General features: G+C 38.6%; 1 protein-coding gene, 3 long non-coding RNA genes, 1 other non-coding gene and 1 pseudogene across 14 annotated transcripts; 1 reads left to right on the top strand and 5 right to left on the bottom strand.

The window, feature by feature from the left end:
- Positions 1 to 12,268: 12,268 nt before the first annotated feature.
- Positions 12,269 to 19,327, bottom strand: LOC143666052 (uncharacterized). Of its 3 annotated transcripts, none has more exons than XR_013167335.1 (4): positions 19,218 to 19,327; positions 18,252 to 18,632; positions 17,714 to 17,876; positions 12,269 to 12,617 (listed from the first exon to the last, which is right to left on the bottom strand). It is a non-coding gene; the product is annotated as an uncharacterized LOC143666052 (long non-coding RNA). The 3 variants fall into 3 exon arrangements; XR_013167336.1 differs by lacking the exon at positions 19,218 to 19,327 and adding an exon at positions 18,756 to 18,873; XR_013167334.1 differs by lacking the exon at positions 19,218 to 19,327 and having other exon boundaries at positions 18,252 to 18,873.
- Positions 19,328 to 145,306: 125,979 nt separating this feature from the next.
- Positions 145,307 to 145,439, bottom strand: LOC143666436 (U11 spliceosomal RNA). Its single transcript, XR_013167634.1, has one exon. It is a non-coding gene; the product is annotated as a U11 spliceosomal RNA (small nuclear RNA).
- Positions 145,440 to 182,603: 37,164 nt separating this feature from the next.
- On the bottom strand, positions 182,604 to 217,270 carry LOC143666051 (uncharacterized). The gene is made up of 3 exons (XR_013167333.1): positions 217,162 to 217,270; positions 183,847 to 184,038; positions 182,604 to 183,011 (listed from the first exon to the last, which is right to left on the bottom strand). It is a non-coding gene; the product is annotated as an uncharacterized LOC143666051 (long non-coding RNA).
- Positions 217,271 to 279,668: 62,398 nt separating this feature from the next.
- LOC143666050 (uncharacterized) lies at positions 279,669 to 286,529 on the bottom strand. Of its 2 annotated transcripts, none has more exons than XR_013167332.1 (3): positions 286,483 to 286,529; positions 281,611 to 281,683; positions 279,669 to 279,784 (listed from the first exon to the last, which is right to left on the bottom strand). It is a non-coding gene; the product is annotated as an uncharacterized LOC143666050 (long non-coding RNA). The 2 variants fall into 2 exon arrangements; XR_013167331.1 differs by lacking the exon at positions 279,669 to 279,784 and adding an exon at positions 280,446 to 280,784.
- A 52,503-nt stretch (positions 286,530 to 339,032) lies between these two features.
- On the bottom strand, positions 339,033 to 573,698 carry FBXW7 (F-box and WD repeat domain containing 7). Of its 7 annotated transcripts, XM_077139781.1 has the most exons (14): positions 572,496 to 573,698; positions 474,434 to 474,554; positions 444,118 to 444,167; positions 442,939 to 443,514; positions 368,229 to 368,311; positions 365,117 to 365,258; positions 355,658 to 355,792; positions 350,480 to 350,603; positions 348,369 to 348,505; positions 347,047 to 347,160; positions 345,692 to 345,873; positions 343,399 to 343,624; positions 341,935 to 342,145; positions 339,033 to 340,937 (listed from the first exon to the last, which is right to left on the bottom strand). In XM_077139781.1, the coding sequence occupies exons 4-14, from the start codon at positions 443,443 to 443,445 to the stop codon at positions 340,669 to 340,671; spliced, it is 2,130 nt and encodes a 709-aa protein (XP_076995896.1). In that variant the 5' UTR covers positions 443,446 to 443,514; positions 444,118 to 444,167; positions 474,434 to 474,554; positions 572,496 to 573,698; the 3' UTR covers positions 339,033 to 340,668. The 7 variants fall into 7 exon arrangements, with proteins under 7 accessions (XP_076995896.1, XP_076995894.1, XP_076995895.1 ...); XM_077139779.1 differs by lacking the exon at positions 474,434 to 474,554; XM_077139780.1 differs by lacking the exon at positions 572,496 to 573,698 and having other exon boundaries at positions 474,434 to 474,991.
- Positions 437,978 to 438,480, top strand: LOC143666233 (S-phase kinase-associated protein 1 pseudogene; annotated as a pseudogene).
- Positions 573,699 to 576,716: the final 3,018 nt, after the last annotated feature.

Below are 576,716 nucleotides of genomic sequence, written 5' to 3'. Positions count from 1 at the left end.
GGACCAGCCTCAGGCTGGGGTCTCCATGTGCCTAAACCCTGAATTAGAGGCTGTCTTCTCTCCAATTATGGACTTCTTGGGAAATACTGGCCCTTGTACTTCAGTTGTTTTTCAGAGAACCATCTTCAGTGTTTCTCATCAAGGAGATCCGTTATGACAAGCCAAATATACACAGCATACTCATTTGAGATGTTTTCTCTTTTCCTGACATGGTAGGCTCCTTGTATTGGAGATACCTTCAGATGATCACTTGGAAACAATTACCAATGATCATGAGAGTGGCTTCTTGAAAAACAGAGGTTCTGGAGCTTCATCACTGTCCCACTGAATCATACCTGGTTTGGGGTGAGTTGGGAAAGAGACAGAGAAACCTGGGGATAACGATGTTGTTTGGATGTCCCTGCAATGATTCTGATGTTCAGTCTGGTGGTAACCACCCTTTTGGATTAGCTTCTATTTATAACAACTATAACTCAGACAAGAGCTTCCCAAAATGTGGTTCCTCAGCCACCTGCCTGAAAATCACCTGGGCAGGACTTAATATTACTAAAATGACAATACCTCCTGCATAGTCTACAGATTCAACACAGTCCCTATCAATAAATCCCAATTGGTCTTAATCTTTTCTTCTTTCTTTTTTTTTTTTGGTATGTGTGTGTGTATGCAGAAATTGACAACCTAGCCCTAAAATTCATACAGATATTCACGGGACCCAGACTTGCCAAAATAGTCTTGAAAAAGAATAACAAAGGTGAAGGATGCACACTTCTCAATTTCAAAACTTTCAACAAATTGTGCTGAGGCAACTGGATAGCTACATGTAAAAGAATGAGGTTGGACTCCTACCTCACACCACATAGAAAAATCAACTCAAAATGGATCTAAGACGGAAATATGAGAGTTAAAACTATAAAACTCTTGGAAGAAAACATTGACCTAAATCATAGTGGCCTTGCATTCTTAGATATGATTTTGTTTCTAATATATGACACCAAAAGCAGAAGCAACAATTTTACTTAATTTTTTTTAAATTGTGCTTTAAATGATAATATCAAGAAATTGAAAAGACAATCCACAGAATGAGAGGAAATATTTTCAAATTATAAAATACAAAATATATAAAATCTAAAATATAATTTGAAAATTATAAGGCCAGTATCCAGAATTTGTGAAAAATTCTTAGAATTCAACAATTAAAAGACAAATAACCTGATTAAAAAAATGGACAAAGAATTTGAATAGACATTTCTCCAAAGAAGATACACAAATGGCTAATAAGTACATGAAAAGATGCTCAGTATCGTTAGTCATTAGGGAAGTCCAAACCAAAATCACCACCACTTCACATCCGCTAGGGTGGCTACAATGAAAAAAAATGAACAATAACAAGTGTTGGTGAGGATGTAGAGAGATTAGAACATACACATACTAATGGTGGGAATATAAAATGGGGGATCCACTTTGGAAAATGGTTTGTCAGTTCCTCAATACGTTAAACATAGAGTTACCACATGACCCAGCAATTTCAATCCTAAGAATGCATTCAACAGAAGTGGAAACATACATCCACAAAAAAACTTGTACAAAAAATGTTCATAGCAGTATTATTCCTAAGAGCCCCAAAGTGGAAACACCCTAAATGTCCATCAACTGATGAATGGATGGATAAAATGTGGTCTATTCATACAATGGAATATTATTCAGCCATAGAAAATAATGAAGTACAGATACCTGCTACAGCATAGCTGAACCTTGAAAATGTGCTGAGTGAAAAGAAGCCAGACACAGAAGTCCAGATATTGTATGATTCCATTGATATGAAACAAGCATATAGGCCTTGGGATTGACTGAATTCATTGTAGAAATACATGTTTAGCAGTATCCTTGGCTTCTACCCACTAGGATGCTAGTTGCACCTCCCCCTAATTGAGACAACCAAAAATGTCTTCAGAAATGCCAAAATCCTCTGGGGAGGAGGGGGGAATCGGCCCGGAAGGGAACCACTGTCAAGGATGACCACATCCTGCTGTTGGGATATTGTCACATCTTCCTCAAGGTGAATCTTTCTTGGAAGGTACTTCTGGATATCTAAGAAGATAGGGAGCAGGGTCTCCAGTGGGATTACAGATCTGGTCATGGTGCATGCTTGTTTGCTGATAAATATCTGTATATGAGGTAGAATCTGATCTGAGACTTGCTCTGGTTGTGACGTTGTGGGGGAGGAGAGCTATAACCCTCATCTTTCTGAAACAACTTGGAGAAAGTATTTGCTACCAGCTAGATCATTGTGAACAACCAGTGTGACTTAGGTCAGTTGGCATCAAAGTCATCAAAGCTGATCGGTCCTATTTCCTGGTTGGGCCAGCGAAGTGGGTGAGTGCTGCCATTCCCTGAAATAGTGGGTTCTCTACGAGAGTGCTCCTGTTCAAGGTAAGAGGGAAGAAGAATGCTAAGGAGCCACCTCTGAGACCAGGAAACTCTACAATGCACAGAATGGATTTCTTCTGCATTTCTCAAGTGACCCATTTACAAGAATTCTCACCCTAAGCTCATGGGTAGTTCATTTCTGGGGTGTAGGTGCCATATCCTCATGGAGGTCATATGGTATGTGGTGGTCACGGGAGGACCAAATATAGTTCTGCCCAGCTCTGAGGCCACACAGGCCTCCTCAACAGAGAGCTCCCTCATGCAGCCGAGGTAGCAGTCATGGAATGTCTGAGTGGAAAAGGACTTTATGAGATCTCACCTGTCATCATCCACAACAAGTCAGTGCCCAAGGAGATTCTGCATGTTGGATGGTGAATAGAACATAGGGAAATAAGAAAGAGCATCAGTTAGGTGCTGTTGCAACATTCCAGGTGGGTATCATGTTGGCTCAGACCAAGGTGGTTGTAGTGATGGCAGAGAGGAGTGGATACACTCCCTTCAGTGGCTTCCCATTGCACTTGGAATGATTCAGCAGTCCTAATTGGTTTTACAAAGCCCTGCAAGGTATGGTCCCTAGCGATCCATCCAATCTCATCCAACCCTTGCTTCTCAATCAAACCCTGGCCACACTGGCCCCTTTTTTGTCTCTAGAATGTGTTTAGCTCTTTCCCACCCAAGGAGCTTGGACTTTGGTGGCCCCATTTCCAGGCAGGTCTTTCCATGACTGGCTCTTTCCATCCACCAGCCTCAGCTCACCTTTCAGAGAGGCTGCACCTGTCTTCCTGTTTGTGGGAACTCCCGGGGTCCCTACCCTTCCTCTCACATCACCTTCTTATTCTGTTCTAACCACTATGGGAAATTTATCCCCCTTATCTGCTTCCTCCCACTAGGTTGCAGGCTTCTTCACGGCAAGAGATTGCCCAGGTCTTTGGTTCGTATTTATCTCTGTGCCTAGCACAGGCCTGGTATGTTCCAGGTGCTCAACAGATGTTTGGTGAAAAGGTGAATGAACTCTTTTTGGGGTTTGTGCTGCATAAAGCCTGTCGACTTGTTACGTGTACAATGGGGCCAAGACAAGGCATTTCTGAATCCTTGTCTTCCCCATAAATTAAGCATTTTGTCATTCCTAACAAAGACCAACTTTTAGGCCTCCAGTTTTGGGATCCCTCTGGCAAAACAGAGGAGATGTCCTTATTTAAAATCGCTGCTTCTGTTATTCCCCTCTTGCCTTTTTCTCTCCTCCCTGCCTCCTGCTTTCCTTCTGTCCCTTTTCCACACATAACATGATTTACAGACTAGACTTGTTCCTGAAAGTTAGCTGTTAATTGAGTAGCTTAACAGTGGATCCTTCTTCCTGTTAACTTGTGGAGTAGCTTCAGAAGCCTTGAAATTCTGTTCTAGAGGCCCGGATTGGCTGCACTTTAGTTTTTGGCCTCTTTGTGAAATGATTAATGATCTGTAAACAAACTACTTACATAGAATAGTTAAAGTGCCTGCTATTTAGAAGTCCCTTGTGGTGAATCCTTTTTGTAAATGGAAAAACTGTCCTGTTTATCTCTCTGAAAATATAGATTTTCCTATTTTGGAAGCTGTGATGACTATACCTGCCCATTTATATGGATCCAGAATGTGCTGCTACCACCTCTCTCTCCTTTGAAATGATTATTCCATTCAGCCAGTTGACACACCTCTATTGAGTACCTACTATGTGCCACAGAGATGAACAACACAGTGCTGTCCTCAATGACATGCCCTCTGGCAGGGGAAATGGACAAAAGGCTGATCACAGTGCAACTAAGCCCCAGAAATCAGGGAGGACTTTCCATGGGGAAGAGATCAGGCCAAGGGCCAGGCTTCTAGCATTTGGGTTATTATTGGGAATTTTGTGTATCCTCTTCCTAGAATCCTGGAGAAAGCAGAGTTTAGGGGCAGAGGTAGGAAAGGAGGAAGAGATAAATTATTCATTCATTCATCAATTATTTATTGAGACTCTACTCTGTCTCAAGTGCTGTTCTAGATTCTTGGGAGTCAGCTAAATAAGCTTATATTCTAGTCAGAGTGAACAGACAATGAACACATTCATGAAGATGAATCACTGCTTTGAAGAAAAATAAAGCAGGGTAAGGGGAGAGGAGGGAGTGTATTAAGCGTGCTATTTTAGATAGGCTTATCAGAGAAGTTTCTGCAGCAGCTAATACTGCAGCAGAACCTGAGTGAAGTGATGGAGCTTTGTGGCTCTCTGGGGCAACAGCATTTCAGGCAGAGGAAATAACCAAGACAAAGACCTTGTGATAGCAGCTGCCATGGCTTGTGGGAGGGACATCAAGGCAGTCAGCTTGGCTTGATCAGATTAAGCCATGAGGAAGAGCCTAGAAGACGAGTTGGAAGAGAAGCTAGAAGCTAGATGATTTATGCCCAGGGCCTTGAGGATCATAGTAATAATTACAGATTTTTTTCCTAAGTGTAATGGGAAACCATTGGAGAGCTCTCATTAGGGAGAAAGATCCAACTTCCCTCTGGGAGATGTTGAGTTTGAAAGGTGTCTGAGACATCTAGGTAGAGGGGCGCAGCAGACATTGGATATAAACCCCAACAAGACCTGAAGACTTAGGAAAAGTGAGAATCAACATCATGCAGGTAGTAGTAGAAATCATGGGTGTGGACGGGTGCACCCTGGAATGTTGTAGAGTGTGATGAGAAGAGTGTCAATGGAGGAACCTAAGGACACCAGCAATTAGAGGATAAAAAGAAATCTTCTCACGAAAAAGTCTGAAAAGGAGGGGCCAGAGGAGAAATAAGAAAGAGGGAGTCATCAAAGCAATGAGGAAGAGATTTTGAAGGTCAGTACTCTGAGACATTGCAGAGAGACTAAAATAAGGACCAAAGAGTGATCTCCAAATTTCACAGTCTACAAAATAGTGCAGAGGTTTTGGAAGTAGGTGGTTTACACTGGGCTAAGGAATAAATGAACAGTGATGAGTAGGTGTAGACAGCATCCCCAATTGATAGATCTGCCCCAGAGTCTTTAATGTCTACACTTTTTGGGCCATGTCTATTGGAATGATGGTCAAGGGGCAGACTCAGCTATCAGGAGACAGACCCACAATACTTCATGCCAAGTGGCAGACCTGGGGATAGCTCAGGAAGTTGTGGTCATAAGGTCTGTATAGATTAGGGCAGAAGCAATGCCAGGAAGATTTTGATAAAAATGGGAGACAATGGATGAGTAGGGGTGTGAAGTTCCTGCTAAGTTGGAAGGGTAGGCAAAGTGTGTCTAAGAGGATGGAGGAGCTGGAAGAATAGGAGGCTGATGTCTGCATGAAGTGTTGGAGTTATGGATTTCAAAAATGAAGTAGAGAAAAAAACAGGATATGGTTTCAGGAGAATATAGGCAAAATCGAGCATAAGTGAACTTCATAGGGGTCTCAAGGAGCAGAAAAATAATTTGGTTAATGTAGGTTAGCAACTGAAGAGGCATGTAGATCACAACTATGAAAACCAGTTAAAGGAGGTTTGCCTAAACAACTTAGTGGCTCCCAAGCAGCATTCTCCTATTCCCCCTTAGATTGTGTGCTTGTTTGAAAGGATTATGTGCCCTAGAAAAAGCCATGTTTTAATCCTAATCCAATCTTGTGGGAGCAACTTTTCTTTTAATTCCTATTCAATAAGGTAGGTCGGGAACTTGATTAGGTTATCTCCACAGAGATGTGACTCACCCAATTGTGGGTATTAACCTTGGATTAGAGGGAGATGTGACTCCACCCATTCCAGGTGTGTCTTCATTAGTTTACTGGAATCCTTTAAAAGAGGAAGCATTTTGGAGAAAGCTTCAGAATGATGAGAGAGCCATGACAGCCATGACAGAGCATTAGAACCACGAGAGCCCATGCAACCAGAGACCTTTGGAAGAAGGAAAACGCCCCCAGGGGAGCTTCATGAAACAAGAAGCCAGGAGAGAAAGCTAGCACACATTGCCATGTGCCTTACCAGCTGAGAAACCCTGAATGTCATTCGCCTTCTTGAACCAAGGCATCTTTGCCTGGATGCCTTAGATTGAACATTTCCATATCCTCGCTTTAATTTGGACATTTTCACAGCTTTAGAACCGTAAACCAGCAACTTATTAAATTCCCCCTTTTAAAAGCCATTCCATTTCTGGTATATTGCATTCTGGCAGCTAGCAAACTAGAACAGATTGTAATAGAATAAAATAGTGACTACTAGTATGTATCACACTGAATTTTAAAAACTTTGTTTCAAGAAACTTTTGCTTCAATTTTATATACATGTGTATTTCATTGAAACTTTTGGTTCAGTTTTATATGCATATAAAAGAAATGCTTGTGTGTGTGTTTGTATACTGTGTCAAAGGTAGCATGTAGTTTTTACTGCATCAAGATTTTAAAAAGTATCAAAAGCCTGGACGCCATGAGCCTCAAAAGAGGGTTTTTTTTTTTCAGGAAGATGAAAAGGTGTGGAAAGTGGGACAGGAAGCTACGGGAATGCCAGCCCCTCTGCTGGCCAGAGCCATGTGGAACCTAGACGAAGGGACAGAGTTGCGGTCGTGAACCAAACAAGAGCAGTGAGTGCTTGGTTTAGACATGCTGATGAAGGAAGCAGTGCCTCTGAGGGCTTGATGCTCTGAGAATTGAGCCTTCCTACAGCAGGATATTACCATTAGTAATGATATTATTTTGGGATATAGGCCCAACCCACAATACCCAGAACTCCTAACATCAAAACAATCAATCAAACCCCCTTGTTTTTTGAAAGAAGTAAGGTCTGGCTTAAATTTAGCTCTGGCAAATCATGGCAAAATTTGCCAGTGCAGCTCTGGGGATGCTACCTTGATTTTCTTTGCCTTTTTTTTTTTTCTTAACACAATTTTCCCTATTATTAGCATTTTACATTAGTGGGCCACATTTGCTACAATTGATGAATCAATATTATTAGAATTATGTTATTAACTAAGCTTTGATTTCTTATACAGAGGCTTTACCTTCAGAGTCTTGTTAAGCAGATAGGGTGAATATCTATTTTTTCCTCGTTGTATTAATCTTATTTGACTTTTCCCTTTTGGAGTCCTTACTGTTTTTTTTTCCCTGTGTTTTTTATTCTCCCCATTTCATTACCTTTCTGTATGAAATTTGTCTGTAGTGCCATGAACCTGGGGACTAAATTCTTGGGTTTAGTTGCAAGAATAAATACAGGGGAAACAAGGCCTGAGGTTTACCAAACACGGCAGGGACTTTCCCTGGAGTTTACAGACACCTTGTGTGGGGGAGACCGATTGCTGTTCACAAAATCCCATTTCCATTTCTTCGTGACCGAACCGAGAGACTGTTTCCCAGCCTCCTTTGTAGCTGTCTGGGACCATGTGACTAAATTTTAGCCAAGGGATTGTGGGGGCAAAAATGATATGTGTTTATACAGACTGTTTAAATGATATGGGAAGGTAGGGAAGCATCTTCAGGAATTGTCTCAGGTATTGGTTTCTTGGACTTTACATCCAAATCACAAGTAACAAACGAAAACATGGATAAATGTCACCTCATCAAAATTAAAAACTTTTGCACCTGAAAGGACTTTATCATGAAAGTAAATTGAACCTGCACAATGGGAGAAAATATTTGGAGACCACATAACCAATAAAAGGTTAGTGAATATATAATGAAATCCTTCAGCTTAACAACATAAAAACAAACAACTCTGTTTAAAAAATGGGCAAAGGACCTGAACAGATCTCTCTCCAGAGAAGAAATACAACTGGACAGAAAGCACATGAAAAGATGCTCAACATCATTAGTCGTTAGGAAATGCAAATCAAAACTCCAATTAGATACCATTTCACACCCATTAGAATGGCTCCTATTTAAAAAACTGAAAATAACAAATTTTGGAGAGGATGCGGAAATGGAAACATTTGTACAAAAAAAAAAGATATGTGTTTGGTCCAGCCCTAACCCATGGAAACTTAGCACAATCAATCCTCTCTCTTCCCTCATCTGTAGGATGAATTACCATGCCAGGGCAACTTTGGAAGCCATGTGTTGAAGATGGCAGAGATGATGAGGTCAGCCTGGCTCCTGAACGACTGACTTTATGGACCAGAGAACCCTTCCTCATTCCCACACTCTGCTGGTTGGCCTTTATGGGAATGAGAGAGAAGCATCTATTACGTTAAGCCTCTGGGGCTTATTTATTACAGCAGCTTGCATTTCCTTCACCAGTACACTTCGCTCTGGTGCACACTGAGGTGATCTACCCTGGGTGACAACTGCATATCTATGTTTGTTTATACTTTGCCTTGGAGTGGAAAAAAATTGGTGACTTCATTTCCTCTCTGCACAAAGACCTAGCTTAGTGTCTTGAAAATGTTTTCTTAGTTCTCTTTTCATTGTCATGTGTGTTTTTATTTTCTTACCATTGTTGAAAAAGCAAGCAGCATAGTGATCTCTGCTTCACTCCCCTTCCCACTGAAGTCCAGAGCAGTGACATCTACCCAGCTCCTCCACTTAATGTACAACGGAGTCATGCTAGGTCTTAATGGAGATCTTCCACTAAAGTAATAATAGTAGTTACCATGCATTCGATGGCACCAGATGCCAGGCGCTGTAGATATATACATATTTTTTGCATGGGCAGGCACAGAGAATTGAACCCGGGTCTCTGGCATGGCAGGTGAGAACTCTGCCCCTGAGCCACTGTGGCCCACCCCCTGTGCTAGATATTTTGAATACATGATCCCTAATCTGATAACTCTGCAAGGTAGAAGTTATGTCCTTTCAGTAATTTTGAAACTGGACATGAGAATAAAGACAGGACTTACCGAAGACATGCAGCCAGTAATTGTTGGAACCAAGATGCCGACCCAGATGCCATTGGTGCCAAAGCCTCTTCTTGACCCATTTGTTTCCCAAATGTGTGCTTTTCAGTTGTAAAGGCAGGCCTTATGTCTGCTTAGTCCTTTCCTCTCATATTCATTTTCCTGGCTCTGCTAATTGACTGGTTAACATAGTGTCCCCAGAATTCAGCCAGGGGCACTTCATTTTACTGGGGAAAGGAAACAACTTAGACCATTCAGTGTAGAGAGCTTCTGGCCTGCCTTGATAGGTATTAGGGTATACAAATATTTGCTTAACTCTTCTGGCAAACACATGAGTATGCAATGTTCACTGTTAGAGAGCAATAGTACAAATAAGTCACCGGAAAGCTCTTTGAATGCATCTGGTTCAAAGCAGAAGATTGCTAGTAGACTTTAATGTTCTTGAGATCGTATGCTATATTGGAAAAGATCTTTGCACTCCCACCCCCACGTCCTGCCTTGTATAGACCTGAAGCTTGATTCATCTTTGTTGAAAGAATGCTGAATGAGTTGTCAAATTTATATTTACATACAGTTTCTATTAAAAATGAGTTCCCAGCAAATCCTAAGGTAAACCACATCCTATAGTTAATAGAACCATAATAATGAAAGTCTTTCATCTGCTGTAACAAAGGAACCAGACACACACACACACACACACACACACACACACACACACACACACATACACAATGGGCGCCCACACTAAGTAAATAAGGGTAGGTGACTAGGAAGCCGATATAGCTTGTTTTCCACCTAGACAAGTTTGGGTGCAGAGAAAAGGGGAAGAAGGACCAATTGGGAGCTCTTATGCTGCAAAACTATGGACACTGGGCACTCAGTCTATCTCTCCTTACCTCAGGCAACTTTCTAAAGTCCCTGGGAATAAAATCCTGGCCGAAGGCACAGGTTGGCCCAGTGAGTCCCTTTCAACTCTAAGGAGCAGTGGCTATTGGTCTGACAGTCCAGTTTAGAAGCCTAGCCCAGCCACTAGCTAGCTATGCAACATGGCGAAGTGGCTCAGCCTTCTTCCGTCTCATTTCCTCAGCATAAAAATCAAGCTGATAATACTACTATTATATTATTTTCTGGGCAAAAGAAGCCCTGTAAAGCATTTAGCTCAGTGCTTGGCAGGCAGAAAGCATTTGGCAATTGTAAGCTAGTGCTATGGTCTGTTGTTATGGAACTGGGCTTTTTATCTGTCACCCCACAAAGGTGTAACCGCATCTCATAAAGGAAGGATTCTGCACGAGGTGCTGGGACTGGCACAAGAAAAGAAAGGGTCTTACCCTTAAAGAGCATGGAGTTTATATTCAGAAGTCAAATACTAAGAATCCCGAGATCTTGGGTGGGTAAGTGTCTTCCCTTTTCTCCCCCAATCTGCGCCACCATTTCCATGTCCGTCCAAAGAGGCTCACACCCACCAGAATGGCCATTATCAACAAAACAGAAAATGACAAGTGCTGGAGAGGATGCGGAGAAAGAGGCACACTTATCCACTGTTGGTGGGAATGTCAAATGGTGCAACCACTGTGGAAGGCAGTTTGGCGGTTCCTCAAAAAGCTGAATATAGAATTGCCATATGACCATTGCTGGGTATCTACTCAAAGGACTTAAGGGCAAAGACACAAACGGACATTTGCACACCAATGTTTATAGCAGCGTTATTTACAATTGCAAAGAGATGGAAACAGCCAAAATGTCCATCAACAGAAGAATGGCTAAACAAACTGTGGTATGTACATACGATGGAATATTATGCATCTTTAAGACAGGATAAACTTATGAAGCATGTAATAACATGGATGGACCTAGAGAACATTATGCTGAGTGAGTCCAGCCAAAAACTAAAGGACAAATACTGTATGGTTCCACTGATGTGAACGGACATTCGAGAATAAACTTGGAATATGTAATTGGTAACAGAGTCCAGCAGGAGTTAGAAACAGGGTAAGATAATGGGTAATTGGAGCTGAAAGGATACAGACTGTGCAACAGGACTAGATACAAAAACTCAAAAATGGACAGCACAATAATACCTAACTGTAAAGTAATCATGTTAAAACACTGAATGAAACTGCATCTGAGCTATAGGTTTTTTTTTGTTTGTTTGTTTGTTTTTTACTATTATTATTACTTTTATTTCTTTTCTCTATATTAACATTCTATATCTTTTTCTGTTGTGTTGCTAGTTCTTCTAAACCGATGCAAATGTACTAAGAAACGATGATCATGCATCTATGTGATGATGTTAAGAATTACTGATTGCATATGTAGAATGGCATGATTTCTAAATGTTGTGTTAATTTCTTTTTTTCCGTTAATTAATAAAAAAAAAAAAAGAAAGGCTCTGAGAAAATAAAATAAAAAAAAAAAAAAAAAAAGAGGCTAGAAATTTAAGGGACCTTCCAAGCCTACATGCCCATGATTCTCAATGTTGGCTTGAAGTCAGTTGCAGAAGGAAAGAATAATTAGGCACTACCCCGGGAAACATAGGAAGGTTTGTATTAACAGATTTGGTGTAAAAATAGCGCCACTTCAAAATTTTAAGTTCTTCGAATTGTAGTTTTCATCACATCTGATGAAATGTGAAAAGAGAGTTGTGTTATGTATAGACTTTGTATAATGGCCTTCTATCTTAAGCAGCAAATCAATTACTTCTTAGCTTTTATTGCCAAGGAGAGGAAAATATATTATTATTCATTTTAGCCTTTCCCTTATCGATTTTAGGAGTATAGTGATAGTTCTTCAAGGAAAAACTGATTATTTTCAATCTTTCATTACAAAAGACCCATACCACATTACAGAAGATTAAAATGAGGGGAAAAACCAGGGGATAAATAAGCCTACCATACTTCTCTGCCACTCTTTGTGGTTGAGTGTTCTACATCCATTTTTCTTATGCATATTTTCACAGCGAATACTGCATTTTCCACTAAATATAAAATTAGCATTTATAGTGTTACTACACAGAGTTCATAATGATTTTTAATTGTAAAATGATATCCCATAAGACATATCCTGGTTTATATTACCATTTCCCAACTCTTGTCAAGAGGCAGTGAAGCACACTGAACATGGGATTTAGGTCGAGAGGCCCCACCATTTGCTAGCAAGGTGGCCTCAGGCAAGTCTCAATGTCCTCATCTATGAAATTATGGGCTGTTTGAGTACCTATCTCATCAGGTCTTTGGGACAATTAAATGAGATCATTTATGTAGGAGCCTCAGCCAGTGTGTGAAACACAGTAGGGCACAGACATTAGCATTTTCCAATCCGGTGACCAATTTCCAATCTGATGGCTGATCTGACTTTCATAAGCATCCTGCAAGAAAATACACGTAAAATATCAGTTCAGGTCATTTCATTCGCTTCCTCATTTACAGAGTGAGGTGGTCTGACTATAAAGTATGAACTCGAAGGCCCCTTCTACCTCTAACGCTCCAGGATGCTTGGTTTTTACTAAAAGTAGCTATAACCACTGCACGGAACTGACCTAGGAAACCTTCGGCCTTCCTCACAATGAAAGGGCCTGAGGGCTTGTGCACATTGCTTTCTCTTTTTGTTCAGAAAAACATTTGACATTTGTTCCATTGCTTTCTTTCCAAAGGCCCCTTGTGCTTTGGTGTGTTTGCTTCTCAGATCTCCATCTTACAAATGGGTTCAGCAGCCAGTGAGCTCACCGAGCTGTTACTTGTCCATTTTCGCATTTCTAATGCTGCATCGCTGCTCTGATCATCTTCCTATGTGGTCATTTAAGAAAGATAAAGGCCACTGCAAATCTCAGTAGAACAGGCATTGCCCTTAGTTTCCAAGAGACAAAGAAGATCTCTCCAATCCCTCTTGCTCTTAACACCACCTGTTTTAATCTCCCTCTAGCCTCCCAAGAGGAGTTTTAAGTTTTTAAAAAACATCCATGGTTACCAGAATGGCTGGATGGGTGCCCTCCCCAATACATACTGTTACCATTGGCATTCAGACTTCTCAGAGCCCAAAACAGGTGCCAAAAGGAGCTGAACTGACCTCATGTTAGACTCAGGGCTTACAGCAAGGAAATAATGTTGTCATTAGCCTATAAGTGACACTCACAAGAGCCTCCACCTGCCCCCTCGGGCATCTTGTTCCCAGGAAATTTCTGTGGAATCAGCCTTTCCATCCACTCACCCACAATACCTCCCCTGCACCCACATTATTACATTAGAAAGAGAACATGGGATGGAGGTGACGCCTGGCACAGGTGAGCGCCCACGGGGAGGCGGAGGTGAGGCTAAGTCTGCAGGCTTTGGTTCAGAATCCCTGGGTGTGAATCCTTGCACTGTCCTTACTGTGTGATGTTCAATAAGCTGCTTAACCTCTCTGTGCCTCAATTTCCAAAATGGGAATAATAGCAAAGCTTCTCTTATAAGAGAGAATTAAATGAGTCCATGCATGTAAAATACAGAACAGAACTGGCACCTAAAAAAAGGTTCAATAAGTAGCAGCTCCCGCCATGTATGACCAATGATTATTTGTTAAATGAATGATTCTGATCGTCACTTCAAAGGAGAGCTGGTGATAGGGCAAAAAGCTTGGGTTCCAGACACAGATCTGAGTTGGAATCCCACTTCCCATTTGTGTCCTCATCTGTTAGGCAGGAATAATTTATCTACTTCAGAAGTTTACTACGAGGACTAAATGGGAGGACATATGTTAAGAACTTAATACGAGCCTGGCATAGCATAGGCTTCCAATGATGTGAGCTCCTGACTGGGCCCAGCCTTTGGGAGCCAGACTCTCCCATAGGTTTTTAGAGCACATTTCATTTGCTCCTGAGCTTGCTTTGCTGCTGCCAACCTGGTCTTAGCAGTTCCTGGGACTTGGGTCATCCAGGCCACTGTAACAATCTCTATTTTCCACTAGCATCACCCTCCAGGTAGAGTTATGCCTGCCACCTGCCACCTGCCACCTGCCACCTGCCACCAGCCACCTGCAGTCTGCATATTTTGGGTTGCCACTGCAGGTTCCTAGGGCCTTGGCTGCTTTGCTCTTTTACAAACCAACCACCGAGAATCCTTCTGGCTGCCTTCCCCTTCCTCCCTCTCAGAGGCAGTCTGGCTTCCCTCTACCACTGAGAGACAAAACCTGTTCTCTCAAAGCCAAAGGGGTTCTCCTCTCTGTCCTCTTTCTGTGCGCTTCTGGGGAGGTTTGGTGCTCTGGAACAATCTTTCCTTCCTGGGGCTGTTTCTTCCAGTGTCTTCTCCTCCAACCTCTACTTTGTTGCCTTTTCCCGGAAAGGTCATCTCCCCCACCTCAAAAATGCTTTCCCCATACTCCACCCCCTTCCTACCTCCCCAGGCCAGCCTTCAGGGTGCAGTTTATGTCCCATCATTCTCACAAAGACTCCCAGGTCTCTCCAGGCTCTAGAGAGCTCTCTCCTCGGAATTTCCAGAAGAATTTCTCTCCATATGGCTCATTAGATCCTCAGAGAGATGGCTGCAGTGTAAGTTTTTCTGTGTGAGGGCTTCTCTGTTCCTCAAGTTTGCTAGTTCCTTGAGGGCAAATGCAGAACTTTCTCTATAAGAGGGGCTCTGGAATATTTACCTTTAAACAGATATATTATGGATGCTTTCATCTGTTGAGTGATGCCAGGCCATCTATTTCAAGCCATCTATCTCTAGCTATCCATCATCTATCTATCACTTTCCATTTATATTTGAGCAAAATGAGACTCAAGGAGAAAAGGGAACTTGACCAAACCTAAGCAACTAGAAAGAAAGAGGGCCTGGGATTGCAACTCAAACATATTCCCCAGGCCTATGTATAAACAAGTAGTTTCTAGATTTTGTTTGGTGTAACCCTACCAGGAAATATGTGTATCTTTATTAGTTTGTCTCAGTTACATTTATTTATCACAGTATTAATATATTATGTACATTATAACACATACACTACTAAAATAGAAAGTAAAGGGTAATATAACCCTAAGTCCAGAGTATGGTCTCTAAATACCTTTTCCCACACAAAGGAACTGGGGCTTCTAAGCTAAGTGACTGATTCTCAGTCTGGGGGACGGAAAAATCTAAGATCTAAGATATACATATATCTTAAATATAAGATACAAAATATAAGGTAAGCCTGGAACATCTTGTCATACAGAAAGCAAGGAAGCTATCAGTTATTACTGGAGTTATAGCCAAAGGACTTAGGAACCAATTGCATAAGTTTTCATTGGCCAAAAATGGGACATTTCTGAGTATTAAGATATCAACTGCAATGTGTTAAACCACAGAATATATATTGAAATTCATATATCATAATAATACTGTTAAAATATCTTGGCAATCACTTTTGGACAATACTAGCTGACCAAGTCATGACTGATAAAGAAAAAGAAGCATTTATTCTGTCTGCCCTTAAGAATTGTGCTTCAGGGTTAACAAATAGTTCATGAGAAGATTGGTTTTATGGAAGCCTTCCCGCTAAAAGTGAAAAGGGAAATAATTAGAATATCACACTTTGTAACTACTAGCAAATTAAAGAATTTGGCAATGATCATTCAAGATGACTGCTATCACAAGAAGACATTATATACTCCCAACAGATGTCCATGACACAATCAAGGAAGTGTTCTTGCCAAAGATATTTAACTGGAACCCAAGTGAGCCTTTTGATTTTCCATTAATAGGAAATACGGCGGATGGAGGCACATGACAAATGATACTATGGGAACATCATCACTAAAGTCCAGCCTGAAGGGCAGGCAATGATGGCTCAGTGGCAGAATTCTTGCCTGCCATACTGGAGACCCAGGTTCGATTCCCCATGCCTGCTTATGCAAAAAAAAAAAAAAAAAACAAAAAAAACCCGGTCTGAAGAAAATTAAGCTGGTAAAATAATCCACTTCTTCAACATCAACAGCAACCACAATATACAGATAATTGCAAGAAAAGGGAGGTAAGAGAGAGAAATGGAGAGGGGGACCAAAAGCCATGAGAGAAATATTTATCCATTGCAATGAATGGACTTCCTTTGGGCCCAAATTCAAACGGTAAAAAAAAAAATTATATATATATATTTTTATTTATAGGACAATTGGGGACTTGTGAACACTCATTGGATAGTTATATTGAAGTTATATGCTGATCTTTCTAAGGCATAATGATAGCATTGCAGTTATGTTTTTTAAAAAGGAAGGGCTTATTTCCTAGATTCATATGTTGAAATGTTTATAGAAGTAATGATATAGAATCCAAGATTGGCTTAAAATAATGTGGGAGGTGGAGTGGGGCACTGTGCAGGTAAATAGAGGAAACAAATATGGCCATGGATTGATCACCTAAATATTTGAAGTTAGATGATGGGTACATGGGAGATTCATTATATTATACTCTCTCTCCCTTATATAAATTTTCTATAATAAAATTTTTTTTAATGAGGACATAAAAATAAATGTAGGAGGGTGCATGGGTGGTTCAGTGGTAGAATGCTCTCTTTTCATGCAGGAGACCCGGGTTCGATTCCCGGACCATGCACCACCACCCCCCAAAAACACAAAACTATAGAAAAATAAATGTAAACGTTTTATTTTTTCTCCACTTCCGATAGATTGTTTGGGATGTGGATGTGATAACTGCTTTGGAGACCAAGGCTCCAGGCCACTGTGCAGAGCTGCCTCTCAATGCTGGGCCACCGGGGGACTGTCAGATGTGACAGGAACCAAGGTCTGCACCACATCTGAAGGCTTGAGAGAAAGCAATGTGCCAGACCACTTTGCCAAATCAGCAGTGCTTGAAGCCTCGCCATCGAGAATTCCTTACGCTACCCACTCTCTTTTTATGAAATTTTTTTTTTTGGGGGGTGCATGGTCTGGGAATCGAACCCGAGTCTCCCACATGAAAGGTGAGCATTTCACCACTGAACCATCTGAGCATCCAACCCACTTCCTTTTCATAACAACGCAAGGAATCTGTTTCTCAAGATTGTTTCAGAAGGAAAGATGCACATGGTTTAAAGAAGAAAACAAATCAGGTGTCTAAGAAAAAGGAAAAAGACAGAGCCCTCCATCAAGAAATAACAACTCTGCCAGCTTCCTTGGGCTGTGAAATAATGCCGTTGGCAAGGAGATAAGGGTGTTCTATCACAGTCTCAGTAAACTTTCTCTCCCCTGGGCAGTATTTTATAGTTACTGCTTCTACGCCCCACTGGCACAGGCATAATTTATTGTTTGTTTACATGTCTCACTTACTCTGCTAGGTGGACGCCCAGTGATGCATTATTACTGAGAGTATCGGAGTGTGTGTGTGTGTGTGTGTGCGCGTGTGTATGAAAGACTCAAGGAGATCTGACCTTCAACTTTTCATAGCACAAACTGGCCCCTTCATTATAGGAGTCTCCTGTGTTCTTGGCATAGATCCAGTGTGTCCTGTGTCCCCACTGACTCACCTCTTTCTCTGAGCAGGAGTAGGACAGTCCCACGGAGGTTTGGGCTTCTCCACCTGCTCAAGTTCAACTTCCATATTCCCTCTTTTGAAGGTGATTCTCATATAAAGATGAAATCTCCCCACCCCCATTTCTGTGCAGAATGTCATGATTTACACAGCACTTCCTAGAGACAATCATTTGAAGGAATTAGAGCTGATATTATGGTTAACTGCCCTTTATCTCTATATGAGACTCAGAGAGGCTAGATGTGTGCAAGAGAGGAGTCAAGTTAGGATGCGCCCGGAGGTAATGAGAGGGACATGGCCAGACCTTGGACAAATCACTAAATGCTCAGGTTCTCCACCCACTCAAAGATGGAAGGGATTGAACTTCCTGCACAGGGTTGTCAACGAAATAAGATTATTTTAAATGCTCAGCAGAATGACTGGCATACATGTGCAATAAATGTCACCAACACTGGTGCTCTTTTCAAAGCATTGTGTCTAGAAAGGCTTTGGGGCTTTGTAATATTAATAATAATCATGATGCTGTAACTTACCGTGTTCCAGACAATGTTTGAAATCCTTTATGTGTATTAACATATTTATTCCTCACCACACACCTATGTGGTCAATATATACTACAGCTCCTATTTTACGCATGAAGACACAGAGGTTATTAGGTTTATGTCATCTGACACCTTCCGTGCCTTTTTTAACGTATCAATGCAAAGCTGAGGTATTTCCTCACTCTGGCATCTTTTCTGCGGTCTTTCAGGCAACATGAAACTGTGACCACTGGGTCATGTTCTCCAAAGTCCCCCATCAGCACTTGCTGAGAGCTCCCTGCCTCCTAGCGATCCTGACTTCAACACCAGGTGCTCTTTTGGGATGAAACCAGGTCCTGGGGGATTAAGTCTTGCCCAAATCCACACTGTGAGCTGGAATTAAAAACCAGGCCAAAAGTCAAGGTTGCGCCCTCACTCCCTCCCCTCCCTGTCCCTGAGCTGCCTGGTCCAGGGGGCTTCGGCAGGTCTAGACTATCGCACTGAGCTGCCACGCACCTCGGGACCAGAGGGACAGAAACACTCCATAGGAGGCACGTGAAAGCCCAGAGGGTGACTGAGCCAGGGAGAAAGCTCCTGGCTTCCCTCCCGGGGAGCTCAACCCACAGGGAAGGGCCTAGAATTTAATCCTCAGCGTTCCAGCCAGGGTTCCTGTGACATAATAAAGCCCAACGAGGCATCTCGAGTGACTTGGTCAGCAGAACCCCTTGAGGGATTTTCTATAGATAGCCAGGGTGTGTCTCAGGTTCTGTCCTCTCTGCAGGAGGAAAGTTCTTTTATGCCTGGGCTGGGCAATGCCGCGTGCAGCAGGTGGGTGGCGTGGGGTGGGTCAGGCGCTAAGCCCAGAGCCCTTTGAAAGGGGAGGGGGCTGCAGGGGAGCTCAGGCTGGGAGAGGGAATTCCAACTATGGAGATTCAGAGAAAACTATTTGGTTACTTGCTCTCGCTGACCCCACCCCACCTTGGGACGCGGCTGCAGGGAGATGTCCCAAATACTGAGCTCGCCGCAGCCTTTGATGCTGGCTTTGAAAAGATTCCACGGCATGAGCCAGGCTTTCTTTTGGGGAGAGAGACGTGTTTGGAATGTTCGTGTGCCCGGCCTGTGATTGGAGGTTTGGGGTTTCAGAGTTCCTTAATTTGCATGACCACACAGCATGCTTATTACTTTCCACAATAGAGGGTTGGAATTTGAAACTCTGTCTGTTTACCTTCCAGATTCCAAACAAGCAACATTCCTTTCAATGTCACATAAATACTGACATGGTAGCATAGAATCCCTATCATTAGTAATATTTTTTTCATCCTGTCTGCTGGCGAATAGGGGTTCTCAGAAACCATGCATATATTTTACATAAGATAATAGCTAAGCTGCCAAGGGCTTTAACAATATAATTTCATCATGGGATTCTGGGACCTTTGGTTTATGCTGCCATCAGAACCCCAAGACAGAATTAATTCATGTAACTGGGACAAACCCAACCGCTGTTTTTTTTCACTTCCCTTTTAAGTGAACTCAACTATTTTAATCACCCAAACATTTGGTGGGTAGGGTATGAGGTGGAGAAAAGCTTGTCTGATATATTCATTAGCTTAGAATAAACTCATTAGAGGAAGCATACTGTCATTATAAAACACAATATTTGGGTCAAACAGCATGGATTAGAGTCATGACTCGGCCTTGGAAGCTGTCAAAACTTCGGGCAACTTATTTTTGTTCTTTGAGCATCCATTTACTGATCTGTAATACATGCCTGCTAATACTTACCTCTCAGGTTTGATGGGAGGATTAAATACTACCAGAACTAATTGAATGGATGAATATAATATCTGTAATAAAAGTACTTAGTACAGTGCCTGGAGCATAGTAATGTCAATAAGTCGCTGCTCTATAATTAGCTCAATAGCAAAAGCAAAACATCCCTGGAACTGTTTCCTGACACCATGAAGATCCAGGAATCTTGGCCACTTCCAGCCAGGAGCTTCTCTTTTTAGCCCATAAATTCCCCAGATGCTCCACATTTGTGAATTTTATTATTCCCAGCCAGAGAGAGAGAGAGAGAGCGCAGGGTGGCAGCCCCCACCCTGTCTGGAATCCCAGAAGCACCTCTGAGATTCTGACCTAGCACAGCTGCTTGTTGTGAACAATTTAGGTAACATGAAACAGAACATATTGCAGTTTCACAGGAAGGGTTGAAGAGTGAACTTCAAGTGTCTATCATGAATCTGCTTTCGCCTGCTGGGTTCTGCCTCCCAGAGCACTGCTCCCCCTGCCCCCCACCCCAAGTCAAGAAGCAGGAGAGATCCTCAAGAGGCAAAAGACAGAGTCCACGACAGTCCCATTTCTTCCTCCCTCCCCAACTCTGTTTCATGCTTCATTATCCATGGTGCATAGAAAGGAGTCTCAGTGGAGGTAAACATACTTCTTGACTGTAAGTAGACCTTAGCTTTGGAATAAAGCTATTGTTTCAAGCCCTGCCCTGATCAAGATGACAGAGTGAATGAGACACTTTCATTCTCCCACAGAAGCTTTGAGCAAGTAGCAAGGACTGGCAGAAACATTTTTCTCAAAGCTCCAGAAAACAAGGAAAGACTACAATAACAGTGCAAAGGAGTAGGATCTCAACACTCTGGTTGGCCCTTCCCTCATCGCCTCCCAGCTTGGTGCAGAGCCCTCACGTACTCCCACTGCTGATCACTGGTCCCAGTTCTAGAGGGAGCAAAGTAAACCTCATATGCACACTCAGAGCATGTTTGACTGGCCCATTCTGTCTGGCAGTGGCCTGAGGGACCGGCTGTCCCAGAGCTTGCCCTGTGCGTAGAAGTTAACTCACAGAACACTCCTACAGAGTACTGTGGGGGAGCAGTCAAGTCTGCTGCCTGGGGCAAAGGATTTGGGGCTACAGGGCATCCAGTACAATGCCCATGAATCGGTTTCTAGGGATGCAGGTACATTCAGAACCTTGTAAATGGGAAAATTTTTTAGGGTCACAAGCACATGTCCAAGACAAGATGCCTGTGCAGAAATGATCAGGGCAGTGCCTGTGCTTGGACTTGGAGCTGTTCTCTAAGCTCAGTGTGTGGGTAAGCCCTGAAGGAGAGTACTCACAGAGGTCAGTCTGGGGCACCTGGGAAAGGTGGTTTCTTTTTTTTCCTTCTTTTTTGGTTAGCTCCTGGCACTCAAGGGAAGCTCTGTGGTAATAATAGTTGGATGCAAGCTTAAGGAACAGATGTCTCAAGGTCTAAATCCCAGAGATACATTAAAATATCACAATGTCCATCTTTCATCAAAAGGTTATAAAGAAACAGGAAGCAATGGTCCAGGCTAGGAGAAGGTGAGGGGGACCAGACTTGGGACTTACCAGACAAAGACTTTTTAAAAATGGTCCTAATTATGCTCAAAGAGCTAAAAGAAAACATGGACGAGGAATTAAAGGGCATCAGGCAGACAAAAAGAAGATAAACACAAAGAAAATATCATTAAAGACATGGAAATTATGAAAAAGAACCAAACAGAGTTAACTACCAGTAACAGAAATTAGAAGTTACCTAGATAGGTTCAATGACAAATTGGAGTTGGCAGAGGAATCACAGAATTTGAAGATAATCAGAATCATCCTGTCTGAGGACCAGAAGGAAGAAAGAATGCAGAAAAGTGAAGAGAACTTTACCAGTCGAGTGTACCAGTGTATGCACTGTGGGGGTCCCAGAAGGAGACACAGGAGGGAAAGGAGCAAAGAGAATATCCAAAGAAATAACGACGGTAAAATTCCCAAGGATAATGATAGACAGGGTTTTCACATCCAAGACACTCACAAAACTCCAAACAGGATAAACCCAAATAGACCCTTGTCACAGCATCAAGTCAAACTGTCCAATGCCAAAGAATAAAGAGAGAATCCTGAAAGCCATAGGAAAGAAACAATGCATCACGTACAAGGGAGCCTCAATAAGACTAAGTTCCAACGTCTCATCAGAAACCATAGAGGCAAGCAGTGAGATGACATATTGAAAGTGCTGAAAGCAAAAAATTGCCAACCAAGAATTCCATATCTGGCAAAACCGTCTTTCAAAAAGGAGGAAGGTTTACGACATTCCCAGATAAGCAAAGGCTGAAGGAGTTTGTCAGCACTAGACCAGTCCTACAAGAGATGCTAAAGAGAGTTCTGTAGGTTGAAAGGAAAAGACAATAGGCAATAAATCAAAGCCATGTGAAGAATGAAGACCTCTGGTGAATGTAACGACACGGTAAATACAAATGCCAGACTGTTATTATTTTGGTTTGTAACTTTTTTTTTTTTTACTTCTTATGCATCTAAAAGGCAAATGTATAAACAGTAGAGATAAATCAGTGATTTTAGACTCACTGTGTATAAACATATAATATGTGATAAGAACTACATAAAGGTGGGGGATGGAAGAGTACAGGAACATGGTTTGTGTATACAATCAAAGTTATTGAAGTTACATTGGTATTAAAGCATAGGAGATTATTATAGATTTAGGATGCTAAATTTAAACCCCTTGGTAACTACAAAGAAAATGCTGATGAATGTGCAAGCTCATAGAGATAGAAATTAGAATACAGGTTGCCAGGCATGGGCTGGGGGTGGCAGTGGGGATGTGACGCTAATGCATAAGGGGTGTAGGGTTTCTCTTTGAGGAGATGGGGAATGCTTTAGTAATGGCAGGTGGTGAGGATACTGCAATACTGTGAATGTTCTTAATTTCATTCAGTGGTATGTTTGGGAGTGGTTGAGATGGGGAAGTTCATGTTGATATCTTTTCCTCCAATTTTTTTTTCTTTTTTTGGCATGGGCAGGCACTGGGAATCAAACCCAGGTCTTCGGCATGCCAGGTGAGAACTCTGCCTGCTGAGCCACCATGGCCCGCCCTGTTCCTCCAATTTAAAAATAAAAGAAAGTAACTAAAGAGACAATGAGAATTTGATGTAACACATTAACCTGGATTGGATCTAGCAAGGGAGGAGGAAAGGCTCAAAGAAACATTCATTATTGGGACATGTAAAAAAATTGGAATATGAAATATAAGCTTTATGTCAATGTTACATTTTTTGAACTTGATAACTGCACTTACGGTGATTTCATAAGTGAATATCCTGGTACTTAGGAAATATATATGAAAGTATTAAGTGTTCAAGGGGCATGCTACATGCAAACTACACTTCAAGGAATGGATGATAGATTAGAGAGATATAGATAGATAGAGATAGATAGATGGATAGGTAGGTAGGTAGGTGATGGGTAGATAGAATGAAAGGGCAAATGTGGCAAAATGTAAAGTGGCTCTGGATATTGGAAGAGAGGTAGGGGTATGTTGGGGGTCTCTGTATGGGGTTTATATTATTTTTGTTCTTGTCCTATAAGTTTAAAAATAGTTCAAAATGAAAAGTTAAAAAAAAAAAGTATGGTTTTAAATCTTGGCTCCACCATGTATTTGCTGTTTATTCATGTGCAAAATGAAGAGAATGGTAAGCCTTTCATGGGCGTTGGGGGGATTAAATGAGATAGAGTACATAAAATGCCTAGCATGTCTTTGGGCATATGGCAGATCTTCTGTGAATCACGTTTTCCTTCTTAATAGCCCAGAAAACCAAAACAGAGAGACAACTCCCACTTGAAACCCTCCTATCCTGTTTCAAAAGAAAAGAAAAAGACCGTAGAGCTGAGGGAGGTAGGTCCGACCCCAGTTTCAGAGACAAATGAGTGATGGCGCCACCTGCCGGCCAGGGCCCTCAGAGAGTCCAGAGGTGGGGGGTTGCTGTAGTGTTGGTTTGAGGTCCAAGCAAGTTGCATGACCCTTATCCTCTCAAGCAGCCCACTCATTAACACCACTCCATTTCCTGGGGTCTTCTCTGAGTACACTAACCCAAATAACCTGAGAAAAGGTCTCTTCCCAATAGCCAAGAACTTGTGTTGGATTTATGCAACTTGAAGCTTCTTTTACTTATTTTGTGCAACTATTTCTTATGTAACTCTGCTCACTGTGAAAATATTTTCTTCTCACCTATGTGAGTACACTGGTCAGTCATTTTTAGGAACTGTGAATGTTGCTGAATTTATTTGCCAGTCAACTCTACTGCTGCCAAATGCCAGCATAGATCTTTGGAGAGAAGGAACTCTAGTTATAAAGGAAAACAAATGTAGATTTGCTTTTCTACAACTCTAGTGCAGACATCGTGCCCGTTAGGTCCTGTGTATTTCCCCACTGCAATCCATGAAAGGTAAAGTCTAATTTCAGGTTTAGAAAGAGACTCCGAGGCATATAGAGTGGGGCTGCAGAAAATTGATTTCCTCCTTTCAGTAACCCTTTGTTTGTGATTGACACTATTATATACCCTGGAGGGCTAAGTATATAGTTAAGCATGGAGCTTGGTAAATTATCTGGAGAAAATGTCAATAAAAAGATGCTATGTAAAATAGCCATACCTTGTTCTTTTAGTTCATAATCTCCAGAGAAGTTAAGAATTTGCTTGGTCTGCTTTGTACTTTACCTGAACCATGCTACATATATGCACAGGCTCAAAAATAAATACTATAGATAAGGATGCTGGAAAGATCTTTTGGATGGATGTTGGAAGCACTGGGGTTGTCTCCATATTTATAGTGAACCATCTTGTCTCTGTTAGTCTTTCGGCTCCTCTGGATCTCAGTTTTGTATTTTTAAAATGGCCAGATCAGTGTTCCCCAAACTTTTTAACCATGAAAATATTCTTGGGCTAACCTCTCCCCACCACTGCCACCTCACTCATTTGCTTAACATATTTACTGAGTACTTACTGAGCCCAGGCACCCTGGTAGGAGTTGGGGACACAGTTTGTGAGAAAAACAGCAGATGCAGTCCTCGTAGTTTAGTGAGAGAGATATAATACAAATGGTCATACAAATAAAAATACAATCACAAACTCTGTTAAGTGCTCTCAAGGAAAATACAGGGATCTATTGGTGAGCGTGGTGGTTTGAAGCTATATATATACCCCAGAAAAGCACGCTGTTAAATTTAATCTGGTCCTGTGGTGTGGATCCAGTGTAAGTAGGATCTTTTGATGAGGCTATTTCAGTTAAGGTGTGAGCCATCTCAGTCAGGATGGGTCTTAAACCTCTTACTGGAGTCCTTCATGGGAGAATGAATTTCAGACAGAGGGAGAAAGCCATGGAAACAAAAAGTTGAAAACAACAGAACCCAGAAGAAAAGGGGAAACAAGCAGATCCTGCTGTGTGCCTCGCCATGTGGCAGAGGGCCAAGCGTCACTGGCAGCCAGTCTTCAGGAAGAAAGATTGCCTTGATGATGCCTTGGTTTGGACATTTTCTCACGCTTAAACTGTAAGCTAATAAGTTCCCATCATTGAAGCCACCCCTTTTCTGGTATCTGCTTTGAGCAGCCCAGCAAACTAAAACAATGGGCATAACATGGAGACCTAATTATGGGATGGGGGAGTTCAGAGAAGGCCTGTGGTGTGCTTTAATGTCCTTTGAGAAATTACGAAGTGATAAAAAGTTACTGTGAAGTGAATAATGCTTTTAAATTATTTGTATTTTATTAGTCATTGCAGCATCTATCAGGGACATGTAGAAAATGGCCCATTGCATATGTGTGAGACATCTTGGTGATTCGGTCTATAGCCCATGGACTCTTCATATGTGAAGGTATGTAAGGGGCACTTGGCACCTTACAAATGCCACACCCTCCCAGGAGACTGAGGATCACTTAACAGAGTATCTCCCCTTTCCTGTTATATCAGTGTCAACCTGCTGGGCTCTTCAGTGAGAGCTTAAAGAAAAACAGTTGGTTGTCATGATTCACACCAACTCTGAGTGAAAGCAGGACCTATTCACTCCTCCGTGGAAGCCACCAAGCCTATCAGCCGGTGACCTCTGGTGGGTCTCTTGTTCAGAAGTGCAGGCCATCTCCACTCAACCCAGCAAAGATTCCTGCCTCTGAACTGGTCAGATCTAAGTCAAACCCAGCACTCAAAAACAACACCAAGCTCTTCCAACATTTGGAAAAGAGTAAGTAGTGAAGGATTCTTCAGCTCCATTCCCCTTATTCCCGAATCCAACCACTATCAGTCTATATTTTGTTTCTAGGTGCTCACCTAAGTGATTGCATGTTATATCACAGAAAAAAACATATTCCTTCCATAATGGACTTTCAGCTAAATAACTGGCTATAAGTATTTGATTTGATTTTCCGTATTATAGTCTTTAAGGCTTTCTGTCAAGCTCCCCATTGGGAGGAGAAGTTTTCCATCTTCAATTCTTCCTGCTTAACCAAGGGAAGGTGAATTAAGTTAAGAAGCTGAATCCAGTATGGGAATGATCCCCTTCGGTAGTCAAAGTCACCAAAGGGTGGATTGGATGAGGAATTCAAATTCTGTTTGTGACTAGGTAGAGGAAGAGAGGAGGTCGGGTCAGTGGCAAGCCGAGGAGGTTGAGGCAGTTCAGTCCCTTATCTGGAGGACAAATGTATAGAAATAAGGGTCCTTGCAGAGTGGGTAATTCTTCAGTTAGACCTTAAATCTTTGGAGGGCAAAGATGGTGTCTTTGTCATCTTTTCCCAGTGGTGGCTGCTAGCCTAGGAGGCATACGATTACTTTTTTTTTTTTAAAGAATGAATGGCTTTGGAAAGGTGTCAGGGTGAAGTCACTAAGCCAGGCAAGTGGGCCGAAATTAGCCTCAAGAAAACTTCCAGAGAAGCCAAAGCAGGACACAGGAGGGAGGCCTTGGAGACTGCTGGCAGCATCTGCTCCATTAACTAGCCCATGGCAGGATGAACAAGATGCACTCTCAGAAAGCACAGTGCAAGGTCATCTAGATAAACTAAAGCTGAGTACTCATAATGCAAAAGCGCTATTCATGCTGCAAAAAGTTTGCACCATTCCTTTAGATAGGCAGTGTCTCACATTGGCTTGAAATACGACTGCATTTACAATTTAATTTTTAGAGACCACTCCTCAGGACATTCCAAATATGTTAAGTGCACTTTTATCTGTTGGAAGGGCTATTGATTTTTGTTTATTTACATTCTGTCAAAGTCTAAAAAAAGGATTTGAAGTGACTAAGTATTAATAGATAATTGGTGAATATAAACAAATAGAATTACTGAAATAGTGCTTTGTATTTGCACTGTGCTCCACAACTTACAAAGTACTTTCACACTCATATCCATCTGATCCTCGCCAAAACTCTGTGAGTTAGGTACTGCCCTTGGTGTTGGAAAATCTGGTGCCAAATCCCAGCTTATCAGTCTTGTATCACTGTGAGTTGGGCAACTCATCCAACCTCTCTGAAATTCTGCTTTCTTTCTCTTTACTATGAGAGTTTCATTTATTTTGTAGTCAACTTTGGTATTTTTATGACGTGGCAATGAAGCAGCTTTCCAGAATTTAAATTCCAATTTTTTCAGGGTGATTCACGCACGTGGTTAAAAAACCAAAAATTTAAAATCAAATAAGGGGGCGGGCCACGGTGGCTCAGCAGGTAAGAATGCTTGCCTGCCAAGCCCGAGGACCCCGGTGCCTGCCCATGTTAATAAAAAAAAAATCAAATAAAGGGGTGTAAGGGTAGTTCTCACCCGTCATACAGGAGCCCCGGGTTTGAGTCCCAGCCCGTGCGTTCCCTACTCCACCAAAAAAAGTCAACAAATAATGCTGCAATAATGGAATAGTCACATGGAAAAAGAATGAAATGTGACCCCCACCATACACGCATACAAAAAAACCCCAAATAGACCAAAAGGTTTTGAAATAGAAACAGTTCCCTGATCAAGCCTCCCGGCACTCATCCTGCCTCCTGAGACAACTGCCTTTAACATGCTTCTGATTTTAGTTCTTCTCGTGGTTTCTTCTCTATCTCCAAATAGTATGTTTACACTTGCATTTCTTGATTTAGCAACCTTAGTAGACATTATCTATCCACTTTCTTCTGGGGTAAACTTTGGATTCATGTCCGCTGTACCCTCCCAATTTCTGAAAGTTTGAGCTATTTTGGGATCTCTGTTGGGGTTGTAACTACAGACAAACCTCTAATTCCTGTTTCATCAACAGTCAATGTTACCCCTTGGCCCCCTCATTCTTTAAGAAATAGAAGCAAACGTCTCTCTCTCCACCTCTCTATTGCCTCCTACCTCCCCAAATCTATCTGTTCTACAACCACAATTAAGTTATCCCCTACCTTGTTTATAGGTTGATTCTAAAAATTGAAAACGAGAAAATGGTGCTTACATTATGACTGTGTAAATATTGTTTATTACAGAGCCAAGATTACATTTCTTCTCTGTGGTTCCAGGGACATGAAACGAAAATGCTTCTATCATCAAGAACAAAGAGAGGCTACTTTCTCACGCATCCAATTGCTCAAAATAATGCCACATTTAAGTTTGTTTCCTAATTGGACTCTGATTTTTTTGTGCATTCCCCCTCTGTGGTTTCTGATTGTCTTTTTTTTTTTTTTTCTTATTGGTAGAAGACACATGTCTTCTTTATCGGAGTCAGCTTTTACTCATTCCTTTTATTGCTTGGAGTCCATTCTATTCTTTAAAAAAAATTGTTTTTCTTAAAGCCCACTGACACTCCGTTCTAATTTAAACTAACTGTTGGTTAGTTAAGTGGACAACTAGACAACTAGAATTCCTGGGTGAATTCTATTAATTCTTATATTCCAAATCCTCCTTTTCTTGGGTTTTTGTCTTAGTTTTGCTAGAGTTGACATACTCAAGTGGCTTCCTCAGGAAGGATTTATAAGAACAAACTTCCTTCATTCCTGAGTATCTGAAACTGACTTTATTATGCTCTCATATTTAAACGCCAGTATGGTTTGATATGAAGTTCTAATTTCAAAATAATTTGTTCTTAGAACTTTTAAAGACTTTGTCCTACTGCCTTTTTGGCATCCATAGTTGCAGATTCAAAATCTGCTGCCTAAATCTCTCTTCTTTGCAGGCAACTTATTTTTTCTCTTTGGAAACTCTTAGAATCTTCTTAGCCCTATGTTCTGAAATTTCACAGTGAATGAGTCTAAGCAGGAGAATTTCTTTTTCCTTGTTGTGCATTTGATGGCCCTTTTGTTTTGAATGTTCTGAGACTTTTCTGCTATTATTTCCTTGATTATTTTCCCTTTGCATTTTCATTTTTCTGTTTTTAAATTTCTAAAAGTTAGATGTCTGCCCTCCAGTTTGATGTTTTATACTGCTTTTTTAATACTTTCCATCTTCTTCTTTTTTTTCCCTATATATTCTAGAAGAGTTTCTCAACTTTATATTCCATCATTTCTATTAAAATCATAATTTTGCAATCATTATTTTTTCAATCTCAAGAGAAGGCTGGATGTTAAACTATATGGTCAGTTTACTTTAAAGAGATTGTTTAGAGTTCTTTTATTGTTTTATTTTTAAGTTCTCTTTTCTTCTTGAATAATTTCTGTTTCTTCAGAGTGACATTTTCAGTTTTGGGTTTTGTTTGCCTTGATTATTCATTGATATTTATGAATAAGAAATTAGGAACTGGGAGCCCTGGATACATGGACAGAGTTTGTTGAAAAGTGGACTTTAGCTAGTGTGATTGGTTAGGGAACGGACTCTTTCTGGAGATGTCTGAAAGAAAAAATAAGGACTGTATTTTATGGTAGCAATTGACATACCAGCTGACCCAGCTCTTTTCAGATCATTTGTTTAATTTCTTTAGACATACATAACTGTTCTTTTTCTTTTCTGTCATGATAGTTTACTGGTGATCATGCATTCTATGTATGTGCGTGGGATGAGGGAGAGCAACTATATTTCTAGTAGTCCTTATGGTGCATTGAATTACGTACCTCAATTTAAGTATGCTCTTAATTCACACCTGTGGTGTGAACCTATTGTAATTGGGACCTTTTAACGATGTTAATTTTACTTAATGTGTGGCCCAGCTGCCTGAGGGTAGATGTTATTCTTAATTACTGTAGTCTTTTATAAGCAGAAGAAATTAAGATATAGTAAGAGAAAGCCACAGGAGGACTTGGAACTTGGAGGTCAGTGGAACCCACAAGAGAAAGGAGAAGACATTGTCATGTGACACAGGATAGAAAAGCAAGCCAAAGAGCTCAGGAATTGCCAACAAGCCAGCATCAGCATGTTACAGGAGAAAACATTGACTGCAGATGCTTTCATTCTAAACTTCTTCTAATCTCAAAATTGTGAGCCAATAAATCCCCATTGTTTAAGCCAACCCATTATGTGGTATTTGCCACAACAGCTAGGAAACTAAGACAGTCCTCTTCTCTGTCTTACCCGCTGTTCCAGGCAAGAATCTCTCTCAGGTTCTGCTAGAGATTGACTCCATCCTCTACCACAACCCCCTGTTAAGCTTTCTCCCATTCACTTTTGGGCTATCAGAAATGTGTTAAAACTTGCTCATTCACTGATAATGCTCCCTCTTCCCTGGTATGGGTTTATGCTTTTTGCCTTCTATGCTATTTTTTGGGTGAGGTTTTAGGAGGAATCAGATCTTTTCAATCCACCATCTTGAGATGGGAAATGGCTCTTCCTTTTTTTCCTTTATCATGAGGAAAATGACATCTTTCCAATTTTATTTTCTGGCAGACTTCTGGATGAATCTCAATGTTCATTCTCCTTCATTCATAGTGGAGCCCCCCCCCCCCCATTTTAGCTGGGCAAATTGCAACATGGAATAATTCTGGCCTCCTTTTCAACTAGAGATGGTCATATAAAACTAGATTCTGGCTAATGGAATATAAATGAAATGTGTCTTGGAGTTGCTCCCTGTAACTGTCCTTAAGAAATAGTTAGTACATGCCTTTGAATCTTATTCTTCACCATTCCTCCAACCTGATGACTGGGTCATAGATGGCACCATCTTGACCATGGCTGCGCACCATGGAGTCCAATACTAGCCCCGGACTCATCTCCAGGAGGCAGAGAAATTTATGTTGCTTAAGGCACTGTTATTTTTAGTTTTCCTTCACTTATGGCCAAACCAAACCCTAACTAATTCAAACTTTAAATTTTTTTGTGTGGTACCAGAAAAGACAATAATGTGAAATTGAATTGTAAACTGTTGAAGGCTAGTCTAATCTCAGATAGTATTATTCTATCTTACATCAGACAAGCCCTTGAGCGCCTCCATTGGACTGTTTATTTTTTGAGGGAAGCCACCTTATCTTATTCACTTTTGTCATCAACAGCAAGCATAGAGTAAATTAAGTAAGTTTATTTATTGGACAAATGACTTCAATCACTACTAATTTCCAAAATAATGTCAACACAACAAAAAGACAGTAAAAACAGTGCTAAAATATTTTCAGTTCTTTATCTCTCAACAATGAGCTTCTAAAAATAGAGAAAGACAGACCAAAAACTTAATAGAAAAAAATAAGCTAACGATATGACACTGAAAATGAAATGCAAATGATCTTAAGGTGCTCAGTCTCACCCACAACATGATAAATGCTAACTAAAAGCCATATTAAAATACAACTTGTCAACTATCAGATTACCAAGAATCCAAAAACCCAAATTTGACACCATCCTCTCTGTTGGAGAGTCTGAGGGAAAGCAGGCATTCTCACACATCATTGGTGAGAATGCAAAATGATATAATTCTATTATGGAGAACCTGGCATTATCTACTAAAATTATAGAGGTTTTTTTTATCCATTCACCCATCATTCCTACTTCTGGGTATCTATTCTGTATACCTAGCATATGCACAAGGTCATTTATTACAGCACTGTAGTAACAGAAGATTGGAAATGACCCAAATATTCACAGATAGTGGGCTATTTTATATACGTATTGGTATATTATACAACAGAATACAATGCAGCAGTTAAAAAAATGAAGATCTTTGTTTGTCAATACGGGAAGATTCCTAGGATGTATTCTACAATGAGAAAAGCAAGCAAATAATAGTGTATACATATATATATATATATATATATATATATATATATATATTCATGCATACATATAACTTTTGCAAAAGAAAAGAAGGAAACTAAAAATATTTATGGGTCTTGACATGAAGATAAATTGTAAGGATGAATACAACACTAATGAAATAGTTACCCAAGGATAGAAGAAGGAATAAGCAGAGGTAGGAGTAGTCGGACTTCTTAGTTTTATTTTTGAATCATGTAGCTAAATTGTACATAAAAAGTAAAATGTAATTAAAAAATAAATATGTATGAAGGTTAAAAAAATCATTATAATGTCCTATAACAGTGCCTAAAGGACTTCAGGCCCAATTAGAATTCCCAGATATACTCAAAAACACATTAATTGTGCTAGCTTTATGATGGTCATATTTCAGACTTATAGAATCAAGTGCTGCTAAAATTGGTAGGATTCTAGAGGTTCACTTGTTCTGACTCCCTTATTTTGCAGATGTTAAACTGAGGCCCAGGGAGATTTAGTGACTTGCCCAAGGTCAAACAGTCACTAGTAACAGAGTCATATTTTACCCCAGTCGGTTGACCCTAGCCAGGTATTTCCTCTGCTTTGTGCTGCCTGGAAGAGAATAAGTGATGAATTAAGTGACATAAATTCATACCAAATTGCTTAAGCCAGACCCAATGCAATTAATCAATTTATTCACCAAAGACTTATTGGGTCTGTCTTATATGTTAGATCTTATGTTAAGGACTGGAGCTACCACAAAGACAAGGAGGGCCTGCCTTCTTTATTATCTGCACTGTATCTCTCATAGAACCTTGACTCAAAATGAAACCAGTTAGTTATGATGCATTATTGACTGGTCTCCTTCTCCTACCTCTTAAGAGATGTCTGGCAAAAGCCTGACACTTGCAGGTCTCTCAGCTTTTAGCCTTGCCACGGTCAACAAGCCAGGAGGCAGATATTGGATGTTATGCTTTGGGGGTGCTGCGATCAGCCAGACTAATAAACCTAAATGTGGTTGCTAATCTAAGCCTTGGCTGAAGAAGGCATTTAGTGCAGATACAAAGGGAGAGACAATTAAGGAAACAGGTAAAGCAAGATAGAGGAAAACTGAATGGGCTACAAGGGTTTTGTAGCTATTGTGGAGAAAGAGAGTTGTACGCATCACGGTGGTTGTGATAACAACTCATCACTCAAATGTAAGTTACTTATTACAGGACCCCATGGGAGTACATGGGGGTGGAGAAATGTGGTTTGCTTATAGAATAGTTTGTGAGAAATGCCATTTGCCCCAGGACTTACCCCTGTGTGATGTTTTATATTGTTCCTACTGTTGATGAATTAGAATATTAAAGAGTGCAACAATGGAATTAAAATGGAGCTGAAAGTGGTCCCTCCTTTCTTTTCTAGGTGTTCTCTCGCATTACCTGTATAACATTCATGTTTTAAACTTGGCTTCCTTTTTATTTATTGCTGGGCCAGGCCATATTTAGATTCTTTTAAAATAAGCAAAGAGGTAGAAAATTCAGGACACTGAGCGATTTGGATCAATGAAGAGCCTTCTACTGCCATTTTGGTTTCCAGCTCCAAACAGTATTAAGTACTGTTCAGTGTTACCTTCATGGCATGGGGCCTCTATGGGTGGGATTTATTCCTCCCTTAAAAAATCTTTTTTTAATTTTCAGAAGTCTGAGTAGTTTTGTATCCTCTCCTTTTTGAGGGAGACAGAGATGGAGGGTTTTGCCCACAGTAAGGAAGATGTACAGACCACTTTTATTATACTTCTCTGGAGCAGGGACCTGGTAGGACTGGGTTAAATGATGGGCTGTGGGGAAAAACCAATTCCTTATTCTTTACCAGCAACATTAAATGACTACTTTTAGTGACTACTTAATTAAGTGACTACTTAACGTGATTTTGGACATAACACATCTCATCTCCCAAAATGCATTGTGGGTCCCCCAAAGCGAGAAAATGCCATCAATTATCGTATCACCAGTAGTTATGCTTTATAAAGTCCCTGTGGACACTAATCTGTGCTTTGGGGGACACCCAGGGTCAGAGCCCTGCAAGCCTCTGGTCACAATTTCATCAGCCTGTCAACACATAACTTTGTTTTGTGGGTGTTTCATGACACCTTCTTTAATATATGTGGCTGACTCTTTAACATCACAGGCACAGCCGACAGATCTGGAACTCAGGCCTAAGCAGAGCTGACCCACACCCATTTTCTCATAGCGCACATTACAGCCTTCTACTCAGGAACAGTAGGCAGAGCTTCGACGCCATGTTGGGGCTCGTTTTAAACAGCAAAATCACTGACAAAGTGATAAAAATGTGAAAAACCTGGCACTCAATCTCCTGTGAAAGGGCCACTTGTTTACAGAGTGAGAGCTAAAACAAGAAGGCAGGGAGTCGCCTCATTCAACCTCAGCTGGAAACGTGAGCGTCGGCCACTCACATTTTTTGCTGCTCTGTGCATGTCCTCAGATGACCACAGAAGTCTGAGTATTGATTTGGGAGTTATAAATAAATTCTAGTAAGCAGGCAAATTCCAAAATACAGAATCCACAAATAGTGAAGATTGACAGTGTGTGTGTGTGTATATATATATATATAATATATATACATACACATATATAAAATATATTTGCTATATATATCATATAGGTTTATCCCTCATGGTGCCTCAAGGCCCACGGTAGGGACTCACTCAGCAAGTGTCCATGAATGAAGAGCTCCCAGGCCCCCCGGTTCAGGATGCATTTTGCAGCTCTGTGGGGGCTGGAGAAAGGTTTCCATAGCCCAGCTGCCATTAGTCTCCAGGCCTCTTCTGATTGCTCTCCGTCCCAAGGCCTGGGTGGGCAGGCTGGGTCCCTAAATTTGTTTTACCCATCTAGATCCCTACCATCCTGTGTGGTTTTTCCAGGTTGCTCCTGCTAGTTGAACCCATCTCTCTTCCAAATTGCTACTGTGTCCATTTGACAATCAGTCTTGAGTGGCCTCATGACATCTCTCTCATTATTGTATTGATCTGTTACCCTTATGAGTGTTTGTTATAGCTCATTTATCCAAAAATCTGTAGCATTTCTATACACTAGTAATGAACAAGCTGAGGGGGAAATCAAGAAACGAATCCCATTTACAATTGCAACTAAAAGAATGAAATACCTAGGAATAAATTTAACTAAAGAGACAAAAAACCTATATAAAGAAAATTACAAAAAACTGTTAAAAGAAATCACAGAAGACCTAAATAGATAGAAGGGCATACCGTGTTCATGGATTGGAAGACTAAATATAGTTAAGATGTCAATCCTACCTAAATTGATTTACAGATTCAATGCAATACCAATCAAAATCCCAACAACTTATTTTTTAGAAATAGAAAAACCAATAAGCAAATTTATCTGGAAAGGCAGGGTGCCCTGAACTGCTAAAAACATCTTGAGGAAAAAAAACGAAGCTGGAGGTCTCGCGCTGCCTGACTTTAAGGCATATTATGAAGCCACAGTGGTCAAAACAGCATGGTATTGGCATAAAGATAGATATATTGACCAATGGAATCGAATAGAGTGCTCAGATATAGACCCTCTCATCTATGGACATTTGATCTTTGATAAGGCAGTCAAGCCAACTCACCTGGGACAGAACAGTCTCTTCAATAAATGGTGCCTAGAGAACTGGATATCCATATGCAAAAGAATGAAAGAAGACCCATATCTCACACCCTATACAAAAGTTAACTCAAAATGGATCAAAGATCTAAACATTAGGTCTAAGACCATAAAACAGTTAGAGGAAAATGTAGGGAGATATCTTATGAATCTTACAATTGGAGGCGGTTTTACGGACCTTAAACCTCTAACTCATTTATCCAAATACTTGTCATAAGGATGAGATCTTCTCATTTTTTTCAATGTATGCAATTAGTGTTTCAATATGCACGTATACAGGATCAACAGTATATGCCAGGCACGAATCTAAGCATTCCACAAATATTACCCACCTTAATTTTCATAACTGCCATCTGAAATAGCATTATTGTTACTGCTGAAACACAGAGATGTTAAATAATCTGCCTAAAGTCACACAGCTAATGAGTGGCAGAGCTGAGATCTGAACCAAGGCAGTAGCTCTCTAGTCCCTAGTAAAATGCCTGGTGCAAAATATTTTGATAAGTGATTGCAGATTTTTGCGATTCTTTTACTTGGAAGCCTCTAATCAGCTAGTGACTTCAATCATTAGGCTGAACTACTGTCCCAAACAGAAGTTCAGGGAAACCAAAAAGAGATGGAGGCAGCTGAACTCCAACTGCTCCTTGTTTATGAGTTTAATCAGAAGTGAACTCCTTGCAAAATGTGAGCTGAGCAAATTGCCATATGCTAGTCCTCATGCCTGGGTTACAGTTCACAACCAGTGTGGTTTCTTGGTGTCTTCCCAATCCTTATCTCCCCTGCCCCCAGCCTTATAATTTTTTCATCCGGCAGGTGGCTCAACGGAGTGACGTGACAGGAGCTCTTGCTGGAATGCGGTGGTTCTCGGTGGGATTGGTACAGCCCCAGGGAAATGTGTGGAAATCCCTGAGAGCAGTTGTCTTGGTGACTGTTGACAGTGATTGGGTGATTCTACTGGATTCTAGTGGGCCACTACCCAGGACAGTCCCCATAGTGAAAAATGACCAACATCCCATACAACTTTGTCCCCAAGTGAAAAAAAATGTGTTTTTAATCATCTGAGCTTAGAGTCTAACACAAAGTTTTGTGGGTTTTTTTTTTAATTTTGTTTTGTTTTGTTTTACAGTTTAATGTGCACTTAATTTCCAAAAAATGCAACCACTGAGTAAATCAAGGGAAGACTGTTCTTTATTTTGTTCAGAGCTTTATCAAAGGACTGTTGGACATTTTGGTAAACACAACACAGAGATGCCACTCATAGTGTTTGAGTCACCGATATGACCTACTTCCATCAGTATACATTTGTAGCTGTTGCATTCATGGGGAGTTCACATGGGTACAAACATCTAACTGGTTCCTTTAGTCTAGCAGGGTAGTCATTTGCATGCTGAGATACACATTGTTTTATTGCAAATTTCTTTCCTTATATTTCTCCTAAATGTTATAGTTGAACAATATATTGATTTAATTAAAATTACAAATGCATATAGATCATCCGTGAATTTCACTTCAGGACTTAAGATAAAGGGACATATAAAGCAATTGCTTTAAAAAAGAGGCACTGGCAGGGATGGTGTGATGGTTGCTCAGTGTTTCAGTAGCAGGGTTCTCACCTGCCATCCCAGAGGACCCGGGTTCGATTCCCAGTGAGGTAGTGGCGGGATGAGCCCGGACTTGGCATCATGGGATTGAAGAGAGAAATGAGACAAAGTAAAAGTGTTAGTGGTTGAGAGATTTCAAACAGAGCTGAGAGATTATCCTGGAGGTTATTCTTATGCAGTATATAGATATCCCTTCTTAGTTTATGGTGTATTGGAGTGGCTGGAGGGAAGTACCTGAAACTGCTGAACTATGTCCCAGTAGCCTTGATTTTTTTTTTTATTGTAAAAGCTTAACACAAAAACATACAAACATTCTTGACATACAAGCATTCTGTACATGCTGTACAATCAATGGCTCACAATATCATCACATAGTTGTTATTCGTCACCATGGTCATTTTTTTTTTTTTAACATTTGAATCACTCCAGCAAATGAAATATAAAAGTAAAAAGAAAAAACTCAAACATACCATACACCTTACCCCTCCCTCTCATTGACCACTAGTATTTCAATCCATTCAATTTATTTTAACCTTTGTTCTCCCCTATTATTTGTTTCCTTTTTAGTCATATTTTTTGCTCATCTGTCCATATCCTAGATTAAAGGAGCATCAGACACAAGGTTTTCACAATCACAGAGTCACATTGTGAAAGCTCTGTCATTATACATGCATTTTCAAGAAACATGGCTACTGGAACACCGCTCTACAGTTTCAGGTACTTTCCTCCAGCCATTCCAATATACCATAAACTCTAAAGGGGATATCTGTATAATGTGTTAGAATAACCTCTAGGATAACCTCTTGACTCTATTTGAAATCTCTCAGCCACTGACCCCTTAGTTTGTCTCATTTCTCTCTTTCCCCTTTTGGTCGAGAAGGTTTTCTCAATCCCTTCATGCTGGGTCCTTGCTCATCCCAAGATTTCTGTCCCATGTTGCCAGGGAGATTTACACCCCTGGGAGTCATGTCCCATGTAGAGGGGAAGGGCAGTGAGTTCATGTGCCATGTCAGCTTAGAGAGAGAGGCCACATCTGAACAACAAAAGATGTTCTCTGGGGGTGACTCTTAGGCCTAATTTTAAGTAGGCTTAGTCTATCTTTTGCAGGGTTAAGTTTCATAGGGATGAACCCCAAGATTGAGCCAGTAGCTTTGATTCTTGTAGATGATTGTATAACTGTATAACTTTTACAAATGTGACCATGTTTGATTGTGAAAACCTTGTGTCTGATGCTCCTTTTATCCAGGGTATGGACAGATGAGTAAGAAATTAAGGATAAAAATTTAATAAATAATAGAGGGGATTAAAAAAATAATGGGGGGATAAAGGGTAAAAAATTGGGTAGATTGAATTACTAGTCGTGAATGAGAGGGAAGGGTAAGGGATACGGGATATATGAAATTTTTTTCTTTTTTCATTTCCTTTTTTCTGGAATAATGCAAATGTTCTAAAACTGATCCTGGTGATGAATACACAACTCTGTGATGATACTGTGAGCCAGTGATTGTGTACTATGGATGAACTGTATGCATGTGAAGATTTCTCAATAAAAATATTTTTTTAAAAAAGGGGGCACTGGGTCTGAGAGGTTAGAGAACCGCTTCTCTAACACATGCACAGAAGTCCATACACAGGACAGTAGTGAATAAGCAAAACAGACAGGGACAAAAGCCTTTCCCAGTCATAGCCCAGCTTAATTGCCGTGTTGCAGATAATGATCAGGTTGCTGTCAGACCCTGTGAGCAGCTGCAGGAATCCAATCTGGCTGAGGGGACGTTTTACTCTGAGTTGCTGGAGTCAACTTTGGCTTTGATTTATAAGAGCTGGCAATTGCACTAAGTATATGACAGATCAACAGAAGTCTTTCCATTTGCAAAACACCTGGGAAAACCTCCTAATAGGCCTATGACACTATGGCACTTAATGAATATGTAACAGAAGTACAATTTGATAGAAAAGGAGACCTACTTTTCCTGGGTTTTAGAGGAAGGCTGATGACATTCTACACCTCAGCGTGGTTTCCAACTGTAGAGTGTTCCTGATCAAACACATCATCATCACCATCATCATCATCACTATCAAATAATTTTGCCGAATATCTAATCACTATTCATAGCAACGATGTGTGACACTATCAGTTTGATAGCATGATCACTACAATTTTATTATCCACTCACTTATTCAACATTGAACAAACATCTATTGAGAACCTACTCTGCGCCAGAGATTGTGCTAGGGACAAACAAGAGAGATACGATTACTACCCTAGTGGAATTCATAGATTCAAGGGAGAAATAGATACTAAATAATTATGCAATTGCAGGTTCATATTTGTAGTTGATTTAATTATGAAAATGGAGAAAAATTACTTGGATACCCCATAGGCTCCTGAACTCACCGTACCTCCAAACTTGCTTCTATCCAAGAATTCCGATCTTGATTATCTACATTTCTGTCCAACCAAGTCAGAAGACTAAAACATCTTAGCAATTACTTCTTTCTCCCTTTCCACCCCTGACACCAAATTAATCACAAAATACAGCTAATTTTATCTCCCAAATGTTTTACTGATATATCCCTCCTTTTCAATCCCCACAACCCTCATTATCATTCATCTGGAAACTGTGACAGCTTTATTATAGATTTCTCTGCCTTTAGTGTTGCATCCTATATTGGTCAAGATTCAGTTGCAGAGAACAGAATCCACTCTGTCCCATTTATGAAGAAGGTGATTTGTGTTGTAGGGTACTAAATGGCTTACAGAATTGTTGGAAAAGCTGAAGAAGCAGGTTGAGATTTGGAGAGTGGCCTTGGGAGCCACATGGCAGAACCTGCATACCAAGGGAACTACTGCCTCTTGTATAATCAGGAAGCTGCTAGCCAAACAGGAGAGTGTATGCCTCAGCTGCCAGCTGAGAATCATGCTGCCACTGCCATAATCAGGAAGCCAGGATAATTAGGAAACAGCTACAATTAGGAAGCAACCATGATATCCAGACCATTGCAGAGAAACCCATCACCTCTACGAGTGAGCTGGCCAGCAGAGCCGGCCGAAGGACAGCCCCTGCCTCATTTCCACCTTCCAAATCTGAGGCAAACACCTCTTTTTTAAAAATATCTTTATTGAGACTTCTTCATGCACATACAGTCCAGGTACAGTATACAAACAATTGCTCACAATATCATCACATAGTTGTGTATTCATCACTGTGTCATTTTTAGAACATTTGCATCACTCCAGAAAAAGAAAGAAAAAGAAAAAAGGAAAACCTCATACATCCATATACCTTTCCCCTCCCTCTCATTGACCACTAGCATTTCAATATACCCCTTTTCTTTTTATAGCCCTTATCCCTGCTATCATTTATTATTTTTTTTTCTTTTTTTTTTTTTTTTGGCTCATCTGACCATACCCTGGATAAAAGGAGCATCAGACACAGGTTTTCACAATCACACAGCCACATTGTAAAAGCTATATAGTTATACAACCAACTTTAAAAATCAAGGCTACTGGAACATAGTTCAGCAGTTTCAGGTACTTCCCTCTAGCCACTCCAATTCACCATAAACTAAAAAAGGAATATCTGTTTAATGCATAAGAATAACCTCCAGGATAGCCTGTCGACTCTGTTTGAACTCTCTCAGCCACTGAAACTTTCTTTTGTCTCATTTCTCTCTTCCCCCTTTTGATCATGAAGTCTTTCTCAATCCCATGATGCTGGGTGCTGGCTAATCCTGGAACTCCTGCCCTACATTGCCAGGGAGATTTACACCCCTGGAAGTCATGTCCTGCATAAGGGGAAGGGCAGTGAGTTTACCTGCCAAGTTGGCTTAGAAAGAAAGGTGGGGCAAATACTTCTGACTGATAGAACCAAAATCACCCAATCCCCTAGGGGCAATGGAATCTTAGAAGTGTCATTTTTAGCTTTCTAGCCACTATAGCACTACAGTATAGGAAGGCACCCCAAGGGATAGTTCAAATAGACATTAAATGCAAACCCAGCATAACCGTCTTTAAAGCTTCTAGAGTGATGTGTCTGAAACATAAATCTGGCCATGTCACTCCTTTGCCAAAACCTTTTAACTGGTTTTCCATTTTCTATAAGATAAAGTTCAAGCTCCTTGGCCTGACAGCTCTTTTCCCATCATATTGTTGCAGTGATCTGTATGCTCCAGCAGAGGCTGTGCTCTTTGGCTCTTCTAGTACCTTGTGCCTTTGTTCATGCTGAGACCTCTGCCTGGATGCACTTTCTACCCCACCTGGCTAATTTTTAATTTAATCATCCTTTAAGACTCAGTTGAGGAGCATCCCATCTGGAAAGATCTTTTTGAACTTCAGAGCCTATATGATGCCATTGCAGGTCCCTGGGCATGACTGGATCTTGAAATCATCCTCTCAGATTTCTGCTTATGCCATTGGATAGGCTTCCTCTGGGAGCAGCCACTGAGTCTTTTTTATCTTTGTGCTTTTAGTGCCCAGCACAGTGTCTGGACCCAAATATATGCTAAATAAAAGTATTCAACTGAAATTGATTTTACTACACTAAGCCTGTCCTCAGTTGGGTTGTCCGGGTCTCAGAATTTGAGATGGGGGTTGCATGCTGGAAGTTTATTGGAAATGCCCTGGGGATCAATAGGTTGGGTGGAGTAGGAATAAAGGAAACAAGATTGGGCAGGAGAGAAGTTGGATTGCAATGCAGTCATAATAAGACCTTGGCCAACCTGGTAGTGAGTTCAAGAGTAGGAAAGCCCCTGTAGGGGAGAAAGACTCACAGGAGGCAAGACACTAGTCATTGCAGATGAGGAGGGGATATTACTTGGGCTCCATTGCGGTTGATTCCTGTAAGAAAACTGAGTCAATCAGAATTAGACCAAAGAAGTAGAAGTACTGAGGTGGATGGGTGGATGGATGGATGGATGGATATAAATAATTTATTTATTATAGGGATTTGACCTTATACAATTGTGGGAGCTGATTATACAGTTTATGTGAGGCTGTTGTATCTGTGTGGATGTCTGGGGCTGAGCTAGAAGTTCTTAGGACAGGCAGTTGGGAAGGGAAGATGGAAGTGAAATGGGGCAAACAAGACAAACTGGAACATGTTAGGCTGAGCTGGAACCAAAGAGGATAGACTGGAACCCATGTCAGGTTTCTCTTTGCCTCCCAGCCACCATCTTAGATAATCCACGTATGCTGCAGGCAAAGCAGGCACCCTGCTTCATGGAGCTGAACATGCTCATGCTCTGGAATTCAGAGACCCTGAAGTAGGATATTGAGCAAGAATTGGAGGAGCTGCAGACGAGTCTGCTGTGCCTCCCTAAACTGTTGAGCCAGCAGGTAAGTAATGGTGTGCATGAGCGCCTTATCCCTGCGTCAGCCTTCAGAGAGCAAAACAATAGAAGATGACTGTTGCTTCACTTCTGCCTTCGAAACCTCATGCAAAATATCCCTGTTGTCTGTGTTAACCATAACTCTGCATAGTCAATACAAATAAAATGATAAAATCAAAACTAAGCTGGTTAACAATTAACTTACATATGTGTTGGGGACTATGAAATTTGAGATTGGAGGAAAGAAAATAAGGAACATCCAAGGGCTATGGGGGATTTTCAAGGGGGTCTCCAGATGGAAGGTGATGGTGAGAGGCAGACCATCGCTGGTGGTGAAAAGGACAAGGAAACAAATGTTAAAGTCGTATGAGACGTTATTGTTTTCATGGCTAATATGGGGAGTAGCCTTGGAGATGAAAGTCTGGGAAACACTAATTTAAAAACAGCAAATTCTGCTAGCTAGTTATGCATGTCTAAGTGAACTCCTAGGAATCAATGTGTTCCTCTCTTTTTTCATCCCCGTTCCTACTTAATTGTCATCGACTTAGTCCAGAGATGGCAGGTGCTGCTCCTTCTCACTCCTTACCCAGGGCATACATCACCAATCAATCTGGGCATTTTTTCCCAATGTGCCCAAATACTATTTCAGAATCTACCTTAGCATGGTAATCCAGGGAGCTGCCGCCAATTGGTTGGATGGAACTTAATTGACATTCCTGCCCACAATCCATTCCACTCATTTTTAATCATCATTTCCCCTAAAAATGCATGTTTCTTGCATCATTCTTCACCTGTTAGAACTAAAAACCCATATCTGAGAATACAGGTTCTCGCCTCTGCTCACATCCCTGGACTTAATATTAGGAGACAAGGTGAAGGAGGTGAAGGCTTTGAAGGCTCTCTCTGTTTCTCCGGCAACTTCACCATAGCACCCCTGCTTCTCTGGTGTGTGGAATTAGCCACCAGCATCAGAACGAGTGAGAACAAAGGCAGGTGCTGGGGAATAAACGCACCTGCCATCTTCTGAACAGAAATTATTCTTGAGAAGCAGGCATTGGAAGAAAATCGGGACAAAAGAAAAATAAAACAACTGCAATATGTGCAGAAAATAACAGGGAAACTTCTGTTTTCTTTAGTAACAATTATGAAGAAGATGTATTTAGAGTTGTACCTTGCTTTCAGCAATGAACTGATATGAATTAAAATTTTTAAATCAGTCTACTGACTTACATGATCATTTCAGAGACGTTGATATCTGATTTATTATCCTAGTATTTTAACAGTGCGTTAATCGTGAATTTGTCTGGCCTTTTGCCCCAATTAATTTTCTGCAGGCAAACATTGAAATGAATTATAAGAGCAGGCGATGTTAGAGAATCTCTTTGTAAACCAAATGATTCTTTTGTAATGTAAATAACCCCCTCAGTTTATCTAATATTAATATTACCTGCTGCTATTATAGTTTATATTTTTCAAAGCACGACCACATCAAATGACTCTGTAGGCTAAGTGTGGGGCTGCTGATCCTTCTACTGTCTGAAGAGGAAACAGGATAATGGTGAAGTATTTTGCTTAAGTTCATGCGGCTATTAAGACCTGGTGCCATGTCATCTGACTTGTGGCCAAAACTGAAAGGGAGTGTCCTATGTCAAGTGACATGTCTGCTTGTTTATTTTTTAAGGTGGTGTCAGCTATATCAAGTTCTCTGAATTCAAGCATATTCCAAAATGATCTTCCTGCTGAGGAACTGAACTAATGGTCTTATTCGATGGTTCTCAATCTTTGGTGTTCATCAGACTTATCTGAAATGTTTCTTAAAAGCATTTGACAGGCCACCTCAGACCAGCTGAAACTGTGTCTCTGGGGTAGGGGGTAGAAAACATTCTAAAACACACCACTGTTTGAGAACCACTGGTTTAACTTATCTACATGTCTTCAGATGAGCATGAAGAAACATCATATGCTTAGATAGCTCAATAGCCGACTCAGAAAGTTGACATAGAGGCATCAAGTACAGATTACTGAAATATGCCTTTAAATTTGAATATTCAAATTGATCTTCACTGGGTCCATAGGAGTTTAGTGATTGGAACAATCAAAAGTATGTCTTTACAGCACTGTTTCCTACCATAAAACCATGTAATGGCTTCTCTTTCTACCCAAGTGGAAAGATTTGATTCCCTCAGGGACTTTCTTGAAACCTTCAGGTAATATATTCTAGTAGCATTTGAGGAACCTCTTAGGGATCAACCTTTGGGTAACCCAGATGTTTAGTGTGGCTGGAAAAATGGCATGGGTTCACCAGATCCATTTCTCCTCTTCATGGAGGCATCACAAGGCTGACCACCAGCATCCTTGCATGTAGATGGGGCCATGTGACTAGTTCCCACATATAGAAGATGAGAGGCATTAGGTGTATTATGTAGGTGCTGAGAGTAGAACATTGTCTTCATGTTCTCTCTCTTCCCTCATCTGCCAGGCTGCAGAAGATCTGGTGGAGAATTCCCAGCCTTGAGGAATATGCCATTTACAAGGTGGAAGGTACCTAAGCCTCTAAGTAGGTGGAACAGAGCCAACCACCTTCCCCTCAATCTCTAATTTGCTATGTCCTGTGGTGTCAGTGAAGTTAGAGAAAATGAACTTTTTTGGGTTAAGCCAGCGCTGAGCTTTGGGGTTGTTTGTCACAGCAGATAGGTTTGTCACACCTTTAAGAGATGCACTCAGGTTCCATCCTACATTCTCTTCCCAGAGCTCCAAGTGGCTCTACAGAGAAATCTCATGATCAGAAGGATCTATTTTCCTATGTTGTGCCCATTCAATTGCCCAACCCTTTTTGACACTTACTAATTGAGTCTTTCCTCTTCCTATTCCCCGGAACCTATACTCGTTTTCTAGCCTGCAATTGAATTTTGCTTGACATATGTTGACCGCAATTAAGCACAAATGCAAGCCCTATTTGTTTTCCACTCTGCCAACATTTAAGTTGAGTATATGATCAAAAGGGAGGAAAGGGGGAATGAAACCCTCCAATATGAGTTTCCAAGATCTGGTTCCCTAAGGTGCCTGAGATAGAAGCAAGATAAAAGTCTGCCAGATGAAGCTGTCCCATTTTGTTGGATAACATTCTTCTCAGGGTTGCTCTGTTATTCTCAGAACTCATCTTCAGCTCTCCCAGCTGATGTTCAAAGAAGCCGACAGAGGCCAAATATCAACCATCAACTGGGGGCTGAAATAGGATTTGGAAGGTTGTTTTTGTGGTAACCACAAACTTAGTCTTCTCTGCAACTTTTGGATGTGCTGTGGCATCAGACATAAAGGTAGAAAGGAATGTGTTTGGTGGGCAGAGAGGGCAGGGAGAAATGCCATGGGGTCCAGTGCTTATGGCCTTGAGTGAGCTAATTAACTTTTCTGAGCCTCAGTTGAGTTGCTTGGTCTATAAAGTAGGAATGGTGACAGTATCTCTCTCATAGGTTTGTGGTGAGGATTAAATGAAATAATACCTGTAAAGTGCTGAATATCTGGGCTGTTGTGGTGGTAATTGTGCTTATGGCTGTTGTTACATCAGCTGGGCTTCTTCAGGCCATAAGTTATAGCAAACTGTCAGCTCTCTAAGGAAAATCCTGCCCCCAAAAACCCTGAACCATAGCTTTCTAGATTGTTAGAGCTAGAAAGGATGCTTGCAAAACTCTTCCTTATAAAGATGAAGAACCCATGGTCCATAAAGTGAAGGCATGTGTCTAAGGTCTAACAGTGATTTGGTGACAGTCGGAACCAGAAACGAGGCTTCTTCTCCAATATCCGTCTCATCCTTCCTTAGGGCTTTTCCTACCATTCATAGGCTCTGAAGCTGGGTTTCCTGAGTTCTAATCCTGGCTTTTCCAATTACTAGCCATGTGGCGAGAGGGAAGATCCTTTACCTCACCACGCCCCAATGTGTCTTCATTTGCAAGAGGGGAAGAATTTTTTCATGCCTCATATGGCTATCGAGAAGACTGAATGAAATACTGCCTGGTTCATAGGAAGCTCTCAGGAAATGGAAACTGGTTAGCAATCCAAGCCCACGAGACAATATCCCCTCCGGGACTTAAGAACTTCAGGATGCCCCAGACCACAGCTCTGCTGAAATGTTATGCTCCATGGGCCTTTCCCTAGCAGTTGTGCTGGGTGGTACGGCCTCATCCTCCTTGCCAGCTTTACAAAATCAGCCTAAAATGACTGCATGAGGGTAACTGTCCAGGATGAGCCGGCATTTCTGATGGGTGAGTAAATGGAGACCCAGAGAACTCCATGTCTTCTGGTGTGTTCTGAGTCAGTGACAAAACCAGAGCCAGGGCTTGGCCCTCTGAGGCTCCCCTGGGGAGCCCTGGGGCTCTTCCTATGAACCTCCCTCCCCAACCCAGCCGTCTGCTCTCACCCTTCCAACCCTGGACACCCCTGATGTGCTCAGACCTAGAATTCCAAGCTGAATCCCCAGGACCTCAAACTTGCTTTGTCTTGTCACAGATGAAATGTCAAAAACCTGTGATGGAGGTACACAGACCTTCCCGTCAGCAGAAAATCTACCCTCCATGCACAGAACAAGGTGAAAGTAAAGTAGGTGGAAGGGAGAATGGGGGAAACATCCTCCCACAAATACTGTTAAACTCTATTTGATAAGGAGAAGAGAAAAAACACTAGCATGAGACACATGAGAAGGATGCACCCCTTTTCCCTGGTAACCCCTGGGCCCTGAATCTGTGTCTTGGGAAAGGGAGACTGGGTGGTCTTAGCCTACTTGTCCACATCATTAAAAGCAACCAAAGCCAGCCACTGAGATGGATTTTTTTTCCAAAGGGGAAGCCATAAATGTCTTTTCTCATTGCTTTTGCCTTGGCCCCATGGCCCAGGCTCCTTCACTTCCAGCAGTTGGCTACTCCTCAAGTTTCAACTCTAGTAACTTGTGTGAGTCCCTCCAGAGAAGGCTGGCTCGCAGGGCCCAGCTAGAAAGGCAGACTCTGAAGCAGTTTTGCTGCCCAAGACTTCCCTCTCCCTCTCTCTCAGTTTTAACTTTTTCAGTGGGTAAGTGAAAAAAAAAAGCCCTCACCTGCACCCAACTCCGACCTCCCCTGACCCCTACCCTCCCATCCGTCGCTGAGAACCAAGCTGAGGAAACCAGACTTAGCGTGCAGCATGTCCTGCTTGCAGCGTCTCCACAGAGTGATTTGTGGCCTCTGTGGCTAGAGCAGAACCAGCCAGCACGTCGAAGAGAACAGCCCGCCGACACATTGCAGGGCCTCTGGGCGCTGAGACCAGGCTGTTGGGCTGAATGAATGAGACACAAATCTTGCAGTTTTCAACCTCACACTGGTTTTCCTTTCTCCTATGAAATTTCAGTCTTATGAAACAGCCCCAAACATTCCACCGAAATTGCTGCCTCCTGCTCTCCTCTCCTCTGAAAGTGATGCTATTTCAAGGCTGAGATGATGAGCAGCATGTGGTGGTTTGAAGGTGTATCTACCCCCGAAAGCCATGTTCTTAAATTTAATCCATTCCTGGGGGTGTGAACCCACTGTAAGGAGAACCTTTTGATGAGGTTACTTGAGGTAAGGTGTGACCCATCTCATTTCAGGCTGGTTCTTAATCCTCTTATCCTTTATAAATGGGATGAGAGAGAGAGAGAACCACAAGAGCTGGAAGCTGAAGTCAACAGAACCCAGAAGAGAAGGGAGAAACCAGCAGGTGCCACCCTGTGCCTTGTCATGTGGCAGAGGAGCCCAGGAACGCAGACAACCCGTCTTCAGGAAGAAAGTGTCGCCTTGATGATGCCTAGATTTGGATATTCTCATAGCCTCAAACTGTAAGCTGATAAATTCCCATTGACTAAAGCCAACACAGTTCATGGTATCTGCTTTAAGCAGTCTAGGAAGCAAAAACACAGCATTCTAGGAGTTCAAGTGTGGCCCTTCATGTCTACGTGATTTAAAGGACCTGGCCCTGGTGACTCCCCCATCTCCCCCTCCCCCACATCCCCCTTTTTAATTATTTGAGACAGGATTGTGTTTCCAGTTAGAAATGATATTAAAGCCACATGGTGAGACTAACAGGCATCGCTTGCAAATAAAAAGCAACCTCCAGCAGGCCATGGAGTTCTCACCTGCCATGCAGCAGACCCCAGTTCGATTCCTGGTGCCTGCCCATGTGGAAAAAAAAATAAGCAATCTCCCAGGAGGCTTTGCAACCACGAGTCTCAGGATACCTCTGTCTGGGCATCTCCCAATGGCACCTATTGTGGGTGATTTGCAAAACAGGAGGGGGAGTTCCATGACAACCCCAGTATCGTCTCAGTTTTTGTTAGCAAAGACGAGATAAGCACAGCAATCTCTCTATAAAATTCAATTAATTTTTTTTTCCCTTGCTAATTCGCTTAGCCTTGTTCATCACGGAGGCTGAGACGTCAGGTCTCGGCGGGCGGCGTTTCCCCCCATCGCGATGCTGTTGCACAAAGAGAAAACAAGCCTTTGTGACCAAGGTCACCCGTCAGTCACGCGGCACCCAGAGGCTCAGCTCCGGAGGGAGGGCTGGTGTGAGTCATTCCTCCTTTCCCTGGCTGTCTGGCCACCGTGGCAGCCTGCTTCCCCTGAGCAGGACCTGGCTCTGTGCTCTCTGATACCCATCTTTCTTCCCTGCCTCACTGCATATGAGAATATCCCCCCCACACACCTGCTCCCCCATCACCACCCTCAGCCTCCCCACCCCCACTCTTAAATAAAGCAGTTTTACAATTGAAAAGCCAGATTCTCTGTCTGTAGAATCTTCTGAGATACTGTAGTATAGAACTTTTGCCCAAGGCAGCCATAATGTTAAAGACATTGGTTAATTAAGTCTCTGAACACTCACAGCACTATTTCCTCTTCAGGGCCAAGAGACTAAAGAATGAGCTGCCAAGGCCAAAGGGAAAGACACTGGGGAACTAAACCCTCCAATCACAGTATTCAGCTGTGAAAGTCTTCTCAGAAAAGACTGGGTTCCAGGTTTAGGTACCTGAAATTAGGGCTGCCTTATGGGGATCACTTGGACTATATCTTCAATTCAGAAGCTCAATTCAGAAGACCAGAAAATAAGGCTGAAGATAAGATTCTGTCTCTTTCTGGCTGTGTGACCTTGAACAAGTGTCCCAACTTCTCTGAGCCTCACTTTCTGCATCTGAAGAATGGGACTCCTAGTACCTATTGCATAGGGTTGCTGAAAGAATCACCTAGAAGAATACGCATGAGAGTGCTATAGAAACATTTACCCAGAAAGGACCTCAAAGGGGCAGGTGACTTCCTGAGGGCTGTCTCTGCACTCTCTGGGGACAGCTAAGAAGTGGCAACAGAAGTCAACTGAGAACTCCAGAGCCATCTAGAGCCAAAGGTATCAGCCTATGGAAGGGGATGCAGCAAATTTTCAGTGTCTTCCTTTAGGAAATGACAAAAGTTCTTTTCATGCATCTTAAAAATTAATAATGTTTTAAGATAGATTTGGGTAAGTTTCTAAATTTGTTCTTCAAATTTAGGTTTTAAAGAGCCTAATTTCTAAAGCTGATTTCTCTCCCTGAAATAAAAGTGAACATGCACAATTATCTCCTTTTCACTGCTGTGCTGTGTTCCATGGACTGCTTGATGACACCCAAGCACGGCTCACTCAAGCGCTGCCCTGAGATTCCAGGCAGGCGACAGCACAGGCTTTCAAGGTGCCCTAAATGAGAAATGGGCAATTTAGGCAACGCATTCACCTGTTTGAATGAAGGAACGAAACCGTTGAAGCTGCCACTGTTGACGAAAAAATGATGTTCTGTTGCTATTTACCTGGCAGCGATGAGTTTTCTAAGGTCAGCTTCACCGAAAGGGGTGGAGGATCAGGTGGTCAAAGGAGGAAGCTGAACCCCCCTGAGACAAGTTTCTCCCTTTGTTGGTTTCATCCCCCTGGCAAATCCCTTTTGGTAGTTTGCTTCATGGGTGTTTGCTGGTCACACTTAGTAAATCTAGTCCAACCTCCACAGCGGGAGAATAAAGCAGCAGAAGCAGTAACAAAGGGGGGCAAGGGACACACAACAGAAACACCTATCTCTTGCTGAGATTGGAGAATAGCACTGAACTTCCCTTGAGCACAAGTGTTTAAGTGTGGACAGGTAACCTGTGACTGCCGGCCATGGAGACACCACTGATGGTATTGGCGTACTTGTCCCGGTATGAGTTGGCAGAGAAGGAAGTGGAGCCGCTGGCTAGAGGAAGCCCCTGGGGACAGCACAGCAGTTTCCTGCTTCTCAGGCTCCTGTCCTGGGACGGGTCGAGGGCCCGGCCACCCAGACAGGCTGCACAGCAGTTTCCTGCTTTGGAGACTGATGGGCCGAGAACAGTGCATTTCGGAGAAGGCAGGGCTGTAGGGCTCCTGGTTGAGACCCCTTCATCCCTGTTCAGAGAAGCAATGAAGCAGATGTGCTTTGCTGTGATTACCAAGCTTACTAGGCCATAACTACCCCCCCAAACCACCCTCTGTCGGTTTCAACAGCAAAGTAATTTTCAGCCACTGGTGCTGGCCTCACGTTTTCACGGGACTCTAGCTCCTTTTGCGCTGTTCTTTTGAGGATGACCATTTTTACATCTGCCTTTCCTACACCAGAAATAAGCACCCTGGCACGAGCAGGCTTGTCGGAGGTGGGGGGTGGGGGTGGGAAATGGCTCCAATAAATCTCTTGTTATCATTAAGTCATCACAAGAGGCATGTGTGCTCATTCTCAGTAGCTGTCAGCTTTTTGTGTGATGGTGGCAGGTGGTGGTGGAGAGGGGAGGGCAGAGGGACAGGGGTGTTCACAAACCCATTTGGGAATTGGATGAAAACTGCACACACCACCTGCAGAAAAATACACCTATGAACACACACACTAAAATGTGGATGTGGTTTCAAAGAATCCACAGAATCCTTGGTCTAATTAAGAACTCCTTCTCTTGCTGTTTCCAGATCTAGGAAGCACCTAGATCTCTGCCACCCATCCTTGGGATAGGGTGCATTTGCACGGTATTTTGGAATGGGCACTGAGTAGCCACACACACACACCTCTTCTTTTTCTTCACTTGGTCAGAGTGAATGACCTCTGTGATACTTGTCTCTTTGCTGCATAGGGAAATAGTGCTTTTACCCAGAAATGGGTGAGTCATCAATAAATGAATGGATCCAGATCATGGTGTGTGTCTGTGTGTGTGTGTGTGTGTGTGTGTGTGTAGGGAGGGAGGGAGGGAGGCAAAAAGACAAAAAAAAATCACTCCTGTCACCCATCAGATGATAAACTCTGATGGAGATTAGTTATTTTTTATTTATGGATTTAAAAGAAAAAATGTAAACAATATTTTCACAGGCTACATCTTATAAGTTTTCCAACTATCTTTTATGCCACTATTAACCTCATCCACAACTACATATACTATCAAATATCTAACATATGGTAATGCCTTTTTCTTGAAGGCTAGTTCCCAAGTGAGCTGTAGAAAAACACTCAGGAGATACCTAAAGAAATTGAGATTTCTGGTTTAGAGAGAAGGCTGCCTAGTGATTTCTCACCTGCCCTGGCACCACTTCTTAGAGGAATAGGGGCTCAGCAACAGCATTCAGTTGGTTATAGATTCCGTACTCATAAAGGTCAGGAGACTTCAGGGCTGATGGAGATTTTCTAGGGCAGCTATTTTGAGCTGGTGCACAGAGAAATAGAGAAGGCTGAGGAAGAATGAACTGACCTGCAGAAAGAAGCAGAGGCAAAGTCCCAGGTGCCCAGAAAGGAAGCGTGGCCTCAGTTTCTGCAGCAGACTGAGAAGATTAGCTGCAAAAATGGTTGCCAATAATCCCTTCCCTGCTGGTAGGGCCTGCTGCTTCCCCATGAGGAGAGGGAGTCTGTTTCCTCTCCCCTTGAATGGGGCTGGTCTGATGACTTGCTTTGACCAATTGAATGTGGTGAAAGTGATGCTCTGTGATCTCCAGGGCCAGGCGTTAAGAGGCTTTGCTGTTTCTCTTTTAACCCTCTTGGAAGCCAGTCGCCATACGGAGGTGCTTGGGCTAGGTTACTGGATAATAAAAGACCATGGGGCGGGAGTGAGAGTACATGGGGGAGAGCTGAAGAGCCTTGTCCTACAACCTCCATGCCTCAGACATGTGAGTGCGGCTGTCGTACACTCTCCAGGTACAGTCCCGCCACCCGAGCCGACACCCAAAGAAAGCAGAAGCTCAAGCTGCACCAGCCCTGTTGTTTGAATCATTCCAGTGGAAGCTCCAGTGTTTGTGGAACAGAGACAAACCATCTGCCCTAGTTCTTTTTTTTTTTTTTATTAATTAAAAAAAGAATTAACAAAACAATTAGAAATCATTCCAATCTACATGTACAATCAGTAATTCTTAATAACATCACATAGTTGCATATTCATCATTTCTTAGTACATTTGCATCGATTTAGAAAAAGAAATAAAAAGACAACAGAATAAGAATTAAAACAATAATAGAAAGAAAAAAAAAACAAAAACAAAAACAAAAAAACCTATACCTCACATGCAGCTTCATTCAGTGTTTTAACATAATTGCATTACAATTGGGTAGTATTGTGCTGTCCATTTCTGAGTTTTTATATACAGTCCCGTTGTACAGTCTGTATCCCTTCAGCTCCAATTATCCCTTCTCTTTTTTTTTTTTTTAATTAACGGAAAAAAAGAAATTAACCCAACATTTAGAGATCATACCATTCTACATATGCAATCATTAATTCTTAACATCATCACATAGATGCATGATCATCATTTCTTAGTACATATGCATTGGTTTAGAAGAACTAGCAACATAACCGAAAAAGATATAGAATGTTAATATAGAGACAAAAATAAAAGTAATAATAGTAAAATCAAAACAAAACAAAACAAAAACCTATAGCTCAGATGCAGCTTCATTCAGTGTTTTAACATGATTACTTTACAATTAGGTATTATTGTGCTGTCCGTTTTTGAGTTTTTGTATCTAGTCCTGTTACACCGTCTGTATCCCTTCAACTCCAATTGGCCATTATCTTACCCTGTTTCTAACTCCTGCTGGACTCTGTTATCAAGGACATATTCCAAATTTATTCTCGAATGTCTGTTCACATCAGTGGGACCATACAGTATTTGTCCTTTAGTTTTTGGCTAGACTCACTCAGCATAATGTTCTCTAGGTCCATCCATGTTATTACATGCTTCATAAGTTTATCCTGTCTTAAAGCTGCATAGTATTCCATCGTATGTATATACCACAGTTTGTTTAGCCACTCTTCTGTTGATGGAGATTTCGGCTGTTTCCATCTCTTTGCAATTGTAAATAACGCTGCTATAAACATTGGTGTGCAAATGTCTGTTTGTGTCTTTGCCCTTAAGTCCTTTGAGTATATTCCCAGCAATGGTATTGCTGGGTCGTATGGCAATTTCTATATTCAGCTTTTTGAGGAACCGCCAAACTGCCTTCCACAGTGGTTGCACCATTCCCACCAACAGTGGATAAGTGTGCCTCTTTCTCCGCATCCTCGCCAGCACTTGTCATTTTCTGTTTTGTTGATAATGGCCATTCTGGTGGGTGTGAGATGATATCTCATTGTGGTTTTGATTTGCATTTCTCTAATGGCCAGGGACATTGAGCATCTCTTCATGTGCCTTTTGGCCATTTGTATTTCCTCTTCTGATAGGTGTCTGTTCAAGTCTTTTTCCCATTTTGTAATTGGGTTGGCTGTCTTTTTGTTGTTGAGATGAACAATCTCTTTATAAATTCTGGATACTAGACCTTTATCTGATATATCATTTCCAAATATTGTCTCCCATTGTGAAGGCTGTCTTTCTACTTTCTTGATGAAGTTCTTTGATGCACAAAAGTGTTTAATTTTGAGGAGTTCCCATTTATTTATTTCCTTCTTCAGTGCTCTTGCTTTAGGTTTAAGGTCCATAAAACCGCCTCCAGTTGTAAGATCCATAAGATATCTCCCAACATTTTCCTCTAACTGTTTTATGGTCTTAGACCTAATGTTTAGATCTTTGATCCATTTTGAGTTAACTTTTGTATAGGGTGTGAGAGATGGGTCTTCTTTCATTCTTTTGCATATGGATATCCAGTTCTCTAGGCACCATTTATTGAAGAGACTGCTCTGTCCCAGGTGAGTTGGCTTGACTGCCTTATCAAAGATCAAATGTCCATAGATGAGAGGGTCTATATCTGAGCACTCTATTCGATTCCATTGGTCGATATATCTATCTTTATGCCAATACCATGCTGTTTTGACCACTGTGGCTTCATAATATGCCTTAAAGTCAGGCAGCGCGAGACCTCCAGCTTTGTTTTTTTTCCTCAAGATGTTTTTAGCAATTCGGGGCACCCTGCCCTTCCAGATAAATTTGCTTATTGGTTTTTCTATTTCTGAAAATAAGTTTTTGGGATTTTGATTGGTATTGCATTGAATCTGTAAATCAATTTAGGTAGGATTGACATCTTAACTATATTTAGTCTTCCAATCCATGAACACGGTATGCCCTTCCATCTATTTAGGTCTTCTGTGATTTCTTTTAGCAGTTTTTTATAGTTTTCTTTATATAGGTTTTTTGTCTCTTTAGTTAAATTTATTCCTAGGTATTTTATTCTTTTAGTTGCAATTGTAAATGGGATTCGTTTCTTGATTTCCCCCTCAGCTTGTTCATTACTAGTGTATAGAAATGCTACAGATTTTTGAATGTTGATCTTGTAACCTGCTACTTTGCTGTACTCATTTATTAGCTGTAGTAGTTTTGTTGTGGATTTTTCCGGGTTTTCGACGTATAGTATCATATCGTCTACAAACAGTGATAGTTTTACTTCTTCCTTTCCAATTTTGATGCCTTGTATTTCTTTTTCTTGTCTAATTGCTCTGGCTAGAACCTCCAACACAATGTTGAATAATAGTGGTGATAGTGGACATCCTTGTCTTGTTCCTGATCTTAGGGGGAAAGTTTTCAATTTTTCCCCATTGAGGATGATATTAGCTGTGGGTTTTTCATATATTCCCTCTATCATTTTAAGGAAGTTCCCTTGTATTCCTATCTTTTGAAGTGTTTTCAACAGGAAAGGATGTTGAATCTTGTCAAATGCCTTCTCTGCATCAATTGAGATGATCATGTGATTTTTCTGCTTTGATTTGTTGATATGGTGTATTACATTAATTGATTTTCTTATGTTGAACCATCCTTGCATACCTGGGATGAATCCTACTTGGTCATGATGTATAATTCTTTTAATGTGTTGTTGGATACGATTTGCTAGAATTTTATTGAGGATTTTTGCATCTGTATTCATTAGAGAGATTGGTCTGTAGTTTTCTTTTTTTGTAATATCTTTGCCTGGTTTTGGTATGAGGGTGATGTTGGCTTCATAGAATGAATTAGGCAGTTTTCCCTCCACTTCGATTTTTTTGAAGAGTTTGAGGAGAATTGGTACTAATTCTTTCTGGAACGTTTGGTAGAATTCACATGTGAAGCCATCTGGTCCTGGACTTTTCTTTTTAGGAAGCTTTTGAATGACTAATTCAATTTTTTTAGTTGAGATTGGTTTGTTGAGGTCATCTATGTCTTCTTGAGTCAAAGTTGGTTGTTCATGTCTTTCCAGGAACCTGTCCATTTCATCTAAATTGTTGTATTTATTAGTGTAAAGTTGTTCATAGTATCCTGTTATTACCTCCTTTATTTCTGTGAGGTCAGTAGTTATGTCTCCTCTTCCATTTCTGATCTTATTTATTTGCATCCTCTCTCTTCTTCTTTTTGTCAATCTTGATAGGGGCCCATCAATCTTATTGATTTTCTCATAGAACCAACTTCTGGTCTTATTGATTTTCTCTACTGTTTTCATATTTTCAATTTCATTTATTTCTGCTCTGATCTTTGTTATTTCTTTCCTTTTGCTTGCTTTGGGATTAGTTTGCTGTTCTTTCTCCAGTTCTTCCAATTGAACAGTTAATTCCTGCATTTTTGCCTTTTCTTCTTTTCTGATATAGACATTTAGGGCAATAAATTTCCCTCTTAGCACTGCCTTTGCTGCATCCCATAAGTTTTGATATGTTGTGTTTTCATTTTCATTTGCCTCGAGGTATTTACTAATTTCTCTTGCAATTTCTTCTTTGACCCACTCGTTGTTTAAGAGTGTGTTGTTGAGCCTCCAGGTATTTGTGAATTTTCTGGCATTCTGCCTATTATTGATTTCCAACTTCATTCCTTTATGATCCGAGAAAGTGTTGTGTATGATTTCAATCTTTTTAAATTTGTTAAGACTTGCTTTGTGACCCAGCATATGGTCTATCTTTGAGAATGATCCATGAGCACTTGAGAAAAAGGTGTATCCTGCTGTTGTGGGATGTAATGTCCTATAAATGTCTGTTAAGTCTAGCTCCTTTATAGTAATATTCAGATTCTCTATTTCTTTATTGATCCTCTGTCTAGATGTTCTGTCCATTGATGAGAGTGGGGAATTGAAGTCTCCAACTATTATGGTATTTGTGTCTATTTCCCTTTTCAGTGTTTGCAGTGCATTCCTCACGTATTTTGGGGCATTCTGGTTTGGTGCGTAAATATTTATGATTGTTATGTCTTCTTGTTTAATTGTTCCTTTTATTAGTATATAGTGTCCTTCTTTGTCTCTTTTAACTGTTTTACATTTGAAGTCTAACTTGTTGGATATTAGTATAGCCACTCCTGCTCTTTTCTGGTTGTTATTTGCATGAAATATCTTTTCCCAACCTTTCACTTTCAACCTATGTTTATCTTTGGGTCTAAGATGTGTTTCCTGTAGACAGCATATAGAAGGATCCTGTTTTTTAATCCATTCTGCCAATCTATGTCTTTTGATTGGGGAATTCAGTCCATTAACATTTAGTGTTATTCCTGTTTGGATAATATTTTCCTCTGCCATTTTGCCTTTTGTATTATATATATCATATCTGACTTTCCTTCTTTCTACACTCTTCTCCATACCTCTTTCTTCTGTCTTTTCGGTTCTGACTCTAGTGCTCCCTTTAGTATTTCTTGCAGAGCTGGTCTCTTGGTCACAAATTCTCTCAGTGACTTTTTGTCTGAGAATGTTTTAATTTCTCCCTCATTTTTGAAGGACAATTTTGCTGGATATAGGAGTCTTGGTTGGCAGTTTTTCTCTTTTAGTAATTTAAATATATCATCCCACTGTCTTCTAGCCTCCATGATTTCTGCTGAGAAATCTACACATAGTCTTATTGGGTTTCCCTTGTATGTGATGGATTGTTTTTCTCTTGCTGCTTTCAAGATCCTCTCTTTCTCTTTGACCTCTGACATTCTAACTAGTAAGTGTCTTGGAGAACGCCTATTTGGGTCTAATCTCTTTGGGGTATGCTGCACTTCTTGGATCTGTAATTTTAGGTCTTTCATAAGAGTTGGGAAATTTTCAGTGAAAATTTCTTCCATTAGTTTTTCTCCTCCTTTTCCCTTCTCTTCTCCTTCTGGGACACCCACAACACGTATATTTGTGTGGTTCATATTGTCCTTGAGTTCCCTGATACCCTGTTCCAATTTTTCCATTCTTTTCCCGATAGTTTCTGTTTGTTTTTGGAATTCAGATGTTCCATCCTCCAAATCACTAATTCTATCTTCTGTCTCTTTGAATCTATCATTGTAGGAATCCATTGTTTTTTCTATCTTTTCTACTTTGTCCTTCACTTCCATAAGTTCTGTGATTTGTTTTTTCAGTTTTTCTATTTCTTCTTTATGTTTAGCCCATGTCTTCTTCATGTCCTCCCTCAATTTATCGATTTCGTTTTTGAAGAGGTTTTCCATTTCTGTTCGTATATTTAGCATTAGTTGTCTCAGCTCCTGTATCTCATTTGAACTATTGGTTTGTTCCTTTGACTGGGCCATATTTTCAATTATTTGAGCGTGATCCGTTATCTTCTGTTGGCGTCTGCGCATTTAGACAGATTTCCCTGGGTATTGGATCCAAAAGTTTGGAAGATTTTCCTGTGAAATCTCTGGGTTCTGTTTTTCTTATCCTGCCCAGTAGGTGGCGCTCGTGGCACACGTTTGTCTGCGGGTCCCACCAGTAAAAGGTGCTGTGGGACCTTAAACTTTGGAAAACTCTCGCCGTCCAGGGGGTTCGCTAGCCGAAGTGGCTTGAGCTGGCCCGGGGTCCGAATGCAGGGAGGGTTGCTGGTCGCCGCAGCCCGGGAAAGAGCCCGTCCGAATTTCCTAGTCGCCCAGGCGACAAGCGTGGCAGGAGGGCGCCAGCGGCAGCAGCTCGCCCGGGAGAGTGCACGTTCCCCGGGAGTCACGGGTTTGGAAGGGGCCTCCCCCACCCGTCACTGTTCTCCACGGCCTGGGGATTTCCGATCCAATTCTCTCAGTTGGTCCGGGGGGCTGCGCGTGGTGTGGGCGCCAGCCACCTTTGTTTCAGGGGACTGCCTCTCCAATTCTCCCAGCCGGCCTGGGAAGGGGGAAGGGAGTAACTCCGGCCGCTTGCCACCCCGCCCGGTGAGGCCCGCGCGCCTCAGCGATCTCACCCGAGCTGCTTCTCTCAGCCAGCCAGCCGTTCCAGGATGGGGTACGCTGTCTTTTTTATCTCTGTTGTGGCTTTGGGTGCTTTCTGCATCGTTTCTACTCCCCTAGTAGCTGTCCTGGAGAGGAAACTAAGATCCGCGCGTCTTACTAAGCCGCCATCTTCTAGGAAGTCCGAGTTCTGATTCTGCCCTAGTTCTTTAAGCCACAAAAATCCATGAGAAAATAAGATGGTTGTTGTTTCAAGCTGCTGTGCTTTGGGGGAGTTTGTTATGTAGCAATAGATAATGAAACACAAGCCAACTTCTACTTCTTAATCCAATATCTCTTCGTCTTTCTTCTTAACAAGCAAAATCATACTGTACTCCAGGAAGCAATACATCTACCTTAAAAAAAATAGCTTTCCCATCTTTCTTTCAGGTCTGGGTGATCACGAAGCTAAAGTCTCACCAGTGAGAAGTCATTGAGTGGTGGTTATGGTAGAGCTTTTCAAAGGGACAGGTGTGTCTGCCATTCCTTTCTACTCTAAACTATTTCCTCTTTTGCCCTTCCTTCTTCTTGCAGAGTGGGACACGTGTGCCATGCTTGAATGGGCTGCATCCATTGTTAAGACCGTGAGGACAAAAGTCCCACCCTGGATTCCTAATCACAGGGATAACTGCCTATTTTTGGAATTATTTCATAATAAAAAATAAGCCTCTTTGTTTAAATTAATGTTATTAGTTGGATTTTGTTGTCGCTGTTCTGCTGGGTCTTTTTTGTTATTGTCATTGGTTGTCGGGCTGGTTATTCCCAACAAATACGTTTCTAACTTACATGTTAGAAATCCCAGGCCCTTGTAAAACCCAGTTACATTTCTGCGGTTGGATTCTAAGGGATAGTCCTTGGATTCTGAGATACTGCTTTATCCTATAATTTCACTTCATTTTCCTTTAGCTAGCTTGAGTGGGTTTCTGTTGCTTTCAATTAAGTAACCCCTTATCAAGACAAGGATGCTTAAGTTAAGGGTCCAAAGGGAAATTTGGGCAAGGGTGGTACTCTCTTCTACTGAAGACAAGGCCAGAGCTAACCATTTTTCAGTGGGGTCACACCATCTAAGCTTATGAGCCACTGGGAAGATTGCTCTGAACTCTGGAACAATCTCCTTTCCTGGAAATCATCTGAGCAGACCAGGCAGCTGTTTTGGGAACCCAGGTCAGTTAAGCATGGTCCTGTCTACAGGCGTCAAGAAGCTAACCTTGGGTATGTGAGAGGTGGGACCTCCGTGTGGTCAAGCACAGAATGAAAGGCACACCCTGGTCCCCAGTCTGCTCTCTTGGTGAGGCTTTGAAGGAGAAATCACCACCCTAAAGGGAGTATGGGGCACGGTCCTTTCATTGGCATTCTGTGTCCACCGGCTTCAGTGTTGTGCTTAACGGCATAGAATGGAATTGGCCCATTGACTTTCATTAGTTCTCGTTTCTTTGAAACATCATCTCCATAAAGTCCCCTTACTTCAGGTTTCTTCTTTCTGAGTGCATCGGAGCAGTGGCAGAGGATTTTCAGAGCTGACTGCTCTTCTCACTGGCTGGGGGAGGGTGACCCTGGCAAGGCTAGGTCAACCCCACTGCAGAACATGCAGAGGCCCTCTGAGGCCCTGTGTCTCTTTTTTTTTTAAGTGGTTTGGGGGTAGCAGCATCTCATCCCTCCTGGTGTGGTGAGGTGCGGCCTTTCGAAAATCCAGGACCAGCCCCGGTCCCCAGAGAGTCTTAAGTTGCTGCTGCTTTCCTGGAGGTGAGAATACAGTTTTCTACTTTCCTCTGTGTAAGATCTTTGCAATTTCAAAACAGCCTCCAGGAGAAACAAATGTTCGTTTCCTTCATAGAAAAGTTGAAAGTCTGTCTTTTTTTTTATATGCAACCACAACCTTCTTTCCAATAGAACTATTGATATTTGAATGTACTCTCAATAGTTAAGTGAAATTTTTAATTGAGTTTTTTGGAAGGAGGGGAGAGACGGGAAAGTGGAAAATTTGGTAGCTCTTTTAAAACTGCCTTATGTAAAAGCGTTTTCTGGAGGATGTTCACTTGTCACCATCCAGCATTTGACCCCAAAGAGAAAATTGCATTCTGATGGAAATCTAAAAATTCATTTCTAGCCACTAAATTGTAGTCATTTACCTGGAAAAAGTTGCTCAGAATGTATTTTTAAGTGAAATGTGCATTATAAAACTTTGCTAGCATGATCTTAATTTTGCCTAAATAGAAAAAGAAGAAAGAAAGAAATGAGGAAAAGATAAGAGAAAGGAAGGGAGGAGCAATCATTTTAAATATATGTTTTTGGGGTGCACGGTGGTTCAGTGGTAGAATGCTTGCCTTCCCTGCAGGAGACCCGGGTTCGATTCCCAGACCATGCACCTAAAAGCAAGCAAACAAAAATAAATAAATATACGTTTATGTATTTTTTAAAAAGACTAGAAATTTTAAATTTTAGAGATTATTATACTTTTTATGTGGGGTGGGGCTATTTGTGATTTTCTAACTTTTCAAATTTACTTTTCCCTACTTTTCAGATTTACTATAATGAAAGTATATTACTTTGACATTATTAAAAATGTTGTTTCAACTGACACTAACTAATTGCTTATACCATTTTTTAAAACCTTACATTATTAGTTCCTTAGATTATCAACATATACACGTCCTGGTGGTTTATTTTGCAACTACTGCTATCTTTTGCTTTTGCTAATGAATGGGACAAAGAAGGAACAGATAAACTAAAATACATCAAGAATTCAAAAACATTGCCTTGGAATCTTCTTTTCTCTCCCCCAAGATCACATGTACTCTTCCGGTTGACATCAGCACGATTCTATGACCAGTCATGGACCTTCATTCATTTCAACAAATATTTTTTGAGCATCTACGCTGCTTGGTGTGCTAGAAATTAACTGTGACTGGGAGTGCCATAGTGGACTGGGCGTCACTCAGGGTGGCTAATTGGATTCTATCCTGAAAACCAGCTTCCGTGGACAGTCAGTGGTCGCTGGAGCAGATGGAGAAGGGCTCTGAGACCACATCTGGGCTCAGGGAAAAAGTGCCATCATCTCCTAGCAGGGCGTGCCGTAGTCTGGCCGTACAGAGGACAAGATGGGGCACGTGTGCTGGAGACTGGCCATCCTGGTAGATGTTTATGATCAGGGAAACAGAGAAGAGCAGGATAGAATCTGATGACCCTATGTAAGAAATAATCAGCCTTTGCCTAAGAGCAAGGTAGCCTCTGTCCCGTTTCCACTGCCACACCGATGCCACTGGTTTTCTAGTGTGCTTTTCTGATATACTGAATTTCTTCACAGGAAGCTGGGAGCCAGTCCTGGCTAAAACATTTGTCTCTCCTTCCTTTTTACTTCTCCTACACCCATCCAAAAGGAGTGGTCTTCAAAAGCAACTATCTTACTAGAAACTGGATCCACGAAATTCCTTCTAGCATCCTATCTGCCCATAGGATAAGAGCGTGGAAGCTTTCTGGAATCTTGTTCTTTTCCATTCAGGAAAAACATTTCATTCTGATAAAAATAAATAAATCTGAAAACGGTAGGGATATGTGGTTTGCTGATTCCAACTTCTATAGCCACAGCCATTTGCAAATCTTTCTAATGTTTTGTCAGATTCTCGATCCAGTGCTTCGCAGTTATGCGGAGATGCCCATAATGGTTATTTATGTTCTCGGTAAGTTTATTTCCTCCATTCTGCTGAGATCATTTATTTCCGTGGGAGGTGATACGTACTGTGTTGGTTTCCAGGAGACGCTGCACTGACATTTTTGTACCGCAGGTGCAATGGGAGCTCAGGTAGACAAACCAAGTTCAAGGGCACCCAGCCTAGGGATGGCTCAGAGCTGAGGAGCCTAAACTTTTCTTCTCGTTTCTTCATCCATGCCCTCTTCTTAAGAAGATGTGCTTTTTCTTTTAAATTCTACACATTGATTTTTTTAAAATCATCTTTCTTTTTTTCCTGGAGCGGGGTCGCAGGAGTGCCTGATTTAGGTGTGAGCTCTGTGCTTGGCTCATCTCAACCCTCAAACGACTTGAGAACAAAGCAAGAAAAAATTGGAATCATAGCAGCAAAGGACGCCCATGAGTGGATTAACTCAGTGACCCAAAGGATTCCTTGGGAAAAGTGCCAAACCCGTGGAGCTCACAAGAATCCAGAACAAGTATCCCTCCAGTCTGGACCACATCAACTATGATTTTACCCCATTCAGTCATCTTCTTTCAAGTTGGGATGCCTAAGGAAAAGGGAGATTTTTTTTTTTTTTCTTCACGGAGTAAATAAATAGTATAGGTGACTATCTGATGGGTTGTGTGAAATCCCCGAAGTCTCGGGGCATTTAACAGCACAGTAGATTAAATGACACCAATTACCATTATATTACCATGAGAGAATGATTAAAGTGTAAACCATCACAACAGATTTGAATGATCTATATGACTCAATCAGCTAAGCAACCACACCATGAGAAGCTTTGGAGGCTAATGGGGAAGAGCCCTGGAATGCCAAAGACCGAAATATCGAAGTTACAATTCAACCGGCTAGGGGAGCTCAGGTACTTTTAAGCCACTCGACATAAGTATGTATCAATTCCTAGAAAGGAACGCTGCAGTGTCCTAATAACTTACACTAGAATAGCTCTTTGCAAACACTCAATATTGTAGTTTTCATTAAAACATTGACACATTATTGCAGAGCAGTTCCCTCCAATGATAATTCATTGTAAGGATACAACCTCACAACAGAGAAACGTTGCCGTTATTAATAAACATTTATTACAACCCCACAGCATGCTGCTTGCTGAAGAGGATGTGGCCATAGAAAGGGACTCTGTGCCAACAAAATTAAAATCTAAATAAAGGAATGTTCACGAAAATTCTCTTTGAGGCTCGTTGTATGGGTTCATGGCATAAGGGCTTGCTGTGAATGTCAGGTCCGGGGGTCTTTTCAGCCGATGAAGGGAGAAGGAGCCTGAGCGTGCACTTTCAGCTGAGAAGCGTGGCAACTGAGAGGACATACCCTCCTAGCTTATTTTCTTCCCATCCCAGTCTTAAAGGAACAGAATTAGGAATGCGACTGTATATAGAATTTTTTCCATGTAGGCAGTTACTTCTAAGATGGTTTCTGCCAGCCAGCCAGCCCGTCCCAGTGATATTTCATATGCAAACTGTGCATGCCTCTGCCTCACTTACAGTCCCCAGATTACCCCGGTGAGCAGAGACACTAGGCCTTCCTTATGCTCTTTCCACCTTACTTTAATTTCCTCAGTCAAACACGACTCCTAATAAAGAACCACGTATCACCCTGCACAATTCCTCTGACCTACTTTGGCTGAATGAAATAGCATTCATATGCGAAGGGTTCCCCCACCCCCACCCCAGCTGACCAGGCAGATTCTCTTCAGAGGAGATGCTGGTCCAGGGTACAGTATTTGCATGTTTTTCACACTGTCATGTATGGCCAGTCTTACAAGTGAAAGCATGATTTAGCTTAGGTGGAGGTAACCTCGGGGGCGTTTTTCCCATCCTGCCTGAATCTCAGGGGAGGAAATTTCCTTTGCTCTGTCCAGTGCTCCTTTTCAGCTGTTTTAGATAGTTTCTCACAGTTTCAAAGTGGTTTGGTGCAGAAACACGGATTCTAAAAGCCAGTTGCCTTAGAGTATGTCAAGCTCGGCTACTTCCCAGCTGTGTGGCTTTGGGCACATTACTTTACCTCTCTGAAGTCGAATAGGAATAATTTCACCCTCAAAAGACTACTGATAAGAGAATTAACGTGAGATAATATATGTCAAGTTTTGGACATGAAATTGATAATCAATGTCAGTCGCCATTGTCCCTCTTCTGTGGCTTCCCTGCAGCCAAGACCTGGTGGCCTCATGCCTCCTCGGCTTGGTCAAGAGCACTTACTGAAATTTCTGTGCGTTTTTGTTTTGTTTTTGTCTCCAAATTAAGAATGCAGCAGTTTAAGGGGGATAAAAGATAAATGCACAAGATGTGGACATGTCACTTTATTATTATTTTTTATTTCAAAATGAATATACTTTGCTTAAACATATATTAGAAAAGGTGAGTTCTGAAACTGGCTGAGAATTTAGTGACTACATTTATTTTTTTAACGGAAAATAACCTGGATACTGAGATGAGGCTAAAAGCAGTGGTACTGCAAAGAATATTTCCGATGCTGTAGACATGACTGAATGGGGAAGTTAGAACGATTTAGAAAGCACTTGTCAAATTTCAGAGTACACGGGAATCCCGTGGATACTCCCAATTGGTGCTAAGCAGCAACCTGCATTTTTTTATAAACCCACCTTATGATTCTCACGTGGGAGACCACACTTTGATATGTACTAACTTAGAAGCCCATGATTAGAAAAAAAAGATGAGCAACATAACGCAGGTGTCATACATACTTGTCTGTTTCTTCTCCTCCTCCTCCTCCTCCTCCTTCTTCCTCCTTATTTTCCTCACCTTTCTGTTCTCTCCCTCTGGAAATGCAATTGTTTCCCTCATGTAAACAGTCAAGGTGTGAGGAGAAAGTTAGGAAGGAAGAATATTGAGTAACACTTACTGAGTGCAAAAGTCTGTGGCAATCAAAATAGTCCTTTCCTGGAAAAAGTTAAAATCTGTAGCAGCAGAAAAGCCATACAAAGCTAACTGTCTGGCAAAGTTCCTGAAATTCCTCAAGTCCCAGTCAAGGGCTGGGGGTAAGAATCTAAGAGGAAGAGAAGTTAAATTAATCCTGGTCCAAGCTAAGGCCACAGAAAGTGGGAGTGGATTAAGCCTGGTTTAAGAAGACTTAAAAATTAATGATTAACACATTTACGAAAGTGTTTAGATGTCTCTAAGATGGTGGTTTTGACACCTTTTAAAAGCTGTATGCATCAGTCAGGATGGGTTGAACTTTGCTGCAGTGACAAATCAACCCCCAAATCTCAGTGGCTTAAAGCAACAAAAGAGTTTCCCAGATCATTCTGATTATCTTTCTAGAGTTGGCTGAATGACTGCCCTATGTCATCCTTCTCATCCTCACCCTAGGACCCAGGCTGACAGAGTAGCCATTGCCAGAAATGTTGCCGGTGACCACTGCAAAGGGAAAAGACGGTGGGGACTGGAGCTCTGGAAGACTGGCAATTTAATGTTCCAGAAAAGAATGACACACTCATGGGCCAGCATTAGTCACATGACTCCACCCCAACTATTAAAAAGTCAGGAAGGACAGCCCTACCACAGTCCTGGAAGGAATGAAAGCTGGGGAAGGGGCGAGGTTGTAGGAGCTCTACTTTCTCAGTCCCCTCCTTGTGGTCCCTGATGCACGTCTGGGGTTCCAAGCATTCCTGGGGCAGTTTGACAACCGCTGCTCTGAAACATGCACTGCACTGCGCATTTTATCTAAATACTATTCTCTATTTATTGATGATTAATTGTTTTAATCAATGATTCCATTGCGATGGAAAAGTTATAATTAAATAGAAAAGTACTGCTCTGTGGTAAGCCTCACTGTTTGAACATGGTGGTTATAAACAAAGATTTATTTTTAAAATATCATAAATGCAGGAATGTGGATGGAATACTTAAGAAAAAAGAGGCACATCTAAAAATAGCCTCTGGACTTTACACCTGGCCCAATCAAATTAAACATACACAAAGGTCAGTTTTTAAAAGTGTTCCAAATACATTCTTGGGGGAAAAAAAGTTTATTTTGCCTTATAGTGATTCACTAACCAATAAATAAAACTTCTTTCTTTCTCACTTATTTTTCTAAATCAAAATTAAATTAAAACATAATCTCCTAACCACAACATGAAGAAATCTGCCTCAAGTCCAGCTTTTATTTGCTGGATCTTCACCCTCCATTTTAAGTCAAAAGTTTTAACACGTTACCCTTTATCAGCCTACCCAAGAATGCAAAGGCTCCCACCCAAGGAACTTGTGCTTTTTGGGATTTTTCTGCCCCAGATGGGAAGGAGATGCTACCATTTTTAGAAGTTCTGCCTGTCAATAGCCTGGCATGTTAGGAATTTGCTGGACTTGCTTTGGTGGCAGCTGACACACTCTGGAGGTCCTCTGGCTGGAGCTGCCAGCCGGCTGGGCTGTGCAGGTGCAGTGTGGGGTTTGGGTGTGGTGGCCCATGCAGACATTCCCGAGGGAACCAAGCAGAATGTCAGTGTGGCCGTGGGAACATAAATCATGGTGAAGCCATGAGCCTTGGGGTCGGAGGGTCAGCTGTGCAACCCCAGGCAGGTTGCTTAAACTGAAGCTTCGGATTCTCCACCTATAAAACAGGAATTAACTCCAATTTAAAGAGACAGGAGAATTCATTCACTTATTCAAAAACATATTTATTGAATATTTGTGCCAAGCCCTGTACTAGGTGCTGTGACTATACGGGCAACCAAAACAGACAAAAATACCTATTTTCAAGGAGGTTATATTCTAGTTAGGGTTCATCTTTTTACTTATAAACAAATAAATAAGTGAAGTATATGACATGTTAATGGTGATAGGTGCTATGGAGATAAAGAATGTGTCTGTACCTGCATGCGCAATCTCAGTAAAGAAAGGCTGGAAGGATATGAGGGACCAAGCCATGTGGATATCTGGCAGAGAGAGAATAGCAAGTGCAAAGGTCCTGAGGCACCGCCAAGAGGCCAGTGTGTCTGGAGCAGAGCAAGTAAGGGAGAGAGGAGGGTCCCGGCCGCAAAGGGTCAGCAGGGCACAGAGGTAGGTGGTGTAGGGCATATTCTAGGCCACTGAAGAGACATTGACTTTTACCCTGAGTCAGAAGAGAAAACTCTGGGTGGGGAAAGGGAGAGACACACAACCTGACTCATGTTCTTTTCTGGCTGCTTGCTATGTTGAGACTAGAAGGGGACAAGGACAGAGGAAAGGAGACCTGTGAGGGAGTTTTGCAACAGCTCGGGTAAGAGACAGTGATGAGTGGCAGCAGGGTGGCATCTGGGGAGGAGGTGAGATGGACTTCAGACAGCCCCTGTAAGGCACTCACCATTGTTTCTGGCACATGGCAATAGTTCAGTGGGTGGTAAGCATGATTATTATTATTAACAAACTTTGCAGGGGAAAACATGGAGTTAAGGACAAAAGAAAAACCCAATGTTGCGGTGTGCCAGATATTATCTGGAAAAGGGAAAGGCAAAGCCAGAAACCTGGGATAATGACAGCCAGAGCAGCAGGGGGTAATCACAAAGGCACTATTTTGGGACCAGGAAAAAAGATTTTTTGAAGCTTCAAAGGCACTGTGTGGGTGCCACAGTGAGGAATCTGTTCCCATGCCAAAGCTTCCAGAGAAGCAGAGAACTAAGAAAAGTCAAGGTCAGCTAGGAGACTCTCTGGATTCAGGGATGCAGGAGTGAGAACAGTGAGTGCATTTAGTTTGTATATTTTTATGTACCAGGATATATAAAGTATAAACCTCCCAGAGCAGTTAGAAACCACGTAGGCACCTAATACCACATATTTGGATGCTAAAATCTCTCTAAATAATATACAAAGAGGCACACGTAAAGCAAGGTTGGCCTTTCAGAACGATCTCTTACTCTTTTTATTTTGGGGTGGATACTGGGATTTCTCGCCTGAGACTATTCTAGAAGGGGTACTCAGTTTGAGGAAGTAAAATGCGTTCAGGAAAACGTTTCCTTGAGTTATTTAAAATTGTTCCTCAGTGACCGAGTCAAACCCCTAAGCGCCCAGTCACATTTGGAGTAAGTGACAGTTGCCAACTGCACCCAGCGCTCATTGCTGCCTGTGTAACAAGCTGCCTGTATTTAGAAGAGGCTCTGAGTGCAAAACGTGCAAACACAAGACGGATCCAGATGGGTCGCAGCCAGGAGCCTCTAAAGCAAAGCCCTTCTCCTGAAAGAACACCTGTTTTACAGTTGCAAGAAATGGCTGGTGTGCAACAATGCCTCTGTTTTGCTTCAGTCCCCATCTAAAGTAGAAAGCGGCTCTTGGCCAGGATTGCATCCATCTTTCAGCATTGACGGAAAAGTCTATCAGCCGAGAGGTCCCACGCGGCAGCCGCGCGCCACACTTGCTGATCGAACCTTTGAAATGTGGCTAGTGCAACCGAAGGGCTGAACTTGTTATTTCATTTCATTTTCATCAATGACCATACCGAACAGCACAGTGCTAGGAAGTTTACTCACGACTCCCCTCTCTGAACTCTAAGGAATGTGTCTCTGGGTTCAGAATCTTGGTTTTATAGCTTAGGAAGCATGGGGCTAGGGTGGCAAGGTCCAAAGAGGGCTGAAAATCCCCCTGGGGAACTGCCGTAACTGGGGAAATGCAGAAACTGCAGCTCTAAGACTTGGGACTTGACCAGATGTTCTCTCCTAGCCTTTTTCTTCACTGCCTTCCTAGCCGGGAAGTTGTGAGAAATCACGCTTCTCCAAAAATTTAAGTTTTTTTTTCCAAACAGGATTGCATCATTACTTTAACATTTTCTACGGGCTCCAGGCTTCTAAAAAAAATGGGGAGCCGTTGTAAAGACATGTCGAATGTTTTTTATTCTTCATTGGTTTCTAAATTCATCTCTCCAAAGGCAAGAAGGAACACAAGCAGCCTTTTCGAATCCCATTCCCTATATTTACAATGTAAAACCTCTAGGCCAACTATAAGCCTAAGTGGCAGATGCACAAACACCACCAAACGCTGAAAATAGCAGCCCCAACAGCAAATCAAAGGGCCGCGGTCACATTTCCACCCAGTAGGGCACTGTGTGGTTGTTTACCCAACTTATTCTTTTTTCGAAAAAATATTTTTATTGAGAAATCTTCACACACATACAGTCCATCTAAAGTATACGATCAGTGGCTCACAATATCATCACACTGTTGTATATGCATCACCATGATCATTTTGAGAACATTTGCATCATTCCAGAAAAAGAAATAAAAAGAAAAAAACTCATACATCCCATACCCCTGACCCCTGCCTCTCATTAACCACTAGTATTTCAATATACTCAATGTTTTTTGCCCCTTATTCGTGCCCCCCCCCGTCTTATTTATTTATTTTCTATCCTTATTTTTTTGCTCATCTGTCCATGCCCTGGATAACAGGAGCATCAGACCCAATGTTTTCACAATCACACAGTCCCACTGTGAAAGCTATATAGTTATACAACCACCTTCAAGAATCAAGGCTACTGGAACACAGTTCAACAGTGTCAGGTACTTTCATCTAGCTACTCTAATGCGCCATAAACTAAAAAGGGATACCTATACAATACATAAGAATAACCTCCAGGAAAACCTCTCAACTCTATTTGAAATCTCTCAGCCACTAAAACTATATTTTGTTTCATTTTATCTTTTCCCCTTTTGGTCAGGAAGGCTTTCTCAGTCTCATGATGCTGGGTCCCAATTCATCCCTTGGAGTCCTGTCCCATGTTGCCGGGGAGATTTACCCCTCTGGGAGTCATGTCCCATGTAGGGGGGAGGGCAGTGAGTTTACCTGCTGAGTTGGCTTAGAGAGAGAGACCACATCTGAGCAGCAAAAGAGATTCTCTGCGGTTGACTCTTAGGCCTAATTATCAGTAGGCTTAGCCTCTCCGTTGCAAAAAAAGCTTCATGGGGCAAGCCCCAAGGTAGAGAGCTTGACCTACTGAATTTGTTGTCCCCAATGCTTGCGAGAATATCAAGAATTCCCCAGATGGGGAAGTTGAATATTTCCTCCTTTTCGCCTAGTTCCCCAAGGTGACTTTGCAAATACTTTTTATTCTCTGTCCAGTTTACTCTGGGATATATTGGGACATCACACTAACCTGTACAAACCAACATACATAGCTTATTCTTGCAATTCAAATCATAAGAACAGAAAGTGATCATTTCATATTAGTTATCTTTTTTATTTTTTTCATACTAGTTATCTCTAAATGGAAGGTAAACAATAGATACTCAGATTATATATTAAAGTTAAACCTTATTAACATTACTCAAAAGAGGTCAGTGCAATTATTAGCCAGAGTAAGTACAAAACCATGGACTTCATAAACTGGACTGAGAATTGCAACAGGAAATATATGTTTTAAGCTCCTGTTATACAGACATGGAAAGATGCTTTATTTGATGCATCATTTCTTATTTAATCCTTTCAACAACCTTATGAGGTGGTTAGTATTATTCTAAGAGACGGTAAGTAACATGCCCAAGCTTATACAGATGATAAATGATAGAGCCAGATTTCCAGCCCTGGCTGCCTCCACCCTGGAGCCTAAGCTCTCACGCTCAGCCACAGAGGATGGTTTGGAATACCATTAAGATATTTTTATTTTTTTGAGTTAAGAATTGTACCATACCTATTTCCAAGAGACTTGAGGCAGTTTAAAGATTATAACAGTACAAGAGAAGGCATCTAAGGATAAAACTCTTGCAGAAGAAAGCAAAAGAAATAGATGGCTTCATACACCTGATCGGAGCAGATTATAACACTTGGGCATTTGATGTGGTTCTAATTTTCTGACAGTGAAGCCAAAAAAGTGAAGCAATTTGGGTTGCATAGAATTTTGTTTTCTGACTATATAAAGCATATATATTCATCTATGGAGATGAAATGTCATCGTACCTAAAGTTAGGTAAGAAATCATCATGCATGTCCTTGGATGAAGGACAGTGAGTGACACACAGCATCTTAGTTTTCTCATTTGTAAAATGAGTGAGCTGCATTAAGATTGCTTTCCAGTTTAGTGAGTATATGCAATATTGCTAACTAAAGTTCTGCAAGACAGTCAGAAGCACTGTTGAACAGAGCTCTACTTTTATCGACTCTCTGCAAAGACAGAAGGCATAATAAGCTAAAGCATAGCTTAGTGAAGGAATTTCTACAGAGAGCTGAGAGAATATGAGCTGGGACTTTGCTTTATGGGGTCCAGCAATGCAGAGAGACTCGGAGAATACCAATGAATGATGCATGCCGCAGAGGCCATCAGCCTGCACAGATATTATGAAAGGACACAGGTATCGTGGAAAAGGGATCACTCTTGGAACAGGTTTGAAACATAATATGTGAACATGTATTGAATATTTATAATCTCTCATTAAAAATAGTTTAACATGATTATATACAAAGTTATGTATTTTAGGAAGTAAAAAGGAAACACAGTTTCTGCCCTTAAGAAGCATATACTCTAATACAGGGTTTCTCAACTTCAGCAGTACTGACAATTTGGGCCCAGACAGTTCTTTGCTGTTGGGCTACCCAGTGCATTGTAGGAAGCTTAGCAGCATCCTAAACTTTACCCCCACGATGCCAGCATTCTTGGGATAACCTAGAAAGTCTCTAGACACAGCCGAACATGTCCTGGAGGGCAAAATTGTTACAAACAGTTCCCCACACTCCCATCCCACAATCTCCCTTCCCAGCTAAGAACCACTGATCCAGTATATAAGAGAAAAGAAAATAACCCTAAAGGAAGCAGAAAATTCTCATGGGTCTAATGCAATAAGAATGAATTATTAAAATTATTCAAAGGCAGGAAAGATCAGTGCCAGAGACGGGATGGGGAAAGGCAGAGATTGAAAGAAACTGAGGAGGCATTTTAGCTGAATATTGATGGATTCAGTTAGATTCTTTTTTTAAAAACATTTTTTATCGTGAAATATAACATATATACAAAAAGCAATACATTTCAAAGTATACTTTAACAAGTAGTTTTAGAAGAAGTTACAAAGTATGGTATGAATTACAGTTGCCTAATTTCAGCTGTTTCCTTTTAGCTGCTCTAAGACACCAGAGACTAAAAAGAAATATTAATATAATGACTCAGTAGTCATGCTCATTTGTTAAATCCTATCTTCTTTGATACAACTCCTCCTCTTTTGATTCTTCTCCCACTCTTCAGGGATATTTGGACAATGGCTATTCTAAGTTCTTCATGCTGCGAAGGGGTGTCGACATTATGGGGCAGGGGGATGCAAGTGGTTGGTGCCCTTGGAGAGACTGGTAACTCTGAATTTCAGGGCTTATCTGACCTAGGAACCATCTGGAGGCTACATATTTCTGAAAAAAAAAAAAAAGTAGTGAGTGAAGTTTTTATAGAGTCTCAGACAGAGCCCTGGGTATTCCTTAGGGTTTACAGAAATACTGTTGTTTGGGGGTTGACGTAACATAGCAACTAGCAATATCTAGCAAAAGCTTGCACAGAAGTAACCTCCAGAATAGCCTCTCAACTCTATTTGAACTCTCTCAGCCACTGATACCTTATTTTGCTATATTTCATTTCCCCCTTTTGGTCAGAATGGCATTGTTGATCCCATGGTGCCAGGGGCAGGCTCATTCCTGAGAATCATGTCCCACATTGCCAGGGAGACTTACACCCCTAGACATCATGTCCCACATGGTGGGGAGGGTAATAAAATCTCACTTGCAGAGCTGGGCTGAGAGAGAGAGAGAGAGAGAGAGAGAGAGAGAGAGAGAGAGAGAGAGAGAGAGAGAAAGGCTACATCTGAGCAACAAAAGAGGTTCTCTGGTAGTAATTCTTAGTCATTACTACAGGTAGGCTTAGCTTCTCCATCACACACGTAAGTTTCCTAAGAGCAAGCTTCAAGATCAAGGGCTTGGCCTATAAACTTGGGAGTCCCTGGTGTTTGAGAGAGTATCTGGGGTTTCCCAGGTAGGAAAGCTTAATAGTTCCATATTTTTTCTCCAGTCCTTCAAGGGTCTTTGCCAATACTTTTAAATTGTCTGCCCAAGATACTCTGAATATATCCCAGTATTACCTTAAGTTATACAGAATTGCAAGACTTCATTCCTAATTCTAGGCTCCATGTGTTTAGGTTTTTAAATGAAATGACAGGACAGATCAAGTTAGATTGTGTACTACAGAAAATTTAGGTTTTGGACAAAATAAAGCTCTCTTCTTTTGGTCTCGTACTGTAGGTAAAATTCTAAAATGCAGACAATGCCATCCTTTGTCCTGTATTCTGATGTACCTTGGTCCCAACCAGATCAGCTCCTTTCTTATCTCTGATTGAAGCCTGATCCCTTTTTTGGTGTCTTTAACAGTCGCTGTATGTAGAAATGCTGACTTTCATTGGTTAGAGTCTTGAAAGAGGTAAAAAGAAATAGCATCCCTGGAAGAAATGGCATGAAGAAGAGGGATCAGGGAGCAGACTTGGAGAAGCAGAGCATCTCAGGTTAGCACACAGTGTACATGTAAGACAGAGATAAAGAAAGGCTGAAACTTGAAGGCAGAGAGGAGAAGACTTTACCTATCAGGTAACAGATTTGGGGCCTGAATCAGCAACCCAAGGAGAGCTTTGAAGGTTTTGAGTGGGGAAAAGAATGGTCCAGCCTGACCAATGGAAATAACTGATAGCTGTGTGAAGGCTGGATAGGAGGGGAATAAAAGAGAAATGGGGAGACAGTGGAGGAGGCAACAGCCTAGATGAGAGATCATATAAATGACAAAATCAACAGAATGCAGGCAATGATTACATGACAGGGAAAAGTAAGGATTTCTGTGGATTTGTGCCTTCACTCACACATAGAGTGCAAAAGGACTTTATAAAAACCCTAAAATTGCTGCTCTTAAAAGCATGGCCTTGGGCGGGCCATGGTGACTCAGCAGACAGAGTTCTCGCCTGCCATGCTGGAGAGCCAGGTTCAATTCCCAGTGCCTGCCCATGCAAAAAAAAAAAAAAAAAAAAAAAAGCATGGGCTTTCCCATGAGACCCTCTAAGTGATGAGAATCCTATTTCCTTCCTTGTACAGTTTTAAAGGGTGTTTTTTGTTTTTTGCATTTGAGATATCCTGCCCAAGAGCAGCCGTTAGAGCTGCATTAAGAGCTTGGCTATTTCCTGTCCAAAGCCCTAGCTTCCTCTCCTCATTTACCAGACTGCCCCAGTCCCGCTACTTCCAAAGGGCTCCAAGGCTTTCTCTCTGCTGTGCCGAGGACTGTTTGACAGTGAGAGCACGGAGAAGCCCCTTTCCTCCAGCACGATTTCAGGCTTCAGTACAGAAGACATTTTATAGTCTCTCTGTTCCTTCCAGCCCACTGCTCTGTTGGGGCTGAATAAATATTGACTGGGCTATAAAACATAAGGCCCTTTATTTATATGCCCTCCTGCTCTGAGCACCTTGCTGGAGCCCAGCCTCAGACAACACACTGTGTTTGTGGAGTGTGGGGGAGCACCCATAGCAGGGTACAGCATGGCCACAGCTGTGAGGATGGGGAACTGCCTTTCCCGGGGTCCAGCTTCCAGAGGCAGGTGTGAGGGCAGGCTTCATGGTGACTGTGGCAGTGCATCAGTTAAGAATTCTTATTTTGAATCAGATAGGAATGTTTTTGATTGCAAACAGCAGAAAAATGTTTTTCACTGGCTGCCAGTGGCTTAAGCAATAAAAATGCTTAATTATTCCCATAGAAGAAGCATGGAGACAGGCAGTCCCTGACTGTGAGCATTGGGAAGAATCCTGGCTCTTGCTAATTTTTTGCTTTGGTGTCCTTAGCCATTGGCTTTTCATCCTTGACATGGTTGTCTCATGGTCCCAACATGGCTGCTGGAGCTCCAACCTAGGAGGAAGGAATAGAGTGAATGGCTTTCTCCTTGCAGAAGGGAAGCCCCAGTAGATTTCTCTTTCTGCCTCATTGCCTATCGCTGAGTCATATGCCAACCCCTTGCCTCATCATTGGCAAAAAGGAGCAAGATTAGTACGGCTGGGGAAAGGATCTACTTTGCCCAAGAGTAAGAGACCTGTGCTTGATCCAAATCTCAGGTCCCATCTGCAGGTAAGAAGTGGCTATGGCTGTTGAGTGGGCACTGAATAGTGCCTGCCACCAATGGCCCTTGGAAGGGTTGTGAGCAGGAAAAAGTTCTGTTGCAGGCTCACAAAAATTTTTCAACAACAAGTATCCCCCTCCCCGGAGAGTGATCACCTCAGCACCATCTTCCTTCCCTCCCATGAAGGAGGGAGGGATGGGTCTTCTTAGGGTTACCTTACTGAAAGGTAGCACTAACCTGCAGCCAGCTAAACATTATGAGGGGGGCGACAAAGTTAAAGCACAGGCTTTGGAGTCAGCTGGGCAGGTTTTGAGTCCCGTTCTGCCCCTTTCCCAGCTGCGTGAGCACAGGTGCCTAGGACAGGGTCCAGCAGATAGAAACCACACCAGTTATTTTAACAGAGTTTTTTTAATATATAAAGACAAGTTACCCAGGTATAAAAAAAAAAAATTGTTAACTGAGTGATTGAAAAAGAAAAAAAAAAAGAACGCTAAGATATCTCAAAGGTAGCAACTATTGGAAGCAGCTGCTACCCTAAGCCTAGGAGACCAAAGAGAAGACGTTGGAATTATCAAGACCCTGGAGACCAGACCAGAGCTATGGAAAGCACACAGGAGGAAACAGGGCCTTTCTCCTCTTCTCCAGCCTCCCAGGTACCCTCCAGTGCCCCCTATCGGCAGAATTTAGCAGGGAGCGGTCAACAAAAGAAAAAAGTGATCTGCAGAGTTCCCGCCCCAGCATCACAAAGCAGAATACAAAAGGGTGGGTTTGGAGTAAAAGCGGCAATGACTTACTCAGAGACACATCGTGGACAAGCATTTTGCATGCCATAATTTAAATTCACTGTATCTTAATTGTCGCAGCTGTAAAATGGGGATATTACCCTAAAAATGACTAGCTATAAACACTGTAAAGGGTGAGTATCTTGTTTCCTATTTACCACCAATTTTTCTAGTTCCTAGAACATAGCCTGACACATAACAGGCATTCAAGAAAAATGATAGTAATGAGTTATGATTAGATTGTCATTAACAAATGGAGATTCCAAAGCCTAGGACTTTTTTTTTTTTTTTTTTTTTAACTTTTGAACAAGGAGGGACAGACTGGCCCAAGACGATGCAGCCAAAGAGCTAAGTAAGCACCATGTCCGAGAAAAGAGGACTCTGGCCTCTCCTGCACCCCATGAGAACATTATGTCCTAGTAATGGTTTCATTCTTTAGAAGAGTGGGGCGAATGTTATAAAAACAATTTAGCCATGCCAGAGATGAGGCATGATCTGCTTTGCTATGAAGATGTTTGCTCGTCAGTTGCGATTACTGGTGTTCCAGCACCTCTGATACTTAGGCCAATGGTGTGTGTCCTCCAAGGTCCTCAGAGGCATTCACCCCAAGGCCGTTTGCGTGGCTTCCCTGTGCTGGACAGGGTCTTCTCTTCCGGCGGGGTGTGGATGCACTCCGTTCCTTCAGCCCCTCTTGGCTCTAGGGCCTTCCTTATCCTCCCTGTCACTGCAAAGCCACCTGCCTATAGGGAAGCGACATCAGTCTCCTTGGACAGAGAGCGATAAGCCGTCTGAAGGACTGCCAGGCCGACATGCACCACCTCAAAGGTTATCGGGCTTTCATTGGGTTGACTTTGGGTAACCTCCCCTTAGCGCTTTTGAAAAATGTCTGGGTAGTCCTGGAACCACTTCCTGGGGACTGAGCGGGGACTCTGTTCCAACCATCTTTTGGAAGAAGTGAAATCCCAGCTGCAGCTACGCTAAGGCTTGTTCTGGCTCAGGCCACCCCCGGGAGTGAAGGGTCTAAAGGCACTGCATCTTCTCCTGGGGCAGATGAGAGCAGCTCAGCTCATCCTCTCTGTGAGGCCTGCAGCTGGCATGAGGCTGCCAGCACTCCCCGGTTCATGGGGAAACTTTCCCGGAATTATCTCAACTCTAATGCAGCATGTTTCTGTCCAGGTGTGAAGTTGGGAGATCTAAAGCTCACAGATAGCCTTGTTCTCTATTTCTGTCAAAATTGCATATTAAAGCAGAGAAAATCAGTCAGATGTGGAAGCAATTGGGGGAGAGTTTAAGGGAGAGCAAATAAGTAATGAAGATGTACATTAAACCATCTCTGTCACCTTCTTTCACCCAGAAATATTCTTAAGTCCTTATGATGATGGCACATCGAACATAGGGAATTCCAGTATTGAAGTAGAAAAGACTTACTGTAAAAGTTTAGAAGGAAATGAGTTACCACCAGGGCGTATGGCTTCCTGACTTGCGCATTCTACTAGGTCAAAACTTGGCTCCCTAACGGACAGCAGTTTCCTTCCAGCACTGTAGCAAAAGGGGACTACCCCTGTGCCTCTCTGAAGCCATTATGTACCCCAGAAAACCCATGTCTTTTTTATTGTTTCCATGGAAATGTGACCCAATTATGGGTGGTTGCCCCTGATTCGATGATTTCCATGGAGATGAGTCTCTACCAATTCAAGGTGGTGTTGCTTATTGGGGTCCTTTAAGAGGGAAGCACTTTGGAAAAAGTTTTAGAGCCACCAGAACCCACACAGCTGGAGACCATTGGAGATGAGGAAAGAAAACACCCCAAGGGAAGCCATTGAAGAAGCTAGGAAAGAAAGCTAGCAGATGTCACCATGTGTCTTTCCAGCTGAGAGGGAAATCCCGAATGTCATTGGCCTTCTTGAACCAGGGTATCTTTCCCTGGATGCCTTAATTTGGACATATTTGTAGCCTTGCCTTAATTTGGATATTTTCACAGCCTTAGAGCTATAAACTTGCAACTTAAAAATTCCCCTATTTAAAAGCCATTCTGTTTCTGTTATAGTACATTCCAGCAGCTTATACAAACTAAGGCAAAACCTAAATTGGGATTCCCAGAATTTCAGGAGGGAATCCCAAATCTGGAGTGTGCACTGGAAGTACCTGATCCCCTAGAGTCTTCTCCAGATCTCTAGGATTTATCGCTTATCAATTTTATTCTTCCTCATTCCCCTAGCTTCTTTTCCCATAGTAGAGTATGGGGTGCATTGTCCCAGTTGAATGGGCCTAGAGCTTGCAAGGCCAAGTCTTGACTTGAGGAAGTGATGGAGCCTGACTATGGAGCTAGTACACCTGATTCTAAAATTGGCTCTCTTTAAGATACAGCAGAGGTGCCTCCAGTAATTTCCAACTGTGGCAGAAGCAGCGGAGAGAGGAAGTCTTCCTTCCTCCCACTAACTCAATTTCAAGAAGGCAGTTCCACTTTTATCTACTATGCATGCTGGGTTATATTCATTCATTCATGCTTTCAGTAAAAATTGACCCCTTCTGCATGTCAGGTACTATGCTAGGCCTCTGGGGTAGGATACAGAGTGGAATAAGACAGACAATATCATCTATGCCCACATGGAACGTATGTTTAATTGGAGAAAACAGGAAATAAACAAGTAAATAAACATAATTTTAGGTAGTGGCCCATAGATCAGGCTACATATGAAGGAGACTCTGAGACAGAGATTTGCAGGAGATTTGGGGGGAGTGTGCTCAGAAATAACACATAAGAGGAGAGAGGGATGCAGGATGGGCAGAGAGAGGTTGAAGTGGGTGGAGCTGCCACAAACTGAAGCCTCAGCCAATCCTATCCGGGAACTCTAGAGCTGGGATGATTCTTCATTTGTCCCTGTTAAGAGGGGGGTTGGGCAATTGTGCTCCATATGACCAGCCACTGGGTGCAGGCATAAATCTACATGAGGTAGCCTCCTTTGGCAAAGGTCAATGTTTGGAGAATGTCTTAGGCGTGAGCTGTCAGTAGCCAGCACTCCCAGTAGCTGAGACAATGAGTGCCTCTCAGTCCTGAAGAGGGAGCTGGGGATACCCTATAGCATCTACTACAAAACTACAAAAATTTAACCGAGGAGTGAGGCAGATGGTTTTAAAAAGGTGGTTAGGGAAGACCTCTCTGAGGTGTCATTTGAGCAAAGACTCGATTGCAGTGAGGAAGTGAGACATGCAAAGTCAAGGGCACCAGTGTTCGAAGCACAGAACAGCATCCAAAGCTGAGAATAAGCGTGGCACCAACAATTAAGTCCGGTATGTCTGGAGCCAAGAGGGTAAGTGGGAGAGCAGCTAGTGATTCAGCCAATGTGGTAATAGAAAACTAGATGGAAGGTGGCATGGTAGACGACGGGGACAAGTTTGCATTTTACTCTATGTGTGATGGGAAACATCAGAACAGGGTAGAACCACATCCTGGTCCACATTTTAAACACTTCACTATGTGGAGAATAAATATATAGGGGCGGGAGCAGAAGCAGAAGACCTGTACAAGGCTATTGCAGTAATCCAGGTAAGAGGTGATGGTGGCCAGGAAGAAGTTTTAGGTCTGGAGGCCCTAGTTTTGAAATGATGGGATTCTAAGCATATTTTGCATTGGGAATAGGATTTGATGATAGGGAGTTTGAGGAGTAGAGGAACTGAGGATGATTTCAGGTTTTGTTTTTATTTATTTATTTATTTATTTATTAAAAAAATAAAGAAACAAAATAAAACAACATACATAATCAGTAATTCACAATATCATCACTTAGTTGCATATTCATCATTTCTTAGAACATTTGCATCGATTTAGAAAGAGAAATAAAAAGATAACAGAATAAGAAATAAAATGATAACAGAGAAAAAAAAGTTATACCTACCATACCCCTTACCCCTTGCTGTCATTGATCACTAGCATTTAAACTAAATTTATGTTAGCATTTGTTCCCCCTATTATTTATATTTATTCCCTATGTTCTACTCCTTTGTTGACAAGGTAGATAAAAGGAGCATCAGACACGAGGTTTTCACAATCACACAGTCACATTGTGACAGCTGTATCATTATTCAGTCATCCACAAGAAACATGGCTACTGGAACACACCTCTACATTTTCAGGCAGTTCCCTCCAGCCTCTCCATTACATCTTCAATAACAGGATGATATCTATTTGATGCATAAGAATAACCTCCAGGATAACCTCTCTACTCTGTTTGGAATCTCTCAGCCATTGACACTTTGTCTCATTTCCCTCTTCCCCCGTTTGGTCAAGAAGGTTTTCTCAATCCCTTGATGCTAAGTCTCAGCTCATTCTAGGGTTTTTCTCAATCCCTTGATACTGAGTCTCTGTTCGTTCCAAGATCTCTGTCCCACGTTGCCAGGAAGGTCCACACCCCTGGGAGTCATGTCCCACGCAGAGAGGGGGAGGGTGGTGAGACTGCTCGTCGTGTTGGCTGGAGAGAGGGGCCACATCTGAGCAATAAAAGAGGCTCTCTTGGGGGTGACTCTTAGGCCTAAATTTTAAGTAGACTTGACCTGCCCTTTGCAGGGTTAAGTTTCATATGAACAAACCCCAAGACTGGGGGCTCAGCCTATAGTTTTGGTTGTCCACCCTGTTTGTGAGAATATCAAGAATTCAACTTGGGGAAGTTGAATTTTTCCCCATTCTCACCACTCCCCAAAGGGGGCTTTGCAAATACTTTTCCATTCACTGATCAAATCACTCTGGGATTCATTGGGGCATCACTCTGGACAAACCAGCAAAATCTCATGTCCTACCTGAGATTCCAAGTACTTATGGTGTTCAATCAAACTATCTACATAAGTTATATTAGGAAATGCACTAGTCAAAATATAAATTTTGTAACAAATAAACATTTTTTGCTTTAGTCTCACACAGAAGGTGACATTTTAAAATATTAATTACCATCTATTTTCAGTACTCTGCAATAATGACATTCCTTTGTCCTTCCTCATGCAAAAACATTTTTAAAATTGTACCTAGTACATTTCACTATTATTATACACTCTAGGCATTCCTAGATTATACCATCTCAATCTTTAACATCTATCTTTCTTTCTGATTTCATCTATGTCCCCAGCCCTCCTTCCTCTATCATTCTCACATGCAGCTTCATTCAGTGTTTTAACGTAATTGTATTACAGTTAGGTAGTATTGTGCTGACCATTTCTGAGTTTTTGTATCCAGTCCTGTTGCAAAGTCTGTATCCCTTCAGCTCCAATTACCCAATATCTTACCCTATTTCTATCTCCTGGTGGTCTCTGTAATGAACAAAATATTCCAAGTTTATTCATTAATGTCAGTTCATATCAATGAGACCATACAGTATTTGTCCTTTAGTTTTTGGCTAGTCTCACTCAGCATAATGTTCTCAAGGTCCATCCATGTTGTTACATACTTCATAAATTTATTCTGTCTTAAAGCGGCAAAATATTCCATCGTATGTATATACCACAGTTTGTTTAGTCAACTGTCTGTTGATGAACATTTTGGCTGTTTCCATCTCTTGGTAATTGTTAATAATGCTGCTATAAACATTGGTGTGGAAATGTCCATTTGTGTCCTTGGCCTCGTGTCCTTTGAGTAGAGACAGCATATAGATGGGTCCTGTTTTTTAATCCATTCTGCCAGTCTATGTCTTTTGATTGGAGAGTTTAATCCATTAACATTCAGTGTTATTACTGCATGGGTAGTACTTTCTTCCACTATTTTGCCTTCTGGATTTTATATGTCATATCTAATTTTCCTTCTTTTTGCCTTTACTCATAGTCTTCCTTTCTACACTCTTCTCCACACCTCTCTCTTCTGTCTTCGTATCTGTCTCTAGTGTTCCCTTTAGTATATCTTGCAGAGCTGGTCTCTTGGTCACAAATTCTCTCAGTGATTTTTTGTCTGAAAATGTTTTAATTTCTCCCTCATTTTTGAAGGACAATTTTGCTGGATATAGTATTCTTGATTGGCAGTTTTTCTCTTTTAATAATTTAAATATATTATCCCACTGTCTTCTCCCATCCATGGTTTCTGCTGAGAGATCTGCGCATAGTCTTATTGGGCTTCCCTTGTATGTGATGGATTGCTTTTCTCTTGCTGCTTTCAAGATTCTCTCTTTCTCTTTGACCTCTGACATTCTGATTATTAAATGTCTTGGAATGTGTCTATTTGGATCTATTTTCTTTGGGGTATGCTGCACTTCTTGGATCTGTAATTTTAAGTCTTCATAAGAGTTGGGAAATTTTCAGTGATAATTTCCTCCATTAGTTTTTCTCCTCCTTTTCCCTTCTCTTCTCCTTCTGGGACACCCACAACACGTATATTTGTGCGCTTCATATTGTCTTTCAATTCCCTGAGTCCCTGCTCATATTTTTCCATTTTTTTCCTATAGTTTCTGTTTCTTGTCGGATTTCAGATGTTCCATCCTCCAGTTTTCAAATCTTATGTTCTGTCTCTCGAAATCTACCATTGTAGGTTTCCGTTGTTTTTTTCATCTCTTCTACTCTGTCTTTCATTCCCATAAGTTCTGTGATTTGTTTTTTCAGACTTTCAGTTTCTTCTTTTTGTTCTTTCCTTGCCTTCTTTATATTCTCCCTCAATTCATTGATTTGGTTTTTGATGAGGTTTTCCATGTCTGTTCGTACATTCTGAATTAATTGTTTCAGCTCCTGTATGTCACTTGAATTGTTGGTTTGTTCCTTTGACTGGGCCATATCTTTAATTTTCCTAGTGTGATTTGTTATTTTTTGCTGGCGTCTAGGCATTTAATTACCTTAATTAGTTATTCTGGAGATTGCTTTCACTTCTTTTATCTAGGGTTTTCTTGCTGGATGAATTTGTTGTCTATCTGTTCTTTGACATTCCATTCAGCTTTATCTGGACCTTTAGCTTAAGTTTTGTTTAACAGAGGATAATTTTTCACTTCTTGTTTTCTTGTTTCTTGCCCTGCTTGTGTGGTGCCTCCCCCCCACACACACACTTAGAGGGTCCACTTAGATATTATATACACCAGCCAGATTTTCCCAGACCAAACTGGCCTCCTATCAGGAGGAAAGAGTCACCTGCGTCGGTTTTCCCTGAGGGTGAGACCCAGCAGGTTGAAAGACTTTCCTGTGAAGCCTCTGGACTCTGTTTTTCTTATTCTGCCCAGTATGTGGTGCTTGTCTGCCTGCAGGTCCCACCAGCATAAGATGATGTGGTACCTTTAACTTTGGCAGACTCTCCCTGCTGGGGGCATGGTGGAGACAGAGGAGAGGTTGTAGGCTGGTTTTAATGGCTTCAAATTACCAAGCCCTGGTGTCTGAATTCCTTGATGGAGGGATTCCACCTGGGTTGGGCTTCACCCCTCCCCTGGGGAAGGCACAGGCTCCAGACAAGCCCCCAAAAGAGCTTACCTCTGCCTATGCCTAGGGCAGTTGCAGCCTGAAAACTCCTGCCGCTGTATCAAGAGGCAGTTAAGCCTTTGTAGATACACAGCCACAAAAACCTCTGTTTCCTTCTTCTTTTTTTCCCCCTTTTTCTGTCAGTCCTGCCCCCTTGGCGCCAGGGCAAAAATGAGCAACCTCCACTTTGACCAGGTTCACCTGAGCTGGGGGCCTATTTTGTGGAATTTGTTAATTAGTTCCACAATTGGCGTTTGATTGTGCCCAGTCCCTGCTGCTGGTAAAGTCATTTCCTTTCCCCTCTGGGAAGTGGCCTGTGGGGGAGGGGTGCTGGCCACCGCAGCTTTGGGAACTCACGGTTCGGGGGGGTGCTCGCAGCCTGTCCAGCTGGTCCAGACTCGGGTATGCTGTGTGTCCGGTCACTGATGTGGCCCCAGGAGCTGTTCTATACTGTTTCTGGTTATTTAGTAGTTGTTCTGGAGGATGAACTAAAATGCACACGTTGTTAAGCCACCATCTTGACCTGGAAGTCTTGTCTGATTTCGGGTTTTTGGCCTGAGATGAGGGAACGCCAAGGAAGGAGAAGATGTAGGAGGGAGCAGGGAATCAAGAATTCTACTTGGATACCAAATGTTTGAGATGTCTATTGACAGCCAAGTAGTGATGACTGTCATATGGATATGCAGATCTGGAGTTGGGGGTCCTTCATAAGATTTTGCTTGAAATAAAGAGTCATGCTTCTAAAATGAAACAAGCACACACACACAAAATGAAAACCACTGCACCATGCTGAGCTGTCTATAGTGGAATTTCCACATGCATGTGGAAATTCAGCCTGAGCGCCTGTGGAAAAATACCATTAGACTATTGACTCTAAGTTTGAAAGGAGATGCTGGCTAGCTGCTTGCAAGAAATATTTCCACAAGTCTGGTCTATTTTTTTCCCCTTGGAACTTAGGCAGTTCACTTTGTTAGCAAGCCAAGAGTAGATCTCTGTCATTGGGCAGATTCGCTTTGATCAATGTGATCATCACACATGCAACCAATAAAATCAAGTCTGATTATTAACCTTAGAAATACCGTCATCTTACGACCGTGTGAGCTGACTATATCCATTCTTTCCCTGTGGGGAGAGCCATATGGGAAATTACATTTGAATCAAGGGGTTGCTTTGTGAACTGCAATCACAGGGATGGGAACAAACTGAATGACTCAAATATATAAGTTGTTAAAATGTCAAAATACTTCTGAGCTAATTGGTAAATGGCTTCTGCCTTGAGCCCACTATGTGCTTCTTCTCCCTGATGATCCCACAGACCTCTCAGCCACCAGAGGGTACATGTCAGGTATGGTAGGGGACCCCAGGCCCCCAGTCTAGCTGTGGCTGAAGACTTTCCTGTTTGGTTGGTGCCCACGCTATGCAGTTTGTCCAATGTGTTGACTCTCATTCCTGCCTAGGGGCATCCAGCCATCATAGACTCTCCATCTCCATAAGAAAGCAACAGCCAAGAGAAGACCCAGAGCCTCGTCATGTGTGGCACCTCCACCCATGCCCCAGCCTTATCTTGACCAGAACTTGACTAGATCCTGATGTGTCCACCTCCTTAGCCTCCATTTTCTACATGCCTGTGGTATTCAATTCCATTCTGACCAGCCAGTCTGTTTGTGCTGTCAATCCAGACTGATCTGGAAACCATCCTGTTCACTGAAGGAGACTTTGAATATTACTTCTTTGATCAAGTGCCAGCTGGTTTTATAATTTTTCTCTCAGAAGGAAATTATATTTCCAATTTCCAAGTTCTTGGGGGAATTTCTCACAGTCCACCCCATAGACTGCCTATTCCAGAGGAGTTTAATTTTCATGGAATCCAAAAGAGTTAGAACTGAAAGATACCTTAATAATTTAATTCAACCCTCTTGTTTTATAGACATGGCAACTGAGGACCAGAGAAAGAGTGACAGGTTGAATTATCGTTTAAAATGAATAATAATATATACAACCAGTGCATATCACAAAGACGACATTAGTTAACTGATGTATACCAGAAAGCCATTCATTATGATTTTTTTTTATAGCAGTATAAGACTGGTGACCTTCTTGAACAAACAGGCCCTCAACTAAGGGAAATAACTGAGAACAATCAAAAGCAAAGGGAGGAACCACAGGCAATAAAAAAATAATTCATGAGTGAAAATCTCAACACCCACTTGAAAAAGAAAGGGGAAGAACTCAAGAAAGAAGTGTGGAGTGCTTTAGTAAATGTTTAATAAAAGCAGAGCACAGAAGTCGTCTGCTCCAACCCCTTCTTTTCCAAGCAAGGAAATGTAACTGTGATAGTTATTTCACTCTTAAATTTTTTTTTTCGGGGGGAGGCACTCCCAACATTCATTCCCTCTTTCTGACAGCTGCAGATTTTCTCCTGAGGACTCACTACCCCCACCCAACCCCACCCTGGCTCTGAGTGGTCTTGGAAGGCTGTGAATCCTTGTTCCTGACCCTCACCTCTGAGGCCAAGGGGCTGGTTCCCTCCTCCTCCTCCCCCAGCACAGCTGTGAAACCAGCAGGGAAGCTGTCCTTTGGAACTCCTGAGTTGGCTCATCTTGGCCGTCCTGTCCTGAATGGAGTATTTCCATCACAGGCTGGTTCCTGCAACTCCTTCCTGCCCCCAGGAAGCCAGGTCACTGCTTGGTTCTCCACCTTCCCATCAGATCGGTAATCAATATCATCCCATTCAATCCCACAGTTGCTCAAGTAAGCCTGGATTGTTTCCCATCACTGCCAACCAACCAAACCTTCCTAATACACTTGCCTGAGGTCACTCACCTAGGGAGTGAAGTCCATCCTGAGACCCAAGTCTTTGTTGGATCCCATATAGGGTGTTCTAGTTTGCTAGCTGCCAGAATGCAACACACCAGAGATGGATTGGCTTTCAATAAAAGGGGATTTATTTCATTAGTTCTTCAAAGGAAAGGCAGCTAACTTTCAAATGAGGTTCTTTCTTACGTGGGAAGGCACAGGACAATCTCTGCTGACCTTCTCTCCTAGGCCTCTGGGTTCCAACAACTTTCCCCGGGGTGATTTCTTTCTGCATCACCAAAGGCCTGGGCTGAGCTGCAAGTGCTGAGATGAGGTATGCTGCGCTTCTTTGGCTGGGCTACATTGAACTCTCTCATTTAAGCACCAGCCAATTAAATCAAACGTCATTCATTACAGCAGGCATGCCTCTTTGCTGACTGCAGATGTAATGAGCAACAGATGAGATTCACATATCATTGGCTCATGTCCACAGCAACAGAACTATGTACCTTCACCTGGCCAAGTTGACAACTGAATCTAACTACCATGCAGGGGCACGTCTGACTGTCATGGTGCCCCTCATTTTTAGCTTCATTGCACTAGTAGGCTCTGAAGAAACTTAAATCAGCTAGCTGTTCTTAAAACCCACATTTCCTGGGTGGGCTCCAGAAAACATTCTTTCTGACAATATGGCCGTTGAAAGGCACCAAAAACAAAACCAACCAACTAACCAAACAAACAAAACACCATGGCTGAAACGTGCACTTTTCCCTCCCTTCATTTCCTTAGTAATGGATAATGTCTAGGCAAACAGAATGGAGGGCTCCTTAGGAAGAAACGGAATCATTTCTTAATAAATAAATGAGAAGCTAGGGCCAGAGCTGACGAGGAATTTTATCTTATTCTCCCAGCAATTACGTGGAGGAGGGGAACTAGGCAGAGGTGAAAGACGGTTACCTTTCTTCTCTTTGTCTTAATATTGGGTTGGAAGGGGGAGAGGGGAGACCTGCCAAGGAAAGCCCACTTTCCACCTCCCGCCCTCCTCTCCTTGCACACACTCTAAGCAGAGCATCACTCGTTCCCCCTACTGCAGGCAAGTAATTGCAGCAGTCTCTTGGGGAAAATAGTCCTGATATTACCTCTTGGAGGGTCAGGAGGAAGTGCTGAGGTCTGAGGGAATGGGAGAGGGTGGAGGCCATAGGGCTGAATACTAATGGAAGCTATTGTCACCAGCTCTTAACATAATGGAAAAGCCCTTTGCAGGGCACTGCTGGGGCCAGGTTCACACAGAAATGCAATCTCCCGGAACACAGAATGGGCAGTGACAAGCAGTTTATCTTCCATTACTCCAAGGCCTTAAATCATTATCAACCCAAAGCCAGCAAAGGAAACCAAACAACTGACAGAGTCTACATCAGCACTCTTAGGATGTTTCCTTATCCTCCCAGCAAATGCAAATAGGTGCAACACCGGGAAGAGGGAAAACCCTAGTCTCCTGAGGGAAGAAAAAGCAGATTCGTTTCATCATAATATAATCCATTTTTCTGAGGCCACAGGAATGGGTGGAGAAGAGAGAGTGTGAACCATTCTTTCTGTCATTGATTTGCCTGAACAACAATCGCTCAACCAAATGGATGTCCCAAGTAGAAGTCATTATTCAAAGGAATGTCTCCTCTTTTTGAACGTGCCCACCCCAGCCCCAGCTCCAACCAGCAGTCCATCACGCCAGCGGCAGCAGATTTTTTGGTCGTGGCCGGAAGTAAGGAGGGTTCTTGTGATGTGGCCTACCAGGTAGGGTTGCCAGATTTACCAAATAAAAATACAAGATGCCCAGTTAAATTTGAATTTCAGATAAATATTGGATAGTTTTTGTTTTGTTTTGTTTTGTTTCGCATGGGCAGGCTCAGGGGAATCGAATCCAGGTCTCCTGGCATGGCAGGTGAGAACTCTGCCACTGAGCCACCACTGCACCACCCAATAGTCTTTAGTATAAGTATGTCCCAAATACTGCAGGTGATAAAACACTCTCATATTTTGTCTGGCAGTCCTACCCTGGTCTCCCTCCTTCATTCTCAATATCTTTGGTACTTCAATGTATCAAGGTTATGCCTTGTGAAGTGAAATACCAGCAAGAGGCAAGTTGGTTTGTCTTTTGATGCTTTCCTCTGGAGACGTAGAGAGGCTTCAGCCTCTCAGTGCAGAGAATTTTAAGGCTCTACTCCTGGGAAGATCTACTGCAGAATCTGGGGAGAGCAGCTTCTATGGATTTGCAGATGGGGCTCCTGCCTCGAGGGGTGAGCAGAGGCCCAGAAACGGAAGAAAGGTACAGGGCCAGAGGGAAAGGGGGCTCCTGGGCACCTGTCCAAGGCTGGCTCTTGGCACTACAACATCATCACCATAAGAGAAATTTTATTGCCCTGGACTCAATGCTGTGTCTTTATGTATTCTTATGTTCCTGAACTTTCGGGCAAAGAACGGCATGTGCACATTGTATACCACATACAGGCCTAAATTTGCCTGGACTTTATTCCCTTTTATGCATGAAGCTGAAGCCACTTGCCAATAGAATCTGCAGCCCACAGACTACCGGGCACACACATGTCAGTGTTCAATGAACATTTGCTAAGCAATGAAAGAATGAATGGTCCCTGCAAATGAGAGTCCAGTTTCTCCCCACCTTGGATGCAAAAAGCCAGAAGGTCAGACCTGAGGGTTTCTCTTATCCCAGGTCCGCTGGAATTTGCCAGTATGCTGAGTGCCAAGACTCTGGCATAGAGAAGGTGAGGAAATCTGTCCTATTAGGGACATGGATGTGTGCAAGGCTCAGAGGAGGCCCATTGAGAAGCCAGCCCTGTGTGTGGCTAAATAGGGTCTGCGTATTGGTACATATTGGTACTAACGTAGTTGGAGCAGAGCCTGATTTGTGTCCCCAGTTGTCCAAGACGTTCTCATAGGCCAGGGAGAGGCAATTCGTGGCCCTCCCACAGAAAATGGCTACAGGGCCAGCCAAGGCCCAGGAAGTTTGAAATCCAAACAAACTGCCTGGGTGATGATTTTCCTCCGACTTTTAAAAAAATTGAACTGGGAGCAATCGATCTGGTGCCTCTGCTTCACAACAGAGAACATCACCCTGCTGCAGACAGAGGCCCCATGTAGAGGGAAGGAAGGGAGAAAGGGAGGGAAGAAGGGAAAAGGGAGGAAAGGGGGAAGGGAGGGAGGGGGAGGGGCAGAAGGAGGAAAGAAAAAGAAAGAGAATTCAAGTAGAACATTTAATCTGGCCAATTTCCAAATCTGATTCCTTCCTCTCAGCATGAGGTGCCCTGATTGGATAAGAAACTCACTGCAAGCCCTTTCAAACCGGCTAGTTTCATTTTTCGAGAACAAGGCTGCATGTGATTACTTGTCCATTAACTCATAGGAGAAGGGCTGGGGTGGGTAAGGGAATAGAACAGTCAGAGGCTGGTGAAGGGAAAAGAGGTTTCCTTCTGAGGTTCCCATCACTACTGAGCTCGTTGTTGTCCTGTTAACAAAACCCTATGCAATAAAAACTGTTTTAATTACTGAAATCCACATTGACTGATGGGTGGATTTGACATTTACAGAGTGCCCATTACGTGCGAACAGGCCCCGTGCAAGGCCCTGGGGACCCAAAGGCAAGTGCTGCAGAGACCCAAAGCCCTCCCAGCCCAGAAGGGCACGTTGGCAAATTGTGATAAGAGGAGACATTCCCCTGTGCACATGGTCAACTCAATGGGAGCACGTGAAGGGGCGCCTGATGCAGCCTGGGGACCCGTGGGGAGCTGTGACAGCAGCCAAAGACTTTTAGATATCCACAAATTTCACCCACCTTCACCTCTCTAGGGGCTTATGGAATATATGTCAGCACCACAGGCGGAATTCTGCCTTTTTCCAGCTAAAGCCTGTCCATTGTCTTTCTAGCCTAGTTATCCCAGGGGTAATGGGTCAATAGGGAAAAATAAATGAGTATGAGGTTTTTCTTCACGGGGTATGTGGGTATTCACGTATATATTGTGTACACCACGAATTCCCTGTGTACTGCTTATACTTCAGTGTGTTCAAATTCAAAAGATAAAGTTCCTGATGCCTCCTGGCAATCTACTTCCTTGTGCCCAGGCGTGATGAATGAAGCAGATTGTTTCTTCTCTTTGTCTCATGAAATTCCACTTGTTCATTCAATAAATACTCACCCGGTGCATCCATGTTCCACTGTTTTGGTGCTGGAGATACAGCGATGGGGAAGGCAGATACGGCCTCCTTCCCGTAGTATGTCATGGCTCTCAAACCGTGCTGTGCATCCCAATTTCCTAGGGAATTTGTTTAAAAATGCAGATGCCCTGGCCTTGTCTAAAGAAAACTTTGATGCATATGCTTCAGACAGATGAATAAAGCGGCACAAACTGTGGGGCTACCGAATGAGACGCCCCTGCCATCTGACAAGGGTTACGCCATGTGACGATCCCATGGTTGGTTCCAGGGAGCCCAGGTCTTCAGGAGCGTGCAGAGGGCGAGAGAGGCCATCGGAGTCAGCCTTCCAGGGGCTTCTTCCCAGCAGAGAGATGAAGAAACAGGAGGGAGGGTAAGAAAGGACTGCCCCCCAGGCGAAAACTCCTTCCTACTTTGGACTGATTATTATTCCATTTGATCTAATTGCGTTTTAAAATGCTCAGTGGGGAAGAAAATGCCAAGTCTTTTAATAAATTAAAAGCAGGTCTGCTTTTTAACCTGCAGCAGGTTTTAAAAAGTCCTGCTGAGGGCACGCTGCTCAGAGACCCGGGCCTTAGCCGATGTGGGTGAATTAGTGAATGCCTTCACCTGAGTTGGGAGGGCGGGTGGAGGGAGTTGGGTTGCTAGAGTAACCCTCCCCCTCCTTGATACGGGAGATTTTGCAAAGGATACCTCGAGATTCCTACACTCTCTTCTCTTCCGGTGAGTCGGGAGGGACTGGAAGCCCGCGGACAGCAGAATGCAGCTTTTCTTGGCTCTGGGACTGAGAGACCGTGTTTGATGCCTCCTCTCTCCAGGCCATGATCTGAGACCCTTGGATGCCTAGCTGAGTTGGATTTAGGGGCAGAAAAGCTGAACAGCTGTCCCAGTTACCCATTTATGAAGGGAGCTAGAAGACAACCGGGAGAAGTCAGAAATACAGCACCAGTTAACTGAGGTTTCCACACATGACTCCTAATTGGCGAAATACAAACTCTGGCAAAGTACATCCTTGAGGGAAAACGTAAAATCCTCTCTTGGTGGGTACAGGATGGTTTGGTGGTCGTGGAGCCCCTACTTACTGGATGTATGACCGTTAGCAAGTTATTTCAGCTTTCTAGGTCCCTCATTTTATAGATGAGGATTCTAATAGTGCCAGTTTTGCGCATCAAATGGCTCCACTTAGAACCCTGCCTGACATGTCGCAGTTACTATATAAAGGATAGCTATTGCTACCATTTTTGTGATGAGCGCAAACATTCAGCTGGCTGAATATTTCCTGAAAGTGCAGACACCGTGAGCTGAAACTCTGAAAGTAAATCCTGCAGAGTGAGAGTTTATTACATACAAATAATTAATTTTACTATTTACACTTTAACCCCCTTAGTATATCTCTAAAAGAAACCTTCTGATTTATACAATCCAAAAGAAATCTGAACAGAATCAAGCATTTCAGAAAGCTGTTGCCCACGTGAAAGTCAAAAAGGAAAATTCAGCAACAAATCAGTTGCACAAATTGTTGAGAAGACTTTGGAGCCATCCCTAAAAGTGCACTGCTTCTATCCTACGTCGGTAGCTAACTCTGCAATTACGAGTGCTGGAAGCATCCTGAAAGAAAGACCATTTCAAATAAGTCAAAATGTTATGTGGTGTTTGGTGTTTGTAATAAATCCCTTGCTTTGAATACACAGGCATATGATATTTACTAATAGAAAAATCACATTTTCCCTATCCCCACTAAATGAATGTGGAGCAATACTTAAGGATACACTTGGGAGGGTACCCAAGTATTGGCTTGCCAAGACGTCATCTGCCAGCTCTGATTCTCGGCTCCCTCCCATCCCATCCCACCACATCACATCCTAAGCACAACTGGAGACAGTGCCAAAGCCAGGGCAGGACAAGTGCAGCTTGTTTAAGATTCCAGCTCCAGCAAGAAATTTCATTAGGCATTGTAACCGAGAAGTTAAGACTTAAGAAATGATTATGATTCCTGACTCATTATACAGATATTCCTTTTTACTTTTTGGTATATTAAATAGAAGGAAATTTCTGAAATCTCTCACCTGTAACCCAACTGCCTTGATCTCTGATAATGATTGTCTATCCATATAGCCTTTATCTTGTGACTGTAAAACCTTGCAACTGACCCTCACTTGTACCCCCTTACCCTGTTGTTCAACTTTAGAGTCTTATGATCACTAGAGACAGCCTCTAATGTTTATTAATGAAAGGCTTCAGTCAGCCCAGAACTAACCCCAATTCCAAAGCTACCTTGCTAAACGGAACTAGATCTAACCAAAATTGATCTGCCTGACATGTACAGTAGTTTAAACTGTAAGTGACTTAGACCTCATTATAATATTAAAAATCACACCCTTCATCATATTTAGGTCACCATTTTCTTACATACATTCTGTGACCAAGTATGTAATCAATCTATATATCTGGAGCCATTAGGCTCATTATCCTAAAACCTGCCCATCTTTTGATACTATAAAACCATCAGAGTTACTGCAATTTGGGAGAGACAGGTTTTTAGGCCAACAGGCCATCTGATCTCCTGCTTTGTGTTTAGCAATAAGTTCTTTCTCTTTCTGAAACCCCAGTGTCTCAGGAATTGGTCATTTGAGAACATCGAGCAGAGAACCCACGACTTTTGATCAGTGTCAGCACCACGGAGGCTTACGAAGCTATCTCAGCATTGGATATGATATGATTAAAAACAGTCAAGGCCTATTTGCAACTCATCCGAAGGTGTTTATATTTCTTTTCAAATTACATTATTACATTCTTACTTAAAATCCACTATTTGAGGTATTACTTATGGGTGATAGATATGCCATGATGCCATTTAAATGTAGATTCGTTTTTTTAACATTTTTTTCACTTTAAAATGATACACCACTGGGCAGGCCAAGATGGCTCAGTGGCAGAGTTCTCCCCCGCCATGCCAGAGACCCGGGTTTTATTCCTGGTGCCTGCTCAAGCAAAAAAAAAAAAGATATACCACTATTTTCAAACAGGTGAAAAATACAGAATTGTAGAAAGAAGACAATAAAAAATCACCTCCACTCTCAAAACGCAGAGGAAGCAACAGTACATTTCCTTCCAGTTGTTTTTGCTGCTGTTTCTTTATATGTAGCTATGTTTCCTTTACTAAATATATCTATTTATGTGTGGAGAGCCGCCTCCCGGGTCTGGCCTAGTGGACACGCTGCGGCCTGCTCTAGAGTTCCCCCCGCCCATCGAGTGAGTCAAGATGGCGCCCGCATCCTGTTTCCGCGTATGACGTACGCGCCCACCAACCCTATCTTCCAATCACCTCTGTATACGTGGCACTAACCTATTGGGTTTGAGCACAGTATATAAGAGGTTACCCGGACAAGTGGTGGCCCGTACGGGGACTCCTCCTCTCTCGACACCTCTTCTGCAAGGAGAGCCGTACTGTCTCTTCTTGAACTGAGAAGGACGTGCATCCTGAGCTCGCAGCGGACTTCCCGCGCCTGATCACCGCGAGAAGGAGCCAGGACGTCAACCAGTGTGGGTTCCGGAAAGACTGGTGAGAACCGTGACATCGCCCGAGGAGGCCAAGGAGCTGTTGCCCAAAAAACCAACAAGCCTTCAACCTGAACCATCAGATCAGGCCTCCAACTCTGCTGATGACGGCGGCGACTGACGAGATGGCAACGAAAACGCCGGTCACCCTTCGATTGTTTAGAAGGGGGACCAGTTTTAATACCCCCCGCTCTCCCAACAGGTGGAATCAGACCTTAAAGTGCTTGGGAAGATCAAGTTAACCCCCGTTGCCTTCGACCTTTCCAAACTGGGCGAGACTGTACCGAGACTGTACAAAGTCTGTGGAACCGAGTCACCTCTTGGTTCTCTTGGCCCAATTTGACTACTTGGATTCTCGTAGCGGTGGGACTATTAGTGGGATTAGTCACTGTTAAATGTTTGTTAGAACGCTTGTTCCAGACACAGCAGCAATTGCGTGTTACTACCATGTTGGCTATGTCACTCGCCCCTGGTGCTCCTGACAACGACCGCCCTGCTGCCCAGTCCCCCATTTCACCGTATGTACCATCCCGGCCACTCAGGGCGGGACGCTCGAAAGCAAGACCCGCTGCAAGGCCCATGGCTGTGTCCCGGGTATAAAAGGCGGCGCCAGGAGTCATAATTTTAGTCTCAGGATAATCTCTACGGCGGAGTAACGGTCCTGGCCAGACTAGGCTCCAGCCATTGCACAGAGATGCCTAGTGACACTTTCGACCCTGGTTGCCGCTCTCCTGCCCCCCTCCTAACCCAGTTGCGAGGCGAAGCACTGCAGGGAGAGTCACGTGGTTTCCAGCTCACGGGCTCTCCGGTCTCTATATGAGGTGGCATTCTGGTTGGTGCCTAGCAAGCCTAGTCCAGACTCCCCAAAGCACCAAAACAAGTAGTGGGCCGCTCAGGTCCACGGGAGCACACTCATCAATGGAGACACTGGGTCAAAATAAATAAAAACAGGGGAGATGTGGAGAGCCGCCTCCCGGGTCTGGCCTAGTGGACACGCTGCGGCCTGCTCTAGAGTTCCCCCCGCCCATCGAGTGAGTCAAGATGGCGCCCGCATCCTGTTTCCGCGTATGACGTACGCGCCCACCAACCCTATCTTCCAATCACCTCTGTATACGTGGCACTAACCTATTGGGTTTGGGCACAGTATATAAGAGGTTACCCGGACATTTATGCACACGGTTGGGATTGCATTGTTTGCTAGCCTGCTTTTCTCACTTGCCTTTGTAAGTTTTTCTTTTTCTTTTTTTTTGCATCTTAGGGTCCCTGCAGGAAGAAAAGATCTCTTTACCGTGTGGTCAGCTTAAGGGTCCCAACAAGGGTGCTGGGTACCCATGGACCAACCAGTCTGAAGGGTCAAGGGAAGTGAGCATTTACTGGAACACAGAATAGGGTGGCCGGGGTGGTGGGGTGGTGATGGTAAGGGGAGGGGGGCAGAAGCTACGGCCTTAAGGAAAGAAGCATCCAGGGAATAAAATCCTGCCTTCTTGTTCCTCTCGTTATGCCTCCCACTGGAGAAACCCAAAGAGAGGTCACAGGTCAGGGAGACTGGATGATGCACAGAGTGGACTGGGGAGAAGTAGGGACAGAAGGAGAACATCCATCATGCATACCATCAAATATTCTTTGAGCACATGAGTTTAAAAAAAATGACTGCCTAGCATTGCTCTGTGGGAGAGTCCCATACATTATTTAACCAAGTCCCTGGAGATTGTTTCTGACGTTTGTCTGTTTACTCTATCATTATTATTAAAACTGTGATAAACATTCTTATTCATACGTTTTTGGCTGCACCTCTGATTATTTTCTCAGGATAAATTCCCAGGGGTAGAATTATCAGGTCAGGGGCATCTATATTTTTAAGGCTTTTGAAATGCATTGCCAAATGGGCCTCCAAAAGGCTATTAAAACTATTCAAATACCTGCCAGTGGTGCAATCTGGAGAGACCACCTGCTGGTTCATCCATGAGGTCTGTAACTAAAAGCACGGCCCCTACCTGGGGGCCCGCTGACACCTGCACTACGGAAAGAACCTGGAAGCAAGAAACAGCCTGGCCAGGTCGCCCTGGAGCCCTGGTCGCATGTGAAAGGTCACACCTCCCAAGCCATGAAAACTGACCTACTTTCAAAACAGAAGAAAGCTTTGGAGTCAGTTCAGTTGAGGGTCAACAGGAACATCTGACCAAGGGAAGCGAGGTTATGGCCTCTAGGTTGAGGTCTGGTTTCATTTGACCTCATTTACCTAAAGCAGAATGCAGAGTAAACAAGAGTGATGGTTACACAGGATTCTCCATGGGCTTATTTCTTGGGAGAGAAGTTACACCCAGCCCAGAGAGGGTCAGGACAGGACTGGGGTGCATAGGAGAAGGTAGGACCCGTTAGGGCATCAGGGTGGGAGAAGACAGAGAGAGAGGAAGAGGAAGAAGGAAAGAGCAGAAAGGATGCAGTAAGGCTGAGGCTGGGGGCCAGTGAAGCTGCTCTCCCATGTTTACAGCCCCCGTCTGAATCCCTAACTGTCCCTAATGGACAGGGGCAGGGAGCAAAGACAGTGGGGAAGGAGAGCAGGACTCCACGCTGAGGAAGTTCTATTGTGCGTCCGATTTTCTCAAGTGCCCAGGGGGTCAGAGACCACTTTCTCCTGGATCTGTGTATCAAGGAAAAGGCTTTGAGGCTCTAATCCTACCAGATAAACTAAAGGATAACAGCACTGTGACTGAGGCTGCCCCATATTCATTCCTGGGCAGATAAATAGCATCAATAGTTGATCGATGCTTTATAAATGCAGTACAAAGATCTATAAGCCAGGTCCAAGTGGGCATAGATATATAGATTATTGTTGATTGGCAAGAGTAGTTAGCATTATAATAGCCAACTCCCTCATACTCTGTGCCCTTGGCACTAAGAACTTTGTAGACATTAAATAGTTCAGTCCTGACATTGCATAAACATCATGCTGGGTATGTGGAGAAGACCAAGGCAACCCGCTCTGTCCCACTCAGGCCACATGTTCTAAAGCTGCTGCTGACTAGTTCCCACCAATCCTACCAACCCTTAGAGAGGCAAAGAGGGAAGGACTACAAATGACATTGTGAATAATGGTGCCCTGCTGGCCAGGCCGAAGTTCTTTCATTCTTTCATTCACGCAACAAGTATTCACGTGTCAGAGGCTGTTTTAGGCAGGGTGGATACAGCAGTGAACAGAAGAGGCAGAGTTCCTGCTCTCGGGAAGCTTATCCCAGTGGGAGAGAGTGAAGTGACACTCTTGCTTCAGGGTCTTTGCACGTGGATGTCCCCTTGCCTGGAAGGTTTTGCACCCAGGTATCTGGCGTGGCTGGTTCCCCAACTCCAATCCTGCCCCTGATCACTGCTGCCTCCTGCGGGCTGCCTCTCCCACTAGAAGAGTGACATTCTGGGTTCCTTGCAGGAGGATGACGTTTATACAACACTTGCCTCTCAGGACCAGTTGAGCCCATTTCTAATGTCCTGATGGTATACCCCTTAGATGTTCTACATTGTGTCAACTTTCTTGGTTGCAAGCTACAGAAACTCAGTCTGACTAGTTCCACTAGGGTGGAAGGGGAATTCACTGGGAGACAGAAAGTCTGGAGGGTCAAGCCAGCTCGAGAGACGTGCAACAAATGAGAGAAGCTGGGGAGCTGGGACATGAGCCAAGGTCACCACGGGAAGAAACTGATTAGGACACTGTAGTAAGATGTCACTGTGGCTGGACACTGTCTGGAGCCTCTGGTGTTTCAATAACTGCTAGTGGTTTATAAATCACGCTTGCTTCTATCTGCCTCTCTTGCAAGATTCAGAGCTCCATGCTCTTGGCTGAGCCTGGACACAGGCCCACCCCTAGAGTCCTCCACCCCACCTTTGGATTCCATGGTGGGAGATGGCACATTGAGCCCTTTCAAGATTATATCCATTGAAGAATCCCTCTCAACTGAAAGAAGGATTAGACGCCAAAAGGAAAAATGTACAATAAATGGCTATAACCTCTATCAGTGGAAAGGTGACTCATTCATTCCCAGAATAGCATTGGAGACTCAGTAATCTCCATTGCCAACAGGAGACTTATCCACATGCCCCAAAACTAGACTCTGGAACTTTCTCCTTCTTCAAAGTTGGGGAAGTATGTCTTTAAACCATACACAGGCAGGACAGCCAGAATTTTGAAGATTCTGTCATCATAGGTGATTGAGGAGAACAGTGCTGGATTGTGGGTCTGAGCCAGTCAGGCTCACCTGTGAGAAGCCAGGAGAGGCAGTCTATGGAGGCGGTCAAACCCACATGCTCCTTATACTGGCACGGTCGGCTGCCTCCCCAGGACACGGTCACGTCACCAATGTGATTTTGTTTTTCTCCTTGGCACCCTCTCCTGAGAAAAGAGCAATTAACCTCAAGTCTGACTTCAAAAGGATAGAATCTTTTTTCTTCTGTGGAGCAGAGAAAAAGACTGTGGAGTGACACACCCCTTTGTTTATTCCTCATGCACTTTTATCTAGGGTCCTGTAAAAGCAATGCTTCCTTTGCGGTCACCCCGTAAAGGTCACCCAAACCAGACTGAGAACATTCTAGAAGCCACCAGGTCAGTGCTCAGCTCTTTGGGTCAACCTGTCTTGGGCCTTGTTGAGGAGGCGACTGACATTAACAAGTACCTCCTCCCACGCAAATACAGCCACAGACACCAAGGTTCTGTCCTGGGGGCAACTCTCCACCTGTTATAAGAAGAAAACATACCTGGATTTGAATGGAAATATGCAAACACCCACAAGAAATCCCACTCTTGGCTTCTCTTAGCCTCTCCAGGATGCCAGACCAGAGGCCCTGAACCCATCTCCGAATGAGGCACCTCTATACTATTTTTAAAAGTGCTCCAGGAAATGCACTTGCTGCCTACACTTCCTCACCACCCACTGGCTCTTTGCAGACTTCTGATCTGGCTTCCGTCCCACCTCTCTCCTGACAAAGCTCAGGAAGGTCCCCGGGGACCTCCTCCTCAGCCACAAATCCAGCCGTCTTGTCCCAGCCCTTCTCCTTTGCCGTCACCAGTTCAACATTTGACAGGAAATCTCTCCTCTCTTGGTTTCTGTGACAGGAAATGCTTCTTGTTTTCTGTCTTCTTAATGTGCACATCTCCCCAAGGATCTGAGTTCAGCTCCCCACCCTGCCCCTTCTCTGTGCCGTCTCAGTTACCATCCCCCCTGCCCCATGGCCTCACCTGGCAACCCCACGCACACAATCCACACAACCAGTCTTTCCTGTCAACACCAGCTCTGAGCTCCAGCCCCCTGTGGGGCGTCTCCTCAGGAGTGCCTCTTCTGCACCTCTAAATATCTCCAAATTAATTCATTTCCTGCTTCAAATCCTTTTCTCCCTTTGATCCCCATCTCTTCATGGCACCACCACCCTCCAGGAGCTGATCTCACGATCTTAGCATCATCTCCACCTTAGCCTTGGCATCACTTCCCAAATCCCACCGGTTGCCGAATTCTCTCTGTGCAATGTCTCTCCCACACACCCGTCTTTCTATTTCCATTGAGTCATTGTTTTCTACCTTTTCTAGATGATTGCAAAAACCTTCTAATGGATCCATCTATCCTCTCTACCCTCTCCCCCTCCCATACCTCTCTTCCCACAATCTATATTCTGTGTTTCTCCAAAGATACGCTTCTTGAAGTTCCATCAATGTCTCCCATTGCTGATAGTATAAATTCTAAGCTCCTAAGTCTACCATTAAGCTCCGCACAATTCAATGCTCTCCAGACTTGCTTCCCATCACTTCCTCTTTATACACAGCTCGGTCAGGGTGGTCCCCATTACTTGACAATGAACAAATACCATTACTAAACTTGCTCAACTCAATATGCCCACTGATGTATTTCCCTTTAGAATTTTTCTTTTCTCTAGTGATCAATAATTATTTAAAATCTCTGCAATTTTAACTCAAATTCCCACATGTCCCTGAATAATCTGCACCTTCCATCTCCAGGCATTTGCTCAAGCTGGACCTTTCTTGTCTAATTTGCCATTTGTTTTTATCTGCATCCATCAACATCCTACCTTTCCTTCAAGGCTCAAATGCCACTTCTTCCCTGAAGCCTTCCTAGATATCCCCAGTCCAAAGGGTTTTGTTCTCCCTCTGCTTCCTGATTTCACTGTGTTCCTTTCACTGTGCTCATAGATGGCTTCATTTCACAGCATTTTGCATCTGTTTCATTGCCCTTACCAGGCTCCGCTGGGCAGGAATTTTACCTTACTATTTTGCTCACAGTTGATATTTGTGGAATGAAGCCATCAGGCTAGACAACCATACACTTGTTAACGTCTCACTTTTTGAAAATACATGTTCAAAGAAGATAATCACAAGGCCTGCCTCAAAGTAAGGAACAGAGAAATGTGGTCCGTTCACATCTATGAGTGCAAATCGAAAAGCAGGTGAAAACCCAGTTCTTAAGTGACTTGGACCACGGCTAGATAGATTTTAATTAATCTTATGGAAAATATTCGAGGGACTTAATGAGACTTGGAAAAGCAGGAGGGGGCAACCGAGAGGGAGCCAGAGCGGCTACCGTGAAGAAATACTTTCTTCCTGTAACCTTATCCCCCGGGGACCCAGCCAGTACCTTTGCTTAATCGCTCTCTCTGCGGTCACTCAGGATGTGATTACTGGCATCAGATGCAAGCACATGTTTCTGTTCCATTAATCTGAGAGAGGCTGAGAAACTGAAAAGGGAGCCACAAGGGTATTGCTGCGTTGGTCTAGTTACCACCTCAAAGAGGAGTGGTATGGTGGGGGGAGGTGGGGGGCGAGGTGGGGGAGGGGTGGGGGAGGGGGCAGGAGGGAGGCCTTAGGGAGTCGAGGGAGACAGACGAACAGACCACACTGCGAGCAAGTTCCTGGAGCGAGGAGGCCAATTCCCGGAGGCCGCATGCGTATACGCGCGTGCACACACGCACACACGCGTGCACACACACTCAGAGGCCCCCCATGAAGCTGCGGACACAGCGTCCGGGCCGCGCGCTTCGCGCAGTGAGCCCGCCCACCCCTGGGGGACCTGCGGGTTCAGGGCGCCCGGGAAGCCGCGCCGCAGAAGCCGCGTGACGCGCGGTGGGCGGCCGGAGCGGGGACCCGCGGTGCGGCGGGAAAGACGCGTCCCACGCCGGTGCTGACGCCTGGAAGCCACAGTGTGCGGCTCAGCATGTTTGTATGTTTGTTTTGTCCGAGGTACCAGGGTCTTTACAAATGCCCACCTGCTCGCGGCTCTCCCGGGCGGAGCTTTGCCTCCGGGCCGGGTTCTGCTACAGAAAGTGGGAACATTGGCCTCCCTGACACCCCAGGGGGTAGAAATGAAGGAACTGGGTCGAACGCACACTTTCTTCCGTGGGCCTTTCAAATGGACCCATTTTCCCTCCGTCCACTCAGCAGTTTCTCGGGCCTAATATCTTGAACGGAGCTTGGAAGGGCCAAAAAAAATTGTAGCCAAATCTGGGCTCGTTGGGGAGAGGAAGGGGTGGTGGTTGGGGGCTGGAAAGGGGAAGATTGCGTGTTAGGGATCACAGAAACCCTTAAACCTCAGCTGTGGCTCTCCCCTCTTTGAATCTGTGACTGCTCCATCTCCTTTCTCTTCTCCGCCTTCTCTCTTCCTCCTCCTCCTCACTGTTCCCTTCCCAGAACCTCAGCAAGGCAGACAAGCAATTTCTTAAAGTATAGGCCTTCAAATTAAAGGTTACATTTTCAGTTCTAGCTAGTTACCTGGCATTTAAATCGAATCAACGCATGAGTCAAGGTCTATAAACTCAATGCAGAGAGAGGCTCCGTGAAGGAAGCAGGGCTGTGCTTAACTCCGAAGAAGCTAGGAAATTCCGCGTTCTGGGGACAGTGCCCTTTTCCACTGCCCTGATCCTCCCTGCTGGGCCTCTGCTCATAGACATCTGCTGACCTGCTGCTGAGAACTGCCTTCCTGCCAGGCCCCATGGAGTGGGCAGAGAGGATAAAGTGACTGTTAACAAGGGAAGTCTTAACTCCTGGCCTGTGGCCCTGAAAGCACAGGCTGCAGGGGTGTTTAAGCTGCCACCTGAACACACACACACACACACACACACAGGCAGCATGGGACCCTCTCACTTGTACAGAGGCTTTGCCTCAAGGAACCGTGAGGAGTCAACTTGAGCCTGTCTGAGGTTTGGAAACCTGTAGGGAGTCTGCCCGCCCTGCTTGCCCCTCACTTGTGCATTAGAAGGCGACCCTGAATCCCCCTTTACAGAGTCTCAGCCAGGGATGCATCTGGGAGTGGGAGTCGGGGGAGCTCCGTTCCCCCTGGGCATTGGTCCGAAGACAACGGGTAGGCATTAGTGCGGGGAGCAGAGCCGGATGCAGGAAGCTGCCCCAGTTCCTCTAACGCCTGTCTGCTGCCTGTTTTGCAGAGAAGTTGTCTGACCCTGAGCTCATTGGATCCCAAACATTTTCTCACCCTGAAAACAGCAAACGCTCTTCATAACCTGCAGGCATCAGATTGATTGGGGAGCTGGGAGACTAGTTTAGTTTTTCACTTTTTGTTACAAATACTTTAGATTTTTCCAGATTTACATTTTATGCCAATAATTCGTGACTGTATAGATCCCAATATATGTAGTGAAATTCATTTTGTTTAGTTTACAGTTCTATCAGCTTTGACAAATGCATACACCCATGTAACTAACATCACAATCGAGATAGAAAACATTGCCGTCACCCCCAACAGTTGCCTCATGCCCCTTTGGAGTCAATCCTGACCCCACCCCCCACCCCCGTCTTAGCTCCTGGCAACTACCGATCTGTTTTCTGTTCCTATAGTTTTGCCTTTTCTAGAATATCGCTTAAATGAATAATACCGAATATCACCTGTTGAATCTGGTTCCTTTCACTTTGCATAATGAATTTGAGATATATCTTTATCATTGCAGGTGTCCATAGCTTGTTCCTTTTAACTGTTAGAAAAGTATTCCAATGTATAGATGTGCCATAGTTTATCCATTAACAGTTGCAGGACATTTGGATTCTTTCCATTTTTTTTTTGTTATTATTAATAAAGTTGCTATAAACATTCAAGTATAGATTTTTGCGTGACCATAAGTTTTCATTTCTCTCTGGTAAATACCTAAGAATGAGATGTGGAGTTGTAAGCTTATATTTAACTTTATAAGAAACTACTAACCTCTTTTCCGACGGGGCTGTGCCGTTTTCCTTCCCACCAGAAGTGAATAAGAGATTCAGTTTTTCCACATCCAGAATTTCGTATTGTCAGGTTTTCTTTTATTTGATTTAACCATTCTAATAGATGTGTAGTTATATCGCACTGTGGATTTAATTCACATTTCCCTGATGTCTAATGATATTGAGTCTTTTTTCAAATGCTTATCTGCCACCTATATATATCTTCTTTGGGGGCACGGTTGTTATTTTTGTTTGTTTGTTTTCTCATTATTGAGTTGTGAGGCTATAATCAGGGTAGATGTCGTTTATCACATACGTGCTTTACCAGTATTTTCCCCCAGTGAATGGTTCATCTGTTTCCTCATCACTGTCTCTCAAAGAGCAAAAATTTTCAATGTTGATGAAGTCCTAGGTATCAATTGAATAATGCTTTTTGGTTTTGTGTCTAAGAACTCATCGCTTCATGAAAGGTCACAAAGATTTTCTCCTATGTTGTCTTCTAGAAGTTTTATAGAAGTATGGATCAGTGTTCTTTTTTAATGCAGTTTTATTGAGATATAGTGTTATACTACCTAATCATCTAAAATATACAATCAGTAGTTTGCGGTATCTTCACATTCATTATAACACTCGATTTTTGAAGATTTTCATTACTCCAAAAAACAAAGAATAAAAATGAAAGTAGAAGAAAACACTCAAAACATCCCATACCCCTGTCCCTCCCCCCATTATTTATTTGTCTTAATTTTCTTACTCATCTGTCCCTACGGTGGATAGAGGGAGTGACAGTTACAAGGTTTTCACAATCACATGTCACAACTTAAAAGCTTATATAGTTATACAATCCTTTTCAAAAATCAGGACTATTGGATTACAGCTCAACAGTATCTCCAATACAATGAAAACTGAAAAGGAAAATCTATATACTGCATAAGGATAACCTTCAAAATGACCTCTCAGTTCTATCTGTAATCTCTCAGGCACTGAAACCTTATTTTGTTTCATTTCTCTTCCCCCTTTTGGTCAAGAAATCTTTCTAAATCCTATGATGCCAAGGTGAGACTCATCCCTGGGAGTCATGTCCCATGGAGGGGAAGGGCAATGAGTTCCCCTATGGAGTTGGCTTAGAGAGAGAGGCCACATCTGAGCAACAAAAGAGGCTCTCTGGGAGTGACGCTTAGGCATAATCCTAAATTGACTTAGGTTCTCTTTTGCAGGAATAAGTTTCTAAAGGCAAGCCCTAAGATCGAGGACCTGGCCTATCAACTTGGCAGTCCCCAATGCTTGTGAGAATATCAGGTCTTCCTAATACATAAAGTTTAATTGGATCAATGTTCTTTTGTTGGTGGTGGTGGTATATTGGTGTCCAGCTCTTCCAGTGTCATTCATTGAGAGACAGTTCTTTCTCCACTGAATTGCCTTTGACCTTTGTCAAACATCAAATGACCATATATATGGAGGACTAAGTTTGAACTCTCTATTCTGTTCAGTTGATCCATATGTATATATACAGATCCATATATTTATCCTTTCAGCAATAGCAGAGTGTCTTGATTATTGTTGCTTTATAGTAAACCTTGATAAAGTTACCATGGATCATCATACTTTTCCTTTTCAACATTTTTTAGGCTATCCTAGTTCCTTTGCATTTCATATATACTTTAGAATAAACTTCTTGATTTCTACAAAATTCCTGCTGGAATTTCACTCGAGATTGCATTGAATCTGTAGATCAATTTGGGGAGAAATGGCATCTAGCACTCTTGAGACTTCCAACCCATAAGTACAATATATCTTTCCAGGCTGTTAGATCTTCTTTGATTTTGTTCATTAATGTTTTATAGCTTTTGGAATACTGCCCTTGCACATATTTTATTAGGTTTTATACTAAGTTTTTATGTTTTTAGATGCTATTGTAAATGGCAATTTATTGTAAATGGTACTTATTTAATTTCAATATACAACTGTTCATGGCTAGTGTATAGAAACACGATTGCTTTTCATATATTCATCTTGTGTCCTACAACTTTGCTAATGCCACTTAGCTTTTTTTAATAGACTGTTTAGGCTTTTCTGTATTGAATAACATGATATCTGCAATGGAGACAATTTTATTTCTTCCTCTTTCTCACCTTATTACACTGTCTAGAAATTCTAGGACAATTTTGAACAGTTTTGGTCAAAATGGACTTCCATACCTTGTTTCCAATTTTAGTAGGAAATTATTCAGTCATTCACCATTACATATGATGCTAGGTATAGATTCTTTTGTAGATACCCTTTATCAGATTGATAAAAGTTCCTTCTCTTCCTAGTTTGCTGAGAATTTCTATCATGATTAAACTTTAAATTTTATTAAATGCCTTTTCTTCTGCTATTGAGATTATCATACTATTTTTTCTGCCTTAGTCTGTTTATATGGCAAATTACATTAATTGATTTTTTTAATTTATTTTATTTTTTTTAAATACCAAAAAACACCAAACGCAGACATTCTTAACTTTTGATCATTCCATTCTACATATATAAACATCGACTGATTTTTAAAGCTGAGCTAATCTTGCTTTCCTGGGTTAGACCCCACTTGGTCATGATATATTATCTTTTTATATATTGTTGTATTGTATTTAATCTAATAATATTGTAAGGCTTCATGTTAGCATAAGGACCTTACGACAATGAACTTCCAATTCCTCCCTCCCATCTTTTCTTCCATTATTGTCATACATTTTACTTTTACATATGTAATAAACCCACAATCCATTCCTACTATTTTTGCTTTAGACAAAATTAGTCAATTAACCTTTAGAGTGATTAAAAATAAGAAAAGTTTTTTTTTTTCTTTCATCTTGACCATTTCCAGAGCTCTTTATATTTTTGTGTAGATCTATGTGTGCTGCTTTAAAATTATGTGCCCCAGATAAGCCATGTCTTCTTTCCTAATTCAATCTTGTGGGGCACACCTGTTGTTTAAGGTACAAACTTTGACTGGATCGCTTCCATGGAGATGCGGCACACGCAATTGTGGGTGTGGCCTTTTGTTAGATGGTGGGTCTTGATTAGTTTACTGGAGTCCTTTAAAAGAAGAAATATTTTGGAGGAAGCTCAGACTTTGGAGAACAGTTGGTTCAAAGCTGACAGCGATGCAGACATTTAGAGATGCTTAGAGTGTCGACAGAGAGAGCAGACACCTAGACATGGACGTTTGGAGATGCAGAGGCCAGCAGATGTCACCATGTGCCTCCCCATGAGATGGTAAGCAAGCTAGAACCCAGAGTTGTGTCCCAGAGGAGCTAAGTGAAGGCCCACAGTTGCTTAGAGAGGAAACCACTGGCATCAGAAGCTGGAAACAATGGTACCAGGAACAAATCAAAACACTAGGTTTCTATTGAGTATCTTATTCCTTCTGCCTGAAGAGCTTCCTTTAACATTTCTTGAAGTACACATCGACTGGTAATGAATTCTCTCAGTTTTCCTTTATCTTAATAAGTCTTTATTTCAGCTTTATTTCTGAAAGATGGTCTCTTGAGTATTGAATTCTGGTTTACAGTTTTTTTTCTTTCAGTACTTTAATGTTTTCATTCTATTGTCTACTGTCTTGTGCGTTTTGTGAGTAGAAAATGGTTGTGAATCTTCTCTTTGTTTTTGTGTCCTTTTTCTCTGGCCACCTTAAAGATCTTCTCTTCATATTTGGTTTTCAGAAGTCTGCATATTTTAAGCAGGTGTATTGCTTCTTCTTCCTCTTTCTCCTCCTCCTCCTCTTTCTTCTTTTTATTTCTTCTGCTTAGGATACTCTGAGCTTCTTGGATCTATGGATGGATGTTTTACCTATTTTTTAAAAATATCCTAGGCCATTATCTCTTCAGATATTTATTCTGTCATGTTCTTTTTCTTATCCTTCAGGATTTCAGTTACATGTACATAACTGCATCTGATATTCCCTACTAGTTCTGTTCTGTTTTTCTCTCTTATTTTTTCCTTTTGGTGCTTCAGTTTGGGTAATTTTTATAGACATGTTTTCAAATTCATTGATCCTCAGCTGTGTCAATTCTGCTTGCAAGCCTTTCAAAGGCATCCTTCTTCTGTGTTACCTTTTCTTTAAAAACTAACATTTCCATTTGACTCTACAGTTTCTATCTCTGCTCAAGCACCTCAACTGTTCATGCATGTTGTCCTTTATCTCACTACAACTTTTAAATTTTAATCATAGTTATTTCCTGTCTGATGTTTCCAACATCCAGGTCATCTCTGAGTCTGGGCTCTATTAATAACTTTCTTTCATAGCAATGAGTTGATTTTTTTTTTCTTTTTGCTTTTTTGTCTGTCTCATGATTTTTTATTGAAGGCCAGACATCATGTATAGAATAATAGAAATTGAGGTAAATAAACATTATTTATGCTTGGAAATGAGCATGGCTCTTCTACTAGGATGTTAGCATGTCAGATGTTGAGCTAGATTGGAGTTTTCTTATCTTTATAACTACCTTCAGTGTACTACCAGCTTCAAGTTCCTCAATCACATCATTTTTCAATCAGGGATGATTTTGACCCATGGGACATTTGTCAATGTCTAGAGATATTTTTGATGGCCACAGCTGGGGGAAGGGTTGATTCTGGCATCTAGAGGGTAGAGGCCAGGGATGCTGCTGAGCATCCTACAATTTATAGCACAGTCCCTCTTGGCAGATAATTATCTGTTCCAAAATGTCAATAGTGCTGAGGTTGAGAAACCCTAGTTTAGCATTGCCTTATGGTGATGTGTAGGGTGTTAAAGGTTTTTTGCTCAGTGATACAATTGCCCCCTCAGTTTTCAGCCTTCCCTGTGTGTCCATGTCTCAGAGAGGAAACCTTTCAGTGCCCTTGCCCAGCATCCTGCAATGCACGCCTGTTGGCTGTTACTTGGCATTTGCTCACCTGGTGATAAGAGGGGTGGTATGTGTCTCTGTTGTCCCAGCTCACCCTCAGCCTTAGGCAACTCTTATATCCTTGCAACTCAAACTTGGAACTGCTTTGATGATCCTGCTCCTCAACCTTAAGGCAGCCAAACTCTGCCTGCTTTCCGTGGGTCTTGTGTGGGAGAGAGGTTCCTGCTTACTCCCTAGCAGTAGTAGTAGCTTTCTCACAGTCCTGGTGGGCTCAGGACTGTCTCCTGAGGTCCAAGTGATTATGCCCAGAGATAGAGGAGTTTTCCTTTACCCTTCCCTCAGCCATATTGGGCCTCTCTTCTGCCCACCCTCAAAAAGCTCAAAGTCTTTGCTCTGTGGGAGAGGAGACTTTACATCTTACCCACAAAGGCAGCTGCTCCCTCCTTCAGGTCCTCTCTCTGAGGTCTTCCACCCTATCCCAAACTTTCTCGTGACCATTCAGAGGAAGTTCATGAAGAAAAGCCGTGAATGGATGCAGCTCCCCTAGTGACCCTGGGCTCTGTATTCTCCCACTAGCCTGATTCATTTTGTAGCAATTCATTGATAATTTTAGCTGAACTTTTTTTATCCATGGTATGGCCCATGGCTTCTCCCTCTCTTGCTCTGCCACAAGTTATCTCTTCTGGGAAGAGCCTGTCTTTCCTTGGATATTAGGCTGCTTGGTTGTTCTGCAACCTCAACTTTCCATGGTTCAAGAAAAGTTTTAATTTTGTAGCTTATCCAAATTTTTCATCTTGGTGCTCCTTCCAGCTTTCTACCTTCTAGGTCCCAGATTTACCCTGCCTAGAATTTTTAATACATTCTCTTCTGTGGCCAAGCATCTTTCTTTAGCACAAATTAGCTCACAAGTGACCAGCAAGTAGGCGAATGAGGTCAGCATAAAGAGGAAGTCATGTTGGTTCATATGCAATTTTCCCCACTGTGTTAGTACTTGGAAGCAATCTGAGGCAAGCTTTCTCCAAATTGAAATGAAAGCCTTAACAATGAACACCAAACTCAAGGAAAAGAACTGAAAATCTCCAGTGTTGCCTTCTTTTAGTGCAGTAGGATCTGGTTTAATGGCTACCAGTACCTCTACATTTCCCCTATCTTAAGCTGGCTGCACAAACCGAGAGTGCAGATGAAGCTGCAAAGATTATTATGCCCTGTGTTAAAACAATGAATCAATGAAGAAGGCTAAACCTTAGATCTAAATTTTAATATTAATGAAAATGTTCTCTCTTAGAAGTGAATGCCCTCCAAGACATATTTCAAAAGAGAAAATGTGAGCCTTAGGGTCCATATGCCAGTATCATTCTATTGATGTGTATTAATATTCTGGTTTTTAAATTCTATAGGTTTGATTGATATGTCTCAATCCTATTTTTCCCATATGCTTTTTTATTTTGAGTGCATGATTTTACAGAATGGGAGTTTTTAAGAATGCAAGAATGATAATACAGCAAAAGAATGACTACAACGTGTATTTTTTTTTCTGATCATAAAAGCAATGCATGCTCACTATTGGAAACTTGGAAACTACAGAAAATTACAAGGAAAGGGTTTAAATAACCAATAACTCCCCACCTGAAAATAATTTTTAGACCTTCCTAGCATTTTTCAATTCAAAGATACTTTAAAAAACATAATTGATATCTTTTTATTGTATTTTTAAAAACTGAAGAATACAAGCCATTTTTAAAAATAATTTCTTCATTAATTATTATTATTATTATTAATTAGGAAGGGAATACACTCAGGGAAATTTCACACACACACACACACACACACACACACACACACACACACACCAAAATCAGCTCTTCCAATACAAGAAAACAGCTTTTTATGGCAAAGAATAGACACTCATTCTTTAATCCAATTGAAAGGAAAACAGATGAAACCTAGTTCATGATGATTTTTAAGCATTCTTGAGTTCTCCAAATCTGAGGACCTTGAAATTTTGGACCTTCCAATTTTAAGTGGCATTTTTCTGAATCAAGGGCATAAAATTTATGATTTGCGCAGAATCGATTAAAACTTTTTTTGGCATGTACATTCTGGAAAGCAATCCATACTCCATTCTTACAGGGGAGCTCCAACACTGATTGTGTAATTGTGTGTTAACAGTGACCATTTTGCTGCATCAGCTGGAGGAATGATCTTCGACAATGCTTTCTACTCTCCCATCTTATACGCAGGAATTTGTGAGCGACCAGGAAAAAATGAAATGGGCAGAACACCTGGAGTAACTCAACAGAAGCATGGTGTGTGCATTTTGTGGACATGATGGCACTCTTGACCCACTGCAAACAGGCCTTTGAAAAAAATTTCTTTTTTGCACTTAGGACAAGATTTCCCTTATCCCCAATTAAAGAGAGAAGTCTCACAAAACAGAAGCACATGTTCTGAAATTCTCTGACCTCCAGACAAAGGCTGATGATAGTTTCATTTCTTGATAAGGAGTTAACCTTCGGTGAGTTTGCTTATATGGATGGACACACACAGGCAGGCACATATGCTCACATATGAGTTATTACTGGGGAAAAGCTGTCACTGAGCTTAAACCAAACAAAGAAACCACTAGCCCACGAGTCTAGGCAAACACTGTGGTAGATAAGTGCATATTACCACTAGTCTCAGAGAGTATTTGTTATGGCCTTTCTAATTTACTTTGATTTACTAGAACTAAATTGCTACCGTGACTGACAGTAGGTCCCTGCAAAGGGTGCTTCTAAATTTAAAATTCAATTTTAATTCATTTCAACAAATACTTATTGAGCCCTTTCTAAGTGCCAGGCATTCTGAGGGCCTAGGAATAGAGATATGAACCAGAAATGGGGGGGGGGGGGGGGTGTCTCTGCCACAGTCTAGCAAAATGTCAAAATTAAGATTATCCACTAATTTCCTTTCTAACACATCTACTCTAAAACGCTTTCTGGTATTCCAGCCCATGCCCTCCACTCAGCCATTCAGTAGGGGCTGCCTCCCAGGTCCAAGGCCATGAGGTACTTCCTAGGTAGTTGCAGGGATTGCTAAGAGATGGGGTTCCTGGGCCAGCAGTGCTGAAACTAGGGGTATGAGTGGGCCCCAGCAACAAAGGCTGAGCACAGCATCTGTGCCCTGAATTTGGCTATTGTCCAAATGTCCAGGCTCTGTAGACCCTCACGGCTCTGCGAGCCAAACATGATCCCTTTAAAACATCCCTTTTCTGCTTACATCATCCAGAATCAGTTTCGGAATCGGTTTCTGTTGCTTGCAACTCAGCGTCCTGACTGCTAAACGTAGATTACCTGCCTGCTAATAGAATTCTGTTGCCTTTCAAATCATGCATAGAAAAATTTTTGGAGAAAAGTCAAATTAGGTACTATGTGGCAATGTCATATTTTATCAAAATAAGAAAGTCCTTTAAACGAGTGCTTCTCAGCTGCAATCTGGGTTCATATGGACATATTGTCAACTGTAGGTGGTGCCTTTATAAATTCGTTACAAAAAAAGAAACTGAAGTTTCGAGATTTTATTTTTTTCTTATCAAATTAGAACTGCCTTAATATCACTGCTGTCACTCATTTGCATTCGTATAGGTTTTCTTGAGCAGGAGAGAGAGAGGTGGAAGCAGGGTGCTGAAAATGTTTCATGAACTAGAGTTTATTTTATCTGTGCTGCAGCGTGAGAAGTGTCCTGGGGTGGTTGATGTCCACATTACGCACATAGAGTCTTTCCCCTGTGTGGGTGAGAGCCCACACGCCGAGCAAACCCAGCCCCATGAAGAGAGGCCGCTCTGGGGAGACCCATGTTTGCAGAGCTCCATCCACCCAGGAAGCACGTGTTCCTTGCAGGTGCCCACCGCCGGCTTTGCAGGCCACTGCCTGGGTCCATCCATCAGCAGCCTTTCATATCAAGTTGCAGAACACATATCACGGGGGCCTCATTTAACTCAAGGACAAGGAAATGTTTTAAATTCTAGAGCTGCTCCGAGCCATATGAGACCAGTCACATTGTGCAACCTTTTTTTACTATTTCTATGGTTTGTTCTATGCACAGCTGCTGCAAGGTTCAATATATACTTTATCCAGACTCAGGCACCTGTTGTAGCCTATTTGAAATAAAAACAAGTTGGTAGAGAACATGATAAGATATCTGAGAGCATATTTCATTTACTCGAAACACCCCCACAGGGTGTTCTATTGCAGCAAACGCCAGGACCGTTCTTCTTTGTCATTATTTGCCAACAGAGGGGAAAGAAATAAATAAACAAATCTGCATTCTGCTGGTGCCAACACAGACCTCTCGGGCTTACTCTCCCCCAGCCCTTTCTCCCCTCTCTGGTTGCTGCCCCCATTTCCTCCACCCTTTCAATTTGTCACAGTCACCTTTCCCCAAGGAGCTTTCAATTTCTCTTGCTTCACTGTTCTGCGCTCCCTTCCCCCTTGCTTTTTATGAGATGATATTGAGGTCCCAGCAGACCCAAGAAGGAAAACAAATTAATGCCACAGGCCCTCGGGAGATGGACATGTCAGGAAAGGAGAGACCTGGCATCAGTGTCACCTTGGGGACCTTTGATGTGTCTTGCTCTGAAGCTTACCCCCTGCCCCTCTGACCTCAATGCTGCCTCCTTGGCCAGGTGATTGCTGAGGATTGCTTTAAAGAAAGAGCTTGGAGGCCAGAGTTCTCTCCCAGGGACAGGGAGATATGGAAAGAGTGAGCAACTCCAACCATGCTCTGCATTATTGACCTCATCAGTCTCCGGAGTCATTTCTTGACTCCCAGACTGCCTTTTGGTGTTTTAGTTTCTGCTCTGAACACAGGAGTCCTATACCTAAAGTCTTTATTGGCTAACATGGCTTTTTGACAATGCGTTATGAGGCTGAGGGATGTGGGGGCTTGGCCTGGAGCATGAGCGGAGAACCGTGAGTCAGGCGGACCGTAGCTAACAACACGGTCCAGGAATGGGTGGGTGGCCTCGTATGGAAGAGAGAGAACTGGGTTTAGAGCCAGACATACCTGGCTTCTAATCCCAGCACCTCTGATTGCTAATTAAACAGCCTTGGGGGAAGTCACTCCATTTTTATGAGCTTCAGTTTTGTCAGCTGTAGGATGTGAATCACAGTAACTTTGGGGTTATTGTATAAGATTCAAATAATAAATAGGAGGTAATGTATGTAAAATGCCTAGTACAGTGTCTAACTATTAATAACCACCTAATAAAGTATAGCAAACATTATCAATACTTACAATACTGTTAGAGTCTTAGTCAATAGGAGGAGTAATTCCTGCTGTCAGTTTCAGTTTCCTTGAAGCACAAATGTCCACCTACTGTTAAAGTACCAACTGATAAACCTTTTTTGGCCTAGCCCCATGCTTAAAGCTTGTCCATTCTGGGGTTGGCATTGAGCAGGATTTTTCCGGGAGATCTGTGCATAATTGCCACAAATGCCGCAGCAGCATCTTTTAATGGAAAATGCAAAGAGGCAAAGAAGCAAAGGAGGAAAGATCTTTTCCGGCAAACCGTCCACATCAGGGAATGCCAACAGGCACTAAGAGCCCCTTTTCTCTGCAGGCTGCCCTTGGGGAACATTCCCTCCCGGCTCAGGTTTCTGCTGTTTTGGTCCCCGGCATTTGCATCTCTGCATGCCGCATTCTCCCCAGGGGAGACTTTCTCCCCACCGCCTGAACTCTGGCTCTTTTCTTCTACATGCACAGCTGCCACTCACTCAGATGCAGCTTCAAGCTCAGGAGTGGAGGCAAAGGGCAGCTACGGAGGGGAATAGCATCAGCAGAGAGGCTCCCTCTCTCAAATGCTGGCTCACAAGTTCCCTTGAAATCCTTGAAACAGCCAGGAGCCGTGACAGAGCAAAACAGAAAAGATGAATTTTACATCTTTGTCAGGCTATGCCTCTGAAAGCTTCATTATGACCAAATGTCTGGTAAATAAAAAGGACCTACTGACAAAATTTGCAGAGTTAATGTGCAAGCGTAAACCTGCAAAGATAGCTGAACTGTTATTAGAAATACTTGTTCTGGAGAAAGTTGATTAGTATATTCCTATGTTGGAAATTTTCAGTTGAGAAGTTTCAATCGCTCTCCCTCTCTCATTTTCTATTTCTTTTTAAACATTGTTCATGCCTAACTTTCAGTGACTCAAGTGGTTGGGCTTTCAATCATGAGATTACTTTTTTACATTGTGAGAGTATTCCTCTTAATGTGGTGTGTTTAGTGACAAAGAGGAGGGTCTCTGTGTTCATCCAAGACTTGTCAGCAACTCAATGTTTTAGTTAGCAGTGCCACAGGTCAGGTTTCCAGAGAGCAGAGAGATGAGTGTGAGAACATGTGGGAATCTCAGTACGTCAGGAGGAAGGGAGCATGGGTCTTCAGAGATGTTGGAGAGCATGGAAGTGGTCAGATGGAGACTAATAAAATGTTTACTGAAAGAAAAAAAAGGTACATTTGTCAGAGCTTTTCATGGGTGTTTTTGCTCAATTTTTTTTTAAACTTCTAGTATACATGAAATTCAAGGATTTTCATTTTACTCTCCTAGTGTTCATTCATAGCTTGCATTAGTATTTCAGCAACACATTAGAATTCATTTTACTTAGAATACAATGAAGTAGGATGAATACAAGTAGGCAGGAATATAATTCAAAAATTCAAATATCTTCTGGTCTCATCTAAGCTCCTCACTCTATGCTTTCACCATTTGCCATAGTTAAATCAAAATCAGTCCCACACTGTCTCTCTCTTCTTTTGGGGTTTTATATGAACATTTCTTCCCCAGCTTTCACGAACTTCATTCATTCCCTTTTTCTACAGATAAAAACTACCACCTATAGGTGTGTTGAGTTGAAGCTGTGAATACCCCCAAAAAACTTGTTCTTAATCCATTCCCATGGGTGTGAACCCACTGTAAGTAGAATCTTTGGATGAGCATACTTCAAAGATAGTAAATTGGGTATGAGTTAAGGTGTGGCCCAACCCAATGAGGATGGGACTTAATGCTTTTCCTGGAATCTTTTATAAGCAGAATGAAATTCAGGCAGATAGAGAGAAAGCCCCCGGAAGCAAGAGCTGAAGATCATTGGAGCCCTCAAGGGAAGGGAGAAGGGAAGGAAAACTGTCATGTGCCTTGCCATGTGACAAAGGAGCCAAGGACCAAGGATCACTGGCATCCAGCCCCAGAATGCCAGCCTTTGGGAGATTCACCTTGATGACACCTTGATTTGAGCTTTTTCCTAGCTTCAAAACTGTGAACTAATAAATTCCCTTTGTTTAAGCCAACCCATGGCATGGCATTTGCTTGAACAGCCAAGAGACTAAAATAAAGGTTCAAAAGAAGCCTGGATGTTTGTAACTGCTTGTGCTGGTTTGAAAGGATGCATGCCCCCTAGAAAACCCATGTTTTAATCAAAATCCCATTTCGTAAAGGCAGAATAATCCCTATTCAATACTGTATGCTTGAAACTGTAATTAGATCATCTCTCCAGGGATGTGATTTAATCAAGAGTGGTTGTTAAGCTGGATTAGGTGATGACATGTCTTCATCCATTTGGGTGGGTTTTTGTTAGTTTCTGAAGTCCTATAAAAGAGGAAACATTTTGGAGAATGAGCGATTCAGAGAGAGCAGAGAAGAACCACATAGCCATGAGAAGCAGAGAGTCCACCAGCCAGCGACCTTTGGAGATGAAGAAGGAAAATGCCTCCTGGGGAGCTTCATGAAACAGGAAACCAGGAGAAGAAGGTAGCAGATGAGGCCATGTTCACCATGTGCCATTCCAGATGAGAGAGAAACTGTGACTGTGTTCGTCATGTGCCTTTTCACTTGAGAGAGAAACCCTGAACTTCATCGGCCTTCTTGAACAAAGGTATCTTTCCCTGGATGCTTTTGATTGGACATTTCTATAGACTTGTTTTAATTGGGACATTTTCTTGGCCTTAGAACTGTAAACTAGTGACTTATTAAATTCCTCTTTTTAAAAGCCGCTCTGTTTCTGGTATACTGCATTCCAGCAGCTAGCAAACTAGAACACTGTTATTTTGTGATGAAAAGTGAAGGGTCAGGTTGAGTTGTGTGAGAAAAGATAAAGAAACCAGAAGAGCATTCAATGTTGGGAAGTTCAGGTTTGGGAGGGAGGAACAAGTGGAGAGTGAAAGAATAGAGAAGTTAAAAAAAGACTGAGATAAAGTATTTAAGGGTTTCTCAGTGTAGAGAGTTGCCTTCCTCAGCCAAAAAAACTAAGGACAGAGAAAAGCTACCTGTTGAGAGAGAAAATCGCCCAATTTAGCTATGTGGGGGCTATTGGGAATCTTCCTTTCTCTCAGTTTAGTTAGAGATCAAGTCTCATTGATTGTGTCATTAACCCTTTTCACTCTTCTATCCCCACTGCATTGAGTTAATAACCATCTCCTCCCAAACACGCCCCACCTGGGGGCTTTTGCAAAGCTGTTCATCTGATCATGTCTTACAAAGCAAAGTCCAAATCCTAAACTCTGCCCTTCCTCACATCTACAGCCTCATCTCAAGCTGCACCAACTCTCCAGCCAAGTGAAACAAGCAGAAACACCTGGAGAACTTTTTGAAAAGATTAATTCCCAGAGCCACGGTTTCAAATCGAGAGTTAGGGATGTAAATTGATGTCTTATCAGTCTGAGCACCATCTTATTTTAGCATTTTTGTTTTGATTGTATAAGTCAGGAAAGTCTGATCCCCACAGATGAGTAGCTGCAAATGGTAACAGTTTGTTTTATCCCAGGAGCTTCAGATTCAGTGGTTCCAAGGTGAGACTTAAGAGTCTCTTGTATCAAAATACTCCCCAGGTGATTCAGATGCTCAATTAGGTTTTGGAGCACCTAGACTATATCATAGTTTGAGGATTAAATTGATTAAGGTATGTAAATGAACTTTGCAAGCTGTCAAGCTCCATGCAGATGTAAGCCAGTGTTAAGGAGGAGAGACACTACCCTCCAGAGCAGGCCTGAGGTTCTGAGGCCAGTGCACAGATAGCAACTCTCACTTCCCACCCATTCTGGGGGCTCAGATCAGCAAAGCTCACAGGCATCAAATGCAGCCTAAGCCCCAGAAAAAGTTCATAATATTCCCAGAAGTTGTTCCAAACAATCTTTGTAGTAGAAATTTGTTTCATCCAATGATTCACATAAGGTACCCAAATGCTAGTGGATATTGTTTGTTGGTAGGGTGCCAACAGCCTTTCTCCCCAGCCTTCATGCTGGCTAAACCCAAATTTTGTTCCAGCACCTACATTTCCCACATATGACATGGAAAAGTCCAATTATAGGGTTTCCTTTCCATGATTGGTTTAGAGAGTCAGGGGATCCAATTCTGGGCAATGAAATACCAGAGGAGGCCTGCTTAGGGGCTCCTGGGAAAAACATTTACTTTGTTCCTAAGAAGAGATACTTTGCCTTTTTCTCCCACTAGATATTTCTGTCTGCATGGGATGCTTAGGACTATGGCAACCATCTAGCCATCTTGAGGGGAATTAAACCAGTGACAACACTGAGGAAGGAAGAACAGACCCTAGGAGAAACCTGGGTTCTAGATCATATTGCTGAGCCAACAATTTAACCAGACCTGGAAAATTTTTGATGCTAGACCATAAATCGTACTGTTTAAGCCATTTGGAGTTGGGTTTTCTGTAGTTTGCAGCAGCAAGCATTCTAACTGGTATACCAATATACAAAACTGATTAAAATTGGCAAATTATTATTAGACATTATTCTATAGGCTTTAATTTATGACTTTTACTCACTTGAAGTCAATCAATTAGAACAGTAGGGAATCTTTGAGACACACCTTAAAATGAGGAGTTAGGGATATCAAGTAAAGCCATATCAATTTAAGCATCCAGTTCATTTTAGCATATTTGTTTTGACTGTCTAATGGTGAGAAAAGTCTGATATCCCACAGGTGAGTAGCTGTAAATGGTAACAACTTTTAAAAAAACACTTGCTTTACAAACTCCACATGCTTCAGTTAATGGTGATTGCAAGAAGAGCTTTATTCCAAGATCTAGATTCACACAGGTTAATGTACTGATTGTTGAATGTTGCTATATAATATGCTTGTTCATAATTAAAAATATACAGTATTTAAAAATTTTGAATCAAACATTTGCAAAATTCCCAAAAAATCTCCAAAAAAAAGTAGGTTCTTCAGAATATAGTTTGAAAATTTCTTATTCTAAGTATAATTAACCTGTTATAATTATGCGTAATTCACTTCAAATCCAAGTTTCAAAGATGGTAGACAAGATCCTGGTATGACTCCAATTTCCAAGGGCTCAGAGCCAGGTCTTTAATAATGTCAATGAAGTCTGGCAACAAGACAAACATTGCTTTATATAATAGGAGATAACACTTGCAGGAGATTAAGATTCACAGCAGGAAAGGGCTGATTATGGGACCAGATGACAGAGGACCTTCCCCCCTGTCCTCCCCTCCAAAGCACCCCCACCCCCACGACCACCTCCATCTGCAGAATTACACTGAGCAGAGACCAACAGTCCCTGCTGAGGCCAGGCACAAGAGAAAGGAGGGACTGAACATGGAACTGGGGATTCCGTGGCAAAGGAGACAAGGACCAGTAGGAAAGAGAAAGGAGGAGGAAGTGAGGGGACTGGCCCAGGGGACACTGTCTTTGCCAGCTGTGCATCCCTGGAATCCAGGACCAAGAACTTTCTCTTGGAAAAAGATAGATAAATGAGAGAAGGCACCAATCTCTGATACTATTGCAGTGATTTTAAAATAAGTCCACAATTTTTTTGATATCCCTCTCGTAAAAGGTGGAAACTAATGCCTCTCTCCTTAATCATGGGTTTTACTTAATAACTCACTTTTTTTTACAGTTAATTTATAATTTTATTTGCTAATCAGCTGTTTGTTTTCATCCACATTGACTGGCTGAGGTTTTTTTAAATGTATTTTTTTTCTTAGAGAAGTGGTAGGTTAATAGAAATAACACGTAAAAAATACAACATTCCTATATATTCCCTACTGACACTTTGCATTAGTGTGGTACCTTTGTTGCAATTGATGAAAGAATATTAAAATTTTACTATTAACTATCGACCATAATTTACATTAGGGTATATATTTTTCTCCACATACCACCCTATAGTAACAACTTGTATATTTGTTATAATTCATGAAAGAACATTTTTATAATTGTACAATTAACTGTAGTCATTGTTTACATTAAGAGTTTTATCATTGATTTTCGTTCTAGGAACATACATACAACCTAAAATTTCCCCCTTTAACCACAGACACATATATAATTCAATGCTATTAATTATGCTCATAATATTGTGCAACCATCACCACTATCCATTTCCAAAACTATACAATCAATCTAAACAGAAATTCTGCACAAATTAAGCAGTGGCTTCTTATTCCCTAACCCCCAACCCATCTCCTGGTAAACTATATTCTAAATTCTAATGCTGTGGGTTTGCTTATTCTAATTAGTTCCTGTCAGTGAGATCATGCAATATTTGTCCTTTTGTGTCTGGCTTATTTCACTCAGCCTAATGTCTTCAAGGTTCATCCATGTTGTCGTATGAATCAAAACTTCATTCCTTTTTAATGCTGAATAATATCCTGTAGTATGTATATACCACATTTTGTTTATCCATTCAGCAGTTGATGGACATTTGGGTTTCTTTGGCAATTGTGAATAATCTGCATGAACATATATGTTCAAGTATCTGTTCAAATCTCTGCTTTCAATTCTTTGAGGGTATATATCTGGTACAGGGATTGCCAGGTCATAGGGAATTTGTATACCTAACTTTCTAAGGAATTGCTAAATAATATTCCACAGTGGCTGCACCATTTTACATTCCCAGCAGCAATAGGTGAAATAGGTTCCTATTTCTCCACATCCTCTTTGACACTTGTAATTTTCTGTTTTAATAGTAGCCATTCTAGTGGGTGTGCAATGGTATCTTATTGTGATTTTGATTTGATTACTCTAAGAGTTAATGATACTAAACAGCTATTTGTACATTCTCTTTGAAGAAATGTCTATTCAAGCCTTTTGTCCATTTTTTAATTGGGTTGTTTTTCTTTTTCTTGTTGAGTTGTATGATTTTTTTTATAGATTCTGGACATTGAACCCTTATTGAATATGTGGTTTCCCAATATTTCCCCCACTGAGTAGGTTGTCTCTTCACTTTTGTGATAAAGTTCTTTGATGCACAAAAGTTTTACATTTCCATGAGGTCTCATTTATCTATTTTTTCTTTTGTTGCTTGTGCTTTGGATGTAAAATCTAGGAAACCGTTGCCTAACACAAGATCCTGTAGATGCTACCTTACATTTTCTTCTAAGAGTTTAATAATCTTTGTTCATATATTTAGGTCTTTGATCCATTTGGAGTTAAGTTTTGCATATGGTGTGAAATAGGGGGCCTCCTTCCTTCTTTTTAATATGGATATCCAGTTTTCCAAACACCGTTTGTTGAAGAGGTTATTCCTTCCCAGTTGAGTGGTCTTGGCAAATGTCAAAAATCAGTTGGCCATAGATGTGAGGGTCTATTTCTGAATTCTCAGTTTGACTCCATTGTTCTATATATTTCTCTTTGTGCCAGTGCCATGATGCTTTGACTGATGTAAGATTTTATTTGGGGAGTAATAAGTTTCAAAGTCAGGAAGTGTATATCCTCCAATTTTTGTTCTTCTTTTCCAGAAAGTTTTTAGCTATTTAAGGCCCCTTACCCTTTGAAATAAATTTAAAATTGGCTTTTCCATTAATGCAGAGTAGGCTGTTAGAATTTTGACTGGGATTGTATCGAATCTGCAAAACACTTTGGGTAGAATTGACATCCTAACAATATTTAATCTTCCAATCTATGATCATAGAATGGGCTTGCATTTATTTAGATCTTCTTTGATGTCTTTGAGAAAAGCTTTGAAGTTTTACATGTACAAGTCCTTTATATCCTTCACTAAATTTATTCCTAGACATTTGATTCTTATAGTTGCTATTGTAAATGGAATTTTTTCTTGAGTTCCTCCTCAGATTTCTCTTTACCAATGTATAGAAACACCACTGATTTTTGCATGTTGATCTTGTATCCTGCCATTATGCTGAATATGTTTATTAGCTTTAGTAGCTTTGTTGTAGTTTTTCAGAATTTTCAATATATAGGATCATGTCATCTGCAAATAGTGAAAGTTTTACTTCTTCCTTTCCAATTTGGACCTGCTCTGGCTAGAATTTCCAGTAAATGTTGAATAAAAGTGGTGACCATGGGCATCTTTGTCTTGTTCCAAATTTTGGAGAGAAACTTTCAATCTTTCACCTTTGAGTATGACGTTGTGTGTGGGTTTTTCATATATGTCCTTTATCACATTGAGCAAGTTTCCTACTATTCCTAGAGTTCTAAGTGTTTTTATCAAAGAAGGATGCTGGATTTTGTCAAATGCCCTTTCTGCATCCATTGAGATGATCATGAGGGTTTTTCCCCTTCATTTTGTTAATGTGGTGTATTACATTAATTAATTTCCTTGTGTTGAAGCACCCTTGTGCACCTGGGATAAAACCTACTTGATCATGACATATAATTCTTTTAATGGGCTGTTGAATTTAGCCTGCAAGTATTTTTGTTGAGGATTTTTGCATGTATATTCATAAGAGAAATTGGTCTGTAATTTTCTTTTCTTATAATTCTTATCTGGCTTTAGTATTAAGGTGGTGTTGGCCTCTGTGCTGGTTTGAATCTGTTGTGTACCCCAGAAAAGCTATGTTCTTTAATTCTCATTCAATATTGCTGGGTGGGATCTCTTTGATTGTTTTCATGGAGATGTGACCCACCCAATTGTGAGTGGTAACTTTTGATTAGGTGGTTTCCATGGAGATTAGTCTCCACCCATTCAAGGTGGTGTTGCTTACTGGAGCCCTTTAAGAAGGAATCATTTTGGAAAAAAAAAGCCTTAGAGTCAACAAAGCCAGCAGAGTCCACATAGCCAGAGACCTTTGGAGACGAAGAAAGAAAATGCCCCTGGGGAAGATGTTTGAGTCAAGAAGCTAGAGACCCAGCAGATGCCAGCCACATGTCTTCCCAGCTGACAAAGGTTTGCTGACCCATCCGCCTTTCTTGAACCACAGTATCTTTCTCTGGATGCCTTAGTTTGGACATTTTTATAGGCTTAGAATGGTAAACTTGCAATTTAATAAATGCCTTTATTAAAAGTAGTTCCATTTCTGGTATATTGCATTCTAGCACTCAAACTAGAACAGGCTCATAGAATGAATTAGAGAGTGTGGCTTCCTCGTCAATTTTTTGGAAGAGTTTGAGCAGGGTTGATATTGATTCTTCTTGAAATATTTGATAGATTTCACCTGTGAAGCCATCTGGTCCTGGGCTTTTCTTTGTGAGAGGTTTTTGATGATTAGCTCAACTTCTTTACTTGTGATTGCTCTGTTATCATTCTCTATTTTTTTTCTAGAGTCATTGTAAGCTGTTCATGTGTTTCTAGGAATTTGTTCCTTTCATCTAGCTTTTCTAATTTTTTGGAATACATTTGTTTGTAGTATCCTCTTATGATTATTTTTATTTCTTTGTGGTCAGTAGTAATGTCCTATTCTCATCTCTGTTCTTATTTACTTGCATCCTCTATCTTTTGTTCTTTGTCAGTCTAGCACTGGATCAGTCATCTCACTGATCCATCCATTTTCTCCTATACATTCCTGCTTCTCATTCTACAATAATCAGTTATTTTACATTAGGGGAAAAAGTTCTCTCTTTTTCCTTAATAAAAACACTTCCTGCATATTCTACATATTTAAATTACCCAAAGAAGAAATCTATCTTCAAGCCAACATCCTACAAAGCACTATTCTTCCCTTTTGTTTGTTTGTTTTTTTTCTTTTTTGTGAAAAATAACATACACACAAAGAAGCAATAAATTTCAAAGCACATCACAGCAATTAGTTGTAGAATAGATTTCAGAGTTTGGTATCAGTTACAATTTTACAATTTTAAGTTTTTACTTCTAGCTGCTCTAAGATACTGGAGACTAGAGAAATATTAATTTAATGATTCCACATTCATACTCATGTGTTAAACCTTTCTTTGTCTGTATAACTCCACGATCGCCTTTGATTTTTCTCCCACTCTTTAGGGATATTTGGGCTATGCTCATTCTAACTTTTTCATGATGGAAGGGGCTGTTGATAATATGGAATGGGGGATGGAACTAGTCGATGTTCTGGAGAGGCTGGCCCCTCTGCATTTCAGGACTTGTCTTTCCAGGGACCCATCTACACACACTTTCAACCTATTTTTGTCCTTGGGTCTAAAGTGAGTCTTTTGTAGATAGTGTACAGATGGCCCTACTTTTCTTTTTTAACCCAGACTGCCAATCTATGTCTTTATTTGGGGAATTTAATTCATTAATATTCAATGTTATTGCTGTAAAGGCAGTACTATCATCAAATATTTTGTCCTTTTGATTTTATACATCATATCTTTTTTTCCTCCCTTTTTACCCTCCTAGCTACCCTAACTAATAATCTTCATTTCTACACTCTCCTCAAAACCTCTCTCTTCTGTCTTTTCCTATTGGCTTGTAGCACTCCCTTTAATATTTCTTGTAGAGCAAGTCTCTTGTTCAGGAGTTCTCTCAGTATCTGTATGTCTGTAAATATTTTAAACTCTCCCTCGTTTTTGAAGGACAGTTTTGTTGGATATAGGGTCTTGGCTGGCAGTTTTTCTCAGTATATTAAATATATCATACCATTGCCTTCTCTTTTCCATGGATTCTGTAGAAAAATCCATACTTAGTCTTATTGCATTTTCCTTGAATGTGATGGATTGCTTTTCTCTTGCTGCTTTCAGAACTCTTTCTTTGTCTTAGGTATTTGAAAATCTATTTAGTAAGTGTCTTGGAGTAGGTTTATTTGGATCTATTTTGTTTGGGGTACGTTGCCCCTCTTGGACCTGTAATTTGATATCTTTCTTAAGAGGAAGAGTTGGGACATTTTCAGGAAATTATTTCCTCAATTAATCTTTCTGACCCTTTTCCCTTCTTGTCTCCTTCTGGGACACCTATAACACATCTATTTGTGTGCTTCATCTTGTCATTCAATTATCTGAGACCCTGCTCATATTTTCCATTCTTTTCCCTATCTGTTCTTTTGTATGTAAGATTTCAGATGGTCTGTCCTCTACTGCACTAATCCTTTCTTCTGCCTCTACAAATCTGCTGCTATATGTCTCCATTGTGTTTTTCATCTCTTCTATTGTGCCTTTCATTCCCATAGGTTCTATTGTAATTTTTTTGCAAGTTTTCAAATTCTTTATGGTAACCTGGTATCTTCTTTATATCCTTCATCTCTTTCACACATTTTCCTTCAACTCACTGAATTGATTTAGAAGATTTGTTTGAATATCTTTAAATAGTTGTTTCAACTCTTGTATCTCATCTGAAGTTTTAGTTTGTTCCTTTGACTGGGTCATATTTTCATGCTTCCTAGCATTACTTACAATTTTATCTAGTGTCTACGTATCAGATTTTCTTGATTAATTTTTTTCTGGAGGTCATTTTCTCTCTTTTGCCTAGGGTTTTCTTGTTGATTTGCTCTATGCTCCAACTGTTCTTTGACATTTGGATAAACTCATTCTAAACCTCTAGCATAGCTTCTGTTGAACTGGTCAAAATTTTTTCAGCTCTTATTTTTCTGATTCGTGTCCTCCTTATATGGAATGTTTTTGAAGATTACCCTTTTTTGTGCAGCTGTTTTGCCCCAGGAAAAAGCTTTCACTTCCCTCCTTCTCCTCAGGGAATGTTGATCTGCTCTATTTGTTTCTTATTTGTCTCTATATGTTTTTGTTTTTCGGTTTTTTTTTTTTAACATGAGTAGGCACTGGGAAATGAACCCCGTCTTTCTTGTGAAGCCTCCTGATACTGTGCTTTTCCTGTCCTACCCACTAGGTGATGCCTGTCAGCCCCCTGCTCCCTGCAGGCCTAGTGTGTACTGTGACTTTAATTCTCAGCTGACCCCATCCCTGCCAGGGGTGTAGTTGAGACAGAGGCTGAGGGGAAGAAAGGCTTAAACTGTTTCTGTTTTCCTAGCTTCTGAGGTCTGAATTCTCTAAATAACATTCATTACCTGTGCTGGGCCTCCCTCCCCACCCACCCCCCACCCCGCTCCCACCTTTTCTTGGGGAGGAGCCTTTTTTTATCCCCCTGTTCCCTGTAGGCCGGAAAAGTTACAGAACTCTCCGGCAGTCCCACTGAGACAGGCTGTATTCTGCTTTATGTGGGTTGAAACTGCTGCTGATATTCCAGACACTCAGGTCTAAATTATGTAAATGAGAGCTACCACTTATGCTGGGCCCTATCCCCCTCTTTTTCTTGGGGAAGAAATGCCCTTTTGAGAACCATATCCTCCTCCTAATTAGTTACTTTGTTTTTCAGTCAATTCTACTTCTACGCCTGTCTGGGACAGGATTGAAAATGGAGAATGCTGGCTGCTTTTTTTTAATGGGAGCTATGATTTATCAGTCTCATATTTGACTCATTCCTTCCTAGTGTATAGTATGCCTCTGGTCTCCAAGTCCCACAAACAGTTGTTTTATTTAGGTCTGCCCTGGCTATTTATTAGCTGCTTTAGAGAATGGACTAAATCCTACACCTCCCTATGCTGTCATATTCTCTCCCTATTTCTCCTTCATTTTTGAAGGACAGCTTTGCCAGATAAAGACTTCTTGGATGGCACTTTTTCTCTTTCAGCACCTTAAATATATCATACCATGGCCTTCTTGCCTCCACAGTTTCTCATGAGAAATTGGCACTTAGTCTTATTGAGTATCCCTTGTGACAAATTGCCTTTCTCTCATTGTTTTCAGAATTCTCTCCTTATCTTTGGTATTTGACATTCTGATGGGTATGAGTCTCCAAGTAGGCCTATTGGATTTGTTCTGTTTGGAGTAGGTTGTGCTTCTTGGTTATGTGTGTATATATATAATGTCTTTCATAATAGTTGGGAGATATTTGACCATTATTTCCTCGTTCTTTCTGTCCCCCTCTCCTTCTCCTTTCTTTCTGGGATACCCATGATGCATATGTTTGTGTGTTTCATGCTGTCATGAAAATCCCTGAGGACTTATTCAATTTTATCTATTATTTTATCCATTTGTTCTTCTGATCATATGATTTTAATTGTCCTGTGTTCTAGTTCACTGATTCTTTCTTCTGATTGTTCAAATATGCTGTTGTTCCCTTTAGTGTATTTCAATTTCCATTATTGTGGCTTTCACCCCCATAATTTCTGTTATGTTTCTTTTTAAACTTTCAAATTCTTCTTTATGCGCATACTTTGTCTTCTTAATATCCTTTAGCTCTACTTCATATTTTCCTTCATCTTCTTGAATTGATTTAGGAAATCTGATTAATTTCTTTGATTAATTTTTCCAAATTCTGTGTCTACTCTGAAGTTTTGATTTGCTCCCTTGACCAAACCATATTGTCCTGTTTCTTAGTATGGCTTGAAATTTTTTGTTGATATATGGACATATGATTATTTTATGTCAGTTTCTCTGTCTTGTCTAGGATTTTACAGTTGATTGGCTTTGTGTTAAGTCCTTTCTTGGATGCTTGGTACAACTTATCATGGACCTTTAGAGTAGTCTGTGTTTAACTGTCCAAATTTTCTCAGCTCTTCTTTAAATAATTCTTGCCCCAGATATGCAGTATAATTTTTAAGATTTCACCTTTTGTGCAATTGTTTCAACTCTAGGAGAAAGAGTCCTTTCCTCTGTTCCTTCTCCAGGAATTCTTGATCTTTTCTGTCTGGTTTTGTTCAGAATTTTTTCCCCAGCTCCTATAATTTGTTTAAATTATTTTCTTTACTCAGTGCCCCTTTTTCCTTGGTTGTTTAAGTTCTGGGAACTGATCCGTTTTACAGCAGTTCAGTACCCCTCACCCCACATTTGTTTTCCTGTGAGGTTTTTCCAGTTTTTTTCCCCAATCCCATCCTGGGGACCCAGACATAGTCAATCCAGAAAGGTGGGTCAATACAGAAAGGTTTGTTTCATGTTTAGGTGATCCAGTGAACAGAGAATGAATTGAGTGTGCATATCTCTTGCTAACAATTCTGCCACCATCTTTCTTTTGTAGTTTTACCCCTTTTGTGTGCAGCATCCTTCAGTGGCTTGTGTTCCACCCCGAGTCTGTGTGGACATTGGTTCCTATGCCTGGATATGTGTGGGGTTCTAACTCGCTTTTGTAAGTGGCTCTGTAATTTGCATCTGTGGCAAGAGGGTCCAGACCACGCTGCCTCTGTGCAACTCCCAAGCTGCATGGTAGCAAGGGGTTGGGGAGAGAGAGTTCAGAGTGGCAGGTTTAGGAATAATATCAGCTACCTGATATTAGAGATTACTTTTCTTTTTCTTTGATTCAGCATTTGTAGAGTCCTTCTCCAGCCTCCAGAGTTCCATGCAAGTGGAATTTGTCCTTTCATTAATTGTTTCTAAAGGGGTGACTTCTCCAGAGTATGTCTTAAATCACCATGTTGATGATGTCACTCTGCCTGTAGGTTTTTGAAAGTGGTGACAGGTACATAAGTAGCCAATGTATAGGGATTGTTTGGTAAATCTTCATTCACATTGTTTTTCTAAACAGCCATATGCAGATATGATATGGAACATACCTTATTTCTTTGGCCCTACCAGCTTTCTTGAGTCTGGTATCTATGTGTTCACATATCCTTCATGAAAAATTTCTGGATCTCTTTTAATGCCTAGGGGAGATCTTCTCAAAACCCATGGATATCCTTGTGAATATTGACAGTGTAATCCCTGGCTACCATCTCACTAATGGCAGAGCAGCTGTTCTTGTCACCATTCTGTGGGAATCAGGTTAGTAAAGAAGAATAAAAAGGATTGTCTACTGACTCACTTTTTTTTTCCCCTGGCATGGGCAGGCACCAGGAATCGAACCCAGGTCTCTGACATGGCAGGCGAGAACTCTGCCTGCTGAGCCACCATGGCCCGCCCTTTATTGACTCACTTTTAACCAATAGAATGTGGTGGAAGTGAGGTGAATGGCATTTGAGATTAGGACGAAAATGTATTGTGACTTCCTTTTTGCCCTCTTTCTTGGACTGCACACTCAAGGGAAGCCAGCTTTGTCATCCCTCAAGGGCACTCAGCCCCATGAAAGTCTACATGGCAAGAAACAAAGAACTTCTGCCAACAGCTATGTGAGTGACTCATCTTAGAAGTGGGTCCTCCAGCCCCAATCAAACCTTCTGATATTGGCAGCCCTGGTGGACATCTTGACTGCAACCTCAGGAAAGACTCAATCAGAATCTCCCAGCCAGGCCTCTCCTGGATTGCTGAACATAGAATCTGTGAGATAATAAATATTTGTCTATTAAGTCACTAAGTGCAGGGTAATTTTTAATACAGCCATAGATAACTAATATACCATATCTCATATCATATCCTACTGGAACCTGAAGTAAAACACTCAAGAAACTTTCTCTGGGAGCTCATGTATGAGGGCTGGGAAGACATTTTTTTATACCGGCCCATTTGTCAATTCCATCATAAGTGTAGGGTGGTGTTTACATAAGTCTTTTGTGCAAGAAATCTGTTGTGCCATCAGAAGGCTAAAATGGAACCACAAGAGGATCTTTAGATTATATACTATCTGTGTCCCTCTCCTAGAGGGATTCTGCTTTGAGTGCAGTGGTCTGGGCATTGGGAGGCTTTAAATCTCCCCATGTGTGCACTGTGCTGCCAGGATTAAGACTTTCAAGTATGGCTTGAATGGTTAGGACAAAGCTCCATGACTGGGTTCAAACCTCCTCATTTAAGTTCAGGTGTCTCACCAGATGACAGAGCTTGGACAAAGTTTGGTGAGTTCTTCTTTGAAAGGTGCCCAGGAAATCAAAAGAACTAAGCATTAATATTATTTTTTCAAGGCAGTATTTTTTTCTTCAATAAAATAAGAGCAGAAGGCAATAAAGAAAACAGGGAAGGAGGGAACAGATTGGAAGAACCATCATTTCTTTGAGTGCTGGGCATTTTTCAAATTGTCAGACAAATCAATAATTAGCAGATGCTCAGTATGCAAAAAGAGAAGCCCCTGGGTGACAGACTCCAGGGCTCAGAGACAGGGAGGGGAGGAAGCGTGCTTCTTAGTAACAGATGCTCAACTCCTGCTAAGCGGCTTGTCCAATCATTTTCCCACCACCAGCACCACCACCAAACAGATGTTAACTATGTAACTCCACCTTCCTTCCTCCTCAATAAGCAACAATGCAGGTGCCCATATCAGGAGACTGGCCAGGAGACCCAGGGAGCCAGACTGAGGACTCGCTGCTCTCAGCTATTCCTAATCAAACCCTTAAATTGACTGTAGCCAATCAGGTGTAATTGGAAATGGTGAAGCAGCCAAGAACTGTGAATAAGGGCTCAGGCACAGGAGTCTGATTCCTTGGGTTCAAATCCTGGTTCTATCTCTTAGGACCTGTGTAAAATGGGGATAATCATGGTGTTTACCTGTTCTAATTTGCTAGCTGCCAGAATGCAATATACCAGAAACAGAATGGCTTTTTAAAAAGGAGAATTTAATAAATTGCTAGTTTACAGTTCTAAGGCCGAGAAAATGTCCCAATTAAAGCAAGTCTATAGAAATGTCCCATCAAAGGCATCCAGGGAAAGATACCTTGGTTTGCTTCAAGAAGGCTGATGAAGTACAAGGTCTCTCTCTAGGGAGAGGCATATGGTGAACACGGTCAGAGTTCCTCTCTCATCTGGAAGGGCACAGGGCGAGCATGGCATCATCTGGTAGCTTCTTCTCCTGGCTTCCTGTTTCATGAAGCTCCCTGGGAGGCATTTTCCTTCTTTATCTCCAAAGGCCGCTGGCTGGTGGACTCTGCTTCTCGTGGCTATGTCATTCTGCTCTGCTCTCTCTGAATCTCCCATTCTCCAAAATGTTTCCTCTTTTATGGGACTCCAGTAAACCAATCAAGGCCCACCTAAATGGGTGGAGACATGCCGTCACCTAATCCAGTTTGACAACCACTCTTAACTAAATCACATCATCCAGGGAGATGGTCTGATTACAGTTTCAAACATACAGTATTGAATAGGGATTATTCTACCTTTATGAAAAGTGTGATTAAAACATGGATTTTCTAGGGGGCATACATCCTTTCAAATCAGCACACTACCCCACAAGGTGGTCATTTTTCCCACTGATAACGTCTGAGGGCAACGTAAGGTGCACACCTGGCTATGTCCTTATTAGAGAACTACCACCTAACGCTTATAAAAAAGAACCAGCAGATAAACTTCTCACACTGGCTTAATTTTCTAGTCATTGTAAGTCTGCATACCCTTAATGAATCTGGTTAGAATTTTATTTGTATCATGTAATTAAGGAAAGAAAGCACTCCCAGAAACATCTGGGGCTCATGGTTTCCTACCCAACCCCACTGTTGGGGTCCTGTCTTGTCAGTGATCCTACTCTCACCAATTCTTGCTATTATAAATGCACTCAGGCCTCACCCTCTGTTCTGATTATTTCAGGACACTTCCTTTGTCACTGATTCTACATGGTGAGATCATCTTTTCAACCTACCTCCAGGAGACCCCATTGTTCAGGTGGGAAAGTTCTGGCTATGGGCAGAGCCACCAAGAATTCAGTTCCCAAGGAAGAAAACCCATCTCCCTTTGAAGTCTTCTCCTCCTTCACTGTCCAAGGGTCCCTTGATGTGAACAAAGCAGTTATACTTCAAGGGCTTTGGAATCCCACAGCAGACCAGCAGGTGTTACTTCTGCAAGTGCCACACAGAAAGACCCAGGGCTGGAGTGGGGTGGCAGCACCTATTGATCCCCTTCTCCAAAATATGGACCTTTTCTATGATCTTCCTTAAAGTTGGGTAAAAGTCTTAAGACCAAGGATAGGCCATTGTGAAGAACGGCATAAACCAAGCTTACAGGAGGTATGTGGATTACATTGATGATTATGTTCGTGCCCAGACCACTAACGGGAATGGGGAAAGGTCTTCAAAGAGTAGAGCCATTTTTCTGCATTAACTTCTTTGCCAGCCCCTGGCACAGACTCTAACCTCTCAGCCCCATCACCCCCACCCTCAGCCTCCCTTTTTGGGTTAAACCTGGCTGTCCTCTGGTTCCCCTTGTTTACTGATTTTTTGTTTATTTTCTGTCCAGGCATAGCTAACCGGTACAGTACTGTAGCAGTTTTTCTGTGTCCTTAACCTATTCTCTTAGAAACTTTTTCCGTCCAACCCCCACTCCCTTCTCTGTGTCCACCAACACCATGATAGCCCACTCTCTAGGCTCTTGAAATGAGCACAATAGGAAAGAATCTGGTCTCAGCATTATTCTTTAACTAAAATCCACTAAAGTACTCATACATATTTGTGTATTTAAGGAATAAAAGAGTAAGGGAAACTAAGACACTACTTAGCAGATGGGGAGATTTGGGGGAAAGCAGGAAAATCATCTGGTCCTGGAAAGCATATTGTACTTAAGAACTTAGATCACTTTACAGCCCTAGGACTAGGTTGAAGGGAACAGATAGGATCCTGAGTGGACTTTTCCAAGTCCAAATTTCCCTTCTTTCTGCCTAGATGACAGCATACCGATGTGCAGTGCACAGACTAACAAATGGATGGGGCAGCCTCGTCAGACCCTTTCCAGTGTGCCTTCTCTTTCTCATGCTCAAAACCATCTTTCTCGCTCATCAAATCCTTCTTAAATGTCTATTCTGTTCCAGGCAATGTGCTTAGCATAGGAGAAATCAAGATAAATAAAATTCATTCTCCAGAATATTTAATCTAATGGAAAAGATTGACACCTGTAAATAAATATCCAGTGCTAATGAAGTTATACGCAAAATACTATACAGGCAGAGGAAGAAATTTAATGTTCCCAAAAAGGATCAGAAAACTTCAAAGAGGAGGTGAAATTTGGGGCAGAATCTAGAAGAAAGAAGTGTAGGAGTTCCCTAGCCAGGTGAGAACATTCTAGGCATATGGTACTGGCTGGACCAAGATATGAAGATATGAAGCAGGATGACTTTTGCATAGAATTACCAGTAATTTGGCTTGACTACTACCCTAAATCTCCCCACCACACCTGTAGTCCTTTTAGTTCCTTTTCCCTTACAACTTCTTAGGCAAGTCTGCCTCCCAGGCTTCCATTGGTCTTAGCTCTTTTTTCTCCAGTTCTGAAAGTCAAGAAAGAGATTCCTCAAGGGTATGGGGAAACATGGGGTCCCAGAAGAGGAAGAATGTTTGCTTGCCTAAGCATATCCAATGGTGAATGGGAGAGGTCAGCCCTTATCTTCCATAATAGACTCCCTCTAACTACGTGCTATTCCCATTCACTCATGTAATAAACAAACATTTTATGTCCCAGGTGCTGTGCCAGTAGATAGATGAACAAACCAGCCAAAGTGTAGTCTGCGGGCATGAAGCTTTTTGGCATGTTCCATGGTGTATTTCTCCAGGGGTTCGTTTTCCTTGAACCAGAACAGTGACTGGCTCTGCTGACTCTAAAACATGGAAAAACCCTTCCTTTACAGCCTCAGGCAAACTCTACCTTCTTCACCAGCTTTAAAACTTCAAGACCCTATCCCCAAACTTCTGAATGTGGTTCAGATATCCCTATGTGTTTGGGAGAGTCCAGGTGGGTCCCTAGAGACAAAAGAGGAAAGGAGAGACGGGAGAAGAAAGGAAGAATAATTACTAACTTATGTTACTTTTCCCAGTACCTGTTGAGAAAATGAAAAATAGCTGTATTTGTAGCCAGAAGCCTCTGACTTCAACCACATATTGGCATTGACTTTCCTTTTTGTCTATTTCTTTTTTTTTTTTTTTCTTGTTCCATCTTCCTTTGACTTTAAAATAATTTCTTTTCAGGAGAAAAAAGTATGTTTTTTTTTTATTTAATTCTTGAAAATCATGTTTAAAATGTAGTTATCTGAAGTTTTAATTTTTTTTCAAACAAGAAATACCAATAATTTCTAGGTCAAAGAAATAAGAAGATGTGATTTATTAAAATGAAATGCTCTGCGAGTTTGCAATGATGTTCCCTAGAAGACAACATGGGCAGGATCCCATAGGCCTATGGCAATTTAATTCAGTGTTCAAGCTAATCCCAAATGAGTCAGTATTTAAAAGTCTTCTTTGTTAGCTTAGGAAGCAGAAGCTGAAGAAGATGATGATGATGAAGCAGCAGCAGTAATTGCCAAAAGACAATTGTTCAATCCAATAAAGTAATGGTCTGTGTGAACTTTAATTATTGTATTTGCAAAACAATATGTGTATAATTTGAGTGCACTTCTCTCTTTCTAACACAATAAAAGATTCATTGCATGAAAACTGTGTTTTCTTTTAAACATTTGGACAAAAACAATGCATCTTTAACTCTGAAAACAGAATAATGGATCCTTGAAAGATTTATCTGAAATCAAATGCAATTGTCATTCTATATTGATAATCTTTGCAGTTCATTATCATATTCAGCCCGTCATTTATATGCAGATGACACTATCATTTATGGTAGTAGATTATGCTGGGAGAAAGTTTAATATTATCTTCAAGCTGATTTAAATGAGCTTTAACATCATCTGGCACAATCTAAATTATCCTTAACTATTAATGAAGCAAAGATTGTGTTATTTGGCTCAAAACAAAAAGTTGGGGAAACTGAAAAACTGGCAAGCCACATGACCTCGGGAATAGTAGACAAATGTCAAATATCGGAGATTTGGATATATATTATTTCTTCACTTGTGACTAATAATATAACTGATCAACATGGAAAGATAGAAAAATCCATCTCCCTGTTGAAGTACATTAGTTTTTTTGTTTGTTTGTTTGTTTGTTTCAAGGAAAGATCATTTCCTTTCTCTCCAAGGTTGCAATTATGTGCCTTGGATTTTGTTGGTTTTATTTATCTGAATGCAGTTCAACATTTGTTAGCCAAGTTAAAGATGCTTTATCCTCCCTATCTGGACAGATTTGCCTTGAATTATACATCTCATAAACATTACCGTCTGTCATCTTTTAAACAATTGGCTAAAAATTAGAAGGCACTCAACATTTGTTGTCATAAAAGCTTCCCTCACTCTATACCCCAATATCAGATCACTTAACTCTTTTTTCTCAGTCATCCACATTTTCTGAACAAAATTTAGTGATTAGGGAGAAAGAATGATAGCTGAAAAGAAGGAATCCTTTGGCAGCCCATGGTAGTCAAACTCTGAGAGTGTGTGTGTGCACGCATGCAGGCATATGCACGTACTTAGTGAGGAAATGTCTTAAATTATGCACATGACCTTTCTGGACCCCTTTTCTCCTCAAATTGTTGACTAAATGGATGGAAAAATCCCTCAGCTGCCAGCCAGGGGTATGTTGGGGCTTGGGGGAGGATGTCACAGCTGAGGCAATAAAATGGTCATCTCCCTGAATGACTTCTTGGAAAGGATGTGGATGCTTATAGAGCTGAGCCTCTTCTTCCCAGGAGGCTGGTCAGCAGAGACAGCTCAGCACTGGCAGTGATGGAACAGCCATCTTCAAGGCATCTAGGGGTGCTCAGGAAGAAGATGAGAAAGGCATTCTCAGGGAAGATAACCATCACTGTTTTTGTTATTGTTTTGTTAATAGTTTTCCTATACTACAACCTGCCTTATCCTTGAAAGGTTCATCCACTCATCAGTTTACTTGAGACATCTCTGTGGTTCAATCATACCCAATAGCAGCAAGTACTGCCTTTTGGGTTGCAGAGATTTCACTTACCAGGGAACTCCTAAAGGCATTGTCTCTTGGGTAGTGCATATACACGTGTCTCACATTTCATGCTTATTCTGTTTACTGCCTCGCACTCGTAGATTTTCCTCTATCTGCCATTCTAAGAGAAGGGAATTGTAGAGAAGTGTTGTGGCTGTCGGTAAATGGATGAATTGATGGATAGAGTGTAGCTATAAAGAGCAAGAAATTAAGAATGTTTTTGTTGCTGTCTCAATAGATCTCCTCTTCATGCCTTTAAAATTAAATTTGAGTGTGAGGAGAGGAAGAATAGCTTGGAAGAACCATGGAGATGAAACAGTCATCTCTCTAAACACACTGCATCCAACAGAACCTCTCACTCACCTACTGGCAAAGCTTAGCTATATGTGTGTGACAAGTTAATCCTATTCTTCAAAGTTCAATTCAAAAATTATCATTTTTGTGACACATTCTCTAACTTCCTTCTTGGGATATTTTATCATTCCCTACCACATCCACCTATAGTACTTTATTCCTACCTCATTTAGAGTCTTTAATGTTTTACATTAGAATTGAACACATCTGAACCTTCAGTGGGCCATTTTTGGCAATTGTCTGACCAGCAACCATTCTAGCCCAATTCTTCCTTGGTCGCACAGCCCAACGTGGTTCAGGATCAGCAGACGTGTGTCAAAGAGGCTGGGCCCTTCCCAGTCCCAGAGGGTAAACCTCCATTCCTCCCTCCAGTCATGGCATCCAGTTCAGAACAGGCATGTGATGAAAGATGTGTCAATGAGATAGACGAGAGGTTTGCTGGATGGGGGAGAGGGGACTACTCAGAAATGTTGACTCACTCTCCTAAGAATGGAAGAACATTCTCAAACAGATGTGACTATGTGAGAATAATAACAGGCATAGATACTACAACCATCTTGTGAAATGAGGACAAAGTTGAGGACAAAAGGCAATTCACTGAGAAAGGTAGAACCAAAGGATGGAAAGAGACTTAATCCTCAATGATGCCATGGAACCAACCCAAGTACTGCCTCATCTTTGGATTTCTTGTCCATTTTGACTTGTGTCTTCTCTGACTTGCAGCCAGAAGCATCCTGATTAATATAACCTCTAAATCTGTAATGTCCAATAGACAGCCATGCACATATGGCTGCTTGAATTTTAATGTTTTAGTTTTAATGTGCTACCATATTGGATAGTGCAAAATTATGGGACATTTCCAACACTTCAGAAAGTTGTATTGAACAGTGCTAAGCTAAATAGCAAACTCCTTGAAGGCAGAAACCAGACTGTATTCATCTCTAGCAGATCATCATGGAAAATAAAACATATTGCTGAATAAAATATGAATGGTCTACATATAATCTATTCTGAAGAAATCGGTCCCACGGGGTTCTTTTACTTTTTACTTTAAACTTTTTATTTTTAAATTCCTTCAAACCCACAGTACACATACAAAAAAAATAAACACCCTATACAGAAAATGCCAACACACAGATCCATCAGCCCCATTATGCCATGTTTGTTGCATCACTCCATACACGCATCCACCAGTCCATGCATCTATCCATCCATCTGTCTATCTGTCTGTCTGTCTCCCCATCTATCAATCCATCCTCTGAAAATCCAAGTATAAGCAGCAAGCATCACACTCCTAATACCAACACTGCTTTGCACATTTCCGAAGAACAAGGACACTTGCCTGTGCCCCTACCCTAAGTGCAGCCATCAAGCTAAAAAAATTCAACACTGACACAAAGCCAATTTTTTCATTGTGTCTCAATATTAACATTTAAAAAAACATTCTACTTTGAAATGCTTTCAAACCCAGAGGACAGTCACAAAAATGATACAAACCCATGTAAAGAATTCTAACACTATCACCCCATTCCAGATACCCAGGATCCACCAATCTCAACATCCTGCCACACTTACTATATCCTATCTATATCTATCTATTTATCTATCTATCTGTCTGTCTATCTATCTACCTACCTATCTATCTATCTATCTATCTATCATCTCTCTCTCTCTATCAATCCACTTCTGCATACATGATATATACTCAAGTATATATCTTTTCCCCAACACTTAATACTGCCCTGTTCATTTACTACGAATAAGGATATTTACTTATGTAACCATCTTAAGTTACCAAGTTCAAGAAATTTAACATTGAAATAATCTGTATTTAAATCTCTTCACATGGCCAAACAATATCCACGTGAGCCTTCTCTCCTCCATTGCCAGTCCCACCAGGATCATGCACTACATTTCATTGTCATTTTCTCTCCAGTTACTCTTTCATCTTCTTTTTTTTCTTTCAGTCATGGAACATATATGCAACATAAACTTTCCCATCTCAACCACACCTAAGCACACCATTCAATGGGATTAATCATATTTACAACATTGCGGTACCCTCGTCACCTTCCAGTACCAAAACTTCCCCATCTCCCCAAACAGAAACCCTATACCTACCATACCTCCCACACTCTCTGCCCCTCACCCACAATTTCTGTCCCATGAGCTTGCATATTCTCCAATATTTTCTTTGTGGTTACTACGGGACTTAAATTTAACATCCTAAATGTATAACAAGCTCCTTTGCTTTGATACCAACTTAATTTCTATACTATATGAAAACTATGTTCTTTTCCTCTCTATACCCTACTTTTATGTAGTTCTTATCACAAATTATATGTTTATGCATTATGAATCCCAAACTACTGATTTATCATTAGTTCTTATGCATTTGCCTTTTAGATGCTATAGGAAGTAAAAAGTGGAGTTACAAGCTAAAAGTACAATAGTACTGACATTTGTATTTACCCATGTCCTTATCCTTACATGAGATGTTTATTTCTTCATGTGGCTTTGATTTATTGCCTATTGTCATTTTCTTTCAACTTGTAGAACTTTCTTCAGCATCTCTTATAGGGTTGGTCTAGTGGTGATGAACTTCCTCAATCTTTTTTTTTTTTAATCTGGAGTATCCTATTCTCTCCCTCATTTTTGAAAAACATTTTGGATATAGAATTCTGGATATAGAATTCTTAATTGGCTATTTTTTTTGCTTTTAGCACTTTAAATATGTCATTCCACTACCTTCTTGCCTCCATGGCTGCCAATGAGTAACTGGCACTTAATCTTATTAAGGTTCCCTTGTACATGATATATTGCTTCCTTCTGGTGGTTTTCAAAATTCTCTCTTTATCTATGGCATTTGAAAGTTTGATTATAATATGCCACAGCATTAGTGTATTTGGGTTTATCCCATTTGGAGTTCATTGAGCAATATTGGATGTGTATATCCATGCCTTTCATAAAGTTGGGAAAGTTTCTAACCTTTATGTCTTTGAATGTTCTCTTTGCACCTTTCTTTCTCTCTTCTCCTTCCAGGACTCCCACAGTGTGAATATTGGTACACTTGGTGGTTTTTCAGTCTCTGTTCACCTTTCTACATTCTTTCTTCCTTCTGTTCCTCATACTAGATTATTTCCATTGCCTTATCTTCAAGTTCTTTTATTCTCTCTTCAGCCAACTCCAATCTGCTTTGAACCCTCTAGAGAATTTTTAGTTTCTGTTGTGGTCCTCAGCTGTGTTTCATTCTTTTTTTAAATTTCCATCTCATCATTAAATATTCTCTGTGTTCATTTATCATTTTCATGGTTTCCTTTAGTACTTTGTTTACGTTTTCTTTTAGCTCTTTGAGCATATGTAGGACTTCTACTTTTTAAGTTTTGTTTGTCTTAGGTCTGGTCCTCCTTATTTATGTTTTTTGATTCTTCAATCTTCTCCTTTGCCTGGATGATCACTTCCTGTTTCTTTGTATGTTTTGTAATATTTTGGTGAAACCTGGACTTTTGATATTTTAATGATTGTAGTCTTACTGGAACTTAAACTCTGAGGCTTCTATTCCTTAAGCTTGTATCCAGCTTGTGTTAAAACAGAGCTTTCCTTGATTGCCAGGGATGAACCAAGAAATAAAAGAAAACTCCTTTCCTAGTCTTTGCAGATTGATCTGTCAAGTGCTTTCCTTTAGGGCTCATTCTGATAATGAATTTAGAGAATAGCTCATAGGGCCCTCCCTGATCCTTTCTGCATATGCATCTTGCCTTGGCATGTTGTTGCAGTCCTATGAACTCCCCCATTTACATGATTCCAAATGTCCTGTCTTCCCTAGGAAGCATTTTTCTATGATCCCAGGCACTGTACTATATTTCCTCCAGCCAGAAGTTCCTTGCCCCAGGCAGCACGACTTGCCTGCACTCCCACAGTGTTCTGTAGGAGAGCTCAGTGAACTGTCTTTTACAGCCAGAACAAGTTTGGGATAACAAATCCCTCAGGCCACCACCAGAAAGATCGGACCAGACATATGCACTCTAGTATGTGCATTGTTCCCTCTGGAATGGTTACCAAGGACCCACACTGGAAGCAAGGGCCAGCTCCACACTGAACTCATGATGGGGCAGAGGAGGGACCAGCCAGAGTCCGTGAGATCCTACCACTTTTAAGAAGCATTTTTTATTGATTCAATGGCTTGCCTTGTTACTGCAGTTTAACTGTTCTATAGAGCTTTGAGAAAGATGTTTCTTCGACTGTTACTGGCTGTTTACAGCTTCTGCCAGGGGACAGAACATCGGAATATTTCACTCAGCCATTTCAATCCGGGCAGGGTTTCCTGCTAGGTTCTTGCTAATTCCTGAGTTCATCCAGGTGGCAATGAATTGAACTGTGGTTGCAGTCACCAAATAGCTCACTGTCTCTGCTCCCACAATCTCTGTCTCAAAGCAGCCCCTCCCTCCAAGTTGCTCTCTTTGCTGTCTTTTAGTTATCTCCAAGGGTCTGACATTTTCCAGCCTCACTTAAAACCTTTTTTAAAGAGCTCTCAGAACATTCTTGCCTCCGAAAGACACAAATGCAAATAAAAGTCTCTTTGTCCCATGTTTGCTCCATTATTCAGAGCAGTGTGGACATAAGAATTGTATCTGTGCAGACAGAAACTGCCCACATACTAGCCAGACATGACAACATTCCAGCTTGGCCCATTGAAAGCCAGAGGGCCCAGGAGGGCAGTAGTCCTCAACACCAACCTGGTATTTGTCCTGCTGCCAGGCATGTTTCATCGCCGAAGCCCAGAGCATTATCCTGGCTCTCTGCGTAAGAGAGCACACTTGGAATTAAGCCCTGGGTGAAAGCAAGGTCACAGGTTGCATGGAAACTTTTGCAGAAGCACCTTGCTACTGTTTTAGAGCTCAAAAACAGGACTTATTGCAGGGTCCTGGGTGAGGGATTGCCCTGAGAATGCCAGGTGTAAGCCCTCCCTCAGCCTCATGTACCTGGAGGGAGTCTATCTGGGAAACAGTCCTGCAAAATATGGCATGATACATTAAGGTTTTTCCTGGTCTCTTCCCACTCACACAATCTCCCACCCCCAAGGATGTGCATAAGCACTTTAGATAGTAACTGAGTTTTAGAGTTTTTGTCGTCATCAAAGCATAAAAGTCTCGGGTCATCGGTCAGACCACCAGAGGAGGCTGAAAAAGTTTGTCCTTCACATTTGTCCCAGTTTTTTGAAGACAGCCCGTTCCCCAACAAAACTGCTGTTTCTTTATTCTCCCTTTTCCCATACATCTACCCCTGCCCCCAACCTCCACACCTGCAGACATACGCACATGGTTTTATATGGATCCAGCATTGCTGAGCAGACTGTGCTCTAGATTCTAACCAGCTTTGACCACTTGGATATGGATGTTGAGTTGCTGTTTTGGATCTGAGGGGTGCCTGGAGATGTGTGGTCCTGTTGTTCCTTCTGGGGTGCACAAGAGGCTTCCAGTGAGACCACCTGAGACATGACCTCATGCTGTTCAGACAGGGGAGTGACCTCTATTGACCACTAGGAGTAAAGAGGCATTTTATTAAGTAATGTTCACAAACTTGGCTTTAATTAGTGCCCTCACAGTGCATTGATTTTAAGGGTTTGCGCTATCTATGGGTATTAACTTTGAACCTCAGTATGTCACATGTGAAGGAGAAAGACTTATAGCTAGTCAAGCCAAGGGTGAAATGTTTAAGTTGTGAAGAGAGCTGAAAGAGAACCAAGGTTGGGGCCCATTTCAGTTCAGGCCTTGTGTGTTAGTTAGATTCAGTTGTCAACTTGGCCAGGTGAGCATACCTAGTCTTGTTGCTGAGGACATAAGCCAATGGTGCGTGAACCTCATCTGTTGCCAATTACATCTGCAGTCAGCTAGGAGGCGTGTCTGCTGCAATGATGTCTGACTTAATTGGCTGGTGCTTAAATGGGAGATTGCAACGTAGCACTGCTAGCAGCTTGGCATTCCTCATCTCAGCGTTTGCAGCTCAGCCCGGGCCCTTGGAGATGGAGAAAGAAATTACCCGAGGGAAAGTTGTTGGAACCCAGGGGCCTGGAGAGAAGACCAGCAGAGACCATCCTGTGCCTTCCATGTAAGAAAGAACCTCAGTGAAAGTTAGCTGCCTTTCCTCTGAAGAACCAACAAAATAAATCCCCATTTATTAAAAGCCAATCCGTCTCTGGTGTGTTGCATTCCGGCAGCTAGCAAACTAGAACACCTTGTGATATCTGGAAATTGACTTCCTAAGTAGCTGGGCAAGCAAACGCTTTGTGGGTTTGACTAGAAGCGGGTCTATCTACAGTTCACCCTTAGGTACAAGTCAGTGGCTACAAGCTCTAACTTTGGTGTCAGCAAGGCTGGGGCTCAATACTAGCCCTCTCAACTTATTAGATGCCTTAGGCCATGTTTTGTGGTGTCTCTGCACCTCAGTTTACCTACATCTTAAAATGTATATTATAATAATGGAATCCTTCTGAAAAAGCTGCTATGAAGATTCAGAGAGAGTTTATGCATTCTAGTTAGCATGATTCCTGGTACCATTGTAAGTGCTTGATAAATCAAAGGTGCAGATTTTTCAAAATACAATTCAGAAATTGTCACTCCTCTGATTCAAACCATGTATTAGCTTCCCATCTCACTCCAAGTAAAAGCCAAAGTTCTTACAATGTCTATGGCACCCTGCATGATCTGAGGTCTCCACTTCTACTCCTCTGATGACTCTCACCTCACACTGCTCTGCCAGTCATCCTGGCTTCCTTGCTGTTTCTTGAATACCTCAGGGCCTTTGCACTAGCTGCTCTGCATGATTAGAACACTCTGTCTGGGTTTTCTGCATGGATCATAACAGTTTAAGCTGTTATGTACCCCAGAAAAGGCCATGTTCTTTTAAGCCATTCCTGTGGGTGGGACGTTTTGATTGGGTCATTTCAATTGATGTGTGACCCACCCCTTTCAGGCTGGGCTTGATCCTCTTGCTGGAGTCCTTTATAAGAGGATAAAACACACACAGAAGTAGAGAGATGATATTAAGAGAAACTCATTGAGAAAAGACCCAGAGAAGCTAAGAGAGGATCCACAGAAGCTCAGAGAGGAAAGTTACTGAAGCCAGAATTTGAAAACAATGAAACCAGGGAGAGAAGGACCAGGAGACACCAGCTATGTGTCTTCCCATGTGACAGAGGTGTCCCAGATGCCAGCAGCCTGTCTACAGTGTCTAGGTATCATCCTGTTGATGCCTCGAGATGGATGTAAGAACTTTATATTGTAAGTTAATATTTCCCCATTGTAAAAAGCAAACCTATTTTTGGTATATTGCATTTCAGCAGTTTTAGCAAACCAAAACAATCACTCCCTCACTTCCTTTAAGTCTTTGCTGAAATATCACTGAGCTCCTGATTAAGGATTTCAGGTTGCCCTTCTCCACTGGCACTCTATCTCTCTTACCTGTCTTTTTGATTCTCATTAATACTCACCACCTTCCAACATATTCATTAATTTACTTGTGTATTATGTTATTATCTCCCATTCTCATTACAATATAAGCTCCATGAGGACAGAGTATTTACAATTCTGTCCCCAATACCTGCAACTTACAGTGCCTTACAAATTGTTTACGTGTGAAGGGAAGAAATGCAATTTTTGATAGTTTTCATAGGGTTACATAGCCTCAACAACAGCATTGTTATTTTATTTTTGCATAGGTTCTTTGTTCCGCACCTTTACCTTTTTTGACATACTTTTAACTATTTTTACTGGAAAGATGGTGTTTACTAGTAGAAGGGCTTAGCAAGTTGCTCCTTATAACACTTTCTGTATCATTTCCTTGCCAGAAAATCAGGAGATCAGGGGTCCATTCAGCAATGTCCCCAGAGCCTGGATTGGAGCTTGGGGGTGATTTTTTATGGCAGCACCCTCTCGGCTGCCAGGGTCACAGGCCAGAGGTGGACAAACAAGAGCTAGGTTGCAATGTCCAATTGAACAAGCAGAGAAGTCTTATGAAGAAGCAAAGCTGAGAAAGTCAGGGGCCTGGGCGCTGGTGGACTGGGAGGAGCAGCTGGAGGGAAAGGTTTCCTGGAAGGATCCATGTCAACAGCTGCCAGGATTTAATAGGGTTCTGTGGGAGGGCTCACCGCCTAAGAGCTAAGGTTGCATCCTAGGTGGGAACAGTTTCATTCCAAAGAAATATTTCATTGTAACATTGGTTTGCCTTGGACCTTATCCAAAGAGGGAGAAGTTACTGCCAAATGGACCCCATAATGAGGCTTTGGATTTTTTTTTTTTTTTAATCAATAATGTAGTGGGATTAGAGGAGGTGGGCTGGAGCACAAATCACTTGTGGAAAGGGAGGTTTCACTGTCACCTAGACACAGCTCATCTTGCCTAGACTAAAAGGATCAGATTAGCCACTGCCAGGGCTGATGCAGTTCAGAGCTTTGAAGTCAATTGTTCTTCAGTTTTCTCTTTTTTTCCCCCTCGGTTTCATTTTTCGGTTTTTGTTCATGTCTGCATGTGTGTTGTTTTTAATTCTTGGTGCATTTTCCTATTGATTTCTCTTTATTTTGAAGACAGTTTCCCTTTGAAAGTTCCTGTTTGTCTCAATTGCGTGAAGGGAACCAGGGAAAGGGGTTTTGGCTTTGTTGGTGTTGGGATCCAAGAAAAGAGAGTTCTTTGGGGCTGGGAGTGGTGAGAACAGGGGACCCCTTCAGGGAGTTAATCTCCCAAAATGGGCAACCTCAGGCTCTGCTCAAACAACTTCTCTCTACCACGGGGACAGCCTTCTTCAGGGGCTGCCTCTGCCCAGCCTTAGAGGGTTCCTGTGTCCTTCTAGAAATGCAGACAGGTCCCCAACAGTGAGCAAGGTGCCTAGGACCGAGTGTATGGAAGTTCTGTTGGATGGAGGGAGCAGAGCCACTGGCCCAGGCGTGAGAAGCCACAGGCAGGCAATGAACTTTTTACCCTTTCTCCTGAGCAATGAGGCAGCTGTAGGGAATCCTCACAAAGACCCTGCATCACTTATAGTCTACCATTCTTTGGTTGTTGTTGTCAGAGAAGTGGTAGGTTTATAGAAAAATCATGCATGAAATACAGAAATACAGAGTTTCCATATACCACCCTATTATTGACATCTTGCATTAGTGTAGTACATTTGTTACAATTCATGAAAAAACTTTTTTTTTCCCCCGCAGGGACCAACGATCACCAGCTGCCCTGGCAACAAAAATTATGCTTCCGAAATCTCTTGATGTCGATTCCGCATGAAGAGCAACCGAGGCGCCCTACGTGTGCCACTCACGACAGAAGCCCTTTTTTTCATGAAAAAACATTTTTGTAATTTACTATTAACTATGGTCCATCACTTACAATAGTGTTCACTATTCCTGTTGTGTAGGCCTAAGTTGATTTTTTGTGTTCTGTTTTGAACTTTTAGTTACATATATACAACCTAAAATTTCCTCCTTTTAACTACATTCAAATATATAATTTAGTACCATTAATTATGTGCACAATGTCTTGTTACTCTCACCAACTTCCATTACCAAAATTTTGCAGTCAACCCAAATAGAAACTCTGTAAAATTTAAGCATTAATTTATTTCACATTCTGTACCCCAATCATTCCCTGGTAACCTATATTCTAGATTCTGAGCCCATGAAGTTGCTCATTCGAATTATTTCATACCAGTGAGATCATACAATACTTGCCTTTTTGTGTCTGGCTTATTTCACACAACGTAATGTTTCCAAGGTTCATCTATGTTGTCACATGTTTCAAAGCTTCTTTTCTTTTCAGTGATGAATAATATTCCATTGCATGTATGGGCCATATTTATACGTATGCGTTTGTATGTATATACCACATTTGGGTTATGCTTTTAAATTTATTCTTCTAATTTTTGTCTTTTTACTGGGGGTTTAATCCACTTACACTTAAGGTAACTCCTGACAATGCAAGGCTTTCTTCTGCCGTTTTGTTATTTTGCATTTGTAAATCTTACACTTTTTTTGTTCCCTAATTCTTTCATTAATACCCACTTCCATATTTATTTGGCTTTTTGTACTGTACCATTTTGAGACACTTCTCATTGCTTTCTGAATATGTTTCTCATCTAATTTTCTTTGTGGTTACAATGGGGTTAAGATTTGACATCCTAAATACATGAAAATCATGCTTGATTTGATACCAATTTATTTTCAATAATAAACACAAATATTGTCCATACCCCTCTGTCCCCCCAACTTTTTCTTGTACTTGTTACAAATTATATCTTTGTACATTATATGTGCAAAACTACCAATTTATTATTTTTTGTGCGTTTGCATTTTTGCACTTGTATGAAGCAAGAAGTGGAGTTACATAACAAACATTAACAACAGCATTAGTATTTATAATTATCCATATGGTTACCCTTACCAGTGTTCTTTATTTCTTTATGCTACTTTGATCCACTATCCAGAGTCCTTTCCTTTCAGTCTGAAGTATGGCATTGCTCTTAGGGCAGGGCTAGTGAACAGTTTCCTTCATCTTTTATTTATGTGGGAATGCCTTAATTGTCCCCTCATTTTTTAAAGAAAGTCTTGCTGGGTATAAAAGTCTTGGCTGACAATTGTTTTCTTTCTGTACATTAATTATTTCATGCCACTCTCTTCTTGCCCCACTGGTTTCTGATGAGAAATTAGCACTTAATCTTATTGGGATTCCCTTGTACATAACTTGCTGTTTTTCTCTTCCAGCTTTCGGAACTCTCTCCTTGTCCTAAGCATTGGATAATTGGATTACTATGTGAATGTGCATAGTTCTCTTTGAATTTATCCCGTTTGGAGCTTGTTGGTCTACTTGAATGTACATAGTCCTGTCTTTCATTAAATTTGGGAATTTTTTTGCCATTATTTCTATGAATATTCCTTCTGCCCCCTTTCTCTCTTTCTTCTTCTGGAACTCCCATAATGCATATATTGGTGTGCTTGATGATGTCCCATGGGTCTCTTAGGCTCTGTTCATTCTTTTTTAATTCTTTTTCCTTCCTGTTCCTCAGGCTGAATTATTTCAGTTATATTGTCTTCAAGTTTATTGATTCTTACTTCTGCCACCTCCAGTCTGCTGTTGAAACTGTCTAGAAAATTTTTCATTTCAGTTGTGTTCTTCAACTCCAGCATTTCTTTGGAGAGATTCCCACATTGTTCATTTATTGTTTCCTCATATTCTTTAGTTCCTGCTCCGTATTTTCCTTTATTTCCTTGAGCATAATGAGGGTCATTATTTTAAAATCTCTGTCTGGTAAGTCCAAAGTCCAGTCCTCTTTGATGATGTTTTCTGGATTTTTATCTTGTTCCTTTGGATGGGTTGTTTCTTTGGTTGTCTTGCAATCTGTCATTATGTACTGTGCATTTTAATATTTAGAGTTTAACTCTGGGATTCAGTCCTTGGGCTGTCCCTTAAGTTTGTATCCAGCTAGTGACAGAGATTTTCTTGAATGCCAGAGATAAGCACAACAAACAAACCAAGGCAGAAAGCATCTTTCACTCTCTTTGCCAATCAGCTCTGCTTTGGCTGATGGTCTTCTCCAGAAGCTCTCTCCAGAGCTCAGCCCACTTATCAAGAAAATTAGCCAAAAGCAAATGGGAAGTGCAGGATCCTCTCTGTCTTACCTGAGCCTGGGTGGAGCCAGAGCCAGAGATCCTGTCCTTCTCTTGGGCCTATGCTCACTAAAATTCCCATTTACTGTTCATAGGAGCTTGTTCCACTCCCTTTGGAACAGAGCTCCTCGCCCTCCTGGGTGCTCTTTCAAGTGACCTAATGCAGGCAATCTTTTGCCCAAAGTTATTTCAACTTAATCGTTTCTCACACTGTCCCAGTGGTCTGCAAGTGGCTTCTCTGCCCTCAGGACAAACTCTGGAAGGGTGGGCCGGAGACAAATTGCCTGGCTCAGTCTCTCAGGCTTCTACCTGATAGATGGGTGCTGACATCCACACATCCCAGTGTGCACACAGGGACCCCTCAGCTCCCTCTGGAACAGGGCCAGCAACCCACAATGGGTGTGCAACACCCTGTGACATGGGGGCTGGAGGGTAGTAAGGATGCCAGGAGCTTCCTCTATGGCCTTTCAAACTGTTTTAATTCAGCACTTGCCCAGTTAACGTAGTACGTTAACTGAATCCCATCATTTTAAGGAAGGTTACTGGCTTTAAAATTCCTCGGCTGCCTTTGCCCCCAGGGGGTTGGAACAACGGCCGACCTCAGAGCAGGCCCCCGGTGATCTGAAGTAGCAGTCTTAATCACAATAGCAGTCTTTATCGCAATTTTCCTGCCCCTCTTCCCACTGCTCCCAGGGTACAGCACAGTATTCCCCTAGACTCTGGAATTTCAAAGTAGCTGATTCAGATAGTCCCTGCCACTTCCACAGTTGTTTTGTGGAAGAAACTGATTCCTGGAACTTTCTACTCCACCATCTTCCCACCAGCAATGTAGTCTATCACTCTTAATCGAAACCAAACAAATGACCATCCAAACTATTCTGAGGAGGAATGCGACACGGTAAGGAAACGCAAGTGGAAAGCCAGAAGGAGCCCATCCTTGTGTCCGACTGGAGAGACTGGAGGAGTCAACAAAAAATGGGCAGAAGAGTTAAAATTTAGATAATTGAGAAACAAAGTAAGGAATAAAGTAGGTTGGTGAGGCAAGGTATTTTAGGAACCACATTTCCCATATCAATCCCCGCCGGTCCACCTCTTTTACACACCTACCAGGTCAAGTCTGGGAAGATAGTTAGCTTAGAAAGGAAGATGGGAAAGGAACAGATTGTTGTGGGGTTTTTTTGCAAAAGAAGAAATATTTGTGTTTGAAAACTCAGTGGACTAATTCTCACTAAAGTGATAGTAACTGCATGTGCACTTCCTTACAAAAGTTATTGTTATTTAGAAAGAAGACACCAAGAAAGAGAGTCAGAAATCATAAGGAAAGGAAAATATGTAGTTTAAAAGTAATATTTTCCTGTACCATGCATTACTCAAAAAATAAATCGATGGTTATATAATCTTGGAAAACCACACATAGTCTCTTTCCTGGAGGTTCACCAATTAACATCACCACTGTAACAGCTCAGAGAAAACTTGCAGCTAGAGAACCTGTTTAACCTTGTTTAATCTAGTATTTACCAAATGAATGTCATCACAAACCCTTTCTCCTACCCAAATGATAACTATTAATATCCCAATCTCTACACCTTGGACTAAAGAAATGGATCTTAATTGCTGAGATTCTGGGTACCTTTAAGAAAACTGGGACAAGCATCTCCATCTGGGCACCTTTTTCCCACTTCCCCACATAAATTGACCCAGGCAGGCAGAGCTGCTGGATAGATTCGGAGTCCAGGAGAGGTCCAGATCAGGGATAATAGAATCAAATCTGTTGCCAGGCAATATGCCATTTCAGGGAGATGCCAACTTTTCAGGCTGAAGCTAAAACCTAAACTCTGAGGACAGCAGCTGGGTGTGGGGGACAGGATCAGGGCATAGGACCAAGAATGGAAGATAAGTTTTGACAATTTGCTCAAAGCCTGAAGCAGATTTTATTGTGTCAGTCCCATGGGCAGCACCTGTAGACCTAGGAGGCCTTACAAACACCACGTGGTCTTGGAGTCCGGTGCCTCCCAACTTGAAAAGTAATGTGATTCCTATAAATAATCGCATCTTTAGTTAAATGCTCACGGCCATCAAGAATAGGAATAAGGGACTGAACGCTGCCAGCTCCAACACCACCATTCACAAATATAAGGGGTTATTGTGCTAATTCCAAGGATACAGAAAATTGACTGCCCAGATAACACGGTTGCTGACTTGGACACAGGGGCCAGAGCCCTACTATGTAACCAGACTAAAAGAAGAGACAGTCCCCCTGCATGAATCAGCCCTGCGTGGACCCATTCTCCCTACCAGATTTGCAGGGGGAGATGAATGATCTAACAAGGCAGTAAAGATCAAGTTAAAGCAGATGCAGAATTTAGGTAGTATCGACCTATCAGGGTTAGTGCATCGTCGTGTGCACGTATAGAAATTACCATCACTGTGGAAGTGGATGAACGGGTTTTCACAAATTTTCCTATAATTATTGCACTCTCACTCTGTGACAGACTCTGGGCTAAGCACTTCACCTGGATTATCTCATTTCATCCTCACTGTAGCTCCACAAAGCTCAGGAAGGGCTTTGCCCAGCTCGGTGCAGCATAAGGGGTGGAGCTGGCAGCCAGCCTCCAAGGTCCACGTTTAACCACTGGTCTGTGCCCCCCTCAGACCCACTGGCATTCTGCCACGTCCCCCGTGACTTCACTTCCTCTTCCATGTAATATCCCCTCCCCACAACACCATCCCATCTCTTCACGCTGACATTTACGCCCCTAAACCAGAACTTCCCAATAGGTCTGCCCCTAAATGGGTTATGATTAGGCTGAGATTCGGTCCCCCATCCCAGGGGATGGTCAGGTAGGGCCGGGGTTGACCAGATACCCTGAGAGGCAGTTAGAGTCGATTCTTATCATTAGCAGTATTATATTCTGCGAAGTCACTATGAACACTGAATTAGTGAGTATTGAACTCTTTCTTCTATGGGAAATACAGGGTTGGGTGCCTGTGAGCCTCTGGTCACAACATTTTCGTCAACTAATCAATGCATAACCTTGTTGTATATGTGTTTCTGTTTTAAAGAGACCTTATGTAATATATATTGATTTATTAATGTCAAACTCAGAGACAGCACAATAACTAACGCCTGAATGAAGCTCAACTAACACACGTATTTTCTCCACAAGGCACGCTCATGCCTTCTTGTGTTTAGGAATGCTGGATAGTTAAGAGTACTGTGCTTGGAGGCCATTTTAAACAGCAGAATCACCAACAAAAAAGCACAAAAATGCAAACAACGTGACCTTAAATGCACCATGAAAAGGACATGTTTACAATATGAGAGTCGAAACAGGAAGGCAGTGTGTCACTTTGTTCGACCTCTGCCGGGAACGTGTGCATTGGGTACTCAAATTTTTTGCCTCTCTGTGCATGCCCACAAATGACCTCAAAAGCCCTGTGGGTATTGATTTTGGGCTTACAAATAAATTTTGGCAAGTAAGAGAATTTCCGAATAAGGGCTCTGTGAATAATGAGGATCCACTGTATTCAGCTATTCCCTCATGGCTCCAAACTTACCCCCTAAGCTCAGTTCATTGAGACTGGGGCTGGGGCACTGCAAATAACATTTCTCCTTTTCCTGATGACTCCTTGAAAGAGTCCAACAATGAGGAGTGGGAGCCTAGTGGCAAAAGAGGGAGTGAGGAATTGCTCCTTTCTGTTTGCTAGCTGTTCCTGTCCATCCACCTAGCCTTGGCCTGCAGCTACAGTGGGCTCCAGCTTTATTCCACCTTCCCAGAACCAGCCCCAGCATGCCTCTCTGAGGGACCAGCCGCAGCCAGGCAGCACTGCCTCCCCAGAGTAGAGTCCCAGCTCCATGGACCCTTCCTCCAAGCTCCTGAGGAACCCAGGAGCCTCTGATCAGCATCCCCTTCCCAGGGTCTCATCCCAGCTCTGCAGGACCCGACTCCAGTCTTCCAGGTCTGATCATTCCAACGTCTCCCATCTTTTCTGCAGCCTGGAGGGGGCAGTTGCAATTCTTCCATCTGGGTTACCTCCGCGTTCTCTACCTTTTCTGTTCTTGCGCCTATTTAACCAATTCCCTGTATTCAACTCTACCTTTTACAGTAACTAGAGCGGTTTCTGCCTTCTTGCCGTGAACCCTGATTGATGCACCATGTCACCCCAGTGTCGCACAAGCATAATTGTCTATGTGTGTCATGACAGTGAAAAGGTTTCAGATGTACCACCCCCCCCACATGGGCCCAGGAACAGACAATACAGTCCAAGTTCGTTCACCCAAACAGACACCCAAGAAACTAATGCCAAACTTAAGAGTTGAAAGGGGAGTTGGAGGGCCGTTCAGCATTCTAGGCAAATGCCCGAGTCCTCCTCGCACTCATCACTCCAGCAGCAATGATTTTCGCTAGCTCTGAATCCACAAAGCATTTTTAAATGACAAGAGGCATCTTCGCTTTCCTGCCCCAAAGTTAGGTTACTGTGACAAAGAAGGTTTAAGTTGTGACTCCTTCAAATATTAAAAGTAAAAAGTGTGGAATTGCAGTCCTCTATTCAGCTTACCTTTTTCTATTAATCAATCACCCACTATTTTTTGAGCACCAGTCCAGGCCAGAAAGATATGCACTTACAAATAAGGACAGAAGGTAATCCTTAGATATGCATTCCTTTCTCTTTATAGCCCTACTGGGCTTTCAGTGACTGTTCAATAGGCACTTTTCATAATTTCCTATTGTTGTTGGGCTATTTTTATTATTCCCGTAGGAATCAAAATGTGACGTCCAAGCCCACCGTTAAAATCTTTATTCCAGCAAAACCGTTATTGTTTCTTTATTTGATTTCTTCCCCCGAAATTTATGGCGTTATTTCCCCACCCTGAAATGAAAGTTAAAATTAAATGATCTCATCCTAAATACCTTATGCTGAATGCACAGAAGTAAATGACATCAGTGCAAGGAGAAATTACAAAACCAGCAACTTGGAAAGCCAGGTCAGCCACACTTACTCTGATCTGGAATCTCTTAGAAGGAAAGATGCGGAGGTGCTAAGACCAGGCTTTGGCCAGAATTGGCCAATTCTGAAACCTGGAGACCATTATTCCAGATGGCCAGATTCAAAATTAATCATTTGTTCCAACATATGTCTTGAATAGTGTCAGCCTAATAATAATAATACTTTGTAATTCTTTAGTATGGTTCAAATTTCTCTGCTTATATTAACCCATGAATTTTCAAAAGATTCCTTAACATGAAGGAGGGCTTACTCGGTTTCAGTTCTTCTCTGTACTTTTTATGCAGGCAAAAATAGGTCAGGAAAAGACTGCTTGAGTGTTCCAGGTCTCTCAATTTACCCTGCATGCATGGACTTCAGCCCAGCCCTCTCTCTTGTCTCCTGGCCACCCTCTGTTCTCCAGTCCGAGTGATAGGGTAGAAAAACCAGTATTAAGCAAATGGTTTCAAAGAACAATCAATTCTTGGTTGTCCATTATTAATGGGAAACAGAGTTTACACAGAAAATTAAAATTCACGTATATCCCAAAACCCAATATTAGCCATTAGTGTCAATCTGTTCAAACATATCAGATTTAATCAAGCCTCTGCTGTTTTCCTTTGAGGAAAATCCTTGCAGTGTTAAGAATTCATCTATTATCTTTAACTATTCATAAAATACCTTGGGGTTGGGAAAGCCCTAACTTCTCTTTGATAGAAACATTTTTAAGCTTCTACATGCTCTTATAGAGAAATGGAATTTCCATATCCTTGATTTATTTTTAAACTGCAAATGTTAAATTGACATTTTTGTAAGATGGATCTGATGTGCAAAATGTTTGGTATAGTCTTTCATAATCCTCTGCCTCAAAAAAGAGGATGATGTATTTTCTTAGGAGTAAACCAACTGGAACCCACTGAAAAATTATTTTAAAATCATAGAGCTAGAAGTAACTAGCTTAACTGATTTTTCCCTTTCCTTTCCTTTCTCTCTCTCTCTCTCTCTCTTTCTTTCTTCCTTCATTCCTTCCTTTCTTCCTTAAACAATAGACCTCTCTTTTCAAAAACATATTTTTTTGTGGAATTTGATGTGTAAAACTGATAAGAGTGGAGCATCTCTGGTTGACATGAGGGTGGCAGATCTGGAATCCTGCCCACTTGGTCTCCCTCTTACCCTTTGCGTTTCCTAGGACCGTAGGGTTCCAAGGCAAACAATATGAAAACCATAGACCTTTCATTTTATAGGACTAAAAACTAAGGCCCAGATGGGAAACATTTTCATGACCAAGTGTGAGCATTTGAAAATGACATAGTCAGGCCTGGAACCCTTGTCTCCTGATTCCTGGTCCATGAACTTTGCCTGCATCACATTGTGTTGCTCATGCTGACTTAGCTTTTCCTGTTTGACAAGTTGGGTTCCAGGACAGCTTCAATTCTCCAAACAGTTCTGAAGATTCCCCTGCCAAGAACAGGCCTGTCTGGCCAGACACACATGTCAGCATCAAATACATTAAGCAATCTCTCAACTGCCCAGAATTCCTGGGCAGATTTCCAGACATCAGGTCAGAGACCCTTGAGTTAAGGTTATTTGTCCTGATTAAATATACCTATACTATAATCCAGTGGGTCTCCAACATTAGTGTGCCTTTAGAATTATCTTCGGGTTTATTTAAAATACCTTTGCCAGAAATTCGGATTCAGTAGGTCAATAGGTCAAGGGTATCACCCAGGAATCTGCATTTTTTAGTGGGATTCAATATAATAATACCTTTTTCAGAATTGTTTTTAAATAGAGAAGCTGTGGGTTTAGAGAAAATAATGCATAAAATACATACCTTGCATTAGTGTGATACATTTGTTGCAATTCATGAAAGAAAATTGTATATTTGTACGAATGACTTATAGTGCATCACATACAGTAGGGTTCACTGTGTTGTACAGTCTTTTCAAAAGATATTTATTCTAGTAACTTACATGCAACCTGAAATGTCTTCCTTTGAACCACATTCACATATATAATTCAGTGCTACTAATTGTGTTCACCATGCTGTGTTCCCATCACCCACCATTCATTATGAAAATTTTGCAATCAACCCAAGTAGAAACTCCCAATCTGTATTTTTAACAATGATCCCAGGTGACTCTGCTGCAGGTGGTCTCCAGACCACACTTAGAGATGCATGGCCTTAATTGTTCTTGGTATAGTTCTTGGTCTTTCTGGACAAACTAAAGTTGGTTCAAACTTCTGGAACCACAAGCATTTAAACATGCTTCCAACCTGATAGGCACATCATTCCCCACCCCCACCCCAGATTCAGAGCATTGCATCCCAGAATGCCTCTTGCTCTCACTGTGGTATCCTGGTAAATTCCACAGTAACTGGTATCATCTCAGGGGGTCCCACTGGGAGAAGCAACAGGAACAGATGCAAAGAACAAAACTCTGTTTTCATGCAAATGACTGCCACAGAAAATTAAACAAGCAATAAAGACATACTAAAAGGTATTGTGTGTAACAACAGAAAAAGATCTCTTGAGGGAGAGCTCATCTAAATTTGAAAGTAATACTATCTTTCACAGATTATTTGCACAAATAGTATGGAGGTCAGCATAAGGAGTGGGAGGCCAGGCAAGGTTCATAGAACAGGGTAAAGACAAAATCTGGCACTGAGAAATCCCTGGGTTGAGCTGAGCCAAAACAGATTTTTTTTTAAGTGGCAATTTTATTAGGGTAACTCATTGAACTGAATAAAATAGAGCATGATTGTTTACTGCTGCTTGTTTCCCCAGACATGCAGAAAAATGAGAAGAAAAATCTCAGAGGTTTTACTCTTGGCTAAATGGAATAATTTTCTCAATTAACTACGAATAAACATAGCAACAAAATAATTTGCCTTTACACTATACAATAGTTGTAAATAGACTTATACCTCCTTGCATGGAAGTCAAGGTGGGGACAGGCTGCCAAGAAATTGAAAACATCTTGAGTTTGGTTTCCATCTGAAAAGACACAGCCCTTAGAAACCCGCTCACGTTGTCAGCTGTGGCAGGAGACTTCCAGATGCTATTCTTGGTTTCTCTCCTCCATACTGAACCCTTTCCAAGGCCAAGACATTGTGGGTTGAATTGCAGTAAGATGAAAGATGTTTCTGCGAGCTTAGAGGAAAAGCTTACAAGGACACGGGGGAACAGAGTGCATATCTGAGAAGTTGATAGAGCAGCTGGGTTTTAGGTGAATCCTTAGTATAAACTAAGAATTGCTGATGGTCAATGGATACTCTCATGATCACTGCAATGCAGAGCATATCCTCAGTAAGGGAGCTTTGGGAGTGTCACTGTGGCAGACTGAGGGAGCCCAGGAGCAGCATGCTGGGGTAGGGGTGCGGGGAAGAGGACGTGAATGATGCCTCCAAGTGCATTCAGAAAAGGAAAAACTATTTGCAACTGTCAAATGTACGTGAAATCGGCCAAACATAAGTTACATCTCTGTTTCATAACAGGATGGAATCTGCTTTTTTTCCCCTTAAAGCTGATTTTAAATAGGGAAATTATGGGCACTTTTGTCCAAATACAATATTTTTTATCATAATAAATAAAATATGTTTTTTCTCCCAGGGGCTATAGTTCTTAGACACCCTCTCGCATTCTCTCCTACTGCCTCTTCCTTTACCTCACTCAGAATTTCTTGAAAAGGCAGCAGATACTAGCGAACCCAGGTGCCAGACGTGACCGAGTGTCAACATGCAAAATGCGGTAACATGCGATGATGGGCAGGTTCAGGACCAAGGACAGTGGTGCATGAACTAACATTGCCTCACTCCTCTCCCTCTTCTCTGCCCCTCCCCAGACGTTTAGTCGCATTACCCCTGTGACTAGAAGGGCGTAGTCCATATGGTTCAGATTCAGAACCGAAGTGGGATTGAATTACAACATAAGAAAAGGTGTTTTGTCCACAGTCAACAGACATCCAAGTTTAGGGTGAGCTCTGTAAGATTCAAAGCATTCATTCACTGTTTCTCTTGGTAAATTTCTCTCGCTAACTTGGTTATGAAGACAGAAATTGCAGATTTGAGGGGTGGAGTGGTGGAGCACCTTTGTCAGAGCCACACAGCTAAGCTCCCCCCTTGGCTTTCACCCCCGAAAGGGCTGGCTCTGCCCCAGCTTAGTGGGCCTCCAAGGCCATCAGGAGCTCCTAGAGAAGATCGCTGTGAGTCATGGGGCCCTCAAGCTACCCCACAGCCTGGATTTGGTCCCACCAGTGACTTGGAGTTAGAGATTCAACTCTCAAGAAGCTTTAAGAGGTAGGAAGCTTGTTTCTTTTTGTACCTTCTAGAGTAAGGTCAGAGCACATGCATCTCCTGGAATAATGTGGTTTTGCAAGATAGAACAGAAGGTACAGAGGATATAAATACCCTACAACTCTGTTAAATGCCTTTATTTATAGAAATGAAAGTTAAGAACCAGGATTAATTGCTGCAATATGAATAAAGTAGAAGCTAATTAAAAATGAAAATTTTAGTATGTTTTCAAAGGGCTGGGGCTCCCTTTGAAGGTGCCTTTCACAAACAGAAAGTGGTTACAGCATGGATTATTCTTCTCTGCTTTAGTCACAGTTTCTCTCTTTCTCTCCACAAACATTGCTGCTTACTTCGAATACTAAGGTCAGAGAAGAAAGCTAAAAAGGTGGAAGATGCTTGCTAACCCCGGTTACAATGTCTTGATTCCTCCATTTTAAAGGAAGAAATGAAAGAGTCGTAGGTTATATGAATCTAGAACCTATATCAAACCTACAAGAGATCCGAGTGCCAGAGGTCAGGTTCCAAGTCTTGCCAGAGTCAGACAAAGCCAAATAGCAAATGGTCATCGCCCAGGAGAATGTGGGGAGAGCTGCCCATTTGGAGACATGGGAAAGGCAGCCCAGTGACCTGACAGGTGAATTATGCCAGCTGGCTGGGTACAACCTTCCACCTGGATCATTTTAAAATTACTTTTGCTCAATGGACAGGCTCATCTTAAAGAATCCTGTAATCCTTTCATGGTGTTCTTTCAGCCAACATTTACAGAGCACTTACACATGGGGCTGCAGGCATGGTCCTTGGCACTGAAGTTATGGCAATAAATAAGAATGGAGAGAAATAGGAAAAGAACCAGACAGAGTAAGCTATGTGTCATGATCTTTTTCTTACTATTTTAATGAAGAAAGCATTCATTTGAATAGCAAACTAAAAAACAGTTTTACAACAACAACAGTAATATAGCTATTTTAATCATTGAAAATAAAAATCGACCCATTGCTTTTTCTGCCACCGCGAAATTGTCTGTGACACCTAACTGCTTACCAAGCTTACTTGTATGTATGCTCAGGCAACTTTATCCAATGGTCTCTTGGGTCTGCTCTATTGTATAAAATTGTTCTGTCTCTCCGGTTGAGAAACTTTCACTTTCATTATCCTCCCAAACAGAAAACATTTCTCACATTTTTCTTATTCCCTGCCCCTAAATCTTTCACAAATCCCAAACCTTTCTCTCCCATCTCAATTCTCCTCCTTGAGAAGATTACCTTCCAGCTAAATAAAACACTGCACAGTCCGCTTGGGGGAAGTTGCCAATTCTTTGCTTTTTCCAAGACCTGTTCACTGGGCAGGACCTTAGGAAAAGGGAGAAGGGAGTGGAGGACTGGAATTAATATGCTCTGAGCTGTCGTGGGTCTAGAATGAGAACTTGGTGCTTGGTTTGTTTCAAGCCCAGCTATTTCAACCCTCAGATGGCAGTCTACTCTGGCCAATTCAACCATTCTAAGCAGAGTTGGATTTTTAGCACCACAACACTGGCGTCTGTGATGTCTTTTTTGCACCATAAGCAACCTTGCTATCAATTCCCACAGGCACCTGGTGCATAACGTTAGCTGGATTTCAATATTGTCAAGAAAAGCTTTGGTCCTATGGACATGCTTATGTAGGTATCCCTGCCCAATGGATCTCAGTGACCCCGAGGAGGCGATAGATTTCTACCACTCCCCACCTCACCCTTCCAGGATTTGCTTTGAGTAAATCCCCTCAAGCTATTTCCTTAAGAACCTGTCTCCTAGGGTTGGAGTGAATCTAAGCCCAGTCATACTTAATACTTTTCCCTTCTACAGAAAGATTTCCCTCTTGGGTCACTTGCATGTTTATTTTACAAAGGGAAGACTCAGTTCCAGATGGTCAGTTGCTTTCTCTCAGAGATGCAAAACTAAACCCAGCTACAAAAAAAAGTGTTATAAATGAGGAGTCCTTTAAGAGGGGAGGGGGGGTCTAACACCTCTTAATGTTCTCCTGGTAGTGCTGAGAACCGAATCTCAGAGGGGCAAAAGCTATCTTCCCCTCAGACAAAACCCCATTTCCTTAAAGTCCCGCAATCCCCAAATGTGCCTTCTTCACCTTTGCTCTCTGCCCTTTGAGGTCACCCCTGCATGCAGCACCTCCATTCACAGCCTGATCCATTGGAGACCATGAGAGAAATCTCTGTTTGGGGGGAGCTGATTGGCAGCTATGCCAGCTAAGCCCCACTAAAGTCCCTCGATTGGGTGGAATCTCCTTCTGATCCCAAAGGGAATTAAATAAGGACCTGTGGAAAAAATGAAGTCCTGTTTGGCAGCTCTGGGCGGGGGGCGGGGGGGGGGGGGGGCGTGAAATGAACCAGCCTATTACCCAGCACTTTTCTGACAGTGAGGGTTAATTTATCACACAGAATCCAATCACTTCATATAAAACCAGCACAGGTTTCATTTAGTTTGATGAGGTATATTGCAAGATTTCAGAAAAATCAATTTTACTGAGAGCCGTATTAAGCCCCAGGGAATATAACACTATATGTACCTCACATAAGTTTTTGTTATTACTCAGAGAATCGCTGGGGAAATTATATACTTAGCACAAGAAAGGGTAATGGCTACGTTCATTGTTTTGGGCAACTCCCATCCTGCTTATCATTGTGAACTAGCAAACAAAAATGGCAGGGCTCCAAACTAATACTTACCTGAGCTTTGCAGGGCCTGAGGTGTAAGAAAAGGGTGCAAGAGTGACTTTGTTTTCCCAAGATGCTAACCACTTACAGTAAAGGATATTACTGGCCCATGCTAAAAAAACCAACAGTAATTATGGATACTGACTATTTTGACCAAGCCCTCTAATTTGATTTCCAGAGTTGTATTTGCAAAGGAAGCCACAATGAGCTCAAAATTGCTTTCAACTGATCTGCCAGGTTAATATTTCTGGAGAGGTATATTTCTTAGTGAGAACCTTTTCCACTATCGCCAAGGAACATTCCTACATCTGCTCATCTGTTCTCTTGGAGACTTTTGTATGCAAAACAATAAACTAAGCTAGTTTTTCATGGAGTCCCAATTTGAAGCTAGCCTCAGGGAATGAATATCCAAGCCAATTTTTGCAATAGCTTCTTTTTCCAAAGGCCGGTTCCAATTGATAGCAGAGCATGGGAATGGGGTGGGGCGAGAGGGCTGGTGTGGTGCTCCACTCCACCTGGATCCCACACATACCAGAACTACTCTTATTTATCCTCGGTCTAGCACTACACTATCCAATATGGCAACCATTATCCATGTGCAGCTGTTTGAATTTAGATTAATTAAAACTAAGTAAAATCAAAAATGCAGATCTTTAGTTATACTAGCCACATTCCAAGTGCCCAAAGCCACATGTGACTAATGTCTACTGTATTGGACAGCAGATACTCAGAACATTCTGCAGAAAGTTCTGTTGCACATTGCTGGGCAGCCATTCACTTCTAGGAACTTAGCAGCAATGACAAGAGCCTGAGAATTTAGTTGAGTCTGAAATAATTTTCCATCAACCCCAAGGATCCTCATTCTCCAGAGACAACATGAATTGGGGCCAGCGATGACCTCGTTATGGTCTTTAGGTCAGAGAAACTCTCTTCCATCAGCCCAAAATCAGCCCCAAGGCAAAACTCCCAGGACCGGTTCTGAAATTAAGAAATGAGGATGGAAAATATAAGTTGTAGGACATAGCTGTTATTTGGCAATCTGAGGGGAAGAAAAGGCTTTCATCAGCTGAATGGATTCCTCATCCCAAGGACAAATTCCCCCACGGTGGAGATTCTTCACCAAGCAAACTAGAGGCCTGTGCAATACGGACTGTCAAGTTTTCTTCAGATCAAGCTGGAGACTTTCTGAGGATACATTGCCCATCATCATGATTTTTTACCTCAAGCATAACAAAGCAGCTGTTCGCACAGAGGATTATCGTTCGGCGCCTTTGCCTGCAGGGAAAATTCAGGCTTTGATGCCACTCACAGAACTAGCAGGGCAACTGTAACATCAGGAAGTGACAGACAAATTACCCATGAGAAAGGGCAGAACATTTCAAAAGAGTGTTTAAAAATCATTTTGCCTCTACTGATATTATGCTGTGACATCCATTACCAATTTTTGTATGTCAGTTCTAAATTAGATCTGTTTGTTTGTTTAACATGTTGGTTAGAGTTATACACATACACGAGGTATAGATTTGGCAGCTGTTCATGTAGATGTTCCTTTTCAAGGTATTTAACAAAAATTAATTAATGCTGCATGCAACCTGCCATATGTTCGTTGTAACATGCAACATCCCACAGAGAGTGAGAGGCAAACTTTAAAACAAAGTGAAGTTCTAATGCTAATACTTTATCTCTGATAAGATTCCTGGAGGATTTGCTCTGCATCAAATACCTAATGGAAATTTAAGCACCTAGTTAAGAGATGGGCTTCATATTATGCAATTAATTATCCATATATCACAGCTTTTATCTGTAATACAAATTTTAACCTTAATCTCTTTTCCTATTATTTTTTTTCTGATAGCATGTGAAATCTTGTAGTTTTAGAAATTTTCTGTCATATTGAGAAAAAGCAACCTCATTAAAGTAACAGTTTGGAAAAAAATTTTTGTTGTTTTTAGAGCCAAATTTTCATTTGATGCTCACCACACTTTTCAAGATAGGATAATTACTGTCATTTTACAGATGGGGAAACTTTAGATCAGAAAGGTTAAATGACCTACCAAAACTCTCACAGCTAGACAATAGGATGCCAACTCAAAATTTAAACATGGGACTTCAACCGGTCTCTCCCGATGTCTCCAAATGCCCTTTCCATCTCAACATGACACTCATCACAAACTGTACCTAACCCATCACAGAAAAAGGATAAAACTGCTTTGTCTGGGAAGCAGCCTTTCTGTCCTTCATTAGTGCTTTGACAGGGGTCTTCTGCTTGAGAAGATGGCTGCAGAGACATATGGAATCTCAGTGGGGCAAACAGGGTGAGACACAGTTGCAGAGTTCAGAGCCAGCCATCATGGATTCTGCTGTCTCATCTGCAGACTTTCTTCTTATGCATGAGGTGGGGGTAGGAATGAAGGACCTAGAGTGGGAGCAGACTGCTGGAATCCATAGGTAGGAACAAAGAGAGCAAAGGTGAGAAGCCAGGGTTAATTTTCTCCCCTGCCTCACTGCAGTCTTTTCTACCTGTCTAGTCCATCCTAAGTTAGCAATCATGTGGCTTTCCCAATGCTCCCCTAACTTATACCCAGAAAAATCACAGAAGTATTGGAAAGCAGCATCTATGCCCTCAGTCCTTTACTGAGGAACCCCAAGTTGCCCTTTCTAAAGCACAACATTGCAGCATTTCTAGCTCTCCCTTTTATCTCGTGGTCCAACCGTGCCACCTGGGCCATAACTGATTACACCCAAGATTAGTGTCTCCATTGATAGAAGATGGTCATAAGGTTGACCAATCATCTTTGCAGTGGCTTGGCATGAATCCAGCCTCGTAGGAGTGTTCCATGATGGTGGTGGCAGACTGACCCAATCAGATGTCTCTCCTACACATTTGAATGCACTGGGTGTGGGCTCAAGCTGTATCCCAAATGACCCAGGAGGTCTGGGCGAATCTCTCCTCAGCAATGTTAAATAACCCACCTGTCACTCAGAGATAAGTCCCAGGCGTCCAGATAGAAATGTGAAGCATACAAAAACACCATCACCAGCTCACAAATGAAACACAAACCTAAGAAACCAATTGTTAAGCTATTCTTTCCCACTTTTTATTTTCTGCTTCCTGCATCATTGGGTTAAGAAATAAAAGGCACTGAATATTCTCCCCAAAATATTTCCATAGAAAGTAGTCATAAACTGTCTGATAAAACAGAGATTATTGCTTTCTTTAGGGTCTGTTGCCTGATTTCCCTTGGGACCCCTGCTGTGGACAGTGGGGATCTGCCCATAAGCCAGGAGTGTGTTAATCTGCATGATTGTGTTAACTAACCATCAGCCGCTCCAACCAATTCCAGTATAATCTAAATTAATTCAACAGGAGCAGGTGGTTTAATTTGTACATTATTCACATTTGCTAATAAACAAGCAATTGGGGTTTTAGGAAGCTTTTCCTCTTGGGGATAGAGTTAAGGATTTGCTTAGGATTCGGCCTGGGGAAATTCACACTGTGTGCTCCCCTTGTTCCAAAAACCAATGGCAACAACTTGAGTCATTTTTTTTTTAATTTTCCAACTTTCTTGTTTGCTTTCTTCCTCTCTTTTTCTTTTTTCCGGTTTTTTTTTTTTTTTAAATTCCAAGCAGAACAATTCCTTCTTCCTATCATTAATATGATATTGTCTCCAAGATTATTATTTATTTTAGATAAATGACGCTTAGACTGTGTCTTCATGATACGTTTGGGGAGGCCCTCTAAGTTTATCTGCAATGCACTTCAAGTCACCTCTCCAGCAGATGGCTGATCTCATGCATGGATTGCTAGGTCTGTGGGGCTTCAATTTCAGATGGTGACGTTTCCTGATCCTGTCCCCTCTCCACCCTCTTTGGATCCTAATATTGAAATGCTGGATAGTTTAGCAAATGAGAGATTGACGCGAAAGAAAACAATGAATGGAGAAATTCTGGTCTCATTGAGGTAGGCCAATCTCAATTTCTCTCATTTCTGTTTGGACAGAGTCTCTCCTGGGTCAGGATTGGGCCTTGTTACTGACAAGTCCTGCAAAGCTAGAGCTGTAGGGGCCGTTTTCCACCTTGGCAGAGAGGAGAGAATGAAACAGACATGCAGAGATGATGAAACAACAAACCCTGCACATTCCAAACATATGGCCAGCTCCACTGGGGAAGGCACATGGACAGCCCTGAGTGAGGAAACAAGAGGGTAACTTCTTTTGGCGGCATTTTTGTTCTTGTTTTAGGATCTTGTGAGGCTTAACTGTGCTACCTGCTCTTGAAAACTATGACATTCCCTCTTGCTCTCCATTAAATACCCCTCATTTCTACAGCCAGTTTTGGTGGATTTCTTTTCCCTGAGCCAAAGGGCCTTTACCGGGACACCTTGGAAGCGCTCTATGCCTCCCTGTCAGTAGATTAGAAAGATATCAGATTGACATTAAATAAGCATAAGATACAGGTCAGGTGATTTACAAGAAGGTAAAGTAGTCTGAGGACCAGGCAGGAATTGGGAGCCAGCAAGAACAGATCTGAGGTGAGGTACTCATGGGAGGAGACCAGGTGAGGTTCAGAAGCCTTATGTAATTCACAGCACCCCTGAATACTAGCCAGGTCTATAGGAAATGACCATCTTGAGGGGAACTGAAAGCACTGACTATTTTAGCTGGAAATATGGGCAATTCCAGAAAAGGTGGGTGTTTTGGAGCCTGAATTTTCTATACTGATCCTCAGCTGATGGATTTTCTAGACTGACCTTCAGTGCTTAGTTCACCACTTCCCGGGGCCTGTGTGGACTCCGTGATTTTGCCACTCCCGTGTCGAATGCTAGCCAGAGTGATTGCTTTTTCTCTCCAGTCATCCTTTCCTGTAAATGCCTGTCTATTCTCTGAAAGTCTAAGTGTGTTAAAGGAGTTTGGCCCCACCATAGCACGAAGAAAAATTCAATATTTGTTCTTCTCAGATCTTAATGCCTGCTCATGGTGATTTTAATACTGCTCTTTAAAACTGCTATGGTACTTTAATAATGCCACACTCTTTATGGTATTGTTGAAACAGTACATTATTCAATGAATCCAGTTGTAATACATTTTTCTCTGCCCTTGTGGGGCATTATTACTGTATACTCTTTACAGAAGTATAATTTGGGGAGCAATTTTCTAGCAAACCATTGAAGGTGTTGCATTACAAATGTAAGGTGATGTGCCACTCTGCTCATGTAACCACATTACGAGGCCGGCAGCATTTTTTTCAGGGTAAACACTGCTTTAGCACAGTGATGCTAGCGGGAGCCAGGTCTCCCTGTCACCCCCACTCTACTTCAGGTGTGTGGCTTGCAGATTCAGTTTCTGGTGCCCAAGAGGCACTGCACTAGACAGAGCCTTGATGGACTTCTCATGATTGTCACATTCTTTCTGGACCAACTGTGTGTTTAGAGTTGAATTTCTTCCTGGCTATGGCAAGTATAATACTTACTTCAGCTGCATTTGGCTTTCTCTAGTGAGTAACACACTGGAGGTCAACAGATCACCTCTGACCCACAACAGTAGGCTATCCAGATTCAAAACTCATGGGTTCTTACATGAAAATAAGAGTTTATAGATTGTTTTGGCAACTTTGAAGCACTGGCCATGCTGTGGTACTAAGCTGAGGTGGTCCTCCTTAAAGAAATCATGCTATCACCAATTCACCTTAGACCGTGCCATTCCTCATTGGCATGGACACTAGGAGTGTCACTGGCCTATAAAGAATGGCTGTCTCGTAGACATTTGAAACTGTAGCCCTTGCTTTCATAGCTGTGGTGGGACAGATTTTAAGATGACCCTCTACCCCCCAATTTCCACCACCTGGCATACACAGCATGTATAATACCCTTCCCTCAAGTGTGATTATACACTGTGGATATGATGGGATATTGTTCTGATGACTTCAGAGATTCTGAAGATGCAATTAAGACCCCTAATGGAAAATATTAAACTTCCCCATTAAGGCAATTCCTGCTACTCTAGCAAGCAGTGGGGACAAACAAATCAATAGGCTAAGCCCTCAGTGTTGGGGCTTGCCCTTTTGAAGCTTATTCCTGCAAATGAAAGGCTAAGCCTATGGATAATTATGCTAAGAGTCACCCCTGGAGAACCTCTTTTGTTGCTCAGACATGGCCTCTCTCTCTCTCTCTCTCTAAATCAACTGGGCATGTGAACTCACTGCTCTCCCCACTACGTGGAACATGAATTCCAGGGTGTAAATCTCCCTGGTAACATGGTATCTGACTCCTGGGAATGAGCTGGGACCCAGAATTATAGGAATGAGAAAGCCTTCTTGTCCAAAAGGGGGAAGAGAGAAATGAGATAAAATAAAGTCTCAGTGGCTGAGAGATTTCAGAGTTGAGAAGTTACCCTGGAGGTTATTCTTATGCATTATGTAGATATCCCTTTTTAGTTTATGGTATAGTAGAGTAGCTAGAGGGAAGTACCTGAAACTTTTGAACTGTATTCCAGTAGCCTTGATTCTTGAAGAAGACTATATAACTGTACAATTTTTACAATGTGACTGCGTGGCTGTGAAAACCTTGTGTCTGCTGCCCCTTTTATCCAGGGTATGGACAGATGAGAAAAAAAAAGATCAAAAAAATTACAATAACACACTAAAGCATAAAATACTTAAGGATAAATTTATAAGAGATGTGCAGGTCCTCCGCACAGAAATCTATAGACCTTCTCTAAAGAGATTACAGAAGACCTAAATAAGTGGAGCGATAGCTCACATGAGGAACTGCAGGGTTGGCATTGCTAAGATGGCAATTCTCCCCAAATTGACCTCTATATTCAATGTAATCCTAGTAAAATCCAGCGGGATTTTTTCCTAAGCTTTGACAAGCTGATTCTAAATTGTACTTAGAAAGGGAAAGGACCCAGGATATTCAAAACAATACTGAAAAATAAGAACAAAGTTTGTAACTTACTATATCTGACTTCAAGACTAACATAAAGCTACAGATTTTGAGAAAATATTGGCAAAAGATAGACAAATTGCTCAATGGAACCAGAGAGAGATTCTAGAAATAGACCAGACATTTGACAAATTCAACAGGGAAAGAAAAAGCTCACTGTGGCTCTGCAGCAGCAGAATATCTATATGGGAAAAAAGAGCCTTATCCCTACCTCACACCACACACAGATCTAAATTTGAGATAGGTCAGAGTCCTAGATGCTACAATAAATACTGAACAACTTCAAGAAAACACACAAGAGAATCTCTTAATCTTCCTGGGATAGGCAAAGCTTTCTCAGAGGGGCTGCAGAAAGCACTAACTACAAAGGAAAACAATGACAAAACAGACACCATCATATTAAGAACTTCTGTTCATCAAAAGACACAGCTAAGAAAATTAATAGGCAAGATACAGCAGAAGAAAATATTTGCTACACAAATATCTAATAAGGAACTTGTAAGACAGATTACACAAAGAAGTTCCACATCTCAATAATAAAAGGATACACAACCCAATAAAAATATAAATCAAGATTTGACTAGACACTTCCCCCAAAGAGATATGAATAGCCAATAAATACATGGAAAAGTGGTCAACATATTTTGCATTGGAGAAATGCAAGTTGAAACTACCTTGAGAGAACAAATAAATAGATATATATATAAATAAATGATAGGGAATGATACAGGGTAAAAATTGGGTAGATTGAAATATTGTGGGTCAGTGAAAGGGAGGGGTAAGGGGTATGGGATGCGTGAGTATTTTTTTTTTTCTTTTTATGTCTGTGTAGTTAGATTCAGTTGTCAACTTGGCCAGGTGAAGGCACCTAGTTCTGTTGCTGTGGACATGAGCCAATGGTACATGAACCTCATCTGTTACTGATTACATCTGCAGTCAGCTGGGAGGTGCGTCTGCTGCAATGAATGACGTTTGATTTAATTGGCTGGTGCTTAAATGAGAGAGCACAACGTAGCACAGCCCAAGCAGTTCAGCATACCTCATCTCAGCACTCGCAGCTCAGCCCAGGCCTTTGGAGATGCAGAAAGGAATCACCCTGGGGAAAGTTGTTGGAACCCAGAGGCCTGGAGAGAAGGCCAGCAGAGATTACCCTGAGCCTTCCCACGTAAGAAAGAACATCGGATGAAATTTAGCTGCCTTTCCTCTGAAGAACTAACAAAATAAATCCTTTTTTATTGAAAGCCAATCCGTTTCTGGTGTGTTGAATTCTGGCTGCTAGCAAACTAGAACAATGTCTTTTTCTGGAGTGATGCAAATCTTCTAGAAAAGATCATTGTGAAGAATACACAACTATGTGATGATATTGTGAGCCACTGAGTGTACAATATGGTTGAACTGTACATGTATGGATAGTTTTCAATTAAAATATTATTTATTAATGGGGAGATTAATCTGGGTGGGCCTGACCTAATCAGGCGAGCCCTTGAAAGAGACGATGTGAAGCAGAAGATGCTCTACTTCAGCCCTTGAAGAAGTAAGCTGCTGTGTTGTGAAAGGGCCACATGACTAACACGCGAGGGCAGCCTTTAGGAATTGAGAGTGCCAACAGCCAACAAGAAAACAGGGACCCAGTACTACAACTATCAGGGAGAAATTCTGGCAACAACATGAATTTATTTAGAAAAGAACCCTGAACCTCACAGGGACCACAGTCCCAGCTGACACCTTGACTTCTGCCTGGTGAGACCTGAACAGAGGACTTTGCTAACCTCTCCAGACTGCTGAATCACAAAAACTATGAGGTAACATATTTGTGTTGTTGTAAGCCACTAAGTTTGTGATAATCTGTTATGCAGCAATAGAAACTAACATATAGCTCACCTGTTTGATCATTGCTTTCATATCTGTATTCATATCCTAACGAAATCCAAATCATGGGAGCCTCTTTCATCTAAGACCAGGAAACACCTTATAGAGAATGCTCTATTAACTCCAAAGGAAAGTGGAGGACATGGGACAAACTCAGGTCTCAAAAGATATTTGGACAATCATTTTCTTGCCCTAAGAGATCTAAGAAAATTTTAGAACACCAAGGCTATAAACTCAGATATCATCTAGTCCAGCCCCACTTCCATTTTCAAATGAAGAAACTAAGGACTAGAAAAGTCAAAAGACCTATCCAAGATTCCACACCTTGATGATTCATATTCATGTTTTTTTTTCTGTAGCTGACGTAAACGTCATGAATCCTTGATTTATAGAAAAGGCTCCTGTCTCTGGTGGTAGGTAAATATGAGGAGGTTGGTTAAAAGGGGTCACCCTTTCCTTGAAGAATCAATATGAAACCCTTGACACTGCTTTAAGTCCACATGGTTATTAATTTAACAAATATCTATTTCTCAAGCATTCTCAGGAGCAGCCGAGAAAGCCGAAAAGTGTGAGTGGCCATTGCCTTTAGGAGTTTCTAATCTTCTTAATGAAAAAGCTCATTGCTCTTGACTTAAGCAACACAAAGGCTGAACAACGATGCAAGACAAGCAACACAAATTTGACGCAAGTTGTCAAACGTTTCCCTCTGACCACTTTGCTATGGACTGGGGCTCCGACACATCCCCAAGCTCTCTCAACGCCCCTTCAGCACCCAAGTGTCAAACATCTGTTCCTGCTCTGTCCTGCCTAGAACAATGTTTTAACACATGGGATACAATGCTGTAATGGTCAGGAAAGTGGGTTATGACCAGGAGTTTGAGAAGTATGGATCAAGAAAAGGAAAAGATGTGGGTCATGCTAGAGAGAAGGGTACAGTAAGCCTACAGCGAGCATTCCATAGGTGACAGTGGCCAGTACAGAGAACTGAGATGTGGAAAATTTGTCTGGAAGATTCGTGGTGGGAGAGCATACAGCTGTGGTCCCTCAGCCAGCAGCGCCTGCCTTGTCCCACCTTGGAAATGTCCAACTTTCTGTTTAAGAAAAACCAATTTCATTTAGCTCCTTGGTTCCAGGCAGAGCCACACCCTAAACAACAGTGACAGCTGCCTCCTCTATTATTAAACATCTCTAAGGATAGAGACGTTAAACTATCCTTGGCCGGATCTCTTCTCTCTGCCCCACCCCAGCAAACCAGCTGTCCCTCCTGCTTTCCCCGTTTCAGTCATAGCTCCACCATTTCCTGACCCACCGTGCAACAACCTTGCAAATGCTTTTCCTCTGTCCCTAGATCTAAATGGTAGCACAGGCATGTCAGTTCTGTCCCTGAATGGCTCTGGGGGTCTGCCCTTCCTATTCCATGGCAGTCATAGATGGGTTGCCACGGTCACCTCGTTCCCAGCCTTTACCCTCCCGTTATTCCTTTCCATAATAGACCCTCAGCCTCTGGAGTTTGGGCTGGTCACATGGCTTCTCACATAGAATTATATACTTCTCAACCTTCTGTGCAGCTTTGTGACCCAGTCTGGGCCTGTGGGATATTAAGGGACGTGACGTGTCAAATTCCAAGTTACCTTCAACCTAAAGACAAGTCGCTTGCCTGAATTTCCTCTTCCCACTTCCCTTTTATTAGGTGGCAGAGAGGGAGTCACTGGTAGGGATGGCAGAACAGGCTGGTCTTGAGTCAGATTGCTACCCACCCACCCATGCCCAGTGTGTCTAAGGGGGGTTCTTTAGTTTGCTAAAGCTGCCAGAATGCAACATACTGAAAATGGGCTGGTTTTTACAATGAAATTTATTAGCTTAAAAATTTACACTCCTAAGGTCGTGAAAATGCACAAATTCAGGTATCAACAAGACAATATCTTCTCTGAAGAAAGACTGCTGGCATCTGGGACACCTCTGTCACCTGGGAAGGGACATGGCCAGGGTCTGCTGGGCCTTTTCTCCCCGGTTTCACTGCTTTCAGCTTCTGGCTTCAGCGGTTTTGTCTCTCAGCTTCTGTGGTGTGTCCTCATCTCTCAGCTTCCTTGGGGCTTCTCTTAAATTCTCTGGACTTTTTCTGTCTTTCAGCCTCTCATAAAGGATTAAGACCCACCTTGAATGGAGTGGGCCACATATCAATTAAAATAATCTCATTGAAAGATCCTACCTACAACACATTTACAACCAAGGGAATGTTTAAAAGGACATGGCTTTGCCATATTTTCCCGCCACATTTTCCATTGCTAGATGTATACTTGGAGGAACTGCGTGTGGGGATGCAAATAGGTATTTGCACATTGGCGTTCATGGTGGCAGTGTTCACGATTTGCAATGGATGGAGGTGGCTTAAAGGTACAAGGACTGAGGAACAGAAGCAGGATTTGTGGTATATACATAGAGCAGACTGCTGAGTGGCTGCAAAAAGGAGTGAAGTTATAAGGCATGCAACTAGATGAATGAAATTTGAAGACAGTACATTGAATGAAATGTCAGAAACAAAAAGACAAACATTATCACGCCTTACTCATATGGACTAAATGTAATATGCAAACTTGGAAAATTGAAGTTGAGAGCATGGGTTATCAGGTTGGGGCCTATTGTAAATGTTCCTAGAATGGAAGCTCTTACAGCAATCACCTCTATTCCAGAGTTGTAACTGTTATTTCCAAGTTCTGAGATGCTAAGCTATTTGTATATAACCTGGCTGTTCCCTGAAACTTCAGATACTGTGTGATATCTGAGACTCAGAGTCAGAACTCTGAAGCTATGAAAGTCAGCATTATCCTGTAAAGCAACTGTTTAAAAAATTAAAATAGAGATCAGACGTTGACTAGAGATATGAATGAAGCTGATCTGGATAGGACTAAGGTAAATCAGAATTCAGGGTAAAGGATGATACGATCTATATTTTAGAACTTCAGCTCCTGTGTGAGACCAAAAGGAGAGAAGTTTATTTGGTGCAAAATGTATATTTTGGGCAGTGCATTATCTAATGTAATTAATTGTGTGGTCAGTTTATTTGAACACCAAAATTACACGGAATCTTGAATAGGATGTGTGATCTTGTTGGTTTGTATAAGTTAGTGTAACGCCCTGATACATCCCAGAATAATGGGCGGAAAATAAAAAACTATTTGTAAAGTCTCTTTGTGGGACTGGGGAGAAAGGAGGAAATAGTAAACTTCCTTATCTGGGGAATTCCTGATATTCTCGCAAGCAGTGGGGACAACCAATTTAATAGGCTGAGCCTTTGATCCTGGGATGCGACCCTATGAAACTTATTCTTGCAAAAGATAGGCTAAGCCTACTCATAATTATGCCTAAGAGGCACCACAGAACACCTCTTTTGTTGCTCAGATGTGGCCTCTCTCTGTAAGCCAATGTGGCAGGTGAATTTACCGCCCTCTCCTATACATGGGACATGACTCCGAGGGATGTAAATCTCCCTGGCAATGTGGGACAGGACTCCTGGGATGAGCTGAGAAAGCCTTCTTTACCAAAAGGGGAATGAGAGAAATGAACCAGAATAAATGTTCAGTGGCTGAGAGATTTCAGGGTCTGGAGGTTATTATGGAGGTTAATCTTATACATTATAGATATGTATCTTTTAGTTTATGGTGTATTGGAGTGGCTGGAGGGAAATACCTGAAACTGTTGGACTATACCTGAAACTGTTGAACTGTATTGCTTTGAATCTTAAAGACGACTGAATAATTATATAGCCTTTACAATGTGAATGTGTGATTATGAAAACCTAGTGGCTGACACTCCCTGTAATCAGGGTATCAACAGATGAGTAAGAAAATAAGGACAAAGAAAAAAAAAAGAACACGGCCTTTTCCAACAGTTCAAACCACCACAGATGTGTGTGTGTGTATTTAAATTAAGGTTTAATTAACACACATAAAAAAATGCACAGAACTTAGGTATTCCCTTCATGGGTTTGCACAGTTTTATGTCCCTGTGTGACCACCACAGCAAACAAGGTTTAGAACACTGTGTCCACGTTATGTCATCCTTTGTCTTTTATGTTCTCTTTGTTACAACAGCGTAGCCTGTAACCTCACTAATATACCTTCTACATAGTCTCTCCACCTCCAGCCCTCCAGTATTTCTTCAAATAGATCTTCCCTAATGGCCACGTTAGAGATTTTGTATTACTGCTTGGACACTTCCAAGGCTCCCTCATTGTTCCTCTCATTAAAATTGGCCCACCTGCTCTTTACTCTGACTGCCCCTTTCTTCTCTTAGCTGGGAACTGCCCTTTCTTATGCTGGATACGATGGTCTCTAACTTGATGCCATCCCCATCAGATGTGGCCAAAGCTCCAGAAGGCCTTTGGTCAGATTATCCTTTATGGTCTGGAAGCTCCCTCAATCCCGCATGCTTTAACTCTCTCGAGAAAAGATGAAAGGTGACGGAAATAGCCAATTCAAACTTCTAAATATTGCTCCGAAATCACACCAAACTGTGTATGCATCTATTTGTGAAGACTAAATCTCATTTAATTGCAATAAATAATATATACAGTGCCTACAAAGTTGATATGAGATATCGCAGTTTGAAAATTGCTTGCTGTTTAATGTTACAGAAGGATAGAATGGGACCTGGCCAGCAAGCCCTTAATTAAAGTGATGGGATTTTGATTGGATGCCACGCCTGCCAATTAGTTCTTTCCTGAAGGTGATAAGAGGTCACATGCCTTAAAGTCGATGACCGCTTGTGATCAAAATTCATGGGTTTACCTCTCAAAAAGGAAGGGAGACCCCTTAAAATTCACCAAGATTTATGAGAAACAGTTTAACTCCTAAGCAGAAGGTTGAAACCAATTAGGTAATACCAAAATGATCACATCATTTTGTTTGCTTAGAAAATAAAGGAGCGGAAGGGCTGATCTATAGCAGCCTCCTCAAGCCCTGAAATTTTCTAATTATGGCTTATGACAAGAAGAATGAAATATTAGGCCTAACTCAGAGGAGGGAGTCACCCCCAGTTTTAGCAAGTGCATGATCCGGTAGGGCTGCAGAGAACCGAGGCAACTGTACTCCATATCTCTGCTCCTACTGATGCGTGGCTTGGGGCTTTAGCCCACACCTGTCTCTGCTTTCCTTAAGGTAAAACCCCATGACTCTATGTGGCCACAGTTGATAACAGCCACTTTGTCCCCAGGCTCCCTGCAAGAGGAGACTGAGCACTTATCCCAGCCTGGCTCCGCTGGTGTCCAGCCCCCTGCTTGTGGGTGGGAAGCCTGCCCTGGCCTGGGAGGAGAGAGCGATCTCATTGTACTGTGTGCACTGCTGTCACCAGGGAATGAGCCCACATCTGCTCTGTGCTACTCCACAGGCCAGAATTACGGCACGTTATGTTCCCAGGAAGCACATTTCAGCTTAATACGTCTCTTAGTTTCCCAGAGCTGCAGAAACAGAGTACCACAAATCAGGTGGCTTGAAACAACAGAAATTTATTGGCTCAAAGCTCTGGAGGCTGAAAGTCCAAAATCAAGATGTGGCCAGAGCCATGTTCCCTCTGAAACCTGCAGGGGAGAACCCTTCCTTGCCTCTTCTAGCTTCTGGTGTTTGCTGGCAATCCTTGGTGCTCATTGGCATGTAAATACATCACTCCAATCTCAGCCATTTCCATTTTCACGTGGCCTTTTCCCTGCTGTCCATCTGTCCCTGTGTCTAAATTTGCCTCTTCTTACAAGGACACCAGTCATGCAAGATTAGGGTCCACTCTAATCCTGTTTGGCCTCATCTTAGTCACATCTTCCAAAACCCTATCTACAAATAAGTTCACATTCTCAGGACCAGAGGTTAAGACTTGAACATGTGTTTTGGGGGGACACAATTCAACCCACAACAATAAGGAAGAATTTCTTATCATTCTGAGAGCCATATGATGAATGAGTGAATGAGCCCCTTCACCAGACATGTCCGAGTAGAGGATGCATGATCTCTGCCAGGAGATCTATAGAAAGGCACTTACATTGGGTTGGGAAATAGATTATACTTTCTAAAACATCTCTTGCCAAGACCTGTCCACCTCTCTGTTCGGAAAGCTTCCTTTCCTCAATCCTGTAATCGCTTGATTCTCACACTAGCTCCTACTCCAGGTTCAATCCCTGCCCAGGAGCCAGGGAAAATTGTGACCTTGACCAAGTGGGCTTTGGGGAGCTTAAGCACAGCCTCCAGAACTTGAAGCCAAGCATGTGGTTTCCAGGCCAGACTCGACTTTACAGCCCAGCCCTGACGCCTGGAACGGATGCTCTTTTGTTTCTGAAATCAAGCCGCCATCATGAACCCTGGTTCTGGGCAGGAAACTCGGGTCTCATTTCTATTCAGTTTATGCTTGTGCAGAGAGAGGAGAGAGCAGGGCACCTCCAGGCCACTCTTAGGCCAGGGATAACCAAGAAATAAAACTGAGTCCACATGTGCACTTGCACACATGGAAACATGCACACACACACACACAAAGTCCACCTGCCACCTTGTTCAGTGGAGGCTCTGGGTCACCGAAATGTAGTGGAGGGCCCCCCAACCTGTCAAAGCCACACTCTTTCTGAGTTCAAAAGTTAACCAGTTTAGCCCAGAGGCCAGAAGGCCAAAGTCAAGAGAGGCAGCCAAAGCCTGCTGAGCCAAACAGACTGCAGCTGTGGGGCTGTAGCCGGGGGCTGCCTGCAGATAGTTCTGAGCTGACAGTGGCTTATAGTCAGCGCCCACAGAGTCCCAGCTGGGAGGTACATGCCCCCAACAACTAAGGGCACAGCAGGAGTGGACAGTTCCTTTTCCCCTGCGCATCTCCCATCCCTGCCGAGATAACTGATCTTGAATCCCAGCATCCAGAGCAAAGAAACTAAATACAGAACCATCACTTGGACCAAGCTCTCCTTGACAATGGAGGGAGAAAGACAAAAAAAATTTATATTTAGTGATGTACATGTGCACAGGCCAAAAAAACAAAACAAAACAAAACAAAAAAACTAGAAGCATAACTACATCATTGTGGTTATTTTTGATGATGGGGTTATGGTGATTTTTATTTATTTTTTTTGTCTGCTTTTCTGCATATTTCAAATTTTCTTCAATGAATATGTATTGCTGTTAAAATCTAGAAAAGGTTACTTTTTAAATTCATATGTAATTAGTTTTATGGCAGTCATTTGCAATCAAATCTATTTTGCTTACGTGTAGAGTTCCTGTTTTTACAGTTCCTCCTTTATAGTTTTCCCAAGTCTCTATTTTTACTGCCTCCCTCTTAATGCTGTAATAACCCAGCCATCCCCCCGGGTGGGTACATAGGTAACCCTGTACCACACATATAAGCTTCACATGATACTGAGCATAGAAAATCCAAACAGCACAGAGATGTGCATGGAGAGAAGCAGGTGCTTGTTTCTTGACCCGTGGGCCCTGAGCTCCTGGCTGTTCCCTCAGGCGGGACCAACTTCTCCACTTCCCAGGTCTCCAAGTCCTTCTGGTGTTCCTGTGAGACACCTTACGCAACTCAGTTCATTCATTCACAAAATGATTATTATGCTTATCCACACAACAGGCGCTATGCTCAGTGCTGGATACACCAACGGGACCCAGTGCCAGCCACCCCTTCCCCCGTTTAGTTTAGGGTCTCCCGACCAGCAAGCTTGGAAGGGTTACAAGCGAGCCTAGATATTGATCACTTAGCCCTCTGGATGGGCTGCTGCAGCTTGCTTGGTTTACCTCCAGTGGGTCATAAAATCTTATCTTAATCTATGAATGTCCTGACTTAAGAAAGGTTGTAGAGCAGATGTTCACAGCTCTGAGGGGAATTCCGGCCAGTAATTATGACAGTAACAGCTAACTTTGTTAGCTCTGGGTATGGACCCATTTGTAAATAGGGAATTTGAAGATGTTATTAGCGAAGGCATGCCCAGCTGAATGAGGGTGGGTCTTAATCCGTTCCTGCTGAAGTCATTATGTGCAAAGGAAATTGGACACAGAACAAAATGGCACTGGGAGAAGCCATAACCATCATCATCCTCATTTTACAGATGAGAAAGCTGTGGCACCGAAGGTAAATAATTTACCTTGAAGTAACAAAACTAGTAAATGGCTAGTCTTGGTTTCAAACCCAGGAAGTCTGAGTTCAGAGCTACACTAATCGTGTTGATTCCCAACTTTGACATTTAGAGTGCTCCCTAGTAAGCATAGGCTAGCAAAAGTTCTGGGTGCAATGGGGACACATGGGTCATATCACCCCAGTCTCAGGAAATAACAGAAGGATTTTCTAAGAGGGACAAAGTCTAGGCTGAAACTGAATAAATGGAGATAAGCAGGGCGAGGCGGTGAGGACACTTCAGGTGGGAAGTTAGCTCAGCTGTTCAGGCAAGATAAGCAAGTTCTGCCTGGGTGGGGAATGGGGAGAGACTTTGTACATCCAGTTAAAGGGTTCAGACTTTGTCTTGGGGCTCTTTGGGAAGCCATCAAATGATTTGAGGAAGAGACACATTCAGTCAGATTTGCATTTAGAGGGATTGTTACTGTTTCAATAAGGAGGGTGGATTAGAAGAGGCAAGGCTGCAGACAAGGAGGCCAATTACCCCGTCACAGTGATCCAAGGGCGACAGGAGTGGGACAGCAGACAGGGACAAGGAGGGTGGGGACGGGGAACATCTCATCTTCCCCTACCTGCATTTCCCCTGCATCTCAGTCTGAGGGCTCTGCCGCACTAGCTTGCACTTGCCTTAGAGCTGGTTGTCCTCTAGTTGTTTCTGCTTCTATGTTTTGTCTGAATTAGATTGTAAGCTCCCCCTGGGATGGGAACCACTTTTGAGAAATATACACCTCAATGCTCAGCAGGGCTCTGGACACAGAGGAGATATTGCTACGCTTTGAATAAATGAACTATCTTGTTACATCATCAGCCTTCACAGTCCAGGAGTTTTATCATCTAAATGCATCTTATTGAAATTGAAGACCAGTTCTCTAGCTCTTTCCTTTGGGCTGATATGCAATCCCATGCAGAATAAAGCTAGGTAACTAATGTGCTCGAACTGCACCAGTAAAGCAGAGCTGGGGATCAGGAGGTTTATTCTCTGCAGATGTGTGTGTGTGTGTGTGTGTGTGTGTGTGCGCATCACCATGTGTTTTTGTGTAGTGAGTGTACAGGACACTATAGGATATGTTCACCTTGTTTGTATCAAAGTTGGATTTAGTTTCTTGAAGTCCATTTTTCTTTTCTTTAGACCTTCTGAAGGCTTCATGCACCAAATAACTAAATTATGTCTTGGTAGCTAAACAAATTATGCAGAATTATACACCATGAATATTTTATAATTCTAAACCCTGAAGCTAGACTCCAGACAGTTCTATGTCTGCAGCAACCCGTACCATACCCAAACGAATCCAGCTAAAGACAAACGACTGCTTTTTAAAACTTAACTTTTTTTTTTCATTTTGCATTTCATATTGTATAAAGGACATCTCAAAGGTTTCATGGTGCGTAGGTGACAATATAAATGCACTGCATCTTCCTCTTAGCTGGCTAAAGTGAGCATCACTCTGTAAATAGGCACAAAATCACTTAAAGTAAGCAGAGGCTCAACTCTGGCAGGCTGTAAACAGATAAAATATGAATAAACAGCTCTACAAGTGTCCATGGTTCAACTGGTTTTACACACTTCCTTTTGTCTTAGAGGTTGAAATTGCCTACAAAAAGAAAACTGCGTTTTTCTAAATAATGAGATTTTAGTCACCCAGGAATAAAAGAGACCGAGTTGCAGCTATGCGCAATCTCAGTAGTAAGGGAAATCAGAACTGCTTATATGGGTTGCGGTTGGTTTCTTTCTCCTTCTTTCGCAATCACCTTTGTTCTGATTTTCCCCTTCTAAGTACAAAGGAGCCATCCTAGGAAGGTTCACAGCTGTGTTCTCAAAGACACCAGCTTGAGTAAATTACGCAGGCTTTGCTGGACCTTCTCCTCGGTGCCTGGATGCAAGAGTCTTCTGGGTTAATGTCTCAAATTGAGCAACTTCAAAATGGCCATGAATCAGAGAAGGGCAGAGAAAAAGCTGTGTCTCTCTACGCTTCCTTGTACTGCTTTTCAGACTTAGAGAGGAACCGAACAGAACTGGGAAAACTGCATATGCCTCCAGCTAGGGGCAGACAAGGAATGCCAACAAATGGGAAAAGTGGATTTTAATGGAGTGGGAGAATTCTGGAAGACTGTTTGCATTTTTTTTTTTAGTTCAAGTTAGTCTTACAATTTCATTTGTGGGATAAACAAAATTTCTTTCTTAACATATTGCTGACTCATGGTAATACAATAGAAGTCACAAGCATATGTGCTGTTTAATCAGCAGGCTGAGTGTCCTAAGATAGGATTCCCATCCTCTTTCCCAGAAAAGGGCAGAGGTGGGGGGAAGAGGCAACGAAAAAGACTTGTAACTCAGAAGCCACTGGGCAAATCCCTGACTGCCTTCAGAGAGGGTCTGATTCCAGGCATGAGCCCCAGACTGTATCCAGCCAGGAAAAGGCTACACTGGAGGCTGGAAACCATCCACACAGAAGAATCTTCTCTCATCTCCTTTGTTAAGACAGCTCAAAGCAGAAAGTAAGGAGAAAAAACAGTAGCAAGGGTGGGGTGAGCTGACCACCAGAGCCAGATGTGGGGTTCGAATCCTGTTGCTGTCATTTACTAACTACCTGGCCTTAAGCAAGTTACTTAAGTCTCTTGAGCCTTAATGTTTCCATCTTTAAAATGGCTATAATTATAGTTATATCCAGGGTTGTTATAAACTTGGAATGAAATCACTGGTTGAAAGCACAGTATGTGTTCCATAGCTGGTGGAACTTTCAGACCATCTGAACCAATTCTGTCCCATTTAGGGCCCCATCATCCCCTCCCTGTGAAATACTCACCGATTGCCCACATATTCTCTCTCCCTCCTCGCCCTCCCTTTCTCGTTCCGAAATCGCTTCAGGAATGGATTTCATTAAAGCATTCATATTCAAGAACGAATGTCTAAGTAAGAAAATGACTTCTTACTTCTCTAGGAGTATTTGCATTTTAATTAGGGATTAAAATAAAATTATTCACTTCTGGTAGTGCAATTTTAGGTATCAGCAAGCTGTAGAGGACCATGGGTAGCTTTTGTGGCCTGTTTTGTCTGCTTGTATGTTTGCAGGATGGGGTAATAAGGAATCCTTTTGTGAGTCCTTAAAATCATGTGAATAAGTGTCTCCTAAATTGGCTGGCTGAGCCTCTGTATTTAACTACACTTTACAGAAAACATGGACAGAGGGACACGATGAATAACACTAAGAGAATGTAACCAGCAAAACCAGACTGGGAGAACTTCGATGGGACAAATAATATTTTTAACGATTATTTGCAAGGAAAGAGAGAGAGAGAGAGACATTGAGGGAACCTATAGATTAAAACTTGTAAAGACAGTCACGAGGTATGGGCCTTAGTTGGGGCCTCACTAAAACTAGCAAATTGCAAAAATGAAAGCAATTACATTTATGAAACAATGGGAAAGTTAAGCATTTGTTTACCTGGATACCTGATGACATTAAGGATAATTGTTAAATTCACTAAGTGTGTTTTTTATAAGGATCCTTCTCTTTTAGCTATATATACTGAGGTTGGTGGAAAGTGGATTGGCAGTTAAATGGGGCAAGATCAGCCAGAGTTAATGTTTTTTGGAGCCAGCCAATGCGTACAGGACAGTTCAGTACACTGTTCTCCTTAGATTTCTTCCTTTTTCGCTCTCTCTTGTTTTTTCACATTTTAGAAATAGGGGTAATAGCATCTAATTTTATATATGTTCACAATTCTCCATAGTAAAAGCTAAAAAATAAAGTACAACAACAGCTCTCAATCCAAGTAATCGTTCCTCAGGGCCACTTGCAAGCTCCAAGGGTTATGGAAGCCGAGCTGCAACCCAGCTGTGCCCAGGATGTATAAGCTCCCCCACCCCACTGCTCCATGCCCACACACAGCCCTTGAGCAGGCAGTGGAGCCTGGCCAGACTTTCCCCATCATGATGGGGCTGCCAACACAAGGCTGCCCATGCCCCATCAAGGCCAACTCCCAGGGCCTCCAGGGGCAACTTTCAGAATCAAAGGCAGCTAGACCTGGTGAAACCAGGGAGGCCTCTCTTCACAGAGTCCCAAGAAAGGGAAAGGCTCACTGCGGTGGTCTCAGCTCTGAAGGGAGACAAGAACTGGCTCTAGAATCTTGTTCTCTGTGCTCTGTCCAGTGTTGTCCCAAAGACATTCTTGATTCCCTGAAAGTGTCACTTGATCCCTCTTCAGAGAAGAGAGGAGCCATGGCTTCCTATAGTAGTTAGGTTCAGTTGTTAACTTGGGCAGATAGAGGGGCTGCTGTGGACTTAAATCATCAGCATCTGAAATTCATCTATGGCTGATTCCATCTGTGGTCATCTAAGAGGACTGCATTCTGCAATGAGTGATATTTTAATTTGATCAGCTGGAGGCTTAAAAGGAAGAGTCAGAAGAGAGAAAAGGAGCGCAGACCCAGATGTTTGGAGATGCAGAAGGGAAATGCCCTGGGGAAAACCATTTGAATCCAGAAGCCAGGAGAGAAGGCCAGTGGACATTGCCTTTGCCTCCCCTTGTGACCGAGGAACCCAGATGAAAGCCAGCTGCCTTTGCTCTGTGGAACTGCAAATCTGTAACTAAATAAATCCCCTCTATAAAAGCCAGTCCATCCCTGGTGTATTGCAGTGTGGCAGCTTTAGCGAACTAAAATACCCCCATCCCTCCTGAGACTTTTCCCACCTCCCTGATGCCATCCCCCACAAACCATAGGCCTGGCACCCTAGCAACATTTCATTTTTTAGTGAACATTTTCAGGCATACTAGTTAATATTAACTAGTTAATAATATCGTGGATCACTCCACAGGAATTTACCACCCAACTTTAAAAAATTAAATATTGCTGACAGCTGAAGATTTTCACCCCTCACCAGATCCATTCTAGACCCTCTCCCAAGGGTAACTGCTCTCCTGAAGGTAGTACGTGGAATTAGCATACATTTTACTTTCTTTCCTTAAAAAAGTAAAGTTGATTTGTTTTTATAAACTACCCTTGATTTAAAAATGCCTATGCTACAAATTTGCTATCCATAAACAATATACCGTATAGTAGCACTCATTTAAAATTTTTACAAACATTTTCATATTATATATATATCGGTGTGCAACTTGCTTTTATGCTAAACAATATTTCTGAAATTTACCCACTTTGATATGTGTAACTCTACATCATTCATTTTCACACTGCTGAATTGGATTCTGTTGTAGGAATGCACCACAATTTATTCACCCGTTTTTCCTGTGACAGACAGTTGGGTTATTTTCAGTTTTTCTCTTTTGCAGACAATGTGGCATGAACATTCTTGAAGTTTCCTTGGGTACATTCGAGAGTGTTTCTCTATGCATCTCTTTCCTCCATCACTTCCCTTCCACCCACCAGGCTCACAGCTTCTAGGATAAGGGCCCTTCTACAGGTTAAATATTCGCTCTCTGCCTGCCTGGGCAAAGTGACAAAAAAAGCTGAGCTATTATCTAATGAATTCTATAAGTATCACTCCACAACTGAAGTTTCCCTCACAAGGTCTCCCTTTAAGAATAAGATTTGGTGTTAAAATAAATTTAGTAGAGTGAAATGCTAGTGATCAATGAAAGGGAGGGGTAAAGGGTATGGTATGTATAAATTTTTTCTGTTTTCTTTTTATTTCTTTTCCTGAATTGATACAAATGTTCTAAGAAATGATCATGATGATGAATATACAACTACGTGATGATTTTGTGAATAACCGATTATATATGTAGAATGGAATGATCATATGGTAAGAATGTTTGTGTTTGTTTGCTGTTATGTTCAAAAAAATTTTTTTAATTAATAGAATAAAAAAAAGAAGAAGAAGATTTGGGGAACTTAATTTTCTGCATAATTGCCCCGTCTAGACCTAATTGCCACTTCCCTGAGGTTTTTGGCAGCATCCAAAGGGGTCAGTGGTAACAGAGCACAGTTAAATATAGACATCTAGGAAGAAAGGGCCTAATTAAGAACCAGGAAGTTGCTCTTGGGAAATTAAAAAAGTTTGCCAAGGCAGCCTTGGCTGTGCCAAAGCCTAATTTGGCAGAGAAATGCTGATGAGAGCCCCAAATTGAGTTTAAAGAAAACACACACAGACACACACACAGATTTATCCCCAAATCACTAGGGCTTGCTGGCTGGCTGCTTCTTGGGGCTCCCCCCCAGGTCACGTGTTCCAGGACAGGGAGGAAGGAAACTTCCACAAGGCAATTGGATTAGATCTCCTCCCACGTCGGAGATGCTCTCTCTTGGAGGATCTCTCTGAACTGCTAACTTTCCAGAATGAAGTCTTTTGGATCTTGAAAGAAAAAAAAGCAAAAGGAAAGAAAAGACACTGAAAAATCTTATTAATTCAAAACGCATTTGTGATCCTTCAGACTCGGTTAGTTTCTGCCAGCTATGGTGGAAAATAAAAGCATTTTCCAAATTTACAAAGCAATAGAACACAATGGAAAGGCTTCTTTAACCCTGATATGAGAGAACAGAATGAAAACCAGTCTTCTAGCACGTCCACCTCTAATGAACTCTTGCTAAGTCTTATTAATGACATTTGACAAATTCTATATCCCAATCTGGGCATGTGGTCACATTTCTTGCAGATTCCTGGGGGGTTAAAATGAACCTTGAGTTAGGAGTGCTTATCCTTCCTACAAATATAAATTTGATGCTGCAAACTCCATAATACACCCTTGATGCAAAATATGAAGTTGTCCTTCCAGCAGGTCGGCGGCGGCGGTTCCGAGAAGCAACCGGCCTGGTTCTGAGCTCGGCCAGAGCGCCTTCCGACCTCACCTGTGAAATGGGGTTCTCTGGCTCCTCGGCTTCCTGCGTGGATCAATGTGGATAGTGTACTGGAAAGCACTTTGAAAAGTACAAAGTGCAATTCAAATGGATTATTGACAGCCCTTTGCTAAGTGTTCGTTTGATTGCCAAATGTCCTTGAAAGCAATGAAGCATCATTTCTCATAACCCGTTTTATAACTCAGACCTTTTCACTAATTTTGAATGACCTTCCTTCCAACCGGCTCAGCTCCTGTGGCTTTTACTCTAAAGCCCAGGAAGTGGTGGGTGGAATCTTAGAGTGAGGGAAGGACTTCAGAGGTCATCTCGCATCCCGCTGCCCAGCCACCTACCTGGAATTCCCTCCACTTCTTGCTTGGAAATCTCGGGTGAGAGCAGATCCCCGGGGTGCTGAGCGGCCACCCCTGCTGATGGGAATTTCTAGCTGATGTGAGCTTCTCTGAAGTCAAAAGCCTCTTCCACCCCCTGTAGCTGACATCGCTGGACTTGGTCCATGGACTGAATTCAATTGTACAGTCTGTGGGCTAAGAATGGTTTGAACATTGTTAAATAGTTGAGAATTTTTAAAAAATTTCTCATGATGTGAAAATTACATGAAATTCAAATTGTGGTGTCTGTAAATAAAATTTTATTGAAACACAGCAACACCCATTCATTACTTTTATCAATGGCTGCTTTCGTATGACAATGGCAGTGTTGGTTAGTGGTGACAGGGACCATATGGCCCCCAAACCTAAAATATTTACTGTCTGGCCCATTACAAAATAATGCTTGCCAACCCCTGGTCTAGAGTTTCATAGGCAATCCTAACCCCTCCTTAAATGTGTAAACAATATTATCCAGTCACTGACCCATCCAATCAACCCTTTTAAGGGACAATTATGATCCGGGCACTGCTGAGCACTGAATGTAAAAGACACACACACACACACAACCACAGATATAAGTAATACTATAGAATCCCTAACTTCAAGAATCTACTAACCAGTAGTAAACAGAATGTTTACTGGACACTGGAGCCAGATTGCCAGGGCTGGAATCCCAGCCCTGCCCTTACAGTGCCATGATCTAGGTAAGTTACCTGATCTGCTTATGCCTCAGTTTCCTTTATCTGTAAAGTGGGAAAAATAATAGCATTGACCTTAAAGGCAGTTGTGAGGATTACACAAGGTGATACATGTAAAGGACTCAGAACAGCATCACCTGGCTCAGAGTAAGTGGTCTCTAAGCATTAATTGCTATTATTGTAAGCAATCAAATAAAAATAAAGTGTCATTGAGGCAGTGACGGAAGTTGGTAAGGGGAGAGGAGGGACCCAAAGTAAGGAGTGGTTGCTTCTATCTGGCAAGGAGGGGGTTAAAGAAATGCTTCTGAGTGTTGGAGTATTAGAGGACAAACAGGTGTTTTCTCAGCAGACAAGTTGAGACAGTGGTATTTTGGGAAGAAGCTGCATGAGCAGAGATGTCCCAAATTGACCTCATCTCCCCACCCCACCGCTCCTTCTCCTCTGTCCCTCATCTTCATAAATGAGATGACCCTTTCCCCACCTCACACCCCCCCACCAGCTGCTCAAGACAAGAAATGCAGGGGTCATCCTTGTCTCCTCCCTTCCGCCAAGCCATGCTGATTCTACCTCTATGCATCTCTCATAGCCATCTCTGTAACCCTACTCAATCTCTGTGTCCTTCTGCATCTCTCCATCTTTATGTCTACATCCCTCTACTAGCTTCTCCTTGTGTCTAGGATCAATCCCACTACCTGACCCTGAGAGGTCAGTTCCTTCCCTGCCCCTCTGCATCTTGGCCAGCCTGACTTCCTTTCACATCCTCAGATGTTTGCTGTCACTCTCCCCAAAGTGCTGTGTCCTGCTCACCTCTCTCAGTCTCCCTGCAATGAGCAATACTAGCCTTTCAGATGACTGTATTAATGCGACTTCCACAGGGGCGCTTCCCTGAGTCTTACACTAGTTCTTTCCCTATCCTAAGTTCTCTGGGAACTCTGCACTTACTGTAGTCAGCATCAGTAACCATTTGTGTGCTTGTTGTTTATAATCTGTAAATTCCATGAGGACAGGAATTTTTTTGTGTGTCTTGTGCAATGATGCAATGATAATATCCAACATCTAAAACAGTGACAGATGAACAGTCAAGCATTCAAAAAATATGCATTGAATTATTATCTTTTCTTCACTAGATAATAAGCTCCGTGAGACAAGGGCTGTGTCGATCTTAGAAACTCAAAGCTGAGTCCAGTGCTTGGTTTGTGCTAGATGCGCCATAAATAATTATTGAATGAGTGAATGAATGGCTTCAAACATATCTCCTAATAGCTCTGATCATCTGAGCTGTAGTCTGAGAAGCAGGAAGCAATGCCACCCTCCCCTCCCCAGAGATACACACTGTCCTTCTATTAGTGTAGCCTACAATGACAGGAGAGGTTTAGTATCCAGTCCCCCTATCTGATATGTGAATCCTTTCTGCACCACTCTTATTGTGCCTTCATTTAGCCCAAGCTCGCATACTGCAAGAAGCAATAACTCACAGCTTCCTGAGGAAACCAATCCCATTTTTTGTCACTTCAGTCTGTTAGACATTCTTTGTGATCCTGAAGCAATAGCTAGCACCACATAGATCCATATGTGGAGTCCCTAGGGCAGGATTTTTAAGTCATGAGCTGCAACCCATTAATAAGCCAGAAAAGCAACTTAATGGGCTGTGACATTTTTTTAATGAAAAAGATTAAGATAGGATAGGATGGGTTGGGATGGAATAAGAATAGAATAGAAAAAAGAGAATAATAGAACAGAATATCTCAAAGCAAACTGAACATAGAAAGGGTAAAATAATGTCTTTTTGGAATGTCAGTTTCAGTCATGTAAGTGTTTATGTGTATTCTGGGCTGAGATATAAAATGTAATTCTTCTGGTAACAGTCAAGCAAGTTTGAAAGCCACTATCCTAAAGGATTAGTGAACTTGCCTTTGGACGTGATGACCCTCTCAATGTGTGAGGACTAGTCACACTCGCCTTGAAGGTCTTTTGCTCCCCAACTGAACATCCCAGCTCGTCCCTTGTTCCCCATATGATGTGGTTTAGTTGCCTTCTCATCGAACTTTGTCTATATCACCATTAAATTGTGATTCTGAGAAAAAAAAACAGTTAGCAACATGTTCTGATATCACCTTTCTCTCTCACCAGTGGATGGTCTATGTTTTGTAGTCCTATTGTTTTCTCTGAAAGTGAAGACAGACAAAAACTAAGGGTAGGAAATTCTGCCTTCTCTCTTTAGTCCATTAACATTACATTCATGACTTTAAACAGCAGACATATAGCCCTTCTTTGGTTTTCTTATTCCAAATCCATTTTAGTTATTTTAGACTCACAAGATAAACCAATTTCTAATTTGTTTTATTTTTTTCCAGCTGCCATGTCACACTATCATCTTGGATTGAGCTTCTTGTCAAGTAAGTCTTGTTCACCCAAACTCCTCCTAAGCCATTTCTAGTCCATTCTTACACAGTTTCGTCTTTGTTTATTTTGTCTTTGGACCAAATCCTAGGACCTTAAATTTACCCAGTTAAATTACTTCTTGTTGGATTCAGTTCATGCCCCGATGGTATTATTTTGAATCTTGATGACTATATCTCATATATTCATCAGCCCTCCCACTTCAACTTTGGAGCCAGTTGGTATACCTGATAAAGCAATGGCTTTGAAATAAGATAAGTGTGATCCAATCCTAGTCCCCGGCTTACTCTTAGTGAGACATTGGGTAAGTTATTTAACCTTTCTGTAAAATAATGTCTAGGCCATATGTCAGATCTCAGAAGAACTTTACATATAAAAGAGACTTTTAGACTCAGGGGCCCCTCAGCTCTTTTTGCAGAACCAGATATAGGAGCAAGATCCCCAGGCGTGCTGGCGCTTCACCCACCTGAAGTTGCCACACCCATCAGAAGAAACAGACATGCAGTTAAGGACTCTTCCTGCCTGATGACCCTCACCACCGGACACATTTTTCCTTTAAAAGCCCGGCTCTCAGAAAGAGAGGTGGAGCCATTTTCTTTCCTTTTGCTGGCAGGCTTTGAAGGCTCCCACCTGCTTTTTCCCTGCTTTCTCCTCTCAATAAATCTGTTTAACTTTGACTCGCTGCCCTGCGTAGATTCCTTAACAATTCAGACTTAACATCATAGAGTTATGTAAAAATTAAATGATGCAATCAATCTACATAAAATATCTGACACATAGTAGGAATGTAAGAAAGGTTGATAAACTAATTATTATTCATATCATTGTTCTAGTCATTCACACACAAAAATAACTGAACAGAATAAGGGAGAAATAGGTTTGTCCTTTGCCACTAGAAATTCCCTTCTGGGCTGAGAGTTCCCATTATCCCTACCCTTTAAATGCCATCAATCACATTGTTCCAAAGTTTCTTAATTATTTGTGAGTCCAGCCCCTGTTTTTCTTTTTCATACCTTCAACAACAGCATAAAAGATTTTTCAAATGCTTTGTAGAAATCCAAAAACAAAATTCAGTTGACTTCCCAGGACTTTTGGTCCAAGAATGCCAAATGAAGGCAAAAGAAGGAATAGGAGAAGATTAGCTTGAGATGACCTGTTCTTAGTAAACCAGTAAGGTGGTCACCTCTCTAAGGTGCTTACAAATTAACCCTTCTGTAACCAAGGCTTGCCAGAGATGGACAACATGCTTACATGTCTGTAATCTGTAAAATCAGCTTCCTTTCCATTTCTAAAAGTAAACGAATGTGCCCACCAACATTTATTCCAACATGCTTTCATTTCTCTAAGATTTTTCAAATTTCAACCAATAATGACCACAGACTCTTATTTGCAAGCTGCCTCAGTACCTTGCAACATAATTTATTACAGAGACCTGAACTCAGAACAACTATATGTTTATGATCTCTAGGACTTCCATTGTCATTCACCAGTGCTCATTCTTTCTACATATTTGTTATTCTCCTTGTCAGAGAAAACAAATAGAGGTATCACCAAGTTCAGCCTTCTCCAGGCCATCTAGCAATAGTTTCATCATTAATTCCAACCTCTGTCAATGAGGGTCTGTGTGTGCATTCCCTGATCTTCTTGCCTGGAACAACAGCAAATCCTACCCCCACTTTTTTTTTTTTTTTTTTTTTGTCCTTGGGAGTTTTTTGCAGGCCTCAGCTCCTTTTATATTTTAACTTTCCTGACATACCTCTTGTAATCATTCTTGGTTATATGCCTTTCCCTCAAAAATCTTTAAAACCTGAACTCATTAAATCCATCACTGTTATCATGAGCTTCTTGAAATATTTCCCCATTTCCTTCCTCGTTGGAACCAGTTGTGCCTGCAAAGCCCTGTGCACATTTGGAAATGTCAATGAGTGGTTCTCCTTCGTCAGGTCACAAATGACGGAAGCACAGAAGTGTTCTTGTTTTCCTTCTGGTCTTCTTGACATTGTCTTGGTAATGGTTTGAGAAAATGTCCAACTATATCCAGATTTTCTCTTCCTGCCTTTCAAGAACTCTAGGATGACACAGCCACTTTCTTCTTTTGGACAGAACATCAAGTCCAAAGCAGCAATTTGCCTTGTTGCTTCCTATTCCTTTGGGAAACCAGTATACAAACCAATGAGCTTATCAGAGAACTGCTGACTGCAGCTGAGCAAGCTGAAAATTTCTTTTTGCTGTTCTAAAAGAACGCTTTGTGGGTAATAATAATGGTTGTTAACTCTTATGGAGTGCTGGGGTGTTTTTGCCGAGTACCTTCCTAAGCTCTCAAAATGTATTATCTCATTTAATCCTCCTAACAGCCCTTTCAGTCAGGTCCTATTAATGCTTCCATGTTGCAGATGGAGGAGACTGAAGCAACCACCAAGAGGTGAAGACATTTTTCCATGATCATAGTAGAAGTAAATGGCAGAGTCAATGATTAGAACCCAGGCCTGCCCAGCTCTTTGTCCCGTGCCCTGGTCGACCATGTCACACTGACAGACAGTCTTGATCTTGTGATTACTCCATTGATCCTTTTAAACCCATGCTGGACCATATTTTTGTCCCTATTAAACATTATCCCTGCTAGCTTCACATGGCACTTTGGGCCTATAAATGTCTTCTTGGCATTTTGATTGACTATAAATTTCATTAAACACTTCCACTTTTATGCCGAAAGTTTCTACTTTGTATATCTACATCTGTTATGCTTTTTATTACTTAGCTGCCATGCAATAACTTGTTTACAGGTCTGTAAGCTCCCAGATAGAAAGAGCTGTTGCTTATTCATGTTTGTGTTCTTTGAATGAATGAACGAATGAACAGATTCTACATATGCATTCACACTATCAACTTAAAAAATGTTGGCTAGGCTGATTTTTAGGAGAAAGAATAGCATTTTTATTGCTTCAAGAATGATGCTATCCTGTCCAGAAACCTTCAAGTAGGTTTCCTGGTGGAGCTCAGTGAAACGCCCTTTCTCCACGTGCTAACTATTCCACATGCCTAAAATGCCATAGTTAAAAGCAGATTCCTTTAATGTATGTCTTCCCAGTTATTTGCATCTTAGTCTCCCATCATCCAAAGAAAAGGTTTTCACAGGGCCTAGAAAAGCACGGAGGCCATGGAAACTGAGCAGGAGAACAAGAGAACCCTCCAGAAGGGGACAAAGCCAGCCCAATATACTGATGGTGAGTATTTCTGTGAACTGAAGCAATTGAGTAATAAAAGGCCCCAGAAGGGTCCTTTTAGTTGACTCTCAACACACTTTTCTGTAAGTTGTACACTCCTCATTTTAAAGTGGAGAAGAAACTTAAATCATCAGCTAATTTAAAAATGAAATCTTTATCGAAGCACTTCTTTACAAAAATAGCCTCAAAGACCCTGGTAAAAACCTAAGGAATTACACTAAATGAGGTCAGTTTGAATATGTGTTGTGTGTGTCTATAAAGATGTGAACCAAATTGAATTGGACTTATCAGCAAAGTACTGAGTCGGCAGAAGAGCCAGCTGCACCCCAAAGTGGTCACTTCTGAGAGCCTATGGCTTTATCTTGGCTCAGTGCCCATCCCTCTTCTCAGCACATTTCTCTCTTCCCAGCTATCCACACTTGGTGCCAGATCAGAAATAAAAGGTTGCTGTTATCTAAAGTAATGATTTAGCTCTTATTTAGGCATTGAAAAAAAGAAAACTTCTCCCATCAACTTGCTGGGTAGCAGCATTTCATCCTCCGGTCTTCCTTTGGCTCTTCACTCTCTTGGCTCAGAAACCCCAGCTCCCTCTGCCTCAGTTTCTGCATCCAGGCTCAGGGATGGGGACTAGAGGGGAGAAAGTCATGCCACATTAGCAAAGTGCTTTATGCCATTTATACTCCATTAGCATGTTCCGTCCTCACTGGGATATTTTGCAAACTAATGAGATAATGGTCTGCAAGTGGCTGGAAGCCTCTCTGAGGGAGTTAGATAGTACCCAGGGCACTCAGTCTCACTTCCTCCTCAAGTAATTCTGGTTATCAACAACGCTCACACATTTAGATCCAAGGATGACTCTCACTCAGCAGCACTGCAGCTAAGAGCCTCATACATTATCTTAAAGACCTTGATCACAAGAAACAGCTACATTTATCTGCCAGTTCCATTCTAATTTTCAATGCAGATGGGTAAGTACACGTGATTCTACATAAGCCCAAGAATCACATATTTTTAAATGACAAAGAAAAAATAAATAAGCAATGGAAAACTACTCTATTTTGACCTGGAAGCAAGAGTTTGCAAATATAGTCCCAGTAAATAAGTTTTTTTTTTTTTAAATTCAAACTCACATTGAAAAAGATCTATTTGCATGCAGGTTATTAGTAAAGAATGCTTGTCTTTCTGCAATGCATGCCTCTGAAAAGGGCATCGCAGTAAAGGGAGTTTACTTAAAACTATAAAACATCATGGGAGAAAAGACCCCGTTCTTTAACAGTCTCAAAGAGACCAACTTAAAGAACTGATCAGTTTGAGTGGGGTCAGGTTAGAAAATCCATTCGAGTATCTCTTTGATGTTGTTGCAAATGGGCAGAAAGAAAGGAGAGGAGGAAGAGGAGGGAGGGAAGGCAGGAGGAAGGGGGGTGGGGAGGAGGAGAGAGGAAAATCTCCAGCCACAAGCAAGCAGTTTCTCCCAGGCCTCTGGTTGGTAGATTTTGAGGACAGCCTCCTCTCCAGTTTCAGAGCTTTGAAAAATTTAACTGTTTCTCTCTGTTCTGCTGAAATACTTCACTTCAGAATCCAGCAAAATGTTTTTGTCTTCTGTTCGTTTGTATTAGGAACTTAGAGGCTGACATCTGAACAGTGCAGGCTGTGGGAATTAGGGAAATGATGTTAGAGCTATTTAGATTTCTGCTTCTCGTCTACAAATATAAGGAGGAAACTTGAAATATTCGATGGAGGAAATAAAATATGGATAAAGAGGCACGGCTTTCAGGCTGGGTCTTTATGGAATAATAATTGCAAACCTTTTCCAGGTCTTTTTCCTAATTGTGTCCCGAATATTGAGGCTGCCTCTTGTTGCTTTTTGTGGGTTCCTTCACCTCTGTAGGGATACAGTAGACAACGTATTATGAACACAAACAGCTTCCACTAAAGCTTTCGGCCCTGGGCTCCTGACAGCTGGGAATTGTGTCACCGGTAATCTATTACAACTAATGAAGAGTTGAAGTTTATCAATGATTTATTATACAGCTCATAAACAGGAAAAATTTGGAAGTTATCACCGTAAGGATACCTCTTCACTCCCTCTAATTCCAATTTGACTTGACTTCCTTTTCTTCTTCCCTTCTAGACTATTGATCTACAGAGTCAAATGAATTCGCTTCTTCAGTTTGTGGTCCACTCACCGGCCCATGAAATAATTTTATTTTATTTCTGTTTTCCCTCCTACTTCCTGATCCCCACTCCCCCAGAACCACCCCCCCTCCAATCTTCATTTAGGTACATGAATACCCTTGAATAATATATAATATCACTTTGGGTATGCATGTCTAATTTGTAAAAGGAAATGTGCTATAAATCATATCCCCCTACTTACTTTTTTCATCCTACTCTGGGTTTTTCAAGCTCTCTCCCTGCTTTTATATTTAAATCGAATGCTTCTCGCTCTCTGCCTGCACCACCGTTTCCTTGTCCGCTGTCCTCCATGTACCCCGTAGGTTGACTGTAGTTCCCCACTATGACGAAGGGTGCTGAAAGACCCACGCACAGCTATGTCCCCTCACAGATATGGGCAAGCCTGTCTCTGGGGGTCTACAGTGGAAGTGGGATGGTGGGAACATATGCTATAGGGGTACTTCATGTTAATGAATACTTGAAGATTTCTCTCCAAAATGCTTGTTCCAGTTTATACTGCCACCAGGAGCACTTGATATCAAGATTTCTAATTATTGATATTCTGATGATTTTAAAGTGGATTTCATTGTCATTTAAATTCGCATTGCTCCGATTACTGCGAAGCAATTTGGATTTCCCCTTCTATGAACTGCTGCCAGGCTTTGCCCATATTTTTTCTGTGTTTCCTATCTTTTTCTTGCTTATCTGCAGGAGTTCCTTGGAGCATGAATCCCTTATTGATTTTAGACGCTACAAAGCATCTTTTCCCAATACTATCTGTCAGGTAGGTTAACTGCTCTGAACTGAAATCTTTAACTTTGATGTAGTGATACCCATCAATTTTCCCTTTATGGTTTTTGTTGTTTTGGGTCTTGGTTAAGAAATTCACTCCAAACTCTAGGACCACAAAGATATTCTCCCACATATCTGCCGTGGTGTCTGTGTCTTTTCCTTTTATACTTAGGTCTTTCATCCATGTGAACTTATCTTGCAGTGAGGTAGGAATTCATTTTCATTTTTTCCACAGTGAGTCAGTTTGCCCAACATCAACCACAAAAGGATCTGGTCTCTACTCACTGATTCGGGAAGAAATTCTATTATATACTAGTTTTTCCATGGGCATGTGATTCCAGTGTCTGGGCTTTTCTGTTCCTATACCACTATTCCATAGTTTTATTAAGGTAATTTTAAAATATGTTTTAGCCAATACATTTTCTTAATGGGAGAGAAGGGATGAGGTTACAATTCTAGCCTAGGAATTGTGCATAACCCCACAGTCTCTTTTCTTCATGCTAGCCAATAATTCCTACATGGGATCACCCATGGGAAAGCACCCGACACATAAATGTCATCCTAATATTCCCACAAATTGGGGAAAAAAGGCAAAGATACCTAAGGGATCGTAAGTTTTCCCCACACAATTCCCTGGAATTAAAATTTCATGTCTTGCAAAAATAAAGAAGAGAGTCAAGGATTTTTGCTCATACTTGACAGTTAATACCTTAAGAACCTGTAAGATGAGACACGCAACTAGATGAACGAAGCTTCAGGACTAGATGTTGAATGAAATGTCAGAAACCAAAAGACAAATATTTTTTTTTATTATCATGCGTCCACTCATTTGAACTAACTATAATATAATAACTCAGTGAATTGAAGTTGAAGGCATGGATTATCAGGTTGGAGCCTACCATAAAGGGTCCTAGATTGTAAGCTCTTACAGCAATCACATATATTCAGGAGCTGTAACTGTTATTTCTAAATTCTGAGATACTGAGCTGTTTGTACTTACCCTGGCCATTCCCAGAAATTTCAGGTATTTATGTGGCAACAGAGACTCAGCATTAGAGCTCTGCAGCTATGAAAGTCAGCACTACCCCATACAGGAACTGTTTAAAAGGTTGAAACATAGATTGGAGTTTGACTAGAGATATGAATGAAGCTGATGTGCATAGGACCAAGGTAGATCAGATACAAGGTAAAGGATGATATCATCCATATTTTAAAACGTCAACTTCTGTGTGAGACCAAAGGGAGAGATGTTTATTTGGTGCAAAATTTATATTTTGGGTAGTGCATTATCTTATTTAATTTGTATGGTTAATTTAGTTGAACACCATAATTATATGGAATCTTGAATAGGGCATGAGATCTTATTGGTTTGTCCAAGTTAGTGTAATGCCCTGATAAATCCCAGAGTAATCTGGGCAGAGAATTAAAAAGTATTTGCAAAGTCCCCTTGGGGGAATGGGAGAAAGGAGGAAATACTCAATTTCCACATTTGGATAATTCCTAATATTCTCACAAGCAGTGGGGACAACCAATTCAATAGGCTGAGCCCTCAATCTTGTGGTTAACCCCTATGAAACTTATTCCTACAAAGGATAGGCTAAGCCTACTTATAATTATGCCTGAGAGTCACCCCCAGAGAGCCTCTTTTGTTGCTCAGACATGGCCTCTCTCTGTAAGCCATCTCGACGGATGAACTCACTACCCTCCCCACTATATGGGATATGATTCCCAGGGCTGTAAACCTCCCTGACAACATGGGACTTGACTCCGAGGATGAGCTGAGACCCACCATCATGGTAATGAGAAAGCCTTCTTGACCAAAAAGGGGAAGAAAAAAATGAGACAAAATAAAGTTTCAGGGCTGAGAGATTTCAAACAAAGTCAGAAGATTATCCTGGAGGTTATTCTTATGCATTATATAGATATCCCTTTTAAGTTTATGGCATATTGAAGCAACTGGAGGGAAGTACCTAAAACTGTTGAGCTGTTTTCCAGTAGCCTTGATTCTTGAAGACAATTGATTAATGGTATAGCTTTTGCAATGTGACTATGTGATTGTGAAAACCTTGTGTCTGATGCTCCTTTTATCCAGGGTATGGACAGATGAGTGAAAAGAAAATGGATAAAAAGTAAATAAATAATAGGGGGGGATAAGAGATAAAATAAATTGTGTAGATGGAAATATTAGTGGTCAATGAGAGGGTGGGGTAAAAGGTATGGGATGCATGAGTTTTTTCTTTTTTCTTTCTATTTCTTTTTCTGGAGGGATGCAAATGTTCTAAAAATGATCATGGTGATAAATACACAACTATGTGATGATATTGTGAGCCACTGAGTATACCATGTATGGACTGTATATGTATAAAGATTTGTCAATAAAAATATTTTTTAAAAAAGAAGACCCTATAAGACAATTTTTATGGAAATTAAAGAGCTTCAGGAATGATTTCATTACACCTCTTACAGATACTAAAATTATTACATATCTGCACATATAGGAAGAAATGAAGTGCAAAGTTGTTAGAATTTGGCTCTACCCCTTCCAAGAGCTCATCTGTAGTAGAAATAAAACTGGAACCCAGATCTCCTCAGACTTCTTGCCTTGCAAATAGGTAACAAATACTCTTCTGTGTTAATCATGGTTACATGGAGTAGAAAAATGAATTAAGAAACATGATTTGTGCCCACATATTACCCAAACAGTGACTTGCCTGGAATTTGGGGTTGTACCTATGCTCGTGGAAGAATAGACCTGTTACAAAGTTGGACAGTTATTTAGTTCGTCCTATTAGCCAGAGGTCAATTCAAATACATTTTACACAGACAAGCCGACAATCAGCTAGGAATTCTAAATAGATCCTGCCATGGTCGATGTACTGGCCAAATATAGACCTAGCCTAATAACTCAGATGAGACAAAATGGCATGCCAAAAATGTCCTCCCAGAACAAGAATTAGATTGAAGCTTCATTGAAGTTTCTGGATACTCAACAGTTGAAGAATTTCCAGCTGAGGGGAAGGGTAGAATATTCAAGCTCAGTTTAACAACAACAAAAAAAGATGCTCACTTGGGATTATCTAGAGGAAAAGGCACTATATGATAAGGTGAGACATCCAAAAAGGAATCTTCTCCTTTTATCCTCTCTAACTTCACCAAAATCCCATTTTGAGCCTGAATTACTTGTAAATAAATACCAGGACTTAAAAGCAAAGTAAGGTGTGGTTGACACACAGAAAGCATTCAATAATTATCTGCATTTTTTAAAGTAGACGCTTATCTATTGGAAATAATTAATATAATCAAGGAGTATATCAAGCTGGTATTTGCAAGCATGAAATGAAGTGAGCATTGTTCACATTGTTCTTTCGTGTGTTTTTTTTTCTTTCCCTAAAGTTTTATTTCTGAGGTAATTATCTCATTTAAAAATAATCCATATCAGGCGGTGCGATGGCGGCTCAGTGACAGAATTCTCGCCGGCCATGCTGGAGACCTGGTTCGATTCCCAGAGCCTGCCCATGCAAAAAAGAAAAAATAACAATCCATGTGTTCATCAAAGTGTTGGTTATCATAGCACACAGTACAGAAAAGTAAAAATGGACAAAAGAAAACAATCCTAATGCTTAGGTTAAGAAAATTTCAGGATATTAATATTTTGGAATTCTATGTAGTCTTCAGGATTGTTCAAAACCATGTTGCGGATTAATAGTATAATGGAAAGATATTCAGGGTTTACTAAACTTAAAAAGCAAGTTAGATAGCAGTATAATGTGTTAGTTAAGAGGTTAAAGCCCAGAACCAGACTGTTTGGGTTTAAATCTCACTTCTTAGATGTAATAGCTATAGGCTTTGGGCAACGTTTTTAGCCTCTTAGTGCTTCAGTTTGCCCATCTTCAAATGGTGATAGCACTTAAATCTACACCTTATAGGGTTTTTGCGAAGATCCAATTAATTAATACATGGAAAAACAATCTGAAGACTGCCTGTTACACAGAAAGAACTCAATAAATGTTAGTGTTATTAGCATTATTATTATAATAGTATCATCTCATATCTTTCTATCTATCTATATAAAAGAAATCAGTAAAGATAGGCCATAAAGAACGGACATTCGAGAATAAACTTGGAATATGTCATTGGTAACAGAGTCCAGCAGGAGTTAGAAACAGGGTAAGATAATGGGTAATTGGAGCTGAAGGGATACAGACTGTGCAACAGGACTAGATACAAAAACTCAAAAATGGACAGCACAATAATACCTAATTGTAAAGTAATCATGTTAAAACACTGAATGAAGCTGCATCTGAGCTATAGGTTTTTTGTTTGTTTGTTTGTTTTTTACTATTATTACTTTTATTTCTTTTCTCTGTATTAACATTCTATATCTTTTTCTGTTGTGTTGCTAGTTCTTCTAAACCGATGAAATGTACTAAGAAACGATGATCATGCATCTATGTGATGATGTTGAGAATTGCTGACTGCATGTGTAGAGTGGTATGATTTCTAAATGTTGGGTTAATTTCTTTTTTTCTGTTAATTAATAATAATAAAAAAAGATAGGCCATAAAATGTAATAGTGTTTATCTCTGGAAGGTGGGATTATAGATTTTCTTCTTCTGTTGGCTTATCTACATTTTTCTAATTTTTCCAACCATGAAACCATATTGATTTTCCAATAAGGAGTAACAAGTTATTTTTAATTTTTGAAAACAGATCCATAAGGTAGCTAGGGATGGGGGAAAATGGTACATCCATAGAATCAAGAGATCCCTGCAAGTCAACAGTCTAGCAAATCAACAAAGTCATGAGTTATAGCCCTAAAAAAACGGGGGGATGAAAGGGGTGCATTGTTGAGGGGTGTAAAGGAAAGCGGGGGAGATTAACATTCTCCCTCAAATTTTTCATTTTGTGCTCAAGGTTCAATGCAGCAGCAAAATGAACAAAGAAATGAAGTGCTGTGAGAGGTCACGGGACAAACATCGACTGGCTCTGATGTTTTGAAAGGCATTGGGTAATTTCATGACCATTAATAACATCTGCAGTCCTGCAGGGCAGGCTAATGGCAGGAGTAATTAGAGTCTGAGCTGCAAGACAGATGACTGCTTGTCAGAGCAGGCAGGAGAGCACCCACCCCAGGGGATGACTGCCCATGGGGAGCTGGAGCCAGGAGAAGGCAGAGTCTGGCCAGGAGAGACCCTACCTGAACTCAGGGAAGGGGTGATCTGCAGACAGCTCCTTAGCTCACAAAGGAAATGGTGGTATAGACGCAGCTCAGGGCTTGTCTCTGGATAGAAAACTGGTCCATGTTAATATTCTGCTGTGAAATTTTTCCACATTTCACATTTCCAGGATTTCAGATTACAAAGAGATATTAAGTTCAAAGATGTTGCACCAACCAATAAGTTGTACCATTGACTAGTATTACCTATAATAATTATCCACTGGTAGAGGGATTTTCCAGTCACTCAAATTAAGAAGTGGCCATTTCAAGGCATAGTCTTTCTTCATGGACAAGGAAACCCATGGACATGGGTTTATCATGAACATTTTAGTCTTTCCTTGTCTCTAAACCAGTTGAAGTTCTTCTGTTCTTCCATCAAGATGACTAGTGTACTCTTTCTAGAAGATTTTTTTTTGAGGAAATGCAAATATGTATTTTCAAAGTGAAGGTTTCCATCTAGATAAGTCTCAGAATGAACCCTTTTGAGCACAGCATGGTTTATTATAGGTGAAGGTAGGATATCAAAGGAGAACACTTACAAATGCCACTTAGGAATTTGTTCCAATTATTTCACCTAGGCAAAAACAATATCAAATGATTCTTTTGGTAGACTTCTGTATGAGTTTCTGTAGTAATTATGGACCGGTGTCAACCTGGCCAGATGATGATGCCCAGTTTTTCTGTTGCTGTGGACTTAAATCATCAGCACATGAAATGCATTTAAGGCTGATTACACTTGTGGTCACCTAAGGAGAGTGCCTTCCTCAATGAGTGATGTTTTAATTTGATCAGCTAGATGCTTAAATAGAGGGTCAGAAGAGAGCTCAGCAAGGCTCAGAAGCCCAGTACGAATCAACTCAAAGCTCAGAGCCAACACATAACTAGATGTTTGGAGATGCAAAAGAAAAATGCCCCAGGGAAAGCAGGAGAGAAGGCCAGCAGACATCGCCATGAGTCTTCCCATGTGACAAAGAAACACAGATGAAAGCTAGCTGCCTTTCCTCCAAGGGACTGTAAATTTGTACTAAATACATCCCCTTTATAAAAGCCAGTCCATTTCTGGTGTATTGCTGTCCAGCAGCTTTAGCAAATTAAAACAGTTTCCTTTCCTGGATATATTCCACTTCCTAATGCAAGTTAGAAAATTCTTAAAGAAAACCTGATTAACTTCTATTCAAACATTTCAAATTGAAGTAAAATATTTATCCCAAATTTCTCCCACCCCACTAAAATGACAGAAAGGGAATTGGAAATGTTTAGAATCACAAAAACATAAGAAAAGGAAAGGGGATGGCAGCAGACAAGTGATGTCAGTGAAACTTTACAAGAAGGAAAGCAAATAGATTGGGCTTCCTTTTACAGCATTATGACAGACTGGATTTTCTGAAAAATTCTATTGCCAAAGTATACTGAGATTCTAGTTAAATTACATGCAACAACATAGACAAGGAGATGGGAAATTTGAGGGAGAGGTTAAGAAACCTGGAATGCAAAGTGGGAAGGCATGATAGAGTCTTACGAAGAGAGATGAGAGAGAAGAGAGAATATGCAAATATTATAGAACTAATGAAAATTGTGACTCTCTTGATCCAGGAGACAGTCCACCCTAGAAGCTATTTGCTGGTATTAGTAATATCATATTTTTTTCAGTTGGGTGGTATATTCATGAATGTTCATTTTGTTATTATGCTTTTAACAAATACATCTTGGGTATATTCTTTTATATATATATATATATATATATATATATATATATATATATATATATATATATATATATATATGTATGTATGTATGCTCTATGCCCAGGGCCACATTTCATTCTTTTTCCATGTGAGTACCTGTTATTGCAGGACCATTTGTTGAATTTTTATTTGTTTATTCTTTCTTTCTTTGCTTGTTTGCGTTTGGGAAGTGCATGGGCCAGGAATCAAACCCAGGTCTCCTGTATGGCAAGAGAAAATTCTACCACTGAACTACCCTTGCACTCCTTCAATATATTTTAAAATTACATAATTTAATAAATTAAAATATCATGAACCAACTTAGGCTTCAGCTTCTGAACTTTGCCAATTTTCTATTAGAGAGTAGATAAGGGTTGACAAGCAAAAAAAAAAAACCAAGTCTATCAAAGGCAGGACCCTGGAAAGTCTTGTTCAGATCCATAACTCTCACTTCCAGAATTATTACCACTCTTACTTAACTCTCAGACAAGAGGTTAGAGAATGGGTTTCTGGAGAAACTGACTGATGCAAAAGGAAAACACAAATAGACCTTCATTTTGGGAATTCCACAGTGAAACCAACAGAACCTCATCTGCTCATCCCATTGTAAAGGAAGTCCACTTGTCCACCTCACCCAGAGCTTCCAATTACCTCATTTAGGTCTCAGCTTTATATGGAAGCAAATGACTATGTTGTCAAAATATATTTGAAAAAGTCCCCAATATAAAAAACAAACCCCCAAACAAGCAAACAGTTAAAAAAAAAAAAAAAAAAAGAAGTGGAGTAGAAGGAAATAGGAACAAAGGAGAAGCAGAGGGCAGAGGAAAACTATAAAAACAAACTACAATTAAAACTGAAAGACAAGAGATAATATTGCATTTAAGAACAGAATGTTACAAAAAAAGAACATCCAGGGAACAATAAATAGCACTTTAAAATAAAAAAATAATATAGTAGATGTTTAAAAATTCAATGGGAGGACTTCCAGGGAGATGGCCAAATAGAGTAGCTCAAGATAAGCCCTGCTCCATGGAAAAGTTAGAGAAGGGACAGGAGGGTGGTGATTCAGGAGTGCAACTGACCTGAGAGAGTCTTCTGCACCACATGGGGCAGTCCTGGTTGCAGAGGCCGAGGAACTGAGAAGCAGAAAGCTGGAGACTGCTGCAGAGGCATGGAGCCCCAGAGCCTGCAGGAGTACACGGACAGGAGCCCAGGACTAGGAAGTAAGCCAGGCCACATTCCTGGGTGTGCTACCCTCACCAGCACAGCCATGACCAGTGACTCATCCCACACCCCACACACCCAAACCCCATCACCCTCTCCCATTCCTTGTGCTCCAGGCATCCCCCACCCCACCAGCCTCCAGTGCACATAGCTCCCCCCACCCCACCCCAAGTGCAGCCCAACCCCCCTCTCCTGCACCCCTCCTGAGCACTACCTCCCCCTCCTTGTTCCCTCTAGGCTGTTGCCAGTGCATAAAGGCTGTGGGCACTAACCTCCATACCTACACTACCCTTGCTCCTTGCCCATAGTGTTGCACAGCCTCACTCTACCACCCCACCCCTAGCTCTACAGATCCAATTATGGCACTCCCAGGCCCATGCATGCACACATGCCCCCAATCACATCATTCAGTTCTGGGAACCGCACATTACAGCAATCTTAGAACCGTGCATGTGCACAGCCCTCAGCCTCACTTCCCAGCTCTGATAAAGTGCCAACCTGCACAGCCAGGTCACATCTGTCCCCAGTCCACAATGGCATAATGTCAACCTGCTGCCACAGCTCTATGCATGTGCACAAAGGGCCCCATGCCTTAGACCAGTGCACACCAGGGTTACGCCCCCCATCCCAGTGCACCCACACAGCTACATCCTCCCTGGCTGCTGGGTGCCCACATTCACAAGAATAAGCATAACATCCCCAACCTACACCTATACCTGTCATGAAACAAATCACCACACTGAGTGCCTCACCACATGCCCTATTCCCTGCTGTACAACCATCCCACAAACACAAGGCCTTAGACTACTGAAAGAAATCAACTACCAAAGTAAATCAATCAGGATATTTACATGCAATGAAGACAGCAGAAGATCACTAAACATATCACAATGCAGACAGATATAGCCCTGCCCAATGACAAATTAAAACACCAGAGGAGACACAGATGTTGGAAAACCTAATCAAAGATGTTCATACAACTCTACTTAATAAAATAAGTGGGATAGCAAATGACATAAAGGAGATAAAAAAAAACAGTAGAAGAGCATAAAGAGAAACTTGAAAGAATAAGCAGAAAAATAGCAGATATCACAGAGATTAAAGACTCTGTTGATCAAATAAAATACATACTAGAGGCACACAACACCAGATTTAAAGAGACTGAAGAAAGAATGAGTGATACAGAGGACAGGATAATTGACTTCAAAGTCTCAAAACAACAAATGGCAAAAAGATTAATTGGAACTCAGGGAAAAGATAGACAAAACAAAGCACACAAATATAAGAATAACTGGTGTCCCAGAGGAAGAGAGGAGTAAAGGGCTAGGAGTAAAGGACTAGTTGAGGATATAATCGGGGAAAACTTCCCAACCCTCATAAAGGACATAAATATACAAGTCAAGGAAGCCCAACAAACTCCAAACAGAGTAAATCCAAATAGGCCTTCCCCAAGGCACATACTAATCAGTGTGTCATATCTTGAAGAGAAGCAGAAAATCCTGAAAGTGACAAGAGAAAAAAAAAATCTTCTACATATAAGGGAAAACAGATAAGCCTGAGTTCAGACTATTCAACTAGCACCCTGGAGGCGAGAAGGCAGTGGTATGATATACTCAAGATCCTGAAAGAAAAAAGACTTCCAGCCAAGAATTCTGTACCAAGGCAAATTGTCCTTCAAAATTGAGGGAGAGATTAAAGTTTTCACAGACAAAGAAGTCCTGAAAGAATTTTCCAATAAGAGACTGGCCCTACAAGAAATACTAAAAGGAGTTCTGCTAGCTGAAAAACAAGACAGGAGAGGGAGGTCTGGAGGAGGGCACAAAATTGAAGAGTACCACTAAGGGTAATTTAAAGAATATGAGGAATAAGAAGGAAAAGAATATATAGATCTGACAAATAAAATAAGACAGATAAGATGGTGGATTTAAGAAACCCCTTTTCAGTAATAACTTTGAATGGTAACAGACTAAACTTACCAATCAAACATACAGATTGGCAGAATGGATTAAGAAACACAATCCAGCTAAATGCTGCTTACAAGAGACTCATCTTAGACATGAGGATACAAATTGATTGAAAATGAAAGGATGGAAAAAGATTTTCCACATAACTTGTAAACAAAAGAAAGGAGGAGTAGCTATACTAATATCAGACAAAATAGACTTCAAATGTAAAGACATCAGAAGAAACAAAGAAAGACACTATATACTAATTAAAGGGTCAATTCACCAAGAAGATATAACAATCATAAATGTTTATGCTCCCCATCAAGGAGCTTCAAAATACATGAAACAGATATTGGCAAAACTGAAGGGAATGACAACAATAACAGTAGGAGGCTTCAATACTCTCCTTATAGATATAACAACCAGACAGAAGATCAACAAAGAAATAGAGAAGTTAAACAACTTGATAAATGAATTAGACATAACAGACATATATAGGCCATTACACCTCAAAACACCAGGGTATACATTCTTCTCTAGTGTTCATGGAACCTTCTCCAGGATAGATCTTATGCTGGGGCACAAAATAATTTCAATGTTTTAAATTTAAAAACACTGAAATTATTTAAAGCACTTTCTCTGATCACAATGGAATGAAGCTGGATAGCAATAACCACCAAAGAATGAGAACATTCACAAATACATGAAGATTAAATAGTCCACTCTTGAAAAACCAATAAGCAAATTTATCTGGAAGGGCAGGGTGCCCCGAATTGCTAAAAACATCTTGAGGAAAAAAAACGAAGCTGGAGGTCTCGCGCTGCCTGACTTTAAGGCATATTATGAAGCCACAGTGGTCAAAACAGCATGGTATTGGCATAAAGATAGATATATCGACCAATGGAATCGAATAGAGTGCTCAGATATAGACCCTCTCATCTATGGACATTTGATCTTTGATAAGGCAGTCAAGCCAACTCACCTGGGACAGAGCAGTCTCTTCAATAAATGGTGCCTAGAGAACTGGATATCCATATGCAAAAGAATGAAAGAAGACCCATCTCTCACACCCTATACAAAAGTTAACTCAAAATGGATCAAAGATCTAAACATTAGGTCTAAGACCATAAAACAGTTAGAGGAAAATGTTGGGAGATATCTTATGGATCTTACAACTGGAGGCGGTTTTATGGACCTTAAACCTAAAGCAAGAGCACTGAAGAAGGAAATAAATAAATGGGAACTCCTCAAAATTAAACACTTTTGTGCATCAAAGAACTTCATCAAGAAAGTAGAAAGACAGCCTTCACAATGGGAGACAATATTTGGAAATGATATATCAGATAAAGGTCTAGTATCCAGAATTTATAAAGAGATTGTTCATCTCAACAACAAAAAGACAGCCAACCCAATTACAAAATGGGAAAAAGACTTGAACAGACACCTCTCAGAAGAGGAAATACGGATGGCCAAGAGGCACATGAAGAGATGCTCAATGTCCCTGGCCATTAGAGAAATGCAAATCAAAACCACAATGAGATATCATCTCACACCCACCAGAATGGCCATTATCAACAAAACAGAAAATGACAAGTGCTGGAGAGGATGCGGAGAAAGAGGCACACTTATCCACTGTTGGTGGGAATGTCAAAGGGTGCAACCACTGTGGAAGGCAGTTTGGCGGTTCCTCAAAAAGCTGAATATAGAACTGCCATACGACCCAGCAATACCATTGCTAGGTATCTACTCAAAGGACTTAAGGGCAAAGACACAAACGGACATTTGCACACCAATGTTTATAGCAGCATTATTTACAATTGCAAAGAGATGGAAACAGCCAAAATCTCCATCAACAGAAGAGTGGCTAAACAAACTGTGGTATATACATACGATGGAATATTATGCAGCTTTAAGACAAGATAAACTTATGAACCATGTAATAACATGGATGGACCTAGAGAATATTATGCTGAGTGAATCCAGCCAAAAACTAAAGGACAAATACTGTATGGTCCCACTGATGTGAACGGACATTCGAGAATAAACTTGAAATATGTCATTGGTAACAGAGTTCAGCAGGAGTTAGAAACAGGGTAAGACAATGGGTAATTGAAGCTGAAGGGATACAGACTGTGCAACAGGACTAGATACAAAAACTCAAAAATGGACAGCACAATAATACCTAATTGTAAAGTAATCATGTTAAAACACTGAATGAAGCTGCATCTGAGCTATAGGTTTTTGTTTTGTTTTGTGTTGTTTTGTTTTGATTTTACTATTATTACTTTTATTTTTTTCTCTATATTAACATTCTATATCTTTTTCGGTTATGTTGCTAGTTCTTCTAAACCAATGCAAATGTACTAAGAAATGATGATCATGCATCTATGTGATGATGTTAAGAATTAATGATTGCATGTGTAGAATGGTATGATCTCTAAATGTTGGGTTAATTTCTTTTTTTCCGTTAATTAAAAAAAAAAAAAAAAAGAGAAGGGATAATTGGAGATGAAGGGATACAGACTGTACAACGGGACTGGATGTAAAGTCTCGGAAATGGACAGCACAATACTACCCAATTGTAATGCAATTATGTTAAAACACTGAATGAAGCTGCATGTGAGGTATAGGTTTTTTGTTTTTGTTTTTTTTTCTTTCTATTATTGTTTTAATTCTTATTCTGTTGTCTTTTTATTTCTTTTTCTAAATCGATGCAAATGTACTAAGAAATGATGAATATGCAACTATGTGATGTTATTAAGAATTACTGATTGTACATGTAGATTGGAATGATTTCTAATTGTTTTGTTAATTCTTTTTTTAATTAATAAAAAAAAATTATTGATCATAAAAAAAAAAAAGTTGGTTCTTTGAGAAAATCAATAAAATTGATGGGCCACTAGCAAGACTGACAAAGAGGAAAAGAGAGAGAATACAAACAAACAAAATCAGAAATGAGAAGGGGTGCATTACCACAAACCCTGAAGAAATAAAAGAAATCATAAGAGGATACTATGAACAACTATATGCCAACAAACTAGACAACTTAGATGAAATGGATGAGTTTCTGGAGACACACAAACAAGCTACACTGACTCAGGAAGAAATATAAGATCTCAACAAACTGATCACAAGTAAAGAGATTTAATCAGTCATCCAAAATCTTCCTACAAAGAAAAGCCCAGGGCCAGACGGCTTCACAGGGGAATTTTATCAAACATTCCATAAAGAATTAACACCAAACCTGCTCAAACTTTTCTAAAAAAACTGAGGAAAAAGGAACTCTACCTAACTCATTTTATGAAGTTAATATCATGTTAATACCAAAACCGGGTAAAGATGCTATAAGAAAGGAAAACTACAGGTCAATCTCCCTAATGAACATAGATGCAAAAATTCTCAATAAAATATTAGCAAATCAAATCCAACAGCACACTACAAGAATTATACACCATGATGAAGCGGGGTATGTACCAGGAATGCAAGGACAGTTCAACACAAGAAAATCAATTAATGTGATACAACACATTTACAAATCAAAAGGGGAAAACCACATGGTCATCTTCAACTGATACTGAAAAGCATTTAACAAAATTCACCATCTTTTCCTGATAAAAACACTTCAAAAGATAGGAATCAAAGGTAACTACCTCAATATGATAAAGGGAATATATGAAAAAACGATAGCCAGCATTGTACTCAATGGACAGAGACCAAAAGCCTTCCTCTTTAGATCAGGTACAAGACAAGGATGCCCACTGTCATTCAACATTGTGCTAGAAGTTCTAGCTAGAGCAAACAGGCAGGACAAAGAAATAAAAGGAATCCAAATTGGAAAGGAAGAAGTAAAACTCGTTATTTGCAGATGATATGATACTATACTTGGAAGATCCTGAGAAATCTACAGCAAAGTTACTTGAGCTAATAAAGAAATTCAGCAAGGTGGTGGGATATAAAATTAATGTGCAAAGATCAGTAACATTTCTATACACAAGCAATGACATAGCTGAGAAGTCAGTTAAGGAAAAAATTCCATTCAAAATAGCAACTAAAAGAATCAAGCACTTAGGAATGAACTTAACTAGGGACATAAAGGACTTGTATATGGAAAACTACATAATATTGCTAAAAGAAATCAAAGTAGATCGAAATGGGTAGAAAGACATTCCCTGCTCATGGATAGGAAGGCTAAATATAGTTAAGATGTCAACTCTCCCCAAACTGATCTATAGATTCAACACAGTACCAATCAAAATTCCAACAACATACTTTGAAGATTTGGAAAACCTAATTGCCAAATGCATCTGGAAGGGAAACAGTCCCCAAACTGTTATCAGCATCCTAAAAAAGAAGAACCAAGTGGGAGGATTAACACTCCCTGACTTTAAAACTTATCATAAAGCCACAGTGGTCAAAACAGTATGGTATAGAACCATTGACCAATGGAATTGAATCAAGAGTGCAGAAATAGACCACCAAACCTATGGTCAACTGATTTTGGAAAAGGCCCCCAAATCCTCTGAACTGAGACAAAATAGTCTTTTCAGTAATTGGGCATAGAAGAACTGAATATGAATAGCCAAAAGAATGAAAGAGGACCCCTATCATACACCCTACACAAAAATTAACTCAAAGTGGATCAAACACCTAAATATAAAAACTAGCACCATAAAGTTTCTGGAAGAAAATGTAGGGAAATATCTTCAAGACCTAGTAATAGGAGTTAGTTTCCTAAACTTTACACCCCAAGCACAAGCAACAAAAGAAAAAATAGATAAATGGGAACTCCTCAAAATCAAATGCTTCTGCACCTCAAAATACTTTGTCAAAAAGGTGAAGAGGCAGCCAATTTAATGGGAGAAAATATTTGGAAATCACATATAGGAAAAAGGTTTGATTTCCTGTATATTCAAAGAATCATACAACTCAACAACAAAAGAACAAACAACCCAATTATAGAATGGGTTAAAGATATGAATAGGCATTTTTCTGAAGGACAAATACAGATGGCTCAAAAGCACATGAAGGGATGTTCATTTTCATTGGCTATGAGGGAAATGCAGATCAAGACTACAATGAGAGATACCACCTCACACCTATAAGAATGGCTGCTATTAAACAAACAGGAAACTGTAAATTTTGGAGAGGATATGTAGAAAGTGGGACAGTGATGCACTGCTGGTGAGAATGTATAATGGTGCAGCCACTATGGAAGACTGTCTGGCATTTCCTTAGGAAACTAAGTATCGAGTTGCCCTCTGACCCAGCAATAGCACTACTTGGTATATACCTAGAAAAGCTGAAAACAATGACACAAGCAGATATTTGCATACCCATGTTCATAGAAGCATTATCCACAATTGCCAAAAGATCGAAACAAACCAAATGCCCATAAACAGACGAGTGGCTCAACAAAATGTGGTGCATACATACGCTGGAATATTATGCAGCAGTAAGACAAAATGATGTCCTGAAGCACATGACAAGATGGATAAGCCTTGAGGACATAATGCTGTGTGAAGTTAGCCAGACATGAAAGGATAGATATTGTATGATTCCACTTTTATGACCAGCATAAAGGTATAATCAGAAGTTTATAATACAGAATATAAGGGACTTAGAGATACATAGAACCTAGAGATGGGTGAACTGTTAGCTAATGAGGTTCAACTCCAATATAAGGGAATAGATAAGAGTGAAGGTGATTCTCTAGTGGGTCTATAGGTAATATTACCATACTGAAGATGAACAAGATTGAAAGGGGTTGTGTAGACCTATGTGTCCCATTGATTAACACTAGAAATATAAATTAGTTCCTGTAAGAATTACTTCAAAAATACGGTTCTTCTATAAAGAGTGTTTAAGTTCAGGGTATGGGGGGAAAACTGCTATTGCATCCTATGAGCTATGTTCAAAAGGAAACCATCAGCACTACCACAGCAACAGCAGAGGTAAATAATGGGGGGAGGAACAAGAGTTAAGAGAAGGTTTAGATTTCCTATTTGGCGAGAGTGCGTTTATTGTTTTCTTCCTCTTGGGAATAATGAAATTATCTAAAATTGAGAACGTTGATGGACTGTGGACTTTGGGCCCTCTGCATGATGCCCAAAGAATGCAGGTGGCTGAAGGATGTACTGACAGATAAGTAGATTGGCGAATAACAGTGTATACTTATGAACGAAGGTTGTGCTGCTACAAAAAGGAACAATGTTGTGAGGCATGGAAAGATGTTAATGAACATGTGGGACATTTGGTGAGACAAAACAAGCCAGAAACAAAAAAAACAGCAATGGTATGGTCACCTTTAGAAAATGCTTATAAGAAAACAGAGGCTTAAATTGTAAGCTTTTAGAGCAGACACATTAAGTCTGGAGTGGTGATTATTATTTCTGGATTTTGAGAGGTTGTTTTATATATATAACCAGATATTTGGAGATAAGAATGAAACCAAACAGATTAGAGTTACAGTAATTCAGAACATGGGGGTAAGGAAGACAGTGTCTATATTTCAGAACCACACATACTCTTTGAGACCAATGGAAGAAAGTTTTATTTGGTATGGACTGAAATTTTCTATAGCACATAATCTAACTCAACCTATCTGTATAGCTCATTTGAACAACTGAAACTCAGGGAGCATAGAATAAGAAAGAGGTCCTTAATCCTTATAGATTATTGTAATGCCTGGTACATCCTAGAGTATATTAAGCAGATAATCAAAAAATATGGGCAAAGTACCTTGAGAGATGGGAGAAAGAATATGGAACTATTAAACCTTATCATCAGGGAATCCCTGATACTGTGTCAAACTTTAGGGACACACAAATTAATAGGCCATGCCCTTGATTATGAGGCTTACTCTTGTGAAGCTTATGTAGGTAACAGGGAAGTTTAGACTACCTATATGCAAGCTTAAGAATTACTTGTAGAAGACCTCTTTTGTTGCTCAGATGTGGCCTCAGTTTCTCTAAACCCAACTCTGCAAATGAAATCAATGCCCTCTCCCCTACAAGGGACATGACATCCAGGGGTGAAAATATCCCTGGCGACATGGGAGATGACTCCCAGGGGTGAATCCAGACCTGGTACTGTGGGATCAACAATTCCTTCCTGACCAAAAGGGGGAAAAGAAGTGTAATTAATAAAATACCAGTGGCAGAGAGAGTTCAAATAGCTACTCTGGAGGCTGCTCTTACACAAACTTCAGTTATACCTTACTACCTATCATAACCTGCCAACCCCCAACCAGGACCATTCCAGCCAATCCTAAAAAAGACACCTAGGGCAATATATAAGATTCCACAAGGCTTCCATGCACTACAGAAACTTTCCAGAAACCTACAACCTCCAGATGGGTCCTTGGTCCAGATAAGTCCTGAAACCTAACCCAGCCTCTCTGGAACTCAGATACTTCCATCTCCCTACCCCATATTAGTGATAGACCCTTCCAATATGAATAATTTAGAATCACCATAGCCCTAACACCCCTAAAGAGAGGCATGGAAAGATCAAAGGTGATGGTGGAGTTATACAGAGAAGATAGGACTTAAATGAATATGAATGCTAAATCATTAAATTGATATCTCTTTTAGTCTTCAGTATTTTAGAACAGCTAAAAGTGAAAACCTAAAACTGTGAAACTGTAACAATGTCGAACTCTGAAATGTGTTCTATAACTAATTGTGGTGCTGTGCGCTGAAATTTACAGCTTTTTTGTACATATGTTATTTTTTACAAAGAAAGAAGGGAAAAAAGTCGATTGTGATGATAAAAAAATATTTAAGCTCTCTAACCTCCTATATTCTGGAGCAGTTAGAAGGAAAAATCTAAGAGGATTGTATGGTAGCCCATGACAGACTCTGAGATCTGTCCTGTAACCACTTGTTGAAGAGTGCTTTGAAAACTATTGCTTTTTTATTTCTTTGCTTTGTGTATATGTTATACTATACAATAAAAAAAGTTTAAAAAATTCAATGGGAGGGATTGGATGATAAAGTGAGTATCCACTTTATCATTCCAAAGTAGAGTAATAAAGATGGAAAATTGCAGAGAAAGATATAAAAAAGGTGAACACTGCTCAGGAGGTCTAATATACAAATAATAGCTCTAAAAGGCAAGGGGAAAAAAACATGGAGGGAGGCAGTTACTAGAGAAATAACACAAAATTTTCCCAAAATTGAAGCACATAAGTTTCCATCTTGAAAGAGCTAATTGTAAACCTGGCGAAATGAACAATGAAGGAGTCCACAACAAGTCACATTTAGTAAACTTGAACATAACAGGGTTAAAGAGAAAATCCAAAAACCTTTGGTTCAGGGAGTCCTGGTAAGAAGTCACATATAAATAAGGAATTAGAACATTATCAAACTTTTCAACAGCCACAATGAAATCTGGTAAACAGTGGAGCAATGCTTTAAAAAACTGAAGAAAAATTACTTTTATCTAGAGTTTTATACACAGTCAAGTTATCAGTCATCTGTGGGCACAGAACAGAGGCTTACCCAGACATGCAAATTTATTTTGTATGCACTTCATCTCAGAAGCTATAGGAGGTTGTGCTCCAGTAAAACAAGAACGTAAACAAATAAAGTAAACCAATCTGGAAGCTAAGAAAGGTGGAATCTAACATGAAAAGAAAGCAAAGGAAATTCCCAGAATGCCGGAAAAATCAAGCAACATAAATTTGTGGAGCATGTTATTTAGAAGTTTGGAGATGAATACCAAACAAACAGCCTACAGACTTGAAATGGAACCTGGAGTGGGGTAGGGGTACGGGTAGCTCTTTTTCAACATGTCGTAGTATTCTTTGATTTTTTTTAAATCTATAAGCATATATTACTTCAAAAGTTAAACATTTTTAAGTTAAAAAAATGTATCTGTTAAAAGACCCATCTGAAAACCTTGGAGCTTAGTTCTTTTTATCTTTTAAAGAATCAGCCATAGTTTATTTTTATACACTCAGTTTCTTAATTAAAGCAATGAAGCACATTAGACAAAGATTGAAAAGAAGAAGAGGAAGCCATAGTATCCATAATCCTACAACTCTATACAACCCTTCTAATAATTTCCCTTCAAGTTTTTCATATGTAAATTTTATAGTTGTAGTCATGGCTTCCAGGCAACTATGTCCTGCTTTTTCCCCACCAAGACATTGCACCATGATCAATTTTCAACTTGCTAAACGGCATTTTTTTTTGAATGCCTTGACAAGACTTTTTGATCTGACTGTCACACTCCAATAAATAAACAGCTCAACCCCTTCTCACTCCGTTCCTCACACTGCTTTTTTTTTTTTTATTGTCTCCAGACACACCCAGATCTTTTTCCTCTAAGAGATGCCTTTAGTCCCTGGAATGCTCTTTCTCAAGGTGGCTGCCTCCCCGGTGCCATGTAAGAATCAGCTTAAAGGCCATCTCATCTCAACAAGACCTTCCTTGACCCTCAAGCTAAAGTAAGTCCCTATCTTCACATAGCAAGCACCCATTTTCATCATGGTAGTTTTTACTCCCCAAGACCTTCTTTTATATGTCTTAGTTCATTTCTTTATCTGTGACTTGTCTCCCTCACTAGATTGCAAGCTCCATGAAAGCAAGGCTCATATCTGTCATGTTTCCCACTCTACCTCCAACACCAATAACAGAGCATGGCACAGAGAGGGCATTCAGTAAATATTCTGGAAGGGACAGAATGAATTCATAAAAGAATGAATGATAAATGCATGAAATGTTAACTGCTTCAGGTCGCAAACAGAAGCCTGGTGCTAAACAGAAATAATAGAGGATTTATTAAACAGCAGGTCAGGTATACTGCTATACCTGGCTCTGCCACTACCCAGGTGTGTGACTTGGCATAAGACACAATTAACCTCTCAGTACCTAGTTTTCTCACCTGTGAAATGGAAAGGTTGGAGTACGTGGCCTATATCATCTGTTTCAGCAGAAGTACTGAGGCCTGCAGCTTTGCAAATTCTCATGCTGCAAAGGATTTCTGTTGTGAATTTTGGATGATAGCTTTTTGGTTCAGCTTTTAGGACAATAGATAAGAGGAAGTTTCAGTCAAAAAATTCTTTTTTTTTTTTCCTGCACAACAACAAGAGATAAGTTTTCATATTTTTTTGTCTCTGTCTTGCCTCTTGTGAGAGAGGGGTCCAGTAAACTGATCAATGATCAGGTCAATGAAGAGATCTAAAATTGGAGCATGCCTTGATGTACAGATGGGCAAAGATCCTTTAGGGAAATAATATTGAATGGTGATTGCGAGCACACAGCCTCATTTCAGACAGATCTGGTTCCAAGAACTATGCATGCACAGAAGAGTGGCCTGGTGGTGCTAAATGCTTGAACTAGGGGTTTGAGTCCCAGCTCATCACTTACTAGCTATGAAACTTCTCATATCTTCATTTCCCATAATAAACTCGCTACTTTATTGGGTTGTTGGGAGAATCAAACAAGTCCAAATACGTAAAGCACTTTGGACAGTGTCATGGTCAGGTTCATGTGTCAACTTGGCCAAGTGGTGGTTGGGCAGGTGCTGGCTTGTCTGTGGCAATGAGGATATTTCATAGAATTAAATCATGATCATGTCAGCTGCATCCACAGCTGATTCCATTTGTAATCAGCCAAAGGGGCGTGTCTTCTGCAATGAGTGATGCTTAATCTAATCACTGAAAGCCTTATAAGGAGGATTCAGAAGAGACAGGCTCTTCTTGTTTCAGCTGGTGAGCCTCTCCTGTGGAGTTCATCCAGACCCTCCATCAGAATCGTTGGCTTCACAGCCTACTCTGTGGATTTTGGACTCTGCATTCCCACAGTCGTGTGAGACACTTTTATAAATTTTATATTTGTGAGTGTTCCCTGTTGATTCTATTTCTCTGGAGAACCCTACCTAATACAGACAGAAAGCACTTGGAACTCACATCATCACCACTATTTGAGTTTGCTGTTGTTGTTGTGTTGCTTAATTTCTCCACGTCTGTTTCTTCATTCATTCGTTCAATGAATATTTACCAAGTGCCTTTGAAGAATCAGCATATCGCTTCATTAAGTTGAGATTTCTGAGACTCCGTTATAATGCTTTGGCCTATGAAACTGGAATTTCACTAGGTGTACTAATCTCTCTTGCAGTAGCTGTCAAACATACCCCTCTGGCAATAAATTTGGGAGAGAATTGCCTCTTGAATGTGCCAGCCATCAATGGGCACTTAGCCCCCCACCGGTATGCAGTGTTCCTCTCTCCACCACAGCCCTATCAGAGGTTGGAGCACACTGTACTCAGTCAACTCTCCTAGCAACTCCTCTGGGCCACAACAAGTAGAGCAGGTAAATGATAGAGAGAAGGGGATGAGCAACTCGAAGATGGGAAATGCAGACATTCAGAGAACGAAAAAGATGGGTTAGAAAGGACTGGAAGTTGTCTCATCCTTATATAAAAGGAAATAGGCAGTGGGTGCAAGGGTGACCTTGTGATAGAATTCTCACCTGCCATGCGGGAGACCTACGCCTAAAACAAACAAGAAGAACAAACAAACAAAAATTCAACAAACCGTGCTTCGATAACAGAATGCTCACATGGAAAAAGAATGAAATATGACTCCGCCACATGACATACAAAAAAAAAAAAAGAGAGAAATAGGCAAAGAGGAAATTTGGATCCAGTCTTCGTTTCCATCCTCAATTTCTCTGACATTTTCTTCATTCTCATTTTTAGTCATGTAGGACTACTTTTGGTTAGAAATTTAGATCAGCGATAATGTAAGAAATAAAAATATTTAGAAGTACATTTTGGCAACTTTAAGAAATGTACTATAAAAATTGCTAGGAATATATTTATATACTTGCACACAGAAGAATTAAAATTTTAAGTTCATAAGAAATGAAAGTAGATCTTGAGGTTATAGGTATTGAATAATCCTTGGAGTATTTATATTTCTCCTATTCCATATTCAGAATTCACCTCAATCAATGATCATGTTCTGTCCAACTGCCTTAATAGGATTTCAAACTTCAAGCAGAACTCACAACACTTCCTGCAAGGCTGATCTCCTTCTTTGTTTTCTACTTCCATCTATATATGCCACAAAATCTAGGAATTAATCTACTCCTACTATTTCATCATCCATATCCAAAACATAACAAATCTGATCTATCTTAGCACATAAATATCTCTCAAATCAGTCCATTTCTCTTTGCCTTGGCCATTCTAGTTTAGGATGTTCAAAGACATAAAAATAAGATCTATAAAAATGAATATGAAATTTGTAAACAAAAGGCAGACAACACTGTAACAAGAATAGGTGAATCTGAAAATGAGCCAATTAGAAACACTGGAAATTAAAAAATGGTCATTACAATATTAAAAACCAATAGATGCAATAAACTTTAGATTGGATGACATCACAAAGATAAATAGTAAATTGAAAGACAATACTAAAGATGTTACCCAGAAAACACAGAGAGACAAATACTCCATATGAGAGAGGAGTTAAGAGATGTGGTGTCTGAAGATGGTCACATCAGTTCCTTCCCTCCTTGTACCCAGATGCCAGCCCTCTACAAAGAGATGGTGTCCATCCCCCTGCCCTTGAATTTGGGCTGACCTTAGTAATTTGTTTGACCAATAGAATGTTGCAAGAGTATATCTGGACTTGCCTAGCTAGGTTCTAAAAATGCCTTAAAAACAAACAAAGAAGCAGTGACTACTCCTTCTCACAAGCAGTCACCATATTATCAGAAGGCCAAACAGCATGCTGAGTGACAGGTAGGGGTGCCAACTGACAGTCTCTGCTGAGCCCCCAGCCAACGGTCAGCACTAACCCTCAGACACATGAATGAGTCCTCTTGGATATCCAGCCCCACCATGTCTTCAGATGGCGGCAGCCCCAGCTGGCACCTGACTTCACCTGCATGAGAGATGCCACAGAGGCATAGCCCAGCTGAATCCAATCAATGCACAGAACCATGAAAGAGAATAATACATTATTGTTTTAAATCACTACATTTTGGTGTGGCTTGTAATACAGCACAGATAATCAGAACCAAGAAGTTCTGATTTACCTCTAATCGCTATCCCACCTCTCTCACAAATTTACCTAGAACTGGAAGAGAGATTCAAAGGTATATAAATATGTCTGGTGAACTGAAGCTCCCAAATGATGTCCAATGGCATAGGGGAAATTTACTTATGGAAGGAAAATGTCTATACCAGTGACCCATGCTTACAAGTGGAAGTGTTGTGCTGGCTCAAGGCAGGAAAGCGCACATGCAGGGTAAGCTGGTGGCAGGAAAAGCACGGGGCGAAGAGGATGTGGGTGTGGATATAGCTGTGAATCTGGGCCCACCAGGATTCTTTTGCAGAGCATTTGGAGCCCAGAGCTGGCCGCCTGGAAGGCCAGGGTGAGGGCCAGCAGAGTGGACTCCAGCTTCCAGAGACCCATACCAGTTCTGTCTCTTGGTGGGCAGGCAAGGAGGGACCGATCAACAATTAAGTCTGATTCATCCTGGTGAGTGTCAGAATACTTGGGGAGGAAAACCCAAGAAAGCCCTGAAGTTCCTGCTGATTTGGCAGATGGAACCTGGGCCTTCATGATTTGGGTATTTGGGAGGAATCAGGGTCTTGTTATAAAGATATAAATTGATGAAGGTGGGGCATTTGGGTTACTGACTTTATCTCCATCATCGATCATCCATGCACTTAAGAAAGGGATGAAAAAAGTAGAAGCATTTCAAAACAGTAGCTGATCCCTAAGCTGTAGGATGGTCAGTAAGACCATCCTGACCCCACCAGAGGAATTTAATAAGATACCCCTCCAGTTCTCTGGATCCCCCCCTCCTTGCTTTTTTTTTTCCTTAATGGAAATATCACTCTATTGCTTTTTATTACCTCATATTTTTTGTTTCTCCCACTAGCAGGTAAACTTCATGAAGTTCAGAGCTTTGCATCTGCTTGTTTTTAATCTTCTGAGCAGTGCCTGACATGTAACAGGAACTCAATAAACATTTGATGGCTGTATAGTCAGGCATATCACACGTGCCCCAGATATATACTCTTCCTCCCTGTGGCTCAGGCTCTTGGAAAAGAGGAACATCTGATCAGAGACCACAGAAATTTGCTGACCCTGCCCTAAGGGTCAGAAATGAGTCAGAGCTGAAGTGATCATGAGTAGATCTCTTCTGTGGGAACCCTGGGATTACACTGATTCCAGGAGCCCCCAGTGACACCAAATGGACCCGGAAGAGAAGTGACCAGAAAGGGACAACACCCAACTTTCCACTCCAGCTCTGATGCCTCTGCGAGAGTGATCTTACCTCCTGCCCAAACCCCAAGCTTCCAGAAGCTTCTCCAGCTCCATTCACTAGGCCACGGGGAGAAAAAGGAGTTGGTGTGGAAGGGATTTCCTGGAGGATGCAAGGAAAGGGAAAGGTCAGGGGCAGGAAGGGCCAGGCTGAGCCAGTGAGCACCTTGCTTGGACAGCCCTGGAGTGGTGCGGGGAGGGGGACTGGTGCTGGAGGACAGAGTGCTGGTGGAGGTGGGCCCTTAGCTAGAGTTTTGTTGCAAGGGAGAGAAAGCAAAGTCCCTTTTCTGGGATGGGGACTGGGAAGGAGAGATTGACAAAACAACGCACATTGTGGAATTCCAGCAGCCCAGCGAAGGTTCCAGCTTCTGAAAGGGTTTTGAGTTCTAAGGGCAGCAACAGCTTGGCCAGCTTTGGCAGTGTTCCACTGGCCGCCTTATGTGATTGATTGACCTTCAGGATGCCAGACAGGGTGAGTTGTTCACCTTATCTTGCCCTGCTTTACAGGACAAGTTATCAGGAGGAGGATCTGCAGGGCAGTTTTTCCCCCCTCCCTTTTGGTATTTCCTACAGTACATGCTGCCAGAGGCAATTACAATGGTGCAAAACAAATAAACTGTATGTATGAGCTTTTCTTTCTGGTACAACAAATATAGGATATGAGTTTTGCTCCCTATTTTAATCCTTGCTTAAAGTCTGTTCTCTCTCCCTCGCCTATGGAATTCAGCACTTGCCTCACTAAACGCCTTCTGCCTTTTGTTCATGCTTAAGGCACGAACCTCAAACACAGCGCTCCTTATTTAGAGCATTCTCTCTCCTTCTCCTTCTGTTTCTTTTTCATTTGCCTCTCCCTCCCCTTCCCTTCTCTCCACCTTGCCCCCCTTCAAAACCCATTTTGTTTGTTCGAAATTACCAATACAATATCTCCCGCACTTGCAGCAGCAACCTGAGTTATAGATTCCAAGTTTCCAGTCCACTGCCCAAATGACTCACATTATTTATTTTATGTACCTCTTCCAGACAGGACAGGTAGTAAGAGAGCCTAAGAAAAATGTAAGTTTATAATTCTAGTTACTTCTGAATAGACTAGCTGGACATATATAATTAAGGGTTTGTAGTTATTCCTTAATTGGGCTGTTGGCCTTTGGTTTGGGGTGGGGTGGGGACCAGGCTGGCAGGCAGTACAGATGGGAAGTGGAGTTGCCAGGCACCTCCACAACCCTCTTATTGGCCTCCCTCTCTTTCTTGAGATCTTTGCTATCTCCCTCCCAGGCTTCATTACCTGGGCCAACTGGTGCCCTAGCGTCTCGTGTCCCTGGGGGGAAGGAGGCAGGAAGCAGAAATGGCCCTAGCAACCTGCCTCATACTACATCTCTGGAAGAAAAGGACCTCAGTTTCAAACTCACAAACAAAACAAAACCTCCCGTACCTAAGCAGCACCTTTCAATTACTGGTAAATTATCTCCCTTTCCCTTTCTGTTTGCAAACATATATCCAGCTTTAATTCAGACGGTCTTTTGATTTAAGAAGTAAGAACCTGAAGTGGAACCTTTAGATGTAGATTCCAATTATTCTGCCACAGATTGCTGTGGGATGGTCGCTGACATTCAAGATGACAAATTCCTCCATTTTAGACTGAAATCACCAGAGAATTATGTAAGTAAATATAATATTTGCCACCCACAGCTTAGATCATTTCTGTACCATTTTTTCCTGTAGTTGCGTCATCTCTGGGTCCTGGCTAAGAGGGAGCTAGGCTGACCCCAAGTAGGGCTCCCTCGGTGGTCTCAGGAAGGACACTTCCCCTCAGCTCTAAATTAAGAGTTGAACTAGATTATTTCTAAAGTCTCTTCCCAATTTAAAATTCTGTGACTCCTTATGTACCCCCTAGAAAGGCCACATTTTAATCCTGATCCAATCTTGTGGGGCCAGACCTTTGTTTAGGGTGGGAAACTTGGATAAAATTGTTCCCACATTGATGTGACACACCCAATTACGGGGTGGCCTTTTGATTAGATGGAGATGTGACTCCATCCATTCATTGTGGGTCACGATTAGTTTCGTAAAGTCCTTTAAAAGGGAGACATTTTGGAGAAACCTCAGATGCAGATGCTTACAGAATAGTTGCTTCAGAGCTGACAGAGACACGGATGTTTGGGAATGCTAGACATGGGCCGAATCCAATAGACATCACCATGTGCCTTCCTAGGAGATGCTAAGCAGGCCAGAACCCAGAGTTGTGTCCTGGAGGAGCTAGGTGAAGGGCCACAGACGCTTGCAGCATCAGAAGCTGGAAGCAATGGAACCAGGAACAAGGACCAGCAGACACCAGCCACATGCCTTCCCATGTGACAGACATTGGCCTGTCTTGAGTTTATGTATCTTTTCCTGGATGCCTTAGTTTGGATAGTTTTCTGGCCTCAGGACTGTAAACTTGCAACGTAATAAATTTCTCTTTTAAAAACCAAAAAATAAAAATAGAAAAATATGTGAATCCTAAATTCTCAATTCAATTAATCTGAAATTCTATTTTACTCTCAATATGAATCCAAGTCCATTCATGATAATTAACCCCTAGACATCCCCACAAGAATCTGAGACATTGGTGACTTCAAGTAGTTTTGTTTAAAAAAAAAACTGAAAAGTTTTTATTGAAATATAATGCACATGCAGAGAAGTATATATAAGGTGCAGCTTGATGAATTTCCATTCTGTATATGCCCACATAACCACACCCTGATGGAGAAAAAGAACACTTCAAGAAGCCACAGAAACCTGTCTTTTTCCCAATCTTGGGTGGCTCCTTAACACTTCACAAGTAAAACGTTTTAACTCTAGAAGTAATCTGCCTCCAATTCTGTCACGTAGGCAAATTCATATATCATTCACACTTGCCTTGTAAAGACAGCTGGAACAAAATAAGTGATTTCAGGAACTGCAAGTGGTCATTTATTAGCCAGAGAGAAAGGTTATCTAATACAGAAGAGACACAAGAGTATGCATAAAAGCATAACAATTGTGGCAGTGGTCAATGGTATCGATTCATTGAGTGTTCCTGCCTGGATGTGGAAATCAGTCCATTACTGAAAGGAAAATAGCAATCAGACACATTTCTACCACACGCGCACACACACACACACACACACACATATGCAAAGGCATAGTCCATTTAGGTCTCCTTCCATTAGAGAAAAACAAACGTTCAGGGTTTCACACAAACAGCATTATAAACACTGTATAACTTCTACAAAGATTTAAAAAAAAAAAAAAAACCCATATCAGCTTGTTCAGGAGCATTACTTTCACCGACCATGAAATCAACTTGTGGAGCTTGATTTATACTCTGTGATGGCTCAGGGTGGGGAGGGGAGAGTAGATGGATGTTCTTTCCAAGGGTTGGAGGAAGGGTGGGGATTTTAGATCTGGAAGGGACTTTAGAGAACAACCTGTCCAAAGCCTCCTTTTTGTAGATGAGAAAATAAGGCCCAGAAAGGGGAACTGAGCTGACCACATTCACACAGCTGGAGGTGGCAGAGCCAGACCAGCAGAAGCTACTCCAGTTCTCTCTCCATCACACCACCTTGCCACACCTCATTCTGTGTCCTGCTGTGGTAATTCCTGGATGTGGACTCAAGGAGGCGCTGGTCCCAAGGTCACAGCAACATCCCCTCTGGCCCAGCCCTGGGCAAGGGAGGAGCTAGACTAAGGTCATCTTTTGCCCTTTTTCCTTTTTGGACCTAGATATAGGGAGTTGAGATAACCAAAACCCCAGTCCAAAACACACATCATCATGACTGTGCAAGTTCCCTTTCTTGTTTGGCGGAGGTATCTGTTGTTCTTTCCCTTCATCCCAGACACCATTTGCTTCCCCTTTCCTCCTGTAGGTGCCCATTTTAATAGATGTGGCACATGCATGTCCTTGTAAAATGTATGGTTTGCAAGTTGTCTTAGTTTGTAACAGCTGCTATAACAAAGTACCCCAGACTAGCCGGCTTAAATAACAGGAATTTATTGTCTCATAATTTTGGAAGTTGGAAGTTCAAAATCAGGATGTTTCACAGGATCATGATTCTCTGAAGTCTGTAGAGTTCTGGTGGTGACTTGTTGGCCATCCATCTCCATCCCTGCCTCTGTCACACAGCTGTCTTTCTTGTCCCATCTGTCTCCTTCCTCTGCCTGGGTCCAAATTTCCTGTGTTTATAAGGACACCAAGCATATCGGATTAAGACCCATATTACAGATGAGTTCACATCCACAGGGCTTACGACTTCAGCATGTCTTTGTGGAGGACACCATTCAATCCATAACACGAATATACCTGTTTATAAATTACATCATTGTCATTATGCCATAGATTTCTTTCTGCTTCTTCCCTCTTTTGATCACTTCTGTGATTTTGAGGCCTATGCATGTAGCTATATGTACATTCATTGAATGGCTGCATGGACCACATTTTCCTTATAAACTCTCCTAACAATTTGTCTTTGGCAGCCCCCAGTTCCTCTACTGAAGACCCCATCAGCTGGCCTCCTCTTACTCCATGGTTGCCCAGAGATCCTGGCCCTGTCCTTTCCTGCTCCTATTCAAGTTTTTGGCTTTTCCTCACCTTCTCTATCCATCCAAGGCCACTGTCAAGTGTTCTGTTCCTTCGGGGCCTGTGAGGTGAGATGGGTCTGATTAACAAGTCATCGGTATTTCTACTCACACACTCCTACTGCCACCACCTTAAGCTGGGCCTCCATCCTCTTACCCTTGGTATTAACTTAGCTCTCTCCTTCCATTCTTTCCTCAGCAAAGATTTTTTCAATATGCCACCACAAAGCTAATGTTTCCATATTTCTGCTTTCCACATGTTCTTCCTCTAGTAAGAAACCCCAGGGACTTCCTGTTGACCATAAGAAAGAGCAGCGCTCTCAACTGCACTCTGTCTGCGTAGTTGTTAAGAGAAGGGCCGAACCATATTCTCTGCATTCAAATCTTGGCTCTGCCATTTACTGACTGTGTGACCTTCCAGAAAATTAGTTAACCTCCCCATGCTTCAGTGAGAATTAAAATGAGTTAAAGCTTGTTAACTCATTTAGATAAATGTCTGCACATAGCAAATACTCAGTAAATGCTAGCTATTTTTATCAATACCAGTCAACCTACTCCGTTTGCTGGGCATTGAATCAAGTCCCCCACAAAAGATGTGATCAAGTCCTCACCCCCGTTCCTGTGAGTGTGAACACATTTATAAATAGAATCTTTGGAGATGCTATTGTTAGTTAAGGTGAGGCCAAGTGCGCCCTGGTCCATTATGGCTGAAATGCTTATAAGCAAAGGAAACTAGACATAGAATAGAGGCCAGAGGAGGGGAAGTCAGAAGGAGAGATCACCATGTGATAAAAGATTGCGATTACCAGAATACTGTAGACTTTGGAGAAGGCATGGACTTGTCTACACCTTGATTTTGGACTTCCAGTCTCCAAACCTGCAAGCCAGTGAATTCCTGCTGCTCAAGCCAACCTATGGTCTGGATGCTGTCATAGTAGCCCTAGTAAACTAAGGCTCCATCCCAATACAATCTCCTGCCCATCCCCATTGTCTCTGTACTGTATTCTATGTATTATTTCCAGCTTTTTATTTGGTTGGTGTTTTATATTTCCCTTCCATCAGGTTACGCACCCAAATCTTGTGCATTCCTCAGTATAAAATTCCACCTCTTCTGCCAGGGTTTTCCCACTTTCAGCATCACTCAGCTTCAAAATAACTAGGGCACATCTTGTCCATAGCACTCTTTTTTTGTTCTTGATTATATCTTGCTTCCACTTGTTATATAACCTGAATAAATCCCAGTTTCACATGGTCCACTCTCAGCATAATGTCATGTTCCAAAAAAAAGAAAGAAAAAAAAAAACAGAATCCAGTAATTTAAAAAAAAAAGTAATACCTCAATTCTTTACTCCATCACTCCAGCAGATGTTAAAGAAAAGAGTGTATTATCAATGTATGACAAGCATCATTAAGGGCATAGCAAAATGAGTTTTTTCTTTTAATTTCTTTTTCTGAATTGATGCAAATGTTCTAAGAAATGATCATGGTAATGAATATACAACCATGTGATGATATTATGAGTTATTGATTATATATCAAGAATGGAATAATCATGGTAAGAATGTTTTTAAAACATTTATTTAAAAAAGTAAAAAAATTGAAAAAATAAATAATAGGGGGAGCAAATGTTAAAATAAATTTAGTAGCTTGAAATGCTGGTGTTTAATGAAAGGGAGTGGTAAGGAGTATAGAAGAAAAATAGGGGAAACAAAGGCTAAAATATATTGGGTAGATGGAAATACTAGTAGTCAATGAGAGGGAGGGGTAAAGGGTATGGTATGTGTTCTAGTTTTCTAGTGGCCGGAATGCAACACACCAGAGACGGATTGGCTTTTAATAAAAGGGGATTTATTTTGTTAGTTCTTCAGAGGAAAGGCAGCTAACTTTCCACTGAGGTTCTTTCTTACATGGGAAGGCACAGAATGGTCTCTGCTTGTCTTCTCTCCAGGTCCCTGGGTTCCAACAACTTTCCCTGGGGTGACTTCTTTCTGCATCTCCAAAGGTCTGGGCTGAGCTGCAAGTGCTGAGATGAGGAATGCCGTGCTGCTTAGCTGTGCTACATGGTGCTCTCTCATTTAAGCACCAGCCAATTAAGTCAAACATCATTCATTGCAGCAGGCACACCTCCTAACCAACTGCAGATGTAATTAGCAACAGATGAGGTTCACGTACCATTGGCTCATGTCCACAGCAAAAAAACCAGGTACGTTCACCTGGCCAAGTTGACAACTGAATCTAACGGTAACAGTATGTATGAGTCTTTTTCTTTTTTCTTTTTATTTCTTTTTCTGAATTGATGCAAATGTTTTAAGAAATCATCACGGTGATAAATATGCAACTATGTGATAATACTGTGAGTTATTGATTATATACCAAGAATGGAATGATCATATGGTAAGAAGGTTTGTGTTTGTATGTTGCTACATTTTAAAAAAATTTAAAAATTTGAAACAGAAAAAAAGAGTATAGCAAAGTCTCTCAGAATCTTCTGGGTCAAAGGCAAAGGTTCTCCACTTGGCTTTTTCACCACCATTCTCACTTTTGTCTTTCCCAGAAACAGCCACAGACATTTTCCTTCTACTCAACTGCCAAGCTGGGTCACATCAGGATCAATGGACAATGGGGCAGCTTCATGTCTCCAAATCCTATCAATCCGTGAATGGAAAAGCACAGAGACCCCAGGAAGTCTAATTTGCTCACATATTTTTCTGTGGAAATCTGACAAATGTAATTCTCATCATAGTTATTTAACTTTACAGCAGTCTTGTTGGTTGGGTAAGATTAACCACAATATAGCCCCTCGGGTGGGCCTTAATTGGTGAAACCACTCAGTATAACTCATCCTCTTTGTCATGGTCAAAGGATAGGTCTTTCCTGTCCATAGTAATTGGCTAGTCCATTCACAATGAAGTGCAGGGCTTAGGTTCACGGTGGAGAAGAAAGAAGTTCTTTCTTGCCCTGAATTGTATCTTATGCAGATATGAGACCTGGGGCTGTGGTAGCCATTTTGCCACCATGAGGGAAGCCTCATGGAAGAAAGCAGTATCTAGAAAATCACAGAGACTCAAAGTCAGAGCCTTGATAAAACTGACCTTGAAAGCTGCTGAAAATAAATTCCTTTTGTCATTTATAATAGTTGAGATAGGGCATCTGCCCCCAGCCTATGAAGGCACAACACCAACCTGTTGCCCCAGCTCTGTACATGTGCACAAAGGGCCCCGCACCCTATACCAGCACACACCAGGGCACTGCCCTCTAGACCCATGCACCCACACAGTCACATCCTCCCCTGCTGCTGGGCACCCACATTCACAGACACCAGCATAAGCTCCCCAGCCTGCACCTATATTACAAAACCAAACTGTTGTGCCCTGCCCCACATCCTGCATCCTGCTCCACATCTATCCCGTAAACACAAGGCTTTAGACTACTGAAAAAAACCAACTTCCAAAGTATATCAATCAAGATATTTACATGCCATGAAAACAGCAGATCACTAAACATATCATGATGCAGACAGATATAGTCCAGCCTAATGACCAAATTAAAACACCAGAGGAGACACAGACAATGGAACAACTAATCAAAGATGTTCATGTAACTTACTAAATAAAATCAATGGGGTGACTAATGACATAAAAGGAGATCAAGAAGACACTAGAAGAGCACAAAGAGGAATTTGAAAGAATACATAAAAATATAGCAGATATAGCAGAGATTAAAGATGCTATAGACCAAATAAAAAATATACTCAAGACACACAACAGCAGATTTGAAGATGCACAAGAAAGAATAAGTGAACTAGAGGACAGGACAACTGATTTTGAACACTCAAAACAAAAATGGCAAAAAAAGATAGAAAATTTTGAATTGGATCTCAGGGAAATGATGGGAAAAAACAAAGCACACAAATATAAGAATCATTGGTGTCCCTGAAGGAGAAGAGTAAAGGGCTAGAAAGATTAGTTGAGGTTATAATGGGGGAAAACTTTCCAACACTTATAAAGGACATAAATATACAAGTCAAAGAAGGTCAATGAACTCCAAACAGAATAAAACCAATAGGCCTTCCCTCAGACACATCTTAATCAGTTTGTAAAACGTTAAAGAGAAGCAGAAAATCCTGAAAGCAGCAAGAGAAAAACAATCTATTACATACAAAGGAAACCACATAAGACTGAATTCAGACTACTCAACTTCACTGTGGAGGTGAGAAGGCAGGGGTATGATATATTTAAGATCCTGAAAGAGAAAGACTTCCAGCCAAGAATTCTGTTCCCAGCCAAATTGTCCTTCAAAACTCAGGGAGAGATTAAAATTCTCAGACAAACAATCCTGAAAGAATATGTCAACAAGAGATCAGCTCTACAAGAAATACTAAAGGAGGGAGTTCTGCTGGCTGAAAAAAAAAAAAGAAGGAGAGGGAGGTCTGGAGGAGGGCATAGAATTGAAGAGTACCAGTAAAGATAAATTAAAAGATAAAAAGAGAAATAAGGAAAAGAATATGTAGCTCTGAAAAATAAAATCGAAAAGATACGATGGGGGGATTCAAGAAATGCCTTTTCAGAAATAACTTTGAATGTTAATGGACTAAACTTACCAATTAAAAGATACAGGTTGGCAGAGTGGATTAAGAAATATATCTAGATATATGCTGCTTATAAGAGACTCATCTTAGACACAGGATACAAATAGATTGAAAGTGAAAGGATGGAAAAAGATGTTCCATACAAGTTATAACCAAAAGAAAGCAGGAGTAGCTATACTAATTTTGGACAAAATAGACTTTCAATGTAAAGACATCAGAAGAGACAAAGAAAGACACTATATAACAATAAAAGGGAAAATTCACCAAGAAGAAATAATGATCATAAATGTTTATGCTCCCAATCAAAGAACTCCAAAGTACATGAGACAGACATTGGCAAAACTGAAGGGCATGATAGATGTTTCAACAATAGTAGTAGGAAACTTCAACACACCACTCACCTCTATAGCTAGAACAACCAGACAGAAAATCAACAAGGAAATAGAGAAGTTAAACAACTTGATAAATGAATTAGACATAACAGACATATATAGGTCATTATACCTCAAAATACCAGGATATATATTCTTCTCTAGTGTTCATGGAACCTTCTCCAGGATAGATTTAATGCTGGGGCACAAAACAGGTCTTTATAAATTTAAAAACATTGAAATTATTTGAAGCACTGTCTTTGATCACAATGGGATGAAGCTGGATATCAATAACCACCAAAGAATGAGAACATTCACAAATACATGAAGATTAAATAGCCCACTCTTAAACAACCAGTGGATCAAAGAAGAAATTGCTAGAGAAATCAGTAGCCATCTAGAGATGAATGAAAATGAGAATACAATCTGTCAGAACTTATGGGATGCAGCAGAGGCTGTGCTAAGAGGGAAATTTATTGCCCTAAATGCCTCTATTTAAAAACAAGAAAGAGCAAAAATCAAGGACTTAATAGCACACCTGGAGGAACTTGAGAAAGAATGGCAAACTAACCCCAAAGCAAAAAGAAGAGAAATAACCAAGAATAAAGCAAAGATAAATGAGTGGGAGAACAAAAGAATAATAGAAAGTATCAATAAAATCAAAAGTTGGTTCTTTGAGAAAATCAATAAAATTGATGGGTCACTAGCAAGACTGACAAAGAAAAAAAGAGAGAAAATGCAAATAAGCAAAATCAGAAATGAGAAGGGGTGCATTACCATAAACCCTGAAAAAATAAAAGAAGTCATAAGAGGATACTATGAACAACTATATGCCAACAAACTAGACAATTTAGATGAAATAGACAAATTCCTGGAAATACGCAAACAAGCTACACTGACTCCAGAAGAAATAGAAGAACTCAGCAAACCAATCACAAGTAAAGATATTCAATAAGTCATCAAAACTCTTCCCACAAAGAAAAGCCCAGGGTCAGATGGCTTCATAGGGGAATTTTATCAAACACTCCAAAAAGAACTAACACCAATCCTGCTCAAACTTTTTCAAAAAAATAAAAAATGAGGAAGAAGGAACACTCCTTAACTCATTTTATGAAGCTAATATCATTTTAATACCATAACTGGGTAAAGACGCCACAAGAAAGGAGAACTACAGGCCAATCTCCCTGTACATAGAGGCAAAAATTCTCAACAAAATACTAGCTAATTGAATCCAACAACACATTAAAAGAATTATACACTGTGACAAGTAGGGTTTATACCAGGAATGCAAGGATGGTTCAACACAAGAAAATCAATTAACGTAATACAGCACATTAACAAATCAAAGGGGAAAAATTACATGATCATCTCAATTGATGCTGAAAAAGCATTTGACAAAATTCAACATCCTTTTCTGATAAAAACACTTCAAAAGATAGGAATCAACAGTAACTTCCTCAATATGATAAAGGGAATATATGAAAAGCTGATAGCCAGCATTTTATTCAATGGAGAAAGACTGAAAGCTTTCCCCCTAAAATTAGGAATGAGACAAGGATGCCCTCTGTCACCACTATTATTCAACATTGTACTAAAAGTTCTAGCAAGAGCAATCAGGCGGGGCAAAGAAATAAAAGCACCCAAATTGGATAGAAAGAAGTAAAACTTTCATTATTTGCAGATGACATGTACTATACTTGGAAAATCCTCAGAAATCTAAAACAGAGTTACCTAAGCTAATAAACAAATTCAGCAAGGTGGCAGAATATACAATTAATGTGCAAAAATCAGTAATGTTTCTATACACAAGCAATATAACATAACTATATAACATTGTTAAAAGAAATCAAAGATGATCTAAATAGGTGGAAAGACATTCCCTGCTCATGGATAGGAAGATTACATATAGTCAAAATGTTAATTCTATCCAAATTGATCTACAGATTCAGTGCAGTACTGATCAAAATTCCAACAGTCTACTTTGAAGACTTGGAAAAGCTAGTTACCAAATTCATCTGGAAGAGAAAGAGACCCTGAATAGCTAAAATCATCCTAAGAAATGAAGAATGAAGTGGGAGGATTAACACTTCCTGACTTTAAAACTTATTATAAAGCCACAGTGGTCAAAACAGCATGGTACTCAGGACCATTCCAGCCAATCCTAAAGACCACCTAAGGCAATTTATAAGATTCCACAAGTTCTAGGCACTAGAGTAACTTGCCAAAAACCTACAACCTCCTGATGGGTCCCTGGTCCAGATAAGTGCTGAAACTTAGCCCAGCCTCTATAGAACATCAGATAGTTCCATCTCCCTACCCTATATTAGTGACAGACCCTTCCAATATAAAAAATTTATAATTGCCACAGCCCAAACAACCCCAATGAGAGGTATAGTAATATAAAAGGTGATGGTGGAATTATACATAGAAGATAGGACTTAGCAAATGAATATGAATGCTGAATCATTAAATTGGTATCTCTTTTAGTCTCCAGTATTTTACAGCAGCTAGAAGTGAAAGCCTAAAATTGGGAAATTGTAACCCATGTCAAAGTCTGAAATATATTCTACAACTAATTGTGGTGCCGTGCTTGGAAATTTATAGCTTTTTTGTATATATATTATTGTTCACAAAAAAGAAGGGGAAAAAAGTCAATTGTGGTGATAAAAAAGTATTTAAGCTCTCTAGCCTCCTATATTCAATAGCAGCTAGAAGGAAAAATCTGAGAGAATGGTGTGATAGCCCATGACAAATTCTGGGATCTATCCTGTAACCACTTTTTGAAGAGTGCTTTGAAAACTATCGCTTTTTTATTTCTTTGTTTGTGTATATGTTATAATATGCTTTAAAAAAAGAAAAAACTTTCCTGGGCAGGCCACGGTGGCTCAGTAGGCAAGAATGTTCGCCTGCCATGCCAGAGGACCCAGGTTCAATTCCCGGTGCCTGCCCATGTAAAATAAATAAATAAATAATAAAAGTCATGGACAGACACTTAAAAAAAAAAACTTTCCTTTAATTACAAAAAAAAAACAAAAACAAAACACAGCATAGTATTGGCGCAAAGATAGAAGTATTGACCGATGGAATCAAATTGAGAGCACAAAAATAGACCACAGAATCTATGGTCAACTGATTTTTGACAAGGCTCTCAAATCCACAGAACTGTGTCAAAATAGTCTTTTAAAAAATTGGGCATGGAAGAACTGGATATCAATAGTCAAAAGAATGAAAGAGGACCCTTACCTTACACCCTATACAAAAATTAACTCAAAGTGGATCACACCCCTGAATACAAGAACTAGCACCATAAAGCTTCTAGAGGAAAACGTATGGAAACATGTTCAAGACCTAGTAATAGGAGGTAGTTTCCTAAACTTTATACCCAAAGCACAAGCAACAAAAGAAAAAATAGATAAATGGGAACTCCTCAAAATCAAAGGAATCTGCACCTCAAAAGACTTTGTCAAAAAGAGGTAACTGATTCAATAGGAGAAAATATTTGGAAATCACACATCAGACAAAGGTTTGATATCCTATATACATAAAGAAATCCTACAACTCAACAGCAAAAGAACAAACAACCCAATTATAGAATGGGCTAAAGATATGAATAGGCATTCTTCTGAAGAACAAATACAGATGGCTCAAAAGCACATGAAGAGATGCTTATTTTCATTAGCTATAAGGGAAATGCAGATCAAGACTACAATAAGATACCACCTCACACCTATAAGAATGGCTGCTATTAAACAAACAGGAAATTATAAATGTTGGAGAGGATATTGAGAAATTGGGACACTTATGCAATGCTGGTGAGAATGTATAATGGTACAGCTGTTATGGAAGACTGTTTGGTGGTTCCTTAGGAAACTAAATATCGAGTTGCCCTATGACCCAGCAATAGCACCACTTGGTATACACCCAGAAAAGCTAAAAGTAGTTACACAAACAGACATTTGCATACAGATGCTCATAGCAGCATTATTCACGGTCGCCAAAAGATGGAAACAATCCAAATGCCCATCAACAGATGAGTGGATCAACAAAATGTGGTATATACATATGATGGAATATTATGCAGCAGTAAGATTTGAAATAACATCCTGAAGCACATGACAAGATGGATGAGCCTTGAGGACATAATGCTGAGTGAAATAAGCCAGACACAACAGGATAGATACAGTATGATTCCACTTTTATGACCATAGTAAAGGTCAACTCAGAGGCTTATAATAAAGAATATGGGGGACTTAGAGATATGTAAAAGCTAGAGATGGGTGAATGGTTAACTAATGATGCTGAGCTCTAATGTAAGGAAACAGATAAAAATGAACACAGTTCTCTAGGGGGTCTATAAGGATTATTACCATATTGAAGCTGAACAAGATTGAAAGGGGTTGTATAGACCTATGTGTCACACTGATTAACGATAGAAATATAAACGGGTTCTTGCAGGAACTGCTTCAAGGGTGTGATTCATGTATAGGGGGTGTTTGGGTCTGGGCTGCAGGGGCAGCAACAGCAGGGGTGAAAAATCAGGGGAACGACAAGAGTTAAGGGGAGGTTTGGATTTCCTGTTTGGTGAGGGTGTGTTTATTGGTTATCATTCTCTTGGGAAAAGCGAAATTATCTAAAATTGAGATTGCTGATGGACTGTGGACTTTGGGCATTATAAATGATGCCTAATGAATGCAGGGTGCTGAAGGATGCACTGACTGAGAAGTAGATTGGCAAACATTTGTGTATACATATAATCGAATATTGTGCTGCTACAAAAAGGAACGAAGTCGTGAGGCATGCTGCGATGTGAATGAACCTATGGGACATTTGGTGAGGCAAAATAAGACAGATATGAACAATTATTGTATGGCTTCCTTTAGAAAATATTTATAAGAAAGCGGGGACCTAGATTGTAACCTCTTATAGCCACACATTTAGTCCAGAGTGGTAATTATTATTTATGGATTTTGAAAGGATGTTTTATATATTGATAAGCTGGTATTTAGAGATAAGAATGAAGCTGATCAGATCAGGGTTAAGGTAATTCAGAACACAGGGGTAAGGAAGACATTGTCTATATTTTAGAGCCACATCTGCTCTTTGAGACCAAAGGAAGAAAGGTTTATTTTGTCCAGAACCTAAATTTTCTGTAGCACATAATCTAACTAAACCTGTTTGTATAACTCATTTGAACAACTGAAACAGGGAGCCCAGAATAAGAATGAGGGTCTTTAATCCTGTATAACTTAATGTAATGCCTGGATATATCATAGAATATATTAAGCAGATAAACAGTATCAGCAGAGTCCCTTAAGGAATGGGAGAAAAAATATGGAACTATTAAACTCTACCATCAGGGAATCCCCTGTTACTGTGTCAAACATTAGGGACAAGCCCTTAATCTTGAGGTTTACTCTTGTAAAGTTTATGTAAGTAGCTAAGAAGTTTTAAGTACATATAGGCATGCCTAAGAGTTACTTCTGGATGACCTCTTTTGTTGCTCAGATGTGGCCTCAGTCTCTCTAAGCCCAACTCTGTACATGAAATCATTGCCCTCCCCCCTACGTGGGACATGACATCCAGAGGTGAAAGTCTCCCTGGTGGCATGGGAGATGACTCCCAGGGATGAGTCCAGCCCTGGCACTGTGGGATCAGCAATGCCATCCTGACAAAAAGGAGAAAATGAAGTGTAACTAATTAACTAATCAGTTGCTGAGAGAGTTCAAAAAGAGGTGAGAGACTACTTCGGAGGTCTCTCTTTTGGAAGCTCCAGTTAGACCTTGTTGCCTATCATAACTTGCCAAACCCCAACCAAAACCATTCCAACCAATACTAAAGAACACCTAGGGCAATATATAAGTTTGTACAAAGGTTCCATGCACTAGTGTAACTTTCCAGAAACCTACAACCTCCAGATGGGTCCTGGTCCAGATAAGTCCTGAAACCAGCCTCTCCAGAACATCAGATAGTTCCATCTCCCTACCCATAGTATTGACAGCCCCTTCCAACATGAAAAAGTTAGAATGGCCATAGCCCAAATACCCTTAAAGAGTGGGATAGCAAGATCAAAGGTGATGGTGGAGTTATACAGAGAAGGTAGGGTTTAATGGACCAATATGATTGCTGTCTCATTGGATTGGTATCTCTTTTAGTCTCCAGTATCTTGGAGCAGCTGGAAGTAAAAACCTAAAATGATGGAATTGTAACCCATGCCAAACTCTGAAACCTGTTCTACAACTAATTGTTGTGCTGTGCTTTGAAATGCATTGCTCTTTTGTACATATGTTACTATTCACCAAAAAAGAAGAAAAAAATGATTAAAAAATAATAAAAGAAAATAGTTGAGCTGGGTTTGCTCTTAATTTGCAACCAATAGTATTCTAAGCTAAGTAGAACAGCAAGTTATTCAGTCTCTAACCTTGGCTCCCTCTTTTGCAAAATGGGATTTTAAAAATCACCTACAACTCACAGGATTATCATGAGAATTAAACGACATAGCATATTAAAGTGCCTAGCTCCATGTCAAATATTTAATAAATAAATAAGCACTTAGTAAATGTTTTTTTTTTCTCTTCCCTCTTCTTGCTGAACAGACTGGCAATTAGTAGGGAGATAAAAGAGATGTAGATGCACCCAAATACCAAGAGAAGAAAAAGAAAAGGGAAAATAAAAAGTGTTGTTCTAAGGCAAATGAATACCCCCAATGGCAGAGTTTGGTCTCTAGGTCAGGCAAATGAAGAACGAGATCCATCCGGGGCTTTTTGGGACTCCTCAAGTCCCATCACAAGGACCTCACTCTCTTTACCTCCATCTGCAGCAAACCCTGGCTCCTGTCCATTCGCGGAACTCCCCTGCCCACCTCTGCTCCTGGCTGAGTGGACTGTCATATCAGAGAGCAATTGTCCCCAGTTAGCATTTGTGTCTATGCAGAAAACAAGGAACAAAAAACAAACAAGAGCCACAGCTACTGCCCGTAATTGGCTGATTCAGGATGGGACACACCCTCACAAAGAGAATAAGATGCTTTCATATTCATTCTTCTACTCTGGGAAATAGGTAGAAGGTTCTTAAATAAAGAGCATAAGATACGCCTTTTTTTTTTTTTTTTGAAGAAAAGCTTCTGGCTTATGGAAAATTTCAAACATCTACAAAAGTACAGACTAGTATAATGAATTTCCATGTAGACATTACTAACATCTGGCCGGTCTTGTTTCATCCATATCCTTACATGCGTACCCATGTTCTCCTCTATTCTTGAAGCAACTCCAAGACATCATATCATTTTATCAGTAAACATTTCAATATCAATCACGAAAAGACGGGGATTCTTTTCAAGTATCACTATGCAACCATTATCATATCTAAAAATTAACAGTAATCCCTTAAAATCATCAAATTTTATGAACAAATTTTCTATGCTTCAGTAATTATTATTGTTTCCAGAGCCGGTCATTCCATCCCATCAAAATGCTTTATGGTCACCTAAGAAGTAGATAATAAATAACAAACTGAGAAAGAATTTCATTAGATGATGATAAAGCGGTCATCAATTTAAAAATATTATTTTAGTGAATTTAGAGTATAAGCTTTTTTAAAAATCTCACTACCAGATTTTAAAACCTGAAATGCCATGTGTTAAAATTTAATCTGATTTAGGGCAGTGCGACAGTGGCTCAGTGGCAGAATTCTCGCCTGCCATGCCAGAGACCCGGGTTCACTTCCTGGCGCCTGCCCATGCAAAAAAAAATTTAATCTGATTTAGTAGTAATCATAGCTGTTTGATAAATTGGCAGTTAAAGAAAACAGTTCTCTCCAAACAACATATTAAAATTTTCCCCTAAGTCATCTTATTCAAACCCCATAATTACATGAAATTTTGAATAGGAGTGAGATCTTATTGTTTCGTACAGGTTAGTGTGATGCCCTGATACATCCCAGAGTAATCTGGGCAAAAGATAAAAAAGTATTTGCAAAGCCCACTTGAGGGACTGGGGGTGGGGGGGGGTAATGTATAAATATTAAACTTCCCCACCTGGGGAAGACCTGATATTTTCCAAGCGTTGGAGACTACCAGTTTAATAGGCCAAACCCTAGATCTTGGGGCTTGCCCTTGTGAAACTTACTTCTGCAAAGCAGCTAAGACTACTTATAATTATGCCTGAGTCATCCCTAGAAAACTCCCTTTTTTGCTCTGATGTGAGCTTTCTCTCTAAGCCAACTGTGCAGGTGAACGCACTGCCCTCCCCTTTATATGGGACACGATTCCCCAGGATATAACTGTCCCTGGAAATGTTGCTCCTGTTTCTGGGGATGTGCCTGGCCCTGGTATCATGGGATTAAGAAACACTTCCTGACCAAAGGGGGAAAAGAAATGAAACAAAACAAAATTTCAGTGGTTGAGAGATTTCAAATAGAGTCAAGAGGTCTTTCTGGAAGTTATTCTTATGCAGTAAATAGATATCCCTTTTCAGCTTTTGGTGTATTGGAGTAGCTAAAGGGAAATGCCTGAAACCATTGAACTGTAATCCAGTAGCTTTGGTTCTTGAAGATGATTGCATAACCTTATCTTTCACAGAGTGACCATGTGATTGTAAAAACCTTGTGATCAATACTCCCTTTAGGCAGGGTACGGTCAGATGAGTAAGAAAATAAGGACAAAAAAATAAATAAATAATAGGGGGAGGATAGGGGACCTGAGAAGTTAGGGGAGTTCTTTTATACTTTTATTTTTATTCTTATTTTATTGTTTTTGGAGTAACGAAAATGTTCAAAAATCTCCTGTGATGGTGAATGTACAACTATATGATGATACTGTGAACCACTGCTCGTATATTTTGGATGATTATATGGTATGTGAATAGATCCCAATAAAACTGAATTAAAGAAAAAAAATTTTCCCTTTAAGATATCCCACTAATATTTTATTTTCAAGAATTTCAAAACAAGTGAAGACAGGTACAGATACATTATCACTCACTTTCCCTTCTGCCTCCTTGTCCAACACCCCCAGAAACCCCCTGCCACTGTGGATGTCTCTGTATTGTCTAGTTCAGGTGATTGAAATGTGGTTGGGCAAGCAATACATATTCCTGATATTTCTCCCCACCCTGGGCATCTGTGTTTAAAGAAACCCTCATAACGTAGTTGTATTATTATTCTCCCAGATGGGTACTTATTTTAGGGACAGGGGAAATCTTTGCTTATACCTTTTGAAAATGTGAAGCATTTCCGATTCCCAGGACACCTGCTTTATAAGCTTGGGGGGGGGGGGGGTTGTGTTCTTTTCTATTAAAAAGGGTATCATTTTGCCTTAAAATAATTTTCTGAAAAATCATTTGAGATTTTTCTACAGCTCTGATGTACTTCTCATTTCTTAATTTCCTTCTCCAACATCTACCTGTTTTGATCTTTGATTTCTTTTAAACTTACAGTGAGGCAAATGTATTCTTTAACCACCACCTTTGATGCATTCCAAATTATACCCCCTGGAATTGCTTCAGTATTATTCATTTCAAAATGGTTTCTCAATATCTCTTGAATTTCATTTATACAGGTAAAGTCTTTAAGCAAAAGGTTATTTTGGGGCCAGCGCTCACAGAATCCCGAGCTTATTCAGCCTCTTGAGATGATTTCCTTTGGAACCAGCCCAGGAAAGAATTCAGGTTGAGAGCTACCAAGCACAGCAAAATGGGCAGAGAAATAAATATATATATGAATGCATTTGCACTTAATAAAAACTGCAATGGAATACCTGATTTTTTCCAAAGAACTATTAGACTGATACATTTATTTATTTCGTAATTTAATCTTTCAATTGCAGATTTAATATCCAATTAAATCCTCTTTTTAAAACAACACTCTCTTCAGAGAATAATTAACATGTTAAGAAAAAAAGGCTTGCTCATTATTTGGGGTCTGTATTGAGCTCGAGCAATTGCAGTCAACTTCACTAAAAACATGATTTCCAGTAGCCAAGTAAATGATTGGTGAAGTAATTATGTTATTTAAGGCCCTTTTCCAGAACCGAAAGATGAGTCACATTTGCATAGGTGAAAACAAAGCCTCAAATGGGAGAAAATAAACCGAAGTTGTTTTGCAGAAACAAAGAAAAATAATGCTTCAGTGGCTTCTCTTTTGGCAACACGCTCCTGTTGTTGCGAACCTCTGCGGGCTGAAAACCAAATGCCTCAGTGGGGCAATCAATGTGACTCTGGGCGAGCCCGGAGGCTGCGGTTCCCACAGAAAAGCTGCAGCATCAGGGCAATCCTATGCAAAGGTTCAGCCAGTGATACAGGAGGTCACATTTAAAAAGACAGTACAAACGATAGGAGGGGATAAAGGTAGCTGGGTAGTAGAATTCTCACCTGCTATGCGAAACTCCCCGCCCATGCACCTCCCCCAAAAAACAAATAAGCAAAACAAAGAAAGAAAGAAAAATTCAACAAATGGTGCTGCAAACAATGGGGATATTCACATGGAAAAAATAATGACATGTGACCCCGCCATACAGTATACAAAAAAAAGGTAGGATTTAATCACACAGTCATCCCCTCGAAGTGCCGCAACACATCTACAGGGATTCCCCAAATATCTATACTCCCCACCCATTTCCTCTCCAGCTGTGGTGTTGGGAGAAGTTCCCACCATCACAAGCATTACTTGAGATTAGGGCTGGATTCACCAGCGGGTGCAGGCAGTGCCATGGCACAGTTCACAAAGACACCCCCCACCCCCCCCACCCCCGCTTGGGGGTTGACTCTGTGGTTGCTATCTTGAAATTCTTAATAATGTCTTTGGATTTGTGGCACCATGGAGCATGCAAAAAGGACTTGGAGCCTGGCTCACGCTCCTCCAGGCTCGTGTTGCCTCCTCACCTCCCTGGCACAGCTCTCAGCTTACAGGCCTTGTCTCTTTCCAGCCTGCTGCCGCCCTGCCCCCGAGGGCTGGTGGCTGTACACTCCATTAAGTGGATAACTCCACATTCCTGTCACCTGCTCTGGATCCACACACTTAGTTATCCCAGTTCAGGGGTTACAATACCCTTGGGGAGCTCTGTCCCTTGTGGGTCAGAGTAGTGGACCCATACAGAAGGACACATGCCGGGCTGGACTTCCTGCCCTTAGCCTGGAAATGGCACATCGGTCTAAGGGCTGTAGGGAGCAGGAACTGGGCAGCCACCAAGCCTGGGTGCATGTGCACTGAAGTGTGGGGAAGGAACCAGGGCCCCCATGAGAGTGTCTACTTGCTCCTTCAATGTGCTTGTACTGAAGGGAGCAGGGCTGTTCCCTGCCTGGGGTGGGGGCAGGGGTGGGGGCTTCTCTTTCTCCTCTTACCAATCTCTAATCCTAGCACCCTCTAGGGATAAGTTACCAAATGCAAATTGTGTAATTTCAGTGATTCTGCATATAAATTAAAAGTATTTAAAACTGATAGTGTACAATATAAAGATGGAAGTAAATTCATGCTAATAATATTTTTTATTGTGAAATATAACATATATACAAAAAAGCAAAAAATTTCCAAGTACATTTTAACAAGTAGTTATAGAACAGATTTTAAAGTTTGGTAAGGGTTACAATTCTAAGATTTTTCGTTTTTTCTTCTAGCTGCTCCAAGACGCTGGCAACCAACAGAAATATCAATATGATTCAGCAGTCATACTCATTTGTTAAATCCTATCTTCTCTGTTATACTCCTTCTCTTTAAATAACATATATGCATAAAAGTAATAAATTTCAAAGTACATCGCAACAATTAGTTGTAGAACAGATTTCAGAGTTTGGTATAGGTTACAATTCCACAAGTTTAGGTTTTTATTTCTAGCTGCTCTAAGGTACTGGAGGTTAAAAGAAATACCACCATAATGATTCAGCAATCATACTCATTTGTCAAACCCAACCTTCTCTGTATAACTCCACCATCACCTTTGATCTTTCTCCCACTCTTTAGGGGTGTGTGGGCCATGCCCATCCAACTTATTCATGTTGGAAGAGGCGTCAATAATATGGGATAATATGGAATTAGTTGATCTTCTGGAATGGGTGGACCCTCTGCATTTCAGGACTTATCTGGTTCAAGGACCCATCTGGAGGTTGTAAGTTTCTGAAAAGTTACCCTAGTTGTGCATGGAACCTTTGCAGGATTTTATATGATGTCCTAGGTGCTCTTTAGTATCATCGGGAATGGTTTTGGTTGGAGTTAGGCAAGCTATGATAGTTAGCAATGTCTAACTGAAGCTTGCGTAAGAGTGGCCTCCAGCGTAGACCCTCGACTCTATTTGAACTCTCTCAGCCACTGATACCTTATGTGGTACACTTCTTTTCCCCCTTTTGGTCAGCATGGCATTGTTGATCCCATTGTGCCAGGGCCAAGTTCATTCCTGGGGGGGTCATCTCCCATGCTGCCAGGGAGACGTTCATCCCTGGATGTCATGTCCCACGTAGTAGGGAGGGCAATGGTTTCACTTGCAGAGTTGGGCTTAGAGAGAAGATCCACATTTGAGCAACAAAAGAGGTCCACTGGAGGTGACTCTTTGCCATACCTATAATTAGGCTAAGCTTCTCTCCTACATACGCATGCTTCACAAGAGTAAGCCTCAAGATCAAGGGCTTAGCCTATTGATTTTGGTGTCCCTAATGTTTGGCATAGTGTCTGGGGTTTCCCCAGTGGTAAAGTTTAATAGTTCCATTATTTTTCTCCCATCCCTCAAGGGACTTTGCCAATACTTTTTGATTATCTGCTTAATATACTCTGGGATGTATCCAGGCATTACATTAAGTTATACAGGATTAAAGGCTTTCATTCTTATTCTGGCTCCCTGTTATATTTTAGTACCTTTAATGCCACTATTTTCCTTTTATTTAATTGAACAAAGGGTCCTACATTTTCATTTTGGGCTGGACCCCATAAATTATGTAGTCGGTTCTATTTGGGGTTTGGCATTATCTCTAGAAGACCTATTAAGAAGCTAATGTGTTATCTTAGGGCAAGGGGTGACAAACTTTTCCATAAAGGGTCAGACAGTATTGTAATATTTGAGGCCTTGTGGAACCTACTTCAACTTTCCCATTGCAGCTCAAAGACAGCCATAGACAATACATAGACATTCACGTATATACCAGTCATGTTTTATTTACAAGTAAACATGGTCCTAGTTTGATGACTCCAGTTCTAAGGGGAAGAAAGGCCCATTCATGCCTTCCAAATTCCATTTACTAAATCGGTGAGGTCCATCTTAGAAAGCAGGCCTGGGACCTTGATGAGAGGAAATAAAAATAGGTCCTCACCCAAAAGTTTTGTTTTAGCAGGATAGCCTAGAAAATCCTAAAAAGCAAGTGCATATTTTAAAGCTTCTATAATTAAAACAGTATGGTATCAGCACACAAGTAGACAGAAAGATCAATGGTATAGAAACAGGCCCAATCATATGTGGGAATTTAATATATGATGGGGGGCATCTTATACAAAGAGGGAAAAGATGAACTTTTAAAAAAGTGATGTTGAGTTAACTGAAAAGTCATACAGAAAAAGATAAAATAGAATCTTTTCTTCACCCAGACCCATGATGAATTTCAAATGGATCAGAAATTTAAATATAAATAAAAATGAATCTGTCTATGGATTTTCCAAAAAAGAAACAAAGCAAAACAAACAAACAAATAAAAATTCAACAAATGATGCTGCAATACTCACATGGAAAAATAATGAAATGTGACACCACCATACAGCGCACACACACACACACACAAAATTCTATACAAGTACTAGAATAAATTATAGATGGATTCTTCTAAAACATGGAAGTGGGGAAAATTTTCCTAATCACAACTCAAAATTCAGGTACAATGAAGGAAAAGACTGATACACTTGGCTACTTAAAATTTAATAAAACATTTTGAAAGACAAAAAATACCAAAAGCAAAAAAAAAGAAAGAAAAGAAAAAAGGGTGGTGCAATGGTGGCTCAGCAGGAAGAATTCTTGCCTGCCATGCCAGAGACCTGGGTTCAATTCTCAGAGCCTACCCATGCAAAAAAAAAAAAAAAAAAAAGAAGTACCATAAGCAAAATTTTAAAACACATGAAGAAAGGGGATAAATGACAAACAGTAAAAAAAAATTTGCAATTAATTCACAGATTAAAATTAAGGTCAATGATAGTAGTTAGATTCAGTTGTCAACTTGGCCAGGTGAAGGCACCTAGTTTTGTTGCTGTGGACATGAACCAATGGTACGTGAAACTCATCTATTGCTGATTACATCTGCAGTCGGCTGGGAGGTGTGTCTGCTGCAATAAATGACATTTGATTTAATTGGCTGGTGCTTAAATGAGAGAACACAATGTAGCACAGCCCAAGCAGTTCAGCATACCTCATCTCAGCACTCGCAGCTCAGCCCAGGCCTTTGGAGATGCAGAAAGGAATCACCCTGGGGAAAGTTGTTGGAACCCAGGGGCCTGGAGAGAAGGCCAGCAGAGATTACCCTGAGCCTTCCCACGTAAGAAAGAACCTCAGATGAAAGTTAGCTGCCTTTCCTCTGAAGAACTAACAAAATAAATCCCCTTTTATTAAAAGCCAATCCGTCTGGTGTGTTGCATTCCGGCAGCTAGGAAACTAGAACATCAATTAAGAAAAAATGATGTAGTCCTGAATTTTAATTGGATGTATCAGTAAGAATTCAAGATACCTTTCATCTTGAAAACATACACATTTACACTGACAAGGCCCAGAAACCAAACCAACCTTGTACAAGTGACTACCCCAGTGCCCAGACTGTAGTCTTTAAATGCCACTTCCACTAAAAGAAGCCAGGTCTCCTGGAGAAAAAGATGATTCCAGGTCTAAGGCAGAATATGTACAAGATATGCCAGGAGCACCTTATTACATAACACAGCAAGAAGGACATCAAAGACGAGTGAAGCGATATCAAAAGAACTCAAAGGAACCAACTTGAAGAGGCACCCAGTAGCCAAAGGTGGAATAATACGACCATCAAAAAGAATAATAACTGCAATGAGTTGAAAGACATCAAATATGTTTAATTCCATGAATTCAGAAATAATACTTGAAAAGAAAGTCATTGGTCACATTGAATGGATGCCAAGCAACAAACTCACAATTCTGAATCAAGCATTTACCTTGCCTTTCCTATCTGAACCGTACTTCAGGGTAACTGAATAACTGACAAGAAGTTCAAAGTAGACTGCTAATAAACAAAGGAGGAATGATAGATGTAGGACATCGTCATTTTGCAACCCCCAATGAAATAATGGATTTAGACAGTGATCCTCAATGACTGCAGACATCACCAAAAGAGACAAAAAGACATTATGTGCCTCTTGATGGAGGTACACAATATCGCCTTTAAAGCGTCACCAAAAGTTGAACCTGAAATTGATGGAGGCTGTAGCTCTCAAAATCAATTTAAAGGAAATACAGTGGATAAAGGAACATTTTAAATAGCAGTATAGGGATGTGGTCAGCAAAATTCATCCTGTGGAAAAGTACAGGGCAATGACCCTCTTTATTCAACAAATAAATTGCAAGGAGAGAGGGAGAGAATGAAAGAAGGTAAGGAGGAGGAGAGAGAAGAGGAGACATTGTTATAAATTAAAAGATTCTTAATAGAGACATATCAACCATCACAAAGTGCTGAGCTTATTTGATAGGATTCAAACCAAGACACTGTAAAAAGACACTGATAAAACAATTAGGGATTTTGAACTATATATTTGATGCAATTAAGGAAGTAAGTATTAGCTTCTTTTAGGTATGATGGTGGTATTTTAGTTGTTGAAAATTTTTAGCAATATACACAACAACATCTAAGACTGAAATAATATTATCTTGGATTTGCTCCCAAATCTAGCTTGAGAGAAGGGGAGATAGGAGAAATATATGAATATAGAGAGGAAACAAGATTGTTTCTGAGTTGACCGTTGTTGAATCTCTGTGATGGATATATGAGAGTTCATCGTATTATTCTCTCTACATTTGTATATGTTTGAAATTTGATTAAAAAATGTTTTTTCCCTTGTTTGAGGAAAGGGCTTTGGGGAGTTCTTGTTAGATCACATACAGCAGGTGGTCCAAGAGCACTTAATGAGCACCTACTACATACATGGCTTTGCGAGACAACCTAGGAGGACACTGCAAGATTTCAGGTGAAAGATTACGTAGAATTGTTGTGGTGGAAGTGGGAATATGGAAAAGAGAAGACTGAAAGTTATTTCTTTATGAGGAAAAATGTTACCCACTATGAAATTCCCATAAAGGAAGCTTTAAATGTGCTTTATTTATTTTTCCTTGGAAGAACCAATGAGTAACTCAGTTATCTAAAAAGACGAGGTTTCTCTATTTGAATGAGAATTCAAGTTCTTTCAATCCCATTAGAATCAAATACCTTGAGAACTTACATCTTCCTGTTTATTTATGTTCAGAAACCAATAGACATTCCAAAACAATTTACAAGGTCTGCACTGTTATTTATAAAAGCAATTGATAGGAATAATCAATGTGTTCCATATTTTTGCTGCCACTCATCAGTCCTGACCCTTATCTCACCCATTTATTCTAACCCCTACTCTCTTACAGTAGCCCACTCTGGGCTTGAGGTGGTCTCTTATGAGTTCATATAAAGAGACTGCCCTACAGTTCTCTCAAGAAATAGAGGATAAAGGATCTGTTGAAATGATATATAAAGACCAGATTTGGGACTGGAAAACCATCTGGAACCAGTCCAGCCCCCAGGATTAACCAATTCCTCTATCTCCCTCTCTCATGCTGATCCTGCTTTCTCTATGGAGTTGCTTGTGTTCACCACTGCCTACAACTTCTCTTTTTGTTTAGTTTCTGTCCAGTCTTAACTCCAGCTTACACAAGGTCCATCAGGGCTTCTTCTGGTCCAGCACTACGTCATGTGTGTTTGCAGTTTCAATGACTGAGAAGCTATGCATGATTGGCCCAGCCACACTTTCCCTGGCCATTGAGCAGTCTATGGGGTCAGAGGACTCTGTTTCTCCAATCAGCCATGGCTTAGGTAAGTGGTAGGCCGAGTCACATAGCACAAAACATGGCGGCCTGTAATTGCCCCTGGAGCATGGCCTACAGATGAGACAGGGTTTCTTATAAGTAGCCATGGGAAGGCTAGTGCAGATTTCTCTCTCTTTTTCTTTCTTTTTTATATCTGTATCGAGATATCTTCACACACATACAGTCTATCCAAAGTATACAATCAATGGTTCAAAATATCATCATATATAGTTGTGTATTCATCACCATGATCATTTTTAGAACATTTGCATCACTTTTAAAAGACAGAAGAAAAAAACTCATATATCCCTTACTCCTCCCTCTCATTGACTACTAGTATTTCAATCTACCAAATTTTTTTACCCCTTCTTCCTTCTCCCCCATTATTTATATATTTTTATCTTTTATTTTTTTTTACTCATCTGTCTACTCCCTGGATAAAAGGTAAGCACAGATTTCTAATTCTTTCTGTTAGTCTGGGGTCTACTGCTGTTAATTTTGATACAAGTTTCAACACCTCTTTGGGACTCCATTTACCACTCCAAATTCTCACACATTTCAAGCAAAAGAAGAGTCATTGCGGGTTTGATAACCTACTCAAAGTAGCCCATCCAGAGATGACTATGGATTCAAGAGCAAAACTATTTCAACCCCCGCCACCCACTCAGCCTCACAGAAGACGTACATGGAACAATTTACCATCTTGGACACTAAACGAAATGTTTGGGAGACTGCTGGGAGTGGGGCTTTTGCTTCTGCAGACATTTATCAATTTTTACAGCTCATGAAAATTATGTGATCAGCCGCAGTTTGTTGAAAATTCATCCTGTGCCAGGCAGCATGGCCAGACTTTTCATGTCTAATCCTCCCAAGAATTGCAGAAACCACCTCTCCTTTATAGAGAGTAAACTGGGGCTTAGAGAGGTTGAGTAGTTTGTCTAAGGTCACACCGCTACTAGGCGGGAATCCAGAATTTGGATCCAGAATTGATCTTTTAATCAACATATCAGGTAGTTGTTGATCCTGGACTCTGTCACCCCTGCCCTATGGCCACTGGTCATGCCCCTTTGCTCCACTAGGGCTACATTATTTCTTCAATGAGGAGGAACCATATTTAGATCATTGAACATTTTTTTCCCAATTTGTTCATCTGAACATTGCTAGGTGCATAAGCAGCATCTCAGAAAGTGGTCTAGTTCATTCCAGGTACAAATGTCACTGACTTAGCAAAGTCATTCAATGACTATAACATTTTTTTGATAAGGGGGGCCTTGGCCTTGCATAGCATGCAAATGCCTCTCAGAATGAACTCATTTATGACCACATTAAGAAAAACTTCAACATAATGAGTTTCTGTGGCCTTGTTTAGGAAAAGGGAACTTTCATACTCTGCAATTACCCAAAGGCAGTAAAGCAGCAAAGAAAGCCAGTATGGTAAATAATAATTGCAAATGTTATATAAATGAGAGTGGTTTGATTGAATTTATTAGACATGTGTTGGCTGGCATTTTAAGATATAAAGCATTTATCACAAAATGATGATTTCTTCACTTAAGCTCATTAGGAAATCACACATCAATTCACGCATAATTGCAGAGGAATTTCTGCTGTTCTCCACAAATCATTACCATGTTAGCTAAAGTTGAATTGGTTTTTTTCATGATATGGAAATTTGGGTTCTCCATAGGAAATTCTGGAGAGAGGAGCCACGCTTCACTGGGGGACCCATCTTCTCAAATCAGAGAAAAGTATGACCTTAGGACCCTGGGATAAGGAGACCAGGAAGCAGGACTGGAGGCTTTCCCTTCTCCCGTCATAGTCTCACCATATGGACCATCCTGCTGCCAGGTACTTAATGAAAGAGTTAAGAGTCTGGAGATAATTGCTCGCACCAGACAGATCAGTGCTTCAGAGTAAAACGGAAAGAGTGAATTACAAGGAAATTTGTAAAAACTAAGGGGTTATAAATACGTCTAAGAAGTTTGTTGAATTTGGACATTAATTCATAGTTACTGAGCAAGATAAAAGGCTACTGAGTGTTCATCATCAACAGAGAGGAAAAATTGTCTTTAATATTGATATAGATGCAAGGTAAAAGGTATTTACTTCCTTGCATTAGATCTCATCCTGATTTCCTTTCCATATAAATAAGATGAAGTAAACTACTCGAGGAAATAATAGAAGGAGATGGTAGGAGAGAAAATGAGTAGGTAATATATAAAAGCAACAACTAAGTGTTATGGGCAAAAAATATGTATGTGGGGCTTTAGAGAGTATGAATCATTGGCCCACTTTCTCATTATATTAAGAGCTCTTATGAATCAATAAGAAAAAGACCAACAACCCAATGGAAAAATGGGCAAAGATCATGCAGAGGTGGCCCATGAAGAAAGAAATGCAAACATTTTCCAACACAGGGAAGATGTTCAACTTCTTTTATAATTAAATACATGTACATCAAAGCAATAATAATTGCAAATTTTAACTTATCAAAAATAAAAAAGCATGGTAATATACTGTGTCAGTAGGATACTGAGAAACAAACATTCTCATATATTGGTGACATTTAATGTTAAAATGTACTTACCCTTTGACCTAGCAATTGTACATGTTTATTCTAGAAATAAATAAATTCTAGAAATTCATTCCATTATTGTACTTATATGTGTTGACAGTGATAGTTATAGAGGGATATTCATTGTAGTATTATAATAGCAAAAGACTGGGACAGCCTAAATTGTCCAACAGTTAGGAACTAGTTGAAGAATATCATGTAATAGTTAAAAAGAATAATGAGATAGGTTTATTTACATGTATTGGGAAATAACAATCTCTAAGAAACGCCATAAAGTTTTAAAAAGGGAAGCAAAGTGCATAATATGCTAGCATTTGTATAAAAATGAATGGATGTATGTATAGTGCACTGGTGGCTCAGTGGCAGAATTCTCACCTGCTATGCTGGAGACCCGGGTTCGATTCCCGGAGCCTGCCCATGCCAAGATAAAAAGAATGGATATACAAACATGTAGACAATATACAAAACTAGAAATAATACCCCTTTGCCTAATGAGAATGGATAATAGAGTTTATGTTATCATTGCCCATGTCAAACCAGCATTAAATATTTTAAAATTTATTCAACATAATTCTGCAAGCTTTTCCTTTTTCTCTGCTGGAAAGACAAGCTTTGAAGTTTAAACCATGTGTGTGTATGTATATGCATATATACACACATGTATATACATACACACATATATACACTTGTAAATAGAATATCTCTGTAGGGATGCTAAAGAAATTGTGGTAGCTTCTGGAAAAAGGCAGTTCTGGGGGCCCAGGAGTGAGTATTTTTTAAAGTAGATTTGTTCATGGTATTCACCTTTTTTAAAAATTTTTTTAACCAAGCTCCTATATTACATTTTAAATTTAAAAACAAACTTATGGGGAGTTCCTTGTGATGTAATAAAAATGGAGTCTGTACTTAAAGGAAGGAAAATCACAATTTAGGTTCTTGGGAGCAGAGGGTCCTCATGTTGAGGAGACAGACAAGGTCAAATGGAGGAGGCAACTCACAGCTGGACACTGAGGGTCACTGTTGCATAAATCTGAGTCTCAATTTCTCTGCTTCTCAAACAGGGAAAGCAGTGGAGAAGCAATTTCCCCTTCGGCCCCTCCCCACCTCTCAGGAGGTGTTCTAAGGGGGAATGAACTATTATATGAAGTGCTTTCTAATGGCTTTTGTACAGCACGTCTCCTTAGAAAAGAAATGGGCGATAAATGACAGGCAACAGTATTCAAATTCCCCTTCAGAAAGCAAACCACCCTTTGGAGGGAAAATGCCTTGGAAAGTGAGTGAACTTCTTCAGGGAATCAAAAAATTTTTCAAAAAATTGCTTAATTGAAACCTCAAGACTTTTTCTGATGGGTAGTTCCAGGAGCTGGAATTTCTCTTCAACTTGTCTGGGCCTTGTTAGGCATTTGAGGTCCTTAAGTTCAAATTTCCACTAGCAGAGTAGAAGCAGTGGGTTAGAGAGCACATCAGTTTGTCCTTGGTCCCACAGATAAAATATTCTGGTGTTTCAAATCCTTCAATGCCCCACGAGTATGCTTTCCCTTCCTGGACCTTTACTGATTCCTGGATATCAGAATTTGAGTCTCTCTCAGCGTCCCTGGAAGTACTCAAGGATTTGAATGAGTTTTACCCCAGCTTCAATGGGGACAGACAGTCACTAGAGCATCCCATTTCAGAACTGCAGGGGGTCAATTAAGAAAACAGAACCAGAGCTTGAAAAAAAAATTCTCTCTGTGCTAAGACTGGGGCTTGTTCAAGGCATTTTCTCCCATCAGTGAGCTCTGTTATAATGAGCTCCCAGCATGCTAATAACCTAGGATTTGAGCTGCTCAAATCCAAAAATTTGCTAGCCTAATCCAAATAGAGAGCGAGAGACAGAGAGTGAACCCAAAGTCTTCTCCAAAGATTAGCTGAAGAATTATACTATACTTTTTTTAATGCTCAAATTGCCAGACAAGTGTGAGTAGAAAAGAGATTCTCTTGTTAGAAATGAAAAGGAGAAAAAAAAAACTAACCTCTCTTTTCAGGTGTTGAAGGAGAAAAGCAATGAATAGAAAAGTGAAATGGCTTTTCTCCTTTTTGGGAAAGAATAGTTTTAACCTTCAACAACTGCAGAGGTTGCCAGAGCTTATACAAGGAAACTCTTCAGAAAGACAGGGACATGAATCGTGGGTCGTTTTATCTTCACTTTAAAGCACTTGAACATTCAAATTCCCCAAAGAAAAGAGAGCTGGTGGTGCAAATGACCCAATCTAATGGATTTATTAATATTCCAAGCACCAGCACAGGAGTTTCCTTCATTTCTGTTGGTGACACCAGCAGCGTCTTTTCCTGAGACTGAGTCACATTTTCCTGGCCCTGGGGTTGAGGTCAACCAGAGGGAAAGTCTGAGCCGGTCTGGGTGTGCTTTTTATTTTTAATGTGCTAGTGAGCAGTCGGAGGGAGCCAGTTACTGGAAGTCACGTGCTGGCGCAGAGCTGCCTGATGCCCGAGAGCTTGATGGATGTCTAAAGAATGTTCTGTTAACTATATGAGGGTTCAAGATGGCAAACTGGGAAGGAGCAATCCAACTAAGTGCCTTTAAAAAGGCGGTGTGCAGGTGGCCCAGTGTGGTACCGGGCCTCTCAGGTCAGCCAAGAAAATACGAATGGATGGGAAGTCGCTGGCTTGCCTTCCCCAGCGACAGATGAAGGATTACAGGGCAGAAGTCTTATGATAGGAATTTCTTTTCTCGGAGAGAAAGGGCTGATGCATTTCCTTTTCCGGCAACATACATCAGGGCCTGACATTTATTTGACATTCTCTCATCAGATATTCATGAGCGCCTTGGACTCGGGATACGGCAGAGACCAGGCTGGCTGCGCCCTTCCCCGAGGACAGCGTGTAGGTCCTCGCGCGGTACCCACGGGAGAGTGCACGGCCAGGACCACCCGGGGCGCGGGGTGGGGGGGGGAGCCCCGTGCCCGTGGCGCATGGAGGAGGGCATCCGGGGCTCAGAAAACGGTGCCTCGGAAGAAGAGGCAGTCGCGGTGGGTTCCAGCACAACAAAGAGGGAAGCGGCCCAGGTGGACGAAGCAGATGTGCAAGGGGTGGTAGCAAGAGAGAGACAGAGGCCTCTTCATTTCCGTGCTTCATCATTATCTTCCATCCCGCTCTTGCTCGCACTAAAGAAACACTCCGGTCCCATCCACCTCTGACCAGACCTGGCTGTCTCGAGCGCCTAAGTCTCCTGGTCCAGCAGTTTAGGTGCAGGTGGCCTCGGAGCCCACTTAATAACCCCTACCCCAGATTGGATGGCAGCCCCGGCCTCAGTCCGGGTTCCAGAGCTGGCATTCTCATCTCTAGCTGCAGCTACTACTCAAATCTCTCCCTCTCTCCTCTTCCCTCTCCCTCTCAATGGAAAAAGATGTTGAAAAAGGATGTGAGCAAGAAGAAAGTAGAAAGAGAGTAGGTGGAATAGAATCCACCAATGGTTTATACTAGGCTCAAAAACCATAACACACACACACACACACACAAACCCTTAAGTCAAAATGATTTCCTTGCAGAGAAACTGGAACATAATTTCACCTTACTTCACTCCACCTCAAACCCTGGTGGGTTAGACCAAGCAGCCAACAGAAAAGAAGAAAGTTCAATCTGATAACTACTTTTTCTGCATATTGTCAAATGTCCCTTTTTTTTTTTAATGACTTTTCATTAAATTGTCCAAATATTTTAGTTCTCCATTATGGCTCCTTGGACACAGGATATTGTCAATGGAACCCCAATGGACTTTAAGAATGGTTTTTTTATCTTTGTATCTTTTTATTCCTATGGTACTTGGCCCATTCAAAAAATTAAGTTTGAATGAATGAAGTTTTCCTAGGGCTAAGTTTGAACTTGCTGAAAGGCAAAACCCAAGAAAGAAAACCTCTCTTGTCCAGGCAAGTTTGATTTAGTTGCTAGAGTCACAAATGGTTCTCATTTCTCGGGCAATACAAGAAGGCTGAGATTCAACTTTTCTAACTCCAGACTAATCACCTCAGTATACAGCTGCTTATATATGAACAGAAAGCTACAAATAATAGCGAAATCAAAACTCCAAGGTCTTGTTTATATGTCAGAAACAGAACTATGAGAGAAGGAGAGAGAAGTACTTTCTGGAGTAAATGTCAGAGCTAATAGTATAGGATCACTCAGTGTTCTCTCTGGCCTCCTAATGGACAGGCCCCATCACTTTGCACAGTGATTTGTAAATCAATCCATGAGATCTTCCCTTTAATGCAATTTGGTAAAATATATATTTATTAATTTGGATCTGGGACCACAGCTGAAATCATTACCAAAAAAAAGAAAAGAGCAATCCCATTAGGACATTCATGGCCCAACCCAGGAGAGGTGCCCAGACACTTCCATTGTTTTAATGCTTGAGATTTCAGGTCCTTTGTTTGGGTTGGGTGTGGAGGGAAATGCTTCTTCTGTTGTGTTTTACCTTTCCATACTGTCTGCAGAAGCTGGGTGATAATACGGTGAACTTTTATGTTATAAGACTTTCAGGAATCCCCATATTCATAATCTTCCCTCAGAAACCCAGTGTTAAGTGAACAATAGCAGAGCAGACGTCAGGGGGAGACGCTAGGTGGCTGGGGAGGCTCACTCACCAGCTAAAATTCTCATTCATCCAATCAGCACCTCCGTGACACTGCAACTCAGCAAAATGACAAATTTTACATGTAATGGACTCTGGGTTGGGGGGAAAAATCTGCTGAAAGTGAGGATGTTAAATCTTTGGATAACCAGGAGTCTGTCATAAAATCATCTCATATATTTGGGAGCTTCACAATTTAAAGCAACCTCACATCATATTCCCTAATGATAATGGGATGGGCATGGAGAAAAACATCCTGACAAGTTTGAAAGGAGAAAAGATCTTTCACTGCATGAGCAGAGACAGGAAAACAAGAAACCATCAAGGAGAGACATACAAGGCACATTCCTCTATTCCGCTATAAATTATTTCAGAAAGATAGTGTTCTAGTGTTCTAGGAAGGGAAAATGAAAGACACCTGGAGAAGGGTGAGGCACACAGTAGAAGTGGTACCTGCAGGAAGAGGCTCTCGCTCTTGCTGGAAGCAGAGCCAGGGTATGTGCTGTCTCACCCCAACAGGCCCTGGGACTGGGAGAAGGTCTTCTGCTGAGCAGGTAACAGCTGCTTCCTGGCCTGATATGACAGCTGGGTACAGATGTGAAGAGAGCAGCATTTGCCCTCACATTTTCCTTTTTTCCCAGAATGCTCACCGGTGACGATGCCAAACATCGTCTGAACCTGTAAATCAGAGGAGAGCGAGGGAGTACAGAAGGAAGGAAGAAATATGACTCCTTTTGAGCTTCTCAGATATGTTCTGAACACACCTGTTCACAGAGAAGCTTGTTTTCTCCTGAGTCTGATCCACTCCCACTTTGCCAGTTTAGTGTCTCCCCAAACACCCAGTCATCCTCCAAGGGGCCTCTGCATCCCACACTGGGTGGAGCTTGGGTGCACAGCGTGTGCCTCCATGGGCCTGCACAGGTCAAGGATTCCGGAGCAGATAGACCAAGGTCAAGGGCAGGGGACCCTGGCCCCCTTCCTCAGAACACCAGAGCTGTAGCTGGGCAGCCACAAGTGCCCTCTTTAAGGCTTGCTCCTTCACTTATCCAGAGCCTTTTTTCAAATATAACCTTCAGCAAAGGTCAATACACAAAAACATGCCATTCATCTGCCTGTTTGGACCCAGTGACCTTGGGACACAGCCAGTAAGTTTGTCAGTAAAAATTACTCAGCCTGACAGCATCTCTCCTTGCCACTCCATGCCTGTAGCCAGTGTCTCTCTGAAAAGGCAGCAAATGCTCCCCCTGGCACTGCAGATGACTGTGGTCTAGAATCCAGCTCCCTCAGCAAAGAGAGAAGAGCCCATGCTGCTGCCTGACCCCCAGCTCCCATCCCAGGTTCCCTGAGACAGCTTCTTCCTTTCTTTCTGCATTAGGAAAAGCAGTCTAATGAGCTCATGTTACATGTTTCCACTGACCAGATCGAAGTGGGGTTCCCATAGGCTCTTGCATATCATGCAAATATGCATGATAGCAAGGTCTATGCGTGATAGCACGCATCCCCCTTTGCATGCGTCCAGGCTGCTGCAGAGAGCTGGGCATGCTGATGTGCCAAAGGGTGTTCCCAAGAGCTGTTCTGCAAGAGGGTTCTCTTCTCACCATCCTTTACAAGTACCTGGGCGCTTGCTGAGCTCAGCACTCATCGCAGATAGCTGTGATCTAGCATACAGACCAGTGCATTCAGGGAACGACAATAAATAAACAGGGGCACAGAGAAAATCTAAATATTGAACCACATATAAATGTGTATATATATATATATGTATGTATGTATATATTTACATATACAAGTAAATGGGCTAATATATGTAAAGGCCAAAAGGCAAGTGGTCTACTGACAGCTTCATCTGTTTATCCAGCACATCTTTATTATGGCTTTTTGGGGGCCGGACCATGTTCTGATAACTTTCCCCAGTCCAAAGGATTTCAGATTCAAGGAGGCTGGGTGCTGTGGCCTCATCATCATGGGCACCTCTGGGATACTCTTGTGACCGAGGCTCCCATAGCAACCCACCTTCCTCCATCCCAGTACCTTCAGAAGAGCCCATCCAGCTGGAATCCCCATGCAGAACCTCGGTGTCCTCTACTGACTCCAGACCCTAACCCTTAGCTACAGAGACCTTAGCTACACAGACCTCAGAGGATCTCCGTAAAGGTGAATGTAGGTCAAGGAAATAGGGAGTGATGATGGTGGTGGTGGTTGAGGTGGTGAGAATGGTGATGGCAGTGATGGAGGTTGAGATGGCTTTAGTGGTGTGGTGATGGTGGTGATGATGGTGGTGGTGGTGGTGATGGTGGTGGTGATGGTGGTGATGGTGGTGGTGGTGGTGATGGTGGTGGTGATGGTGGTGGTGGTGATGGTGGTGATGGTGGTGGTGGTGGTGGTGGTGGTGGTGATGATGGTGGTGGTGGTGGTGGTGGTGGTCGTGATGGTGGTGGTGGTGGTGATGGTGGTGATGGTGGTGGTGATGGTGGTGGTGGTGGTGGTGGTGGTGATGGTGGTGATGGTGGTGGTGATGGTGATGGTGGTGATGGTGGTGATGGTGGTGATGGTGGTGGTGGTGGTGATGGTGGTGATGGTGGTGGTGGTGGTGGTGGTGGTGATGGTGGTGATGGTGGTGGTGGTGGTGGTGGTGGTGATGGTGGTGGTGATGGTGGTGGTGGTGGTGGTGGTGGTGATGGTGGTGATGGTGGTGGTGATGGTGATGGTGGTGGTGGTGGTGATGGTGGTGGTGGTGGTGGTGGTGGTGATGGTGGTGGTGGTGGTGATGGTGGTGGTGGTGGTGATGGTGGTGGTGGTGGTGATGGTGATGGTGGTGATGGTGGTGGTGATGGTGATGGTGGTGATGGTGGTGATGGTGGTGATGGTGGTGGTGGTGGTGATGGTGGTGGTGGTGGTGGTGGTGATGGTGGTGATGGTGGTGGTGATGGTGATGGTGGTGGTGGTGGTGATGGTGGTGATGGTGGTGGTGGTGGTGATGGTGGTGATGGTGGTGGTGATGGTGGTGATGGTGGTGGTGATGGTGGTGATGGTGGTGGTGGTGGTGATGGTGGTGGTGGTGGTGATGGTGGTGATGGTGGTGGTGGTGATGGTGGTGGTGATGGTGGTGATGGTGGTGGTGATGGTGGCAGTAATGGATGTGCTGATGGTATAATGGAGGTATGGAAATACATAACGTAAATCAGTTACAACAATTGGAGATCTTATTAACTTTTAAATGATATCTTATAGTTTTAAGCACTCACTAAAAGATTAAATTCTACTAGCTGGCTTCAGTTGTTCCAAGTTTTACTCTCTGTTGGACCTAGAGGATAACCATTCTCTCCAAGGTCAAATCATAAAGGTAAATTATTTTCTATTTCCAGGTACCATGGTTATTTCAGGATTTAAACTAAGTTTCCCTCTGCTCTGGGAGAGGAGACAGGGCCATCCTTCTTTGAGGCATTGCTCAGGGAAGGAACTTCTCACATGTATGAGCCTACTATATACTCTCCAAAGGGCCTCGACATTTCTCCCCTTTCTTCAAGACTCCAGGATACTAAGTCACCGAGATCTCAAACAAACCAACTCAATGCAAAAGGGAAAAGGGGTGAACAAGGCTAGAAGTATTTACAAACTCTGCCATTGTGGCTTTGGTCCTTTAATAGAGAACTTCCACAGCATTTATTCATTCATTCCTTACTTATTCATTCAAAACATATTAACTACTAGCACCCTGGGTTAGGTAGGCTCTGGGGATAAATGGGATAAACAAAGATTCTCATCCTTCCTTCAGGAATCTTAGACTCTAGAAAATACAGTACGGAGAATGTTCCATTCTGGAAAAGCATCCAGGGCAGGAAGCAGTCAACACACCCAACAAATATGGGAAGGGAAAAAATGAGGCAGTTTTTAAACTAAAACTTTTGGAATGCCAAGTGGGAGTCATTTTAATGTCTCCCTGTAAAGACTACAGGATTCCGTAACATCTAAGCAGCTAGCAGGGTGATTCTCAAAGTGGGGTGCATGGACAATGGTGTTTAATCACCAAGCACCTGCTAAAAAGGTGGATTCTGGAGTCCCACTGGGGACCTGCTGAATCAGAATTTCTGGGGAGTGGGGAGAGGGAGCCTGTTTTATTCACGTGCCCCCCTGGTGATTCTGATGCACACAGAATCACTAAACAGTATATAAGGAAAAAGAGAGAAAAAACTGAGACTGGGACTGGCAATTTATGACTAAGATATGAAAATGGAGGTTGCTTTTGAACAGCAGAACTGGGAGCCAAGAGATGTGGTTTCAGTGTTGAATAGCTAAGTAGTCTTATCTAGTTAACTTAACCCTTTCTCAGACTCAGATCCTTCATCTGTAAACTGAGGAGGATGGTCTAGAGCTGTGCTGTCCAGTACAATAGCCACCAGCCACGTGTGCCCTTGAGCACTTGAGGTGTGACTCTTCTGCATTGATTTGTGTGCTGCAATGTGAAATACACACTGGATTTGAAAGACTTGAAACCTCCCAGTAAATGTTTATCTTGACTATATGTTGAAGTGATAATATTGGAAATACAGGGTTAAATAAAATAGGGTTAGATTAAAATTAATTTCACCTGTTTCTTCTACTCTGGTAAATGGGGCTCCTTGAAGTTTTAAATTACACATGCAGCTCACATTTGTGGTTTATGATACTGTTGGGCATGATAGTTGATGTGATTTGTCTTGGACGGTGCTGGTATAGATGACCTCTAAATTCCCTTCCAGCATGGATATTCTGCTCGAGATTATTTATAGAGATGAATAGAAGTGACAGGAAGTGCCTCTCAGATGGGTCCTGGGTCAAGGCTTGTTGGTCTCCGGCCAGGCCAGCCACCTTCTAGCAAGAGGTCCCACTCACTCAGGATGGGAGGCAGCTGCAGGGAGAAGAGGTAGGCTCTAAAGAGTGAGGCCAAAGCACAGCCTCAAACACTTTCTACACTAAATTTGGACGGTGTTGAGACAGTTTTTAAATCTTCTCCAAGGTTGTCATTTACCATTCTGGGGCTTTTGTCAGATCTCCTCTGGCCCCCTTCTATACACTGATGTTTTTCTGGGTGATTTGACATCCCTGGAGTGATACTTTTGAAGTGAGCTTTCTTTTTTGCTGTGCAGAGCTGATTGTGAAGGCCATATTTGAGTAAAGAGACTCAATTTCTTTTGACTTTTCAATATTGAAACTAAATTTTATTGTCCTCTCCTCCAGAGAAGGGAAAATGATATTTTTATAAACATTTCAGATATCTCTTTGCTAATTGCCTAAAACAAATAGATCAGCTTCCTAGAAAGTTGTCATCAATTTCTAAGTCACCGTGATTTTGCCTTTTATTTACAATACTGATACTTGTCAGAGCCCCTCATTCATCCTGGCATTTCTTCTTTTCCTTCTGGCCCCTGGTTATTATCTCTCTCAGTTCTGCTGTGACTTACTGGCTGTTCCTTCTTTGACTTCTTTGTCCCTTCCTTCCCATTTCTCCAAGGTCCTGCTCTTGGAGTGCCTCAGGGCGCAGGACTTGGCCTCTTGTTTTCTGTGTAGACATCAGCTCCCAAGATGAGCTCGTGCAATCTCAAGCCTTCTCATTAGGCCTGTATGCAAATGACCTCTCCCCCCAACTCTGTACCTGTATCTCCACCTGCCTCCTGACATCACCGCTCACTTGCCTAATGAGCATCTTAAATTGAACAGGCCAAACTGAGTTTCTGGTCTTCCCTACTGAGTTGCTTCTTCTTCTCAGTAAACGATAACTCCATCCTTCCCATCGTTTAGGCCTAGATCTGTGCAGTCATTTTTTGACTCCTTCCTGTTGCACACCTACGTTCTATCCCTCAGCAAAGCCCATTGGCCGTCTCCACCCACGAAATATATCAGGAATCTCACCTTTCTTCACTACCTCCATTACCTGGTGCAAAATGTCATCATCTCTCACCTGGATGCTTTGCCTCCTGACTGGTCTCCTGCTTCCATCCTTGCCCATTACAAGCTGTGCTCCACACAGCAGCCAGATTGAGCCTTTCAAAATGTAGATGAGATCAGGTATTCCTCTGCTTACTCAGAGTAAAGCCGGAGCTCCTTACAGTGACCTAAAATGTCCTATATGACCCACCCTCCAGTCTTGCTGCTCTTTCTACTGTAAAACGTATATCAAAATTTGACATGCTAAATTTTTCCATTATTGTCTCTTTTCCACTAGAATATAAGGTTTTCAAAGGCAGGGACTTTGTTTGTTTATCTTAGGCTGAATTCTCAGCACCAAGGATGGCACAGGTGGTTTTGAAGAAATGAATGAATATTAGATACTCAATGAACTGAGTCAGAAAATGAGTGAACAATGAAATCAACTAATGCAAGTGGGCCTGGAATTTTATTTACAAACTTGGAGACCCAGAACTTAAGCTCTATAGTTGGGTCAATGTTTTCTGTAGAGGGAAAAGGGATGTTTATCTTGAAGTATAGTGTGATCATTAACTCCCTCGCCTTTGGCTTATCTCTGCACGTATATATTTAACTGGTACTTACTGACATGAGCTTACACTGTGCTATATTTAGGACACATTCACTGTCTTCCATGAGCCACTGTCCACCTTTAAGATCCACAAACACCTTAGAAATGTGGCAGGTCCCACTGTGGAGGTATTTCTGAGAATTGGTGAAGGCCACGTGGGGAAACCAAGGGGAAGCCAGGAACAGCTTCTGGCAATTGGCCCGATTCTTGGACAATGAGGAGGAAGTCTTCACGTGGACAAGGATAAAAGAGACTTCCCAGAAACAGCAGTCCTGGAAGCGGGAACAACACAGATGGGAGACAGCTGAGCATATCTGAGGCGTGGCAAGTTGTTGGGTGTGCCCCAAATCCAGACCAAACATCAGAGAGTTATGAGATATAAAGTGAGAGAGGTGTGTATGTCATGAAAGAGTGTTCTCCATGCTAATACACTGGGACTTCTTTCTCTGGACAGTGTGATGGATTGCTAAGCAGCGGCTCAGCACAGTGAGGCAAGGAAACAGTTATGGGACATGCGGATGTGATGGACACACAGAGGGAGGGGGCAGTGCTGAGGGCAACTGGAGGGTTGAGGCAGGAAGGAAGAAGCAGCCGGCAAAGCATCCCACTAAGAGTTGATACCAAGACAGGTCTTAAAGAATAAGGAGGAGTAAGCCAGGAAGGCAGGAAGGATGAGGGCTTTCCTGGGAGAGGAACAGGAGATTTCAAAGCCAGAGTGTGAAAAAGCATGGGGCATGGCTGAACATCTGCCAACTCCATTCCCTCACCACCCACAGTAACACCCTCTCCTGCTACAACCTCAAAGGGTTGCCTCAATCCTTTTATCGTCCACCTGGCACATAATTCTTCTTTTCTTTGATCTTCATCATGGAGTCAAAGAACTGTACTACTAAAGGGCTGGAAGGTATTTTAGAGCAAATCTAATCAAGTGCTTCTCAGCCTTCTCTACTCAACTGCCCTGAATAGCAGGGGGAAATCATGAATCCTTTTTTTTTTTAAAGGTATAAATTTGGTATTCTGAACCAAAATGCCAATATTTATTTGACTATAAAAATAATGTTTTCCCCTTAAAATTTTCTAGGAAGGTTGATCCTCCACTTGTAATTGCACCACATTTATCCACAGCTATACCACCCCACCCCACCCCCACCCCATCCAATGCCCCCCACGTGTGTGAGCATCCTAGGGAAATCCCTCATTTAAGCTGAGGACAAGGAGGCCAGCTGAGTGGTTAGGCCTTCTGCCCAAGGCCACACTGGGTGGTTGGGTGCAGAGTGAAGAGTCACAGACTCTTCATTTGATACAGCTAACCTCCTCTTCCTTCCCTCCTCTCTCCCTCCTTGTTCCTCTATTTTACCTACTGCTCTTCCTTGGCCCCATGCTCGACTCCCCTCCCATTGGAGCTCTAGGACCAAGTGGAGAGAAAAGGTCACAGAAAACAGTGCCACTGAGCAGCCCTGCTCTAATCCTCTGCTGCTGCAACTTCTTCCCGCCTGTGAGAGCAAGGCTGGGCCACCACCAGGATCAAAAGGTTTATAAGGGCCTTTTTTTGGGTCATTAATTAATTATACCTTTGCTTCCTGCAGGCGCTTAGAACATATTTCTGGGCATTTGGCTTAGATCACGGAGAAGGGAACAGCAATCAATCTCAGTGCCTGAACCAGAGAGCCTCCTACCATCCATTTTCACTGTTGTTGAAAGTTTTACGAGCACCTCCAGCAGGCCTCTGGAGTGGACAGTGCCCGGATTTCCCTGCCATAAAGGCGAGGGTTGCTGTTTGGGAAAAAACAGAGCCACTCTGCAGTCCCCTGTGTCAGCTGAGTGGGGGAAGAAAAGCTAAGCTTGCATGGTTGATTTCCAAACACAACTCTGATCTGGCCACTTCCTCTCCCTAAAACCTAAAACCTAAAACAGTAGGCAGCCACACCTACTGTTCCCAGGATAAAGAAACCTCCCTGCCGTGACAACCAGTGGCTGGGTCTGGCCCTTCCCCATGGTTCCAGGCTCTGCCTTCATCCCTCTCTCTTCTCTCTGCTCTACCCATGCTGACTATCCTTTGCCTCCCTCTACCCTTGCCCCTGCCTCAGGGCCTTTGTACCTGTCATTTCCTCAGCTTGAAATTCACTTCCACCGATTCTTTGCCTAGTTTACTCCTCCTCATCTTTCAGCTCTTGACTCAAACTTTCCTTCCTCTGAGAAGCCTATTCTGACCTCACTGACACGGTCAAACCACCCATTAGGTTCCAAGAGCATGAGATGCCTGTCTTCACAGCATTTATCACGCCCATAAATTTACATTTACTTGTGTGATTTATCACTTGATTGTCTCTCCCATGAGACTGGTATGCTTCAAGGGTAGCGTCCATGTAAGAATTCACTCATTTTCATATTCTCATCATTTAGCAGTATGCCAGGCACACAATAAGAGCTTAAAAATGTTTAAATAGCTAATTAAATAGTAACAAATAAATGAATAATGGATTTAGTAAGTATAAATAATATCAGTGAATGAATGAACACCTAGAATTTTTTATAGAGGTGTTGGAAACCCAGGATTTGATCCTTGGGTGTATATATATATATTGGGGAGCATTTATTGTAGAGGAACAGTAGTTCAGCCCCACCCTTCATTTCCTCCCATTGCTTCATCCATAAGTGTCTGTCATATGCCTGTTATGGGTACATACTCTGCTAGAAACTAGGGATTTCTCTCCTGACTCCGCTCCTCTCTATTTCAGTCCATCAGCAAATCCTGCCAACTCTACTCCAAGATAAAGCCAATTCCATCAGCCAAATAAAAGCTGAGAATGTTTATCATCAATAAACCATCACAAAAGGAATTTAAAAGTATATACTTCTATAAGAAACAAAGCCATCCCAGAGGGAAGACCTAAAAAGCAAGAATGAATATAAACCCAGAATAAGCAAACATGCAAATAAGTTTAAATGAATACTTATTGTATAGAGATACAGTAACAATGTATAACTTAAGGATTTAAAAAAAAGCAGTCAATAATAATGCATAAGATGGTAGGGGTGGTCAGATTTAAATGTGCTAAATGTTTAGGGAAAGAGTAGAAATATGAATTAACTTAAGGTTTTGTTTAGGTACAGTTAAATTGTTAAAGATAATACTTAAAAATGAAAATAGAATTTATAATTTTCAAAGGGTAATGGGGAAAATGTTTTATAACAAAATCCTCAATCAGTCTAAAAGAAGTCACAAAATAAGTAAACAAGCATTCCAAACAGTTGAATAAACAGTACATGATAGTAAAAATAAATTCAAATATATTGACAACCACAATTAATATAAATGGGCTAAGATTGTCATGTAACTGGATAGTAAAAGATATAAGGGCATCTTATTTTGTAAATAGATAAGATTTATATGTACAGATAAAATGCCTAAAATATAAGGAGTGGAAAATTGAAAGTAAACCTATTAAAAAGGCATAAAAAAGGATTTAAAAGTTTTGCAAATGTTAACCATAAGAAAGCACATACATCTATATTAATTCAAATAAAACAATGTTGAGTCTTTTAAATATTAGAGGACCACTACATAATTCAAACTGTTAAATTCATCAGGAAGAAAATAGAAATTTGAATCTTGTTTGACCTAACAGCATCAAATATACAAAGCAAATTTGATAGCATTACAATAAGAAATGGAAAAACCACAAATATAGTGGGAAATTTTAACATATCTCTCTCTCAAAATGATATATCAGTACATAAAAAATTAATAAAGATATAGAAATTTTGACAACACAATTAACAGCTTATATAGAGCCCAGGAGTTAAGAATCAGAAATATATGTATGAAATTTGTTTTAGAACATATGCGGAATGTATAAAAATTGACCTCAAAGTAGAGTAAAAACCAAGTCTCTCCAGGAGTAAAAGCCTCCCTGGCAGCGTGGGAGATGACTCCCAGGGATTAGCCTGGCCCTGGCACCATGGGATCAACAATGCCATCCTGACCAAAAGGGGGAAAAGAAGTGTAACTAATAAAGTATCAGTGGCTGAGAGAGTTCAAATAGAGTCAAGATGCTACTCTGGTGGTCACTCTTACTCAAGCTTCAGTTAGACCTTGCTCCTATCATAACCTGCCAACCCCCAACCAAAACCATTACAGCCAATCCTAAAGAACACCTAGGGCATTATATAAGATTCTACAAAGTTTCCATGTACTAGGGTAACTTTCCAGAAAACTACAGTCTCCAGATGGGCCCCTGGACCAGATAAGTCCTGAAACCTATAGGGCCCAGCCTCTCCAGAACATCAGATAGTTACATCTGCCTACCCCATATTAGTGACAGCCCCATCCAACATGAGAAATTTAGAACAGGCATAGCCCAAACACGCCTAAAGAGAGGGCAAGAAAGATCAAAGGTGATAGTGGAGTTACACAGAGAAGATAGGATTTAACAAATGAATATGATTGCTGAATGATTAAATTGATATCTCTTTTAACATCCAGTATATTAGAGCAGCTAGAAGTAAAAACCTAAAATTATGGAATTATAACCCATACCAAACTCTGAAATTTGTTCTACAACTCATTGTTGTACTGTGCTTTGAAATTTATTGCTGTATTGTATGTATGTTATTTTTCACAAAAAAAAGAAAAAAGTCATTGTGATAAAAAAAATATTTATTCCTTCTAGCCTCTTATATTCTGAAGCAGCTAGAAGGAAAAACCTGAGATGATGGTATGGTAACCGATGACAGACTCTGGGATCTGTCCTGTAACTACTTGTTGAATAGTGCTTTGAAAACTACTGCTTTTTTCTTTCTTTGCTTTGTATATATGTTATATTATACAATTAAAAAGTTTTAAAAAAAAGTCTCAACATATTTTAAAGAATGGTTACATTTACACTTCATATCCTATAACTAAAATGCAATTAACTTTAAAATAAATTTTGAAAAGCTTTTTAAAAGATTCACTTTAAAATTAAAGGCATACTCCTAAATTATGTGTGTATTCAAGATGAAATAATTGTGAAACTATTATGAGCTATAATAAAAATGCTGCATGTCACATTTAGAGGATGCGAACAGTGGTACTTAAAAAGAATTTTGTAGCCTCAGGTTTCATTGAGTCTTTTCTTCATTTCTTCAGTTATGTAGTTTATTGATTTATATATTCATTCAACAAATGCTGAATATGGCATAGTGGAAACTGTACAGCCCTTTGCTTTTTATTCTTTTCAAAGTAGACATTATTTTTTATTGTCAGCATTTGAGATTTTTAAAAAGTCAGTGTAATTATAGATGGCATTCAAACCCTTGGCTTTTATGAGCAGCTCTAGCCATTAATAGCTCCAAAATGGAAATTCTGAGCTAGCCTGGTACATTCTCCAATTGCTGATCTGCAAGAGCTTCCTGGCACTTAGAGTCCCTTGGGATCAAGACAACACAGTTATAAATTTTCCATTACTATTAGCCAGAGGTATTGGTGATACTCTTGTGCTCAGAGGGGTGAAAGATACAGGAATATTCTAACCAAAATGTGGTACAGACCATCGCTGCATATTTTATTCTGTCTCGTTTACTTTCTACCTCAAATGCTGTATCTCTCATTCTCTCCTTTGATGGGAAAGTTTTCCAACATATTCTCTCCACTCTAAGGTGAAAAGCCTCTTGGGACTAAAATGATACATTTTCATCTTGTCTAAGAGCTATTTCGAAGACTACGCAGGAGACACAGGAGGAAATCAAACACGTCTCCGGGTTTCCCAGAAGCAAATTTCAAGCTCGAGACAATGGCCACCAAAATTTCCTCCAATTTACACTGTGTAAAACGCTATATAATTGGCAATGCTTCTAAAGAACTAAGCAGAGTATCCATCATGGTAAATTTCAATATATGTCTATTTTGTTGTTGATGTAACATAATTTTTTTAAACCATTATCAGTCTCCACGATAGAAACAGGATAGGCTCAATCTTTTATCTTCCCAAATTGTCCCATGTTACCAGTTTCTTGCAAAGTCAATTGTGTCCTGTATTTCTCACCATCAGTTGTCTAAGTCCCATGTCAGAAAGGTCCCCCATAATCTTGTTTTCTCTGATATCAATGGAAGTTACTGACTTCTCAAGTGCTGGGACAAATTTTCAGGATAGAGGTTATTCCTTCTAGCCTCCTATATTCTGAAGCAGCTAGAAGGAAAAACCTGAGATGATGGTATGGTAACCCATGACAGACTCTGGGAACTGTCCTGTAACTACTTGTTGAAGAGTGCTTTGAAAACTACTGCTTTTTTATAACTGGATTTAAAGCAACTTAAATTCTACCATGTATTTGCTCTGAAACATAATATTTGCTGCACTTTATTTGTTAGATTTCCTCATTATGTAGGGTATTTTAATTATGGTGCTATCATAGATTATATTAGATATGGCTCCTCTTCCTATGGTTAAAAATAGTGTGCATGAAGCATCTGACTAGAAATGCTGTATCTGGACGGACAACAGTGAATGTGTCACTGCAGCCAACAAGGAGAGATAAATACTGCTGATCATCATTGGAGCCTGCTGTGCAGCTATTATAGTTTGACTGTTCAAGCTAAAACAGTAGTTATGAGTCAGGCTTTAGAAAACTCACATACACATCTCTGATGGGTTTCTATGGACGTGTGCATGGTCAGGCTGTTCCTAGTGCCTCCCCTGGAACTAAGGAGGGTTTGATTTCCTATATCCAGTCCCAAGAAAGGTCATTGGAAAACAGGAGGATAGAAGCTAAAGCAGAGTCCTCAAGTTCTATTTCTTGAAAACCTTCTTTCCCAAAAGCTCTTCTGCTGCTTAATTAAGGCTGAGATTTCACAGGTTTGCGTTCATCCCTGTGCAAACATGACTTGATAGATGACCCTCTCCAAACAACCTACGATTTATGGGTATAGGAATCGCATACTGTGTCCACACCTGCTGGTTCTTTATAGACATGCTTTAGGGGAAGTGCGAGGTGCTTGGATAATGCACAAACCAGTGCTAATATATTAGCCAGAGGTATTGGTGATACTCCTATGCTCAGAGGGGTGACAGATACAGGAATATTCTAACCAAAATGTGGTACAGACCATCACTGCATATTTTATTCTGTCTTGTTTACTTTCTACCTCAAATGCTGTATCTCTCATTCTCTCCTTTGATGGGAAAGTTTTCCAACATATTCTCTCCAATATAATATAAGACACCACCTATGTCTTCCTGTTGAGAATAAATATGAAGCCATCTTTTAATGCCTACTTTAAAGATCATCAGTGAGTACTTGATATTTTCCCTTTGGTTGTCCCTAGTAGAAGATGCCCTATGCTAAAACTTCAGATACAGAGCTTCAACCCTGGAAGAAACAAAGGGAGTATTCTTCAAAACAGCATTATAGACCTCAAGTGACCTGATCAGGATGACAGAGTGAGATGTTTCAGGGGTCTGCCTTTAACAGGAGCTTGGAACAATCAGGAAGAAGTGGCAGAAACATCTTTTTCAGAACTTAAAAAAATAGTTAAGTACCATAGGTTCATGGAAACTTGAATAGGGCATGGGATTTTGTAGGTTTGTCCAGATGAGCGTGATGCCCCAATAAATACCAGAGCGATTTGAACAGTGAATAAAGAAGTATTTGCAAAGTCCCCTTGGGGGAATGGGGAGAAAAGAGGAAATTTCAACTTCCCCATTTGGAGAATTCCTGATATTCTCGCAAACAGTGGGGACCACCAAAGCAATAGGCCTAGCCCTCGTTCTTGGGGTTGGTTCTTATGAAACTTATCCCTACAAAAAATAGGCTAAGCCTACTTCAAATTAGGCATGAGTCACCCCCAGAGAACCTCTTTTGTTGTTCAGATGTGGCCTCTCTCTCTCTCTCTCTCTCTGTCAGCCAACATGGCAAGTGAACTCACTGTCCTCCCCCTCTCTACATAGGACATGAGTCGCAGGGGTATAAACATCCCTGGTAATATGGGACAGAAATCCTAGAATGAGCTGGGACTCCATATCAATGGATTGAGGAAACCTTCTCAACCAAAAGGTGAAAGAGAGAAATGAGACAAAAAAAGGGTCGATGGCTGAGAGATTTCAAATAGAGTCGAGCGGTTATCCTGGAGGTTATTCTTATGCATTTTATAGATATCCCTTTTCAGTTTATGGTGTATTTGAGTGGTTAAAGGGAAGCACCTGAAACTGTAGAGCTGTTCTCTAGTAGCCTTGTTTCTTGAAGATGATTGTATAAAGATATAATGTTTACAATGTAACTGTATGATTGTGAAAACCTTGTGTCTCATGTAGCCTTTTTCTAGAGTATGGACAGATGAGTAAAAAAATATGAATTAAAAAATATATAATAGGGGGAACAAAGGTTAAAATATATTGGGTAAATGGAAATTCTAGTGGTCAGTGAGAGGGAGGGGTAAGGGGTATGGTATGTATGAGTTTTTTTCTTTTTTCTTTTTATTTCTTTTTCTGAAGGGATGCAAATGTTCTAAAAAATAATCATGGTGATGAATAAACTACTATGTGATGATATTGTGAGCCATTGATTTTATACCATGTATGGAATGTTTGTATCTGAAGAATATTTGTGTTTGTATGTTGTTCTGTCAATAAAAAATATTTTTAAAAAACAGTTAAGGGACTGAAGTAACAGAATGAATGCTGAATCAAGAAAAAGGCTACTTAAAAGCAGGAGGATCTCATGAAGCCCTGGCTGGCCCCTTGCTCATCCCTCACCAGCTCTGTGGGGATCTGGCCTGCACTTCCAGAGTGAATCGCTGGTCCTGGTTCTAGAAGGAGCAGAGTAACCATTGTGCACATGCTAGGATCACGAATGTCTGGCCCAACTTGTATCGTAGTGGCCTAAAGGAATTGCTGACCAAGAGCTTGCCCTGCATGAGGAAGGCAGTTCACAGAACTCTCCTACAGAGCACAGTGGGAGAGCAATCAAGTCACACTGCCTGGGACAAGGGATTGCTGGCTGCAGGATATACGGTGCAATTCCCGGAACCATGAGGAACCATTTCATAGGGAGGAGGGGACATTCAGAACTGTGTAAATGGGGGAATTCTTAGGACCACACACACATACCCAAGACAAGGCACATGTGCAGAAAGGATCCTGGTGGCCCCAAGGTTTTGGCTTAGAGCTGTTCTGTAAACTCATTGTGTGGTTTAGGCCTTAAGGAAAGCACTTGCACAGGTCAATCTGTGATGACAGGGACAGATGTTTCCTTTTTTTTTTTTTTTTTTCCTTTTTCTTCTTCTTCTACTTATTTTTGTTGTTGCTAGCTCCTGGCATTCAAGGAAAGTTCTATTATAACATTAGATGGAAGCAAGTTTAAAGAACAGATGCCTCAAACTCTAAATTCTAGTGATAGCACATTAAAATATCAAAATGCCTAGGTTTCAACAAAAGGTTGCAAAACATTCAAAGAAACAGGAGGTCATTGCCCAAGCAAAAGAGAACATTAAAACACTAGAAACCATTAATGAAGAGGACCAGACCTGAGACATAGCAGACAAAGAATGTTTTTAAATGGTGCTAAAACATGCTCAAACAGCTAAAGGAAAGCATGAACAAAGAATTAAAGAAGGTCAGGAAAATGATGAGATAAACACAAAAACACTATCAATAGAGAAATGGAAACTATGAAAAAAAATCAAATGGAGCAGAAGACCGTAGTAACAGAGATTTAAAATTCCCCAGGTGGGTTCAATGGTAGGCTGGAGCTGGCAGAAGAATCAGAGAATTTGAAGATCAGACAGTCAAAATCAGTCTTAGAAGAAGAAAGAATGAAGAAAAGTGAACAAAGCCTGAAAAAATTTGTGGGATACCATCATCCATTGTGCAACTCCCAGAACGAGAAAAAAGAGGAAAGGTGCAGAGAGAATATTCAAAGAAACAAACTTGAGACTTCCCAAGTTTAATAAAAACCATGAATGTACACATCCAAGACACTCAACAAACTCAAAATAGGATAAACCCAAACAGAGCTATGCCGTGGCATATTATAATCAAACTGTCAAATGCCAAAGATAAAGAGAGAATTCTGAAAGCCTCAAGAGAGAAGCAACATGTCACAACAAAGAAATCCCAGTAAGATTAAGTGCCAATATCTCATGAGAAACCATAGAGGCAAGGTATCAGTTGGATGACATATTGCTAAGAATTCTATATCCAGCAAAACTGTCTTTCAAAAATGAGGAAAGGATTAAGACATTTCCAGATAATAAAATTGGGAGTTGGTTACCAATAAATGGACCCTACAATAGATACTAAGAGAGTTCTGAAGGTTGAAAGGATAATAGATAATAGTTTGAAGCCACTTGTAAAAATAAAGATCTCCAGTGAGAAGGATGACATGGATTAATATAAATGCCAGTTCTATTGCATTTTTGGTTTGTAACCCCACTTTTTACTTTCCATAGGCTCTAAAATGTAAGTAAATAAAATGTAATGATAAATAAACAGTTTTGTACTTAAAATGTATAAACATGTATTTTGTCACTTTGTTTATTAGAGAAGTTATAGGTTTACAGAAAAATCATGCATAAAATACAAAATTCCCATATGCTAACCTATTTATTAACACCTTTCATTAGTGTGGTCCATTTTTACAATTTATGAAAGGACATTTTTATAATTGTACTACTAACTATAGACCATCATTTACAATAGGATTCACTGTATTGTACAGTCCCATGTGTTCTTTTTTAAATTTTCATTCTAGTAACATTTATACTGCTAAAATTTCCCCCTTTTAACTACCTTCACATATATAATTTAGTTCTGTTAATTACTTTCACAATATTGTGCTACCATTTACAATCAACCTAAATATAGAGTCTGTAAAATTTAAACATTAACTCTCCATTGTCTACCCTCAGTTTAGCCCCTGGTAATTGCTACTCTAGATTCTGACTCTATAAATTTGCTTATTCTAGTTGTTTTATATCAGTCAGATCGTACAATATTTGCCTTTTTGTGTCTAGCTTATTTCACTCAACATGATGTCTTTAAGAGTCATCCATGTGGCTGCATGTATCAGAACTTCATTCCTTTTCACTGCTGAATAATATTCCATTGTGTGTGTGTGTGTGTGTGTGTGTGTGTGTGTGTGTGTGTGTGTGTGTGTGTGTATATACTCATTTTGATAAACATGTAATTTATAATTTTGTGACAAGGACTACATAAAGGTGAGAGATGATAGGGTATAAGAACAGTTTGAAAATATACTATTGAAGTTAAGTTAATATCAAAGCAAATGAACTTGATATGGATTTAGGATGCTACATTTAAGCTCCATGGTAACTACTAAAAAATATCAGAGAATATGTTAGATTACAGAGATATAAATTAGAGTACAGTTTGCCAGGGCAGGGTGCAGGAGGAATGGGGAATTAATGAATACTGGGTATAAGATTTGGGGAGATGGGAAAGTTTTAGTAATGGTAGGTGGTAAGGGTACCACAATTATGTGAATTGGATTAATCCCATAAAGGGTATGCTTGGGAGCAGTTAAAATAGGAATGTCTGTATTGTGTATGTGTTCCCACAATTAAAAAAGAGAGAGGGAGCAATGACAATGACAATTAAATGTAATACATGATCTTGGTTGGAACATAGCAAGGGGGGAGAAAAGCCTCAAAGGGACATTTTGGGACATGTGAAAAAATGAAATACAGCCTTTTAACTTTTTATCAATATTAAACTTCTTGAACTTATTCACTGCACTAAGGTAGTTACACTAGTGAATATTCCTGTTCATAGGAAATGTACGTGAACTAAATGTTCAAGAGTGTACACAACCTACTCTCCAGTATTCAAGAAATGAATAAGGAATAGAGAGTAAAAGAGATAGCAAATGATATGGCGAATGTGCCAAAGTATTAAAATTGGCGGATCTAGGTACCTGGGGAGGTAGGGAGACATTGAAGATCTCTGTATAGAGTTTGTATTATTTTTCTAATGGTCTTGTTTGGCAGATAATTCAAAATAAAAGGTAAAAAAAAAAAAAAAAATACATGGTACCTGTTTCCCAATTGTTCCAGAAATAGTCTGGAGACCAGGAATCTTCATGGCTCTAATAGGATTATGTGATCATCCTAAACCCATCACTGTAATCCTAACTGACCAGGCCTGGTCATATATTGACCTTCTGCTTTGAGGTACCTTAATCATATTCATTTGGATCATATGGACTGAGGCGAAAGGTCTTCCAGAGGAAAATTGGGGAACTGCCACCAAAAGAAAAGGGAAGTAGGCTAGAGAAGGTAAAACCAACAAATATCCCTTATGATCATGGTGGGGAAAGCACCCACTAGTATGGGGACACCTAATCCATCCTGGAGGGCAGGAAAGGTGAGGGAGGAGAAAAATTGCCAGGCATGGAGAAGAGCATGTGCAAGATCCAGTGATAAAGAGAAGGCAGCACGCATGGCAAACTGCATGGAGATGGTGAATGGATTGGAAGGGACTATACTGAGATGGCAAAACCCGTTAGAAAGCCAAGTGGTGAGAAATTGGGATGGCCTGAAGTAGCGTTGATGGTAAATTGTTGGCAAAAATGACTGCAATTATTTCTCTCCCTGTATCCGTGCTCCTTCACAAAGTGAAGACTATTTTTCTACTCCTTGAGTATAGGCTGGACTTGTGACTTACTTTGGTCAATTCCAAGCCTAGACCTCAAGTGACCTTGCAGACTTTCCCTTTCCCTCCTGGACTTCATCCCAGCCCCTGTGTGAACAAACCCAAGCCATTCTGCCAGAGAATGAGAGTCATGCTGCACAGAACCAAGCCATCCCAACCAAGGGTGAGAGAGCCCAGCCAGGACAGGCGAAGCTGCACCTGGTCTGCAGGTGAGTGCAGATGTAGGAGGTAGCCCAGCTGAAACCAAAAGAACCACCCAGCTGAGCTCACTTCAGAATCTTGAGCTAAACAAATAATTTAAAATAATAATAAATTAAATTATGGCATAATTTTCTAGATTACAAAAGTAATGCTTTGTCATTGTAGAAATATTGTTGAAAACAGAAAGCAGGAAGGGAAAGTAAAAGTCCTCACATTGAGAAATTACACTGTATTTTTTTCAGTCTTTTTTCTAGGTGTACATATTTTTAAAAGATTAAATCATACATATGGGTGAGTATATGTATAATTTGCAATTTTTCACTTATATTATTTCTCATTTTATTAAATATTATCCTGAAATGCACTTCCTAATACCTAAATAGCATTAAATCATATGAATGTACCATAATTTCCCAGACAACCCTTTATTGTTGAAGATACAGATTATTTTTAATTATTCATTATAGTAAATCATAAAATAGTGAACATGCTTGTACATAAGAACCATCTTTGCATTCTTGGCTATGTGTATTAATTATTTCAAATATTATTGAATTAAACTTGCCAACATTGTATTTTCTTTACGGACTATTTCAAAACCTGTGATAAATGCATGGGAACAAAATGAACATGTCCCACCTTTCACAGAGATTTGCCTTGGAGAAAAGGGTCAAAACTGGTGGCAGCTGATGCTCTAGGGCGCATTCTTGGTTCCACAGCAAACACAATGTCTGCTACAGGTCCTCTGAAGAGTGCGAAGCCAAAGTCATTCAATTGGCATTGGAATTAGAGCAACTGTTCTATTATTGTGTGCAAACGCCAGCTATAAATAACCTAACGGTATCCATCTGCATGGAATGTGAAGAAAAACAAGAAACATGCAAAGTGAAGACCAAAATAGACCTGGGGTCCATCTGGTACACCCTCTCCAGGGGCCCCCAAACAGATGGCGCAAATTCCCAAGATATACCTGCCTAATGGTGGTGTCCTATCCCCGGAGTGGGAGGGGATTCCTTCCAGCAAATGGCCCAGCCAAAAAGGAAAGGGAAAGGAGCCACTCACTGAGATTCATTCTTTTATTTAACAAATAATTCTCTGAGCACTTGACATATTTCAGGCACTGTTCTAGACTCTAGAAATTCAGCCATGAACCGAAAGACAAGGTCCCTACACTTGTGTTTTAGTAATGGTTACCATTTTCTGATCCCCATTCTGCCAACTTTTCCTTCTCCCTCCCTGCTGACCTTATTCTGCTCTGTATTATTTAGGTTAAATGTCCTGCCCTCCACTGGCTTCTTTTCCTAGGCCAGAATACAGCAGCTGGTCAAGGTTCAGTAATTCACCACATCTTCAGTTTCCTTCCTAGTCCACTAAACTCATTGTTCAGTCCTGTAAGTCACCTTTTCATCTTTGAACACTTGGTGCCTGGCACTGTGCCTGGCACCCAGAAAGTGGTCAATAAATAATAAACTAAAATAGATTCTAGCCTTTCAGAAGAAGAGACCCACCATCTCTGAAGAAGCGCTCCAGAAACTGGCATTGTCTACTCTGCCTGACCTCTTCACGAAAGACTAGAGAATCTAATAAGCCTCTCTTTAGGAGGTCTAGTGGGGGGTATAATATGTGTCATTCCAGCCATATACAGAAGTATATTTACTGTGCATTAAACTCAGAAGGGCTCTTTCTAGCATTTGTCAACTCTGAGCATGAAGACAGAGATATATATAGAGACAGACAGGTAGATATATATAGATAGGTCAGTAGATAGAGAGAGATGGATGGCAGAGGAAGTGGGAACTGGCAGGGAACACCATGTGTCACTGGCAGGGAAGGGATAAAAGATGAAAAGGAAAACTGATTATAGCCCAAAGCACTAAAGTTCCAAGTGATCCACAAAGAGGTGAGAATCATTGGGAGACTCAGGAATTAGCACTTTCCTATAGACAGTGGCAGGACTTGAAAGGTTTTTAAAAAGCAAGGACTCCTCATTTTACTGCTTGCAGCTAGAGAGAGGGAAAAAAAGAAATGAGGAAGGTCTGTGAATGCTTTCAGCTGAGGGAAATAAAGACAGGCACCATATGCACAGGGCTTTGAGTTGTCTCACTAAAAAGCAACAGGATGGTTTTAGGTCATCAATTTCAGACCAAGTCCAAGCCCTGGATATGTCTCAAGATAAAATCCTTACAGAAACTTTGCCTCTATTCCTACTAGAGAAAGAGAGCAGACCTGAGATTGTACTAGAGGCTGTGTCCTAAGTTTCTTCAAGGAAGGTTTGGAGAATGGTGGATTTGAGGACAGGGTTCTCTGCCGTTATGAGACCCTGCAGGATGTTTTTACCTAAGGGGCTTGCAGGGCGACATACTATGTGCAGAGGTGAAGCTACTGCATGGTTCTCCAAAAGTATAAAGATGATGGGAAAATGAGGGCAGGCCCAAGCATGCATATGCTTGGTCCAGCCTCTCTGAGCTTTCTGGAAAACCATGACTCATGAGAAAACAAGCCACGTAATTGATAATGAACTCAAATCTGAGCATGGTCCTCAATCTAATCTAAACATCCATGCCAAGAGGGAGAAAATCAAGTAGGTGGAAAGAAAAAAAAAGAAAGCCATTGCAAGAAATGTTCAGCTAAAGACTTACCCTCTTGTAGAAAATGCTTGATGTGGGAGCTCCATGAGGCTACTTCTGTTCTTCCCTCCTCCCTTTACAAGACCCACCTGCAAATAAATATTCTGTGCTGCACATGTCAGGATTAAGAGACGGTAATAGAAGAGAATGCTTTCCAAACACCTGCCCAGTAATTTTTATTCCTAGGAAACTTTCTAAGTAACCACTGGACCCACAGAAAGCTCAAACCAAGGCCTCTTTCTCCATGAAATTAGTAAGAGCTGTGTCCTCATATCAAGAGAAGAAAAAGCCACTAAATGAGCTCAAAGAGACAGGCACGAAATGGTTATTAAATGTGACCCATCGTCACCACATACAGAAGACATCAGAAGCCATTTCCACTTACCTTCTCACTAGCACCATTTCCATGGCTTTATTGTGGGGAATCACCACAAGTGTCAATCCTGCTATTGTGCCTCCAAAATTAACATGGCATTCTGGAGGCTGCCTCCCCTCACCTGTCAAAGTCATAACTGCTGAGAGTGAAGCCCAAAGGAGCTGCACAGGAGGAGCCCTTCTCGGGTGGGAGGGCCGTGATGCCAGACCCAGGCCCCTTCAGCTCAGCAAATACTAGGATTTGCTGTCAGTTCTAAATATATCCTTTTAAGAAAATAGCTTAGTCCTTTCCTTGGCAATAGATATTGCCCTATATTTTTAATCCTGTGGGATGTGTATAGATCATATTTATGTAGGCATTTTTCTCACTCAAGGATGAATCTGCTGGCAGTGTGACTCTGTGCACAAGTGTGAATGCACAGTCTGATATGTGTCCCTTGTTCCACATGGGCATTTGAGCAAACTCTCACAATAGGCATTCCTTGCTGGGTCCTCATGGAGCAGGTGGCCCCAAACTAGGCACTTTGAGATTGACTATGAGTTTCAATCAAATCCTGCCTGTGTGTAGTTCATTTACTCCTAGGAATGAGGTAGAGAGTATACTGTCACTCCCCACAGGGTTAAACTAAGATGACTTTCTTGGAGGGAATGATAAATTGTACTCTCTCCTGCAGCATTTGTGAGTGTGATTGAAGATTTATGGATTGAGTGCTAGGCGTATGCATGACAGTGTTTCATTTCTTCCTCACGTAGTGTAGATAGAAGACCTCAAGTTCAGAGAGGCTAATCCTTGGTTCAGAGTCTCCCAGAGAGGAGATGGCAGAGTTGGAGTAGATAGTAGGTTCCAAGTCCTTTTCTAACCACCGTTGGTCATGGACATAAGGAACACAGCCCAAGCCACCCAGCATTCCAAGCTGCTGAAAAGGAAACAAGCTGAGATCAAGTATGGGGCTAATCTGGGACAATGGCTAGAGGAAATCAACAGCTGGAGAAAACTTTTTCCTCAGGAAGGGACCAGCAGTCCCCTACACTGAGTACAATTCAGGTCCTCACAGAGAATCCAGTTAGAGGACTTCTGGACAGTGGTGGTTCTCCACGAAGGATGGGGTCCTTGGTTGTGTGCAAGGGTGTTTATTCAACCTATTCACAAAGGATACCAAGTCAGGGCAATTGCTAGGGAAAGGAGAGTGCAAGAGCAAGGTGGAAGAATGGGCTTCTCAGTCCACTGGCTGGGGTCACACTTTCTCAGCTCCATGGAATTAAGCCCCCAGGTCTTGTTTACTCCTTCCCAGGTCCACGCAAACACACCTGTGACTGGCACTCAACATAGCGGTGGTTAACAGTTCCATCAACAAGAAACCACTCTGAATGCTCCCCAGGAACATCTTACCCATTGCACCTGAGTTTTCCTCCTGAATTCTAGATTTACTACTTCAGTAGAGCCTTGGGCCCTTTTGCCTTAGAACCCATTGGACTCCCCTCTTTCACTTCCCAGGCTTTAGCTCCCCACCCCCCCCCACCCCCGCCCCAATTCTTGATCTCTGCAACTCTTAATCTTAGTCTCCTGTTGTCATCAACCCTTTTGAGCTGGAGTCATTTAGAAGCCAAAATAGGAAAGTGAGAAATGATTATTCTGACCTTGTCCAAAATATCACTAAAATTGCAGCTAGTGGAAATATCTGTGGTTTTTGTGTCCAGTGGGAAATTCTTTGGGATTTTCTGATGGGACTTTATAGTAATTATGGGAGTTCTTCCAATTGGTTTAAGTGTTTGTAAGGATGGAGTTAAATATTATAATCTATGTCCCAACTTCAGGGACAAAGTAAAATGACAGGGTGGGTAGATTTATGGGTAGATATTTATAAGGAGTTAAATAGAATATGATTTAATGAAGTTTTAAGTGAGGGTGTACAGTGTTAAATATGACTTGATTATTTGGTTCAAGAATGAGATGTTTAAATGCTCAATTGCCTGATGCTTTAGATGGTTTTGTTCTTTTCACTCAGTGTATTAAGAACTACAGCTTAGTCAAGGGAAGCAGATGCATCAAAGGAAGATGGGGGCATTCCCAGCCAGAGCACTTGCAGATGCTCCTGGACAAGCCTAGTAGAGTTGCAGAAGTCAGAAAGACCCTCCTAAAGAGGGCCCCGTGAAACAAAGAACAGATTCACCCCTTCCCAAGAGATACTTCTCTAGGGTGGTCCTTCTGTAATAAGGCAATGGTTAGAGAAACCATAAACAGAGGAAGACACTGAGGTTGGAGTCCCCTTCAGAGGAGGGACCTGGGAAAGGATATAATTGCTTGCACAGAAACTTATAAGCTCCAGGTGCATCCTGTCCAAGTCCCAGATTGCAAATGTCTCATAAAAGCCACCGTGTGAGCACAAAACTCTGAAAGAATATTCCTGAACCTACATGATCCCAGTCTACACTGAGCTCTCACTGCTTCCTGAGTTTTCTGCCAGCCCTCTGAAAGAACCCAACAGGGAAGGGAGGAGGTGTTCCTCACAGGTCTGGGGGGGTGCGGTGGGGGTAGGGGAGACCACTTAGAGATAAAGGGAGAAAATGCAGGCTCTCCCCATGGAAGCTCATAATCTAGTTTTCCAGAATTTTCCTTTGTGGTCCTTTATTCAGCATCATTTCCTAATATGTTCCCCAATAATTCTGCGAGGACTTTAATTGACATTACATCTATACATTATTCTGGTCTGAATGGACAACTGAACAATACTTGGTTGCCTCATCCAAGAGCAAGGTGCCTGGCTGCTCAAGTATTCTTTTATCCTTTCTGAGACTTGTAATTTTTCTTCATCTAGGGCACCCATGTTTCTCTAAAGAGATGTTACTCTAAGTAATGTTTTATTTTGTTTATTCTTTAATTCGTTCAACAATATTGTTCAAGGCAGTGGGGATTTAACAGTGAGTGTGAGACCCTCTATCCGAACCTTCAGGGAGTTTACAGTCTAGTAGGGAAAATAGAAATTTAACTCGCCATCAATAATTCTAATGAACAGGATAAGCACGGGGTGCCCTGAAAACACCCAAAAACACCCAATAGAGGATACCTAACAGTCTAAGGGGCCGGCAGCCCTTTCCGAGGGCATAAGGTCTGCAATTATAGCTGATTAATCGGTAAGATGGGATCTGACAAATTCCCAAGGTTAAGGAAGGCACTTTCAGGCCAAATGCGTTTTTGTGGTTGTTTGTCCCTTATGTTTTTTCTGACTGAGCATTTAAAATATACAAGGATATTATTTGTTTCTGTATACTTTTATTTCGGGTGGTGGCGTATGGTCCAGGAATCAGGTCTCTTGCATGGAAGGCAAACATTCTACCTCTGAATCACTGGTGCACCCTTATTTCTGTAAACTTTTGACCTGGCCTTCAAACTAAAATTTTTCTGTTAATTCTAATAGCTTTTAAGTTTATTCCTTTTGGGTTTTTCCTGGTAGATAATCGTACTATATGTACATCTAGGCTTTTTTTTTTTTTTTAAGGCTATTTATACCTTTATTTATTTTTTTCACCTCTTGGGCAGGGAAGAGGTTTAAAAAGTTCATTTTCTGCTAGGTAATGTGATATTTCCTTCTATTTGTCCTAAATGTACCTCAGTCAAACCTCAAATATTGCCCATCAGTTCTGGTAATTCACCTGTGATGAACAGGTCTGTGTTTACTGTACATTTACCTTTCATGAAAGAAATAATTCATTCACAGACTGAAAGCAAAAAAATATACAAGGTGAAATAAACTGGAAGCCTCCCCTGTGCCCTTCTCTTTCATCAGGGGAATCCAATAGACTATAATCCAAGGGGTGTCTTCTCTCCTGGGCACCACAGGGAGAGCCATTTTATTGTTAATGTGGCCTCTTGTAATGTAACATAATAGCAGATTCAAGAAAAAGCCAAACCCTCCGCACAATAATGGCCTAAAGTTATGGAAAGGGTAAGAACAAAGCTTCCCTAATAGGAGCAATGCATTTTCTTTATACAAGTTCAATCTGTGCACTCTCCAAGAAAAATTAAACCTTGCCTGGAGGAGGTATGCTTATCTCTTAAGTGAACTAATGAGGAAATAGGCATTGGAGACTGAATTGGCATCAGCACCCCCTCCATCACTCTCATTTGTCCTACTGGAATCTATTCTCTTTCCTTCTAGAATCAGCAAGACACATTAAGGGATGAGAGTGGAACCTCTTGCTCCTATGAGGAGGCATGGGGTTTCCCAGAGAAGAGGGTGAGGGTGGAGAGACTAAGGATTTGAAAAAGGAGCTTTCATAGGTATGGAGGGATCAAAGAGAAAGAGATTGCATGGGAAGGAACAGCCATGGTAGACACCATCCGTGGTGGACACCAGCATAAGGGAAGAGCATTCCTTTATGCTGGGCCTGGATTGACCAGGTTAATGGCGATTCCAACTTTTGGTTCCCCCACACTGTATACTATTTTGAGAGCTTCTTGACACTTCAGTAAAGAACTTCCTGTTCATCCCAGGTGCTTGTCTGGTCTGATGCCATGATAAGGCAGGGTGGTCTCCAAGATGCCATGGGCTTGACCTGTGCTACTCTTCCTATGGATTATAAAGCAACTCAACCCTGGTATCAGGGATGAACCCAGATTGTGCGTTTCATTAGGTGGAGACAGTTCTAAAAATAGAAAATAAGGAGACTTACCATACTCCAGTTATATAAGTGATGGCCATGTTAGAGAAAGCTGAAGGCAGACCAAAAGAGAAAAGCCCACAGGCCACCTGGAAAATGGCCAAGGCCACGCATGGAAACCCTGACTGCCCTATGGCCATATCCCTGGTGGGACCTTCCAGCGCAGAGCTCCATGGGGCTGGCTCTGACTCCCCAGAAGTAGGGTTCTCTCCGGACTGAACAGGAATCATACCCATGCTGACCAATCAGCCTCTTCTGGAAGTGTTGGCCAAAGCCAAGTCAGCACTTCTGTCCTGCAAACACTCTATGACTCAGGGGTTTCGAACTAACATATATTATTCATCTCTTCACATCCTCACAAAAGGATTAATAAGGTAGGTATTTATGATCCCAGTTTTACAGATGAAGAGACTGAGGCCCCAAAGATTGTAGCAGATACTATCAGTTGCCCACCCAGCTACCATTCACCTCTCTTCCTCCTTTCTAACAGAATCCTGATTTTACTTAGGCATCCAAATTTTCTGTATGGCCATGTACTTCAAGGGTCCCATCACCAGCCCAGGAGGGAAGAGGAGGAAATCATTATTTCCCTAAGCCAATCATGATCCCATTCCCTTTGTGAGTGACAGCCTTAGAGGTGGGCACATGGCACACTTTTGGCCAATGGGAGGTGATGCTACATCTTCTAGTGAGCTTCCAGGAAACACTTACTACTGATGAAAGAGACAGCCCTCTTCTGCTGCTGAAAGTTGTTGGATTTGCATAAGCTTTCTGGAACTGAGACTGCCCTCCTGCAATCCTCAGGGCCCACTAAGCTAGGAACCCAGCTCAGGACTACCGAGAATGGCACACAAAGATATTGGAAAGAATCTGTCCTCTTCATTACATCGATGAGATGTTGTAGTCAACATTCTTAGAGTTACTTTAAATCAGAACTTATTGTAGGATATACATTTTTTTCTTTAATTATTGGGTTACTCTGGATACGCACTTCTTCTATATGCAGCCAAAAGCATCCTGACAGATACAGAAGTGAAGTGATGTGTCTGAGGTCCCACAGATAGTAAGTTTAGATTACATTCAAGGTTTCTGGGATTACAAATACCATACGTACACCCTCCGGGGTGTACGACAAAATGGAAGAATAATTTCACAAGATTCACTAGAATCCTTCCCCACAGAAGGCCCTCTCTGTTAGTCAGGCATCTCTGTCAAATATCTAGTACTAAAAAAAGACTCAGTGAAAGTGTTGTTTTGTTTTTTTTAATGCAAAACAAATCTTCTCTCTCCTCACAGTGTTTTTCCTCTCTGAAGCATTGCAACTGCTTCTTATTCTTCCCATAGCATCAAGATAACAGGATTTAATTACCAAATTTATACACCACCAGCATGGCATAAATGCATTGGCCTGAAATAAAATGAGTGCAATTATTAAAAAAAAAAAGAAAAGAAATGCCGCATCAATACAATGTCAGCAAACCCAGAGACGACAGTTTTATTTACTTTATCTCCTGGCAGGAAGCAGTTAAGCCATTTCAAAGAGATTACTGGGTTTTAATGATCCAGGATATCAAACAATATTTCTCCCAGCCACATTGACACAGTGCATCTCCAATGAAGGAGGTGATAAATTCAAGAAATCCTGACGTGCTTGGGGCAACTCCTGCCCACTCACTCTCAAGGTGGACCCTGTCAGGGCCATTCTCCAGCTAGTGAGGTCAGTGGGGGTGTCATTGAATGCTCTCCAGAGACTGGAGAGAACTTTCTAGCTTAGGTCTCGGCAGCTTTCATACTACACAAGGACAACTTCCACTAGAGGCGAGCCCTGTTCCGAGGTGCCAGAGGTTCTGAGAAGGAAAAAGAGAATAAGAAAGTGAGAGAAAGGATGAGAAGATAACCTGGGAAGAGACCACCAAGTGTGACACCCCAAATTCTACCAACAGCACATCTGCTGCCCGCCTCTCTGGGGCCACAGGCTGCACCCAAGTTCCCAGAACCGAGCTTGGGTTCCCCTCAGCTGACAGGGATCTAGAGATCAGGTAAGGAATGGTTCCCAAACTTACCCATCAGACTTTCTAAAGTTCCCAAAGAACCATCTTCCGAGGACACATTGTCTCAGCCAAAGAGGCTTCCCTTTTTATCTGCTTTATTATGGGCTTTCCGATAGATTTCTTTTAAAGGGAGGCATGCACAATTTTTAAAGTATGGAAACCGATGACATAGGCCAAACCTCTTTATTTTGCAGAACAGAGTTCCAGAGAAGGAAAGCTAAGGTCTTGGAGCAGTGAAAGTGGATAAGAAGATGCTAGAACGAAATCTCTACCATCCTCAACCGTTGCTCCTTCTGCTGCCTCTGCATTGTCCTGATGAAATGGATAGCTCCTGAGAGGTGATTTTGAACTTCTAACCTGAAAAAGCAACCACCCTAGCCAGTAGCTATGCCTTGTTTGGGTAAACAAGAAAATGAATAATTAACATCCTTTTCCTCAGTGCTTTCTCTTGGATTCCCAAAGTAAAAGATCCAGTCATTCATTTGGTATTCCCAAACCAGTCAGAATTGACTGTGCCTCCTGACATCCCACAGGCTCCTGGAGTACAGAAACCCTGCTCTAGACCTGTTTCTTTGGGGAGTGAAGAAAATGACAATTTGTTGCCCGTTTTCCTAATGCTATTCCTCCTCCCTAAGCATATTGGTCCACGGCTGAGTTTTGCAGAAGGATTTCAGACTTTTCTGCTGAGCTTAACGAGAATACAATATTGGGATGCAGTTTCAATAGAGCCGTGGCCATGGGGTGGGGGTGGGGCTGGCAACTTGACCAGTTTAAGTGGGGCCTTGGCTCTTTGTCTGGGATGGGGAAGGGGGGACCTCATGGACCGCCTGTCCCAGGGAGCTGTCAGGAAATTGCATTTGGGGGGAGGTCAGGACCTAGCAGCTGGGCTGCTGAAAGTACTCAGCCCAAGGCCAGCCTGAGGCCGAGCAGGTGTGAGCAAGTGAGAGTCGGGTTGATGATAATAATGTGGAGAGAAGAGAGGAAATCTGGGTTGGAGCTTGTGAGTGGGAAGAAATAAATGCTTCTCTCACGGAAGCAGCAAACTCCTGGGGAGGAGTGAACCTCTGCAGAAATAAGGCATCCCTCTACCGGAGAGAACTGCTGGGCAAACTCAAGGCCTTGTGTCACTAGGGAAACAAAGAAATAAACAACCATTACTTGCTATGTTAGTAAGCGCACATACCTAAATGGTGCTTATAGTGCAGATATGGAGACAGGAGATTCTAGAAGGATTCGTGTGTCTGCCCACTAACCTCCTACGGAAGAAAAAAAAGAAGGAAACCCACCTGTGAGGAAAGTACCTTTAGAAAGGTGATGAAGAAAGCAGTAAGGGGCCAGTGGCTGGAGCCAGCCTGCCTGGGTCACATTCTGGCTTACTAGCGCGAAAGCTGAGCAAGTTGGGGCAAATTCATTAGCCTCTCTAAGCCTCAGTTGCTAGAGCTGTGAAATGGGGATAATAGAGTACTTACCCCCCAGAGTTGGCCTGAGCATGTATGTAATGAAAGTCTTTCGCATGGGCCTGGCACACTCACCGGGTCACAGTGATTGTCAGTGGTGGCCTGCTCTCATACCTCCCGGGAGGACTGTGCTGGCATGAGAAAACCCTGAAAGGAAGTCTCCCCACCTCGCCATTGGCGCGGCTGTGGACCGGGAGTCTGGCCTCAGAGGCTTGGGAAGAGGAGACCCAGGGAGGGTCTGCCCTGAACTCTTTGAAGGACTCTCAGAGGGAAAAAGGAATTCACTGCCCGCGCTACCCCAGCCCAGGCCTGACCCATTTGCAGGGGTCTTCCAGGGAGGCAGATTTCAACCCAGCCCAAGAAAGCCCTTCTTCCTAGGAAGAGCCACTCTGCCCGGAAAAGTTCTGAGCTCCCTTTTCAAAGGTCCTTTAATGTGGTGGTAATGTGTGCATCATCAACAAAGCAATACTCAGAACAGAGCCAGAGAGCCTTTGCCTTGGGAAATGTTCCAGCCAAAGCCGGATGATCAAAGGCTGCCAGCGGGTGCCCTGCCCTTCGCAAGGGCTGGGACCAGGCAACCACACACCTGGGGTGTCAACACCTACAGCTCAATCGCGCTGAGCACACAGTCTGGGGGTCAGACGGGCCCTGGGCTAAGTGCTTTCCACACGTTAACCGCAACGCCAGCGCAGGGCAGGCGCTATCAGTAACTCACTTTTACAGAACAAGAAACTGAGGCACACAGATGGTGAGTCACTGGCCCGAAGTTGCACACTTAGTAAAAGAGCCATGATCCAAAGGCAGTCTGCTTCGGGAGCCGTGAGCTAGCCACCGCCCTGCCGTGCCTTCCTGCTGCTCGCAAATCAGAACCCAGGGACCTGGGCGGAAGGTGGGGGGGAGGGGGGGGCAAGTGGGGAGTTGATGGTGGGTGCTTCCAGCTGGGGTGGGGCCCAGGGACCACCTGAGAAGCCCAATCCCGAGCCGGGAGGGTTTGGGAAGTTTCTCCAGCAGCACTGGCTGTCTTGATACTTTACATGCCTAATGCTGTTTGTATGCAGTAGGTGTCTGATCTCCCCCAAACCTGCCAAGTCCTGGCTAAATCCTGGCTTTCCTGCACATCCAGCCCCCACATCCGTCGTCCCACCCCCACCCCCACCCCACCTGGCATTAGTGTGGCCAGCCCAGAGTTTCCGTGCTTCAGCCCACCCTTCCCCGGGCCTGCCCTGGCGTCTCCCGCCCCCTCCCCTGCCATATAGAGAGCTGAGTCATTGACAGCTAGTGGGTGAGAAGGAACAGAGAAAGCAGAAGCAAGAAATAAAAACCCTAAGGGCAGCAACAATTAATATTTAACTTGAAAATTGCCTGGGAACAGAAAGTGCAGGCTATTCATGTGTAAATCATATGCAAATCGCAAGCAAACGCTCTCCACACCGGCCCAAGTCAGATTCTCTAAACCTGCCAGGCCGGTGCCGAAGCCCCCCAGGATGCACCCCCTCCCGCCAGGGCTGAGGGAGGAAAGAGCTGGGAAGCCGGCGTGCTGGCTGCCTGATGGCATCAGGCAGGTGACCCCAAAGCCCCTTCTGATTCTTGGGCTCTGGTTCCCCACACTAGGGAGATTCCCTGACCCTGTGTGCTGGTTTGAAGCTGTTATGTACCCCAGAAAAGCCTTGTTCTTTAACCCTAATCCAATCTTGTGGGGGGCAGAGCTAATGTAGGGTGGGAACTTTTGTTTCCGTGGAGATGTGACCCACCCTTTTCAAGGTAGGTCTTAATCCTTTCCCGGAGCTCTTTATGAGTGAGATTGCAGACAGAGAAAGGAAACGTCCCAGGAGAAGCTAAGAGAGAAGAAATTCCTAGAGACATTTTGGAGCCAGCCATAGAAACCAGAATCAGGAGAGAAGGGTTGTCACTATGTGCCCTCCCATGTGACACAGGAACCCCGGCTGCCATCGGCCCCTCTTCAGAATCAAGGTATCTTTCTCTGGATGGCTTAATTTGGACAATTTCATAGCATTAGAACTATAAATTTGCAGCCTAATAAATCTGCTTTGTAAAAAACAATCCATTTTTGTTATATTGCATTCCAGCAGCTTTATCAAACCAAAACACTGTACATCCTAGCCCCCCCACTCCACTCCCCAGAAGGGGCTTCCTGAAGGTCGCTCATGGCTTCCGCATGCCCAAATCCTGCTGCCTCTGTTCCTTCCTCCACTTCCAGGCCAGACCTGATGCTGCTGGTCCCTGAAGCAGGCTCCTCTGACACTGCCCATTCCTGGTCCCCCTCTTTCCTTTCTGACCACCCCTTCTCTGGCCCTCTTGGCCAGATCTGAGCTGGGCATGGCAATGATGGTGATCCTGGTGCCCAAAGACGACATAACTCTAAGATCAGGAAGAGCTTGAGTGGTCTTCCTTATCTCTGATATGAGCTGGACAGGATGACCGATTGCTTCTGAGGATGTAGGGCAATTCCAACCCCCAGGCCAAACTGTGCTAGCCTCAAGCCCTGGGGGTAAAGGGAATCTAGAGTTTACCCCTAGGAGTTGCAGACCTGAAACCACAGGCTGCAGACAGAGTTGGGGTGAAGTCTCATTTGCCCTACAGTTGACTAGGGAGCTCCCAAAGGAGGGTCAGCCCCTCAGGCCTGCACTCCCCACTGCATGGGAGGTTGGAATGGGCATCTCCTTAAACTGCATCCAAAATGGGGGTGGGGGGGTGCAGGGAGGAACAAGCACCCACCAAAGTACCAAGGAGCACAGTTCCCAGCATGAGGTCCAGCCTCTTCACCTACTCTGCAGCAGAGCCCTCCTCTTCCTTAATGCAGAATTTATCATGTGTACTTGTTTCCATCTCTGTTTGCCCCCTGTACCCTGACACTTCAAATTCTAGAAGGGCAGGGACCAAATTCTATATATTCTGCATCCCAGCCTCCAGCATGGTAGAACCTCCCTCAAGCAGCTGGAGAGAGGTACACACCAGGGATGCAGGTAACCTGCTCAGCACATGGCCCAGCCTACCTCCAGCACCTAAGGGTCACTACTCTTTGGCAATGTTTTAGTTTGCTGAGGCTGCCATAATGCAATACACCAGAGACAGTCTGGCTTTTATAAAGGGGATTTATTTAGTTATAAATTTACAGTTCCTTGGAGGAAAGACAACTAACTTTCATCTGGGTTTCTCTGTCACAACGGAAGGCACAGGTGACATCTGCTGGCCTTCTCTCCTGGCTTCTGGGTTCAAACGGCTTTCCCCAGGGTATGTCCTTTCTGTATCTCCAAACCTCTGGGTCTGAGCTGCTGAGCTCTCTTCTGACCTCTCATTTCTAAGCCTCCAGCTAATTAAATTAAACTTCACTCATTGCAGAAGGCTCTCCCCTTAGCTGACCACAGATGGAATCAGCCGTAGATGAAATTCACATACTGATGATTTAAATCCCCAGCAACAGAACAACTGGGCACCATCACCTGGCCAAGTTGACATCTTGCTGTAACTACTATAGACAGTAAATGTTGACATGAACCTAGTATTTAGAATTACAAAAGAGTTTAGGGTCTTGTTCTCCTCTGGATTCCCAGAGCCTGGAACAGCATCTGGGCACCAGAATCACTGCCATCATCATGTCCAGAGCAGGGTGGAGAGAGCTGAAAGTGGAAAAATGAACCTCCACTTTGTGACCTGCATGGATGCCGAGAAAAGTTCTGATGCCCCAAAAGAGGAATTAACGTTGCAATTGCTGAGTGGGGAGGCAGATACACAATGGTTGGCCTTTCCTGGTGGATCCTGTAGTGATGTGACAAAAGCCCAAGGAGAAAGGCAGGGCTGACGTTATTGGGTTGAAGGGTGGGTTTCTTCAAGAAATCCCTCGGAAGAGGAAGAGTGGGAGCTAAGGCTTAAGAACCCACATGGAGATTTAAAATAAAGGAAGAGGGTAGAGAGAATGTGTTCAGGACTTTGGAAACAGCTTGGGCCAAAGTATGGGAAGTATGAGTTCATGACTGGAAGAGAGTAAGAGGGGATTTGGGGAGTGGTGTCTTGCACCCATAGGGTGGTACCCATAATTGTCTGGGTCAGTTCCTCTAAATATTTCCTGAAAGCCCACTGTGTTCTGGTCCTGAGACCATGCCCTTCCCTTAAGAAGCTTCCACAGTAATGGAAGATGGTGATCCTAAGACGAAGCTCTGATTTTCCGAGTTTCTCAACAGCTTTTGAGAGGTAAAAAAAATTATCATTAAAAACATAAACATGAGACAAAAAATGCATCCCACTTTCAGAAATATTAAAATGTGGAAAAATGTGCATTTCATATCTGAAAAACTATAATAATGCAATTTATAATAATATAAAATAGTAATAAAGGGCATTTTATTTTAATTGCAACTCACTTGGTTGCCAGAAAGAGTAATTTGGTGATAGTAGCTCAAGTTAAAAAACAAAAACATGGCAATTTTATGAAATTCAACCCAAGAAATACATCTGGGTCCCACGGAGCTGTGCTGGGAAGTAGAGTGTCACCGAGTATGGTGGCAGCCACTCTCTCCCTGGTTTCCCTTCTCTGCTTCTTCCTTGGAACACATGTGCTTCCCACTCTTCTCTCCACTCACCAACTTCCTGTGCTTATTCATGGTTCCTGGCTGGTGGGCCGTGGCTCTGACCTTTGGACCCACCATAGCTAACAATCAAGGATTCCAATTCCAAATTCCCAGGAAAGAAATTTGATTGGCCCAGTTCATTTGTCCAATTATCAGTCTGACAACTGCAACAGGAAGACTACAAAATAACAGCAATCTAAAGGAGACTGACACTTGTTCCTCTGTCACGGAAACCTAAGTTGCCATGCGGCTCTCCTCCGTGCATTCCTCAAGGACGTGGCTTCTCCCATCCCGTTGCTCTGTCCTAATGGGCTGATGGCTTCAGCCTGATGGTGGTTGACCACCGCCTCCACACCCCAGGTGGCAGTCACTACATGACCAGGCCTAGCTTCAAGTGCGCTGCAGAAATGGAGTCCTTGGCTAGGCAGTCAGCTGGGAGGTGGGGGCTCTGGCATCAGGCATCAGGCATCTCTAACATCCCCAGGTGAGCTGGTTGTAGTGGTGGGAAGGAGGGACTACCCAGAGGGGCAGCCTGGGCTCAGCCCTTCAGCAGAGTCCAGGGAAGAGGCCGGGGCATGTGCTGACCCAGGACCAGTCCTCTGTGCTTAACTTACCCTAGCCCTGCACCACACACCAGATGAACAGCCAAGCAACTGTGATCACTGACTTGCAAAAGCATTAAGGGTGTAAACATACAGTGAAGGGACCTAGGATGGAGGACATTCATGGGGTGAGCAGTATGGAGAGAAGAGAAGAACCAGAGAAGAGGGACCAAGGGATAATTTACAGTGGTCAAGTTAGCACAAAAGGACTCTTCTTTGAGTGCCAATAAATTCTCTTACCTCTGTTTCCTGATCTAGATAAAAAGGTCCCTGGGAGTGTGGTTGAGAGGATTATGGGAGGCAAGGTATATAAAGCACCAGGAGTGTGTCTAGCACACAGTAGGCTCTCAAAAAATGGTAGAGCATTTTTTATTTGCGTACACGAAAGTAGAAAGCTCACGTGATATCTCTGCACGATGCTTAGTCCAGATGCTGCTTCATTCTTTCTTCTCCTTGTCTGGCCCTCCACTTTTAGGGTGCATAGAATCACCCCCCCCACACACCCACAGAACCTGATTTTGCAGGCCTAGGGTTGGGCTCAGGAATCTTCATTTTCATGCCAGGAGATTTCAGGCAGGAGGCTGAAGGACTGAACTTTGATAAATACTGCTGAAAAGGAAATGTTCATCTCTTCACTTGACTTTTCTGGTTGTCACAGTCATATTCTTGCCCAGTGGTCAACACAGGGGTACGACTTCTCTGGTTACTTTGCATGAAGTGTTCCTGGGGACTGAGAGATGGGGTGAGGTGACAGTGGGGTTCATTTGGTCATGAAAGGTTATGTGGGGCATCCACAGGCCCAATTAATGACCTCCTTCCTCAGACTTCCCCCTTAGAAAACCAGCCAGCCACCGAGGCAGCATCTGCGGGCATCTCCAGGACAGAGTGTACAGACAGACTAGAGACATTGGAACACTATTAATAGTGGGACTGGGTGGAGCCCAAGTTCAGGGAATGTGGAATGCTGCTTCTTCAGGGAGCTGACGAATCCTTTGAGAGCCCAGATCATCACAGAATTGAATTTGGCCTTCTTGGCTTGACCCCTCGATGTGGCCTCTGGTGTTCTGGGCGAGGTGGGGGCTCTGGCCACAGGTGGCTTAAGTGCTGCTTCCCCAAAAGCCCTTCCTTCCTGGGCATGGGCTGCAGAAGGCTCTTGGTACTCTGAGAAAAACATTTATTGATTTTCTGTTCCTAGTTACAGAAGAAACATACAATCATAAAAAATATTTTTATTTTTTAAAAACCACCTGTAATCCTACCACACTGAAGACACCATTGTTAACATTTTATAGTAACACACTACTAGCTTTTTCCTATGCATATATTTGCATAAAATTGCATAAATCAAATTTTGGTTTTACTGAATCCCCTGCTCTCTAACCCACCTGCTTCACTTATCAATATAGAATATTTTTCCACTTCATCAAAAGCTCTTTGACAATCTCATTTTTAATAGCACAACATATAAAAATGTATACCAATTTAACTTGTACACTTAAGTTATTCCTGTAGTTTAAGTATTGTATTTTGCTTTTTGCTTTTTTGCTACAGTAAGTCTTATTGCATGTCAGTCATGGTTTTCTTCAGGTTGACTCTGAGAGCTAAATTCTTAGGTCCAAGTATTTTTGTGTTTGTTTGTTTCATACAAACCTACAAACATTCTTTTTTTTTTTTTTTTTTTTTTTTTTTTTTTTTTTTTTTTTTTTTAAAGGAAAGACAGAGAGAAGGAAGGAAGGAAGGAAGAAAGGGAAACATCTTTAAACATTTTCTGGTTTTATTGTATTCTGTTTCTCCGTTTTTTGTTACATGGGCTGGGGCCGGGAATCGAACCGAGGTCCTCCGGCATAGCAGGCAAGCACTTTGCCCGCTGAGCCACCGCGGCCCGCCCCAAACATTCTTAATATACAAACATTCCATACATGATCAATGGCTCCCAATATTATCACATAGTTGTATATTCATCACCGTGATCATTTTTTTGAACATTTGCATCACTCCAGCAAAAGAAAGGAAAAAGAGAAAAGAAAAAACCCATACATTCCATACCCTTTTCCTCTCCCTCTCATGGACCACTAGTGTTTCCATCTACTCAACTTATTTCACCCTTTGTCCCCCCATTATTTGCTTATTTTTTATCCATATTTTTTACTCATCTGTCCACACTGTAGATAAAAGGTGCATCAGATACAAGGTTTCCACAATCATATAGTCACATTGTGAAAGCTATATCATTATACAATCATCTTCAAGAAACATGGCTACTGGAACACAACTCTACAGTCTGAGGCACTTCTGTCCAGCCAGTCTAATACACCATAAACTAAGAAGGGATATCTGCTCAACCACTGAAACTTTATTTTATCTCATTTCTTTCATCCCCCTTTCAGTCAGGAAGGTTTTCTCAATCCCTTAATGCTGAGTCCCAGCTCATTCTAGGAGTTCTGTCCCATGTTGCCAGGGAGATTTACACCCTTGGGAGTCATGCCCCACATAGAGAGGGGGAGGGCAGTGAGTTTGCTTGCCATGTTGCCTGAGAGACAGGCCACATCTGAGCAACAAAAGAGGTTCTCTGGGGTTGACTCTTAGGCCTAATTTTAAAAAGGCTTAGCCTATCCTTTGCAGGAATAAGTTTCATAGGGCCAAACCTCAAGATCAAGGGTTTGGCTTATTGATTTGATTGTCACCACTGCTTGAGAGAATATCAGAAATTCTCCAAATGGGGAAGTTGAAATTTCCCCCTTTCTCCCCGTTCCCTAAAGAGGACTTTGCAAATACTTCTTTATTCACTGTCCAAATTGCTCTGGGATTTATCAGGGCATCACACTAACCTGGACAAACCAACAAAATCTCATGCCCTATTCAAGATTCCATGTACTTATGATATTCAACTAAATTGACCATACAAGTTACATTAGGAAATGCACTACCCAAAATATAAATGTTGCACCAAATAAACATCTCTCCCTTTATTCTCACACAGAAGTTAATGTCTTAAAATAGGATGATATTATCCTTTATCCAGTCTTCTGATGTACCTGAGTCCTGTCCAGATCAGCTTCATTCATTTCTCTATTTGATAGCTGATGACTTTTTCAACTTTTTAAACAGTTCCTATATGAGGTAATGCTGACTTTCATAGCTTAAGAACTCTAATGCTGAGTCTCAGGTGTCACACAAATATCCGAAGTTTCTGAGAAAGACCATGTTGTATACCAACGGCTCAGTATCTCAGAATTTAGAATTAACAGTTACACCTCCTGAATGTGTGTGACTGCTGTAAAAGCTTACAATCTAGGACCCTTTACAATATGCCCCAACGTGATATTCCATGCTCTCAACTTTAGTTGACTAAATTTTTATATTTTAGTTAGTCCATATGAATGAGGCATGATAATATTTGTCTTTTTATTCCTGACATTTCATTCAACATACTTGGATGAGCTTAATGTTCATTCATTTAGCTGCATGCCTCACAACTTCATTCCTTCTTGCTGCTGCTCAGTAGTCTATTGTATGTACACACCATAGTTTCCTCTACCATTCCTCACCATTATATCCTTAGGCCACCTCCATTCATTGTGGATCAGAAACACTGCCGCCAGAAACACCGGTGTGCAAGTGTTCTAGTTTGCTAGCTGCTGGAATGCAATATACCAGAAACGGAATGGCTTTTAACAAGGGGAATTTAATGAGTTGCTAGTTTACAGATCTAAGGCCGAGAAAATGTCCCAATTAAAGCAAGTCTATAGAAATGTCCAATCAAAGGCATCGGGGAAAGATACCTTGGTTCAAGAAGGCCGATGAAGTTCAGGGTTTCTCTCTCATCTGGAAAGGCACATGGCGAACGCAGTCAGGGCTCCTCTCTCGGCTGGACAGGCACATGGTGAATACGGTATCATCTGCTAGCTTTGTCTCCTGGCTTCCTGTTTCATGAAGCTCCCCGGGAGGCGTTTTCCTTCTTCATCTCCAAAGGTCGCTGGCTGGTGGACTCTCTGCTTCATGGTGCTGCAGCATTCTCTGCTCTCTCTGAGTCTCTCATTCTCCAAAACGTTTCCTCTTTTATAGGACTTCAGAAACTACTCAAGACCCACTCAGATGGGCGGAGACATGTCATCCCCTAATCCAGTTTAACAACCGTTCTTAACTAAATCTCATCAACCAGGGAGATGATCCCATCACAGTCCCAAATACACAGCATTGAATAGAGACTATTCTACCTTTAAGAAATGGGATCCATATTAAAACATGGCTTTTCTTAGGGGGCATACTTCCTTTCAAACCAACACAGCAAGTGTCCGTACCTGTCCCCATTCTCAGTTCCTCCAGGTATGCATTGAGTAATGGGGTTTCAGGATCATATGGCAACCCCACCCCTAGCCTCCTGTGGAACCACAACGCTGCCCGTCAAGGAGCTGCGCCTCTCATTTCCCTACTGACAGTGAATAGGTACATTTCTTCCTCCACATTTTCTCTAGCACTTGTTTCTCTCTGCTCATTTTTAAATAGTTTTATTCACACATCATACAATCCAGCCTAAGTGTATTGGCATGCCTTTGCCACCATACTCTATCTGAAGACATTTCCTTTTCTTCCACAAAGAATCCATACCCCCTCTCCAATACCCCCATCTGTTGACATTTAGTTTTGGCATAATGCCTTTGTTACATTCATTGGAAGCATATTACAATGTTACTGTTGACTATAGACTCTAACTTACATTGATTGTACTTTTTTCCATATACCATCTATTTTTAACACCCTGCAATACTGTCATTCCTTTGTTCTTCCTCATGCAAAAATATTTTTTAATTTGTATATTTAATCACCATCTTTGTACACTCTAGGCATTCCTAAATTATACCATGTCAGTCTGTAGTCTCTGGTTTCATACGTGCCCCCAGCCCTCCTCCTTCTATCATACTCACATTCAGCTTCATTAAGTTTTCTTATATTATTGTGCTACAATCAGGTAATATTGAATTCTTACAATCAGTCCTGTTGCACCACCTGTATTCCTTCAGCACCAATTTAGGTCAAAGTTTTTTAAAGTTTTAGAAACACATCACCAAACTGTAGTCTTGAACTGGGGCCTGATATCCCACACTTAATTTCTAACCCTACAAAGGGATGCTTGGTCAAGCTTAGATTCTTAAAAGAACTCCTCCAATCCCCAAATTAACAAACATGCCCTAAAATTGATCATTGGCAGATTTCCCTTCCCTAGTTATACTCAACCCATTTTAGGGATTCGATGCTGATTTTCATCCGGCCTGCAGCAAATATTTCTAAAAACCAGACTTTTGACAGAAATACATTTAACTTTCTTAAAAATAGCATTTTTAGTACATGCTATTATCGCTGTTACTTATTCTAATGTGTTGATGGTGGAGTAGGTGGAGGAGAGATGTTTGCATTGGCATGGCAACGGGCAACTAATCGAATTCCTCTCAGTCCATGATGGCTCCTCTCACTTACATGAGGCCAGAAATGGATTTTTTTTTTCCCTCCTGTGTGTTACCTACCCATAGTCTAACTCATTTTTTATTCTAAATATATTTTCATTCTGTCCACCTTTTGGACCAATACGTTTTGTAAGTAAGTTTTCTTTTGATCTATAGTTACCCTTTTTCAGTTGGAAAGCATGCTCCTTCGTTACTGTAATAGCTAATATTTATTGAATCCTTACAATGGTACCAGGTACTCTGCACGGGGCTTTATTTATCTTATTATCTTTAAAGAATCTCTGTGATGTGGGTACTGTTGTTACAATACTTTATTAAAGAGATGGGGAAGCTGAGGCAGAGACTAAATGAATTGCTGAAGGCTGCAGAGTTCCTAAGTGAGAATGTGAACCTGTGCGGTTGGACGGTGGGGGCGCTGAGGGCCTGGCCACTCCCCACCCAGGCCATTTAAGATATATTCCATCTCTTCCTTCAGATCTAGGCACCTCAGATTTGGTGAACTTGCCCAGAGTTGAGCACAAACTCTATTTCATGCTATACATCTTGAACATACCCTTTCTCAGACTTTCTAGGCTCGAAAGTGTCAGCACTTCAGTCTGTTTTCAAATAAAAGGTAATTCCTTTATTTGCCTAATTTAGCAAACCTTGGAAATCAAACAGGATTTTTCTCTCCTTTCTTTTAGTCATTCAAATTGCCCCTCAACCTCATCAACTCTATTTTTTTGTGTGTGAAATATAACATATATGCAAAAAAGCAACAACTTTCCAAGAACATTTTAACAAGTAGTTATAGAGCAGATTTTATAGTTTGGTATGGGTTACAGTTCCATGATGTTTCGTTTTTTCTTCTAGTTGCTCCAAGACACTGGAGACCAACAGAAATATCAATGTAATGACTCAACAGTCATACTTCTTTGTTAAATCCTTTCTTCTCTGTTATTCTCTTTAAATAACTTTTATACATAAAAGCAAATTTCAAGGTACATCACATCAATTAGTTGTAGAACAGATTTCAGAGTTTGGTATAGGATACAATGCCACAATTTTAGATTTTTATTTCTAGCTGCTCTAAGGTACTGGAGGCTAAAAGAAATACCAATATAATGATTCAGTATTCATATTCAGTTGTTAAACCCTACTTTCTCTGTATAACTCATCATCACCTTTGATCTTTCTCCCACTCTTTAGGGGTATTTGGGCTATAACCATTTTAACTTTTTCATGTTGGAAGGGGCTGTTGATAATATGGGATGGGCGATGGAACTAGTTGATGTTCTGGAAAGGCTGGGCCCTCTGCATTTAAGGACTGATCTGGTCCAGGGATCTATCTGGAGGTTGTAGGTTTTGGAAAGTTACCAAAACTCAGTTTTTATGAATAAACTGTAAAAACTAAGAGGCTGTTCACATGCAGATTGTGACAATTACATGGGATAGCCCACGTGAAAGCCCCACTCATGGGGCCAGCTGCACAGTGCTAGTGAAGACTGGTCCCTCCAACCCTTGCTGGGTGCTCAATGGTAATCTGCCTCCACCGTTGGACTTCTACACGAGGGTCATCTCTATCTCCACATTCGTCCTGATGGAAGAGGACAGACCGAGGCTCCCACATAGCCCCTTGGGACTCACCATAGCTTAGGTCCTGGCCCAGTTATCCAGTGAATCATGATGTCAGAAGGCACATGGGGTAAAGAGTGTGTGGGCAGGAAGCACTCAGTCCCCGGAGAAGGCAATAGGCTATGCCACCAATGTGAGAAGCTTTCAGAAGTCCTGTAAGATCCTCTCTATAATTCCTGGATAAGGGTCTGTTAGTCACTTAATGATTCATTTGTCCCTGTGGAAATAGCACCAAAGATGAGCAAAATAAGGATCAGCAGGAACAAGTGTCTGGTGAAATCCTAAAAGAAGACCATAGAACACATGATAGGAAACCATTGCATGTGAGCTGTTGTGCATAAAGGGAAGCAAAAGTTCTGAATGAACCACAGGCTGAACATGGCCTAGGAAGCTGTGTAAGCTGTGGGCCACAGTTTATAGGGTGGCATTACACAGCCCCGAAAAAGGATATTGCAGAATGCTATTTAATGACATGGCAAAATACTCATCATATATTGTCAAATTAACAAAGCAACTTAGAAAAATTATGTAGTAGATCATCCCCAAATTACATAACTACATATACATGCAGCAGGAAAGATATGTACCAAAATTTTTTTTATCAATTTTTAAATTTTTAAAAAAATTACAAGAAGCACAAACATTCTTAATATATAATCATTCCATTCTACATATATAATCAGTAATTCACATCATCACATAGTTGCATATTCATCATCATGATCATTTCTTAGAACATTTGTATCAATTCAGAAAAAGAAATAAAAAGACAACAGAAAAATAAAACGAAAACAGAAGAAAAATTATACATACCATACCCCTTACCTCTCCCTTTCATTGATCACTAGCATTTCAACTAAATTTATTTTAACATTCGTTCCTGCTATTATTTATTTTTATTCCATATGTTCTACTCATCTGTTGACAAGGTAGATAAAAGGAGCATCAGACACAAGGTTTTCACAATCACACAGTCACATTGTGAAAGCTATGTCATTATACAATCACGATCAAGAAACATGACTACTGGAACACAGCTCTACATTTTCAGGCAGTTCCCTCCAGCCTCTCCACTACATCTTGGATAACAAGGTGATATCTATCTTAATGTGTAAGAATAACCTCCAGGATAACTTCTCGACTCTGTTTGGAATCTCTCCGCCATTGACACTTTGTCTCATTTCATTCTTTCCCCTTTTGATCGAGAAGGTTTTCTCAATCCCTTGATGCTGGGTCTCAGCTCATTCTAGAGTTTTTCTCAATCCCTTGATGCTGAGTCTCAGCTCATTCTAGGATCTCTGTCCCATGTTGTCAGGAAGGTCCACACCCCTGGGAGTCATGTCCCACGTAGACAGGGGAGGGTGGTGAGTTTGCTTGTTGTGTTGGCTGGAGAGAGAGGCCACATCTGAGCAACAAAAGAGGTTTTCTTGGGGGTGACTCTTCGGCCTAATTTTAAGTAGTCTTGACCTATCCTTTGTGGGGTTAAGTTTCATATGAACAAACCCCAAGACTGGGGGCTCAGCCTATAGCTTTGGTTGTCCACACTGCTTGTGAGAATATCAAGGATTCAATTTGGGGAGGTTGAATTTTCCCCCATTCTCACCATTCCCCTAAGGGGACTTTGCAAATACTTTTCCACTCACTGATCAAATCACTCTGGGATTCATTGGGGCATCACTCTGGACAAACCAATAAAATCTCATGTCCTACCCAAGGTTCCATGTACTTCAGTTGTTCAACCAACTATCTACATAAGTTATATTAGGAAATACACTAGTCAAAGTATAAATTTTGTACCAAATAAATATTTTTTGCTTTAGTCTCACACATAAGTTGAAATTCTAAAATATTAATTACCATCTATTTTTCAGCACCCTGCAGTAATGACATTCCTTTGTTCTTCCTCATGCAAAAACATTTTTAAAATTTGTGCATTTAGTCACTATCATTATACACTCTAGACATTCCTAGATTATACCATCTCAATCGTTATCGTCTATCTTTCTTTCTGATTTCATTTATGTCCCCAGCCCTCTTCCTTCTATCATTCTCACATTCAGCTTCATTCAGTGTTTTAACATAATTGTATTATAGTTAGGTAGTATTGTGCTGTCCATTTCTGAGTTTTTATATTCAGTCCTGTTGCACAGTCTGCATCCCTTCAGCTCCAATTACCCAATATCTTACCCTATTTCTGTCTCCTGATGGTCTCTGTTACCAACGAAATATTCCAAGTTTATTCACTAATGTCAGTTCATATCAGTGAGACCATACAGTATTTGTCCTTTTGTTTCTGGCTAATCTCACTCAGCATAATGTCCTTAAGGTCCATCCATGTTGTTATATACTTCATAACTTTATTCTGTCTTACAGCTGCATAATATTCCATAGTATGTATATGCCAGAGTTTGTTTAGCCACTCATCTGTTGATGTTTCCATCTCTTGGTAATTGTAAATAATGCTGTTATAAACATTGGTGTGCAAATGTCCATTTGTGTCCTTGCCCTCATGTCCTTTGAATAGAGACACCATATAGATGGGTCCTGTTTTTAAATCCATTCTGCCAGTCTATGTCTTTTGATTGGGGAGTTCAATCCATTAATAGTTAGTGTTATTAGTGCACGGGTAGTACTTTCTTCTACCATTTTGCCTTTTGGATTTTATATGTCATATCTAATTTTCCTTCTTTTTACCTTTACTCATAGTCTTCCTTTCTACACTCTTCTCCACACCTCTCTTTTCTGTCTTTTCGTATCTGTCTCTAGTGCTCCATTTAGTATTTCATGCAGAGCTGGTCTCTTGGTCACAAATTCTCTCAGTGATTTTTTGTCTGAAAATGTTTTAATTTCTCCCTCATTTTTGAAAGACAATTTTGCTGGATATAGAATTCTTGGTTGGCGGTTTTTCTCTTTTAGTGATTTAATATATCATCCCACTGTCTTCTCGCCTCCATGGTTTCTGCTGAGAGATCTGCGCATAGTCTTATTGGGCTTCCCTTGTATGTGAAGGATTGCTTTTCTCTTGCTGCTTTCAAGATCCTCTCTTTCTCTTTGACCTCTGACATTCCAGTTAGTAAATGTCTTGGAGTACATCTATTTGGATCTATTCTCTTTGGGGTACGCTGCACTTCTTGGATCTGTAATTTTAAGTCCTTCATAAGAGTTGGGAAATTTTCAATGATAATTTCCTCCATTAGATTTTCTTCTCCTTTTCCCTTCTCTTCTCCTTCTGGGACACCCACAACACATATATTTGTGTGGTTCATATTGTCATTCAATTCCCTGAGTCTCTGTTCATATTTTTCCATTTTTTCCCTATATTTTCTTTTTCTTGTCAGATTTCAGATGTTCCATCCTCCAGTTCACTAATCCTATGTTCTGCCTCTCAAAATCTACCGTTGTAAGTGTCCATTGTTTTTTTCATCTCTTCTACCATGCTTTCATTCCCATAAGTTTTGTGATTTGTTTTTTCAGACTTTCTATTTCTTTTTTTTTGTTCATTCCTTGCCTTCTTTATATCCTCTCTCAATTCATTGATTTGGTTTTGATGAGGTTTTCCATGTCTGTTCGTATATTCTGAATTAATTGTTTCAGCTCATGTATCTCATTTGAATTGTTTTGTTCCTTTGACTGGGCCATATCTTCAATTTTCCTAGTGTGATTTGTTATTTTTGGCTGGTGTCTAGGCATTTAATTACCTTAATTAGTTTATCCTGGAGATTGCTTTCACTTCTTTTACCTAGGGTTTTCTTGGTAGATGAATTTGTTGTCTATCTGTTCTTTGACATTCACTTCAACTTTTTCTGGACCTCTAGCTTAGGTTTTGTTTAACAGAGGAGAATTTTTCAGTTCTTGTTTTCTTGTTTCTTCCCCTGCCTGTATGGTGCCTTTTTCCCCCCAGTCAGATTTTCCCAGACCAAACTGGCCTCCTATTAGGAGGAAAGAGTCACCTGTGTTGGTTTTCCCTGAGGGTGAGACCCAGCAGGTGGAAAGACTTCCCTGTGAAGTCTCTGGACTCTGTTTTTCTTATCCTGCCCTGTGTGTGGCGCTTGTCTGACTGCAGGTCCCACTAGCACAAGATGATGCGGTACCTTTAACTTTGGCAGACTCACCCTGTTGGGGGCATGGTGGAGACAGAAGAGAGGTTGTAGGCTGGTTTTAATGGCTTCAAATTACCAAACCCTGGTTTCTGAATTCCTTGATGCAGGGATTCCACCTGAGTTGGGCTTCACCCCTCCCCTGGGGAAGGCACAGGCTCCAGACAAGCCCTCAAATGAGCTTGCTTCTGCCTATGCCTTGGGCAGTTGCAGCCTGAGAAGCCCTGCTGCTGTATCCAAAGGCAGTCAAGCCTTTGTAGAAACACAGCCACAAAAACCTGTTTCCTTTTTTTTTCTTTTCTTTTTCCGTTAGCCCTGCCCCCTTGGTGTGGGGGCAAAAATGAGCGACCTCCGCTTTAACCAGGTTCAGCTGAGCTGGGCGCCTATTTTTAGTTGTCAGAATTTGTTAATTCCACAGTTGACATTTGGTTGGGCTCAGCCCCTGCTGCTCATAAAGTACCTTTCCTTTCCCCTCTGGGAAGCAGCCTGTGGGGGAGGGGTGCCGGCTGCCTCAGCTTGGGGATTTCATGGTTCTGGGGGGGCTCGCAGCCAGTCCAGCTGGTCCAGACTGGGGTACACTGTGTGTCTGGTCACTGACATGGCCCCAGGAGCTGTTCTGTACTGTTTCTGGTTATTTAGTAGTTGTTCTGGAGGACGCACTAAAACGCGCACATTGCTAAGTCACCATCTTGACCTGGAAGTCTTGAGTTGATTTTTGTAAAAGGTGTAAAGCCTGGGTCTAGATTCATTTTTTTGCATGTAGATGTCCAGTTGTTACAAAACCACTTGTTGAAAAAGACTATTTGTTCTCTATTGAAATGCTCTTGCTCCTCTGTCAAAGATCAGTTGATTTGTACCAAAATTTTAACAGAATCTACCTCTGAATGGTTAAATTATTAGTTGATTTTTATTTTTGAGTTTGAAAATAAAATTTTCTATAGTAAACATTACCAATTTTGTAATCAGGAAATAATAAGCATACTTTTTTATAGATCACAAACATTTTACTGTATTTATAAGTTGTCTTAGCTTGCCAAGGCCTGCTGTAACAAAGCACCACAGACTACCTGGCTTAAATAGCAAGGATTTGTTGGCTCACAAATTTGGAGGCCAGAAGTCCAAAATCAGGTCATGCTTTCTCTGAAGTCTGTAGTATAAGGGTGGTGGCTTGGCAGCATTCTGTAACTCAATCTCTGCCTCTGTCTCATGGCTGTCTCTGTCTCTTCCTGCTGTGTCCTACCTCCTGTGTCCAAATTTCCTCTGCTTATAAGGACCCCAGTTATCCTGAGTTAAATCCCACCCTGATTCTTTTCAGCTTTGCCTTAACTTGATTAGCAACATCTTCAAAGATCCTCTTTATAAATGGGTTCACGTTCACAAGACTGGAGGACAGGATTTGAACATCTCTTTGTGGAGAAACATGTTTCAGTCCATAATATAAAGCCAAAAAGGCTCAACTTTCCACCTAAGCTGGTAAACTAGGTCTTGTCAAGAATATTGGAACATTCATTTACTCAGCGAATTCCCTCAGTGCCTGACCCATGTCAGGTTCTATTCTAGACCCAGTTCTGGATACCATGATAGGAGGGACACAGGCGACTTGGGAGAGTTCAAGGGAGAGTGTCTTAGTTTGCCAGGGCTGCTGTAACAATGTGCCACAGACCAGTTGGCTTAAATAACAAATGTATTGGCTCACAATTCTAGCAGGTCAAAATCTGAAGGAATAAAGGGGTGGTGCAACAGTGGCTCAATGGTAGAATTCTCTCCTGTCATGCCGGAGACCTGGGTTCTATTCCTGGAGTCTGCCCATGCCAAAAAAAAAAAAAAAAAAAAAAAAAAAAAAATCTGAATCAAGGTACTGGTAAAGCCAGGCTTCTTCTGAAGTCTGTAGGGTCCTGACGGTGATTGACAATCCATGCTGTGCCTTGGCTTGTGGCATAACTTAGTCTCTGCTTCCATAACCTGGCCATCTTCTCTTCTGTTTTTCTGTGTCCAAATTTCCTCTCCTTACAAGGACATCATCATATTGGATCAGGGCACACCCTAATGGACTTGGGCCTTACCTTAACTAATAACACCTTCAAAGGTCCTGTGTCACGTTCACAGGACTGAGGTTTAGGACTTGAGCCTATCTTTTTGGGAGCACATAATCAAATCCAAAGCAGAAGAGTTACTGGAAAAACAAAGAAGATATAATAGTCAAGAAAGGACAGGTCAATGCCTAGTCTGGTCCTAAGATGACAAACACAATCCAAAAACTTGTTAGAAGTGCAAACTCTCAGGTCCCACTCCAGAAGTACTGACTCAGAAAGCTGTGTTTGAACTAGCTTTCCTGATGATACTGAAGAATGCTACGTGGTCTGAGAAGCACTGAAATACGGTATGCTATGGTAACAACTGACCTTCACAACTCTGGTTCTCTACAACAAAGATTGCTTTCTTGTTTGCGCTACCTGTGCATTACAGGCTGGTTGTGACCCGAGCTGACAGACCCAGCCCTCTCTGACTGGAGCACTGGCAGTCATGGCAGAGGGAAATGAGGACATGGCAGAACCAGTCCTTGCTCTTAAAACTTCTGCTCAGAAGTGTCGTTGCTACAATTTCTTGGCCAAAGCGAGTCACAGGACCATGTCTGCCATCAGTGGAGGTGGGAAATATGAGTTTTCCCAGGAAAGGGCAATAATAAAAAAAAAAAAAAAGACTTTCATTTTGATATAATTGTAGATTCACATGCATTGTAAGAAGTAATACAAAGAGATCCTGTATTCCATTTACCCAACCTCCCCCAATGATAACTCCTTAATGTAACTGTAGTATAATATTCCAACCTGGAAATTAACATTGATAAAGTCCACCAACCTTATTCAGATATGTGTACTTAGTTCTATGCAACTTTATCACATAGAAAATATTTTTAAATCATAATCCAGTCTGCTACACCAGGTAAAGGACTAGAACTGCTTACACCAGGTGGTAAGACTGACGAACTCTCTTCTTAATAAGACTTCTATCTTCAAAAACTTAGTTTATGGAGAACAGTGGGACTAAACCAGAGAAAACAAAAGTAGTCTTTAAATCTCCCCTGAAGGGTCTGTAAATGGGGTGGACATTGGTGGGTTTTGCCTACCCAGCATCCATTTCCCCTTCTCCGGGCAGTATTTGTAGCTTCCCCTCCTTACTCTCAGGCACTGGGGTTGCAGGTGGGGTTGGCCCTGTTCTGAGCTCTTAGGGGGGGGTCACCTGACTCAGGCCTGGCCTCAGAGCATGTCCCACCCCCCGGTCATAGTCATTGGTCAAGGGATGGACATGTGCTCCCAGCTGCTCCACTAAGAATTAACCCCAGGACTTTTTACACAAACTGTTTGATAAAGAGGCTCTTTCTCTCACTGGAGCTGCCGAATTATGAGCATGGATCTAGGCTGGGAACACCAGATAAAAGAGTCTGGCTGAGAATGAAATCAACACTAAAAGATGGCATGCAGAGACCTATCCTTGATAACTTTGTCTAATACCTGGGTCTAGCCATGCCTAGTTTCACCTACTTTTGGACTTTTAGATGAAAGAGCTAAAGAATGCCAACTTTTTCTTTTATTGTTGCTTAAACTAGTGTGACTTGGATTTCTATCACTTGTCACCTACACTATAAGGAACTTCCTAATGCTAGATAGGTTAATCAAAGGAGGGTGGTAGTTCCCCTCTTCTAGACAGTTTAAGTGAAAATAACTATGAAGTGTGTGCATATGCATGTGTGTGTGTATATATATATATATATCCCCCTGTCTGCCTAAGCCCTGTTCAGAGACTCTCTACCTAGAAACATCAGGCAATCAGTCCAAGGAAATGGAGTAAGGTTTGCTTCTTCTTGACTTTTGCTTTGGTTGGGATTCCCCATACTTGCAGCGAACTCTCAGATCTGAAAAAAATTGTGTAGGGGACCTCTTTACTTCTAAATGCTTATGACTGATTTTACTGAGCAAATTTTGAGTCCAGTAACTATAAAGACCATAGAACAAGCCGTAGAATGCACAATTTCTCAGGCTCTTGCAATGTTATTTTGCGCCCCCCACTCCCCACTTCCAGGAGATTCCAAACCAGTCTAAGTGTTCCCAAGGTTATTTATGCAGGTCGGCACTGACAGATTGATGCATTTTCCTCTGTGAACAGTAAACCATGAGTGTGTGGGAATCAATAAACTATGCAAATGAAGCCCCACACTTTGGATCATGTAAATGTGGGTATTTTAATTCCCCTTAATACAGCCCTGCAAAGTTTCTTTGATTGTTTTATCATCTGCCATTTGCAGAGTAGGAAATTATGCAGCAATTAGCCAAGGAGGGGGAAGATTTATCTGGCAGCCCATGAAGATGCTTCTGCACAGCTCCAAGAGGCCATAAAGTCCAAGCACCTGTTATGTTGGTACCAGCCAGCCCCCAAATGCACAGATCCTCCCCAGAAGCTACCTGAACAATGTAAAAAGTGAGGTCTAAATGGTGAAATTACATATTGTTCATCTGCTTACTCAGAAGAGCTGCCACTCGGTTGCTATTGTGTTTTTTAACCCCACTATAAGGAACGTTTGTGCCTTTGGAAACTTAGTTGTGGTGTGTTTTGAAGACTCATCCTTTTGTGGAAAATTACAGCTGAACTTTTTGAGCCCTGTTTTCCTTGGTCTATCACTTTAGCAGGGCCTGACTCCCAGATCAAGCAGCTGGAGCCACAGCTGCACAAATATCTTAGTAGCAGTATAGGCCCAGAGTTCTGGGGACCAGATTAGCTGGGCAATTGCAGGCACGGAGCTTAGCCTTTTGAGCCTTGGTTTTCTTATGTGTCTAATATGATACCAGAGCCTATTTCATAACATCATGTAAAAATTAAAAATAGATAATAGATTCACAATTCCACCACAAACTAACAACAACAACAAAAAAAAACCCATGAACACATTAGGCCGTGTTTTAGAAGCTACCCAGCAGGTGTTCCTACACTCACATCATTATGGGATCACCTGTACGTGGGAAGATGTGGTTTTCTACTAGGGAAGGAGTTTAGGAAAGTGGGATTAGAGTGTTAAACATAAAGGATAGATTTTTTTACACTTTTGGGCTTAAAGCCCAATGAAAATAACCAGAAGCAACAGGATTTGGAAGTGAGGTAGGGATACACAAGATTTTGAGTTCCTCAAGATGCTGAAAAGGACAGGACGTTTCTGGAAGCTTCTCCTGTATTCTTTGGTAATGGACAGCTGTAGAATAGTGAGAGCACAATTTTTGAAGCCAGGACAATCAGGTTCAGTCCTTTAAGCATATTTCCTTCCTCTGAAGTTCTTTCATCTGTAACGCTGCTACACACCTGGGGGGGGTGGGGTGTGAAGGTTAAATTGGATGATGCAGGGGAAGCTTTTAGCCCAGTGCCTGCCAAGAAGTGAATGCCAAGGAATGGCTATTATTTGAAGAAATGTGGAACTCCAGGAGAGTTAAAGAACAGTATTTTTCACAAGGCAACAAAGAAAATAGAGACATATAAAAACTATCAGAGGTTTGTCAGCACATTAGGCAGCATCTTGTTTGCTTTCGCATCTACTATTTTCTTTTTTCCTTCGTTGTCACCTCCACCACATTGCTCTGACTTAATAATAGAAACCGCATATCCCAACAGAGAAACCCTGTAGCAATGAAAGATTTAATGGTATTTCCAACCTTAAGAGAGATTTCAGCAAGGGCAGCTCGGCACTGGGTGATGTTATGCATTAATCCGATGGATGAAGAGTTTATTCCCAGCATTGAGACTGTTAGAGGAAAGGTTTGAACAGAGGGGCAGGCTAAGGAAACTGGATGGCTTCCATTCTGCTTCATCATTTTACTTGAAATAAATTCCCAGAACATAAGATGCTGCCACATTTATGCGCAAAAAAAAAAAAAAAAAAAAAATCCAAAGTCCCATGTAAATGTTATTTGATCAGCTTCTTTCAAATGGTCAAAGCTGTTTTCCTCACCACCAATACAAATAACCAAGAGTTGACTCTGGTTACATGGGGAATATTTTAGAAATACCACAAGCAACATTTTTAGGATTCTATCATACCGCATCTTAGGATGGTCAAATGCCGTTTCATTTGTGCTCACTCTCTCTCTCTCTCTCTCTCTCTCTCTCTCTCTCTCTCTCTCTCTCTCACTCTAAGCATCTAAACATGAGCTATCAACCATGGTTCAATGTAAAATGATGAATCTCTATGCCTGGGTTTGTGGTTACCTTTAGAATGAGGACTGCCTCTTATTAAATGTTATATACAAGTGCCCAGCTCAGTTGATGGAACCCAATAGGAGCTCAAAAGATTGTTTGGGTATGGAATGAATGATAATCTGCCTGAGCAGATACATTTTAAGTTTTTCAAGAGGACGCCTTTGTATTCAACAAAAAGACTAACGAGTTAGAAAGAGCTGTGTACAGCTGAGCAAACATAGATGACCAGTACTAATCCATACCCTCTTTGTAAGGATTTATTGAGAACCTATTATGTGCCACACTGTACTAAGTGCTAGAGGTTCCAAAGTGAATATAGTATGATTCCTACATTCCTGGATTTCAGTCTGATAGGAAAGAGACAGGTGTCAGTCAAGGTTCTCAGTTGCAGACAATATAATCCACTCTGCTAGTTGAAACTCGAAGGGGTTAATTGAGGTTTATAAATATCTCACAAAATCATTGGGAAGAAACAGATCCTAGGCTGAGCTTTCAAGACTCAAAATAGCTTGCCAAAACACAAGTTGTCTTTGCTTTGGACAGGAACCTCTGAATCATGAAACTTTCACCACCACTGCTGGCTCCACGCCCACACCACTGCTGCCATTACCCAAGTCAGCAGAAGGGATGGCCCATGCTCTTTCCACATAAACTTCTGATCTGAATCTAAGTCCTGCCTGTGTCCATTTGACTGGCAAATATAAACCAATACCTATATCCTAGCATTAAAGACTGAGAATGATAGGCAATTCTTTAGTGGGAATGTGGGATTTATCTTATGGGGAAGCATCTGAAAATGGAGACACTGTTGAAAGATTTTGGGTGCATGGGCGAAGTTGCCCACTATGTAAATAAACAACTGCAGTACAAGACGAGGTTGATGGGAAAGATATATGTAATCAGAATGTTTAGGGATTTCAGAGAAGTTTTAATAACCTAGCATGATGGAAGAATAATGGAAGTTCATCTCCACTATTGGACTTTAGCTGAGCAGGACTTAGCCAGGCACAGAAGGGCCGGGAGAGACATCCCAGTGAGTTCAACATTCAATAAAATATTAAAAAGTTTTTGAGAACCAACTGGCTTTGTGCTATGTACTGAGCTTACAATCATGAGCAAAAGTAAGACCCACGCCTTACCCTCATGGGACTAACAGTCGAGGGTTATAGGAGAAAAGTTGCAAATATTTTGCTAGAAAGCCAAGTATACTTGACATGGCAACCGTGGCACTGTTCTAAGGGAAATGCCAAAAGTGGCCACATTGTCTACCACGTATCTTCTGCTCTTGGATTTTGAGTGGGTATTGGCCTGAGGACACAAATCCACATGTCAGCCAGTGACCTCTAAGTTGACAGGGAGCAAAACTTTTCCCAAACAGAGATAATGGTGATCTACTGCCCAAAATCAGATTCTCTCTTTCTAAGCACTAAACTAGGAAATCAGTGAGAGAATTCATCAGTTGATGAATGGAACTGGAGGCATAAAAGACTCATTTGAGCTGAGAGAAGTCAAGAGAGAACCCAAGTTACATGTTAACAGAAGATACAAAAATCTAGGATGTATAGGAAAGATGCCTGAGCTAGAGGACAATAAACTCCTGCTGAGGAGGGAAATGAGAGGAGACAGTCCTAAAAGACAGTTGCATTTCTCCATGTCCTGAACTCTGCCAGTCTCTTCAAGGCTATGTGGTTATTCCTGTGCTCCTGGGAAGTTTTGTCTTTTCAGTTCCCACTTGGATCCATAAAATCTCCACCATCATGTGAGGTCGCTCCCCAGCATCTCTGTTCCATGAATCAACTAACCTAGCGGGAAGTAGAAAGGTCTGCAACTTGGCTCAACCAAAGTGGAAGGGGCAAACTATCTTTCTTACAGTGAAAAGGGAAACCTGAGCTAAACACTAATGGATAACAGTTTAAATTTAGATTCATGACTGAATTTTATACCTACGTGTTTTTTGCCAAAACACTATATTGTTAGTCCTGATACATGCAACAGCTTAGCAAACCTTGAAGTCATCATGTTGAGTGAAATAAGCCAGGCACAAAAGGACAAATACTGTATGACCTCACGTACATGAAATAATTACTATTTGCAAATTTACGGAGTCAGAAACTAGAATGCAGATTACCAGCGGCTGGGGTTGGGGTACACAATGGGGAGTTAATGATTAGTTGGTGTTCCCTGGGGTGATGGAAAAGTTTTGGTAATGGTTGGTGGTACTGGTAGGACGACATTGTGAAAGTAAAACACCACTGAATTGCATATATGAAAGTGGTTAAAATAGGAAATGTTAGGTTGCATACATTACCAAAATAAATTTTTTTTAAATTCATAGAACTTTACAACACCATGAACTCTAGTGTAAACTATGGGTTACAGTATAATTATAACATTGTTTCATCAAAGATACCATGCTAATGCAAAATGTCATTAAGAGGGAAACTGTGTGAGGGGAATTTATGAGAACTCTACTTTCTGTGAGATTTTTCTGTACACCTACAACTTCTCTAACAAAAAGAGAAAAAGCTATATCATGCTTATTGAATTGAATTACTTGTTACTAACAATGAGTAAAATAATGCTATTATCTCATCCTCCCACTGCAATGTCTTTTGCTTGCTCACTTCCTGGGGATGGCATTCGAGGGCATGAGGGAGCGGGGTAAGCACTAAAGGAAACAACAGGGAATGCAAGTTTTATTTTATATTTTTAAAGGAAACTACTTTATATTCAGAACAACATAGTCCTTCTTTCCTCCTTTAGCATGTACTAAAATGCTAGACACATACCCAACGCTCTTAAATGAACACTGATGTTTAGAATGAAGAGACAGCCAAACAAAAGTTTTTGCTTCTTTGTGAAGTTAGGTTTGAGGAAGAAAAGCTCTGGGTACAATGTTGTCCCATTACGAGAACTTTTTTCCCTACAGAAGGAATTTGATCTTCTGCCATTACTGAGACTCAGCCCTTCTCTGCCTCGGCTTCTACTACTGCTGAAGGATGGGACGGACCTTCAGGGTCCAGGGGAAAAGGTGAGAGAGGTGGGGACGGGGTAGCCAGGGGACAAGAGAGCCCCTTTCCTTGGAGCCAGCAGCCCAAAAGACCAGGTCAAGGCAGACTAAGTGTTGACCAATCAGGATTTTAAAAGTGTATGGGGATGTGACTGGAGCTGGGGTAGTAGTTTCGCATCCATTCATTCATCCATCCATTCATCCATCCATCCATTCATCTAGCCAGCCAGCCAGCAAAGATTTATTGAGAGTAAGGGTATAGGTCACAGAAGACATAGTCCCTGTTCTCAAGTTACAAGCTAGGGAGTCAGGCCATCAGGTTTTCTATACAAGGTAATAGAGAGGACTGTCCCAGGAAAAGGCCAGCCTCATCAATGAGCTGGGAGCGATAAGAGGGGATGACTCACCTACCGGTAGGTGTATTCATTTATGGGCTTCAGCTCTACCCAACAGGAGCAGGGTAGGGAGAGGTGACTGGTGAGAAAAAAAACAAAACAAAACAGGCACTGAGAACCCCAGGCAGAACATCAGCTGGGCTGGCTGGTCACCGTGACGGAAGTCTGTTACTATCATTGCAATATCAGTTAATGGCTATATATTAATTGAGCACTTACTGTATGTTAGACATTGTGCCAAGTACTCTCTCATTTAATCCTTACAATAACCCTGTGAAGTAGAAATTGCTGTCTCCATTTTCCAGGGGAGGCAGTCTGAGGCTTGGGGAGGCTAAGCTGCAGGTCAGGGTCCCCTAGCAAATGCTAGGACAGGGACCCACCCCAGCTCAGTCTGGCTCCAGTGCACTGCTCTCGGGGACACCCAGGGCTCTGCTCACATCACGGTACATGGGCATCTAGAACCAGGGCTGGTTCTGTTCCGGACTTGCTGTGGTGGAGAGAATGACTAGCATTGCACGTGCCATGTTTTCACAGACAGTTTCTGCATCTGTAGAATGAGGGGTGCATTGGCTCCCAGAGACCTTACTGTCCCCTATGTGAATGTTTGGGCATTGAACTGAGTGCAGTGGAACAACACAGAAGAAAAGGGGTGGGGAGGCAGAAGCTGAATCAATGGAGAGAGTTCCAGACTCACTGGATTCAGAGAGTTTCTTCAACAGTTGCATTGCTGAAATGAAAGGTGAAATTGTCAGAAAAGCCTGGGGAATTAAGGATGAACCTTGCTGAATGGAACTTGGTCAAGTGATGGAAAATTAAAGGGCTCATTGTTAATCACACAAAGGAGCAACTGGAGAAGAAAAATGGAGACAATGTCTTTGAGACTGGGGCAATAAGATTTAGAGAGAGAGATTTTTCCTGGATGCAGTTGTTTCGTCTTTAGTGAATCTCATCTGCATTGCAACTTTGTTCATTTTTCCTAATATTCTGTTCCATAGGAGCATTTTATTGAATGCCCACTGTGAAGACACAGACTCATTTAAATAAAATCTAACATTAATGTGATAATCAATCTTTAAACTGGAAAGTAGGGAGCCAATCTGTCTTGGTCAATCATGTCGCCATTAGATGCTGATTGATTTCTGTGGTTTTCATTCTCCTGCATTCAACGTCCGCCCCCACCTGCTCCCTTGGGATTTCTTACCTGAGAGTACTGCTGCTCCTGCATTTAACATGTGTTCCTGGACTCCTCTGAGGCGCGAACCATTATGGGGTGACAAAGGTGAATCCAAACCCAACGACCTGCGGGAATATAGAAAAGGGACCCAGACTTCCTACCGGGAAGACTATGGGGGCAGGCTTCCTGGAGGGGTGGCGTTGGAGCTGATCCCTGAAGGGAGGCATTTTTAAATCTGGATGGAAAATCCAGGGGCAAGAGAAAGTTTGAAAATGAAAGGCGGGGGAAGGGGGAGGTGGGGCAGGTTAGGAAGTTGGGAGAGGTGGAACTGGGAGCAAGGGCTCCTGGCGGTGGGGGTGAGGGGCGGCAATGCATTAATTTTACAAAGGTGATCTTATTAAAACTGCCATATGATCATGCACTTGGACCTCTGGGGATAGAGGTGTTAGCAAAGTTTTTCTTCCAGGACTTGGCTAAACAGACAGCCCTCCATTCGAATATCTTTTGCTTTCTGAGTTATTCCCTGTCACATTATACTGGCATATATTATTATCTTTTTTGTAAACAAATGTTCTCAAGCTTTAGCGTGCATTAAAATTGCAGATTGCTGGGCCCTCCCCCCAGATTTTCAGACGATCTCAGGTGGGAGCCCCAGAAATTGCATTTCTGACAAGTTGACACTGCTAGTTGGGGACGGTGGTTTGCGAACCACTGATCTAAAGTATTCTTAAAGAGGGTTAAGAGACAGGTGCACCATGATGAGTGCATGGAAAACAACTTCATATTTGTCAGGATCACAGCTTTATTTGCTTTGTAAAGGAATCTTCCTAAATTAGATGAGCTGCTGCCGTTTCAAGACACCTCCAAATGATTCTTGGACTTCAAAGGACCCAGTTAAACCATGGAGCCTCAGAGCATCTTCTTCTAAGGAGGAAATACCTGTTCATAGGACTCAGAGCCAAATAAGACCAGGAAGCAGGGTGTCCTGGCCTGTGCCGTCTGCACTGAAATGCCCCCCCCATCTGGTGGCAGGGGTAGGTGGCCCCCAAAAGTTACCAGAACAAGTGCTGTTTCTGGAACCAAGGCTGCGCAAATCCTCAAAAGAGACCCTCTCTGGAGTCCGGGGTGGTGACCTCCTGAGCCTTTCTGGAATCCTCCCTGCTCCTTCCTGCAGAGGAGAGACACCTCATCTCCTGCCACCTTGCTGTCTGCTCCTGTTTGCATTTCATTATACCATCAATTGCTTAGCCTCTGGGACTACCCAGCTTAGCTTTTATTTTCCATTTATGACTGTTATATAGGAGAAAAGAAAAAGACTCGCTTTCACAATAACCTCCTAGAAGCTTGGGAAGCAGGGACTATCTGACAGGTCATATTTGTACAAAAGAAAACTTTTGAAATGTATGCTAAGGTAGCAATTTCCTGCTTGTTTATCACCGACAATTTCTAAGGCAGTGATGTTGCTCTCTCTTTTTCCAATAAGTTCATTAATTTGCAGCGTGCCTTTTCTTTGATACAAATGGGTAAAGAATAGGGAGGAGGAGAACCAGGGCAGAAGCTTCTTTAAGAATTACATTTTGAAAAAAAAAAGCATGTTTATCTATGCCAAGAGTTAATGGTAGTTATTGCTGGTAGTAGAATTATGTGTGGTATTTAACTATTCTTTATTTTTGTGTGTATTTTGCAGGCAGAAAAAATATATGTGCTTTAAACATCACTTTTAGGTTCCATTGCTTTTGGGGTGTGGTGTGCAATGGCCCAAACCCAAAGGCAAACCATGATGAGAAGGAAAGGTTACGATGGGAAAAGAGGGTCTGTGAGCCAGGGCAGAGAAGTCCTGGAAAAGTGGGTGTTGGCAGGTACCTGTGCATACCTTTTAGTGTTCCTTACACTAAAAGGCCACGAAAATTATGATTTTATTTCTTAGATGAGGACTGGCCCTTGATCCAAGAGAGAATAAAATAAGGGCTGCAGAGAAGGAAAGGTCTGAGGGGAGATTGGTGGTGGGGGGTTGGGGATGGGGGTGGATGGAGGGCAGCTGTGGGTTGGAGCTGCCTCTCCCGGCCCCGGGGCCACACTGGCCCCCTCGTTCCTGTACAGCCAGGGCCACCTGCCCTCCCAGCCCACAAGCCCTCGCCTTCCTGTAGTCCATCCTTCTCGGGAACACCTTTGTAAATGGAGCAAATATCCGCCAATGACGGGGTTTCAATGGCTTTGCTGAACAAAGCACTGGCTGGCATTTTCTCCTCTGAAAAGGATCTGAGTTTCTTTTCTTTTTTCTTTTCCTTTCGTCCTTTCTTCTCTTTGTTTTCCCCATGTCTCTGTGAGGAGTGTTAGACCAGGCGCTGACAGGTCTGGGCTCGTCCCCCAGCCCCCCACCTTTCTTGTCAGTGCTCCATTGTGGTCTTATCTTTGGTTCTGGGACTAGAAATAACCTGTAAAAGTCAATGATGGCCAATTAATAATAAAATAAAGACATTAAGCCATGAGATCTCATTTTCTATCTCTCAATTGACAAAGATTTTTAAATGATCACGTGTGCAGTAGCAGACTTCCATTCTCTCATAAGTGTAAGTTAATGCAAAAGTTTGGCATTGTGTACATAAAGCTTTAAGGCCACGCCATACCACTTGACCAAGCAATAGCACTTCTAGTAGTTAACCATAAGGAAATAATCAGAGACAGCCACTAATGGCTGTGCATGAGATGGCCATTGAAGCATTATTTATATTATTTTTTTAATAAACAAAAATAGGGGTTGATTAAGTAAATGGATAATAAATGCGTACAATGGAATAAATACCATGCAGCAGTTATAAGTCGTGTTGCAGAAGCATACTGTATAACACAGGAGTTTGTTTGTTCTATAGTGTCAAAAAAAAAAGGAAACATCTAATGATTCCACACAGCCTGCCATGCGCACAGTCTTCTCCCAAGCTCACGGGCAGCTGCTCACATCCATGACACCTGCGCTCTACAAGGTTAAGGCAAAACCAGATAGCTCTGAAGGAGTTTTGTTTTGTTTTTATTTGCAAATGAAAGAGAATCCAAACCCAAGAGGCTTAAGAACAAAAGATATTTTATTGGCTAGTAAGCCAAAGGCAAGGCTGGATTTAATGGTGAAACCACTCAATAGTTCAATACTGTCACAGGGACCTGGTTTCTTTGTGGCTTTTTTTCGGTCCTTCGTGGAGCTGATGCCATATTTAGGTTCATTTTCCTTCATGGCTGCAGCAATTCTGCCTCTGCCTCATATCTGTCAGAAGACAGAGGAAATGTCTGGGAACTTTTCACTAGTTCTGGGTTTAATGCTTTCATTTGTCCAGATTACAGCATATGACTCTCTTGTCTGTCTCAGTCAGGGCTCTCCAGAGATCAGAGCCAGCAGGATATATGCACGTACACATATATTAAGAGATTCATTTTAAGGAAATGGCTCATATGATGATGGGAGCTGGCATGTCTAAAGTCTGTAAGGCAGGTCAGCAGGCTAGAAATTCAGGCAAGACTTGATATTGGAGTCTTGAAGCAGAAATTCTTCTTCTGTGGTAAACCTTAGGGGTTTTTTGCTCTTAAAGCCTTCACCTGATTGGATAAGGCCCACCCACACTAGGGTAATCTCATTTATGTAAAATCAGTTGATTGGAGAGGGTAATACCCATCCACAAAACACCTCCACAGTAACATCTAGGCTAATGCTTGACCAAACAGCTGCACACAATAGTCTGTTCATGTTGACCCATAAAATAAGCCATCGTAAAACCATTCCAGCCAATGCTAAAGAGCACCTAGGGCAATATATAAATTTGTACACAGGTTCCATGCACTAGGGTAACTTTCCAGGAACCTACAACCTGCAGATGGGTCCCTGGTCCAGATAAGTCCTGAAACCTAGAGGGTCCAGCTCCTACCCCATATTATTGGTAGCCCTTTCCAACATGAGGAAGTTAGAATGGCCATAGCCCCAAAACCCTTAAAGAGTGCTATAGAAAGATCAAAGGGAATGGTGGAGTTATACAGAGAGGGTAGGGTTTAAGAAACAAATATGATTGCTGAATCATTTAGGCTCCAGTATCTTAGAGCAGCTAGAAATAAATACCTAAAATTGTGGAATTATAACCCACACCAAACTCTGAAATCTGCTCTACAACTAATTGTTGTGCTGTGCTTTGAAATTTATTGCTTTTTTTGTATATATGTTATTTTTCACACACAAAAAAAGAGAAAAGGCGATTGTGATGATAAAAAAAATATATTTATTCCTTTTAGCCTCCTAAATTTTGGAGCAGCTAAAAGGAAAAATCCAAGATGATGGTATGTAGCCCATGACAGACTCTGAGATCTGTCCTGTAACAACTTGTTGAAGAGTGCTTTGAAACTATTGTTTTTTTCTTTCTTTGCTTTGTATGTATATTATACAATGTAAAAAGTTAAATAAAATTAGCCATCACATTAATCCTGAACCAGTCATGAATCAAAGGGGATGGGATGCTAATTGACTAAAGCTAAGAGTATTGAAGGTAAAAGAAGGTAAAAGAAGGAGTTCATGTGGGAAAGGAACCTGTTAAACACATTCCATAAAGAAAGAACACTATTGGCAAACAAATATGAAAAATGTTAGCTATTTCTTTCTCAGAGTCTTGAACATACTAGATGCACTGTAAGACTTTAAGAGGTGGAAATAGGGAGGATGTATCATGTGGTATTTTGCAAAGAACACTTGAAGGAAAATGCTGGAATAAGCATAAAGTAGAACATTGGTCTGTAAGTAGGGCGGCTATACATCCCAGTCTGGGGGGGGCAGTATCCATCTATACCTGAGGTCCCGGCTTAATTATCATCAGCTCTCACTTTCACTCTCAAGAGAGCCCAATTTCAATGATAAATTATGTGGTCACCTCCAGTGACCAGGATCAAGGATTTTTCCCTATGGGTGCTTTATGATGGATTGTGATTCAATGACCCAAACACATCTTCTCTTGCAAGGCTACAGATTTGAGACAGTAAAAATAGAGTTAGCAGGAAGAATCAAAACAGAGAAGCTGAAACAGTAATGGCATAGACTGAGGAGGTTGAATCCTGGCAGTGGTGGGTCATCAAAGTAGCAGCAGCAGCAGCATGCTGCCCTGAGAATGACAGGCGGCCTGGGTCACTGGAGCTGCTGGAGGATTCTGCATAGCAGGAACCAATTCCAGCACTCCATCTGCCCTGACTCCCCTAACTATTTGGCTGCTGGGATGATGTCCTATGTTGGCTTACTTTCCAGGATGCTTGCAAAGCCCTTGTCTTCAGAGCTCACCTGATGTTCAAGATGGCCTATCTCAGTGTAGGTTCTTAACCCCAGGTGCTCATCCAAGTCACACATGGAGCTCTTAGAAAACACAGATCCTCAGCATACCTATAATTCCTGTTCCTTGATTTACAAGAAAAACATTTCAACATATTTTACTTAGATGATGGGCTTACAGCATGTCTGAATATGTTCACTTTTGTTCTTGTTCATTGCAGTCTCATCCAGTGAAATAGAATTAATCTAGTCAGACAGAGGTGTGGGGATCTTTCCTCAGGGGAGGTTGCTAATTTTCAGGTACACCAGAATTAATCTCCTCAGGTGAAGGTTGGATGGCAGATTCATCAGGGAAGATGGGAGGTTGGGAAACTGGTTAATCAGGGCAGACCAGCTCAGGTTTATATGGAGGAGAAGATTCAGCAGAATCTGAATTTTCAATGTCCCCACCATCATCATTATCAACCAATAAGTCCCCATTCCAATTTTCAGGATTCCATTCCTCTGCAATCAATGCCTTCAGTTTAACAGCAGATGCCCTGCAAGGCTGGAATTTCAATTTATGTTGTAATTCAGCCGCTTGTATGCTGGAGACCTGGGTTCGATTCCCGGTGCCTGCCCATGCATGAAAAATATATCCAGATAGAAATGGGCATATGGCAGATCACAGGCTCAGAGCTCAGATGAACATTTTCAATGAATTCACCAGGAGAAACTGTCTGACTGAAGTAGAGGTTGAAATTCTTCCTTCTGACTGTAGAAATCATCACTTCTCCTCTGAGGCCTTCAACTGATTGAATTAGACTTCTCTTATTTTTGAAGGCAGTCTCCTTACTTGATTTTAGATGTAATCATTCACAGATGCAATCAACTTACTGGATGATTTAAATCCACAAAATATCCTCACAGTAATAATAAGGCCAGTGCTTCCTTGACCAAACAATTGAATACTATAACCTCACCAAGTTGACATATGAACTTAACTGTCATAATACCTATTTTATCTGATATTAGCTACCTAGCCCTGTTTTCATTATTATATGCATGTATATTTTTCCATACTTTCACTTTCAACCTACTTATGTCTTTGAATTTTATGTGACTCTATTGTAAATGGTATATAATTGAGTCATGCTTTTTTATCCATTCTGCCAATCTCTGCCTTTTGACTGGAGAGTTTAATCCATTTACATTTAAAATCACTGCTGATGATGCAGGAATTTCTTCTGCCATTTTTCTATTTAGTCTTTATAAGTCATACCTTTTTTTGTCCCTCACTTCTTCTATTAATGTCTACTTTCATACTTATTTGATTTTTTGTATTATACCATATTGAGTTCTTTCTCACTTCTATCTGGATATATTTTTCATATATTTTCCTCATGGTTACAATAAGATTAAAATTTACTGTGCTAAATACATAACAATCACATTTGACTTGATACTAATTTGACATCAATAGCATACACATACATACACTGTTCCTGTATTCCTCCATCCCCCATTTTTCTTTTGTACTTGTTTTAAATTATATTTTTGTACATTGTATGTCTAAAACCATAGATTTAGGGTGCACCATGGTGGCTTAGCAGGCAGAGTACTCGCCTGCCATGCCAGAGACCTGGGTTCGATTCCTGGTGCCTGCCCATGGGGGAAAAAAAAACATAAAACCACAGATTTAACATGTTTTTATGCATTTTGCATGTAAGCATCTGTAAGGAGTAAGAAGTAGAGTTACATACCAAATAATACAATACAGTAACACTGGCATTTATAATTACCCAAATAGTTACCTTTACCAGAGATTTTTATTTCTTTATGCCATTTTGAACCACTGTCTAGCGTCCTTTCTTTTCAGACTGAAAACTCCCTTTTCCATTGCTTTTAGGGCAGGTCTCACTCCTGTTTATCTAGGAATGTCTTAATCTCTCCCTCACTTTTGGAAGATTGTCTCACCAAATATAAACTTCTTGGTTGGCAGTTGTTTTCTCTTAGCACCAAGTACTCCATCCCACTGCCTTCTTGCCTCCTTGGTTTCTGTTGGAAAATTGGCACTTAAGCTAATTGGGACTCCCTTTTATAACATGTTGCTTTTCTCTTGGGGTTTCAGAAATCTCTCCTAATTCTTTGCATATGCCAATTTGATCATTATGTGATGGCATATTTTTCTTCCAGTTTTTCCTGTTTTGTGTTCTCTGGGTTTCTTGGATGTACATATTCATGTCTTGTGCTAAATTTGGGAAGTTCTCTGTCATTATTTTTTTGAACATTTCTTCTGTCTCCTCTTTTTTCCTCTCCCTCTAAGACTCCCATAATGCATATATTGGTATCTTGATGGTGTCCCAGAGGCCTCTTAGGCTAGTTCCCTTTTTTTTTATAATTCATTTTTCTTTCTGCTCCTCAGCCTGACCATTTCAATTGTCTTATCTTCAAGTTCCCTGCTTCTTTCTTTTGCCAGTTCCAATCTACTATTGAAATCCTCCTGGGAATTTTTCATTTCAGGTATTATGATGCTCAACTCCAGCAGTCCTATTTGGCTCCTTCTTGAAATTTCCATTTCTTTATTAAGATTCTCATATTGTTCACTCATTATTTTTCTGATATTCTTAAGTTCTCTGTATTTTCCTTCTTCTCCTTGAGCATGTCAAAGATGTATATTGTTAAGTCTTTGTCTACAGTCTGACCTTCTTCATTGATGTTTTCTGTATTTTAATTCTCTTCCTGTGGTAGGGCCATTATTTTCTGTTTATTTGGTTGTCTTGTAACTTTTTTTCACACACTGTACATTTTAATATTTTTAGATGGTTACTCTGAGACTTATTCTCTGAGATGTATGTTTCTTGAGCTTTTATCCAGCTACTGATAAAATAGAGATTTTTCTTGAGAGTCTCAGCTAACAAAACTAAGCAAACCTAAGCAAGAAACACCTTTCACTACCTTTGCAAATTGGCCTTGCATTGGCTGGTCCTCGCTGTCAGAGTTCCACCTCCTGTAAGGTAGGTCCTCCCTGTCTTTTCTAGGCTGGTGTCTTGTCCTGTGCTTATGCTTGCTAGGGACCTTAGGAGGTCCCATAGTTACACATGTTTGAATGGTCCCTCTACTTCCCAGGAAATGGACCTTCTCTTTCTCCCAGGTGTTCCACTGCAGAATTTAGAACAGGCAGCCCCAGGCTGCCCACCCCAGTAGTTTCTTATGCTGCTTTCATTGTCTCAAGTTGCTTTTGCATGGAAGGAAAATTCTGGCAGGGGAGGCACACCAGAGAGGCATCTTTCTCAGCCGAAACAAAGCCAGGGACTCACAAGGGAGCGCCATCTGATTCCAACTTCCCTGGGCAGGGGATGAGGGAGGAGCCAGGAAAGGGTGCCAGGAGCTTCTTCCAAAGCTCCCCAAAGTTGTGCTTTCTTGACTCAGCACCTGCCCAGCTAATGCAGCCCTTTAATGGTCCTCTGCAGCTCCGAGGAAATGGACTGTCTATAAGCCTCCTTAGCCATCATTGTCTGGGGTCACTTGAACCACGGCCTCCCTCAGAGTTGGGCCCCCAGCCATCCAAAGTTGCTAATCAAAAGCAGTGATCAGCAATTGGTCTGTATTTCTCCCAGAACTTGGGGACCCGAATTTTTATGTCCCCTTCTGGCACCAGTAAGTTATGCCAGGGGCTGGACCCCACTGCTGCCCCCTGAGAGACTGTGGGATAGGCTCTAGTAACCACAGCATAGAGAGAGCAATTTATTGGTAGTTATTATAATTTACCACCCTCTTCTTCCCTGGATGCCGTACAATGTTCTACTGGACTCTAGAGTTTCAAAATAGCTGATTCAGTCAGTTCCTGCCTATTTAATAGCTGTTCTGGTGGAGAGACTGATTCCCAGTGCTCCCTGTTCTGCCATCTTCCCACAATCCCACTCTTGGCTGGCTGTGCCTTAACGGCGTTATTTAAGTTATAGAGACCTAGAAGTTTGATTCTATTTCCTCCAAGGTTGAAAAATTAATTAAAAGTCCACACCAGATTTTGAATTGTGATGAAGACCTTCTTGAGCAGACATGACCGCCCTTTAGACCCATACCTTGAAGAAGGAAGGGAGAGCCCTGGGCTGGGGGTCAAGGTGCCGAGAATTCACTGCCAGTGATGCTGAGTGCAAACGCCTGGAGAGATGTAACCAGGCTAGTATTTTATTAGGGTTATGACTGTTTGTGCTAGTGCTCTGGTTACAAAGTTCCATAGATTTATGTGGATTGCCACCACTCTATTTTTCCCATAAGCCTTATCATTTTTTTAACATGCCATTTTGTAGAACTCAGGGTTTTTAACAATGTATATATGACTTTACAGCAGAAACACCAGCATATCTTTATGAAAAAGAATAGGGAATCAGGACATTCCTGGAAATTTCCAGACCTTTGGCGTATATAGGTCCAAGACCCTCCTATTCAATTTCCATCTTCACAGCTCATGACCGCGGCTCTTAAGTGGATTCCTGGGTCAGACACTGAGCCTCTACTCCTTCTTCCCTGGTGGCCCACAGGGAGCGGTCCCGGGGGGGGGGGGGTCTCATCTCAGGTCCCCGCAGACATCCTGGCCAGCACGGTCTTGCTTCTGTTTGTGGCCACCGCTGATTCTCCTGGTCCTACTTCACTTACTCCTGCCGCTCCCTTCCCTCCATCAGGGCAGCAGGACATGTTGATTCTGTAAATAATATTTACAATTATGCCTGACTAACCCTCAGGACAGCAAATTGAGCAACTTTATCTGCCAGGTGAGGAGGGGCTTTTGGAAATGCTAATGGATGATGAAGAGGCCAGGAACTGACAGACCGAGCCCAGGAAACAACTCGGGCGTGCTGGGTACTTCTGTTCCCAGGCAGAAAGGGCAGATAAACTGCTGCTTTGGGAGCTTTTTGAATGATTCATTTTATAGCGCTAGGAGAGAGTACTTTTCTTCGAGTTTCTTCTATTTCCTTATTTTACTTCCCTCCCCCACACCCCAATGAATTTTCCACAATTGATTCCAAAGTCTTGGTGCCAGATATCTCAAGAGCCACCAGAAAATTAAATTTTAAATGCACACCTTATAAAACAAATAAAAACATATTTTATCGTACTTTTAGGAAGAGGGGTGTGTGGTGGAAGATAGTTTTGAAATCAAACCACCATTAACTGATAGAGCTCCAGAGAGAAGTCTGTGGGTGATGCAGCCCTGTCCTCACACTTTTCCATCTGCATGCCGCCATCTCTATGCTAGGCCCTGAATCAGTGTGGCAGCATCAGCGACCTCCTTTGGAACTTGGGGTCCTGTAAACGGAGACTGGGCATCAGGCCTGCTCCCACCGCTTTAGGTCGTGTCCCTAGGTAGCCACTCTAGCTATCTCCTGCTCAGGGAAAATTGGGGAAAGGGGGCTCCAGCCTCCAGCTGGGGTTATGTTGCCAGTGCTTCCCCACTGCCTGTGGTCTGCAGGCCACTCTGGACTGTTTTGTACTGTGTCCCTCCAAATTCTGTCTGGCTACATACTCCACCCATAAGGCTCTAGAAAGATCTCCGTAGTTCTTGACTCAAACAAGGTGGGGAGTGGGAGTGGGGCACCTCACTCCTCACCGCCCAGAGCTCAGGATGACCACAGCTCTCCCTCCCTTCCTAATGCACCTTTTCTCTCCTTCTTGAGGTCCTTCTTTCTTTTAATAATCACTTTTTGCTAAAAAAGATTTGTTTCCTAAATCTCCACTGTCTCCACTTGTTTGGATATTCTACTCCCTACCTCAGAAATCAAGTCCCAAATTCCTTCTGTTTCCTGTGCATTTCCCAGTATCTAGAACTTTCTGGAGCTGGGCAGAGAGGACAGCCAGCTCTAGTTTCCTGGGTGGAGGCCAGAGGACTAGTCTGGAGGGTGGGTTTGAGTCTAAGCTCCACCATCACCTGGTTAACTGAGCTTACACAAAAGGCAAACGTAATTTAGCCTCTGTCTGCTCATTGGTAAAACAAGGATAAAATGAACCCACTTCTCAGGTTCACTGTAGTTTTTAAAATGCGCTCATTGAGATGTGGCTAATATTACTGTCTTTGTTATTCCTAGTTTCCTGAACGGTATTCACAACTGGTTCAGCCACAGCTGCCCCTTAACTACGCAGCCAGACTTCGTGGCTACGGGTGGAGAGAGACCTGGATTTGGTGGGTTTCCTGAGCCCCGACTTCCCAGCCAACCTGCAGGTTCCTTTCTCAGCCCCTCCTGGAAACTGCCATGCTGCTGCTTCTCTTTCAAGGGTCTCTTTGGCAAGCTGCTGCCTCCACAGCTCCCCCTTTCAGTTTAGACCCAAGGGAGCCCTCCCCCTCTGCAGATGGATCCCAGGGCAAACTCAGTCCGAGGCCTGTCCACCTGGCCAAGCAGCTCAGGAGAGGCCCTTTCCCACGTGTTTTCCAAGGTTGCCCTGACTGTCAACCTACCATACCCAGGGAGAGATAGTTGGAGGGGGTGTGGAGTGGGGCAAGGGATGGTTCTACAGATTCAAACGTGGTTCCCTCAAGATTTCTAGTTCAATGAGACCCAGCATCAAGGGATTGAGAAAACCTTCTTGACCAAAAGGGGGAAGAGTGAAACGAGACAAAGTGTCAATGGCTGAGAGATTCCAAACAGAGTCGAAAGGCTATCCTGGAGGTTATTCTTAATGCATTAAATAGGTATCACCTTGTTAGTCAAGACGTAATGGGGAGGCTGGAGGGAACTGCCTGAAAATGCAGAGCTGTGTTCCAGTAGCCATGTCTCTAGAAGATGATTGTATAATGACATAGCTTTCACAATGTGACTGTGTGATTGTGAAAACCTTGTGTCTGATGCTCCTATTATCTACCTTGTCAACAGACGAGTAGAACATATGGAATAAAAACAAATAAGAAGGGGAACAAATGTTAAAAAAAATTTAGTTTGAAATGCTAGTGATCAATGAAAGCGAGGGGTAAGGGGTATGGTATGTATAATCTTTTTTTTTCTGTTATCGTTTTATTTCTTTTTCTGTTGTCTTTTCATTTCTTTTTCTGAATTGATGCAAATGTTCTAAGAAATTATGAATATGCAACTAAGTGATGATATTGTGAATTACTGATTATATATGTTAATGTTTTAGTTCGTTTGTTAAATTTTTTTAAATTAATAAATAAATTAAAAATAAAAAGATTTCTAGCTCAAGGTGCTCAAAAATAAAGTTGTACTGGGTTGGGGTGGGGGGCGGTGAGAGGGAGAGAACTGGGTGTTTCATCCCTTACAAAGTCCCTCGGGACTGGAGCGTCAGTCCCACAAGAAGCCTAGGACATCTCTCTTCCTCTGGGGCTTCCTTTGCCTCTTTCTCCAGGGTGTTGCCCAGAACCCAGGCCAGGCAAGACGGCAGACACCAGAGTGTGTAAGAAGTCAAGGAGAGCCGCGATACCTCAGGGCAGCTGGACTTGGGGGACAGAAGGCAATGTGTCTCCCCCTGAATCAGTTTTACTGAGGACTGGGCGTGCCCTGCCGTCCTCTGAACCCCCAGGAAGGTCTGTTATACAGAGCGGTAACTCCACGTGCACTCGGCAAAAATAGCTTTTTTATTTATTGACTGACAAAATAGCCCATTTATCAAACCATTCCGGCTTCCTTTAAAGATAAAATGGAGGTAAAACCCAAAAGAAAAATTAAAGCTTTAATGCAGTCTTGCAGACTTCTGCTTCATTTCATTTAAATTGAGTGTGATAAAATTCAGCATCGGCAGCCTGCAGAATGCAGCTCTATAATTTTCTTTTGTGCAAGGAAATAATTCCGAGGTATAAGACTTCTCACCTAAGAGAAGTCTAATGGTGGTAGATGTCTCCCGAACACTAATTATGTCTTCCTTTAGATCTTTGGCCTGAACTCTAATTTGCTTACAGTTTAATGAACATTGGTTCTTGCTGCGAAATATCTAAGTACCTGGGAGATTGAATACTTAGGCAGTCAAATGCTTTCCTTTCCAGCACTCACCTTCAAACCGTCTGCAGTCCAAACAGACTTCTGAAGGAGAGTGGCTCTTCAAACGCTTGTGAATCACTTTTGAGCAGTAAACTGGACACTTAAGTTAAAAGCCATGATCTGGCAGAAGTCTTGGTTGTGCCAAAAAAAAAAAACAAAAAAGGCTTTCCTAGATTAGGTGTAAGCATGAATTGCCAGCGTCCACCACTGCCTGATGTAAAAGCTGTGACTGTTGTGCTGTTTGGGTCCCTAGCTTCGCTTTTCCCAAGGGCTTCCCTATTTCCCTTGGAAGGCGCCCTTACTTTCTTCAGGTGCTTCTCCCTGAGAATTTAGAAAATGAGGAGCAGTAGAGGCAGAAGAGGGGGTTTCCAACCTGGACCTTGCAGCTCATTTCCAAGGTTTCTCTCTTTTTAACACTTTACCCTGGAACGGTGATGCTGGAGAACCCTGATGGCAGATGATCTCAATTTATATCATCACAACAAACAGTTCTCATTCATTTCAATTTCTGTGACTTCTCAAACTTCAATATTTGAGGTGAATGGCAATTCAGAGGAAAGATCTGGAAGTCCTGCTAAAATGCAAACTCTGAGCCAGCAGATCTGAGGGCCTGCATTTCTAAGACGCTCTCAGGTGAGGCTGCTGCTGGCCCACGGACCCCGCTTTAAGCAACCAAGAAGTTGGCTCCTTACGGGATTGTCTGATTCATCTTCGTTGCAGCCAATGAGGCAGGCACTTCTTTGCAGATGAGGTCATTGATACACAAAGAGAGATGTAACTTAGCTGAAGTCACATAGTTGTAAATGGCAAAGGCTGAGCTTCAATTAATGGCACAACCCTGCTGCAAGTATCCCTGAAAATAGGGATGGTGTTTCTTTTATCTATACATATATATTTAAGGCCAAGTGGCTAATTTTACTATTTCTTCTCAACAGGGAACAACGCAAAAAGACCAGCCATTTGGCACTTTCGAGTTTACAACGTCTGGAAAGAATTAGCGCTATAAATAATCCATAGTAGAGAGAGATAAATGTATAGGTGGATGTTAGTACTTTTATGAGTTATGCTTCTGCTCACACATCGAGTCTCAAGGCTGTTTAAATGAAGACCTTCTCCTTTGATTAGGGCCGTGTGTGCCATGTCTGCTGAGCCCAGTTCATGTGTTACAAATGCAAGACTGAAATGCAAACATACTTGTAAAGTGGAAACACACTTTCATTTCCTAAAGGCCCTCTAATCAAGGCAATCGTTATCACTTGATCGCATAATTAACCTTAGGAACAGAAGTGTAAACAGCACAATTTATGAATCTTTTAATTGGTCTTCCCTGCTACTGATATTGGCCCAAGATGATCTGTTGTTCTCCTCTGTTGATCATCTTAAAGAGAAGTTTTCTAGTTTGGATTTCTCCAGGGTAACCAAGGGAGGAGTGAAGTAGAGAGGGTAACAAATTGAGAATATTCAGTAAGTAAATGGTTCTTCTTTTTTGCGCTTAGAGGTAGACACAACTTGAGGGAAGATATTATCTCTTTTAGCAGATTCTGACCTGTCTCTAGATTTCCCTTCTGTGCACTGATTAGCCAGATTGCCCGTTAAGGATGTGGGGTGCCTCCCCCCCCCCAGGCAGTGGAGTCATAAAACAACCAGTAATGCTCATGGGCGGTCATGCTTCCAGGACTTTGAATCTCAGACTAATTTAGCTCTAATTTATTTTCCCCATTGCAAGGAAGGGCTCATCAGCTGTGCGGAAATAAACAGAAACCCTGGGGCGAGTGTCAGGCCCAGAGGCTGGAAGGTGTGTGTGTGTGTGTGTGTTTAGTCAGAGGTGGGGGCTTTGGACAGCACAGTACCAGAATCCCTGTCCCATGGGTTTTAAAGAATTGGACTCACCGAAGCAGGCGACAGCTCTGTGAGAAGAGGAAATGTCACAGATTTTCTCCTCCGTGCTTCTGTGCCAACATGACAGCTACGTGGGAACTCGGGCCAATGTCCAGAAGCAGCAAACCAACACTTGAGATCCTTTCATTAGAGCCCTGGTTATGAGAGAGAGTTATTTGATTAAATTAGACCCCCAGCCTATAAGTGCTGCTTTAATTAAAAAAAAAAAAAAATCACCGAGGGCAGTGGTACGAGGCCTTGATCTGTTCTCACATACTTAAAAAAAATTGTAGGATACATCGTACTCATGAATAGTCAGTGATGACTTCAGAAAATTAAGAAGCAGCCCCGTGGAACAGATGCTTTCAGTTGACAAGTGATGGTTAAACAGCTCTTTTAAAAAACTTGCTAAAGTCTCTCAAGTTTCTTTGAAACCTTAAGGAATCTTCTTGCAGGGGTCACCAGCCAGAAAGCACAGTCAAGCCGTTGCAAATGAATAGCCTGGGGCTACGGGACCTAAACTCCCCAAACCTCCAAGTACAGAGACATGGAACATCTGTGGTTTGGGGACTTTTGGAAATCTAGGATGTGTTCAAAAGGATCAGGTGACAGCAGTTTGTCGTTTGGACTTTGGGACTTACCTGGAGCATGAGCTGACAATAGTAAACCCCTCCTGGCCCCCCAAGCCAGTGGGAGTTTGAGGCTGATACAGGTTCTAGGGCCTGTAGAGAGAGAAGCCTTCGCATGCAACGCCTGTGACTGTTGAGGCAGGTCTGGAGGGTCGGGAATAACTCGTGGTGTTGGCACAGCCAGTCGTAGGTGCACTGGTAGCAGAATGTCCTCAGCCTAATTCACACGGCCCCTAAGTCACACCGCAGGAACCAATCCAGCAAGTTCTCTTCTTCTTCTTTTTTTTGTTATTAATTTAAAATTAAAAATATATATATAACAAACACAAACATTCTTAACTTATGATCATTCCATTCTACATATATAATCAATAATTCACAATATCATCATATAGTTGCATGTTCATTATCATGATCATTTCTTAGAACATTTGTATCAATTCAGAAAAAGAAATAAAGAGACAACAGAAAAAAATTTATACATACCTTACCCCTAACCCCTCCCTTTCATTCATCACTAGCATTTCAATCTAAATTTATTTTAACATTTGTTCCCCCTATTATTTATTTTTATTCTGTATATTTTGCTTGTCTGTTGATAAGGTAGATAAAAGGAGCATCAGACACAAGGTTTTCACAATCGCACAGTCACATTGTGAAAGCTATATCATTATATAATCATCTTCAAGAAACACAGGTCTACATTTTCATTCACTTCCCTCCAGCCTCTCCTTACATCTTGAATAACAAGGTGATATCTATTTAATGTGTAAGAATAACCTCCAGGATAACCTCTCGACTCTGTTTGGAATCTCTCAGCCACTGACACTTTATTTTGTCTCATTTTGCTCTTCCCGTTTTTGGTCGAGAAGGTTTTCTCCATCCCTTGATGCTGAGTCTCAGCTCATTCTAGGGGTTTTCTCAGTCCCTTGATGCTGAGTCTCAACTCATTCTAGGATTTCTGTCCCACGTTGCCAGGAAGGTCCACACCCCTGGGAGTCATGTCCCATGTAGACAGGGGGAGGGCAGTGAGTTTGCTTGTTCTGTTGGCTGGAGAGAAAGAGAGGCCACATCTGAGCAACAAAAGAGGCTCTCTTGGGGCTGACTCTTGGGCCTAATTTTAAGTAGGCTTGACCTATCCTTTGTGGGGTTAAGTTTCATATGAACAAACCCCAAGACTGGGGGCTCAGTCTATTGCTTTGATTGTCCCCACTGCTTGTGAGAATATCAAGAATTCAACTTGGGGAGGTTGAATTTCCCCCCCTTTTTCACCATTCCACTAGGGGACTTTGCAAATACTTTTTTATTCACTGTTCAAATCACTCTGGGATTTATTGGGGCATCACTCTGGACAAACCAACAAAATCTCATGCTCTACTCAAGGTTCCATGAACTGTGGTGCTCAATTAAGCTGTCTCCATAAGTTACATTAGGAAATGCACTAGTCAAAATATAAATTTTGTACCAAATAAACATTTTTTGCTTTAGTCTCACACATAAGTTAAAATTTTTAAATATTAATTACCATCTATTTTCCACACCCTGCAGTAATGACATTCCTTTGTTCTTCCTCAACACTCCAGCAAGTTCTTCCAACTCATTTCTTCAAGTCATCTGCAGGCCAGCCCCTGGCCAATTTGAGATTTTGATCTAGAATTTCAAGGGATGAAGAGTTTCCAAAAAAGAGATACCCTCAACTTCACTTTCCAAAAAGTGAAGTCATTTTCATTTTGCTGAGAAGCATATTCAAGTGGGGAATAGGTTAAGATTTAATAACAAACAAACAAAACAGACCTTGTGGGGGGATTTGGAAATAGTGCTAGTTAGAAAGACTTGATGGAGAACAGGTCGGGATGGGAGGAGAGGGAGACTTCATTCTGGAGCTCGAGAAGTGGCTCGGCACCTTGCTGTTTATGATACACATGGCTAGACCTTCAGTTTAGCCATCCGCACATACTCAACTCAGAGCCTGAAGTCAAAGCTCTAGAATCCTTTAGTTCCAAATCTTTTTTTTTTTTTTTTTGGTGTTGCCATTTTTTTCCCCACAATCACACAGCCCCATTGCAAAAGCTAAATCTTTATACAATTGTCTTCAAGAAACAAGGCTACTGGAGCACAGATCTACAGTTTCAGGCACTTCTCTCTAGCCACTCCAATACACCAGAAACTAAAAAGGGGATATCTATAAAATGTGTAAGAATAACCTCTTGACTCTGGAATCTCTCAGCCACTGACACTTTATTTTGTCCTATTTCTCTCTTTCCCTTTCTGGTTAAGAAGGTTTTCTCAATCCCTTGATGCTGAGTCCCAGCTCATTCTAGGATTTCTGGGAAGGTTTCCACTCCTGGGAGTATGTCCCACATAGAGAGGGGGAGGGCAGTGAGTTCACTTGCCGTGTTGGCTGAGAGAGAAAGAGGCCACATTTGAGCAACAAAAGAGGTTCTCTGGGGGTGACTCTTAGGTCTAATTTTAAGTAGGCTTAGCCTATCCTTTGCAGGGAAAAGTTTCATAGGAACAAATCTTAATGTAAATAAGTTTTCACCCTGATACTGAAGGATGATGATAATAATAATAATACTCACCTTTTATTAAGTACCCATGAGTCTGAGGTTATGCTCAGCAGACTATATGCATCATCTAATCAGTCCTTCAACAACCTGAAGAGTCTGGGCTCATTAGCGCACCATGATAGAGATGAGTAAATGGAGATGCAGGAAACCTAGGTGATTTGCCCTCCCCAGCTCCCGTCTTAACCTCTCCTTTGCTGTAGGACTCCTCCAGAAGGAGAACCCCAAACCCACTCCTTGTGACGTGAGAATAGAGAACTCATGGCTGCTAGCTAGATCATTGCCCTGTTGGTAGATGCTGATGGACACAGGTAAAGAAACATCACTGGTTTGGAAATTTCCCATACTGCTTTCTTTGTCTTACTTTAAAAACAAATTTTTTTAGCACAGTAATGCAAAAAATCAAAGCATGTCAATATGCTGCCAGTCCACAGAGGCAATTACTTTTTACTCTTTTAGCTGACTTTTCTGATACATATATACACCTATATTTGGAATATCTAAATAATATGTTTATGTTTTAATTCTTAGTTTTTTTTCCCACTTCCAACATTAATAACTTCTAATTTGGTAGATGAGAATTTAACTCTTTTCCCTCCACCCACTTCCCTCCTCTCACCCCCATACATTTGAGCAATATCATTCATTGGTATTAACATTTATATGCCTACATAAATATTTTTTATAGCAGGGTTAAATGGTGCCCTGTGGTTGTTGGTGGTGTTGTTTTTAATACATTTCAAAGTTAATAACTGCCTCATTTCTATCTGTTGCATAGTTTTTTATATACTGCAACTTTTTTTTTTAATTTTCTTTTTTTAAGTTTTCTAAATGCATCCCCAGACTTTCTAAGCACTGGATTTTTTTCCCTCTAAATGCTCTATCATGCTGGTCAGGTGTTTTGTCATTTCCCATTGTATTCTTGAGACCTCCCTGCTCACACCTCAGCTGGAAGTTCTTGAGTCCAAATGCCCAGCTACCATCTTAGAACTCCTTGTACCCATTTCTGAGATGAAATTCCTATTTTTTCTGTAAACTGTATTTTCCTCTTTCTCAGTTTATTTTTCCTTGTCTTGTTGGCCCACATCTTTCAGGAAGTACTTAAGAAAATATTTGTAAAAGAAAGTGTTTAGAAGTCCTTATATATCTGAAATGTCTTTATTCTCACATGCAATCTGGCTGGATATAGAATCCTAAATTGAAATAATTTGCATGTAGAATTTTGAAGACTTTTGTCTTCTAGCATTAGATGTTACTATTTAATAGTCCTAAATTCCTATTCTCTCTCTCTCTCTCTCTCCTTTTTTACCCCCCATGCTTATTTTTCTCTTCAGAAGTTTTTAGGAGCTTCTTTTTTAGCCCAGGTGGTACAAAATTTCATAATGATAAAGTATGACATGGTTTTTTTTTTCATTCATTTATTCAAAGGGTCTTAAGTGAGCCTTTTCAATCCAAGGGTTTTCTGTCTTTCAACGCTGTTCCTTTTTCTTGCATTATTTTTTGGATAATTTATTACCTCCTGTGTTCTTTATTTCCTTTCTTTCTTTTTGAACACCTTTGTTTGAATTATGTATTTCATATATTTTCTTTGCTAATTTCCATCTCTTCATTTTCAGTTAATTCCTCAATTTTTATTTTTCAGTCAGGTTTTTCTTTTCAAATTCTCTATAATTTTTTTTTCTGGGGGGTGCATGGTCTGGGACTTGAACCCAGGTCTCCCACATGGCAAGTGAACACTCTACCACTGGACCACCCATGCACCCTATTTCTCTATCATTTTTTAATTTCCATGAGCTCTTTTTAAAATTCTGTCTTGTTCTTTTATCATAAGATGAAGTAGCTTATCTTCCTGAAGTTATTAATTATAGTTTTTATTTCAAAGTACATTTCATGAGTTTTTCTGTTTATTAAATCTTTCCAATTGGCAGATTTTCTCAAATGTTTGGTAATACTTAGCTATCTGATCATATTTAAGTGACAGGCACATTAAAAAGCAGACCAGAAGCTCTGTGTGTGGTGGGACTTCCTGAATAATAAGTTTCTCCTTTGAATGGGTGGAAAGCAGAAATTTCAGTTGGGAAACCCTTGTCACTCTGCCCAGTATATGGAGATATTTTCTCTCATGTTGTTTGTGTCTCTAAGGAAGAATGCTCTGGTATATGGCATTCTGGGAGAGTGTGAGGGGAAATTGCAGACTGTAATTTTCATTTCTGAGCCTCACCCCTGCTGTCTTCTTCTGTGGCTCCTGAGTTTGGAGCACTTCTCCTTCATAGTTCTGTATAAGTAGAGTTGGGGGGAAAGCAGATCACAGGTGCTTTCCTGGCTGCAAGGTGAGAGAAGTGGGTTCCAACCACTCCATGCAGTCTTACTTTCAATCAATCCCCCAGTTTTCAGCCCCGTGCCTTAATCCTGCCTTGTACAGAAAGGAACAAGCTCACTTCTTATTTGTATTCTCCTCGACCTCCTGGGCACTTCAGATTGTAGCTTCCTCTGGTATCTACTCATCTAGCAACCATTTCCCCATCTGCTTTCCTTCTTCCAAAGTTGTTGAAATCTCTTGTCTCCTTAATTCTCCTCTCCTATTCTCCCATTTTGGGGGTCATGCCTTTTACATTTCTCTACTATTCTTTAAGTGCGGTCATTGGTGAATAAGAGATGACTTGTCATTTTAAACTGGATTGCATACTGCTTTCTAACAGGGGAGACTGTCCTCTTAAGTCCCTAGGACATTTTAGGTGTTGGTTTGGGCATTTGTGTCTTGTAAATCTTATATCCACTCATTCAACCTCAGCTTGAAATGGTGACCTGAAACATAATCAACACTATATTTATTAGTAGTAGTAGTGATAATAATAAATGTGGTTCCACTCATTGAGCATACAATTAGCCAAGCAGTGTACTGGATGCTTTATGTGCTATCTCATGTAATATTCACAAGTTACTTTATTTCCCTTTTACAGATGACGAAAGGGGTTCAAAAAGATTTTAAAAATCTTCCAGAGTCACACAAGTGGAGATGGAATGTGCACTTATCTTTCTCATTCCTAACAATAATCACAATGACTCCTAACATTTACTGGGAGTTCACCAAGTACCACCTTAACTTCTGCATGGCCCTGCCTCTCCTCATGATTATAATAGAATGCCAAAGCTTGCACCTTTATGTGCTTATTTATCTTTCGAATGAAAGTGCATTAATGGCGACTTTATCTTAGGCATTTTTATTTGTTTTGAATTTTTTGTGTAACTAAAGTATCATCTTGTATATAAATAGCATGTTTTTTTCTTAAATGGAAACAGTCTTTCTTTTAACAATATACTATTTTATCTACATTTCCTATATTTCCATACCTGTAGGAATCTCTTAAAATATGAAGTTTCAAATCAAAAGCTAACTGAATGATGGGTAGCAACTGCCTGGAGTAGATGCTGAGAAGAGAGCACTGTTGATTAGCAACGTCTTCCAGAACAAGAAGTGATGACATATGTGCCAGAATTGACATCTCTGGTCTAGTTTCAACATTTCATTGTCAAGAAACTGAGGAGCCCAGAGGGGAGAGGACTTATGAAGGCTTACACAGTGAGTGGGAGGCAGATCTCAGAGTTCTTGCTGTTTCCTGAAACCCAGATGGAAATTGGGAAGCTAGATGTAGGCATGCAACCCAGGGAGCACGATGAGTTTAAGAAGTCCTGAGTATGGGATCACCAGTAAAGGAGCAGTCAACCTCAAGCTGTAAAGGAAGATGGAGGATACATCACATCCCCTATTGATGAACACTTAAAGTTGTCTCTGATTTTTTACTGTCACTAGCAGTGCCTCAGAGGATGCTGGATTGAGTGCTCATTTTTCACTGAGTGATTGATTGACTGGCTCTGTCCAGCACCTTGGTTGTACATCCACTGACTCTTCTATCTTTGTCCTCTCAGAGAAATCAAGGAGCTCCCTGGAGCAGAGGTCTTGGTTCTCTCTAGACAAAGAGTGGAAAACCCAGTCAGAGGGAGAAGGGAGATGATAATGGATCTGGGCAGGGATGGTTCCCATAGAGGGAAAAGAACTGACCATGAAGCAGTGGGAAAGGCTCTGAAAGACTGGCAATTAAGGGGAACTGAAAGCTGGGTGGGAGATTAGCACTGAAGCACCTGTGAATAGGGTTGGTGGATCGGCCAGAGGAGAAGAAACCAGCACTCTAGGTGATGAGCGCTGGTGAATGGGGATAAAGATGCCCTGACAGTGCAATGTGAACTTGGAGCCCAGCTCAGCCTAGATGCTGGCACAGCCAAGCCACACTGACCCTTCACAGGCTAGAGAATGCGGTCAGCGATGGGGAAGCAGCACCAAGGAGGCTCAAGACCAACACAACCTTGCAACTTTGCTCATGAGCTGCTGTCTCCCTTACTTTTTCTGTCTTTGTTGCTCTTTCCTTCCCTGCCTTTCCCATCCCACCTCTTACTTTCTCTTTTCTCCCTCCCTGTTCCCTTTCTGTACCACAGAGTCTCTACTGGAAGTAGAAATGGGGAAAGGAGTAGTGAGCATGGCGGTAACATAGAAAGATCTGGGAGTTGCTTTCGTCTGAAACATCTTCCCAAGAATATGAAAAGAAACTAGGCTGCAAGAATGTCCTAAGAGCAGAATCAGGTCTGGATAACAACCCCCCTCTCCTCTCCTTTTTTTTCTTTATTGGAGAGGTTATAGGTTTGCAGAACAATCATGCAAAAAATACAGGCCTCCCATAAGCCACCCTATTGTTGTCGACTTACACTGGTGTAGAATATTTGTTACAATTGATGACAGCACATTTTTTTGTGTTTGTACTATTAACTTGTCCATTTTTGCAACTATAACAAAATGGGACATAACACCCAGTTTTTCACGTGAGAAGACTGAGACCTGGAGAAGGGAAGATCTTCCCAAAATCAGTGTCATAGTCACAGTCGTGTTGTTCGTCATCCCATCCTCTCTTCCTTCTGCTGGTGAGCACACCCAGAATCTTCCAAGGGAAGCATGCTTTCCCTATCTCTGTCCTTGTGGGTTTGTGGTGTTTTTCTTTTTAACTTTTAATTTTGAGATCATTTCATACTTACAGGAAAATTACAAAAATAGTACAAAACCCATAGAGAACTTCAACTTATCCCCTCATCCAAATACCCAGATCCACCAACTTTTAACATTTTGCCACATTTGCCATATTATTTCATCCATCTATCTATTCAACCTCTCTACCTACCTACCTCCATCCGCCTGTCTATCTATCTCTATCTATCTATCTATCTATCTATCTATCTATCTATCTATCTATCTATCTATCTATCTATCTATCATCTATCCACCTACCTCTGTCTACCTGTTTTCTAAACATTTGAGAATAGGTTGTATATATTGTGCCCCTTGAACACTTAATACTTCCATGTACATTTGCTAAGAACAAGGATACCCAGTTATTTAACCCTCTGAGTATAATTATCAAGTTCAGGAAGTTTCACACTGATATAAAGCTTATATACTATATTCCAATTTTTTTCATCTATCTCAGTATTGTTCTTTTGAGCTTTTTCACCTCCTTTATTAGATCCTGTCCAGGGTCATGTATTGCATGTAATTGCCATTGTCTCTTTAGTCACTCTTTTTAAAAAATTTTGAAGACGTATATTACGACTTAAACTTCCCCATTTCAACCACACCCAAGTATATCATTGGGTGGGATTAATCACGTTCACGATGTTGTGCTGCCCTAACCACCATCCATTACCAGAGTTTTCCCATCACTCCAAAAAGAAACCCTGTACCCATTGTACATTAATTCCCCATCTCCCTCCCCCCACTCTGTCCCTGGTGAAATGTACCTTACATTCTGTCTCTGTGAATTTGCCGAGTCCAGCTAATTCATGTAGGTGGAATCAAGTGAAGTCTGTTTTATTGTGTCTGAGTTATTTCACTCAGCAGGTTGTCTTCAAGGTTCATCTATGTAGTGTCATGTATAGGAACTTCATTCCTTTTAAAGGCTGAATGGTGTTCTGTTGTATGTATATATCACATTTTGTTTGTCCATTCATCTGATGGACATTTGGATTGTGACTATTGTAAATTATGTTACTATGAACACTGGTGTGCAAATAACTGTCTGAGCTGTCCATATGATTTTCAAATGGCTGATGTTACCCTAGGAGCCCAGGTTGACCAACCTGTGCCTTCCATCCCCATGCCAAAACAATTCGATAAAAGTTGACCCAATTAAAAAAAACGCTTAGAACCAAGCCAGACACATAATAGATGCACAATGGCAGCAAGCTATAATACTTTATTGCTGGTAATAACTACAACTCTTTAATGAATACTTACATTCTCTCATGTAGTCTCATAGTAACTCCACTTATAGATGAGGGAATTGAAGTAGAGAGGCAGAGTGAAATTAACTTGAAACCAATGAAGCTAAGCTTCAGGGTCCCTCATTTGTATAGATCCTGTGGGAGCTGAAAGTTGCTGGGAGTTGTGGAGTGTTCTACATGGGTAAGAGAGGCCAAGCTGTGATCAGAAGCATTTCTATTAAGCAGTTTCAGAAGAAAGGACCCTGCATTTCCAAGGCTTCAGTAATTTGTTGTAATCTTTCGCACTCTAAATATTCATTTTTGTATCTAATTTTGTTTTTGTTTGTTTTTCCTAAGGAGGTCCCTCAAGTTCCCCGAACTTGGAGTCATTCCTTACCAAAAAGGCATGTAATCTTTATTCTTAACCTCCATACCATATTGTATCCTTGCTGGTTTTATTTAAGCTATTCAAACTCTCTTTTCAGGAGTAGAGCATATCTTTAAATTGAAAGGCTCATGGTAGCGGGGGACTATATTTTTGTCTTGAACGTTTAGTAAGGATTTGGTGAAGGTTAATGAGCCTTATTAATAAAAGTTTAAAAGTTCTGCAAGTAACCTATCCTTTCTGGTGAGCTGTGGTTTGATGTTTCTTGTATCTATGAACCTTCTGACAAAATGGTAAACTGGAAATATATTTTGATCTTTTATTTGCAAGAGTGACTTCAAAATAATTTTTCTTTGTAGAGCATGATTCTTGAAGCAAAATAAAACCCAAAGATAAATAGCCTTTATAGGTTTTGTCACCACAGGTTTTTCCAAAGGAAAGAATGAAAGATCAAAATGTCCACTCAGTGGTTCCTTAAGAATCCTGGAGAGAATCGGATTTGAAATAGAAACTCTGCTAGTTTTATACCAATAGCAAATTGGAAAGTCACCAAGTTTTTCTCACGAGTTCCTAGGAACTGGATCTAGAATTTATTCTTAATTTTACACTTTGGAGAGAAGCGCATTCTAATTTCAGCTTTTGGGTTTTTCCTTTTTCTGAAGAACTTTTGAAATTACCTTTTGATAATTTTGGTCTCCTTCACCTAGAAAAAGGTGGCAGACGGGCAAGGTTGTCAAGATTACTCATTTGGGTACCACCAGCTTTAACTGAATGGCCAGACATGTTGGCTAGTAAACAATGCCAGACCTCCCCGTGGTTATTATTCCATAAATGACTAAGCCTTCCCTGAAAGGGAGCTGGGTACAGTCACTGTGGATCTAACTTAAAATTTATTTCTTGAGCAGTAGAAAATAGGCAGAATAAAAAATGGTGCATCCACTTTTCAAATTACTTTATGACTGTTTAAGGTAGAACTTCAGGAACATTGTGTAAACCCTGTATGCATCCATCTCGACACTGAGGGCATTGCTCTTCAATGGAAGAGACTATTAGGAAGTCTTTGGTCATGTTCCTTTTTTTGTGTGGACAAAGAGGATAAAAGCTTAAATGAAAAAATGTTTTTTGATTGACAATACATATACACATACATGCATAATTTATCTTCACTTCCAGTAAGGCAAATCTGTCTTCCAACTGCAGTAGGGCAAGAGATATTTAAAAGAAAAAAACAGGATTTATTCAACTTCATTCATCAGCAACACTTTTACTATTAGCAGAATTACACATGGCTCTGCTAGAATTGCTATATAGAATGACAAGGTTGGCCTCTTTATTGGCCAATGTATCAGATGGAGTATAGATCATAATCCTGATTTTTATGGGGTTTGGGAAATGACTAATGGAAGGAAAATGAAAAAAAGCTGTGTATGAGGAGAACAGTTGATTGAGGAGAAATAATTCAAAGAAAACTTCTCTTTTCTCAAAGGGGAAGAATTAGTAAAATAATTTATGTGAATCTATTCCTATTAACAAAGATATAAAGCTGCTTATTTCTGGTGTTATAATGAAATGGAAGTATTTGCAGGAAAGGGGACAGAGTTGTGCAGGCTTCTCTGAGGTCATGTCTCTCCTCCATCTCACTGCCTTTGTTTCACAATGTGCAGTGAATATATCAGGAAAAAGTGTACATAAAAGCCAGGCTCACTTAGAGTCACCCCCAGAGAGCCTCTCCTGTTGCTCAGATGTGGCCTCTTTAAGCCAACTTGGCAGTTGAAGTAACTGCCCTCTCCCTAGGTGGGACATGGCTCACAGGGGTGTAAATCTCCCTGGCAACGTGGGACCTGACTCTGGGAGATGAGCTGGGACCCAACATCATGGGATTGAGAAAGGCTTCTTGACCAAAGGGGAGAAGAGAGAAATGAGACAAAATAAAGTCTCAGTGACTGATACTTTTCAGAGTCAGGAAGTTATCCTGGAGGTTATTCTTATGCTTTACATAGATATCCCTTTTTAGCTTATGGTGTAGTGGAGTGACTAGAGGGAATTACCCGAAATTGTTGAGCTGTGTTCCAGTAGCCTTGATTTTTGAAGACTGTGTATAGTTTTTGCAGTGTGACTGTGTGATTGGGAAAACCTTGTGAATGATAGTCCTTTTATCCAAGGTATGGACAGATGAGTTAAAAAAAAAAAGAGGATAAAAAAATAAACAATAGAGGGAGATAGAGGGTAAAAATTGAATATTCAGATTGAAATACTGTGGGTCAATGAGAGGGAAGGATAGGGATTTGGGATACGAGTTCTTTTATTTCTTTTTTAACTTTTTTTCTGGAGTGATGCAAATGTTCTAAAAATGATCATGTTGAAGAATACACAACTATGTGATGATATTGTGAGCCATTGATTATAATAATATGGCCGGACTGTACATATATGGATATTTCTCAATAAAAATGAAAATTAAAAAAAAAAATAAGGCACAGCCTGCATATGGGGAAGTTGCCCTTAATTCCCCCATTTCACTTCAGGGAAGAGAGAAGTGCTGAGGTCTTTTTAATTTTTTCCCCTGTAGCTGCTGATCAATTCTGAGAAATAAAAGACTTTAAGACTAGCTCAGAAAGGATAAAGAAAATGGCCTAAAAAGTTAATATGAATAATTAAATGTCAATTACTTTTTGAAATTAAACAAATAGGTAGATTGAAACATTTACTTAACCATTGGGTAGGCACAGGCTATTTCAAATTAATGAAATAGCTGTGCTAATTGAATCTCAGTAAGGAGGTTTCTAAGTGTCAAAATTGTAAACAATTCCAATATATAATGATGAGATAGTCAACTCCCTTTGCTCAATTCAGTAATTATTTACTGAGCACCTGCTACAAGCTTTTATGGGTTACCGTTGTGCTCCAATTTTAGCTTTAGTTTCAGACAATGTTTGTTCGGGGGGAACTTGTAATATCTAGATGTGGGGACCACCTTCCTTCTAGTAGGAAGATTTCTAAATTTATGGTTATGTAAGGTGGTGAATTTTTCATTACAGAAGCCACAAAGCAAGGCTCTGTCGGTGATCTTTCTATAATAATACTTGAATTCCTTTAGACAAGGTTACCATTTTCTCTTTCAGGAACAGATGCATTATAATAGATCACTCATTCATTTACTCATATAATAGTATCTAATGAGCACCTAAACGTACAAAATCAGTTAGGTGCTCAATGTCAGCCTATTTCATGAGGTTTCTGTAAAAGTCAAATGAGATTCTGTGATTCCACTTTAAAAAATGGAAATTGCTATATAAACACTACTTTTATCACATACCTGAATAAGTCACAACACATGGAACTATTCTCAAATATAGAAAGTTACAATTATCTTGTTTTCTTAAGTAGCTACCATTTATTGAGCTCTAAGTACCAGGCACTGTGCTATGTGCCTTGTAACATCTCATTAAACCTAACAATAACCTTATGAGCATCATTTCTATCTTAGAAAATGAGGAAACTTGGGGCCTAGGTCAAGTAACCTGCTGAAGGCCCCAGGACTAGACAATATCAGAACTGGGATTTAAATTCAGGCCTCTCTAAAAATCTATGTACTTATTCTATTTTATAAGGTGATGTTAACCTTTCAGTTTGGAAGTTTCTATTTTCCTTCAATTGCATTATAGTTGAGCCTCATTTATTTGGTACTATAAAAAAAATCAAGCAGTTTCAAGACTACTGAATAGTATTCTCAGAAATTCAGTCATTAGTTTGAACAGGCATAAAGGCTCTGAACTCTTCCTCAGTTTACTCTAAAACAGGCAGTGCTGTTCACTCTTGCTCTTTATAGGCTAACATAATTTTTACCTTGTGTTCAGCCATGTAGATTTTGTCTCTTCCTTGATCCTGTCACGTCTTCCTGCTGTTTTTAAGCCCAAAATTTGCTATAGACTAATAAACTGAAAAACCAAACTTACTGGAACAGTACCTAAGGCAGTAGTTATCAAACTTTAGTGTCCATAACTCACCTGGTGAGCTAGTTTAAAATGCAGACTCTTGGGTCCCACTCCCAGATGTTCTGATTTGGTAGACTGGTGGTTGGGTGGGGGCCAAAACTGCTGCTCAGTCAGTAAAGGACACATATATTTTAATTGTGAGAAATGTATTCTCTAAGTGGAGTCCATTTTTACCTACAGCCTGGATATTTGAGATTATTGGATATATATGGCCTGCTAACTGAGGTACTAAATATATTCAGGCTTATGTAATTTCAATAACTGAACTTCATTATTCACTTAAATTATAAAATGTTAAAGTTTATTGAACAAAGCTACAGAAAGAAGAGTATGAAAGTGCTATAAAATAAGTTACCCATACTTTTTTTTCCAAAATCTTGCTGTCAGAATTTTAGATTTCTTTCTTCTTAAAGGACAGCCCTTAAAGATCTTTGAAAACATGGGCTTGAATCTTGTCTCTGTGCTAGCTATCAGATTTTGACAAATTTTCTAGTCTGAGCCTCAGTTTTCCTCTCATCTTTTAACTGGAGATAACAGTACTTACTTTAGTGGATGGTGGGAACTTAAGTGATAATGCATAAAGTGCCTGGCAATCATTCAGTATGTGGTCAAAATTTTTTAAATGAACCTTTTATAGGAACTCCAGTTGTAATTGTCATAAGTATTGGGACTCTTTGAAATCTTGGGAACAGATTTCCTATTCATACACCTCAACAGAGATAAGCTCAGTGGAGTGCCTTCCTTTATAGTTTGAGGAGATAAATAAATTTGCATTTCGTAGCATATTATCCTTACTTTAGCTATGTAAAACAGGCTTGGTAATATTGATTTCTGTGTCACACTACATGTGTCACACTACATGGAATGCAAACAAACCAAGATTTTGCTATTTTAAATATTAGGGAGACGCTAAATATTTATAATGAAGTATTATTACCTCAATGGAAGAAACAGGCATACTAACATGAAAAAACACATTTTATTGCACTTAAGTTATAAGAAAATAAAATTTCTAAGTGAATCAAACCATAGACACAATCCCTTTAAAGGCTGTTTTCCTCCATCATGTCAGGTTGTTACATAACTAAAATTAACCAACTTGAATCTGATTGTTTTAAATCAGACTATAAATAAAACAAACAAAAAATAAACAGGAGGAGGAAAAAAAAGATCTCCTAGGATACAGTGTTAAACCACTTTCACAGTTCAGCTTGAGTTGTGGCTCTTGGAGAATGAGGCAAATCATTTGACTTTTTCATTCATTTCGTTTGTTTGCATGTGATGCCTTTACTACAAAAACTGAATAGTTTCTGCTTTGTCAGTTACTCACAGCAATAAAACTGTAACAGTTGTTTTCCCAAATACTGTAGAACACTAAGACTGACCAGCAACTTTATTTTAATTTTGTGTTTTATATTTCTAAAAAATATTTTGTCAGTTTTATTATGTATGTTCATTCCATTCACCACAGCCCTCAAAAAGAAAAGTTTCTCCACAGAACAGGCATTAATAGCTCTGTTCCAAGGAATGTGTTTTAATTTTTGCCCAGATAAAAGAAAATAAGCTTTGCACACACTCTCAATTCTTTACTTGCAGGCAAACTTCACTCTTTATTATCTGAAACTCTCCCATTCTCAGCCTCTTAGAGGCACAGACGGTTCAAGTTTCAGTGGCAAAAAGTCTTTTTTCTGTAACCAAACTAGAGCAAATTTGGAATTCAGTCTGGGACTAAAACGTCACAGCAGAAAAAAAATAAAAAAAAATAATTTGTTTTTTTCTTTCTTTCATTTAGCAGCATAAATAAGTTTGGCCACTGGGAGTACAGTACAGGGGTGGGACAACAATCCCATATTTGAAGACCTACTTCTAGCACCAGCATCAAGAATTAAATCCATCTCAGGTCTCACTGAACCCAGGACAACTTGCCATCTTTGAGCAACATATGCATTGAAGAGTATACATGGAAGCAACAGTAAATAGATTAACAGAGGCTAATACTGTGATTGATTGACATTGGCAATGGTTGGCAAAAAAAAAAAAAGAAAAAAAGAAAAAGCTTTTCATGATAACTGTACAAAAAACAATTCACAGTAATTTTTTTTTTAGCTTTTCCACTCCAGAAAAATGACTTTTTGTTGCAGATGCTCTCTAATTAGAAAGTCAACCAGTATTTGTTTTGATGTTATTGCAGCTCCTTTCTAGATCTCAGTGGTAAAAGAACAGGCTAGCAGAATCTGTAACCATCTTTCAGCATTAACACTGCCCAATGACCACTGGAGAAGAAAATAAATAATTGCACCTGGTTTGATTTTGAAAGTCTCATTTTGCAAAGCTGCCCCAGTCAAAAGTGAAGCCTTTTATATGATGAGACAGCAGATGCCTCTCTTGTCAGTTACGGTTTATCATCTCTTCCTCTTTTCCTTCTTAGTCTGTAGGTCTTTTCGATCTGTTGCCCCAAGCCAACATCCTGCACCACTGAGAACAAGGGATTTTTTTTTTCTTTTCTTTTTTCTTTTTTTTGTTTTTTGTTTTTTGCAGGGGGAAGGGCAGGGAGTATATCGTCTACACATTTGGACAAATTCATCTTTTCTGCTTTTCACTTCATGTCCACATCAAAGTCCAGCACCAGCAGCTTGGTTTCTTCAGTCCCATTCCGACTCCCAACTGCACATACAAGCTTTGTGTTTGAGGCTCTGATCCGCCACACAACTCCCCCACTCCCCCCACTCTCCAATGTGACTAGGTTTCGAATAAATTCACCCGTTTTCAAGTCCCATAGTTTTACAGTTCCATCATCTGAGCTGGTAATTACAAAGTTCTTGTTGAACTGTAAACAGGTCACAGCACTCTGATGCTTGTTGGGACCTAGGCAAAACCAAAGGAATTTAATTACTGGTTAGAATTCATATGTGTTACATAATGTAACAATGTAATTTATAGACTTCTACATTAGGAATGCAATATTTAACATGTTGGATGCATATGCTAGAAACCTTGTTCTGAATATTTTAGGATCAGCCTGTATGTAAGAAAATCTGGTAGCTATTTGTAACTGAAACATTAACTTTCTAGAGTTCTGTCTTCTAGGGGGCTTGGAGCTACCAGGCACACATTTTATTTTCTGGCTGTGTAAATGAGAGCTTTTCTTGGTGCTGATGTGGATAGTACAGCTTCATGTAATCTGCTGATGGACAAATGAGCATAAAAGATCTACTACCCTATCACTTTGAACTAACCAGTCAAAGGCAGAAGCAGAATAGACATTTCCCAAAACTCTGAGAAAGGGTCAATGTGTATGAGTAAAATGCTGCAATGCTGCCCACCAGATTAGCCCTTATGAAAAAACACTATCCAAGGGCTATGTTGTACCTCAAATAACAGTGATTTTATGTGAGTTCTTTATCTATTTTAATGGATACTAGTATTCCTTCCCACGCCAGTTGAACAATTTAGTTCAAGGTACTAAACTGAAACCAAACCAATTTCTATCAGATTAGAGATGCTTCTCCACCACCCCTCCCTTCAATAAGGTAGCTCTTTAATTTAAAATTGGGACAACAAATTCATAAGAAGATGATCACACAAAAAATAAGATGAATAAGTTGGTCAGTGATATAGTCAAGATCTTTCTGACATTGTTCTTTAAGGTTAGGTTAACTTGTGAATGCAGAAAGTGATTAAACAATTTTATATTAAAAACATAATTTAAAAACTTTCTTGAGGCAGAGTGGAAATGCTCATAAACTTAAATAAGAATTGTGTATTAGCTAACTCTTTTAGTGACACTAAGCTTTTCATTTCTCTTTTGAATAATGATATCATTTTCAATAAACATAATTAAAGGTGGGTAGGCAATACTTACCTTGCAATGTCTGTAAACACTGTCCTGTTTTGATATCCCAGATTTTAACTGTAGAATCTGCATTCCCAGAGACAAGAATATTATCTTTGAGTTCCATCCCGCTTGTTAATGACTGATGCCCTGTTAACGTGTGAATGCAATTCCCTGTTTCCACATCCCAAACTCGGATTGATGTATCAAGAGATCCACTCACCACATGGACACCATCAAACTACAACAGACACAGTTCATTTAGACAAAAGTATGAATATTCCTGATATCAACTAATGCCTTAAGCCTAATGGTAGTGGGGTATGGGAAACAGGTAATGCCAGGAACAAAAAGAGGTCCTGAGATAAAGTGACAATGTAGTAATACAACCCTATGGTGCATATATTCATAAACTTTTATCAGAAATGCTTATTTTTCATGCCCAGTGGCTTTAAACTAGCTGCAGAAACAACTTAAAAAAGCATGTACATAGCATCTATTCTCCAGCTTTTCAGCTATATAAAAAATTAATAAATATCTATCAACTCCCAGAAGATATATATGCTAATGTTGCTACCTCTCTTCTCAACCTAATGGTTTATTTAAATGAGAATATTGTATTCATTAAGATTCCAAGTCTAGGACAAACCATAAGAACAATTGTGGCCAATTCCCTCTCCTCCAAAATCTTCACCTTTTCTAATTTAATGAACCCTTTTATTATACATCAATAGCCATGACATGGACAGTTTTCCATCTATTAAGTAATATATACTCTACAAACAGAATTGTCAGTACTGGATTTATGTACTAATTTGCTGATCACTATATAAGAAAAAGGAATATTTTTTAATTGAAAATATTGCTTTTCAGAAACAAAAACGAGACCCATTTTCTAAACTTGTTTTTAATCTAGTTATTTATCTCAAACTATGACAACCTATTTGAGAATATCAGGTTCAAATGAAAACAAAAAATTAGTCAAATTTACTTCTTTATGACTACAGATCAATGGCCCTCAGATGGTAGAGCAGCTTTATGCAAAAGGACTCCAATTCCATTTTGGATGGGGATGGAATCACAATTACATGGTCCATCAACCTTCAGCTATCATGCCAAAGGGGCAGCTTTTGGCCAAATTAATCCCCCGCTAAGGAGTTCATTAAAATCCAGGTTATTCTCCTATGAGATATTTAACCATTAATTAATACAGCAAAATTTAGGGTCCCAAAAACTCAGGTTCCAAGACAAATATTTGTATTTTAGAGGGAAAGTGGATCACAGAAAAACTGAAACATTACATAAAAAATATTTTAAAAATAATTTTGAAATTTATGCTTTATTCATGCCAATTTTAAAGTACATATAAACATAATCTGTTTCGTCTTTTTTGGACTGTATTGGATCAGCAATTTGACAGTGATTATCTGAGTAAAACAATCTAATGATTCAATAGCAGAGCATTTAAAGGATAGAACAGATACAATTTCTTACCTGTAATGAATAGACTCTATTAGTATGCCCCTGCAACGTGTGTAGACAAGTCTCAGTCTCTGGATCCCACACCTTCACCATAAAATCATACGCTCCACTAACAACTCTCCTGCCATCATATTGAACACAGCGGACTGCTGCTACATGACCCATCAAAACATGTAAACACTGGCCTGTCTCAATATCCCAAACCCTAAGAGTGGCATCTCGAGAACCGCTAACAACTCTGCAGATGGAGAAACAGAAAAAAATGCATTAGAATTCTCAATAGCTTGAGAAAATATGATATATGAAGTCAGTGGTTTCAAACATTTTTTTCCTTTTCTTAAGGAGGAACATCTGTTTTCAAAAGAAACCCTGTGAAAACTCTTGATATATATAAACACATAAAATTGGAGTTACTCTACTGGAATGGGAGGTTTGGAGGCTTAGAATCCTCCCTGTTTGGTTCCCCTATATGTAAGGGATTCAGTAGTACCTTGAGGTTCTGTGGAACCGAGTTTGAAAACAACTCTACTGTATTTTTTTTTTTAAGCAGGCTCTAAAGATATACCATGAGATCTTGAGTTCAGAAATAAAATGCTAATGTGGGCATATATAGAAAATGCTAATGGGAAAATTCTGGATGGTAGCATTTTGAATAAATTTTCTTCTTTTTGCTTTCTGTCATTTTTTAAAATTTCAGTTACAAACACATATTCCCCTTTAGATTAGGTAAAATATTCAATAAAGGTTATTCAATAACACAAATGAGAATTTGGAATTTAAATAGCTAAAGATCTGCTTTATACCATACATTCTGGTAAAATTAACCACTTGAAAATGGTTTGAAATATGTCCTCAAAGGCTGCCTATTCATATTATGATTATGATTATAAATATTCAATATTTATATGGAATATAAATATGGGAACTTTAAGATATACAGATTTGTAAAACCACACATAGAGGCAACAGAAATCCCTTAAAAGTATAGGCCATCATTATTAAAGTTATACTCTTCTGAAGAACAGAACAATACAAATGCTGTAATCATCTTTGGATTACAAGGCAGAACTGATAAGTTGGGTATCCTTATGTCATTTTTAAGAGATAAAGAAAGGCCATAATTTCCACATTTGTAAGACTAAGTAACCGAAGCATAAAGAGATTTACATCAGAAGTTAATGAAAACTGGAATGTAAGGTCTCTTGATAGCATCCATCCAATTTTAATACTAGAGTACACTGTTCAAAGTAGTCTCAAATTACAACCAGAAAGGTACTTCACATTTGCAAATCTATTGTGAAATTTGCTTAATGTCTCTTAATAAAGAAGATGCTATTGACCACAATAAAGACAAGACTATGGCAGAGGCACTGAAAGGACTCTAACATAAAGAGAGCATTTTTGAAAGTATACTGGGTTTGGAGTTGTAAAGATTAAAAACATGAGCAACTAAAACAGTCCCTACCCTTAAGGAGCTGTGTGTGTGTGTGTGTGTGTGTGTGTGTTCAAATGAAGCAGAAGTTACTTTTGCTTAAGGGGTATACCATGAAGATGTGTTGAGAGAAAGAAAAGAAATTAATAGGAGGGCTGTACAGAAAGAGATAGAAGCAATAGCAAAAACACTGGATAAAAAGGCAAGCAATCCAGTTTGGCTAAAACCATTTTGAAAACTCGATTGAGTTTCTACCAAAACTTAATTTGGTAGACAACAGAAGGTTTCCAAAGGGTACGGAACAGGAGAGCGTCATGGTCATGATTATAGGGAGGTTTCTCTGTTGTGTAAAAAGGTTAGAGCATCAAGTTTAAAAGCTATGTCAATAAGTCAAGAGTCAGGGCTGTAATGTAGTGGTAGTAGGAGGGTAGGTATAGAAAGACTCAGAGGCTTCAAGCCTGAATGACTGAATTTGTCCCTCTCACAAAAATATGAATATATATATGTGTGTGTATATATATTTATATTTTGTTTGACGATGATGAGCCATCAAAGATGTTGAACAATAAAGTTAAGGCATCATTAAAAATTAGGAAGTAGAGCATTTTAAGGAAAGAGTGGACCATATTATCCAATGAGGAAGAAAACTGAAAGAAAACTTCCCATTTTAAATTAATATCCTCCTACTTTTCTAATATAGAAACATCTAAAGTCTATTATAACAATAACATCTTAATGTTATTTAAGATAACATTATCACTTTCTCCCTATTAAACACAGTAAATCTTATACAAGCTGGACTCTACACAGAGAGGCCCCAAATTTACAAGCAGCAGAGGAAGAAGTCTCAACTATGATGGGATCTTCTCTTACCTTTTTTCATGGAGATGCATACAACGTACAGTAGAAGTATGCCCATATAAGGTGTGTATGCATTCTCCAGTCTCTGCATTCCACACTTTAAGAGTCCGATCTGTAGATCCACTAATGATAATATTATCTCTCATCTGTGATGACCAAACTCCACCTGTGTGTCCCACTAATGTTCTCAGACACTGAAAAAATACTTCAGACAATTACTTTTGGGTAAGAAGGAAAGTAAATTAAATTACATTTTAATAGCTCATTAAAATCTATAGTAAAGTTATTTACTCAATTGGACTGCTTGGCACATCGATATAACATGATCCCATCACTGTTTATTGCTTTGTTTATTCAGTAGCATTACATACTTACACATGCAGACATATCTGAGGAACAAGTATGTAAAAAGCAAACATTTCTCACTAAAGTATGATAGCTCCAGCCTCGCTTCTTGAATGAAAGACTACTAAAACTGCAACTTGTTTTTTTCCATGGGAATAATGAATGAAAGAACGACAACAGTGTTGGGTGTGGTTACATACCACACTTCCTCTGAATCTACCCCAAGGCAGTGGTTTGGTGCCAGCCTAACTACTTCTAGACAAGTAAAGACAGACATCAAAACCCTGAAGCCAATCCAAAACTAATATTACATCATGGAAAAATGAAGCTGCTTTTAAAAATTTTAACATCTTTTGGAATATTTAGAAGATTTTGGTCCAAGAAGTTACAACGCTAAAAGACTTTTTAAAAAGATACATATTTGTTTTCACATTCTCTTCTATTATATTTTAGGTGGCCAATTATTTAATTCATAGAAATATTCTTCATTAGACAAAGACAAGTAATCACTAAAGAACAAATAAGGTAAAATATTGAAAACAGTCAAGTTGATAGCTTCGACTATTTTTTTTTTCCAAACTCTCATTTAAATACCTAAGTCTGTTTAACCTCCATCACACAGGGGGTTGAGATAACTCTAACATGATTTATTTAACTTCCAAATTTTAGGAAGCTTATCAACAAAGCAATTTACCAGGAAAACCAAATATCTCTCAATCATCTTTTTGGAAAAGTTAAAAGAGTAATGACATATAAACCCTGATGGTTAATAATTAAAAGATGGGACAAACTAAACCAAGAAGATGATACAGCACATCTGTAAAATCTTAAAATCATAAACTTATCATAATATCATCATTATCCTCATGAGTAACTTCATCCAGGGTGACTTTCATAAATACAGAAAAAAACTATCAAAATAAGCTAAGGTAAAAAATGAACCCTTGCTTTCTCTCACTGGTCTATCCTTGCAAAGATATACACAGAAGGTGATTTTGTGAAGATTAAAAGAAATAGCTTACTTTGCCTGTGACTGCTGACCAAACTTTCAAAGTGTTGTCATCAGAACCACTAACTATTCGGTTACCACAAAACTGTAAGCATGTGATCACATGATCATCATGTCCTTTCAGCACCTACAAAATACAGAATCAGAAATATGTTATTAAATTAAATAACAGAAATATGTTATTAAATATGTTTAATAACATATTTAATGTTATTAAATTATGACGAACATATTAAATTATGTTCATCAAAATAGTGGTGAAAATAAAAATGAAGCCATAAGCAGGAATAGTAATTTTTAGTCTATTTCTAGACTAAAAATTTACATAAAATATAGAAGCATCATCCTTTCTGGCTGATGACTCAGTTATTAAACATTTTATTGTTTCCAAATTCTACTATTCATATTTGAAACATCAATTTAAAAATTATACTGAGTCAAGACCTCATAAACACGGTTCAAACATAAATGCATTTTATAATCATATATTTTATCTGTTTAAACCAAAAGAATATACATTTAATTTTTGCAGTTTTGCCACCAAAAACAAATGAAAGCATTACTAACCAGAAAGACAAGAGTATTACAGCTTTTTCAATATAAACTAAGAAAACATATTACTAGACCAATGCTTTCCCAAATTGTTTTTTTAATTGTAAAAATATATCTAAGAGGGCAACAGTTGCTCAGTGGCAGAATTCTTGTCTGCCATGCTGCTGGAGACCTGGGTTCGTTTCCTGGTCCCTGCCTATGTAAAAAAAAATAAAAGTATTCCTACTCCACATTTAAAAAATGTGTATGTATATATGTGTATGTATATATATATATATATATATATAAAAGAATGTCAAGCATTTTTACCATTATTTATATATTTGAAATGTTAAAAAGAAAGAATCTGAATTGTGCTTAAATTTAGAAAAATAAAATGCAAAACAAGAACACTCCTCAAAAAATCATATTATTACCAGGTGGTCAGAGGAGGCAGTAAATTCTTAGATAATGTATATGGTGCAATAAAATTCAACAGGGTGTTCAGAGATTTTTATTCCTATAAGATAGAAACACATTCAATTTAACATGTCTTTTAAAAAAATACAATTAGTTTTTAGATTAGAGAAATTAGCAATAGAGGAATATTATCAGTCACACTTATAGTTATTTTTAAATGTATTGTTTTCTTTTTATAGGAGATAGCTTATAAAAAGCTATTGACACTTATTCACTTATTGACACTTATTGACTTATTGACAGGGCTTGTCAATAAGTGAAATAGCACATTAGGTACGAACACTGACTAATAGTTTCTGTTACATTGTGTAATACTTCAGTTACCTTAGGAGATTTGAGTTCTCCTCGCCTCCAGTTAGTATCAATTCGGTGCTGTCTGATGTATGCACTTTTCCATGGACTGTGTATGAAACCTGGTTTTATTACTTTTCTTCTCTTGATATGCAATGGTTCATCAATTCCTAAAGTTTGAAAGAGTTAAAAGAGTATAATTACCTTCACCAATAGTAAAGATTATACATTTTATCTAATTTTCCTTTATGCTCAAAACTACATAAATATAAGACACTGTCCAAACACTAATATTTTTATTACAAAACAACAATGTAAAGTTTGCAATCTATGTGCCACTTTGATTTTCCTCCATGTTTCTGTATTCACCATTTAATTTTTCTCAGAATGATCCTATGAAAACAGACAGGGCAGAATTTATTATTCCACTTTATAGTAACTTGAGAAGAGAGGACTTCACTTCTTAAGTTGTTTAGTCCAAGCCCCTGACAGGGCAGAGGCTGAATTACAAACCAAATATCCTGGAACTTCACCTCAAAGTTTACTAATTTGGACTAACCATCAACACTGTCCTATTTGACATAAGCTACATGATGGTGGGGATCACCTATAGACAACCTGTTTCATGCTATCTGATTCTTTATAAAAAGTTTTATGTATCAGACACAAATAATATTTTTTTCAAAAATGACATTTTTTTCCAGATGCCTGCTGGGAAAAATATGTCACCCCTTTAATGAGTATAGATGATACCCATTCTTCCACTGTGAAAGGGGATTTTTTTTTTTAACAGATTTCAAGAACATAAATTCCATGACAACTGGAAAATGGCAGTTCATATTGCTATAAAATGGCAATATATTCCCAGAATTTAAGAATGTCTAGCTCACAGAAGGCAGTCAATATTTGTGGAAAGAATGAAGAACATACTGAATTTTTTGAGCATTTAAATGGTAATAGAGTTACCATATCAATTTTATTGATATATTCACATACCATATAATCATCCAGAGTATACAATCAATGGTTCACAGTATTATCAGATAGTGGTTCATTCATCACCATAATCAATTTTTGAACATTTTCATTACTCCAAGAAAAAAAAGAATAAAAATAAAATAAAAAAACCACCCAAAACATCTTATACACCAGTTTATCCCCCCTATTATTTATTTATTTTTTGTCTTTATTTTCTTACTCATCTGTCCATATACTGGATAAAGGGTGGGTTAGCCACAAGGTTTTCACAATTACATGGCCATACCAGAAAAGCTATATGGTTATATAATCATCTTCAAGAATCAAGAATTACAGTTCAACTGGTTCAGGTGTTTCCTTCTAGCTATTTTAATACACTAAAAATTAAAAAAGGGATATCTATAAAATGCATAAGAATAATCTCCAGAATGACTCTCAACTCTATTTGAAATCTCTCAGCCACTGAAACTTTATTTAATTTCTCTTTCCCGTTTTGGTCAAGAGGCTTTCTCATCCCCACACTGCCAAGTGTATACTGTCCCTGGAAGTCATGCCCCATGTTGGGGCAGAGGGGAGGGCAGTGAATTTACTTGCAGAGTTGGCTTAGAGACAGTGGCTACATCTGAGCAACAAAAGAGGTTCTCTGGGGGTGATTCCTAGGCATGACAAAGTAGGCTTAGCTTCTCCTTTGCAGGAATAAGTTTCATAAGGGCAAGTCCCAAGATAAAGGGTTTGGTCTACTAAATTAGAGTCCCCAATGCTTGTGAGAATATCAGAAATTCCCCAGTATTATAGTTTTGGGGTTCCCTTTAAATCATCTTGTCTTGACTTTTTCACTGTTTAATAATTCTACTAGAGGCTGAGAAGCAAATCAATTACATTTGCTGTTAGTTATAGTGCTTGTTAAAGGTGTTAGCTGCAATATTTGCTCATTTGAACATGTGGAATAACCTGTGGGTTTTATATAAGTAGATGAATGTAAATGAAGATCCATTTTTGTTTCTTTGATAAGCTGCTATCAAAGAAAAAAATTCTTTTTTCTCATTTATCTGCTACTTCAGTCTACTTGTACATATTCTTATTTTTATTTTTCCTATTTGTTTGCAGAATCACGTCAAGCTTATTCAAAGCACAAACATTTTCCTTTATGTGATTTTGAACTTTACCCTCTTCTTTGCATTTTTCTCTCCAGAGAAGGTTGTCTTCAGCCAAAATTCTCCAGTAGCGACATGTCTGAGCTGCTTGTAGTAGATCTTTGGGTTCCAAGAATGAAAGCACATAAAGTGCCAGCTATGTGAAAGAAAAATGCATAGCATTTCCATATTTTCTAAAAAGCATAGAAATAATAGAACCTCTACATTCTAATTTCTAAAACTGTAAAAGGCATTGCCTTTTCAATATTCAGTCTAAACAAATATACCAGTTTCCAAACAAATCATCCCACTGATTTTTATGAACTTCATTCCACTAATTCCTTACCTCTTCAAAGAATACTTACTCAGTCTCTCTGTTTCTGCTCTTGCCTTTGCTCTGTGAGACTTAAACTCAGGAATCCTTCTATTATTTTTTTACTCCCAGTATTATACTGGTGTTATTAGGTTGCTTAAATTTTGTCTGTTTTACCCTCCCCAACTGTACTGTAAATTCACTGAAGAGAGGACTTAAAAGCTTGCCTAACATTTGCACACCAATGTTTATAGCAGCATTATTTACAATTGCAAAGAGACGGAAACAGCCAAAATGTCCATCAACAGATGAGTGGCTAAACAAACTGTGGTATATACATATGATGGAATATTATACAGTTCTAAGACAGAATAAACTTATGAAGCATGTAATAACATGGATGGACCTAGAGAACATTATGCTGAGTGAGACTAGCCAAAAACTAAAGGACAAATACTGTATGGTCTCACTGATAGGAACCGACATTAGTGAATAAACTTGGAATATGTCATTGGTAACAGAGACCATCAGGAGATAGAAATAAGGTAAGATAATGGGTAATTGAAGCTGAAGGTATACAGACTGTGCAACAGGACTGGATACAAAAACTCAGAAATGGACAGCACAATACTACCTAATTGTAATGTAATTATGTTAAAACATTGAATGAAGCTACATGTGAGGTATAGTCTTTTTTTTTTTTCTCTCTATTATCATTTTCTTTTTCTGTTGTCTTTTTATTTCTTTTTCTAAATTGATGTAAATGTACTAAGAAATGATGAATATGCAACTATGTGATGATATTAAGAATTACTGATTGTATATGTAGAATGGAATGATTTCTAAATGTTTTGTTAGTTATTTTTTTTAATTAATAAAAAAAAAAAAATCTTGCCTAACAGCCTGACTGATAAGAGATGAGACTTCAAATATTTCGTGTGGTGTAATTTCAGATTATTTCTGACATTAGACATCATAATAAATAGTTCTTCATCAAATCGAGTGTTTATTATCACAATGATGAACTCTTCAAACATTTACATCCTTGACTGTGAATGACAAAAAAGTTGGACAATTATTAAACCATTCCACAGACATATAAAAGTAATTGGATTCTAATTACATTGCTTAAGGGGATTTTCCTGATAGGCTAGACAGACTTGTTTATTTGAGCTAGCTGTTTGTTATGCCATTCATCTAAAATTTTGGCTTCCAATAACTACAAACTATCATATTTTTTGAGTGTATAAAGCCAATTCACATAATTAAAGGAAAAGGAAGAACAGGAGAAATTATAGCCTCTAAGTATGGTATAAAAGCTTATGTAGGTCGGGCCATGGTGGCTCAGCAGGCAGAGTTCTCACCTGCCATTCCAGAGACCCGGGTTTGATTCCCGGTGCCTGCCCATGCAAAAAACCACTTATATAGAGAAAGAAAGCCATCAAGTTTAGTTTTCATATAAATTAAATTACAAGGATTAAAACAAACTATCATTTAAGGACAAAAAGCATAATTTGTATATAGAGAGAGATCATCATTCATCACATATTGTTTAAGCACATTCTGTATACAAAGTTATCCTACCAACCAGTATTTAATTTACAATTACTATTGATTAGTGACAGGGAAATACTTTTTGTGGAATACTATTTTTGGTTTATCAGAGAAGATTAATTAGTATCATATATAGAAAGTGAGACATTTAAAATAAAAATGCATAATTGTATTCAACAACATATGAATACCTTATAACACACACGTACACATTCATATACCTCAACATGTACTTTTTAATGGATATTCTATATGACAATTTTAAAATTATCAATTAATCAAAGTCTGGGCAAGTATGCTTAGTGTCAGTACAACAATAATGTAATGTTACCATATTATTAATCTTTTATGTGAAATTATAATTTCTATATTATATTCTACATTTCACACAGAAATTATCAGATGCTAAATTGTAACTGTGGAAAAGAGATGCACTTACTGTCCAAAATATTTAGAATGGTTATATAAAAAAAATTATTCTTTTTCTCTTTTTTTTGCTTTAGTCGTCAGATAATTTATAGAAACATTCAGTAAATGTTAAAAGCTAGGAAATAAATTAAGAACATCTTATATTTCAAAGGCATATCCAAAAATCAACAGACAAGCTTTCCTTCATTCATACTGATTAAGAGTTCATCTAGTCCAGCATATGCAGGCATTAAAGAGAAATATATAAAAAAAAAAAAAATTATTCAGGTGCTAAAGAAAGTTGAAGTGCTAACTCCATAGGTACCTGGCACATTTTTCTTTAAAGTAGCAATTTAACTCAACTATGAACTTCAACTTATTACACGTTTATTTACAGCTAGCCAGTTCTACAAAAATATCTAGGTAATATGGAAAACATATACAACAAAATAGAAAAACAAACAAAAAATTCAGAACCAGAGAAAATGTAAATCAGAAAGATTTAAACCCGGACAATAGTAAACATAAATATGCTGGAACAGTCTCTTAGATGATATTTGAATTAAACTATAGCAATTAGTTTGTATGATTGTTACTGTACATTGTGGGGAAGCATACCGTTTTCTCAAAGGAAGTGATTTTTTTCATGTGGGGCTTCGTATAGGGGACACAGAATAGCCAGTGTCCTGAAATATATCTCAGCAACAGTCATAGGAGGGGATTACAGGTTTCCTATAGCTAAGTCAAATGTTTATTTAGATGGTTTTCTCTCCATTTGGCTTAAAGATAAAAATCTAGATTAGTACTACTTCCTAAGGACTACTTCTAGCAGACAGATGGTCTTAAATTGAAATCTCTTTCAGAATTACTTTTCCCTTGCTCAAATTTGTAATTCCAGTGGGCGATTTTCTCGACAACCTATTAAAAAGACCACCACACTGTACTTAAATGGTATACAGTACCTTTGTAGAAGTGCTATATTTCAGTGAATTATAAAGGAATAAAGAAAATGACTGATTCTATATTAAGAATTTCAGATTTTGTTCTAGATTATCTAATATATCATTATGCTTTTCTTAGTATTCGCTTAGAAATAGGGATAATTTTATAAGACTAGTGAAACTAGTGAGATTTTTGTCAAGGTTTTTAAGATTAGTAAGTAAATATTGGTAAAGAGCTTTCAGATCTAGTGAAATTAATTATAAGTAAAATATTATGAAATCTATTTCCTGACATGAAGGTAATAATGTATTAAATAATGATAGTACTTAGTCTCCAATAAGATAATACTAATTTCCCCAAAGACTTAGGTCTATACTATTCTTTCCCCATATATAAAATACAGCATTTTTTAAAAATAGGAAACATTTTTCTAGTAGTTGAAAATATAAGGAAAATACAGATGATATGCTAAGCCAGGGGTTATCTCATTCTCCTAGCTAACTATACTTCTTTTTCCTCAGGCAATCTTTAAAAGAACACTTAAGCCACGAGAAATCTTAACTGTATTTCCCTTGGTTATTGATAACTTGTACATAACTCCCAGACTCTTAAAATTATTTTCACGTTCTTATTTTTTTAAATTACAATTTTGAGTGTTGAGGTTGCCTTGGAAATTAAAATAAATCAAAAGCAAAACAGAAACTATCACCATTGCTGGAGATAAGGAGACAACTAGACTATGAAAAAATCTGTATCTTAACAAAAATTACTACCTTGTAAATAAAAAGGACATCAAGGGTAACTATAAGAACAATGTATCAAAGATGAACAAATTCACTTGCAGTCAAATATCTATGAAAGCGCTTCCTATTATTAACATCTTTCTGGAAGCAAAATGGCATATGCTACTTTCAGAAGCCAAAACTATTCAAAGGGTTCAGTTTTAGAATGAGCTAGCAAGAATAAAATTATTTTTCTGGGACAAAGTCATTTTTAACATTCACTCCAAAGAAAAAAAATTACAAGAAAAGGAGGATGTTTCCTCCACTTTGCTTTTTCCAGCAGTTAAACTTAAGTTTCATACATTAAATGTGATGAAACTATTTTATTCCTATCCTCTGATAAATTATAATTGGGACTATTTTTAATATTCTTTTAATACTTAGAATGGTTATCTAAAAAATTGACTTTTTCTGTTCAAATGTGATGTTTCAGGATCATCTGCAATGGTACTTTGGTATTTTAGCATTTTCTTTTATTTTGTATTCTTAGTGGATATATAATTAGTGGCATATAAATAATGATGATTAGTATCAATCTATGATGAAAAAGTGTCAGCATATATAAAAATATAAAAATAGATGGGCATATAGTTCCAAAAGAAATGCTATAGAAATGTAATTAGTATGGGAAATCCGGGTTTATGTATGTGTGTATATGTAATGAGGGCAGGGAGGGGAACATGATTAACAGAAAAAGATAAACACGTGAAATTCCATGTATTTTTTAATGACTATATAGTGTAAATATACCAGAGAACTGCAATTCAATAGAACTACTGCTTTAGGATGGACTTCGAATCAACAAACAACAAAATAAGAGGAAATGTTTACTGATGTTTTAATAAAATCAGAATTAAAAAAAAATCCACTATAAGGAACATACTAAGACAACTGAATTTGGGCTTCAAATAACCTGGGGAAGAAAACTTGGTGAAGAAAAAATATCAATTAATGAAACACAATAGTTTGCTTTCATATATGTGACCTATTACAGTTGTGGAAAGAAATCACTCAGTCCTTAAGTATACTTCAGTCTCAGAATTATATTAAATCATGGCAGTTTGTCAATTTATAACCCTCTTAAACACTATCTCAGACTGTTAAACTGACAATACTGACTATTATAATATTTAGCATGAAAATGTTTAAAGGTGGTAGCTGATGAGTTATATACTCAAATAGTACCCAAAGAATATAACTGATAATTCTTACCTCTTTAGGGAGCAAAGAAATGAAGTCTCGTTGAAACTGGGGTTCTATCACTTGCATCATATGTTTGACTTGCGTTGGTTCACAACTATCAATAAGTTCATCTAAAGCAAGCAATTTCTCTGGTCCGCTCCAGCTCTAACAAAGAGGAATTAGGTATTTTTATCATTTTAACAGATGTCCCAAATGATAAACTCCTGAAGGAAAACCCACATTCACACACAACCATATTTGAACAAGGTAGAACTGTATAACAAGTGACTACCTATAGTGAAATTTTTCTCTAGGAGGCATTGAAGTATAAATCATTTAGTCTCATCAAGTTTGTCAACCACTTTTATTTTTTAAAGCTTTTAAAATAGTCATGGTTTTGACAAAAATAGTTTGCATTGATTGAGTTATAATTTTATGTTCACCTAACTACCAAGATTCTGGATGAAAAACAAAAATTTTATTTTAGAAACATCAATGTGGATTACTGAGTAAATGGGGAATTTTGACTAATGATTTTCTTTTCTTCACAGTCCTTCTAATGGGCTCTATAAAACTTGATGGTTTTTTTTAACATGGTTTTAATAAGGCATTCATTTGAGAGTTAGGAGAGTAGTAGCATCATTTAGAGAAAAATTAATAACTGGGTATACTGTACATCTGACAAGTGTCTTCTACAAATTAAAAGGACTCTGATTTGTTAATCAAATATAATTTCAGATTAAAAAAACAGCCAAAAATAGAAAACAGTTACTGATTTAGTAGTAAAATTAGAACATGAACAAAACACAAAAGAAGGTAAGAAATAAAGTACTACATCATTAAAAAAATAAAAACATAATTATACTTCAAAAATATGTGATTCTTTAAATGGCACTAGGGGATTATTAACAACAACAACAAAATATTTTTTCTCAAACACTGAGAAACACCTGCACAGAGAAGTCATGATTCTTAGAAGGAAAAAATTAAAAAGCCATGTGAAGAATTTAAAATATTAGAATTTTCCCTCACAATATGATCACAGTAATCATGCAAAACATTTAAATAACCTCACAATACTTAAATGAAAGAACATCCTTGAGCAGACCTTTGTTTCTGGAAATCTATGCTTATTTAGGTATCTTTGTGAATTATTATATCCATTTTAGAAATGAGTGAAAACAGACCAGTAAGTGCGGTTGGAGCTAGAAAGATCTGGATTTTGACATTCCATTTCTTGTTCAAATAAGAAAATCAGATTTTACAATATGTTAAACAGATAACTGAAAACTGAGATATATATTGAGGATACAGGGAACCTTATTCAGAATGTATTTTTTAAAAGTATGTACCCCTTTGAATCTACAGTTAACTTCATTTGTTCTTTCTTATCATAAAGTGTAGATTACAGTAATATTATCAATCATAAATAGTGCTTAACTACTTCCATAGTATTTGTCAAAAACATTACCTCATTTAATCATCAAAAAATCCTGGAATTATTCCCATTTTACCACCAAATATAAGGAAAACATAGGCTACAATAAGTTGTGTCCTTTCCTTTCACATCTATACATACACACATACATACCCAGATATCCAGAACATTTACTTTGGGTACTCACCTTGCATTATTTTTCAGCAGGGTGAGGATTTATAATAGAAATTAAAATACACATATACAAGTATAAAAACACATCTGACCAAGTAAGGGCAATTAATTTGAAATTTAATTATTTTTTATTGCTTTCCCTCACATAAATCCCCATATAATCCTGGTTCAAAACTAACCTCCTTTACAAAACTTAAACTGATCAAGTTCCACTTACCCCTGACCATTTAGTATTGATAGTATAATATGGTTGTTCTACTTCATTTACACTAGTAAGTGACTCATAGACACTAGTATAAAGACATTTTGGGTGATGGAAAACTATGCTGACTTGATTAAAATGGAGCTTTACTTAAGTCACTTGATAACAGAATAATTTTAGTGTAAATTTCTTACTTTCCCTTGCCTATCTGAATGTCTGTTTTTTTGGGGGGGTGGTAAATGTTTATGGTTAAATTTTGATATAAATATAAAGATAGCTTACATAATCTACTATAGTAAAAAGATAGTGAAAACCTTTTAATGTATTATTACTCTATATATTCTACATGCATTAACTACTCACAACAGTTATTATATATATTTCTGCTTAAAGGTAAAATATTATAAATATGTTTAATGTTTTCTTTTTTTTTCACTTAATGTGTTTTTAGTGCTTTAAAATGAGAGTGGGAATAGAAAAACATTGTCTTTACACAGTATATAACTGCTAACAGATGAAAAATAGCTTTTATCAAGGCTTTTGAGGAATGGAGTACGGAATGAAAAAAGAAGCCAGAACAGAAGACAAACAACTAATTCAGACCTCAGATAAATGTTTGAAACCGTGTCAGAAAGTTCGATACATTTAAGATAAACTCCATGACAAAAATTATGCTTGCATAGCACCATATTCCTAAGACTTTAAACAAACATGAGTGAAATGAAATTAAAACTGTTTTGATTTAAATTATATATACATTCAGCAGGATGACATTTATAACATAGTATTCAAAGGTACATCACTGACAAAGATTAGTAATATAAACTATGACTACATAGTAAATGACACTGTTTCCACTGACCATATATATTCAACAGTTGAATTACTTAAAATCACATTTCTTATGTGGTTCCATCAAAGATCTGGACCATATAGGCAGCTTTCCTCTTTCCAAGCTGGATTTCTTCCCTGAAATCCAGACCTGTATATAAAATTGGTTACTCAACATCTATTCTTACATCTTATTCTTATGTAAAAAAAATTTAGTATGTCTAAAACTTATCTCCTGATTTTTTTCTCACAGTCCTCCCCATTTTAGTAAATGGCAACTCCATTCTGCTAGTTACTCAGGCCCCAAATTCTGGAATTGTCCCTGACCCTTCTCCTATATAATCAGATGGATCTGATCCATCAACAAAGTTATGGGCTCAAACTTCAAAATATATAAAGAATCTGACCATTACTACTCTGGTCAAGCTACCATTGTCTCTCAATGGGATTACTCCTAGAACTTCCTAATCAGTCTCCCAGCTTCCCACCTTTGCCCCCTTCATTCTATTCTCCACACAACAGTCAGAGTAGTGTTGTTAAAAGAAAGTAACTCTTTTGTTCAAAACTCTTTAGTGGCTTCCCACTTTACTCAAAGTAAAAAACAAAATCTTTAGGTTGGCCTACAAAATTCTGTCTACTAAGTTCTCTCTTATTTACTCTGCTTTAGTCATGTATGCTCTTCTGTGCCTCAAACACACTAGGCATGCTCTGCTTCAGAGCCTTTTCACTTGCTATTCTCTGGAATATTCTTTCCCTAATACCCACATAACTCAGTTCCTTATTTCCTTCTCTGAGAGTTTGTCTGGGCAACTTTTCTAAAATTGCAAACCAATTCCAAAAACTCTCCACCCTTTTTGACTAGAATGTTAAATTACATAAAAAAGGGCCTTTTGTTTATTTTCTTCACCACTGTATTCCAGAACCCAAAATAGGGCATACCACATGATAGGTAAGCAATAAATATTTGTTGAATAAATGAATTCCCCAAATAGTCAGAAAATATTGCATCAATGTCATCTCAAAGCTCTCAAGAGAATGTTTCTCATCTTTATATTTGATTTCTAGAGCTTGTTTGCTTTGTCTGATTTCAAATTTTGTATAAATACACGGTTTAGCAGCAAGGGAAGTATGTACTTACTTGAAAACCTTGTAGCTAACGATTATATTAAAAGCACAATAACAACAACCCACAACAAGTTTTAATGAGGAACAGTGAAAAGAACTAAACTAGGTATCAGGAGACAATTCTTAGAGACACTGCCACTAATAAGGTTATAACTTAATCTCTTTAGGCTTTAGTTTTTTTGTTTGATTGTTTTTGTAATCAGCAAAAGGAAAGTGCTGGATAATTCTGGTAACTATTATTATATTTCTGTTTACAAAATTAGTTATTCTGCAAAAGAAAACAACAAATGTTCCTTCGTTCGGGTTTCATGGTAAAGTAGGTTATGTGGGAATACATTTAAGGAGATAGGAAAAACATTCCTAAGTTGAAAAAGGATTAAAAGAAGCAAAATTAATTTTTTGAACAAAATCACAGGTTTGAAAATTTACCATGGGAGTGGTATTTTATTTCAGGTAATTAGAGAATACAGGTAAGGAAGAAGAGTAGGCGCACTGAACGGTAATCAGGGAACTTATACCAGTAAACTCACTGTGGAGCCACACAGAAGTCCTTACTTAGTCTGAATCTCAGAGATCCATCTGTATCATGTGGGACTTGATTTAGAACAATGTGTGTCCTTCAACCCACCATGTACAGTCTGACTCAGTAGTCGAGATGAGGCTGAGTTTTTTTTTTTCTTTTAAACAAGTAAATCATCCACTGTTAATTCAGGTGATTCACAAACCAGGATTTGGGAACCAGTGCTCTATATGCTACTCTTAGTATACCATGCAGGTACGATTTTTTATGAACATAGATGGTACTGCACCTAAATTTCATATGGTAAAGGGCTCACTTTTCTAGCATCTCCAACAAATATTTATGTAGTCTGTTTGAACAGTCCCAGGATTGGAGTACTTACTATATCCCATTGTACTGTGGTCTACCTCTAATTGTTAAGTTCACTTTGATCTACATCTGACTCAAAGAACATGAATCCAGCATTTAATTTCTGAAGAAACCAAGAATCAGCCTACTTCTACTTACATATACAAAAGTCTCTGAAATATTAAAGACCCCTGGTCTTCTCTGGCTAAACACATGACTTTCCTCAACTCTTCCTCATGTAACAAAGTTTCTTGATCACACTATTCCAAATAGAATTGCAAAGTATATACTGAATTCATTCTCTTTGGCACTATCCTAAAATTTATTTTATTGGCTAGCAAATAAATGAGAAGAAAATCTAAATAAAATAGGGAAGAGAACATGTACAATTTCTCAGCCTGCCATGAAATTTAATTAAATCCTTCAATTGCATTTTTACTCCAAAACACAAAAGTATTTTCTACTTTATCATTTTTAAGCATTGAGTAGTTTAATCATAAATTTAATGCAAATAAACTTTGATTAAAACAGTGTTTGGAATAAGATTTATATAGTGCTAAAGCTCTTCCACATACTTTATCTTTGATCCTCATAGCAATACTGTGAAGCTGGTGTTAATAGCCCCTTTTTAGACCTGAGAATATTGAGGCTCACAAAGGCAGTTTCTTGACCAAAGGAGGAAATTAGCATTTATTGAGTATCCATTATATTTCCAAGCATGGTTTCAAGCACAGTTACATGTTTTCTCACTTTTGACAACCATTTAATATTATATCCACTTTACAGAGGATAAAAATAAAGGTAAGGCTGGTTATATAATATCAACAAAATTATCCAGTTACTAAGAGTCAAAGCCAGATTTAAATTAAAAGCTAGATCTCCTAAATCATATGGGCTTCTCATTATATTAAAATAGATGCTCCTGAATATGAATTTCAACGTAAAAGGATGCTAAAGTCATTGATGTCTTTAGCTATTTTGAAAATTTCAAGTAAAAGAACATGTTAATATAACAAATGACATCAACAAACAAATAAAAGACCAATCCTTTTCCCACAAATCAACAATCTGAAGCATCAATCTGGCTGCCAAAAAGAGTATAATGGTTACTGAAAATTCAAACAGTACAAAGTTCCTGGTTTTTGTTTTTGTCTTTAATCTGCACTTCTACCATGCGGTAACATTGTTTCAATTTCCTTTTAGCCAAATTATTTATTTTCAGTTATCATTTATTCTCAGTTGATTTATAAATTGAATACAAAGCACTATGTCAGTATAGATGGAGTTGAACCCCAAAAATGCTGTATCACTGCCTCAGGAGGAACAGTAGAACGGTAAGGGGAAAAGCTCTCCCATTTTGCTTGTTATGCAACAAAAAAGTCATCAATAATGCCTCCACAGCATATATTTGGAGAAATCATGCCAGTTTAATTATCTCTCAACTATACCACATAGGTCAACTCTCCCACTTTACTATGAAATTATATCTTTCTACAAGTTAGGCATTAAAGCATTATAAGCCCTTAGGTAAGTGATTCATCTGTAGTTACTTTGTGGCACCAACTATGAAAATAAAGGGCAGTGCACAACAATGAGATCCTGGGTTTGTCAGACAGACACGGCACTCAAAGGATTAAGGTCCTGATCTACCTGTTTAGTTGACCTTTTCCTACTAGTAGGTTTCTCTGTTACAGGATATTTTGCTTGCTATTTTAAATAATTCTATTTTAGATAATACTACATTATTCCTGTTAACTATGAACAAGTTTTCTTCACAATAACTATTCTTCACATGAAACAGCAATCAAAAGACCTTTTAGAGAGAACCTTCTGGACCAAAGGGGGAAGAGTGAAATGAGACTAAGTGTCAATGGCTGAGAGATTCCAAACAGAGTCGAGAGGTTATCCTGGAGGTTATTCTTACGGATTAAGTAGATATCACCTTGTTGTTCAAGATGTAGTGGAGAGGCTGGAGGGAACTGCCTGAAAATGTAGAGCTGTATTCCAGTAGCCATGTTTCTTGATGATGATTGAACAATGATATAGCTTTCACAATGAGACTCTGTGAATGTGAAAACCTTGTGTCTGATGCTCCTTTTAGCTACTACATCAACAGAAGAGTAGAACATATGGAATAAAAATAAATAATGGGGGAACAAATGTTAAAATAAATTCAGTTTGAAATGCTAGTGGTAAATGAAAGCAAGGGGTAAGGGGTATGGTATGTATAATCTTTTTTTCTGTTATTTTATTTCTTTTTCTGTTGTCTTTTTATTTCTTTTTCTAAATCGATACAAATGTTCTAAGAAATGATGAATATGCAGCTATGTGATGATATTAAGAACTACTGATTGTATATGTAGAATGGAATGATATCTTAATGTTTTGTATGTTAATTTTCTTTTAATTAATAAAAAAAGTTAAAAAAAAAAAAGACCTTTTAAAAAGACCAAAAGTTCGCCTAACATTTCTTATCTTATTGAATTTCATTGATTTTAAAAGACAAGTTGGATTTTTTTTTTTTACAATTAACATATTTGAAATTGGGATGCATCTAACAATCTTAGATTTCGTGAAATACTGTGTGGTAACATTTTGACATTTCTTTTAAAAATAGATGTATTAGCTAAGCCAGCAAGCACTGTACAATGGACTTTGTAAAATGCCCTCAGAGCAAAATACAGCACAAATTCCCCCAACTATAGATCAATATTAAATCTCTTAGAATTGAGAAATATTCTAAATGGCTAGCAAATAATATTTTGGTACTCTAAAACACTGGGAAAAAAATGGGCCCATATCACATACAAAACAAATCTTACTCTAGACTAACTTTTGAGAAGAAATAAACCTTTCCATATAAATAATCATTTTGGAGGCTGTAGTATCAGTTGTGTAGTTTTCTATCATATACGTATTTTCTTATAAAAATTAACCAAAATCAGCTTCTGCTCTATTCTCAATATTCTCTATATGCATGTAAAAGTGTCATAACATACACCCCTATCCTTGCTTCCTTGTCTTAATAAAAGGAATACTTTCAAGATTTTTAAATACTTTAAATCTTTAAAGTATTTCTTTAACACTATAAAAATGGCTGAGTTTTATTTTCACCTCTTATTAACAGATACATTTCTTTTTTTAAAAGGAGGTGACAAAATAAAAAATTTAGAATTCTGATAGCAAGCAAAGGAAAAAATGGAAATTAATGAACACTTTTTAAAAAAAAAACCATGAACCTAAGGGGGGAGAAAAAAACTAGGGGAAAGGTGGGGGAAAAAGGTAAGTTTAAGCAACAAATGACTATGTAAATGAAAACAAAAATTCATCTTAAAAACTTCCATTCCGTCTAAAGCAGAGATTTTCAACCTCAGCACTACTGACATTTTGGGCCAGATAATTCTTTATAGGAGGTTGTCCTCTACATTGCCTCTACCCACTAGATGCCAACAGTCTTGCCTCACTGCCCGAACCCCACTTCACCCAGCTATAATAACAAAAAATGTCTCAAGATGTTTTTGTCTCAACCAGGGGAAAAAATAGTCCCTGCTGAGAACTACTGCTCTAACTCTCCAACTAACAATTGAAAAAAAGGTTATTCTAGTTCTTCTGAAATCACCTGGCAGTTAGAAAACAATTTTTTTAAAATTCCTTTAAAAGCAACATTGCTCCAAGTTGAGTTTTCCAGCTACAGAAGAAAAAAATTGGGACATTTGGTTTTAAATACCTAGGACTTACATAAATGGACATCTTATAAATCTGAAATATCAAAGTATCTTATTTTCCAAACATATCCCCTTAGCATTCATAAAATACCCAAATATTCACGCAGTCCAAGGCAAATGAAATATTTATCTTACATTAGTATAGTAGCTAATATCAGAGATACCTCCACTTTATATAATATTTACTATTTGCAAAGAATTAAGTGACATGCCTGCTACAATGCACACTTGATTTATGTGCATTATCTCACTGGAAGAAGAGGAAAACTACCTTTATATCACAACTACATGTTATAAAATGCACAATAGTCAACTTTTTATTGTAACCAGCCTTCCCAATACACTTTCAAAGAATTTAAAGCACTAGTAAAATTCAGATTTTTCACATGTAAGCCACACAGAAGCACGGTACTGATGACAAGAATCGGCATCAAGTCTTTGAGGCTACTATGGAAGTGATGGATAAGTTACCACAAGACCTATTAGCAGAGTGCTTACATTATTCCTAAAGGCCTAACACACCAGCAATGCAGTTTAGAAATAAGTGTATATTCCACAACCTCACAAATCCAAACATAAAGGAGAAAAAGAAGAAAGTTCTCATTTAAAAATAAAATACAAAAATTCAAATGCATAGTCATATAAAATAAGCACTGGAGTTAGTGAATTATTACACCTAAAAATTAAAATCCCTTATTTTTTATTGAGATATACTACATACAGCATAAAATTCACCATTTAAAAGTGCATACTTCAGTAGTTTCCAGCATATCCATCATGCTGTGCAACCAAAACCATTATCTGATTCCAGAGCATGTCTATTATACCAAAACGAAAACTTGTACCTATTAGCAGTGAATCTCAATTTCTCCCCTCCCCCATCCCATAGCAACCACTAATTGATTCACTGTCTCTAGGGATTTGCCTATTCTGAACATTTTATATAAATGGAATAATACAATGTGCGGCCTTTTGTATTTGGCTTCTTTCACTTAGCATAACATTTTCAAGGTTCATCCACAGTGTGGCATATAACAGTATTTCATTCTTTTTTATAGTTGAACAATCCCTTAATTTTTGCAGAAGCTAAGTGAAGCATTTCAAGTACTGTGTTGAGACATGTCACCTGAAACATTTTCAGCCATTCCTGGAGGCCTGTAGGTGGCTGAACAGATGTAATTCGGCGACGTTGTTGCCCTTGGCCATTGGCTGCTCTCAGGTCCCCAAAAGTTGTTGGTGTTGCTGAACATGGTACAAGCCCAGTGGTACTACAAAAAACACAAGAATGGAGCAAAGATATATATTTATTAAGAATAAAAGGCTCTAGTTTAATAAGGAGAATTATGATCTGGCATATTTTGAACATCATTCCAATTATTACTTTTACTTGCAATATTATTCCCAGAGAGCAGGGGTCTATAAAACCTATTTTACTATTCCCAGAGTTAGTTTCCTCCCTTCTATACAATCATCTGTAATCTATCTTACAATGGTAAATGTCCATGAAAGACTACAACTCTTTCATACATAATGTTAAAGTATTTCCTTAAAACACACAGGTCCTACTTTTCCTTAGACTAGTCCTGAGTGACATAAATACATGTTTAAATTTTATCGATGCTTAAAAAAACTCAGATGTAGAATTAGTATGTTCTTATGTTTTGGATTTAACTAGTCATATTTTTCTTTAAGTTTGATCCAGATGCTTTTTAAATTGTTTACAATAATGATGTCTCTCCAGTTTTCTATTGTTGTTCATAAACCTTAATCCAGATGATACTTGACAAGAACAATCCTTGATTAGAAATGTTAAATTTATTCAAAACAGTTTAGTACTGAGAACTTATTTGTTATAGGGCAAACTTAAAAAAAATGGGATCATTCAAACATTTTTACCCAATCATTTAAGCTTTGAGATAGTCAAAAAACAAAATGAAACAAAACCTGACAATTCATTCTACCTGCCACTAATAAAATGCGGGAATAAGGTCTATCTCTAAGGTTGTCAAACACTCCTAAAAATGACTAATTAATAGCAAAAAAGAGTATACTTACAACTATATTGCTAACATATTGAACTTTTACTTTCCAATTTCAGTGTCTAATTTAAATTATTTAAACTCAAAGTAAGTAGTTAACATCTTTATTTTAGAGACACTTAGAAAAAAAGGAGCATGAAGATTCAGTTAACAAAATTACCATCTGTAAAGTAATCTTTAATTCATCAAGTTATGACAATATAGTGTTTTAAATCCAAATAATAAACATACATTGTATCACAATAGTCAAGTATCAAGTTCTAATAAATTACTAATGATATAATTCCCCTGATATTTTCTGGCACATCTCATCATTTTACTAAAAATGTCTCAATCATCAGACAGAAAAATCTTCATGTCTATCCACTCCTTTTAAAGTATTTTTCTAAGACAATTTCTAACATTCAACAATTAAATCAATTTTTTTCTCTCAAACTTCAAAAGATTACATTTTCCTTTTCTCCAAAATGAAGGGTATGCTTATAACTTAAATTTTCTAAGAAAAATTGATCAGAAATCATAGTTTTATCTCATTATTTGAAAATTTATCATAAATCTCACAAACATCAATTATATACCTTATTAACTGACAATGTCTCCAAAAATACATGCGACTAGATACGCTGTTTGCTTTAGTAATAAATATAACATAATCCAATGCAATATAACAAATACAATTTCATTTTGCTTCAGTAAGATTGTAAGTTAAAAGGCCAAAAATTCATCTTTTGCCACTTCAGCTATTTTTGCAATAATAAAATGAGCAGCTAAAGAAAAATTTTACCAATGTTCTATAATACAATTTAGTACTCATTTATAAGTTGCATTAAAAACAAGTGAATGATTTTATAACTTTGACCTGGCATTAAGTATTACTAATAGAAGACCAAACAAAATAATATGGTTGATGGAATAAATACATTAAATAGCAAATTTTTAACATTAAACTCAACTTTCTCATCCAAGAAATACTTTTTCAGGCTAGAAGGAAAAAGCAAAAAAGTGAATAGAGTTTTACTTGTCTCTCTATCACTCCACACCCTCTGGTGGAAATGCCAAAAAACAGTGAAATTGTCAAAAGGCAAGGAATAAGAAGAAGGAGAAATATTAACATGGGTAAAATACACTATAAAGCATCTCCTGAATAACTAAGAGATAGCTTCATTTTCTCTTCTGTATCATCGCTGCATTTTTTAATGTAAAACTATTCTAATTATTACAATTTCTAAATTTCATAGGAGATAATTTGACAAAGTTTCCACAATTGAATGAAATAAAAATAAACTGTTTCATGAAAAGAGCTGTAATCTGTAACAATGCTCAATTAAAAAAATTGTATCTGAGAAATGTTCATTTTATGGCATCTTATAGAGTAAAAATAACTCAAAATAAAAATATTTTAGGGGAAAAGAAGAAATGCTAGAATTATGAACTGCTTATGGTTTCTGTGGCTAACTTTCAATCAGTTATTTGAAGAAGTGAAAATTGTGCAAAAAAGGGCAAAAAACTCAAGATAATTTTGTCATTAAAATTTTAAAATGCCACATTCCAAATGACATCCAAAGCCATTTTTAATTGGCTGGATACCAAATATTGTGCATAAGTTAGCCTAATTAGCGTGAGAGTGGGAAGAGTTTTATACCTATGCAAAATCCAAAAATGACGGAATGAGGCAGGAAACAAGACTACAATTGTATTTAGTTGTTATGGAAACTATTCAACTAGTGTAGAAATGTATGTGTTAAAAACATAAGATTTCCCAAACAAATAAAAGGGGATTTCTAACACAGTAACTGTGAGGTTTATTTCGCTGCTAAAAATACGTATCTTCAATTTTTCACATATAAATATCCATCATAAAAGAGCTGTTGGTATGGTAACAAAACACATTTAGTCATATTCACATTTTAGGATTTACTTTTCAGAATTCCTTTAAAAATGTGATTTGATAATCTGTTCATAAGAGAACTTCTGCTTGTATCTCACTTCAGTGTATTAGTAAAATATAAAGCCATAATCTTTTCCCTTGCTTAAAATGATGAATTTCTTAATATTCAGTGGTCTTAACATGTATTAGCCAACAGTGTTAGTGATATTATTATCCCATGAGGATAAACTGAAGGAAAAGCTCCCAGAATCAACTCTTTAAAGAAATGTGAGAATCATGAGAGAAGCAATTATTATATTTAATATTATTACCTTGTATATTCTGAGACTTTGCATGGTTTCTTTCCCAAAGAAAAAGAACGGACCTCAGAACCATGGTCCAATTTTCTTTTCATCTATAAGGTAAAACAAATAAGATACGTTTTTACAAAAAAATAACCTGTCCAACTATCAAATTTAAGTTAGCACTGGTAATATTGAAAAAAATATTAAATTTTCACATGCCTACAACGTTATTTAGGCACAATCAATTAAAATAGTAATAAATGTTTCACAGTTTCTTCTATTAGTTCTATTCTGTTTTAATCTTAACAAGACTGAAAAGGTGGATTTCTCTTCACTAATATTTTGTCTAAAAGAACAGTGCATGGTAATTTCATCATACATGCTTCCTTGAAAATACATCTCACAGGATTTCTAGTTTAATAACCAATATAAGGGAAATCTCACATTAATCCAAACAGAAAAGAACCATACTTAGCATGCCTTTCTCACTGATCTTCATTTTCCTTTAAAAATACATTTGAAGACAAATAACAAAACTCAAAATTTCAAATCAGAACTAAGAATTGAAGAAACTTAAATTGAAGTGAACTTAAAGTACATATATATTACCATGAAAGGGTGAAGAGAGCAATGTAAATAAGTAAAATAATCTTGAAAAAATGACTATAAAAAAGGCAATAGACAAGTAATCTGGGCAATAAGGACAGTAAATGAAAAGTAAATCCATGAGAAATTTGGAGATGGTATAATAAAGCTGGAGAAAAAACCCATAAATCGATATATACTCAGGATATAGCTCAACTGTAGCCCTATTGACAGATACTCACTTAGGATATATTAGAACTTGAAAAACAACAACAACCGATGAAAGATTAAAAAAGAATGCGCTATGCCTCTTTATAACGTATATCCAACAGTTTTTAAAGTATTTTATTATGGTATATATTATTATGGTATGGTACATGTATATCATAAATATAATGAGAATTGTACTATCAATATTAATATTGAAATATTTATTTTTGTATTTCACTATTGGTTAGCTGAGGTCATCTGATTGTATATAAATTTTAAAACTAGAAAATGAGATCTGATAAGATTCAACTTTTTCTATTTCAATATCCCCTCTCAGATTTGTGTCTACTAATTAATTACTGTATTACTGCAAGTTATGGGGGAAAAAATTCTGAGAATGATAGATAGCTATTCTCATTTTTATAATAAGGTGAAAGTCCTTGCTTTGCAGCAGTCTTATTTTCCTACCTATTGCCTCACATGAGAGCATTATAACACTGCATGCTACAATATAAATACTAAAAAGAACCAAAGAAACACTAAAAATCTCTTTGAACCATATTATGGAAAATAAAGAGTATGTTTTTCATCATTGTGCAGAAATTCTTACAAAATATAGTGATGATCTTATGATATCAGGGGCTAGAGGTAAGAGTACGACAAGCTCATCCACGATTTACAGCTTAGTTCATGCTATACCTACTGGAAAGAAATGGAATTGGTTTTATTTCATCCCTTCAGAAGTTTCTACACTCATTAAATTGTTTTAAAGTAAATTCTCTCAAAACCACTACTTTGCTTCTCCAAATAATTTTATTGAAAAGCAAAAATAGATATAAAACTTGCTATATATACATAGGTAGCCACGTGCTTGCCACATATATAAATTATAAACACACACGCAAATGAATCCATCAGGAAGGTCAGTCAATACTGATCACCTTAAAAGTCTAGTTTTTTGATAACTTCCATAGATTCTTATTTTCCTGATTATTATGAGAAACTCTGATATTGCTTCTAATTAAGTTTATAACAGTGGCTTTCAGAACTTTCCAAGATATTTTGTAAATACCTTAGTGCAAATGCCATTTGTCACTGAAAGAAAACTTTATTTTCATCTTAGAAATCCTTCAATGAATAAAAATGTCCAAAATGCATAAGGGAAATGGAGAAAGGATTATTATTAAAAAAATTTATAAAACAACATATCTTCTGTATGACTATAAAAGTCTTTTAAATATTATACTGTGTTCTGAAAATACTGACTTCAGAATCAAAAATTAATTCTGCAGCTTTTTTGAGAGGCACTAAGAGTAAATGTGATCTCTTTAAGTATAAACCCCCAGTACTTTAGCAATTCAACATTTTAATAAAAGACAGCTACAGTAAAAAGAAAAAAAAATATGTTAAGGTATAAGAAAATTGAAGGCAAAAAGGTTCACTAAAAGCCAACTAAGGGTAGAGTATTTCCAGGTCAGCATTAACGGAGCCACATTTCTAAAGTCTGAATATATTTTTAGTGGTAAATTGTCAGATTAAAATATGCCTTTTATTTTCAATTTAAATTTTTCCATAGCTCATGTCATTCCATTACTTGCTTACATTTACAATACAAAACAGAATACCATACATCCAGCCACCCACCAAAATTAGAGGATACTGCAGCCATCTCTGATGATACAGATTTTCTTTTCAGGCAGGCACACACACACACAATCACACAACACAGGAAGAAAACAGATTACTTACTTTGTAAAAAATCATTTTTAATGTGCCGTAGAAACCCATATTTTCTGTATTTTTCCCCTTCAATGATTCTGTGCCCCCGTGTATCCGGCTGCTTGGCAGTCTCTGACAATATAAACCTTTTTCAGGTAGGTATGTCACAGATTCTAATGTGGACATGCTCAGGCACGTCAGAAAAGGAAGATTAGGGAGCAGAACCGGCAACAAAACTCCACAGTAAAGGCAAATGCAGCTCAGTATCAAAACGCTTCTCAGGACATGCATACATACATGCAGCTTGACTGAGGAGAACTCGAGGGAATAATGAGAGAGAACCAAGAAGATTATTGGAGGAGACTATGCCCTGTCAAAGCCTTGACTGAACAGATTCCTCCCTCAGCAGCAGAGGGATCAGATTACATCTTCCCTTGAACACAGAATGGTGCAGTCCAGGATTCAGCAATGCAGACTGCACATCAATTATATGGTGATCCGCTCCAGGGAACCCGTAAGCACACAACGCACTGAACAGAGGGTGGATGTGGGTAGCAAATGAGCCCGCCCCCACACAAGGGCCCCTACCCTTTTCAAACTTTTAGATTATTTTTATGTTTTCTAAAACCTGCATTTTTTTTGAGTCTGAAGTAGCAAGCAACATTTCCATAAATAAGTCCTTTCAGAAACATTTTGAAATAGTATATATTTTCATACAGTTACCCCAAGAAAGGAAAAGCAGGCTATTTTCAGTAACTGTTATCCTGTTGTAGTCCTGGAACAGACTGAGCAGCTTTTTCAAGTAATTGGGATGCATAATCTCCATGGGAAAAATGAAATATTCTTTATGGGGTGGTGTGCGGGGTGTGGAATGTGGGGTGGGGTAGGGGTGACAGCCGGTCTGGAGGATATAGCATTTGCAGAAATTATGTAACATAAGTTATATTCCAACATATATATTTGCATGTATTTGTTATATTACAAATTAATGAAAATACTCCATTTACTTTTCCATTTCATTTTATACACAATCATTTTCAGGAAAATTATGTTGTACCCCATCAATCCTTAGTAATCACAAGAATGGCTTTTTAAGATTAACAAACAAATTTATCTAAGTGCATAAAGTTTGGCTGAAAGGTGCAATTTTCTTCAAAGGGAGTAAAAACTGTGCTTACTGGAGTCTTACTTTTATTTGTTAATCTAATTGAGTAAATCAGGAGGCATTGGATTCTACCGGCAAAACACTTTTGACAATTTGTATTGCTTATTATTAAAAAGGCATTTTAATGTAATAATAAGGCATCAAAATTTGCCTGAAGGCATCTTTTTCTTAAACTGACTGTGACACAAATCTAGACATTTCATCTTGCAACTTACTATACAGCTGCAGGGGCAATTATAAGATTCCTTGGACTAGAAAGGCCCATTATCAAGGGTTTAGTTAATTAACTCCTACACTCCCCATTAAAGTTCTTCATTACAAGTAAACTATAGTTTCATTATGAGTAACCTATAGTTATTTAAAGCACTTAGAAAATTTCTTTTGAGAAAAAGAAATACTATTTGGACCTATTACATTTTAATATTCTGCCATGGTGGTAACTGACTTTCTTTAGGAAAATTATTCTAAGTACTGCAAAAAGTTGTATTACAATTTACAAATAAAAATGTTTACCTTTACGACTAAGACACTGAGTCAATATGTCTTTTACTTTAAAACATAAATAAAAATAAGATAATTAAAATTTTATAAAGATGTGCATCTTGGGTCTTCTGAAAATTATATTCTACTATCTTTAAAATATTTTTTCATTTGGCACTTAAATGAATTCTTACCCTCAGAAACAATACGTACCTGCTCCCAGCAGAATCTAGTTTTCTAAAAAAATAAAACAGCTCATTTCAAAGGAAAATTAGATAGGCTTCACAGCATCCATGATTTAAAAAAAAATTGAACTGTTTTCTCCCTCCTGCTCTTAGCTATTTGAATAAAGAATTGCAAAATGGACACCTAAAATTTCTTCTAGAATTTGTTAGCAGTCACTAGCTTGTTATAGGACAAGTGCAATACTAGTACATACACCTTGACTTCAACTGAAATCATGCCTTATCTTTCATGGAACTAGACTTTCAAAATTAAGTCTACTCAGTTGAGGACAGAGACCAACTTTAACTAAATAAATCAGGAGATATTGTCTCAAAATCTAGGATACTAAAGAAAATATCTCTTGGTTTTGTATATTAAAAGGAAGGCACTTATGGTTACAGGGTTCCTCCTTATGACCACGAAGTTACAGGAAAATCTGTTCCTCACACACGCATGCTTATACTAATGCTTAATGTCTGAATAGATTAAATATTTACACCTATAATTAATAAAAAAAATACAAACAAAAAAGTATGTATTAGTAAGTCTCCATCATCATATGCTCCCCCCAACTACCACAGCTCCCATTTGGTAATTTTTATTAATTTTTTCAGTCTTTAAGTAAAAAATGTACATAGGAACCAATGAAGCCCTTATTTTCCCAGGTATTGAAACAATTCTCCCTAATATTTTGTTTACAACATTAATTTGAGCTGCAAAGAAAGAATTTGCCAAGCAAAGCTAGTTAGCCAAGCTTCTAACTAGATTTCAAATGAACAGGTAAAAATAAATGATTTTTATCATTTTCTGAAGTACTATTATCTTGTCTAATACTATCATTATAATCTATATATGAACAAAGCAAATGAAATTATTCAGAAAATCTTGGCTAATATACAGATTTTTAAAAGTTTATTCAGAGATTTAAGTTTTTTAGGATAATATGAGATACCCTGTCATGTACATGTATCTATCCATCTGATGCCTGTGGTAGACAGAAACATTTTAAACCTGGTATCAGTACATAATCTATCAAATAAATTGGAAGGAAAGAAGGGAGGGAGGAAAGAAGGAAGGAATTTTATGCCCTATGCTACAATGTTAACTAGCAAATTGATTGAAAAAGAACGCTAACTACTCAACCATAATATCATGAAGAAAATAGTTGTGTTTATCAACCCAATTTTTAAAATTACAATGTATTCAAGAAATTTTCATTATAGTAATCTAAATTTGTTTGTAATTTCAACCAAGCAATAATTTTTCCTATTCTATTAAAAATACTTATTTTTATACTGATTGACAACCAATAGGCCTTATTGAAAATTTATTAGCAAGGGAGAGGGACCGACAATGAGGTCTTAAAATGTAACCTATCTACTAACTCAAAACCAGTGCTCATCTCATCATATCATCGAGTTAGGTATAAGAAGAGATGATAGCAGTAACTTGGAGGTGGGGGGGGGTAGGGGAAGTACTCTGATTCAATGATGTACTCTGGTGAATAATGGTAATAGAATGATTACTTTGTGAACTGGTACAAGAAATCACTTTTTGAGCATACAGTTTGGGAGGACTAAGTTTAAAACAATGTTAGAAGGGCAAGTTTTAGATATGGGCACCAAAAAATCTACATATCAATACATGAGAAAAATATAAATAGTGAAATGGTCTTTGGTAAATAATGTATTTTCATAAGTATGTATCTTTATACATAGTGTCAGCACAGGAGTAATTAATAGAATACTTTTTCCTCTCCTTGACTCTCATTTAATTATTTCTCCCTCATATAAAGTTCTTCTATTATTGTACTTTGTCATTATTTTAACAATTTTTTTCTCCCTTACTATCTATTCCTTGAAGGTTACATCTTATTCAACTTTACCACTAGGTCTCAGCAGAAACATGGCATATAACAGGTAATTAATATATTTTTTTGTTAGTAACTGACCTTATAAACAAATAACAGCAACCAAGAAATCATTTTCCTAAAGCATGAACATATATTACACTTATTACTAAAATGTTTATCTATGTATTATAATTAGTTGATAATACTATTTTCTCATTACCTTGCTAACATTTAAAATATATATCTCCATTTTATAATTGGAGAATGTGTTTATATTTTTGTCGTGATTTCTTTATCAAAACAACATCTTTATTCTGATATTACAGTAGGAAAACCACCCACTACAGTTAGCTGTCTTGGCCAGAGCACAGAATTTAGCTTAAGAGACAGTTCGAAATTTCAGCATCAAAGAAAGGAATGCCAAGCATGAGGCTAAAACAATCTTTTTGAAAACTCACTAGCCCACCACAATTAACCTTCTGGGATGCAAGTTCTTATTAAAAAGTCCACAACTAAAACTGGCAACATAATAAAACTTTTCTAGAATAGGAATTACCAGTTAAAATAATGTGTATGCCCAGCATCTACATTTTCACTAATGCAAGCAGGTGGCGGTGTTGCACAGTGAGCTACTTCCCACATCTATCCATTCATTAAGCATTTATTTGTTACCTACTATATATCAGGCACAGAACAGTGTTTAACTAAGAGAACTTTTCTCTTCTTCCCCTGATTTTATAGTCAATTAAGAGAAAGAATAAGACAGTACATACACAAATATGACCATTAAATCTCATACTGCAAAGTTCTAAAAAAAAGTTTAGTAAGTAAAATGAAACAAAGTGAGCCAGATTCAGTTTGAAATTACCATGCAAGTCAACAAATATTGAAGTACTAGTGAATTTGAAAAAAAATAAAAATATTTAAGTGTTAAATATTGTAATATACAATTTCACTTTGTTTAAAACAAGCTTATTTGGTGCAGGGTGGGGGGATGTTTATAATAAAATACAAAACCCCAACCTCAATAAATCAAACTGTAAATCAAAACATCAAAGTCATATGACTTACATATAACTATAATTATAGAAGTGATACATTCATAAATATTTCTTTTTCTTGAAATTTAAGGGATATACAAATCCTTATAAAAATAAAATCCCTGAAGATTTAGCACAGATCAATTATATTATCTTTATAATATAAATAATATTGTCAATTATATTGACATTACAAAATAATATTAATTCAAAGTATAAGATTACAAAATAATATTAATTCATCCCATCAGATTGGGCCAAATTAGTGATCTGGTAAATTTGCACAACCGTGTGTGTAAACAAATATAAAAATATTTACACAGAGAGTTTGCACACACTAATGCAAATTAATAAGTTATATTTATTACAGCTATAGAAGAATAAAATGAAGGTAGGAATCTTGTTTGTTTTTGCCTTCCTAAAATCTATGTTGTTATGGAGCTGTCAGAAATTTAATACTATGTATTAAACATTCTTTATAGACAGCCAATACCAATGCAATAATTTGAAAACAAAGTTTGTAACTCACTATGTAGTTTACCCTGATTTATCCAGTTCATCTTCAGGTTTCATGCTTCAAATCCATTATACACTTCCACTAAGAATCTTGATTTCATATCCAAAAGTTTCCTCTCAAAGTTTTATTGTAAATTTCTTGATAGTAATCCCTTCAGTAAAGTAAGGAAAATAAGTAAAAACAAAAAATAAAGTTGATTTCAAGAAAAATAAAAATAGAACAGCAAATATAATCCAGGAAAGAATTTAACTAACATGGAGAAAGAATGAAATCAATTTCACTTAATTAAGGCTTACAGTACTATTCAAAAAAATTTTTTTAACCAAATTCTATATTTATTGCTGCTGTCTGTGATATTCAAATATATGTACTTGACTTGAGAAAAATTTTCCAGAGGTGTTCTATATCAACCTTGCATTTTAGTATTAAAAATAATCTATAAGGTCATTTCAAGGGATGTTTAAAATTCTGGAATTAATTTCCCAAATTAGCTACTAGTCACAGCAAAAAATGTTCTAAGAAGAGACCTAAAGGCTAAAAAATAAAAGGCAACAACCTCCTCTGTGCACCAACTGAACCAACAACAACAAAAAAACATTAATAGCAGGAAGTTACAGAATTTTAGAACTGAAAGGGATTTTAGAGGTCACCCAATCTAATTTCCCCTTTGGAATAAACACAAGCTTTAGAATCAGAGAAACCTGGGATCAAACACCAGCTTTATCAATAACATTGGTCAGTTATTTGAGGTTTTTCTCACTTGTAAATGGCAATACCATCTACATTATTCTAACCTACACAGCAATTGGAGGACACAGCAGATGTCTAGCACATAAGAGATACCCTATATGGTAGGTGTTATTGACAGATGAGATAGGTAAGGTAGAGTATTAAGCACCTTGCTCTGGCCTATGCAGCTAACTGTATTAGAACTTTGCTCTTTGGTCCACAAGTACAATACTTTTACTGAATCCCATTAGATATGTGGTAGCTTAAGTTGAGTGAAAAAATCAGACATTGTCAAAGAATGGAAAGAAGTATTTTCACTATACAAAACCAAGCAATATTTTTTTTAGCACCCTATATTTTTGAGACAATATCCCCTGATAAATTTAAAGTTAGGCTCTGTCTTCAAGTGAGTAGATAATATTTTTTAAAAGGGTAGTTCAAGTAAAGGTAGGACATGATTTCAGTTGAAGTTAAGGTAATATATACTAATATACCACTAGTATTCCACTTGTCCTGTAACAGGCTAGTGAACGCTAACAAATTCTAGAGGAGATTTTAGGTGTTCATTTTACAATTCTTTATTTAGATAGCTAAGAGCAGGAGGGAGAAAACACATTATTTTTAATCACAGGTGTTCTGAAGCCTGTCTGATTTTCCTTTAAATGAGCTGTTTAATTTTTTTTAGAGAACTAACTTCCATTGGTTGTATGTATATATTGCAAAAAAAAAAAAAAATTACATAACTACATATCAAGTGCTAAATTAGATGATACAAGAGGTCAGAAAATGAAGAAATCACTGGAATCGTCTAAGATTTTAGAGGACGTGGTCCTTCTTCTGAGTTAAAAAAATAAAAAGGGAGTGTGATAGATGTTCAGGAGGAAGAAGGAAATTATCATCCATGGACCTGATATATAGTATGTGCAAATACTACCATTAACTTGAAGGTAACACCTGTAATAAGACTTCTAGTATTCACTGGGCTTAGAAGGTTCATTAGGGGAAAAATTATTTAGTGCTTTATCGTCTAATTCAAACACATTACTAGAGTTAAAGTATTCTTTACGTTACAGTAGAAAAGATTTCTACAAAAGTACAATGACTCATCCTTCCATTTTAGGGCTACATGTGTCTTTCTTTACAAGGAGGACTTTATTGTGTGGGTGTGAAGATTGACAATATTTTTATTTTACTGACTAATAAGGGTCTCTCAATAGGCACTCACAACAGAAACCATACAAACAAGCAGGCTGCACTCTTGAATATAGGGGGACTGATGCAGAGAAGAGATTCTAAATAAACATTATTTAAAATCTCATACTCCTAAGAAAGCTTAATGAAAAGATGATTAAAAATGTAATTCAGATAGGGGTGCAAGGGTAGTTTAGTGGTAGAATTCTGGCCTGTCATGCAGGAGACCAGGGTTCAATTTCCAGCCCATGGACTTCCCCCAAACAAACAAACAAGCAAAGAGAGAAAGAAACATCAGACAAACAAAAATTCAACAAATGGTGCTACAATAATGGGCTACTCATATGGAAAAAAAATGAAATGTGACGCCAGGCATATAGCATACAAAAAAAAGTAACCCAGGGTAGGTGGGTACATGATTTATTGATTCTCACAAACACGTGGCCAAACAGACCTCTGTTACTCAAAAATGTATGACTTGCTTGGAAAATTAACTAAATACTTGGTCTTGTTCCACTGTTTTTGCCTCCCCCCAACCCCTCCACTCCCCCACCATTCAAAGCCTCAAAGCCTCCTTCTAAGGAAAAAATTCACTATAGAGTATTTTAAAGTTAGAGAAACAAATTATTGTGCACAGAACTAGGGAAGGGCTACTGTAAACTAGAAGGTATATGCATTTGTTTTGTTTGGAGAAACATATTAAAAGAAAAAATATTTTTAAAAATTTTAAAATATTTTCTTTCTTCCATTAAGGCTTCTAAGATTTCTTAGTCAGAATTAAAAAAGAAAAAGCAACAATATGTCTCCTGTATTTTTCCAAAGCACCTATAGTATAAATCTAAATCTTACTTAAATTAGTAATGATCCCATTAGCTATTACTATCTAGCACAGCTGTTCAAATGACTTAGAATACCTTTTCCCTGATAACATCCATAACACATACAACAATTTTCTATTCTTACAACTAACATCTCACTTTAGAGCAGCATTCCCTAAAGTAGATTCTGCTGAATGTTTAGTCTTGAAAGATGTTCTGAGTAAAAAGGTTTTCAGATCTCAAAATTGTGAAAAGACTCACCATCCCAGGTTTATAATATACATGAAGCACATTAAGACTCATAATAAAGAAACTCTAGCTTTCCCAAACCTCTGTGAATACAGAATTAATCTATTAATATCCTTCAGAAGTATAATTCTGAGTACACTTTGAGATATTTTACTCTATAGAAGGACCTTAATGTTTCATTTTTTAAAAAGAAAAGCAGTCATCAAATAAGAATGCGTAATTAGGTAATATCCAAATAATTAAAAAAAATTTTTTACAGAGTTTAAAGGAAAATAACAAATGGAGAAAATAAATATATAAGGATGGTCACCACAGTATTACTTACAATTAAATTGGAAATAGCCTAAATATCTAACCATAGGGCATTAAATTGTGGAACAATGTAGCTATTCTATGCCTGGAATACATTACATGAAAAAGGATTGAAAAGCTCTGTATATAACAGTATGGTCCTTTTAGAGAAAGGACTAGATAAATATATAAAAACGTTAAAGTGGTCATCTGAGTGGCTTAATAAATGATTTCACCCCTTTTTTCTGTCAATAACTATTTACTTCCACAACCTTTTAAGCACCTACTATGTGCTAACAAGTGTTCTGGGTAAGAGGCAAAAGGTAGTGAACAATGCAGACAAGCACCCAACACTCATATAACTTAATTTAGTGGGAGTGGGTGGAGAGGGAGTAGAAACATGATAAGTAAACTAATAAAAGATTATTTCATATAATGCTAAATTCCACTAATAAAAGATTATTTCATATAATGCTAAATTCTAAGATAAAAATAAAACAACTGATATAAAAGAAGTAAGTAATTAGGGTAGAAGAGATGTGTGACTCATTTTGAATGGCATGATCCAGCAGGCTACATTTTAAGTAAAAATGATAGGGTAAAACCTGGGATCTGCAAGAATAAGATCAGTACCCCTAGGGTGATGTGGCTAGTATAAGACAAAGTTGCAAGCTAGACAGACCAGATCGGATAGGGTCTTCTAGGTCAAGAATTTGGATTTATTTCTAAGTACAATGTGAAGTTTTTAGAGGATTCCAAGAATGGGAGTAATTCAACACAGTATAGCTCCTCTCTGTAATCTTTGCCCATTTTGTTACTTATATTTTCCAAAAAAAAATTACATAAAATTCAAGACCACTCTCAAAGTGATTCTCACTTGATAAAATTAGACATAAAGAGAAAAGAATACTTAGCAGGATTTGAATGCTTTTCAACTCTTTCATACAACAATTACTTTTCTACTCCGCTTACCACCTGGCACTGCAGATTAACTCTCAAGTTCAGCATGTATCCTAAAAGGTTCCTGAATTGAAACAGGAAGAGAACTGGAACAATTAAGTAATACTTATTTAGTGTGTACTATGTACCAAGTACCATTCTAAGCTCTTTATATCTTGTAATTCAGTTCTACAAGAATGAAGAGGTATATACCATTTCACATCTTTCTCCTTGTTGTTCCAGTTTCTATGTTCTGATTTTTACGTTTCCATTTGATAATTTACAATCTCTTTTTGAGAAAGAGAGAAATGTTGAGTTCAGATCTCTACAGACTGTCAATGTATCTGCCAGTCTTATTTTAGCAAATGTCTATGGTGAAATGGTTACCCTTAGTCATTGGAGATGAAAGGATTTGCTCATGGCACACATTTTAAACTGCTTCTCTGTGATCATAAAGGAATTCAGAACATAATTAGAGATTGCCAAAGTTGGATAAATTCTTCAATCAAAATTTAGTCCTGCTTTTTAAATGACTACCAAGTAAACATTCAGGATCTTCTTATCTAAATAATATTTATTGATAAATAATATTTATTCTTAATACTTCTATTAGTTGGCTTATTGATCTCACTTATGTTTAAGTATAAACACTTGGCTGATTCAAACTTACTGCATCTTTAAAAAACATAGGCATCTCTTCTCATCTCAATCTTATCTAACGTTCCAGAAAAATCCTAAAATTAAAAATAATGCTATTTAATCTTTTAAAACTCTAGTAGGAATCAAAGTCTGTGGATTTGAACTTACTCCATTTATTCAAGCAATATTTATTGAGTATCTATTCTGTATAGGTTTTAAGCTAGTAAGAAACAAAAATAACGTTATTGTTCTAGAAATGTGTATATCACAGTGGTCTTTAAACAACTCTTTACTTATTTTAGTTTAGCTTGCCTGTTCTCTTAAGTATTCAACTGTTTGATATAGCTGTCAGTTGAGTAGGGAAGAACCTAGTAATCATGCCCTCACTATATATAAAAAGGATTCTAAATACTCATTTTAAAAAATACCAATTTACATTTTAAAGCAATTACAGAATATATAATTTAACAAACTACATTCTTTGCTTTGAAAGAATGAAAAATGCTTGACTAGCATAATGCTTACATAATCCCTTACCTTTTCAAGAGATTCTTAGATTTTTGAGATTTAGTAAATAAAACTTGAGTAAACTAAACTACATTGCTGGAAATAGAAGGGTTATGAGTAGGGTCTGACATAATTTTATCTATCATGGAAATATTTTCAATATAATTATTAACTTGAGGAGATCTACAATAGTCTTTTTATTTGCAGTGAACTTTAAGACTGATGGATAGGAGCACTGTGATATTACTGCAAAACTACTGTAGTTTACAAGTTCATTTTCCTTATGAAAATTTGTTTTATTATTTTGGTATATAATTAAAAGATCTTTATCTATAAATTCTCAAGGCTCCCAAACAAAAATTAAAATTCAAAATTTTGTCACACTTGATATATGGTTCTAAAAAATTCTTTATTTAGAATGGATATCATGAGTTTCTCACCAGTAGCATGAAGATATGTGATATGTAATAATGGAATGATAACTACTAAACAAATGTTCATTTCAACTTAATTCACACAGTTGAATTCTTTGAAATGAATGGATCTTGGGGGGAGAGTGGTAAACTGAACCTTCTTCTGGATCTGAACAAGTACATATTTCTCTACTGAGAATCGCAACATGGTGATTTGGGAACACTTTCAAAAACTAACTCTTAAATTTTTTTAAATGACTTAGTGATTTAAAAAAAATGATCAAAAATTCTGTGCCAAGAAAAAAAATCCTATGAGGAATAGTTAAATCTAACAATGAATATAGAGTCAAAGCCAGTAAAAAGATGTTGAACTTTAGTGTATTCTTAAAATTGAAATATTTCTTTAGCCTTCAAGACACAAATATACACAAACACCTCCCCTCTTCATTTTATCTTTCCTTTAACATTAATCTTTCAAGATACAAAATAGCATTTTGGCCATATTAAAAAAGAACTTATTTTTCAAGAGAAGTTAAATGAAGACATGTTAATTATCATGATCACAATTAAACAGTAAAGATTATGGTACGCTTTTAACCTCAAATTCCACTATAACATTATCGGTGGCATCCAAATAAATCCTCTGAGTAATAGAATGACTCTTTATTTTCTATTCTAAACAACAAAACAAAAAAAAGAGGGAGATCTCAGTAGTGACTCAAATGTTTTACTTGAGGGATCTAGATCTATCATATTTAAGAAATATTTAGCAGGGGTTACTTAAAGTCAGGAACTAAGCAAAAAGGTGAGGATGTAAAATTGAGCAAGATGTAGTCGCTAACCAAGAGGAACTCCCAGTTCAGGGGGAAGGACAGAGAGGTCAATAATTGACAAATCAATGTAACTGATAAATAAAAGTGTTCAATTTATAGGATACATAGTGCCAAAAAGAGAAAGAGATACATACATTCAGGAAAGCCATATGGCAACATTTTAAGTCAAAAGAATAAAAGGAAAATCAACACTACATTTTAAAATGACTTGAATGCTCTTTTTTTTTTTTTTTTTTTTTTTAAAGAGAGAGGAAAGGAAGGAAAGAAAGACAGAGAAGGAAGGAAGGATGGAAGAAAGGGAAACATTTTCTTATTTTTTTATTATATCTTGTTTGTTTATCCGTTTTTTGTTACATGGGCTGGGGCCGGGAATCGAACCGGGGTCCTCCGGCATGGCAGGCAAGCACTCTTGCCTGCTGAGCCACCGCGGCCCTTGAATGCTCTTTTAATGCCCATTATTAAAGATACTGCAAACTTCATTCAAGTATGGATGAGCAAATCTTTCTCTAAAAGATGTTCTGTTAAGAAAATGAAGTATGCAAGGAGGGTCACTATTTTAACTATGCCCCTAAAGTACAGGGTACATCTCTTTCTCTTCATATTCCTAATGTGCCTATGCTTGGCAAAAAGTAGGTGCTCAATATCTGTAGTTCATCACAGTAGGGTAGTTTCATTCTTTAAGAGTCAATTATATACAAAGAGAAAGTTGCATGAGGCTGATGATATTAGTGAAAGCTTTACTGAGAACTTACTATATGCCAGATACCCTTCTAGGTGCTTTACTTATAGTCACTTACTGCAACTCCTTATCAACCCTATGAAGTAGACACTATTATCCCCATTTTAAAAATAAGGAAACAGGAACAAGTTTAAGTACCCTCCCCCCAAGGTCCAAAACTTAATTATTAAGGGAGCTTGGATTTGAACACAGGCAGATCTTTGCTTCCAGTTTATAGAAAATAAAATAAAGTTCTCTGCATACAAGGTAAGAAATACTGGTAGCTCTTAAGAAATCTCTAGGATATTTGCTGAGCTACTTCAGTTTGCAAGTGTGTTATGTGTAGATAAAAATCTTGTTAGAGTTGTAGAAGACACAGAGAAAGAAGCTACAAACTAGGCAGCCAATTGTACTCAAACATTTTACTGCCGGGAATATACTAAGAGCGGCTTGACAAAAAAGAGTTAATACACTTATGCTAATATATCCTTGGTTAAAAATTGCTTCCATCATCTTTGACATTATATTGAGGCTAGGCAGTCATTGGAGGCATAGGTAGAGGAAAGCCTGATGAAAGGTATGATTCATGACACAAGGATTTTGTTTCCTTTTCCCCAAACCCCTAAGAGTGCCTATACCCTATTCTTCCCTAAAACATGAAATAATGAAAAAGAGCTAAGACCAGAATACCTCAAAGGATCTCAATTGGAATGCTCTTTCCAAGGGCCTTCTAGGTCTTTTAACCTACCCAATTGATCTGAACCCTTTGGAAACTGGCATAAGTCATATATCATAATATTTTTCAAATCATTGCTGATTACTCCAACCCAAATATGTTTCACAGGAAATTATGACTTCAACTGGGATTTTAAATTTTTTGGTTTAATAGACAACCTAAAAATACTTGACTTATTGACCAAGTAGTACATGAAAAGTACTGAAGAGACATATATACAGCACTTTTGCATCTGAGCGTATATAGAATATGCCATTAAATTGTGTTTATACTTTGGCCCCATTTCTTAATTTCAGTCACATGAGACCTTTTTCTAAGCCAACGCAAATTTGGTAAATGTCAACTTGATCCATCTGAGGCTATCACTTTCTAGCAGGAAGTATCAATGTTAATGCATACATACCTCTGTGCTTCTATACCATACTTTATCATTCCAACCATTTCTATCTTAATTCTGCCTAGGATACATAACCACAACAAATGTAGGCTTGTCATTTTAGTCTCTTGTAGGTGCTCATTCATTCAACAATATTTATTTGGCAACCTATTATATGTAAGCTAAACTAAGTATGACCTTCATAGCTAGACTAGAGCTTAAGTTTAGTAGGAAAGAAAGATAAGTAGAAAATGAAAACGAAACAACATTGCAGGTCACTTCCCGGTGCCTGCCCATGCAAAACAAAATAAAATTGCAACAGTAGTAATTGTTAGTGTTAGAAGAGTACAAAATGCTAGGGATCTGGCCTAGACTGGGGATTCAGAGAAGGTTTCGCTTCTTGGCAGGAATGACTAAATAGGGTTGTGCGTGTAGAGGGTGAGAACGAGGGTAGGGGAGGTAATAGAGAAGGGGGCATAAAAGCAGGAGGCAAAGGGGCATGGGCTCATCTAGGCAGAGAAAAGAGCATACAAAGGCCCTGAGAAGGAACTGAAGTAAGGTTGGTATAGCTGCAGGGCATAACATAAAGGTTCTATGATAGATGCAAAATGAGGCCAGAGAAGTAGGCAAAGGACAGATTACACAAGATCTCATAAAGGATTTTGGTCCTTACCATAACAGCAAGGAAAAATTATTGCTGGATGTTAGTCAGAGGAAGACATGATCAAGATACATCTCTTGAAAAATCACTCTGAATTTTGTTGAAAATAAAATGGGAGTGAGGGTGGAAGTTGGGAGACCATGTAAATAACTTTAAGAGATAATGGTAGCTTGAACTAGCTATTCAGCAACAGAGCTGTGCAAGTACAGGAGTGAACAGTTAAGAGATATTTAGCACAGGAACAGTTAAGAGATATTTAGCACAGGCTACAGTACCACATTCACTTCATCAAATCTGTCATTGGCAACCGGCACCCCCATGGGGTCCAGAGCCCTTTATTCCTTCCAACCTCTTAAGGATCCCTTCAGTAAGTGGACTAGAACAGAGACCTTACCTCCAGACATTGGGCCATAATCACCTTTTTGTGCAGAGCATAGGTCTGAATCTCTGACATGGGTGGTTACGCCACCTGATGCAATTTCAATGAGCCCGTCACTGCTGTCCTACTCCACTCAGAGGACCCACTCACTCCCAAGTAAGGTGTTCAATAAAACATGTGAAGTAAAAAAAAAAAAGATATTTAGGACATAAAACTGATAGGATGGGCAGGCCATGGTGGCTCAGCAGGCAGAATTCCAACTTGCCATGCCAGAGACCCGGGTTTGATTCCCAGTGCCTGTCCATGTTAAAAAAAAAAAAAAAGATAGGACTTGGTGACACAATGGCTATGAGTAGTAAAGGAAAGGGAGGTATCAAGATGACACCTAGGTTTTTACTTGTGCAGTTGAATGGAAGATGACACAGGACATTGGACAAGGATTATTGTTTTTATCTATTAGAGAGTGGGGAGGGAATCAAGATCATAAGTTCCATTTTGATTGTATTTGATAGAGATGTCTTTTGACACATACTGGTGAGGATATCATGTTCCAGTTGGCTCTAGAGATCAGAAGTCAAGTCTGGATTTGAGATGAAAATATAAAAATCATATGAGTATGTTAGTCATACTCTAATCGACAGAACTACAGAAACAATCATTGAAAAATGTTACTTTTCGACATAATTTGAAAATCTTAATTTTCAGAATATCATCAGAATAAAAAAAGGTGATGTAAGTAAACAACACATTTTACAGATATATATAATGTTTTTTTCCCCAGAGAATAGTAATAGATATTTCTATTCTAGGTATTTATCAGTTACAAAATGTTAGTTTAGCTGCTTTTTATCTCCACCCCCCATTGAGAAGGGACACATCAAGAAAAACTATACTTAAGAAAAAGGGTCAAAAGAGACTAAGATTCCACTGAGATACCCTCTTAAAAGAAATTATTATTCCAAAGGAAGAAAAGTTTATCTTGTCCAGACCTAAATTTTCTACAGAACATAATCTAACGCAACCTGCCTAGATATATCATTTTAACAATCCAAACACAAGAAGCCCTGAATAAGAATAAGAGCCTATAATCCTGTATAGCTTAATGTAATGCGTGGATCCATCCTAGAGTATATTAAGCAGATAATAAAAAAGTATTGGCAAAGTCTCTTGAGGGATGGAAGAAAAAATATGGAACTATTAAACTTTACTACTGGGGAAGGGCTGGATACATTAGGGACCTCCAAATCAATAGGCCAAGTGCTTGATCTTGAGGCTTGCTCTTGTGAAGCTTATGTTATGTAGCAGGCCTACCTATAAGTATGCCTAAGAGTCACTTCCAGAGGACCTCTTTTCTTGCTCAGATGTGGCCTCTCTCTCTCACCCCAACTCTGCAAGTGAAATCATTGCCTTCCCCTCTACATGGGACATAACATCCAGGGGTGAAAGTTTCCCTGCGGCATGAGAGATGACTTCCAGGGATGAGCCTAGCCCTGGCACTGTAGGATCAACAATGCCATCCTGAGCAAAGGGGGGGGAAAGAAGTACAACAAATAAGGCATCAATGGCTGAGAGAGTTCAAACAGAGTCAAGAGGCTACTTTCGAGGTCACTCTTACACAAGTTTCAGTTAGACATTGCTACCATCATAACTTGCCAAACTCCAACAAAAACCATTCCAGCCAATATTAAAGAATACCCAGGGCATTATATAAGATTTTACAAAGGTTCCATGCACTAGGGTAACTTTCTAGAAACCTACAACCTCCAGATGGGTCCCTGGACCAGATAAGTCCCAAAACGCAAAGAAGCCAGCCCCTCCAGAACATCACTCAGTTCCATCCCATTAACCCATATTATCAATAGCCCCTTCCAACATGAAAAAGTTAGAATGGGCATAGCCCAAATATCACTAAAGAGTGGGAGAAAGATCAAAGTGATGGGGTGGAGTTATATAGAGAAGGTTAATATTTAACAAATGAATATGATTGCTGAATCATTATATTGATATTTCTTTTAGTCTCCAGTACCTTAGAAAAGCTACAAGTAAAACTGTGGAACCGTAACCCATACCAAACTCGGAAATCTGTTCTACAACTAATTGTTGCGATGTACTTTGAAATGTACTACTTTTTTGTATATATTTTATCACAAAAAAGAAAAAAAGAAGAGAAAGAGTATAACAGAGAAGATAGAATCTAACACATGAGTATGACTGCTGAATCATGCTAATATTTCTCTTGGTCTCCAGTGTCTTGGAGCAGCTAGAAGAAAAAACAAAAAATCATGGAACTATACCCCTTACCAAACTTTAAAATCTGTTCTATAATTACTTGTCAAAATGTACATGTAAATTTATTGCTTTTCTGTATATGTTATATTTCACAATAAAAAAACATAAAAAAATTATTACTCCTAGTTACTTCAATTACTACTTCATTCACTTTCTTTTTGTAAATATGAAAGTAGTACAAGGAATAATCTTAACAATGGGTATATTTCTAGGCATAATGATCACTTCTAACTTTGAACCAACAAAGTATATACCTCATCTTGATCTTCAATGTAGTCAACACTAGTCATACGGATTTCCAAGTCTTTGGTGCTCATCTTCTAATAAATACTCTAATTTTTTTCAAAACTTAAAAATGTTAGTATATTTTTTCAAGGCACACACATTTGTGTATAAAGATAGCTTAGAAATTTTAAGTAAATATATTTATCTAGAATATATTGAACTAGAGCACAAGATGCAAGTAACAATATTAATGTCTTTTAAATTTTATTAAAGAGAAAACATAACAAAAAGAAAAAAACTGATAAGATTATTTGGAGGAGGTTCTGATTGGTAATTTACTACTGTTTTGTATTAGAGTTAATTAATATTCTAAACAGTCTTCAAAAACCTGAACAACCTCTCAAGCTGTGAATTCATGGCATTGACCTTAGACTTTCTCAGAATGATTTTTAATGTACTTTGTTATTAGTAAAACCTGTTCAAACACATGCCCCATCTGCCAACACCCCATCTGCAAGAGAGCTTCTTATTCTTGTAGACAGTACAACTTCTGCCTGCTTCCTTCTCTTCTCTAGATACCAGCTGTATGGTAATGAGTATGAGCAGCTGAAAAACACTGCATAACAAAGCTAATACGAAAATGGCAGAACGACACTTCCCATCAATGAAGCAGTTGCAGATAAAATATTAAACAGAGGTGTATGTGTGGGGAGGGGGATTGTATTTGTATGTATGTTTGCACACTTGTGTATGTGTAGTTGGGTATGTGTTTTAATATGGGATCTCCATATAACTAAGAAATAAAAGAACAAGAGCAGCATAGGGTACCACAGAAAGGTCTAAATTTCTAAGTACTTTCATTAAAATGTATGAATCAATTATTTAAATGTTTTAAGTTCTAATTCTTATCTAATAATGACATACCAGGTGTCATTGTGATAAGCTAGTTTTCAAAGAAATGTTCAATTTCTTAATTACCAAATATGGGGGGCTTTAGGGAGAAAAATGGCATTAGAATTTAAAATCATAATGGAAACTATTTACTGGACACTTTATAGCAACTAACAATATGCAAATTGATAAACTCTGACTTTCACTTTTAATTCTTATAAAGAAATTTTTTAAAGCATAATTTAATGGTATTTGAAGCCAACACATTTATTCTGAACATTTAACAATCACCAAACAAAATACTAAGATGGCACATGTCATTTTCTTTATTTAGAAAGACATAATGGGACTAATTTCCACTTACATGACAATTTCAATGAATGAATCCACATAATATAAGTAGAACCAAATGACATCAATCTTTTATGCGCAGCATTTTTTAATTTAGAGAAGATTAATAGTTACTCAGGAAACTGTTTAAGAAAACTGACTATTCTAAACTGGTGCATTTTCTTTCATAATTACAAGAAACTGAAAATGAAAAAAATTCAAACTGCTACCCGTAAGTAAAAGAAAGAATTGGTATATCAAAAGAATTAACTACATTTCTTTTACCAATATATCTAAAAAAAGTTCTATATGGGCTTCATAACAGTTACTGAGTTCTTACTACATAATCATCTTTCTATACAATGTTTCATTTTACTCTAACAACAGTTAGTAGTATCTACTTCAGATACTACTACTATTACCTCCATTTTATACATGAGGCCTAATAAGTAGCACAGCAAAGAACTTACTCAAGTCTAATAATTGACTCTATGTTCCATGCTCTTAAACACTCTGCTATTCTAACATAAACTCCACAAAGGCAAGGATTTGGGTTTGTTTTATTCACTTTTGTTCACCAAATGCCTAGGGCATTCCCTGGCTCATAGGAGGTGTTGAATAAATGAATGAATAGATAGATGACACACACAGATGGAATATATAGGAGCGATAAGTACTCACTTGTTTTCAAGCAAATCACCAAAAAAAAAAGCTACAATAAATTTTGTAATAAAGTCTTTAATAATCTTAATCATTCTGATACTGAAAAAAGCATTACTCACTAAAAGAATCTTAAAATAAGAATGTTTAGTAACGGGACTGGATATAAAAACTCAGAAATGGACAGCACAATACTACCCAATTGTAATGCAATTATGTTAAAACACTGAATGAAGCTGCATGTGAGGTATAGGTTTTTTGTTTTTGTTTTTTTTGTTATTTTTCTTTCTATTATTGTTTTAATTCTTATTCTGTTGTCTTTTTATTTCTTTTTCTAAATCGATGCAAATGTACTAAGAAATGATGAATATGCAACTATGTGATGTTATTAAGAATTACTGATTGTACATGTAGATTAGAATGATTTCTAATTGTTTTGTTAATTCTTTTTTTAATTAATAAAAAAAGAATGTTTAGTAATCTAAAATTTGTTCACCTATCATTTTAAAAATTAAGGCTTTATAAAAAAATCTTCTCATAATTAAACATCCATTTTGAATGGGTGGTACAGAATGAATAAGAGCAAAATTACACTACATTTTCATCAACCCATTTTTTCTCAATTATATTGTCTGGCTATAAAAACACATTTTTCCTTTAAGCTAACTTCAAGTATTCTTTAACTCTAAATATAAAACAAGGCCATGTGCTTCCATGATGAAATAGTTCTCAACCCTCCTTTTAAAAAGTAAAACAGCTACATTTTCTTAGAGAAGAGCAAACTTTCAGCAGTAACACTTAACAGATTAAAATATAACATAAATTCAGACAAGGTTTACAAAAGTAGTACTCTACTGCCCCTGCATGTTCATACTGGTAGTAACAAAGACATTTTAAAAGCTAAAATGACAATGCAAAGATTTCCATGGATTATTGAAAAGTGTTTAGGCTAAAATTGCTCCCAAATGAACTATATGAAATTAATCACACATAAAAATGTAGCTTTATACAAGAGTTTCAATTTTCACATTTAAGAACAGCAAAGGATAACAAATTCAAGATAGAATTACATTCAACATTACTATACATTCTCTCCTCAAAATACAAATTTCCTCATCATTACATGAGGATATAAAATAATCATAAACAAATGGCTAACCATGTGATTTGGGGTCCAATATTTAACCTTTACTGCCTCATTTTCTTTATACCTTACATTTATTTGAGAAAGGAAGTACAATTCAAAAGTCTTGATTTAGTTGTGAATAAATTTCTAAAGAAAGCACACATGGAAATCTATCATCAAATTATATTTCAAGTAACTATTTACAGCACAATTTCACATGTATAATGGACTAATGCAATGCTTTTAGGCATTTATATTTAGAGCAGCTACTACCAAGTGACCACTTTGAATTACCATTTTCTGCAAAAAAAAAAAAAAAAAAAAAAGACAAAACCCACAATATGCAAATAATGCTAATGTAATACTGATGGGAGTACTTCAGAAGAGATGGTTCTCTTAACAATAAAAGCCTGCGATTTTAGGTTAATAGCTCTGAAAAATATTCAGAGTGTAGGAAAATAGAAATATAAGCAGTATTAATGTTTGAGAAAGTTACTGTTGATAAATGTTTTCCCTCTACACATAAGTAAATTTAAATAAAGCTTATATATATATATATATAAATACTTAAACACATAGATACCATGAAAGTACGGACAGAAACTTTATTATTCTAATATCAGATTTACTTTCTTTAAAAACCAACTTTAATTATTTTATCCCTTTCATATTTTAGGAATAAAAGACTATTTGCAAATAAAGAAATATGTTTCATCATTAGGTACTTGTGAAAGGAAGTAACTGAGTTAGATTCATTTTGAATGCTCTTTGGCTTTATCACAAATGGAAGTCTTTTTGTTATTACCTCTGCAGTAAAATTTACATTACATCAACAAAATATCTAAGATTATATTTACCATTATTTATTTCTACCTTAAATATGTCTACCACAATTTAACTCGTTTATATGTGAGATACATTATGTGCAACTTCCCACAGCATATCAGGGACAGGGTCAGGAATTCTAATTCTGTTCCAAGAACAATTCAGTAAGAAATTACCAAGGTGTGTCTGATAAGACATTAAAGTGTCTAAGTGAAATTTTTCTTGTAAGAATATGAAAAGTATAATCCTTTTTATTCTTTCAGAGTCTTAAAATAATTTTCTGTAAGGGATATCACCTAACAGTATTTGAAAAGTGGCAGATTATACATTTAATAAGGCCACCAATATAACCTATCAATCAAATAAAAAGAGTGTGTATATGTATACATACCTATGCAGAAACTACAACTGGGTATCACTAACTGACTTAGAAATGAAAAGTATATAATTTAATACAGGTGTCTGATGGCACTTTCTAAACTGGAGCAGATGGAATATCCTGCCTCACACCTAGGTGGACCTCTCAGGGTCACTGAAACCTGGGCTACATAAAAGGCAAAAAGTTTGCTGTTTTGTTCACTGATTTATCTTAAATGCCTGGAACTGTATCTGGCAATTAGATGCTTATTTGTAGAGTGAATTAATTAATTAATCCATGTGGCTCTGCTTTTGATATGTGACCATAAAATGGGACAATCAGGAGTTTCCTGGAGACAGAAAAGTATCTGTGTACTTCTTAAGGGAAACATCTCTGCATTAGTCATCTCTGTAATACTAGCAAAAACACACACAGATGCATAACACAAACAAGAAAAGCTTAAATTAATTTAGGTGTTAATTTTCCATAGAAATACTACTTTTCTGTAGTAGTATTTACTTTCGGAAAAGTAGTATTTCTACGGAAAGAAGTAAAGTGGTCAGGTTTCTCTTTCCTCACTTATAGTTTTGTCAGCATCAACTGGATGTAATCGCTGACAGAAAATTATATATAAACTCTAAACAATCATTGTATTATATGGACTAGTTTATAACTAGGTTAATAAAATTTAGGTACTCATCTACATAATATATGCCTTAAAGCTTTAATATGTATGTACTCAGAGACTTACGATAAAGTTTAGACTACTCTGACATTACAAAATGTATTCCATTTTTTATATGTGGGTGACACTATAAGGCTCAAAGGTCTGTGGAGTAAAGTCCACAATTTGAGAGCTGAGTTACAGAATACTGAATTTTTAGACTTTAGAAAAGGTAATATGGTGCACATATTGTGTATTAGAGAACGCTTACAAGACATTATACATTAACAACATATACAATTATCCACATAGATAAAGACAATTGTGTTACGTCAATTTGAGTTAGGTTCTGACACCTTTATTTTAAAAGTTTTAATTTTCAGAGTTGGATTTCTGGTTTCCACATAAGAGACTGTGGATTTATTTCATAGTTGTTTAACTTGCCAGGAGCTTAATTCCAAGTTTATTTTTAAGATATTTTCCCTCTCTCTTCCATACTAAAAGTCTTAAAAGTTAGTTTCTGGAAAACATAAACCAGCAAATTTAAATACCTTTGCCCTGAGATATATACATTACTAAGCCATTCATAAAAATCTATTAACAAAAGGGAAAATAATTCACGGCAATCATTTCTTTAACGTAGTTGCAGTTTCATAAATCATGTGATAATCTACTTTATATTCATATATAACAAGTAAGGCACAACCCAATACTTAAAGATCACCTGATGATAAAAATATTTAGACAGCAATGTTATCAGTAATACATATTAAGCCCATCATAAATTGTAAGGAAAATTAAGAATTACATATTAAGAAACTCAAGATTATATAGAAAAAGTTAGCCCTTAAAACATTTAAAAACTAAGGATCCATTCACTCAAAAAATACTTACTCAGCAATTTACTGCAGTGGTTGTGACGCTGGAGCCAGACTGCCTGAGTTAGAATTCCAGCTCCACCACTCACTAGCTATGGATCAAGTTATTTAACCTTTCTGTGCCTCAGATTCCTCATCTGTAAAATAGGGATAATATAATACAAAGTACCTACTTCAGAGGTTATTTTAAGGATTAAATGAGTTCATATATGGAAAGTACTTTGCATACTACCTCCCCTCTATCCAAGTTAGGCTCTATTCTATTACACTGTTTTATTGTCATCAAAACATTGGCATTAACAATATTATTTACTTTTCTGTCTCCCAAAACTAGAATCTAAAGCTCCAGGATAGCATGGCCTTTGTCTATCAAATTCACAATCATAACCAAAAGTTCTAGAAAAGCTTCCAGCTCTGTCTGGCTGACAATATTAATAAAATTTTGACAGTAAGATATAAGGGAGTAATTTGGAACAGTATAATCAATGTTAAAAGACAAGATATGAGCACAAGCAACAATAGAAGTTCCCTCTATCACTCCTCTGATCATCTTCTTGGTAAACAGTCTTCATGTTTTAATGCAGAGTTATTGTGAAATTTTTTCTGAACCATTTGTACTAAGATTTTGGTGCTCCTCTCATGCTCCCATAGTACTTTGTACAGGGATTCATTTCAGCAATTTTCTTTTCCTACTATAATGGTTTGTGGTTTTACCTTAAACCTTTTAAGATCCCTTAAAGATTGTGATTTTTCATTTTTATATACCCATGAGCAGGGATCAAGAAATGTCAGTTTATGAGTTAAAATTGAATCGAATGAAATTATGAATTCCTAATATATAAAAGCAGTGGTGATTTATTTAATTTAATCAATTTCCCACTTTTGAATATTTTGGTTGTCTCTAATTAATTTTTAGTTAATTATTCTTGTTCTATGATTTCTATAATTTATTTTTGTGGAACTTATTTATTCAACAAATATTTATCATATACTGGGTAGCATGTACTGTTCTACAGACTTGGAATACACTGGTAATATTTATAATATTCTTGATTTTAAAATGTCCCTTAGGGTGGGCGTTGGTGGCACAGTGGCAGAGTTCTTGCCTGCCATGCTGGAGACCTGGATTTGATTTCCGGTGCCTGCCCATGCAAAAAAAAAAAAAGTGTCCCTTAAAGCTAGGAAGCAGTAAGATCCAAGAAAAATTACATTATAAGATTACATTTAAAACCATACATGTCCATTCCTTTTCTCATCCTTTCAAACAAAAATTCTTTACTCACGTTTATTCACGACACGTAAGGCATTAGTATAAAAACTTTTGAAATCTACAACAGAATGGTGTCATACATGATTTTTAATTCCTTTATTGATAAAATATGTAGTGAAAGCAAAAGGACATCATCAGATGATCTGGAGATGTGTATTTTTTCCAAGTTTCAATGGAATATATATGTGTGGGAAAGAAGAACTCAGGAAGCCATGTTTTAAAGTTCCCTCACTTAAAACAAACTTTAAAATCCCTCTCTAAATTTGCTCTTAAGACCACCCTATTCTTCCTTCTCTCCAAAGTACTGTAATTTTAAAATTTCTTTTATTTTATCATCTTCTGATATTTTGGGGCTACTGTAGACTCTCAAAAGTATCACCTAACTGATTATACCATATGTTTGTTCTCCTTTGTTTCAAAGTTGGTAGTAATTACCTTTAAAATTAAATGTCAAGCTTATCTGAGTTTAAATTTAGAAAATGAAATATTCAAAATCACAGCTGCAGAGTCACTTAAAATTTAGTAAACAAAAACATGTCATATTCTTACAATATAAAAAACTCCTTAAAGAATTTCTTAGTTTAACAGAAACTTCAATGAACCAGTAAAACAAATATTTACCCTAATCTCCTTCTGGATATCATTCAGAGCATAAGAATATTACTAAAGATAATTAAAGAGACAAAATATCTATACAAAGATACATAAAGTTGTCAAATAACACCACAGAACAGTATCTAAAGGACAAAAGTAACAGAAATAATTGGAACGTGTCTTCCTATTTATTAAGGATAATGGTGAGTACAGTGCCTAGAGAAAGGTTTCTCAGAGAGGTAGACTAGACTGAGGTCATGGAAAGATTTGGATAGGAAGAGGCACAAATGGACCTGGTAGAAACTGAATACACTATGGGAGAGGGAGGAATATGGTAGATTTTAAAAGGTTTTATATACAGGCATACCTTGGAAATATTGTGGGTTGTTTCCAGACCCCTCGCAATAAAATGAGTGAAGCAAATATTTTGGTTTCCCAGGGTATACAAAAGTTATATTTACACTTTGTGGTGATTTGGAATTGTATATACCCCAGAAAGTTATGCTCTTAAAGCTGATCCATTTCTATGGGTGTAAACCCATTGTAAGTTGGACCTTTAGCTAAGGTGTGGCCCGGATGAGTCTTAAACCTCTTAGCAGAGTCCTTTATAAAAGGGATGAATAAAGAGAGAGTGAAAGCCTGACAGAAGCCGGAAGCTGAAAGCAAGGAAACACAACAGAGAAGGAAGAGAACACCAGACACTGCTGTGTGCCTTGCCATGTGGCAGAGTTGTCAAGGATTGCCCTCAGCCAGTCATTGGGAAGAAAGCATCACCCTGATGAGGCCTTAAGTAGGACATTTTTCTCAGCCTCAAAACTGTAAGCTAATAAATTTCCATTATTAAGCCAAACCATTTCATGGTTATCTGCTTTCAGCAACCTAGCAAACTAAAACAACATGCAACTGCACTGCCTTAAGAAACAATATACATTATCTAATTAATTTGCATGGTCAGTTTACTTAACACGATAATTACATGGAATCTTGAATAGGATGTGAGATCTTGTTGGTTTGTACAGGTTAGTGTGAGGCCCTGTTATATCCCAGAGCAATCTGGGCAGAGAATAAAAAAGTATTTGCCAAGTCCCTTGGGGGAACTAGGGAGAAAGGAGGAAGTATTCAACTTCCCCACCTGGGGAATTTCCGATATTCCCACAAGCAGTGGGGACAACAAATTCAATAGACTGACCCCTCAATCTCGGGGTTCACCCCTATGAAGCTTATTCTTGCAAAGGAGAAGCTAAGCCTACTTATAATTATGCCTAAAACATCAGAGAACCTCTTTTGTTGCTCAGATGGGGCCTCTCTAAGCCAACTTGGCAGATGAACTCAATGCCCCCCTCCCCTACATGGGATATGACTTCGAAGGGTGTAAATCTCTTTGGCAATGTGGGACCTGACTCTAAGGGATGAGCCAGGACCTGGCATCATCAGAATGAGAAGGCCTTCTTGGCCAAAAGGGGGAAGAAGAGAAACGAGGCAAAATAAAGTCTCAGTGGCTTAGAGATTTCAGAGTCAGGAGGTTATCCTGGAGGTTATTCTTATACCTTATATAGACATCCCTCTTTTAAGTTTATGGTATATTAGAGTGGCTAGAGGGACGTAACTGGATCTGTTGAAATGTATTCCAGTAGAAGATGACTGTATTTAAATATAGCTTTTACAATATAATTGTGTGATTTGTGAAAACCTTGTGACTGATGCTCTTTATCAGGGTATGGACAGACGAGTAATAAAAAAAAAAGGATAAAAATAAATAAATAATAGGGGTAGATAAAGGGTAAAAAATGGGTAGATGGAAATACTGTGGGTCAATGAGAGGGGGGTAAGGGGTAAGGAATATATGAGTACTTTTTTCTTTTATTTCTTTTTTTGGAGTGATGCAAATGTTCTAAAAATGATCATAGTGAAGAATACACAACTATATGATGATATTATTAGCCATTGATTATATGATATGGCTGGACTGTATGTGTGTGGTTATTTCTTAATAAAAATATTTTTGAAAAAAAACAATGTACATACCTTAATTTAAAAATATTTAACTGCTAAAAATATTAACCATCATCAGCCTGAGACTTCAGTGAGTGGTAATGTTTTTGCTGGTGAGAGTCTTGCCTCAATGTTGAGGCAAGCAAATGCTGATAAATGCTGACTGATCAGGGTGATGGTTACTGAAGGCTGGGGTAGCTGAGACAATTTCTTGAAATAAGACAGCACTGAAGTCTGCTGCATCAATCGACTCTTCCTTTTATGAAAGATTTCTCTGTACTACGGTGATGCTGTTTGATAGTATTTTACCCACAGAACTTCTTTCAAAATTGGTGTCAATCCTCTCAAACTCTGCTGCTGCTGGCTCTACTAAGTTTATGAAATACTCTAAATCCTTTGCTGTCATTTTAATAATGTTCACAGCCTCTTTCACAAGTAGATTCCCATCTCAAGAAACCACTTTCTTCACTTGTGCATAAGAAGCAACTCCTTGTCCGTTAAAGTTTTATCATGAGGTTGCAGCAATATAGTCACATCTTCAGGCTCCATTGCTCATTCTAGTTCTCTTGTTTCCACATCAGAAGTTTGTTCCTCCACTGAGGTCTTGAACACCTCATAGTCATCCTTAACGGTTGGAATAATTTTCTTCCAAACTCCCATTAATGTTGATATTTTTGCCTTTTCCCATGAATTACAAATGTTCTTAATGGCACATAGAATGGTGAATACTTTCCAGAAAGTCTTCAATTCACTTTGCCCACATCTATCAGAGGAATCAATCTATGGCAGCTATAGTCTTATGAAATATATTTCTTAACTCATAAGACTTGAAAGTTGAAATGACTCCTTGATCCATGGGCTTCAGAATGGATGATGTGTTAGCCGGCATGAAAACAACAATAATCTCATATATCACCATCAGAGCTCTAGGGAAATCAGGTGCATTACCAGTGAGCAATAATCTTTTGAAAGGAATCTTTATTTTCTGAACAGTAGGTCTCAACAGTGGGCTTAAAATATTCAGTAAACCATGTTGTAAACAGATGTGCTGTCATCCAAGATTTGCTGTTCCATTTATAGAGCACAGGTCGATTACATTTAGGATAATTCTAAAAGGCCCTAGGAATTTTGAAGTGATAAATGAGCATTGGCTTCAATTTTAAGTAACCAGCTACCCTTTAGCCTGTAACAAGACTCAACCTATCCTCCGAAGCTTTAAAGCTAGGCACTGAATTTTCCTTTCTAACTATGAAAGGCCTAGTGGGCATCTTCTTCCAATAGAAGGCTGTTTTGTCTACATTGAAAATCTGTTGTTTAATGCAGTCGCCTTCATCAGTTATCCAAGCTAGATCTTCTGGATAACTTGCTACAGTTTCTATATCAGCACTTGCTACTTCACCTTGCACTTTTATGTTATCAAGATGGCTTCTTACCTTAAACCTCATGAACCAAACTCTACCAGATTCAAACTTTTTTTCTGAAGCCCCCTTACCTCTCTTAGCCATCACAGAATAGGAGAGAGTTAGGGCCTTGCTCTGGATTAGGCTTTTGCTTAAGGGTATATAGCTCGTCTGATCTTCTACTCAGACCACTAAAACTTTCTTATCAGCAGTAAGACTCTTTCACATTCTTATCATTTGTGTGTTCCTTGGGATGAGCACTTTTAATTTCCTTCAAGAACTTTTCCTTTGCATTCACAACTTGGCTATCTGTTTGACACAAGAAATCTAGCTTTCAGCCTATCTTGGCTTTTGACATGCCTTCCTCACTAAACTTAATCATTTCTAGCTTTTGATTTAAAGCATGAGCTGTGCGATTCTTCCTTTCACTTGAACACTTAGAGGTCACTGTAGAGTTATTAATTGAACTTAGAATTAAATAAATATTAGAATTAATAACCCTACAAGCCATTGTAGGGTTATTAATTGGCTTAATTACAATATTGTGTCTCAGAGAAGAAGGAGGCTGGAGGAGAGAGAGACCCAAGAATGGAGGGTTGGCAGAGGAGTCAGAACACATGTAGCATTTATTAAATTCACCATCTTACAAAGGCATGTGGTTTGGGGGTTCATAGTGCCCCAAAACAATTAAAACAGTAACACCCAAGATGACAGATTATCATAACAGATAAAACAGTAATGAAAAAGTTTGAAATATTGTGAGAAATAACCAAAATATGACATAGCGTCATGAAACGGGCACATACTGTTGGAAACATGGCACCAACAGACTTACTCAATGCAGGGTTGCCAAATCTCAATTTGTAAAAGAAAAAAAAGCCAGGATCTTTGAACTGCAATAAAATGAAGTATGTCTATATTTCTGTACGTTAAGGATATATGTCCACCTATTTCTACTTGGCTATGAGTTTGATGAACCGTCTTTTAAGCATCAAGACATTTTTTAAGTGCAGACATGCTATAACTACTTTAAAGGAGAATTAATTATTGCTAGACTATAATTTAAAGATAATAATTTTTTTAAAAAAAAGGTAAACCTGATTGGAATTAAATGGCAAAGTTATGACAGAAATATTAAGACTAATTAGTGATGCCATAAGAAATAGGCAAGTATTTCTGGCAGCTGCTCCTGCCAGCCTGAGAAGTAGTCTTATAGTAGAGATTATTAATAGCAATATACTTTGGAGGAGGCTATCATTTAAACCGTACAAATACCATATTAAAATCTGGAAATCTAAAAGTACATCTAAGGTAGGAAATAAAAATTGAGATAATCACAAAAAGACTAAGAGTAAAAATATGTGTTAAATCAGATGAATTATAAAACCACAATGTGGTTCATCTGTTCTGATTAAAACACAAAAACACAGATCATGGTCTTTTTTTTTTTTTAGGTATGCAGGGGTAGAAGAAAATTATAGTTGAAAAGAATACAGGTGACTGGCGGGCCGCGGTGGCTCAGCGGGCAAAGTGCTTGCCTGCTATGCCGGAGGACCTCGGTTCGATTCCCGGCCCCAGCCCATGTAACAAAAACGGAGAAACAGAATACAATAAAACAAGAAAATGTTTAAAGATGTTTCCCTTTCTTCCTTCCTTCCTTCCTTCCTTCTATCCTTCCTTCCTTCTCTCTGTCTTTCCTTTAAAAAAGAAAAAAAAAAAAAAAAAGAATACAGGTGACAAATAGGTCTATGGCAAATATTATTTTCCAGAAATATAAAAAGTGAAGTTATCTTAAGCAACAAATAATCTTTGATCTCTTTATATATTTTTCTCACGAGGATTTAGGTATAAATACATATTGCTATTTTCTCAAAAATGAAAAAGTTCCTTTGACAGAAAACCTAAAATAGCAAAGGTGGGAAGTACAATGATATAGTTTGAACTACGTACATTCTATAAAACTTGCCATAGTAGGAATAAATTTGCTTAGAATAAGATTTCTCTCTTCTTTAAACAACATTAGAAGCCTTCATGCTGGTTATAATTGGTATAATCTTTCTGGGAAAAAAAAAAACTTAGCGATAATTATCAAGAATCTGAAAGAGTTCATACCTTTTGACCGAATAACTCCACGTGTGGAAATCTGTATATAGAGATGTTGTTAAAGATTTATGTATGAAAATGTTTAAAGCAGTTCACTATCCAACAGGAGGAAAATTATGGTACATCATATGGCAGATTGTATCTTTTGAATACTTAAGCCATAGGGCAACACCAACAATTATATTAAATATGGACTGAAGCACTCTGCTAAAAATAATATGCTTAAGATTGTTATTGTGGTAATTTTGCTGCTTTTAATTTTTGTCATCTTTGTCATAAGTACTAATCGAACAAACTGAGCATGGTACTGTACTGCAGTCTGAGGTTGGCTAATCGGTCAAGGTGTCTGATTAGGCAAACAGTGACCCTAAGATAGCATCCTTTGGCTTACAAAATTATACAGGACACAAAGAACATCATTGCACATTCTGGGGGATAAGTTTATGAGTAAAACATCTTAAAAGAGATTACATGAAAAATTCTAAATTTGTAAGTACACTGAGATAAAAAATTATTTGTAGGTGAACTGTTTGAATCTTTGAATGTATTTTCTCACAGAAACAATGTTAATGGCAGGCTCTCAGGCTCAAATACTAATATAATGGTAGTTAAAAAGTTTACATTCAGAAGAAAAACATGTATATAGGTCAGATATCATAGCAGAAAATAGAGAATGGCTACTACCTATAGCATTAGAGAATCCTGGGATAAATACCAACTTGAATACTTACCAAGAAAATTGGAGAAAGTTAATTTATTTGAGCCTCGGTTTTCTCATTTACTAAATCAAAATAATGACCTAATTCACAGGATGGTTTTAAGAAGTAAATGAGTTAAAATATATAAAATAGCTTAGGACACAAAGGATTGTGCTTAGAATCAAACATGATTATGTAAAGAAAAACGTTCATTTTAATTTTCAATATGTTAAGCACTCAATAAATTATGGTTGAATTATTTAAAAAAAATAGCTTAAGACAGTGCCTAGAACACATAATAGCTACTTTAAAAATAATAGCAATTACTTTTAGCTTTATTATACTAATACTACACATTTAGAACTGAAATAGTAAAAAGTAGTATGCAAAAATTCTAGTGATCAAACACACAGATAAAGCTGATTTTCAAATAACCACATAAGAACTAGAAGAAAAGATAAGGATTTAAGAGGAAACGAATGGCTTCTGGCTCCAACAATCCCTTTCTAAAACTGTACCATAAATTGAAACTTACGTCCAAGCAAAAAGACTTATGCACAAGAAGATTTACTGTAGTACAGTTAAATAGTAAAAACTTGCTTTTAACTGTTTTCTTAAAAAAAAGTTTTATTGAAACACAGCCACACCTATTCGTTTCCCTATTGGCTACAGGTACTTTCATGCTACAAGATCAGTACTGAGGGGCTGCAACAACACTATACGGTCCCCAGAAACTAAAATAAATACTTACTGGCCCTTGACAAATAAAAGTTGGCCAGTGCCTGATTTAAGCTATCCTCCAATGTTAAGAGTACACAGAGTGTAATGTTATGATATTAATATTTTCTCTAATTACACAAACATTGTATTTAAAAATTGCATTTTATATTATAAGGTTTATTCCATTTAAATTTTTTAAATGTTTAAAATATGGTATTTGAATAGAACGTGATATCGAATGCACTATAAAATAGTTTCAACTATCAGAAATCCCTGTCACATATTTCATTATTTTCTGAGGTCCTGGGTTTCAAACCTTAACAGAATATTCTAAATACTCAAAAATGCTTCCAAACAAAATGAAAATGAGTTAACAAATAAAATTTAAGCATTAAAAGTGCATTTTCTTTCAACATACTACGCAAATTGCAAAATGCAGTATTATTCCTTATCACTTAAAAGAAAAAAAAATGCTGCCAGATAAGCTATGAAACTACCTCAAGATATATACTTATTTAGATATGTTTTAAATGTGAAAAAAAAATAATGAATTTAAAATGTGGGAAAAATACAGGATTTAAGAAATACACGACCGGCAATGGTGGCTCAGTGGCAGTGTTCTTGCCTGCCATGCTGGAGATCTGAGTTTGATTTCTGGAGCTTGCCCATGCAAAAAAAAAAAGAAAGAAATATGTATTGCCGTACTTACTATTTCAATTTCAGAGAAAAATAAAATTTATTCTCCGGTAATTGTATAGGTTAGATAATATTTTCCTATGCATTTTCTCTTCCCCTAAAGGACAATCAATTCTTTTAGAATGAAAAGTTTTACACTAAACTAATATTTGCAAATTTTCCTGATACTAAGAATTACCTGTAGAACTTGTTGAAAATATAGATCTCTGGGTCTTAACCCAGATCCCTTACATAAAACCTTCCAAAAGAGAAGAACCTAGAATTCCATAGTTTAAACAAATATTCCAAGTGATACTTATTATCAGGAATGCCTTAGCAAATGTAAATAAGTGAGGACCTTAATACTAAAAATATATTTATTTAAAAGTAACTGATTGATAGCTAAATTGTTACTTATTCTTGCATGAAATCCAATGTATATGTAGTATTTCAGATGAGAGACTATTCTATCATTACCAGTATGTTTTTAATATTGAGATAAATAAATTTCCTGAAGACAAGTCAAGAGACAGCAATTGAAGTTGTAGCTATGAATACTATTTTAAAGAATGTTTCACAATTTGAGAACTGTCATTTTATTTTGCAAACATTAACTGATTGAACATTTATAATAGATGGAGGAGCAATATCATGTTTTTCAAATTTTAATAGGTCAAAACAGAAGTACTTGGAAGGCAGGAATAAATGTCCTGCAAATTATAGAAGGCAATTTTTGTGGACGGTGGCTATTTATAGTGATCTGCTTCAAAGAAGCTAAATGTACTTAATTTTTAGAAAAAGATACACAAAACACCACATACACAATATATTAATTATATATCACACTATAAGTATTTTTAACTCTGATAAAGAGAAATACATTTAAAAGTGTATATCATTAACTTTACCAAGAAAAAGTTGGTGAATTAAATAACATGCAAATCAATTTAAAGCCTAAATTAACCAGTTGCAAAATAAAAGGGGAAAGATATAATTATACTATCCTTCTAATATTTCTGGTAGTTAGAGTCAATGACTTACGCAATAGTAAATGATTAGCAGGCAGGCAGTCTAAAACTGAATGTGTTGATTTTGTTTTTTTACTATCTTCCAAAAATTTTTCAGTATGAGTTTTATTTTTCAATATAATTCTATTCTTTATTACTTATACAGGGATATAATTTAATATAACATAGAAATCTAGAAAAGTCAAATTGAATAGTGACTTTTCCTAGGAAATGCTTAGGCAAAGCCTTTAAGTTCTCTATTAGCTTTTCTCATACACGCTTCCCCTGTGCTTTTTAAACTTAATGCTTATGTCAGAAGATAAAAGGTAGAAAACACACACTGACATATGGAGCAATCTACCATAAATTATACTTACATTTATTAGAAATATTCACAAAGGATAAACTATCTTGTTATCTTAACTTTTAATTATTAAACACACACACACATTATCTTCATTTGAAAATTTGTTTATGTATTTTTCTTTTACAGCAGTATTAAAAATTAAATTAGTTTGTTAATGACTTTAAAGTTATAAATGGCCTCTCTGCAAATGCTTAAATCAGAGCAGTGACCTCATTCAGTAGAAGTTATAAAACTGACAAGGTGAAAGACAAAATAAAAGAAACTTCTTTCTGAAAACATAGTAAAGAAGAAAAGAAATAAGAGGGAGATAGAGATTTATACTCTATTTTTCAATGTTTAAATTGTATTGCATTTTATCTTAGTCAAAATGTTTTCCAACAGGGCTACCACTTATTTGGGTATAGAAGTGAGAGCTACTCAAAAGGAACTAAGATATTTAGATTTTACAAAGCTTATTTAAGTTCCAGCAAACTGAAGATTCCCTTTACTAAGGAGGAAAAATATTTTTCAGGTGTTGTGGGTTATTTTGTTTGTTTAAAAGAATATTTCCTCTTTAGCTTTAAAAAATTAGTACAAGATGGGAACTAAAACACTAATAGCATTAATATATGCAAACAATTAATCCCAAACAGGTTTTTTTGTTTTTTTTTAATGTGTTCAGGATCATAAACATAATTTTATAGCTAAAAATATATTGCTCTAGTAAAAAATTCAAAATGGCAATACCAACCAACTCTGAAAATCCAACAACAAAATTGCTAATACTGATAGCGTCAAAACTTGGGGTGCAGTAGAAGAAACAATATCATTCTGAAAAAAACATCTAACAAGTCATAACTTGGTTATACATTGGCGCAAATCCAGTGCTACAAAAATGTTAGTTCAGATTGTCTATATATAAACTATATTGTAACTACCACACAATAAACATGTGATTTTTACTTTATATAACAGTAAAATATAATCTCTATTATGTTTAATTTAAGAAATAGTAACTTAAAAATAATACAGTTCAAAGGGCCAGAGAAACTTCAGGATTTTGGAAAACTCTTTAATTAAAGCTAAATGCTACAATTCCCATCTATAATACCACCAGTTTTTGCTTTTCACCCAAAATAAAAACTGTATGAATTTTTGTGTTTAGTATGTGTTAATATAGTTCAAAACATAACCTTTCACATTAACCAATTTTAAATAAGTTTACAGGATTCTAATCTCATGAAAAATAAATGAGAGAGACAAAAAGATGGCCTGGGTAACCCTGTCCTCTAGGTGCTGTATAACATTATAAAACTATCACTTGTAAGTTTTTACTAGCTTCCCAATGCATTAATAATCTTAGCTATCACTTCAATAGAAATTTGAAGTATTTCTTCAATAAAACAGGAAAGAGTATTTCATTTGAATAAATATTCATATTTTCAAATGTGCAAAACTTACCCGTCTTCGACAAAAGGGGAGGCCTTGGGCAATGATGCTAATGCTAAATATCTTCATCACAGTTTGATGTGGTAGAGGCTCTTTTGTACTTTTAAGATCAACAGGAACCAAGCCATGGTTTAGAGCAGCTTTTCCTGGTTTTGACATTTTAAAACTCCTCTTTAGTGCTCTCTATATGTAATACAGGCTCATTACTACAAACTCTAACCACCAAACTAAATATATATATGCGTGTTTTAATTTTTTAGAAGTTTAAGAACCCAAGGCCTGCTGTTTTTGTCTTTCAACCCTCTCCTACCAAATGTCCTGACCTGTCTGAGGCTTGGTGAAGTGCAAACTATCCTAGAATAGCCAGGAATTATAAACTACTGAAGTGAAAGCAGTCTGCTCCTGCCAGTCAAACAGCTGGTGAACCTCCCATACAAAGTCAGTAATGTGAACTCATGCAAAAGCAGGGTTATGCTGTCAAGTCCTTTCTAATACCTCTCCCACTACTAATCAAGGTAATTACCTAGAAAGTTAAAATTTTTCTTTCCAAACCCCCCCCCCAAAAATACCACTCTCTTGAATATACTTTTAAATATTTCTTATCGAATATCAGCCCTACTGTTTTAGGAATGCTTTGAATTGTGTTTCAAATTTAAGAACAATATTTGTTTGGGTGTTTCTGCATGCTCAAAAAACATATATACACGTCTGTACATATAAATGCATGTACATACACATACATTTGTTCTGGCTTAGAAAAAATTCAAAATGAGTACCATTTTCAAGTGTTCATCTTAATCACGGTCTCTTTCATACATACCATTCTTTATTTCACACTAAGACATTAAATCTACTCAAGCTATTAATATGTATGTCAGATTAATCTTTCTACTAGAGTTTTCAGTTGTTTTTCAATCTCAATAATTCTGAAAAACACACCAATTCCACTTGAAAGTATAACAGATATGTGATTGATCAAAGATACGAGAAATAGGCAAAAAGAATTTATTTACAAATGTAAACTGTGATGGGAAGTAGGTACAGTAAAAACGCATAATAAACTAGCCAGTCCATTGCAAATCCTCAGTGCTAATTTCTCCTCCATACCATGGAGATAAATAAATCTTCCTAAATCATAGAGAGGGAATGTAGTATGCAGTTCACTCCTCAAGAACTTCAATAGCTCCCAATACCTAAGATAAAATTTAGAGATGAAGACTCTCCTAGAATTGGCCCAAACTAATCTTTCCAGCACTGTCTCAAATGGCTTCTAAATTAACCACTAATGCCAGTGTTAATCTTTATACTACATTCCATATTCAAATCCATGAACTAGACCACTATAAAGATAAGAAAAAAGCTCAGTCTGAGAATGTTAATGGATAGAACCATTCACTCATAATTCCCAGTGAACCAGTCTGTTCTCTCCTTCCATTCTATTCTCTCCTTCCAAAAGCCAACTCATCTCCCTTATCTCTCCTTCCAAAACTTTCCATGGTTCTTTGCAGTCAGAAGTTAGAATGTGATATGGAAAGAATTAGAGAGGAAAACGTCAGAAATGAGTGATCCGTTTCTTCACGTGAGAGAGAGCTGTCTTACTACACATAAAGTGGGCTGCTGAGAAGGCAAAACATAGAAAAAAAATACTCCCAGTCATACCCTGATGCTATTCTCTTTAAATGAACTTTCTTTTAAATCACAGTTTAAATATATTTAAAAATGTGAAATCATTGGCAGAGGTGACATTTCTTAGTTACACAAAAGTAAATGACTGAGAACAGAACCACAAACAACAAAAAACTCCAACAGAAATCTAGTCCTAAGGAGAGAAGAGACAGTATAAAGGTACTGGGAACCATAAATGCATAAGGTAGAAAAATGGTAAGACTGATTGATAATTTACCCCACCAGACTACTTATTACCTCACAGAATCAATGTCACTAACCTCAGTCTGGTCTCATTATCTCCTCTAATGCTCACTTTATTTTCTAACAAAGTCTGTTGCTTTTACAAAAACAAAAACTTTTTTTTCATATATAACTTTTAGTTATATTATGCCTTTCTCTCATTATTAAAACATGCCTTCTTTGAAGTAGCTCTCATGGAATACCACTGCTCCCAGTTACAATCAGTGTTTACTTTGTTAATATTACAGTATAGTTTTATGTAGAGTGATTCTTTATATTTAAAAGAATTCTCCACTCATGTGGCCAAAATCAATTGGTTAATTAATCTCCTCCCCTCAACTTCCTTTCTCTGAACCACACAGAAGTTATAATTTAAACTGTGATACTTAAATATGAAAAAGATAGAAGGTACTATGTTCTACGAGTTTAACATACTCATTCTGCAAAGGAAAATGAATCAAACAGATCAGGTCTAAATTTAACTTTCACTTACTCCATTGGTTAAGAAAGATAGCATACTGAAAATTACAATGTCATTTTTATATTTAAAAGCCTTGATGAACTTTATAATCACATATATTTACATGCAGACATGTTAAAAATAAGGAAGATAGAAAGAATCCCTAATTTCTTTGGAGTCTGCTTCTACACTGTTATTTAAAATTAGAACCTTAAAAAATATTTATAATTGAAAATAAGTTGGATTGGGAAAACAAAAACTAGAATCAACACTGTTCATTCTCCAGTTTATAAGAGGGCAATAATTATTATAAAGTAAAATCAGATTTTTCATTTTCAAGAAATTATTTTCAATGATAAATGAAATAAAACAACAGTGCAAATTAAGGCTATTTGTATGTTAAATATGTTTTACAGTCTAACGTCAAGTTTTGGTAACCACAAAGTGATTACTTTCAAATTTACCTCATCTTTTAAAATCAGTGAACAGCTGCCCTCAACTGGATAATACGGAGCATTGCAACTACAGCAAACCAAACACTAAACTGAACTATATACATAACAACAGTTTTGTAAAAAGGAGACATTATTAGTGATTTAGCAAATTGGGCACCAATTTCCAAACACACTTATGACTAAATTTCATTTCATCTTCTTGGAGTATTCAAGTAAAAGATATGTCTAAAGCAATCAGCATGGAAACATTCAAAATATCAAACTTTCAAATACAGAAAATCCTAGTCAACGAGGAAAAGCATAGACAATGCATAGACAACTACCAATTGTTAATACTTTGAAATGCAATTAGTTTCATGCATTCAAGAAAAAATAAAGTTGTAGTTTCTAGTCCACTTTTTAAAACATTTAACAAATTCAAAATTATACCCAAAATGAGATTTTTCAAAACAGACAAGCTCTTTCTGAATGACACTAAAAACATAAAGACAGTACTATATAGTATGTAGGAGTCTGGACTTAACCCAAACCGCTTTGGTCCAAATGCTGGTTCTACCACTTAGCAGTATAACCTTAAAATTAATCCCTTTCTACCTCAATTTCAGCTATACAGTACCTATCTCACAGGACTTTTGTGACAATTAAATGAGTTAATACATGTGAAACATATTTTAAAAAATAGCCACATATAATAAGTGTTCAGTACTGTTAACTGTCATTTTTATTACAACTAGTGTTATTTGGATTAAAAAAATCCTGAAGAGCTTTTAAGGTTACTTAAAAGTCATCAGGGAAGCAAGCTGTGATTCTAAACTTCACCATGCAATAACACAATTGAAAACAATCATCTCCACCAAAAGGGGGAAGAGCAAAATGAGACAAAATAAAGTGTCAATGGCTGAGAGATTCCAGAGTCGAGAGATTATCCTGGAGGTTATTCTTACGCATTACATAGATATCACCTTGTTAATCAAGATGTAATGGAGAGGCTGGAGGGCACTGCCTGAAAATGTTAGAGCTGTGTTCCAGTAGCCATGTTTCTTGAAGATGGTCATAATAATGATACAGCTTTCACAATGTGACTGCGTGATTATGAAAACCTTGCATCTGATGCTCCTTTTATCTACCTTATCAATAGACAAGTAAAACATATGGCATAAAAATAAATAATAGGGGGAACAAATGTTAAAATTTAGTAGATTGAAATGCTAGTGATCAATGAAAGGGAGCGGTAAGGGATATGGTATGTATGAAATTTTTTCTGTTATCTTATTGTTTCTTTTTCTGAATTGATGCAAATGTTCTAAGAAATGATCATGATGATGACTATGCAACTATGTAATGATATTGTGAATTACTGATTATATATATATAGAACGGAATATGTTAAGAATGTTTGTGTCTGCTATTTTTTTTCTAATTTTAAAAATTAATTCAAAAAATTAAAAAATAATCATCTACAAATTTTAGAAAGCTTTACAGAATTGTGTCAAAATTTGCATCTAAAAATGAAACTGTAGTATCTTGGCATTTTAAGATACCAGATATTGCTGACTATGAAAAATATCTACTTTGGAGAACTTCTGTTGTAAAGAGAAGGTCCCTATATAAAATAATTTCTTTAACCCACTATCACTGGTTTTACTTCTTCTATAAGTTTCATTAAATAGAGATGATTATATATAATTGCTAGGTGTCACAAAACATCACCAATATGGTATTTCCAAAATCTATTATAGTCCCATATCCTTCAATTTTCTTGTAACAAAACAGTTTTTCAGCAATTTATTCTGGATTTCTACCTTTTCTTTCATCTATTATTACACAAGAGGTTTAGGATTTAATTGTTCTTGACAAAAGGCCACAGCAAATAAGGTAAACAAAGATTTTCCATTTTTCATAAACCATTCCTGATTTAACTAAACAAGTCACATGGGAGATATGTATTTTTCTAAAAGTATGATTGATTTTATTTCAGTTTTCAAAATCTTATCTCAAAACCTTTGATAGGCACACTATGAGCCACCTATAAACTCTAATGTTATTCACTACCTATGTGAATAAATGACTTAATAAATGACTTAATCTTTTCCAGACTCAGGAAAATCCCAAATGCTCGAAATTATACAATTACTAAAGTGAAATGAATCAGAATCAGTATCATTCTAAGTAGAGAATACAGTATTATCAAGCACACTCATTTACTCAGGGATACAGAATAAAACAAACTATTCTCTGAAGTGAAGTCATTCTTAAGAGTGTTTCCAACATCTTAGATACCAGAGTGTTAAAGCATTTCCCTACTAAATAAGCAATTTATATACTACAAGCAATTTAAGTACAGAATAAAACAGTCATATATCAAGAAATTAAGTTCTTTGATTATTAAATGAACTAGCAAGCTTGTATTAGTAATAACTATTTTAAAAATCCAAAAACAATATACAATTAATTCAATTACAGAAAAAAATACAATTCAATTTAGGCATGAAAGAATAATTTAAATAAATGACATTACTTTGTGAGTTTCAACATTCATAAAAAACATAAATCAAATGCATAAAAATAAATTTTAAAAAATTTGAAATCACATTTAAAGCAATTCTATAAAAAGTTTCAAGACATTTAAATGCTTAAAGTGCTCACTAAAAAAAATTGCAACTTCTAATTATATTGTATTTGAGACATTGTATTCATGCAAATATTAATATTTTACTACATGTGAAAAGTGCTTTCCTGTTCATTTTATTTAGACACCAACAGCAGCCTAAGCATTTCAGATAATTTGTCTAGGTTTCTAAAATGGCATGCACATCATATACAAGTGCTATAAAAATGTGACCTGGTAATTGGACACTTAGAAAATAAAAGCACTACATAAAAACATGTAAATGCAGCATTTTCAAAATAAAAATGCTAATATATCAGGATATGTAAGGTTTTCTAACTGCTTTGATTTATATAGTCAAATTCTGATTGCTGGTCATTTTAGGTTGTTTCCAAATTTTGCCAGAAATTTCCAATTATTTCCGAAAAATTTGCTGAAAATAAGTTACAAATTAAAAAGTATAAATATTGAAAAATGGACCAAAATAAATCCTTAGAAAAATGGATGATACATTTAAAGGTGGCAAAACCACTTCATACACCAGAAATGTCAAAATTCAAAAAATCCAACTATTAATTTATTTACAACTAAATTATCCTTTGACTAAACTGTTGCCTCTGCCAACTTTCTCTCACCCAAATTCTGTGGTGCTGATACTCTAGGTAAACTCATTAGTATATAAAGATGAAAGAATACTGGTGGGAGTTAAGTTCTAGCTTTAGCTATACCACTAACTGATGATCTTAGGCAAGTCTCCTTGTTTCTCAGATTTCAGATTTATAAAAGAAGGAAACTGGGCCAGGTGATTTAGAAAGAAGTCTCTTGTAGCTTCAACAGTATATAGCACAGATTTAATCGTACCAAGTACAAAGCCTTCTTGTAATATGTTAGGCTGTCAATTTGGTAACCCTCCCTGTATTATAGCTTAGTGAGCAATATAGTTACAGTTTTATAAAATAAATCTGAATGAAATTCTAAGCTCCAATTCATTTTGTATATACCTTCAATAAAAACAGGCCCTATCACAAGAGTATGCATTAGGTGTTATATAACAATTAGAGAACACTTTTATTGGAAAAAAATTACAGGCACAAATGATTTTTTAAAACATGGTTTAATAACATGAAATTCAAAAAATGCCTTAGGAGTTTTCTGATCCTCTATTATACTTCAATACCATGTAATGTTTTTGTTTTCTTCTCCTTCTTATCATAGCAGTCTAAACAGTGACATATAGAATACACTTGATAAATGCCTTTTTTGAATGAGTAAATTTTAGACTTTCTTTCCTTTTTTTAATCTAAGAATTTTAGCCAATTTTTAAATGATGCTCTCCCCATTCTTTCCTCAAGCATTTAAAGAAATATTTCAGATTGAAAAAAAAAGCCCAACTATGGGATTGAATTTGGAAATATTTCAGAAATGTCCAGTATGAAGTCCTCAATGACTAGAACATAACTTGTCTCATGATTAAGTTTAACTCTTCCAGTCTGTGCTGGGTTAACCCAGCTGTTAAATTTGTCTTATACAGCTGCTCACCAAGAATTTAGTTGATGATTATTTATACACAGTTATACCTTTAAGTCAACTATGACAAAAATGACATAGCAATTACAGGTATTTCAGTCATGCCAAAATCTAATGTGATGATGGAGTAAGTAACCTAAAACAAGTTAATTTCCATATACCTCAAAATGAATTTAAGCGTAAGAAAGAAGACAAACACAGCTTTAACATCAGTTTTTAAGGTCCATCATTTAAATTGTTTTTATGAAGAAGTTTAATCATAATTCATGAATTTTCAGTTTAAGTAAATCACCTACTACTTACTAATAATTTATTCCTTCTGTAAAAATTCTGAAGAATGCTAAGACCAGGGAGCCATTAAATAAGGATATAATAATAATAATTCTTATAAAGTATAAATAATGCAAGTGCCTATTATATACAGCCTAAAACATTTTAAACTAAAACTAAACTAAGCTACCATGCAGGAAGCTCAACAGACAGTTTAATACATAAGGATTTATCTTATGAAAAATAATAGCTGAATCTATGAAAGTATAAAATATAAGGCAGAGTGCTGAAAACTTAGAAAAATAGTAAGGAGGAGGAAGATAACTATGCTTTATAAACTGTTGAGTTTCTGATGCAATTATAAATTATTTTATAAGTCAAAATCAATTATTTTGAGTGAGAGAAACATAATACCATAACTTCCCTTATGTAAGGCTCAGTAACATTCTACACAAATCTAAGACTTATTAATATTCACTGAAAATACTTTTGTATAGAATTTAAGTGTGGGATTACTTGCTTTAGACGTCAAAAATATTTTAAGTATCGAATTAAGTTGCAGAAAACACATTATAAGAGTCTGATTCTTGGATGGGCTTTTACAACATTATCAAAATTACATATTCAACAAAACACTTTGCCTGATAAACATCAGTGTTATCTTTACAGCAAAGTTTAAATTTAATTAACAGTATGAGCTTTCATTCTTTCCAATAAGTAAAACATTAACTGGCTATAAAGAAAGATTAAAAAGAAAGAAATAAACAAAGCTCAATGTCTGTAATTTGAGTGTACCTAAAACAGAGAGATTTGGGGATGGAAGGAGGAAGAGGACTAGGGATGCTAGAAGACGATCAGAGAAAAAAAGGAGATATAAAGATTGTTTACAGGTATACCGCTTAGGAAACATAAATGCATATATTTCAGACTGGGACAATGATGTGGAGGATTAAACACTGAGAGAGTACCTAGTAGATCATTTTTATTTCAATTAATCATCGCAAAGATTGTGAGGTGTTATTATCCTAGGTTTTGTAAACAAGGAAATTGAGGCTTTAAAAGGTTAAAAAATTTGCCCAGGATAACACAGCTGTCAGGCAATGAAATAGAGATTTTGACCCTAGTATACCTAGTTCCTAAACTCATGCTTTGTAATAGAACACTTTCTATTCTATGGACTGTTAGTTCCTAACTTGCTTGTGTTACTTCTTAACCTACTGTTTGGGAGACTTGTTTTTAATTATTCATGTTTCAGACATTAAGTTTGCCAGTAACTGAATTCTAAGTTACTGAAATAAAGTGTAAGACATTTATATAGTATATGTGGAATATGATTTTTATGAAGTTAATGAAAAAAAAAAAAAACAGGAATAAGAACAAAGATACTATGACCTCTTATAGCAAACTGTATTTCTCAAAGATGGTCAGTGGCAATATTCCCTAAGTTACACGCTCTACTTACAATGTGACTACACTTTTCTCTTTGAGAGCTGGGGTCCATGTCCTGATGCCTTCCCTTAAAAACTGGTCAGATCAGATTAATTGAACATCTTAAGAACATGGAACCTTGAATAGGGCATGAGATTGTGTAGGTTTGTCCAGGTTAGTGTGATGCCCTGATAAATCCCAGAGTGATTTGAACAGTGAATAAAGAAGTATTTGCAAAGTCCCCTTAGGGGAATATGGAGAAAGGGGGAAAAATTCAACTTCCCCATTTGGAGAATTCCAGATATTCCCACAAGCAGTGAGGACAACCAAATCAATAAACTGAGATCTCAACCCTGGGATCTGTTCATATGAAACTTACCCCCACAAAGGATAGGCTAAGCCTACTTAAAATTAGGCCTAAGAGTCACCCCCCAGAGAACCTCTTTTGTTGCTCAGACATGATCTCTCTTTCTCTCAGCCAATTGGCAAGCAAACTCACTGCCCTACCCCTCTCTACATGGGATATGACTCCAAGGGTGTGAACCTTCCTGGCAACGTGGGCCAGAAATCCTAGAATGAGCTGGGACTCAGCATCAAGGGATTGAGAAAACCTTCTTGACCAAAAGGGGGAAGAGAAAAAGAGACAAAATAACATGTCAGTGGCTGAGAGATTTCAAACAGTTGAGAGGTTATCCTGGCAGTTATTCTTACGCATTATATAGATATCCTCTTTTTAGTTTATGGTGTATTAGACTGGCTAGAGGCAGGTGCTCGAAACTGTAGAGCTGTGTTCCAGTAGTCATGTTTCTTGAAGATGATTGTATAATCATATTACAGCTTTTGCAATGTGACTGTGTGATTATGAAAACCTTGTGTCTGATGCTCTTTTCATCTGTAGTATGGAGAGATAAGTAAAAAATATGGATAAGAAATAAACAAATAATAGGAGGAACAAAGGTTAAAATAAATTGAATAAATTGAAATACTAGTGGTCAATGAAAGGGAATGGAAAGGGGTATGGCATGTATGAGTTTTTTTTTTCTTTCTTTTGCTGGAAAGAAAAAAATGTTCAAAAAAATGATCATGGTGATGAATACACAATTATGTAATGATATTGTGAGCCATTGATTGTAACCATGTCAAGAATTGTTTGTATATTTGTTCGTTGTTTATAATAAAAATATTTAAAAAAAAAATTTGGTCAGATGACTGTGACTTATTTTGACCAACAGAGGATGGTAAAAGTGGCATTATGTGACTTTCAAAACAAAGTTACAAAAGAGGATTTAGTTTCTACCTCGTTTGCTGAACATTCACAAGTTAGCACTGAACTGCTGTTTAAGTAGCTGGACTACCCCGAGACCATGATGCAGCAAAGAAGCTCAAACTAGCCAGGATGGAGAGACCACACAAAAAGTCCTTAAAAACTATATAAAAAAGATTCTGATCAGCACCCAGTTGTTCTAGACTCTTACTATTTCACTTCCAGTCACCATCTGACTGCAGCCCTGATCTAATTTACAGGAACAATGAGAAATAATAAATAATAAAATAAGTGTTGTTTGTTATAAGCCACTAAGCTTTGGGATTGATTTGTAAGGCAGCAACAGATAATTGAATACAAAACAAGAAGTTGCAAGAACACTGGTTTATTATTGTAATATGTTAGCCATCCCAGTAGAGGGCTAATGTTCTACTTTGCTAGTTGCTAGAATGCAACACACCAGAGACGGATTGCCTTTCAATAAAAGGGGATTTATTTAGTTGATGTTCTTCAGAGGAAAGGCAGCAAACTTTCAACTGAGGTTCTTTCTTACGTGGGAAGGCACAGGTGATCTCTGCTGGCCTTCTCCCCAGGCCTCTGGGTTCCAACAACCTTCCTGGGGTGATTCCTTTCTGCATCTCCAAAGGTCTGGGCTGAGCTGCTGGGCTGAGATGAGGTATGCTGAGCTGCTTGGGCTGTGCTACGTTCAGCTCTCTCATTTAAGCACTAGCCAAATGAATCAAACATAATTCATTACAGCAGGCACGCCTCTTAGCCGACTGCAGGTGTAATGAACAACAGATGAGGTTCATGTACCATTGCTCATGTCCACAGCAGCAGAACTAGGCACCTTCACCTAGCCAAGCTGACGCCTGAATCTTACTACCACAGCTAATTTCAAACTTTAACAAAGGTGCAAAGAACAAGAGATGACCCAGACTGAAAACAAAAACAAACAACAAAAAGCCCATGTGAGTGGGTAGCTTTGAGAGTGGCAAATGTTTTGGTGACAATCCTACTTCCCAACTCCCTTGATAACAGCCATTGGAAATGAAATGTTTAGAAAGCCTCTGGCCATTTTTCATAAGAAAACTTCATAAAAAGTTACATACTACTTTGTCTTGGAATTTACATCAAACAAGTTTAATATATGACAAAGGAAAAATCAACTAACATTTGGATTTCCTACAATCATGTTTTTTGTCTTAATTCCAAGCAAACTCAAATGATTACAGGAGCAGGGAGGTAAAATAAAGGAGAGAAACCGGCCAGGCTTACAACCTGGAAAACTCATTTAAAAGGTGTAATTGACTGCTGTCAAAGGGGCCTACTAGGCCAGATAGTACACAGTTTCAAAAGTAGGTGGGGAAAAAAAATCAGTTTTATGTGAACTCTCTAGATTTTTAAATGCTGTTAAATTTAAAATTAAATGTTTTAAAACAATATAAGACACCAGTTTGCAATCTCTGCTCTGTTCCTTTCTAGAAAAAGAGGCATAAAACTCTAAAAATTAAATATAAGATTACTGACATCTAACAGATATGGAATAACAATTTTTGTCTTAAAGCTTTAATCTTCTTTTCTGTACCAGAATGAAATAGTAATGAGAAACAAACCCCAAAACAGAAACTGTTAGCCATAACCACTATACATATACTTCAGCATATTTAAAATTTTTACTCATTAAACTCTAGGACAGATGGCAGCATGCTGGTAAAATACAAACAATTACCTGTAGAAAATTAAATTTATAACATTGACATATAAAACCAACATCTGTCCGTAAGCAAATGAGTAACTCTTGGCACTTCACAAATTCACCAGTCCTTTGTTCATACTTCCATTCTTCATTTGCATTTAATTTCAATAATTGGAAATTTATATTTAAGACCAACCAGAAAAACACAATTAAAACCTTTTTATTTCTGAAAGTAACAGCATCTTCTAAAACCAACTGTTACTTCAAAAGTAAAGAAGCCAAGCTTAATAATCACATCAGCAATATAAAAATCACAGCAGCAAGGACTATCTGACAGAAGGACACATGGCGCATTTGAACAAAGTAGGCCATTTTCTGGGGGGAAAAATGTACATGTTATTTTTAATCCTGGTGATCTAAAAAGAAAATTATCATTCTTCGATTTACATTTCATATAATTAGACGCTGAAGTTAACAAGCAAGATGCTACCCTGCAACAGGAGGTAGCTAGTAGCTATAGTAACATTTTACAAAATGTGTTCTCTTCTTCATGATTGCTTTCATTTGCTCATAATCATTTTTTCACTGTGAAAAACTTCAGGTATTTCCTGTAATATTAAGCAGTAATTCTAGAATTTCTCTAGAAGTGGCAAAGAGAATTTTTCCTTGCTTTTATTCAAGTTTCAACTACTCAGTTCAGGAACACCCAAATATCACTATATAATAGAACTGGCATTTCAACTCTTCTGAACGTTTTTATGAGGATTCAAACCTCCAAGACTACCAAAATCTACTTTTAGGTTGTCTTTCAAATTTTTTCTAGATTCAGCACTAATAATCAGCGAGGGAGAAAAAAAAAGTTGTCGACAATCAGGAGTGCTTCACAGTATTAATAAAATTTACCATATCAAACAGCTGAACACTACACTATAAGCCACAGTAATTTAGGCAAAATTCAATGGATAGTTTGGAAAAGTTTCAACCCATCTGGGAGAGCAGGTATCTTTGCAACTAAAAATATGTCACATACCTTGCTCTAATAGCCTGGATTAGTCAGTTAATTTTAACATAGTCTTGGAACATTACAATAATATTCTTATAAATATATAATAGTTAACTTTTATTAACAGCTTACTATTTGCCAGTCAGCATTCTAAATACTTTACATACATTATTTCATTTAATTCTTTCAGTAGCACTATGTGGCAGATACTACTACTTTCTTTCCAATAACTGTACAACAGAAGTTAAATAGTTTGCTCAACGTCAAAAGTCACAGAGCAAGTATTTGGAAACATCACTGTCTGACTCCAGAGACTATTTAATTACCAGGATTAATGCATGCATTATTCATATGCAATTGAGGGGGCAGTCTAGTGAATTACTCATGAAGCCTCAAGTGAAAAATTCCTTTTATACAATACTAGGAAAAGGATTACATCCCTTGAGCAACTGGCATGTTTTCTCTTCTCAGAGAAAGTTCATTCAGAATTGAACTCAACACATTCTCTTAATTTTATCATAAGGAAATCAGAAAGACCACACTATAGGCAAGTACTTTGCAAACTTTTTAATCTCCTTTGGAATTATGTGGGAGCTTGTTAAAAATGCATCTCAGGGGCAAGGGTAGTTCAATGACAGAATTCTCGCCTGCCATGTAGGAGACCCAAATTCAATTTCTGGTCCATGCAGTCCCTCCACCCCACCCCCACAAAAAATTATACAAATAGTGCTCTAATAACAGGGTAGTCACATGGAAAAAGAATGAATTGTGACCCCCACCATACAGCATACAAAAAATAATAATAATTGCATCTCAACCCTAGAGGTTTGGTTAAGAGTTGAGTGCAACCCACCAAACTGCATTTTTAATAACCATTCCAGATGTTTCTTATACAGCTGGTCTGGGTGTAGAATACTGGTGTAAGCTCATATGAGTTACCAGTTTACCCCAACTCATCAAATTCATTCCTCTTTTTTTTTCCTCATGGTCTTGTGCTCTAGTATACTCCAATATTATCCCTAGTTCTGATTTTCATGTATACTTTATCATTATACTATATGTGTTTCTCCACTCTTTAAGTCACCTCAAATTCCTTCTGGAAGCTGGGATGCTACTTTATTTTAATGAGGCTAATTTGTTTGGAAGCCCCACATCTAAAACCGCAAGGAAAAAAAAAATCCTTGCATCATTAACTAATGGACTTTGTGTGCTACGTATATGCTGCACTTCCACTCCAAACAACTCAATACCCCTTAATGGATCTGCACTGAATGCAAACTACTTTAATGCTGAATGAATAACAGAGGCACATTCTTCTTCTATTTATTATGTCTAGTGAAAATGGTTGGTCACTGGTCAAACAAACTTTGAGAAATGCTTTTGCAAAATTTGGACACCAACATATAAACCACTAAGATACATTACCTAAAAATCTGGAATTTTAGTAACTTTGGAAAGTTGGAGAAGATGGGAATACCCAGACCACAATGTCCATAGGTATCCCCTTCAAAGAAGCTTTGGCTCTTATACTTAGGACCTTAAACTAGTAAAGTAATGTTTTCTCCAGACACATATTGAAAGGGCAACACTTTGATGTCTTCAATTCATCAGCAGTATCTAATCCCTCTCAGAGAAGGAGCAGTCCTAGTGCTTATCACTTTATCCAGATAGTGATCTCCCTTTTTCACTTGTTTTACACTCTTGACCATTAAAGAATTTAGCCTTCTCCAAAAAGATTATGCTAACAATACCTCATATGAGTAAAAGATCAGAATTCAAGCTCAGTGTTTACTCTATGAATCAATGAATTGAACTAATGACCTTAGCTCATATAAATGACCAAAATACCGCAGATGAAAGTGGGTTTTTAGAAAATGGTGGTGATATAGAAAACCAACAAATACACACCAAGAAAATACACACCTAAGGCATATGAAATTTAATTTTATCAGTTAGAAAATACTATTTATCATTTTCAATGGCGTTAATCAAAAAGATTATCAATATTCAAGAGAACTAAGTTGTGGATGAAATTCAGAACTAAAGATCAAAGTTTTGTCACTTCATTATAGTAAATAATTTGAGGAAATAATTTAAGATACAAAAATGAATATATCTGAAGGAGGCAAAACTAAAAAGCATAGATTCTTCTAAGTCTTTAAATGTACTACTGCTTCCTCACTCTGTGTCATCTGATGCCCTCCTCTAAATGTGTTTCTCCTGAATTAATTCTAATCTTTCTTCACAGAAAGGAAAGTGCAAATAGTAGCCAATGAGAAAATGTCCTTATTTTCCCCTGTCTGAAACATGGGGATTAAATAATAAGAAGTGCTTTCTAAAGTTTATCAAAGGAAGAAATAAAAATTTAACCAAGGTTCTACTTAGACCTTGACCTTCCTCTCATCCAGAGGTTATCAAAGTTACAAACTGGTAGTATAAGGCCAAATATGGATCAAAGTCAGTTTCTTTGGAACCTGCACAATGTTTTACTTTTCTTTTTTTAACTGAGTATCAATTATAGGGAAGGCATATGCCCAACCATTCATAAGACCCTTCCTACTGTCACAATCAAAACCTCTTCACTCTTACATACCACCTATTGAGCCCCATAGGCACTTGAGCCCTCACCTAAGTTACATTTCTTATTTTTTCAACCCAAACAGCCAAAAGATATCGAGGACAAAGAATCAGCTGTTCAGATATTCTTTAGTTAAGGATGGTCAGGCAGTAACACTCTGCACTATCTTCTGTGCGAACACGAGAGGAAATCTGGACAAGAAATTTAGTCTCTTTGGATATATCATTTTTTTCTCACTATTATGCTGAGGAAGCAAGAGCAAAAATTGTGAGTCTTTTGTTTTCATGCATTTATGTACAGATAACTGTAAAATTTTTGAAGACGCATCCTCATATTCCCAAAGGCATAGTAAGATTGCAGATATGTGTATATTTATTCCAAGGTTCATTTCTTCATCAGTTTTTGTTATTACTGTGGTTTTTAAGTAGCAAAATGAAAATATGCTACTTACTAAAAACTAAAACAACAGCCCACATATTATATGGCCATGCACATAACTATTCCAAATGTTGATTTCAAATTCTGAGCAAGAAATAGTGTACTAGAACATAAAGGAGAAGTGAGACAAGCACTCACTTTAAATACATTCAAAGCAGCTCTGTCAATAGCAATAAAGTACTATATGGCCCTCTAGTGTTCAATGAAGAAATAGATAAATTTTTAAGTAATTAAATGCATGTATATGAAGTTTCATAGTGAAAAATAATTTTATCAATTTATTAAGTATGTTAAACATGCTAATGTGTGAGTTCTACTAAAACCTAAACATTTTGTAACTTCTGTGGTTTTATATTCTTGTGCTTTCTTTTGAACTGTTATTCATATTTAGGGCAATCATTGAAAAAATTCTGAAAGGTTTTAATGTTTTCCCCATAAAAAAATTCCAATACTTAACAGAAAAGAAATATTTCTCAATTAAGAATTAAAGAATACTGAATTTAAGGTAAGTTTTAAAAAAAAAAGTAAAAGAATATTGTCATACATACAAATTAAGTATTTAAAACACACCTAATTTCAATGCCCTAACCATATTTTTGTTTCTCTGTATTATACATCTGTAGTTCACCTAATCTGGTTTTTCTCCTTATCATATTAATTCATAGATAATAGAGATTATTACAGCTACCAAAGTAGCTTATATACATGAAAATTTGTCCCTCAAAAGAGAGGTCAAAGAGAGGATTGAGATTTTAGAATACGAGTCAAAATAAAAAGTAGACCCACAAACATAAAAGAATTTTAAGATTATTAAAATTAAGATGTAATCACTGGTTACAAAAATTGATATTATGTCTAAATTATGGTTTTGAAATATGTTACATGCTAATTTTAAAAACAAACTAAATTTGTTATAGTTGGAGAAATAAAACGTGGTATGTGAGCAAGATCTAAAATTATACTCCCAACTTGGTCATTAACTTATTGTCATTTTAAGCAATTAACAGTTCCAAGTTAAAACGTGAGAAAAAAATACAGGAGAGTTTTATGTACTTGGCATTAAGATCGATCCTTCAAATGTTAAGAAAGGTAAGCAACTCACAAAAAAACTGGGGCCTAGACTGTAAGCTCTTTAAGCAGTCACATTTAGTCTGGAGTGGTAATTGTTATTTCCAAATTTTGAGGGGGTGTTTTCTATATATATAACCTGGTATTCAGTGATAAGAACAAGGCCAATCAGGTCAGGATTAAGATCATTCAGAACACAGGGGTAAGGAAGACATTGCCTGCATTTTAGAACATCACCTATTGTTGAGCACAAAGGAAGAAAGGTTTATTTTTTTCCAGAACCTAAATTTTTACTACCACATAATCTAACTCAACCTGTCTGGATAGATCATTTCAACAATCCAAAACAGGGAGCCCAGAATAAGAATGAGAGCCTTAAATCCTGTATAGTTTAATGTTATGCCTGGATATAAGAATATATTAAGCAGTGTCATGGTCAGGTTCATGTGTCAACTTGGCCAAGTGGTGGTACATATTTGTCCGGTTGGGCAAGTGCTGGCCTGTCTGTTGAAATGAGGACATTTCATAGAATTAAATCATGATCACATTGGCTGCATCCACAGCTGATCCCATTTGTAACCAGCCAAGGGGAGTGACTTTTGCAATGAGTGATGCTTAATCTAATTACTGGAAGCCTTTTAAGGAGGAGTCAGAAAAGATAGGCTCTCTTCCTGCTTTGGCCAGCGAGCCTCTCCTGTGGAGTTCATCCAGACCCTCCATTGGAGTCCTGAGCTTCACAGCCTGCCCTACAGATTCTGGACTCTACATTTCCACAGTTACGTGAGACACTTTCACAAATTTTACATTTACGAATATTTCCTGTTGATTCTGTTTCTCTAGAGAACCCTAACTAATACAAGCAGTAACCAAAAAGTATTGGCAAAGTCCCTTGGGGGATGAGAGAAATAATATGGAACTATTAAACTTTACCACTAGGGAAACTCCGGACACTGTCAAACATCAGGGACACCCAAATCAATACGCCAAGCGCTTGATCTTGAGGCTTGCTCTTGTGAAGCTTATGTATGTAGCAGAGAAGCTTACCCGACCTATAGGAATGCCTAAGAGTCACCTATGGAGGACCTCTTTTCTTGCTCAGATGTGGCCTGCCCCTCTAAGCCCAACTCCGCAAGTGAAACCATTGCTCTTCCCCCTATGTGGGACATATCATTCAGGGATGAACGTCTTCCTGTGGCATGGAAGATGACCCCCAGGGATGAGTCTGGCCCTGGCACCATGGGATCAACAATGCCATCCTGACCAAAGAGGAGAAAAGAAGTTTAACATATAAGGTATCAATGGCTGAGGGAGTTCAAATAGTCAAGAGACTACACTAGAGGTCATTCTTATGCAAGTTTCAGTCAGACATTGCTATTATCATAACTTGCCAAACTCCAACCAAAACCATTACTGCCAATCCTAAATACTGTGCTGGTTTGAATCTGTTGTGGACCCCAGAAAAGCCATGTCCTTTAATCCTCATTTAATATTGCATGGCGATGTGACCCACCCAACTGTGGGTGATAACTTTTGATTAAATGGTTTCCATGGAGATGAGTCTCCACTCATTCAAGGTGAGGCTGCTTAATGGAGACCTGTAAGCAGGAACCATTTTGGAAATAGCTTGAGAACCCACGCAGCCAGAGACCTTTGGAGATGAAAGAAAGAAAATGCCCCTGGGGGAGCTTCATGAAACAAGAAGCCTGTAGAGAAAGCTAGCAGACATGGGTCACCATGTTCACCATGTGCCTTTTCAGTTGAGAGAGAAACCCTGAACATCAATGGCCTTCTTGAACCAAGGCATCTTTCCCTGGCTGCCTTAGATTGGACATTTCTACAGCCTTGCTTTAATTTGGACATTTTCACAGCCTTAGAACTGTAAACTTGCAACTTATTAAAATTCCTCTTTTTAAAAGCCATTTTGTTTCTGGTATATCATATTCCAGCAGCTTTCAGACTAGAACAAATACCTAGGGCATTATGTAAGATTCTACAAAGATTCCATGCACGGGGTAACTTTCCAGAAACTACTACTTCCAAATGGACCAGATAAATCCTGAAATGCAGAGGGGTCAGCCTTTCCAGAACATCAACTAGTTCCATCCCCCTAACCCATATTATCGACAGCCCCTTCCGAAGTGAAAAAGTTAGAATGGTCATAGCCCAAATACCCATAAATTATAAAAGAAAGATTAAAGGTGATAGTGGAGTTATACAGAGAAGGTTGGGTTTAATGAGTACTGAATCAGTATACTGATATTTCTTTTAGTCTCCAGTACCTTAGATTAGCTAAAAATAAAAACCTAAAATTCCTGCCATGCCAGAGACCCAGGTTCAATTTCCAGTGCCTACCCATGCAAAACACAAACAAACAAACACCTAAAATTGAGGAATTGTAACCCATAGCAAACTCTGAAATCTGTTCTACAACTAATTGTTGCAATGTACTTTGAAATTTATTGCAGTTTAGTATATGTCATTTTTCACAAAAAAGAATAAAAAGCAAAGGAAGAATGTAATAGAGAAGATAGGATTTAACACATGATCATGACTGCTGAATCATTACACTGATATTTCTTTTGGTCTCCAGTGTCTTAGAGCAGCGAGAAGAAAAAAGGAAAAACTCATGGAACTGTAACCCATACCAAAGTTTAAAATCTATCGTATAACTACTCATTAAAATGTACTGGGAAACTTATTGCTTTTTTGTATGTATGTTATTTTTCACAATTTAAGAAAAAAAAACAGTAAGCAGCCTACAGTGTGGAGCATGGACACTCTTTAAACAACCATCCAAAGTATATCTAAGATAAAAAGAATAAAAGATAGAAAGGATGGCTAATATAAGAGGTCTCCAATGAATATTTCTCACAAGTTTTGAGGGTCAGTAAGTCAAAGTTTCCTTATAAAGGAGAAGAGTACTTCTTCCTATCAAATTGGAGGGAACGGGGAAGGGGGAGGAGAACCAGATGAAATACTAGGTGAAAGAAAGTGAAGTGGGAAAAATTTATATTACTGGAGCTTATTCTCAGTTAAGAAGAAAAGGAGGGAAAACTTTTTGAGCTGTTAAGCAAGTCAACTGTTTGAAGGGGGATACCAAACCAACCAATGCAAAAAAAAAACCCAAAAAAAAAAAACTAAGGCTATAAAAGCAACTAAAGAGACACGGCAATGATACTGCACTGGATCTGACAATGGAGGAGAAAAGACACAAAAGGACATTACTGAGACATATGAGAAAATGGAATACAGACTGTAAATAAGCTTTATATCAATGTTAAATTTCTTGAACTTGGTAATTGCACCTAACGTGGTTACACAGTGAATATTCTTGTTCTTAGGAAATGTACATGGAAGTATTATGTGTTCAAGGTGCATGATATTTACAATCCAAACAACAGATAAAATAGCTAGACAGATAGAGAAATGGATAAATGCAACAATATGGCAAATGTGGCAAAATGTTAAGGTGGATATGGGTATCTCAGGATGAGGAGGATATTGGAATTGTTATAGGTTTTATATTATTTTTGAAACTGTCCTGAAAGTCTGAAATTATTTCAAAATAAAATGTTTAAGGGGTTAAAAAGCAAACAAACAAAAACAACCTAGGGCTGTTTATTATCATGGTAACACAAAGAAGCAAGAACGCAAAGTAGAATATAAATGACCCAAGCTATGCAAAATACGTACCCATGTGGTCAAGTACTGGCAACTAATATGTAAAAATGTACACACTAATACTCTGTTGGCAAATTATTAGGTGTGGAATGCCTAATATATAATAAATCCTATTAGGAAGATAAGTAATCAAAGGGCTAGCAAAGGAGGGAGGCAGAAAATAATTTTAATATAACAGGATATGAGTTATAATAAATATATCACAGTAGCAGATATTAAGTTGGGGGCAACTTTCTGGGGCATGAAAACAGATATTAGGATTGTAGTTTTGTGGGTTATTCCCTAGCCCACCATTTCCCAAAATCACTAATACTGTCTCATTTGATCTGGGTTCAAATCCTAGTCCTACTACTTAATAGCTGATTGACCTTGGGTGAATTAATTAACTTCTCGTCACATGTTTCTCATTTCTGCTATAGAGGCAAAAATTAGAAACTACATCATTGGACTAAGATTACAGAGATTATGTATACGAAGTATTTAGCACAGTGCCCTAGCATATAGTAAATACTGCTTAATAAATGATTTATGAATACTACTATTAACATCCTCATTATCATTACTGTCTCTCATTGCACTGATGAGGTCCAGATCAAGGGTAGGTGATAGTTTGGCTCTACTATATCTGAGCAGCACCATGATGACTACAGAGTATGTATATTTCAAGAGCAATCTGTCTAAAGAAAGGCAACCAGATAGTGAGCCTGATAAACATGCAGAAGATACTTAATCTCGAGCAGCGTAAGGATATATATGACAGGAGTCTCCTCCTATAAAATAGAAGACTGCGTCCATCTCTGCTCTAGATGGAAGAACAAGGGCTAAAGCAGTATAACAGATTTCTACATGAAATAATGAACACTAACATAAAGTACTGTCTAAGAATGTAATATTACTTCACACTGTAATATCCCATAGTGATGATCTCATTTTCAAGCCCAAGTTTATTGATAAAGCTACTAGACACAGGTTTGATCTTGGCAATCATTAAGGACCCCTCAAACTTGGGAGGGGGTAAGTATATGTTTCTAGCTTAGAAGATTTTAAATTAGGATAGAAAGCCCAGCAGTTCAAATATATTAACTAGTTAAAGAAATCAAGGACTGGGAATAAAGAAAGCACTAGGGGCTTCCTGGAGTACTTTAGAATCATGTTTAAAAACACAGACTCTGAAAGTGCTCACAAATTTTAAAACGAAAGACATTCATGCTTCATGGAAAGCCAAAAGTGCCATCAAACTACACTAAATAATCCTCTAAGGAAACCATACAATGAATACATGTTTTAAAAATAAGAAAAGATACCATCATGCTAACTATATCACTCATCTAATAATGTATTAAGCTGACCTTAGGGAATTTTGAGAGATGCATCTGAGCCACACAGAGGTGAATAACTGGTTATACTAGGATTTAAAGAGTCTAGTGCTCTTTCCACTATAGTCAGCTACACTTTCATGAAGAGATTATTACATAATTGGCTTTCTTGTGAGGGACATCTTTTTATCCAATACTCCATTAAGGACAATGGACATTATGGACGTCATCAGAAAAGACTAAATAGAGCAAGAGTTGGTTTTTAGTAGATACACTTTCCTACCCGCCCCCACCCCGATAAATAATAGTAATAAATGTTTACTGCTGTCACCTTGGAAAATTTTGCAAAGTACAAAAGAAAAAAATTTAAATAACCCTTTATCAACCACATTGACAGATAATAAATAACATTTGATATAATTCCTTCTGATCTTTTCCATTTACATATGGATTAATGCTTTTTTCACAATTAGGTTCATATTATATACACAGTTTTGAATTCCACAGATTTAATATATATTCTATTTGCAAGTATTTTCCAATTATTCGATAGTCTCTAAAATATTCTTAAAAACATGATTTTAACAGCTGAATGAGTTACTTTCAATTGTTTTCTATATCTTAGCAACATAGATACTAAATAGGGATTTTAACTTCTACTCAAGTAACTGCTAAATATATTATAATATTCTTCAATGTATCTATCTGTATTTTAAGTACTTGAATCTTTAACAAATGATATGCCTATTTACAATTTGTAGTTTAGTTCTTAAGGTACACCTTAAGAGGTAAAATGAAAATTGTTTACATTACAATTCATCAAATCTTCAACTTTCAAATAGAATAAGAACCAGAGGCAAGTCTATCAAATTCTTACTCAAAGAGTTAAATGTCTGCTGAGCACAAAACTTACAAGAAAGGTCACAAGGTAATACCAAAGGAACTGTATAATCAAGAGAACAAACGATGGGTTCAGAAGAATTGAATAATCTAAATCTAGGAAGTTATAAAGTTAGAGATGGGATCTGGGTTCGGTTTTGAAGGATCTGGCCAGCTGGAGAGGAGTGAAGTCATCCAATGCAAGTCCATTTTGGGATTTAGGACTCATCAGCAGAAAAATGGGCACCAGATATTTGGTCTGAATAATACAGAACTAAATTACTGATCAATAAAGAACTAAAAATTCATCCAATTATTCATACTGCCAAATGCATGGTCAAATAAGTAGCATTATAGCCTGGTATAAATAGACTCCTAAACAAAGATACTCTTAATATTTCTAAACACTGACTTTCCAATTTTTATAAGAGCCTAAAGGTAGGTAGGGGAAGGGGGGACTAAGTATTCAAGTCTGAAAGTACTCTTCAATTAAACACTTCAGTAGACCCACAGGTTTAGATGATAAATAAAAGTCAAACCATTCTTCCACCAAATGACCAGAAGACCAGAACAATAACAGAGATAAAATTTGGGGAGGGAAAAATAAAATTAGTCTAAGGAAAGCTATAGGGGTAAGAAATAGTAGTTTTAGTTTTCAGTGAACCATTCAGGTTGGTGATGGGAGCTCAAGGGCTAATTTTGGAGTTATCTACCAAATTAAAAATGAAACCCAACACAACATACTCCTTTATTCTTTTTCTTCACGCCATCCCTCCCATCCATCAACAATAACGACAACAAACATTAAAAAAGAGCAGGTCATTATAATTATACACATATAAAACAATTTGACTTAGGAACAGTTTTAGGATAACTATGGATACTTCATAGAAGTCTATCATTTGCATAAAGTACAAATCAATGAAACATTATCAAAAAATTTTTAATTCCCTATTCTGTGGGAAGACTATTCTTTAGTCTAGAGTGAAAACCCATAATTAAAATAACCTTTAACGTTTCAGTGGCTCAGAGATTTCAAACAGAGTTGGGAGATTATTCTGGCAATATATAGATATGCCTTTTTAGTTTATGGTATATTGGAGTGGCTAGAGGGAAGTACCTGAAACTGTTGAGCTGTGCTCAAGTAGCCTTGATTCCTGAAGATGATTGTATAATGATATAGGTTTTACAATGTGACTGTGTGATTGTGATGTTCCTATTATCCAGGGTATGAACAGATAAGTTAAAAAAAAAAATAGAAAGGAAAAATAAGGATTAAAATAAATTAAAAATGGGGGAGACAAAGGGAAAAAAATGTGGTTCAATGAGAGGGAGGAGTAAGGGGTATGGGATATATGAGTTCTTTTTTCTTTTCTTTTAATTTCATTTTCCGGAGTGATAAAAATGTTCTAAAACTGATCCTGGTGAAGAATACATAACTATGTGATGATGTTGTGAGCCACTGATTTTATAATATGGTTGAACTGTATGTGTGTGGATATTACTCAATAAAAAATATTTCAAAAAATCTTTAATTATGAGCATTGACTCAGATACAGATTTAAACATGGTCAACACTAAGAACTATTATGATTTAAAATAATGTTAATAAATATTTTGAAAATTACACTAGTAGGAAATAATCGGAAATTGATCATAAGCTAAAATTCACTTTCGGTACTCACATGTAAGATTTCCAATGCATTTAGATATACAGAAGCTTTAGTTAAAGATTAGGAGAAAGTTTAGAAAAACTGACTTAAAGTCTGATGTAAAGGAAGGGTACATGTCTATCAACTGGGAAGACCTGTGAACAGTATCTCTTGAAAATTTATGTGGTGTTTCAATTTTTATTGATGACTGAATCAGTTTATTAGAGTATGCTCCCAATCCTCCACTGTATACTTTTTAAAAGTATTTCTCTATTTATATCTTTTTCCACTAGGGGGTGATAGGATCACTAAACTCTAAAGGTCATAAAAAAACAGATTAGTATCTGCTGTAATACAGTGGGAACATAGGAATGAAATGTGGGAGGAGGTGAGGAATAGGACACAGACAAAATGAACATCACAGGCCTACATCTGTAAACTACCTGAGTCTATCAGGCACCATCCTGAATGCTTTACATATATCATTTCACTTAATCTTTATAACAACCCTGAGAAGTAAGTACTAAAGTCTTGTTTTCAGACAAGGAAACGGGTTCAATAAGATTACAGGCCTATGTTCATATTATGGGTGGCATAATCAGAATTCAAACTCAGATCCCAAAAACTCATATACTTTTACTGTATTGGAGGAGGACCTGTCTCCTCAGTGTGTCCCTTTCCCAATTTCTATAATGCTTCCTACATGTCTAAAATTGGGTTAAAGTGCGCTGAATTGTTGCTTCTAATCTTTCCCAAAGGCAGGAGGCATGGGTAGCCAATGGACCAGGTTTATGAGTGTTATTCAAGAACCCTATTTATAACTAACAGAATTTAAACTTAAGTTCTTTGTCTTGCAAGTAGATCACACCAGGCCTTCCAAAGAAGGTCGTTATTCTATCAGAACTCTACCTAGAACAGAGTGAAATAAGAGTCCTGTCAGAAATCAGATGTCAGCCACATTTTCCTACAAAGTTTTCAGCAGCTCTGGGTCTGGACTGGAAGCTGGACAATGGTGGAAAAGGAACAAAACTGTTATTGTAATATCCAATTGGCTAGTGATCCTTGTATCTCATTTCACTATTGTTTAGAACCTAGAAATAAGAAAGGGTCTTAGACCCCTAGACTCCAATACACTACACACACAGACAGACACACAGACAGACACACACACACACATACACACACACAGATAAACATTTTTAATTTTGAAATACTTTCAAACTTACAGGACAGTTACAAAAATAATACAAAATCCATATAGAGAACTCAAAATACCCCTACCCCCCAGATACCCAGGTCTACCAATTTTAATACGTTGCTACATTTGCTGAATTATTCTAGCTATCTATTCATCATTCTATCAATCAATCTATCAATCAATCCATTTTCTGAACACTTGAGGGTAGGCTGTATACACCACACTTCTAAAACCCTAAACACTGCCATGTACATTTCATAAGGATATTCACTTATATGACCACCTTGAATGCAATTATCAAGTTCAAGAAATTTAGTATGAGTATAGAGTTTACAGTCTATATTCTTTTTTTTTTCATATGTCCCAATAATGTACTTTTGAGCCCTTCTCTCTTCCCTTGTTAGATCCCATCCAGGATAATGTATTGCATTTAACTGCCATTGCCTGTTTAGTTTTTTTGTTTGTTTGCTTTTGGGTTTTTTTGCAGGAACATATATACAATATAAACTTTCCCATCTCAATCACTCCCAAGTATACAATTCAGTGGGAATAATCACATTCACTATGTTGCGGTACACTCAATACTTTCCATTACTAAAACATCCCCATCTTCCCCAAGAGAAACTCTTCAACCATTTTATATTAACTCCCAGCTCCCCCTGTTCCCTGTTGCTGGCAACCTCTCCTCTAATTTCTGTCCCTATGAGCATGCATATTCTCTGATGTTTTCTTTGTAGTTACCATAAGACTTAAATCTATAACAATCTCTCTTGCTTTGATACCAAGTTAACCTCAATAGTATGTACCACTGTGTTCCTATACCCTGCCATCAACCGACCATTATGTAGTTCTTATCACAAAGTACATGTTGATGTATTTGTAAGTCCAAACCACTTATTTCTTATTATATTTTATGCATTTGCCTTTTTAGATCTTGCAGAAAGTAAAAAGTAGAGTTACAAACCAAAATTACACTAGCATTGGCTTTTATATGTATCCACGGCACCACCCTTACTGGAGATCTTTATTTCATCATATCTTTGATCTACTGTCTATTGTCTTTTCCCTTCAACCTTCAGGCTTCTCTTTCACATGTCTTTCAGAGCTAGTCTAGAATTCCCTCAGCTTTTGTTTATCTAGGAATGACTTAATCTTTCCCTCATTTTTAAAAAACAATTTTGCTGGATATAAAATTCTTGATTGGAAGTTTTTTGCTTTAAATATGTCATTCCACTGCCTTGTTGCCTCCATGGTCTTCAATGAGAAATTAACACTTACTGAGGCTCCTATGCACGTGACATGTTGCCTCTCTCTTGCAGCTTTTAGAATGCTCTATCTTTCTTATGCCATGGTATAGTTCTATTTGGGTTTATCCTATTCTGAGTTTCTTGAGTGTCTTAGACATGTATACTCATGTCTTTCATTAAATTTGGGAAGTATTCAGTCATTACTTCTTTGGATAGTCTATCTGTCCCTTTCTTTTCCTTCTGGGGCTCCCACGTAGCTTATATTGGTATGCTGGGTGGTATCACAATTGATTCCTCAGGCTCTGTTCACTTTTTTCCATTCTTTCTTCCTTCTGCTCCTCAAATTAGATGATTTCAATTGTCTTACCTTCAAGTTCACTGATTCTTTCTTCTGCTAACTATATAATTTTCTGTTGAATCCCTCTAGAGAATTTTTAATTTCTGTTACTGTAGCCTTCAACTCTGTCTGGTTCCTTTTCACAATTTCCATCTTTCTATTGATGTTCTCTTTAGGTTCATCTATCATTTTCCTGATCTCCTTCAGTTTTTTTGTCCATGTTTTTCTTTAGTTTTCTTCATAATTAGGACCATATTTAAATAAAAGTCTGTCTGGTAAGTCTTAGGTCTGGGTCTTGCCATTGATGGTTTCTAATGCTTTAATTTTTTTTTGTTTGTCTAGGCCATAATTTCCTGTTTCTTTGTACATTGTGTAACCTTTTGCTAAAACCTGGACACTTTAATATTTTAGTGTTGTTGCTGGAACTAAGACCCTGAGGTGTCTGTTTCTTAAGCCGATATTCAGTCAGTGTTATGACAGACCTTTCCTTTAATGCCAGAAGCTAACAAAGAAGAGAAAAAGGATGAAGGAAAGAAAGAAAATACCTTTCCCAGTATTTGCAGATTGATCTGTGTTAGTGTTCTCTTTCACGGCTTATCCATAACAAAGGTTTAGAGAACAGTTCTAGCCCAAAGTGTAGAGACCTCCCTGATCCTTTCTGCTTGTGTCTTATCTTTTGGATGTGCCTGTGGCCCTAGGAATTTTTCCATTAACACAGTTTTGAATGTCCCTTCTTCCCCCAGAAACTGTGTCCTCACAGCCCTGGGCACTGCACTCTATGTCCTATAGCCAGCAATCCCTTGTCTCAGGTAGAACGACTGGACTGTTTGCCCACAGTGCTGTGTTGGAGAGTTCCCTGAGCCACCTTTCACATGCATGGAAAGTTTTGGTATGGCAAATCTCTCGACCACCAGACAGACTGGGCCAGACATACATGCTCCCATATCTGCATGAAAGTTACTTTGCTCTGTCCAGGACCAGGGATCTACAGATTGGGAGTGCGGGCAGCTGTCTGCAGAGCCAGGGAGGGGTTGGTGAGGAGCAAGCCAGGACACAAGGAAATCCTACCACTTTTAAGTGGCCTTTTTTCTTATTCAGTGCTCACCTTGTTACTACAGTCCTTTAACCTTTTCTGAAGTTTGGAAAAAGTTGTTTCTGTCAGTTTTTCCTGGTTGTTCCTGAATATATAGTTTAATAAACGATGATTAAGAAATTTAAGATAAAAAAGGATAAACACCAGCACAAATCAAACAATCCAGGATGGGAAAAACAGACTAATTTGATATAAAGAATAAAGTTATATGAAAAGGATCAGATGGAAGTCATAGAGCTAGATATAGAGGAGAAATTAGTGCTCAAACATGTTTTTCTTCAAAAAAGATCAGGAGGATAAAAGATCTGGCCTAACGGTGATCTCATTTGCTTTTCATTCTATTAAAAAATGAGTTGATACTCAGCATTAAACATTAAAAAGGTATTTAGAAGGGTGCATGGGTAGTTCAGAGCCTGCCTTCCATGTGAAAGACCTGGGTTCAATTCTCAGATCATGCATCCAAAAGGAAAAAAAAAGTCCCAGAAAAAAAAGATATTTAGAGATAAGAATGAAGCCAATCAGGCTGGGGTTAAAGTAATTCAGAACACAGGGGTAAGGAAGACGGTGTCTTTATTTTAGAACCATGCACACTCCTGAGACCAAAGAAAGGTTGATTTGGTCTGGAACTGAATTTTCTGCTGTACATAATCTAACTCAACCTATCTGTATAGCTCATTTGAACAACTGAAACACAGGAAGCTCAGAATAAGAAAGAGATTCTTTAATTCTGTATGGATTATTGTAATATCTGAATACATTCTAGAGTATATTAAGCAGATAATCAAAAAGTATTGGCAAAGTCCCCTGAGGGATGGGAGAAAGAATACGGAACTATAAACCTTACCATCAGGGAATTCCCTGATACTTTGTCAAACTTTAGGGACACCCAAATCAATAAGCCATGCCCTCAATCCTAAGGCTTACTCTTGTGAAGCTTATATAAGTAGCACATAAGCTTAGACTATCTATACGTATGCTTAAGAGTTACTTCTGGAGGACCTCTTTTTTTTTTTTAATTTTTAAATTTTTTTTAAAAATACGACAAGAAAGAAACACAAACATTTTTAACATATGATTATTCCGTTCTACATATATAATCAGCAATTCACAATATCATCACATAGTTGCATATTCATCATCATGATCATTTCTTAGAACGTTTGCATCAATTCAGAAAAAGAAATAAAAAGACAACAGAAAAAGAAATAAAACGAAAACAGAAAAAAAAAAAACTATACATACCATACCCCTTACCCCTCCCTTTCATTGATCACTAGCATTTCAAACTAAATTTATTTTAACATTTGTTCCCCCTACTATTTATTTTTATTCCAAATGTTCTACTTGCCTGTTGACAAGGTAGATAAAAGGAGCATCAGACACAAGGTTTTCTCAATCACACAGTCACATTGTGAAAGCTATATCATTATACAATCATCATCAAGAAACATGGCTACTGGAACATAGCTCTACATTTTCAGGCAGTTCCCTCCAGCCTCTCCTTTACATCTTGGATAACAAGGTGATATCTATCTTGATGTATAAGAATAACCTCCAGGATAACCTCTCGGCTCTGTTTGGAATCTCTCAGCCACTGATACTTTGTCTCATTTCACTCTTTCCCCTTTTGATCCAGAAGGTTTTCTAAATCCCTTGATGCTGAGTCTCAGCTCATTCTAGGGTTTTTCTCAACCCCTTGATGCTGAGTCTCAGCTCATTCTAGGATTTCTGTCCCACGTTGCCAGGAAGGTCCACACCCCTGGGAGTCATGCGGAGGACCTCTTTTGTTGCTCAAATGTGGTCTCCCTCTATCTAAGCCCAACTCTGTAAGTGATATCATTGCCCTCCCCTCTATGTGGGACACAACATTCGGGGGCAAAAATCTCCCTGGCAATGTGGGAGATAACTCCCAGGGATGAATACAGACCTGGCACCATGGGATCAACAATTTCATCCTGACCAAAAGGGGGAAAAGAAGTGTAACTAATAAGGTATCAGGGGCCAAGAGAGTTCAGATAGAGTCTAAAGGCTACTTTGGACATTGCTCTTACACAAGCTTCAGTTAGACCTTGCTACCTATCATAATCTGCCAAACCCTAACAAGAACCATTCCAGCCAATCCTAAAGAACACCTAGGGCAATATATAAGATTCCACAAGGGTTCCATGCACTAGAGTAACTTTCCAGAAACCTACAACTCCAGATGGATCTCTAGACCAGGTAAGTCCTGAAACTTAAGAGGGCCCTGACTCTCCAGGACATCAGATAGTTCCATCTCTGTACCCCACATTAGTGACAGACCTTTCAATATGAAAAAGTTAGAATGGCCATAGCCCAAATACCCCTAAAGAGAGGGATAGAAAGATCAGAGGCAATGGTGAAGTTATACTGTGAAGATAGGATTTAACAAATAAATATGAATGCTGAATCATTAAATTGATATATCTTTTAGTTTCCAGTATCTTAGAACAGCTAGAAGTAAAAACTTAAAACTGTGGAATTGTGACCCATGTCAAACTCTGAAATAGCACTACAACTAACTGTGGTGCTGTGCTTTGAAATGTATTGCTTTTTTGTATATAGGTAATTTTTCACAAAAAAAGGGAAAAAAGTCAATTGTGATGATAAAAAATATTTAAGCCTTCGAGCCTCCTATATTCTGGAGCAATTAGAAGGAAAAATCTGAGCGGATCCTACGGTAGTCCATGACAAACTCTGGGGTCTGTCCTGTAACTACTTGTTGAAAAGAGCTTTGAAACTATTGCTTTCTTATTTCTTTGCTTCGTATATATGTTATACTACACAGTGAAAAAGTTAAAAAAAAAAAAAAAAAAAAAAAGCATCAGTCCAGGCTGGGCATCTCTTCAGAAAACATGTTGGTTTTTTGTTTTGTTTTGTTTTGTTTTTAAATATGCTAAGGCTGGTGAAAGAGTTAAAACCAAAGAAACAGGGGAAGCAAACTGGCTCTAGAATTTGCATGCAGCCTGGTTACATTTATAGAAATAACCAGCACACAACCTCTCATTAAGTAGCATTATTTTATGGACTCTAGAATGAGTGACCATCTTTCGTCCAGTCTCAAATTTCTCTTTCTCTGCACTGTCATTTCTTCTTGTTATAATTTTAGCCTTGAACTCTCAAGTCTTGAATAATGTCTTATTAAATATTACAAAGAAGAGCAGATGAACAAGCTCTTTGTACTTTCTATAGGGTAGCTAAGGTGATTTCAAATGTGGCATAGTATCAGAAAACCATCAACTTCCAGTAGTAACATTTGTCAAAATTGTACCTGAAGAAACAGATAGTACACGGAAAGACAAAAAAGGATTTTTTGAAATTAGGCAGATCTGGGTTAAAATTTAAACTCTAATACTTACACAAGTGTAGTTTTAGGTGGATCACTTAGACACTCTGTAACCTCTGTTCAGTTATCTGTTATAGGACTTGGCAAACAGCATGGCCTTAATAAACAACAATTCTTCAGTGCTGCTACCCTGGGCTTTGAACAACATTAGGAAAGGCTTGAATCTCTTGAATTACCAAAAAATGAAATTTGAAAGGTGTGCTGGGTAAATCTGGACAAGAAAAGGATCAACATTTTCTTTTTAAAGAACGTAGTAATAGGTGACTTTTTGAAAAAATATCTTAAGTCTCAGGAAAGGACAAAAATGGAAACCACTAAGGCCATTTTCATACTGAAATTGTTTTACTTTTTAAGACTATCACTGCCTTGGCAATCAAACATTATATTCTTTTTGCCAAACTTATGAAAGCAAATGACATAAAATATACAATATATTAAAAGTATGTGGAATAGTGGCCTTGCTCTCCGCCTTTTCCTTGTTATTGTACTGACGCTGTCCGCTCTCCTCAGCCTCCAGCCCACCACCTCCTTGAGACCAAACACCATGCCTTCAATTAAGTTGCAGAGTTCTGATGGAGAGGTATTTGAAGTTGATGTGGAAATTGCCAAACAATCTGTGACTATAAAGACCATGTTAGAAGATTCAGGAATGGCTGATGAAGGAGATGATGACCCATTTCCTCTACCAAACATTAATAGAACAATATTAAAAAAAGGTCATTCAGTGGTGTACCCACCACAAAGATGACCCTCCTCCTGAGGATGATGAGAACAAAGAAAAGCGAAAAAATGATATCCCTGTTTGGGACCAAGAATTCCTAAAAATTGACCAGGGAACACTTTTCGAACTTATTCTGGCTGCAAACTACTTAGACATCAAGGGTTTGCTTGATGTTACAGGCAAGACTGTTGCCAATGTAATCAAGGGGGAAACTCCTGAGGAGATTCACAAGACCTTCAATATCAAAAACAACTTTACTGAAGAGGAGGAAGCCCAGGTATGCAAAGAGAACCAGTTGTGTGAAGAGAAGTGAAGCATTGTTCCTGATACTGTAACACAGTAAGGATTGTTCCAAATACTAGTTGCACTGCTCTGTTTATAATTATTAATATTAGCAACCAGTTAGAAAAACGAAGCAGAAAAATCAACTGTATTAGCAGAATACTGTCCTCATTGCATGTGTAGTTTGAGTACAGATTTCAAATCAATGGCTGAATTTCTTCTAGTATGATCAAAAGTTTATTTTCCTTTGCTTTGAATAAAACTGAACTGTAGGTTCTCTATATATAGACCAGTGGCATTTTGGGCTTTCCCTCTTTATGTAAAGTAATTACTGCCTAGTTTACTGTTCAGTTAACTTCAGTTGTGTGATCTTTTAAAAATTGGCGTTGTAAATAACAACAACTTGGAAAAAGTTTTCTGAAATAGAATTAATAGTGTATTATCTTATTCATGCACTGAAAACTAGAAAAAGGCTATCTGAGGTAAGTGGTCAGAGTTGGGGATATTAAGATGTCTTTCAGCTCCTTAGAGTAAAAGATTACCACCAATATTGATTAGTCTATAAAGAGGACTCCCTTAACTGGATCTGAGGACTTATGTTAATACTTTTAACCTTCTCAGCCTTGAATATGTTGGCCAGAAATTCAGTTACTAACCAGTTTGTCTTTTTGGGAGAAATGTAACTAGGCAGCTTATAGTTTTTCAATTGAAAATGACACTTATCCCACATGGCATGTCATTTTTTTATACTCATTGTTCCCATGTATGGAAAACTATTCATACTACATGCATGTAAAAAATAATTTAAACTTTAACATTAAAATGTGGAGCAAAACCCAGAAAGCACCCATCACAGTTGCAAGATAATTTAAATAAAAAGTAAGTTATAAAGTAGGTAGTAAAAAAAAAAAGTATGTGCATGCACCTTACCCCATATTATTGACAGCCAGCATGAAAAATTTAGAATGGCCATAGCCCAAATACCCCTAAAGAGTGGGACAGCCAGATCAAAGGGTGATGATGGAGTTATACATAGAAGGAAGGGTTTAACAAACAAGTATGGTTGCTGAATCACTGTTCTGATATTTCCTTTAGTCTCCAATGTCTTAGAGCAGCTAGGAGTAAAAACCTAAAATTGTGGAATTGTAATCCATCCAAACTCAAATCTGTTCTCCCACTAATTGGTGTGCTATGCTTTGAAATTTATTGTTTTTTAGTACATATGTTATTTTTCACAAAAAAAGTGATGGTAAAAATATATATATATTCTTCTAGCGTCCAATGTTCTGGAGCAGTTAAAGGAAAAATCTGAGGTGATGGTATAGTGGCTCATGACTCTGGGATCTGTCCTGTACCTACTTGTTGAAGAGTGCTTTGAAAATTATTGTTTTTTTCTTTCTTTGCTTTGTATGTTATATTATACAATTTAAAAAGTTAAAAAAAGAAAAGAATTATATTAAAAAAACTATGTGCACACACATATACATATATGCATGTAACACCCAAGCACACACTATCACTACTGTTGTTAGTACTCAATCCACTCTGCCTTATATGCATTGTACATACTTAAGACAATGCTTTAAGATATTTCTAAAAGTTCTGTTTCCTTGAAGAGAAAGAAAAGATAAAGCACCTGTAACTTTGTAATAGAAGTTTTCCTACAGAACATTACTACTTCTCTTTTTGGAAAAGGCATGTTTTGTCTAGCTGGTTTTGTAAGAAATTTATTTTAAAGTGTAGCCAAAGTCAGTGATAGCTTTGCACTTGTTCAGCAAGACTTAGTTTTGATTACACACCTTTCTTAAAAACAATAACACAACTGGATGTTAAATACCAAAATCCCTATACTTCTGACTGATTCCTTAGAACAAAGAACGGATATAAATTCCCTCTTTCAGTGTAGTAACCTTGGGGGAGAAAAATAAGAAATCAGAGGATAGAAACTAGGACAGTGACACTATAAAAAGTTTGAGCCCTAGCAATAAATCAGAGCTGCAGTGGTTAGTATGAGAGCCACTTGGCTGAATTTCAAAGCTACTTCCTTACCTGAGTCAGGGATGGTAAAATGGATGAAATCACTCCTTGATGCTATTTCCTTCGTAGACTGCACCAACTAAATAAATAATTTTTGTAGATGCCTGGCACAAAAAGTACCCAGTAAGATCTAAGCTTGCTAATAGGCTAGGGAAATAATGGATAAACATGTTTTTGAAAAACTTTCATGACTGGAAGCAAAAATGATTTAGCGATTCAAGTATTAATCCAAGTGTTAAAGATATTTCATTGCAGGTCCAGTTAGGCTAAAGGAGATGATGTTAAATTTGCTTGTATATTGTGTGGACTAAATGAATGATTCACTGTGAAACTAAAAAATAAGCAAATTGGAAGAAGAGGATGAACTACTACAGATGTTATTTATTCTAATGCCTTTAAAATAAATACACTACTATTCAAATTAAAATGTTCCTTTACAAAGTATCATATAACTCATAAATCTATTCTACATGGGTAGTTATGATTTCTAATTAATTTTCAAATGATACATAAATAACCTACAGCACAAAGAAAGACCCAGGAGTTTAGAATCCTGAGGAAAAAAGGAGAGAAGTTGTCCTACACACCTCACTCATTGACTATAATTCTTTTTGCTTTCTGTCCTACTTGAACAGACCATTATTTGGCAACACTGCCTAAATAGCAATTGTAATAAATTCTAACTCCAGTGAACAGTATTTCATGTCCTATTGAACTTCCTGTAATTTGGGTAACACCAGAACACAGAGAAAACCAAATGCAATGTAGAAGAGTCAGTACTTACATGACTTAGGAGTTTGTTCCCCTCCAAAAAAGAAATCACTCAGATTTTCAATTTTGGTTATGATACATGTATTTATGTTCTTTATAACTTTAAAAATATTTTTATTAGGAAAACTTTAAACATATTTAAAAATAGACAGAATAATACCCATGATCCCCCATGTCTTAAGTTACCCAGCTTCAATAACTAGAAACTTATTACCAATGTATACTGTTCTTCTTTTTCTCCCTTCAGTATTATTCTGAAGGAAAACCTAAATATTATATCATTTCATTTTGGCTATAATTTGATGGTAGAAAATGAAATACAATAGAAAGTTTGGGTAGTGAAAAATATAATGCTTCACCTTCCTTTCTACTACCAAACTCCACCAAGACATGACCACAATTCTAATGGAAACAAATATCTGGGAGAAAGAAGATATTTGGGGAAAGAAGCCTACATGCCATCCCAAGGAACAAGCACTGTCAATTCCAAATTTATTGCAGGTGCTCCAGTCATCAAGTCCTTCCAACTTAGTCTGACATTAATGTTTAGTGTCTCCCTGCCTATTTAGCAGCAAAGACAACAATGGAAAGCAGCAATAGTATAGCTGGCTAGTACAGTCCAGTCTCTAATCTCTGGTATAATCTAACAGGGTTGTGTCCAATGGAATTTTCTTGCACTTGATTAAACCTCAGTTGACAGGGTTCCTCCAGTTTAGACAGGAGCCTAAAGGTCCACTTTTTAGAACATATCTAATGACTGACTCCATGGGCTTCACTTAGTCGAATGAGATAAGGAGATATACAACAGAGCTTTCCCACAGGAATGAGCCAGGAAAGAAAATCTGTATGACAAGGGAAACTGCAGCGGAAACCTGCCAGAAAGTCTGGAGTCTAAGTGCCTCCTCATCTCATCTTCAACCCCTCAGAGTAAAATTTTGACCAAAATGGTTGGCTACTTTATGGTCAATATTCAGATCCTTTTGAGAAGCAAATGGAGTGTTCCAAAGAAATGAAATCAGAAAGAACAACCAGTTCTTCAGGTGTTCCTGAATGGATTAATTTTAATAAAACAACTAGAGAATAAGAAACTCTGAAATAACACCATGCACTATTGTTGTTTTATAATGTAGGAAAGGTGTTCAATATTCTAAAATGCAAGTGTCTAACTCCTTAACTTTTAAAAATACCAGCTCAGACTTTTTTCCAACAACCAAATATTAACTCAGCCTGTAATTTCATCTTGTTTAATTATACTACAGAGAAGCCACCATAATATTTTAGTCACCATAATAAGAACACCAATGTAGGGTAACTTCCAGTAAACTTATTCCCTGAAGTAACATCTGTGAGTACACAGCCTACCCATCAACTACATTTTGTAAATAAAAATAAAATACTTGATTCACACTTCTTATTTTACTCTGACACCACCCAACCAACTAAACCCCTGTCCCCCAGAGGAAAGATTTGGCAAGAATAATTTTGCAGTAAGATTTCCCATGATCAATATTTCCATGTCTAATACTTTATGTAAAACAAAAATTAGTTCAACTTGTTATTAGGTATGTGAAGATTAATTTGCAATAAGCTAAAGAGAGTGAAGAAAGTTTTACTCCAACGAAAAAGGATGTGCACAATTTCTCAAGTTAACAGTAGATCAAATCACAAAAAATATACTCACTTTTGTTGTCTTTGTATAGAAAGGGGAAGAAAGTTGGTGAATGGGCAGGTCCACAATACTACTGGAGTTTGTGACATTGTTACTATGTGTATGTTCATCCTCTCTGCTACTGTCATCAGACTGATCAAAATCATCACTCTCCTGGTCCATTTCCTCTTCTTCTTCATCCTCCTCATCTTGTTCACCAGTATGTTCTTCATCTTCTTCTTGTTCTTCTTGGTTTCCTGAGGAGTCCTCATCTACTGAAATAAATCGATTATTATTTTCTTCCAACTGTCCTTGCTGGGAATCATTTTGGTCTCCAGATCGAGGTTCTACTCCAACAACTTCACCATTCCTTGCACTGTGCTCCTCCTCTTGTTGTCTTAGTTGCTGCTGCTGCTGCTGTTCCTCCTCTACCACACGATTCATCTGTTCTTCATCCACTTGGCTTGAGGAAGGGTTACCTCTCAGAGAGCCTCCAGTTCGCCGTCTTTTGCTGCCCACAGACAGCAGTTCCTGATTCATTTCCAAAAGCCAGCTTGCTACTTCTTGGACCTTGGCTAGACTATCAGAAGATGCAAAAGTTTTCACATTCTGCAGGGAAAATGGAAAGAAAAGAAAAAAAGGTTTGTACATTCTACATTATCTTCTACTTTCATACTGTATGTCTATATTCCAATTAACATTGAACATTTTACAAAGTATTTGATGCCATCAAGGCACTAAAATGTTCTTCAGTGATTAATATATAAAGTTTAAATTGTAAATTATGAGAGTTTATAAAAATATATGGAAAAATCAGAGTAAAGAGCTTTATTTAAATAATTTTTAGCACGAAGCTTTATATTTTAATTTAGTTGTTTTGACCAATAAAACATAATTTAACCAATGAAACAAATAGTTCATAAACCATCTCCTTTGCAAAACTTCCAAAAATGGTGAAAAATGTATCCAAAAAAACTATTCAGTGCTCAGTTAAGTTCAGGAAATACAGAGGTAAACCGAGCTAAAAGACTTTTTTACCCTAAGAATTTCCCAAACTTCTCTGATCACAGAACCTTGTCTTTAGACAGTTTTCTGAAAGATGTCAAATATGATCATTATAATTTTCATTTTTCACAATGAACATAAATCAGCCAGGTAACAAATAAACAAAAAGTTTATTTAAATTAAAAACAAAAGGTAAAAAGAGCATACCCTCTGACCCAGTAACTCCACTTCTGGCAATCTATTCTAAGGAAGTAATCCTAAAAACAGAAAAAAAATTATGCAGGAGATGCTCACTAAAGCTTTATCCACAAACAAAACAAAACAAACGCAAGTAATCAATCAAACCCTAAATGTTCAAGATAAAGGAATCCATGAGGTAGGACAGAATGCAATCCTTAAACATTATACATGAAAAGTTTGTGATAACATGAGGAAATGTTTATACTGCTATGTTCAGAGCAAAAATGTAGGAAATTATTATCACAGTATGATTTTTAAACAGCATAAAGACTGGAAGGCAGTATTCCAAAATATAAACTACACTTTAGGTAATGGTATTATAGGTACCTTAAGTTAATCTCTTTTTTATTTTAACCATATTTCTCAAATTTTATACAAATATGTGTACTTCTATGTTTTAAACACAGGATCTAAAATTTGATCTCACACTGCATCTTTTCATCATATTTATTCTAAAATTTCATCCTTTGCTGGTATCTATATGGATATCTCCAAGATTACATATAATAATGCCAACACATTACACAGGTTCATATAAAATTCCTTTAAAAATATCTTTAAAGTTTGCTAGATACAGTACCCATTTTTCTCTTATCCTCTAATAAACGCATTGTATTACGATGGTCTTTAGACAAAACAGCCACACCTACTTTTTTCAACCCTCACCACTAGATGATAGATCCCCCAGAAGTCCAGTTCTCATTACAAGCTTTGACACGAACTCAAACTGTCTGAAAGATGGTATTAATAAAGCAATATGCCATTTCTTTAATTCGAATTACACTAGAGTATAAGTGTAGAAAGAGAAAAGAACCCAAAAATTGAGCCCTGAAGCACTCCAACATTTTGAAGCAAGAGGAACCAGCAGTGATGGCTAAGAAGAAATAACCAATGAAGAAGGAAAAACCAGGAATCAGTGGTATCCCTAAAAGTCAAATAAAGCAAGTATATCAAGGAGGAACAAGTAAATAACTATGATAACTGTTGCTGATAGATGATGAAGCCCAAGAATTTACCCTTGGGTTCCACAGTATAGAAATCATTAGTAACAAGCATTTTTGTTAATTAAAGTCTGATAAAGGTAGATTTAAGAAATTGTGATGAGAGAATGGAGGTGGTGGGACTGCACAAGTGACCAGATTGCTACAACAGGGAACAAAAAAAGGGCATAGTATTTGGTAGGGAACAAGGAAGTGTGGGATCAAGAGAAGATATATTTTTTTCTTTACAATTAGAGAACTAGCAGCATTATCTATCTACTGACAGGAATGATCCAATATAAAACAAAAAGTTTGGAAGGTAAAAGAGGAAGGAGAACTACTAAAATATCCTTAAGTAGTTAAGAGGGAATGAGAAGGAATTCAAAAGTGGGAGAATGAGTTTAAGTTATAGTAAGAGATGTGGAAGCAGGCAGTGGATGAATACAGTAGGAAGTTCCTTTTCAATCCCCTCTCCCAAGCCTTCCCTTTACTCTACTTTAGATAAAGGAGGAAGTAAGGTCATCAGCTGAGAGTGATCATGGGAAAGGAGGTGTTAGAGATGAGAAGAATCATAAAATAATCTTATATGATTGTGGTGATCAAATGTAATCAATAAACCATGAGGTCATACAGATTAAATATAGCTTTAAAAGGTCAAGTGACTCTTATAACTCAGGCAAATACAATACAGAATTTCTATTTGATATAGAATAAAATCAAGTAAAAATAACTATCAGTTTTGAGCAAGGGTGTAAGGTAGAGTTCATCGAATGAGCACATTAAATAAACTTTTACATACGTTCTCTTCAAAGAGAGAATCAAAAATTTTTTTCAGCAAACATATCTAAAATCTAGCTCCCTAACACTAAAATATTTTCCAATTGGATATCTGGGCAGAATGGCATGGAATTAGGGGCACTGCCTGGGATTCAAGCTCTAAGCAAATTCCCTTTATGTGCCTAGCCTAATAGGCACATTTTAACAAACCTGAAAACAGGTTAAATGGTATATTAAGAGCAAGTTAGAAAGTAGAAAGATAAGAGAATAAAAATCATTTAAAAAGCTAAGCAAAAAAAAATGTGTGCCAAAAAGGGAAGAAACTGTTGATGAGCAGCCTGTCTGTGACAAACAGAAAATTTATAACTGGCATTTTTAAAACAGTTAACTGGTAAGTAGTAGTTATCAATAAGCACTCCTGCTACTAATTATGAATAATCAAAGTTCAAATGACTATCATATTGCATAACTTAAGTCTGGGGGAATCAGAGTAAGGAATTAAGCCAATAAAGTTAAATGACTCTCATATCTACTGAGTGACATGTAAACAGCTTTCAAAATAACACAGATTTTTATAGGGAGACCTTCTCCAAACTGGTAGTCAATACAAGTAGAAAAATCAATTTAAAGCATAACCAATACAAAATATACAATGATACAACTAAAAGTAGAGGGAATTAGAGGAATTCCAGAATATTTGAAGTGGGTGAAAATAGTCAATAGACTTAAAAATTTTCCCAAGTACTGGCTGGGATTTCTCTTACCCATTTAGGATGGGAAATGGGAACGAACATACAGAAACCAAGGGGAAAAAATCAATTTCTTGTTTGGAATCCAAAAATATGACATTAAGTAAAAACAGTACTGTCAGGAAGTTAGTTTTTCTAACAATAATCTACTTATTAAGGTAATGATCTTTGACCTATCCCAACGATAAGTGTTCAATAATTTATATGAAATCAGAATCAACTACTAAATACTTTTAGTGGGGTGACTTCTTTAAAATAGTTTACAAAGCTCTACAGGGAAAAAAAATAGGTACCCATGAACTAAAAAGCATGCTCATTTATTTCTTCTTACCAGTAGAAGTATAAAGTGTCAAGATATATCAAATATACAATTTATGTTTTTATCAACAACTAGTGAAATAGAATTTAAGTTCAGTAAAATATATTTGAATGGCTAATATATTTAGAACTAAACTGCATGATTTCTATAGCAACTGAACATGATAAGAATGGAAATGATTAAAAGTTAGGAATAATACTGATAAATCATAGAATTTTTTAATAGCTCACTTCACAGATCAGGCAATCGAGGCTCAGAGATTTAGTCAGTTTTTCAAGATAGTTAACTTCAAGGTAGTTTCAAGAAAATTGGGACCAGAACTTGACACTCAACTGAATTTTCTTTTATACACTCCAGTCTACAGTAACTGCATATGGTAAAAATCCTCTATAAAAGACACTGGCCTTATTTTCCAAAACCAGACTCACTACCATGCTCAAAGATTACTACTCTGAAACAAATATTTACTGAGCACTCGACATACTTCAGGCACATATTAATTTTCTCAAAAATGGCATTTACAAATGCTTCTTTACAAATTAATCAATGGTATTTACACTTTCTTGTCCAAAACTCACAGTAAATTTAGATATGACATTATAACTCTGTATGCATGTATTTGAACATACGTTAAACAAGTTTCAGAGAGAGAAAATTATGAAATGTTTCAGATATCTAACATTTCTATAAGTCACCCTTAAACATCTACTTTATTTAAACCAGGACCAAGCACTGCTTGCAATGCAAGATTAACATTATATTCAGAGATATCAGTGAAGAAGCCACAGCATTACTTCTATTATTATGGTTCTGCAAATCTAACAAAAGATAAATTATCTGAAAAATTAAAAGCCCCAATATAGATATTATCATTAAATTGTTCAAATAAATAAAGTTCAGATCTCCATATAAAACAAGTTGAAGTGTACATAATCATTGGAGAAAGAAAAAACAGGAAAAAGGAAAGGATATGTCTTTTCCTTTTTTAAGTGGAAAGAACAGTATCCTGCTGGCAGCCATCTTTCATGGCAGTGAGAAAGGATTCCTAAAGACACAGAAATCTATAGTCTACCCCATCAGAGGATGAAAAAAATGTATTACAATAACTTTGCTCTTCAAAAAACATCTAAAAGGCTAGTTAGATAAAACAGCTATTCCTAGTGACTTTTTCCAAGTTCTAGAAAACAGGAAAACTTCTAGGACTGTTAATGTAATGACTTTGCAAACCTAATTTCAGTTTGTTTTTTCTTCAAGCAATTTTTCTTGAACTTTTGAACTAATTCTCACAGAACTTGCTTTTCAAAAGATGTTTGATAATTCAAAACTATCTGAACTGCTTACCAAAGACTCCAAATGACTGTAATATTAATATCTTCAGAAGGTACATGGGCAGGTATAATCTATTAGGTTTGAGCATCAAAGACATTTATGAAGTTTTAAGATACAGATGGTAGCAAAATAAACCAAATTGCACTCAAAGCTTGGAATCACCTTCTATAAGCAGTTTAAGATTTTCACAGAATCTTAAAAGAACTTTCCTAATAATTACCAGAGTCCCTTCTAGTCATACCACTAACACTCCCTCTTGCTACTTAAAACCTAAAATTAAATTCTTAGTTACTACAGTCAAGCTGATTAATAAGGAAGTCATTCCTTGTCACTCTCACTGCTCAAACCCATCAAGAGCTTCCCATGACATCATTCAGAGTAAAAGCCAATGTCTTTATGATTGCATGTGCACTTTATATAAGCTGCACATATCCATCCCACTGTTTTGAGCCTGTATCCTACTCCTTCCTCTTACTCAATTCTCTATACCCTTTCTGTCCTTACTCTTTCTTAAACAGCAAAGTATGCTGTTACCTCAGAGCCCATATATCTGCTTGGTTCCTTCCATTACTTCCTTCAGGATTCTGTCCAAATGTCCTCTTATCAGTGAAGTTTTCCCTAGCCATTTTACTTAAAATTATAAGCCTCCTGCACTTTTTCCATATTAACCTTTGCCCTCCTTTTCTCTTCTCTATAGCACTATATATGGAACAGCACTATAGGATACAGTATCTGCTATATAAATATTAGTGTCTATCTATATATTCATTTATTTATGCATTATCTGCCTCCCCACCTGGAATTTAAACTCCACAATGAAAGAAACTTTATTTGTTCACCTGTTACCTCCAGCACCTACAACAATGCTTGGCACAGTAGGCACTTAAAACATTTGTTAATGAATAAATAATCATTTCTAAGTCACTTAAATCATTTCTAAGTGACTTAAATCATTTCTAAGTCATTCATGTGCTTTCTTCACCAAAGAACTCAAGCAAATCACAAATACAATAGAAATTATTATAAACATATCTCTTTTAAGTTGTAATTTATATGTGAATATATAAAAACTTTTGAAACTGGTAAGATATAAATCCTACTATCTTAACAGTTAGCTATAAATCTACAAAATCCCAGTCCTTTTACCTCTTGGTATCTTTATACACTATTGGTCACTAAAACATTTCTTTCCCTTGGAATCATTTGCCTGGCATTACACCACAGGTAGTATTGTTGTCGTCTCCCATTACAGATCCTCCCTTATCTGAAGTTTCTTGAAACACAGAATTTCAACTATCACAGAAGCCCACCCTATTATCTCCAGCTGAAACTCCCCTACTGAGCCTATTAATTTCACCAACGTGACCCAGAATTACCCCAACTTCATTATTTTTAAACCCAAACTCCTATTACCCCCTCACACACACCTGGGGTCCAAATTTGTTTTTAGATTCTCCAACTATATTCTCTCTGGATGAGTGGAATCATATACCAGCCAGATATAAATTTAAGAAACTCAGATGTCTCTTCCTCCTTCTTTTCCCTCCCTGAACAGTTCAATCCTAAAAACATTAGGTGGGGCCAAGCAACTTAGGTAGATGCATGGAAGGCATGGTGGTGGCCCAGCAGTGGGGGAAGTCCAAGCACAGTGAGGAGGGAAGTATGGGGGAAGTAGTACGGGTAAGAGGAAAGACAAGCATATGGGTCAAACCCTGGCCTGAGAAGGGCCAGGAGGGAACCATAAAATTGGAAAGCCCAGCCAGTCAAAGGCAGAGAAGAGTGAAGAAAACATAGATATAAGCGGGAGTATTAAATAGGGGCAGGGTAAAAAAGATGTCCACATGGAGGGATGGTGTCAAAGTAGAATGGGATAAGGAGGGTGTGATGGCCATAGTGGTGATTCATTCAGATATCAGTGCAACAGAACTTGACATGGTGAACAAAGCTGCTTGACAGCCTCCAGCTACCTAACCTTGGAATCCACCACCACATCAGAGCAGGCCATTCTTCCTCAAACTTCTCTCAGCAAACAACATTAACATGGGGGAAGTATTAGAATCCAGCTTGCTCCCTGGAGACTCCCCGTTGGCTAGTCAAAATGACCAGAACTCTTCCTGCCTACCCTTGTTGCTTCTTCCTTTATCCTTCACAGGAATTTCCTCCAATAAATCTCTTGCACACTGTGAGGGTTTGAATCTGTTGTGTACCCCAGAAAAGCTATGTCCTTTAATCCTCATTTAATATCGCTGCATAGAATCTATTTTTTGTTCCCATGAAGATGTCACCTGGAGATGTACCCACCCAACTGTGTGTGGTAAATTTTTTTTCAGGTGGTGGGCGTGCATGGTCCAGGAATTGAACCCAGACTCCCACATGGAAGGCAAGCATTCTACACTGAACCATGCATGCATCTTTGGTGGTAACTTTTGATTAGATGGTTTCCATGGAGATGTGTCTCCACCCATTCAAGTTGGGATTGCTTACTGGAGCCCTTTAAGAGGGAAGCATTTTTGAAAAAAACTCAGAGCCATGAAAGTCACCAAAACCTACAGAGCCCAGGGCGAGGCATTGAGGAGAAAGCTAGCAGATCTTGCCATGTGTCTTTCTAGGTGAGACAGAAACCGTGAACGTCAGGTATCTTTCCCTGGATGCCTTAGATTGGACATTTTCATAGCCTTGCCTTAATTTGGACATTTTCACAGTCTTAGAACTGTAAACTTGCAATTTAATAAATTCCCCTTTTAAAAAGCCATTCTATTTCTGGTATATCACATTCTGGCAACTTTCAAACTAGAAGATACACCAAATCTTATCTTGACACTTGCTTCTGAGAGGGCTTGAAATGATGCAGAAGGCATCCATCCAGTGGTACTGGTATAAAAAATTCTTAGAGATGAAATTATAAAAGTTCTGGGAGACACTACAAAATGGTTAATTTCAGAAGATTTAAAAGGACAAGAAGTGTTTGCAAACATTATGTTACAAAAGGAAATCTTGAAATGTTTCCACTTTTGCTTGGGTTTGCAAGTGAAGAAGGGTATCAGTAAGTCTCAAGTCTTAATGGAAACCACAGGAAGAAACTGCAGAACAAAACTGAATAGATTTTCTCTCCCTTTCCATAAAGATGTGTAACAAGGGACCTTCATTCTCTGAATCTTCTGATCATGAGAACCAGACTTGAGAAAAGGGGAAGAATTGTAGTCTCATACATTCAAGATGAGTTATCCTCCTCAGACAATTCTAGATTTCTACTAAGAAAAGTATATCCTGCTATTCACAAGAAAACAATAAACATTATATTGCAGTTTTCAACCTCTTACATATATGTAAGAACAATCTTTTTCTTACTCAACAAAAATCAAGAGTAAGGTAAAAAATGGTCTCACTTCAATTGAAAATGAAATCTGCATATGCTCAATCTCATGTTTAACCTAGAATTGAGTATTTATACAGAAAACAAAACAAAACAAAACAAGCGCAAGTTTCACATTAAAGAAAGAAATATTTTTAAGATTAAAAAATAACACATTATGCATATATAAGTCTTTAAAACAAGTAATTTTCTAACTGCAAGGCCTAGATTTCAGGATGATTGTTCACTGAGAAAATGTTTTTACAAAGTGTTGCAAAATTGTGCCTATATCTAAGCTATATTTTATCATCTTGCTTTGGTTTATGGCATTAGCAGCTTTATTATTCAACATCATCCATAAATTTTCATGTTGTAAATAACAGTAGTTAAAATCAATTTACAATCAGAATACAGCGTAAAGGATGATATGGTCCATATTTTAAGACTTCAACTTCTGTGTGAGACCAAAGGGAGAGATGTTTATTTGGTGCAAAATTTATATTTTGGGTACTACATTACCTAATTTAACTTGTATGGTCAGTTTACTTGAACACTATAAGTACATGGAATCTAGAATAGGGCATGAAATTTTGTTAGTTGTCCAGGTTAGCGTGATGTAACGATCTATACCAGAGTAACTTAGGCAGTGAGTAAAAAAATATTTGTGAAGTCCTCCTGGGGGACTGGGGAGAAAGGAGGAAATATTTTACTTCTCCATTTGAGGAATTTCTGATATTCTTTGCAAGCTGTGGGGAAAGCCAAACCAATAAGCTGAGCCCTCAGTCCTAGGGTTTGTCCCTATGAAGTTTGTTCCTGTAAAGGATAAGCTAAGCCTAATTATAATTTTACCTAGGAGTCACCCCCAGAGAACCTCTTTTGTTGCTCAGATGTGGCCTCTCTCTCTAAGCCAACTCTGCAGGTAAACTCATTGCCCTCCCCACTATGTGGGAGATGTCTCCCAGGGGTGTAAGTCTCCCTGATAATGTGGGACAGAACTCCTGGGACGAGCTGGAACCTGGCATCATGGGAATGAGGAAGTCTTCTTGACAAAAAGGAGGAAGAGAGAAATGAGACAAAACAGCTTCACTGTCTGAGAGATTTCAAACAGAGTTGAAAAGTTATGTTGGAGGTTATTCTTAAGCATTTCACAGACATTTCTTTTTAGTTTATGGTATAGGTATTAGAGTGGCTAGAAGGAAATTCCAGAAACTGCTGAGCTGTGTTCCAGTAGCCCTGACCCCTGAAGACGATTGTGTAATGATACAGCTTTTACACTGTGACTGTGGGATTGTGAAGACCTTGTGTCTGATGCTCCTTTTATCCAGGGTCTGGACAGATGATTAAAAAAATATGGATAATAAATAAATAATAGGTGGGATAAGGGGTAAAATAAATTGGGTAGACTAAAATACTGGTGGTCAATGAAAGGGAGGGGTAAGGGGTATGAGATGTATGAGTTTTTTCTTTTTTATTTCTATTTCTGGAGTGTTGTACATGTTCTAAAAACGATCCTGGTGAAGATACTTTAAGTCACTAATCATATACCATGTATGGACTATATGTGTGTAAAGATTTCTCAATAAAAATATTTTTTTAAATCAATTTGCAACTTTCATTTAAATTAAATCTGCTGTGCCTATTTTAATAAAAAAATAAGTCCCATTTTGGCTGAAGCAAGTTGTGATCATTTGAAAGGATCATGTGCCCTAGAAAAGCCATACCTTAATCCTAATCCAATCATGTGGGAGCAATCTTTAATCCCTATCCAGCACTATGGGCTTGAAACTTGAATGGATTATCCCCACAGATGTATCTCCACCCATTCAAGGTGGGTCTTGATTAGTTTACTGGAATCCTTTAAAAGAGCAAGTATTTGGAGAAAGCTTCAGAATGATAAGAGCCAGAGCCCACACAACCAGAGACCTTGGAAATGAAGGAATACGCCCCAGGAGAGCTTCACAAAACAAGCAGCCTGGAGAGAAAACTAACAAACATCGCCATGTTCACCACATGCCTTTCCAGTTGAAAGGCCTGAACATCATCAGCTCTTCTTAAGTGAAGGTAACCTCTTATTTATTGGTACTTAATTTGGACATTTTTATAGACTTGCTTTATTGGTGCATTTTTTCAGTCTTACAACCATAAACTAGCAACTTTTAAATTTCCCTGTTTAAAAAGCCATTCTGTTTCTGGTATACCACATTCTGGCAGCTAGTAAACTAGAACAGTAGTTAAGTAAATTTTTTTTTCTTATGATGCTTTAAAATCTACAAAAATGAAATTAATTTCAAAAAAGTAAACTAAGCTTAATTAACAACAAAGTTGTATTTTTTTCATCCAAGAAAAACTGGCTAAAACGTCAATTTTAGTTTTAAATGGGGGTTGGGGGTAGGTGGTGCACAACAGTTACTCTTGCAGATGCCATACTTCATTTGAGAGCAACTCAAAATATCTGTCTATATGACCAGGACAGATTAAAGGTCAAAGAATGTAAAAACCCCCTCCCCTAACCACAAAATCTCACAAGAGTCTGCTGAAGCCCCATTGTAAGCAAGTCTCATAAGACTGTTAAGCTTTATAAGCCATACCTGGGCACACTCCTCTCTCTCTCTTTTCTCCTCCTGGCCTTGTGTGGAATATAGACTTTAATCTCCAAACCAGCTAACATTGGGGAAAAACTTCCTCTTGTCTGTAAGCCCCTAATTAAACTCATGGATAAGCTTGTGCCTAGTGTGTTCTTTGGTCTCAGGTCTGCAGTGGGCTGGAACACTTGGTGAGCCAGCCAGGAAACCAAAGAGCCACTAGTCGTAGAGAGCGTGAGTCTGGGAAAGGAGGACTCTGCAGGGGTAATCTCAGGGTAGCATGCTTCCTTGGTCTGGAAAGGGGTCATCCACTTGCGTAACTGCACTGCAGTCAGTTGGCTATTGTGTGCAGTACAGCCAAGAATGGAAGGTTGTCTCAAGGAAGAGAGAGAAGAGAGAGAAGTTCACAAAGTGCTGTTGCAGAGGACTGCCTCAGAAAGAGATATCAGCATAATTGGAGGAAACGCTGAATAAGAGGCTATGCCTTGTAGATAAGAATTTAGAAATATTAGCATACCAGTATGTTAGAGGAAGAGGGCATATGCTGATGTCTCCTAACTGGGATCCCACAGATTCTTCATCTAATTATGAAAAGGAGAAAAAAGAAGAAATTTGGGAGGCAAAGGGTGGAGTAACACCACCTTTGTATAACATGTTTCCAAAGGTTGCCTCTTTCCTAGAAGGAATTAACACTCAGTTCCTTAGTATTCCCTTAAATAAGGCCAGTCAACTCATATTTGCCCTCATCTGTGAAGGAGAACAAAGGATTTTCATTGTGCTCCCATGAGGCCATTCACATAGCCTGACCATCTACCGTGGGCTCATAGCAAAGGATTTGGCTAAATGGAAAAATGCAATTTATTTCATTATATTGATGATGCCATGTTAACCAGTAACTCTCTTCCAGAACTAAAAAAAAAAAGCCTCAGATTCATTGCTATTTCATCTTAACAGACAGGGTTGGGCAACTGATCATGGTGGACTGCAATGCCTTGGCTTCTCCGACAAATTCTTGGGTATCGTATGGTTGGGAAAAGCAAAGTTCTTTTAGGTGTAATAATAAGGTACAATGTTCTCCTATGCTACATACACCAAAACAACTAATAGCTTTCTTGGGATTGTTGAGTATTGTTTGTTCCTTACTCAGCCCAAATATTAAAACCTGTATATGCTTTGATTAGGAAAAGCTAACTCTGGGAATGGTATACCTACCAGAAGGCTGCTTTTGAAAAAGCCAGCTGGGCCATCGCAATGGCTCAAATTTTATGGGGGTTAGACAAATATGGCCAGTTCCGATATTAGCTTTGGGTGGGGCTTATGTCAAAGGCAAGAGGCAAAGCAAGTTCTCACTGGCTTTTAGGTTCAGTTCTGGAAAGCAGCCAAACTGCGGTACAGTCCCTTAGAAAAACTGTGCTGCCTCTAATGCCTAACTGCAAGTTAAAGGACCAACCCAGAAATGCCATATGAAACTGAACAGCCATCACCATAACAGGGGTGGGTACACACTTATCAGCTACAGCACAGCATTTTTAACAATAGCTTCTTAAGTGTGGAAATGCATGATATCCTGAAACCAGTTTCCTATATGGAAGAACAATGCTTGCTCCTCCCTGCTGATCCTCCTGAGGTGGCTGTCTCTGTGCCCACCATTAACGGATATGCCAGTATGCCTAAAGTCTGCTTGGTATACAGATGGATCAGCACATGGGCAGCCTGCCACCTGCACAGCAGTCGCCATGCAACCTAGTACAGACACTATATGGTGGAAAACTAGGACAATACAAAAGAATCAATGGACTAAATTAAGGGCTATATGGATGGTCATTACTCACAAAATATAAGATGTATTAATTATTTGTACTAAGAAATGGACAAGGTACTGGGGCCTGGCAGTGTGGATGGCCATGTAGAAGCAAGAGCAACAGACTGTTGTCTGCCATCCCTTATGGAACTGGGAAGATATCTGGACTGCCTGTCACAAGCAAGAGATAACCGTGTTTTATTTCTCTGCCCATAACACTGATTCTTTACTTAACAATATGAAAACAGATGCTTTAGCAAAAATTTGGAGTCCAAAGCCAACATCGCATGAGGCTGCTGAATGGCTGCATAGAAATGCAGGACACCAGTACCAGACTCTGGGGAAACAAGTTGTGGACACCTGCCCCTCCTGTTCACTGCGATGCCCAAAGATGCTTCCTCATCATCTCAGTCACATCAGACACAAGCAAGTTCTGGTCACCAGGTGGTAATAAATTATATGAGGCCCCTTCCCTTACCAGAGGTGCAAAATATGCTTTTACAGTCATATATATGGCCACTGGGCTGTAACTGACCTTCCCAGCAGGGAAAGCAAACCAAGGAGTTACAATGCGTAGCTTAGAAAAGTTCAGCGCATTCTTTAGGGCCCCCAAACATGTGGACAGTGATGGGGACCCCTTCTTCCAGAAAATAAACCCAAGCCTGGGCTACTGAACATGCTGTCTTATGGATATGTCATTTTCCTTACAACTTCATAGGAGCAGGGTTAATTGAAAGGATGGGCAGGCTTTTAAAGGAGCAAATAAAAAATGATATGCAGTCTCTGCAGCAGCAGATAAGCTGGTTGTACCCAGTCCTTGGCAGCCTCAATTCATGGCCCCAACCAGCTGCTCCTGCCCCTGCTGAACTGGTAACAGTGGGGTCCATGCAGGCGTGGCAAATTCAGGTAAAAAAACCAGCAATGCTACAGTCACAAGGTAATGAAAAATAGCTTGTACTTGACTGTTGCACAAGCTTTAGAAATTGAGGAAAATAAGGTTGATTGGCCAGAGTTCTAGCCAAAGCAGCCATGTTGGCTGTGAATCCTAAGTCCCTGGGGTATTAGGGTCACCCAAAATTTAAGTATTGGACCACACTTTACACATAAAATGCCAAAAGTTGTATATGTAACCAACCCAGGACCTCTCATGCCCCAACGCTTAGTATGTATGGCTGTGGATAGTAATCCAGGTTAACTCTGGATTTGAGTTCAGAAAGCTCCCTGCAAGTTCAGGGGAAAAAGGTGTAGTATTGATCTACCAATGGAAATTTAGCTTGTATTTTTTTGCCCTTAGCATCAAAGCAAATACCTTCCTGCAATAGGCTTCTGTGGTAACCTATGTGCACAAGAGATCTCAATGCTGAGTGTGCACTGAACTGCCATCATTGGGTGTCACCAGCCTGCCTTGGACTGTGACCCTTATGAATTGGACTGTGTAGAATATCCTGCTGGCCTGGCAGAATTCAGCACATCAGAAAAATCTGGAAAAGAATCTTCTCATTTAGAACAGAAATCACAGGTTTCATCAATTATCAGTAGAATGACTTAATTCCCTTTCTTATCCCTGGCACCTCACTTCAGGGCAGTTATCTCTGTGTAAGAAACTTCTAATGTGCTAGTCTCTTTTACTGTTAATGAATGCAATGTCTGTCCTATGTTCAATGTAGTCTACTGTAGAGATGCTGTGTAGAGATGGATTGTAAGGACCCAGGATCGGGCCATACTCCTCCCCTATTTTGAGAGCAAGTCACACAGCCATTTACGTGACCAAGACAGGTATGTCAGAAGTCAAAGAATGTAAAATTCCTCTCTTCTAACAACCAAATCTCATGAGAGTATGTTGAATCTCCATTTTAAGCAAATCTCACAAGACTGTTAAATTCTATAACCATTCCTGGGCACTTCCCTTTCTAGCTGTTTTCCTCTCCTGGCAGAGTGCAGACTTTCATCTCCCAATTGCCCATCATTGGGAAAATCTTCCTCTGTCCATAAGCCCATAATTAAATTCATGGGTTATCATCTGTCTTGCATATTCTTTGATCTCGGGGTTGCACTGGGCCGGAAGACCTCCTGTATCTGTGAATGTGACCTCATTTAGAACACTGCCATACAGATGTAATTAGATCCTTAATCTAGAGACAGAATCACCCTGAGTTTAGGGTAGGTAGGCCCTATATCCACTGACTAATGTCCTTATAAGAAGAGGCGAGGACAAAGAGACACAAAAGGAATAAGGCAATATGGTGACAAAGGCAGAGATTGGAGGGCTGCAGCTACAAGCAAAGAAAGCAAGGGATAGCCGGGAGCCACCCTAAACTAGAAAGAGGCAAGGAAGGATTCTTCCCCAGAGCCTTCCAAGGAAGTGTGGCCCTACCAAAACTTACTAGACTTCTAGCCTTGAAAATTGTGAGAGAATAAATTTCTGGTGTTTTAAGCCACCCTATTTGTGGCAATTTGCTATGGCAGCCATAAGATATGAACACATTTATTATAACTCATTATTACAAGTAGAACCCAAGTAAAATAAACTTCATTCTAGCCTAGCCCCATCTCTGCCCACCAATATCTTTATTTGTCAACACTACAGTGATGAGAAAAGTAAAAGAGCAAAAACCATCACTACAACCAAGAAAATACAAAAAACAAAAAAAAACCTCAAACTTTAATTTGACCACCAACCAAGGAACATTATAATCCACTTAAACTTTTTGTCATTTTTTTAGTAGACAGTTATTATTTTTTTAATGGCAGGAAGTACATACTTTGTTAGAAAGATGATCTCCATTTATATAGAAATTAAGCAAAAATGCCATGATAAAACCAGTAAACCAGATCCATTATATAATGATCTGTAATTTTAAAGACAATAAATTTTTAAATTTTTCAGATTACAGAAGAGTATTTTTGGATATATCTAACAAGGTAATAGTTGTAAAACACTCTCAAACTTTGAAACACCCTCAATTTCAGTACAAAAATACTGGACTGTATACTTAACTAAGAGGAAGCACTGTCAATTGGTCACAACTTGAATTCCTCATCACAATGAGGACAGCTCAAGGACTTACCACCATATTCAGTCATTCAAATAATTAGGAAGACAGTAACAATGGTCCATAACAGCTCTCTGAAATCAGTAATATTAGGATTTCTTAGAAGGACTATTCCTCAATATCACCAAGGTTTTTTTGACAAGATTCCTTTGTTCCAAATTTATTCCTTCTTGCCCAGACAAAACTACAGCTGTAACTCAAAATTATAATAACAATAACAATAGCAGCAGCAGGAGTCACAACTACAATAAGAAAATAAGATAAGGAAGCCATAAAAACATGACTTCTTTAGTTCCACTGTGCAATTCAGCTACTCAAGATAAAGAAACGAAAATATCAGCAGGAAATATTTTCAAAGAGACTTTTACATTAACTTTAGTAAAGATGCTTCCACTGCATTGATCAATCAGTAAATATTTAGAGTGCCCACTACAGACCATCTGATTATGTTAAGTACTGCTAGTTATTGCTGAACATATTTATTTAATCCAGAATCTGAGATCATTATTTCCATTTTGCAAAATAGGAAACATGCTCATGTTAACATCACTTGTCCAAAGACTTACATTTAGTTTCATTTCAATAACTGAAACTCAGATTTGCCTGAACCCAGGTTCATGCTCATTCCACTAAGCCAAGCTGTCTTCCAACATGACATAACAAGGATCTTGCAGAAAAAAAAAGAAAACAAAAGGCACAAGTGGCAGTGACATGATACCATAATGGACTATCTCTATTATACAAAAGCCCCTTCTAAAAATAGGGACCAGAAGCTCATACTTACACTCTAACTGCCTTTGCTTATTAGTTACAAAGTGCTGTTAAAGCTATAATTGAATCTGTAAATGCAACTTGGTAACTGACATTTGACTACATGTATTCCACAGTTTGAATTCAGAAGATTTTAGGCAAAACAATTAAATTCTCTAAATTCTAACCCAAAAACCTATCCAATGTTTTCATCTTGCTTCCTTATCAATTCTCAATGTAAGAGCAAAATAACAGCTATTACTTCTAATCAAACCTACTTTGTGCTAGGCCTTACTAAATGTTTTACATAGGAAACCTGATTCTGTTGTCAAAACAAACCTATGATGTGGATTCTATTTCACAGATGAAGAAAATGAGGTTCAAACTGTGATATATACTGGTTTGCAAACACTACCTATCTAATGCACTGTCCCTATGAACCTTTCTATCTCTCTGAGTCATAATACCAGAGAAGTAGAAATTACACAGTATTGTAGTCAAAAATGTCATTCAGGGCTCCAACAAAGTTGACAGCTTCACATCTGGGGTAAGAATAAGGAATAAAACTAATCAACAAAGAACTAAATTAAGATAATTTCAACAGTCAGTTAAGGCCAAGTTGATAGTGAAACAGAAAACTTCATGGAATTCGAGCTATAAAAAACATAGCAGTTAAAAACCCAAGTTCAGTAGTTAGCTTATATTACTCCAAACTCTAGTTCATTTTTACCATACCTGGCTATGCAATCCTGGAAAAATTACTCAGTATCTTTAAAATCTTAGTTGTCTTATCTGCAAAAGCAAATCCAAAATTATGTCTCTATCTCACAGGATTATTGTAGGTTTAAATCAGAGTTAAATGCTTAAAAGATGTAGAGGGCACATAGTGAGAATTTAATATCTTAGACATATTATCCATTATACAATCTGCTCTTATCAAATTTTTAGAAAGCTTTATATAGGTTGCTGAGTCATTAATATATATCAGAAGAATCAGATCAAGAGTTAACCTAATTCAAGTATCTGCTCAGTGTGGGTATTAAAGGTTAGAATAACTATCTTTCAAACCAAAACAAACCCAAGTTGATATGGGAGAAGGGAGAAGTTCCAATTGTTGCTAGGTGGCTACAAACAATTCTCTAGTAGCTCGAAGATCAGGAACAGGGTTAGTAGTACTCAAAAGTGCGGTTCAGAGAATGAAGTCACCAGGATGGTGGAATGGGATGCTATATGGTTCTTTAACCCAACAAAATTTTTAAACAATAAGCAAAAACTGGTAAAAACTGTATTTCTCAGAGTTCTAGATAATAGTTAAAGGTTGCATTCTGGGATGTGTGGGACATATGAATGCACTGATCTGCCTGGTGGCAGCTAGAAAGACTGAACCAGGAGATACTTCTCTAGCTTGCCATCCCAGAATTTGCCCTACATACAGAGGCAGCTTGCAGGAAGCAAATTCCTTTTAGGAAAACAATCAAACCACAGTGGAATGGGGTATACAATAGAGTTCCTTGGACACAGAGGAAAGACTATTTCCTAGGGAAAAGAGGGAACATTCAGATTCAAGTAAATGGGAGAATTCCTAAGGCAATGTGTGCATATCCAGGCTAAGATACGTGCACATAATAGAACAGAGAGGGCTCATACTTTCACCTAAGGTAGTTCTTTGAGTTCACTGTTAAGATGGCTAAACTCTGAAGGAAATCACCAGCTAACACAAAGCCATCTGCAAAGGCTATGAAACTTATTTTTCATTTGGTTTCATTTCATTTTATTAATTCCTGGCATTCAAGGGAATCTTATCACAACTCTAGGTGGATACAGGCTTAAAAGACATCTCGGGTACTGAATTCCAGAGCTAATATATTAAAATACAAAAAAACTGTGGAACAAAAGATTATAAAACATAGAAAAAAGAGGAAATGATGGCCCATCCAAAGGAATAAAACATCACAAACCATCAACAAACAAGAAAATACAGAGCAAATTAAACCCAACATGAAAAGGAAGGAACTAACAAATATTACAGTAGCAATGACAGGGAAAAGAAAAATACAGCGACTCATCAAAACCCAAAGTTGACTCTTTGAAAAGATCAATAAAATTAACAAACCTTTTCTTCATCAACTGACAAAGAAAAAGAAAGGGAGCACAAATTACAAAAAATCAGAAATGAAATGGAGGACATTACTACTGACCTTACAAAAATAAAAAGGATATTATGAATAACTGTATGCCAATAAATAAATAACTTTGATGAAATGGACAAATTTCCAGAAATACACAAATTACCTAAACGGACTCAAGAAGAAACAGATGATATCAATAAACCAATAACAAGAGAAGGAATCAGTAATCAAAAACCTCCCAAAAAGAGTTCAAATAGAGTCAAGAGGCTATGCTGGAGGTCAATCTTACACAAGCTTCAGTTACACACTGCTATTATAATTTGCCAAACCCCACCTAAAACCATGCCTGCTAATCCCCAAGAACACCTAAGGCATTATATAAGATTGTACAAAGGTTCCATGCACTAGGGTAACTTTCCAGAAACGTACAACACCCAGATGGGTCCCTGGAGTAAATAAATCTGAAATGCAGAGGGCCAGCCTTTCCAGAACATCAACTAGTTCTGTCCCCATATCCCATATTATCAACAGACCCTTCCAACATGAAAAAGTTAGAATGGCCATAGTCCAAATACCCCTAAAGAGTAAGAGAAAGATTAAAGGTGATGGTGGAGTTATACAGAGGTCAGGTTAATAAATGAACATGAGTGCTCAATCAATATGCTGATATTTCTTTTAGTCTCCATTACCTTAGAGCTGTTAGAAATAAAAACCTAAATTGTGGAATTGTAACCCATACCAAACACCGAAATCTGTTAACTAATTGCTGTGATGTACTTAGAAATTTATTGCTTTTTTGTATATATTTTCATGAAAAAAAAAAGAGAGAAGACTACAACAGAGAAGACAGGATTTAAGAAATGAATATGACTGCTGAATCAATATATTGATATTCCTTTTGGTCTCCTGTGTCTTGGAGTAGACAGAAGAAAAAATGAAAAACTGTGGAAGTATAAACCATACCAAAGTTTAAACTCTGTTGTATAAGTACTTGTTAAAATGTACTTGGCAATTTATTACTTTTATATATATATATATATGTTATTTTTCACCGAAAAAAAGTTTAAAAAAAAATCTCCCAACAAAGGAAAGTCCAGGACCAGATGCCAGATGGTTTTATTGGTGAATTTTACTAAACATCTGAAGAATTAACCCCAATCCTACTTTAACTTTTCCAAAAAAGTGAAGAGGAGGAAACAAACTCCTAAATCACTCTGAGAGACCAATATAATCTAAACACCAAAGTCAGAGAAAGATATCAGAAGTCAACACACTATAAACCGTGCCTGAATGAAGCTTATCTAATACAAATATTTTCTCTGTGAGGCACATTACAATCAGACAGCACTTCATCACTACACTTAGGGGAACATTTTAAATGGTGAAATCACTGACAAAAAGCCCCAAAATGTAAAAAACATGGCATTAACTATATCACGAAAAGGACATTTGCTTGTAGTGTATGAGAACTGAAAGAAGAAGACAAGATAGTTGCCTTATAGAACCTCAACTTAGGACACACACATAGGGTAATTCAATTTTTTTCTGCCACCTTGTGCATATTTGCAATTGACCACAAAAGCACCATGAGCACTGATTTCAGGATTACAAATAAATTTTAGAGAGCAGGGGAATTCGCAAATAAGGAATTTGTGAATAATGAGATTTGACTATATTTCTAAATTGTCTTTAGAAGCTGACTCCTCTGTCAGGATCTTTTTCACCTGTTAGTCTCGACAGAGGCTCACAAAATTTTTAGACATGAAATTAACAGGCAAGATTTTGAGGAAATAATACATTAAAGAAAACTGATCTGAAAATCATATTGAATTAATTCCCCACCAAAAAAAATGTTTGCAACATTTGTCTAAGGTGATTCTAGCACTTTTTAAGAAGGTTAAACGCATCAAAATTTAATTTTGATAATAAAAGGCTTTAAAGATTATTAAAATTAAGTTATTAAACATTTTACCTAAATTCCTTTTACATTAAAATATTTTAAAACACTTTATGGCACTCAAACAAATCATTCTGAAATACAAAAGCCACCAGAATTAGAAGTATCAGTGTAATATGCCCACCACTTTAAAAATTGGAGAAAGAGATATAGGAACTGGAAGACATGAGGGAAAAAAAGGTATTTTGAACAGAACAAGTATATCAACCTGGTAAACAGATGCAATCTAAACAATCCCCTCCAAATCGCATCCCATCTGCCTTACACAGAATGTCATTTGAAACTTGACTGTTCATACCATCCTCTATGCTTTCTGCCAATTCATTATTGTAACATTCTGAATGAAACTGCAGCTCAGAGACTGTCATGGTCAGGTTAATGTGTCAACTTGGCCAGGTGGTGGTGCCTGGTCATCTGGCCAGGCAAGCACTGGCCTGTCTGTTGCTATGAGGACATTTCATGGACTTAAATCATGATCATGTTGGCTGCATCTACAGCTGACCACATTTGTAATCAGCTAACGGGAATGTGTTCTGCAATGAGTGGCACTTAATCTAATCACCAAAAGGCTTTTCAGGAGGATTCAGAAAAGACAATCACTCTTCCTGTTTCAGCCAGCCAGCCTCTCCTGAGAGTTCATTGAGGACCTTCATCGGCGTTGCCACCTTATGGCCGGCCTTACAGATCTTGGACCCTTATATCGCCATGGTTGCCCAGCCAGTTCACTGAGGACCTTCATTGGAGCTGCCAGTTTGCAGCCTGCCCTACAGACCTCAGACTCTACATCTCCACGGTTAAACGAGACACTTTAATAAATTTTATATTTACAGATATCTCCTGCAGAATCTGTTTCTCTAGAGGACCCTAGCTATTACAGCGATTATCAAAGATCAAACATGTCTGAAACTCTGAAGCTCTTCATTTCCTAAATATAGCTGATTTGTTTTAAAAAAAAATCTTTCTCTATAGAACATGTCCCCTCTATACAAAATTGTTTTGAGATGTATATGATGAATATATCTTTCCTATTCCAACAAAATAAAAACACTGATAAAGAACAATTTCCACTGTGATAAAACAAAATAGTGGCAAAGGTATCAAAATTACATACTTCTAAATAGAAAAAAAAAGGCTTACTGACCCTTATACATTGTTGGTGGCACTACAGAATGATACGCAGCTACTATGAAAATCAGTTTGCTGGTTTCTCAGAAAGTTGAAACCATCAATCCCACTTTTTGGTATATACCCAAAAAAACTGAAAACAGGGCCCTGAATAGATATTTGTACACCAATATTTATAGCAGCATTATTCACAATAGCCAAAAGGTAGAAGCAACCTAAGAGTCCATGAGCAGATGAATGAATTAACAAAATGAAATATATACATAAACTGAACTATATTCAGTCATTAAAAAGAATGAATTTCTGATGGCCACTGCAACATGGATGAACCTTCACAACTTCACGTTGAGTAAACCTAAGTCAGACACAAAAACACAAATATTGTGTTATCTCACTTATATGGAATACCTAGAACTTTGTAGAAACAGATGGTGGTTTATAAATTACGAGGATCAAGAGGGCAGGAGGAGAGAAATTATGACATAATAGCTGAGTAGTTGCTGTTTGTGATGAAAAAGGAGGGCTAATAGACTTTAGTGATGGTAACACAATATTGTAAGTATAATTAATACCACTGAATTGCATACTTGAACGTGATCAATGGAAAATTTTGTGTTCTATATCAGTTACCGTAAAAAAGTTTTAATAAAAGATTTGTTAAGCAACCAGAATTAATACTGCTGAATGTGTACTTTACTCTCCTCACTGAGATGATTGAGGCTTTCAGAGCTATGCACTTGTCAACTTGCAGCATCTCAATCTCAATGGTTTTGTTTCTTTACACCATTCCTCTTTCTTCTCTTATGTCTCTGAGAATAAAGTGATTCCCATCATTTTCAAATGCAACGTGGGACAGAGATCCTGGAACGAGCTGAGACTCAGCTTCAAGGCACTGAGAAAAACCCTAGAATGAGTTGAGAATTAACATCAAGGGATTGAGATAAACTTCTCGACCAAAAGGGGGAAGAGTAAAATGAGACAAAGTGTCAATGGCTGAGAGATTTCAAACACAGCCGAGAGGTTATCCTGGAGGTTATTCTTACGCATTAAGTAGATATCACCTTGTTGTTCAAGATGTAGTGGAGAGGCTGGAGGGAATTGCCTGAAAGTGTAGTGCTGTGTTCCAGTAGCCATGTTTCTTGATGATGACTGAACAATGATATAGCTTTCACAATGAAACTCTGTGAATGTGAAAACCTTATGTCTGATGCTCCCTTTAGCTACTATATCAACAGAAGAGTAGAACACATGGAATAAAAATAAATAATAGGGGGAACAAATGTTTAAAAAAATTCAATTTGAAATAGTGGTAAATGAAAGCGAGGGGTAAGGGGTATGGTATGTATAGTCTTTTTTTTCTCTATTATCATTTTATTTCTTTTTCTGTTGTCTTTTTATTTCTTTTTCTAAATCGATGCAAATGTACTAAGAAATGATGAATATGCAACTATGTGATGATATTAAGAATTACTGATTGTATGTGTAGATGGAATGATATCTAAATGTTTTGTTTGTTAATTTTTTTAATTAAAAAAAGTTTAAAAAAAATAAGATTTAATGTTCTTTTCAATTCATCCTTACTAAAGCTCTAATAACAGAAGGAAAATAACTTCCTCCAAAGTCTTATGATTTATACACTTACAATTTGTATGTCCTGAAAAAATATTTAAAATTATGATATTTATAAACATGGAAGCATGAGAGAAACATAAAGGATATACTCATAACTTTTTCATCGCTTTCACTCTTTTCTTCCAGCTTCAAATAATTTACAACTCAGTTACTTTCTTGATTATTCTCAATTTATACAAAATCCAAAACATCTTCAGTCCTACTCCTGGGCACTAAAAGAAAGTGCTTATTATATATTAATCATAACTGTTACATTAAACTAATTTAAAGTTTTCTTGATCCAATAACAAAGATTCATTATAGCAGACCACTTTCTATACAACTCTGTAACACAATTACTAATGCCAATTTATACATGTTGTTCATGCAATTCTGACTTAAAGAGAGACAGAAGAAAATTTACTATGGAGCCCAGAGTAATTTGCTCGATTGTGAAGGACACAAGAATAATTTCTGATAAAGCCAAGAATAAGATATATGGCCCCTCTGACCCAATACACTATTACAACCTGTTTCTCCTTAGATGCATTCTCTTTCCAATTCCTACTTTTCTCTCTGAGGATCTGCCATTACCTAATTCACATATGCAATTAAGAACTATGAAACTCTCCTTCTTCTCTCAGACTTTTCCCTGTTCAGCACTGCAACACTGTTGCTTTTAGGTTTCTGACTTCTCATTTATGAATCTACACACTTTTCTCAAGATTTTATATCCACACTCATTGATTCCAATACCACCTTATAATAATGATTCTCAAATTTTAATGAAATGAAAGCTCATTTGGAGGGAGTCATGTTTATTTAAAACTGCAGTCACAGAATCTTTGTCAGGAATAAAATCTATGGGAACAAACGTTAAAATAAATTGAAAGATACTAGTGATCAATGAAAGGGAGTGGTAAGGGGTACAGAAAAAAAAATAGGGGGAACAAAGTTTAAAATATATTGGGTAGATGGAAATACTAGTGGTCAATGAAAGGGAGGGACAAGGGGTATGGTATATATGAGTTTTTTCTTTTTTCTTTTTATTTCTTTTCCTGGAGTGATGCAAATGTTCGAAGAAATGAAAATGGTGATGAATATACAACTATGTGATGATATCGTGAGCCACTGATTGTACACCAAGTAGGGGAATGTTCACATTTAAGAATGTTCATGTTTGTGTGTTGTTTTGTTTCGTCAATAAAAATATTTGAAAAAAAAAAAGAATAAAATCTATGACTCCATCTAAATTCACCTCTTCTCAGATGACTTTCCAAGTACTTCTCACCACTACTTACAAAGATAATTAGTAAACAACTTTATGCTCCAATACTTTCTACTCCATTACTATGTTCTAAAATACTTTGTAATTCTTTTGTTGTCTGTCTCTCCAACTAGGACTGTAAACTCTCAGAGGACAATATTCTAACTTTTCCATTTTAGTATTTTCAGTGGCTCACACAAGTTAGCTAACAGTATGCTATCAATAAATGCCAGAAATTGCAAATGTATTATCCAGATTAGAGGATAACTCATATGTGGTAGAAAAAAATACAAGAAATAATTACATTATCTACTTTGTTTCACCCTTTGATGGTTTGAATTAGGAAGACTTATACTACAGCTTTCCTTGTTTCCCATTTTATGAATACTCATATATATAAATATGAGGCAGTTCAGGATGGTATCAAAGTTAGAACATGGGCCTTGAAGTTGGACGTTAACTGAAGTAAAAATCTAGATCACAATTAATTTTATCAAGGCAAGCTTATAATGGGCTCAATGTCTCCTGAACTTTAAAATGAAGCTTATATCTAATAAGGTGAGGATTAAAAGAGAGAACACAGGGCCATGGTATAAATAAATAAATAAGAGAGTGCATATATAAAACACCTAATACGTGGCATATGGTAGATAGCAAGAGCGTGGTAGAAATTAATTTTTAAGTGATAATTGTTAAATTAAATTGTTAAAGTATATGAGGGTGAGAGGCATATCTTTCAGATATTTCAGAATATGTTTCTAAAATTTTAGAAAATTTTTAAGCTAAATGTAATATGAAGATTCCTAACTTAAAAATCTATACAATTTTATATAGATTCATAAAATTATTAAAATTTTAAACAGGAAAAACCCAAAATAGAGACATTAATCATATTTCCTTAAAGTGAATACCAAACTGGCTTTTGCACACAGCTCATGGTCTTTAAGAACCACTGTTTAAAAAATCAGTGTTTTTCTTTCATATTTTTAAAGCATATTTTCTGTTGCACATTTAAATCCAATCAGAATTGTATAGGTGGGTACATGTGTATTACCCACTGCATAAACACACACAGTAACAAATAAAAACATAGAAAACTGGTATAGTTGGAGTCTTCATACGTGCTTAAAAGATGTATAGAAATTTTACTTGGTCCTTTCCATAGAAGTTTTGCTATTGTTTGCAGTTACTGGTTTTGTTAAGCAACTTATTTTGCCTAATTACATAGATGAAAACTAAGGTTTAGTAGAAAATTTGAAAAATATCAACATGTAAAGAAGAAATATTTAAATCACCTATAATCTCATCATCCAGGGAGAATCACTTTGTAAATTTGCTAGATTTGCTTCTAGGCTTCCTCCCTACAATGTATAACAAACACATATTTTCAAAACTGGTGTCATATTAGGTAAGGTCACATGAAAATGCTTATTTACTGATTCTTGACCTTCAAAAACTCAAATTCATATGACTCAACCGAACACCATATGTATTGGTAGACATATAGATGTATACATGTATATGTTTAATTATATATTCTTTAAGACTATATTAAATCATGAGTATTTTCCTATGTCTTTAAATATTCTTCACAATATGACATTTTAAGGCTGGATGATGATCCAAAAAACAGGTAATAATCTAACCCTGATGCCGAAAATTGAATTGTTTCCAGTATTTCATTATTATAAGTCATGCAGGTACAATTACACTTACTCATTACTATTTTTTTGAATCTGATTGTTTCTTTGAGATAAATTCCAAGTTTACTGAATATTTTTAATTCTCCTTCAACATGTTCCTAAAATGCCTACCACAAAAGAAACATGTGAGGGTGTTTAAGAAACAATTTACTCTTCATCATCAGTACATGAGATTGTTCATTCCACCCCCAAACTGTTTGTTTTTAAGAGTTTGAGAGGTGCAAATCACCTTTTGTAAAGCAATTCTTAAAGAAGGAAAAGCTGACAGACAACATATATAAGACAGGTAAAACAGGGGCACATTCTCAGTATCAGTGGTTCTCAAAACTTTGTCTGCATAAGAATTATCTGGGAGTCTGGTCAAAAAAAAGATTGCTGGATCCCATAATAGTGATTTTGTCAACAGGTCCTGATGAGGATTAGTACTTTTACTCATCACCCAGAGTGATACTGATACAGTGATTCCTAAACCACACTTTAGGAAAGTATACTTATGCTTTTAATGAAATATTATCGCAACAAGATAAAGTATACTCCAAATAGCTGAGTAAGAGGGGAATACAACAGTTACTAAATTTTTTTATTCAAGATACAAAAGGTAGGGGTAAACATATGTTTTTAGATCAAAATATGGTTTTGTCTCTACAGTCACTGCTTAAGGAAAAGTACAGATATTTCAAAAGTATATTAAAGTACAAGTTTTAACACTGGTTCCACTGTTTCCTCATTGTATGATTTTTAGGTAAGTGAGAAAACCTCGTTTAGCCTCAGTTTTCTCATCTTTAAATTGATGATAGTTGAGAGTATCTATCTCATAAATGACACAACTAATGTAGATATGCTTAGTATAGTGCCAGGTCCAAAAAAAGGACTCAATAAATGCTTGTTGTAATTATTATTACATGACCATCACTGCTAAAGCACAGAATTCAATCAACCCAAAAAAGCACTCTGCCTAGGAAACAAGGCTGTTAGCAGTAGCTCATCTAACAAACCATTTATGGAGAAAGCATTAGTAAGATAATGGCTAACTTATTTTTTAAAAGTGATTACTAAAAAATATGCTAGGCAATGAAGTAAACTCTTTAAGAACATTATCTTTTTTAAAGAACCCAGGAAAAATTGAGTGTGCCACCTTGTTAGTCAAGATGTAATGGAGAGGCTGGAGGAAACTACCTGAAAATGCAGAGCTGTGTTCCGGTAGCCATGTTGCTTGAAGATGATTGTATAATGATATACCTTCACAATGTGACTGTGTGATTGTGAAAACCTTGTGTCTGATGCTTCTTTTATCTACCTTATCAACAGATGAGTAAAACATATGCAATAAAAATAAATAGTGGGAACAAATGTTAAAATAAATTTAGATTGAAATGCTAGTGATCAATGAAGGGGAGGGACAGTGGGTATGGTACGTATGAATTTTTTTCTGTTGTCTTTTTATTTCTTTTTCTGGATTAATTCAAATGCTCTAAGAAATGATCATGATGATGAATATGCAACTATGTGATGATATTGTGAATTAATGATTATATATGTAGAACAGAATAAGCATAAGTTAAGAATGTTTACATTTGTTTTTTGTTATATATTTTTTTTAATTTAAAAATTGATTAAAAAAAGAAAAAAGAAATGGAAAAGGGAAAAAAAAACTAAAAAAAAAAAAATTGAGTGTGCCAAAATTTAGTCACAGGTTTGTTCTTTTAACCACCAGGATAGCAATGTATCCTATTTAGAGATTATCAGACACCAAAAAGATAAAATAATGTTCTTAGCAAAAGCAAAAAAAAAAATTAATAATAAATTGCTTTAAAGACATGAAACGAGACGAAAACATTTGAGCATCACCTGCACTTGATTTCTTAAAAATTTTCATCCCTCCTTCCTAGCTCTAACTTTTATATCTTCCAGGTGACATACTACAACCACCTCACGCTGGTAAAGGAAATATTGACTTCTTTTTAATGGATATTTTAGGAGTATGTTTAAGGAGCCTTAAAAATGTTTGTACCTAATTTGAACAAGGACATGAAGTAGATTAGTGGCAGCATCAGAATTAAATCCAGGTCTTTTTATGCTTGATCCAGGGATCTTAAGAAAACAAAAGGCAGCTCCACTGGGACCAGAATTTCACAAATACATCCTGCCCATTTATTTTAGTTGAAATACAGTCTACTACCTAATTACAGAATTATCATAATCTTCTTTTATAAATCTTTATTAAAAAGTAGTCAACACTTCTGGTATTTATTTCTTCTCCTCCTGTTTACTCAACCCATTGCAAAAAAGTTTTAACATATCTATTGATGATTAATTTTCTGATAATTTATAATTAATATTTTCAACATACATAAAATTTAGACCATGCTTCAACAAATCCCAAATGATATGAACATCCTTAAAACCACGTAGTTAGTGCTGAGTTTGGGAGAGGAGGTGACAGAGGGAGAGGGATCTATAAACATGCTACCTATTGAATGATAAAAGATTACAAACACTAATGTTGAAAATTATATTACAATCTTCCATAATTAATGTTTAAGCTACCTAAATTAACTATGTACTGTGGAATGATATTGGTAATATATGCATCTTTAAGACAAACTAAGCCCTCGAACACTAACAGCAAATATTTGAGTACATCACAAAGGAAAGTTCCCATCACCTGGTAGTTTGAATATCATGTATAATGGAAATTTTATGCTCAATTTCTTATACAGAAAACTATGAATAAGACTCAGTTACTATAAATGATTTTAGATGTAACTGGGAGAAGTATTGTCTCTAACACGGCAACTTTAAGAAAATAAATTGGGAAGGACAAAAAACAGTATTTGTATGTATCAAGTATTATATAAAAACTTTAAAAGCCAGTTATAGAGGAAGAGGAGACTTTGAAGGGTAAGAGAGAGAGATTATTTTCTTTCTTAATGTAAAGCTCTAAGCAAAACTTTAAGGTAGGCAAAGTCATGGGCACCCAAATCTCACTGTTTTTCCTGCATCTTTACCTGGCTGGCACTATTCTACTATAAACAGTAGTCCCATATTTCTGTATTTGTAATCAATTCTTTGTTTAAAAGTCGCAGAATACTAAGTGAAGTAAGTTAGACACAAAAAGACAAATACTGTATGATCTCACTGGTATGAACTAATTATAATATGTAAACTCATACAGGTAAAATATAGAATATAGGTTGCCAGGATATAGAATGAGGCTAAAGAATGGAGAACATTGCTAATATGTACAGAATGTTTAACTAGGTTGACCTTAAACATTTGGAAATGGACAGAGATGATGGGAGCACGCTACTATGAGAATAATTAACAGTGCTAATCTTGTGTGAATATGATGGAAAGGGGGAGTTTTGAATCATGTGTCATCAGAAGAAAAGTTAGAGATCAAAACATGGGAATATTTAACACAGTGAATCTTGTGGTGGACAACATCCATGATTAACTATACAAATACTGAAAAGTTCTTTCATGAACTGGAGTAAATATACAACACTATTACAAGGAGTTAATAGAGCTGTATATGGGGGAAGAATGTACCTATTGCAAACTATGGACTATAGCTAACAATAATACTTAATATTCTTTCATCAACAGCAACAAATGCACAACAACACCAATACTATGGATCAAAAATAGGGGGGAATAAGGGGCATGGAGGGATTTGGGTTTTCTTCTTATTTTCACTTCTTTTCTGGAGTAACGAAAATGTTCCAAAATTAATTATGGAGATGTATGTATAATTCTGTGATGATACTGTGAGCCAGTGATTGAGTACTTCAGGTGATTTGTATGGCATGTGAATGTATCTCAACAAATTGCATTTAAAAAATAGTTACAAAATAAAGATAAGCAAAGATCATTGAAATGTAATCATTTTGAAAATTCATAACCTTGGATATTAAGTTATTAAATTACTATATCTTTGAACATTACTTTAAAAAGTTATTATATATATTTTTTCAAAAACATTCCTTAGAAATGGTCCAAATCAGATTCCCTAAATGTTGTATATCTATGCAAACACCAAGAAAGCAAGACACCAAATAAATAATAAAAAACAACACTAGCACAACTCACTAGATTAAGAGTTTACCATAGTCCCAATAATACAGTTACAGCTAGAGCCTGAAACCGATGAAATCAACAATGTTTAGAATACTGTTTCATTTAAATAACAGAGTTTAAAACAAACTCATATTTTAGAGACATGCTTTCATGGTCAATAACCAGATTATGTTGACATATATATTGGTGCTGAGCTAGGAGTAAGAGAGAAGGACCATATTTCATTACACTCAAGACTGTTAGTACCTATGAACTTTTTATGACTTAATGAATAAAATGTAATTTTATTACATGAGGGCCCTTAAAATAACAATAAAATTACTAATACTTCCCAAAATTTAAAGCAAAGAATATAGAAAAAGAAAACCTTACTATTTGAATCTTAAAAATAAGTGCTGCTGCTTTAAGTGGCCAGCAGTCTCACATCAACTCCAGGCTGCAATCACAACATCCATTAGAGTGTTCCACAGCTCAGAGCAAGCAAGTGGTTGTCAGTGCAACTAGTAAATCACCTGATCCTATTACAAAATCAATTACTGCAGTGCATTTCCATTGCTACACAATCTGATGATGACAAAATGATATTGGGCAGCTACTGCAAGGTCAAGAAAATTGCTAAGAACATCTTTAATTGGTCTTTCTTTTAATAATCTTTCTATCCTAGTTATAATGCATACAATTTAATTGTAATTTTATTTGAAATAAATCTAGGTAGTTACCTTTGGTTGCCTGGGACATTCGATGGATAATCTCTGCAACTGGTCTGATGTATGGCTACAAGAGAGCAGATCGGAGCAGCAGGTCGAACGGCTCAAGCTCTTCATTACAGAAGAAATAATGCTGCAGACACAGCCACACATTGACTTGCTTATTAGATGAGATTTCAACTTTAAAAATCAGAACTCGTAATGTCCCATATATACTCAAAATTGACTAACTGCCTCATTCTGCAGCTCTCTGCCTGAAACACTGCTTAAAAAGAATAAAAACAACAGCTTCCCTACAGAAGATTCCAGCCACAAACTCGTCGTCAAGAAAAACTTACTATTAAAAAATAGAAGTCTCCCTGTCTACTCCTTAGAAACAAGGTAAGGTGCTTTAATATTTCTAACTGTTTTATATTAAAGCTACTTAATAAAGATGCAAACTAAAGATAAGATACCTCCCAAATATACTAACCACTCTTTCTGTCCTTCATCAGTTTAGATCTGTTTGCCTACCCCTGGAGCTCAGCCTATCCAACCTGTTCCCTCTGTAAATGCACATTATTTCAACAACCAACAGGAACGAGTCCCACCCCTCCCTTTCCCTACACACAACGTTCAAGAACCACTCAATATCTGGAAAAGAACTGCTGCTGCATTGCTTTGAGAAACAACAGGGAGCAAATTACTGGATGCATTCTTTAACTTACCAATCAGAACAGCTGACCTTTTATGACTCTACAATTCAAGAAGCCTGCCAAATACTCACAGTAAGAATAATCAACTGATTTTACTTCTATATTATAGATTAATTTAAAGAATTGCTTTATGATCTTATTATTAATCTAAAATAGAGAAACATAGGGATAGAAAACACAAAATAGAGAATAAAATAAAATAGGGAAACAAAAATTTGGATAGTAGATAATCCAAATCTTTGAGGTCTGGTGGGAGAGGGCAGGAGAGAAGTTGGATAAAATATGGAAAGAAAGAAATTCCCTCTGAATACTGAACTTAAACTTGAGAAGAAATGAGCAATAAAATTCTATTCAGAATATTACTGTGCAAATAATGATGGAATAAACAAACAAAATAATCCAAGAAGGTCCCTGCTATCATAAGTGTTAGAGAGAAGAGGCTTAATGAGAAGAAAAGGGCATCTGGCCATAAATAAGCACAGACAATAAGTGAAAAGTCATCAAAACCCGTTTGTTTTGATACTGAATCTTTTCCCACTTGGTTATCAGCATTTCATTTAAAAAATTTTTTAAACACAAATCAACCTGAAAAACATAAGCAATAGTATTAAGTATATTAGCCATATTCTAATATCTTTTACACTCAAGTATTCTACTTTTGCCAAAAATACATAAAGATACTCATTTCCACATGCAATTATAATCCATATTAAAATTTTCAGGCCAAGGGAGCATCACATTAATACAAGTACTTTGTAATCTTTCCAAATAATAACACTTCAAAGAACTGTAATTTAATGAGCATTCATAGACCTATGATTGCCAATCTTTGTTAACAATGTCCTTTTTTGGGGGGGAATGTAGTCTAAAAATTAAATGTACTAATAGACACATTGAATTAAAATGTGTACTTTTAAATCCTTCTGTTTTCTATGGCATTGAAAGGTTCTTTATTTGTATATGCTTCATGCTCAATTTCTTCCTTGGTTTAAAGCCAAAAAAGCACCAGTCAGTATTGCCTCTTCCTTCACCTTGCACTGCCCTTTTGATAGTAATGTTATACCTAATCAATTTCCAGAATATCTAAAAACAGGCATGCACTTTACAATGAATTTTTTAAAAAACCTTTTGTAGATAAAGGCTATGGAAACAAACAAGCAAAATAACGCAGTAACCTTTTACTCGCCTGCTGGAGGTACTGTCTGCTGCATAGAATTCTAAATCCTCATCTGCAGATGCAATTGAGCTGGTATTGCCAAGAACTCTGCTTTTCCTGTACTGCTGCTACACAGCTATTCATTGAAAGAGCACATTATGTGAAATTTCTCAGGTACTATCAGTTTAAATCTTCCTATGATTTTACAAAAGAACTTCTAAAATCTAGCTACAGTTATGCTGTTACATTTTCAGATGCATATCAGACACATTAGGGGAAAAAAGGTCTTACTGCAACTGACACACTCCTCCTAGCAAATGTGTGAGATGGGGAAGCTAAGAGGTAATGAAAAAATTAATACATCATGCTAACGTAAGAACAATATATTCAGCATTAAAATCTAAAAAAAAATTGTATTGCCAACAATTATACGTGTCCATAATAAATTTGAGATTTTTTTAGATTTATTATTGGAAGTCTATAAATAAATCACTGACCAATATTACAGACAAGCATTAATAAAAATCCCCACAATGTACACTGCTATTAATGAAAGTTATTTTGATAACTATTCAGCATCAATGTTGCTATAACATTAACTCCATGAAATAAAGATCCAAAAGTGTAGATACTTGCAAAATATCTTGATTTGCACTGCTTTACCCACCTCATCTCTCCACCAGATCCTTTTGGATCTGATATTAGTTATAACTAAAACAGAATGTAAGTAATAAAAGCTGTTTTTATTATTTGTTATTTCTTCCTTCCATGCCAGTTAATATAATGTACTGTGGATTCTTAGATTACTTATAGACTGAGCTAGAAGGCAAACCAACAAACATAAAGTTTTAAATATTACCATAAAAAGAAAGATAATATTGTTTAAAAAATGTAGTTAATATTTCTTTAATTGTGTTAACTACAGACACATATAAAAAAAGGCAACAAATAAATACTTCTCGCTAATGACAAGCATCATAATCATTTCTTCAACAAGCCATTTTAAAGTTATGCTTTCCCCCCTTAATGCCAAATAACAAATAACTCAATATCAAAAATTTGGTAACTAAAAAAGGAAAAAAAATGTTGAAATTTTAGGTTATAAATACAGTAATAGAATAAACTTAAAAAAAATTCATAAGCAGCACAACACAACAGGGAATTCTAAGTAGAACCACGGACTACTAGTACAATTATAAAAATGTGCTTTCATCAATCATAACAAATGTTACACACCAATGCAAGGTGTTAATAATAAGATGGTTATGTGGGAATTCTATATATTTTGCATGGTTGTTCTATAGTCCACAACTTCTCTAATTAAAAAAAAAAAGAGGATGAAAAAAAACTTATTGAAATAAAGTCCACCAGTTTAAAAACAAGTTAACCATGTTATTAAATGATAGTCTAAGAGACGTGAAATCTATAAACATGACCCTACAACAGAACATCCCTATACAATAACCTAATGTGTTCATCTACATAAGTAAGCACAAGCTAACTTCAATAGTTCCCTAAAAGTAGAAACATATATCAAATAAAAACTTTTCTGATTGACAGCTACATTTTACAAAGCAATTATTATTTAATTAAAACAACTATATCGCCACATAGGATCCCAGCAAAAAATTATTGCAGCAGTTCTCAAAACATGGACTAGGAACCCTTGAGGGTTCCTGAAACCTTTTACAGGGAATCCATGCAATCAAAGTGACTTCATAATAATACTAAGATGTCATTTATGTTTTTTACTCTTAATCTTTTACTTGTTCAGACTGAAGTTTTTCCTGAGACAAAGTATGAGACATGTAATAACATAACAGATTGAAAGCATTAGTAGATATGAGAATCTAGTTGTCTTCTAGTAAACCAAATTTTAAAAATTTAGAAATGTAAAACAATTCTATTCCTTTTGTTTTGAGGAATTTTGTTTTATTTTTCTGTTGTTTTAAGAAAAGGATGTCTATTTTTAAAAATATGTTAATTATGTGAACATGTAATTGTTATTTCTAAATGAATTTAATAAACGAATACTTTTTAAATTTCTCAGTTTTAGTTTCTAATAGGGTAAATATTATAAAAATCAAAGCTCTTTGAGGTTCTCCATGATTTTTTAAAAGTGTAAAAGCATCACAAGACTAAAGAAAACTGAGAACACCTAGAAATTTTTGCTCACTCTTTTCCTTTAATCAAGACATGTGGTCTAGTTGGCTAGCTGCCAGAATGCAATATACCAGAAACACAATGGCTTTTAAAAGGGGGAATTTAATAAATTGCTAGTTTACACTCTGTGCTGCTTTGAAAGGATGTATGTACCCTAGAAAAGCCATGTTTTAATCCTAATCCCATTTTGTAAAGGCAGCCATTTCTTGTGTGATTTAATCAAGAGTGGTTGTTAAATTGGATTAGATGGAGGTGTGTCTCCACCAATGTGTGGGTGGGTCTTGATTAGTTTCTGAAATCCTATAAAAGAGGAAACATTTTGGAGAATGAGAGATTCAGAGAGAGCAGAGCAGAACGATATAGGTACGATAAGCAGAAGTCCACCAGCCAGCAAAGTCCATCACCTTTGGAGACGAAGAAGGAAAACGCCTCCCAGGGAGCTTCAAGAAACAGGAAGCCAAGAGAAGAAGCTAGTAGATGACACCGAGTTTGCCATATGCCTTCCAGATGAGAGAGGAAGGCTAACCATGTTCACCATGTGCCTTTCCAGATGAGAGAAACTCTGACTGTGTTCACCCTGTGCCTCTCACGTGAGAAACCCTGAACTTCACTGGCCTTCTTGAACCAACGTATCTTTCCCTGGATGCTTTAGATTGGACAATTCTATGGACTTGTTTTAATTGGTACATTTTCTCGGCCTTGGACTGTAAACTAGCATCCGATTAAATTCCCCTATTTAAAAACCATTCTGTTTCTGGTATATCGCATTCCAGCAGTTAGCAAACTAGAACACACTTCTATGTGAATTTCTCGCTTGTTGTTCTCTGCTTCTAAAGCTTTCGCCAAAATACTTCTTTTATAGGATTCCAGTAAACTAATCAAGACTCACCTAGAATGGGTGGAGACACATCTCTACCTATCAAGTTTAATACCCACATTGACTGAGACAAATCTCCATGGAGTTAAACTAATTAAAGTTTCCAACATACAGTACTGAATAAGGATTAGAAGAAACAGTTGCCATTGCAAAATGGGATTAGGATTAAAACATGGCTTTTCTAAGGTACAAACATCTTTCCAAAACAGCACAACACGCTTACAAGTTTTTGTTATAAAAATGAGAGATTTTAAAAGAAGCAATTCTAAAAATATTCATTGCTGAATATCAAATAGTAAATGCTTCATATTTTTTGTTGATATCTGTGCTGGTTTGAAATGACTGGTTGTTAGGCTGGATTAGGTAAAGGTGTGTCTCCACCCATTTGGGTGGGTCTTGATTAGTTTATGGGAATCCTATAAAAGAGGAAACATTTTGGAGAAAGCTAGAGATTTCTGAGAGAGCAGAACGATGCAGTCACGAGAAGCAGAGTCCAACAGCCAGTGACCTTTGGAGATGAAGAAGGAAAATGCCTCCTGGGGAGCTTCATGAAACAGAAAGCCAGGAGAGAAAGCTAGCATATGACACTGTGTTCGCCACATGCCTTTCCAGATGAGAGAGCAACCCTGACCGTGTTTGCCATGTGCTTTCTTCACTTGAGAGAGAAATCCTGAACTTCATCAGCCTTCTTGAACCAAGGTAACTTTCCCTGGATGCCTTAGATTAGACATTTGTATAGATTTGTTTTAATTGGGACATTTTCTTGTCCTTAGAACTGTAAACTAGCAACTTATTAAATTCCCCTTTTTAAAAGCCATTCCATTTCTGGTACATTGCATTCCAGCAGCTAGCAAACTAGAACAATATTTTTAATATTTAACTTTCACTTCAGTCATCTTAAATACTGAATACATTGTCAGCTATGTCTCGTAGTAATGTTCATTATCAACATCTATTTTTATTTAAGGAGACAACTAAATAATTTTTATGCAAAATATTAAAATGTGACTATAAACAAATATATTAAAAAGAGAAAAAATCAATTATTAGGAAAAGGGAAAATGTGAAATTACATATTTTTAATATAAAAGGGAACTAAAAGAGTGATTTCTAAAATTTATCTTTGCTGTTCAAAAAACTAGTTTTGAAGTTTCTAAGAAGAAATACATAAATTTTAAGTAGAAATATCTCAAGAAAGGATTCTTCCGGTAATAAATGGCTAAGGAAAAAAAATATTTTTAAGACTATATGATAATTACAGAAATTATAGTATAATAACTTCATATGATTCTTATTACTGAGAATAAGTTGAATGCTTAGAGTATTAAGGTTTTACAGTCAAATAGAGGAGAAATGACTTCTTATCTTCCAAAATGTTTATATCCTATGCCAAATTTTCCCCACATTACCCCCACAGGGCTAATTTCCTAAATTGTCTGTTCTGTCCTTAGCCAAACCCCATGTCTTCTGTATTTCTTGTCTTCTATTTATTCATTCAGTCAGTCATTCAAAGATTCACTAAGCACCTACTATGTGTATGGCATGATACAGGGTAATGAATATACAAAACAGACAAAAAAAAACCTCCCCTCTACACTGAGCTTATATTCCAGTACAAAAAGGTACAGAACAAAAAAAACAAATGTTTTTACCTATGAAGATGACAATAACTTCTAAGAAGAAATAAGAAAGCAGGAAAGATGAAATGGTGGGAAAAGCCTCATTATTATAAGAAATAAAACCAACTCTTTTTTTTTTTTTGGCATGGCAGGCACTGGAAATCAAACCCAGGTCTCCAGCATGGCAGGCAAGAATTACTGCCATTGAGCCACTGTTGCAACACCCCAGAAACAGAACCAAATTTTCAAAAGATTTCAGAACAGTTTTTAAATGTTGTGAGGGGGACAGTAGTAGCAAAGATACATGGTTAGGAACAAAAACTTGCATTTTTTTTTAAATGAAAACCAGAGCAGAGATTATAATGAACACTGACCTATCAACCTGTCACCCATATTCTATAATTATACAAGACATGGCCAATATTGCTTGTGCCAGTTTGAAAGGATGTATGTACCCTAGAAAAGCCATGTTTTGATCCTAATTCCATTTTGTAAAGGCAGCTGTTTCTTCTAATCCCTATTCATACTGTATGTTTTAAAACTGCAATTAGATCATCTCGCTAGAGATGTGACTCAATCAAGAGTGGTTGTTAAACTAGATTAGGTGACATGTCTCCACCCATTCGGGTGGGTCTTGATTAGTTTATGGGAATCCTATAAAAGAGGAAACATTTTGGAGAAAGCTAGAGATTTCTGAGAGAGCAGAATAACATAGCCACAAGAAGCAGAGTCCACCACCCAGCAACCTTTGGAGACGAAGAAGGAAAATGCCTCCCAGGGAGCTTCATGAAACAGGAAGCCAGGAGAGGAAGCTAGCAGATGACACTGTGTTCACCACGTGCCCTTCTAGATGAGGGAGAAACCCTGACCGTGTTCACCATGTGCCTTTCTAGATGAGAGAGAAACTCTGACTGTGTACATCATGTGTCCTTCCACTTGAGAGAGAAATCCCAAACTTCATCAGCCTTCTTGAACCAAGGTATCTCTTCCTGGATGCCTTCAACTGGACATTTCTATAGACTTGTTTTAATTGGGACATTTTCTCAGCCTTAAACTATAAACTAGCAACTTATCAAATTCCCCTTTTTAAATGCCATTCTGTTTCTGGTATATTGCATTCCGGCAGCTAGCAAACTAGAACACTGCTTAATCTATTTTTTATTCTTTTTTTTTATATGATGTCACTCCATCTCCACCCCCTCCCCTAGAAACTTAATTATTAAATAATAATATTTTACTTCTGGAGGACCTCTTTTGTTGCTCAGATGTGGCCTCACTCTTTTCAAGTCCAACTCTGCATGTGAAATCATTGCCCTCCCCACTACATGTGACAAGACATCCAGGAGTGAAAGTCTCCCTGGTGCCGTGGAAGATGACTCCCAGGAATGAGTGTTGCCCTGGCACCATGGGATCAACAATTCCATTCTGACCAAATGGGGGGAAAGAAGTGTGACAAATAACATATCAGTGGCTGAGAGAGTTCAAAAAGAGTCGAGAGGCTACTCTGGAGGTCATTCGTATTCAAGCTTCAGTTAGACATTGCTACCTATCATAACTTGCCAAACCCCAACGAAAACCATTCCAGCCAATCCTAAAAACATCTAGGGCAATATATAAAATTCTACAAAGGTTCCATGCACTAGTGTAACTTTCCAGAAACCTACAAACTCCAGATGGGTCCCCAGACCAGATAAATCCTGTAATCTAGAGGGTCCAGCCTCTCCATCTCTAGAACATCAAATAGTTTCATTCCCTTACTTATTACTGAAAGCCCCTTTCAACATGGAAAAGCTAGAACAGCCATGGCCCAAATACTCCTAAAGGCTGGGATAGAAAGATCAAAGGTGATGGTGGAGTTATACAGAGAAGGTAGGGTTTAACAAACGAATATGATTGCTGAATCATTAAATTGACATTTTAGCCTCCAGTATCTTAGAGCAGCTAGAAGTAAAAACCTAAAATTGTGGAATTGTAACCCATGTCAAACTGTGAAGTACGTTCTACAACTAAGTGTGGTGCTGTGGTTTGAAATTTATAGCTTTTTTGTATATATGTTATTTTTCACAAAAATTCGATTGTAATGATAAAAAAATATTTATTCCTTCTAGCCTTCAATATCCTGGAGCAGTTAGAAGGAAAAATCTGAGCAGATCGTATGGTAACCCATGACAAACTCTGGGATCTGTCCTGTAACTACTTATTGAAGATTTCATTGAAAACTACTGTTTTTTTATGTTACATTATACAATAAAAAAGTTAAAAAGAAAAAAATAATAACACGGCCACTGCCTTACATCATCAGAAAATCATCATCAGAAAATCCCTACAACACATTCATCAAAATTATGGATTTTAACAAAGATACCACATTAATGCAAGGTGTTAATAATAGGGTGGTATATGAGCACTCTGTGTTTTATATATTTTATGCATGATATTTCTGTAAACCTACAACTTCCCTAACAAAACAAAATTATAAATAAAAAGCTATGTTTCCATGGTATTAACTAATACCTAGGTGATATTCAACTTTCTCAAATTACCACAAACTATCTTTTGTTGCTCATTTGTTTCAAACAGAATCTAAACAAGAACCCAATTTTGTTTGTGGTTATTATGTTTCGTAAATCCCCTTTTTTTTCCCCACCGACTTGTTGCAGAAACCATGCTATTTTGTCCTATAATCCTGAAATTGTCTAAATGCTTTGTATCACTTATCTTGTATCCCCATCTCTTTATTTCTGACAATCTTTTTTTTTTTACCATTTTTAAATTTTTTTATTGTATAGTATAACATATACACAAAGAAAAGAAATAAGAAAGCAATAGTTTTCAAAGTACTCTTCAACAAGTAGTTGCAGGACAGATCCCAGAGTTTGTCATGGGCTACCATATGATCCATTCAGATTTTTTCTTCTAGCTGCTCCACAATATAGGCGGCTAGAGGGCTTAAATATTTTTTTATCATCCCAATTGACTTTTTTCCCTTCTTTCTTTGTGAAAAATAACATATGTACAAAAAAGATGTAAATTTCAAAGCACAGCACCACCAATTAGTTATAGAACATATTTCAGAGTTCGACATCATTACAATTTCACAATTTTAGGTTTTTACTTCTAGCTGCTCTAAAATACTGGACACTAAAAGAGATATCAATTTAATGATTCAGCATTCATATTCATTTGTTAAATCCTATCTTCTCAGTATAACTCCATCATCACCTTTGATCTTTTCACCCCTCTCTTTAGGGGTGTATGGGCTTTGGCAATTCTAACTTTTTCATATTGGAAGGGTCTGTCACATGGGGTAGGGAGATGGAACTCCCTGATCTTCTAGAGAGGCTGGGCAAGGTTTCAGGACTTATCTGGACCAGGGACCCATTTGGAGGTTGTAGGTTTCTGGAAAGTTACTCTAGTGCATGAAACCCTTGTGGAATCATATATTGTCCTAGGTGTTCTTTAAAATTGGCTGGAATGGTCGTGGTGGGGGTTGGCAGATTATGATAGGTAGCAAGGTCTAGGTGAAGCTTGCATAAGAGCAACCTACAGAGTAGCCTCTCAACTCTCTGCCACTGATGCTTTATTAATTAAACTTCTTTTCTCCCTTTTGGTCAGGATGGAATTGTTGATCTCACAGTTCCAGGTCTAGATTCATCCCTGGGAGTCATCTCTCATGCTGTAAGGGAGATGTTCACCCCTGGATGTCATGGCCCACGTAGGGGGAAGGGCAATAATTTCACTTGCTGAGCTGGGCTTAGAGAAAGTGAAGCCACATCTGAGCAACAAGAGAGGTCCTGCAGAAGTAACTCTTAGGCATCCTATAGGTAGCCTAAGCCCCTCAGCTACCTACATAAGCTTCACAAGAGTAAGCTTCATGATTGAGGGCATGATCTATTGATTTGGCTATCCCTAAAGTTTGACACAGTATCAGGGGATTCTCTGACGGTAAGGTTTAATATTAATAGTTCCATATTCTTTCTCCCATCCCTCTGGGGACTTCACTAATACTTTTTGATTATCTGCTTAATATACTCTAGGATGTATCCAGGCATTACAATAATCTCCGACAAATAACTTTTGATAATGACTATTCCAAATAGAGTAATTCCAACCTCAACAGAAATACTATTATGTGCAGGAAATAATACAATAACAATTTAAGTCTACTGGTAATTCTCAAACAGCTGTTGGACTGAATTTGAAAACTGTAACATGATGCAGTAGCTCTGAAAAGACAGGAGAGGGAACTGCAATATTTAGGAATTCCACACTACTTAAACAGCACTACATTTTGTTTTAAATTTAAGCGGTGAATGCCAACTTGGCAATGGTGAAAATATGCTAATGTAGTACATATCCTCCCTCCAAAAAAAAAAATAATAATAACATATATATCCCAGAATAAAGAAGAAAAAAAGATTTGGAATAATAAGAAAATGCCTGGATGCATGAATGTTTACAAGTTGTATCATACTAATAAATAGTGCCATTAACAAAAGCTAGCATTTGAAATCATTCTAAGAAACAACATACTTCTACTTTCTAAATAATCTTCTTCAATATGAAACAGGCATATCTAAATAAAACCAATACATATTTTTTAAAATAACCATTTCAGTTATAAATAACCAGTTCAGTTTTCTAGTAGAAGTTCAAAATATGTCTGTTAAAATAAGGTTTTTTTAAAAAAAGAACAGGAAAATCCAGAAATTAAAAATTTTGTAGCAAATTACTTTTTACATATCCATTTATTTAAACGGAAACTGTAAAAAGACTAGTAATGATAACGTCTCAAGAGTAAGTATATACATTCTATACCAAGATGTTTGCTCTGAAAAAGATGCTGATTCTTCAAGTTAAAATATAAATTTAGTTTATATAAAATTATAAATCTCTCACTTTAATTAAAACTACAGTACTTTCTTCATACACATACAGATAGAACAACAAATTTTTACACAGATGACAGCTACCATACCAATGCAAGACAAAACACGGCTAATCACAAAAGATTTCACTTAAGAGTTAAGTTTTAGAATTCATGTAATTTTTAGATGGACATGATCTGATAGGATGCTAAATTTTAATGGCATGTACTTCCATAAATGACAAAACCATGGTTCTATAATATTAAGAAACATGCTCAGACTCAAACTAGAAATTCAATCTCACAAATCCAAGGCAGACTGCTTTCTATAACACACAAAGAAAAGAAAAGCCCAAGGGCTGGTATGCAAGAAAGAAAAGAATATGGGATTAATAGGGTCATAAGGGTAAAACTACATTTACTATGTATTAGAGCTATGAGAAACCTGGCTAACCAAGGAGTGAATTTAGCCTACCTCTAGGACAGTTCACTAAAGACCATGAAATACCGCTTCACTTAAACAGTTTGATTTTGATTTATATGAAATAAGATCAATATGAAGGAAATATTTGTGCAGAAGTGTTTTTACAATAACAAAAGGGTTACTTGTGAAAAAAATCTAACCTAGCAGACAAGACAAAAAAAATTTACTATAGAAGGTTTTCCTTCTCAACCCAACCTTTCTACATATCAGAAACAAACAAAAAAAAGGGTGGGGGGCGGGGAGACCAAGGGTAAAAAGTCAATTCAAAGAAAAGAAAATTTTCCCTTCATCTGACAAATTAAAAAAAAAAAGTACAGACATATACGAGAAACTGACCATAGTGAAAATATAAAAATAAATAGGAGTATAGCAAACAACATTGTGTACAGCAAACCCATCAAAGTGTGAGACCAGGAATCTTTGTCTTTTCCACTAACGACCCATTCATTTTGGAAGATCTGCCTGGTCAAAATAAGATGTTGGGAGGCTTCCAACACACTAAACAACATAATGAAAATAAGGATTGAGATAGATTATTCTGGCAGCCAAAATGGAAAGACAGGTGCATTATTATTGGCAACTATGCAATATAAAAAAAAAGACCCTAAAAAAAGAAAGAAAAAAATACAATTCTGCTTTTTCACCAAGATGGAGTAATAGAAACCAATTAAACCTCCTGCCTTACGCAAGTTAAATAAATAAATAGGCAAAAGTATGTGAATCAATGGCTTTCAGATACAGGACAACAGGCAGGGAAGGGCAATGCTACTTAGGAGAAGAGAAACAAACAAGATGATCCTAGCTTACTGCCTGGAGAGAAATTCTGAGCTATTAAGCCAGAACACCTGAACCAAAAGACAGTCAGAGGATCAAGGAAGTCGAGGAGACTATCAGGGAAGAAAGAGCTGCACACAGAAAGATTACGGATTTCCATTAAGGGTTCCCCTTCAGTCTTTAGGTAGGTGATAATCAGCACACGTGAGGAAATAACCTGACTCTGAGAAAAGAACCATAAGAAAGGAAGAGGCAGAGCAATTAATAATGCTTATTCAGGGTCTCAAACAGTTCACTTTCCCAAAATCATCTGGGAAACATAGGGCACCAGGAAGAGAACTGAGTAATACATGAAGCATAGGGAAGAAGCTTCACAGGGGTAGTATCAGCGGGGATAAATTAGCTTAATTAGCAAGCTTCAAAAGCAGGCTGTTTCCAAGTACCTTAATTGAGTCCCAGAACTAAAATGAAAAATACTTAAAAGGAATATTAAAATTTAAAAAAATTCAGGACCCAACAAGGTAAAATTCAAACCATTTAGCATCCAGTGAAAACTTACCAGGCATGAAAAGAAAGACAATAGGACTTGTAATGGGGCAGGGGGTGGGTGACCAATAAACAAAGCAAGAAATTATAAAGATCAAGGGTCTGAAAATTCTTTCTCTAAAGAGTCAGAGAATGGGAGATAAATTCAACAAAATACAGGGCCTTCCATCTGTGAAATTTCCATCAGTGAGATTTCTAGGTGTCCAGTATGGTATGGAACATATTGAGATATACCTTCTAAGCCACTGCATCTGGCCCCGCCTATGACCAAAAAAAGAAGACAACACCTAGTTGATCTCTTTGTATTTTGGAGACAACATATTCCTCACTGGGTGTGCCACTCTAACTCATTTACCAAGTGAGCAGAAAAGCTGCTAATTTTGAGTGGGGATGAAGTAAGAGGAGGTTCTGTGACAGGACCAGGCTGCTGTGCAAGCTGTTCTGCCACTTGGGTCATACAGTCCACTAGATCCAATGGTGTTGGAAGTGTCAGTGGCAAATAGGGTGCTATCTGGAGTCTTTAACAGCCTCTACTGGAGAATCACGATGCAGATACTTAGGATCTTGGAGAAAGTCTTACCATCTACTGCAGATAACTACCCTCCTTTTGAGAAACAGCTTTTAGCCTGCTACTGGGGTCTTAGTAAAAACTGAATGCTTAACCATGGGCCCCCAAGTTACCATGAGACCTGAGTTGCCTATCATGAGCTGGGTATTGTCCGACCCACCAAGCCATGAAGTTGGGCATGACAGCAGCACTCCATCATAAAATGGAAATGGTACATTAGAGATAGGGCTCAAGCAGGTCCTGAAGGCAAAAGCATATTTCATGAGGAAGTAGCCCAAATGCCCATGGCCCCCACCCATGCCATATTACCTTCTCTTTCCCATACCAGAGCTATGGCCTCTTGGGGAGTTCCTTATAGTCAGTTGACTGAGGAAGAGAAAATTAGGGCCTGGCTTATAGATGATTCTGCATGATATACAGGGACCACCCAGTAGTGGACAGCTGCAGTACTACAACCATGTTCCAGGATGTCCTTAAAGGACAGTGGTGAAGGGAAATCCTCCCAGTGGGTAGAACTTTGAGCAATGCATCTGGTTGTTCATTTTGCTTGGAAGGTAAAACGGCCAAAGGTGCATTTGTACACTGACTCATAGGCTGTTGCTAATGGTTTGGCTGGATGGTCAGGGATTTGGAAAGAACAGGATTGGAAAACAGGTGACAAAGAGGTATGGGGAAAAGGTATGCGGACAGACCTTTCTGAGTGAGCAAAGAATTTAAGATATTTGTGTCCCATCTGAATGCACACCACAGGGTAACTTCAGCAGAGGAAGGGTTTAATAATCAAGTGGATAAGATAACCCGTCCTATGGATACAAGTCATCTTCTTTCCTCACCCACTCCTGCCACTGACCAATGGGCTCATGAACAAAGTGGGCAGGGTGGTAGGGATGGAGGTTACGCAAGGGCTCAGCAACATGGACTTCCACTCACCAACGCCAACCTGGCTACAGTCACTGCTGAGTGCTCAATCTGCTAGCAGCAGAGACCCACATTTGGTCCCCAATATGGCACCATCCCCCAAGGTGATCAGACTGTGACCTGGTGGCAGGTTGACTACACTGGACCACTTCCATCATGGAAGAGGCAGCGAATTTTTCTAACAGGAATAGATACATTCCCTGCATGCAATGCTTCTGCAGAAACCACCAGATGTGGACTTAGAGAGAATACCTTATCCACCATCATGGTATTCCACACAGCATTTCTTCTGATCAAGGAACCCACCTCATAGCAAATGAAGTATGGGAATGGACACATGCTCATGGAATTCTCTGGTCGTATCATGTTCCCAATCATCCAGAGGCAGCTGGGATGATAGAACAGTGAAATGGCCTTTTGAAGACCAAATCACGGTACCAACTAGATGGCAGTACCTTGCAGGGTTGGGGCAATGCTCTCCAGGAGGCTGTGTATGCTCTGAATCAGCATCCACTCTATGATGCTGTTTCTCCCATAGCCAGGATTCACGGGTCAGGGAATCAAGGGGTGGAAATGGGAGTGGCACCATTCACAATCACCCCCAGTAATCCACCAGGAAAGTTTTTGCTTCCCGTCTCTGAAACCTTAAGCTCTGCTGGTCTATAAGTCTTAGTTCCAAAAGGAGGAGTGCTCCTACCAGGAGACATAACAATGATTCCACTGAACTGGAAATTAAGACTGCCACCTAGCCACTTTGGGCTTCTCATGCCACTGAATTAACAGGCAAAGAAGGGGATTACTGTTCTGTCTAGAGTGACTGATCCTGACTATCAAGGGTAAATAACACAAAACTACACAATGGAGGTAAAGAACAGTTTTCCTGAAATATAGGAGAGCCCCTAGGACATCTCTTAGTGTTGCCATGCCCTGTGATTAAAGTCAATGGAAAACTGCTACAACCCAATCCAGGCAGAGCTACCAATGGCCCAGAAACTTCAGGAATGAAGGTCTGGGTCACCCCACTCTGCAAAGAACCGGGACCAGCTGAAGTACTTGCTGAGGATAAAGGGAACATGGAATAAGTAGAATAAGGTAGAAATAAATATGAACTATGACCACATAACCAATTACAGAAACGTATGAATATTTCCTTCCAGTTTGGTTATGAGAATGTTTGCAGTTGTTCATAAGCAATTATCTTTTCTTATCATATGACATAAGTTGTATTGTTCACATCATAGTATTTAAGTCACAGAATACGAAGTTTAACAGTGAATGTTACCTCAGGACTTACTGTATTCTGGAGAGGTGTAGTGCGCTTCCAATAGTATACAGGACAGTTGAGTACTATTACGTGAAACATATGTCTGTTATGTTTTATTTGGAAATTAAGCGTGTTTCAAGGTGATGTGTATAGCTGTCAAGTTAACAAGGGGTAGACTGTGATGGTTAGGTTCTGGTATCAACTAGGCCAAATGATTATGCCCAGTTGTCTGTTAGGCAAGCACTGGTCTGACCATTGCTGCAAGGATATTTCCTGGCTGGTTAGTTACATCATCAGTCAGTTAATTATATCTGTGGCTGATTACATCTGAGATCAACTAAGGCACATCTCCCATGGCAAGAAAATACAATCAGTTGAAGGCTTTTAAGGAAGAAGAGAGACTCACTGCTTCTTCAGCCAGTAAGCCTCTTCTGTGGAGTTTGTCCAGACCCTTCATGGGAGCCGCCAAACACACAGTTTGCCCTACGGATTTTGGACTCTTCCATTCCCATAGTTGCGTGAAGCATCTTTATGAATCTCATATTTACAGATCTCTCCTGTATCTGTGACTAACCCTGACTAACCCTGACTAACACATGCAGTTTACTATAAAGGTAAACCTATATCTACTATATGACTGGGCCACCCCACTCGTAAGTATTTACCAAAAGAAATGAAAGCATACACCCACCCAAACATTTTCACATAAATGAGTGTAGGCACTTTATTCATAATTATCAAAATTGTTAACCCAATCCATCAGGTAAATAAAGAACAAGTTGACAGATCCATAAAATGGACTATTATTCCACAATGAAAAGGAACAACCTGATAGAAAAATATTGATCAATCTCAAAATTCTGAGGAAGTAAAACTAGACAAAAGAGGGAATGTATTATATTCTCATCATTTGTACCAATTACAGTGGGCAAGTTCTATAAAGTCACCATCAACCTTGAATTAGCAAATCCTGAGCTATTTCTTATGGGGGAAAAACAAGGTTAGGTTCCTGCAAGCTTCTCGTCACAACATTTTCATCAACCAATCAATACTTAACCTTCTTTTATGTGTGTTTTGTTTAAGAACACCTTATTTAATATATATTATTAATTTAGTAACATTGAACTCATGGCCAATAGCACTATAAATCATGCCTAAATAAAGCTTATCTAACACAAATATTTTTCCATAAGGCACATCACAGCCTTTCTGAGCTTAGGAATACAAGACAGTACTTTAGCAGGACATTTGGAGGCCATTTTAAACAGCAAAATCATCAATAAAAAGCAAAAAAAGCAAAAACAAACAAACAAAAATGGCACAAAATATGCCACAAAAAGGACACTTTATGATATGAGAGCTAAAAAATAAGGCAGAACACTGTCTTGTTAGACTCTCACCAGGTATAATAAACCAAAAGTATACATCCCAACAAAGTTATTTTAGCCTCATGAATAACTTTACTACCTAAAACAGTATTCATTCTATCATAAGTGGTACAAAAATAACATTCAAATCAGAGAAGACCGCATTAGCATTATATTCTCAAAATCATCAGAACTTCCACTTTTACCCTTACATTCACATAGCAGCCATTCCAAACCAGGGGCAGGGAAAGAGGAGTAGTAAGTAAAATTTGAAAAAGCACAGTCAATACTACAATAAATAAAACAATTTTTCTGTATTACAAACAACAGAAAGTAATGATTTAACATCCCTAACAACAACTTTTTATCTTCCTGTGGATTTCAATATATTGTTGGGGAAAGATTTAAAATTGGTGGAAAAGAGAATCTGCTTCCATATCTTTAAAATGGAAGATAATAATGGTTTTAATAGGTACTGCAGAAAGGAGGAAGGAGGGACCTGATGAGAAAACAGCCTCAGGTACCAACATGACTGCTTCTAAAAGTCAAGGATGATTAAACGTAAACTCTCTCCAACAACATGATAGTATAACAACTTGAGGTTCATACTGGAAACCTTAAATCATACAGAAAGTAAAACTATGGTCATGATATGCTCAAGTGTATGATATATTATTGAAATAGTTACATCAAAAACATTTTAAATCATTTTACTACCCAGAATACATACCGTGGAATTTATATTTCATTATATTGGAGCCAAAAATGCTAATTTCCCTAACAAATGGATTCATAGAAGTCAGAAATCCTCAAAGGTGAGGTTGGGGTGGGGTTGAGAGTATGGGAAGAGGGGATGAAGATGTATTATACTTGTTTTGAATTACAGAAGTAGGCAGTCAGTCTTCACAAGTGACAATACTTAAAACAGAAAACAGGGCTTCCTTTATACTTATTAATAGTGTAAGGTGGTGGTATGCAGTCTTTTACCCCTAACAAAACCCCTTTTCAAATGAAATCTTACATAGAACACAGTATCTAAAGATTTGAACAGTATTAAAGTAAAATTACTTAAAGAGCCTAAATTCGTGATATTTACATAAAGAGAATAAATAAAATAATGAGGCTTTCTAATAAATATAAAAATATGTAATCATGGTTTTTATCCATTTCAGCAATTTATTTCTGTATTGTTTTGGTTGGACTACATCAAGGAAATCCTGATACAAACATGATAAGTAGCTAAATAAGAACCTTGGAAGAAATATATTAGAAATTGTTAAGCCAATGCTAACTCACGAACAATTTCTGTTAAAATTTGTTATAAACATATAAAACTAAAATACCCAAAACTTAAAATGAGTACTAAAGTTATCTGTAACACACAATGCCTGAGATGAGACATATTATTTGGTTCATTAATTACAAAAGTTAATCACACAAATGACTGTTACAAAATACGAAAAGAGTACAGGACGTGAATATGCAACTGAAACTTGTTCACATATAACTCAACCCCAACCCTCCATTCCCCAGGCCTGTGCAGAGCCATCACACTTACAGCTTTACATGAGATAATATGCTCAAGGGAAATCTTTCTAAAACAATGAGTTACAAACTTTCTCAAATATGACACTGAGAAAGAGAAGGTTCAGACATCTAGAAGCTGAACTATCACTGCCAGGTAAGCCTTGGCAATGGTAGGAAGCCTTGGCGTTCTTCTGTTCAACATAAAGCACACGAGACAAGATTAACAGTGACCACGATGGATGTAGACAAAAGCGAGACCACAACATAATCTTTTCTACATAGAGATAAAACATGAACACAAGCCACAAAATACCATGAGTGGCTGCTACTTTAACAATTACAGTTTTAGCCTCACATTAGTCTGTCTCCACAGATAAGATTTATTGAGATTCCAAATTATAAAATTATTCCTGCTTTCCAACAATATCCAATCCAAAACAAATCCCTGCTTCCTTGGATCCTCTACAAAATCACCCAATCAAAGTCCAAATCTTTTAAACCCTCTTAGTGAGACACTTCATACTTCTCCAGGGCATGTATCTTCCTCAACACAATGTGTAATAAATACAGTTCGTCTACCTTTAGGCATGTTCCTGGTGGTCTTTGCTAGAGGGCTTTGACAATATATTTGCAAGAGAAAAAGGAGGAAATGCTTTTCAAAAGCTACTTGATAGCACAAGTTAATATACTAGTTGTTATAGTTTGCAAGCTGCGGGAATGTGATATGCCAGAACTGGAATGGCTTTTAAAAAGGGAAATTTAGTAAATATTCAAACTAAGGCATCCAGGTAAACATACTTTAATTCAAGGAAGATCAATGGTTCAGGAACACCTCTGTCAGCTGAGTAGTCACATGACTGGCATCTGCTGGTCCCTTACTCCTGGGCTCTACGTGTTCAGCCTCTGTTCCTGAGGAGGTTCCTTACTTTGCTTTTCCAGGGCTGGCTTTCTGTTTTATATACATTTTTTTTTAACATGGGCAGGCACTGGGACTCAAACCTGGGTCTCCAGCATGGCAGGCAAGAACTCTACCACTGAGCCACCATTGCCTGCCCTCCAGGGCTGGCTTTCATCTCTTGGTTTCCCTGGGCTCTCTCCAGGTTCTGGCTTGCTTAACATCTCATGGCGACATCTGCTGGGCTCCAAGCATCTCTAAACATCCATGTCTCTGCTCTCCAAGTGCCAGATTTGTGTCAGCTCTGCTCTGAAGTTTCTGTCAGCTCTGTCATTCCTACAGGCTCTAACTCTCTCCAAAAGTATTCCAGTAAACTAATCAAGACCCACCTGGAATGGGTGAGGCCAGATTCCTATGAAGATAATCTAATCAAAGCATCGAACCTGTAGTGCTGAATCAAGATTAAAAGAAATGGCTGCTCCCACAAGATAGGATCAGGATTAAGACATGGCTTTTCTGGAGTACATAATACTTTCAAAACGGCACACTATAGTGGCCAACATTTTAATCTGAAATACCACTACTGTATTTTATTTAGTGTTTTTAAATAGAGTAAGAATTAAAATCAGTGTAATGATTGATTCAAGCAAAATCATCAATGGATAATAAAACCACTGGCTTTATTATCTAATATACTGTATATTCACTTGGTTCAAAGTATCTCCCTCAGATTACTTTCAGATAACAAAGGAAAAAAGGCATTTTACAATGGAAGGTGATCTATCACCACCTTCAGCAATGATCCAACTTAACATCAACATTAATGAAATTGATATTACATGATGCCTAATGTGGCACAATGAAAAGGATACACTATCATCGGTGTTGTATTCTTGCCAAAAATATTTACCCTGAAATATAAGGAAAGTAAGTATCATAAGGGAAAAAAAATCAGAAAAAAATGAAAGTGTTGCATTTTATTATACAAGGCAACAGGCTGGACTCTTCATAAAGCATCATAAAATACAAAATAAATATGGTTCAGATTATGAGGCACAAAAGAGCCATGATGATTGATCCTGGATTGAATCATGGACTAGGCAAACAGGACTGGGTGGGTAAGGCAAGTAAGGGATACGGTGGGGATTATAAAAGCTTTTAGGAGGCAATCAGAAAAATTTGGATATGGAGTATATTATTAGACTTCATTATTATTGCAGCTGTATATGAGAAAAAACATATTCTTATGTTACAAGTGCCTAGTATTCCTATCAAAGTTATTGAGATATCTAAAACTTACTTTCTGTTTAACAAAGATATTTGTACGTATACATGGCTATGAAAAGAAATATAGAATGAAGGAAAATGTGGCAAAATGTTATTAAAATATTAACTGGAGAGTCAAAGTGTAGACTATAAAGGTATTACATGTAACTAAGTTCCCATCAAAAGAATATGAGTTTAGAAAATAATGTATGCCCTTTCGAGTAGGATATATTTAGAAAGAAGGTGTCCATCTTATTTCCCCTTCCTACTACAGCTGGAAAAATAGGAAGATAAAGCACAACCAAGTGATGGAGATAAAAGAAGAAAAGAGCCTGAGCTCCCAAAAACTATGAGGAGAGTTTTATTGCCAATCTGATCATGGGGAAAACTCTCCAATGCTAACTGTCTATAATTAGAATAGAAATCTAAATTCCTTACCTTAGTATCATTAGGCTCTAAATAATTTGGCCCTTGTCTCTTTTCCAACCTCCAACCTCCAACCTTCTACTGCTGCACCCCAACTCCTTTTAGTAAGACTTATTCCATAATCTTTAAGCTTATAGTATCTCTGCTTGAACTAGTTTCCCCAAAAATATCCACAAGGCCCTCTCCCTTACTTCAATCACATTTTTGTTCTTGCAATATCTTCTCAAAAAGGCCCATCTTTTTAAAAGCTCCACCTCCTCAGAAAGATCCATCTTTCTAAATCAGCTCTGCCATCTCAAAAGATCTCACCCACATCTGTACTATAGCCCCTTACCAGAGGTAAACCCAGGTTTTGAGAGACATGAAGCTGATAATTGGAGAGTTTAAAACAAATACAAAAATAAAACATAAAAAATCAGAAATGAAGCTAACTGTATTTAAAATGAGAAAAAAACAACAACAGAATACTAAATTAAAATTTATGGTGTCATTCACCATAAGTATAGACTCCAGGAAAAAATATTTCATTCATTGATTGCTTGTAGTTTTTGTTTGATTATTCTTTGATCAATTCTTCATATGATAAACACTTTATATTTCTTGTAGGGAGACAAGGAGGATAATTCAGTCTTTCCTCTAGCACAGTTGAAATAACTGTGTTTTTTATTATTAAAAGTTTAGAAACTTTCAACTTCACAAGCTGTTCATGGTAACTTCATGTCAATTTTTCAGATGGTTGAAAAATGTTGGGAAACCTCTACCAAGCTTTTATGTATAATCTTGAGATTTCAATTCACATCAACTTTTCTTTATGCAATGACTTTTAAGACACTCATCCAATCATCAGGTTATTGTTTCTATGAGTTTTATGTTTTCACTATGACAGTATTTGATTTCAAATAAGCAAGACATTTAAATATTTCTCCAATATATTCATATGATTCATTCTTTTGCATTAACTGGATTATCAAAGTCCCTATTCATTATTTCTATTTATAATTTAATTCTTCCTTTTATATGAATTATTTTTGTATGGTATGAATTTTTTTCTTATATAATTAACTTCTCAGCGTCAGAAAAGAATCCAATTATTCATTGCTAATTTTTTTATTCATGGTTAATTTTTAACTGCTTTTTCATATTCTACTAATTTTTATGCACATTATTTCTCAAGTCTTAAATGTAAACATGACAAAAGTATCTGCTTCTTGCACAATCAGAAGTCTAACATTTCTCACTTGCTTTACTAATGTGTTAAAATACACAGAAAAATTTCCCAGTACCTGCCCATGCCCAAAAAAATTTTTATTTATATATATAAATATATAAATTTTATATATATAAAATTCTGTGCACACACACACACACATATATATACACAGAAAAAAATAGTATATTTCTATTTTATCAACTATATTACTTACATTAAGATAGGAAAAAAATGTTTGGCACGTGTACAATGACATCTATTACATTAACAATTATTTACTACATGGGAAGACTTACGTTTTGAATGAGTGTGATATAAACCATGTCTTATAGTTTAACATACCTGATGATAGGAAAATATTTTCACAGACTAGATTCTGGCTCTATGCATTTCAAACCTAATTTCTTCTCCACTACTCTCACACCTCTAGAGATAGCCAATACAGAACACATTCACCCTGGAATACCCTGCTAGCCTTGCATATGCCTGTCATACTGTCTACTGAGGTAGATATTATTCTTAAAATGGGACAGCTAACAATAAACTATACATAGCAATGAATGATCTCGATATAAATATATGCCACTAAACACAATTTACTGAAACATATCCCCAGCTCAATTTACTTTAGCCAGAAGGAAAAAAAAAACCCACTAATTATACATACAGAAATATCTAAGTTTGTGTTAAAACATCTTTTGAGACATTTGCCTGGCAATAATTATATAACTGAATGAAAGAAGTAGTAAAATCAAAAGACACACTACTTCCAGAAATGTACATCTTATGTAACATTGGGGGAAAAAATCGATACCAGTAAATGTATCATTTAAGCAATGGATCACTGAGAAAGTACAGAGAACACTCAAAGTAGCACTATATTCATGACCATGGCAGAACCAGGATTTGAACCTCTCTGACAGCAAAATGTGTATGCAAAGAACAGTTCTGAATGGTGTGATCTAGAATGGCTTTCATATTGCTGAAGATCTGTAAAAGAAAGAATGATCCAAACAAATGTAAAGTTAAATAATTGCATTAGCCTAGGGAAGCAGAAAGAACAAGAGACGTGTGTGTGTATGCGTGTGCACATGTAATGTGGGGCCAAGAACAAGGTGGTATTTGCCAACTGCAGAACCCCACTTCTGGTACCAAAATCTGTTTTGGTTTGCTAAAGCTGCTGGAATGCAATATACCAGAAAGGGGTTGGCTTTTTCGAAAAGGATTTATTAAGTTACAAATTTACAGTTCTCAGGCTGTAAATGTCCCGGTTAAGGCATCAACAAAATGATACCTGGACTCTGAAGAAAGAGTGTTGGCATTTAGGACACCTCTATCAGTCGACAAGGTACATGACCAGCATCTGCTGGTCCTTGCTTCTGGTCCATTGCTTTCAGCTTCTGATTCAGTGGCTTTTTCTCTGTGTCCTGTGGGTCTTCTCTTAGCATCTCCAGGCATTTCTCTCTCTTTAAGAGTCTGTGGGCCCTCTCTTAGCTTCTCCAAGGTAAACTCTGGGTTTCACCTCTTAGCTTCCCTTGGCTCTCTCCTGGCTTGGTCTCTTTCAGTTTCTGTAGATCCTTGCTTAGCATCTCCTAGGGTGTTACTGTTCCCAAGCATCTATATTTCTTCAAAATAACTGCTTAAAGTTCAAGTAAGCGGATTGCAACTCACTGTAAATGGGTGGGGTCACATCTCCATGGAAACAATCTAATCAAAAGGTCCCACCCAAGGTCTGCCCCACAAGACTGGATTAAAATAACATGGATTTTCTGAGGTACCTAACAATTTCAAACCAGCACATATATTAAAACCATTTTCACTCAGTAGCTTTTCCTCCTCAGGAAAACCATATCACTGCAAAAGAAGAAAACTTTTATTAGTGAGGAAAATAGCTATGCTCATACAGTGTTGGTGAGAGTGTAAAAATGGTATAGCATTTTTGAAGTCAATTTGGCAATATATCAAAACTAAAAATTCACATAACCTTGGGCCTAATAATGCCACATTTAAGTACCTGTAACCACAGAAGTATGCACAATGATGTTATGTACAAGTATGCTAAGCCCCAACCAACAGTATTCCTGTAAAACCCTAAAGAATACCAAGGGCTCTGAGACTCCATAAAAGTTTTACTCACTAAGTTTATTTTTCAGAAATATAAAACCTCCAGAAGTTCCCAGACCAAAGAGTCCTGAAACCTAGAGTTACCAGTCTCTCCAAGAGCATCAATCAGTTGCATTCCCCCATCCCATAATGTCACCCCCTCCTTTTCAATATGAAGAAGTTAGACTGGTCATTGCCTGAATATCCCTAAAGATTGGGACAAACATCAAAAGAGAAGAAAAATAACGAAAAAAACATATATGGGATGTTCTTATTTAAAAGCTCTACCATACCATTTGTGAATAAAGTTGGCAAGTTTCCCCCACTCCTCAAAAGAAAACTAAACTATGATTTTGACTTGAACTGCCTAAATTTTATGGATTAAAACACTGAATGGAGTCTACATTTTATAACACTGAGCTTTTCACTCCAGAAAACAGTAGACTCTTCACTTATTTGATCATCTAGTAAAGTGTAATTATTTTCTCCATACAAATCCTATCCATTTTAAATTTATTCCTACGTATTTTATGGTTCTTGCAGCTTTGTGAATGGGTTCTAACATATTTTACATTAATTTCCAAAACAAGTATGTATACAGAATTCCTTTCTTAAATCATAATTACCAAATATGCAAAAATAAAAATAAAAAATCTCAGTAAGGGAAAAATAAAAACCATCAACCTATGCCTTCAAGAGAGAAATAAAACAAAGAAGCTCTCTTCTGCAATCCACTTGTACAGTAGCCTTTTGAGGGATAAAAGGAAATATAAATACAGCAAAAGCCCCTTCAATTGTAATTATTTGACTATATGGGGGGAGTGTGTTTGTATGCTACGTAGGGGGAAATAGAAGGTATGTGAATTTTGGCAATAGCCCACTTTATACTTGGGGCAAATATCTCAGAATAGGTAAACTCCAAAACACATCCTAGTAAAACTATTAAACTTTTAAAACAAAGGAGAAAAAAATCTTCTGGTCCCTAACAAAACACTAAGCCTCTTGTAAAGCAAAGAATATAAGGCTGCCATCAGACTTCTAAAGAGCAACATTCAAAGCGAGACGATAGTATAACAGCTTTTTGAAGAAATCCAAGGAATTAAAAGTATCAAGCAAGAATTTCATATCCAATCAGGTATGCTATAAAATTCCAAGGTTATTTTAAACACACATATTAAAATGGAGGAACTCTGGGAATACAAATACTCATAGCCCATTCTAAGCAATCTAGAAAAGAATGAGTTTCATCTCAACAAGAAAAAACTGAGGAAATGTTGGCAAAAGTCTGATAATAAACACGGAAAACTATTCAATTCTAGATATGCTACTAAAAAGTATGGGCAAGAACAGAAAGTATTTAAATGTTCTATTGTGATAAACTTACAACGGAATTTTTTAAATGTGAAGGAGAGAGAGCTAAAAAGTGGAAAGAAGAATAAGCTTGTTGGTGTTACTTATTGCGTAAGTAATAAGTGAATGTCAAAGGATATATTTATTTGTCTTTGACAAAAGAAAAACAGTATTTACAGTAGCAATGAAAAGGATAAAATAATTTGTAATAAATTTAAGAAATGTATAAAATCTTTAAGGAAAACTTTAAAACACTTCCGAAACTTACAAAAGTAAATGTAAACAAACAAACAAAAAGTAAATGTAAACAAATGGAAAGATTTCTCATATCCCTTTTGAAAGAATGGCTTAATATCACAAAGATGTTGATTCTCCCAAAGTTAATTAGTAATTTTATCAATACCACTCAAAAATACCCACAAATATTTTTCTTTTAAAGCTCAACTAACTGGTGCTCAACTTCACTCACAGAGAAATATAAATTAAAATTTTTACTGTGAATCCATTTCTCATATCAGCAAATGTTCAAAAGATGAATAACATATCTTGTTGAAAACTCTGTGGAAAATAAGCATTTATATATATTACTCATGGGAATGCAAAATGATATGATCTCTCTACAGAGGGGAAATTAGCAGTTCCTTCAAACTATATGTCATTTAACTTCTAAAACTGCAAAAAACACTTCTTAGCAATGTACTTTAAAAATACACCTCTAGGGCGGGCCACGGTGGCTCAGCAGGCAAGAATGCTTGCCTGCCATGTCAGAGGACCCGGGTTCGATTCCCGGTGCCTGCCCATGTGAAAAAAACAAAAAGAAAAAAAAAATACACCTCTAACAACAAAAGAAAAGATATACATGAATTTATTTGGCATTTTTTGGTAATACAAAAATATCAGAAACAATTGCATCTCAATAGGCAAAACTGGTTCAATAAACTACTGTACTTCCGTATAGCAGAGCACCATGGAACTCTAAAAGGAATGAGGAATATCACTATGAACTGATAGGAATTTCTAAGACAAATAAAGAAAGGCACAAAGTATATGTCCATAGAGTATGCTCCTGTGTATATTTAAAAGAATGTAAATTATATATATATGTACATATATATACACATAAACATAAATGCATGCATATATATAATATGCTTATTTTTACAAGAAGAAACATAGGAAGAATAAGCCAGAATAATGAAACTGGTTACCTACAGGGTAAGTAAAAATGGAAAAGAAGAGTTGGAAAATGGTGACATTTCTGAGTATGCCTTTTTATATAATTTTGACTTTTAATCATTTTAATGTTCTTATGTTTTATTATACCTAAAAAAATCAAATAAATGATGGATTGGATTAGGGGTGTCTAAAACTGAATATAAACAAAAACAAACAAACTTAAGTGTTTATCAAATTGGTAGCATTAAAAAAATAATCAACTGAAATAACTTACAAGCACATACTCTGGCCACACACCTTCACTGGGACATAAACTATGAACAAAAATAATTTCATGGAAATCTTAAACTTTATTTACTGGGTTAATTTTTGGTTGTGGTATTAGTGTAATGATATTATATAGTGAGTATAGTAAGACAGAGCAAATGAATAAACATATATTGATATTACTGGTAACCACAATCCTTACTATGGAAGCAGAGAGAGATATAAATATGAAACACGGGAAAGGCAGAAGAAGAAACCTGACTAGAATTACGAGTATTAATGTTTTTTAAAAGAAATATATTACTCTGTTCTGTCTAATGAAAAGAAACTAGAAATAATAATACCAAGTATTACTGAACATATCCAGTGACCAAGATATTGGCTTGCAAATACCATTCCCAATTAATTTGGCCTACAAATATCATTCCCAATTAAAAGGAAACAGAATTCTTACAGAAATGGCCAATTTTAAGTCTGGAGCAGGGAACACATAAAGTAACGACAGAAGATTTTCTTGTGCTAGAAAGCAAATAAGTATTTTTAAAAAGATGGGGACATATCAAAGAGACATAGAACCAGTTTGAATGAGCTCCCTCTCACTAAATTTTAATAATTTCATCCTCCAAAAGAAAAATAACAGCAACAGATGTTAGTTAAAGAAAAATCCATGAGCCCACAGTCATAAAACAAAAAAAGAAAATTGGGTAGAAACTCTCACTTACAGAAGAATGTAAGCTAAAAAATATGAAAGAATAAAATAACTGAAAAACCACCATTTTGCAAACAGCAATATAATCCTTGATTCAGGCAAAAATCAACCACAAATGCCAAAATCACTGAGTAAAAGATTGTTGAGAATAGTATTTACTCAATCTGAAAACATTACCACATAGATGATTAATTACCAAGGGGAAAAGATACCTTTACAAAGGAGAAATCTTAACCACCTTAATCAAGTAATCAAATTTAACATCACAAAATTATGGAGCAAATTTATATTATAATCTTGTAATATAACATACAGAGGACACAATGACACAACATCACTTCTGTTGTATTCTTATCAAATGTCTAACTGTGGAAAAAATAGACAAATCCAAATTGTGGGCCATTCTTTCCACAAACTCTTTCAAAATGTCAATGTCATGAGATATACGAATAAGACAAAAAAAGAATGGGTGACCGTTCTGGATTAAAGAGCCAGTTATGACTAAATGTAATGTGTGATCCTTGATTGGATCCTAGATGACAGAAAAAGACAACATAAAGTACATTCATTATACAACAAACGGAAAATTCAAATGTAAATAACGGTATTGTATCAAGAGTGTTAATAGTACTATGAATATATATAGAATGTTTCTTGATTTTAAGAATTATCTGATAAAATATTAAGAGGTGAAAAATTTGTCTGCAATTTATTTTCAAATGATTCAGCAAACAAAAGTGAAATGCAAACAGCGATAAGAGAAATGGGGCAAAACATTAAAAAGTGGATCGATCTTAGGTGAAGAATATATTGATCATTTTACTGTTTTCAATTGTTCTGTAAGCTTTTAATTGCTCCAAACAAAAAGTTTGTGGGGAGACAGACGCAGCAGATCATGAGAGCTTTAGCATTTTTCAAGTCAAAAGATTAATTTCAAGAATATATAAAGAATTCCTATTGTCCAATACAAACAATGTAACAGAAAGGGGGCAAAGGATATTAAAAGTCAATCACAAAAAATATAAAAACTAAAAAAAAGGTCAATCACAACGAGTGCGCAACAGTGGTTCAGTGGCAGAGTTCTCACCTGCCACGCCACAGACCCAGGTTCACCTCCTGGTGCCTGCCCATGTTAAAAAAAAAGTCAATCACAGGAGGGTGCACATTCAGTGGCAGAATGCTTGCCTTCCACACAGGAGACCTGGGTTCAATTCCCAGACCATACACCCCTCCCCCCCCAGAAAAAATCAATCACAGGAAAAGATGCCCAAAAAAGCCAACGAATTACAAGAAGATACTCAATCTCAATAGTAAATGAAAAATATAAATTAAATTAATCAAGAGATGTGCAAAGAATTTTAAAATATGGCAAAAGGGAATGCTGGTGAGGATGCAGGAAAAACAGAAACTCTCACAGAATGGTAAAGGGAATAAAATACTGGTCAACCACTTTGGAGAGTAACTTGGAAATAAAACGGAGAATGCCTGCACTATTCAACCCCAAAATTCAACAAACAGTGCTGTCACACTGAAATATAAACTACATGTGCAATTTCAAATTTTCTAATAACACATTAAACATGTGAACTGAACTTTAACAATATGCTTTAGTTAATCCAATATCTTTGAAATATTATTTTTAATTATTGAAATATGTTATATTCTTTTCTTTATATTGTCTTTGAAATTCAATGTGCATTTTATACTTACAGCACATCTCAGTTCAGACATAAATTTAGATTTCATAAAATTTACAGCTAACAATGCTTACATATTTAAGCTACTCCATATATACTTAAAAGATTTCCAATACCTAAAATTTTATTTTTAATTTAGTTTTTCAGTCATATTAGTCACATTTCAAGTACTTAATAATCACATATACAGGAGACCTGGTTCCGACTGCCAGATCACACGCTTAAAAAAAAAAATCATCTACAACTAGAAAACACCCTATTGGACATCATAGACTTACAGATTTATGCCTCAGAGAAGTTCTTGCACATGTACAAGAGTGTTTTTACATCACTACCTGCAGTAATGAAACAATGAAAACAAACTAACTGCCATTAATAGAGGAATAGATAAATTAATCATGCTATAATCATACAATGAAATACTACAGACATTAAAATAAGCAAATTGTAAGTACCTATCCATATCAACATGGCTAAACCTTGAAATGAACGGCTGAAAAAAGCAAGTTACAAAAATAGGCAAACAATATGATATTATTAATTTATATTTTAAGGTCAAATCAATACTATTTATCTTTTAATACAAATGCATATGTTCATAAAAATATAAAAACTTAAAGGATATCTTCAGAATATTGGTCATCTCTAGCAAGGGAATCAAAAGAATGAGATTAGTCATTTTCAACTACATTTTTATTTCATTTAAATATATAAGTAACTTATACTCTTCCTTGAATTTTGCAAATATCTTTAAGTGTTTCAACATTAACAAATTTTAATTTTAAATGAATTGCTAAAGTTGTAAGAAGCCCAGCCAGACAATACTTAACTCTATAACCTGAAGTGTTTAAACTATTGTTTTGAAGAAATATGATTAAACGTATACCCTCCCCCTATTATGACTCCTGTTTTAGTCTCTGATGTAGCTTAACAGAACCAATCAGCACTTTCAAAATTATTCTAATAAACAAGTTACATTTCATTTATTTATATAAAAATAATGTAGGAGGTATGCCATCCTACTGTTTATAAAAACCTTCCCTAAAGTATAATATTTCCTGTATTCCATATTGCTCTCACCATACTATTTGGAGAACTGAAGGTTTATTCATTCTAATAATTCACGGTTTCATCTATGTCTTTGACATACCTCTACAAAACTATCCAATCAAAATTATTTTTTAAATAGCAACTATAAATCTATAAAAGAAACTATTATAAGACATACTGCACAAAAATATACAAAATTCATAAAATTTTTAAGTGATCTGATAATAATTTAGTTCTTTGTCACATTCCTTATAATAATTCAACGTTTCTGTAAAAACTTTCTATTTTCTGCTTGAGAAAAAGGCCAAAACAGCTTTTACTTTACTACTCTAACATAATCGTGAACTGAAACAAGAACTCTTTAACTCTTTGGACTGACAAAGCTACCAGTATGCCTAAGCCAATACAGTGATTTGCTCATTAATGCTACTAATAAAGCAACCTTTTGTTAATCTATGAAATATCAGAAACCTCAGAGACTCTTAGCATTTTTTCCCTGTTTCTGCCACGGGAACATAAAAGTTCCCTTACATGCCATTTACTTTAACTAAATAATTATCATTCTAGAAATGAGAGCTTCTACTCTAGATAGTTTAGCACTCATTATTCCAACTTTAAAAAGCTTTCTAGATAATACTACTTAGATTTTATTTAATTTTTCTTTCCCAAGTTCCCAGAGCCAATTTGTATAGGAAACTGTACCATCTTCTATTAAACAACTAAAGGAATAAACCCTATAATTTTTTCAAAATAAAAAGCATAATTGTTCATTCATCCAATCAACATTTATCAGTTAACTACTGAAAGCAAGGATACTGCAAAGATACCCTCAAGCAACTCAATTTAGGGGAGAGTACTAGAACAGTGTTAACTAGTAAACACAACAGTATGAAAGAGAACATAATTAACTGAGTTTAGGTCAAAAGTCTTCAAGGAAGAGACTTTTGAGGCTAAGTAAAGAGAAGTGCTTTTTTAGGTTAAGTGGTCGACTAGCAATGTATACAAAGAGAGATATAAAAAACTGGTAAATTCAGAAATTTTAAACTAATTTAGTAAGCCTAGAATGTATTATGCTTGTAAATGAACCATAAGGAGTTGACTGTTAGTTCATGAATGGCCATTTTTGACTTGTTCTAAAATTTACACTTTATTTCAAGCAATGGGAAGTCATTAAAAGCTACTAAGAAAAAATAAAAGCTATTAAGAGCACTTGAGACTCAGAGCTAATGTTCTGCAGCTATGAAAGTCAGCACTATTCCATACAGCAACTGTTAAAAACACAGAAGAAGTTATCAAACTTCAATTAGAGGTATGAATGAAGCTGATCTGGTTAGGATTAAGGTAAACCAGACTAAAGAGTAAAGGATGATTTTGACTGTATATTAAAACTTTAACTTCTGTGTGAGACCAAAGGTAGAGATATTTATTTGATGCAAAATTTATATTTTGGGTAGCACATTATTTCATTTAACTTGTATGGTCAGCTTATTCGCACACTATAATTACATGGAACCTTAAATAGGGAGTGAGATATTATTGGTTTGTACAGATTAGTGTGAAGCCCCAATTCATCCCAGAGTAATCTGGGCAGAAGATAAAAAAAAAAGTATCTGTAAAGTTCCTTTGAGGAATTGGAGAAAAGGTGGAAATATTAAACTTCCCCACCTGGGGAAGACATGATATTATCACAAGCATTGGATACTGCCAAGTTGACAGGTCAGGCCCTTGATCTTGAGGCTTGCCTTTATGAAGCTTAACCTGCAAAGGAGAAGCTATGCCTACTTATGATTAGGCCTGGAATTTGCCCCCAGAGAATCTCTTCCTTTGAAGAGATGGGCTTCTGTCTCTAAGCCAACTTCGCAGGTGAACTCACTACCTTCCCTCCCCTATGTGGGACATGACCCCCAGGGATGAGCCTCAGGGGGATTAAGAAAGCCTTCTTAATCAAAAGGGGGAAAAGAAATGAAGCAAAGTTTCAGTGGCTGAGAGATTTCAAACAGAGTCAAGAGGTCATTCTGGAGTTTATTCGTATGTCGTATATAGATAATCCCTTTCAGTTATTGGTGGATTGGAGTGGCTAAAGCGAAATACCTGATACTGCTGATGTGTTATCCAATAGCCTTGATTCTTGAAGATGAGTTATATAGCTTTTAAGGCGTGACGATGTGATTGTGAAACCTTGCAAATGGGCACTCCCTTTATTCAAAGTATGGACAGATGAGTAAGAAAATAAATACAAAAAATAAATTAATAATCAGGGGGGCAAGGGATGGGGATGGGATGTTCTGGGTGTTCTTTTTACTTTAATTTTTATTCTTTTTTTTTTGAGTAATGAAAATGTTCAAAAATCAACTGTGATGATGAATGTGCAGCTATATGATGTGAACAATTATACATTTTAGATGACTATATGGTATGTGAATATATAATATAATACATATTTTTAAAATGCATTTTAAAAAAGTTTTAAGAGGTCTTTGGTGCTCAGATCTGATTTTTTTAAAGCCTATACTGAGGCACATGAATGATAGATTTTTCACATGTGATTCATTTTCAATGTAATCAGATACCTACTATGCACTGCTAATTTAAATTTCATACTTTCTAAACTAATTCCTAACTGCTGAAGAGAGGCATCATCGATAAATAAGGTATTTCTAAAAACAATCAGTTATTCTAAATCCCTTCGAAGTATTAGGAAAATGTCAGTTTCCATGGATTGTAAAATCCTATTTTTAGTCAATCTTAACAGTTGTAGTGAAGTTCAACAGTTTGCATTTAGAATTTGTGATATTAATCATAACATTTAACCCATTGTAATCATTATTATGAACATTCATGGTATTGTCTGCCTGACATACTTCTCTTCTTCCAGAAAATTGTCATTATTGACTAGTCAGTGGTTCTCTGTAAGGCCCCACTCACAAAGTAATTTTTATTTGACCTGACTCAAAGCTCACCTAGCCTTTTCCCCGGGCGTTTTTGCCAAAAGAACACCAGAGACGATTCCTTAACATTGGAGCTGCCTGATACATTGGACAGCAGTTGGGGCAAAAAAATAGGCTAACCAAAAAGCATAAAAGAAAAAGCTAGGAAATTAGATGCCTATAGAGCACTTTGAAAAGTTCTAATATATTCCTGGAAATCTTGAAGGCCACGTATATGTGTAGGGCTGTGCACATGCCTAGACCTATGCATATGCTCTGGAAAAGACCTGAGAATATCGTATGTTTTCACTGCTGGCTAACCTCGAAGCTCTGCACAAAAAGGAAGTGAAGGCTAAGGAAGAGCAGCAAACTGCCTAGCTGAGTACTGAAGGTGTTCCCCAACACACACAAAGCCCCTCAGCAAAGACTGGGACATGTAATTGCTTCCAGATATAAAAAGAAATCTCTGTCCAGCCATTAGATGACCATTAACCTAATCGAGCAGAAACTTCAGCAGCTTTACAAAGATACATACTTTACAAAATTAGTTCAGAAAAGTCAGTAAACAAATAACGACAACAAAAGCAAACCTTGGGAGGGGGAAGAATCTGACTTTCAGAGTTGCCAAATTATATTATTTAAAGTGTCCACTTTTCAACACAAAAGTATGAGGTATGCAAGGAAACAAGAAAGGTCCAAATACAAGAAAAACAGTAGAAACAGATCTGACCCTGAGGGAGACCAGAGATTAGATTTAATTGGCAATGACTTTAAATCAGTTAAAGGAAAATAAGATGACAGTATCTCAAAGAATATCAATAAACAGAAGGAAATTATAAAAAGAAAAAAGAACAGAAAATCTGGAGTTGAAAAGTGTAATAACTGAAATGAAAATTTCACTAGACACTCAATAGCAGAACTGAACAAGCAGAAGAAATCATCAGAAAACCTGAAGATAGACTGACATTATTTGGAATGAGAGGAACAGAATGGAAGCAGAGAGGAAAAGAATGAAGAAAAATAAACAGAGACTGAGATCTGTGGAACAACATAAAACATACCAATATACACAAAATGGGAATTCCAAAATGGGAGGAGAAAGAGAAAGGGACAGAAAGAATATTATAAGAAATAGCAGACAAGTTGCCAAATTTGATTAAAAACATTCATCGACACATCCAAGAAGTTCAGTGAACTCCAGGTAGGATGAACTCAGAGATCCACATCTAGATACATCATAATCAAATTGTCAAAAGCCAAAGAGAGAAAATCTCAAAGCAAAGAAAAGAGATTCATAATCTTTAAGAGATTCTCAATAAGATTAACAGAGACCATGAAGGTCAGAAGGCAATGGGTTGGCATATTGAAAGTATTAAAAGAAAAAGACTGTCAATTAAGAAATCAGTATCCAGCAAAACTTTCCTTCAAGAGTACAGCAGAAATTTAGAAATTCCCAGATAAATAAAAACTGGAAGAAAAAAGAATTAAGAGAAAGAGGCCTACAGTCATGACTCAAGAAGTTTCTATTTTGAATTCCAAGAAGAAGAGAAGAATATTGAAGAGGCTGAAGAGTAGCCAACTTCAAAAGCAGGATAAAAATCAAAGGGTTTCAAGGAAAGATTTTCAACAATGCTAAATGCTGCTAGGAGGTCAAAGAAGAGCAAGTCTAAAAATATTTGTTTAATTTACTGACACAGAGGTTACTGGTATCATTAAGAAATAACTTTATGGTATCTTGGGCAAAAAATAATTTCTGGTGGAATGAACAAATTGAAAAGGTAAATCAAAGGTGGGAAATGGAAACAAAATAATACTTTCTAACAACTGGATAGGAGAGAGAAAAGATCAATAATATGGTCCCCATGGAGGCTAATGTTTTGTTTTTTTTAATAGTAAGAATGGGGCATGTTTAAATATTGATGAGAAAAATTCAGTGTAAAGAAAGAAGTTGAATATACAAAAGAAGGAGGAAACTATCAATAGGTAAGGTATCCCAGAGGGAGGAAAAGAAAGGAAAGGAGTCTTAGACAGAAAGCAGCTCTGCCTCTATTTTAATATTGAATAGGAATGAAGAACAGTAAAAGCAGTGGAAAACTAAGTGTTACCAACTGGTACTCCTTATTTTCACTAGGAACTAAAACAATAGAAATAGAAGGGGAAGAATTTTTGAGGTCTGAGGGGAGAAGGGGGGTTGAAACAATTATGGTAAAGATGAGGAAGCCAGTGGGACAAAATAATGAATTGAGATTTCCAAGAAGTATAAGGGTCCACTAAAGATTGATAATTAGGAAATATAATGAAAAGAATATGTCCTTTTGTATGACTTTCTATTGCCACATTCAGGTGGTACTGGAATAGAGAAAACAGTCATCTGGGTTAATCCAGAATTGGAATTTGTGCCAGACAAATGGGACAAGTACACACAGTAAGAAGAGCTCAGAATATGGATAAGAAGTAGACAACAGACTCTTGGACAGATAATAAGAGATGTGAAAAAAGAAGAAAGCTGATAACTGTGAGAATGAGAGGCCAAAAAAAGACTGGAAGTAGAAATGAGTTGGTAGAACACTTACAGCGGGAATAACAAGCTATGTAAGCAACACTGAAGAATAAGAGGTACTTGAATTAATAATTTACAACTATTATTATTTACATAATAATTCCCAGAGAGTGAATAACAGTAGCCTGACGATCTAGGGAGGTTAGGTAAGTAAGACTTAGGATATTGGGAGTCATCCATATGGACGCTGAGATCACCCAAAATTATTTTAAGACATGGAAGTACAGAATTATTAACAATGTGCCATTATTTTTCAGGAATGAGGAGAATCTACCAGGAGAGCAGTTGATTAACACTGTTCTAAATGTTCTTATTTAATTCTAACAATAATCAGTAAAGTAGGAGATACAACTATGACTGTGACCATGACTACAACTGCTGCTACAGATGAAGAAAAACAGAGATTTTAAGTAACTTGCCCAAGGTTGCTCTCTGAAACCTCTATGTTATATGATACTGGAAGACCTCAAAAAGCAGAATGTCAGGGGTACATGACAGAAAGTGTCTCCACATAGAGTGAAATTGTAGTCAAGGAAATTTATATAGCACAGCCTTTAGTTCCAATCCCAACAATATATGAGATTAGAATACCTCCAGAAACCTGATTCAGAAAGGATAAAACAAATCATTCTTTAAAATGAAATCTTTTAGCCACATGAAAGAATAATCTTTAAGTGCCAATAACACAGAAAAAAACTAATAAGGCTGCAAGTTGACAATGCTTCTGCCCAAGGTGGGTTGACTAGTCTGAACTAAGATTTTAGGCCTTTGACTCATACGTAGGGACCAGAAATGAGACTTGTGGCCCATGGAGAAGACTTTAGAACTCAGATCTTCTCCAAACACACACACTAACATCAATGTATATATATAAAGCCAAGACCCAGGAAGGGCTGCAATCTTATAAACAAATCCTAGAAAACTCAATAAGACAAGAAAGTAATGAGGCATAAGGCCTTGGAAAACAAACTATCATTATTCACTTATTATATGATCATCTACATAGGGCACCCAAGAGAATCTATCATCAGAATTAGAGTTCAATCAAGGATGCTGGATACAAGATCAATATGCAAACAGCAAATAATTCCTAAAGCTACTTGGGGTTACTAATTTCAAATAAAAATTCACCATTAATAATAGTAACAAAAATCACACAAAAACTACAAATAAATTTGAGGTTTGTGAGAAAAACAAACTAATTCTATTGAAAGACATTAAAGAATACGTACATTAGAAAGATACCACAGTTATCCAATATAAAGATGGCAATTATCCCCACTGTAACCTATAAATAGAATGAGATTCCAATCACAATCCCAACAGGATTTTAGAGCATTGTTTTTGTTGGATTTTCTTAGGGAAGGGTGAAATTTGACATGCTGACCTAAAGTTTATTAAAGAGAAAAGATTCACCGTATCAGATATTAAGGATTAAATCAAAACTTTTCTAATTAATACAGTATCATAATGACATATAAGTAGACAAATCAAATAAGGCTAATACAGAATAGACTCTAGAAACAAACCCAATATTAAATTTAAAACTTTCAAACAAAGCTGATAGAAAGTCACAGACTGGAAGATACACGCAATGGATATTACCAAAAGTATTACCATCCAAGTATAAAAAAGAATTAAAAAAAAAATCAGCCTAAAAATCAATACCTATCAGAAAGAAAAAATAATAGGATATGAAGAAAAGAGTCACAGAATAGGAAATCAGAATGACCAAACCATGAAAAGATGTTTAACTTTACCAGAAATTAAAGTAATGAAAAGGAAAACTATAAAACTCCATTTCTCATCTGTCAGATAGACAAAAATAAGCAGGCTAGTTCAAATTAAATGTTTAGCTAAAGACATGGGAAACATGCTGGTATAAAATAGCACCTGCATTTTAGAATGGATTTGGCAATACCTAGTAAAGATGAAGTGGCACCTATACTCTGTGACCCAGGAATTTTACTTTCAGGTATCTACCCCAGATAAAATTATTCATTGACTAAGTACTTATATACACAGCCATTCCCTACAATATTATATGCCAAAGACAGAATCTAATTATCTCTCAGTATGAAAATGGAACATTATTCAATATAGAATACTAAATAAACAGGAGTTAGAATGAATACATTAAAACTGCATGTGTCAATACGAATAAATCTAGAAAACAATATCGCATGAAAATTTTTCAGACCATCTTTCATGTAAATATTTTATAAATATAAAAACTACTGGAGAACAATGCACAAGGACTGAAGGAGAAAGATGGGGAGGGAGGAACTTTAAAAGGAGAGAGAAAGCAAATGAGGTAAAAGGTTACTATCTTCTTAACTTTACAGCTGGGTATAAAGGTGTCTACTATGTTATTCTTTGGACCTTTCTGTATGTTTTAATTATTTTATAATTTACACAACATTTAAAAGAGACTGAAAATACTAAGCTTGCTAATAATGAACAGCAATTCTATATGGCACAATCTAGAAACCAGGAATTAGGAGAGAAACAGAAGGCTTTTGTGAAGGCAAAATTACAATAGTTTATGGACATGGTACTCCAGAAGGCATGGCCACCTACTAATGAAAATAGGACTGAGGGGCAAGTCTCAGACTCCTAAAGGAAGATGAAAATCGGGCCTCATGGCCAGACTATTTGTCTCACCATGACCAAAGTAAGTCTAACTAGTTTATTTTCTCAGCTCGCCTGATCTGGAATCATTGTGATTCTTAACAACTCTAATCACTACACACCTTGAGGACAGCTGTGCTGAACCTGGAATCTAATGGCTGCAAGTTACTGCTAGATAATGCAAGGGATAGAAAGAAGTATATGTCAGTTTTCAGGCAGCTTATCATTTAGTGTGAGAGCTAAGATGCACATAGAGAAAAAGAACCTAGCACTTAAGAGCCAAGTAAGTGTTACTGGAATTCAGAGGGACAAAAGAATCCATCAGCTGCTGGGATGGTATAAAAAAGGTTTCACAACAGTAATGGAGCTCAAATTGAGTACTGAAGAACAGGAAGCAATTCAAAAAGTGGAAAAATTGGCATTCTAGGGAGAAAAATATGGTGGCAAAAAATATATAGGCCTCTGAGGAGGGAAAAAGTAGGAGAAAAGCATTGAAAATTTTGTTATTTTAATTAGAAAAATAAAACACATTGACAATAAATCTTTAAAATCAGTAGATCAGAGTTCTTAGCTGTTAACAAAAAAAACCTATTAAAAATGGTTTCAACAGAAAAGTAATTTGTTAAAATATATTAAGTGATTCAAGAATCAGCCCTAGAGAGTCCAAGAATTTGTATGGGAATATGTAGCCAGGAAAAATACCCCCCACCAGACTGTTCCCACTCTTTAAGACCTGGTACTAGGGGGTGTAAGGGTATTTCAGTGGTAGAATTTTTGCCTGTATGCAGGAGACCCAGGTTTGATTCTCGGCCCATGCACTTTCCAAAAGACAACGAAAACAAACAAAATTCAACATGGTGCTGCAATAATGGTATACTCACACGGAAAAAGAAAAATGTGACCATCGCCATACAGCACATTTTAAAAAAAAAAAGACCTGGTACCATGAAAGCTGAGCCTATTACAATAATATTCGCTGGGATTTCAACCACTGCTACCTCTAAAAGCCCAAAGTCTCACCATACAACACTCATATTTGGGAAGCCATTCCAAGCAATAGCTCTAACCTTGTAGTTCTCCCTTCTGAACTCAAATCAGATAGATCTAATTGATAAAGCCTAAGTTACATGCCTGTTGTCCTAGCTGTGCAGGATGCTAGGAAATTCAGTTCTGTCTTCCATACACCTAAGACGTAGTTTTCCCCAACAATGAAAGACTATCTGAAATGGACAACTACAAACATCCACAAAGTCTTGGCTATTTAACAATATACATATCTATTCCAAACTTCAAGCTCCAAACAAGAGTCTCCCACTTGAAAGATTACAACTAAGCCTTCTACAAACAAATCATCATATTCTGTACCTCAAAAGGGAGATAAGATTCAAGTCTCAGCAATTACTGCAAACAGTAATTGCAGTAATTGGAGCAAAAAGCTCCAATATCATAATCTCTGGGCAATGCCCTTTCTCTCCTGGTTTCTTCTACACCCTATTGACCAAACTTTAAAGGCAAAGTGGGAATGAAAAAGAGTTAAAATATACAAAAATATGCATATACATAAAAAGATGGAAAACATAACAGATTCTACAGACCTGACTCAGATTTAGGAACTATGTGATAAACCACAGCTTATCCTTATAGTTGTTCAAGTTAGGCCTTGGTTTATCAGCTTTAAATTTTTTTCTCTGTACAGATCAAATAGACCTTTATAGGTTGGTCATCTATTTTAGATATAAGGAGTCCAAGATCATTTAGTCAGAGCAAAAAAGATTCATTCAGGTCAGCCCATCTTTGATCAACATGCCTGTCACACCACCTTACAGAAATAACAACCACCTCACCAATGAAAGTAAGAGCCACCCTGGGAACCCACCATTCAACCCTGAAAACAGAAGGACAATTACAATAGAAGTATCTCCTACCATATAAAAAACAGCAACTATAGTGCTTTTCATAGAGTTAACATTACCCTCAATATATCTCAATACAATGAGAAAGAATTTCTTATTATATTGGTAAATAAAGTACTGTAAATAAAGTACTATATATTCAGTATTTATTATGGGATAGGGGAAATAGTTTGCTTCAGTTTGCTAAAAGTGCCAAAATGTAATACATCATAAATGGAATGGCTTTTATAAAGGGGACTTAGGTTACAAATGTACAGTTCTGAGACCATGAAAATGTCCAAACTAAGGCATCAACAAGAGATACCTTCACTCAAGAAGGGCCAATCATGTCCGGTGTTTCTCTGTCACATGGGAAGGCACATGGCAAAATCTAGTGGCCCTTCTCTTCTGGCCTCTGGTTTCAAATAACTCTCAGATATTGTGGGTTATTCTGGTATTTCCTGGGGCATTTTCCTTCTGCATCTCTAAATGTCTGTGTCTTCTCCAAAATGTCCCTCTAGCAAGCAAAGACCCATCTTAAATAGATGGGGTCATATCTCCACCTAGTCAAAAGGTCCCAACCACAACTTGGTAGGTCACATCTCCATGAAATTAACCTAATCAAAAGGTTCCACCCAACAATGGGTGAGCCCCCATAAGATTGGATTAAATGAACACAGCTTGTATATACATATGACTGAATATTGTGCTGCTACAGAAAGGAACAAAGTTGTGCAATGCTGTGAATGAACCTATGGTTACTATGTGATACAAAAATAAGCCAGAAATAAAAACAAGTATTGTACAGTTTCATTCAGAAAATACTTATAAACAGTCGCATCTAGTTTAGAACTGTAATTGTTATTTCTAGATTTTGAGAGACTGCTATACACATATAGCCTGGTATTTTTCTGGACCTTTGGTTATCTGTGTGACACCTAAGACTCAGAGTAGCAGTTCTACAAATCTGAAAGACAGCATTGCCACATACAATAACAGTTAAAGAAACTGAAAAAGAGATCAGGCTTCAATTAGAAATAAGAATGAAGCTGATCAGTTGGGACTAAGGCAAATCAGAATACAGGGTTAAGGAGGACATTGTCGGTATTTCAGAATTTCACTATTCCAAGAGACCAAAGGAAGAGAGGTATAATTTGTCCCAAATCTAAATATTCTGCTGCACTTAATCTAACTCAACTTGTCTGGATAGATCATTTAAATAACTCAAACACATGGAGCCAAGAATGGGAGTGACGGTTTGTACTTCTGTCTAGTTTAATATAATGCCTGGCTGTATCCCAGAGTATACTGAGCAGATAATTAACAACTATTGGTAAAGTCCCTCAGGGGGTGGGAGAAAAAATATGGAACTATTAAACTTTACCACCAGGGAAACCCCTGATACTATCTCAAATATTAGGGACTCCCAAGCCAGTAGGCCAAGCCCTCGCTCTTGCAGCTTGTTCTTGTGTAGCTTATTTATGTAGCAAGGACGTTAAGCCTAGCTATAATTATGTCTAAGAGTTACTTCCAGAGGACATCTTTTTTGCTCAGATGTGGCTTCTTTCTCTCTCTGTAAGCCCAACTCTGCAAGTACAATCATTGCCATCCCCCCTACATGAGACATGATATCCACGAGTTCAAGTTTCCCTAGCAATGTGGGATATGAATCCCAGGGATGAGCCTAGGCCTGGTACTATGGGACCGACAATGCCTTCCTGACCAAAAGGGGGAAAAGAACTGTAACAAATAAGGTATCAGTGGCTGAGTGCTCAAATAGAGTCAAGAGGCTTCTCTGGAAGCTACTCTTATGTAAGCTTCAGCTAGATATTGCTATTTATCATGGTTTGTCAACCCCCAACCAAAACCTTTCCTGCCAATCCTAAATAACCCCTAGAGCTTTATCTGAGATTCTACACAGGTTCCATGTACTATGATTACTTTCCAGAAACCTACAACCTCCGGATGGGTTCCTAGGTCAGGTAAGTCTGGAAATCCAGAGGGGCCAGCCTCTGCAAGAACATCAATTAGTTCCATCCCTCTATCACATATTACCAACATCCCAACACCCCTTTCAACATGAAAAAGTCAGAATGGGCACAGGCCAAACATTCCTAAAGATTAGGAGAAACATCAAAGGAAAAGGTGAAGTTATAACAGAGAAGGTAGGATTTAAAAAATTAGTATGACTGCTGAATCATCATATTGGTATTTCTTTTAGTCTCCAGTGTCTTGGAGCAGCTAGAAGGAAAAACCTAAAATTGTGGAACTGTAACCCATACCAAATTCTGAAATATGTTCTATAACTAATTGCTGTGATGTGCTTTGAAATTTATTGCTTTTTTGCATATATGTTACTTTTCACAATTAAAAAAATGAAAAATAAACAAGAACATGTTTTTTTCTGGGGTACATAACAGTTTCAAACCAGCACACAGGCAACTGGTTACAAATAACCTGTTCAATTCTCTTAATATTTTTACTTCCTTCACATTATATCATGAATCTTCAGGTACTCGAGTTCAGTTAGTATATAACACTGCAGAGACCAGGTATCAGTCAAAGATACAAACCCTGAAACCACTCTTAGCTGCCTAAGCTAGAAAAATGAACACAGATTCTCTGACAACTGCAACAGACCAACACATTCTGCCAAATGCAAAATTATATTTCACTCTCTCATCATTATCAGAATCTAGTTCTATATACATTGCTTAAATTTTTATAAATATGTAAGCAAAATGCTCAAAAATACTTATATATACTCTTTCTCTTCCTAATTTGACTATGTAAAGGCACAGCATGCTAAAATATTACTTCAGGGGACTTCCAGGAGAGATGGCAGAGTAGGAAGTTCTAGAACTTATCCTTCTACCAAAACAACTATTAAACAGGCAGGAACTATCTGACACAACTATTTTGAAACTCCAGAAGCCAGAAGAACACAGTATGACATTCAGTGCAGAACAGGAGAAATGTAGATAAAATTACAGTTAAGAACTGTATATTGCTGTGTCCGCAAGGAAACTCCTATTTTCGAGTGTGAATGACCAACCACTGATCTTGGGTTTTGATTATCAAATTTGGATCAGTGGGCCCCAGATCCAAGGACAGCTATTGTTTCAACATGACCCAGACAATGGCAGCTAACAGTCATTGCTTCAACCCTCCCCAGACAGGGGTGAAGATAATGGAGATTTAAAGATGCAGGGCCTCCTCAGGGCTACAGGGGACAGTTAGATGAAGGGCTACATTTGCTGGGCAGGCTAAGAAACTCGGCTTTGAGGAGCGGTTGGAGAAGTTTTTGGTGCCCTTTGTGACTTCTCCACAGGGCACTTTGGAGCCACACTGCATGCTCTCTTTATGGGTCCCTGGCCCAGTTTTGGCTAGATACAATCAAATTGGGCAAGTACTCCCCAGGGTAACCCTCTTCCTAGAATTTGTCTGCAATGCAAAAGCAGCCTGAAGTGACAAAATGAGTGCAAAAAACTAGAGGCAGACAGCTTGGAATAAAGGCCTCCGAGCTTCAGATCCCTGGAGACGGAGGTTTGTCCCCTGAGAATAAATCCTGTGAACAGGGTAACTCTAAAACAAATAACAAGCAAAATCCCAAAGGCCCAGTAAAACAGGGAAAACCCAGTACAGCGTATTCATCTTGGGCAGATATTCCTGACAGGAGGGCTGAAGCTCAAGAAAATCTGTCTTATCACCAGCAGGTTGCAAAACCAGGAAACAGACATTCCAGGGAGTAAATCCCAGAATTAACATTTTCAAACATTAAATGATATAATGTGCAACAGAAGAGTACAAGACAAAGAAACAGGAAATGATGACCAATCCAAAGGAAGAGGATAAAAATACAGAAAACACCACCAAAGATGATGAGAATGTGGACATATAGATAAAAGCCTTTTAAAGAAAGATTTTAAAATTCTTAAGGAGATGAAGGAAAGTATAGAGAAATAACTACAGGGCGTAAGGAAAACAAAGAACAATGTGAGAGCTAAGAAAAGAGATAGAAAAAATCTTTAAAAGGATTCAAACAAAACTCCTGGAGTTGAAGAAAACAATAACTGAAATGAAAAATGCCCAGGAAGATTTCAAGAGTAGAATGGAGACGCCTGAAGGAAGAATTAGTGAATCTGAAGACAAGGCATTTGAAATGAATCACGCTGAGAAACACAAAGAAAAACAGATATATTAAAAGCAAAAATAGCCTAAGACAGCTATAGATACCATCAAGCACATCAACAGACGTGTTATGGGACTCCCAGAAGGAGAAGAAAGAAAGGGGCAGAAGAAACAGCCAAAGAAATAATGACTGAGAACATCCCAAACTCGGCAAAAAACTGACTAGTCACATCCTAGAATCTCAGAGAACACCAAACAGGACAAATATGAAGAAAAATACACCCCATCATATACTGATTACACTATCAAATGCAAAAGACAGAGAATTCTGAAAGCTGCAAGAGAAAAGCAACATGTTATATATATACAAAGGAATCCCAATAAGATTAAATGAGATCTCTCATCAGAAACCATGGAGACAAGAAAGCAGTGGGTTGAAATACTTAAAAGTGCTGAAGGAAAACAACTGCCAGTCAAGAATTTTATATTCAGCAAGACTATATTTCAAAAATGAGGGACAGATAAGACATACTCAGTTAAAAGATAAGGGAATACATCACCACTAGACCTGCCTATTGCTGCTAAAGGTAGTTGTTCAAACTTGTGAAGGGACACAAGACAGTGGTTCAAAGCAGAATAAAGAAAGATCTGCAGTAAAAATAACCATTTGGGTAATTATACATGGCAGTATTATTTTATTCTATTGTTTGATGTGTAACTCCACTTACTTCCTCCAGGAGCAAAAATGCAAATCCAAAAAAAATAATGGTAAATATAAGTTTTGAGACATACAATGTACAAAGATATAAGTGGTAATAAATACAAAAAAAAAAAAAAGGTGGGAGACAGAGAGTTATAGGAAAAGTATATGTGCATGCTATTGAAGTTAAATTGGGCATCAAATCAAATATAAATAACTATTATACATTTAGGGTGTTAAATTTTAACCCCACAGTAAACACAAGGAAATTGAAATATATATATAGATAGATAAAAATGAAAAGGCACTCAATATGGTATAACACAAGAAAGCAAATACGAAAGTAAGCTTTAGCAGCAGTGAGCGATAAAAAAGATGTAAGACTTACAAAGGTGACATAGCAAAGTGGCAGAAGAAAAACCTGCAGTATCCACAGAAACTTTAAATGTAAACGGATTAAACACTCCAGTCAGAGGGCAAGGATTGGCAGAACGGATAAAAAACATGACCCAACTATATGCTGTCTGCAGGAAACTCACTTTTAAAGTCAAAGATAAAAGTAAACTGATGGTGAAAGCTAAGGAAGTACATCCCTTACCATGGGAAAAAAAAAACAAACAGTAATAAATAGAGTGGGAATGACTATACTAATATTGCATAAAATAGACTTTAAGTAAAAAACACATACAAGGGACAAAGAAGGTCATTACACAATGATAAAGGGAACAATTCAACAGGAAGATGTAACAATTATAAATTATATATGCACCCAAAAACCATGAAACAAATACTGACAGATTTGAAGGGAGAAAATGATGGTTCCACATTAATAGCAGGATAATTTAATACACACTCCCTATGGGTTAAAGAACTCAGAAGTGAAATAAGGAAATACCTTAAGGTGAATGAAAATGAAACTGCAACATACCAAAACTTACAGGGTACAATGAAAGCAGTGCTAAAAGGGCAATCTATCACTTTAAATGCTTAAATTAAAAAAAAGCAGAAAAACTTCAAATCAAAGACCGAAAGGTCTAAAAAATGAAGAGGAAAATAAGCCAAAGCAGGCAGAAGGAAGGAAATAACAAAGACTAGAGTGGCTATAAATGCAATAGAAAACAAAACAAAAGAGAGAATCAACAAAAGCAAAAGTTAGTTCTCTGAAAAGACTGTCATAATGAAGCAACTTTTAAATACTGGGGGTGGGGGAAGGAGAGAGGGAATAGGGAGGAAACGAAGAAAATCAGAAATGTAAAAGGGGACATTACTACTGATCCCACTGAAAGAAAAAGGGCTTGTTCTAGTTTGCTAGCTGCCGGAATGCAATATACCAGAAACGGAATGACTTTTAAAAGGGGGAATTTAATGAGTTGCTGGTTTACAGTTCTAAGGCTGAGAAAATGTCCCAATTACAACAAATCTATAGAAACATCCCATCTAACGCATCCAGGTAAAGATACCTTGGTTCAAGAAGGCCGATGAAGTTCAGGGTTTCTCTCTCAGCTGTAATGGCACATGGCAAGCACAGTCAGGGCTTCTCTCTCTCATCTGGAAGGGCATATGGCGAACACAGTCTCATCTGCTAGCTTCTTCTCCTGGCTTCCGGTCTCACGAAGCTCCCTGGGAGGCATTTTCCTTCTTCATCTCCAAAGCACTGGCTGGTGGACTGTCTACTTCGTGGTGCTGCAGCATTCTCTGCTCTTCCTGAATCTCTCATTCTCCAAAATATTTCCTCTTTTATAGGACTCCAATAAACCAATCAAGACCCACCCAAATGGGTGGAGACATGTCATCCCTTAATCCAGTTTAACAACCACTCTTGACTAAATCACATCATCCAGGGAGATGATCTGATTACAGTTTCAAACATACAGTATTAAATAGGGATTATTCTACCTTTATGAAATGGGATTTATATTAAAACATGGCTTTTCTTAGGGGGCATACTTCCTTTCAAACCAACACAGGGCTATAAGTGGATACTATGAATTGTATGCCTATAAATTTAGATAAGCTAGATGAAATGGAGAAATTCTTAGAAATACAGAAACTACCTACATTGACTCAAGAAAATTTCAACAAACCAACTGCTAGTGAAGAGATTGAATCAATAATCAAAAACTTCCCAACAACAAACCAGATGGTTTTGCAGGGAAATTCTACTAAACATTCCAAAAAGACTTAACTCCAATTCTGTCAAACTCTTCAAGAAAACTGAAGAGGAGAAAACACTCCCTAATTCATTCCATTAAGCCAACATCACCCTTACACCAAAGCCAGATAAAGATGCCACAAGAAAAGAAAATTACAAGCAATATCTCTTACCAATGTAGATGATAAGAGAAAAAAAATCCTCACAAAATGCTAGCAAACTGAATCCAATACCATGTTAAACAAATTATACGCCATGATCAAGAAGGATTTATTGCTGGTATGTGAAGTTGGTCTAAAATAAGAAAATCAATTAATACAACATATTAACAGTATGAAGTAAAACAAACACATGCTTATGCCAATCAATGCAGAAAAGGCATCTGACAAAACGCAACACCCTTTCTCGATAAAAACACTTAGAACACTAGGAACAGAAGGAATTTCTTCAACATTATAAAGGGCATAGATGAAAAGCCCACAGTTAACATCCTACTTAATGGCAAATGACTGAATGTTTTCCCTCTAAGATGAGGAAACAAGAACAGGATGTCCACTGTAAGCACTGTTATTCAACATTGTACTACAAGTACTGACCAGAGCAAGTAGGCAAGAAAAAGAATGTTAGGGTTCTCTAGAGAAACAGAATCAACAGGAAACACTTGTAAATATAAAATTTATAAAAGTGTCTCACGTAACCATGGGAATGTAGAGTCCAAAATCTGCAGGACAAGCTGTGAAGCCAATAATCCCGATGGAGGGTCTGGATGAACTTTACAGGAGAGGATCGCTGGCCGAAGCAGGAAGAGAGCCTGTCTCTTCTGAATCCTCCTTAAAAGGCTCCCACTGATTAGATTAAGCATTACTCACTGCAGAAGACACTCCCCTTGGCTGATTACGAACGGAATCAGCTGTGGATGCAGCTAATATGATCATGATTTAATTCTATAAAATGTCCTCATTGCAACAGACAGCCCAGCACTTGCCCAGCCAGACAAACAGATACCACCAATTAGCCAAGTAGACACATGAACCTGACCATGACAAAAGGCATCCAGATTGGAAGGGAAGAAATAAAACTTTCCCCATTTGCAGATGACCTAAAAAAAAAAAAATGGAAGGATACTTTATGTTCATAGATTGGAAGACTAAATATCATTAAGATATCAATACTACCCAATGTAATTTATAGACTCAATGCAATCGCAATCAAAATTCCAAAAACCTCTTGGCAGAAATGGAAAAGTCAATCATCCTATTTACATGGAAGAGTAGGGCACCCCAAATAGCTAAAACCATCTTGAAAAAGAAGAATGAAGTTGGAAGACTCACACTTTCCAATCTTAAAACCTATTATAAAGCCACAGTAATCAAACAGCATGGTAATGGCACAAAGCCAGGCATTTAGACCAATGAAATATAATTGAGAGCTCAGAAATCAACCCTCATATTCATGGTCAACTGATTTTTGACAAGGTGGCAAAGACCACTCAATTGGGAAAGAATAGTCTCTTCAACAAGATGGTGTTGGGAAAACCAGATCTCCATTTGCAAAACAAAAAGGAGGATGATCCTTACGTCAACCATATAGAAAAATCAACTGATAATGGAAGAAAGATCTAAATATAAGAGCTAGAACTATTAAACTCCTACAGGAAAACATAGGGGAGCATCTTCAGGACCTCGTGTTTGGCAATGGTTTCTCAGACTTTATACCCAAAGCACAAGCAACAACACAAAAATAGATAAATGGAGACTCATCGAAATTAAAAACTTTGGTCCTCAAAGGAGTCTATCATGAAAGTAAAACAGCAACTAATGCAATGGGAGAAAGTATTTGGAAACCACTTTCCTGATAAAAGATTACTATCCAGCATAAATAAAGAAATTCTTCAACTTGACAACAAAAAGAAAAGCCATCCAATTTAAAAATGGGTAAAAGACTTGAGTAGACATCTCTCTAAAGGAGATATACAATAGTCAGAAAGCACATGAAAAGATGATAAACATCATTAGTTGTCAGGGAAAAGTAGATCGAAACCACAATAAGTCACCATTTCACACACATTAGAATGGCTGCTAGTAAAGAAAGAAAAAAGCAGAGATAAACAAGTGTTGGAGAGGGTGTGCAAAAACAGGAACACTCATTCACTGCTGGTGGGAATGTAATATGGTGCAGCTATTCTGGAGGATAGTTTGGCAGTTCCTCAGAATGTGAAGTATGACTCAACAATTCCACGACTGTGTATATACCCTGAAGAATTGAAAGCAGGGACTCAAAGAGATGTTTGCACACTAATGTTCACAGCAGCACTATTCACAAATGCCAAAAGATGGAAGCAACCAAGTGTCCATCAAGTGATGAATTTGATAAATAAAATGTGGTACATAAGTAGAATGAATTACTCAATGTACATTCCTTCATTCAAAGGAACGAAGTATGATAGAATACTGTGTGGCTACAGAAAGGAATGAAGTCATGAGGCATGCAATGATATGAATAAAACTTGGGGACATCACATTGAGCACAATAAGCCAGAAACAAAACAGAAAATATTATATGGTCTCCCTAACATAAACTAACTGTAACAACCAAACTCTGAGTTAAATTCAAGCACATAGGATATCAGGAGATAGAAAGTGGGCAGAGATTAGGCAATTGATAATTAAGGAGTACAGAATGTTCAATAAGGTTGATTGTAAAAGTTCAGAAATGGATAGCAGTACTAGCGTGATGGTAGCAAGATTCTCTAAGTGTAATTAACAAAACTGAGTGTGCATATGGTTGAAAGAAGATGGGCTAGAGTTATGTTATGTTACCAGAAGGAAAACCACAGGCTAAAAACTGGGACTGTATAATTAGCAAACCCTAGAGTGGATAATGATGGTGGACAACTATAGAAATATAAGAAAGTTATTGCATGAACTAGAACAAACGTACATCACTATTACAAGGTGTTAATACTAAGGGTGTTATATGGGAAAAAGTACAATTAACGTAAACTAAGATCTATAGTTACAGTAACACTGTAATATTCTTTCTTTAATTGTAACACAGCATTATACCAAAGCTAAATGTCAATAACAGAGTGATATAAGGGATATGGAATTTTTTTCTCTGGTAAAAATGACAATGTTCTCATATTGACTCTGGTGAATGCATACCTATGTGATAATACCAAGAACCATAGATTGTACACTTAAGATGGATTGTATGTTGTGAGAATAAAACTTTTTTTAAAAAAGGACAGAGATGAGGCTTCCTGAAGAAGAAATTCTGCCTGTGGAAAACAGCTTCAGCCTACGCCTTACTTCCAGCCTGCCCTTCCTGATGGCCTGTCTTATGGATGTTGGACTTGCTTTTACAGCTCCCACAATCACATTACGCTTATTTCTTGCAAGCAATAGATCTCTTAATAAATAGCTAAAAAAAAAAAGGAATGATGTCCTGACATGTGACGACATGGATGAACCCTGAAGACATCATTTTGAGTGAAATAAACCAGATACACAAAAGGACAAATACTATATAACCTCACTGACTTGAAACAATTAGAATAAGCAAATTCATAACTCAGAATGTGTGACTGGGTGGGGATAGGGAATGAGAATTAAGGTTTAAAATGTCCAATGTTCCTATTTCAAATGATTAAAATGTTTTGTTCATGGTTGGTGGTGACAGTAGCACAATACTATGAACACAATACACAGCACAGAAATACATACCTAAATATGATTAAAGGGGGAAATGTTAGACTGTATAGGTTTTTAAAATATATGTATATTTTTTTTTTGGCAAGGGCAGGCATCGGGAATCAAACCCCAGTCTCCAGCATGGCAGGCAAGAACTCTGCCTGCTGAGTCACCGTGACCCACCCAATAATTTTTTTTAATGCACAGAACTACACTACACAAGCAGTGAACCCTAAATGAAATGAATAGTACATTATAAAATTGTGCTATAATCAACTGTAGCCAATGTATGATTGTTCTGTAAACCCACAACTTCTCTAATAATAAAGGGTAAAAAATAGAATGGAATCATAAAAACATAAAATCAAATAAAATATGACTCCAGTTACAGATTTGGAAACAATAAGGATTTTGGAAGGAGTAGGAGGAAAAGTGGCTTTCCCTTGAATAGTAACTGTTAGCAAGGTTGTTATAGGCCTTCAGAGAACATAAGGAAAGATGGTTTCTATAAGCAAAAGAGAGTTCATGGAGTTTGGAGACTTAAGGTACTTATCATTTGTCTGTAATTCCTTATACACAGAAAATTTATTTAAAACACTGAATAAATATCACACATGTCTAATATAAAAGAGAGGATATTTAGACATAGCTATTCTACTTCCCAAATTTTCTTAAAACTAATCAATATAGTTTTTTTATGTGGTTATTTTGTTACCGTGTATTTAGTTACTACAATGATTACAACTACTACTAAGATCAGGCAGTAAGACAGTACTTAAATTCAAGGGAAATTGTGTTTATACCATTAGAGGGCAGCATTTCTCATTGGATAGACGAGTTTTATTTCGAAAAAAAGGATTCCACAGTCCAAGATGTTTAAGAAATGCACAACTTTTGGAAAGTTTTTTAATTCTGTCTCAGAACATTTAGTACATTAATGTGCACTGTAAATCTGTAAAAGAACATTCTTATGGTATTTAGTGTTAAAATTTATTTTAATCACAGACAGCTTTCTTGAAGGACCACCTTCTACTGACTAGTTCCACAGAATGCACTTTGGAAGCAATCTATTGAAAATTCTCTCAGGACAGGTTTCAATTCTTTCTTTATTCATGGATTTACTCTTCTGATTTTTCAACCAGGTATTCAGACCTCTGCCTTTTTAGATCATGGCTAGAAATGGAATAAACACTGGCTATAGCATTTATTTATTTCTGTGGAAATAAGGAACATGAAAAACTTACTACCTACCTTGCTCAAAGGATAACAGCAAAAAAGTGAAAAAAAATGGGTTGGTGGTATGAATAATTAAACTATGGCTCCTCCTAGCTTTAAAATCTAAAGATTTTATGCAAACTTAATTTAAAAATTATATTTATCTGACTCAGCATACTAAATATTTGAGCGCCATCAAAAATCTTTCCAAACCCTATTAATTTAAATTGAGTTTTCGAATATGAAGAGTTGTTGTAAACCTGATGCGACCTCTATTTTATAGAGCTATAAAGCTTTTAACTGTGGAAGGAAAGCTTGTTTGTAAGAGACATATGAAACAAAATTTAAAATTACCCCCCCCCCTTTTTTTTGGTGTTTCACCCAAATGATGAAACAGTTTTAAGAAAAAAAAAATTTTCCACTCTCCAAGTATTCTAGCAACAGGGTACAAGTCATGATTTCAAATAGAATACATATGTCCAAATGCTTTTTTATATCAGTAAAAACATCCTTTTACTCATAAACAATGTTTAGAAATTTTTTCTTTTAGTCTTTGAGGACAATGAGTCATGCCACAAATAAAGTACAAGTAGGTCTAAGTAGACTTTTCTAGGATCTTACTTAAGCAATCCTCTTGGTACTGCTCCTGTGATATTAGCCTTATCAAAAAGACCACAATCCGGTGGGCCATGGAGGCTCAGTGTCAGACTTCTTGCCTGTCGTGCCACAGACCCAAGTTCAATTTCTGGTGTGTGCCCATGCAAAAAAAAGAGAGAGAGAGAGAGAGACTACAAACCCAAAAGTTTCAAGTAACCAAAATACTTTAAGGAAGCATAAACTCAACTCTCAAAGGATTAATTTCAAGACCTGGAAGTATGCAGTAAAAAACAGTATTTCCAAAACAATAGTTTTCTTTAGTGTAAAGATATTTTACACTGCCTCAAATCTTTTAATTAGATTTATTACAGTGAAACAAAGTAAAATATCCAGTTCTCCATTCATACTAGCCACACTTCAAGTACTCAGTTATCACATGTGGCTAATGGCTATAATGTACTGGAAATGAAACTTGAGAATTATTTATATACTGTACCTCCTTGTCTGGAAATTAAACTTTAGAGAGTTGGAATAATTTTTTTTCCTATATGCCAATATAATACTGTAATATATTTAAATATCTTTGGTAAATAACACAAGTTGCTATTATAACTATGTAAACTATAATTGATAGACTTACTTTTTTTTAGCAAAATACTTTTATTCTATTTTTTTTATATAACAACCAAGCAAACACACACCAGTCCAGAGTAACCTGTAATCTACTTTCTATTCCTACAAATTAAGTTATTTACAGATATTTCATGTAAATTAAGTTATTTACAGATGAAATCATGCAGTGTTGGAAGCTTATGTGCCATGCTTATTTCCATCAGTGTATTACTTTCAAGGTTCATCCATGTTGTAACATGTTATGAAATACTTTTTAATTTTAATATTTAATTTTACTTTTTAATATACAATTTGAACATAACATTTTTAAATTATTATTCCATATTAAAAAGGTATGCATAAAAAAAGAATGAACAAAATTTTTTAATTAAAGTGAAGAACAAGAGGCAGCCTCAATCAAGGTGGCAGACTGAGATGCTTCAGAGCAACAAACAACGAAACTGGAAGAACTATCTTTCTCATAACTCAACAACAAACAGCAAAAAGTAGAAGAACTATTTTTCTCATAACTCCAGTAAACAAAGGACTGGCATAACAGGGTGAGTGACAAATCAAGAAAAAGAATACCTCAGTCAAACCATCCTACTACATCTTCTCTGTCTCAATCACATCTTTGGCAGGAAGAGTTTGCGTTTGCTGAAATTAAAGGAACAACACTTTAAGTTGGTGGGAGGCCAAGGGCACAGAAACAGCACATGCTGGGCAGGACAGAAAAAGCACAGAGTCTAGAGGCTTCACAGGAAAATCTGACAACCTGCTGGGTCTCACCCACAGAGAACACTGATGCTGGCAACTCTTTCCTTCCAAGACGTGGGCCTAACTGGTCTGGAAAAATCTCACTGGGGTCTATAATATGAGAGGAAACCCTCCCTTAAAAAAAAAAGCTCCATATCAGCAAGGCAAGAAACAGAAAAACAAGAACTGAAAAATTCTGATCAGTTAAACAGAACCTATTATAGAGGTCTAGAACAAGTTAAACTGAATGTCAAAGAACAAATAGGGAACAAAGCCATCCAACAAGAAAGCCCTTGATAAAAGAGTGAAAACAACCTCCAGAATGAACTAATTAAGGAAATCAAATGCCGAGACGTTAGCAAATAAGGAGTCATATCAGAAAAACTGAAGCTATCCCCCAGTCAAAGGAACAAACCAACATTTCAAATGAGATACAAGATTTGAAACAACTAATTCAGGATGTTTAACATACATCAAAATTTCATCAAAAATTGAATCAACGAGTTGAGGGATATAAAGAGGACATGGGGCAAACATATAGAATTTGAAAGTTTGAAAAACAAATCAAAGAATTTAGGGGAATGAAAGGTACAATAGAAAAGATGAAAAAAAAAAAAAAAAAACAATGGAACCCCACAACAGACTTGAAGAGGCAGGCAGAAGAATGGATTAGTGAGGTAGAGGACTGGACATCTGAAATCCAACACAAAAAAGGATGGAAAAATGGTGAGTAGTCTCAGGGAACTGAATGATAAGATGAAGCACATAAATAAATACATCTTGTGGGTACCCCACAAGTAGAAGAAAAGGGAAAACAGAAGACTAATGGAGGAAATACTCACTGAAAATTTCAGTCTCTTACAAAAGATATAAAATTATATGAAAGAGAAAATTACAGATCCAAGAAGCTCAGCATACCGCAAACAGAATAGATTCAAATGGACATACACCAAGGCACTTATTAATCAGATTGTCAAATGTCAAAGACAAAAAGAGAATTTTGAAAGATGAGAGAGAAAAGCAATCCATCACATACAAGGGAAGCTCAATAAGATTACATGTGGATTTCTCAGCAGAAACCAGGGAGGAAAGAAGGCAATGGTATGATATATTTAAGATTCTAAAAGAGAAAAACTGCCAACCAAGAAACTCTATACCCAACAAAATTGTCCTTCAAAAATGAGGTGGACCCAAATAGCCCTAAAGAGTCAGAGAAAGATCAAAGGTAATGGTGGAGTTATACAGAGAAGATAGGGTTTAAGAAATGAGTATGAGTGCTGAATCAGTATACTGATATTTCTTTTAGTCTCCAATATCTTGGAGCAACTAGAAATAAGAACTTAAAATTGTGGAATTGTAACCCATATCAAAGTGTGAAATCTGTTCTACAACTAATCGATGCAATGCACTTTAAAATTTATTGTTTTTTTGAATGTTATTAGTCACAAAAAAAGAAAAAATGAAAGAAGGAACAGAATATTGTATCAATTTCAAACCTAACTTTAATGAGAATGCTTCTACTGTTTCACCATTAAGTATAACATTTACCGAGGATTGCTAACAGACACTCTATCAGGCTAAGGTGTTTCCTTCTCTACCTTGTTTTGTTTGTTTTACCCATGAAAGGGGTATGAGATTTTAACAAAATGCTTTTTATTGCATCAATTGAAATGATTCGTTTCTCTTCTTCAATCTATTAATATGATGATGATGTGCATTAACTGATATCCATAATGTTGAACCATCCTAGCATTACTTTTAATATACCAATCCAATATGCTAATATTTCACTTAGGGTTTTTGCTTCTGTATTCATAACCAAATTTGGCCTTTGTTTTCCTCTTTGTTGTTGTTATTGTTCTAACTTTGACCACTTCGTTATCATGGTTATACTAGCTTCATAGAGTAAGTCTATAAGGTCCTAATTCTTCTCTAAGCTCCAAAAGTTCAAATAACATGGAAATTTTCTGGCACAGCTTATATAAAACCCTGTTGGTCCGATGCCTTTACCGTAGGGAGCTCTTATACTATTCCAGGTTTTTCCTCATGATTATTGATCTATTCAGGTTTGGATAGGAAGGTTAAATATAGTTAAGATGTCAATGCTATCCAAATTGATCTAGGGATTCAATGAAGTACCAATTAAAATTTCAACAACCTACTTTGAAGACTTGGAAAAACTAGGTACCAAATTCATCTGAAAGGGAAAGAGACCCCAAACAGCAAAAAACATTCTAAAAAACAACAAATGGGGGCATTAACACTTTCTGACTTTAAAACTTAAAAGCCAAAGTGGTCAAAACAGCATGATACTGGCACAAAGATAGAAGCATTGACCAATGGAACTGAATCAAGAGTGCAGAAATAGACCACCAAATGAATGGTCAACAGATCTTTGACAAGGCCCCCACATCTACTGAACTGGAACAAAATAGTTTTTTCAGTTAATGGGCATGGAAGAACTAGACATCAATAGCCAAAAGACTGGAAAAGGACCCTTATCTTACACCCTATACAAAAATTCACTCAAAGTGGATCAAACAACTAAATGTAAGAACCAGCACCATAAAGCTCCTAGAAGAAAATGTAGAAAAATATCTTTAAGACCTAGTAATAGAATATAGCTTCCTAAATGTTAAACCTAAAGCACAAGCAACAAAAGAAAAAATGGGAACTCCTCAAAATTAAATGCTTTTGTGCCTGAAAAGACTTTCTCAAGAAAGTGAAGAGGCTGCCAACTCAATGGGAGAAAATATTTGGAAATCACACAACAGGTAAAGGTTTGATATCCTGTATACATAAAGAAATCATACAACTTGACAACAAAGGAAAAAACAACCCAATTATAAAATGGGCAATAGATACAAATAGGCATTTTTCTGAAGAGCAAATACAGATGGCTCAAAAGTGTGCATGAAGAGATGCTCATTTTCATTAGTTATAAGGGAACTGCAGATCAAGACTACAATGAGATACCACCTCACACCAATAAGAATGGCTGTTATTAAACAAACAGGAAACTACAAATATTGGAAAAGATGTTGACAAATTGGCACACTTATGAATTCACTGCTGGTGGGAATGTATAACGGTACAGCCTCTATAGAAGACACTCTGGCGGCTCCTTAGGAAACTAAATATTGAGTTGCCCCATGAGCCGGCAATACCACTACTTGGTGTTCTAGTTTGCTAGCTGCCGGAATGCAATATACCAGAAACAGAATGGCTTTTAACAAGGGGAATTTAATGAGTTGCTAGTTTAAAGTTCTAAGGCTGGGAAAATGCCCCAATTAAAACAAGTCTATAGAAATGTCCAATCAAAGGCATCAATGGAAAGATACCTTGGTTCAAGAAGGCTGATGAAGTTCAGGGTTTCTCTCTCAAGTGAGAAGGCACATGGAGAACACAGTCAGGGCTTCTCTCTTGGCTGGAAGGGCACATGGCGAGTACGGCATCATCTGCTAGCTTTCTCTCCTGGCTTCCGGTTTCATGAAGCTCCCGGGGAGGCATTTTTCTTCTTCATCTCCAAAGGTTGCTGGCTGGTGGATTCTCTGTTTCGTAGTGTTGCTCTCTCTGAATCTCTCTGAATCTCTCATTCTCCAAAATGTTTCCTCTTTTATAGGACTTCAGAAACTAATCAAGACCCACTCAAATGGGTGGAGACATGTCATCCCCTAATCCAGTTTAACAACCATTCTTAACTAAATCACATCAACCAGGGAAATGATCTCATTACAGTTTCAAATATACAGTATTGAATAGGGATTATTCTACCTTTAAGAAATGGGATTTCTATCAAAACATGGCTTTTCTTAGGGGGCATACTTCCTTTCAAACCAGCACACTTGGTATATACCCAGGAGACTGAAAGCAGTGACACAAACAAACATTTGCACACTGATGTAGATAGCAGCATTATTCACAATTGCCAAAAGAAGGAAACCAAGTATCCATCAACAGAGGAATGGATTAACAAAATGTGGTATATATATACAATGGAAAATTATGCAGCAGTAAAACAAAATGATGTCCTGAAGCAAATGACAAGATGGATGGGCCTTGAGGACATAACGCTGAGCAAAATAATCCAGACACAAAAGTAACAGACACTGAATGATTCCACTTTTATGACCATGGTAAAGGCAAAATCAGAGGCTTATAATACAGAATATAGGGGACCTAGAGATACATGGAAGCTAGAGATGGGTGAACTGGTTAGCTAATGAGGTTGGTCTCAAACGTAAGGGAATGGATCGAAGTGAAGGCAGTTCACTAGCGGGTCTGTAAGTAATACCATATTGAAGGTGAACCTGATTGAAAGGGGTTATATAGATCCACATGTCCCGCTGATTAACACTACAAATACAAATAAGCTTTTGCATGAACCAGTTCAAAAGTATGAATCTTGTACAAAGAGAGTATAAGTTCGGAGTAGAGGGGGAAAATTGCTGTTCATTACTATGGGATATGTTTTAACAGAAAAACATCAACAGTACCACAGCAACACCAGGGGTAAATAATGGGAGGAGGGACAATAGATAAGGGGAGGTTCAGAATCTCTATTTGGTGAGGGTGTGTTATTTTTTTTTTCCTTTCTCCTTAAAGAAAAAACAGTGAAATTATCTAAAATGGAGAGTGTTGATCAAGTGTTGACTTGGGACATTATACATAATGTCTAATGTATGGAGGTGGCTGAAGGAGGCACTGACTGAGAAACAGATTGGTGAACTATGGTATATACATATGATCAAATTTTGCCCTGCTACAAAAAGGAACAAAGTGTGTGAGACATGTAACATTGTGAAGGAATCTGTGGGACATTTGGTGAGGCAAAATAAGCCAGAAACAAAAGAGCAATTATTGTGTGTTCTCATTTAGAAAATACTTATAAGAAAACAGAGACCTAGACTGTAAGCTCTTAGAGCAGTCACATTTAGCCCAGAGTGCTTATTATTATTTTTGGATTCTGAGAGGCTGTTTTATAGATGGAAAACCTAGTATTTACAGATAAGAATGAAGCCAATCAGGTCAGGATTAAAGTAACTCAAAATACAGAGGTAAGAAAGACATCGTGTATATTTTAGAACCTCATCTACTCTTTGAGACCAAAGGAAGAAAGGTTTATTTAGTGCAGAACCTAAATTTTCTGTAACACATAGTCTGACTCAACCTGTCTGGATAGATCATTTAAATAATCCAAACACAGGGAGCCCAGAATAAGAATGAGGGCCTTTAATCCTGTGCAGCTTAATGTATACATCCCAGAGTATATTAAGCAGATAATAAAAAAGCACTGGCAAAGTTCCTTGAGGGATGGGAGAAAATGCACGGAACTATTAAATTTTACCACTGGGGAACCCCCTCATACTGTGTCAAACATTAGGAACACCCAGATAGATCAATACACAAAGCTCTTGATTTTGAGGCTTGCTCTTGTGAAGCTTATGTATGTAGCGGAGAAGCTTAGCCTACCTATAGCTATATCTAAAACTTTCTTCCATAGGATCTCTTCTCTTGCTCAGATGTGGCCTCTCTCTCTCTCTAAGTCCAACTCTGCAAGTGAAATCAGTGCCCTCCACCCTACATGGGACATGATATGCGGGTGTGAAAGTCTCCCCAGAGGCATGGGAGATGACTCCCAGGGCTGAGACTGGCCTTGGAACCATGGGAACAATGCCAACCTGATAAAAAGGGGGAAAAGAAGTATAATAAATAAGGTATCAGTGACTGAGAGAGTTCAAAAAGTGTCTGTATTTTATGAAAATATAAAATACTCTGGAGGTCACTCTTACACAAGTTTCAGTTAGACATTGCTCCAGTTAAACATTGCTACCTACCTACCATTGCTACCTACCATAACTTGCCAAACCCCAACCAAAACCATTCCAGCCAATGCTAAAGAACAATGAGGCATGTTATAAGATTCTACAAAGGTTCCATGCACTAGGGTAACATTCCAGAAATCTACAACCTCCAGATGGGTCCCTGGACCAGATAAGTCCTGAAATGCAGAAGGGCCAGCCTCGCCAGAAAATCAGATAGCTCCACCCCCTATTCCATATTATCGATAGCCTCTTCCAACATGAAAAAGTTAGAATGGGCAAAGTACAAATACCCCTAAAAAGTAGGGGGAAAATCAAAGGTGATGGGGGAGTTATACAGAAAAGGAAAGGTTTAACAAACGAGTATAATTGCTGATCATTATATTGATACTTCTTTTAATCTCCAGTATCTTAGAGCAACTAAAAGTAACTAAAATGGTGGTTCTGTAACCCACACCAAACTTTGGACTCTGTTCTATAACTAATTGTTGTGATGTACTTTGAAATTTGTTGCTTTTTAGTATAAATGTTATTTTCCACAAAAAAGAAAAATATATATTTCTTCTAGGTTTTGGAGCAGCTAACAGGAAAAAATCTGAAATAGTGGAGTGGTAGCCCATAACAACTCCGAAATCTGTTCTGTACCTACTTATTGAAGTGTACCTTGAAAATCATTGCTTTTTTCCTTTTCTTTGTATATATGTTATCTTTAAAAATTAAAAACATTTAAAAAAAACAAACAGGAGATTAAAATATTTTCAGATAAACTATCACTGAGAAAATGTGTGACTAAGAAATCGGCTCTGCAAGAAATACTAAGGGGAGCACTACAGGCAGATAGGAAAACACAGTAGAGAGAGGTCTGGAGAAGAGTGAAGAAATGAAGACTATCAGTAAATGTAAAAAAAAAAAAAATTAGATATAAAATCCAGAAGACAAAATGGTATAAGAAAGTACTGCCTTTACAGAAATAACATTAAATATCAATAGATTAAACTCTACAATCAAAAGACACAGACTGGCAAAATGGATTAAAAAACAGAACTCATCTAAATGTTGTCTACAGGAGCCTCATTTTATACCCAAGGATCAAAATAACTTAAAAGTGAAAGGTTGGGAAAAGATATTTCATGCAAACAACAATCAGAAAAGAGCAGGGATGGCTATACTAATATCCAACAAATTAGACTTCAAATGTAAAACAAAAGGGACAAAGGACACTGTATTAATAAAAGGAACAATCCAACAAGAAGACATAACAAACATAAATATTTCTGCATCAAACCAGAGGGCCCCAAAGTGTATGAGGAAAACCCAACACTGAAGGGAGAAGTAGACATTCTGCCATAATACTTGGAGACGTCAATTCTTTGTTCTCATCAATGGACTGAACATCCAGAAAGAGAATCAATAAAGAAACAGAGATTTTGAATAAAGCAATAAATAAACTAGACCTAACAGACATTTACATAACATTACATCCCACAACAGCAGGATACACATTTTTCCCTAGAGTTCATGGATAATTCTCAAGGACAGACCATATACTGGGCCACAAAGCAAGTCTCCAAAAATTTAAAAAGACTGAAATCATACAAAGCATATTCTTGGATTATAATGAAATGAAGTTGGAAATCAATAATAGGAAGAGGGGCATAAAATTCACAGATATATGGTAGCTAAACAGCAGACTCTTAAACCAGTGGGTCAAGAAGAAATTACAAGGTAATTCAGTAAATATCTCAAGGCAAATGAAAATGAAAACACAACATATCAAAATTTATGGGATGCAGCAAAAGCAGTGCTGTGAAGGAAATTAATTGCCTTAAATGCCTATATTTAAAAAGAAAAAAAACTAAAGAATTAGCTGCTTACTTGGAAGAACTAGAGAAAGAACAGCAAACTAACCCCAAAAGGAAAGAAATAACAAAGATTAGCGCAAAAATAAATGAAATTGAGAATATGAAAACAATCAAGAAAATCAACAAAACCAAAAGTTAGTTCTTTGAGAAAATCAATATAATCAATGGACCCTTAGCTAGTTTGACAATAAAAAAAAAAAAAAAAGTAGGTTGCAAATAAGCAAAATCAGAAATGGTAGAGGAGACATAACTACTTACCCTACAGAAATAGCGTAGTTAATGAGAGGATACCTTGAGCAGCTTTCTAATATTCAACAAATTAGACTTCAAATGTAGGTGAAAATAAACTGGACAATAAAGGTGAAACAGACAACTTCCTAGAAAGGCATGACCAACCAACATTATCTCAAGAAGAAATAGATGACCTCAACAAATCAATCACAAGAGATTCAATTAACTCCCAAAAAAAGAAAGTCCAGGACCAGATGGATTCACATATGAATTCTACGAAGCATTCAGAAAGAGTTAGTACCAATCCTGCTAAAACACTTCAAAAAAATTTAAGAGGAGGGAAAGCTACCTAACTCATTCTATGAAGTCAATATCACCCTAATACCAAAGCCAGACAAAGATAATACAAGAAAAGAAAATCACAATCTCTTTAATGAATATAGATGCAAAAAATCCTCAACAAAATACTTGCAAATTGATTCCAGCAGCACATTAAAAGAACTATACACCATGATGAAGTGAAATTTATTCCCGGTATACAAGGCTGGTTCAACATAAGAAAATCAATTAATGGAATACACCATATCAACAAATCAAAGCAAAAAAACCACATGATCACCTCAACTGATGCAGAAAAGGCATTTGAAAAAATTCAACATCCTTTCTTATAGCATCATCTTTTAAAACTACCAAGAGAGGGAAACAGCCCAAATGTCCATCAATGGACAAGTAGCTAAATAAGCTGTGATATATACATACAATGGAATATTATGCAATTGTGAGACAGAATAAAGTCAAGAAGCATGTAATAACATGGATGAACCCTGAGGACACTATGCTGAGTGAAAATAGCCAGAAATAAAAGGGAAAATACTGTATGGTCTCACTAATATGAACTAACATTAACCAGTGAACTTTGAAAGTTGAAGCTAACAATATAGGTTATCAGAAATAGAGATCGGGCATTTATTTGGTGATAAAGGAATACAGATTGTGCAACAGGACTAACTAAAAAAATTCAGAAATGGATTGCACAATACTAACTGACTGTAACGCAATAATATAAGTACACTGAATGAAGTGTACACTGAATAAGTACACTGATTGAAGCTGAATGTGAGTATGATTGAGGGAAAAGGGCTAGCGGCATGCATGAAGCCAGAAGGAAAGACAGAGCATAAAGACTAAGACACTATAACATAGGAATGCCCAGAGTGGACAATGATGGTGATTAAATATACAAATAAAAAACCGTTTTTGCATGAGGGAGAACAAATGAATGTCAATACTGCAAGGTGCTGAAAATGGATGGTATACAGGACAAATTACAAGCAATGCAAAGTAGGGTCTATACTCAACAGTAACATTGTAACAAACTGAATGTAACAAATTATTACACCAAAACTAAATGTCAACAGGCAGCCATCATGAGGAAGGGGAACTAAATGTCAACAGGCAGCCATCATGGGGAAGGGGTATGGATCATCTGTAGAAGAAAAGAAAATGTCTTCAAACAGATTATGGTGACAAAGGCATGTCTATTTACTTAGGTTTGACTGTATGATATGCCAATAAAATTGTTTAAAATTGTCTCTCAAATTGTTCTCATTGCTTGCAAGAATATCAGGAATTCACCAAATGGAGAAGTTGACTGTTTCTTCCTTTCTCCCCAGTCCCCCAACAGAACTTTGCAAACAGTTCTTTATCCACTGCCCAAATTACTCTAGGACATATCAGGGCATCACACTAACCTGGACAAACCAACAAGAGCTCATGCCCTAGTGAGATGTCCTAGTCAAGACTCAATGGACTTATGGTGTTTAATTAAACTGATCATACAAGTTAAGTTAGGTAATGAGCTACCCAAAATATAAATTTTGAACCAAGTAAAACATCTCTTCCTTTGGTCTCCAGAAGTCCACAGGGTCTTGACTAGGGAGTGAATCACTGTATCATTTTTACAACTGCCCCATAAGTATGAAACTATTTCAAAATAAAAAGCTAAAAAAAATTAAAATGAATGCAGTCTACTCATACAGAATCAACTAGAAATGCAGAAACTACTACAATCACCAAAACAGTATAGGAAAAAGAGACAGAAGAAAGTATGTTACAAATTTCACAGTGAATAGCATATGCAAAAGCGTGGTAGAACAAAAATACATTTGTTGTGCAAAAAATTTTTTTTTATTAAATGAACAATATTAAGAGATATTTTTAGCAAATACATACTGAATTTTCTAAGTTTCCTGTCTACAATCCAAAGAGAAACAGCAACATTAGTCACCTGATATGAGAAATGCCAAAAAAAAAATTCTGTTATGATTTTTAACAGAATCTAGGCTTATAAGTCTGGTCAGATATAAAATGGCTTAAATTCCTACACAAAAAAGAAAACAAACTTTATATGAAGAGATGGTAAGAAATTATCTCAAACATGGAAATTTCATTAGAAAATTATGAGGAATATTAAGAAAAATAGTTTACAAAAAGTGAAGATTTCAATTAAGCCACCAAATAACTTCTACCAGATAGAATATCTTTCTAACAATAGTAAAAATCAATAAATTCAAAATTTGAAAAATTTCTACTTAATATTTTAGTTTCAGATGAGCCATCATCTAAATTGGGTACCCAATTAACACTTTGAATATGTTCTGTTTGAAAGAACCTCTAAATTTAAGAAGAAATGGTGTCAATATGCAACTTAAAAAATATAAACTCACAGCATATTTTTTTTAAAAAAAGAATTTCAGCTAGGGATGGGCAATGGTGACACAGTGGCAGAGTTCTCACCTGCCATGCTGGAGATCTGGGTTTGATTCCCAGTGCCTGCTCATGCAAAAAAAAAAGAATTTCAGCTAGATATGAAAAAAATTAGTATCTATTCACAAGAGACATACTCCAGCTATTGTAGGTCAAAAATCCAGATTGGTTGGAGTTTAAAAAAAGAAACCGGATGTTTTTCTTTGTATGATAGACATTGAAAATACCTGTGCCCACTAAAGCTATGCTATGAAAGTCAGCACTAACCCATATAACAACTGTTTAAAAAGCTGAAAAAGTGATCAGACTTCATCTAGAGATATGAATGAAGCTGATCTGGATAGGACTAAGGTATATCAGAATACTGGGTAAAGGATGATATGGCCCATAGTTTCAAACTTCAACCTGTGTATGAAACCAAAGAGAGATATTTATTTGGTGCAAAATTTATATTTTGGGTAGCATATTACCTAATTTAACTTGTATGGTCAGATTATTTGAACTCTATAATTACATGGAATCTTGAATAGGGCATGGGTCTTGGTTTGTCCAGGTTAGTGAGATACCCCAATATATTCCAGAGTAATTTGGGGAGAAAATAAAAAAGTATTTGCGAAGTCCCTTTGGGGGACCAGGGAGAAAGGAGAAAATATTCAACTTCTCTATTTGGTGAATCCCTGATATTCTCACAAGTAGTGGGGACAACAAATTCAATAGACTGAGCCCTCAATCTTGGGGTTCGCTTCTATGAAGTTTATTCCTACAAAGGATAGTCTAAGCCTACTTACAATTATGCCTAAGAGTCATCCCCAGAGAACCTCTTTTGTTGCTCAGATGTGGCCTCTCTCTCTAAGCCAACTTGGCTGGTGAACTCACTGCCTTCCCTCCTATGTAGGACATAACTCCCAGGGGTATAACTCTCCCTGTCAACATGAGACCTGACTCCCACGATGAGCCAGAACCCAGCATTATGGGAATGAGAAAGCCTTCTTGACCAAAAAAGGGGAAGAGAGAAAAATGAGACAAAACAAAGTTTCACTGCCTGAGAGATTTCAAAGAGCATCGAGAGGTTATCCTGGAGATTATTCTTATACATTTTATAGTTATGCCTTTTTAGTTCATGGTGTATTGGACTGGCTAGAGGGAAGTAACTGAAACTGTTGAGCTGTGTTCCAGTAGCCTTGATTCATGAAAAAAACTGTAAAACTATATAGCTTTTACAATGTGACTATGTGACTGTGAAAACTTTGTGCCTGATGTTCCTTCATGAAGGGTAAAAAATTAAGCCTCAGTCTGGGGCTGAGGCCGGATGGAAGAACTGAACGCAAAAGGGCATGAAAAATCCTTTGAAAGTGAGGAAAATGTCTTGATGGTGATGGTGGTTTCATGGATATATACAATTGTCAAAACTCATGAAATCATACACTTTATATGGATGCGGTATATTGCATATAAATTAGACCTCAATAAAGGTGATTGCAAATAAATAAGGAACAAAAAAAAAGCAACAGTATTTCGCAATTGCATTTGCCCCTACGGCAGAAACAACGCACCCACCATTCTTTGTACATGAGTAAATTTGGTCAAAGTAGTTTCAACTAAAACTTTTACTGAATTCTGTGTGTTCTTGGTATACAGACATCAAGTTTAATTCCCAATGTTAAAATGTCTTCTAACAGACTATTCTGTGATTTAGCATTCCAAGAAAAAAAATTACTGTATTTGCAAAAAGGAACAGAAATACACCAATGGGGAGTAAATTAATAAAGCAAATATGTGTGGTTAGAGAAACAATACTTTGTTTCTGACAAGGCAATATCCAAACGTTAAAAATATACTGCATGATATTTTAATCCAGTATTAATTATATCATGTGCAGAATTCTAATACATTCCCCAAGATTCCCATTCCTTGTTGTACACTCCTTCTCTTGGTTATTCAACCATACATAAATCTAAGTGCTACTGTGAAGGAATTTTACAGATGTAATTAATCAGTTAACTTTAAATTATTGTGGGTGGACCTAAAATAATAGGCGAGCCTGTAAAAAAAGTCAGAGAGACGCAAAGGGAGAGTCTTCTACTTCCTTGAAGTAGTAACCATGCTATTTTTATGAACTGCCTCCAGAAAGGGCCACATGACAAGGACCTGAGGGCAGCCTCTAGGGAATAAAGAGTGGTCCCTGACTGACAACCAGAAAGGAAACAAGGAATTCAGTCTTATAACAAGGAAAAAAATTCTGCCAACAACCAACGAGCTTGGAAGAGGATTCTAAGCCTTAGATGAAAGTGCAGCTCCAGCTGATACCTTCATTTCAACCTAAGACCCAGAGCAGAGGACCCAGCTAAATCATACCCAGAGTCTTGATCAACAGAAACTGAGATAATAAATTTCTAGTTTTAAGCAGATGAATTTGCGGCAATTTATCACACAGGAATAGAAAACTATTAAAGAAGACATCTTAGATTTGAGGGAAAATGGTTTACATTACTTCTCTTAAAGGCTGCTACTCTTTATCATCAAAACAATCTCTAACGCTTCTATGAATATATAAATATATAATATATAAATGAATAATATAATTATTTATATTATTATAAATAATAATATAATTCAATATCACAAAGTCCTCAGAGAAAGATACTACTCTCAAAATTTTACCCATTTAAAAACTTTACAAATTCTAAGAATTTATATCCTGTGCCAAATGAGTACACAGACAATACTATAAACTTGGTATGCTCATTTCTACTTTCCTAAAGCAAATGACAAACAAACAAAAAAAAAACTCAGTCCTTACCCATTCCTAAGAGAGTGAAACTGAAGTTGGATATGTGGTGAGAAACCCTAATTCTGAGATCTAGCATAGTTATATGATTTGGGTCAATCACCTAGCCTCTAAGGGAAAGATAATAGAAATCCAAATAAAGGCTGAAGTATACTTAATTGTAAAAAATTAATAAAAATAAAAGAAATAATAAGGCATGTCTACCAACATTTTAAAGTATATAATTAAATACCATTGAAATACCCAACAGTCTTATAGCTCTTACTGAATCTTACTGGGTGCCAGGCACTAGTCTATAAATAATATAAGAAATAAATATATAGATGTTAAAGATAGCATAGAATAGTAATTAAGGCCCCAGGCTCTGAAGTCAGATGCCTGGATGTAATCCCAGCTCCACTACTAACTAAATATGGAAACTTGAGCATGTTTAACTTCTCTGTGACAAAATTTCAACTGTAAAACAGGGACATTAATAATACTTAGCTCACAGGGCTGTTGTGAGGATTGAATGAGTTTATATGCACACATACACCACACACACATACAAGCACAGAGAACAGTGCCTGGCACATAAGATATTAAGTGCTCAAATTACAGTTAATCAATATTATTTTTATAATGGTGCCATGTTAACACTCACTTCTAAAAAAGGCAACCTGTGGTAGATAATGTCAAAGGATACAAATAAGCCTAAGACTTAAAATACTAAAATCTTGAACTGATTATCTGAATCTCGCCACCCTACTCCCAACCCCTACATTCTAATTTACCTGAATTCATTTCCAATTAGGCATTTTTAATCTTCACTAGAACATCATTCAGCAAACTCTGCTCTTAGTATTAGCATATAACTTTTGATAAAATTTTACAAAAGCTAAAAATAAAATTTCTGGAAGGGACAAAGTTCAAGCTATGGTCACAAATATTTAAAATGCAAGAAAATAGGAAGACAGACTCTTATACAAAACATTTTTTAAAGAAAATTTTAGCTCTTTTTAAGGCAAAAAATAAAATTAAGAAAATTTCAAAAATTTTTTAATGCACAACTAAAAATAATAGTGCATAAATATCAAAACTATGTTCCCACTGTATGGATTAAATGTAATACATCTATAAATAAATAAATCGGGTACAGAATAGCTCTCTGTGAAGTATGAGAAAAAAAGAAAAAGGAATATATATTTTTTAATGACAAACACTATTTAGCAAACAGAAGTAGCTTAAGAATTCACATAAGAGGAACTCTCCACAGATACCACTGACTTAATTTTTACCTAAGAGACTAACAACTGTTCATTCTCAAATTATTTGCAATGTTCTCCAAGCACACCAACCCATAGGATTTCAAATCCTAAATACTGTAATTCTGAGGTCCATCCTCTAAACAAGAAAAATCTTCAAAAGATTTAACTCTAACACAAAACACATCTTATACAATAAAAAATAAATATCATTTTAAAAACAAAACAAAAAAGACAAAAATAAAAACAAATAAGAAATATATATATATATAATTTTTTTTAAAAAATCAACTTAGTCCAGGATATTTTAGATAAATTATACAGATTTCTGCTATAGAAGTAAAGAAGTATTCGACACCTGTCCTGATGGTAGTACCAAGAGAAAGATTATAATTAAGCAAAATGCAGATAAGTGCATAAAAGTTCAAATTACACAAGTAAATTTCACAATTATCTTATATAAGAACATAAACCTCGAAATACCTCTCAGTGAGCCTGTTAATATTCTCTTTTCTCTCTTAACATCTGTAGGATGAAATTCCATCATTTTTCCATTATCTCGGGTGACTTCCTATTTTCAGTACAAAAATCCTGTTATAGTGGCTAAAAGCACAGGATGGATCTGGATTTGAATCCTAACTCTCTGAGTTCAAATTCCTAGATATGTGTTCTTGGAATTTTCCACCGAACCTATTTGAATATGTTTCCTCTGTCATTAAACAAAGTTAGCAGTACCCATTTCATAGGGTCTGCTGTGAAGAGTAAATTAAATAATGCATCGTCAACAAAATCCTTAGCAAACCGTGTAACACCTAGAAAGCATTCGGCACATGGTAATGATGATGATGATGAACATGACAATGATCAAATTATTACTTTATCAAATTACCATATCTATTTTCTCATCTTCTACATTCACATCCCTCTTTCTTCTAGTTAATCATTTACCAGTAACTGGGGGCAACTCTGAGGTAAAAAGTTAATCATCAAAAAGAGACCAAGAAAGCTCCAACCTGATTGAGATGGCAAAGCGAGACACTTCAGGAATCCATGCCCCAATAGAAGCTTTGAACAACCAGAAAAAGGCAGAAACATCTTTCTCAAAGCTTCAAATATCAAAGGACTGCAGTAAGACAGCAAATGCCAAATCAGGAAAAGACTACCTAAAGCAGTTGGATCTTGTGGACCCCTGGCTAACCCTCCCGAACCAATCACCTGCTTGGCGGGAAGCCAGTTAGGGCTCCCAGTGGAGATCCATGGTCCTGGTTCTGGAGGTGGCTGAGTAACCATCACACACATACTGGGAGCATGTATATCAGGCCAAATTTGTCTCATGTGGCCTGAGGGATTCACCATCCAAGAACTTGCCTTGTATGCAGAAGGCAGCTCATGCAACTCTCCTTCAGAATGCTGTGGGCAAGCAGTCAAGTCGTGCTACCTGGGACAAGGGATTGTGGGCTGAAGTACATACAGTACAGTACCCAGGACTATGTGGAAACTCTTTCTTAAGGAAGAGGAGACATTCAGAACCACGTAAACAAGGGAATTCCTAGGACTACACACACATGCACGAGACAAGACGTGTGTGCAGAAAGGACCATGGAGACACCTATGCTTTTGCCTAGAGCTACTCTCTAAACTTGCTGTGTGGATAAACTCTGAAGGACGGCACTTATTCAAGGCAAACTACAAGGTCTGGGAAAGGTGTTTTTTGTTTTTTGTTTTTTTTTGCCTAACTGCATTTATTTTTTATTAGCTCCTAGCATTCAAAGAAAGATCTGTTATAACACTAACTGGGTATAAGTTTAAGAAACAGATACCTCAGTCTAAATTCCAGCAATACCACACTAAAATATCAAAATGCCCAAGTTTCAACAAAACATAGAAAGAAACATGAAGTGATGGTCCAGCCAAAGGATAAGATTAATTACCAGGTAGAGAATTTGGGGCTGGCACTTTTTCTCTTTCAGAAACTTAAATATATCATACCACAGCCTTCTCACCTCCATGCTTTCTGATAAGATATTAGATATCAGTACATAGCCTTATTCTGGATCCCTTGATATGTGATGAATCGCTTTTCTCCTGCTGCTTTCAGAATTTTCTCCTTATCTTTGGCATCTGACATTCTTATTAGTATGTGTCCTGGAGTAGGTCTATCAGGATTTATTCTGTTTGGAGCACACTGTACTTCTTGGACATTTATACTTATGGCTTTCAAAAGAGTTGGGAAATTTTTGGCCATTACGTCCTCAAATATACTTTCTGCCTCTTTGCCCATGACACATATACTTGTGCACTTCATGTTGTCATTTAAATTCATGAGACCTTGCTCAATACTTTTCCATTCTTTCCTCAATTCTTGTTTGTAAGATTTCAATTGTATTATCTTCTACTTTGCTGATTCTTTCTTCTGCCTGTTCAAATCTACTGTGGTATGCCTCCAGTGTATTTTTAATCTCTTCTATTGTTAATCTCTTCTATTTTAATTCCTTCTATTTTAATACTTTCACACCTATAATTATTTTTTTTATTTTTGTGAAATATAACATATACTCAAAAAAACATTAAATTTCAAAGTACATGGTAACAGTTATAATACAGATTTCAGAGTTTGGCATGAGTTACAGTTTCACAATTTTAGGTTTTCCTTCTAGCTGCTCCAAGACACTGGAGACTAAAATAAATACCACTATAATGATTCAGCAGTCATAACTCATTTGTTAAATCCTATCTTCTCTGCTATAACTCCACCTTCTCCTTTAACCTTTCTCCCAATCTTCAGGAGCATTTGGGCTATGCCCATCCTAACTTCTACTTGCTGGAAAGGGCTATTGATAATATGTGATGGGGGATGGAACTAGTTCATGTTCTGGAGAGGTTGGACCCTCTGGGTTTCCATACGTATCCAGTCTAGGAACCCAAATGGAGGTTATAGATTTCTAGAAAGTAATCACAGTGCATAGAGACTTTGCAGAATTTCAGATAAAGCCTTAGGTGTTCTCTAGTATTAGCAGGAATGATTTTGGTTGGGGTTTGGCAAACCATGATAAACAGCAATATTTAGCTAGAGTTTGAATAAGAGTAGCCTCCAGAATAGCCTCTTAACTCTGTGTGAACTCTCTCAGCCACTAAAACCTTATTTTTTTACAATTCTTTTCCCCCATTTGGTCAGGCAAGCATTGTCAATCTCATGGTGCCAGGGCCAGGATCATCCCTGGGATTCATATCCCACATTGCCAGGGAGACTTTTACCCCTATATGTCCCACATAGAGGGGAGGGTAATGATTTTACTTTACTTCATAAAATACTTTCTCTCTTTAGCCATACTTTCCTCGTCTCCGTGAAATGACTTAGGAGATTTGTTTGAACTTCTTTAATTAGTAGTTCCAAATTTTTTATCTCCTCTGAAATTTTATTTGTTCCCTTGACTGGGCCATATCTGCCTGCTTCTTAATATGAAGAAGTATAATATTATAGTTTTTTATTGATGTCTATGCATCTAATTATCTTGATGTATTCACCATGAAGGTCAGTTTTGTTTGCCTAGCCTTTTATTGTTGATTAAGGCTCTTCTTTGAAACCTGGTTCAACTTCTCCAGAACTTTAAAAGACTTTATGCAGAACTGATCAGATTGTTCAGCATTCATCAAATTCATGCCCAGTATATGCAACACAATTTTTAAGATTGCATTCTTTGTACAAGCAAGTGTTTCACCTCCAGGAGAAAGCTTCCTTTCCTATGATCCTTCTCTGGTAATCTTGTTCTGTCCAGTTTGTTTCTGTTTTCCCTCTATAGTTTTTTACTATAGAATTGAAAGCAGGGATTAGAACAGAAACTTGGATACTGATGTTCATAGCAGCACTATTCGCAATTGCCAAAAAGATGGAAGAAATCAAAGTGTCTATCAACCAATAAATGGATAAACAAAATGAAGTAATTACATAAAATGAAATACTATTCAATTTTTTTTTTTGGTATGCTGTATGGCGGGGTCACATTTCATTATTTTTCCATATGAGTATCCCATTTTTACAGCACCATTTTGTTGAATTTTTGTTTGGTTGGTTGGTTTTTGCTTGTTTGTTTGTTTTTTGGGAATGCAAAGATCAGGAATCGAACCCGGGTCTCCCACATGGCAAGTGAGAATTCTACCACTGAACTACTCTTGCACCCCTAATATTCAACTTTAAAAAGTAATGACATTCTGGTTCATGCAACAACATGAATGAGCCTTGATGACATCCTGCCAACAGAATTAAGCCAGTCAGAGGACAAATACTGCATGGTCTCACTGATAGAAACTAATTAGAATAAGCAAACTCAGAGTTAGAATGTAGAATATACTAACTAAGGCACTGGGTTGGGGTTAGGTAATTTACTGCTTAATTTGTACAAAATTTCTATTTAGGTTGATTGTAAAGGTTTGGAAATGGTGGTGATGATAGCGCATTATTGTGAGTATAATTAACAGTGCTGAATTATGTATGTGAATATGACTGGAAGGGGAAGTTTTGGGTTGGCTATGTTACTAGAATGAAAGTTAGAAAGTATATAACACAGTGACTCGGTTGTGTATGGTGCATTGGAGTTAATAGTACAAGTATAAAAATGTTCTTTCATGAACTATAACAGATGTACGACATTAATAAAAGCTGTTTATAATAGAGTGGTCTATGGAAAATAAATATACCTAATGTAAACTATGGACTATAGGTAATAGTACTATTTTAATATTCTTTATAAATTGTAACAGGTACCACACTATGTGTGCTGGTTTGAAAGGAAGTATGCCCCCTAAGAAAAGCCATGTTTTAATATAAATCCCATTTCATAAAGGTAGAATAATCTCTATTCAGTACTGCATGTTTGAAACTGTAATGAGATCATCTCCCTAGGTGATGTGATTTAGTCAAGAATGGTTGTTAAACTGGATTAAGGGACGACATGTCTCCACCCATTTGGGTAGGTCTTGATCAGTTTCTGAAGTCCTATAAAAGAGGAAATATTTTGGAGAATGAGAGATTCAGAGAGAGCAACACTACAAGGCAGACAGTCCACCAGCCAGCGACCTTTGGAGATGAAGAAGGAAAACGCCTCCCGGGGAGCTTCATGAAACAGGAAACCAGGAGAAGAAGCTAGCAGATGATGACGCCATGTTCGCCATGTGCCCTTCCAGCTGAGAGAGAAGCCCTGACTGTGCTTGCCACATGCCTTCTCACTTGAGAGACCCTGAACTTCATCGGCCTTCTTGAATCAAGGTATCTTTCCCTGAATGCCTGTGACTGGGCATTTCTATAGACTTGTAATTGGGACATTTTCTCGGCCTTAGAACTGTAAATTAGCAACTTATTAAATTCCCCTTTTTAAAAGCCATTCCGTTTCTGGTATATTGCATTCCGGCAGCTAACAAACTAGAACACTATGCAAAGTGCAACAATTGAGGGGTATATGGGACTGCTGTATTTTTTACATGACTTTTCTGTAAACTGACTTCTCTAATTAAAAATTAAAATATTTTTTAATTATGCTAAGTGAAAGACATCAGATACAGTATATTTTATGATCCCATTTATATAAAATGTAAATATAAACAAGTCTATACAGACAGAAATAGAATAGTAGTTATTTAGGGCTAGGGAAGGGCAGAGGGATTGAAAAGTTTTGGCTAAGAGTTTTCCTTTTTGTAGTAATGAAAATTCTCTAAATTTGATACAAATGATCTAAAATTAATAGTTCTGATGAATGCACAATTCTGTGAATATAGTAATTTCATTCACTGTACACTTTGGATGGACCTTATGGTATGTGAACATATCTCAATAAAACTGCTTTAAAAAAATTAAAGCATTAGAAAACAGCAATAAGAAGGACCAAATTTGGGACAATCCAGACAAAGATTTAAAAGCAAAAATAAAAGGCCTTAAATATGCTCAAACAGGCTAAAGGAAAACATAAAGAAAGAACTGAAGGAAATCAGAAAAATGACAGATGAACATGGAGAGAAATTCATTAGAGAGACAGAAATTATGGAAAGGTGCCAAACAGAAACGAAAACCACAGTAACAAAAGTTAAAAATTCCGTAGATAGGTTCAACAGCAAACTGGAGCCGGCAGAAGAAAGAAACAGTAAACTTAAAATAAGACCACTGAAATCAAGCAGTATGAAGAGCTGAAGGAAGAAATGAAGAAAGATGAACAGAGCCTGAGGAACCCTGGAACACCATCAAACATACTTACACATGCATTGTGGGAGAGCCAGAGGGAAAAAAAGGAATAAAAAGAGCCAAGAGAATATTCAAAGAAATAATGTCTGAAAACTTCTCAAATTTAGCAAAAGACATGAATATATACATTCGACCTTCCAACAGTATAAGCCCAAATAGACCCACACCGTGACATGTTATAATCAAACTGTCAAATGTCAAAGATAAAGAGGGAATTCTGAAGCCTAAAGAAAGAAGCAACAAGTCACATACAAAGGAGCTTCAATAAGAATAAGTGTCAGTATGAATTAAATATGTAGGAATAAATGTAACCAAGGATGTAAAGGACCTATATACAGAAAATTACAAAACATTGCTAAAAGAAATCAAAGACCTAAATAAATGGAAGGACATTCCATATTTATGGACTGGATGACTAAATATAGTGACGATTTCAATACTACCCAAAATGAGTTGCAGATTCAAAGCAATCCCAATCAAAATTCCAACAGCCTACAGTGTGAAAATGGAAATGCCAATTATCAATTTATTTGGATGGTTAAAGAGCCCAAATAGCTAAAAACATTTTGTAAAAGAAGAATGAACTTAGAGGACTCACACTTTCTTACTTTAAAGCTTATGACAAAGCTACAGTGGTCAAAACAGCATAGTACTGGCACAAGGATCAATCAACCAATGAATCAAACAAAGAGTTCAAAAATCGACCTGCTCATCTTTGGCCAACAGATTTCTGACAAGGCTGCAAAGTTCACTCAATTGGGAAAAATAGTCTCTTCAAGAGATGGTGCTGGGAGAACTGGATATCCATATTCAAAAGAATGAAGGAGACCCTATCTCACACCATATACAGAAATGAACTCAAACTGGATCAAAGACCTAAATATTAGAACCAGGACCACAAAACTCCTAGAAGAAAATGTAGGGAAGCATCTTCAGGATCTTGTGTTAGACAATGGTTTCTTAGACTTTTCACCCAAAGAACAAGAAAACACAGATAAATGGGGTCTCATCAAAATTGAAAACTTTTGTGCAAAGGACTTTATCATGAAAGTAACAGAGACAACCCATCAATGGGAACAAATATTTGGAAACTACATATCCAATAAGGGTTTAATACCCCAAATATAAAAAGAAATCCTACAACTTACCAATAAAAAGACAAACAACCAAATTAAAAAATGGGCAAAAGACTTGAAAAAATAGATATTTCTCCAAAAAGAGTACACAAATGGCTAAAAAGCACATAAAAGATGTCCAATATCATCAGCTATTAGGGCAATGCAAATCAAAGCCACAATGAGCTATCATTTCAAACCCACTAAAATGCCCATCAAAAAAATGACAAATGTTTGAGAGAATGTGGAGAAACAGAAAACCTCATTTATTGCTGTTGGCAATGTAAAATGGTACAGTATCTTTGGCAGTTCCTCAGGAAGCTAAATATAAAATTACCATAAGACCCAGCAATCCCTCTACTAGATATATACACCAAATAATTGAAAGCAGGAACTCAAAAAAGACATTGCACACTGATGTTCACAGCAGCATTTGCAATTTTCAAGAAGCAATCCAGGTGTCCATCAACTGATGAATGGATGAACAAAATACAGTATATACATACAATGGAATATTACTGGACCATAAAAATGAATTAAGCCCTGATATATGCAACATGGATGAATCTTGAAGACATTATACCGCATGAATTCAGCCAGACATAAGAAGTACAATATTGTATTATTTCATCCATATGAAACAGAACAAGCAAACTCAGAAGTAAAATCTAGAATACAGTTTACCAGTGGCTGGGTAGGGTGTAGAGAATAGGGAGTTCAGGCTTAATTGTTCCAGAATTTTCATTTACAGTGATTGTAAACTTTTGGGATTAGATGGTGACATTGGTTGCACATTATTGGAAGTGTAATTAATAATACAAAATTATATATGTGAATGTGGTTAAAGAAGAAATTTTAGGTCGTATATACATTACTAGAGTAAAAAAATCAAAAGATAAAACATGAGACTGTATAACACAGTGAGCCCTACTATAAACAATAGGACAAGCATAAAAATGTTCTTTCATAATTTATAATAAATGTACCACACTAATTCAAGGTGTTAATAACTGGGTATATATGGGGAAAATACATCTAATGTAAACTATGGACTATAGTTAATATTACAATTTTAACATTCTTTCATTAATTGGAACAAAGGTACTACACTAATGCAAAGTATCAACATGAGAAGGTATATGGGAATACTGTAGTTTTTACATGATTTTTCTGTAAACATACAATTTCTCTAATTAAAATTTAAAAAAAAAAGAAAAAGATCAAGGGCCAGTTTCTCATCGGGAAATATGGAGGCAAAACGGTCACAAGAAGATATATTTAAAGAACAGAAAGCAAAAATTTGCCAACCAAGCATTCTATAGCCACCAAACCATCTTTCAAAAATGAGAGAGGGATAAAACATTCTCTGTAACCGAGGAACTTCATCACCACTAGACCAGCCCTACCAGAAATGCTAAAGGGAGTTCTACAAGTAGAAAGGACACACACCAGACAATTGACTATAGCCAAACAAAGAAATAAAAACATTTGGTAAAAATAATGATGTGCGTAAACATAAATACTATTACTATTTACTTATTTTTGATTTGTAACTCCACTTTTTAATTCCTGAAGTATCTAAAAGGCAAATGCAAAAAATATCATGATGAATCAATGGATTTGCCTGATAATGTATAGATATGTACTTTCTAACAAGAACTGCATTAGGGTGGGAGAAAGACAGGTACAGGAACATAGTATGTGTATGCTATTGAAGTTAAGTTGGTATCAGAGAGCATGAGATAGTTACAGATTTAGGATGTTAAATTTAAGTCCCATCAACAAAGAAAATATCAGAGAATATGCAAATTCAGAGGCAGGTTATCAGCAAGGGGGCAGGAGGGTAGGGACAATTGGGAGTTAATGCAAAATGCATACAGAAACCTGTTTGGGGTGCAGGGAAAGTTATGGTAATGGATGGTGGTGAGGGTACCGTATCATTGTGAATGTGATGAATCCAAGTGAAGAGGGTAGGATGGTAAGATTTATATTGTATATATGTTTCCACTATTTAAGGCATTATTGCAACATGAGAAAAAAATCAGAATATAGAATGCAAGCTTTATTTCAACGTTAATTTTTTTTTTACCTTCATAACTGCATTTATGATAGTTACAGAAATGAATATCCTTGTTCTTACGAAATGTGCATGGAAGTATTGTGTTCAAGAAGTATGATGTGTATAACCCAGCTATCAAATGTTCAAGACAGACAGCAAATAGAAACACAGATAGCAAGACAGCTGATTGATTGATAGGAAGGGAAAGAAGGAGCAAGAGGGAGGAAGGGATAGATGGATACAAAGGCAAATAAATGTTAAAATTGATGGATTTGAGTATCTGGGGGTGTGGGTATGCTGGAGTTTTTGTATGTAGTTTGTATTATTTTTGTGATTGTCCTGTAAATTTGAAATTATTTCAACATAAAAAGCTAAAAAAAAGAGGGAAATATTAAGACATTTCCAGATAAACAAAAGCTGAGGGAGTCTGTCACCACTAGATGGGTCCTACAGAGATGCTAAAGGGCATTCTACTGTCTAAAATTCAATAAACAATAGATCAATAAATCAAACCCAAATGAAGAAATAAAGATCTCAAGTGAATCTAAAGACATGGGTAAATAAAAACATCAGAAGTATTGTAATTTTGGTTTGTAACTCAACTCTACTTCCTACAGGACCTAAGGTGCAATGCATAAAACATAATGATAAATCAGTGGTTTTAGACTATAATATATAAATATGTAATTTGTGACAAGAAATATGTGTGTGAAGATTTCTTAATTTAAAAAAAAAAAAAAGAACGGGGGTGCAAGGGTAGTTCAGTGGTAGAATTCTCGCCTGCCATGCAGGAGACCCAGGTTCAATTCCCGGCCTATGCACTGCAACTCCCCATAAAAAAAAAAAAAGGAAACAACAAACAAACAAAAACTCAACAAATGGTGTGCAATAATGGAATATTTATACTGAAAAAGAATGAAATGTGACTCTGCCATACAGCATACAAAAAAAAAAAAAACACTACATAAAGGTGGGAGGATGGAGGGACATAGGAACACAGTTTGTGTACTCAACTAAAGTTCGGTTGGTATGAAAGCAAACGAGATTGTTAAAGGTTTAGGAAGTTAAATTTAAGTTCCATGCTAACTACAAAGAAAATACTGGAGAGTTTGCAAACTCACAGAGAAAGAAATTAGAGAGCAGATTACAGGGGGGTAGGGGAAATGTGAAGTTTATACAGGTGTAGGGTTTCTGTTTGTAGAGAAGGGAAAGTTTTAGTAATGGAAGTTAGTGAGGGTACAGCCATATTGTAAATGTGATTAACCCCATTAAGTGGTATGCCTGGGAGTGACTGAGATGGGAAAGTTACACTGTAGAAGTTTCCACATTTATATTTAAAAAAAGGAAGGAAAAAACTACAGACAATGACAATTAAATGAAATACACGATCCTAGATGGCACCTAGCAAAGGAAGAGAAATGGCTCAAAAGGACATTGTTGTGAGAGGAAAAAATGAGAAGACAGACTGGAGGCTTTATATCAATCTTAAATTTCCTTAAATTTGATAACTGTACTTAAGGTGGTAACATAAGTGAATATCCTTGTTCTTAGGAAATGTACATGGCAATATTCAGTGTTCCAGGAACATGATGCATACAAACTGCACTCAAGTGTTCAAAAAATGGACTGCTAAAGAGACGGATAGATGGATGGGTAGATAGAATGATAAAGCAAATGTGTCAAAATGTTAAAACTGGTAGATCTGGGGGGAGTAGGGGGGAGTTGGAGTCCACAGTATAGGGTTTGTATTATTTTTGTAACTGTCCTGTAAGTTTGATGTAGTTCAAAATAAAATCAATAAAAGAAAAAAAGAGACCCAGTAATCCTAACCTCCAATTATCCAATAGTCTCAGTCCTTACCCATTCTTGAGAGTAAATATATATTCACTTTGTGTGGCCAAAACATATAGCAATCAGAGCCTTTATTTAACACTTTTACTTAATGTTGGCTCCTTTATGATGTTATGACTGATACTACACATTCATTGTTCTAACAAGTTTACCACCTGAATGGCTCCATGGGTGAAAAAGAAATCAGTCAAAAGCATCATTCAGCAAATATTTGTTGTATCAAGTCTCAGTACTGAGCTAAGAAAACAAAGGTCAAGTTAAAGCGTAAGATATACCAAAAATTCTAGACCTTTTTACTTCTAGGATATACCTTCTAGAAATATAGAAAAAAGTTCACATGAAAAATTCTATTAACCACTGGAATTATATCTAATAAATATTTGCTGAACACTAATCAACAGAACATTACACTAAGCCCTTGGAAACAAAGGTGACAAAATAGGTTATGGCCCTTCTCATAGAGCTTATTGAAAAAGCTTTCCAGGAACAAGGCGAAATATTTTTGGTAATAGATGGTGGTGACAGCAGCACAACATTGTGAAGGTAATTAACGGCACTGAAATATATATTTGAATGTGGTCAAAAGGGGAATTGTTAGGTTGTATATATGATAATACATTTTTTTTTAATCCATGAAGCCATGAATTCATGCATCACACAAAACAGTGAATCCTAAGTTAAACCATTAATAGTACAATATAAAAATGTGCTTTCATCAATTGTAACAAATGATCCACACCAATGCAAGATGTTAATAATAGGGTGATTTATGGGAATCCTGTATTTTATGCATGTTTGTTCTACATAACAACAATCTGCAACTTTCCTCGTAAAAAAGAAAAATAAAGTTTTTTAAAAAAAGTTTTCCAGCTTAGTTCCTCCTCCAGAACAGCAACTAAAGAAACAGAAACAATACAAAACAGCTCCCGGAGCCATGACAGAGACCAAAAAGACAGCGTACCCCATTCTGGAACGGCTGAACGGGCAGGGAGAATCCGCTGCGGTGAGATACCCGAGGAGCGCGCGTTTTCCCGGCCGGGGCGGCTGGCGACTGGGGTCCCCTCCATGCACGTGGCTCCCCGGTATGACTGGGAACGTTGGATAGCGGGGCCCTCCCGCCACGCTTGGCGTCTCGGGCCAGCTGGGCAATTTGGACCGGTACTCTCCCAAGTCGCGGCGGCCGGCGACCCCCCTCCACGCGCGGTTTCCCGGGCCGACTGCGAGATTCGGATTGGCAAGTTAAAGGAGCCACAGCATCTTTTACTGGTGGGACCCGCAGACAGACGAGCGCCATGAGCGCCACCTACTGGGCAGGAAAAGAAAAACAGAGCCCAGAGATTTCACAGAAAAACCTTTCAACCAGCCGGGTCCCACACCCAGGGAAATCTGATCAAATGCCCAGACACCAGCAGAAAATAATGGATGACGCTCGGAAAATTGAAGATATGGCCCAGTCAAAGGAACAAACCAATAGTTCAAATGAGATACAGGAGCTGAGACAACTAATGCTGAATATACGAACAGAAATGGAAAAACTCTTCAAAAACCAAATCAATAAATTGAGGGAGGACATGAAGAAGACACGGGCTGAACAAAAAGAAGAAATAGAAAATCTGAAAAAACAAATCACAGAACTTATGGGAGTGAAGAACAAAGAAGAAAAAATGGAAAAATCAATGGATACCTACAATGGTAGATCTAAAGAGGAGAAGCTACAATTAGTGAACTGGAGGATGGAACATCTGAAATCCAAAAAGAAACAGAAACTATTGGGAAAAGAAAGGAAAAACTTGAGCAGGGGATCAGGGAACTGAATGACAATATGAAGCGCACAAATATACGTGTTGTGGGTGTCCCAGAAGGAGAAGAGAAGGGAAAAGGAGGAGAAAAACTAATGGAAGAAATTATCACTGAAAATTTCCCAACTCTTATGAAAGACCTAAATTTACAGATCCAAGAAGTGCAGCGCACCCCAAAGAGAATAGACCCAAATAGGCATTCTCCAAGACACTTACTAGTTAGAATGTCAGAGGTCAAAGAGAAAGAGAGGATCTTGAAAGCAGCAAGAGAAAAACAATCTGTCACATACAAGGGAAACCCAATAAGACTATGTGTAGATTTCTCAGCAGAAACCATGGAAGCTAGAAGACAGTGGGATGATATATTTAAATTACTAAAAGAGAAAAACTGCCAACCAAGACTTCTAGATCCAGCAAAATTGTCCTTCAAAAATGAAGGAGAAATTAAAACATTTATAGACAAAAAGTCACTGAGAGAATTTGTGACCAAGAGACCAGCTCTGCAAGAAATACTAAAGGGAGCACTAGAGTCAGATACGAAAAGACAGAAGAGAGAGGTATGGAGTAAAGTGTAGAAAGAAGGAAAATCAGATATGATATATATAATACAAAAGCCAAAATGGTAGGGGAAAATATTATCCAAACAGTAATAACACTAAAAGTTAATGGACTGAATTTCCCAATCAAAAGACATAGACTGGCAGAATGGATTACGACCCAGCAATACCACTGCTAGGTATCTACTCAAAGGATTTAAGGGCAAAGACACAGACGGACATTTGCACACCAGTGTTTATAGCAGCATTATCTACAATTGCAAAGAGATGGAAACAGCCAAAATGTCCATCAACAGATGAGTGGCTAAACAAACTGTGGCGTATACCTACGATGGAATATTATGCAGCTTTAAGACAGACTAAACTTATGAAGCATGTAATAACATGGATGGACCTAGAGAACATTATGCTGAGTGAGTCTAGCCAAAAACTAAAGGACAAATACTGTATGGTCCCACTGATGTGAACCGACATTCGAGAATCAGCTTGGAATATATCACTGGTAACAGAGACCAGCAGGAGTTAGAAACAGGGTAAGATAATGGGTAATTGGAGCTGAAGGGATACAGACTGTGCAACAGGACTAGATACAAAAACTCAGAAATGGACAGCACAATAATACCTAAGTGTAATGTAACTATGTTGGAACACTGAATGAAGCTGCACCTGAAATATAGGTTTTTTGTTTGTTTGTTTGTTTGTATCTTTTGTTTTTGTTTTTTTTCTTTTTCCTTTTTTTATATATATATATTTTTATTAGTATTATTATTTTAATTCTCTTCTCTATATTAACATTCTATATCTTTTTCTGCTGTTTTGCTAGTTCTTTTCCTAAATCGATGCAAATGTACTAAGAAATGATGATCATACATCTATGTGATGATACTAAGAATTACTGAGTGCATGTGTAGAATGGAATGATTTCTAAATGTTGTGTTAATTTCTTTTCTTTTTTTTGATTAATAAAAAAAATTTAAAAAAAAAGTTTTCCAGTTTTTTTCCCCTCTTCTATTAATCGGTTACCATATTATATGCACCTACCACGTGGCAGAAAATAGTGGACAACATATTAACTGAAGGTGATTAAGACATGACCCTTGTCTTCAGAGAAACAGACCAATAGAAGAGAAAAATACAAATAACTATGTCAAATGCTATAAAAGAGCCACAAAGATGCTGTGGGTAACCAGAATAAAAAACAACCAACTCTACTTAACATTAATCAGGACAGACTTCTTAGAGAATAATAAGAGATAAATAAATTTTCCAGATGAAGGGAAAGAACATTATAGGTGGAGGAAATAGCAAAGTGCAGAGACAAATACACATGAAAATATACACATGGACACACATGTATATACACATACACCATGTACACATATAAAAGTACAACGGATACACAGCAAGTGTTTGGACAGAAGTGAAGGAAGGCATCTGAACCACAAAATACAAAACATAAGATTGACTACTTTCCTAATTTCCAAAGATGGTACACAATTAGTAACATACTTAGGAGAGAAATCAGTTCATTCTAATTCCAGCCTTAGGCTATTAGGGCTTAATTCCCTCTCAGAATTAAGAGGGTAGTGGAGGGAAGCTTGAATGGTAGATTGGATCTGGACTAGAAAGGCTCTCTCAGGTAAAAAATGTAGAGGAAAGACAGAGCAAGGAAATCAATTAAGAGGCCCCTGTAATAGAGAATGACAAGGGTTCGATTTTAAACAGTAAGAAAAAAAGAGGAGACATAGAAGAGTTTCTAAATTAAAGAGAACCTCAACTTGGTGAGTGATTAAACATGAGGAAAGAAAAAGAAGTCCAATATTATCCAAGATTTACCCCAACAGATCCTTCAATTTACACTGACACTTGCTTTTACCTTTAGTGTGTATTTGACTTGATGAACATTTACACATTACGGCACCATCTTATAAGCCCCCTACTCTCCATATACTTTTATATGAAATAGAATAGTTTACTATTTTTAAAAACTAAACCCATAAAATCTCCCTGGAATCTTTTCTTAGTTCATGAACAAGTGTTAGCACCTTTTAGATTCAAAGTAACTGCCATATATTAATTTTTCCATGTTTTTTTTTAATGAATATTAAATGAGGCCAATTCTCATTTTATCCTCATTATCTTCACAAGTCTGTGGTGTGTCTTTATCAATGATTAGGGATTTATACAGAAATAGCAAAGTACCTTATACCAAAAAAATATCTAAATGAGAAACAGTGAGTCTTAGTTGGAGAAAAACGTCAGCTTTTAGACCAGATAATTCTTTATTGTGGGGTGCTAGTCTATACACTGTTTAGCAGTATACTTGGCCTTTACTCACCAGATACAGTAGCACCATCTTCCCCACCCCACCCCTGCCACCTCCACTCCTGCAACTGTAACAATCAAAAACATCTCCGGATATTGCCAAATGCAGTCAGGGTGGGGCAAAATTGCCACTGATAGAGTTATTTATGCACTAAGCACTATTATGCTCTTCACATTTAATCCAAACAAAGTATATATAAGGTAGAGATTATTAATTTCCCCATTTTACAGATAAAGAAACTGATGAGAAAGAGATTGAACTATTTACGAAAGGTCATAAACAGTATGAATGCCTGTATTTGAAACCATACAATGACAATCCAGAGTCCCAGTTCTAGTCACTGTATCATTTCTCATTAATGCCTTAATATTTATCAACTGACATTTTAAAATCAGTATTTTGAATCTTATCAGGAAATAAGAACTAAAATTATCAACACAAGTAGAACCTAAATTTAAAAGCCGCCAGCCTCAATTCAGGACAAATCAAAAAGCATTTTCTAAGCACTGCCTGTATGTACAGCAGCACCATATTTAGGAGCTAGAGTGGTTCAAATAAAAGGAAACTAGCATTTATTAAGGATCTGGCTGCAGCACCTTTTCATAAATTATTACTTTGAAATCTCACAACATCCCTCTGAGGTGGGTATTATCTTTTTTTCAGGTGAAGAAGCTAAGACTCAGAATAGAATAGCCCCTTACCTAAATAGGTTTACCATTTAATTGAAGAAACAAGAAAAATATACATTTTTTAAAAAGAGAGAGAATAAATAAGTTAAATATCTCAGTTAACCATACACAGAAGGTGGGACATATAAAACCAGAGGGAAAAAAAAGTATAAAGTTAGATAAGTCAGGGAATGTTTCTGAAATGAAATGGATGAGAAAACAGAAACTGGGAGAAGCAAGGTGCTCACTCACTACCTTGCAAACAAAGTGAAATAGAATTTTTAGGACCTAAAAGGAAAGTTCTGAGATAGCCAATTTAAGGAGTAAGCCAGGAAGTGATGAGGAATATAACGCTGCCTTAAAATTTAGGATTGAGCTGTAGCTGCAAAAAAACGGAATTCTCAAGAGGCTAATTCTACATTTTCAGGGTGCTTCTACCAGCTAATACTCTCAACCACAGCAAAGGAACAATAAAAAAAAAAGATTTAAGGGTGAAGATGGATAGTGTTGGTTAACGGAAGCTTTGATATATGAAGTCCAAGAACCAAATTTTACAAGCTGAGTGATCTTAATGTGTTTTGCTTTAGTTTGTGTATTGTCTGTCTCCCCCAACCGAAATGTAAGTTTTAAGAAGGCAGAGATTTTTACCTTTTTTTTTCAAAGTAAGTGCTCAGTATCTGCTGAGAAATAAAGGCTGTATTCAAAATGGTGACACTTTCAGGAGCAAAGATTACAATTGCCTACAGCACTGAAAAAGTCAACAACTTCACAGAAATAACCCTAACATAATACTGTGATATTTCTTCATTATTATTATTGCTGCAGCTAACGTTTACTGAGCATTTATTCTGAGTCAAACACTGAGCTAAAAGCTTACATGCTTTTACCTGTTCATTCAATCCTCATAACTACCTTATAAAGGAGGTAGGTACTACTATTATCATCCCAGTTTTACAGGAACACACTTAGAATTAATAACTTGCATAAGCCACAAAGTAACTGAGTTGATATTGGGTCTATTTACTCCAAAGCTTGCCTCTCAACTACGGGGTCATGTATAAAATTGCAAGCATTCCTCTTAGGGAAATATGGCCAACAAAAAACAAAATAAAAATAAAGTTTTTAAGCCTCCAATGTAGTAAAAAAAACTCTTTTGACCATCCCTTCTCTCAGTGGGTAGGATGTATTCTTATTCTAGAATACACTGATTATTCCATCCAGATTAAAACCTGCATGGTTTAAAGAGAACAGATATTGAAAACTGTGAACAAGAGTCAATCATCTCATCAACATTTTAAAGGGTGGTAGATAACACAAAGAAATAATAGGGTGCAACCTCTGACTAAGACTGGCATCAAAATTTCCAGAACCATTTTCCCTACTATCTGCCTCTTCTCCCTCCTTTACTCTGTCTCTCTCACACACACTCTATGAATCCTATCTCTCCTTTCCTTTTAGAACGCCTTTATTAAAATTTGAAATTTTGTTTTCCAGTTCTAAATTTCTAAGTTGAGCAAGAAAGAAAGTAAAATCCTATGCGGGCAATACTCAAAAGAAAAAGGTCCACCATTCATTATGTCAGCATTACAAAGTTAATATTAACAAATTCACACAGCAGCTAATTAAGAGAGCACCAATCATACAGAAGAAATTGATGATCCAAATATTTAATTATATACTATTAAATACACACATAATGAATTACATACATAATTAATAAGCAGGAAGAAATCAAATAAGCTAGAGAGAATATGCTCTTCTTCCCATCTATCCATTACATGAATTTATCAGAATGAGGAAATTCTTTTTGAAAAGCTGTGAAATGGAAAGAACCCCAAAAGCATAGCTATAATTCTACCTATAGAAAAAAATATTTAAAATACTGAAATTTAAAAGAGAATATTTATTAAATTAACCACCTAATAGGAGATTCTCTGACAGATAAGCCAATCTAATTTCTTTACTTACACCAAAATATAAAGCAAACTTGCCTTATAAATTATAGAGATAAAGGGCGCTAGACTGTAAACCCTAACAGTAGTCACATATATTCAGGAGTTAGGACTGTTATTTCTAAATTCTGAGATACTGAGCTATTTCTATATAACCTGATCATTCCCTGAAACTTCGATTCTTCATATGACACCTGAGACTTGGACTTGGAACACTGAAGTTATGAAAGTCAGCACTACCTCATACAAGAACTGTTTAAAAAGCTGAAAAAGTGATCAGACTTTGTCTAGAGATATGAATAAAGCTGATCTGGATAGTACTATGGTAAATCAGGATATGTGGCAAAGGACGGTATCACCCATATTTTAAAATTTCAAGTTCTGTGTGAGACCAAAGCAAGAGATGTTTATTTGGTGCAAAATTTATATTCTGGGTAGTGATTATCAAATTTAACTTATATGGTCAGTTTACTTGAACACTAATTACGTGGAATCTTGAATAGGGTGTGAGATCTTGTTGGTTTGTACAGGTTAGTGTGATGGCCCAATATATCCCAGAGAAATTTGGGCAGAAAATAAAGTATTTGCAAAGTCCCCTTGGGGAACCGGGGAGAAAGGAGGAAATATTCAACTTCCCCACCTGGATAATTTCTGATATTCTCACAAGCATTGGGGACAACCAATTCCACAGGCTAATCACTCATCTTGGGGTTTGCCCCTATGAAATTTATTCCTGTAAAAGAAAGCTAAGCCTACATATAGTTATGCCTAAGAGTCACCCGCAGAGAGCCTCTTTTATTGCTCAGATGTGGCCCTCTAATCCAACTTGGCAGGTGAACTCACCGCCCTCCCCTCCCCATGTGGGACTGGTTTCCCAGAAGTATAAATCTCCCTGACAATGTGGGACAGGACTTCCAGGATGAGCTGGGACCTGGCATCATGGGACTAAGAGAGCCTTCCTGATCAAAAGGCGGAAGAGAGAAATGAGACAAAATAAAGTTTCAGTGGCTGAGAGATTTCAAACAGAGTTGAGAGGTTATCCTGGAGGATAATCTTATGCATTTTATAGATATCCCTTTTTGTTTGTTATGTACTGGAGTGGCTAGAAGGAAGTACCTAAAATTGTTGAACTGTATGTTCCAGTAGCCTTGATTCTTGAATAAGTAACTATATTGAATAAGTAACTATTTATAGCTATAAAAGTATATAGCTTTTATTATGTGACCGTGTGATTGTGAAAACTTTGTGTCTGATGTTCCTTATATCCAGGGTATGGACAGATGAGCAAAAAAATTAAGGATAAAAAATAAATAACTAATAGGGGGTATAAAGGGTAAAAAAAAAATGGGTGGATTGAAATACTAGTGGTCAATGGGGGGGGAAGGGATATGGAATGTATGAGGTTTTTTCTTTTATCTTTTTAATTATTTTCTGAAGTGATACAAATGTTCTAAAAATGATCAGGGTAACGAACAACCAAACTATGTGATGATGTAAGCCACTGACTGTATACTATGGATAGACTATGTGTGTGAAGATTTCCCAATAAAAAAAATTTTTTTTTAAGTTACAGAGAATAAAGACAAGCGCTATCAAGATAACCAGTGCTAAGAAATGTACCGAAACTTTTTCTTTCTGCCTCTAGATTTTCATATACTTTTCTTAAATATATACTGTACTATTAAATAAACAGATTATGAAAGCAATCTTTGGCCTTTCAAAATGGAAATACTTTTCAAACATAAAATAGTCAAGAAGCATTATTTCTTCTATTGGCTACTGTGCCAGTTTGAATCTGCTGTGTACCCCAGAAAAGCCAAGTCCGTTGTCCTGATTCAATACTGCTGGGTGGTATCTTTTTTACTGTTTCCATGAAGATTGACCCACCCAATTGTGGGTGGTAACTTTTGATTAGATGGTTTCCCTGGAGATGCGTCTACACCCATTCAAGGTGGGGTTGCTTACTGGAGTCCTTTTAAGAGGGACCATTTTGGAAAAAGCTTTAAAGTAACCAGAGTCACCAGAAGCAACATGGCCAACAGAACAGAGCCCTGGGGAAGCCACTGAAGAGAAAGCTAGCAGACATCACCATGTGCCCTTCCAGTTCAAAGAGAAACCCTGAATGTCATCGGCCTTCTTGAACTAAGGTATCCCTCCCTGGATGCCTTAGATTGGACATTTTTATAGCCTTGCTTTAATCTGGATATTTTCATGGTCTTAGAACTGTAGACCAACTTAATAAATTCCCATTTTTAAAAGCCACTATGTTACTGGAATATTGCATTCCAGCAGACTGCAAACTAGGACAGCCACTAAAACACTGCGTATGTCAAGTTTGAAGAAAAAGTGAACAATACATTCTAAGAATGATTTCTGAAAACTGATTTTATATTTCATAAATACTAAGCACAAAAAAGGAAATAAAAAAACACACTAGTCATTTTAAGAAAAATAAAATTAAGAGTTAAAATAGAACCACCTAAATAAAATTCCTTCAATCTTAGTTTGAGATGTAATCGTTTTGATAAAACTTTTCTTATACTTACCCATGATTTTATTTTTTTGCGGGGGAGGGCGGTGCATGGTCCAGGAATTGAACCCGGGTCTCCCGCATAAAAGGTGGGCATTCTACCACTGAACCAATCCATGATTTTTTAAAAGTTTTTATTCCCAAAGGCTAAAGAGAAAGCGCTGACAACTGAATATACATCCTATTATTTCTAAATGGACAACCAGTCACTTTCAGGGATAACATTAATTATTCAAAAAACATTCCTTTCAGATCCAAGTACTATTAGAGAACCAACTGAGGTCTTTGGAAACAAATTCAAATTCCAATATGTTCAAATCAGTCTCTCTTTTCTATAGATAATAAGTACAGCAATTCTGTCATTTTTCTAGTTTCTAAGACTTTAACAAAATCATGTACTAGAGTTCATATAATTTTAATAACATTACAGAATTGTTTATTAATTATTTGTCAAACTCACGTACTGAATTAAAATGCTTGAGAACATAAAACCTTTCTTTAGCCTTTCTCTATGCCTTTAACTTAATAAGCTAACAGTAATGGATCATATACTGTGTTCAAGGCACCAGCATAACAGCTTTGCATATGTTAGCATTATCTATTTAATCCTAACAACAACACTAAGAAGGACATGTTTTCCTCATCAACAGGTAGTGAAACCAGTATTAGGGAAGGGTAAGAGCCTTGACCAAGGCCATGTAGCTAAGAAATCCAGTGCCTACAGAATGAGTGAGTCTTCTACCTTCACAGTATTTTATCAGATAGACGAGAAATGAATTAGCAGTCTGTTTCTAACCCCCGGTATATATAATGTTTTCAGTCATTAGGTAGTTATAAATTACTCACTATTTTTTTTCTGGGGGGGGGGGGTGCATGGTCCAGGAATCGAACCTAGGTCTCCCACATGAAAGGCAGGCATTCTAACCTCTAAACTACCCATGCACCCCACTCACTATTTTTTTAATCAACTCTTCTCAGGTCTCTAAGACTCTAGAAAGATATATTACCCCTTCCATGGCCCTAGAACACATGCTATCTGTAGTGGGTTGAACTGTCTCCCCCCATAAAATATATTCAAATCCTATCCCCTCGTTTCTTTGAATGTGACCTCATTTTGAGAGGGGGGGGTCTTTGCTGATATAATAAAGTTGAGATGAGGTCCATCTGGACTAGGATGGATCCTCAATTCAATGACCACTGTCCCAAGAAGAAGCAGCGAGAACACACTGAGACATACACACAAAGCAGGCCATGTGACAATGGAGATACAGATTGTTCCCTGATACATCTACAAACTAAGGAATACCAAGGATCACTCAGAACCATCAAAAGCAAGGAGGAGGCAAGGAAGGATTCTTACCAAGAGCCTTCAAAGAGATCATCATATCCCTGCTGATACCTTGATTTTGGATTTCCAGCCTCCAGAACTGTGAGAGAATAAATTTCTGTTGTTTTAAGTGACTAAATTTGTGTTAATTTGCAACAGCAGCCCTAGGAAACTAATACATCATCCAAAAGCCTTCTTCCCAAAATAAATCAGCAATTTGCTTGAGACTTCACATATGGCATTGAGATTATTTGTCGATGGGTTCATTCAAGATTCTGTGGGATGAAAAAAGAAACAGAAGAAAATCTAGTCTCTTATTCAATGGCGATCCTTTCAGAGGAAAGGTTAAGTGAGTACATCTGTCTGTGGGAAAATAGCACATCTTTACATGTACTGCACCTGTTAGGAAGCTAATCAAAACATCACATATTGACTTGTCAATCAAATCAGAATTTTCTTTAAAAAATTAAAAAATAGCCTGCACTATCTTATGGTACTATTTCCTAAATTTCTAAGCAGTTATGCAGAAAGGAGCACCTAGCACAGTATACTAGGAGCACGCTAGATCGTTCCTAAAGCTACCCAGATTTCCAACAGCTCTCTTTTAGTACAGAGGCAACATGGCATAGCAACAGAAACTAAACAATATCTGATCTGCTAGTTGTCCTTTAGCTCTAATGGGGAAAAGCCAAAGATTAGATACTCAAGCAAAAAAGGTCCTTGTACGTTTTTATTTATTTTTTTTTTTCAATTCCCTGTATAATAGAATAGAACACAAACACTGGTTCTCATTATATTTTCTTCTATTAATGTTTTAAAGAAACTGAGTGCTAATTAGAAATTTCAAAGGAATGTTTTAGAAAAACTTTGTTAAGCATTACTTTAGTTTGCAGGTCCAGGTTAAGTGCTCAGTGAAAACTGCAGCTGTTCCCTCAAAAAGTTCACAATTCTAATAAGTGCAATAGAAGGAAATTTTAAATACATGTATGTAGAGGTATAATTACTAGAAAATACAGATCCCATAGTGTTAAGAAATGTCATTTACATTTAGAAACTGCACTCTATTTAAACATACTATGAAAGGTATTATGAGAAAGTAGCAAAAATTGTAAAATACATTAAGGTATAGGGTGGGCCACAGTCGCTCAGCAGGCAGAGTTCTTGCCAGCCATGCCGGAGACCAAGGTTCGATTCCCAGTACCTGCCCATGCCAAAAAAAAAATACATTAAGGCATAAAGCAGACTAGTTTTAAATTTAGTAGGAAAAAAGACTCAAAATAGACATGTTCATTATTTGAAAGCAACTTTGCTCATCTGTTTGTAATGACAATTTAACTATGCAAAAGAACCATTCTTTATCCCTGGTCCACTGACAGTGTCACCAATGTAGAATATTTCTACTTGGAATATTTGCGCTATGAGATGAATACCTGTGTCTTTTAAATTGTCTCCACTTCTAACTGAGCTCAGGCTTGAGTCAATGGTACAATTATATGAAAAGGCAAAAATTAAAAGGAAGATTTTAAAAAGAACAAGGAGAGATTTTTTTACCTGGTTAACAGGAAAGCAACTTCACAGTGTTGTTTGTAAGGCATACTAATATTGTCAGATTGCACAGACTCTCTTTTTAAAGGGAGAAGGAGGAATTGAGGACAAATTACATACATAGAAATACTATATCAAGTAAAAGCAGATTTAAAACTTAATTAAAAAGTGATAACTATTACAAGAGTAACCCCTACCCTGCCATAAATAGGGTAATTGCAAAATAAATAAGATTTATGAAATTATAAAATATACCATCATCCAATCTAGGTATTTGGCGACATACGAAACAAATGTTTTGGTCTTAGTTGTAATGCAAAATTGCACAAAATGAACTATTATTTCTAAACACATTTGTGATAAGTCACCTAGAAAATAAATTAACTCGTGCTATATTTACTCTTAAGAATATAGCAAATCGTTTTAATGTACACATTTAAATGAAAAGTGATTTATATTAAGATATAATAGCGCTTGAAAATTTTAAAAAAAAAAGTAAATCCAGTAATTCTAAACATTGCAAGAGATTAAGCCTTTAAGAGGTAGAAGGATCCAATCTTAATGTCCTTAATATTTGACTAGTAGGGCGGACCACAGTGGCTCAGCAGGCAGTTCTCGCCTGCCATGCCAGGGTTTGATTCCAGGGTCCCGCCCATGCAAAAAAAAAAAAAAAAAATTGACTAGTATTCTCACCTGCTTCATATCAACTATAAACACTACTACAGTGACAGGCAAAATCCATCCTACTGCCTGCTTTTGTATATAAAGTTTTACTGAAATAGTCACACTCATTCCCTTACATCGTCAATGGCTGCTTTCACACTACAACAGCAGAACTGAGAAGATGCAACAGAGACTACATGACCCACAAAATCTGAAATACTACCTGGCCCTTCATACACACACAAAAAAGTCTGCCGACCTCTCATCTACACAATTAGGTATCAGAGGCAACTCAAGACTTTTCCCAAGGACCATTTCTAAAACACAATGCATTAGACTGCTGCTAACCTAGTCATGGGCTTTGGGGTCAATTAGTGCACACCCTGAAAGCTATCTAATCATTTCAGATCAATACCAAAGTTGCCAAAGGAAAGAACAAGAGCTTATCACTCTCTACTACCACAGAGTCCCACACTTCGCACTGTCTTAACTAGTAAATCACGTTAACCCTAAAAGGCTGCCCTTTTAAGTTCATCTAAACATGTTTTCACCTGCATAAAAAATGTTAGTGGAAAATAGAGGGTGAAGGGAGAAGACAACCACATAGCATATAGTCCATTTCCTGTACTCTTCACCCAAATCACCTGAGAACTATTTATCTAAATATCTCTTCCCCAGAAGGACTGCCATTTGAAAAATCACTCTTAGGAACAGACCAAAGACACTACTATGAAAGTGCTAAATTTGAACTAAAGAACATAAAGGAGTGTTGGATAAATTTTCCCTACCTCACAATCCTTAATCTATGTTAGAGTCAACACTAAATGCAGGCCACATGAGGTGCAGGTTTTACCACAGGAGTCTTCTAGTTCTGATGCTTCAAAAATACCTTCAAGTTTGTATATATATTATATTTTACAATGAAAAAAAGCTTAAAAAAAGAGGGAAAAAATACCTTAAGTTTTTAAAGTGCTGAGTTAATAGTTTTTTGTTTTTTAATAAAGTCTTAATATTTGAAAAAAAAATTTTGCAGCACTGCTGTACCAACACAGGAATATCCCCTCCATTCATTGTATGGGACACAAAGCTTCACACTAACTGCGAGCAGGGGAAGCAATCCTTTCTGCCAGCTATTTTTAGCCCCACTTAAATCATATTAAGACCAACTTAGGATAATAATTATTCAGGGAAAACTTTTAAAATATGAATTTAGGAAAACAAATTCGTCCTTTTATTTACAAATTCCTTAACAATGAAAGTTCATCTACTCTCCTGGACTTAATCTCAAGAGACCTATATAGCCTAGGAAAAGACTGTACAGACTCATATGCCATAGAACTATACTGGTAGTCATATTTCAAGGCCGCGTGTACCTTTCATCTTCAACTCTAAAACACTACTCACTTCTAAAACATCTATTTTAGAGAGTCTTCCTATATTCCCCCGAAGTACTCTACCCATTTTTCAATTCTTCACACTCATCCGCACTCTTGAGAAACCAAATTCTTTGAAAATTACGTGCATCTCTATATTTTCATATCACTCATTAGTTTCACTATTCTGCTGTTATGTGATTACAATGATATTCAACTTTTACCCTAAAATTTACAGTACAAAGTCTATTGGTCTACTTCCAAATTCTTCTCTCTCTCTCTCTCTCTCGTTCTCTCTCTTTTTAATGAAAAGTTAGGAGCACTACACTGAAATATAGGAAGCATCTTTCAGTGCTCTTTTTTATTCCTTCTGTAAAGCCTCTCAAGAACCATATTACAAAAACGGTGGTTCCTACAAAATCAAAAATCTAATCCAGACATAATGCCTCCTGGCCTAAAATGTAACTTGTCCCCAATCATTCAAAACTATCCTCTTAGGAACATTGTCCTCAACTGCTTCTTTGGACTATAACCATGTATCTTTACAAACCCAGGCTAATCCTAACCCTACTCAACAACCACCCTCTGCAATTTCATGAGGATAACTTCCTAATTACACCTGTCCCTCATACCTCAACTCTCCAATTCCAAAAGTCTTATTTAAACACTGTCTCCACCTGCTCTTCTCTCTTCAAAACTTTAAGTAAACTTGCTTCCCAGAACGGACATTTCCAGATCTGGCTCAGATACACCAATTAGTTCTGTATAATCCAGCACCAAACGTTTCCCTAATGAAAAATGTACATATACATTCACATCAGTAACTCAAATAATCAAAGCTTCAAGCCAATCTGACAAATAAAAAGCAGTATCTAACATACAGCCTATGCAAGACTAGATCTCTCATGTTTATATCCCTGTGAAACACAGAATACATGACTTCCTAAAGGTCACGTAGTAAGAAGGACTCCAGAGATGTTTTTTCTGATTCCAAATAGAACATTACATCTATTGCTCAATATTTTCACGTTGGTACCCATTTAAATAAGATAGAAGTGCAGGTTTCCTACAAAAGATTAACAAGAACAAGGTAGCTAAAGAAAAAAAAAAACAGAAGTTCCAGAGGAGGGCACAGTGATAAAAGGGATGAAATAAATTATTTTAAGACAAAAATAGTCAGGAGACATGATGGTAAGAAGGAACATCAAAATCTATATAACCAGGAAAAGATAAACTCAGGCTTATTCTTCCTTTTCTCAAAACAAACTCTGCCTATGTCTTGGAACTTTAAGGCAACAGATTCACAATAAATAATTAAATTGTGGCACAATCCAGAAGCAAGAAACTCGCAGAACTCATTACTTTAAGAAAGAAAAGGTACAGGATCAAAACAATGTTAAGTATAAAGTAAATTTAATCAAAATTAAATCTACTCAATGGAGAACTTAGGATCGATAACCCCAGATTTACATCCATTCCCACAAACCACGTCTCAGCAGTGCCTTTAAAGACAGAGCCCACACAGGTGTTTGGATGGACCATAATTCTTGGTATACCACCTATGTTCTGTTCAATAAAATGTCTATTTAACCCTTAAGGGGTGCATAAACATACGAAATGTAAATTACTTTCCTGCACCTCTAATTTGGCTTTCTGAAAGTATCCCTGAAAGTTCTTATAAACTTCAACTTTAAAATGAAAGGAAAAATATTTCTGGAAAAGAATTAAATATGGAAACTTTCTCATAAATTAACAGAGAAGTGACGATAACTCAAATAATCAAAGCCTCAAGCTAAACTGCCCAATAAAAAGTGCAATAATTTAGACATGCTTCTCAAGAAAGGAAAAAAAATGCGTGAAGGAAAAAAATGTAACAATTTTTATAAACTGGTTAAAGCACTAAATGCTCTGGAGACCCCTAGTAAGTTGTGATTCATAAAAATCCAGAATTTCCTGGTTGACTGAAATCTGTTAGTGTCCTCCTGACAGACAGGAACTGAACCAAGGAAATTTAGAAAGTTTAAAAAAAAAAATCCTGTATTAATAGGTAGCAAAACAGAAAATTTTCAAGGAAGACTGCAAAAAATGAAAGGAATTTTACTTTCAATTCAAAAAGTAAGTAAGTAGGTGGTTACTTGGGCATCTATATATGAGAGTTCCCCAGAAACAACTACAGCGCTGTTTCACACTAGGTGTACCAGGAAAAAAGAAGATTAGAGATGTCCTTTATGTGCACATATGCTCTGGCTACCTTTTCTTTTGCCAATTGCAGGCCCAAAAGGCGTTAAGTACCCACTCTGGAGTAAGGCAAAATTCCTCTAAGAGAAACTTGTACGCTTGCATAATACACACAAAGCACTAAAACAAAATACTGGACTACCTAATACCTTCCCCCCTCGGTGAAGAATAAAGGTACTGTCTCACCTATACACTCCCAATACTCCTGGGAAACATGAGCAAAACTCCAAGAAGAAGCACCGGCATCCTCCCACTTTCTAATCCCAACTTTCTTTCCCGGGGCCACTCACACTTTAGGAGCGAAGAGTAATGACGGTGGAGCTGAGAAGGTGGGTTGGGTCCCTTCCTCCTTCCGACTGAGGCGGCGGCCGCGAAAAGCTCCGGTGCGTTACCGAGGAAGAAGCGGTGCTAGTGTCGCTAAGCCAGGTGGCCACCCGGGTCTCTTCCGTGCCGCCGGTGGAAAAGGGGTGGCGGCCCCTCTTGCCTCCTTTTTCCTCTTCCTGGGTCTCTTCAGGCTGTGGCTCCAGCCCTTCCAGGGCCACTTCACCCGGGACAGTCACGTTGGGGGGACTTGGGATTTTATTTTTATAAAAAGTTTTCTCTGGGCGGAGGCTGCGGCCGGCCCCCCGGATCCCCCCCAGCCCCGCCGCCCTCGGGCTGGGGCGGGGGAGGGGGCACTGAGAACTCCTCCCGGAGCCCTACGGAGGAGCCGGGGGGCTGGCGACTGGCCAAAGGAGAAGACCCCCGAAGGGGGTGGGGGAGGGGGAAGGTAAGGAAGGGAACCTCTGCGCGGGTCCTGCTCTCCCCGCCACCCGGGCCGCCTCTTCACATCGGGGCCCCCGCCCCCCCGATTGGGGGGTGGCTGCTGAGCTTGGAGCCCCGGCTCATATATTCCAGGGCGAGATGCTACGGCCCCGGGTGGACGGCCGAGGCGGCGGCGAGGTGGGGGACCTGGCCGGCTCCGCTCGGCGCCGCCCCCGCTCCCGGCTCCCGCATGTGTCGCTGCGACTGGGACCCCCTCCCTACACCTTGGGGGTCCCTCGCCCCGCGTCCCGGGACGAGGCAGAAAGCTCCGGACCCTCCTCAGCGTCCTCTCACCGCGGAGTAGCTGCCCAGCCCCGACCCAGGGTAGCCGCCTCCCTGCCCCCCCAGCCGCGGGCTCCGGCTCCGGCTCCGGCGTGTGCAGCCGCTGCTGCCGGCCGGGAAGGTGAGGGGGGGGGGGGGAGAGGAAGGGCGGCCGCGGCTCTCGCTGGCCCAGGTTAGGGCGGAGGTTTCGGTGGCGGCCAGTGCACGGAAGCTGAGTTTCTCGGATGCTCCCTCGCTCTCACTCTCTCGGAGGCGGTGGCTGTAGCGCCCGGAGCGCTGCTCGCTATCTCGCTCGCTCTGTGCGGGGCTCTCGCCTCACTCCACAGAGAGGGGCGGGAGGAAACCGGCGCACAGCGATGACGCAAGTCACCTAGCAACCGCTCTCCTCCCCCCTCTGCTTTGAAGCTTCCACCGCTAGCCTTTTTTTTTCCCTTCCCACCCACCCCGACCTGGGGAACTCTGGCGCACTTTGATGACGCTCAAGGGGAAGAGGAAGTCGAGGATCCGAGAGCGGGTGGGTGCGCCCGGGACCGCGGGACTCGCCGCCGCTGCCGCCTCTGCGATCGCGTCAGAATAGAAGAGAGGAAGGGGAGGAGCCGAGTTGAGCCTAAGCTACGGCCTGATCTTACCCCTGACCCTAGAGCGTGACTGCTCCTTTGGGGGCAAGGAGGAGGCCCAGCCGTGTGGCCATGCTCCGGCGCGCACCACTCGAAGGTGAGGCATTTGGCCCCAAACGGGCCCTCAACAAACCCGACCCAGCGAGAAGTTGACGCCTAATTCACCGCATCTGCTTCGAGGAGCGAGCACTCCACCCTTCCCGTGGTGTGGGGTGAGACTTACAGCCAGATAAAGTGTGGTGGAGAGCCGCAAATTTGGTGAATGAATGAATGAATGCCTACGTCCCTTGGCACCCAAAGAGCTCAGAGGAGATGATAGAAGTGCAAGCGCTTTGTAAACTGCGATGCATTATGAGGAAAGTTATAATGCACCCCCTTTCCTCCATGAAAGGAAATGTGGTGTGGCTAGAGTAGAGAGTTACTCCCTGCGTCTTTGCAGAATTGCCAGGGAGGGCAGTTGGGGAGAGGCGAGGAGGAGACGGATGGCTGGGGGGGTGGGGGGGGAGGTAAGGAGGAAAGAGCCATACTCCAGGAGAATGTTGCGTCGGGGAGGGGGCGGTGTGAGGGGGAGGAGTATTGGAAAGGAACCATCCTTCCGGAGATCGTAGAAAGATTTTTGACTGTTTTTCTAGAGGAGAATTTAGCAATGCCTCACTGTTAGAAATCATTCTTGCTTATGGAGAACTTCTTGACCTTGTCTTGGTTGTCATTCAGTGTCCATTACCCTCATCAAGTAATTTTGGCCTGCGTTTCACATGTGGCTGAAAGTCTCTTTCCTCTCTGAAATAAATGTTATTACTGTTATGCAGCTTTTCCTACAGATGTTATTCTGGAAGGTCAATTCAAGTAATAATTCATAAAGTTAAAAAGGTCATTCTCTAGGAAAAGAAGTAATATAAAAGAACCAAAATCTTCAGAAATCTGTCCTGAATCTGTCCTGGTGAATAGTGTAAGCATGCGATAAAAGCAGCAGCAATGATGAAAGGAAGCGAATTCCACAGTTCTGTCACTGGACCTCGCACCCCCTACTTCCTCTGGAAGCAGCAGTAATGGAAGTCTTTTCCATTACTATTCCTCTATGGAGGAATAGAAGCAGGAGTATTGCAAGCAGATTTGGAAACTTGGGGTTTCTGCCAGTGCTACCAGCACCATATGCAAACTGTTGACCAAGGAAACTTCTAACTTGGTAAAACCAAGGGCCTGGTTTTTGCTTTTGTTTTAAAAGCTGCAGAAAAGAGGGAGAAGTGGAGACATTCTGCAGAAATAACACCTGACACTCCTGCCCTTGAACCCAAATCCCAAGAGCCAAGTTAAATAAGAGCCTACTTAAGTTACCCTGCATTTGATTCCAAATGAGACTGGGAATCAAACCACCAAGTAATGGCCCCAAATGGCTACAAAATAAATCTTTTTTGTTTTTGCCATTCTCATCATTCTGTGGATGGATGATAGAAATTGGAGTAAAACACCCAGGTTTAAGGGGTTTTGTGATGCTGAGAACCTCAGGTTTTAAGTTCAGTGGGCTTGAAACATAAAGAGTACAATTATCAGAGCTCTGCAACCCTCAGAGGATGCCTCCAGTAGCACCCAGGGTTTTTCAGCAGCCTGATCTGTTTCCATTGTCAAATGCTCCACCTTAAAACCTTATTACTGAGAGACTGACACTCGGGAAAGCCTTGAGCCATCTACTTAGGAAATAACTGCACTAAGGTTACTGGGCAAGGTCTACCCACCTCAGGACCCAGCATGAGAAGAGAAGGAAACAGCTGGAACTGGTGAGAAGAGAGAGGAAGTCCATTCATTTCCATATCTACTTTAGTTCCTTGTATTGCTTATTAATCCAGAGGAGAGAGGATACAGTTGATTCAAAATTGCAAATACCTGAAGTTTTAGGTAACAGAGTTCTTTCCTTGGTTTTTCAATCTGTTTATCATATAGATATCATTTTACATTAAAACATAACAAAGGGACATTTCTATAGGGTTCTCCTCCAGTTGAAAGTGAGCCCTTATTGAATCAATGTTTTAATATCTCACATTAATGATTTTTACTATCAAAGATTTCATTAGCTAAATTATCTGCAAATTTTATTTTTATTTCTAGAAATTCCATCTACAGTATGTCCCAGTACATGGAGTACTGTTGGCATTTTTATTGTGAAATGTACATAAAAATGCAAAGCAATTATAATGAGTAATTATAAAGGAAATCTCCACGTATCAAATCAACTAGGTCAAGAAATGGAATATTGCAGTACCCCAAAAACCCCCTTGTGATCTTTCCTGAACAGGAAGGACTCTTTCCCTTTGCACTGGAGGTAACTATTATTCTAACTTCTGTGATAATCATTTCCTTGCCTTTCTTCAAGCATGTTTTATCACAAGCATGCATCCCTAAACAATATATTGTTTAGTTTTGCCCTTTCTTTTGAATGTTATGTAGATGAAACAACATAATGCGTAATCCATTGTGCTTGCTGCTGTTTCTCAACATGGTTTCTAATCCATGTTGCTGCATCTAGCTATAATGTGTTCATTTTAATTGCTTCATATTACAGTGTTCCATTGTAACAATGCACCGTAATTTATAGTAGCTATTCTATTGTTGATAGACATCTGGGTTGTTTCCAGTTTGGGCTGCAATAAACAATGCTGCTGTGAACATTCTTCATATAGATATTACATCACGTTGACATCAGTTTCTCTCTGGTATATACCTGGCGGTTGTTATGAGTCTCATTAATTTGAATAGATAACGCCAATCTCTTTTCGAAAGTTTTACACTCCCACAAGCCACATGAGTCCCATT

The sequence above is a fragment of the Tamandua tetradactyla genome, chromosome 22, assembly GCF_023851605.1.
Source record: "Tamandua tetradactyla isolate mTamTet1 chromosome 22, mTamTet1.pri, whole genome shotgun sequence".
In the NCBI taxonomy this organism is placed as follows: domain Eukaryota; kingdom Metazoa; phylum Chordata; class Mammalia; order Pilosa; family Myrmecophagidae; genus Tamandua; species Tamandua tetradactyla.
Note: the sequence above shows the minus strand (reverse complement) of the source record. Positions and strands in the feature narration are given on the sequence as shown.

What these genes read in the sequence shown, in the direction of transcription:
- FBXW7 (XM_077139781.1), bottom strand. Translation starts at nt 443,445, where the DNA reads ATGAATCAGGAACTGCTGTCTGTGGGCAGCAAAAGACGGCGAACTGGA. An exon ending in AAAGTCTCAGAATATACAAG is followed by an intron (nt 365,259 to 368,228) that starts GTAATAATATTA and finishes TGTTTTTTGTAG; the next exon opens with TACCACTGGGCTTGTACCAT. An exon ending in ATGCATCTCCATGAAAAAAG is followed by an intron (nt 343,625 to 345,691) that starts GTAAGAGAAGAT and finishes CTCCATCTGCAG; the next exon opens with AGTTGTTAGCGGTTCTCGAG.